Source organism: Pezoporus occidentalis, unplaced genomic scaffold, assembly GCF_034315485.1.
Source record: "Pezoporus occidentalis ecotype Australia unplaced genomic scaffold, CSIRO_AGI_Poc_V1 ctg104, whole genome shotgun sequence".
NCBI classification, from domain to species: domain Eukaryota; kingdom Metazoa; phylum Chordata; class Aves; order Psittaciformes; family Psittacidae; genus Pezoporus; species Pezoporus occidentalis.
In genome coordinates, this window is record NW_026912822.1 from 1,674,438 (window position 1) to 2,167,427 (window position 492,990).

Consider the following 492,990-nt stretch of genomic DNA (forward strand, 5'->3'; position numbering starts at 1 on the left):
AGCAGTTTCAGACAGCATGGGCTACTAATCCTGCCAGGGCCAGTCTCTTGGATTGATTTTTGTTAGACTTGAAGGCTCAGGCAGTCCCAGGGGTATATGGGACTGACTGGCTACCGCTGTGTTTGTGCTGCACACAAGGACAGCTTGCAGAACCGCATGCAGATGTGACCTAGACACTTTGTGGGGTTAGGTGCGAGTGTCTTCCCATAATTTGCAAGCAGACTTTGCCCTCAGTGTTCATTGCTCAGAATGGTTTGCCAAATGAATATATCCTACTAATGTGCTGGATTCTCACTTCCAGTGCTTGGTTGATAGCAGCCTTGGGCAGGCAGTGGGTATGGAAGTGCTGTTAGTCTGCTGAGCTATGTGGTGTTGTTTCTGACCAGCTGCTCCTTGAGATAACTAACGTGTTTTCAAGACAGACAGGCAGTGCTGACAGAACTGCACCTATTGATGTTTTTCTATCAACTATTTCCATTAACTATTGATAACTATTGGTAACTATTGATGTTTTTCGCAGGAGAAAAGCTCCCTCTGATAAATCTGCCTGTCTCCAAAGCTTGGGAAATAAAAATAAAATGGGGATGAACATGAGGAGGGGCTCTGGGAGGCAGAAAAGAAGGACTTACTCCCTAGAGTAAGGAAAAACACAGCAAGAACAAGAGACTGTGGAAGACCTGGAAGGGGCCCTGCAGCCTGGAAAACTCCATGTCAGGTGCCTCTGGAGCTGGGTGTCATTCTAGGGTATCTCTCCCTTCTCAAAGGAGGCAAAACACGCTGGTGACGCACTGCGCTTGTAGCTCTGTGAGTGAGTGCCTGCTTGTCCCCAGAAGATCGCAGCAGTGCAGAAGCTGGCTCAGCAGGGCTTCTTGGCCTTCCCATGGCAGGTGATTCACAAGGGGTGCACCGTTTGGAATGCCGTGTCAAGCCGGATCCCAGCAGTGGCACTCTGCCCCTAGAATTAGCTGCCCACCAAACCATGAGGTGTGTCATTTCCGTGTTAAATCAGACACGTTTCTTTAGGTGTGGGAGGTCTCTCTTGTTGCCCCAGTGACTAACCAAACCTCTGCTTTTGACTGCTCTGGTCGGGGGGCAGCTGAGATGCCCATTGCTTCCTCATTCCTGAGAGTTCACTGCTTGGGCTCACCGCTCCTTAGCTGAGTTCAGTTATTTAAGCAGGACAGCCTGGGAGACTGTGTCATGTGAAGGAGAGGAGCCGTGCTGAACAGCGTGGGACCTTTGGGCACCTGGTGTGTGGCTTGTCTTCATAGGTGAGGTGGCCATGGCATCCCAAGGCCAGGTTGTTTTCTGGAGGTATGGTATTACCTGTGTCTGCTTTGGGAGAGAGGAGGGAGGGAATTGCATTTTCCAGACTCCTTGTCTGTCTCACTCTGCTATCAGGAGCTTTCAAGACTGCAGTTCTTTGCAGCTTGACTCATACTGTGCTCACCCAAGATACCTGAACACCATTATGGCTTCTTTTATACAGTCAGTAAGGCCATATAGCTATCAGAACCCCGTGTGCAGGCCGTCAACTGCAGCCAGGATGGAGATGTGTGTCCTGGAAATTGCGTGGCTATATTCCACTACCTTGGGTTTGAATGCTGTGGTAGGTCAGGGTATTAGTGGCTTGAGAAAAGCTCTGTGTTCCTGCTGTTGTAGGTTGGGATATCAATGTGTGGGTCAGGAGTAAGAGCTGGGAAGATGTGCAAGCTGGTTTGTGCCTCTCATTTGAATGAGCCTGCTTCCTTTGGATCTATTGACCAAGCCCTGGTGAACTACAGTCAGAAAAAGAAATATCGGGGGAAGGCCATAAAAATATCTGCCTCATATCCTTATCTCCTGACTCATTGAAAATAACCCCCACCAGATGGGTAAAGTGGCAAACTTGCTTCAGCCTCCAATGAACAGATCAAGTTTGCATCTAACCTTGACTGCTTGAACAGACACACCAACAAGCTGTTTCCTTCATCCCAAGCAGGGCTGTTTCTGGGATGGATGGAGGCAGAAGCTCCAGCAAGGTGTGTGGAACACCCCTGCTTGTCCTCATTCTGTCAGGAAGGTTTCAGCTGTGATGAGCATCCATCTCATCTGAGCTCAACAGCAGTGGGGAGAAGGACAGCGCACGTGAACAGAAGAGACCTCTCATGCGTGAGCTGTGCTCCAGCTTTCTCACACAGAGCATCAAGGAAGATCTAAATAGAACTAAATAGTGATATTATCTGCACCCTTTCACTGAGGAGAGTGAGATCACCAGTAGGCATAATGTAACACGGTGTGAATATTCACTGGGCATCGTATTCCTCATGCAGCTGGGATGCATGCAATAACCAGCTCTGCTGTTCCCAAGAGGCAGCCCAGCTGCTTTTGCCAGGGATATGCACCGAGAACCAGCCCCTGGCTCTGTCAGCACCTCTGTCCACTGTGAGTGGCTGCACACAGCCAGACAGCAGCTGGTCACGGGAAGCAGTGGGGTCCTGCAGACCAAACCAGACCAACCCAACCTAAATACCCCCCCCCCAAACACTAAACAAGATAAAGCTGGAGTGCTGAGAACAGCTGAGCTCTGCCATCATTAACTGCTCACTGGAATGGAAATCCTTCTTCTTGGGTTGCCTCTGCCATGTTATTTCTTTTCCATGGTAAGCTTTGATAAAAGGAGGAAGGTAGGGGACCTTTAATCTCTTCCTTACAGGTTTTTTGGTCTTCACACCTCCAAACCCATTCCTGAGGCAAAGCTTACTCTGAGTGGAGCTAGAGATGAGGGGGATTATGCTTCTGCCGCCTGTCACAGCAGGGTGACGAGCCTCTCTGTCCCTGGGCTGTGCTTGGCAGCATTCAGGTGGGGAATGAATGAATTTCATGCCCAATTCTGTTTGGCTGATGAGGAATGGGACCATGGAAAAGAAGATAGGATGCATGGAGCAGCATCCCACAGGCTGCCGAAGCGGTGCTGGGAACTGAGGGTAGCAGCAGGGCTCCAGCTCGTGCAGCCCCAGCCGTCTGCATCCATCTGTTCCATGCCTCTGAAACACTGGAAGTATGATGCTGATGCATGGGAAATTGCTGTTTACTTGAACTGCTGGACCAGCCCATTGCAAAACAGCTCCTGTCAGCATGCGGCTGGGTTGCCAGCACCCTCTTGTTCACCCTGTGCTCCACTCAGTACCTATGGGTGGCTCACAGGCAAATTCAGACCCCTTTGGTTCTTGGCTCTTGCAGTGTCTGCAGAGGACACTCCAAAGGGTCTGATTTCCCCTCATCCCTGGCGAGGGGTGCTGAAGGGGATGGTGACACCTGTGCACCCAGAATGGACATCAGCCCTGTTGCTGTCCTGAGCCAGGATGTGGAAGCAGCTCTCCAGATGCAGAGCTAGCACGGCTTTGCAGCTACAGGGGCACATGGTGCCTATAGCCATGGGGGACAAAAGCGTTGGTGCTAGCCCGTTTGTGCTGGTCTGTGTTTGTCTGTGAGCAAGCTGAAGATGGTTTTGCTCAGCAGAGGTGGTGGTCAGGCCAGAGGGTCCTTTGGAGCACCAGAGACAAGTGTGGTGGCACTGAAGCACCCAGGGACTGCACAGGAAGCATCCTGGCTCCTGGTCTCCTGCCATACCCTCTCTGGTATTCACTGATGCAATGCCTGCATCCCTCAGCTCCCAGCTATTTCCTCCTGCCCAGTCCTGGGAAGGAGGATCTGAATCTAGAGGGGTGAAGGCAAGTCACAGCTTCTGTGTGTTAGCTCCATGCTTCCCAGGCGTGAGAGCTGGGGCTGTTCATGGCAACCTTGGCTGAGTTTATAGCAACTCTCTTGCCCTGGGATCGGTGCCATAGAGCTCCTCAAGGAGGCGGATGTGATTCAGCGCACGGAGGAGGCTTTGTGTCCGCCCCAGAACAGGAAAGCACATGGGTGTCCATGGGGATGGGTCACAGATGCCCAGTGCCTGCGGCTGGAGGTTATCCAGGCCTTTCCTCCCTGGTACGGTGGGCTGTGACTGGGAGGCAGAGCACTGCTGTCCACCCTGGTGGCAAGCAAAGGCTGGTGAGATCAGGGGCTCTGAGGGCATCTATGCAGGGAGCACTTGATCCCTCCTCCTGAGCACGCTGGTGTGTGCAGACAGGGATTCCTCTGAGAACCCACTGCGGGCTTTAAGGATGAGGATGGAAGGGAGCTGGCAGGAGGGCAAGCAAGCCTTCTGCACCACCTCCGCTCCTCTCCATCCCCTCTTTCAACCTATCTTCCCTTTCTCCCTTCCCTGCTGCTCCCTGCAGGAGAGGTTTGCTCACATGGCTCCATTTCAGCCCTGTGATTGTGACATTTGCAGTGACTCCTCAGACATTGTGCAAGTGCCTGATGCAGGCACACAGTAACCATGGGAGGAGTTTGTGGTTGCACAGGCACGGATGCGCTCTCATGCGGAGGCTGCCAGATGTGTTGGGAAAGAGCGTGCTGCTGGCCCTGTTTCCAGCCTCCTCCTGCCCACTCCCTGGCTCACACTGGGTGTCTCCCGGGGTCAGAAGCCTGTCTCAGTGCTCTGCTCACCTCCCTGCACAAATGGTCCCTCTCAAGTACCACCAGGGACTTGCTTATGCCCCAGGGATGCAGAAATGAGCATCCTGCATTGGGGCCAGCTACCTCCTCTCAAAGGCAAAGCATGGGTCACCTCCTACAGCATGGTCCCACCTTTGATGGTGAGTGCTCCCCTGAATGTTCGCCACTACTGTGGTCGTGGGCTTTGTCAGTCCACCTCGCTCAATGGCTGTGGCTTACCCATTTCCACCTCTTTCCTGCACCAGTGGTGTAAGTTGTGAAGGATGTTGGCTGCATAGTAATGTTGTCCTTTCTTTTTCCCCCATGTAGCTTGATTACAGTCATTGTCATTCTGGCTGTAGTGACTGTCCTGATCATCGGGTTTGGTGTCTCAGGTATGTGACTGCTCGGGTTTCTTGCTGTTACCTGTGGAATAATGAACGTCTGCCCTGCCTCTGCCTCCATCCCTCCATCCTGTGCATGGGCTGAGGTGTGATCTTGTGTGAAAGTGCCACCTACAACCCTTGGCTTGCTTTATGAAGCTTGCACACCAGATGGCTGAGTTAAGAGTGCACTTCCATTGTGGTCTTTCTCAACAAGGTATGGCTCCATCGCATCAAACCAGCAGGAGCTGTGCTCGCCCTGCAAACTGTGAGCTCTTGTGGGTTGTAAATAGTGCAGAGATTTATAGACACTGGCACAGGGTGCCCAGCGAAACTGTGGCTGCCCCATCCCTGGCAGTGTCCAAGGCCAGGTTGGATGGGGCTTGGAGCAACCTGGTCTAGAGGAAGGTGTCCCTGCCTGTGGCAGGGGGTTGGAACTGGATGAGCTTTAAGGTCCCTTCCAACCCAAACCACTCCATGATGCTGCGCTAGCTGAAATGTCACTGGGCTTGGAGCCCTAAGCTTACACATACAGAGAGTCCTGCACATCCTGTGCTCCTTCTCCCAGATAGGAGACAGTGGTATTTCTTGGGAAGTTGGGCAGCATCTGCCAGGATGGGAACACTCCCCTGCTCCCCCAGCAATGTGTTGCTTTGGCGTTAGCAGCCTCCTTGGGGTGTGCTGAGCAAGTACGTGTAGGGAAGGGTTGCACGGGAAAAGGGAGTCAGCTCTGGGAAAGAGTTTATTCTGCAGCTTGCTGGTTAGGATTTGACTTGGGAAGTGTCCCCAGGGAAGGGAAATGCTGACTTTTCTTAAATGAGAGAAACTGGTTTGGATTCCAGTAAGAATGAAAGAGCAGCCTCTTGTTTCTCTGCCAGCATTACGCCCTGCAGTCACATTTATACTGCAGAGAGGGAGGTCCTGACTGAGAAAAGACACAAAAATCTCACTCTTTTGGAAGCTGCAAAGAGAAAAATCCCTGATATATGCAAACAAGCAAGGAAACAGCATGCAAAATCTTCTCAAAAAAGAGGAGCTACTTTTTGAAGCATAGTGCTTGCTAAAGGAATGTTCCTGTGCTTCATTTTGGTATAGAAGCCATAGGAGGTGACCTCTGCTAGCAGCACTGGTAGCTGCTGGTGGAGTCCTTGTCTGTCCAGCCCCGGGGCTGGCGCACGACAGCCTCAGGGTGGTCTGGCCTTTCTCTGCCCTTCCCACCTCACCTTCCTCACACCACCTTGCTTTCCCCTTGCAGGACAGCGCTCCATTCGTGTGACAGCTCTCCCATCCCCGGGGATCATCGGCGAGCGCGGCGTCCTGGGCTGCGCTTTCCAGCCCGACATCCGGCTGGGCAGCATAGCGATCCGGTGGGACAAGGCGGGAGCAGCCGGGCTGGTTCATGAGTTCCGAGGTGGCCAGGACCAGCTGCAGGAGCAAGCTGCGCCGTTCCGGGGCCGCACGGCCCTGTTCACGGAGCAGGTGATGGGCGGCAATGCCTCCCTGGAGCTGCGGGATGTGCGGCTCTCTGATGCCGGCGTTTACCAGTGCTCCGTCACCACGGCCAGCGGGAGCGGGGCAGCGCTGCTGCGCTACAGGACAGGAGGTGAGGGGTGCCAGGGATTCCATCCTGGGGCAAAGCACGTGTTGGCGTGGCTTGGCTGGACCCACGTGTAGTTATGCTGGGGCTGGCACCCCTCCGGCAGCCACCATCGGGCCCTGCGCTCCTGAGCAGGACTAGGGTAGTTTTTTTGGCTTTTACAGAAGTGGTCATGGCTTTACCTGCTCTTTTGATACCCTTGTTCCAGAAACTATTAGTATTGCAGCGCTCTCAGTTGTCGTTTTCCTTCTGTCAGGTCCATAACTGACTACAAAGAGACCCTAAGAATGGGATTAGCTAGTTGAGCTTCTAAAGATCCTGATTTTATACCTGCTAGAGATAACACAATAGCTTTTTCTCTCTAGAATCAAGATATATATCCAGCCAGGAGAAGTGATGCACAGCAACAACTGTAGCCTATTTAATGCATGTTTTCTCTGTTTTACAAAGTATTCAGTTTAAAAAAAAAGTATTTAAACATGATGTATCAGAGTTATCTGAAATACTCCATATTTGCTAGCATTAAGAGTAATTTGTTAGCATTGTTAGGAGTAAACCACAAAACATGCCCAGGCACAGACAAATCTTCAATTGTGGATGCTTAATTCTCCTGAATCCGCTGGGTCTGGTCACTATGTTCAGTGCTGGCACAAAGCAATGTGTTCCCACTGACAGGAGGATGAAGCCAGGAGGGGGCTGGTTTCTGCTCCCAAGGAACAAGGGATAGGACAAGAGGAAACAGCCTCAAGCGGCAGCAGGGCAGGTTTAGATGGAGATGAGGAACAATTCCTTTCCCAGAGGGTGCTCAGGCACTGGAACAAGCTGCCTAGGGCAGTGCTGGAATCCCCATCCCTGGAAGCGTTCACACACCGTGGAGACGAGGCCCTCAGTGACATGGGTGAGTGGTGGCCTTGGCACTGCTGGGGAATGGTTGGATTTGATGAGCTTAAAGGTCTTTTCCAACCTAAATGGTTCTATGATTCCATGAAACCACAGGTGTTGGTCAGGCTCCTGTCAGCCTGTAGTCTCCAGCAGAGGTGAGTGGAGTTGTGCCAGCTGTGGCGTCTGCTTGGGGAAGCCGGGCCATTCAGCAGGCACAGGCAGTCTCAGGCTGCCCAGGTCTTGAGTCCAGGAGCTCTTGGGAAATGCTTGGTTTATTAGTCCAGGAACCAGCTTCTAACAGTTAAGTACAATCATTCAAAGCCACTAAAGCCATGCCACAACCTCAGCAGGTCTCATCAAACTGCACTGTCTTGTTCTAGGCATCTCCAGGTCGATCCCATGCAGTTATCCCCTGTAGCCCAACCTGTACAATCCTTTGTGTTCGGTGTGGCTATGTGCGGTGCTGCAGTGCTGAGCAGCGAGTAGCCCAGAAACACCTGGGACTGACCAGCAGATGCAGGTGAGTGTTTCATGCCCAGTGCCTGGATATTTGCCTTTTTCCCTCCCAAAGCCTTCAGCACCCCCAGGGTCCACGTGGAAAGCAGCAGCAGTGGGGACACGGTGCAATGCGAAGCCCCGCGCTGGTTCCCTCAACCCACGGTGCGCTGGACAGCCTACAGCGATGCTGGGGAGTACCTGCCTCACGTGTCCAACACCAGCTATGAGCTGAACGCTGGAGGCATCACTCTGAAAGTGGTTTCCTTTCTGCACAACATCACTGCTAACACCACCTACACCTGCGTGATTGAAAACAGCATTGCCAAGGCTACAGGCGACATCAAAGTGACAGGTAAGGTTGAACGCCACGCAGAGACCGTGAGCACTGGGGAGAAGAGTTTAAGCAGTGAGCCTGTGTGTGCTGGGGGTTCCTGCAGCACCTGTGTCAGTCAAGGAAGGGACTGAAACCCATGGCTAATCCCTGGGATGAAGGAACAGGTCTGTGCTTGGTCCTGCTACATCAGATGTTCTTCATGGTAATAGTTGCTCCATCAGCACGGGGACAGAACTGCCCAGGAATGAGAGGGAAGGACACACCTGAAAAGAATGTATTCCTTTGAATGTTAATCCAGCAAAAGAGGCAGGATCTATCTTCATCAATCCTCAGAAAAATGGGCAGGATTGAATACCCTCATTTTGCCCTCCCTGCTGTGTTCCCCATTCTGGTAGCCTCTCACTATTCTTCTGCTACAGATTTCAACATTACAAGGGTGACCAACTTGCAGCTGGTTAACCTGGACACAGAGTCAGTGTCCTCTTCCCTTCCAAGCTGTCACTAGATGCTTCTGCTTCCCTTGTATCTGCTGTTGACATAAAGCCTCCATGAAACAATCAGAAACACAGCTGGATGTGGAGGTAAGCCTGGAAAGGGAAACATAATACATGCTTGGTATATGTAGACCTTCTTGCTGAGGTTGGTTACAGCAGCAGACCTATCTCAAGCCAGAATGGGAGATCATGTCTTTCCCCTGTGCCCACCATTTCCCCATCCCCAGCTTTAGGTGGGACACATTGCTTGTCCCTCCCACAGGCTCCCTAATGGCTTCTCCCATCACTGTCTGCAACCTTATAGCTTGCTCTCGTACACCATCAACTGTCATCTCTTACTTGTTCCCTCATTGTCTTTTTCTTCCCTCCTCAACCTGATAGACGTCTGTCCTGCTGCTCTGTGCACCCTTGGGACCTTGGTTACTGTTCAGGGCTGCGAGGCACTGTGGGCTTTTCTCACTCTTCTCATGAGGCTGCCGCAGTACAAGCTTTGCTTGCACCCATTTTACTCAGACAACTCTGCTGCACAGTGCAGTATCTTCAGGGAGTAATACCTACTATGAACACCTTTAATAGGGCTAGAGGGAGTTGCCAGCCTGAGCAATCCCACCTAGTCTTGGAATAAGGAGGACTGAAGACAGGCAAAGCACATCAGCTGTGGGTGAGGGCTCTAGAGGTGATGGAGAGCTACAGAAAATCAGCCCAAAGGAACATCTCTGTCCTTCCACACAGAAGAGTTACAACAGCTTCCCTGACGGCAGGACACGCTTCATGCTTTCTTCCCTCTTGGGCTGAGAACTTCAGGAGCTCCTCCCACTTCCAGAACATGTAGTAGCACAAACATGAAGTCATCCACTTTCCCTTGTGTTATTTCTTACCCATGACAACAACAGAATACTTTGACTTAGGAAAGAGAGCGAGGGATGCGCTAGAGACTTGCATAAAGAAAGGAGAAACACTGATTGCAGGAACAAGATGCGTTCTCGTCTGTAGTAACCCAGTGACCAGAACTCTGATCACGGGCAGAATCTCAGAGACAAACATGAAAAGAGTTTCCTGCAATACATCTGAGAACTGCTCCTTCAAACTCATGAGTAGTAAAAAGGAAGCAAATCTTAATTCCCCTCAAACACATTTGATTCACCTGCCTCCTGCCTTGTGATTCTCTAAATGTACTAATAAAACTGTAAATAAGAGAGCCAGTTAATCTAGCTTCTCAGAACTCCCCTTCTGAAAAAGATGTGAATAGCAAGAGAGTAATGGGTTAGAAAATAGATAACAGGTTTGGAATATGTCAGGTTTCCAACCTGGCAAAGGCTACCAGTGTGTCTGAAATTCTGTGTGAGGACTAATGATTGCATTTGTAATGTGACATGAAAGAGGAATGGGTCAGTAGTTAAGTGTGGCAGCAGACAGAAGACTAACATACATGAGGAGGAAAAGAGGAAGACTATCCAGTAAGATAACTACTGGGAAGTTCAAATTCAGAAGTAAACACAGTTATTGAACCCAGATATAATTACAGAGACGAATTTGCCTTATCTGTTTTTAAACAAGTCTCTGTTTTGGCAACCTCTTTTAGGATGGCATCTCAGAACTTTGTTGAATGGTGGCATCTGTCAGGTCTTGTGCCACTCATGCTTTGGTCTTAGAAGCAGCCAGCAAGCCTTGAGAGGGAAGATACTTTACACATGCTCAGTAAACCTACTGCCTGCAGTTTAATATATAGCTCAAACTAAGAGGGAAGGGAGAAAAGGCAGGGGAGAAGCACTGAACAAACAAAACCCAAACCAGAGTAGCTGTTCAGAGATGCTGTTGGCACTACACGATGCATAAGGCCAGGGAGTAATTGTGTGTGCAATTTACCAGCCTGGAGAACAGAGATGAAAGATGTGGCTGTTATTTTGCCAAAAGCAAGCCCAGAACACTTGGGTCATCACTGCAAGTAGATAGGGGAGGAATCTCTTCAAACAGTGATCTCACATGCTGCATGCCACCATGGACACTGGCACTGGCAGTCATCTCCTTCCTCATCAAGAAGAGATGGGCCAGCTTGTAGCACACTGAGTTTGTATCACAGCTCACTGCCTTCCTCTTGTTAATAGCCCCACATAATGTTCAGGCCACTGTTTAAGCTGCAAAACAATGGCTGTATAATCCTGTGCTTTAGTACCAGGATTTAGTCTCCAAACTGTAATTTCTTCGCTTCCCCTCTGTTTTTTGAGGAAGAAAATGCTTTAAAACCACCAGTTTAATAATTGCAATTAGGTTAAGACTACTCTCCCCTGTGGCAACTGTAGCTGGTCTGCAGAACGCCTGGCTCTGGCTCATAAACCAAGGATCTATGTTCTACCTCATTCCTCTTACAGCAAAGCCCCCTTAATATTAAGACAGATAGACACAGTGTTATTTAAATGTCATTTTAATAGCTTTATTTAGTAGATACTACTGCATAAAGTTCACACATTGTGTGCCTTAGCCCCAAAGTAACGGCTATCACATAGGAAGCATTCAACATCTCTCTTCCAAACCGTAACCCAGCGTCGCTGGTGGCAATGGTCCAGAATGACTGTTCAGGAATTCCAGTCACAGCAGCTTCCTGGCTGCACCCTTCACCCTGTGCTCACAGACCTGTGCTCCCACTAGAAAGGAGATTAAAAGAAACTCCTAATCCCAGCAGGCATTTCCATAATTCCTCTCCCACTGGGAGAGACGTTAAGCAGTGGCTCCCACTCAGCAGTGGCTAGACGTCCTTCTCATCCTCTTGCTGTTCAGATAGCTCAAGGTGTCTTGTTCCACTTCCTTCACATCCAGGCACAGCAGGCTCAGCCGAGGTCCCACTTGTGACACAAATTCCACTTCATCGCACCGAAAATTCCTGAGCTGCAGTGGATCTGAAGGGGAAAGATACAACCTGTAACAACTCAGCCCAGGGCTCCTGCTCTGTTCCAGCACACAGCTGTAGGAGCTGCTGGGGGAGGAAGGCCTTACAGCAGCTGCTTGGCATCTGCTGAACCTCCAAGGACAGCATGATTAATGAATCCAGGATGTAAGCAGATGAAGGCATTTGGCCAGCACCCCTGCAGCTTGGAGGAAAATATACTACATTGTGAAATGCTGTGAACTATGTGCTGCTCACACAGCTGATGCATTGAGCTTCATACCTTCTATCACTATCAGCAACCTGGCCTTACAAACTGTGTTAAATGAGAGCCAAAAGATAATGTCTCCACAGGAGAACATTCTCTGGTTAGCTCAGCAAATCAACCCCTGCAGTGCCGGGACACATACTCAAATGTTAGTGCTAGAGCAAATGGCTAAGACAAATGTCCCTTAACACAGGAACTGCACAGTTACGGCAGCATGAGCTCAGACACCAGCATCTATGGATTCAAAACTTCTCAGCACTTTGAATTCTGTGGCCATGGTGAGGATTTCCAGGCCTACTCTTGACACTACGTGCTGTCCTGCCTAAAGTTAAAACCTGCTTGATTTGAGAGGTCTGCACAGTAACTGGCTGGCCAGAATCCCTTCCCATCCATGGACAGGGAACCTTGCTCTAAACCAGCTCTATGTTTCTGTGTAAAGTAGAAAAAAAAAAATCATATATAATACCGTTGCAGATAGTGACTTTTATATTATTTCTGTATTTTTGTAACCATGGTTCTGCTAAGACACATCTTAGCTCTACACTACAGTGTTCACAATTCCATGGAAATCCTCCACAGACCTCGTTTTGTGGCAACTCTCCTTCCCCAGCCTGATGAGATGCCTCTTCCCTTCCGTCCCAGGTTAAAGCCAACAGTGCTTGCTTACCAGGCTGCAGGATCTTAGAGGGCTTCCTGTCTAGGCTGAAATCCAGCAGAATAGGGCGACAGATGAGAGGACTCCTGCACAGGCTCCTTAGGTAGCAAGCAATGAGATCCTCAGGTTCCTCTACACACTGAGGAAGGAAAGGGTGTGTTGCCAGTTAATGTGCAGAAGGAGGCAGGGAGCCTCTGGAACATCTACAGCAAAGGGAAACCCAGTTCACCCGAGGCTCAAGCCCAGCACACTGCTATTGCTACTGGAATAACCCGCTCACCCCTGTGCCGGTAGCTTCCCCATGCTGAATGGACACACTGCCCCTGCTCTGCACGCAGTTCTGCAGCGCTTCCCACTCGAGAAGGCTGAGGCCCAGCATTGCCGCCACGTGCTGGTTCCGGCACAGCACCAAAGCATCGCCTGTTCCATCCTCCACCACCACCCTAAGGAGAGAGCAGGCAGACCAAGATATGGAGGAGGTCAGGACAATGGCTTCACAAGGGTCATGTCCCAGACAATGGATCTCAGTAAAGAGAGTGGCAGTTTTGGTCACGTCTGGGAAGACATGACAACTCTACCGTCCATCTTTGCTATTCTGTCCACATCTCATCCTTGATCTGATTTTCCTCTCCCCTCTGTAGTGTAATTTGTTCCCTCCTACACACCTCTTCCCATACCCAAGCTCTACAGTGCTTACCGTGCACTGGCTTGCCTCACTCCAGTGTGTGATGGACATGGTGGACTGTGTCGGGTGCACCTCCCCTGAAGGAAGAGTAAAGCTACAGCTATGTATAGGGAGGGATATAACAGAGAGAAGGGAAGGGCCACTGCTTCTTTTAGCCCTCCCTTAATTACATATGCAAAGGATTAAGAAACTTTACTGTATTTCCAATGAGAGTCTTAGGAAAGGTTTGCATGGAGACAAAAATCACGTGCTGCAAACTGCTGAACCCCAACAGCAGTGAACATGGGAAAAGCACAGCATTAACAGAGCAGGATTCTCCCCTGCAGTATCCTCACTTCAGCTGCCAGCCTGCCTGGCATGAGATACATACTTCTAATCAGTTGCCACTCTGGTCCCTTTTTAATATGCAAAACCTTTTCAGACACTGGAAAAAGAGGGTTTGGAATTGGGACAGGAACTCTTGTTTTTTTTCCCTACATGGTAGCAAAGGATGTGTCAGAGTAGAAAGTCTGCAAAGCTCCTCACAAATTATCCCTGTAGAAGCTTGAATACCTCTTTGAAGATGCTGTTACAAAGTGAGCAAACCCACTGCAAGGACAGCGTCAGCACACAGGACAAGTGGCATAAAATCCGTGCCTGGGACAGGCTTTGCAGGTGACATTGCAGGCTGGATAGAAACACTAGTGAGGGGGAAGAGTTTTCTCCTGCAGGACTAGAAGAAACAGGAATGTGAGAAGCTTGGAATACAGAAACCTTTCTTAGGACACTGTACGTTGGGAACAGAAGCTGAACTCACCTGGAAGGAAAAGGTAGGGGAGAAGCTGGCAGAGATATGATGCTCACACAGCTGGAGGCAATGTAGATGCAATAAACATTACAGAATCTGCAATATGAAAAAGCAGATGTCAGAAAGAGCTTGTAGAAGCCAAACCTCTCAATTTGCTTGAGATGGCTGGGCTGATCTTCATCTGTAACACGGTAGGAAAATAATTTGTAGTAAGGGATTGGGATACGTGAAGGTATGGACAAAGAATAAAGCAAGTTCCCATGAGAGGTGAGATTAAGAAATGGTTTCAAAGACAGTAAGAGAGTTCAGCAGCCTAGATCAGGGCTCTAAAGACAGAGGTACCTTGAGATTTTGCGTTCCAAGTTCTGGAAGAGGATCGTGGCTCCAGGTAGCAAACCCCAGAGATGCTGCAGATAGGTGGAAGCAATGTAAACATCCAACACAGCAGGGGAGCCTGGTGCCACTGAGACGCTGAGCTTCACGGTGTGCTCATCGGCTAGCAGACTCCCTGAGAGGGCACAGCACCACACACGCCATGAGCTCACTCACATGCAGGTAAGCATAATCTGTCACGGAGCTGGATCTGCTAGAGGTGTTTTCCCTCCCATCACAACGAGGCTATCACTGTTCCACCTCCCAGATTTTCCAGGTAGAGTTTTCTCATTCCCATCCCAACACACAAGCAGCATAGTTTCCCAACCCTCTAACATGCAATGGGGTGCAACACCCTGGCATACTTCCACTGTTGTCAGATATAGGAGCACAGTTGGCACTGTCCCTGAAACAGAGAAAAGCAAGAATCAATCTGTTGTTACTTGACAGGCTGTCAAAATCTTACCTTTCTGCTTTTGAAGGCTGACAGTCACAGGTGGCTTCTCGGTCTTGGGAGAGGCACACAAGGTCCTCTCCACTATATTGCCAGAGAAGGAAGCAAGGGAACCTGTGAAACTGAGAGCAGACCAGGGTTTCTGAAGACAAAGAGAGTGGATGAAGGCCTGCCTTCAAGATGGCTGTAAAGGACAGGGTGGAGTGCTGCTGCTTGACCCTGGTTTCAGGGGAACCTGCCTTTGAGCACCTGAGTTACTGGACTAAAGGTAGCTTACTGCATCCTACCCCACCGCAGGGTCAAGAGGCTCCTTTAACTTGCTTTCTGTTTCTTCAGGCTCAGCAGTGAAGAATTAAAATGGAGAGGCATTACAGCCTTCCTATCTGCTTAACTCCTAATTGTTTTCCTTAATTAGAGGAAGGAGTCAAGCGAATCAAAACTCAGTTTGCCGTAAGGCACTGAGGAAGATTTCAGTGTGCATGCCTGTCACTCCAGATTAAACATCTGAACATGCTCTTGAACAGACGATCTTCTAAGCCTAGTATTTGAGCAAATTATGTTACAACAACCAAAAAACAACAAAAGCCATCACACATTCAGCTTCAGTTTCCTGATGTGTCTGTTCCTGCTTCTGACAGGAATTTAGCAGACACCTTTTGTGACCTAGTCCACACCAGCAGTAGCTCAAATTTTGTCTGGACACCATCCTGCAGTCTTGTCACCAGCACTTCCTTTAGCTTTGCTAGACAGAACAGGGGCAGACTGAACTGCTTGCACACAGAAGGGCTTCCAAACCATATTTCTAAGCCAGATAATTCATTGCTGCTTAATGTAATCTGTTTCCAGTAAAGATGAATACAGACCCATTCCCTAAGACAGTCACATGTAATCTGGAGCAGACCAACATACCTGTTGCTAAGTATTTCTGGAATGGAGGAAATTTTCTGGTCCATGCCTGTCCGCACTGACCTGGCTGCCAGCTAGAAGTGAGGGAGACACAGCCTCAGGTGGATTGCAGTTTATAGCTGTCCCCAGCCAGAGCAGTAAAGGCAAGCTCTGCATGCTTAGAGCTAGGTCAAGCTACTGATGCTTTTTCCCCAGATTAATTCTGAGGCAGGAAAATGTGAAGCCCAGCATCCTTCTCTGATGAAGTTTAGAGCAGAACAGTCTCATCAACAAGACATTCTGTAGATAGTTTTCTGAGCTAGTTCTAGAGACATCTACAAGTCACCCGTGAAAGCCCAGAGCAATGAGGCACTTACCTCAGGCAGACAGGAGATCCATGTCACATGCTGTAAGTGCCAGGTATCTTGGACAGGCAGGCACAGGGGGCAGGATGACCTGCTCAGGAACTTGACTGACACAGGTGGAAAACAAAGCTTGTCAAACACTTCCAAGTCCTGAAGGAAGAGTGGTAAGGCAAGAAAGAAGACTGTTAAAGAAAGGGATGAAAACTATGTAGGAAAAAAAACCTGAAGAACAATGGTTTAAAGTTAAAAAAACACCTAACTTTTGAACTCAGAGCTCCAAGAATTTTAACCAAACACAGAACTGAAGGAGTTCCTTGGCAAGATGGATGGGAATTCCAAGCCTCAAAAAGAGCTTAGTCACCCTCTGACACCTTGACGTGCAGTTCAGCAAGTCTCCAAGAGGAAACAGCGAGACAATCTCTCTCTTACCAAGCAGTGGGGCACAATGAAGCGATACAGCCCATCCAGGTGCAGAAATGGAAACCATCGTAGAGACTTCCCCATAAACAGCAGTAGTGCCTGGCAGGGGGAGGGAGAGAGGCAAAAGGTGATGACGAATGTTAGGAATAAGGTAGGAAATGTAAAAGACAGCGAGAAGAGAGCAAGCCCAGCAGAAGACGTCTTGAGAAGTAAGGTTAGCACCGTCGAGGGTAAGGGAAGGGGAATGCACTTACAGGAAGGTGACAGAGAAGAGATGGAACTCCCTTGGGATGGAACAAGGAAGTCGCCTGCATAAACATGCATCTGTACCCAACACAGAAATCACTTTCCCATTGATTAGGAATCTAGATACTTCCTTATCACACGGGCTCCCTGAAGAGCCAACTCCCAGCCTTATCAAACCACACCCCAAAGCCGCCTCCTGCCTCACTTCTTGCCGTGTCATGTCCTCTTCTCCATCACAGCCGCTCTCCTCCAGCTCTGCTAGACTCCCAATTTCTCTGGGGTGGCTCCAGAGCCGAGGTCTGCCAAGCCACAACACCGTGGCTTGGAAACTGCGCTGCAGCTCCCATCCTTCTCCATCGTCTTTCCTGGGCAGCTGGTAATTGCGAAACATAAGACCCTCTTTCTGGGTAACCAAGAAGAGGTGAGATACACAGCTCTTTGTCCTAGCGCTGCTCTGCCCCCCCTGACAGTTTTCATCTCTGCGAGTATCTGGCTTGGGATCCTCCAATTTGAGCATTTTTGCCTCTGGGGTTTCCAGCTCAGATGTTAAGCTGCCACCATCTGTTTTCCTCAAAGAGGAGCTGTTTCCTCTCCCAAGGCTTTTCTGGATTTGTCCTTCCGCAGCACGGAGAACCTGAACATCCTCATAGTAGAACTGCACGTAGACACTGAAATGACAAATTGTAGCAGTGAAACTCCCTGATCCTGATAGGTGGTTGTCCAAAACAAGCAGTTATCTGGGAAAAGCACTTCTGGTGAGTATCCCACGAGTAGTCAGCACGAAAGGGTCCTATGTGCAGATCCCTTTCTGCACGTATCAAAGGACAGTTGCTTTGGCACAACACACTATGCTGATCAGCAGCTTTGCCATAGTCCAAAATACTTGTGTAACTGAAGAGGGATGATTTTACTTGTGCACCAAATAAAGGGACTCACCTATGTTTTTTCTCCCTTATATGCGCCAGATTTGGCAGGTGCTCCCAGGAGGGAAAATCAGTCTGAAGGAATCTCTCCACTATGAGCTGATAGGTCTCCACCTGCAAGAGTGATCCTGCAAACACAGAGAGGAGCTAATAAAAAGGAAACATAAAACTAGTAAGGTTGATTTCCTCATTTTACAGTCTCAAGGCCAGGCAGTGCCAGTTCTGCATCTCCATACTAAGTCTCTTCTTCCTTGTTTTGGAGCTGGATGGCAGAACACCAGAAACTCAGCACTCTCAAATTTAACTTAGTGGGACATACCTATGGCAGCTGTATAAGCAAAGGGGCTACCATCCCTATTGCATATCACACAGGGCAGCGTGCTGCTCTTGTCCTGCAGCTGGAGGGAACTGCTCCTGGAGGAGACTCTCAGCACACCCAGCAGTATCTGCAACAGAAAAGAAGCTGCAAGGAGCATCAAACACTTCCCATCTTGGAAGGTTATAAATCAAACTGCATATAGCAGCAGCCTGAATTTGGCCTGTGTCCAACACACAAGTGAGAAAAACAGTGTCACTGCCGAACAGGAAGAAGAGGCATGCATCAAACAGGGTGCTGGAAGGCATGGGGAGATCTGGGAAATCTCAAGGCACAGACAGTAAAGGGAACAAGGCACTTACCAGTTGGGGCTGGAAACTTCCTGCTGAGAATGTGCAGTAGGACCAGGCCAGTCTGCGGTTCAGCTCCTGGGTGCCCATGTGCTGTTCCTCCAAGGGGGAGAGCAACTGTGATGGACTGAAGCCTTCCCAGCTCTTCTCTTCTGCCACATGGCAAACTGCAGACAGAGATGGGGCCTGGCATGGGGGGTTCAAGGTTGAATACTAAGAAAACAAGAAAGAACAAATGAACCAGCTGAGTTTCTTCCCATCAGACAAACAGGAAGCAGCTCACAGACCATTTATTCACCTTCTGCAGGGGACACTGGTGTTTTCTATCTAGGATTTCACTGTAAATATCTCTTGCTTCCTGTCTATCTGGGACCACAGCTTGTAGAAGGGGGACAAGGAACTTCTCAGCAGCTCCAGGGTTTCGGTGCATGGAGCGAAGCAACGGGTGACAGCGGCCAAAGAAACAAGAAAACCTGGAAAAAAATGATAACAAAAAGCATTAGCAGTCCTAGCTTCTTACTGAGTTTTGCATGTAACTCAAGTGTTCTTTCTGCTTGTTATGAGTGAATGTGCTCAGCAGGACAAGAACTAGGGATGGCACAAAAAGAACATGAAGTGACTAAAAAAGGAACATTTAAGGGTGATGCAGACTGATGTCAGACAAGGAAGAGGGAAATGTACAGAAATGGAAGGACTGGCAAAACCTCAAAACTCAAGTGGACAAAAAAACCCCACCCCAAAACACCTGAATATAGTCTCCCTCTAAGCCCCACAAATGGACCTCCATGTATTTTGCCTAAGCTTGGTATGATTACTCATGTTAGGTACACTTGGCTTTCTTTTACAGGATGCAATAAATAAATAAATCACAAGACAGAAACAACCACAGGCTGCTCTGCTTCCAGCATTGTCCTTGCGTTGTGATCCTGTCTCAAGTTTAGCTCACTGCTTCTGAATGTCTGGAAGTGATCACACTGCTGGTCGAAACACGACAGAAAGTGAACTCAAAGAGAGGTAGCAACTAACTCACTGCAACAACTTCCAAGCAGCAGCAGGGCAAAGCAGTCACATTTATAGAAAGTGAAAAAGCTAATGAAAACTGAAACTTACAGCTAGCATCATTCCCAGGGCAAACCTGAAGCTGTCTGATTGGAAAGCATAAAAATTCCACGGTGCCCGTAAAGCACGGGAAGACTGAGCATTCCATAAACTGCTACTTGGCTGCCTGAGATTGAATACATAAATGTTCCTTTTTGAAGTCCAAGGCTGCGGTTAAGGTTCCAGAACAAACCCAGAAATAAATCCAGAAACTGGCCCACAGCTGTTATGCAGTGCAGCTGTCAGGGAGAGCACGAAGCCGTCTGGAAGACCTCTGCTAAGACAGAGGCTCTCAAACAAATGCTTGCACTACTGGCCATACTCAGAATATATCAAAGTGGTTTGCTGAGCAGCTGCAGCTGCTCCTCTGAGCAGCCAGAACAAAAAAGCCTTTATATTTGTTGTTATCTGGTTGTAGCAGCAGTTTCCAACTCCAGCCTGCATCCACCTTGACTTGCCAAACAAACCACGTTGGCAGGCAGACATCCCTACAGTGCTTCCATATGTCAGGACAAAACTTCCTAGGCAGGAGAACAGGAGCAGGAGTGCTGCAACTTCCTGCAACCAGTGGGCACACTGCACACGCACTTGAAAAAAGTACAGGATTTTCTCGTAAGAGCAAATGCAAGGTACAAGCAACTGGATACCGTGTGAAATCTAGACGAATGGCTTACTGAAGCCAGTAAACCAGAAGTAATTACTAGTGCTATTAGCATCCCTCACAGTAATTTTGTGACCCTTTGGTCTAGAAGACACCCAGGTAGCTTACGAAGCACATTCATACATAGGCTGACTTCAGAACTGTCCTCACCTCTCCTCGAATGTCTCCAGGAGGCTCACCAGCCAGAGGTACAGTGGCATACCAAGATTGTAGCGGAAGAGCAGCTCTAAGTAGAGATTTCCAGAAGAGGCTGGTGGCTGGTAGGGGGTGCTGAGCCTTGAAAAACCCTTCAGCACAATAGTGCTGCTCAGGCAAGCACCAAGTACAACGAAAGGGAAGGATACCAGAGGCTTCTGCAGGAGGTGGACATCGATGAGCTGATACACACAAATGTACAACTTAAGAGAAGAGATAGCTGGTCTGCCACCACTCCCCAGAACTATCACCCCACCCCAAATCCTTTATCACTCTACTGGATTATCTATAAATCAAATGGGCCTGAGGAACCTCGCACTGCTTAGGGAGGAATCAGATAATCATCATTTCAACACTCATGCCCAAACCTAGACAGCAAGATCCCCAATTCTGTTCCAGATACTTGACTTGCTGAAATAATTCCAACGTTTCCATAGTATTCTGTTAACCCACACACTCGTGAGCTATGTCCCGGGCCCAAGTCTTTTACACTGAATGCTTTATGCCTTCCTAAGTCACAAGTTACCTCCACATATGCTCCTGGTCGGAGTCCACGTGCAGAGTTCAACAACTGCTGGTAAGCAAGGCACAAGCAGACTTTGTCATCCAGTAAAAAGAGACCAGCTTGGATATTGAGTATTTTGGTGACAAATCCCTAAAACAGAAAGCAAACAGAAAGTTATATGAGTGTAGAGAGCCCCAGAACACAAGAGTCTCATAGGCCTGAGCAATAAGGAAATAAATTCATGATGAAAAATAAGATCTTGCAGGCCAGGAGCTGAAACCCTACAGCATGAGTGGGTGAAGGGTAACCCTACAAATCCTTACCACATATGAGATGATCTTGGACTCTTTGGTTGATCTTGGCCTCTCCTCTTCAACTCTCAGCTCCAAGATACTACTGAGCTGCTCAGCAGTCTCCAGGGAAGAAGACTGAGTGGATTCGTCTTGCCAAGCACTGTCCAGTGACTGCTCCCTCACTTGCTCTGCACAGTAGGGCAGAAGGTGGGAAGAATCACTGGTAACAAATGTCCTTTGTCCAGATTTCTTCAGGCTGGTCAGGCTCAGGCCTGTGATTGCATACCTGCGACCCAACTGGAGGGTATGATGCCATGCCAGCTGGCTGGGCTTCTAGAGCAGAGAAATCAAAAGCAACATCAGCATCTTCTGCACTGGAAAAACTTCTTCCTGACCCCGATAACCCCACTCCAAAAAACCTTTTCCTTCAAGAGGACTGCCTCACACACCTAGCAAAAGGGTGATATCTGCAAGATGTTTAGGAACACTGCAACTGCATAAGGAAGGAGGGCTATATTTCTTCAGGGTATAAAACTAGAGTATTAGACTTCTTACACACAAGAGCTATTGTAGGCTGCATGGAATAAAATAACTAACTAACTAACTAGTAAAAGGAAGACTAAATCAAACCAGGAAGTCAAGGGCAAGCTTCAAAGAATTAATCAAGTAGCACATACACAGATACAGACAGTGAGTATGTGAGCAAAATTCCAAGCACTTGCCTGCACCAGCACAGGGACCCGAACACCTGAGACACAGCACTTCAGAAACAGAAAGAAGAATGTCTTCCGGTGAATACAAAGGAGAGGCCCGCGTTGGGTCAATTCACCTGCCACAGGGAGCTTTGCTCTTTTCTCACACGGACTCCTGGAGGACAATTGAAGAGGCAAAGGAAATCAGAGATGAAAGAAGAACTCAGAAGTGTCTCAAAAGCAAAATAAACAAATCTGCAGCATGCACTTTCTGGAAATAAAGGATCCAACGTGGATCACCTCTCAGAGAGGTTTTCAGAACAATATCTGGCTTCAAAATTCTTTAGTTTTATATGCTAAAACCATCTGACACTTTACAAACCCCTCACGTTTGAATACAGCACATGATCCATGACAACAACCAGGTTTTAAAAAGCTTTACCACAAATAAGAGATTAATTAGAGATCAAAAGGGAAGGAGGCGGGGGAAGTCACAAGCTTCAGCAGAAAAGAGAACTTGGCTTTGTAGCTCCATGGAATGTGACACCGTGGAAGATCTACACCTAAAACAAAAGAGGCTTGAGAGCATTAATGGAGTCTTCCTAACAATCTTGGCACAGACTGAAAGAGCAGCAAAACCGAAAGTAGATGAGATGAGAGAGGAGAGAGAGGCGACATTTCTGCAGCCAAACCTTCATTTCAAAAACTGAAAACCAAAAATTCAAACATTTGGCATTTTCAACTCCAACTGGACTTGAATATAGCCCTCTGTGAACAAACACACCCTTGATTCTAAACCACACACTGATCTACCTTTATGACTTCTTAAAAGGGAAGTCCACACACACTAACACCAGCACTTCATTGGTAACATTTCTTAAGAAAGAACATGGAAAATTGTTCAACTATCAGGTAACAGCAGCAGAGAAGCTGCTCTGAGAATGTACACTGAAATAGGGAAAGATTTCTTGTTTAGAAAGGTCTGGTGAGCTACATGAAACACTTCACCTTAAAGTAAAGCAGATATAGCCAAAAAAGAAACTACAGCAGCCTGACTAGTGACATTTTATTGTTATTACACCAAGAATTCTCTACTCAAGAAGATAAAATATGATCTACCACAACCTGAAATTATCAACTTCAGTAAGATTTGCAATTCCATTGGCTATATTTTCACATACTATATTATTTCCACTAAAGACAAGTTAATCTTAGCAGCTGACATTTAACTGGCACCTTTATCTCAGCAATCTGACAAGAATTTGACCAGTGGTGTATATTAATTCCCCATTAGAATCTAGAATTACTTTCAATAATACTTATAATACTTTTGGTTCATGGTCAAAGAAAAAGTTGTGCTAATCAAAAGAATGAATTTCAGCCTCAGTGAAAGCTGAATCATCCCTTTGTTCTCATGTCCTTTCTGTAATATCAAAATACACCTGGAAATACTTAAATTTGCTTTAGTTTGTCAAAATACAGAATTAAAACTTCCAATAAATGTTCCTGGGAAGCAACTGATTAATGAAAAGCAGCTTAATTGTATTACTTTTACTTCCACCACTCACTGTTACGCTTCCACCTGCGGCAGAAACAGAATCCAGCTCTTCCTAAGGCCAGTGCTCCTCATGGTACCTGCCAAACCAGAGCAACAGCGCTATGATGGAGTTGAGCATGCTAAGTATTTACCTGGAGGTAAGCAGTGTCTTGGCTGATACTTGGTAGGTGACTGGAATGCTGTCAGGTACCTTCTTGAGAAGATTTACTGGCACCGGGTCCAATAGGATTTCCAAATACCCTGCTGCACTCTTGTCTGTCTGTGGTATGTATGACCAGCTTGGGAAGACAAACAGTGACTCCAGCCACTCAAGTTCAAAATGCAGGACCTAAGACAAAAGATAACAAGATAAATGCTTGAGATGAATTAAGAGTATGTTTTCTCAGCATTACTTACAATGTGCATTACTAATTTGCACTTGCAATGCACATCACAAACTCTTGTTCTACTGCAGGGCTTCATTTCTATATGAGAGTGGTGTTTTCTGCTGACACACTTATCTTGCATGGAGAACTTCTGTCCTTCCAGATGGAAATCTGGAACAAATTTGCTGCGCTCTGCAGCTAGCATTTCCTGGGTTATAGCTGCATCCTCCTGGCTAGGTGATCGTTAATTCACTGCAAGGCTTAGCTATTTTCAGACTATTCTAGAATTCCCATCTGCTTTCTTTTCCCCTTTGTTTTCAGTTAGAAGTTCATACCAATATAGCTTTTTTTCTTCATCTCCTTGGAAAGCACAACCTCAGTGCTCTTTCGTCACCGCTTCTAAGGGTTACCTCTTGTCTAGACTCCCCATGCAATGACTTTCAGAAGGCTTTTAATTCAATTATCAAGCAAACTTCTTATTTTGTGGCAGTATGTCACCATTGCATCACTGAGCACCCAGTATGACTCTACAGAAAGTTACTTCTGCTCCACTAGTTAGATCAAACAGAGGAGAGTGCTATGACTTCCAGGTCCCCCAGGCCACCTTGTACTGTTGAGAATTTAACAGAATCATACATTAGACTGCCTCTTTTCTCCAGGCCAGTGCATCCAATATTTGCCCTCCTAGCAATGACAAATTTGACATGTCCTATCCTCTCCCCAGGACCTGTTTTCCTGGCGGTTATACAAGCGTGTTATTTCCCTCACTAAACTTTGGCAGACCGTTTGAAGCCCCTGGTGGTCTGTGATACTGCCCCATCAGTGAGAATAAAAGCCAGATTCCTCATACTGAGAACATACCTCACATGGGATTATCCCAGTATTGTCTTTCACATATAGACAACCATCTACCAACTTTTCTTTGCTCTCTTGCCTTCCATCTGTTAAATAGCCAACCAAAATGAGGTAAGCCCTTGGCAAAGTGCTCTGTGTGGGTATAGCAGCTTGTCCTTGACGAGCCCATTCTTTAAACTCATTAGTGCTCCAGGTCAGGTGGCTGCAGCATGGCACACACTGCTGATGCTGCAGGTCAGAGATGGAGATGAAACTGGAAAAAAAAAAGAGAAGCAAGACTATAGAAGGATGTAGGAAAAACTCAAGTCTACAAAGTTCAGGGATTACAGTGATCATTCCAGTGCACAAAGCCTGGCTAAGTCAAAAAAGCCTTAGCTATTGGTATGGTCTGATGATACCACACGGCAAGAACCAACTCATTCACTGGCATTTATCAATGATCTCTCTCAGCTCAGTCAACATGTGTGTGCTGCTTGAGCATCCTCTCTGAAAACAGACATCCTCTGCTACTATGGTTACCTGAGCAGGCATGCAGAAGGCTTGGGGAAAAAATAATTGAAGGGTAAGAAAACAGAACATATTTCCTAGTACATGTGTGTGTGGGGGGAAGTGGGAAGGAGAACAGTTATTAATTCAGGCATGTTTAGCTTGAATGGGAGACTGTGAGAAAACCCCAACAACTGTTCGAACAGTTTACATACCAGTTACGAGCACAGGTAAATACAGACTAATTCCATCACTGTGGGCTCAAGTTGATGAACTGTGGTAAAAGCAGGGTTGAAAACTTCTAGATGAAGATTATGACAGTTTTGTGACAAATTCTCTCCTGTGAATAGCTTACACAGTACAAAACTGAGAGACAATAAGCCAGTAATCTTAGACTGGGACTTCACTTATAACATCAGAGCCAAGCTAGCCCTGAAACTTCCCACCTACGCTCCTGGCTTTGGAGAGTGAGGCGAGGAGATGTAACATCAAATTGGCATGTGAGGCCATCCACAGTTTAGCATTATCAAGCTTAGACTGGCCACAGTACCAAATATGGGAGAGCAAGGCAGCATTCTCAGTACATGCTAAGCCTTTCCAGTGTATGATCCTGGTAGCATTCATCATCATTGTTTACTTCCTGGCTCTGCATTCTAGAGAATTAACAGAAGTCCTCTCTCCATGATAGCATAAATACATTAGCAGAAGTCCCCTCTTCACAACAACATAAATACTGAAAGACTGAATACAAACTGGCCTCCAGCTAGTGATTTTGATACTTGTTTCCAGTGAGGTTTGCCGACAATTTTAGGTTGTGAAACTGGAACTCTGTTTCAACACCCACTTGCTCAGTAGCAGGACATAATCAAATTGAGAGAATATGAATTTGATGAGTTTCAGTTGATTAGTCAGGTATCAAAGGTTCAAAGCCAGAAACCAGTCCAGATGAGCAATGGGTCTGGACCAGCAATATATCATAGAATCAAATAGGTTGGACGCTTTAAGATCATCAAGTCCAACCATTCCCCAGTACTGCCAAGGCCACCACTAAGCCATATCACTGAGGGCCCGTCTAGACAGATTTTGAACACTTGCTCAAGATTAGCTGAAAATAACATAAGCAAATTGCTTTGTACTCAGAGTCAGAACAGCACCAGTAATAATACTGGTATCTATGATCTACAAGGAGAACGCAGCACTGGTTGTGTTGACATCACATGTGCTGTCTGCTTTTTGAGAGAAACCAAAACTACAGGAGTGCACTGGATCCTGGTTATCACATCCAGAAACCTAAATGGGCTCTTCTGGTAATCCAGAGCTTGACAGTTAACTGTGGATGGAGAACGCTGCTCACAAACAGACCACTGGCCTCATGCAAGAGAAGTATCAGCTCTTCTTGATGAATTCTCCTGTACATAAACCAAACTCTGTTTTAAACATTGTGAAATACAGTCTATAGAAAAAATATGGCTTCGATGAAATCAGTTTAGCTGGTCTGAAACATGCATCATCTACATTTATAAACTATTAGTACGAAATTAAAGGTCATAAGACCCTAATCAATTCCAATTGACCTTCCCCAAACCAGCTGTGCCAGGGGTTTATTCTTTGACCATAAATTGGAGCAAGAGAGAAATAGATCCAGACGAGCCACATCTTCCAATCTGGATCTCTCAGCAAACTGTGTGTTTTTCATGACAGTAAACACCTAAAAGCCTTTTACCAGCTAAAACGTGGATCATGCTATCCTAGATTCCCCCCTTTGGGAGACCACCCACTTGAATGTAGACCTCAGCTGGCCAGCAGCCCTGGAGACCATGGCCAGGCACAGCCTCCTCAGCAGACTAGCAGGATCCAGCAGGATCAGCGAGGTGCCCCACTTCGGTCACACACTCTCCCTACCGCAGACACGGTGCGTACTCAATACCGCAAGAGTGACCGAGGGCGCACCGAAGCCAAGAACACGCACGCGGTTATCTGCCTTCGAAAACAACCCTCCCACACCCAGCATCCGGGGCAGACACCGCATATGAGCGAGCGGCACTGGTCCAGCGGCAGCCGCCGTGCCGAGCTCCCAGCTCCCGGGAGGACCCCACCAGCCCCGTTCGCCCGCGGGGCCTTCACGAGTTTGCTTGTGTAACTTCCTCCTCCGGACCATGCCGCGGGCGTGAAGGGCGGTCCGACCATGCCCATTCGCCCCTCTCCACCCTTCCTCTTCTCTCCTCCCCTCTCCACCCCGCTGTCACCTGTAGCCGAGCGGCAGGTCCCCGCCAACTGCGCTGCGCAGGCACCGCAGCACCGCGTCCAGCAGCGGCGGCCCCTCCGGTGCGCCAGGCCCCTCTTGGGCCGGGAGCGCTCGGCGGCTGAAGTCCTGAGCCGCCTGCAGCCAGCGCTGCTCCTAGGGAGAAGCAGAGACACGGGCCTTCAGCACCATGGGGCGGGGAGAGGCGCGGAGCCGCGCTGGGTCACTCACTCACCGCCGCGCTGGGCTCCGCCATGACGGCACCCGGGCCGAACGTGCGAGTCACGGCGCTACCATGGCTACGCGGCGGCGGGAAACGCGCAGGGCGCGTCTCCGCCCCCTCCCTCCGCTCAGGCCAATGGCCGCCGCCGGAGGCGCTCGTAGCTCCTGAGGTAAAGTGTTGCGATGGCGGCGGCGGGAGCGTTTCGGCTCACTGAGAAACGGTTCTTACCCCTCGCACTGCCGAGAAACGGAACCCGTGAGGGCTCCGCAGGCTGGAACACGGGGAGACAGCGGGGAGGGGCGGCGTGGCCTAACCAGTTCTGGGGAGAGATGGGAAGTGCGCTGAGGCGTTTGATATTAGTGTAAATGTCAAGCCTGCAGCGGGCTGTGAGATCGCTTTCCCGTGCGGAGTGCAGGAAGAGGGGTTCCTCCGACACTTCTGTTGTTCTGGAGAAATGCTTTTTCTTGTTGTGGAAGGCTGAAGCTCCACTGAAGGGTGTGCCTGCGCCACTCATGACAGCATGGGATAAATCTGAAACAGCCCATTAAAAATGTGATTTCCTTCTCCACAAAATATACTTACTGGTGGTTGAGGATTTTTCCCTTAGGCGATAATTTTCCTAGAATCCCAGACTGGTTTGGGTTGAAGGAACCTTAAAGTTCACCCAGTTCCAACTCCCTGCCACAGGCAGGGACACCTTCCACTAGACCAGGTTACTCCAAGCCCCTGTGTCCAACCTGGCCTTGAACACTGCCAGGGATGGGGCAGCCACAGCTTCTCTGGGCACCCTGTGCCAGCGCCTCAGCACCCTCACAGGGAAGAGCTTCTGCCTAAGAGCTCATCTCAGCCTCCCCTCTGGCAGGTTAAAGTCATTCCCCTTGTTCTGTGCCTACAGGCTTTTATCCAAAGCCCCTCTCCAGGTTTCTTGTAGCCCCTTTAGGCGCTGGGAGCTGCTCGAAGGTTTCCCTGGAGCCTTCTCAGGCTGTCCCCATAGGAGGGGGGCTCAAACCCCCTTCCATTTTTTTTTTGTATTTTCCCAATGTAAGGCAAGGAAAAGAACTAGACAAAACTCAGTAAATTGTTTCTATTTCTATCCCCGGAGATGGCTGCAGACTTATAATGTATTGTTCTATTTTCTTCCCACTTGCAACTGCAAAATCAGAGCTGCTCAAGCCTGAAGTGTGGAGGAGAGCTATGTAGCTGTGTGGCCCTTGTCCTTTTCTCCTCTGCATGTCCCATTGCTGGCTTCCACACTGAGATAAGCAACTGCATAGTAGACATAGCCCATGGAGCTGTTTGGCTTTCTTCACAGCAGTTCAGGCAGTGAACGGAGTGAATTGTATGCAGATTTTGGGCTTACATACATGAAATGGGTATATTCTTCCCAAACAGTGCTTAGCACCTCAATTTAATGGCTTTGTATGACAGAGATAGGGCAGGAAATGGGGGAGCATTCCCTGTCACAACCCGATCACTGGGAAGTAGGTGCTGTGGCTGTTTCCATTCGGGATCCCTCCCATTCATGATACCTGCATCTTGTGGTAACAACCAACCAATTCCTATCACCCTTAGCAGACAAGCAGTCAGGATGAGGTAACTAACCTGGCAGCTGGTTATGTCAACTGGGAATAGTTCTGAAACAACATGGTGGGATCTTAATGTGCAACATATAAAAGGGAGTGCTTTATCTGTTTGCCACCTAATCCTTACTGTGTTTTTAAACACTATAATTAGAAGCATGTATTAAATGAAGCAGAGCTCGCATAGAATGCTACATTAACTTTATATTTGCATTGTCAATGCAGCTGGATAATCGCAGCATACAAGCAAATGTGTGTTTTAAATTAAAAAGTATAGGCATATATACTCTAAATATGCTAGTTTGGGCTGATAAATACCATTCTTGAGGATTATTTAGGTGCTGACAAGGCAGTTGAGGTGCAGTGTGTTACCATCTCACCCCTACATGGTTAAGTTTCACATGAACTCAACATTAACAGTAGGAGGTAAAGGTGAATTACTGTAGGAAATTTTAAGATAGACTCATAGAAGGGTTTGGGTTGGAAAACGCTCATCCTGCCATGGGCAGGGACACCCTCTACTGAGGTGACTCCTTTTCCAGGTGTTTTCCAGCAGGTTTAGCCACGGGACACACCATCGGTCGTTTCTTTTTAGCTTGCTCATCCCAGGGTTAAAGGAACGCCGCCGCCAGCGGTCGGTTTGCGCCGGTGGGTAGGCGGGGCTGGGCCGCCTCCCGCTTTCCTCCTGCCGCCCCTAGAAAGTTGGAGGAGCGCAGCTCCGCTCCGTGCTGCTCCGGCCGGGGCCGGGCAGAGCTGGGGCGGCTTCCTCCGGGCTCCGCGGGATCCTGCCATGGGGACGTAGTGGGCCGCGGAGCCATGCGCGGCCCTGTGCTGCCCTGCAGCTCGCTGCGGACGGTAAGTCACGGCGGGACGGGTCCGGACCCTGAGATTCCTCAGTCAGTGGCGGCGGCTCCGCTCCCGCAGCGGACGGCCTGTGGGCTTTTCCGCCGGAGCTGCGAGGCTACAGCGCGCTGCCCGCAGCGGAACTTTGGGGCCCGAGCTCCCTTCGATCCGCCTGGTCCCCGTCGTTCTGGGGTCCGCGTTCCCCTCCCACTGTCCGGGACTTTCGTTTCCCTCGCGGCAGCCCCGAGTCTCGGCGGGGAGCGAAGGGCGGGCGGTGGCAGCTCCCAAGGAGCCATTATCACCTGAGGTGGGAGGTCGTGAAGGGAGGGGGCGGCTTGGTGCCCTGCTGTTGAGGCCCGCGATGCCGGCTCCCGCCCGCCCACCGCTTGGCCGCTGGATTCGCCGGGGCCGTTTCCGGGCTTTATCCCTGAGTCAGGAGAAAAGGCGGCTGGATTTCCAGGAATGGAGGAGGATTTCCTGGAGCGAGGCGCTGGGTTGACCCTGCCGAGGGCACGGAGCCTCTCGGACTGGGCTGGGCTCCGTTCCCGGTGAGCGGGGGTCGGGGCCGGATGCAGGCGGCAGGAGGACGAGCCACCTCTAACTCATCGGGCTCGGCTATACCGCCGCGGACGGGACGGGACGGGAGCGTCGGTGCCGCTTGAAGCGAGGGAAGTGTGTTGCTGCTCTGCGGGCTTTTAAACAGAGGTTAGCGGGCGGTGCATACGACCCAAACCGTGGGGTTTGTTTATCCTCACCGGTGAATTGCCATTTTCCTGTGTGTCGAGCATCTTCTTTTAGATTTGACACCGGGAACAGTGAGTTGTGCTGAAGAGCTTAGCCCCCTTTTGCATTAAATTTTAAGGAGAACAGAAAGCAAGTGACACGAGGTATGAAATAAGTTAACTTTTTAATCCACTTGGGGGTTGACAAAGTTATGAAAACATCCCACATGCCTGTATGTCTGCACATGATCACTGTCATTTGCTTTTGTTGTCAGCATCCCTGGTGGTATTTAGAAGGCATGTAGATGTGGTTCTGAGGGATGTGGTTTAGTGGTGGACTTAGCAGTGTGAGGTTAGCAGTTAGACTCCATGATCTGAAATGTCTTTTCCAGCCTCAATGACTTCACAGTTCTTGGGTATCATAGGTGAAGATTTTTAAGCTGTCAGCTGTAACTCTGCAGGTGAAAAAGTTACTTGTAAAAGAAATTGTGAGTTTTATGAATAACCAGTGTTGGCAGATGTATGATAAAGCTATGACAGTAGGGGTGGCATCAGCGCCATGACATGGCTATAAATTCTGCTGTAGAAGTTACAAGATCAAACTCTTTATTCCCTAATAGCTGAGCATTTCTGTAACTTGCACTTGACTGCACTGGGTCAGTTGTAATGCTGGGTTAGTTGTTAATTTGCTGTCAGAAAATTGTGACTCATGGCTCAAAAGTTTACTTCTTCCAGAAGCTGTATTTTTTTGCACTTGAAAGCTTTCGGAAACCAGGTAATAAATAGCATTGCATTTAGCACTGGCAGGACAACACAACTAAAGTGATGGAGTAGAAGTTTACACCTTGACTCTAATTGTGGATCATTTACCATCTTGGGACATAGGTAGGATACATAAACTGACTTGCGTATAGATTTCAAAGCAGTTAGCAAACCTGGAAAAGTGGTTTAAGTGTTAAGTATAGTGGTGCATATATTTTGCTGTAATTCAGATAGTATATATGACAGTACTCATATTATTGGTGATAAAATGCACGCAAAAAAGGATTTACTGTATTCCCCAAATTCATTATTATTATCTTCAGTTCAATAATATGCTGGAGAAGAGTATCCATCCTTCAGTGGGATTTATGTTTCTTTTTGAGGACATTTTTCCTCTCTTATTTACATGTCATTTCAAGTTCTCAATAGCACCATACTCACTCATTACAGATAATGTTTATCTTTTCCATGAAATAACACTATTTTTTTAAGTGCTAACAATTCTCCCTCTGTTGCGTGCCCTTCCATCCTCCATGTATTTTCCATATCGTCCTGCGTTTTGCCCTCATGGCCTTTCCTACTCCCTTGATGCCCCCCATTTTAGTTTTTGATTCCTTTACATTTCCACTGATTCTTCAAAATTTCCTGTTGGCTGTTTCCATGCATTTTCTCTTTTTGTGTGTCTTTAACCTTGTTTCCCGGTCCTTCGTGTTTTCCCTGTGGACTTCCAGCATTCACAGTGAATAAAAGGGCACCTGTCTCTGCTCAGGCCCTTTTGCTCACTGTGAGAGTTGGAAGTGCACAGGGAAGGAAGTGCACAGTGCTTCATGCATTGATGCCTTTTGAAGATAAAGGGAGGAAATGCAATTTTGAAGTTAGAAGCTATGTTATATAAAAGTTGAAAACCAAGCCACCAAGAGCGTTGTAAGAAAGAACTGTTGGGCTTACCATCCTGTTTCCTCTAGTGGCCAACAGCATGTATCTACTAAGGGTTTTGGAGCAGGGGGAGTATAAAACAGTGAAAAATAAAACCACTTTCCCAGCTTCCAGTGATCTGTGACTGTAGGAATTCCCAAGTTGAAATGGTGTCTTCATATTTTGGAGCCCCGAGTGTGTTTTTTTTCTTCTGCTAATGAATGTGATGATTGCTTTTGGTACACAGGCACGTTTCTGGCACCCCCCAGCACTCTGACAGGGAGTCCCACACATCAGTTGTGTGTTGGATAAAAAAGTTCCTCCTTGTATGTGTTTCAGACCTTTCTCCTCCTTGTTTAATGGGATACCTCTTAGTTCTTGCATTGGGAGAGATAGAGAACAGCCATCCCAGTTCACATTCTTCATGGCATCCATGACTTTAGGGCCCACTATAGTATCCTCTACCAGTATTTTTAATAATTGCCTTTATGGCAGATAGTCTGTGCCAGTGATCATCCTTGTTACCTTTCTTTGTATAATATATGGGTTAATATATATTCTCAGGATTGGGGAGCAGAAACACAGTCAGGGTTCAGTCCTTATGGATTAACATATTGGCATAACAACACTGTCTGTTTTGCCCTCAAATATTTTCCTAATAATTCATTTGATTACATTTCTGACTGTTTTCTGGGGCAGCTGTGTTGTGTTCTCGTCCATAATTGTGTCCTCATCCCTGGATAACTGACTGCTTCCTTTGAACTCTTGGTAACACAGATCTTTCTATTGTGGTCTTGGGAACCTGAGAGTGGAAAGCACATCTCAAAGCAATGTTGCTACGTTTCTCTATTAAACCAGGAGTATTTTGGTTCCAATGAGTAGGACTCCACATGACAATGACTTTTCTACTTTTTATCTCTGCTAATATGAAACACAAATTTCTAGCTTTGTATGCTGTATATATGTATATACACACACATTTTGTGATGTGAAGTCCATGATCTTTATGAATAAAGCTCGTTGTTGTTGTTGTTGTTTTACAGTGAAGATTTCTAAGGCCTTTCTTCATGGCATGAAAGCTCTTCCCAGTCTCCTGATTTTAGACAGGGCCCCTGTCTGATCTTCATAAAATGGAGGACTCTTCATAATAATAGCTCTTACACCCTTCTTTTAACCTTTCCAGCTTTTAGTGAGCAATGAGAAATAATTCCTGTAAATGTTGCTTTAATATACATTTCTCAATGTGTAAAGCAGAAGTTCTGGTTCCCTGTGCATCATTGTATAGCAAACAAAAAAAAACAATGCAAATCTCAGAGCTTTTGGAAATGTCTGAAGCAGTCAGGGAGCGTAAAGGTAATCTTGCACCCTGATTTCTTTGGTACCTCACTATGAGCAGAACCTGCTTTCCTCTGAACTTCCAAGCTGGCTGATTTTTTTTTTTTTTTTTTAATTTTTTTTTTTTTATGACTCCTCAAAAAGGCTAAGATAGAACTGGTGCATAGATTACCTGTGCATTGGTGTTTACCATGCTGAATCCTTTTAAGCAAAGGGAAATTTCTATTAATATATGTTTGAGAAGTTCTAATGACTGACTTGGAACGTCTTCTCTTTGCAGGAAGTTCTTCAGTTTAAAAATGGAAGTTGTAAACTGAATGTCTTTCCTGAGAGAAGAGGTTGAATAAGCTGTTGTGGTGGGGAAACACTTTATTAAATGAGTATGTTACATACTAAAAAAGGAGTAAGCCTCCATCTCTGGATTTTAACAGCAGATCTGGATTTATAAAATCATTTTATTCTGAAATTTTCCACTTTATGCTTTTGTATTAAGGTTTTTTAAACTCTGGAAATTATTAATTTGGATTATTTTAAACATTAGCTTAGTGATGAGCAATACTATGTGAATTGTTTGAAATACTCATACTTGAGCAGCTGCTCCAGCAAGTATTGCCTTCCTGTGAGTTCACGTGAACAGGCACTGGGGTTTCCAGGTGCTGTGGTGGGGGCAGGAGTAACTTCTCACCTGTTCAATCCCTCCCTTCCTAGTCAGTTTGCTTTCTGTGACTCACCTTGCTCCACTCTGGACACCTCTGAGCATCCACCAACTTTCCAGGAGAAGGGAGTCTTGCTCCCAACGTGACCCTCTCCATCTTCTCTTTCCTGTCATACTGTCATACTGTGTGTCACTGTACCTGCTTCCTCTGCCCTTTTACCTGAGGGTGAGGAGCCTTGTAGGTAGCAGCAAGGCTACAGCTCTGCATGGGGAGGGCAGAGCAAATGATACAGATACATTCCATGCTGAGTGATTTGATATTTCCCAGCCTTGTGGGCATTGGCAGATAATAACCCTGATATGCTGCACTTCCCTGTCCTTGTCCCTCTGTTTCAGGTACTGTGCTGCCTTGGAGTGAGTCCAGAGGAGGCCACAAAGATGATCAGAGGGCAGGAGCATCTCTGCTATGGAGCCAGGCTGAGTTGGGGTTGTTAAGCCTGGAGAAGAGAAGGCTCAGGGGAGACCTTGTAGCAGTGTTCGAATACCAAAAAAAGGGCTAGAAAAAATGTGGAGAGGGACTTTTTACAAAGGCATGTAGTGATAGGACAAGGGGGAATAGCTTTAACCTGACAGAGGGGAGACTCAGATTATATATAACAAAGAAGTTCTTCCCTGTGAGGGTGCTGAGGCACTGGCACAGGCTGCCCAGAGAACTTGTGGCTGCCCCATCCCTGGCAGTGTTCAAGGCCAGGTTGTATGGGGCTTGGAGCAACCTGGTCTAGTGGAAGGTGTCCCTACCGATGGCAGGGGTTTAGAACTGGATAAGCTTTAAGGTCCCTTCCAACTTAAACCAGTCTGGGATTTTACGATTCTTTTTCCTTGGCCTGAGAACAGTGTTCTCAAGTTCTCTTCTTATTTCCACCCTGCCCTCCCAATCGTCCTTGCATCTTGCTACATTCTTCACTTTTATCTTTCCTGTTCCTTCCTTTTTTTGCCTTACTCTGTAGAGATGTCACCTCACAGTTCTCTGGTCTGGTGAGGCAGAAGCAGCAAGCAAGGGTGTGAATTGTAGCGTTGGCAGTCATTCAAGGATATTTGAGGTTGAAGATGTTGCAGGGGCTCCAAACTCCTGTCTCAGCTGTCAAAACCTTCCATAGAAGAGCTGCTGGGCTTGTGCAATGTTGTGGATTTTTTTCACTGTAGCTGTCAACAGTAAGTGCTCTCATGAGACATGAGAAGGAGCTATGGTTTCCTCACATCTGAGGGCACATAGCTGTCACCCTGAGGGGCAGAATGATTTAGGGAAGCAGCATTCTGGTTTTGTTGTGTTTATTTCATCAGCAGTTGCAGAAGTAAAACCTAGAGTTTCTGCTTACTCTTCTTTCTCCTGGGCGCTCCCAGCTCACTAAGAACGTGAGTCACTGGTGTGCATGATGTGGTTTGGTGGTTTGAGTTACCACTCAGCTGACGCATGCTGTCCACTCTTCTATGCAGCATTGGTTAGTGGCTACTCGTTCTTTCTCCTGGCAAGTGAAAATGGAGCATGTTGTAAATCTAACAATGGAAAACCATTTTCAGTTGTAGAAATCTCTGAACTTTGCCTTGGTGAGCTCTTACCTATAACTTGAGGCTTCAGTGCTTTGTAAGTGGAGCTGTATCTAGCTGGTGACCGGTCACCAGTGATGTTCCTCGGGGTTCAGTTTTAGGGCCAGTTCTGACTTATGGGCCTGCTGTATATATTGCTATGTTGGGGATTAATCGTTGGCTAAAGAATCAGGATTCTTGCTGTCAGACCATCTGTGTGAATGATCTTTTACCCATTTTCTTGCAGTCAAATCAATCTGTAGGACTGTCAGTTGCTGAAATGAGTTTTATTTCTTGCTGGGTTGTTGTTGGAGTGCTTACATGTATCCTGTGGTCAGATAATTAAGTCTGGAACAATGGTATTTAAATATGTGGTTTTCTTTTTCCTGTTCACCATTTTAACATCTGTCTATTGAATATGTCTTTGTATGACAGAGCCCTCTGAAAAATGGGGTTTTTGCTTTGTCAGAGTTGCAAACTCCTCTCTTGCTTGAGGTTTTGAGCTGCTTTCATGTATGTGCCTTTCTCCTCAAGGCTTTAATTTTGAGAGAGCAACAGGACAGCGTGGAGCTGTCATAGTTGTCTCATCTTGCATATCCTTGCTTAAGCTCACAACCACAAAATTGGTATCGGCACTGTGGTTTGCCCTTATTGCTTTACTTTGCTTTTGCTGTAACTCTCCTACCTGAAAATGCAAAAAGGAGCCAGACTCTAAAGCTACTCCTGTACAGGCATCTTACCTTGTCCACAAGAGCAAGCTGGGAAAACATTACAATGTAGGGAAGCTGGTGTAGTAAAACTCGGTGTGAGATCGTACAGACTGGCAGGGTGGTGTTTATTTGCAAAACCATGTATTGATTTTCATGAATTCACTCAATCTAATGCACAGACTACGCTAGCACGCTCTCTGTGACACACTCAGAAGTACCAACAGGTATATGGCCAGATGATGTAGCCAGGATCACATGTGTGCAGCACAGACAGTAAGGGATGCTGTGGTGGTGTGATTGTGCCGCTGGGGTTCTTTATGGCACTACAGACTAGTTTTTGGACAAGTCCATCATACTCTTTGGGAGTCATTGGCTGGAATGGGATGGGCCTTTGCCGTAGAAACTGGCTGGCTTTAGGCTCTGTATATCTTGGGCCACGTTGTTTCCTGGCTTTGTTTTTTTAACTTATTTTTTTATTATTGTATGGGGTTTTTTTTCTTGTCTTAATGTGTGTTTGAAATAGATGCTGAGGATCTGTTCTGTTGGGCCAACAGGCAAAGGAATCATGTTTTTGATCTGCTGCAGTCTCGTGACCATCCTCCTGGTGCCTCTTTCGCTGATGAGTCATCTACACTGTCCTCTCACCAGTGAGACCTTTTGGCCACAACATAAACAGCACATTTCTCAATTCAGTGCTGGGAATAGTGTTCTGAAAACAATGGCCAGGGAAATGGTGTTCTCTGTTATCAGTGCAGGCTGCTCTTTTAACCCTTTGTTCTGCTGTTCCTTCCCATGTGTGTGTACACATGCTCCCTTACAGTCATACTGCAGTCATTCCAGTCTTAATATTCCTGTTAACATTCTTGACAACTGCCATCTTAAAAATTAAGAATAGCAAGTAAATCCTAAAGGAATAATAAAAAAAGGGGGGGAAAAGTGCACATTTTTGTGACAGACTCTTCAGAATGTTAGTGGCTGCAGTTTAAGAGGAAGAATGTATGTTTGTCAGGGGGAAAATTGAAAACCTAACTTTCCCATGTTTCTAGGGCTTCCTTGCTCAGGAGAAGTTCTGGAAGTTTTTCTGTACTTTGCATGCAGTGAGATCCTTCTCTGCCTTCTAATCCAGGCTTCCCATCTGGTTTATTTATTCAGTAGAACTGCAAGTACTGGTCGTGTTCTTCTCTCTGAAACTGTTTCTGGATGGGCAGTCTTACTGCCTCCCTTAATAAAAACACTCCTATGCTCTTGAGTAACTTTCTTGCAAGCTGCAGCATTTTCAAGGCATTCCATTTATAAATTGCACATCATAAAAAAGCATTTGCTTTATATACAGCCAGTTGGTCATAGAGACCATTGTATGGAGTATTAATAACACAAATGTCAGGCATGAGGGTTTTTTGGTTGTCTTTTTTTCCTAATACCAGAATTTGTCAAGTCAATTGAACTCCCTTTTTTAACATTTTAGTGCTGAAGTCAGCTGTGCAGTCTGCAAGGGGATATGATGTTTTCTCTCTTCCTTTCCCTCTCCTTCTTTCTCCGTCTGTATTTACAGGTTGTCCTAACATTTGTCTGCATGTTGACGAAGGAATCTGTAGAAATTTCTCCAGTACCATCTGATGGACTGCAAGTCCATCAGATACCTTTGGATGGAAGAGATCCCTCTAGCTCCTTGAGTGAAAAAAGGCAGATACAGTGTCAACTAGGACAATATCTACATCCCAGAGAGACCCACTGCTGCATGAGGTGCCATGCAGGTATGTAGAAAAGGACAGTAATAGTGACCTCCACCTTAGAGCATTTCCCTGCATACTCGAACTGTCTCTGTCCTACAGCTACATCAGTGCTCTCTCTACTTGGCACATGTCCCTACTCAGATAAACTATTACTCCTGATCTTTTCTTTTGGGCTGTGTCCCTCACAGTGGTGAGAGCTCTGTCAGAGCTCCGATAAGTGATTTTATTGCAGGTACCTACAAGGCAAAAGACTGTGATCGGCCTGACCAGGCGCCCGTCTGTCTTCCGTGTGCTAATGGCACATTCACAGCTGTGGATAACACTATGTCTAAATGCTTCCGGTGCACACGTTGCCGTAGAGGTGAGCTATCTATAGAACTGAGGAAAAAGGCTGGTAGTTGGAAAGTGGGGGCTTGAGGGGATGGCAAGGTGAGTAAGGAAGCTTGGAAAAATGAACAGTTGATTGGACAGAAGGACAGTGTATGGGAAGGGATTGGGGACAGCAAGAATAAGGGTTACCAAATGTCTACGGCCTGAGATATAGTTTGCAGGCCTTTTTGGCCTTTCCTGGGAAGATTAGGGGATCATGATGCATCCAGTCGTAATAGTGCTCTCAGCTGAAGGTGAAGGAAGAGGTTGGAATAATCACTTCTCCTTTCTTTCCTCAGAATTCCAGCAGATAGTAGAGACTCCCTGCACCCCAAAGCAAGATACCGTATGTGGCTGTCGGAAGAACCAGTACCAGATTGGCCTGGCCGATCTCTTCCAGTGTAGGAACTGCAGCTCATGTGTCAATGGGACTATTACTGACTGTGAGTATGGCATGGACATGGTTCCAGTACAGTTATACTGTTCTAGGGTAGACATTAACAGCCCTCTGTTTACTTTCTGACATGCTTCAGCGCCTTGCCCTGAAGTGATTGTGGATCAACTCTTGGTCTTGCCTGCCCCATTTCCCCAGGAAGACTGCCATTTTTTGCCTGCCTTGGTATCAATCCCTGTTTTCTGTCATAGTTTCTGTCTTCCTTCTGTGAGTGGCTTCTTGATATTGCCTGTATGAGGAGGTACTCTTTACTCAATTCTGGTACCTCTGCCTTGCATGTACTGCATGTCTTTATGCTCTAGAGCAGATGTCAAGAGATCAAGAAAGCTCAGGTAATGCTAACTATACACCCAGTGGCATCAGGCATGACCTGGGAATGGTGCAGGTGTCTGGGAAAAGTACCCGTGTTAGCTGTCCTAAGCTGCCTCATCTCCAGTCGGGAATTGGGTCTTGACCAGATACTACTTATTGCCCTCCACTTCAAGCTACAGTCTTGTTCTGTTTGTGTGCCATACATTGGCCTCAAGCTATCTCCTCTTCTTTGCAAATTCTGCTTCTCCTGACACCTTTCCTGTCTCGTAGCCTGTAGTGAGGTTTGCTGTCTCACTGGTGCATGTGTTCCTTCTGGTGCTGGGTAATCTTTCTCTGTCAGTTTCCAAACTTACGCTTACCCTCAAGGGTCATCATATGCTGGCCTTGAGCAATTTCCTTTCCTCTTGGCTGATGTAGAACTGTTTTAGTCCTGTCCCTCACTTGTCACAGAATGCATGCTGCTTGCTATAGTATCTTTTCCCCTCCTGCAAGTTTACGTCCTTCTATAACTATTCTTGTCTGCTCCTCCCTATGCTTGTTTTACTCAGTCTCCATACTGTGACTTGCTTAGAAGCCATACATCTTTGATTTCTTACCCCTTCCAGTCACAGCATAGCAGATCACAGGAGTGAACGTGTCCCATGTCTGGGAAGTGATTTCTCCTTGCCCTGAGCTGACTTCCTCACCAGCCCCAGCTGCTACGGGACCACTTCTCCCTCATCTTTGCCTAACTAATGCGATTTCTTCTTCCTGTCACGCTTGAACTTGAGTGACTTCTCCTGCTTTTGCACTGGAACTGTCACTATCCTTTAGACCAGTTTCAGCTGCACTGTAATTTTAGTCCCTTTCCCTGCCTACCAGGACAGTGGTACCCTTATGTGTTATTATTTTTATCTTCTCCCAACCCTGTTCTCAAATGCAGACAGAGTTCTTCTTTCTGTCCTTCAGACTCTGAGGTAAAATCTCCCACCTATCTTGGAGTGGATTTTTCTCCTTTTGTTTCCTTCTCTGTCCAGATCATGACAATGTTTCCTTCTTTTCTCTACAGGTACAAAGAACAAAGACGCAGTTTGCAGGTGCAAGCCTGGATTCTTCCTGACACTTAGTAATGTTTGCAAGCCTTGCAACAGGTGAGCATTTTTCTCTATATGCCCATGTACTGAAGGGGGCATACCCCTCGTAGGAGAGACAGCAGACAGGAGCCCCTGGTGTGCTTTAAGCCCAGCTGGTAACTTAGCACCACGCAGCTGCACGCTCACTTCTCCCCTTCTTCCCTCCCCCTCCTCCTGCTCCCAGAGGGACTGGGAGCAGAATGGCAAGAATGTAAATCCCATGGGTTGAGAGAAGAACAGTCCAGTAACCGAGACATAATACAAAACCACTACCACTAATAATAATAGTAATAATAATAGGAATAACAAGGGGAGAGAATATGAAACTAAAAAGGGAAGGGAAAAAAACATCAATAAACACAAGTGATGCACAACAGAATTGCTCACCACCTGCTGACCGATACACAGGCTGACCCAAGGAGGATCTGGGCCTACTGGGTGACTCCCCCCAGTTTAGATACTGGGCATGACATGCTGTGGTATGGAATACCCCTTTGGCTATTTTGGGTCAGGTGTCCTGTCTCTGTTTCCTCCCAGCTTCCCGTGCCCCTCCTCACTGGCAGAGCATGAGACTGAAAAGTCCTTGATTAGAGTAAGCAATACTGAACAACAACTAAAACATTGATGTGTTATCAGCATTGTTCTCAGGCTAAAGCCAAAACACAGCACTGCACCAGCTGCTGGGAAGGAGAAAAATAACTGTTACAGATGAACCCAGGACAGCCCCACAGGAAGAAATTTTTCTCAAGGCTCTGTCCATCTCAACATAACTTTATAACATTCTGCCTTTCTGGGGCAATTGAGTCTTCTCCTCTGTGATCCTCGGTCTTCTCTTAGTAGGCATTGGCCCAGTAAGAACCCAGAGTCACTAGCCACACTCCATTGCTCTGCTTTGTAGGCTCATCTTGACTTGTCTGTTACTTAGGATTATTGCAAATGGCTGTTCTTTCATTTCATGCATGCTCACCTCTGATTTGCCCTTTCAGCTGCATTGATGAAGAATGCTTGCTGTGTCATAGCCCGGTGACTGCTTCACCGACTTCAACTGGGCTCAGTGAGTACTGGGGGAACTGAGAGGCAGTGGTGTCTTTTCAGTGCAGGCTTTTGTTCTGCTAATGCCTTTTGTAAAGTCATCTTTTCTCCATTCTCTCACACTGCTCTTTTTCTCCCTGCTACTTACACATCTTCACTTGCTGTTCTTCCTCTAGCAATTTCCTCCTTCTTTCTCAGTCACTCTATAATTTGCTGTCTTCCTTTTGTCCAGATGGGAGCCTTGTCCTTGGCATCATCGTTGCAATATTTGGAGTTATTTTCATCCTCTACATTGTAAAAAAAGTAGTGAAGCTCATCCAGAAAAAGAGGATAACATCATCTTCCTACTCCTGTGGTGAGTACAGCATATGTGGCAATGTTATTTGGGATCGACATCATTCTCTGTGTGTTTGTGTATGCACAAGTGTGAGGGAGGGCAAAAAGTGGGATCCCATTGCTCTGCTTTGGTGCAAGGGCAAAGGAATGTGAGAACTTGACAGCTAAGCTTTTTGGAGCAGTAGTTCTTGCAGTTCTGCATCCATGCCCATAGCTGTGACTGGAAGTGTGTTTGAGCTTATTGCTGGAAGATGTGTGTTTTGCTAGAAAACCTTTTTGCAGGCATGACTGTGAATAGCTGCTTTCCTGTTTGTTTTTTCTGGAATGAGAGGAAATTAAAATAATGTTTGCTTTCCTTTTCTTTAAAGTCACTTTGCCAGAGACAACCAAGGAACCAGTATCTGAGGTGAGCAAGATGATGAGTATAAGAGCTTTCCTTCTGCTCTCAATTATGTTATCCTGGGATCCAGAGTAGCGGTTTTCCCCATGGGGCTATTTTCAAATGAGCTGAGTAATAGGGCTGTTAAATTCAGAAGTTTTCTTGAGGGTGGAGCCAGTAACATTTTACTTCCCCTCTTCTAGAGGATGCTTTTCAAACTCCTGCCTTTTTCTTTCTTTATGCACTTTTTTTTCCAGGTAGCTGGTCCTTAATCCCTTTTCCTCCCTGTACACCCCAAGCTCAGAGGATTTAACTAATTTCACTTCAGATCTTGACCCTACAAACTAGTCAGTGTTGCCTCATAGTATTCTCTCAGGTCCATTGTTGTTTGTCAAGTAAGCAGTAGTTGAGGTGGGATTTTCACAGCCTTACAGGCTGATGGGAATGGTGGCATGTGGAGCTCCTAAAATGGTGGTGATTTTGGATACCAGCTTTACTAGGTATGGTAAAGAAATAATTTCTTCTGGACTACAGTTTTTTGATGCCAGAAGGGAGTTAAATTCCTTGGGTTCTTCTGGAAGGAAATGTTTGGTGCCTTCTGCTCAAAAAAGGCATATAGGAAGAATTAAAACCTTAGTACCTGCTCCCTCCCATCTTGGATAAATGTTAATCTATAAAGCTAGTGGCTCCTTGCAGGAGACAGGTGTATTGTCCTGCTGCAGGTGATTCAGGACTAAGAAAATGTGTCTTTCAGGTTGAGGTAAAAAGAGGTGAAATTTCCATCCTTCTTCCTGAGTCCCGGAAAGAAACAGAATTGTTGGTGAATGCAACACCATCACCTGCACCTCTGCCGCAAAGCTCACATGAGTTCCCAGACTGTGTGAGACCTGCCAGGAAGAGGCAGCTTCCAGACAGTAAGTGAAACTCCCTCATCCTTCCCTCTTTCCCCAGGCAAATGAGAACCTGATTATGCAGATGCAGCTTAGGAGGATGTTGGACAGACCTTACCCAGTGTATGTGACCTGTTTCTATACTTAATGCATGGCACAAAGGCAGTGCAAAGCCAGAAGTACACCCAGAGCCTGTGAGGCTGTATATGCTAAATATCTCTGCTAGGGTTTTCTGCTGTCCTTTTTACCTACCAGCAAAATGGTTTGTCATGCGTAGTGACATGCTGTCAGTCTTAATAGCTCTGGGATGGTGACACAGAACATTTTGGTTTTGCTGTAATGTGTGGTAGCAAGGCCTAAACATGTGTGCTCAACTTTGCTCATAACTTTACACAAGAGCATGTGGAAGCATTCCCTTTGCTTTTTGGGGCATAAGAGCAAATCTGTGTGACTCTGTAGAAGAAACAAACAGGAGTGGGCAATGCACAATCCCAAGGCACCATCCAGCCCTGGATTTATTCACATTCTCCTTGAGGCCGCAGAATCCTGTTTCTCAACGCTATTTCTTCTCTTTTCACAGGCCCTTCTATTCTCTACACTGTGGTGGATCATGTACCGCCATCTCGGTGGAAAGAATTTGTGAGGCGTCTGGGCCTGAGCGACCATGATCTAGAGCGAACTGAGATGGAGCACCGGTGTTTCAGAGATGCCCAGTATGAAATGCTTAGACAGTGGAAACTGCAGATGAGCCATGCAGCAACTGTGGAGCACATCAGCTGTGTTCTCAACCAGATGGAGCTGAGTGGCTGCAGTGAAGCCATTCAGGAGGCTTTGCTAAACCAGAGTTCTCAACCTTGCAGCTTCCACATCCATCATTAGTCTATTTCTGCTTCAGCTGCCCTGGCTGAGGCTGTTAAAAGATGATCATAAGTCCCTCCCTTTCTTGTCTTCCTTTTCTCATACCTCCCTGCCTTTCTAACACTCATCTGGATTTGTTGGGAACAGCAGCACATTATGCTGGAGGAAGGCTGAGGTTTGCTTCTCAGCCACCATATATTCAATGCCTTTAAGCCAAGGCAGATCAGAGTGACTTAGATCAGATGTTTTATGGACTAGCTGTTTCTGAAATAGGTGCTCCATGCAGCATATGTGGTAGGTGAACTTGTAGGGTGTCTTGGTTAAGCTGGCTGTTCATATGGTAAAGTACTTACTCACTTTTTGCAGATCTGTGTTTCTGCAAGATCAGACAGTTGAACTGGCTCACATTGCAGCCCTTGGATTGCTAAATCTGACTCTCAGGAAGTGGAGAGAGGTTGTGCTTTTCTGAGAATAGGAGAGGACTGCCCCCTTTCGGCATCAACGGGTTATCCCTGTGGCAAAAGAGGCGTGGAAATTCAGAAGTGGTGGCTGTGGGAAACGGGAGTATGTTACCCTTTGCACACCCCCATTTTCCTCAGGTTCAAGTGGAGCAAGGATTCTGAGGCAGTGAGTCAGATGAGAAGGTTGGTGCTTTTTTGTCAAGTTTTTATTTTCCTATACCTAGAAACCATGTATGATAGCATTAACAAAACACCAGCTTGTGTGTTTGTTCAAGTGCAGAAGAGGAAGGAATGTGTTCATCTGTCTGGGTGAGAAGGTACCTATGTACCTGGTAGCATGAGCACCTCTGCACATCTGTGCTTGCACACAGGTTGGTAGGCTTGTGTCTACCTGCTGATCTCTCTCTGAATGATTTGCTGGATCTGATCTAACTGCAAATGGGACTGTGTATGTGTACATATATATATATAAATATATATATATATATATATAAAGATAGACAGATGTGTGCTTTTAGCAGCTGTTAAATAATTTCACACTACTTCCTGGGCTGTACTCTGTGATTGCTGCCTGGGTGCAAGAGCCGTTTGGTACCCTCTCCCTGCTCACACCATCATTTTCTCAAGGGTATTACACTGGGTGAAGTGTAAGCAGCAAAAATCAATTAGCCTACATCAGGTGCAGGCTGATTTGTAATGTGGACTGGTTTTAGTCTCTCATCCCTTGGCTGGAGAGACACTTTCTACTGTAAATACAGTAAGTGCTCTGAATTAAAATGCATATTTTTACCTCTGCCTCCGTTCTGGTTTCTCCATATCAACTTCTGTGATGGGGGGGGGCGGGGGCAGAGAAAGGAGAATAACTTCCAGGAGTTGCCAGAGTGGGTGGCTTGATGGTCTGATTTAAAAATGAAACCAAAACCCAAAACAAGAGAGGGTTTATGAACTCCTGTATGTTTTATGAACTCCTGTATGTAAAGCTTAGCTGCCCATAAGTCACAGGATGCTGACTGAGGGCAGGAATTGGGACTGAATTTAAACTGGGCTGCAGGTCTTCTCAGATATCCAAGAGTCAGAGGGGGAAGCTGGCATATTTAAAGTGACTTTTTTAAACAATAGGCAATGAGTCATTTTCATTTGTATTTGGCTTTTTAAACAGAAAATACCTTAAAATAGTAGATTAAATGTTAATGCTAATATCACAGGACTCTGTGTTTGTCTGAGGAACCAAAGCACCGTGTTAAGGCAGTAAGGACTGTTCTGACTCCACTGATTGGGAAACTTGGAAGTCAGTGACAAAGCCAGGAATTGAAGTAAAGCTTTGTTTTGTTATACTTACATCCTCTTTTAGTTGAGGCTGATTCTTTTTCTATTTTCTTAATCAAAGGAGACAATACAAAGCTCACTGTAATACACATTGTCTTTCATAATTGATGGTCACCAAGCACAACTGTATGATAATGTCCTGGGTTCAGCAGTAGCAGTGATTTTTCTCCTTCTTAGTAGCTGGTGCAGTGCTGTGGTTTTGACTTTCAGGCTGGGAACAGCGCTGATAACACCGATGGTTTTAGCTGCTGCTCAGTAATGCTTACATTGACCAAGGACCTTCTGAGTCTCATGCTCTGCCAGGAGGAAGCCGGGAGGAAGCAGAGACAGGACACCTGACCCAAACCAGCCAAAGAGGTATTCCATACCACAGCATGTCATGCCCAGGATGTAAACTGGGGGCAGTTACTCAGAAGGGTTAGATCATTGCTCGGGTCGGCCTGGGTATCGGTCGGCTCGTGGTGAGCGGCTGCGTTCTCTCCCCTATCTCTCTTATCATTATTATTACTGGTAGTAGCGGTAGTGGTTTGTATTGGTTTGTGTTATACCTTAGTTACTGAACTGTTCTTATCTCAGCCTGTGGAAGTTACATTCTTTCTGTTCTCCTCCCCATCCCTCTGGGAGCAGGGGGAGGAAGAAGCAGGGAAGTGAGCGAGCGGCTGTATGCTTCTGAGTTACCGGTTGGGCTTAAATCATGAAACAAACACAGAAGAGATACCTTAAATTCTTCTTTCCAAGAAGAAGACCTTACCATAAGCAGTGTAGCAGCAAATGCCACTGGGTGTATTGATAAGGAGTGGTGAGGAAATGCTCTATGCTCTCTACGTTTCTGCAAAGTTCGTGCAGAGGGAACCCAAACCCCTTTCTTCCACCTTTGGGATCGCCACAGTCAAATGAGTGCATGGTATAAAAGCCTTTATTGATATGTTCTGAACATCCAGATTTATTTACAGGGGCACCCTGCAGCAGTGCCCAGTGTGTGGCCACCATGGGCAGGGACATCCCTCTGGGCCGCCAGGGCACAGGCCCTGCCTCAAGGCCAGCACCCCAAAGGCCTTTCACCAAGGGATGCTGGGCGAGGGGGCAGCAGCAGCAGGGCTGCGGTGGGCAGGGCTGCGGGGGAACCGTCACCCCATGTCATAGCGCCAGCACCCGGCAACGCAGCATCACAATGCTCTGGGGCAGTGTAAGTCCAGCGCCCTCCCCTCTCCCACTGCCAGAGTGCCCGGCGCTGCCACCAGGACAGAGCTGGCAGCCTGAGGGCATCCGAGAGGAAGCCCTTGAGGCATCGGGGGAATTACTGGGAAGGGGAGGGAGCTGATGGGGGGAGCACTTGAAGCAGCACGAAGCTGCAGGAGGTTCGGTGCTGCTGTTCCAGCTCCTGGAGGGACCACACGCAAAGCTCATCAGATGGATGGATGGATGGATGGATGGATGGATGGATGGATGGATGGATGGATGGATGGAAATCCTGCTTCAGTCATCAGAGAGTTCACCATCCTTATCTCCTCAGCACCAGGGAATTAGGTGAGGAAGGTGCTGAAGGAGTGAACATGAAGCTGCAGGAGGTTCTCTGCTGCAGTTGCAGCTCTTGGAGGGGCCATGCTCAAAGCTCGTCTGATGGATGGATAGATGGATGCATGGATGGAAATCCTGCTTCAATCGTCGGGGAGCTCACCACCCTCATGTCCTCAGCACCAGGGAATTAGGTGAGGAGGCTGCTGAGGGAGGGAACATGAAGCTGCAGGAGGTTCTCTGCTGCAGTTGCAGCTCTTGGAGGGGCCATGCTCAAAGCTCGTCTGATGAATGGACAGATGGATGGATGGAAATCCTGCTTCAGTCGTCGGGGAGCTCACCATCCTAATGTCCTGGGGAGAGAGTGGTAGCAGCCGGAAGAAATAGGATGCACAGTTGGTTCACTGCCCTCCCCCAGTGCTCTGGAGCTCCACTGCCAAGCACAGGAAGATTCTTGCTCTGGGGAGTCATCAGACCTTTGGCGTTCTGGTGGTGTTGGAAGAACCTGCGATGGCTCCAGGAGGAGGCAGAAAAGGCAGTGCCAGCGTCCCCTTGTCCCCTCAGAGGCATAAGCAGCGTGTGGATCAGGAGCAGGTCTTGCTCACATGCTCAGGGAGCAGCCGATCGCCAGCACTGGGGTCAGGAAGGAATTTTCCCCCGGGGCAGATTGGCACGGGTCCCCGGGGGTTTTTTGCCTTCCTCTGAGCACCGAGCATCACCACTTGTCAGGGCTCCTGGGGCCATTTTGGCTGCGTTATCGCCTGGTGCTCGTGCATCACGAAGGTGGCCCCTCGTGTCCTGCAGCTGGGGGGGGAAGGCTTTTTTCTCCCCAGGCTGGACTAGCAAGCGTCCCTGGGGTTTTTTGCCTTCCTCCGCAGCCGAGCACAGCCCCTTCATGGGGCTCCTTTGGCTCACTGTGTCCCAAAGGCAGCTGCTCGTGCTCCACGCAGGTGGCCCTCGTGCCCCGCATCCGGGGGGAGGCAGCCTTCTGGACTCCCACGGTGGCCCCAGCGTGGCCCCGGGACTCGCTGCTGTCCTCTGTAGCATTGAGCACCACCCCTTGTCAGCTCTTCCCTGGCCCTTTCTGGCTGGCTGCTTCTTGCACTGCTCTCGCACCACCAAGGCACCGCTCCTGTCCTGCCTTTCCTTTGTCAGGCTCTAAGGGAGGTTTTTTCCAGCTCAAGTGAAGGGTCTAAACTAAACCAGACTGAAATCAACTAAACTAAGCTAAACTAAACCCAGACAACTAAAAGAACTTTATTTCTGAATAAAACACTCTTTCTACCTGTAACCATTCTGATTTGTGTCTTTGAAAGTGCTTTCGGTGCTGGAATTCCCTTGGCATTTTGAGTTAATAATGGTCTCCTCATTGTACAACTCATTGTGAGCATAGGGAATAGAATGGAATGAAATAGAACAGAACAGAACAGCTATGCTAAACATTACCCTGTGGAACAAACTGGCCTGGGTTCAGCAGTAGCAGTGATTTTTCTCCTTCTTAGTAGCTGGTGCAGTGCTGTGGTTTTGACTTTCAGCCTGGGAACAGCACCGATAACACCGATGGTTTTAGTTGCTGCTCAGTAATGCTTACATTGACCAAGGACCTTCTGAGTCTCATGCTCTGCCAGGAGGAAGTTGGAAGGAAGCAGAGACAGGACACCTGACCCAAACTAGCCAAAGAGGTATTCCATATCACAGCATGTCATGCCCACTATATAAACTGGGGCCAGTTACCTGGATGGGTTAGATCAGTGCTGGGGTCGGCTGGGGTACTGGTCAGCGGGTGGTGAGCAGTTGTATTCTCTTCCCTTTTTATCTCCTTTATCAGTATTATTATTGGTGGTTGCAGCAGTGGTTTGTCTTATACCTTAGTTACTGGACTGTTCGTAGTTAATACCTTCTGCTAGACCAGGTTACTCCAAGCCCCTCTGTCCAACCTGGCCTTGAACACTGCCAGGGATGGGGCAGCCACAGCTTCTCTGGGCACCCTCGCAGGGAAGAGCTTCTGCCTAAGAGCTCATCTCAGCCTCCCCTCTGCCATGTTAAAGCCATTCCCTCAACCTTAAGAAATCTTTTCAATGTAGTGGATGTGACTTGGGCAGGTGATGGCTGTGAATAGCAGAGTGGTCTGAGCCTGAACAGGACTTTCAGCTGCTTGCACCATTTTATTCTTTTATCTTTATTAGTCATTGTGTATCTAAGTCTGAGGCGACGAATGTATATGAAACACTCAGGTAAAGTGCCTTGGTCTCTTCTCTATTCGGCCTCCGGGGACTCACTGCTCCCCCTTCGGCGCCGTGCTCTATGGTCTGAGCAGGACGACGCCCGCCTCCCTCCACCCCCCTCCGCCTGCCGCTCCTTGGTACGCCCCAGGGCACCGCAGTGCGCGCCGGGAGCTGGGTCGGTCGGCCCGCCTGTGGCGGGGGACGGCGTTGGCCTGCCGCGCTCGGGCGCCGGTTCCTCTCTCCTCGCCGCCATGGCCCTCAACAAGTCCATGCACGCTCGCAACCGGTACAAGGACAAGCCACCCGACTTCGCCTACCTGGCGGGCAAGTACCCCGAGTTCCAGCAGCATGTGCAGACCACCCTCACCGGCAGGGTGAGGTACGGCCCGCGCGGCGGCGGGGGTAGGCCGGGCCGGGCTGTTTGTGGCGAGCGGGAGGGCGCTGGCTCCGCTTTAAGCGCTGATTTGTACCTTTCAGCCTGAACTTTAAGGACCCCGAGGCGGTGAGAGCTCTAACGTGCACCCTCCTGAAGGAGGATTTTGGGCTTACGATTGACATCCCCGTGGAAAGGCTTATTCCGACCGTTCCCTTGAGGCTGAACTACATCCACTGGGTGGAGGATCTCATCGGTCACCAGGATGCTGGCGAGCGAGTCGTCAGACGAGGCATTGATATAGGTAAAACGGAATGTTTGGTGTGCTGTTTGCTGTCAGTAAAACTAGCTGGTGAGGCTTGTAACACGTCTATATCTAAACGTGAATTTCGAGAGACAGAAAAAGCTGAGCTGTGCTTGCCATGGGGAGATGGGCAGTCTGACTGCATTGGTATGTCATTTGGTTTCTTGGGGGGGAGGGTTTCTCTGTGCAAACACAAGCATGGCCATAGCAGGAACTGTTCGACTTCTTGTGGCCTTGAACTTTCTTGAGCATAGCTTTGTATGTAAAAATGGTGCTGCCACTAACACAGGCAAAAATGTCACTTCAAAGGAATTAAAACAAGATGGCAACTCTTCTCAGTCTTTTAACCAGTGAATTATGTTAGCCGTTACTAACTTTGCATTAGATTTCTACGTGAGTTTGTGAGTTGCATAGCAATGTTTTCTAGCATTCCTTTTAATAATGTTTTTCTGTGGTTCCAGTTGTATTTGACAGATGATCTCTCTTTATAAACTGTATTTTTTTTTTCCCCCAATGCAGCTATTTTTATGAGCTAAATTGGAAAAGGGCCTTAGTTAGAAACCAGGGCAAATGCTGGCAAAGCTGTGTTTTGTTTGTAGATGGTCAAAAATTTTCTGTTTATTGTTGAAAACAAAATATTTTGTAAACTCTACTGAGCATCCACAGGTGGATGGTGTTGCTTCCAGTGCCATTTGTTCAGTTTCAATATCTGGATTATTGAATCATAAAATCGAGGTTGGAACAGACCTTTAAGCTCAAGTCCAACCGTTCCCCAGCACTGCCAAGGCCACCACTAACCCATGTCACTGTAGGGATGGTGACTGCAGCACTGCCCTGGGCAGCCTGTTCCAATGCCTGAGCACCCTCTGGGGAAGGAATTGCTCCTGATATCCAGTCTGAACGTCCCCTGTACAGCTTGAGGCCGTTTTCTCTTGTCCTGTTGCTTGTTACTTGGGAGCAGAGATCAGCCGCAGATGATCCCATAGGCATCTCCTACTGGGTCATATCTGGACGATATGGATAAAGCAGCAGATTAATGTGAACAGTTACTCATTAGAGATGTGCGTTTATAAGATGTACACTTATGCACACAATTTGGTTTTCATTAGGAAAAAAATGGCAAGCTTTGTAAGAGATAGAAAGTATATTCCACATGCAGATAATAAAACTGGCATTTGGAGTCCACATTTTGGGTGATTCTGCATGAATTATTTAAAAGGCACCTGTGATAGTATGTTTGGATTTAGTTCACACCCTTTATTTTTGTTGATAGACTCTTCCCTTAAGATTTCAAATGTTTGTTTTTGAAGATTGTTTTCTGCTGAAGTAAACTCATAATGAAATTGAGAGAAGCTGGAATTTCCTCTCTAACTTGTGTTTTAATGGTTGATATTAAAGCTTGGAAGTTACTGACGCCCTCAAAGCTTGGTACAGTTCTCTTGGTGTTTGCTAATATGATTTATTTTTTTATTTTTAATGGAATTTTTGATCTCCTGAAATGTACTGACTTGTACTTTTAGCTGTATTTGTGATGCATACAAGCTTTGTATCATCACGTGCATGGTGTGTGCATAGCTGCTTTCCTTTCATAACTTTTAAACTTGTTAACCAGCTTGTATGCATTTGATAGTAGGTTTCATTTTTGAAAACAATTTCTATGAACTTCATCATGGGTAGAAGAGACAGATCCTTTAAATCCTCCAAATATTGCAAAATCTTCAGTTTGAGTCTGCAATGAGTGTTGATGTTCCAACTCCTGGGAAGCAGTAAGTCATCCAGGAGGAATGTGGATGTTGCAGGAGTGCCTCAAATAACCACACGCTTTTGTATACTGACAGACTTAGTTATGCTTCAGTAAGTCAGTGTAACAGTAGACTCATGATACGCCTCTGAACTCAGGGTTTGTGGTGGTGAGGTACCTTTCCCTTTTCTTGTATCTCATTAGTCCTAAGTTTGACTGTCATGGGTAACATGATCACCTAGATATGCCATAATTATGAGGAGGAATTATTTTGTGCTGTTGTGTCTTTCTGTTTGTTACCAGATTTTTATCTGTTGCATCTGTCTTTTTTAGATGTCTTAACTGGCATTTCTGTTTCTTTGACCATTTGGGGCATTAGGGAAATACAGTCTGAAGGTGGTGAGGCCCTGGAACAGGCTGCCCAGAGAAGTGGTAAATGCTCCATCCCTGGCACTGTTCAAGGCCAGGCTGGACGGAGCCTTGGGTGACGTGATCTAGAGTGAGGAGTTCCTGCGCATGGCAGGGAGTTGGAACTGGATGATCTTAACACCCCAAACCATTCTGTGATTCTATGGAACAGAAATGTTTGTAGGGTTTCTTTGGTTGTGGGTTTGGTTTGGGGGATTGCTGTATGCATCAAAATAATTTGTTTGTGGCAGATAATAGAAAAATGCAGAAGATATATATATATGTGATTGATAGGCTCTTCTTTTTTTTTTTCCCAGTAAAACCAGAATATATTTGGCTTTTGCTATATAAGTTAATCACTGTCATATAGAAAAAAAAATACGTTGATAATTTACTAAAAAAATTTATTCCAGATTATTACATTCTTTATTTTATTAAAAGTGTATATTTGACAATCCTGTATTTCAAATCAAGAAGATAAAGTTCATTAAAGAACTGAGTAGCAAATGATTGTTAATCAGTACTTTCTGAAATCAGTTTTTTTTGTTGTAAAAAGTACATACTTAACAGCCACGCTGTGTGTAATAGCAGAGACTTCTTTTGCCTTTCTCATGCCTTTTCACTTCTGCAGGGACAGGGGCATCTTGCATATACCCGCTGCTAGGAGCAACTTTGAATGGCTGGTATTTTCTTGCAACAGAAGTGGATGATATGTGCTTCAATTATGCCAAGAAGAATGTGGAACAGAATAACTTGTCTGATCTTATAAAAGGTATGAGGTAATAACATATTTAGTAGCACCGGGTGGTCCATCCATCAAATTTATGTCTCTCCAGTTTGGAGACAAGGATGTTGTGTAGGACAGTGTTACAAGGGAAACAGAACAGATGTGCAAAGAGAAAGCATAACATTTTAATGTCAGTAATTTTAAATGTGAAGAACTTAATACAGGGAGAAATACTAAGTGTTTAATTTAGATTATAAGCCAGTGAACAATATGTTAATGTATTTTTAAAATGAACCATCCTTCTATTCTCATAGGAGTTAAAATTTGTTTCTCTCTTGTCTGTAGATTTCTGTACTCTGAAATGCTTGTGACTTACAGAACTGCAGCTTTGAAGTTAGTTGGTGTTCTAGGTATTATTCTTGCTACATATCACCGGAACACCTTGGTGATGGTCTGCTACCCTAATGACTTTGTTTTCTTAGGATTGTGATAAACATGGTAAATGTTAGAGGAATGCCTTCTTCCTCTGTTGTAAATACCTTCATTCTGTGTGCATTATCTGTGAGTTGCAGGACTGGTAAAGTCTGTAAGAAGTCCTTCTTCTAATAATCTTTACACATGCTTTAACTGGACTTCATTCATATTTAAATTCCTGCTCCTTGGGCTGGAGTTTCTGTGGTCTTCAGCATATGTGTTACAGGACTTGACCACAGTTTCCAAGGGAATGATAACAGCCTTTGGGGAAAGGCAGTAGAGATCTACACTGGATGTTTGCTTTCATCCTTGTGATGGTGGACCCTAGTAAGCAGAATGTTTTCCAGAAAGGAACTCTTATCTGTTTCTTTTGTTGTGATTCTGATAAATTGTTTAAGACTATAGTATGTTTGAGACTACAGTGGTTTTGGTGTGTTTGTAGTTGCATCAGAGAGCTCAGTATAACTCAGCAGTTCCAATTGTTTTAAACAGCCTGGTGTAATTCTGCTACTGTATATAAACATACAGTTTGTTTGTATGCTAATCCTTGACCTGAAGTCTCTTTTTGCATGTTGAGATTTGTTAACAGTTTTTGGTAGAAAATATTGTTTAGAAAGTACGGGTTTTATACAGTGTGTTGTTTCAAGACACACTGAAATGTGAATGGTGTGCTAGATAAAATATGAAGTTCCTTACTGACCAAATTCCTGTTTTCTATTAGTGGTTAAGGTACCACAGAAGACTCTTCTAATGGATGCACTGAAAGAAGAATCTGAGATCATTTACGATTTCTGCATGTGCAACCCCCCCTTTTTTGCCAACCAGCTGGAAGCGAAGGTAAGCTAACAAGCTAAGTGTTGCATATACTCAGTGGTCAGTGAGTGGGAGGGTAGCACCAATTTAACCTCTTCCCTTGAGGGGAGGTTGAGTGGAAAATCCCAAATCACTATGACATAGCATTTAAGTTTTCTTCTTCCATACCCACTGGCTCCAGAGGAGTTCTGAAGAAGTTAAATGTTGCCCTTCCCAGAGTGGAGGATGACCTGTAGAATTCTTTCACAGGTTCTTGCTGTCTTAGAGCATTAGTTTGGAAAATAGCTACTACATCCAAAATCAGGTGCCTGTTGTGTACCAGTGGTACAGAGGAATTAGCTTCTGGCATTGTGCCTGTCTGTGCTTTTTGTTTCCTTAGTGATCTAAGCAATATCATATATGTCAGAACAGTTCTTTCAGTACCCACTGAATACAGTCCGAAATGTAACTGTATAATCTAGGGCAGAAAAAAATTTAAGTGTTGAGATTAAACACTATAGATTGTGTAGATGCATGTAACTAGCATATCTTACGTGTTTGAACCACATACTTCTTATTAGCAGGATAGTGGCGTGACAAGTAACTTACCTAGGTTTGAGATTGTAGGGAATTCATTCAGTTATGCTTATTTTTAATGTATTTCTCTATTATCCGTGGTTATTATGGGGTGGGGAGGGTAACTAGAGGTGCTTGCTACCCATTAAAGACTGAGGCAGGAAGCAGCGTATAAAGCAGCCTAATGTTTCATTAAATGTTCATCTCAAGTGCTCTTTTTCATCCAGGGAGTGAATTCTCGAAATCCACGGCGTCCTCCTCCCAGTTCTGTGAATACAGGGGGGATCACAGAAATCATGGCTGAGGGGGGAGAACTAGAATTTGTCAAAAGGATTATTCACGATAGTCTACAACTTAAAAAGAGGTTACGGTAAGTGCTTTATTCCAGTTAAAAAACACCAGATCAACCCCCTTTTATCATTTGCACGTGATTTCTGCCAAAGAATCAGGTATTTTAAGTATGAATGTACCTGTGGTCTGGTGGTATCTGTTTGGTTTGTTTAATGATACATACACATCACAAATTAGTCTCAATTTATGTAAGATTAGTTGTTCTTGAGCATGAAAGGGTTACAACTCATCATTGGAGGCCAAAAAAACCTGTACAAGTGACACCTGCAGCTTGCAGCTGAATTAGCACACATGCTTGCTAAAGACAGTCAGGTGGATTCTTAAGGGCTTCTGGGTTGGGGGAGGATTTATGGCATTGCCTGTTCATGATCTAAAAGTTTCTGTCTTTTTGTGGCAGAATGTTGGTAACTTGCAGCTAAAGGACACTATTGTACTGAATGCTGTCTTGGGTGAGCATAAGCTGCAGGAAAAAACAGCGAGATCTTCTTTTGAGCAAGATGAGCAGATGGCACATCCTCAGTTTTCTGACTATCAGACTTCTGCTCCTCCAGTTGTGTACATTATGATTCTGGCTCTTCTGCAAGGCTCCTTTTAGTTTTTTGGTTTTGTTCTAATACCCTTCTAAATTACAGCTACTAATTTCTTTGCGTGTGTATGTTACTGCAGTTTCATCAGTGCCCTAAGCAGAGGAAATACAGTCTGCTTTTTGTACATTGAAGAAGTGTTTTGCTTTTCGTTTGTTCAGACCCAGCTAGGCTTAGCATTGCCTTAAAACCTCATCTTCGTCTGTCTAATACCAAAATTTTTCTTTAGAATGCTTGTTTTCTAGTAATGGGCCTGAAAAAAATCAGGCTATATTCAGTTTTGGGAAAGGACAAGGCAAAGCAAACTGCACTGGGCTCTGTTAGAAATGCTTCTATCTTCTAGTGTTTTGAAAACAGTTGAGAACATTTGCAGAGGCTGCAGTTTTGCAAACCTTGAAATGTGTGGCTTTTTGGAGCCTTTTTTTTTTCCTTTACATTATGGTCTTCCTTTCTTTGTCACCCTCAAATCTTACAAAATATAAAAGTGGGATAGATAGTATGTCAGAATGGTAAAATAGAGGTTTTGATGTTCAGAAGTGGTTCTCTAAGGTAGGGCAGAGGATGCATTTGTGGTGACTTATTGGAAGGCTGTAGCAACATGATTTCTGGTTCCACATGTTGTGTGTAGATCCAGGAGAAACTTGCTTTTGATAAGTTGCCATTCGATGACCTTCAGAGGAGGAGAAAATATAGTAGAGAAATGACTGATGTTACTTTCAAGGCAAGAAGTCTTTGCCTTGTAAAGGTGAGATGGAATTATGAGGAATGCATCATCCCTGTATTGCTCCTCTTGGCAACATCACTTCTCTAGGAAAGAGGAGGGTATCTCTTGATCTGATAAATCTGATAAATTGCTTAAAGCATAGAACATACCCCGGATGCTAACTTTGTGTCGTAGTTAGGGAAAATAAGAGTCTGTTACAGAAAGAACAGTTCACTTCAAATACCGTTTCCTATTTTGTTAAAGATAAGGTTTGGCAACTCCACCAAAGGGCAGTGTAATGAACTGTTAGTAAATAGAGATTCCCTTGGGACAGGACATGGTCTCGACTTATTTACCCCCATCCTCACTTCAGCTAGGAGTCACAGATTTAGGATGTTGTCATTTTGGGAAAGATGTGCGTTTTCATTTTGCCAGAAATCTTGGGGTTTCATTTAAGTATTGCTGCATGAAATTCTGTCTATTGCATTATGTGCGTGCGCTCACAGCCCAGAAAGCCAACCATATCCTGGGCTGCATCAGAAGGAGAGTGACCAGCAGGTCAAAGGAGGTGATCCTGCCCCTCTACTCTGCTCTCGTGGGACCTCACTTGGAGCATTGTGTGCAGTTCTGGGGTCCTCAACATAAAAAGGACATGGAACTGTTGGAACAAGTCCAGAGGAGGCCACGAGGATGATCAGGGAACTGGAGCACCTCCCGTATGACGATAGGCTGAGAAAGTTGGGGCTGTTCAGCCTGGAGAAGAGAAGGCTGCATGGAGACCTCAGCAGCCTTGCAGTATCTGAAGGGGGCTTATAAGGATGCTGGAGAGGGACCCTTTATTAGGGACTATAGCAATAGGACAAGGGATAACTGGTTAAAACTTAAACTGGGGAAGTTTAGATTGGATATAAGGAGGAAGTTCTTTACTATGAGGGTGGTGAGGTGCTGGCACAGGCTGCCCAGAAAAGTGGTAAATGCTCCATCCCTGGCAGTGTCAAAGCCAGGTTGGACGGAGCCTTGGGTGACATGGTCTAGTGTGAGGCATCCCTGACCTCATGGTCAGGCAGGGGGTTGGAACTAGATGGTCTTAAGGTCCTTTCCAACCCTAAGTATTCTATGATTGTATGATTATGAAGAAGGCAAATTTAACTAATTGTCCCTTAACACCGCTGATAATACTTTAGTGTACAATATATTTGTGTATGTGAGCAATTAAAGTGCTTGTCTTCAGCTTAAATGCATATTCTTGAGAAAAGTGTCCTTTGATAACTGGGCACTCTTTAACATTTAATTTATGAATAAGCTTTTTGGATCCAGTCATCAAATAAGTATGGAAGAGGGGATTGTTGAGCTCTACTAGTGATTGACATGAAGAGCAGAGGTGTAATGTTTAGATATATAAAAGACATGGAGCTGGGTGGAAGGATGAGATTCACCAGAAGGGAAAACAGATGTCTTTCCTTTTTTCCCCTGTTGGTGTTTCCTGATGAAGTATGGTTTAGGTGATGGAATCCCATATATCAAGTTAGAAATGAGCAAAAGTGGTAGTCGGGTGTTTCTGAGGCACAAATGCTTGTCAATAGTTGAGTATTCCTTCTTATTCTGATTCATTCTGCAAAGAAAGTGGAGAAATTGAAACAAATTATTGAAAGGGGTAACATCTTCCACATAACTGAAGTCACTCTTTGAAACAAGATTCTTGGTTGTTTAGGTGCTGTTTCAATAATAGCTTTCATAGAATCATAGAATGGTTTGGATTGGAAAGGACCTTAAGATCATACAGTTCCTCCCCTCTGCCATGGGCAGGGATACCTCACCCTAGACCATGTTGTCCAAGGCTCTGTCCAGCCTGGCCTTGAACACTGCCAGGTGTGCCAGGCATGGAGCATTTATTTACTAAAACCTCAAAGAGATTCCCCTGTCCAGTTTGTCTTTAAGCCTTCTGTTCCAATATATGTTGTACCATGTCCTAACTGCTGTGTTTCAGAGTGTGATTTTTGTTGTTGTCTTTTTGTTGTGTTTTTGAAATCTCCTACTGTTCTTGCAGGTTTCTGAGGAAAGTAGTTCTTCCTGGTAGTTGCCACTTTCAGTTGACCTGTCTTTGTGACATACTTTGTTAATGTGTTCTTTTGTAGATGGTACAGTTGCATGTTGGGGAAGAAATGCAGTTTAGCACCATTAAAAGAGGAACTTCGAATCCAAGGGGTGAGTTCATGCGTAGTACTGTGTATGTTCTATACAATATGTACTGTGTTCAGTGCATGTGGGTAATTATTGAATTATTTTACTGAGGTTTTTATTTGCAAGACAAAACTGTGATTCCTTGTTAGAGAAGCACTCAAAGTGGTTGAGATTTAATTATTGTAGATTCAAAGCTGATACATAAATAGAACGTATTGTCTCCAGATTTATGTTTTTATCACATGTAGTAGCAGGTCTTTGTCATGCTAGAATATACAGGGATCCTGCTTTAAAATAACTTAACAGGGCTGTTGTTAACAACCACAAAAATATAATCTAGCTCTCTTTCCTCTTAGCTAACATGAAATCTAGCAATTTGCATGATAAAAAAAATGCTAACATCATTCAAGAGGCAGCACTGTTTTTTTTGTGTTCAATTCTGGCACCAAGTAAAATTGAACCTTCTGCTACTGTTCTCATGCAAGAAGGCTGTGTAAGGACTTCTTAATGGCTTTCTGAAGGAAGTGTAGTCTTCTCTAATTTCCATACAAAGAAAATGATTGAGAGAGTTGTTCTTGTATGTGGTGGAAGATGGAAGGAAAGAGAATGCCTGCAAAATCAGTTCCCAGAAGGATGAACTGCAGGCCAGAGGGAGTCTGTAAACTCAGTGCCAAAAGCAGGTGCTGAGCTAGGCACAAAATTTCAAGTATCTGACATCTTGGTTGTTTAGGTGCTGTTTCAATAATAGTCTTAATGTGTTTCATGGAATCATAGAATTGTTTGGATTGGAGAGGACCTTAAGATCATCCAGTTCCAACCCCCTGCCATGGGCAGGGATGCCTCACCCTAGACCGTGTCACCCAAGGCTCTGTCCAACCTGGCCTTGAACACTGCCAGGGATAGAGCATTTACCACTTCTTTGGGCAGCCTGTGCCAGTGCCTCACCACCTTCGCAGTAAAGAACTTCTTCCTTATATCCAAGCTGACATCCATGAGCCGTGTCAGAAAGGATCTCCATTTCTGTTACGAGAAAATGACTCTATGCTAACTTTGTATTTTTTAAATATTTGAAAATGTGTGCAGGGAAGCAGTGTTGTTTATGAGTATGAAATGAAGCTTGGTGTTGCTGCTTTGCACAGGTTCCTAAAGTTACCCATACTGAATTCTGTCAAGGACGCACCATGAGATGGGCACTGGCATGGAGTTTCTACGATGATGTGCAAGTACCTGTAAGCTGCTTCATTCTGGTTTGCTTGTCGCTATCTCTGCCTCTTACTTGAGGAAGGGCCTAATGAGCTAGGACCACTGTGAAACAAATTGTCCTTCTTCAGACCAGAACACTAGATGTGTGGTGGGATTTCTTAACTGGCCACCAGTCTGTTAGCAGTCATTAGATACGATTCAGGAGTAACCTGTGTTTAGGAAGGTAAAAGAAGCCTGTATAGGAACTTACTGTGGGTTTCAGTGAAAGTAAGGATCATTTGTAATATACTTCAAATAGCAAGATTGTAGTACTAGAAATATGCCAAGTATGGGACCAGATTTGAGCTTTGTGCTTCCCTCTGAGAACTTGGTTTTAATTTACTGAATAGATTCAGTACCAGCTAGACTTGAACATGCCTATTTCAGACTTGCCTATGAGAATGTAAGTGGAGCTTATTTACCTTGCATGAGGCAGTTGCTTTTCTGGATCCATATATACACATACTTGAAGGTAGGTATAGACAATAACCAGCCTTATAGAAGATGCAAGTAAACCTTCAGTGAACTTTCATCAAAATGTGGATATTAGCACTATTCTCAAGAGTAACCACAGTTTTTCAGCTCACAGAGAATAGTTTGAAGGAACCAATGAAACATTTTGGCTAACGTCTGAAGATAAACTCCCTGTCCATCAGGCTAGTGTACGGTGCATGATCCTGCTAGCTGGTTTTATTTTCCTGTTAGCTGTTTTTAATCTAAAACTCTTCGAAGTGAAACACAGGCCATGTCAATGACTGTTTAGTGGATTACATTTTACTCTTCATAGAAGCGTAGAATCAAGCAGGTTGGAAAAGACCTTTAAAATCATTGAGTCCAACCATTATCCCAGGACTGCCAAGACCACTGCTAAAACATATCACTCTTAATCCCATGTCTTCTGAGTACAAAAGTCCTCCCACTAGCACTGCATAACTTTATAATTTGTTTTTCTTTCTTCTTCTAGTCACCTCCCTCTAAAAGAAGAAAATTAGAAAAACCACGAAAACCAATTACATTTATGGTCTTGGCTTCTACAGTCAAAGAGTTATCCATCAAAGCTGCAGCTATGGGTTGGGATGCTGTAGAAGCCATTGCTGTGGTTAGAGCCTGGGTAGAGAAGATTCTCACTGATCTGAAGGTACAGTATAAAGTGTTATATGTTAAAACAACACCCTACTTGAAAGCATACCTGTGAGGACAGTATGAAGTTCTGCTGTTTTCTGCAATAGGTTCAGCACAAACGTGTTCCCTGTGGAAAAGATGAAGTTAGCCTGTTTGTGACTGCCATTGAAAACTCCTGGATTCATTTGAGGAGAAAGAAACGAGAGAGAGTAAGGCAATTACGAGAACTTCCTCGAGCTTCTGAAGATGTTCTGCAAGCAATGGAAGAGGAAAAAAACAGCCAGAAGAGTGAGAGCAATAATTCAGGTTGTGAAAACTCCAAGACTGAAGACTCTGAAATGGCGTTTGTGGCACCTGATGAGGATGTCCAGTTGACCACAGGTGACGAGCTACCAGAAGAATCTGCTGCCAAAGAAGAATGTGGTGAGCACGTGAAGGAGAAGGAGACGGAAGCAAAGCAGGGAGAAACATCACTTGGCAAAGGTTCCAGTAATGCAAAGGAGGAATCTTGCTCTTCAGAGGAATCTAGCAATCTGACAGTTGAAAAAGAACAAAGCCCCAAAGAAACTAGTAGATGTTTTCTCTTTAAGTGTTTAATGAATGTCAAGAAAGAAGGAAATGATGTATTAGTAGAAATGCATTGGGTTGAAGGGCAGAACAGAGACTTGATGAACCAGCTGTGCACATACTTACGGAACCAAATTCTTCGACTGGTTGCTAGTTAGCCCTTTTTCCTACTTTGGTAAAGTAAGTCAGTCCTCAAATTTTGTAAACTATTTTTAATGGATTAAAATTTTCAGTTAGCAACACCTGGCTTTCCCAATTAAAAATAATATTAAAATGGAGCTAGAAGTCCTGTTAATATTTTAAATAGCTTTGTCAAAGCTGCACTCCATTGGACATGAGGTCATGGGGAAGTAATACATTTTGTGCTGCAATTGTAAAGCTACATGTTAAAGTGAAATATGTCGGTTTGAGTATTTCAGATAGCAACAGTGCTTATTCTGGTATATTTTCTGGTATAATAGACATATATTGTTACTAAGTAGAAATCTTTACTGAAATATTTTCTTCAGTATTTTGTCAATAATAAAGCAGAAAATGGTTAGTCTGCTGTGGGAATTGTTTTCTGCAGCAAGGAGTCTTCAACAAAGGATTTATGTATGTCTCTCTTCCCTTTAATGCATTCAACCTTTGGTCTGCAGGGCTGGATGCATCCTCCAAGGGTCAATTCATTAAAATAATCAGTTCAGAAGAAACACATGTTGTACCTTCATGGTGCTTGGACTTTGAAACACAGAAGAGGCTACTGTTAGCATCTGATACTGTAAACTTTAACAACGAAATAAGCTTTTTTGAGTTGCTTGCTTTAAGGAGGTTTTATCTATATTGGCTGTTCCATTAGACCATTCCTTACACTAATTCAAATAGAATTGTCTGAAATGACAGCAGTGTTCTTAAAGGATGTTGTTTCCCTTTAATATTTTAAGATAGCTTTAATGACAGGAATGAGAGCGCATGCTCATCTTTGTGGGACAGAAATTCCTTATGCAGGACAGAGGGTACAGAAGCTTTAGGCTGTTGCGGAGGCAGACAGCTAGAAAGAAGGCTGCTGCTTGCACACTTGACTCCCTGCTTTTTACCACCAGCTGTTTTCCCAGTGTTCCTGGTCCAGTGACCTGTTCTTGTGAGGAGAGAGGATGAGGGACATGGGTCTTGGGTGCCTCAGAGAGGGTATGTGCATGTGTTTGAGATGATGTGCACTGGCAGTGCTTCACATGAAGTCAGCCTCCTGAGCTGTGATCTGTTTCTCTGTAGAGATGTACAGAATATGGAAAGTTCTCTCTAAGGAAGAAGCTCTTCCTGTGAGGGTGCTGAGGTGCTGGCACAGGGTGCCTGGAGAAACTGTGGCTGCCCCTTCCCTGACAAGTGTTCAAGGCCAGGTTGGATGTGGCTTGGGGCAACCTGCTCTAGTGGAAGGTGTCCCTGCCTGTGGCAGGGGGTTGGAACTGGATGAGCTTTGAGGTCCCTTCAACCCAAACCATTCCAGGATTCTATGAAAGTCTTTCTGAGAAAGTGGAACGTGTGTGTGTTAACCACAATAAGATGCACTGCTGATGGACAGAGGGAAATGCTGCATATGTTCATGCCACTGGAAGCACTTCAAATGTTCACCCGTAACTCCCGATGTTTCTGGAAAGATTAATACATTGTCTTAAGTTGAAATTAAAAGCAACTTGGAAAAGCCTTCATTTTCTCCCTAGAGTCTTACTCATTATATATCATGCTTCCTAGCTCTGCAGGTGAGGATGGACAGAGAGCTGCATTTTTTGGGTATTGCAGAGTTTTCACATATCTGCTTCTGACACTGATGTCATTGGGGAGAGATAAAACTACTCTTTTAGAACCCAAAGAGGTTATTTTGGCTAGCTGAGCTATTCAAACCAAAGCAAGGCCGTTTGTACTGTTCCATCTTTATAATTTCAGTCTCTTCCTGCAACGTTGAAGAAGCTCTACCAGGTTAAGTCTGTGTGCTTGTGGCAAGGTTGTTTTGTTAAAGCAGACTCCTTTACATTGCTTCGTTAATTACCTGTGTCTTTCACCTGTATGATAACATAACATACACTCCTGAGTGTTGCTTAAACAGCCCCAGGTGTTTTTACACAGAAACCCAATCACCTGGGGTCTGGATAACCATTGTAGGAGTTCAGACATTGTCTTGACACTTCATTTAAAACAAATACTGTAGCAGGGTACTGTGAACTCATTACAGGTGAACTGATTACAGCGGTAATGGGTTCAAACTTAAACAGGGATAGTTCAGGTTAGATATAACAAAGAAGTTCTTTACTGTGAGGATGGTGAGGTGCTGGCACAGGTTGCCCAGAGAAGTCCCGGCAGCGTTCAAGGCCAGATTGGACAAAGCCTCGGCCAACCTGGTCTGGTGTGAGGTATCCCTGCCCATGGTAGGGGGTTGGAACTGCATGCTCTTAAGGTCCATTCTATGAAATTCATTGACAAAGGTGAGTGTGGCGCTTGGGAGCCAATCCTGTGTTGGGAACGAGGAGCAATTAAACCCTGTGAGCTGTGTGTGACTGCAGAAGCTGCCGCAGGAGCTGTGGGATGCACGGGCGTGCCGGGCGGTCGGTACCCAGCTCGCTGCGGGGATGCCTTCCCCTCGGCGGGCATGCGGCGGTGCGCGGCTCCCCTGCGGCCGCCGCGGGGCGCTGTCCTGCGGCACCGAGCCCGCCCGGCGGCCGCTGCAGCTCGGGGGCGGAGCCGAGGTTTGAATGGCGCGGCGGGAAGATGGCGGCGTCCTCCCCAGGGGCGGCTCCGCACCCGCGGCCGCGGCGCTCGGCAGGGGCAGCTCGGGGGGCCCGGGGCAGGCTGGCCCGCCCGGCCTCGCCGCTCCCTGCCGCCGCCCGGTGCTGAGTCCGCCGCCCGGCCTCGACCTCTCCCTGCGCGGCAGCGGCAGCTCCGCCACTGGCTCAGCAGGTACCGGGGCAGCCTCTTCCCATCCCTCCCCTCGGCTCCGGGTAGGGACGTGCAGGGGGGCAAGGGCAGCGGGGCTGTCCCGCTCGGCCTGCGGGTCGGTGCCCGCTGAGGGCATGGAGCTGGGGCGGGCCCGGGCGGTGCTGGAAGGGTCAGGGGCTCTCTGAGCCGCTCCCGGGCCGGGATGCGGGGCCTTGGCCCGGAGTCTGCTCGCCGTCGGGTGGGAGTAGGGTGCCTTTCCCCCGCGAGGGCAGCGGCTGCAGCCAGAGTACGTTCTGATGGTAGCATGAGCGGTAGCGAAGGATTGGAATCGAAGGATCTTGCAGCCCTATTCACTCTCTGGTTGAGGAAGGCGAGAAAACGTGTGTTGTGTGCGCAACTTGCGAAGTCGCGCTGCTTTCGCTGTGTGTCATGGAACAGCAGCCTCATTCTTGGCTTGGCCTCTAGGTGCTACCATAATACAGACAATCAGTATTGTCTGCGCTTTTTGGTGTATGATACAGGGCTGAATTGTGGTTTTAAATTGATTCAAGAACACAATAAGCTGATATTGTGCTTTAAGTGGTCCTGGTTTGTGCCCTGATACCTGCAAATGTAGAAAAGTGTTTTATTACATGATATCTTGACTGTATCTATACACACACACACACACACACAAAATTTCCAGGATGTTATATAAACATCTCATGTTATATAAATAGCTCGTGGCAAGATGTCATATAAAGTGGGCCTGTCACCAGCCAGGACCACTGAAAGTGATGCTTCTAAATGCAGTACCTCTTACTAGCTCACTGTGCTCTCGAATCGAGAGAGAAATCAAGGTGCACACAGCATCATGGTGTATCTGACATCTAAAATCAAGGTGTTTATATAACATCCTGTAACTTCATCTCTTCTGCAGTTTTTCTGTAACCCTTCAAAACATTTACATCCTTCAGCCTCTTTCCCACTCCTGTCGCATTTTCTCCCTGCTGTGATTATGTTCTGCGAGATCCAGTCTTGTCAGCTTCTGCAAATGGAGCTGAGGGAGGCAATGGGAGTATTTCCACAGGACAACTCCTCAAAGACCACTGAGTAAGTGGCACACTTGTCTCCAGCTGGCACCGCTTTTTGGAAGGGTTTCCTTTTGGAGAAATCTGATGTCTGGGGCTTTTACATAACACTGTGCATCTTCCTCGTTTTGAGTGTGCGTTATCCTCATTCCTTAGCACTTTTTTGGTAGGTAAAAAAGAGATTAGTGTCAGTGATATAGTCCTGTACACAGATCTTTAAAAACCTAGGCACAGGTTTCCATCTCATGTTCAGTCCTGATCTACAGATGTTCTCCAAACAGCAGAATCATGTAATCCATTCCTTTTTTTCATCTTTTACATGTAGTTCATTGGTTTTAACATTAAGAAAGAAGCTTGAGATCCCATTGTGGATGTTGTTTTTATGTTTCTGAATCCTAATTCTGCCCTATGAATCACTGTATTGGGTTTGCATGGGAATGTTTTTGGAAGCAGGGGGGGGCTACAGGGGTGGCTTCTGCAAGGAGCCGCTAGAAGCTTCCCCTGTGTCTGACAGAGGCAGTGTCAACTGGCTCCAAGATGGACCCAGCACATGGACCTAAGGCCAAGCCCATCAGTGACAGTGGTAGCACATCTGGGATAATGTGTTTAAGAAGGAGAAAAGTTGCTGCACAGCAGCAATTGCAGTGGGAGAGAGGAGTGAGAATATGTGAGAACAACTCATCAGATGCCCAGATCCGTGAAGAAGGAGGGCAGGAGGTGCTCCAGACACAGAGCAGAGGCTCCCCTGCAGCCCATGGAGGTCCATGTGGAGCAGATACCCACCTGCAGCCCATGGAGGACCCTATACTGGAGCAGGGGGATGCTGAAAGGAGATTGTGACCTGTGCGAAGCCTGCGCTGGAGCAGATCCTGGCAGGACCTGTGGCCCTGTGGAAAGAGGAGCCCCCACTGGAGCAGGTTTGCTGCAGGACTTGTGACCCCCACGGGGGACCCAGCCTGGAGCAGCCTGTTCCTGAAGGCTGCAGCCCGTGGAAGGGACCCATGCTCGAGCAGTCTGTTTGTGAAGGATGCACCCCATGGAAGGGACCCACGCTCAAAAACAGTAGCAGCTTATCCCCAGTAGTGTTTCTGATCTAGCCTGCCCTAGTGCTGTCAGCAATGGTGGGAAACTCTTCTCAGCTCCTGGAAGGTGCCAGGAGAAGAATGGCTGCAATAGAGGCAGTACACAGAACTGCTCCTTTTGCATTTCAGTTTGACAAGGTCTTTTACAGACTGTTTGGTGGGAACTGTGTAGTCACAGGGAAGGCATTCCTGTGGATCGGAAACCTCTATCTCAGATGAAGAAAGGGACAAAACGTTGTAGTTTTCTCACTGATTTGGAAAAAGGGAAGAGGAGGGAAGGGAGGAGGCAATACCTGTAGCCAGCTGAAAATCATTTAGGGTCATAAAGACAAGAAATGAGACAATAATTAAGCTAGAGGTACTGGCCGTGTGCTGGAGATTCTCATCAGTGCTGATAAACTGAAGTAACGCACATTGTACAGAGTAGCTTGAGATGCTTGTTTGCTTTGTGCAGGTTTCTTCATACATTCATAAAGCAAGACAAAGGCTGGGCAGTTCTGTGGTCTCTGAGGATTACTGAACTCTCTGTAGCAGTATAGGTAAAGATGAGGTGGCAAATATGTTGTAACACTGTTATATTAATCAGTGCTGAGTATGTATTTGGTAATGGCTGCTCCGTCTCAAAAGCAAATATCAGAGCAAGTGTTTGGTGAAGAAATTATTTGAATACAGAAAATCTTAGAGGAGGAAAACTTGAAAAAATAATTTCAGGAGATAAGCAGAATGGTGAGCCATCCATAGGAAATACTGAGAAAAAGAACAGGGAAGATGGTTTCTTCTTACCTTTCCTCATAATACAGGAGCTTGCAGAGAAGTTTGACAGGCATTTAGGTGTATAACCTAAGTGACCTCAGGTTCAAGGATGATACTTGACTTCTTTGGTTTTTCATTTTCTCATCCTAAAGGGCAACATCCACAGGTAAATATTCCTGAAGAACAAGCAGACAAGTTGCTCCTTGCAAGCTGGGGTCTTCCCAGAGCGGTTCTGAAGAAATACCACAGCCTGGGGGTAGTACAGATGTTTGAATGGCAAGCAGAATGCCTAATGCTCGGACACGTTCTCGAAGGGAAGAACCTGGTTTACTCAGGTATGCAAACATCTGACAAACCCAGTCCCCCCTGACATTCCCAGTGCCCTTTACAGGAATGTATTGGTGCTGAAGGGTTCTGATCTGGCAGATAAAAAGGTCAAGATCCTGTTTATCCTGGAGAGACCCCATTGAGACCTCTTCCACTGCAGTACCTCAGACCTGGCTTAATGGACTCCTTTCCAGATGTGAGGAGAGATTTTTCCCCCCATTTTCTCTGTTAGTATTCTTTTAGAAACTGAAAATTAGGAGTCAGTTAATGACAACTCTCTTAACCAGGAATCTGTGGGAAATGACAAATTCAGTGTCTGCTCTTCATGGGAAGCAGGTCCCAGAGCAGCACTGGGAGGATGAAGAACTTAGAAGGCAGGTGGGTGATTTTCTTAGGCTTGGAGTTGAGTTTTATTACTTGGTTCCAGAAGACTTTGGGCCTGACTGCTAGGTAATGGCTGTCCCCTGGTATGTGGCATCTCCTCTGCGGTTTTCTATAGACGATGGATGGGAAACAGCAATGCTCACCAAGCAGGATGGGTTAATACATGGGCTAAGTCAGTAAGCTTGTGGCTGATCTCTACTGTCTTTTGTTTGTTTAGTTTTATCCCTTGCTTATCTCTGAGGTGCTGTTGCTTCTGGAGCAGAGCTAAAAACACAAGGTGTGGTAGCATGGTGGAAGAGGCTGGAAGAGAAATACTTTGCAGTCTTCTGGGGTTGACTGAAATGTGGTTGTGGCTGTGGGAGAGGGGCACCAGTTGAGAAGTCCTGCCCAAGTTCTCCAGTAACTGCTTTCTATGCTTACTTTATAAAGCTTCTCTCTTGGGTTTGATTTATGTATTTCTTTTTAATTCCAGCTCCTACCAGTGCAGGAAAGACTCTTGTTGCAGAATTGCTTATTTTGAAGCGAGTCCTGGAGACTCGTAAGAAAGCTCTTCTCATCCTTCCCTTTGTCTCTGTGGCCAAAGAGAAAAAAAGTTACCTGCAGGTAAGTAGCATTCTAAGAGGGTAAAGTTACACGTTGTGTTGTTGGGTCACGTTTTTTAAGCAGTTAGAAGTTTTATGCATGAATTCGAGGAAAAAATAATATCGCAGAGTTGTTTCAGAAAGGATTTGTAGGTAATTTAAAATGTGTTCATTGTAAGTTGAAGATAAAAACCTGGCAGTTTTAGCCGAAAAAGGGAGACTTGGAAAAAATTTAAGGAGTTGATTAAAACAATTTAATTTCAGCTTTGACTTCTAAAGCTTTGTTACTTGCATTTATCATAGAACCATAGAATAGTTCATGTTGGAAAGGACCGTAAGATCATCCAGTTCCACCCCCCTGCCATGGGCAGGGATGCCTCACACTAGACCATGTCACCCAAGGCTCTGTCCAACCTGGCCTTGAGCACTGCCACGGATGGAGCATTTACCACTTTTCTGGGCAGCCTGTGCCAGCACCTCACCATCCTCACAGTAAAGAACTCCTTCCTTATATTTAACCTGAACTTCAACTGTTTAAGTTTAAACCCATTACCCCTTGTCCTGTCACTGCAGTCCTCAATGAAGAGTCCCTCTCCAGCATCCTTGTAGCCCCTTTCAGATACTGGAAGGCTGCTCTGAGGTCTCCATGCAGCCTTCTCTTCTCCAGGCTAAACAGCTCCAATGTTCTCAGCCCGTCTTCAAATGGGAGGTGCTCCAGCCCCTCATCATCCTCGTGGCCTCCTCTGGACTTGCTCCAACAGCTCCATGTCCTTCATGTGTTGAGGACACCAGAATTATACACAATGCTCCAAGTGAGGTCTCACAAGAGCAGAGCAGAGGGACAGGATCACCTCCTTTGACCTGCTGGTCATGCTCCTTTTGATGCAGCCTAGGACACAGGTGGTTTCTGGACTCAAGCTCACACTGAAGCCGGCTCATGTTTATTTTCTCATCCACCAACACCCCTTTCTCCTCAGGGCAAATTTATTCACAGATTTTTATAATACACAAACTTTAAAGGGATTTTCTAATTAGAGATTTCATCTGAAAAAAACTACAAAGAGAAGGTGCCAACATTATCTGAATGGATAAAAGGATATTTTAGCTTTCCTTGGGGGTGTTCCACCAGAATTTAGTGCCTTTGATTTCACTCTGACTTCACTAGAACTTTGCACTGACAGAATGTGGTTACGTCTTGGCTTCCCCACCCCAGCTATTTGAAAACAAAATTACAGTGGGAACAGTCTTTTTAAAACAATAAAAAAGACTTTTTCTTGAAAGACTTTCATAGCGAATGTGAGCTAATATGTCAAAGTAGCAACACTTACTAAGGCCAAATACAAAACCAGCAGGCACTTTGATCAGTTTCTGACATTTAAGACATTTTGGGTGTTAATAAACTGGCATGGTACCTTAACCTTGCAAATTGCTGGGAAATGCTACAAATTGAGTGCAAAAGCTACTTTGTAGTGATTGATGATGGAGACATGCTTTTGCTTTAACCTTGTAAAGCTGGAGGATTTTCAATGCTGTGCTGTGCTACTCCTGGCCTAAGGTTTGGCCTGTAGCTGCGTGTACTTGAAATCCTACGGTATCCTCCCCATCTAGTTCAAATCTCTGTACCTTTTGTTAATGCAGTGTGTAATATCCCAAAGCGTTGGCACTGCAGTGCCAAGCTGTGAGGAAAAGAAGTTGTTTCTTAACTTTCAGTGGGAGATGTGACATCTTTGTGTTTGGGGTACCACATTTGGTATTTCTCAGGAGCAAGGCTCCATCCTACGTAACCCACTGTTATTATAAACTGTTGCACTTGTGTTCTCTAACCTTTTTAATGGTAAATGTTTAATACAAAACAGTCGTCCCCATCTCTTACTCAGCTATGCACACTTTATCCTGCAGTGTGTACTGTGTGGCTTGGAAATAAAAGATGACACTGGGGAAAAAAAAAGATGTAGCAGTAAATGGCTGAGCTGTGGCTTTAATCTCATTACTTGGCATTGTAAGTACTAGAAATCATGGTTGTAGGTTGCAGGCTTTTATGTGGTTCCAGGCATTGGTCAGAACGCAGAGTTGTAACCTTGGCGTGTCATTCTGTATCCTTGAAAACAGGCACTATTTCAGGATGTGGATGTGAGAGTTGAAGGCTACATGGGAAGCATGTCTCCTGCTGGACGTTTCTCTGCCCTGGACGTTGCTGTCTGCACCATTGAGAAAGCCAATGGTCTAATCAATAGGTTAATAGAAGAAAACAAAATGGACTCACTGGGTAAAATACTAAGGCTTGACTGTTGTGGGGATGAGGTTTATTACATACTCTGAGTACATGTGAAGTCATGGGATAGTTCGTGTTTGCTCAGTTCTGTATGTGACAGGCATGCAAGATAAGAAAATTGAGCAGTTTTTCTTCCTCCAGAGCACCTCTAATTTGGATTTAGGAAGGCAGTCAGGACTATTCTGTGTAGCTCGGTGGCTGGGGTGTATAGGTAGAAGCTGCAGTTCTTAGCTTCTCTGGCATGGATGACAATCCATGGACAGTGATTAGCTGCATTAAGCAGTGATCCCCATAGCTAGAAAATGTCTTCTAATTAATAAAATTGAGTTAAATGCCTGGGATTTGTTGGAGTTCAAGAACGTATGTATGTTTGTTTTGGACAGAGGCTGTTATCCAGCATCCGTGGTTTTCTTCAGTTAGCTCAAGGAAGAGGAGGAATTGTGTTTGGTGCACATCTGGGTCCAGATAAGTGGAATGAGCACACAGAGCTCCTCTGGGTAGGGACAGTGACTAAGGAGGGCTGTGGCATTCATTTCTCTCTTGTAGCTCACTCAAAAGCCCACTGTTCTTGTAATGTAGACTTCTGGATCAGCGTGGCCCTGATGGCCACTGGGTAATTGTAATACTCATTTAGTGTTTGGGAGGAGAAAGCCTGAAGAAGCTTTATGTTTCCTTTGGAGAGAGATGTGTTTTGCTAGTCCAGTCAGAAATCTATTAGCTTTGCTTCCCTGCTCAGTAAAGCTATACCCAATTATATTTTATACAGTAATCCCTCCCAGCTTCATTTTGGCCTGTAACATAGCTGGTTGCTATTTTAAGACTATAACAATTGGAAAACTAGATGAGTGTCCAAGTGCTGTGAGACCTCCACTTATGAAACTGCTGTTCCACGGGCATCTGGTGTCACAGTATTCTGCAGCATTATATGCCAGAAGAGTTTATTAAATACAAGAGAGAATCAGGGAAATAAAGCCTTGCAGTTTTTTTTCAGAGTGCGCTATCATGAGATAACTCATTCACACCTGCATCTATAGGGGCTGAATCACCATGAATGCTTTAGACTGCCAGTGGGCTGGAAGATGAGTGGGTGATCATGGTTGTGCAGCATTTTAAGCTCATTCAAATGAAGGCTCCTGCAGTCCAGCCTGATTCTTGAATGTATATCTTCATCCCTTCCCTTGCAAGAGAATGTGATTGTGCAGTTAGTTATTTCAGTATATGGTTACTCAGTCTAGGGGTTTTTAGTCTTGTTTTAAATAAGGTTAGTTTGATCCTAGGTCACCACACTGTACAAGCTGTACTGCCAGCAGAAGGCAGAGTGGGGTCATGATGTTCATATTTACGTTGGCTTGGAAGCATGCTCAGTATACTAAAATACATTATTTAATGATAACATCTTTCAGAAGCTAGAGATAAGCAAAATTCCTTTGGTTGGTACCTTCATTCCATCCCTCCATTTTGTTGTGCTCTCTAAGGTGAATGTACCCGAGAAGAGTCATGTAACCAACAAAGTGATTACAAGATATGTATGAACATGTGTCCTCAACACCGATACATCTCTGTTGCAATCCCTCATTTCTCTTGTGCTCTAATATAACTGTATAACTGAAAGAAGGATAAAAATATTGTGGGTTCCTTTTCTTTATGTCCTTATTTGAAATGAATTTTTAAGTTAAATTTGAGGTTTAAAATTTGTCAAGTTCTCGCCTTAAAGATGAGGTTTTATTTGGAGATAAGTTTTCTTAAAAGCTTCAAAATACAGGCATGAACTTAAAATGCCAGCTTAACTGTCACCTAAAGCAAGGCAGCATGTCTGAAACTGCAAGATTGTACCTTGTCTTCTAATTAAGTCTAAATTTAGACCAGTTCATAACGAGGGTGTTTTATCTTTTGAGATGAGTTACTGGGAGATGACTGCAGTTCTGGCTGGATTCCATCTCAAGCTTGAGCTGTTCCTTTTGTTGATGTCAACCCCATACTGATAGCTCACGTTGCCTTTGGAAATTGTTGAGGGAAACTCAAATCCCATGCCTGGCAGAGCTCTCTTTGCTGTATGAAGCAGTTAAAAGCAATTTTGTGTGGCTAATTATAATAGAACATGTGTCAGGTTTGAACATCCTGGTACACAAAAGATGCTGTTCCTCTTCTTGTTCCGCCTCTTGACACTGATGCTAGGGAAATCTTTAGGAAAGTGGTTAGAGAAGAATCTGCTGCCCTCTCAGTGTGTCAGCAGGGAATGGGTTTGTGATGTGCTGTCATGATACTTAATTTGTTTCTCTTCTTAATTTAAACTTACAATTAAAAAATTGCTGGTTTAATTGTATTAAAAAAAGGGAATAATCACATCCTCCCTGCCTGCTATTCAGACCTTTTTTGTTTTAAGCAGGATGTGCACCTGAAGGAGCCTAGTTATGCTACGGTAAACATGTTGGATAGCTCTCGGGTACTTTTTTGTGGGTGCTTTTCGGCAGTCTTCTAGAGACCTACTTGCAGGCAGAAACAGGAGACTGAGGCCTCATCCTCAGTAGCAACACAGTGCGATTCAATTCTGAGCTTGCTGTTGAGTAGAAAATGCCATTGCATGCTGGGACCTGAAGTCCTCCTTGGCTGCAATTCCATTTCCAGATGAAGATCCACTTTGTGGAAAACATTGGTTGCCTGATGGCTGCTGCTGTGTTATCCCAGTGGATGTGCTCTGAGCACAGCCTAACCAGAGGAGAACACTGTGCATCTGTGCCATGCAGGTCTCACCGGCTTGCAGGCTGTCAGGGCAATACAGCACACAGGTTTAACGTGGGCTTGAGTATGTTTTCCAGCTGTGTAGCAGCAGAAGGTACACAACAAGTAGCCGAAGCATTCCCTGTGCTTTGGCTTGTAGGTACCACTAGTGTTCTGTGCTTTGTTTCAGGAAGCAAAATGTGCTGCTTGGCACAAAGACTGGGAAGGTAACTTGCATGCATTCCACTTTGGTAGGTACCTGATTATACTGTCCTGTCTCAGCTCCTGGGAGCATTCAGATGACTGTTGCATGGGGAAGCAGGAAGAGGCTTTTTCTGGTGTCTGAATAAATATGTATTTGATGACCAACAAATTACCATTTTTTACAAGTGAGCACAGAACAGAGGAAGTACAGGAAGACAGAGGAGCTGGATGGGTGGGAGTTTGTACAAGAGGCTGATGAAGCATTGCAGCACTCTTTTCTAACTTAAGTGCTTTGGAAGAGAAGGGGGGAGAAAACAGACGGAGAGAGAAGGAACATATGTAGGAAGGAGAGAAAAAAAATGAGCAGGAAAAACAGCATTGAAACAGATAATAAAAGGTCACACTTGCCCTTAAGCTCCTGCTATTTTAGCTGTACTGGAAAGATATTACATAGCTGCACCAAAGAGGGAAAAAAACTCCTCAGCAGCAGAACTAATGAAGTCTGGTGTCTTCTATGCCCTGCTTTCTTTTGTTCAACCTTCCTTCAGCCTTTTCCATGGCCCTGTGACCCTGTCGGCTGGCCAGAAAGGGTGCATACTGCTGCTAGTTGGGATGTGTGCAGGGGGCAACTGAGTTGTTGTGGCTTTACGTTTTCTCCTCAGGGGAGCTCCTAGTCTGCTCTGCTGTCTTCAGCTCCTGACAGTCAGAAAGCTTTTTAGACATTATTCTTTTCAATAGCTCTGCATTTCTCACACATTCGGTGGAGGTGGCTAATAGATCAAAAAGGAATTTGCAGGAAATAGGATGACAACAAAACAGTTGTATCAGGATTTTTCTCAATAGAAAGGCAAAGTTAAATAGTAGGGCTCATTCAGGTTTGGTTAGTGAAAAAAGGTAAAATAGGATGCAGGGTATGCCAGTGTAATTACATGTGCTCTAGGGGGTTTTATCTGACCTTACTGGATTAGTAAGGAGTGATGTTTTTACTAAAGCACTGATGTCAACAAAGCTTTTGACTAGCTCTTTTGGGCTCCTTTCTAGATACTCTGAAGCCTGGGGGTTTTTGCTTGCAAGTGGTTCCAGTATAGAGGCTGCAGTACTGCTTTTCATGGAGGCCAGACTAATACCTCAATCTGTTCATGTTTATTTTTGTAAGATCTGGCTGTGTGTGTAAGAGGTTTTTGGGGTGGGAGGGTGAAATGCCATGACATTGGTCATGATTTGCCTCTCTCAGAAGAATCAGTGACAGAAGGAAGTGGTCTTAGTAAGCACAGCTGCATTTGTGGATATAAATTTCAGTTCATCATGTGGAATCAGAAAGGAAAGAGGCTATCTGTTCTTAGTTTGTCAGTTTGTCAAATATAACCTGAGTGCTTCTCTTTATCAGGAGTGGTGGTTGTGGATGAGTTGCACATGCTGGGAGACTCTCATCGAGGATATCTGCTGGAACTCCTCCTGACCAAAGTTAGATATGTTACAGAGAAGGTTGCAAAACGGTGGGTACACCAAGATGTTTGTCTCTTAATGCTAAATTATGGGTGGTTCTAAATATTCTGTTCTATGGGTGACAGGAAATTTGGGTTAGCTCCAGGTTTTCTGAGAGCGGTGACCTATTTTGGTTATTAGAGTCTCATCCTACCACCTCTCAGGGGCCTGCCATTGTAGTCAAAACCTCTTGTCCTCATGGCTTTCAATTTGTGTGCTGCCATGGGATTCATTCTCTCAGGAAAAGAAGTAAGGCTGAAGCTTTCATTTACTTTTTTTAGCCTACTTATGTAAAACAAAAACCCCAAGCCTGGATTTCTTTTAATGTTTTTGCCAGCGAACTTGCTCTGCTTCATCTTTCAGTGTTTCATGGAATGGGGTATTTATACTGCTGAAGTGGTCAGGTACTGTGGAAGAGTGAGCATGCTGTTAACTTGTCAGTGGTGAACTGATCAGAAGACTTGAGAGGATGTGCCAGTAGTCTGCTTAGGTAGCACTGCTCAGGATGATCTTTAGTGTCATGTGCTATCGTAGTGGTTTCATGGTTTCTTGCCTTTAGCACAACTGACTGGACACTGGAAAACAGATTTGGTGTTTCAGAAGAGCTTTAGAGGCTTTTAAGAATTCAGAATCTAGATTCCCAGCACCAAACTGCCATAGTGCTCAACCACTGACAAAGTCACATAGAGGAGATGGTGCATCAAGCTTCTTAACCTTTGTTGGTGGTGCTGAGAGAAAGTCAAAATCAACTGTTTCCTTAGAGCTAAAAGCCAGATTTTGCCAGTTTTCTCTGTCGCTTCCTGTCTGGAGTTGTGCCAGTGCTTGGCTAAGCACAGACTACCTATTTAGTGCTGGAGGAACTGCCATTTCTACACTGGCTCTCCAGCAGACATGTTAGCCAGTGTTTCCTATCCTGATTTCCAGGGTCCAGCAATGTTCTGCATTTAATCACCTCTGACTTTTTCTCATATTGTGCCCATCCAGTACACTTCAGAGCAGTGTGAGTGGCTGCCCCTTCTTTTACCTTGGCTTATCATGCAGCTGCAGCACAGGTGAAGTCCACTCTCTGCTTTCATCCCTTGCATTGAAAAAGCAGAAGCGAGAAAACATTTGTCAGGGAAAAAGGGACAGATGTATCAAGGAATGTTCCTGGGAAGACACAGTACTTCAGCCTTCATCATATAGGCCCAAATGCCCAGATTCAGCACCTCTTTGTTATGGTCAAGTTGACATTGGTTCCCTGTACCACTTACAGACACAAAGGAGGTGGCTGCTAGTTTTGTTTTGGAATCCACTTGAGATTCCTGGAGTTGGTGACCATGTTTTATCTCAAATGTCCTCCCAAGTCTTTGCTGCTTTCCTTTATCCAAATTCTTTAAATACTGTTCAGCCTGACTGGTTATCAGAGTGACCAGTGCCTTTAAGAGTTTTTTAAGTGGTTAGCTGGACATCCCACTGAAGTATAAGGCTGTGTCTTCTCACCAAGAGGATATCATCTGATGGCCATTGCCAGTGTGTGTGCTTTGCTTCTCCATGAGGCTTCTGCAGAGCCAGTCAGAATTCTGCAGTGGATTTTTCTACTTCCCAGTCAAAGAGTGTGTTGTGGAGCTGTAGGGGGGAAAATCTTCAACCTAGATGGCAGAGCTATCCTAACAAATGCTTGAAGAGCTTGGATCACAGAGTCAACTTCTCCACATCCTCCTTTTTTCTGTCTCATCTACTGTAGCTTCTGAGTACTCTTTTTTCCTTTATCTTTGCTAAGATTACCTGGATCTTCTAGGAAGGTTCAAGTTATTTCTGAGCTCACAGTGATTTGTCAGACATTTTCGTTTTTTAAAGTCTCAATTTGTGGCTCAGTGCAATACAAATGAGGACTTTTCAAATGTAGGCTTGGGAGCATAACCCCCCCCATTGTGTGGATGTAAGAGCCTGAATTGAAATATAGATCTGGGCATCTAAATTAAGGGTTTGTTGTTTTCAGATCTGTTAAGAGTCCATTACTTCTCACTGCCTTTAGTGGAAGCTGCTGTTCAGCACTTTGAGAACTGAAGCTGCTTGCTTCCTTGCTGAACTAAGGGCTTTGGTTCCCAACTCCAGGAAGACCTTAGTTGAGTATTATTTGTCCTGAAACTGAAACAAATGGAAGTGTTTTAATTAAAGCATTTAAGCTTAGAAAGAACCATTCAGTGCTCAAGGCCAGGTTGGACAGAGCCTTGGGTGACATGGTTTAGTGTGAGGTGTCCCTGCTGATGGCAGGGAGGTTAGAACTAGAAGATCTTAAGGTCTTTTCCAACCCTAGCTATTCTATGATTCTATTGATTCCTTTTTCCCATGTTTTTGTGTATGTCAAGGAAATAGTTGATTTATTTGTTTGTTTCCACTTTCTCCAAATATGTAGTCAGTTTATGGCTGTTGTTACCTAAAGAAGCTTCAAGTTTAGGTTCAAGATGATAAAAAGTTGTATTATTTTGTTACCAATGCATAACCTGACATGTGTTTGCTAAGAATAGAGTATGTCTTGTTTCTTTGTCGAGATGTTGAATGAAACAGCTTTGCACTTTAGCCCCTGGAAGGAAGTAGATTCAGTTAGCTTTTCTGAATCCTGTTTTCCAGGACAGGAGCCTGTGCTGTCACTAACTTTCTTGTTCTTTTAACCACTTCCAGACAGGTGAAGATGACCAGTCCAGAATCTGGCGGGATACAGATAATAGGCATGAGTGCTACCCTCCCTAACTTGGGACTCTTAGCCTCATGGTTAGATGCAGAGCTCTACTGTACAGATTTTCGGCCTGTGCCCCTCAAAGAGTGGGTGAAAATTGGCAGCAACATTTATGACTCCTCCATGAATTTAGTGCGAGAATTCCAGCCCAAGCTTCAGCTGAAGGTAACAAAACTGAGCAGCGGCTTTGGAATAACAACTTTTATACGGCTAATGTTAAACAGACAGATACTGGTACGGTTTTAATTGGTTTCTTTTGGTAATAGATGACATTCCCAACTTCATTGTTTATTTCACAGATTGTATGCTTAAACTGAGAACAAAATTGGGGTTTTTGTCCTCTCCTGATTTAAACAAAAACCAAACCAAAACACACTCACACGCATGAAGTTTCTTGACTCTGACTTGAAGGCAAAGTTGACTGCAGTTATCTTGTTTCTGAGCACATGACGGGTACAAAGGGTTTGTTTTTTTCCCTTACCACCCTGTCTTGTGTCCTGTAATCCACTTCACTTTCATAACTGAAAGTATTTCTTGGTTGGGCCAAGGAATTTGCATTAATCATTGGGAGAATATATTTGCATTAAAATCTGGTATTGAACCTGCTTATGTTAAACTCCTAAATGATCTAATTTTGTCATTAAGGCAGACGTCGACCCTGATTCTTCTGAATCTGCTTTCAGTAGTTAACTGTTTTGTGCACTTGAAAAAGATATGATCAGTTATGGGTAAAATACTGTAATGATTTGGAAGAACCAAATGGGTAGAAAAGGGAAATTTGCTCTTCCTAATTGTAGGCTCCTTTTCTGTGGAGTCTTGAAGGGCGAGTTCTCTCCTCAGTCCTTCCAACTGCTTTGGGTAATACTAATGTAGTAATTGGATGATATGGGCTGAATGTGAGCAATACTTTGGAATATTTGGCACACAGTTTCGTGGTGCACCATCATTCTGCTGCCAGTAGCTGGGTGGCACAGCAAAATAAAAATAACCTCAAAGCAAAAGGTTAACATTTGTGACAAGAATATCTGGAAGGTTGCTTTCGAGGTCATATTGAGAAGGTGGTGTTGCATCTCCTTTTCTGGCTGTTTTTTGAAGCAGTTGCTTTGGGTAGGTACTAAATTAAGTGAGAGAAAGAAGTAAACTAGGCTCATGACTCAATAGTTTAAGGGAGCCAGCTTATTTTATGAGACCAGATGATCCTCTTGGGCTTGAAATCTGTCGCTGGACCTTCAGACTTCTGTGCCTTAGACTGAACCAGGAGAGGGAACTTGACCTCACCAATTCTGCTGAATTTGGCTGAATCCTTACCAATTTTTAGCTGTGTATATGCAGTTCCTGCCATTGCTCCCCTGTTTTCATTTGCATTTTAGTGCTTTTTATTTCTTACTGTACACCTACATTTTTCTCTTCCTCCTTTTTTTTTTGCTGGAAGAGAATCTGGCTTAGCCAACCAAAACAGATCAGTTGCAGGCACTCTGTTAGGGTCTTAAAACCTAAAAGGCAAGATGAGAACAGTAGCGGTTTGCATGCACATCTATGTAAGTATCCATAAAAGCCTTCCATTTGCACTCTTTGGTCAGCAGTGCTTGCTGCATGCATCTTACTGGGTATGCTTAAACTCCTAAATCTCATGCTTTTAGTTCAGACTTCCTAGCTGATAAGTCTTTCTTAGTTATTGCAGAGGAATGTTTTCCCTTGGGCCTCTTCCTTGTTCTTCATCACTTCTGTAAGCCATGATACAGAGGTTGCAGTGATTTTTTTGTGCAGTGTGTCCTTCATTCAGAAACAGAGCTATGAAAGCAAGAGGCAGATTTAGGGCTGTCCTTAACAATGTGGTCATACTGGTGCTTGGACTTCCAAAAGCAGAGAGAAGCAAAGAAACAATGCTCCATCTTCTTTGTTTGCTCCCCTTTATGACTTGAAGTAGAAGATTCATACTGTGACACGGAAGAATGACAGCATTTACGAGCCCCATTCAGTGTGTGAGTGCATTGACAATATTTTGTCTCAATTCAGGGAGATGAAGACCATGTCGTGAGCCTGTGTTATGAGACTGTTTGTGGTGGCCATTCAGTCCTGCTTTTCTGTCCGTCCAAGAACTGGTGTGAGAAGCTGGCAGACATCATTGCCAGGGAGTTCTACAGTTTGCAACAGGCTGAGAGTAAGAGAAATGTAGTTGATAGAAGACTGAAGTGTAATGCACAGTGCCTTGAATGAAAATTAATTTTAATAGAAACTATAAATGTATTTTCTATCTCAAGGTTCTGGAAAAAACTCAACCCTGGCCCCAGTGGCTGTGGACAGAGAAGGGATCGATGAGGTTCTGGATCAGTTAAAGCGTTCTGTCTCAGGCCTGGACTCTGTGCTCCAATGTACTTTGCCATGGGGGGTGGCATTTCATCATGCAGGTATTCCTGAATCTCTTGGCCTTGATGGTCAAGTATTACGGGTTCTTTTTGCTGTAGTTATCAGTAATTTTCCAGCTGCTTTTTGAAGCCTTCTGTAGCTTGTGAGTGAATTAAAATGCTTCAAGAACCTCACAGTTGGAGGTAAGCTTGAAATTGTTTTATTGCAGCCTAAGACTTGAATTCACTCATTGCTATGATAAATCTTCTCTTGATTATGTTGAGTAACAGCAACTTTTTAAACACAACTTAATTTCTTATTTTTTGTGAAAAATCAGCTGATTTGCAGCCCAGGCATTTTCAACTTGTCCCTAAAGCTGCCAGAGTATTTCAGAGCAGTTTTCCTCCACTTCATACTGAAATAGATGAGTAAATAGAAGAAGTATAACAATGAAAGCATAAATAAAAAGAGCATGTGCTGCAAACGTTTCTGGCTAGGTCTTCTATTTCTTACTTAAGTTGGCACTAGTGTATGTGACCTGTTGATCCGCTGAGAGACTGACTCTGGAGGAGAGAACACTATCTATGGCATTGAATATGTAGTGTAAGTAATTCCAAATGCTTGAGTGTGGTTTTCTTTCTCAAGAATAAAATTGGCCTGAAGCCCTCGAGGAAATGTAGTAAGATACGTATTAGACCTCTAACCTAGAATGGAAACAATGAAGGAGGATTCCAGGTTTAGGATGGCAAATGACTAATTCCTAGTTTCCTACTGTTTCTTACATCCAGTTTGCTTTTTTTGTTTTCTTTCTTTCTCCCTCACTTGCACTGCTTGTAGATATGGAATAGAGATAGTTGCTCATCTTGTTATGATGTGTACAAGAACCTTAGCAAAGCTAGTTTATAGCTGTTACTGTCAGTTGAATAATAAAAACTTCCTGGTGAAGTTTTGCTTCACTTACAGTTTGAAAGAAGTCAACTGATTTGGTGTTGTAAGTCCTGTTCCTAACACTGAAAGGCAAATATTCATTCACTTTGTTCTTCCCCTTGCTGCTCAGTAATATTATAAGCTCTTAAATGCAGTCTCACCTTTTCTAGATTCACTAAAATTCATCTCTCCTCAGGTCTTACTTTTGAGGAACGGGACATCATTGAAGGAGCCTTTCGCCAGGGCTTGATCAGAGTCCTAGCAGCAACCTCCACACTCTCATCTGGAGTGAACTTGCCAGCACGCCGAGTCATTATCCGAACTCCCATGTTTGGTGGCAGACTGCTGGACATTCTCACTTACAAGCAGATGGCTGGAAGGGCTGGCAGGAAAGGAGTAGACACAGAGGGTAAGCAGAGGCTTTATTAACGTTCTCTAAGAACAGAGTTAACCTGCTTAAATCCAGTGCAGTGCTTTGCAATTAGTTGCTGATCATGATGAATTCCTTTGGTATTCAGTATGATTAAGTTAATCAAGATGAATTTGTTTGGTATTAATGGAGTAAAAAATGTAGTTCCCAGGGGATTCTTTTGACTGCATGAGACTTTGGTATTTACACATCAGTTACTTCAGGAATGGGCTATTTTCTGATTGAATACTTGTTAGCTTCTAAGACTGCGCTGTTCATTTGCCTTAGTTCTGGAAACCTTGGTCTGGGATCCATGATCCATGGTCAGTTTACTAAAGCATTTGTGGTTTCATTGAAAATATTTATGGTGAACTCTTATTTCACAGGCCTAAAATGTAAGAAATGCACTTAAAGTCTACAACTAGAATCTGAAAACTTCCTTTGTTGTCTGAAGTTCTTATCTGGGTTTCTTAAACTTCCACTAAACCATAACCACTAAACCTGGATCTTGAAAGTAGCAATGCAACAGTGAAGCAGGGGAAGAAGAGCAGTGGTTTGTGGATAACATGGGGTCTTCATGCATACAGTGGCACTGGTTGATGTTCAACAAAATAATCCTGCCAGCTATTTTAATTTGCAATGGAAATTTGTCTTCATGGATGATATTTGGAAAAGTTCGATTATACAAGTATAAACAGGGAATCAGAAGCTTAACAGAAGCGGGAAGTGAGATTTGCCCTACTGATGGTGTGATTGGTGCTTGCTGGAACCCTGTGTAAGCAGACTGTTCTTACATTTCACTTTCTATTTTTGCTGGAGTAGCGTAGCAACAGAGCATTTTGCGACCTATATCTTTGGGAGCTATCCCCATGTGTTAAAGCAAAAGGCAGCTGCATGCTGTATTCTGAAATTGTACAGGTTTTGTCATTTAGGTGTAGTTGGTATGTGTAAAATTACATTATTTCTTGAAGTTTCCCCCCCCCTTCAAGATACAATAATTGGAGCCCATTTTTGACAGTTGTGATGTGTCTGTGTTTTGCACTGTAATCACTTGAGTTTATGCTGATGATCTTCGTAAATGCACCGAGTCTTTTGGAGAGAACACAAAGCTACATTACCAGCTGCTGCTCTTTCACAGAGTAGGGACACTGGGGGATAGCAACTTCAGCTGGAAGAAATGCCTTATGTGGGTATGAAATTCAGCTGACCGACAGCAGAGAAATGCTGTTGGGTTGATTTTCCCCTCTCCTCCCAACATTGTAGTGTTGGATTGTCTCAGGTTTTGATTTGTTTTTTTCTTTTTCTAATTTGATTGAAATTTAAACCCATCATTTTAGAGAATGAAATTGGGTTATTTTTGTGTTCACCAAAACTGTCGCGTTCCCAAGGTGAAATAGATAAAGCTGTTCGCAATCACTGAACACAACTTAGAAATATAATAGGGCCTTTTTTTGCTTTTAATGGAGTTCTGTGAGTAGCTAGCCAAAGTTTTCTGGTGCTCGTCTCATCTAATGGTAACCTAGACTTCCCATCTCATCTGAAATGTTCAATAAGGGTTCTTCAAATAGCTTAGTTCCTTCCCTCCCCTCCTCCCCAAAAGCACACATACACTGTTCATTAGGTTGCAATTACTGGCTTTAAGTTCTGAGTTGCATCTTGGGAAAGAGTTTCCTCCAAGTCTTGAATGACTGTCAGATAAAGTAGAGTCAAGTGGATACCCGTCTTCTCTTACATTTATCACACTGAAGAGTCAGTGCTTTTAGAGGGAATTGGAGGTCATATCAGAACCCAACTATGAAACAAGGGAATGTTCTTTATTGCTGCAATCAAAATAAGCTTTACTTTCACAGAACAGTGCTTACAGGCAGTTTGTCTTCTGTACTCTCAGCTCTGGCAAAAATACCTGGTCAATAGATGTTAAAAGTTTCACCTGGCAGGATAAAAAAGATCCCAGAGACACATGCTCTGAGCATGCTTTTCATTCTGTAATCCATTCATGTAATACTGTTTAAGCTCTATTCTGTTACTCACCTACACTGCATTTGTGCTATTTATTCTGTTCATTAAAGTGCAGTTGTGTTTTCATTACCTCTGGATTTGCTCATTACGGTAACATTACCACATGGTTTTATCATAGCTTAACGTTCCTAGGATCTTACTGAGACATCCACTACCAAAAGTACCTTGGTGTTCAGTGTGCACTTAAATCTCAAGTAGCTGTCAGAAGCCTATCATGGCGTTTATTGTACAGCTAATCATATCTAATGCTCTCTTCTTAGTTAAAGGCAAGCTTGTCCTACCCATAAGTCATTTATCCTGTGCCAACTGGCAAAACATCTTACTCGGCTAGATCTCCCAGGGACCTAGTTTCAAAGAATCATAGAATGGTTTGGGTTGGAAAGAACCTTAAGATTATCCAGTTCCAAGCCCCTGCCATGGGCAGACACCACACAGTAAACCCTCTGTAATGGCTTTGTTGAAAAGATCTCCTTTATATGGCGCTGCATTTTCCATGGGTAGTTAAGAGATTCACTTAATGATGTCTGAGAGAATTTTCAGGTAGGGTATATTTGGATGTATTTTCAGTGGAAACTATTCAGGGTACTTAAGATACTTAAGATCTTAAGTATCTATTTAGGATACTTAAGATATGTGTGTGTAGGTATATGTGCATATATGAAGGTTCAGAGGATGCATAGTTACTTAGATTAATAACTTTGGATTTCTGAATTACTTTGGTGTCTGTGTTATTTCAGCTCAGGAAGCTGGTTGACTTAACCAAGCTGTTAAAGTGCTGTTCAGCTTTTATGTTTTCTTCTTGCTTTTGGGGAATCTTTTCAGTTTAATAATGTAGCATAGAAGAAAAATTGATGCCACTGGATATTATGGTTCCAGTCCATTCCAGAACAAGAAGTGGTAGTTGTTCATAGAATCATAGAATAGTTCAGCAGCAAAACAGATGAGCAGAGAGGCTGTGGAATCTCCTTAGGTGATTTGGCAAGACCCTGACCAGCATAATGTAACTTTTAAGTTTGTTCTGCTTTTAGTTCTGAAAGTATTATGCTTCTGTGGAGTTCTGGCATAGCAAGGGATATACACTGTTCAAAGTTGCAAAGGAGTTTTCTCTTTTTTGGTGTTCAGCTTTTTAAATAATACCTATGGTTTTCCATTCCATTAACATGTCTGCGATGAAAAGCTATTACACTGCCAAGATGTGATAAGAAGGTCATTGTTTGTTTGCTTATTTTTGTTTTTCCCTGTAGGTGAGAGCATTTTAGTTTGCAAGCCCTCAGAAAGATCAAAAGGAACTGCTCTGCTTCAGGGATCTCTCAAGCCTGTTCGCAGTTGTTTGTTTAGAAGAGAAGGGGAAGGTGTTGCTTCTAGCATGAAAAGAGCAATACTTGAGGTATAGGACATGCGGAGAGGGGTTAGAACTGGGTGGGTTTTTTTGTGCGACCATGAAATGTTTTCTGTGCACTTTCTTTTTCTTCTGTTTCCTCCCTTGTCAACCCAAGCAGCTTCAGAAGAAAATTACTTGGGTATGCCCAGCTTGCTTAAATATTCAGCATTTTGTTTGATATGATTCAGTCTCTGCTTGCTGCGTATTACTTGAGCACAATCGAACAAGGGTTACTAAGCTTTGCTATTGCATTTACATATGCTCAGACTTCAGGCAGAAATAATCACACAATCAGGGAATGGTTTGGGTTGGAAGGAACCTTAAAGCTCATCCAGTTCAACCCCCTTCCATGGGCAGGGACACCTTCCACTTGAGCAGGTTGCTCCAAGCCCCATCCAACCTGGCCTTGAGCACTGCCAGGGATGGGGGAGCCCCTGTTTTTCTGGTCACCCTGTTCCACACATATTGTGAGTTTTATTAATCCTGATGGTGGAAGTTTCTTTTGTCTGCATGTAAACTGCACACAGTGGATGAAGCATCACTCTGCAGATGTGACCTGTCAGTGTTAACTGAGAGATGCTTGTAAACTACAGATCCTGGAGACTTTGTAGACTGAATCGGGCCATTATGATATTTGTAGAACTTTGGAAGGTTCCTTATTTCCTTCCTCAACTTATCTACCTCTTTTGCACAGAAATGATTGAAGTTTTGTAAGTAGATTTTTGGTGAACAGGCAGGTGTGGTACCTGATCTGCTCCCTCTAGCCTGCTCTCCTCTGTAGAGTTCCTACAGCAGTAAAAAGGGCCAGAAGGATCTTTTTTTCCACATATGTGAGCTTATCTCCTTTTCCAGAGCTGCTTTTGGTCTTGAACTGAGCTTAGGCTCTTTAAATACAGCTCATTTGCTGTACTACTTCTACTGCCTTGTGAAAGCTGCTGTGGCACTTACAACTTGGTTGTGATTGCATGGATTTTGAATTTTTAGCAGACCAATGGAATTTCTAAAGGCATTTTTCTACCTAAGAGCCATCTAAAAGATGGAGGTTCCTTTTTGGTAGTGTTGATTTATAACATGAAACAAATCCATTGAAACCATGAAAGAAAGTTCTTATTTAAACACCTTGCTATCTCTAGAAAGATACACACATGGCACTGACTTGGAAAGAAAAAACAGTTATGAACCAAAAAGATAACAAAATCCAGAGAAAAAAAATCACTTTCAATCAGGACAACAATAGTGGGGTATAGCCCGTTTGTTAAGAGCAAACTTCAGTATGCTGAAGAGCCTTAGGAGAACTCCTCCTTCCTGCTTTGCTTTCTGTCTTCAGAAGATTGCAGTTTGTGTTCTAACCTTTTAAAAGGATTTCACAATGTTGGCTAAGCAAAATGGCAAGGCAAAGTCTCAAAGCTAAATTGATACTATGTGTATGTCTGCTATCAAAATAAGATTTTATAATTCATTCTTTCCCATAGCTTAGTCCTTTTACTTCTACCTAAGGTGTTTTAACTTCTTGCCAAGAAAGAAAACCTTGCTTAAAAGTTGGCAGTTGCTTTGCCTCATGTTTCCCTCTCATACTGGTTCTTTAAAACTTAGATATCTGATGGATCAGTGTCTTTGATTCTCTGATCTATGATGCATCCCAGTGCTTCTCTGTCAATGTGAACAAGTAGTTGTCCTCAACAGATCATAGTGGGGGGAGTGGCCAACACTCCAGATGATGTGAAGACCTACGCTTCTTGCACTCTTCTTGCATCCAGCTTGAAAGAAGGCAAGTGGGAAAATGAGAAAGCACAAGACAAAGTGCAGACTGGACCTACTGAGGCTTGTGTGGCTTGGTTGCTGGAAAATGAATTCATTCAGGTTCTGGACTCTGGCAATGATGTGAAAGGTAATGTTGGTGTTCTCATGTGTTTCAAGAAGTTTTTAGCTTTCTGACGGGTGTCTTTATACCTGCTTTAACAGTTTGTGCACGCGCATGTTCTTGGAAGCCCCCTCTGCCTATTACCTCTGGGACTGATGCATCCTTGTCTACAAATGCCCAAAACATCCTTAAACAAGGCATACTTCTACTGCAGGATTTCTGCCCATTATCTGCAGACTGTGATTTTTGTCTTTCTCAAGAAGAACCAGTAAATTCTAAGAGAACACAAGTCTCTTCTAGAGCTGCTGCTTGGTGTACATGGTTGTACTTTTTCCTGCTTTTCTTAAAATGGCTAAGGATGAGACTCTTACAGTAACGTCAGGTAATCCCCATGAAAATCCCCATTCCAGGTAGGTTGTATCTCTTTGACAAGATGATAGGAGATATTTTGTGTTTCTAAGAAATACTCAAAAGTGATAACTCCTAGGCAGGATGGCAGATGGGATTCCAGTGTTTCAGTTCAAAGAGTTGTCACAGCTGTTAGTCTGACTAGTTAGAGGGATAGAAGCTTGTGATCAGCCCTCTGAAAAAGGCTGGGTTAGACTTAGGCAAGTCTAAACCCTTTATTGTTTCCGTTTTCCTTCAGAATGGAAAAATATGCTATTTCTTCTTGAGAAAGCAGTTGGGAAAAGTGAGTAGAATTGATATCTATAAAATACTTTGCAGCCTGAAAGTGAGATAGAAACTTGCACTTCAATGTTCTTCTGTGGTTTTGTTTTCTTTTTTACACAGCGAAGGTTTATCATCCAACGCATCTTGGCTCAGCTACTCTTTCCTCTTCTCTTTCACCAACTGAAGCCATGGAAATCTTTGCTGACCTGCAGCGAGCTATGAAAAGCTTTGTTCTGGAGAATGATCTACATATTGTCTACCTGGTAGGTTCCCCCTTCTGTGTTTTGTATTTTGTCCTGCCAAAACTCAAGGGCTCCGTGAATGTAGGGAGGTGTTTTGTGCCCTGCTTCGCTCATAGAATCATCTTTCATGAGGAAAAGTTTCTAAATCGAATGTCCTTCAGAACTAGTCTGCTCCCATAGTTTGTGTTGTGGAAGCAGGTGCTCTATTCCCATCTAAGCCCGTTGTGGCCACTCCTGACTTGGAAAGATTTTGGAACATTGTACATTTTGGGTGTGTAGAATAATGGTAATTTTTCTGAGACACTCAGAATCGGTTTGTTGCGTGTTTGGGATCAGCAGGCTGTATCACAGATTACTTCTGGAGGCTCAGAAAACCTTTGGGGTTCTATCATCTATTTTGCCTACAAAAAAGCCTCAGAGAACTACACTGCTGTATTCCTATGGGTGGGCCTTTCTTCAGTTCAGTAGCAGTGAAATTCATCTCTGATTTGGTTTACTTGCCTGGCGATGCTTCCAGGGATAAAGGGAGAAGCATGATAAATCTTTTGAGGGGAATGTGTCCCAGAGTTGGTCATGTGCTCAAACACTTAAGCTAAGCAACGCTATTTAAGACCTTTGGAGAGGAAGCCATGAACCTGTGAAGATTACTGAAGGAACAAGATGGAGTTTCAGTGAACATCTTAGTATTCATGGCTGCCAGAGGTCCATCATACAGACATCATCCACAACTTGATAGTTGTCTTTAGCCTCCTTAAGTATAAAGTGAATTCTCTTTATGAGGCTGATAAATCAACGACAGTGACGGCAATAGAGTTTTCTACCTTGTACTTTTTCACTACATGTCTAATGCAGCACGTCTAATGTTATTTTTAGTCAAATACACTGTTGAACAGAATGTTCTTGAGATTCTCCTCCATTAGCTAGCCTGAAACACTTTCTTGCAAATCTGTTCATTTCCAAGGGTGAAGGTTTGATTGGTTTTTATGGCTCTTCCTTATTTTTTAAAGAATTGTTCCTTATAGGCTAAAGGGAATTTAAGGGACATCGGCTAAAGGGACATCTGCTATAATGCTTCTTAATTCTTTAAGGCTTGAATCTTCTACTTGTTACAAATAGGAAACTTAATTCCAGCACCTTGTAGTTTAGGCAAGTGGATTAAAGCAAGTATTTGCTAGTCAAGAAGAACTTGCAGCAAAAAGAGCAGCAAACAACAAGAGACAATCCGCAACCTTAACAGCGTTTGTTCTTATCAGCAGATGAAGGGACATGGATGATTTACAACTATGTAGACATCTGGTACTCTGTGTTATGTTAAATATTCCCCAAGAACTATTAGTTGTTTCAGACTCATTAATCTTGCAGTATATCGATACAGATATGAAGACATTTTGTCTCCTCTTACTGACACTGACTCTGTGCTGACTGAGCTATAACAGAATTGCTTTTCTGTCTAAAAGTGTTTGAATGCTCTGGGTGGCTTTTTTCTTAGTGTTAATCAAAGCTGAGTTTTCTTGTACTCCAGGTGAATGAAAGCGTCAGCAAGTTCTGGTGAAGGCTATGATCCCTCTGGCTTTGTCAGATGCTGTGGCAGTGGTTAATGTGGTTGCTACTGGGTTTAATACCTAGCTGTCAGTTTTGTTACAAACAGCATAAGGCTTAGTTTTGTTAAAGGAAAATAAAGATGGAACTTAACCATCTTGTAGTGGCTTGGATGTAGGGAGCAATCTGACCAAGATTCCAGATTGTTTGATCATTAGAGTACCCATATGAGTCAGATCTCCTCAGTACAAATACGAAAAAACTAGGTTAGAAGAGCTTTTGCTTTCTTCAGGGTACACGGTTATGACTCAGTGCCTCTGAGTAGTGTGTAGGATGCTCCAACCACATTCCCTAGGCTGTATTTTTGTTTACCCAGAGCTCTGTTCTGTTTGTCTCTCTGAAATATGTTTTTGCATTGTCTTCCTTTCTTTAGGTCACCCCAGTGTATGAGGAGTGGACCGCAATTGATTGGTACCAGTTTTTCTGTTTATGGGAGAAGCTGCCTGCCTCAATGAAATGTGTGGCTGAGCTGGTGGGGATTGAAGAAGGTTTTCTGGCTCGCTCTGTAAAGGGCAAAATCATCGCTAGAACAGAGAAACAGCATAGACAAATGGCCATCCACAAAAGGTAACCACAGATCGGTGTGAATGTGTGAAGATTAGAGGCTATAACATGTGGAGTGAACAGGCTTTGTATCTGTTTCCAGGATCTGGCTCTCTTGCTGAGGGAGCTGATAGCTCAGAGAGACTGGATCTGGTCTGCTCTGGACTGAGAACACTGCTGGCATAAGATGTTTGTGCTGATATTCTTGGAAGCCACCTTCTTTGTTTCTTTTGTGTGCTATGCTATTAGTACCATTCTGCCCTATGCTGTCATGGTACATTTTGCCATGTACACTAATGTGCACTTGTTGATGATTTTATGTCCATGTGTACTACTACTGCAGGTTTTTCACCAGTCTTGCCCTTCTGGATTTAATCAGTGAGGTTCCTTTGAAGGATATGACAAAGAAATACGGCTGCAGTCGTGGTCAGCTTCAATCTTTGCAGCAATCTGCTGCCACCTATGCAGGTGAGTTGTCAGGGCAAAATACTCCAGCAGTCATAGGCTAGTCTGTTTTCTTTCCTTTCAGATAGGATTGTCATAGTGTGGTACTAACAACAAGCAGTCTTGTAAGACCACTTCCAGCTTGATAGCTTCATCTGCGGTTGCCCCTGCTTTGAGATGGAACCACAGAGCGTGCTGTGGGAAGGGGGCCAGCTGAGTGGAATCAAGCAGTGCTGTAGCATGCTGAGGTCTGTGGAAGCCATCTGTGTGCTGTGCAAGAATTTGGTTTGTTCAATACTAAGTGTGGAAAATAAGTACAAGTCCATCCTGAAGCTTTACTCTATCAGGAAAGAGTACCTTTCAATATGGGTAAAGTTTGGAGTCTCCAAGACTTAACATGCCTTTCTCCTGTTTGCAATGTTAATTGGCCAGAAAGTGTAAGTTTGTAGTTTTGAAAACAGTGTGAGTAGTTTCTGGGTCATTTATCACCATATAACAAGAAGACAGATAGCTGTCACCTTGAACTTCATTTCCTTAAGAGGGCTGAGTAGCAGTAAAAGTAACAGCCCACCATGTGGATGAGACATGCCTAAGTCCTCTATTACTCCATAAGTGGGTCTTCAATTTTTAAGACATTTTTAGCTTGATTTGCAAAACCTTGTATGTGGGTTGAGCATGAGTCAAAGCCCCAGAATGAAAAGGTCACACCAAGTGATGCAGAGTTGTTCAAATTAATTCTGGTAGTAGAAATAACTTTTTGTTGTAGCAGTTTCATAATTCTCTATTCCCAGTATTCATAATTTTCACAAAAGTAATTTTGGAAGTAAAATGAACTATTGACATGACATATAGTTAAGAGATGATAAAAGTTGTATTCTATAATCACTGTAAAAGTAGTCAGAAATGTGTGTCTTTCCCTTATTTTCATATTCTGAAGATGGAATGTGTGAGTAAGAAACTGTCTTTGCTCTGCTCTTTAACACCTTCCATCTGCTGGGACCTGCAGTCGTAACCTTTATCACAGGCTTTGCTACCGCCTGTGATGCTCTCAGTAACTGAAGGCCAAGATCTACAGGCCAAGTTCTGCTCTTATGGACATCAGTGCTGGCTTTCCTCAAAGATCTGTGGCTTCTCTTAGTGCCTCTCATCACTGCTTTTTCTGTCTTCTTCAGTGTGTGATTCCTCGGACTCCTGTTACAGGATATGTATGTGCTTCACACTTTCAAGATCAGCATCTTTGAAAAAGCAGTGTCATTCAGAATCTATGCCTCACTGATAAACTAGTTAATTCTTGATTAGAATCATAGAATAGTTGGGGTTGGAAAGGACCTTAAGATCATCTAGTTTCAACCCCCCTGCCATGGGCAGGGACACCTCCCACTAAACATGTCACCATGTCCAACCTGCTCTTGAACACTGCCAGGGATGGAGCATTCACAGCTTCCCTGGGGAACCCATTCCAGTGCCTCACCACCCTAACAGTAAAGAATTTCTTCCTTATATCCAATCTAAACTTCCCCTGTTTAAGTTTAAACCTGTTACCCCTTGTCCTGTCACTACAGTCCCTAATGAATAGCCCATCCCCAGCATCCCTATAGCCCCCCTTCAGATACTGGAAGGCTGCTATGAGATTGAGTTCTGCAAGACCAGCTCCTAGTCATAGTTAAAAATGAACATGAGTTAGTTTCTGTAAGTAATGGGAAGTGAATGTAGATCAGATGAGGGGGAAAAATGGATTCAGCTTGGTAGAGCTGGAGCTGGAGTTAAGGCATTGCTGTAATTCTGTGTTCCAGGAATGGTAACCGTTTTCTGTAATCGACTGGGCTGGCACAACATGGAGCTGTTGCTCTCTCAGTTCCAGAGCCGCCTCACTTTTGGGGTTCACAGGGAGCTTTGTGACCTGGTACGAGTGTCTCTGCTGAATGCACAGCGTGCGAGGATGCTTTACAACGCTGGTTTTGTCACTGTGGCTGATCTTGCTAAAGCCAGTCCTGATGAGGTGGCAACTGCTCTGAAGAATTCAGTACCATTTAAAAGGTGAGAAGTCACAAAGTACGCAAGTCAAGTAAAGGGGTTTGTCAGGTGAAAGATTACTGGATGAAACCTGTAATATAATGTGGCAACCTTTTGGTACTTGGTGTCAAGCATTAGTTAGAAATAACTTGTAGGTCTCTGTGACTGCTCACAGTCATTCCATGGTTATTTTGAAATTAATAGAAGCATCTTTTATTTGCAGCATAAGTTTGTGAGACCTAAATTTTCTTCTTATTCCTCTTTTCAATGCACTGTTCAGTCTTGGGTGAATTGTTAATGCTTTCTGAAGACTTTTTACTGCCTCTAAAAGGCGGCTCCACCGTATGATCAAAGGAGATGATGATTTATTACTGTATATCATTTGAGATTCTCTTGTGGTTTTCATGTTGGTGCAATGACAAGCTTCCTTGATCAAGTACTTGTTGGACTGTGCCATGACACTTGTCTGGTTCATGCTTCTGAAGTTTCCTTGCTTTGGAAAACAGTGCATGAAGGAGGATTGATTCAGACCGTGAATCTTCTCCTAGGAGGGAGGTGGGACTCATCTGGGGTACACACTTGGGCACGGAAACCTGGGAATGCTTCTGGGGTATACAGGCAGTAATATCTTTAACCAGTATCAATTCACATATAGAAAACTGAAGTGCATTATATTTTGGATATAGTGCTGCTCTGAAGCTAGGAAGCTGTGAAACTAAATGAAAGGGGACTGGGGAGAATAGTGCCATCTCCTTGTGTTGTTTTTTATTTTATGCATAAATGTTTACATCTGTCTGTTACCTTTCCCATAGTGTTCGTAGGGCTGTGGATGAAGATGAAGAATCAGCAGAGGAGCGTCGGACTGTGCGCAGCATCTGGATGGCTGGAATGAAAGGTTTAACTGAAAGAGAAGCAGCTTCCCTCATTGTGGAGGAAGCCAGGGGACTTCTCCAGCAGGATTTGGCACTGATGGGAGTGCAATGGAACCCGGAGTCTTTTCTTGAGACTGATACATCTTCTGTGATCAGCAGTGAGCCAGAACTGGAAGACAGACTACATAGATCGAGTGGAGAGCAGTCTTCTGAGTCTTCGAGGGTGTTAAACAAGAAAGGCTGCGGAGTTGAACATTGTAATGGCCTCAGTTCTCAAAATGGAAACTTATCCCTTAGTAAAAAAGGGCACAAAAGGCGACTAAGCAGTAGTACAGAAAACTCTAGATTTGAGAGTGAACTCCCAGGCAGGAGACAGGCTCGAGCAGAGGAAGGCAGTGATGATATTGTGTGCAGTGCTAGGAAACGGCCAAATAGGTGTGGAGATAATGAAAATGTAGGAAGAGTTTCTCCGGTCAAACCCAAGCTGGATTCTGGGAGAGCAATTCCAGAACTCCCTACTGAACAAGCAAAAACACCAGCATTGAGAACAAAGTCTTCAGTCTCCAGATTGCTAAAAAGCATGGACGTGCATTTAAACAGGGTTAGGAACAGAAATACTGCTTCAAAACTGCAGAGGTCACTTCTTGAAGATTCAAATACACTTAGCATAGACATACCAAAGCCACCTGCTTTCCACCCCACCATTAAAACAGATAATCATTTTTCAGACCAAAATAGTAAGAAGCTTATGGAAACAGGGTCTGGAGGTCATCAAGTCTCAAATTCTGTACAGACGGGGGAAATGAACCTTGAGAGGAAACATAAAATGAAAGAGTTATTTCCAGAGCCTACCACCACCAATGAAGGTGTGCCTAAGGGGAGAGTGTGTTTGCAGGCACCTGGTACATTGCAGGGTACTGCACACATTAATGTGGAGAAACATAATACTGCAGGAAGTCTGGTAATACCTGGCAGTGCAAGGACACAGAAAACCAATACTGATGATAAGCAGAATGAAATGAGTCAAATACAAGCAGATGCAAGATGTGCTGAGATGATGATGGGTAAGCAGCAGATGGCTTTAGACACAGTCCATGGTAATGTAACTGCTAGCTGCTCTGGAAGCAGCCATGTCCATTGTGGCAGCAGGATACAGAAGCCTCTGCATTTTTGTCCTGTTGAGGACAAATCCTGCCATATTCAGATTCAGAAAGGTGGCCAAAATGGGAATGAGAAACCCAATGGAGTATTGCCACAAGCTGGAGCATTGCAGAAAGCCAACAGTCATCCTAAAGACTCTCTAGTTAAATCCAGAGGTGTTTGCAATGCAGGTGAAGTTCGTAATGGTCCATTCTCTCATCTGTTTTCTGACTGTAGAGACTTTGAAGATAGCTTCCAGTTGGACACTCAAACTGAGATGCTAATAAAACAGGAGGGAGCAGCTGGAATCACAGGACAGCAGGGAATACAAGGTTCAGAGCTGGCCGCAGTGCCACAGCAGGAAATCCCCAAGAAACTGAGCACTTCACGGACTGATAATGCTCCTGATGAAAAGCTGGCTGCAACACTTAGGAAACTGGGCTTATCGAGTCTTATCACAACAAATAATATTACAAAAACCACATCTCAGCCCTGCAGTAATAAATCGTTGGAGTCTAGGGGCCTTACTTTACAGCCCATAGTGAAGGAAGCAGAATCTGCACGTTTCCATTTAGGAAGTGATTTCTCAGTGACCGACTCTCAGCTACACAGCTTTCTGCAAGATTTCCAGACCCAAAAGTCAGCGAAAGGAGAGAGTGTGTCTAAAGACCTTAATAAAGCAACCTCCCCTTTTGGTAGGGAGCACGCTGTACAAGTAGAATGCCACCCTGTCCCTGAAACAAGCCTGAATATGAGTGATAGCTTGCTGTTTGATGATAGCTTTGGTAATGTCAATGACCTTCCAGCTGCTCACATCACGGAAGCTGACAAAAAGGACCCTGTGGAGAAGCAAGAGGCTTTGCTTCCTCCAGATGGTCTTTTGCAGAACCTAAAGCCTCTTCAGAATAAATTTGATGTCAGTGGCAATCAGAAAGAGCATGAGGATCCTGTGCAGCCTACCAGTGTGTCTCCAGCATTCTCTGATATAATAGCTGAAGTTTTAGATCATGCAAACTCCCCATCTTTTCTGGGAGATCTTCCTTCTATGTTTCCCAGTCAGTCAGGATTAAGAAACCCAGTGATTTCTAACAGTAACCCTTGTCCAAAGGCTTTAGTAGGAGATCAAAGTGAGAAGCTCCAGAGAAGCCATCAAACTGTAGACAAGAAAACCCATCCAGCAGTGTGGACTGACCACTCATTTGAACTAAGCCCAGGATTGCAGGATGTATTAGACAAATGGCCTAGTGCCTCAGGCACTGAACTGCTTTCAGTAAGCTCCTGTTTGAAAGGAAAGTTAATTGCTCCTGTTGTTAATCAAGAGCAAGATCCAGGTTTAGAATCTGGCTGTTGTCAGCCAGAGCCTGTGCCCACTTGCCAGCGCTTGGAAAGCTCTGTCAAAGTTAAAGAAAATGAAAGAGAAAACTTGGGTCTTCAGAAAACAGACTGCATAACACTTCCATTGAGAGGAAACAACAGAACATCCTGTCCTCCACCAGGCAGTAACAATGGGTTTATTCCTCCAGCACCCTGCAAAGAACTTTTTTGGATGAGTTCTTTTTCTCTCCCTGTGACATCTGCAAGGAAGAGACGAGTCACCTGCATGGATGAAGGGCAGCTGATTCAGCCGCTGCAGAATAGCAAGGACAATGCAGAGCAGCAGGTTAAAACACTCCAGGTCAATCTTGGAAGCGTAGACTCAATTGAGACTGATGAGATAAAAGATGATTCCACTATAGACCAAGGCTTTTCACTGCAGCTCTCTCAGGATGTTTTTCCACTTGTTCCCCTAAGTGCTGAAAGTTTCACTATCATTGATGTAGCAAGCGACAAAGAACTTTTCCAGACTTTTATTGCAGAATGGAAGGAGAAGAGCAGATTCTCCATCTCAGTGGCATGTGAAAGGACAAAATGTCTTTTGTCCCCCAAATCAACGATTGGTGGTAAATTCAGGCAAGGTCAGTTCCGTGTTCAGGGTATTATTCTGTGAACAGCAGGGTGGCATCTGCAGCTGAAAGCAGGAGTGGAGAAGGAAGGGGACTGCAAAAAAAAGGATCACAATTACTGATATTAATTGGATATTGCCAGCTGAGTCTTAGCAGAGGAAGGAGAATTAGGGTCAAGCATTTCATTAGTAGGTCTTTGGTTAATAGTAATGAAGTGTTAGCAGCTTGTTTGTATGTGAGAGCATCTAAACATTAACGTTTCATTGTGTCTGGCTTGTGCAGTCCCTTTATCCATGTCAGAAACGATCTTAGGATCTTTTAAAATGAATAATATATCCAGCAGTAAACTGTACAGATTGCTCAGAGTCTCCACGGAGTTACTTGTGGGATTGCCTCTTAACCGAGGTTCAATGTGCATGTGTGAAATTCACATCAGTCTCTGGGTTCTTACAGTATTGTTTCAGTTTTTCCACAGGAGTATTCATATGCTGCAGTTTGCTGCTGCTGCTGCTTTATAGAAACACTCTTCCTTTAAAATGACGAGATTAAGCAGAGTTAGATTCTTCTCTGTCATATTGCCATAACAACAACAACAGTGTTCCTTACCTGACAGAACAATGAGAAATGTCCTTCAGAGTAGAAGGAGGGAATATATTTCTGTTTCAGCTCTTGAAGAGATTGCCAGGAAAGGCTGGAGTTTTGCAGGAATGCTCTCTGAGTGGTTGTTTCTGTTAAGAGAAAGTTTTGCTATTCTAAATTGGTTTGGTTCTGTGATGTTTTTTCCCCCAAAAGAAACACGGATTTTTCTCCCTATACATGAAAATGAAAATAAGAAATTTAGCCTTAACTGTGTGTTATTCCGGATCCAATCTCTTCTGTATTTATGGATGCCATTTAATAATTGTAACTTTAAAATGATTTCTTTAGCAAGTTCTCCTCAGCGGATGCAAGTTAAAGATGATGGATTTCCTGTCCAAGGCTCTGAAGACATCCTGGTAGTTGGACTGGCAGTATGTTGGGGTGGAAAAGATGCCTACTATATCTCTTTGCAGCAGGTAGAAGACCAGACTGGTAAGTGGGTGGTCAGGCTACACTGTGTTACCTGACACTGCAGTTCAGGAAAGTACCTTCAGTAGCTAGGTTCTTGGAATTGTTTTGAGTGTCCCAAGTGCAGCTCAGTTGTGTGATGAAGTAATTTAGCCAGATTATTCAGCAATCTTAAGCTTTGAACGCCCTTCAACATGCTGTTGTGGAAGCATCCATGCTGCCATGTAAGGCCAGGTAACTGGCTCAAGCACTGGACTGCTGAGCATGCATATGGCTAAAATGTTACTCCCCTTTTTAGCTTACATGCTTTTCTCTTTCAGCCTCTTCCATTTTTTTTCTCTCCAGAAGAAATGCGACACTAGGATGCTGGTTTATAACCCAGTCTGTGCTATGCGGCCTCATGTTTGGTAGTACAGACACAGCATATTATTTTCAGAGCCTTGTCTGGTTTGATAAAATATGTAATATCCATATAGATTTATTGTTATGTGTTCACAGTCCAACTGTAGGTTTTGTGCTTTAGGTGATTGCATTCAAGATTTTTCTCTTGCCTTTCTTATCATGCAGTGGGTAAAAAAAGGACTTTTGTTTGTATTTCCTGCCTTAGAAATCAGCATGAGTTTGGCACCACCACCTCTGGACAAAAACCTGTCTGTAACAGAGAGACTGTATCAACTGCAGCTGTACCTGCAGAAGAAGCCCCAGCAGGAGCGCTCACTTGTGATGTATAACTTTATTCAACACTACAAGACTCTGCTGATGGCTTGTGGCATCTCCTTGGAAGGAAGCTTTGAGGATCCAAAGGTTTGCAGGATTAAGAAATTTAGCTTGGGTAAAACTACTAGTTTAAATACACAAGAGGAAAGATAGGAATACCTTCTGGTATTGTTCCTTCTGTCATTGTGATTTGAATATTCACACCTCTCAAGAGGTTTAGTGACATTTTCTTCCAGTGGGAAATCTATAACAGTATTTAGAGAAGACTTCTGCTATTTGTATTCATGGTGCCAGCAGGAGAAACAGGGCAGGTTCAGTGATAGGTTAACACATTCATCTTTTACACCTGATTGCTTGTGCGGGGAGGATGAAGTTAACTCTTTCCCATGTACCAGTGGACAGGGCTAACCTCTTCTTTTGCTGCAATAAGAAGCCTGGGACTGAAATGGCAGAAGAGCTTCTGGTCAGGTTATTGATTATAACAGCAGAAGACTTTGTAAGCAAAGATTTGCCCACTATGAGTATGGACCACCTTGCTACCACTATTTTCTCAAAACAAAGTATACATGTAATTTCAAAAGGTTTGGTTACCATTTGTAGCTCAGAAGAAACACTAGAAAGAGGTAAAAGCACCTTCTTGTCCTTGTTAGGAAACGCTCTACATGCATCGAATTTTCTAGCGTTGATTTTAAGAGCTTGTATCCCACTTGGGCTGGATAGCAGAATGTCAGTATTAAAATCTGCAGGTAAGTAGCTAAGGTATTCAACACAAGAACAAACTTAGCTTTTCATACTGACATATTTTTATTTTAGGATATATTTAAGGATCAGTAAAAGTTGTGCCTTTCTCTGCACCGTTTCTTGTATTAAATGAAGTCATATTCATATTTGGTCATTTTAGTGATGCAATGAGTATGTACATACTCATCCCTCCTGGCACCCTATATGTATACATATGGTTTTTACCTTCTGCTTGCATGGTAGAGACAATGCAGAAACCTATGTTTGTCCTATTTTGACACAAGATACTGAGATATAGCTGTGAGTGAAATAGCTTTGAAGACAGTGGGAGGTATGAGGCTTACTGTGAATAAAATTTGCCTTATAGAATTCTTGGTACTAGTGCTGATGTGTAAAACATAGGAGAGCTCAGCTTGACTAATATTCTAGATCAAGAGCAAGTTCTGATTTTTACAAAGTCAGTTTTCAGATTAAACATCTTTTTGCTTCTGATTTTCGCATCTAATCCCCTTTGTGTTAGGTTTGAATAAGTGAAAAAAGCCTCAGGGCAACACTTCTAGATGTGTTTAGTTGACAGGGGATAAGGTTTTCAACTCTGGGTGAGAATGAAGCTTTTCAGTGACTTATGCCCTCTTGAAGGTTTTATCTGAAATCATGTAAATTTTCCACAAGTTGTGCCAGTCTGCCTGCCAAATGAAGACAAAATAACCTCCACTTTGACCTTATATTAACCTGCACTTAAACAGTTAAAATTGGTGTGATGACCAAAATGGAAAAAAGGTCTCATGGAGGTCTCCCTTCTTAAGGTTGCGTGTTGGCTGCTTGATTGTGGCTCTAAGGAACGTACACTCCACAACATGGTGACCAACTTTCTCCCCAGCGAGCTACCCCTACTGGAAGGGGTGGGCACCGGCCAAGGGGTGCAGAGCCTGGGGCTCAATGCCAGCGGAGACCATTCTGGGCGGTACAGAGCAGCGATAGAGTCTGTGCTTTGCTTCAATGTCATGAACCAGCTCCATAATGAATTACAGAAGGAAAATCTGACAGGTAAAGAGAGCAACTCCACTTGGGGGCAAAGATGGAGGGTAAAGGTAGCTGTCCTATGACAGACTGAATGATCAGTGAAGAGAGGAGATTTGGAAGTTCTTCTCTAAGTGTATTCTGTGGCAAACTGTTCATTTGTTAAGAGAAAAGAGGGAGCTTCCCTTGGAAGTACATCTGTTTTGTCAAAAAAAAAAAACCCTAAACTTGAATTTTATATTAAAAGAAGTTTTTTACATCCCAAATATCCACCAGTTCCATTGGTTAAATCAGTTGCAGAGTCTTACTCTAAGTCTCTGAATCAAGCTGATCTCTATGTCCCAGGTGAGTCCTCTGGCCATTCTGAGGGGACTTGTGGGTCTGTCTATGGTTTCTCATGAAAATTTTCTAAACTTTTTGCATTTCCTTGTCACAAACAATTCCTAAAATCCTCAGATGTTTTCTGAAGGAGTTTCTTGCTTCTTGCCTGCCCACATAGCATTGTTTGCCATGTAGGTGTTGCATCCATGGAACTTCTGATTCCTATAGTGAACGATCCAGTGTGTTTACACTAAGATTTGCTGAGTGCTTGTCTCTGTTTAAAAACAAGCAAAAAGAACTGCCAAAAGCACATAACTACTGGTGGGCTTTGTGATTGTTTCCCCTAAGTTATATCCAAAGCCTAAGATGAGGGTCCAGTCTTACTGAAGCCTTGCAAGTTTACCACATCATTTCTGATGACGACAATTAAACCTTAGAACATTTTTAAAAGATGTGGGTGGTGGAATGAATCATAGATCATAGAATAGTCAGGGTTGGAAAGGACCTCAAGATCATCCAGTCCCAACCCCCTGCCATGGGAAGGGACTCCACACACTAGACCATGTCACCTAAGGCTCCGTCCAGCCTGGTCTTGAACACTGCCAGTGATTTACCACTTCTTTGGGCAACCTGTGCCAGTGCCTCACCTCCCTCACAGTAAAGAACTTCTTCCTTATATCCAACCTGAACTTCCACTGTTTCAGTTTGAACCCATCACCCCTTGTCCTATCTCTGCAGTCCCTGATGAAGAGTCCCTCTCCAGCTTCCTTGTAGGCCCCCTTCAGATACTGGAAGCTGCTCTGAGGTGTGTCAAGTTGGAAAGCTTTAAATTAAGCATGTCTGTGGTTTATAAGATGTTGATAGTACAAAGAGATGTGTATTTCTTAGGGGGAAAAAAAAAAAAAGCTGTTATTCCCATAAATATTTTTGTGCTACAAAGTTCTGGAATACTTATTATGAAATATTTCTTACTATGAAATAGTTCAGAAACAAAAGTATTTAAATCTATATTGAAAGATTTCAGTGTGTCAGGACATTCAGGATGTAAAAACCTGAGGATTCCCCAGTTCTGGGGTTTTTTACTGAATCTGTTATCTGCAGTTGATCTGGTTTTGTGGTTATAAAAGCTTTTCTTGGCATTTTTACTTACTACAGATATATTTTCTAAAGTGGAGATGCCCTCCCATTACTGCTTGGCTCTGCTGGAGCTGAATGGCATCGGCTTTAGCACAACGGCATATGAAACCCAGAAACAAGTCATGCAAGCTAAACTGAGTGAGCTTGAGACCAAGGCGTATCAGCTGGCAGGCCACAGCTTCTCCTTGACCAGCCCTGATGACATTGCAGAGGTATGTAGGGGTTAGGGCAGGAGAGGGAGAACTTTTGCCCCCAAGAGGGTCAGAAAAAAGCGTTCTTGAGGAGACTGCATATGGGGAAAAGACAAAATGCAAACTGAATGCTGCTCAGAGCTGATTTGTCTGTACGCTCATGATGAGCTTGCAAGATGCTCTGTGTCTCCTGCTTGGTACTGATCATTCTGACGTGGAAGTAAGCATGTTGGAAATCAAAACCGAGTGGAAATAAGCATGTTAGAGAGGACCTTGGCTTCTCATAGTGCTTCTCCGATGAGCTGCCAGTTAAATGCCGTTTGAAATATTTTTGGTGAATGGTGCGGGACTAGAGAAGGTTTTTTTGCAATACCAGTGCTCTCCACATGAGATGTGATGTCATGTAGTTCGAGTCTGAGAATGGTACTGAATAAGCTGCATATTACCCTGGTCCCTACACAGGCATGAAAGAGGAGGAAAGACTGCTTTAACTGAATCAAGTACTGTTTGATTTTAAGAACTGGTATAGAACTGATTTCTTTTAAAGCCTAACAAAGTTTTCTGTGTAAATTAGCAAGGCATTTATTCCTGAAGGACTTTAATATATATTTATTAATGTACGTTGCATGGAACCGTAGGAATAGATTCTAATCGCTGTGCATGCTTTTCCTCCCATTTCTTTCTTGTCTGTATACTAATTGCTTGCTGAGGGACTATACTTCATATGGAAGTAGTCAAAATGTGCAAGCAGCCCCCACTAAAAGAAGTTCTACAGAAATAATTCTCCCTTTTTGCAAATGCAGTTTTGCTGGGTGACAGGAGTGCGAGTTGGAACTCCTGCGATAACGCTTGCCTCCAATTTCACTCCTCCTCATGGGGAAGGGAAAGGAAAGGAAAGTTTTCTCAGATGTGCTGTTCTCTGAACTACAGAAGCTTGTTTCCCATGCGGAACCATGTAAAGTATCTTGTGTAGGTTAGTAGAGCTTTACCCTTCTAATTTTGTGTCAGTACAAATGTCGTGCTCTATAAATGAGGAAGATAAAATCTTTCTGCCGCTTCTGTTCCTTTCTGCCAGCTGTGAAATGCAACACAATAGCTGCTAAATAGTGTGTAATGCTACATAAATGCAAAACGAAGACCCATGTTCTGTCTGTCACTAAGTGAGCAGATACTTCATTTTCCAGTTCTTGGCAGTGTTTTAGGAAAATTAATATTCCGGCTATTCTATATTTATGCCCACCTCCTCCTGTGCCATTCCCGTGGCTCTGAAGCCTGCTCCCTACTAACACTTCTTTTTTTCACCAATGTTCTTCCCACTTTCAGTCATCTTACATCACATTTGATTACAGCTGCCTGTCAGCAGTAACCTTACTTCTTGGATGGAGGTAATTACCTTTTCTGAAAGCATACCTCAAAGCGTTCAGAAAATGAGAGTTTTAGATTCCATTTTGTAGTTAATTAAAATGAGAAGGAATGGTGGTGAAGGCAGAGATCCTTCATTAGCTTTTTAATTACCTGAAGAGTTCATCCTGTCCTGTGGTTGGAACAAGTGTTTGTCATTTCAATGCTTGGTTGGTTTTTGTGTTCTCCTGCGTGTTGCATGCAGAAACTGAAAGGAAATGCTGACATTTTCCAGGTTTTGTTCCTGGAGCTGAAGTTGCCACAGAATGGAGATGTGAAGGTTCAAGGGAACAAGAAAACTCTGGGTTACACCAGAAGAACAACTGCTAAGGGAAACAGGCTTAGGTTAAGCAAGCAGTTGAGTACAACCAAGGTACAGTAAAGCTGGGTTCCGGTCTGTACAAATAACTCCCTCTTGCTTCACACATTTGCTGCTTGGATCTGTCAGAGTTGGGTATGCTGACTTAAATGAAAATACGTTTTACGTGCCTTTTGCTTCTCCAGTTACCACTGGAAATTCAAATTGGATTCTACCTTCTCTGTTAGCGGCCATTAGCTCCTCCTACTCTCCTAAAGCCTTAGCGTAGTGAGGACATGACTATAAATAGCAGGCATCAATAAGAATGAATCGGGCAGAATTTGATTTCCCAAACCACATGTAAGACCAAAATAGCACAATAATTTTGTAAAGCCAATAGGAGAAGAATTTTTCAACATCAGCTTGAAAGATACTTAAATACCATGGTGATAAATCCAGTATTTTCACTGCCTGGTACAACCATATCTGTATCTTGTGCTTTAGAGATGGCTGATCTGATGTGCTTTGAAATGGCTGATCTGATGGCTTAACAAATTTAGTATATCAAAAGCTTGTATATATGTGAAGGCTCTTGACATACTTGCTAGTTGATAAATATTGTGGAGTTGCATTAATACCAATTGCTGCGAGCTAATGAGTTCTCTTGCCAGACAAGTGATATTAGCAGATATATGTGCTCCCTGTTTTCAGGACTCATTAATCTGTGTTGTTTTCTTAGTTTCCCCTTGTTCAGTGTAGTCAGTGCTTGGAAGAGAAGTATTGATTTCTGAAACTCAAGTGGCAGTGATGAAGTGAGTGCAGTGGTGGTGGCAGAGCAGACAGCAAGAAGCAAAGTGAGGATTTCCTTCTTTGGTGATATGGAGGGGTGAGCTGCCTGCTGCACACAAAAACAGCGTTATTTTAAGGTGTTGGTGTGCCACTGCCTTTTGAAATCCTCATTAGTCCCTTCATATTCTGATCGAACTGAAAGGATTTGATTGCTAGTGATCAGCTTTGTCTTTCAAGGAGCATGGTCAAGGGCTTCATTTTATATGTTCCTGGTGTACGGATAGGAGAGAGCAGGGAGAAAAATACAGAAGAAGCTGGAGGAGAAGCATTAACGCTGGACAAGAGGAGACAATGTAGGGGACCTATGGCAAGTGATGCTTTATTTGATCATTTCACATGATTTATTGGTTGGTGCAGACTCAAAGGGGTGATGAGGATGCAAAAGTCCGAAGGGAAGTGACTGTGTAAACAACCTGCAGCTGTGTCTCATGGTGCTTTGATTGCCCAGGTGTAGGTGGCATAACCGCAGGGGATATCCATCTCAGTTTAAGGTAGTGACACTCGAAGCTCACTGTGGGTGAAGGAGTCGCTTTTTCCTGCAGAACCTTTCTAAACCAAGCTTTAAAGGCAGTTGATTATAGTTGTGCCCTTTTCTCCCCACAAGGATGTCTTGGAGAAATTAAAGAAACTTCACCCATTACCAGGGCTGATACTGGAATGGAGGAGGATCAACAATGCCATTACTAAAGTGGTGTTCCCACTACAGAGGGAAAAGCGTTTGAATTCTGCATTAGGAATGGAAAGGATATATCCAGTGTCACAGACTCACACAGCTACAGGTAAAGAAAAGTGTGCATAATCCTTACTTCTTAATGATTTTTCTTTTGTGTGTGTGTGTGTGGGGGGGCAGCTTTCTGATGGGAAAAGATGGAAAATCAAGCCTGCTCTACTTAAACCAAATGAAAATACTGAAATAGTATTTGACGTGAATTTGAAAGCGTAGGTGTGTTAAAATAGCTTTTGTGTTCACTGAGCAGGATTATTAATTTCTTGCCTATATTAGCATGTAAATCTCTGACCCCAGAAGATCTTCTGGATTTGGGAGTTTCTTATCAGTGCTACAGAAATGCTGCAGGGGAACCATCTCAAGCCCATTCAGTCCACATTGTTTTGCCTTCAGTTTTCTCAGCGGTCATGTCCTGTCCTGCCCTCCTGCCCCTTGGTTTTTGGAGATGCAGATGTGTGTTCAGCTGTGTTAAGTTAGAGAGACTCCTTTTGGACCCTTACTTAGTTCTGCCTTGTCTTCTTTCTCAGGTCGAATAACCTTCACAGAGCCAAATATCCAGAACGTGCCAAGAGATTTTGAGATTGAAATGCCAACTGTGGTTGAAGAAAGCCCACCTTCCCGAACCCATGGGAATGTTAATTCTTGTGCTGTTTCTGGGGCCAGGTAGGAGGATCTTGGCAAAGCTTCTGCCTGCTCTTCTGATCTTACTGTGATTGTCAAATTCCTCTGTTGTGATTTCACCTGTGGCTGCTGTCGTGTCAGTGTGACTTGTTCCTCAGTGTTTCTCTTACAGGTTCAGAGGAATAAATACCTAAAACTCAGTGATACATGGAATACCTAATAATGCTAACAGCATGTGGCACCATGCAGCCACTTGCTTTTTGAGGTCCTTCATGAAATCCTACAGTGAGATTAGCATTATGCTTCCAATAGTTGGGTGGAACCCTGAGTCTGAAAAGGAACTAAACTGACGTTAGGGTCTGTTTTGACTTTCTTAAGAGCTAATCTGAAAGAGGATAGGATATTGTGGAAGGAGCAGAAGAAAATTTCTCTCTTTTATGTTGTGCAGCCCCCTGTGTAAGGGAGCATTGGTAAATCTATTTTTCATTCTTTGTTAATAATTTGATTTGTATTAATGATCCTGCAAAAGCTATCAGGTTATCAGAAAGAGATACCTAAATCTGGTGTCTGTTAACCAAACACCCTGGTTTGACAGCATTACATGCCAGTGCCTAAACAGTTGTGAGGAAAGAATTTCTGATGAAATATCAAGGTGGATCTTTTAGCAGCTAGATTATGAGCTTTGGGGCTTCAGACTTGGTAGTGGTTTTCTGTCCTTTTAGTTTCTCTTTCTGTTCAAGTTCTTGTCCCACGTCTCACCTGAGTGACTTCCCATCTTTTTCCCATAGCAAGATAGGAGAAATGTGAAAAGCTTTTGGCTCTTCTTTCTTTTCCTACCTCCACGTGTTTAACATCCTCATGCCTTGAGTAGATCATGGGAAGAGAACTCAGGAGTAGCAGGACCTTGTCCATCTCTCTTCAGAAGAACCAGGCCTAGCCACGGTGGCAGAAATGTTGCTCTAGCAGTGCTAAGGCTTGCAGCAGCTTTGCAGGATGGTTGGGGAGTAAGGTGGATTCTGAAGAGCAGCACACCATCAAAAGCATGGAGTGCTTGCTGAGCATTGAGAGAGGTCTTTTTCTCGGACTGACTCTTGGGACTACATTCCTTAATTAAGCAGCCACAGTGTTAGGGAAAAGGGCAGTTGTAAAAGGCACAGAAAGGACTTCTGGCACAAAAGAAGCTGCCGTACAGCCTAAGTCTGATAGGCCTTCCAAACTTCGGTCCAAACTGTCTTTTATCCTACTATTATTACTCTTTCCTCTTGTAAGAAGCTTCTGACCAAAGGAGTGTGGCTAAATTAAATCATGGTAATTCAACTAAATTGGGAGCCTATGCTGGACACTGTGGTTCTCTACAGTTCCCACACGTTGTCCCTCACCTTTGTTTCTTGTGATAATTTGTTTCTCTGATCTTTGTGCTATCTTTCATCAACTTGATCCCCACTGTCCCTGGAATGACGAGGTACAAGAAGAAAAGTGAGTGCACAAGGGGAGGCACAATGCCTTTTTTCTGTGCTTTGCTGAAATCTCAGAGATACCTTTTTTTTCCCTCCTGCTAAAGAAAATCAAGTTGCTTCGGGGCAACTTTTTACTCAGTCTGTAGAGAGGAAATGTGCAGAGTTTGGTGAGCATATCTTCTGCAACTTCTGCTCTGCTTTTACAGGCTTACTGGTGTGTGTTTGTACATGCATGTGAACAGTCATGAGGTTGATGTCAGGGAGGAATCTTTCTGTCTCTGCTAGGTATGTGAGAATGATGTTGAGAGAAGACTTGGCACTCGAGGTGGGGTGTTGAATTTTTAGGATTAGGCACTCATCGAAGGTCTGGGGCCTTGCATCTTACCTGTTTTGAAGTGGAATTATCAAATCTCTGGACCAAGCTCTGATAGTGCAAGAAAGATTTATCCCTAAATCTGTTCGGAGTCAGTAGATCTCTTCAGGTGTACATGTGGTCTCCATCCAGTTCTGCCACGGTCATATATAGGTAGGGATTGTCCACAAGAGTGGAATAGAGGCTACTGTCTCACTTGTTTTCACTGATTCTTTGTAGCAAAAACGATTATGCATCTTGACATGTTTTAGAAATTGGTGAAGAAGTCATTCTTTGTCTCCACAGATACAGAAAGCGTTCCAGTATTGCACCTAATGGCCTGCAGGTTCAAGCTGAAGACAGATCCAAAGAAAGAGGAATACCATTTTCTGTTAGCATGAGGCATGCTTTTGTTCCCTTCCCAGGTACCGCCCAGATTCTGCTCTGTAATTGTTAAGGATATAGGTAATGAAATATCCTAGGCCTAATGAAGAGTTAAGAATTGATGACAGTATATATCTAATTGAACAGCCTGCTTGGAAAACTAATGCAGTAGTTAGCATGCCCTCAAACTTTTTCACAAGAGTGTAAAGGATAGAGTTTCAGTTGGGGAAGGTATTCAAATGTTCACACCTTCATTTCCTCTTTAAGAATACCTGGGTTTAAAAAGAGAGCTTAGATAGATCTCAATACCCAACCTGTGTCCTTCCTGTCCAAACGTCAGTTCTCACGTTGCCTGCCCTGCCTCAGCACAAGTCTGCTGGTCTGATCCCTGTGCCGGTCATTCCGACGAGGTGCTACACTTTTACACAGACACCTGGATGGATACTTGTCTATGTGGTTTTGATGGATTCTAGATGGAAGGGCTAGATTGAAAGCAGGCATACCTGGGCATTGGGAAAACAAGCAAAACTTTGATAGACATGGCTGCGGAAAACTGTCAGAGCAGAAGGCGCAAGGATAACTTCAGTCTTGCTTGCTGGTATTATGTTGGTTGGAATGGTGTTGAGTAATTCATGTAATAATTTCTGCTAACTTCTTGCCTTCAGGTGGCTTAATCTTGGCTGCTGATTACTCTCAGCTTGAACTGAGGATCCTTGCTCATTTGTCTTGCGACTGTCGACTCATTCAAGCCTTGAACAGTGGTACTGATGTCTTTAAGAGTATTGCAGCAGAATGGAAAATGATTGATCCTGAAGCTGTTGGAGACAGGACCAGGCAACAAGCAAAACAGGTGAATTTTAGGAATAAAAATCAACAGCAGCTTTCTTACCAGGAAGGTTCAGTGTTCAAAACATCAGGAACTAACTACAGAATGGCTTTCATTTTGAGTTCAGCCCTGACTGGTCAGTAGTTGCTTTGTATGTACCCCCACTCTTGGTATGTTTCAACTGGAACTGTCTGGGTTTTGGGGAATGAAGGTGGAAAAAACCAGTGTGAATGGCTTTCATTCAGAGGTAGTGTCTCTTCTTGAATGCTTGCCCTTGTTCCCAATCGCTTGTCCATTGAATCACGTTTTGATTTGGCTTTGCTTTCTCTGCATGACTCGCCATATGGTTATGGTTCTTCACACCATCCTCTGGCAGATTTGCTATGGAATCATCTATGGAATAGGAGCAAAATCTTTAGGCGAGCAGATGGGGATTGATGAAAATGAAGCTGCCAGTTACATTGAATCCTTCAAGTCGAGATATACAGGTTTGGATACGGCTGGTTGGGCGCTGTGTGGTGATGGTGCTGGTTGTTTTTAATCCCTTCTTTCCGTGTCTCTTCAAATCCTAAATTTGTCTCAGCCCTCTACTATTCATGTCTCTTTTGGAAAAGTCTAGTGCATGAACACAGAGTTTGTTACTCTGTAGTGTTTTACTCTAAACTCCTGTTTGAATCATCTTTAGGACCTTGTCCCTTTCTCCCTCCTTATATTCATTATTTTGTTGGGGATCTTTTTAATTCACTAATAAGGTCTGGGGATTCCTTTTAAAGCTCTCAACTTTCTGAATAAGGAACCCTTTTCCTTACTAAAACACACAGCTTGAAAGGATATGCACTACAGCTTTAGACCACACTTCTTTCTAAAGATGACCATTTCTCTCTACTCCTCTTGTCTTTTGCTTTATTTCTTTAGGAGATGGATGCTGAGAAATGGGGTCCTATTAAGAGTCTGCTTAGTCCCCAGTAATTTCTGGGTAGTCTGGCCTTCCTGACCATTAGAAATGACTTCCTGCTTCTTTCCTCTCTGTACATGTACATACACACAAACTGCAACCTACCTTATATTTTAACTTCACTTCTTACGAATTTTCACCTCTGTGTATTGCCAGGCTGACACACTGAATTTTATACTTAATGAAGTGACTAATGGCCATGCTGACCGTGACATAGTCTTGGCCTTGAATAGCTCCTGTTACATTTTATGTTCTGTAAACCTTGGAAAGAAATTGCCTAAAGTTAACTTTTTGCACTTCAGCGCAGTTGTTACCTGAACTTGCAGCGAAAAGGGCTCTTCCTATCTCGTCTTTCTTTCACATAAGTTTCTTTTTAATGCTCTTGGTGGATTCACTCCTTCCCTTGCAAAGTGCAGGTGGATGAGTTTCTTTCATCCTACAATCTGAAGTGACACAGCCTGAAGTCAGGCAGCCTGAGGCATCAAGGACTTAGACTTCTGCTTTCAACTTACCCCCTTCCTACTACTTGTCTCTCTAGTGCTGGTTTAGGTCCTGACCTCTCAATTATCAGTAATGCACGTATTACTCTGTGCCTGGGCACTGTGCAGCATGGACTTCCTGTGTCCTTGTGCACAGCCGGATATCCCGACACTACACACTCTCTTCTACCTCAAAAGCCTTACTTAGGTTTCCCAGCAGAGCTGCAGATAGGCTAAAGGAGTGATCGTGTGCCCTTCTCCATTGACATGGTCTAGGAAATGCAAAGAATTACCTTGGTGCTGTTTGGGTGTCCCAGACTCCTTTCAGTGACCCCAGTGAGAAGTCCACAAGGAACATCAGCTGTGTTAGGGAAAACTTTTTCTCTTTCCTTTCACAGGGATTCAGAAATTCTTGAGGGAGACAGTGAGGAACTGCAGAAGAGATGGATTTGTGCAGACCATCCTGGGAAGACGGAGATACCTGCCAGCTATCAAAGATCCAAACCCCTACAGTAAAGCTCATGTATGTTGAGTGCAGCACAGGTTCTAGTTATTTATTAACTTTTTAAAGTATTGGATTTCTTTGCACATCTAGCTGTGGTTTTACAGGTTCTGTGAGCCATCTGGGTCATGACCTTCCACTTTTCACTTAGTTCATTGTTTCCTCGGTTGTGCTTTGAATAACAGAGCTTTTGTCATGGTCTGCTTGACGCAAGTCTGCTATGACTGGGTGTACAGCTGTCATCATGTGCTAAGCTCACTTCAAAACTCCCACGTTAGAACTGGAGTGAGTAATTTAGTGGAATAAGTGGACATGATTTTAAGAAGCCTCCACGCAGTGATGTGCTTTAACTCTTCAGGTAGTGCTCTTCAGTGGGAGCACTGGGTTGCTCCCACTCATCAGGCTTTGAATATTATATGCTGTCAGCACCTGAACAAGAAAGGACATTTAAGTGCTATAGTTTTTAGTATTTGTTCCTTATTTCCCCTCAAAGAAAACCCAAGCCTGTTAGATAAATAATTACTTAATATAAGCCTTTGTGTTGGCATTAATTTTTTCCAAGGTCATTTTGGACACACTTGTCTAACTCTACTTCAGTAAGTGTGAATTGACACACTGGGGTAATGCTGGCACATTTCTGTGGGGAGGAAGCATTATACTTCTCAGTAGGAAGCTGGATTAGGTTGTGTGGAATTGAAGACTTGAGTGGAAGGGGGAGGAATTGGGGGAGTTTATTGTACTCCAAGTGGTTGAAAGGGAAACAAGGAGACTTCCAAAAGACCTTTGAGATAATGTGACTGTTTAATCTGAAGGATACTTCAGCATGAAGCTTTGTAGATGGCCCTTCTGTTCAACTTTGATTTGTTCTTTAAAATCCTATTGAAGACCAGTTAATGAATTATCTTCACTTTCATTTCAGCTTCCTTGTAACTTTTTTGCATGCATTTTGGCTCTAATCAAAGAGAGAGGAACCTTTGAATATAGTTTTCTTATCTGACAGTTTGCTTGTGTGGGAGGAAATGCCACTGTGTCACAGTGTGGTCTGGTGTGGTTTTGCACAGCTGTAATGCTCTGGCAGTCAGGATTCAGCGCAGCAGACCAGGTTATTATAATGTTCATGAAGTCCAGCTTCTTACCTTTGGTTTCTGATGGTTTTGAAGATAGGCAGAATGGTACTTGGATGAACTGAGAGGTTTTTCTGCTCCTGAAGAAACTATTGCCATGTGTATATACTTCTCCATCTTGTAGCTTGTGACTCTTGCAGGTTATTACCCTTGATATTAATTCATTTTAAATTAGTGGGAATCCTGCTTCTGTCAGTCACCTGGAGAAATCTTCTGTCTGAAGCTAGTCTATAACACCTCTTTCTTTCAGGCAAATGAAACAAACTGTATGTGAAGGGTTTCCTGTGCCTGTATTTAGCCACGTATTCATTAGTTTTAATGATGTCCAAGTGGCATGCAGGATTTGATTTATTTTTGAGGGTGACTTTTGAGAACATCTCTCTCTGTTTAGGCAGAGCGACAGGCTGTGAACACAACTGTTCAGGGATCTGCTGCTGACATTGTCAAAACAGCCACTGTGAACATTCAGAGGCGCCTGGAAGCTTTCTCCTCTGTGATCAAGTCCCATGGACATCTGGAGAGCTTCCTCCAGAGAGATCAGACTGGTAAGCTTGCCTCTTTCTTGCACACTAGGGCAAAACCTTCAGCAAATTGCCTGCAAAACTAAAAAAGCTAGGGCTTTTGGGCTAGGAGTGGATGACAGAATCATAGAATGATTTGGGTTGGAAAGGACCTCAAGATCATCTGTTCCAACCCCCTGCCGTGGCAGGGACATCTCACACTAAACCAGGTTTCTCAAAGCCCCTTCCAACCTGACTTTGAACACCGCCAGGGATGGGACATCCACAGATTCCTTGGGCAGCCTGTTCCAGTGCCTCACCACCCTCACAGTGAAGAGCTTCTTCCCTGTTTCTACCCTGAATTTCCCCTGTTATAGTATAAACCCATCACTCCTTGTCCTATGTCTACAGTCCCTGATGAAGAGTCCCTCTCCAGCATCCTTGTAGACTCCCTTCAGATACTGGAAGGCTGCTATGAGGTCTCCACGCAGCCTTCTCTTCTCCAGGCTGAACAGCCCCAACTTTCTCAGCCTGTCTTCATACGGGAGGTGCTCCAGTTCCTGATCATCCTCGTGGCCTCCTCTGGACTTGTTCCAACAGCTCCATGTCCTTCTTATGTTGAGGACACCAGAACTGTACACAATACTCCAGGTGGGGTGACAGGGGAATCAAATCTCATTGCTAACGTTGTTGTGCTTTTAGAAAACCAAGGATGGCTCATTTCATTTCGTGTAAAGTGGTGGCTTTTAGCTTGAAAAGACTACTGACATAGCGTCAATTAGAAATTATTGTACTAATAAGAGGAAAAGTATATTTGCTGCAATATTAACCGTGCATTTCTATGTACATGGAACAGAAGCCTATCTAGTTTATCAAAGCAAAAGGAAATTTTCTTGTTACATGAAAATATCTTCCATGTAAACGAAAAGGCCTGATCTAAATGAAGCCAACAAACAAACTGAAACTATGACACTTGAGGGAAATACGTAGGGAGAACGTCTGCTCAACACACAAACTAAAGCCAATGCTGTGATCAGATCAGAGCCCCCAGCTGTCTCAAAGCAGATCTTCCAAAGGCTGCCAGTGGGAGTTCGTATGTGAGATGGACCATGATGCCACCCCAGAATTGTTCAAAAGCAGGAAGGTGAAACTGAGCACGTGTTCTGCCTTCAGAGGCAGTGTAAAGATAGAATGGAACAACTTCGGGTTCCAAAAATACAGTTTTTTGTTAAAATCAAGTCTGGAAGTTGATGTCCAGAGGCTCCAGAGGAGTATTCTATACGTACTTAGCAGCATAGATTTCTCCTGGGTGCAGACAGCAAAGCTATGCTGGGGTACTTATTCCCAGAGGAGTGCTACGAAGGTTTTCTTTTGAGCATAAAACAGTGTTCTGTTCATCAGTCTTGTGTTTTTAGAAGGGCAGCTGAAGGGGTGCAGTGCTGTATTTCTGTGATAGTTCTTGTGCTTCAGCTGAAACATGAAGCTGTCTTAATAGGAGTATTCAGTCCTAAGGAATTAATCAGGGAGTTTTTATTTTACAGACAAGATTCAGAGGTCTGCTATGGGTAGAAGGCACGTGCTTAGCAGAGCTTCTCATCCTTTCCAGGAGCAGCAGCTCCTGGCCTTTGGTCCGGTAGTTGTAGGAAGGGAAGGAGATGCTTTTGTGACAGTTTTTGCTCCTTTGACAATAGCTGGTTTCAAGAACGGGAAGAAATTCCCTAAATTCTCTTTCAGCACATTCTAAATGCCTGTGCCATCAGAGAAGGACCCTGCATCATGTGGCTTCCTCAACATTGATGCTCCAGTGTGAGGTTTGCGCAAGGAACTGATGATGCTGTGAAACCCTCCCTGTAGTTGTGAACTGGAGTCCTCCTGGTAGCTAACCTGAGCCATAAATAACTTGAGGCTCCGTGTGTGAGGTTGTGTTTGTTTATTTCTTTTGGAAAGCTTTCAGCAGGGAACAGTTTGTTCTGCTTTATTTTCATCAGGCAAATGACAAAACGGGTTATTCAGCTGCTTGTTTATTCAAAAACTGCTCTTTTTGCTTCCCTTGTTTTCATCAGGAGCAGTAGCTGCGGTTCCAGATAACTGCGTTTGGGAGGAGGCTTGCTGCCTTTTTAGACTAGCCAGTAAAACGGATTTGGAGGAAAAGCAGAACTGTCATTCACTGCCAGAGAGGATGTTGGGCACTAACTCCTGATTAAACTTGACAGGATTTTGTTTAAACTTTGCTTTTTCAACAGATGGTTTCAGGAGATGCAACTGTCTCCTGTTTCTGTTCTGATTCATAGCTTTATAATGGAAGGCTGAAATGTTTGTATCTAAAATGCTTCTCATTAACATTTTTCCCTCGGTAGCTGTACAAATATTGATAGAACAGTAGTGCTTTGTGGCTTTATCTGTAGGCATGGGCTTTTGCATTTTAAAGTTCTTTTGCTCCACATTAGGAATGTGGAAGGTTTCTTTGATACAAGAAACGCGCCTTTTCATAATGGTATCTAATGAACTGTGCTCTTCACCTTTGTAGGAAGGCTAGGGAGGAAGAGAAGCAGAGGGATGTTACAGCCCACCAGCGGAGCTTTCTTTATCCTCCAACTCCATGATGAGCTCCTCTATGAAGTTGCAGAGGACAATGTCATCCAGGTATGGCCGTGCTTTCTCAGCTATCTATGATGTTTGAAACCAGCCTTCTAGGGGTTCAGCTGCTCTTCCCTGCATCTCCTCTTGCTGTGTGCTAAAAGGTCTGTGAAAACAAAGCTGAACTGGATGAAAAATTCTGTTTGTATTCTTGACCCCTTTGTTTTCAGGCTCAAGCCATCCCATTAGCTGAAGTTCTTCACTGCTTCTAACAGCAGCTCGTACAACTTCTCTGCAAGACTCCATGAGTCAAGTCGCTTAATATCGGTGACAGGAGTAGGGCGAAGTGCTTGCTTTGTTTGGAGGTATTTTTGCCTCCCTGTTCACACTTGGGTTTTCTGGTGCCCAACTCAGAGCATGTGTTGTTAGAGCTCTGGTTTGTACTCTGTGTAGGGAAAGGAGAATGCTGTACGTCAGGTACTTGTTTCCTCATTCTCACCCTACCTGTCTTTCTGGTAGGAGAGTTTCGGTGCTGAGGAGCAGCATGGTAGATGTAAGGAACATGCTGTGTGGACTGTGGTTGGTATCTGTATGGCAGCGTTCAGTAGCAAGTGTATTAGCTGGATTTTGGCAGCTCAGTGTTTTTCCAAGTCAGCACAAAAGCAAGAAGGCTCCCAGGGTGTGCTTCCATAGCTTGGGGATGTCTTTGCCCGCTTCTGTTCCGTGCATACACATCTTTAATGACAAAAGGCCATTTCCTCATGGCAAGCAGTGACTCCTGATCTGAGGGACCCTGCAGCAGCCCTGACTGGTTTGAGCACATTTTTAGAACACATTTTATTAAGAACAAAAGGTTTAATGTTTTCCTGTTGCATCTCAGCTCCGGCTTCTGCTCATTTTGCCAGCTCCGTTCATACGTCTGCTGCTTCAATCTGGGCAGGCTGGTTTAGAGATGAAGAAGCTCCTATATTTCCTTCAGTCGAAAACTGAAATCCCCTGAGTATAGGCGTTTATGTCTTTAGATACTGACATCAAGTTATCACAGTGTCTCCAGAAGAACTGGGGCCAAGAGAGTGGATTTCCTTATTATTCATGGTATTACATTTTCTCAGTAACAATTTCAACTATCACCAGCTTTTCTAACTTCCTTCAGCTCTATTTCAGGCCATAGATGCTCTGGGCAGTCACTTAAACCAGCATATGTGCACAAAGCATGTTTCCTAGACTCGGATTTCCCTTTGGCGTGCCAGATTTGCTTGGTTTTCCAGGATTCCTGCCTAGATAAGACAACGGGGTACTTCTTACCCCTTTGATTAAATGTTTTTAGGGCCAGAAAGGATCTTTGCAGACAAGTTAGTCCGGTCACAGGCTTGATGCTGGCTCAAGCTTACTGTCAGCTGCTGAAGTGCATAGAAGAAAATAAAGTGATCTTTCCATGCATATGTGAGTTTGTGTTTCGATCAGGGTGCCCTTGCAGATGGTCTGTAAGAGAAACAATGCTAGTGAGTGTTCTTGTTTCATTCGCACTCTCTCAGTGAGCTAGCTTGCCTCTGTCAGAAAGGCCACACTAGGGTAATACCTGTTTGTTCTTGTGCTGAAGGTGTGAAATGCCTTGGGCACCAGACCTTTTCCAGGCTGTACAGCATGTCAAGGTGAAGAGGATGAGCTTTCGGGCCGTATCACAAAACCAAGGTTGTAGCAGTATTGCCAAAGATGGTAGAAGAGGCTTGACCTTCTATTTGTTGTCAACCCAGCAATGAGAAACCAGGTAGGGACATAAAGGCAGGGACTAAATTCGGATTCAAAGGCTAGATGCTTTTTAAACTGCTTGCTTATTCCCAGTGGCATTGCAGGGATATTTTTAAGATGCCCATTTTAGCTGAGTGCTGAGAGCCCTGAAATGGTGCTGTTTGCTTCACGTACAGGGAATTCAGAGTCCCGAGCCCCCCCAAGCTCAGGTTGTTGGTGCACGTCCTGTCTCGTTCCATTGGCTTCCCCAGGAGCCTCGTTCAGGTTGTCGTGGCTCCCTTGTTCTAGGTGCAGCAGCCCTTACGTGATATTTCTGCTAGTGGTAGTGCAGGAGCTGCGGCTGTTCTCAAGGAATCTCCCTGCGTGTGGTTCGTGTTTCCTTTGTAATACTGATGCGTGGGTAGACTCCACAACTTGTTAAAGTTGTAAAGTAGGTATGCTTTCATTCAGCGCTGAGGCGCATGGGGGATCACTCCTCCAAAGGCATGCGCACCCCAGCGTTATTCTCCTCTAGTTTTTCCTCTAAACTGGGCCCCAAACTTGAGCATGGCTGGAGTGGATTGAACAGAGTGGGGAACGGATCTGTGTGTCACACAAGCAGCATTTTCTATGTTGCAGAATTGCATTTGCTTTTTTTCTCACAGCAGTGCCTTGCTTAAGCCTTATCCAGTTTTTAATCTTGGATAACCCTGTTTTTTTTCCTGCCCAGGCAGTTATTTTTCATCCTACTTTTGAACAGTAGATTATTTCTGTGCCAATTTTCTACCCTGCTTCTTTCTGCTCTGCACTTGTCTGTGCTGAATTACATCCTATTTATTTCAAAGCAATTTGCTAGGGCATCAAGATCAGTTTGAAATGCGGTACATAAGGGCATTGGGTTTGGGAAGACAAATCTCCCCCTAGTTCTTAATGCTGTTGTAAGCACTTGTGCTCTGATCTCTTCAAATCCCCTCCTCCATTCCCCACTAAGAGCTGTGGAGGAATTTGACTGTGAATACCTGTGAGGGGATTATGAAGCTGTGTGGAAGGGTCAGAAAGGTGGAGCAGTTCCTGTGGTGACACAGTGGCTGGGCTGAAATGGCAATAGTTTCAAAGCCTTTTTCACTCTGCTGTGGAAAGGGTCCATGGGATGGGTGTGGATCGAAAGATGCATTCCAATAAGCAATCCGGGACAGGTTGGATTCCACATGGGTCCAGGGGGCATGGATTTACAGTCAGGAAAAAAAGAAATCAGGTCTCTTACAATCCAAAAAGTCTCAGGCAAACATACCTTCTGGTCCTGTGTGTACTGGGATGAGGGTTTTCTTAGGAATACTCTTGGAATACTTGGAACTCTTGGAATACTTAGGAATACTCTTGGAACTTTCTTAGGAATACCCAGCAAACAAATCTTGGAGTTGCCTCAACAAATTAGCGAGGGGGAAGCTGGGTGGTATTTTAGCACCTGCACTGAATGTGATCTGCTTTCCTTGAGGTTTGTAGTCTGTGTTTCAGAGTGCCTTTTGTGCCGACACCTTGAGAAGGAACACCGTTCCCTGCCTCTGGTGCATTTGCTTTGTGCCTTGCTTTCAGTACGTTTCTGAGTAGTCTTAGTGCAGAATTAGTCACAACCCTGTGCTGCATTAAATATCACTGGCTTCATACAGTTTCTCCATTCATAAACCCTCATCAGGATCAGAATGCTCAGTTGCATTCCCGGTGGTGGCAAGTGAGTGTGAGTAAATGCATGAGGTGATTCCAGGGGTCCAGCCAGCCCAGCTACTGCGAGGCAAACAGAGCACTGTATGATGTGTGCATCTGACATTCCGCGTCTCCTCCTAGGTCGCGCAGATTGTCAAGCAGGAGATGGAAAATGCCATCAAGCTCTCGGTAAAGCTGAGTGTTAAAGTGAAAATTGGACCTAGCTGGGGAGACCTGCAGGACCTGGAGCTCTGAGGTGGAACTGGGTAGGTTTGTGCACCGTGGACTGGGCAGGGCCAGTGCCTGGGACGGACCTGTGTGCGGTGACATCCTCCTGTACCGGGTTCGTACACGTTGTCGCAAGCTGCCTCCTGAGACGTGTGGTTGAAGCTGGTAGGAGCTCACCAAGGCAAACTCTTCAAAGGCCAGGCAGCACCGTGGAGCATGGACAGAACTGTGAAATGATTAATTGCTAAAAGCACAGGATTTCAATGAATTCTGTTACAATGTGCTTGATCCTGCCTTTTAAACCAGAACCCCAATGCCTAATGAATTTATTACACATGAAGTGAGCTGGATTATTCTATTAAAAGATGATTTGGCAGTTCTTGTGTTGTAACTGTGTCTAGGGTAAAAAGAATGCAAAGTCTGTGTGCACTGAACGTTGGATTCTCCAGGCCTCTGCTGGGATTGTTTTGTACTGGATTCACTGATGATATTCAGGTGCCGACGTGGCCTTCCAGCTGGCTGGGTTTCTCACTGAGCAGCTGGGCAGCAGTCACAGTGCGTGGAACCAGGGCTTGGTTGGCCTCCAACTTTGAGGAAAGCATTTTGGTGACTGATTGCCGTCATTCATCCTACTGCTACCTTGCAAACTGGCCTTGACAGGGATGCTCTTTGAACACCCTTATAGTGAACACAAAATCACCAGCAAAACCACTCCTTTTTAAAGAATGAAACACAATTGAGTGGCTAAAAACTTACTTAATGGCAATTGGTACTTTTGTGAGGAAAAATCCTATCTCAGTGTGGGCAGCTAAGGTGACAGCCCTGCTGGGGTTTGAGGTCTGGTGCCGTAGAGAGCCGTGGTGGGTGACCTGTGGCTCTTTACTCAGAGAGCTCCCTGGGGAAGCCTCCTACCCTGCCTGCTGGCAGCCTTGCTAACAAGTGCTCAGGTTTCCCCTGTGCTTTGCTATAGCACCTTTGACTCCATCCCTGTGACCAGGCAGGAAGTTTCCCTGGGAGATAGGGCTGGTCAAGCTGAGCTTGGTGCCGAGTCTGACTGCTGGGGTCAAGTGCTTCAAAAGAGGAGACAAGGAGGGAGCTTGCAGGGAATTCATCTGCTGCTATTCAGTGTTACTCTCCTCACTAACACCTGGTCTGGCTGAACCTCACGTCACATGGCTCTGTTTCCCTTTCACATGGTGGCAACGGTTATACAAGTCCAGTTGCTTTTGTTCGTTTCATACAATGCCTGACCTTGAATCTTGTTATTCTCATCATGTAGCTCTTGTATGTTCCAAGAAAAGGAGGACAGGTGCCTCCCGTCAGCTTCTTGATACCTCTAATGATATTATCCCATCTTTCTTCTGTGGTTCCTCCTCAACAGAAGCAATCTCCAGCTTCCCATTCTTGTCTCCTGTGAGAAATTGCCAAGCCCCTCGTTACTCTTTCCTTTCTGAACCTCTGCCGGCTCCTTTTTCAGAAGTGTACTTTTGAAGTTGCCTTTTCCAGCCTGATCTGAGGGGATGCAGGCTGGGCTTTCAACAGCCTGAGAGCCTGCTTGAGCTTGTTCACTCCAAAGGCGGCGCTGTCGGTGCGGCCGTTGTCCCGACATCAGAAGTACCTGGCTCCGAGGCTTCAAGACCACGGTGAGTTTTAAAGGATCTTAATGGGGCCTGTGTATAAAAGGCCACAGCCTGGACTCTGATCCACCACCTGCCCATTGTGCAGCCAAACAGACATGTGGTATCGAGCCAAAGCCCCAGGCGAGGATGCTTCGACTGTCCTCAGCCTTGAGAGACCTGGCCTGCTTTCCTGTTTCTTGTTTCACTGCACATTGGGATGTTTGGTTTCCCTCCTCTGTGCTGTGGTTTTCTACCACATCTGTCACTGGATGGATGAGGTCTTTATGCACAGCACTTGGTTGATGGACAGTTTTTTCTTTGCTTAGCTTATTAAAGCTTTTGTTATTAACAGAGCTGAGCTCCGGCACCCTGGTGTCTGACCATTTGTGTGCTCTGCCTGTGATGCTGCTGGGTTGGACTCATTATCGGTTCACATGATTTCCTGTCCCTGGGTGTCATGCAGTGACACACCTGTGCTCTATTTCAGGCCTCACTGGAGCTGCTGGAATGTGCTTGTTCTTTGGCACATTAGAGCGTGTTCCTCCCGCCTGTGGCATTTCAGAAGGATGTATTTCCCAACAAGGTCTCCAGACACGCTGATGCTCATCAATAAGGGATTGACACAGACCTGAAGTTATTTTGCTCACCAAACTCGACGAGTTCATTTTAATTAAGCACTAATTTGGAGCAAATGAGAAGATAAAAGGTAGCTGCTGCTCTGTGAACGAGGCAGCAGTGGCATTTGAGTCATGATATTAGAACTGGTTCTGAGCTGTTGCCTGACTGCTGCTATTTATGTACCTTAGTTCTGATTAGACTTTAACTATTAATGAGACTGATCAGGGCAAGCGGGGAGGGCTTGGGTCAGGAGAGCAGAACTGAGCACAAGAGAATACCCATTGTTTTCTGAAGGTGGTAGGAGACTGGCTGCTCGTGCTTACCTTTGCCTGTGGGCTGGGGCCTGTGTTTAGCTGGAGACTGGGCTTTGTTCTAGCTCAGGACCTGATAACCTGAGTGCAGGTTACTCTCCGTCTTCTTGCGGACAGGATGGGATGCATCGGGTTGTGTCTGTTCTGTTCCTCAGCCGGTTCGTGTGTTTCTCTCTTTGCAGCCTGCTCCAGCCTCCTGCTGGTTGGTGCTGCACAGCACACGCAGTTAACACGCGTGGTCCCGCAGCCCGAGAAGGCAACGGATGGATGCTGTGGAAGGGGCAGGAGTTCTGTTTGTGATGGCAGCCCTGCCACTTGGTGTGCACAGAACGGCTGCTGCAGCCCAGTCCTGCCTTGTGCTGCCCTTGCCTGGCTCCTGCACCAGCAGGTGGGTCTCTGGATCACACACCCCCCCCCCATTTCTTTTGGCAGACAAATGGCTGGGGTCACCAGGAACGCTTTGTCTTCACATCATGTGAACCTGTGTGACTCAGCTCCTCGCAGGGAGAGCCCAGCCCCTGGGACTGCTGAGCAGCCTTGTGCTCTTCGGTTTCTATCCACTGGCTCATCAGAATGGCTGAGATTTCAGTTCAGCCTGCTGGTATGGGGCGAGTTATCGGTCGGCGGGTGCTGAGGTGTTGTATTCTCTTCCCTTGTTATTTCCTTTATCATTATTATCATTGCTGGTAGCAGTAGTGATCTGTGTTATACCTTAGTTACTAAACTGTTCTTATCTCAACCCGTGGGAGCTGCATTCTTTTAGATTCTCCTCTCCCTCCATCCCTCCAGGAGAAGGGATAGGGCAAGAAAGGGGGGAGTGAGTGAACGAGCTGAACGAGCCCTCTGACTGGTTTTAACCACGCTACCCGGCCCACTGCAAGTGCTTTGTGCACTGTCTTGTAGCTGGGCAGTGGTGGGAGAAAGGCCGGTGACAAACGGTGACACTTGCAATCGGATGTGTGCTGGTCCTTTTGCTTTTTGCCCGTGTTGTTTGTGTTTCATCAGGCCGAGAGCCATGGAGCCTTTCCTGCAGATCCATAGCTGAAAAGAAGGAGCTGGAAGCTTTGGCTGACGTTTTTGAGCCTCTCCTGGCAGAGCAAAGCAAAGGTGTTGGTAAGCGCCCTTCAGTGTGCTCACTCCTGCCCTCCTGAGAGTGCAGGTGGTAGGTGATGGCTTTGAACCCCAAGTGGAAGTGGCAGGAAGGGTGCTGGCCGTTGGTGGGGAAGCCCAGGTCCAAGGCTGGCATTGCTGGGGCTGCTGCTGCGGTTACGAGCTCACTGCAGTAAAGCACAGGAGCATGAGCTGGGGTCCAGGTTTTGTCCCTGTGGGAGCTGCTGGAGGGAGGGAGGTGGCCATCCCTGCCCCAGCAGCAACGGTGGCTGCGTTTCCGTGTGCCTGAGTGAGTAGTGTGAACTCCATCCAAAGGCTTTCCATAAACCACTCGCCTTTGAAATACTATAAAGAATCCAGGAGTTGAAAGAAAAAAGGAGCTCTACACCAGCCAATATCAATTCTTGCCTTTATTTTCCTTCCCTCTTTTTACTTTTTTGGTTGTCACTGGGGACTCAAAACAGCCTCAGTTAAAGATGCCTTGTTTTAACTTTTGTGATGCTGACTGAGGATACCTGTGCAAACAGGCCATGGTTAGTGCAGGAGTGTTCAGCCTTCGGTCCGAAATACAGGTAACGCCTCGATAACAAACCCCACACATATTCTGTCCGCATCTCCTTGTCACTGAATCTGAATATTGGTTGCTATTTAAAAAAGTACAATGTTTGATCTGTTGATTTAATCACAAAACAAAACACATGGATGGAAACACTCATTTACGTGACTATTGCTTATACACCTAAGATGAAGAGTTGACTACAAATGGCCACACGTAGCTCCTTAATGAGAGAGAGTGTGTTCTTACTGAGACCATGCCAAGGCAGAAGAACACTGTGGACTGAGGCATGCTGTGCTTGAATTCACCTTTAGCCTATGGAGGAGGACGTATGGGGAGCACAGGGTGGGCATTTAAGGGCCGTAAGTATCTGAAATGTGGGGGTTTTGCCTGTGTTACAATACACACGGTTTATATATGGAGTCCTGAGGCTGACACAGCTGCTCTTTAAGCTGCAGTGCTTTCTCCTTAAACTGTATACTGATAAAACCATTTTTGTATGTGTATCTTCATTACAATGCACACACTGTGGTGCAAAAGGGCTTCTCCAGAGGAATATGTAAACTGTTTTAGAGTAGTTCTGTATGTGCTAATTTTATGTGTTGTAAATAGGGTGTTTCTGTTAAATATTTGTATAACAAGCTGTATTTTGCCAATAGAGGAAATGTCTTATTGATACAAATAGTTGAAATGCGGAACCGTAAAAAGAATTTAGGAAACAGTTAATGATACAAAGCAAAACCTGATTCTCAAATTTTCCTTAATCATGGTTTTGAATTTAGGATTTGAAGCAGAATTTAAGGCTCTAGGAAATGGATTTTATTCTTTTTTCATAAAATAGCTTGTAATTCATTGAAGACTTGTCAACTCTCAGACCTTATAAATAACCTCACGGGTTTGCTCTGCATCCTCTGTCTACCTAGAGCTCTGGGCCTAAGTTTAAAAACATCTGGTTGGTGGCAGATGTGTGTGTGTGTGTGTGTATCTGGGTGTGGGTGGGATAGAGAGCTGAGGGAACAGGGTATCCAAATGCATTTGAAATCCAGCTAATATTCCCAGCCAATGTGGTCTGTTGTAACAGGGGGTTGCGATGCTGAAGATAAGGCTATGGTTAGGATTTTGCCCGAGGAGGTGCTGTCTTAAGGGGGAAGGTGAAAGCACATGATTTTGACAGCCAGTGTCCTCAGTTTTCTAATGGCAAGTCAGGTCAGATGCTGAGCTTGTTGCTTGGAATGCTGCATCTTTGTGCCTTTAGTAGTGGTCGGGTCAGGCCTCAACAATCCCACACTCCCCCTCATTTCACAATAAACCAAGCAGGCCAGAGGACTTCCTCCTCCCTCACTGATGTGTTTAAGTGAAGGCTGTTTGTTTTTTCCACATAACATGGTAAATCTGGATAGAAAGCATTTAACAGTGTGCACTAACAAACTTATACAACATATACATTACATATATATATTTATATATATAGAATGTTCTATATACAAACATATACAACGTTTTAGATCTCTACAGACTACAAGAAAATCGATAATTATAGTCACAAGTGGTGAACTTAACAGAAACAGCAATTTGTAACTGTCTGGAAAGATGTAAAATATAGAGGAGTGGAAAGCAAGATGCAGCTGTGCCCTGCTGGGCAGTGCGAGGGGAAGGCTGCTTCCAGGTTAACTGTTAAAAAGTGTCAGTTTGAGGGATGCTAAATTCTCACTTCTCTGTTGCATAAAAAGTGGAAATCTACTGGCAGGTTCCCCCCCTCCCATCCCTGGTGTTAAACTTGAGCCTGCTGGCAGCCAGAGGCAGTCAGGCTTTGTGTGAAAGACTCGCTGAGGTCAATTCTCTCTGGATGTGCTGCAGTGATCAGCAATTAGAAGTTGCTCTTACATTTTAAGCTGTGATGCTCAAAGCAGTGACCAGCTCAGGCTCCAAGCCTGGAGCCGTTCCCACTGGACTCGGTGTTAACCACACATGCGAGGTACAGCTGAGAACTGACACAGGACCGGCAGCTTCCTTGTCACTGAAGTGAGCCACATGCCAGCACTCATGGGGCTGCCTCCTGAACACCAGCTCATGGCCACGCTGGACTTGGTGATGGCCTTTCTGTCTGCACCAGCTCTGCAGCAGCAGACGGACCAAATGCTGGTGGGATGGCCTTGGTTTGGGGCCAGTGAAGACTGCTTTGCTTCTCTGTAAAAGCGGAGAAGGCAGAAAGAATAAGGGCTTGAAAGCTGGTTGGAGGGTTTGAATGCTGCCCCAAATGGTTTTTGTTGCCCAGGTTTGGAGCACAGGCCAGAGTCCAGGAAGGGGAAATGCACATTTAAACAGAAGATAGAATTGCTATAATGTTGTTATTTATTTCTCATTCTAGAGAATGAGAAAACAGGAATAAATGTGCTTCCTCACAGATGCAAGTGGCCAGTTCTGTGACCCAGTTGCTGCCAGGAGTTGCCCAGTTCCTGTTGCTATCAGGGGGGTGAGTTTGCTGCTTCCTCAAACACTCAGAGACATCCTCTCAGCTCACAGACAATTCCAATTCCTTTACCCTTGGCAGAAACCCAGGCTTTGACCTTTTTCCCTGCAAGTTTCAAAGGTTCTGACAATTGTAGAGCAGTTTCCTCCATGACAGAGAGGAACTTGTTGAGGCTCAGTCCCAGCTGAGCTAGACCCGGCAGGGCCATCGTTTTGGTTTTGCCCACAGAGCAGTGTGAAAGTCCTGCAAACCATGACATTGCTGTGGTGCTACAATGTGGATTTAAAACTTAACGCCTCTGATGTGCTCCAGCCCTTTAACTTGTGCAGCTGGGCTGATGGTGAAGCCAGGCTTCTGGATGTACACCTTCCCAGGCTCCGTTTTATTGTAACAAAAGGAAGGACATGGGAAGGGCATCATCTGAACACTGGGGTGATAGAGACATGAGTGAAGTCAAGGTCTAGTTAGGAGGGGGATGCTGCCCCTCTGCACCAGTGTCTGTGAAGACCCTATGAAGGGACAGATGTCCTCATTCTTCTCTAATAGAAAAACTTTTAAGTGCTGCTTCCCCACCTTTTCCTCTCTTTCCTGATTCGAAGCTGTGTCCAGGCACGTGCAACCAAGCCTTCAGTGCCTTGTTTCCAAGCCAGTCTTGGAAAGACTTCTAACAGTTGACCTGTGTGGCACTGAGGCTCTTGTAGCACGCTCATGGACTTGGGCTCTAGTGGTGTAGACAGGTAATAGGTTCTACATACTGTTCTCTTCTCTAGCTGCAGGTTGGGGCATTTTCTGCAGAGTTCATTAGCAATCAAACAAGCCACTTCGAAGCAGAAGCAAATGATGGTTAGCAGCATGTTTAGAATCTGAAGTGCTGCTCACCCATGGTGTCATTTTTAGATGTGTTTTATGTGCATGTTGCCAATCGTTTTCATGCTCTTTCCCTGGCCCATCGTTTAGTCTTGCTGCTGTGATCTTTGCCCCAGCCTTAGGGGGGGTACCATGCAGTTTCCTTAGCATCATTTCAACTGACCACTGGTGCACAAGCAGCTTCTGGCAGCAGAACTTGACAGGGCTGTGCTTTCCCATCTTGCTTTTCCTCACTTGGAATATGCCATTTCCTAAGCTGGTTTGCTATTCTGTGACTGGGAAATAAGGCAACCAAGTGACGCAGATGCCACGGGAATGACAACTGCCATAGCCTCCTTCAAGGACAACTGAGATGAATCTAGAGCACATGTTAGAAAGTACAGCTAAGGATGACATGTTGTGCTCTGAAGTGCAAATAAGCCTTCTATGCTCATGTTTTCATGACATTTCAGATAGTGTCTGTCTCGCTAGTTAAAAAAATCTGTAAATTTGGGGTATAGGATTTTGAATTTATTTATTCTTCTGGTGGGAGTTAGAGAGCACTGATTTCAAATAAGGGTTTTCAAGGCAAATAAATAGCAGATAGGTAAGAAAATGCAGCTCAACTAATTTTTATGTTGAAAACAATAGCAAACATGCTTGAAATGCACTGGCTTTTTGTAATGTCACTTCTAAAAAATAAAGATTTTTGCCATTTAAGTGTTTGGTTTGGGGTTTTTTTTGTTGTCTTGGAATAGAAATAAATCCCATTTGTCTTCGGTCACAACATGCTTTCTTTTTCTCTTTTTTTTTTTTTGTTTTTGTTTTTTAAGATGTCACTCATGCAAAGGTTTATAAGTAAGTGCATTAACATTGGAGTTTGTACAGAGTATTTTCAACCAGATGCACTCCCCACAGTTCATACCTCTGAGAAACTACATGCCACAGTGATGCTTTCGGGAAAAAATTGTCTACCACATGAGCCAGCTGCTGGAGTAAGACCCACGTCATTTCAGCTTCCATCTCATGGTCTGTAACATTTCTCCTTGACTCCCACTGCGATGAATCCAATAATAGTAACAGGAAAACATCTTCTAGGAGAAAAAAAGCCTGTCTCTGGCCAGTGACTGGTAGATTTGGGAATGACTGCCACTTCCCTGAACAGTGTTCTTAAAGCCGCAAGTAGCTTCTGTGAAAGTCTAAAACTGGTACCACTTTTTGTCCTTGTATTTCAGCATCACCTGCAGAAACAGGAAACAGACAAAGTGATATAAACCACTGCTCTGCAATGATTCTGCCCTGTGAGGGTGCTGAGGCGCTGGCACAGGGTGCCCAGAGAAGCTATGGCTGCCCCATCCCTGGCAGTGTTCAAGGCCAGGTTGGACACAGGGGCTTGGAGCAACCTGGTCTAGTGGAAGGTGTCCCTGCCTGTGGCAGGGGTTGGAACCGGATGAGCTTTAAGGTCCTTTCCAACCCAAACCAGTCTGGGATTCTATATCTCACACGACGTAGGCCCAGTAAGTGTCACAGCCCTCCGTAAGTTAAAAAGGAAGAGCAATGTGGTACTTTACCAGCAGTGTCATCAGGTCTCGAGTCCACTAAGGCCTCATCTTGAATTTCATAATTAATTGTGACATTTAAAACCAATAATTTTAAGAAGTGCCCTGCTCTTGCTGGGCACTGGGAGAGTTTTCCTGAGGAGCTTTGATTCATAACCAGGAACTTTCATTTTTATTCCTTATAGAAAGAAGCTTGCTTAGAGAACACAGCAGATACGCCCTGAATATAGAAACTTTTTGCATTCTAGGGCAGATTCTTTCTGTTAGTTTGGGGGAGTTTGGGGTTTTTTAGTGGTTGGTTTTGTTTTGTTTTGTTTTTTTTTCATTACACTTAAACAATGAAAATGTAAAGGTCTTGGATGTTAAATAAAACCCATGCATTTTGAGAAGTATCCTTTAATGATTTATCTCCAAGGAAAATCACTGTGGTTGATTCCCAGCCTTAACAGCGTAGGATGGAAGAACTTTCCATTTCCAGCTCTAAGCACAGAAGTGTCTGTTCCAGGCAAGCCCTATTCTATAGAACTGTACCACAGGGTTGTACAAGAAATGTTCTCCTCCTCTTCCCAGTTGGATCTGTAAAGGTTCCTGTATACACATCCACCTACCTGTTTTCTGCCCTACTGCATAGATGTGCTGCACTGAGAGGCTTAAAAAAACACCCCAACAGAATAAGAAAGGCGAGAGATGAGAAGTGCCGTGTTCTAAATTCAGAGGCTAGCAATGGATGCTCATTTAAGAAAACATGAAGGGAAGAGCTGTGCAATGGAAGTTTATTTTGGGTGTTCTCATTGTTTGGAAGCAGGAAAGATGGTGTGCCAGTTAACATGAGTACACCTAAACCAACTCGACTGGGAGAACCATATCTGACTTTCCCAAAGGGAAGCAAAAGCTTGGTTGCAGGGTGGCAGTTCCTAGCTCTGGGTGTGTGGTGCCAGGGCCCCTACCTCATGTGCATGCTTGGAGAAGGCCTCGGCGCTGGCCATCATGCTCGCAGTCCTCTCGTCCAGCTCTCCCAGCTTCTGTCCTCTCTCATCAAGGGCAATGCGTGCACGAGTCAAGTCCCCGATGACGCCTCCTGCAGCACCTCTCACACCTTCAATCCCACCCGATCCAGGGATGTGCTGGGCAAGACTGCGAGAGGCTTTTCCTGCTGTGGCCTCGCCAACTGCAAAAGAGAAATGGACAGAGAGAGAGGAATGAGTCCCTGGCCGTGCCTCTGTCGGTGCTTCTCATCCTCGAGCTGCAGCCCCACGGCGGTGATGCCATTCGATGCACAGGTGGCACGTGTGGAAGACGTTGCTCTCTGCACAGCTACACCACAGTTGTGCTGCACCCCATCCTCAACTGCTGGAGAGAAGCCGCCAAGGTGAAGGAATGGTGAGAGGCAGCTGAGGACCCTCCCCCTTGTTCATCTTTACTTTTTCATCCATGATCTGAACCTTGTGTACCACTCCATTCAGAGGTTAACAATGGATGGATGCTGAGACACTGAAACAATGGAAGGGTGGTGAGGCCCTGGCACAGGGTTCTCACCATGTGAAATGCCCCATCCCTGTCAGCGTCCAAGGCCAGGTTGGATGGGGCTTGGAGCAACCTGCTCTAGTGGAAGGTGTCCCTGCCCATGGCAGGGGGTTGGAACTGGATGAGTTTTAATGTCCCTTCCAACCCACATCAGTCTACAATTCCTCTATGACAAGGGCAGGGGATCCCATGAATTAATTTCTGAAAAGAAACCAGCCCAACCCCAATAAATTACTTACAAAGCTCCTCTCTGTCAAAAGCTTGTCCACTTCCTCCAAAAAGTCCTTTGAGAAAGCCTCTGTTTTGGGCTTCTGGTGTTTCCACAGGAGTAAACAAATCCCCAAGCATGTCCTAGTAAAGTTAGACAAAAGTCCATGTGAAAAATTAGTGAGATGGAAGCAGTTCTGGGTGTTTTCTTTATTTGCATTAATGAGTCCACATGCATTGCATCTAATTGGCTCATTTTAAAAGGTTCTGTTGTGCAAACACTATTGAGTACTTAGCATTTGTGCTTCGTGACAGGCAGACTAACCAGACTAATAGACTAACCAGATTCACTCATGCTTTCAGAGGGATTTGGTTTGTCACTGCCCAGCCTTATGTTCATTACCACAGAGAAAAAAAATCCATATGCACTACAGAGTGTAAATACCAGTGATAAGATCACATTTTGCTTAGAAACAGCAGAGGCGACACTGTAATTGAATACACAAGCAGGGCAGTCAATCCTTGTTTTCCTTTTAGAGCTTACCTGAGGTCAGCGCTTCTGAGCAGCTCACAGAGTTTGCTGGTTTCTTGTTTGGTTGGTTTCTGTGGGCTTCTGTTTGCTTAAAAATTAAGCAAATCCCACCACCTTCCATACAACCTCCCCATGTACTCTTCTGGTGGTGTGCATGGTGGCAGTGGCATCAGTAATGCTAAATAAGCTGAAGGCACTGTCATGGTTGTAGACCTTGGAGCTGTTGGCCCAACCAACTCTGATGCTCAGACTGATTTGCAGCAGTACTGGGAAAAGGGAGCTCTCCAGAATCAAACTGGGTTAGAAAGCATGCAGTCCTACCCATGTTTGGAACCGGAACACTCGCTGCCCTGTCGCTCAACTCTATTTGCTCACCCAAGCCCCAACACGTTGTTGTGCGGCACAGAGCACTGCTCCCGGGACGGTGAGTGCTGAGGGCAGCAGTGCTTCTGCTCCTCTGCACAGGCACCTGCTCTGGGAGAAAAATCACTGCAGCCCTTAGAGCCCAAGTGGAGGCACTCGTGAGCCTGGCTCTGTTTTCCCAGGCAGGAGGTGACACCGGGTCATCTGCTCTGGGTACACACATGATGACTGGACAAGCCTTCTACCATCATCTTCACATAAAGCCTAGGTATCAGCAGCCGCAGCATGGCAGCACAGAGAAGCAAGGGCTGAGCTTCCCTTTGGTTGTTTGCCATATGATGCTATTAAGGTTAATAAACAAAATGATGTAGCTTGTAAGAGCCTCTCACGGCAGGTCCATATTCTAAGGTACCTGGATCAAACCTTGTGATCATTTTATGGCTGGTTCCGTGCAAAACAGCCTCTTCTTCAATATGCAAAACCTTGTGTGCAATGCTCGCTATTCACAGGGCTTTTTCAGACTTGAGACAGGCAGTGCTGTGATGGGAGCTGAGCAGCTCAGCACATGTTATTCCATGGGGCATAATGAGTGCTGGCAGGACCATTTCTTTTATATTTCTATCCTAGTTCATTGTTAATTATATAACCTAGAGCTTACCCCCCCCTCCTTTTTTCCCCCTTTTATTACTGCTTTTCTCCCTGTAACCTCTCACAATTCCTCCTCTTCAGTAAATGAAATTTTAATTTGCATTTTTATTGTAAAAAAAAACCAAACCAAATCCAACATTCTCACATTGTAAAGACCTTTTGCTCAAATTAATTATTTTAATTAGATCTTTTCTACAGCTTCTGTATTTTAATGTACAATGGGAGATGCTTTCCTCGTGTGGAAGAAGGGGAGTACCAATTATTGGAGTAAAAACAATGGTAAATAATTAAAAATTAGATTAAAACAGAGCATAGTTTTTGCTGCTAACCACACTGGTTTGTCTCCTGCTCGCACTGATCTCCTGCAAGCTGGAGGTTAAAATCAAAAATGACTAAAAGTACAGGAAGGTATTCATATTGTTACTGAGGCAGTTTCTGTGGCTGGACACATGCTGGTACCAACCGTTGTAGCTGCTATCCATGTGTAGCTTCCCCTTCTTTCCCTTCAGTCATTTCTAACAGTTTTTCTTTCATACGGTAGGACTTAGAGAACTGGGCTGTGAAGAGTCCCACATGGGCACAAATCTGCCTCTGTATGGAGCCAGCAGAGACTGCAGCTAAATGTGGGCAAGATGTAGGCTCAGGGACAGGAGTAAAGTGACAGCGCCATGGAAAGGTCCAAACAGCAACAGAACTGCTTTGGCATCATTCAGCCAGGGCGAGTGGAGAGGAACATGCCTGTGCTGCTCCTGCATGTATGTCCTGCTCCTGCAGCACAGCCTGCACTTCAGATACTGAAATCCAACAGGGAATATGTGGCAATTTGCACCTGATGCAACAGGCCCCGAGCCCTCCCACATGAGCACCAAGGGACCACAGCAAGAGTTTGAGCCTTACCTGCAGATTATCACACATCTCCTGGCTGTAAGTCAGGCGCTGGATCTCTGTGGGAGAGCTGAGATACAAAGCTTGCCCTTCGTTGGTGAAACAAAAGGTCCGTGCTATCTTCATGTCTGTTACTGGCAAGTAGTTGACATCCAGCAGTGGGCGAAGGCTGGGCAAGCTGCAGGGAAGCAGATACCCACATTAGTTCACCGGTTGCCACTCCTGGTACACCTGCTCTGGGGCTGCATTTTAAACCAACATTTAAGTTCATACTTCCCATAACTGGAATAGTTAAAGCACAGCTCTAAGCTGAAAGCTCTGCTATCAGCGTGCTTCCTTCCCACCATACTTTGCTTCCTTGGCTGAAGAAGTTTCAGCTGCCTCAATAACCCTTAATCTGCTGCTGCTGTCCGGGTCTGGGATGTGTATGACTTGTGCTATGGGGCTGGGCAGTTTGCACGGTAAGGTCTGCCCCCAGTTATCACATGGGCATGGCCCCACTTCCAGGCCCTGCTCCCCCACCGCCTTCACTGTCCTCCAGCTTCCCCTGGCTTGCCATTTTGGCAAACCACTTCCAAAATGTAAATGGCCTGGCTGGGAAAATGGAGCGTGGAAGGCGAGGGCACAGCTAGAGGGCTACTGTGCAGCCAGCCCACTGATGGAGGTGACAATGAAGGGAAACCAGGTGCTCTAAGCAGAAAAGCTGAAATGGCAAGAGTGAGACTTGCTGCTTCACACCAGATGAACAGGACCCTTTGTGCCCGAGTTTTTCTGTCCTCCTCCCTACCTGACCTACCATAACTGAGCAAAATTATAAGGGTTTTCTTTTATGACAGTTAAAAATCATCAGCTATTAGTCATCATGTTGGGGGGGGGAATGACTATGAAAGAACAGTCTGCTTTGCTACACGACTGCAAAGGAAGGCCAAGGAACACGTATGGCAATGGCAAGGCAGGGCATTAAATGCACCCCCCAGGGAGTTAATGCAAAGCATTAGGCGCTCTGGAGCAAACGCAAGTGGAATGTGACAGCACTGTGCCACCTCTTTGCTTAGTTTTGCCCCAAGATGAGTTAGATAAGTACCTCAGTGTCATGATGTGCCCATTGGCACAAAAGCACGCCAGACAGACGCTGTTACAGAGGGTGACCACATCTGCTCGCAATAAAAAGGACGTTTCGGTGATGTTGTGGACATAAAGACACGTTTGGGAAGGCAATGAGAAGACTTTGGCTTGTTTTTCTGAACAAATGACCGCAAATTGATGATCACCCATGTCCTGGGAGGAGGAAGGGGAATGCATGACAAGCTTCCTTCTCCTTGTCTTTTCGCCATCATCAGCACTGTGTGGGTCCCTCCATACTTCATACGGTGGATGTGTCAATGTCCCCATGCAGTCCAAGCACGCGAAGGTCAGCACAGCTCCTTTCAGTGTCAGAACTGTGCCTGCAAAACATAATTTGCTCTCACTGATGCTGGCCCCACAATGAAGCTGGTTGTCAGCACCGTGAACGCGTGCAGCACAGCTGATGTTCAGCTCTTGTAAACAGAGCAAACACATTCATCTAGCTGACAAGCCTTGCGTGCTCTGCTCTTCCTGACCACACAACAAGGTGAACAAACAGGCTGCCAATACTGAAAAAGTCTTAGGCAAGAGATATTAAATAATCTATATAGTACGTGCTACTGAATACCATAAAGATAGGCTGTTGTCTTTGCATTACACTCATAGGATATTTGTTCCCTAGCAGTAAAATTGCTGCTTTTAGTCTGGTGACCTTCCGCATTGCTCTTCTAAAGAAGCTGGTGGGTAGGAAACCCTCTATTCCTGCACATTCCCTGATTTTTGTCATGATTTTGCTTTAAAGGTTCAAGTGCATACTGCCTCTCCTCGGACCTGACCTCTCCCAGCCCTCTGTTCTCTCTCCTACACCATCTGTCACTCACTCAGCCAAGGATCTCTCCAGGTACCTCAACCTGCCAACTTTTTTGTTTCCTTTTCTAAACTCCCTTCTGCCTCTCTGCAGCTTTCTGACACATAGACAGTGAATCACTTCCCAGCATTCCAGACAGGACTGCTACAGGATCAGAGCTGTTATGCAGGACTGTAATTTCACAATATGAAGGAACTTGCTAATTTCCCTGTCCTTACAAGAAATGTGTAACTTTGCCCATGACACACAGTACTCTTCAGAACCAACATAACTGAAGCATCTCAGTTCATGAAGCTGCAGGTCTCCCACGGCATCTGTATTTACCTGTGTGCCTTTAGTGTAGTGAGTAACCATTGCTTCATACATGGATTAAGAAATTCCTGCCCCAAAGGCCATACAAAATCATGCAGTTATTCCCCCCTTGTACCAAGGCAGGTAATAGCCAGGAAAAGAGTTGCACTCTTACCACTTGGTGACACCATGACCGGCTCTGACTGCCGTAGCTCATCGCTAGCAGGCAGATTAAGGGACAGGATTAAGACCATACCAAGGCCCGTCCCAACCCAGAGACATGAGGAGACAGCAGAGTCGTTCTTTCGGGCAAAGGACTCCATGAAGTACAAAGCAGTAATTGCCTCCTTGGAGTCCCTGTCGATACTGGACACGCTGGAGCTTCGGGAACGGCTGAAGGAGTTTTCCCTATTTTCTGCATAAATAAATACAAGCAAACAGGCATAAATTGGCAATCCTCAAAGAGGCACAAGCCTGCAGCAAATACAAACTCCCTGTAGAGTACAGAAAATAGAGAGTTTCTGTAACCTGAGCAAACATTCTGATACCCGCTTGCTGCCAGTGTATAAGTGTGAAAAATGCTGTCAGACCTCATCAGTTAGATCTGCATTAGAAATAGCTGCTTATTATGGAGATTAGCATAGACTAATTAGAATTTACAACAGCCCTAGCTCAAAGGACTTGTTCTAAAGAGCATGGAATAATTTTAGACCCATATGTTACCAATGCATTTTAAATTAATCCATGTATCTCACTGCTGTAGGACACGAAGGGGGACACCATTACCAACTTCAGAGCATGTGTCCTTTGCTCTGCCCTTCTTTCCACTGCTAGGACGTTCTAGCACTGTGTTCATAGCCATCTTTTATTGTCAAGCTGTTAATAACTGCTCCCTGGGGAAAAGACTGTTAAACTGATCCCAGCATCCAAAACATCCTGGGGTAGAAATCAACTCTGTGCTCCCAGGGAGCAAAGAGAGAAACCTGCTCTGTGCCGCTGGCAACAACTGCATGGTGAGCCTGGGCTGACTGCTTCATCTTTCTGCCTAAGCTTCAGCAGGCAACAGCAGGAGCCAGCTGAAGGCAGAGTTGTATTGTCCTCACTGCAAATACATAGGTTTGGAGACTCTCTCCGAGCTTCTCAGAGAGGAATAGCTACAAACAGGGTCTAAGCTGCTGTAGGGCTAGGGATCTATGCTCTGCTTTGCCTAGTGCCAGGAAGGAAGCACAAAGCTGTGCAAAGGAGCTCCTGGCATTAGCAGGGACTGCAGGTGGCCACGCACTAGAGGTTATATAGCACACTGAGGCTAAAAGGTTACCAAAGAGTAGAGGAGCCAGAGGGATGAAGAGAGTAGGGCTGGCTGCTAGCACAGTCTTTGCAAAACAATCTGTGCTGTCAACTAGCCTGCAGTCAAACATACGGCTAGATCATTGGAAACCTCACATGTTCTTCTGAAACAATAACTAGAGGACCAGGAGGCTCTGGAGATGGAGAAATAGTTGAAGCTGTTGGACTTCACATAAAAGGCTAGCTTCTGAACCTATCATTATGAAGTAGATCTGTGTCTGGTATGAAATGATCCTTGTTATAGCTCAGAAGAGAGAGAGAACTATTTCTTCAGAGCCAGTAGAAATGTCTAAAATGAGGAACACTTTCTACCACAGCTGAAGAATAGAACTAGAAAAGGACTTTCTCACATACTCCAACTTACAACTGGGCTAAGCCTTATATTGCGTACATGGTTCCAGCTCTCCCCCCGAAGCAGCAGTTTTGCTGGTGAACCTTTTCCTCACATCATGCACTGCAGCATTACATTCCTGTACTCAGATGACTCAGTGAAAACTGCTTTGAAATGATCCTCTTCACAGCAACTACCTGGGAAAGGCTGGAGACAACCATGGCAAAGCACTGCTGGAACCACACCAAGTGCTACCACATTTGCTACCTTAAAAGGTGGCACTCAGGGATGGGATGGGGGGGGGGGGGATAGATTCTCCTGCTGCTCTTTCACACTTGGGCCAATTTCTGTTCCTTGATGGCACCTGTAACTCGTCAAACAGGAGCTCCACAGGAATAGCCACCCCTGGCACTCATGGAAGAGAAAAGTACATGTACTTGACCTTCCAAAAGCTGCCCTCACCCCGTTTCACCTTCATGTAGGCACTGTTGTAGCTCTCTAGTTGTGGTTCAGTATTGCTAAATATATCTGCATAAAACTGGGATTTTTATTCATGTGCAAACACAGCTTCAAATACCTTGAAAGTTAGCGTCTCCTATAACCCCTAGCACTTTGTACTTTGTCCCCCTGATTTGCCCAGCTTCTTCCTAAGCACAGTGACAGCTGCCAGGTAAAGAAGGGGAAGACAATAATTTCAAGTCAGAGATCACAGATCCACATATATATATATTTATATAGATTTTTTCCCCCCAAAGGGTACCTAATTTAAAGAAAATGTTATTATGTTATTCCTTTTCCCTTTAACAGGTGTATTAATATCACAGTCACACAGAATTCAACTATGGTGGTGCTCAAACTGAGAAAGATGTTGAAAGGACAAATGCAGTTAGTGTGGGCGACATACACGGAACTTAAAATATATGATGTGCCATTTGCATGTGTCATCAAGCTTTCTCCCTCCCTAAATTAACAAGAACTGTTCCTCACTCCTGTGCTCAGTTAACCAATACATCTTTGCAGAACTGCCTCTAACAGGCTGAATCTTTGGGACTCTTCTGAGAACACACTGTGCCATTTTGTATTAAATGAACTACTCAAACTGAAATTCTGAACACCAGTGTGATAAATGTCAAATTTTGATGTCATTAAACATATGTGAACAGTGACCCAAACCCCATGAAAGGCTGCAATCACTGTGTGGCTTTACTGGTTAGCTCTAAAGCACAGTAGAAATCTCTTCCTCTTTCAGGATAAAATCCACCCTGGGGCTCCTTTCTCAAATTGATTCTACCCCAAATTCTCTATTTAGAAACCACCCAATTGTGTCCTGGAGAAACAGAAAACCACTTTCTTTGGGAAATTTTAGAATTTGCCATATCCTTCCCTAGCATGATTAAAATGATGTCCCATTGTTTAAAGGTTGACCTGTATGAACACTGCCTATCTGTAGCAATCCTTAACCCAAGTGCCATATTCCAGGTTTTCTCTTACATTTTCCTTTTCTCTCAGTGCATTCTGACTGTAGCCACAATGTCAGCTACAGCATCTTTCTACACAAGTCTGAACCAGGACCACATCTAGGCAATCCCTGCAACCTAGGTCAAACAAAGTTTATTTGGACCCCTTGCTTCAGTAAGGGGATAGGATGATGTATGTGAAAAGCAGGCACTTTTCTTCTCCTCAGTTCTTTCCCTCTTCTCCTCCTCTGCAGAACATCCTGCTAAATGACACTTCCTCATAAATGTGCTCCTGCCTCTGAATTGTCTCCTGCTTTGAGTCCAGGATTCCTTTTCTCCGAGAGGCACATATCCAACTCCCAGGATCCTTCTGCTCCCTCCCAGCCATCTCTCTCAGACGACCGTGTCCTTTTTCCTCCTCTTACACTTGCAGACCTGGATTTCCAAATAGGTCTCCAGGCTGCTCCAGCAGCTAGCAGCAGAGGGGCTGAGAGCACCAGACTAGTCCAGCATCCCCTGGGAGCTAACACGTGAGTCTCATTTGGGAGATGCTGCTATTCATGCTGTTAAGACTATGAGCAGCTCTCAGCAAAAGCATTATCATCTGCAGCCAGTGCATTTTAGAAAGCCGCATTCCATCGGTCAAAAGCATACAACACCATTATCACCACTAGAGTCTTGCTTTCTTCAAGGTGTTTTCATTCAGCCCTGTCCTAGGTATGGTTTGGGTTAGTGAGATGCAGATGGAAACTCAGGATCCAACTTCCTTGGTAACACCAGACTGATTGTTAAACTCCAGCCATGAGCAGCAGCACACAGATAGAAGGCTTCTGATTTAAAAGCAACTGCAAAACTTCTGCTAGCAACCTCACTGACAGAAACACACGGAAGACTTCAACTCACATGCTAGGATAAAAACGAAGTCAGTGGTTTTGGGTCTTACCTTTGTTCATCCATGTGTGAGCAGTATAGTGACGCTCGTCGTGTGAGAATTTACTGATTCGATGTAATTGCTGAAGCATTGCCCGTCTGGAAATGTGACCTACTGCCACAAAATGCATGCATTGCAAAAGGACAAGAACAATTGAGCCAACCGTCATCATGACATTTATACGAAAGCAGCCCTGAGCAGTTCTTGCCCTAGCTCTCTCCTTACGTGACAGAGCTGTCCCACTGCAGCGCCCTGGTGTCCAGGAGATTTAATTCAGGGGGTTGGGGCTTTTCTGAGAATTTAAAAGAAGCTCTTCCCTGTGAGGGTGCTGAGGTGCTGGCACAGGGTGCCCAGAGGAGCTGTGGCTGCCCCATCCCTGGCAGTGTTCAAGGCCAGGCTGGACACAGGGGCTTGGAGCAACCTGCTCTAGTGGAAGGTGGCCCTGCCCGTGGCAGGGGGTTGGAATTGGATGGGCTTTAAGATCCCTTCCAACCCAAACCAGTCTGGGATTCTGTGAGTAAATGATTCCGTATGTTTCAAGATTGCAGAGATACACTTTTTTTATCTTAAACTTCCTTTGGTTTAGTGGAAATAAAACTGGAATTTCATTATTTTCCATAGAATTAGAAAAAAAAAAGAAATAAAGGAAGGAGGATATTAATGAAAAACATGGATGCATCTTCAGGAGAATGTTCTGCCTTCTCTATTCTCAGCTGCAGCAAAGGCTTTGTAAAGGGAACACATCCTCACCTATCATCTTTTCCAAGAAATTTTCATTGTGACTATTCTAAAATAGTGGAGTTACCTCTAACACGGAAGCACAAACTGATTTTGTTTTGGAAGTTAGGCTTTATGAAAGGAAAAGTATCAGTTGTTATGAGCAATGAAAAAAACCCTAAAAACCTGCCAGTGACCAAGATCAATATTTTCACAGCAAATGTTCAAATTCATTACTGAAGGGTTTTGCAATTGACTTGGATGCTATTTATAGGTACTTTCCCAGTTTTAACATACCAAGTAATTGATCTGCTTATAAAACACAGACAAAAATTGACCTTTTTTAATATGGAAACTGATACTTTCTGGAAACCAAATTAAATGGTTGCTGTTCTCCTCACTTTGAGATTTCTAACAGTTTTAAGGCCAAATATTAGAGCTAAGAGAAGCCAATGGAACTATTAAAACATTTGCCACTTCAAGGATCATCATCTGAAAACTTTAAGAGAAATCTGTCACTTTTAGAATGATATAGTCAGGAAAGCATGCAAAGCTCTGAATGCCTGTGTGGACATACAGTAAAGGAATTATACTTCAAACACGAATTTGCAGACATTAACATCAGAGACACACAGAGACTGACCCAGATTACTGATGGCAATGCTTCAGCAACACAGAGGAGAAAGGGGCAGGAAGTAACGCTGCAGGGCTTTCACACAGTTAAGAACGCTGCACGTTTACTTGGCTACAAACATCTCTGAACACATTTTAATAGCACCACTCTAAAGCTGCATTCCACATAAAGCAACTCGCTAAAAAGCAGCAGAAGTTGTCTTAAAGCACAAACAGCACAGTAATAATCTGGGATTTTCCTGTGAATGATTTCCTACTGGAGCAAATCAAGTAAGTTTCCCTAAGACTATGTTGAATAGCCTGCGTATACATGGCTTGCAGAGCATTCAAACCAGGGTGGTTATGTCTGCTCTTACACAAGCTCACAGCTGTGGGGTGCTCAGCCCTCCCTGGAAAAAGTTCTGCCATGTATTACCCTGAAGTTATAGCAGTGTAATCTGACTGGCTTCATGGAATCATGAATGATACAAGGCTGATGTAAATGATGGCAAATAAAGGCCTGAAAGAGAAAAGAGATCCAAGCCACCAGACTTGGATCTTTATTTTGATATTTCCAGAATATGGTAAAGTTCAGGCTTAGGTTTTAGTTCAACATGTTTTAAAAACCAGAAGGGAACTGTTAGGGCAGACCTATTCTTTACATTGAAAGTGAAGTAGAAATAAGCATTTTTTATGGAAAGATAAAAATGCAGGAGATCTTTACAGTAAGCAGTCTCTCAAACTTCCATATTCAATTGTATGAATCACTTCCCTTGACTTACACAAGCAACTGTCTTCACATTCAGATTACTAAGAGCAAGATCAATTTGGTATAGGTTGTAAGCTTGGAAATGTATTTTTTAATCTAAGATATCACAAGTCTCTAAAATTTAAATCTCAACCTAAAAATACCCATTCTGCTGAAGCGACTTTTGTAGCATTGATGGTTTGGGAAACAATAGGATGTTGCATAACTTTCATATGTGGAAGTACCCAAGAATAAGGTGGACACAAAAGGCATTATAGAAGAAAAACCTTGAGTTCATTCAATAACAAAGTCAAAATTGTTAATGTTATAACGAAGTAAATGAAAGCATTTTAAAGGACTCTTTTTAATCCCCCCACCCCATCCCCGCCCCATAGATCTGCTTGTGTAACTGCAGTTAGAAAAGCTTTGGTTTTAAAAACCCCTTTGGAGCAGCTATTATCAGATAATGAACAATCTCAGAATATTCCCATACTCTTCCCTAGTTCTCTATACAGAACAGCCCACCACCTATTCCTTTCTGCCACTGAAGTACCAGGAACCACCCAATGGTGTGTCCCACTTCCAAAAATGTTTCCAATATATTTCAGATGTAAAAAAATGGCTTATGTTGATCTAAAGTGATTGCCAACAAGCACAGAAATGTTAAAGCTGAGCATGCAGTGCAAACTCTACATGCCTGGAGTACAGTGTGAAAAAGCTTAACTTGGAATCAGCTCCTCATTTAAAATACAACTGAAAGCCTTTCAGTGGAATACGAACAAGTCAATTTTCATTAGTTGATGGTTTTAAAAACAAGAAAAAACTGCAGAGTCCTGTGAGAAAACAAGTGGATCCTAACATCCCATAGAACCTGACAGAAAACGTACTCCAAGAAAAATCAAACATGAACTCTTACCTAGCCCAACAGAGTTTGATTTTAGACACCAGCAGCTCACACGCGTCCATGCAAGGCTCTTCTCCATTTCCTCCCAGGCTTTTCCTGAGACATGCTCTTTCACAAGGCACCACAGTCTATAGACAACCTCTCTCCATTACTTTTTCCAGGGACAGAAGATACTGAAAGCTCTATTGTGACCACAGTGAGGTGGATACACACTTAAATGCCACTTAAACATCTGACCTAACCTTAAGCCAGTGGTTAAATCCAATGAAGATTATGATTCCATCTAAATGACAACAGCACCACTGGCTTTTTGCAGTGGAGGATTTTATTTTACCTACAGTAGAATACAAGCACACACACTCTCCATCATAACTGAAAAAGAACTTAAGACTATGGACAAGTCACTTCTGGAAACAATTGTATTATCTCAAGAATAACCTATGGATTTTATAGTTCAGTGTTCAAATGGAATACTTGGATATAAAAACCTTACAGAAGATGCTCTAATATCCTTCCGTGGAGCTTTTTTGGTGCCAAATGTTTTATTACAGCCATGCAGAATTTGCTGTTCTGAAAACCTGGAGTTCCGTGTCCATTAGAGCAGAAGTGCTGTGATTTTGCTAAATACTGGAAAAAATAATTTCAGCTTCCTAACAACTTCTTTTTTATTTGGATAATGATTTGTGCAGTAAGGAACAGACTGTCTACAGATAGAACAGGTCGTCTATACAACAACAAAATGTGGTCTATGCAACATTTTTATCTGCTTCTCTGCACAGACAAGAAACGTGGTGGCAAACTGAGCAGTTAGTGGAGATCATGGTTTACTATATTGTCTACTGTATATACTACATTGTATATGTAAGTTACTTCCTATTATAATATTCTTACCGTACTAGTTACAATGACGTAAAGTAACTTCAAATGAAATGATTCAGAAGGCAAACCAACACCATAAAACCCTCGGGTTTTCCATCTGCTCTGAAAACCTAGCTGTGAAAAGCCATGGCACCTAGGGGCCTCCTGCAATGTGCTCCCATGATTCCTGTAACGTGCCCAGTGCTTCGGGTAAGTGTCAGTTTGGCTGGTTGCTTGGGCAAGGAAGTTTACCAAAATCATCCACTCTGCAGTATGGCAAGGCACGGCAAAAGGAATGCAGTGAGAGCAGGGAATATGAGCTGTTCTCAAAACTTGCTTGAGATGCAATAACCTCCTCAGGGGATCCATTTCTGTGGTTAACTGCCCTTGTGATAAAAATTCATCTCTGATTGTCTCCCTGAAGTCACGTCTCTGCCTCAGTAATTTACGTCCATTGTGTCCTGTCCTTTTCTCAGCAGCCAGGGACAGCAGATTATTCCCTTCCTCTCTGCAGTACCCTGCCAGGCATCTGAATAATTTCGTGCTTTTTCTTCAGTATTTTTCTAGATCAAACCACCAGCTCGTTCCTCTCTTCCCTTGGAGGCCCAGGAACTGCTGCCTTTGAGAACTGCAGTAATAAACTTCTAGGCCCCTGAGTTCAGACCCACGTGTGGGCTTCAGAGCCAACAGACCCAAGAAAAAAGGAGCTAATGATAAAACCAGAAATGCTCTATGACACAGGACATCGTGCTCAGCAAATAAAGCTGGGCGAAGAAGCAGGGAGTGGGGGGGACATTCAAAGTTCTGCCTTCCTAAGTAGCCATTATGCGTGATGGAGCCCTGCCTTCCTGGAGATGGCTAACCATCTGCCTGCTGGTGAGAATGAGTGAATGAATTAACTGGTTTGCTTTGCTTGTGTCGCAGCTTCTGCTTTACCTATTAAATTGTCTTTTTTTTATGTCAACCCATGAGTTTTCTCACTTTGTACCCTTCTGATTCTCTCCATTGTCCCACTGCAGGGGAGTGAGTGAGTGGCTGTGTGGGGCTTAGTTGCTGGATGGGGTTATACCACAGCAAGAAAATCCTGCAATATGCAGCATGACATCAGCTAGCGGTGGTTTCTCAGGCTGCAGATGTTTTATAAGGTATCACATTTCCAAGACAGCACATTGGGCTTGCGAGAGCAATTTTCAGCCCTTTTCTATGGCTTCCCACACAGATTTACAGGCTAATACTATTTAGGTAGATCAATCCTAAGACTTTGGAAACCTTGTTATAGAAACAACAGACCAAAGGCACAGGCTGCCATGCATACACAGAAAATCTGCTGAATCTAAAAGCCAAAAGCCTCAAAAACCTCAGCACCAAAACCAACCTAGACCAAAAGCTATGGGGAAAAATGTCAGACAGCCTGGTAGGGGTTTCCAACGAGGCTTCTTATGGTGATCCTCACAAAGACTTCTGACTAATAAAAGAAGTTTATAGTATACAGCAACTACTACCCGTTTCCAAGAATCATGCAAGACAACTTATCCCCCAAACACTTTTAGTCCCATATGAGATACAAAAGAAAATCTTCAAGTATAAAAAGTATACTGGATCTATTCGATTAAAATGGAAATTGTATTGTACTTGCCATAGAATTTTTGATTAGGTTATTAAAGATAATGACTAAATATTCCTGAGTGGTTTATTTTGCCAGCTCACAGTGACATTTCAAGTGCTCTATATCAAATTTTAACTACATATAATCAAGAGTTAATCCAAAAGCTGAGGTAAATGCTGAAAAGGAATTATTTTAAAGACAAGCTAAAGCACATTCAAAGACTCTTCCCTTAGCATTCCTAGCAAAACACACAGCAAATCCTTGTTGAGAGGCAAGTTTGTAGCACTAAGACCTAAATGGCCTTTCTAGTCAAGGGAGATTAAGCTGGACTAATTAAAAACTACATAATGAGAAAGAAAAACAATAAGAAAAAAAGGAAGACAGTTTTCTCCAAGAGAAAATAGATTTCCAAACACAACATTTCAAAGGAAAAACTCCACTCTGTTTCTACTGTCTTCCCTAGAGGTATGATATAACCGCAGATGGACGATGGCCATACATATACAGAATGCCCCAATTTCTGTATGAATGCAGGCAAGGAGGTACAAAGGGCAGAGCCTGCCAGCGCGAGCTCTCGATGGCAGCAAGCAAGTCATGGAGAATGCAAACTTGCTTAAAAAAAGAGAATGTTTATAAAAAAAGCAATAACCAGGAAGTACCAAGCCTGAGAGACTTCTCAGAGTTGGTTCTCAGTTATAAAAGCAAAGAGGAGGACTGTGTGCTAGCGTATGTATCTGTGCACACATCCATGTACCCTCCAGCTATACAAGTGTAACCGCACTGAGTTCCCTCCCTCCCACAACAGTTTTATTTTTATTCTTTAATGTCAGTGTTTTCCTTAATCTAAAATTACAATTAAAAAGTTGACTGAAATACAGCTTTTGTTTTCCTATGCAGAAAAAGAGCAGATGTTTTGGGCCTATTCATCTACACTGAAATTCTTGATCAGGCCGAGATCTCTGCTGCTCTAGATGGAAAGGGGGCTTTAACAGGTTTAACAACTATGTGGTATTAGCTCTTAGACTGAGATGCAGTGTTTTAGGTCTATCTCACAGGACAGAAGGCAAGCCAGGTAGGGGTACACATTTCCTCCAAAGAAGCTAAACAGAAGGTTAATATAATCTGTATTCCAATGTTTCTGTCAGGATACCTGCAGACGAAATAGGGTGCTAGTCAGAGGTCAGAGCTGGAACAGGCCAAGACACGATGAGTGCAAATGGCCACAGCCATCACTAACTCCTAAAATCTCTAAAATGCCTGGTCAAAAAGGACTAGAAGAAGTGGAAAACTCTGGAGTTCAGCAATGGAATTTCCCGTATTTGTGGGTTTGTTTACAATGCAAATAAATTCTTATATTATGGCAAGGAAGAAACAGCTTAATCAAAAGTATGTGAAAACAAGATTGTTTAGAATCAAGAACATGTTATTACGATCTTGTAAAGTTCTAATTTCTTGCTAAATTAGTGAATTTTGAGAATTGCACAGAATATTGAGAAACTACAGAATTCACTAGTAAAGCATAAGGATACCGCATTTATAAAACCAGAAGATGCTACAGAACAACAGGTAACATTTTAAATAGCATAAATGGTATTTGAGAAGTGCTGTATTGAATGTCTGGCTAATTACCAACAGAGATGTAACCCTAACAAGCTATTTGATCATGATACCAGTGTTTCGGGGGAAAAAATAAACCCAGGCTTTGAACTTGAAATAGCAGTAATCCTTGGCTTGGAAGAAGATTTACTTGAGTTTAAGAAGTCGTAGAGCTTTTCAAGTTTTAACATGTTAGATGAGGATACTGGTAAAGTCATAGGTTTAAGCAGTAACAGTAACCATGATTGAAAGACATGTCTCTGCTGCTGTTACTCGGCTTTTGAATTACTCTGAGTGTGGAAGAAGTATCAGCACTTTATGAAACTGAACAGTTTGCAATATTTGGACCAGCAGAAAACCAGACACTCGCCCTCCCTCAATTCCCTTCCTATGATTCATCATTGCAAAACTGTTCTTCAAAAATGCTTTTCTGTATCAGGAATCCTTCTGCACGTACGAAGAGGTAAGAGTCAGCAAAACCTTGACAATCAGCTAACAGGAATGAAGTCAGAAGAATTTATTGTGTGAAAATTGCTTGAAAACACACTTGACGAAAATGCTGGAAATGCAGTTCCTGTTGCACCAAAAAGATCAGATTTAAATAGGCAGATTTTGAAATCCAGTGTGAGAGGTGAAGACTGATTTATTCTTCTAAAAGGTATCTTATGATTAGCCACCAAAATGTATTATCTTTGTAATCAAATAATTAGGAGAGGATGTAAATAGCAGGAACTGGAAGCATGCATTATTAAAAAATCTCCAGGTGTTTTCAGTGCCTCAGGGACAGACTCAAGGGAAGGTAAGAACCATTTACCCCCAGACAAAGGCAGATTTTAGTTTTAATGTAAAAAAAGGGTTTAACACTACGCCTCTCATCAAAATTCTACTCAGGTACAACAATAAAACCCTAGCAAATCCTAACCTGAAATACTACCTCTCAAGCAAGGACATAAAATGTGTATCTTGATTCACCACAGGAGAATATCTATATATACAGAAAAAGAATTTCTTAGGACTACATCTATTGTTTATTGCAGCATATGCTCTGAAGTAATCAATATATTCCTATCACAGAGAGGATTGTTTGATTTCTTTTGGAACAGCCCAACCAGGTGGTTTAGATTAAAGCCAGTTGCACATTTTGGAGAGAATGCTTATTCTCAATATATTCTTTCTCAAACCTTCTAACTCCTCATCTTCCTTCTCCCTCCCCCTCCTCTTCATCCCTAAGTGAAGACTTTCAAGGATCATGCCACCTTCCTTCCACCATATTATTTAGTATAAACACCTTCAGAAATAAATCAAACCACTTGCCAAAGCAGCACGTCTGGAAATTCAAGATGCATGAAGAACAGGGGAATGTCAAGTCATTCTAGCCAGCTCAGTTAGTAGAGCTAGAATACCACGGAATACAAATACAATGAGCATCTAATAAATAAGTGTAGACAAGTTTGACAGATGGCTTTGTTTTAATGAGAGAATATAAATAATCAGACAATTATTATAGTCTACAGGCCGGCTGGAAGGTGACTTGTACACAAACCTCCGCACTCAACAACAAACCCAAACCATGCTCCATCTTCTTACATGCTAGTATCAATTATTCTAAAGACTGTCTATCTCTTTCTTGCAACACTCATTTCACTGAACTTAATAAGGGTTGTAATATCATTTAAATAACATCACTCACACATCTAAATAGGGATTTCTTATGTCACAATCCTCATCCCTGAAAGAAAGTTATGATTATCTCTAGAAAGAGATATACTTTAATAGTAAACCTGACAGGTATCTTTCATGACACAGAAATCATCATCATACCATCAAAAGTATCACTGTCTTAATAAACGTTTTGCACACAAGGATCACTGGGACCTTAAAGGGTTAAGGTTCTGCTTCTCAGTGACCCTACTTACTCTCAGCAGTTGGGAGGGAAAAGAAAGGAAGCTGCATATAAGAATTAGGTAGTATCACGTCCTGGTTATGTGCAGGTAGTGCTGATGTTGTAGCAGTATCTGCCTACAAGAATCCCAGAAGAGTTTGGTACTACACAAGATGAAGAAAAACACACAGCAATAGAAACCCCTGTGGCAGTGATGTATTTTCCACCAGGAGCTATCATACGACAATGGTACTTACCATATCTGTGTGGTTCATGAAGAGAGATAGATGAAAGGGTTATGCTACAAACATCATCAATAACTAATGTGGAGGAAAAAATGGTGATTATGCAGATGAAAACTGCCTTTATGTACAGGAATTTACAAACCCCTCAGAGGTCTGTAAATCTGCTTTAGTGCAATGTTCACACAGGAGCCATTAAATAATCCAAGTGAAAACTGAAATTTATAGTAGGTTTGGTATTTAAACAGGATTACTTCTTATAACTGATTGCTGAGGATTACTCTTAGTTATATGCAGCCTACAATGCAATTTAACATTCCTGATGTTTACCCCATGAATCTTTGAAGAGTTCAAAACATTGTAATGTTCTCCTAAAGAAGAGATTGTTGGATGGTCACTGAAGAAACAGCAGTGTCAGTTGCAGTGTCACTGTTACCCAAGTTTCTGACCCTGTTTCTCTGCATAAGGTGAATACTAAACTAGTAAAGTCAGACAGATCATGTGGGCACTTCTCTTTTGCTTTAGTGTAAATGGAAAAGCTGTTTAAGGAAAATGTTTCTGTATTTAAGCAGAAATTAACAACTCAAAGGATTTAATCTTTCACCAGTATCTGTCCTCCTGTGATAACCTCTAGTGATGGGAGGTCACTTCTAACAGAGACCTAAGGATAGCTAGAAGATAGTATCACCTTCCGTGAGCAGAGCCATTTTGCAGAGAGCCTCTAACCATGCTTTGCTCTTTATCTCACGAATGTAGGTAAATGCTGTCTTAAATAAAACTGAAGGAGCTGCTAGAGGACACTGCAACAGACCTAGGATATCAGCTCCATTCCAGCCAAGAACATAATCTTGGAACCCTCTATGCCAAATTAGGATGTTTTCTTACAGGGTCACACACACATAGACACTATTTGTTTTGTTGTATGCTCACTACATAAGCCAGAAGGGCCAAAAAAGTATTTGCTATTTTATATTATTGTAAATAAAAAAAAAGCAATCACAGATTCTAGCAATTTTCCACTAGTAACAAAGGTATTTGCAACAACTGCATTTAAAAATACAAAATTAGATGCTGATTGATACAATTTCTTTTGCTCTGTAACATTAAGAACCAGCAAAATTACAAAGTACTGGTTCCAGCTGTACAGAACTTCTGTCATGAAGACACCTTTGCAGGCAGGCAGGTTAGGGTACAAATGCCTCTGACAAGACAGAGGGCTTGTAGGGTCATGGTGCTGTCAACTGACTATCACTTGTACCATCACAGGGGGTCCTAGTGGTACTTGTAGCACCACAGGCCATGCTACAGCCCAGACAACAGCCACAGGAGATTATTATCTCCTAGGCACTTAAGAAATTATTCTGCAACTTGATTAAAAAAGCTAGATTTTTAAAAGGCTTGTTAAAATTAATTATTTTATTATGAAAACAATAAACTAACTTCTGTTATTTAAATACTGAATTTTTACCTATTATTAAAATGGAATACAATCAACACTTCTGTCCTACACCATTTATTTTGATGCTATGCTCTTTCAGTTTCTGATAGACTGAAGCGTTTCTGAGCAGACAATGCATTGTTCTATTGCAAGAATGGGGGGAGCTGGAAGCATGGGAGACAAGGGTCAAGGATACCACCAGCAGAGCTGGAACACTGTCAAGGTTGAAGAAAAACACATCAGCTGAACACTTCTACTTAAATGATTTGCAATGAAACAGCTGCCACTGCTAAAATTAAAACGGGCTTCTGCTAAGTTTGAAGTTCAATGCATTGCCACTTTGTGTATCCCATCTTCATCCAGTCTCTGCACTTGGGTAGATTAGGATTTGAAGACTGTTTTTCAAGCATTAAAAGAAGAAACTTATGATAAACAAAAGAAACTGATCAGAGAATGGGCTATAAATTCACCAGAAACAGTGGCCAGGAATTGTGGAATTTTAGAGCGTCTTCAGCACCAATAAAGAAAGAAATAAAAATGTGCAAAGCCTGAACTCACATTCTAAAAATATCTTACTCCTTTTCAGACTTGGTAAGTAGAGACAATGAGCGTTTAAAACGTTAGTACTACCAGCTCTCACAATCACTGTACATAAGCTGCTATGAACAATCGCACCCGATCGATCCAGGCGAGGGGACGGCTGTGAGAGTTTGGTGAGGTTCAGCATACCGCATCCCTAGGCAGCCCAGAGCTCAGGAACAGGCTTGTTAGTAACAACGCTAACACACAGGGGTTGTTCTAATTCTAAACAGTCAAATGAACACAGCAGTTCAGGGCAAGGACAAAGGATCATGCTAAACTTATTTGCTTTCGCACCCAGCAAGAGATCCACAAATACCTAGCAGAATATTCACTGCCACCCACCTTCTGTGGTGACGGGGAGAGAAATCTCCATGCAGGCTGCAGACTGTGCTTTCCTGAAGGGGGGCCGCCCGGGCCCGCGGCGGTTTGCTTTGGAGACGTCTGCGCTGGAAAGTCGTTTTCCTGAGCTGCAGCTCTGGGATGTTGGACTTGTACAGTGACCATTCACGTGATCTGGAAGGTGAATGCAACAAGTGCCAGGTAAAGGGCCAGCTCCGACAGTTCTGAATGGAAAGGGGATGTATGTTCTGATATTTAAGAATGGGTTAAATCAAATCTGAGACTAACTACTTCTTTACCAACCCAGCAATAACTCACCATATCTTTAAGCTATACTTGAAAAAAACACCAAAACCGAGGGACAATAGAACTGGTTCTTACAGTTGCAGATCCCCCAGCGTTTTCTCGACCTAGGCTTGCTGGAAATCTATCAAGATGCTGGAAATCTATCAAGATACTACTGGTAACAATGCCATCCCTGATGCTGTGTCTCCTCACAGATACCAAACGCATCTGAAAACTCTCTTTCCTTTTTTGTTCTCATAAAGAACTGCAAGTGTAATTACGACAGGATGGAATTCAGAGCCAGACATCTTCCCTACCTGACTCAAGGCTTCATGAAACAGCAGGCACTGAAGTGCCACTAGTCAGGATAGTTGTAAAACTAGCCATAATATTGCTAAGTGTTTTATTCTTCATCTACTGCACAGATTTATTTTACTGCTAAGGAAACTGACTGCTGAACAATTGACTTGATTGCTACAGATCTAAAGATATGAAACTAAGTCCTTGGACCCCTGATAGAGGCCACGGTCATTCAGCACAGCACATGCTGCTGTCTGATGAGGTGAGAAACAAAGCACATCTGCTTTAAACTCTGCCTGTGTTTGTCCTTTCTTCCTCACTTACTCACTGGCAACAGGTCTTTAAAACACAACAACCCACTGATCAAGGGTTAGATCAGAGTGGGTTGTACTAGACTACAAAACATTCATACAATACTCCTCTCATGTTGGATAATGCAACAAGACAATAATTACTGAATACCATTTTCCGCTCAACCTATGAAAGGATACACACGCAGGTATCACAGAGTTAGTTTTGGTCAGCAGGTCATTCATACTTACTAATTGAAGTAAAGAGCAGGTAATAAGCATAACGGATTTATGCAAGCACTACTGAGTATTTCTATTCAAAACTATGGAAACTCAATACTATAGGTAAGAACAAGCTTGGAGTTTCTGACTTCATTTTAAGTATCTGAGAATTAGATTAGTCTTTATGATTCTGTATAGAAGTATCATATTCAGTTAACTCTCTTTGATTTATATTGTATCTAAGGAAAAGATGAATGTTGATAAGCCAAGAAAATTTATTTCTTGGTTACCATACCATGATAGCCCCACTGTACATGATGAAAAGCTATTTCTGTATTAAGATGATAAAAAACATAGTCGGTATTTAATACAGCATATAGTGTGCTATTATACTAGTCTTTCATTGTGTAAGTCATGTCCTTCCCATACGAAAGCAGTTCAGTCTTAATGAACAAAATTGGAAAGAATTATAGTTTGAAAAGCAATTTAGTATCTGTACTGCGTAATGAGACGGCTCTGCAGGAGACACAACTTTTGTGATTCTTATCGTGTTTCTTAATACACGGCTATTAACTGAGCTAACAGCAGATATAAAACTGGTGTGGGTGATTCATTCAACTTCTAGTTAGGGAATTTTCCAAAACAGGCTGGAGCTATTCATATATTTCAGTAGAAAGTCCTTTGAGATCGGGGGCTTTGTTCAAGGGCACAGGCTGCCTGTTCAACCTCAGCAACAGATACATCGTCATCCAGCTGCTTCCTTTCTTCACAATTCAGTTTGTATGAAGGAGTTTCAGCATGATATCTAATTATCTCCAGGGGGATCCTAGGAAGCGGTGAGGAACATAACAGAGTAAAAAAGAATCATATTCTATAGAAACATCAACAACATTTGTGAGTCCCTTTCCCTGAACATTGTACAGAATGGGCACAATTCATCTAAATCCTTACACGCCACATCAAATGTGAAGAGAAATACTGCTATGTTTCTTTTAGTATACTTGCTTGTCTTAGTTACCTTCAAAGGCCCAAATGAAACAAAAATGGTAAGTCAGGTCTGGGCACCTAAAATGCCTTCAGTTGTTTCGACAATGCCTTTCCGAATGAGCAAAGAAACCTCCTTGTGTAGTAAAAAAATCAGGGCTCATCCTAGAAGCTGCAGAGATAGCCCTTCAAGTACTGAAGCTGGTGAAATGTTAGTGAGTGTTACAATGGGTGGAACAGGGATTTTATTGATCAGCTACACACTTTTCTATATTTTAATACTGTTCTGTTCTTCTGATTAGATATGATTATCTTTTAAAGGTATACAAGGAGAAATGCAGCTCTTCAAACCTTAGTAAAACCAAAAAGACACTGCAGAAAGAGTAATATAATTATGGAAGTATGACTGCAACACTTTTGCTGAGAAGCTGATAAGAATCATGCAGATAAAGACCACCCAAAATCTATTAGAAAATCTTATGTGTGTATTAAAAAATTGATGTTTCATGTTTTTTATGGTATAAGCTCAGTGATACAAAGCATTTCTAAAGAAAGGTTACGTGCTATTTAAGAAAGGGTTCCTTACTGCGTTGGCTCTAAAATGAAGTGTGCAAGAAAAGTGCTAATTAAAAACCAATACTTGTTTCCTCCAGTGTGCTTTCTAAGGGAGGCTGTGAGAATGCTCAAGCTATTACACCTTTCCAAAATGACTGTAGTGATAAAGCAATGACGGCTATGAACTGTAAGAGGGTATATCTAGAACAGACACTAGGACGAAGTTCTCCCTGTGAGGTTGCTGAGGCGCTGGCACAGGCTGCCCAGAGAAGCTGTGGCTGCCCCATCCCTGGCAGTGTTCAAGGCCAGGTTGGACGGGGCTTGAAGCAACCTGCTCTAGTGGAAGGTGTCCCTGCCCGTGGCAGGGGGTTGGAATTGGATGGGCTTTAAGGTCACTTCCAACCCAAAACAGTTTGGGATTCTAAGATTTACCAACTCTCTGATAAGTGAATCACCTGATCCTCCCTTGCCATGACAAATGTCTTCGAATCACCCAAAGAACAGATAGAGGAGACTTGTAAAAACCTGGCTTTTTTTTCCAGTTTTGTTCCATTTGTAAGGAAAAATGGCATTTTAGCTTTTTTTTTTCTTGCCGGCTTACTGCTTTTGTCCTGTGGTCTCTGGAGCTTTTCTCATACCAGAAATAGTCGATACTAAGCAGCAGCTGATATTGCAGACATTAGCATTGGTACTTAAGAACCAGTGCATGGATTGCTCTGTGCTGTTGATTTAATAGTGCAACAGCTCCTAACTCTCCTTCTTGAGAAGGCAGAGCGTAGTTGCTTGGGGAGAAAGCACTGCACAAAAAGCCCCTTTGTCTTTTCTACGCTTTTCCACCGCTGTATTTGCCTTGCCTGCCATCCCCTCCCATGGGTGCTGCTGCCCATGAAGTTAAGGGAATTTGCATTACACTCTCTAGTACTCCTAGATTCCAGCAGCAAGTACCAGAGTAACTAATGCACTACAAATGGGCATCCTGGCTCAGCAGAACTTACCCCTGAAGCAGTCTCCAAACAGTGTAATAGCCATTCTGCCATGCCAGGGCAGCAGCCTCTTCTCCTGTTTGTAGAGTGAACTAAAAAGCCAGGGCTCAGTTTTGCAGCCATTATGTTTGTTAATGTAAAAATGTAAGGCTCATGCAAGCCGTTGGAATTAATCATAGCAGATTACCCCATGCTACGTTAGTCCATTTTATGCTAATTTAACTGCCCCAATTTAACAAAGCAGTGAGTAATACATTGCATCTAAAATGTATTAAAATACATAAAAAGAGAAGATCATGACAAAATTCTCTAATGTTCTCATTGTGCTGCTTCTACAGCACAGGTCCTGGTTGTTTGCCTTTATCAGGGCTTATGGCATTACCCATATGAACTAGAGATACTTTAGCTATACCCGCTAGCAAACAGTGGGACCATTCAGTGCAGTCTGCAGCACAAAAACTGCTTAAGAAAAGAAACAGAACTGCACTGAATGGAAGGCCAGTGAGTCACACCAACTATCAGTGAGATGATAAGATTAAAAGGAGATGAAGAATTGACCTTAGCTACTGTGAACTTGGTGGAACTTGCGAGATGCTGTATGAAAGCTGCAATGTGCAACATGAGAGCAGCAAGCCTGCTGGAAAGCCTTGGATTAATCTTACTTTAGGTATTACATAGATAGGGAACGTATTATACACACACACTGATTTTAGTTTGGACACAGTAACATGTATGTGTCACAACTTGCGTTGTCATACAACTATTTTAAATTAACATGTATGTGTCACAACTTGCGTTGTCATACAACTATTTTAAATTAACATGTATGTGTCACAACTTGCGTTCTCATACAATTATTTTAAATTACTTGTTTCCCCCTGCATAAAGGAAAAGGAACCCACTATTTACAAGGGAAAAGCTGAACCAAATGTATTAAAAAATGTCAGTAAGAAAGGAGAAACAAGCATGTGCAGTTGCTGCCCAGCAAATTGTGTAACACCAGATGTAACAACAAAACCATTAAGACCAACCATTTTTTTAAGTTCTTACAAAAGGGATAAATTCACAGAGAAAAACTAGCTGAAAACCAGTTGTCACTAATGATCTGAGAGAGGCTGAGAACAAAGGAATTTAAATCTGACTAATCAGAAGCATTATCATCGTATGCTGTATGGCAGTAAACGATAAAAGAGCAGGCAAGAAGACCAGAGAGAAATGCTTTAACGTGGAGCAGAAAGAACCTGAAAACTGAGTCCCAGAGAATCTCCTCAACAAATTCTGAGGAATGCAATCTCTGCTGTTAAAGGGAGGAAAAGTTCATTTGTTTCCCCTGGGGGAAGGTCAAGGGAGGTGATTCTGCCCCTATGCTCTGCTGAGGCCCCACTGGAAGTCCTTAGCACAGGAAAGACATGGACCTGCTGGAGAGGGTCCAGAGGAGGGACAAAAAAACGATCAGAGGGATGGAGCACCTCTGCTGTGAGGGAAGGCTGAGAGTTGGGGGTGTTCAGCTGGAGAAGAGAAGACTCTGAGGAGACCTTACTGTGGCCTTTCAGTTCTTAAAAGGGGCCTATAAGAAAAATCGTGATGGACTTTTTAGCAGGGCGCGTTGTGACAGGATATGGGGTGATGGTTTTAAGCTAAAAGGGGGGAGATTCAGGCTGGATGTGAGGGAAAAATTCTTTACAATGATGGTGATAAAACACTGGCACAGGCTGCCCAAAGAGGTGGTGAATGCCCCATCCCTGCAGACATTCAAGACCAGGGTGGATGTGGTTCTGGGCAACCTGATCTAGCGCAGATCTAGACCTTTGAAGGTCCCTTCCAACCCAAACTATTCCATGATTCTGTGATTTTTGTGTGTGATCAGTAAATTAAGCTCTGCGTAATAATTATGGGTATGACAAGCCTCTTTTTCTTTACACAGCAGAGATACACATTTAAATCAAGGGAAAAAACTGCACAAATGGCCTGAAGAGCAGTCTCAGGTTTGCATGTAAATAACAAAAATGTCTGTAAAAGTAGTGTAACCATTCATTACTGAGAATATAAACTGACACCATAAATTACTCTTGAAAGGAAATCCCTCACAAAGTCAGGATCACCATTTTCTCTTGGTGCAGATCTGTGAAGCAGGCAGGAGAGGAGGTGTGAGCCTTAGCAGAAGAGGTTAGTACAGGTGTGACTGACAGCAAAAGAGTATATTTACCATTATGTCTTCAGCAGTTTGAAGAGGAAGGATGAATTGCTCTATTGACGTACTGCTAGTACATTTAGGTCCACATTAAGAGTATAACAGCTATCATTGTAATATACTGCCTATGTAATATAATGGTATTCTTATTATGGTAATCAACTTTTATCACATGCCTGATCCTGTATGTAATTTTTCTTTTCAAACAGGGTCAGCAGATACATTTGTCAAAGAAGCAAAATACTGTGAAGTGGTTTGGGCTGTTCGGTGTGTTGTCACTGACAGAGCCCCTTTTAAAACGAGTATTTTTGCCTGCAGTTATGAACAATGACACCAAAATACAAAATAAGCATTATCCAAAGGAAGATCACTAAGAACGTATGTCCTAACATCCCCTTGACATCACCATACCCCAAAAAACCGAACCTAACAGTGCGAATCTGAAAATAAATCAAGCTTTGTTCCCTGAGAGCAGTGGGAAAACTTTGGACTACTTGGATGTAAACTCTGCTGAGTTTCGAGTGATCATATAACAACATATTCTGGCCTGTCTGTCTCAAAAAGGATGCAGCACTCAGTGTGCCTCAACAGAATAACATAACATACATGGTTGCTATGCTTTGTGCAATAAACAGCAAAACACAGACAGAAAACTCGATTTCAGTCTGAAATAAGCGTGAGACGCGACACATCCTGAGCTGCACAGAGGACAACACTGAAACATGCAATTAAGGTGGATGAACCACAGGACGACCTAGGATTTCAACAACTACTCCTGAGCACCCTCATTAGAAGCACTGCATCTGCCTTTTTAAGATGAAAAAAATCTGAGTTTAATTCTCTGGTTTTGAAAGTGAAAAATTCATTCTTCCAAGAGGTTGGACTGGAAACATCTTTTCAACTTGAATGTAACAAAAGTAAAGTCTGACACGTATGACCTGGAGTCTTTCTAAACAAAACTCCAGCATTCCAGCTGGAATCATGAAGGAATAAAATGGAAGATGTTGCAACTAAAGTGTTTGTAGTCTATTCTAACTAGATTCTCCCAGAGATTCTTCCCCTAATTTTTCTGCAAATCATTGTTTTTAACTAGAGTTAAGAATATCTGAAATAATTGAGCTAGCATGACTCCATAGATACTAACACAGAAATAATTTGCTTGCAAATACTCAACAGCAAAAGGGACAGACAAGGTCAAACAAGGCATTCCAAACAGAATTCAGTTTATACACAATTTTTTATGCAGTAATTAAACAATTCTAAAAAAAAAAATAAATGCAGGTTTTTCCAAACTTACCATTATGCATCGTAGATTTTTGAGATTTCAGACCACATTATTGTAATAAATAAACTAGCGACAATTATTCATTCTTATTTTAATGTTGCAAAACCAGATTTTATCGTTGACATCTTCTAATTTAGGGTTTCAATTTATCCTTCTTTTGTTACGACTTTGTTGTCAAAATAATTATTCATGGAAAATTATTACTTTCTAAATGTTCTTCTCCTTGCACACACAAGTCAGTTACTAAAACTGGATATCGCCTTAAGTCCAAACAAGGTGACAGGAGCATCTGTCTCATGCCTGAGTCTCTGCCTACAGAGACTACAGGCTGCGTGAGAGCTCAATCCCAATCTGAATTACCTACTATAGAGGACATCTTGGTCCAGGCAAGTCTAGTAGATCAATGTGTAGCCCCAGATTTTGACTGCTGTGAAGTACTACAACCTGGGGAGTGTATAGAGACCACAGAATGGAAGAATGCTACATATGTGTTTACAGTGCTTGAAAGGAGTGGAGAATTACTTACCTTTGAGAATTCTTAGTAAGGAATTCTGCTTTAAGTAAAACCAGAGAGCATAGGAACAGTGAAAATCTATTACATGGTGAGCCTAGCAGTTGCCTCTCATTTTGTTATTATCAGCTCTTAAATGTATAATGATATTTTCTGCTTGAGTTGTTTCAGCTAAGAAATTTTACCGTCTTTCCTTTGTGACTAAATGTCACTGTACCAGTTATAAACGTTTTAGTTAGGGTATCATCTTGGTGATTTTAAACACTTACCTTTCCTTTAGACTACTTGCTTGTTAAATCTCCCATATAGCAGCCCCTTCCTCCATTTGAAATATAACCACACACCATGTGCCTAATCTGCTGCCATAGTTCGCAGAGTTAACCTGCTGGTCAGCTCTTGTTGCCATTTTCTATTCCAGTTATTTGAACTGGCAGATTGCTAACATATCTGTTGATATAGGTTTTCTTTTAAACCTGTCTGACCATTAAACCTTCTCTTACTTAATTAAAGAAGAAACTGGTGCCGTCATACACCTACCTGACCTTCAGCAGATGAAAGAAACTTTTGTCTAGGAAGGTCCCAGCTACAGAATATCAAAATCCAAGCCTGAAAATGTGAAATTGCAGAGGAACCAAACATTTGAAAGCATTTCTGTAAAAGTGAAAGACTTTAGTTCAACCCTTAATGTTTTTCATCCTAATAGTGATCAAACTCACAGCAAAAAAGGCAAAGAGCATCCTTCACTGAATCAGCGGGAGCACAGCCAGGAGTTTGAGGGATGTCATCTTTCCCCTCTATCATTTTTAGACTACATCTCAAGTCCTGTGCCCAGTTTTGGGCTCTCCATTACATGTAAGACACTTACTGTGTGTAAGATATACACAGGCTTGAGTTCAGCAGGGGTCCACCAAGCCAGCAAGGGAGTTGTCATGCATCATGTAAGAGAAGAGTTTGAGATCTGGTTTTTTTTTCTCAGCCTTAAGAAGGGAAGACTAGGGGAGACCTTATTGCTGTCTGCAACTACCTGATCCAAGCACATGCAGAAGATCGAGCCAGATGCTTCTCAGAGGTGCGCACTGGTCAGATGAGAGGCAAAGGACACGTCTTGGAAGATGGGAAATTCAGGTTAAACATTAGGAAACACTTCTTTTCCACTATGGATGATGCAAAACTGGAAGAGATTGCTCAGAGAGATTGGGAACACCCTGTCATTGGAGGCACTCAAGACTCAACTGGATGCTGCCCTCACCTAGCTGACGTAACTAAACCTGCTTTGAGTATGGTGAGGGCCTAAACAACCTCTAGAGGTCCCTTCCAACTTTATTATGCTGTAATTCTAACTACAAGCAGAGTTTAGTTGACTCCTCAATTCAGCTGGTATTTTCAGACTGAAAAGTGAATAGAAATTACTCTTTCCTTCTAGGAGACACGTACTGAACAGCCCATAACATCCTTTGCATGTAGAAATACATATAATTTCCAATGTATATTGCCACGTCATTCAAGAAAAGCATTGTTACAGCTGGATGTCTGAACTGCCTTTTCTAGAAAGGTCAGACCAAGAAGGAAAGCAACACATGCCCATTCAAAACTTCTGAAGTGGTGTTTAGCACTGTAAACAGCATTAAACATCAGGGCCAGACAAACCAATGCAGGATGCACCTCTCACAAGCTCCCAGCTTGGCCAATGCAGCAGTAAAACAAAGGCACATTAAAAGATTCAAAACTTTGCCAGTGTCTAAAGGCTGCTGTAAAACACTTTGAAAAGGGAAAGCAAGAACTACTGTAACCCCACTGCTCACTTGTAAAATCAAAATGAGGTCTTGTTTACAATATCCAGGTACTGTTTCACAGGCTTGGGAGCATTCCATTGCAATGAAATACAAGAGCATCAAATGGTGGCATCAGCATCAGAAGACATTTCTCAAATCCTTGAGAAAACTGAGATTATTTGGCACTTTGTCTAGTTTTTCACTGCTGTGTAAAATGGAATACATTAACTCTGACCTGGTAAAGAATTCATTCACCGCTTGTAAATATCTGAAGAAAGAATGGGGAATCATATTAATCTTTTAAAGATCACAGCTTGCAAGAAGAAGCAGTGATGACTGTCTCTAGTTGTATTTTCTTGTGTTCCTTGGCTAATAAAGTCTAGGTGATAACAGAATTTCCTACAGTGAAACCATCTGTTCACAGGAATGAAATAAAAATCAGCAGTTACCCAGTATCTCCACCTTTAGTCAGGACTTCTGTCCAGCTCCCTGTGATTACCTGGTAACTTTGAAAGCTTTTAATGAAATCAGCAGAATTACTTCCTAAAAGAAAAACACAAACTGATGCTTAAAGTGGCTGGTGAAGCAAAGTGAGAAAACTCTCATATAAAAGCAGTTGTATCTGCCATGGTATGTCCTAGATTCTCCACTTGATTAAATTAGATGAGGATTATCCCCATAACTCATTTCACTGCAGCAGCGCATGGAAGTGTAGATGATCTTTTCAGCAAAATACAGATACTACTATTCAGAGCTGCTTCTGAAGGATAATAGGGAAGCTGTACATTACACGCACCATCAATGTCACATCCCTGCTACTCAAAAAAAGCTGTGGACAGGTTGGAGAGGGACCAGAAGCGCCACAGTGAGAGAACTGGGAAGCCTACCACATGAGAGAAGGCTGAGAGAACTGGGTTTGTTCAGGCTTGAGAAAAGAAAGCTCAGGGGGGCCTTACTACCATGTTCTAGTATTTAATGGGTGGCTGCAAAGAAGATGGAAACTCCTTTTCTACAATGAGTCACATGGACAAGACAAGGGGTAATGGGTAGAAGATACTCCCAGAGAGATTCTGGTTGGACACAAGAGATTTTCCAATGAGTCATTGGAATAATCTTCCCAGGGAAATGGTGGATTCCTCAACATTGGAAACTTTTAAGATGCAGCTGGACAGAGTGCTGAGACATCTAGTAGGTCATGCTAGAAGGCTTGGACCAGATGATCCTTGAGGTCCCTTCCAACCTGATGTTTTAGGATTCTATGATCTTCCTTCTGGACAACTCAGATAAACACTGGGTTACTCAGATCTGCAGTAGGTGAAACTATCAAGAAGTTCCAATGTATGCCCCCAATGTATGTAGGGTAATTCTCACATTTCTGTGTGAAGATATGGCATCCAGGGCAACAAGTTCTTCAGCAAGGATAGATAATAACCATTACATCAAAATAATAAGATGCTGAGGTCAGCTTTACCAGTCATACAAAGATCAAAATGGAGTCCCAAAGTACCTTTAAGTCACAAAAATCCTGACAAGGTTTAACTAGAACACCCTGAGTCATCAGATCACACATTATTCCCTTCAATCCTAGCAAACTATTCCCCAAGTAATTCTCAGTACAGGCAGCACCTCCACCAGAAATAGATTTAACTTCTACTTAACCTCTACTATTACAATTCAAAGCAAAGTGGAAGCAAGGACGTTACATGAGCCAGATCCTAAGATGGGAGCAGAACTGTAAACTGCCAAATGCTAATGTATTTCCCAATTAGCTGCAGTTGGTACTGAGAGTAGGTGATGTATCAGCACTCTGTAAAAAGCTATGAGCCAGAGCCGATGGGATGGATGCACAGCATCTTTGCATTTGAAAGCGGTGACCTGAACATCTTTACAAGAAGCGTGGGCCAGAGAGAATTGTTATTCCCTGTATATTCAGACTATGGGTATAATCCCAGGAAACAATCAAACAGTGGATAAATAATCTCTAAGAGCTCTGCCAGTGTAGCCAAGACATTTTGGAGCAGATACAAACGAAATGCATGTATTATTCACCTTTTCCAGGAACTCCCATTTAAATTTAGCTCCTTACATTGAGAAAGAGATGCTTTTTCCAGCCTGTTATAAACTAAGCAACCTATAATTCAGCACAGTTTTAATGGCTAGAATAATAAACAGGAATCTGCCCTTCTAAGACAACCATGAAGGAGAACTGAAATAAGGTTTTTTGTTTTGTTTCAGGGGGCGGGTTTTCGGCTTTCCTCTGTAGTTGATCAGCCGGGAGTATCTGCCAGCTTATACACTGCATGCTGCTTCCACATGCTTTATCCTTAGCAATCCATCAGGCTGCTTGGTGATACTAGGACAGAGTACTGTGGAAGTACTGTGGAAGTGGCAACAAACAGAATGTTTAAGTGATAATTTGATAATTTTGCAATTTGATGTTAATGGAGTTCTGTGTTCTACGTTATTCAAATAAACCACTAGTACAAGTAAATCGTGGCATGGCAGAAACATGACTGTGATGAAACCAAAAGCACATACAGGGTTATGCGCTCCAAACTTCCCTATGTATGTCGTATATTTCTGATGGATCATCATGCCTCCTATTCTCGTAGGCTGAATTTCTCTAACTCTTACAGCTTTCCTTTTTGGCACAGTCAGCCTGCTCCCTAGCCCTTGGGGTTTTGTGGGTTTTTTTCCCGTGTTGTGGGTTTTGGTTTGGGGGTTTTTGTGTGTTTGTTGTCCAGCTCCTGGCGTGATTACAGGAAAGCTGATGGTAAGGCAGGTTTTTTTCCTTTGTTATGCAACTTTTTTATATTACACTACAAAACCTTCAGCACTTTCAGTTACATTGGTTTGTTTCTTGCTTTTCTAAAAACCGATAAACCCAGTCTTTGACACGGCAGATTTATCTTTCTCTTGTGTTATGATTCAGAATATAAATCTATTTCATGCATGTTTAGCCTTAGATCCTACCCCATGGCTATTTTAATACCTTAAATATCAAGTACCTTTCCTCTTAATAGCTGCCCATTTATTTAGTGATAAATATTAATTCTAAAGGTCTCTAGCTGCCTACATCACTCCTTTTACCTTTTTGGAGTATTAAGAGTATTATAATTTTCCACTCTGATTTTTTTTTGTGTGCGCATTCCTACCTTCCTACTTTCTGAAACATCACTGCTAATGATGGAGAGAGCTACTTCAACAAAATCACTGAAATCTGCACAGCATGGACTGAATCTCCCAATGATTTTTCAATGTTTATTTCCTTAATCTTTACCAGGAGCTATTAGCAGTTTTCCAAGTTCATCAGCCATCTATAATGTGGAAGACATTTATTCTCAACTTTTGCCTTGGGGAACAGTGCTGCATTGCTTAATATATGCACATGATTCCTAGTGACAGAAATTAAGTTTGGCTGCATTATGCAAGGATGTGTTCTAACTATAATTTCTATCTCTAAAAAGACAAAGTAATGCGAAAAAGCTACCTGGTTTTTCAGTCACCTGACATAAGAAATTTCTCATGAGAGCAAAACCAGAAAGGACTCCTTGAGACTGAGAATATTTAAAGACAACCATAAAAGCAATAATGGGAACCACACATTCCAACACAAATGCCAGGAGCAATCCCCTTTACTTGGATACTTAAGAGGGCATGATCTGCCCTAAACCTTTTTAGGTTATGCAAGATGTTGAATTTTCATTTGAGGTTTTTGGAGGTGAAAGTTCTGCTCTCACTATGCATTTCCACTGAAATATAAAAGAAGAATTGAGGAAAAGATTACAGCAAACTGGCTGAGGTAAGTCTCAAGGAGAGGACCAAGACACACCATAAAATACAGATATTCAACTGTCTGATCATAGTTGTGGCACAGAATTTGTACATCGAAAAGAAAACAGACTAGCGCATGCATTGGGTGTTATAGGCAGAGATAAACATCACTGACAACCAGTTATAATGGCTCAAGCATGTAAAAAGTTCTGGAGCCTTTTCATCATAAAATACTACACACCCAGTGTGTAATGATCGGCAAAATATGTCTACATGAAATACATGAATATTAAACAAGCAAAATGCTGAGAGCTGCCAACAGAACTGTATGGGTTAATAGGTGGTTTTTAGAAAGCCTTTTCAGACAAAGCCTCCGAAGGTTATTGTGTTATCTCATGAATCAGTAAAATGTTTTGCCAATGAATGTAAGGAAGTTTAAAGCTGTTGGCTTTCGCCTACCGTACCAAGATCAGTCTTAAGATCTGTTGGCAGACTTAACTTTCTTGATCCTTTAACTGAAACAACAGAAAAAGGAGAAAGGCAGTTGTTAATCAGTAAGAAAGAAAAAGGAGTGAGGGAAAACAACATGCCATCTTCTGGTTAACACCATATTGCAAATTTGTAGAATGTTGTTTTGGTTATTTTTTCAATCAGCATCTAGAGGCAGAATTCTGGTTTCAATATTTTAATGTCCACCATTCAGCAAAAGAAATGTAACTGAACAAAAAAGCACTGGAAAAAACCTTACTCCAGAAGTGAATGGTGTTTTGCACAGCTTTGGCTGTGTGCTGCAATATCTTACCTTGTGATGACAGGAATGATTAAAAAAAACCCAAACGAGCTGAAGGCAAATATTGCAAGTGCTGCTTATGCAGCACGTCACAAATATTTAAACACCTGGAAACCAATCTAATAACAGGGTGCAATGAAATGACGAGTTCTGACAACTTCATACCTCAAGACACCATTTGAACAAGAGAGGGCATATTGTACAGATGATGGAGACAGAACACACTGTTGTAATATTACGGAAAGGAAGACAGATTGCACAGAAACGAAATACAAGAGCTTCAGGATACAATGTGGTGTTATCTAGACATCCAAATACTGCTCTGAATTGACTTCAGATTTAATTGTCTGTTGTGTTCCAATTATGCCCTCAAAACTATGATTTTGCTTCTGTTCAAAAATGTTTTCATTTCCTTACACAAGAGCACATTTTCAACAATGAACACCGAAGGACTGAAATGAAGCATGTCTTGTAGCAGTCAAAGTGGCATTACATTTATTAAAAGAATTCCTTAAGAAATCTTTAACTAATTATTCAAAAGACTTAATTTCCAATATGATTCTTTCATTTTGCACTCAGTCAGTACTTTTCCACATTGTTTTCTGGCTTTTACCCCTTACCCATACTGTCTGTTACTGGAAGCAAACAATGCAGTAGCTGTCAGCTAGCTATTATACTTCTGAAGAAAGTCCCACATGGTAAGTATCACAGTGATAGGAACACTGGGACATACGAATACAAGGAACAAAACCTTTGTAATATTAATTTAATAAGCTTTTAGGTCAGAAGGATGCCCGAAACAGCCACTTACCATTTCAAGTCACAAAGCTCCTAAACAGAATTTCTGCTGCATTCTTTTGCAGTGTTATAAGCTACAAAGCCTGCAATGTGGCAGAAGAAAATACCAGCTGGCACTTATGTTAGATGGTTTTCTTTCTTTCTTCAGAGAAGAGAAGGGGAGCCCTTTAGGCTCTTGAGCAACATTTTGGTACCAGCAGAACCAGCAGAGCCCTCCCAGTAACCCACTTCTAGCTGCCACTTTAACTGGACGCTCTGGGACAAAGCAAAGAGATCTCTTCAGGTCAACCCAACATCAATATATATATCACTAACACTACTACATGAAATTTCTCAAATTTGGATACCAAGTGTTCAGCTCCTACATCCTACACTAGGCACTCTCACAAAGGGCAGCTTGATTTTCAGAACAGCCTTTTAAAAACTTTCCATTTATCTGAGCAGCTGTCATACACAGGTTGTGAATACTACTCCAGAAAATCAGTGCTTTGCTATACAGAAAGAAGCATCACTTGTGAGATAATCTCCTTTGAAGGAAAGCACAACATCTGGTCCAACTAACCCTCTGAAAAAGGGTTACCAATTCCTAAGGAAGACTGTAGGGCAACTTTACTTACAGGTGAGGATCTAGGTTAGGGTATTTCAGAACTACAAAACCTAACTGCATTTAACACCAGGGAGTTTTCATTAGTGCTGTCATCATAGAGCCTTTGAGCTTTGCAAATCAGTGGTTTAACCTCTTCTGTTAAAAGGTGTTTCTGTATAACAAGAATTATGCCTTGTGTTATATGCCACAGATGTTCCCAAGTTATGGTATTTATGTCTGACTGCAAGACCGCAGAAATAGCTCCCAGCTATTTGTGTGCAGTCTCATACAGCACATGCAAAGTATGCACTTTCTGATTCCCCTGGAGGACTGGAAACAGGCTTGATTTGGGAGCTGCCACAGCTGTGCACAGCCAAAATAGGCACACCATACTGAAGGCTGCAATCTTAACACAGTCTCAGGATGCTGAAAAGACAGGATCAGAAAGGAGTATGCAGTTGATCAGTCAGTTTACAGGTACATGAGTAGAGGACATGGAGAGTAGGGGGCTAAAAGACAAAAGAGACACACAGGATGAGGAAATGAAGGAGGTGCAGTTGAGGAAGCCAGCAGTTACTCCTACCACTGCTTCCACCACCAAATTTGGAATTTTTTGGTGTAGGACACAATTGTGCTAGGAAAAGCATGGACCACTGTCAAGACCACAAGTGTAAAAACAAAAGGAGTAGCTGGTTGCTTTCATGCTTTACTGCGATTAAAGCTGTGCCTATTATATTTGCAGGGTAAAACTAACTTCACTATTCAACAGTGTGGATATTATCATATCACTATCATCCTATAACCTGTTTTTAGTACTTAAATCGTGTGTTTTACTATCTCTACATTTATTATGAAGGAGGATCATGCATGTAAACCTCTCTTGCTGAGAAAGAGATTCTGAAATCCAGTGTAAGTATGCAGCAGAGTACAAAGGTTCAGGAGGCTAGCAGAGCTGTTTGTTACCATTATTTGTTTGCATTCATGCTGGAAGCAGCTGTTTCAAATTGTGATGCCATGGTGAAACGCAAGACAGACCCTCCCCAAAGAGCTTAATGTGTCAACAGTCAAGTTATCCAACTGTGGGGTGAGAAGGAAGCGCTGACAGAGTTAATAGGTATGGTCTGGCAGCTAGCTAAGCTGAGCACCCAGTTTCCTCACCTGACAGTGTGGTATCTTGTAACAATATAGTTCCCATCAGTCTTTCAGTGAAAAGAAGAAGGCACAACCAACAAACACACTAATGCGTGCTCGCAGCGATGACATTCAGTGGTGTGTTCCCCTCAGTTATTACAGCAGGACTGTATTCAGAGAACTTAAGTCAAAATGAATACAGCTCTTCATACAGCTCTTTCTCTTAGGGAGCTTCTGTCTGTAACACTTTTGAATGTCAGTCCTAGTTCCTCACTGCTAAAACATGGATTTAAGAGCCTAATGTTTAGCTACTCAATTGGACAAGGTACACAGTAAGGTCCTGGACATTTGGCTACTGGGGCTCAGAGCCAGTGTAGAGACAGCCCTTTTCCTTTGGTGGCCTCAGGCAGAGCACCCCAGGAAGTGCTTTCCTGTGGGAGCTACTTTCAAGCTTAACTTCACACTTGCTGTGCCCTGAGCTACAGCTACTGCTGCACTGCTGCACTCCTGTGCCAGGCCATGGCCTTGCTGATCCTCCCTTGTCCCTAGTGATCACCAGGTAGTGCTCAGCCCTGGTCACCCTCCCCAGAGCTGCCCTGCTCCCTTGCTTAGCTCCTGTCTCCATTGTTCACAGGGGCTGGTGGCCTCTGCTGGGGGGCTCAGGCCCCACTGAGCCCGGCACCATGGGCTGCATGGGGGCCATCCATGCTGCTCTCCCTAACCCAAACTCCAAAGCCCAAATGCAGATCCCCATTTCCTTCCCTTTGCCAGCTCATACTGCTCTCCGTTCCTTGCTAATCCTTATGTGTCTCAAGATCTTAAGCAAGCATGAATTCACCAGGCCAGAAAAAACCCTCATCACATATCAGAAAAAGTGATAAAATGCACCTTGTATTCACAGTGCAGGAGCTAACCTCTCTTTAATGATTAATTTGCCTTCTGACTAGTCAACATTCTTCTTAATCTGATACCTGAGAAAATGGTTATTCTGGCAGTTATCAATTATAATGTTACAAAGTAAATGACATTCTGTCTTACACACACAAAATGTTTCCAAACATTTACTTTCTTGTGCATGAGAATACAGTTTTCAAACTGAGTAAAATCTCTTCAGCTACTTTGAAGTTACCCATGAGTGACTGTGTTAGAAACTTAATAATACTCTTTTTGAAACAAAGCTATTTAAGCACATTTCCTGCAGGGAAGTTGAGTTTGGCATGAGCCTCATCCCAGCAGATGTAACCAGTGGAATGCACCAGGGTAACAGCACTTGGAAATCACAGCATATATAAATACTCATAATGTTGCCATTAGGGACCTGTTCTAAAGCTCATGGGAATCAATTGTGGAAATACTTACATAGCCTTCTCTAAGATCTATAGTCTTAAAAGCATTTTGGATGTGAGCCCCCAGTATGAAGGTGATTCCTTAAGAAAAAACACAAATGCACTTTCATTTGAGAACACACACTTGAGAGGTCACTCTCCTGTACATGGACTGACGGTCTTTGAAAGAAGTCTAAACTGCCCATTGCATCTTACACACCAAAATTAAATGACCTCTCAAAGATGCCCTTTCTTGCGCTCACAGTGTATTTGCAACTATACACTTCAATATAAAGCTGCGTATATATGGCTAAAACAATAAGGGACACATATTATGTATATTATATTCCTAAGGACCACTGAATAAATTTTCCTAATGAGGTGATAAAAATAAAGCTAAACTTTATTGGAACGGGTACTGGGTTTAACATACTATATACTCCAGCACTGGATGTAGCATCATTTACACTATGAGTACTCACAAGGCCTCAGAGTTCTTTATGTTGGTTCAGGGCTACTGAGTTCTCACATGCCGCTTCAGAGCGAATGTAGTACAAAGCCCTAACCTACAATCTCCAAATCACAGCAATCAAAATGCAGTTTGATTTTCGCTATTGAAAGAACGTGGCCTGCATGACAAAGATATTCTGATGGTATTGAAAAATCCTGATCTCCACTGTTCTGAGTGATCTGAGAGGTGTTTTTAAGCCAGTCAAATACCATTAGATGGCATGCCATGCTGCACCACTGTCCTCACAAAGTGTACTTTATATAGGTAAGTATTTAGGTTTTTTTTGAAGTTTTTTGTCCCACAATTTTTAGCAACATTATTCCATGAATATCGCTATTCCTGCGATACTTTTTATTTGCAACAGAAACTGCCACCACTCAGATATTCATAAGGAAGCAGATACCTTTCAAATGGCTTTAGGGACTTTTTTCTTCCTGTACAGTATTGAAAAATGCATCACTATAATATTTAATTACTAATTTAATTAAAATAAAAATACTAGTGGTTAAAGAGGCTTATTCCTCTTTGCCTACAAGTCTTACAAAGCAAGGCTGGCGTTTCTCCACTTGCTGCTACCCCGTGTGTGGCCAATCCTGTGCATTTCAGAAACATTTTCATCAAATGGTTTCATTTCATGTTCTAGTTGAAAGACCTTCAGAACAGGAATCTCTCCAGAGTACAGCACGCTTCCGTAACAGAGCTTCTGTGCCCTGCACTTTATACCAAAGGCAAGACGGGAATTAAAAGGATCCTGACTGATGAATCCATAACTATGCAGATTCATCACTTGTGTGCTACAAGAAAGAAATGTTAGCCAGTGCAGAGGCTGATGCAACTGGGAGGCTATGCTGAGAAGCACAAGGTAGCTCCACTCCCAAGTTCTTCACAATTTTGAGGTCTTTTGTTGCAGATGATTAGACTGGGTTTTGCCCAGTTTAAGAGCAGGTATGCCAAAGCAATATTGTTTTAATTTTCCATTTAAAAAAAAAATAACAAATCTCTCATGGTAAAAGTAAGTTCTATTTTGAAAAAAGCAGTTACTTCTAATAATAGTTGCTACCTACAGCATTGCACCTGATTTCACATTTTAAAGATTCCAAAACAGCTTGGAAAATCACAGGGAAGGGCTAAAATAGGAAACATTCATAAATATGCCATATTTTCCATGCTGAATAATCTCCAAAACAGAAAAGCAGTATAAATTTTGGAGCAAACGATCTTAAATTTATCTAAAATTGGTATTTTTGATCAATAGCAGAATGAAAAATTGAACTGCACAAAAAGTAAATTGCCATAGCTGTCATTTATCATTATAAAACTAAGCACATACACACATGTATACCAAGTCAGTGATCTCCTAGTTTTCAGTAAAAGGAAAAAGAGAGAAGGCAGCTCATTTCTGGAAAGAAGGCTAAAAAGATGAATCCCAGGGAGCTGCCGAATAAATAGCCTGATTATACTGAGTAATCTATCAAATGTTTGATTTTGAAGCCCATATCACGAGTTTCTGAGGCCCAGCTCAAGAGTTTGAGCTCCTAGTGTTATACCACTATTATTACAGATTATTTCACTTTGCTATTCCCATGTCTACAGAATTTAGGTCGAGAAGAGTAGAAGGAAATACATCTTTCAAAACAGCTATTTTCTTTTAGATGTTTTGTGGAAATACTTTTATTAGCTTTAGGTTTTTGTGAATTACTGATTAGTGGCCTTCATTCAAGATGAGTGTGTCCTGTTGCAATAAAGTAAAATGTGTGAAATAGTAAGAGAGGACTTGAATAGCATATTTGTGGGAACTTGTTAACATAACTAAGGAAAATACTTACCAAACTATAAGGAAAAGTAGTGTGATACACATACCACAAGCAAAATGAATGTATCATAGAATCACAGAATGGTTTGGGTTGGAAAGGACCTTAAGATCATCCAGTTCCAACCCCCCTGCCATGGACAGGGACACCACACACTAAAACATGTCACCCAAGGCTCTGTCCAACCTGGCCTTGAACACTGCCAGGGATGGAGCATTCACAACATTCTTGGGCAACCTGCTCCATCATCCATCCTGTTCAAGTTACACATCCTTATTTTCCATCACATTTAAAAGTCAGCTATTAGAAAAAAGCTGTAAGCAACTATCTTTAAGACAGTGAACTCACATTAAAGAGATTAATGCAGACTAGGCACTTGCAGAAAAAGTCTCTCAAAATGAGACGAACTCCACCTTCTGAAGGACTATGGGTAAAATGGGAAACAGTTATTCATTTTCAAATGGCCAAAGTTTCACTGCCGGGTCAAAGTAGTTGCTAAGCAAATATTTTGATTTGAGGTTACGTTTCTATTGCAAATGACATAACTTAGGCACTGTGTCTTAATGGTTCAAATTCATCACCTCCATATTGCTGGTTTTTAAAACTGATTTCTCTATGTGCACATATGCATAATAGATATAGATAAAGACTCTCTACTGAAAAAAAGCAGTCAGAAAGCCTTTTAACAAAGCAGAGAAAAAAGCCTCTAGTAGGAGGATATAGGAATATATCTGCATGATGTATCTGCACGATATATGATATTTGTTAAATGTTTTCATGCTCTTCACCTTGAGATGCACCACGTACATTTAATTTTCCTTTAAGTAAACAGACTTAGGCTTTAATTGTGCTATGTAATAAGCACTTCTGCAGTAAATTCTTCTTGCTGGAATTGTAACTATGCACTTCACTTCTTAGGGACTAATGAAACACAGTGATGCATGACATGAATGGCTTATACAGACTGCAGGAAGAGAAGCCAATCACCTTTACCTGAAGTGGGAGACTTGCAACGCTCTAGCTCCAGGGAAACTGGACTGTCACTGAGTTCAGTCAGGCCTGAAAAAATGGAGTTAAAAAGTTAAGTTACAATCTAACAGGGCATGCTTCAACTTTCTTGGTTGATGATATTCTGCACTTCAAAGTCAATTTGGAGAAAGGAATGGTGTGAAACGTGAGGAAAAAAGGTATTTCAGATAACAGCAGTTATCAGGCTGTCGCTGCAGGAATTTAGGTCTGATTTTAAAATCACACCTTTTGCCAACTCAGATTTGTTTTCCGAGCCCCTCAGGGTAGACAAATAGTCACTGTATTTAACTAGAGAAAACAAGTAAATAGAGCTTAAGATTTAAATGTCTATGATGTAAATCAAACCAATTCATCCCTGTCAAACTGATGTGGAAGCAACTCTGTGCTTTTAACTGCTGCAGAATACAGGAAGAAAACCTTAAAACAGGGGGAGAGATGCTGTCTGAATAGAAGAATTTTTGTGCAAGATCCTGATATATTGTTTAGAAGTATTTGTGAGGAACTCTACCACGGAAGACAGCAAGAAGTAGAGTAATCTTAATTTACACTGCTTAAGCTCAGGCTTGTTACTGTGATCAAACTAAGATCCATCCTTGGCACAAGTTGCATGTACAAGTTTAACATGCCTTTTGGCATGCTAGGGAGAAAAAGCCTGAGCTTGTGCTATTCTCTGGCATGGGCTAACTGTGGATGAACTGGGCATGGCCACACCTTTCCAGATGTACCCTTCGTATATATCCAAAGGTGCCCTATGGCTTGTATCAAGTGGTTCACACTTGATATATGGAGCTCTGACACTTCATGCTGTTAGGCTACTTGGGACTGGCAGACAGCCCAGCACCAGACATCCATCTGCTAGCAGTGGGGACTCATTACTCAGGTCATACAGCCTAGTGAACATTAGCCCACACTCATGTGCATTACTGTCATACTGATACTGTGTTTACAGACACTTCGAGGATGTTGTGTACTAGAAGTCAAACATCTATCATGACCTTTCAATATGCTTTAATCTGGCACCATACCTCCTGCAACGTGACATGGGTTAATTTTTATGGCTTCTGGACCCTCAGGTTCAGAGACCCCCATCTCTAAAACTCATACAGACTCCTGTTTTTGGTCACCAGTGCCGTATTAAAACAGTGGGATCCTAGTGTAAATACTGATATTTTTCTTACAGTATAATTTTGACCTGCTCTGAGAAATGGGGAGAATCTAGAGCCCCAGCCAGCAGAATGAAAAGTTTCTACCATGAACAAAACTACGTGAGTGCTAGAGCACCTTTGAGCACTTTGAAAAACCAGTATTGATTTGGCTTGTTAAGTCAGTAGCAATGATGTTTGCTCCTGACTTTTAAACAGTGAAAGATCAGTCTAGACATTAATGTGGCAAACTGAAAACTTTGTATTTTGAGAAACATATTTGAATCGTTCTTAAATTCAACTTTGAATTTGTGAGAGAATTTTATATTCCAATAATTATGAGTCCAGTCACTTTTGATGTTACAAGAGAATTCAGGAACTGCAACCATTCAGGGAGCCTCTCTATGCACAGCTTTCTTACCAAAGCCTGGAGTCAGGCAGTACAATTTGCTGTATGTACCTAGAGATTTGGAATGTAATTGCTTTTTGCTGCAGAACTGTCTGCAAGGTACAGTGGGAGCGAGTCTGGCACATCTGCATAGCATCAGAGGCCTTGGAGAAACAAAATGAATTATTGAACCGTTTCTATTGTAAACGCAGTATTGGAAATATTAAAGTTTTAACACTCTGGCTATGATGTTGTGATTAATGAAATTCTTCTAAGCTTTGCCCGGTTACTATTGATGGTATTTACAATGTCAACTGCCAGGTCTGATTTTGCATCTAAATAGTTTCTTTTTTCCTTTTTGTTATGATGCCATTGACTTACGTAAGTAGGAAAGAAACCAAATCACTGTTCTGAAAATGCAAGAGCAACCACTGGGAGAACACCACAAGCTCTTTATGTTTGCCAACAGCTGTACAACATACAACAGTAAAGGTTTTATGCTGTGGTATTTAAGAAGGGTGAACATGTGAACTTCTCTACAAATCTGGACTTGCTGTCAAGCTCTATCACATCTAACAATGACCAAACCCCCAAGCAAACCCAAAACCAAACCAAGAAGTGCAGTAAGCCCCCATTTTAAGCCTAAGTGGTGATATGTGCCCTGCACAAGGGCATGCATCTCAGACACTTAGATTTGCTTAAGCACTGCCACTTGCAGATTTTCTCCTGCCATAAATCTTTCTTGCTCAGAAATACTATGAGTTCTTCTAATCATCCATCTATACATCTAAAGTATCTTTTAATCTTATGAATCCTAAATCCCACATGCTATATGCAATGACGCACACAACTGTCATTCACTGAAAGGAATAAACATATACTTGTCAAATTTCGTGTTACCTTTGATTCCATTAAATGTTGTCTTTTGTTTCCCTTTCAAAGCTCTCATGCTTTTCTTTGTACTCCTGCTTATTTTCTACCGTTGCTTCCTTTTTAAGGGAACCAAGCTAAATCTTTGCAATAATTTCTCATGTATAAGTATTTCCACACAACTCAGCTTCCCTTGAACATGTGAGAGACTAAAACAGCTCCTGAACTTGGATTACAAAACTATTTTCACTTTTGATTTTGGAGCTCTGTAGGCCCAATATATGCCCCAAAAGTCTTTAGCTTTAGCCCCAAAAGCCCCTGCGACAGTAAATTTTGAGCTCAGGTACTGCAAGAGCATAGCAGCAAAGCTGAGCGCAAAGAACTGAGATTGGCAATGTAAAGGACCACCTGTGAGAAGATACGTCCATTGACATTATAAAGAAACTGGTTCTGATTTGAACAAATTATAGACATGTGAAAATAATGCAAGATGTAAATATAACATAAGGCATTATGGATACTTTTTAAGGTTTACGCTTATTCCCATTTCCTTTTTATTAAAGGATAGAAAAATGTACTGCTTGGATGGGGGAACAACTTCCATGAGCTCCTAATTTTAAATAATTTTTGAAATTTTAAGTTTTTATCTCTGATTAAACGGTTCAGACTGATCATTGAATTAAAACCACCCAAAGTCTTTGCTTATAAATAAATGAATTATAAATAAATCATCATAAATATTCACAAGCCAATAAGTAAGACTGGTATTATCTTATTCATAGAATCATAGAATAGTTAGAGTTGGAAAGGACCTTAAGATCATCTAGTTCCAACTCCCCTGCCATGGGCAGGGACGCCTCTTCACACTGAATTACCATACTGTTTTCTTTATGTTTAAGTAGGATGCATTCTTTGGGAATGACAGTTCAGAATTTAGCTGTCAATTTAAAACTTAACCTATATTAGCTTCTACTGTGTTTTCAGGAGGGATTTAAAGCGTCAATTACTAATATGTAATGACTCATAGCACACCTTTTTCTGTGTCCTGCTGTCAGACCAAGGTTGCTTTTGCTCACATCCCCTCTAGGGACTGGCCTGGATTAGGAACAAGGAGTTCGCACTGAAAAGTCTCCATTTTGAAAACTATTTTCCAATGGATCAACATCCTTTGAACTTGCCAACTCTTTAGATGCTTCATAAAGCCTATTTATTTTCTTGTTTTACCAACAGATGGTATGAATTTCTAGTAGGAGATGCAAATTTCTTTTGCAAGTCGGTATTTTTACATTCTGCTGCACTATTTTTCTAGATGCTGTAAATGTACTTGTTTTAATATTTGAATATGTTATCTATCACTAGGTACCACATGTACAACTTGATTTTAATTGAAGAAAATAAATAACAACCAAGCAACGATATTGTTGTGCGCTACTGCAGAGAGAGCTTATTTGTTTTGGCTCGGCATTTATTCTTGCTACAAAGGAAGGTGGCTGCCAGCAGATGTTACATCAAATGGAACCGGTCATCAACACCAGAAAGCTACCTCCAGCTCCGCACTTACCCTCATCTGAGCCTCTTGTTTTCCCCAAATTAATTCCCCTGATAAGACAATTGCTTCCATCTCTCCCATTATGTATGTCTAGAACTGATTTCTCCCACATTTCTCCTTCTAATTTCTTCCCTTCTTGTTTCCCCCTTCCCACTTCCACTTCTCAGACCAGAGAATGTTCTGTCTTAATGCTCTAAGTCTACCCTAGATGCTTTTGAGTTTAGCTTACACATGTATATGTTACTCTTATCAAGCTTTTTATAGACTTATTGCTAAAATTCAAAACAATTATTCCACCAGTGTGTTCTGCATATTGGATGCTGCCCTTGACACTGTTGATTATGTCTTTCCTTTGGAAAACATCTCTTCTCTGACATATTGCTTCTTTTCCCAGTTTGATCCCCCCCTCACCTTCCTTCTTCAGTTGCAGAACATCAACACTTCCTTTATCTCTCTATTCCAGTATTTGAGGAGACACTCAACTATTAGCAAGGCAATAAATACCTTTTGTTGATGTTAATGATTCATGACTACACATCTCTACTTTGGATTCCTTCCATCCAAGTTAGAGTAGCACCCCTATCTTTCTAAAATTGACTCACAAATGTCCAGACATGAACTTAACATCGTCAAGATGAACTCTTGTTTTTTATCTTTGTGCTAAAGTCTTCTCTTTGCTACTACAGCACAGTTAACAGCAACACTCTCTTCCCTGATTAGCTAATTTGTAATATTGTGTGGAGCATCACACTTTAGTATCCAGCCCGAATCTGAGAATTAGTCCATTTCTTCCCACAAATCACCTCCAAAATGACAACAAAAGTCCGAGTACCTTGCTCACTGATAATCTCCTCTTTGCCTTCAGTGCCTGCAAGTCTTATTCTCTCAAACTGATCCTCATGAAATTATCTTCCTGGTTCCTTTCTTAATTGAATCAACCCCTGATATGTCTTCCCATTAACTTCCAGTTTCATTTATATAATCCTCAAAACTTTAGTCCTAATGCTTATGTTAGTGCATGACTGCTCCTGCTTCTGCCTTAATAATATCAGCTTCAACTGCACAATTTCCAAAAATAATGTGTTTTTCTTTTCCCATCATCATCACTTACGAGAAGAGAGAAATAAATCCATTCTCAAAACCCCTCTTAAAACTCTTATCTCAGGTAAATCACAACAAAGCATAACTTAAGAATGACTTAGCATGATATTTGTAGTCTATGACATGTTCTTGCCCTGTTCTTTGCTGCCTGGTGCATCTTTCATATCATACAGTACTTACTCCTGTAGAAGTACTGAATGGCAAAAGCAACAACCAAATAATTTTTGAGGGAAGAAATGGAGCTGTCAATGATCTTGCACATGAGTCAGACTCGTACTCTTCAATTGCAATGTATACAGAAAGATTTTGTGGACTTTCCTGATTTTGGGCTTGAAGATGGAAACAGGATCATATATTTTCAGCTATGAGAAACTCTATGGTCTGTATTTGTAATTTTTATGAAAATGTTGGTGATTTTGGTCTTAGAATTTATTATTTTTTCTAAACCTCTAAATCTTTGACTGCTGTTTACCCTCAGGTTCTCTGTTGCAGACTTGAAAGCAGTAAGACCAGACTAGTATACTTTAAGACATTATACACCAAACCTTTTTATGGACTGCTGAATTTGTAAGTAGACTCGTCTTTTAACTAAACAGGCCACTTTTTATGAAGCACTATGAAACAAAATCATAGCAATCAGCTGTTGAGTAATCAGTCTAGACAGATGGAATAGAATTTCTTGTGCAAGTGTACAAATGCATTTCAATAGCTCCACAACTCCATACTTATGTGAGATGATAAAACAACTGCCACCCCTTTATCTTGCCTATACTGAGTATTTAATGTAAAATGGCCTAACCAGTTGTTCTGTGAAAACAACTTTAAAAAGAGATTAATAAGAGGCATCCTAGAGACCTAATTACATATAAGCACTGCAGTTAATTAAGATACATACAGCTCATCTGTTGAAAAGTCATTTTTGCAAAATTAATTATAGCTTTGTTCATTGAATGCCACAGTGATGAATACTAATATTTAATTTGCCTATCACTAGAATTCAAAATTTACAGATAATAAAAACATTAATTTTCATAGCTCTCTTTGATGTACATATTTCTATGCCCATTTTACTTTCTCTGCTAAAGATCAGAGGCATGAGATGGCTCCCCAAAGCCAAATATGCCAGTACCAAACAAAGATTAAAATTGTAAATTTCATAGCACACAATCCAATCAGTTCTCTTTTAAGCCACATTGTTCTTCTGAAAATAGGCAAGAATGAATTAATAGCTAGAACCAGACAGTGCCATTGCAAAACAAGAAATGCTTCATATAAGTAGATGTACACCGAAACAAATATAAACCCAAAGAAAGATACTGTCATCAAGAACATAATATAGTTGAGAAATCATTTTTAAGGCCCTTGTAAGTCACTGAGCTTTTCTCATTGACTCATTTGGAAAAAAACCCCAAGATTTGAAATATCTGTATAATAAAGATAATTGTCAATATCAAGCATGGTTAACATCACAAAATACAGTAAATTTGCATGCATGCTGAATGTGTTTAAATAAAACACATTACAAAGCACAAACACATGGGTTTAAGTCAGGCATAGTCCAATCACGATAAAGCTATTTGCCTAACCTTCATAGAACTTACTCTGATAGGAAGTACGGATCCGTTTCGTTAAATCTGGATAAAAGTTAGACAGGCCACGCATGCAAAAGTTGTCTTTGGAACATGCCAGTACACCAGCATCAGCAGCAGGCAGAGGAAAGAGAGAAAAAACAGTCTAAAGTGAAAGGAAGTGATATCATAACCAGCATCTAGAACAGCCAAGGTGAAGAAATTTCAGCAGATGCTTACCTTCCAATTGGGAGATAGAACAAGAAAAATAATCAAAAAAGTAAAGGATGTGGGATGGATGGTGAGAAAGCAGCTGAGGCTTTTTTTTAGGTGCATAGTTTCTATGAGCAATCTAGAAGTGGGTATTCCTTATCCCCAGCGGGCTCCATTCTAGCAGCGCTTAATAGCTGGAATGTTGCCTTAAAGGACTGACCAAGACTGACACAGAGAAACCCTATGTGGCACAGTGCTGATAACAGCTATTTCTATACCAGATACCCTCTGCTTTATGTAGGGAGCTCTGCAGCATGTTGCCTGTGGCTAGCTGCTTAAATTACTTTGGGAGCTGCTGTGAGGCTGGCTGAACCAGAGAGAGAAGTTGAAGGTAGCTTAAAGCTGCTTGTCTCTTCTCTCCTCAGCTGTGCCAAATTTACATCTTTTAAGACTTGGCACAGATGAGAAATACGCTTGCCGTGATTAAATGCCTAGAAAGTGAGATAAACAGACTTTCAGGAACTGAAGCAGGCCTGAAGACTTAAATTTTATTCTCTATATTTTTTACTTTTTGTTTGAAGTACAAACATGTTCCCAATTTATAAAAGTTTCCATTCACTCTATGGAGAAATAGGATTTGATGATGTAGTAGTGCACAGTCTGCTGATGAAAATGCTGATGTCACAAGACCACTATAATCTGCTGCTTTTAGAATTTTATGGTTAGATTTAAAACAACATTTTCAAAGAGATTTTAAAATCTAATTCTAAACTCCACAGCTACATAAAACACATGTCGTAATTGTGTCTGGCTCCATCTAGGATGTTTTATGGAATATGTAGAGTAAAATGACTTGAAACATAAAAGACCTGATTTTTTTCTCATAGAAGTAAATATTTTTTTAGATAACCAAAGGGATATGGTATATTTTAGCTGCATTGATGGACTAATATTTCTAACACACAATGCATAAGAATAGCTGTAACTTACATAAAGGATCACAAATGTGATCCTCTTGGCACTAAATCTTAAAATATGGTAAAGTTTCAATTCATTAACAAAGTGGCTATTCTAAGCTAATGTGCATGTCTCTCAGGTGTTACCCTTCTCCAGACACAACTGCTTATTCAAATACCAATGAAAAGCACTTGGCAGAAGATACAATTAAATTTAAATTGAATTCTTCCCTACCAGTATGAACTTATTCAAACCAGAAAGAAAATAGCATAGAGACTACTCTTCAAGTGCCTGCCAGAGAAATAATTGACTGCTCTGCTCATTATGATTTGCTACAGGCTCAGCTGAGAGAATTACTTGCTGACCTCCATCCCCAAAGGATAAACTTCATAAAACATTTTGTTTCTAAGAACATGTCAGGTTTCTTTTGTCAAGTTACAGAAATTCCACTGGCCAGCAAATAGTCATGCATTTCAAAAGCACTATAGAAAGCCACAGGCAAAAAAAATCAAAGAACATAACAGGCTTATAGCCACGATAATTCATTTCCTACCTGCAGCAAATTGCCTGTTTTTGCGAGGTGAACGGGGTTGACGTTGGTATGGATCACTTGATCCATATAGGTCAAGGGTTCCCATGCTTAGTAGTACTGTCTTCTGCATAAAGTCCACAACAGCCAAACCATTGCAGTTTCCAAATGCCACTCTGAGAAAAGAAATGTTTCTCAAAGGTATTAGTAATATGTAATTAAGTGGTGCAAACAATTATTATTATTTATTATTATGGATTCTCCACAAACATTTCCTTCAGAAACTACTCAAAGCCTACATTTCATCATTCTTTCAGATCTGCAATCCTCAATTTATATGACTGTGTCATGAAACACAGGAGGCGATTTTCCAGAAAGCAGACTTTCCACTTTAATCAAGTTTCTGTGCCAAATGCACTGCAATGATGTCTAAATGTTGCTTTACTGAAAGGTACAATTCTAGTAATAATGATGTAAATTAAGCCTACAAATCTGGATGTAGACCTGAAAAAGTGTTTACATCTATATAAAATATGAAAATAAATTAAAATATAAAAACAAATACATGTATAAATAATTATTTTAATTTAAATGTAAATGATATTAAATATATTAAGCTGTACTGTGGAGACACCCAAATCTGAAAGGTATTTATAAAATTTTCTTCCAACTCTGTCAATGGGGCTGCAGTATAGATTGTTGCTAAAGCAGGCTCTACTCCTCTAACGTGCTTCTACAAATGGCATTTTGATGGTGGTTTGATTCATAAGCAAGATTTTTCAACTGGTGTGAGACTGCCTGAGATCCTGACTACAGTACAGTCATAAGGATAAAGAGTCGGAGCAATTTATTTCTTTTGCTGCCTAGAAAGCCCTTTCTGAAGCATTCTGCCACAATTCTTCTCTATTGCTTCTACCAACTTCCTTCTGACAAGAGTTTCAGAAAGAGGGAAGAAGTTGTGTTGAACCAGCAGCAGTTTCTCCTCCTCTCCCATAAAAATGTTTTCTGGTCTTGCTTTTTCCCCAGCTTGGAAGGGGTGAAGATTGAGGGGGGAGAAGGAAGCAGACAATGCATCTCTCTACGGAAAAGAAAAAAGGTACTAAACATGCCTATAAGACCTGGGAGAAAGTCTAAAGTTAAACATGGCATATCGAAACCCACATAATCTCAGCAGATAATATCTTTGCTGCATTCATTCTTTAATATGGGAAAGCTCTTCCCTGTGAGGGTGGTGAAGCCCTGGCACAGGGCTCCCAGAGAAGCTGTGGCTGTTCCATCCCTGGCAGTGTTCAAGGCCAGGCTGGACGGGGCTTGGAGCAACCTGGTCTAGTGGAAGGTGTCTCTGCCTGTGGCCGGGGGTTGGAACTGGGTGAGCTTTAACATCCCTTCCAACCTAAATTCTTCTATGATTTATATTCTCACTAAAGCATTAAACCTATTTAAGATTGAGTATTAAAACAGACAAGAAAAATTGACTCATTTCTTTCTTTTTTAAGTAATGACAAATAAATCCAGACAGCATATGACTATTGAAAGGATTCATATGCCAAAATCCTGACACTGCATTTTTTGGAGACTTGATTTAAGCAGGAATATTAAATTCTAACTATTATTCTATGAATGTCTTTCTCTTTCTATCAGACTGCAATTTAACTTCCAGATAGAACTGGGTATAGCCACAGGAAACTTGAAATCCCAAACCAGATTCAATCAGATTAGGAATAATTTGTGATCAAGTTTCATGATTTTATGTAAAATGGATTAAGATGGACAGTTCAAAGCCCTGCAAAACATAAAACACTTAGTTTTCACACTAAAAGTGAGCTCTGCACTGAACTCCACCTGACTTCTTAATACAGCTCCAAAATATCTTAAAGGAGATATATGAATTTGTGTGTGGAAAAACAGAGAGAAGTAACAAGATGGAGGAAGGGGAAGCAGTGTAGATGATAGAACATTTCCATCTGTTGTACCTGTTCTTCCTCTGCTTCCTTTATAAAAAAGAGGGTTCCATATAACAAATAGAAAAGGTGAAGTTTTCTCATTTATCAAACTGGGAAATTAAGGCATCATCTACAACAGTGGCTCAAATTCTACTGGTTGTTACTACACCATGTTTTCTACTCTTGATTGAACACTGACTTTAGTACAACATCTATGGCAATATCATGAACATACTCCTTTTTTCCCCATTGACTTTTCACTGATCAGCAGCTTTAGGAGCTATTAATACACACCAGCTTTAAGTTGTACAAATACACTTTTATTTGGCAGTATTTTATGCTTATGTGAAAAGATCTGAAGGTAAACTGAGGAATAAACTCTATGTTTCATGAATGTAGAGTAATACCCGTTTCAGAAATTACTAAAGCCTCTTTTAATTAATTTATTAATTTTGCTTAATAGCAGAACAGAGAGTTTCCCTGGGACTCTGTCACATTTGCCAGATCACTCTGTGCAAGGTTTTATGTCTTCATGCTTCTTGACACAAATTGACTAATAAAGAAGAATAAAAAATCTTTTGCTATCTGTTTTAGGCATTCTTGTATTTTGCTTTAAAGCATATGTTTATAGGCATTGCCAGGGAAAGGATATTGAAGTAAAAGAGATTACTAGTGCAAAATGTGACAGCAATTCCTGTGTTCATAAGTCGCTGTGTTCTAGGCAGACGAGAAATAAAAGACTGAAAAAGACGAGTGTCAATCTGATTTGTTAATACTTGAGGGAACAAAACTTACAGCCATCTGCCTTTTGGAAATGATTAACCTGAGATTTATTAATTTTGGAGAACACGAGTCACAAAAAGAGCTAGTGACCATTCACTGCGGGCAGCAAATTAACTGGAGCATCACTTCCTGGTCTGCATTTTTCTCCTCTTAAGTTCACACACAAGCATGGGTATGGTATTTCTAACACCTGAAAAAAATACTTTCCCAAGAAAAATCAGAAATTGCTTCTTAATTTTATAACACTACTGAGGAACAGTAATAAAATCTAGACACAACATTACTAATAACGAAGCTTAAGAAAAAGTGCTAAAATCCAAGTCTTTATGAAATATACAATAAGCACCATGAATTTCTCAATTTTGAGTGATGAACAGAATTACTTGCTAGGATATGTTCTATTCTGGTATCTATCTCTATCTATGTATCTATCTATCTCTGTGTATCTGTCTATCTATCTGTCTATCTATATCTGGGTATCTTTCACAGAAATGTCATGAAATTCTCATCATTCTTGACAGTTTTATATAGATTGGCCAAAAGATTTTAATCATGAGCTGGTAATACATTTCGAGGGACTGCTTTCAGTTCAAATGTACATACTTTAAACCAAATTGATTATTTGTATTTAATCTTGTAGATCTTCAGTGCTAACTGATGCATTTTGTAATTGTTTCTTTTCTCCTTTCATAACATAAGGAAATTTTTTGGTGATTCAATTCAAGAGCAATAGAATGGGTGCTCATACTTTCTGTTTATAGCTCGGTCCTTTTAAAAGTAAGGAAATTGTCTTAAATAAAGTTTCACAATGCCTGAAGACTTTTATCTTTGCTGGGGGTCAATTTTAGTTGTATCTCGCTTTAGTTCTGTCATGGCTGCAGTAACATCAGTAACAGTTAGAGACATCAAAGAAATTAAAAGAATACTGGAAGCAAACACTCCAGAACACACTATCTTATGCCTTCCTACTAGTTAAATTGATTAGTATAGCGAAAAAAACTGGTATGCAAAAGATGAGTCAAATAACCCTACAGATAGCAAAGCAAAAATGATACAGTCTCAAGCTTCATGCTGAAGTAGCACAGTTTTTTCACTGTGAGGCTAGATAAAAGGTAGGACTGTACCTTGTTGTAGACCCAAGGAAAAAGTTGAGAGGGGCAAGAGAGAGGGAGAGAGAAAAGATTCTGCACAAGAAATTTCAATAGGCCTTTCTTTGGTAGTTTTGTGGGAAAGTTAGATCTGAGTTATTGGGCTATTTTATTAATAAATGCATTTACTGCTGAAACAGTCAAGTGTAACATAGCACTCTAGTGTAACAACCACAGTTATTATATGGTGTTTTAGAGGAGGATAGCCTGTAAACTATTACTGCTCCTAGCAAAGCACACAATTGAAAAAAATTGATTGAATCAGGTGTGTGTAGGAAACCGCTACGAGTGCCATGAAAACTGGAACCTGTCAGTAGTTTACAGGTACAGGAACGGTGTGATTATTCCTCAAGTCAGATGCTGCCTTAAAACCTGACACCTGCAATGGAGCAAACTAAGCAAACCCTAAGAATTGGCAAATGCATCTAGGTATGTTAGAACAAAAGAAATCCCATCCCTGGCAGCGTTCAAGGCCAGGTTGGACGGGGCTTAGAGCAACCTGCTCTAGTGGAAGATGTCCCTGCCCGTGGCAGGGGGGTGGAACTGGATGAGCTTTAAGGTCCTTTCCAACCCAAAGCAGCCTATGATTCTATGAAACTTTTAGAGTTCACGAATAGGAAGTTGTCTGGAAATTGAAGCCAAAGGCTTGACGGAACAGCCCTCCAATTACAGTATTTTTGCACAAAAGTAAAGGCCGCGCATAAAATTTCCAAAGTCTCTGAAGAGAGTCAAGTGATTTACTGAAAAATCAGTGGGTGTCAGATACTTAATACCCATTACAGCCTTTACTAGAGTAACACCTTTTACAGGGAATATAATATATCTGGGCATTTCTCAGTGACAGAAAACATTAACAATTGGCAAATAAATTGAACCCAAGGGAAAAATATACCCAGATATGCTCACTTGCATTTCCATACAGGATTTAGCATCTGAATGTTCCTTATTCCACTTTCAATTTCAGGTCATTGGTTCTCTTGCAAACAGAAATTAGCACAGTCAGAAAAATGCTATTCTTAGAAGACAATTTCTACCTAAGATATAATGTCATGTTAAATGACATTTAACACTTAATCACATCACTTTAATGAAATGTATTTCACGTTGGTGATCCTTTCAAACTAACTTTAAAATGCACAGATTTGAAGCCAGATTTCTTTTTAAAGGGTAAACAGAATAACGTGAAAAGATTCAGTCTTTTAGATAGGAACAGTAAAAATACTGGCAAGAATGGCAGATTAACAGCTCATGTTCCAATCCTTATGCGAGTTCAAATCATTTTTCCCCATGAGTCTTGCTCCTAGCACCTTTTGATTACTTTTACTTTAATTGTCTGTGGGAAACTTCAAAGTATAATTGGAAAAGACATTATCTAGTGCAATAAAGAAAAAAATGCAACCTTAATTCTGAGTTACTTACAGTCCATAAGCAGAGTTTACAGCAAGACTGGTAATCTGCTGTGGGGGCTCACCATCCACCCACACCAACTGAATAACAAGATCTGCTTGGTATCCAGGAGGCATTCGCACAGGACGAGTCTTCACGCTAAAAACAAGATGTACAAAATAAGAACAAACAAACAAATAAACTGAGCCATGATTAACAAGTGCTTCTCTTGAGAAAATACTAGTGAAGCACAGTCCCTTAATAAGTACAAAGCAGTACCAGCACTTGCAGCATACTACGCATATACCCATACATTGAAATGAGGCATTCTCATGAGAACAGGGATATTTTGGAGGAATTCCAGGGTTTGACTTTCAGGTCTGTTGTGGAAACAAATCTTCCATGTTCCCTACAAGAGAAATTCTGGAGAAGTTGTGGCAGGCGGAGGGGGGGGAGTGTGTATTAAAAATTTTTCCTGCTTAATCATTTTATTTTCTATTTTCAGAATATTTTTTAAAGCCCTATAATACACACTTTTAAAATCACCATGAACAATCAACTGGAATGGAAAACCTAAAATACTTCCTTCTGAAATGTTGACACAGGACATTTCTGTACTTTTGGGACTTCCTTGCTCTGAAGTAAAGCATTCAAGACTAGGTTAGACAAAGCCTTGGGTGACAAGGTCTAGGGTGAGGTGCCTCTGCTGATGGCAGGGGGTTGGAACCTGATGATCTTAAGGTCCTTTCCAACCCAAACCATTCTATGATTCTATTACTCTATGACAGAAAAAAAGGAAAGAGGCAAGAGAAAATCAGAGGATGTATCTTTCTGCAGTGGTCCTCACCACTGTACATACAAAACTTACTTGGCAATTCTATCTGTCCATCTAGTGCAAACAAATGCTGTTTTCTTCTTAGCAGTATGATCACCTAATATGTGATGTAGTCTTAATGAATGAATGCTTCCTACATAAATCTGATATAATTATTAACACCGCTTCATATTCTGTTATGGCTGGTTCAGTGACTTGCAAAGCAGGTAGTAAAGGTGTACTTATTCAGGGGGAGTGTGGGAACTGTACACTTCCATACAGCTGCTTTATGCATGTTCTTGACTCGTAGAACACAACATGATGATACACTGAAAGAAGACCTATGCAAAACCAGCAATACTTGAAGTATTCCAGATATTCACAGTATCACAGTATCACAGTATGCTGGAGATTGGAAGGGACCTCAAAAGATCATCTAGTCCAATCCCCCTGCCAGAGCAGGAACACCTAGATAACGTTACACAGGAATGTGTCCAGGCGGGCTTTGAATGTCTCCAGGGAAGGGAAGGGAAGGGAAGGGAATTAGCACATTCCCATTGTAGGCAGTAATTTATACATAAAGCAAATAGACCAGACAATTTTTGCTGTAGCTGTAAATGGTGAGAGTGCTTACATTGCACCCCTCTGCACATAGTCACAATAGGGCAGTCTATCACATATAATACTCTATCCCTGTGAAAAATAGTGCCAAAAGAAAAACTAAGAATCGGAAGAAAAAGGGGAGTAATTAGTTAATGTACACCTGGACAACACACTCTGAAGAACTGCAGTTTTTGGCACATAGTATTTCTTTCTGCTGTAAGTGCTGCTATGTTGATATATCTCTATCATAAATAGTTGAAGTAGCATTATCCTATGTACTGGATCTTAAAGAACAGATCTTTGATGACTGATGATGAAGACTATTTCCTGAATGTGACTTCGATGTGACTCAGCAAGCTTCCCAAGCAGCCCTGGCCTGTGTACCTGAGAAGATGATGGATCAGACTGGAAAAGAACCCACATAGCTTCTAGTCTGAAGCAGATAAGTAAGCACTTCTTTCAAGAGAGGATACCCAAACTCCTCATTAAAATAACAAGGGCTATTAAGTTTTTGTAGCTACACTGACTGCATCTTTTGGGATGGAGGCTGTGGTGACAAATAGGGCTATTGGAAACCTTGGAAAATTGAAGATAGATGCAGAAAAAGAAAATAAAATGAAGCAAAATGCAATACTAGAATGACACCAAGGCAGCCCCCCCACCAGCAACTGGGCACCTGCCCCTGATACAACATCTCTGATAACTGCATTTCAAAATAGAATCACACCCTGTCCCAAATTGTTTAACCATTTCCATAATACAGTTTGTACTGCTTGTATTTTTATTGTAGAGGCTTCACTCTCCCTGCCAAACCTTTCCCTTATTTATTATTTAATGACAAAGTCATTCCTCATCTATCTTTCTAAATGCTTTACTTCAACAGCAGCTTGGCACACTATTCTATTTCTTTTGCTTGTTGTACAGTTCAGACCTTACATATCCATTTATCTGGAGCAGCAATCAGCCACTTGGCTCAGATCTTGTCATAGGAAAGACTTGACAGCACAGTTCAGTAAGCAGGATGCTTTCTCCTCTCCTCCTCTTCCTCTCTCCTGATTGTCCAGGACCAGTGGCCCTGTCTGGACTACCACTCCTCCCTTCCCCAGTCAGGATTGCTTCAGTCACACAAGCAAAAGGAAACAACTAATAGCCACAGTCTTGACCCAGACTTGAAGGGAATCTCATTGTGACAATGCATAAATGAAGATGAAGTGCACTTTATTTGCCTACTTAGAGGCAAGAAAGTAACTGCTTTCATTGTCTTGCATAAGGAGCCTTGTTACCCATGGTTGGTGACAGACTGCAACAGACACAGTAACATACAACGCTAGCATGCCAAAAAGTTATGGGAGCCAAAAAGCAGTCATAGCAGTAGTGAGGTTAAGACTTTCTGAAGTGCAGGTTGACCAAGCCAGAGTAAGCACATGGTGTAGCTGTGTTGCACAAAACACCTTGTTAGAGCTAATATATGGTTGTGTCAAGCAAGAGAAACAGGAGTGCAAGTGAAGCTTCAACTGATGCAGCTGGTGAAGGAGTCAAACAGTTTACTGTTAGATCTGTGATGTCTTTCACAGTCACCTGCAACTTTCTCACGTCCTGCAGCCTCCACAAACTCCATAGCCCTATCAGAGTGTATCTATTCTACTAAGGATATGGGGTCACACCTTTGGGTATCACATTATCTGGATACTATCGCAGAACATATACAGGATTTCAGGATGAGGAAGGAGATCTTCACTTGGATTTCCAAGACATGAACATCTCTCCCCTTCATGACCCTGCACAGCTCCTACCTTTTCCCCTTTCAGACTGCAGAAGTACAGAAGTTGGCAAGGTTTTGGAAGTGGAGGGCAGAGGGGACCACTGCAAGAAGCCGGGGCTGCTCCATGCATGACACAGTCTCATTCTACCTGGTTCCAGCTGTCTGTGCCACAGACCCACGGCAGGATGCAGCTGAGCCCCTCAAACAAGCAGGTGGCATCTCTGGGAAAACCAATTTAAGAAAGGGCAGAAAATGTTACCTGGGAGCAAGAAGTGAGGGAAAAAGAAATGTGAGAAACAGCAGTGCAAGTACCAAGGTGAAAGAACTAGGAGAGGAAGTGCTCCAAGTACAGGAGCAGATATTCCCCCAGAGCCTGTGGAGAGGATCACGGTGGAGAAGATACCCATACTGCAACCCTTGGAGGACCCTATGGTGGAGCAAGTGGATATTTCCTGAGGGAATTGTGGCTTCCAGAGAGCCCATACTGGAGCAGGTTTATCCTGAAGGACTGTACCCTGTGGGAAGGACCCCACGCCAGGGCAGGGAAAAGTGTGAGGAGGAAGGAATGGCAGAGAGGAGAGGAACTGTGACATCCTGACCGCAACCACCACCCACCATACCCTCTGCAGTGCTTGGGGTAGAGAAGGTAGAGGAGTTAGGAATGAAGGAGTGAAGATGGGGACAAAGCAGGGTGGAAGGCAGGTATTTCAGTTGCTGGTTTTGATTCTCACTCTATTTTAATTGTCAATAAATGATCCTTCTTTTCCCCAAGTTGAGTATACTTTGCCTACGACAGTAATTGGTAAATGATCTTGTTCTTGTTATGCTACACGGATTCTGGTTGTTGCAAAGCCTTGGGTTTTAGTTTTCTTCACAAGATAATCACAAGCCTTTATCATTTTGGAGCTACTGTCAAAACCCTTGATTGAATTACTTTTGGGATGATACACTTAATGTCTGGGAACAAAGACTTACATTCTGGGTACAGCCTTTTGATGACAGTATTTGCATCAAAAATATTTATCTGCATAATCACAAATACATCAATTTCTTAGATTAATATAGCTGCATATCTCATTCTAAAATCTTCTGAAATAAGCAAGGACAGTATTTATTCCACACTGCTGCTTGCCTCTCTTGGAAACATTTACTTCTGAGTTCAGAGGAATGCCAAGTTTTCAATACTTCAACCCCTTCAATCACTTTCTTTCTAGTACCCATATGCAGACACAAACATGTTCAGTCATTCCGAATTCTGAGTAGCCCAAATTAGGTCGAGTGCCACCCATTTCCTCTAACAAGGTTGAGAAGCAGATATGAAAATAAACACAATGAAGCCAAGATTAAAAGCTAGTCTGTATATAAAGTTTTATGTAGATTATAAACATAGCTCAAGTTATGCACTCACCCTGCACGTGTAGGTGGCTGCAGCTTTAAGTTATTATTGCTGTATCTTAGATGCTGTACTGCTGCCCACCTGAATGACTTGCATATAAAGTCAACAGCATCATCCAGGTTTCTACTGGGGTTTCTGTGTTTTCAGCACTACTTCCATTTTATCATCAGAATTCTGCTTAGAACAGAAGTTTTTTGACACACAAGGAATGTGGACCCAATTAGGGTTTGGGAGAAAAGTATGGATATTTATATGCCTTTCCCCATTGGAAAGGATGAGAGTGTACACATTTTATATAAAACTGTATTTTATATAAGCTATAAGAGGGACCACGCCAGCAGTTCTAGTAGTAGAATTATTTTTACTTTGAACAAATCACTTTTCTGTCAAAATAAATTTTCACTTACTTTGAGTAAAATGGGACAAAAATCAGCTGGCAGCTTAAGGTGAGGTTACGTGGACTTAAGCAAACTAACCAGCGGAACCTCTACTGTTTCATTACAGATCTTCTGCCCCCAGGATAAACAATTCCTCTCCTCCCCAGACAAAATCAACTAAGAATGCCTTAAAGGAAAATCTTAGCCATTGAAAGACTCAATTGCATTCTTGCTGATTTCAATGTCATAAATGGATTTCTCATTGGGATTTTTTTAGTAACTTCTCTTTGCTTTTTGTAATGATTTTCATGGTTTTCATTAGGATTAAACTGAGGTCTGTGGTTCAGCTGCCTGACTGAATGAGGGAGAAACATAAACAGGATGCCAGAAAGTATTGTTAATTTTACAAGAACAGTGTCATGTTTTCAATGCTAATGCTGTCTTCAGGAGCTCAACAGCCCAAAGTATCTGCAAAGTCAGGCGATGTTCATTTAAACTGCCTTTGAAATAATTGAGGCATTTAAAATATTTAATAATAATTAGACTGAAATAATAATGAATTCATTAAAATGAGAGCAATTGTTATCAGCACTGCACTATAATTGCTGCAAAATTACAGTTTATGGAGTTCTGTACAGAATTCTGTTTTGAGTCTGTTCAAACCTATAATTTATCTGCCTTATTAGTAAGAACATATCAATCTACTCCAAATGTACTCTAGCAGACAACAATTTGCTTCTTTCTAAACTTGTGAGACCCACTTGCTGTGTGCACTTCTGGGGTCCTCAACATAAGAAGGACATGGAGTTGTGGGAGCAAGTCCAGAGGAGGCCATGACAATGATCTGGGGCTGGAGCACCTTCTGTATGAAGGCAGACTGAGAACATTGGGGCTGTTCAGCCTGGAGAAGAGAAGCTGCATGGACACCTCACAGCAGCTTCCTCTGTCTGAAGGGGGCCTAGGATGCTGGAGAAGGACTCTTCATCAGGAACTGTAGCAATAGGATAAGGCGTGATGGGTTCAAACTGAAACAGGGGAAGTTCAGGTTTGATATAAGGAAGAAGATCTTTACTGTTAGGGTGGTGAGGCACTGGCACAGGTAGCCCAGGGAAATGGTAAATGCTCCATCCCTGGCAGTGTTCAAAGCCAGGTTGGACAGAGCCTTGGACAACTTGGTCTAGCGTGAGGCACCCCTGCCCATGGCAAAGGGTTGGAACTGGATGATCTTAAGGTTCTTTCCAATGTAAACTATTCTGTGATTCTATGCTTCTATGAAACATTAAACATACACTTCTACACAGTGCATCTTTTTCAGAATTGTATAATTTATAGATTTTTTTCATGACTATGAACAAAGTTTCTATCCCTTACATACCATAAAATGCATATACTTATTTCACAAAGAAAGATTTTAGTGTTATGCTGAGTAGCCAAGGACAGGAAGCTTTGCATGTGTCAGCTTTATGGAAATCTCTTTGTGGCCTCCAAAGAAAAGTTGCTCAGAAATGTGTCAACGTGTGCTGCAGTGCTTGTATTCCGTTCCAAATCACAGGTATGAGGTGAAGATTTACTCCCAGATAATACTGGAAAATTACAGCCAAGTATTTACTGTAACAGTTTATCTTCACGGTTACTTCTGGCCTTTAAAATCCCTTGTTGATTATTTTGCCTCAATCATTTTGTTTGTTCCATATTCTGATTTCTTCTCATTTTGTGTTTCATACATATGATTCATCACTTGCTTTATATCGTTGATGGATTGTTAATACAACAGATAGGAATGCTTTTTAGAAAGATAAATCTTTGAACAACAGCACAGACTTACCTAAGACATGGGATACTATCCTTCATTGTTCCTTCACATGTGACAGTGTTGGTACTGCCTGAAAGGCTCTTTAAAGAAGGAAGCTGGGAGGAGGCATCTGGAAACGAAGGAATCATTTCCGGTTCAGGAGTAATGATATCTTCTACTTCAGACTGAAGTCGTACCTCTAATGACTGAAATAAAGAAAAAGCTCAGTTACAATTTAACAGAGAAAACTGCTGAAAGTTCGGTTACTTTCAAATAAATATCAGCCAGCTTTTATTAAAAAAATAATATACACTCCCCCCATTTATCATTATCATTTGCAGGCGAAGAACTGTCAGCATCAGAGAGGAAGCAGTCATCTACCCTATACGGATGGAGAAATTTTGTGCTGATTTCTTCCAATGCTGGCTTTGATGCAAGCCTTTTGCTGTATGTGAAAGGCAGTAATACAGCTTTCCAGAACTTACTATGAAAAGAGAAGTTGATCATTCCTACACACACGCTCCCTCTCCCAGTAATATTTTGGCATAAGAAGGCACCATTCAGGATTATTTTCTGCCTATTGTCTTTTTCCTAAGCACCTAACTCTGCCTCTTTATTGCTTGTATAACAAGGTCTCTGCAAGACAGGGTTTATCTAGTGTTCAGATGTCTGACAGTGTGGGTAGTACTGACGAATGAACATTTGTCCATGGGTAGGGGTCAGCACCAAGAGTTCAACTCTTCAGAGGACAGACAATTCCTCAGACTGAACATGAGTTTGGCAGAAACTGAAGTTCAGACCAGTTACCCTTTTGCTTTCCTTCTGGGCTCTCTAGATAGAGACAAGGAGACCAGCCCGGCTGAAACACCTTTCAATTCTTTCCACTAGTTCAGGAAACCCTAACAGAAGGACTCCAAAACACGAAGGAAACAGGACAGGGAGCTCAAATCCATAAAAGTAACCACCTCAAAGAATCACAGTAAATATGCTGACACCCTGAAGTGATCAGAAGCAATTGCAGGTATAGATACGGCAAACTTCATCTTAGTGACCTCTCACTCAGTAACCGTCAGTAACAGAATGGAGCTTAAGAAAATACCTACTTTCAATAAGAATCAGGAGATAAAGATCAGTTCTGAAAGCTCCCCTATTTTGCAATCACTGTGTTAAAACACAGAAGATTTCAGAAAGAAGTTACTCTGCTCAACCATGGCAATGACTCTAAGGTTGGATATAAAGCAGAATTGGTCTCATGCACATTACTCGCCCCCAAAATCTGATATGGAACGATGCAAATAATATTTCTATTGAGGAAATCCCAAGCACAGCCTATGCTTCTAAGGCATGTTCAGCAGCAGACTTCCCTGCTACATGCAGAAACCTTTGAGTAGCCTCCATGCTTCCCATTTACCGCAGCAGTAACATTACAAGACTGACATCAGGCAGTCAAACCAACATGGAGTCCTTAAAATGCTGGGATTCATAGATTGAATTCAAGGTGACTTCAGGCTGCCTGCTAGAGAAGGAAGTACACTAAGTGCTAGAACCTGGGCTCGCCTCAGGCAGCAAAGAAGTCCTTGAGACTGACAGCTCAGACTCAAGTGTAGACAAAGCCAGACAGCCTAAATTCAGGTACATATTCAAACAAAGCCTCCCATACTTTTTCTTAACATATCTCCCCCAGACTTTAATAGTGGAGATTTGAATGCCTGTAGGAAAAATGTGGGGAAGAAAGGAGATAAGGCCTATCTCAGGGATCCAGGAGAACTCAGTGACTATGATCAGATATTAAAGCAACTCTTCAGAGAACAATTCCTCATATAAATGCTTCTTAATTACAGCTGAAACCCGAGAAACTGTTAAATTGCACATATTAACACTTTAGAAAACACCAGTTCAGACCCAATTCAGCCACAAAAGACAGCAAAATAAAGAAATTAAATTATAGGTAATAAAAGATAAGGTACATTTGCTATGGAACAATGTAAGATACTGAAATGTAGTAATTTTAGCAGCATTATACATGAGCTGGTCAGTGATATTACTGTTCATTAGTTTTAAAACTTCCCTGAAAGGATACATTCAGCTAGCTTCATAATTGCTTCTAAGGGGAAAAATAAGAGGAGAACAATGGAACAGCTACAGGTAATGAATTTCCTTACCAGATGGCACATGGCTACAGGCCAAAAGTGACAGACTTTCTAAAGTACGTTAGAATAGTATGAAATGGAAAGGAACTGTAGTCAAGGAAGGTGGAAAATGAAAGCAACATTTTGGGTCAACTTCTGGGGTTTGTTGAGATCTCGCAGACACAAAAAACTACTTTCTGGCAAGAGACTGTCTGGAGCTGCAAACCATTCTCCAGCACCAGAGAGTGGCAAACTTGAAGTAGAGGCAGTCATGTTTAGTTTGGCTTTGCCTTTAGATTAGTCTCCCACAGACTTAAGAAAGACTAAAACTTAAGTCTCTTCTTAGAATTAAGAAAGAATGTTTTGTGCTATAACTCCTGTTCAGCCATGCTGTTAGCAGTGGTTGTGGCTCCTGTGCAAAAAACCAAGCTTTAAACCAAAGTCAGACTTGCTGTACAACAGTAAGTAGAAGGTGACTGCAGAGCAGTTAAGACAACGTCAACTGTATGATTCTACCTGAAATAAGGGGACTGCTTAAGATGTGAAAGGAGTATTTGAGCAGGATAAAGCAACAGAAAACTAGGGATGATTTTCAGTCCCCTTGTAGTATAAACACTATGAACATAAATTAAATAGATGAAATACTGGAGTTAAAAAGACCATTATTACGTACAATCATAACGTAATCTGATAAAAACATACAGCAGCCAGTATTTTTAGAGCAGTTAAGTACAATTTAGACATTTACTGTGTCATAAAGTCTTAAAAGCAAATAATGTCTGAAATCTGTATTGTACGTTACTATTAAAACAAAAAAGTAGAGAGTGGGTTGGCTCCCAAAAACTCAGATTTTTGTCACTAACTTAAGTAGGATCACAATTTCACTCAGGTTTAAAATGGAATGTGCCTCAACCTATATTTAAACAGCTTAACATTAATTTTATTCAGGTATATGATCACAGACACAGCCAGGCAATTTGCTTTAGAAATACTGTTCTTTTATAAGAAATTCTGAAGGACTTACTGCAATTTCTGTATTTACTTCATGTTTGCTGAACCTGTAAACAATCACATAGGCAGAAACTCCTGCCACACAGAAAATTCGGCTTTCAGGACACCAGTACATCATCTGAACAGCAAATGGGTCTTCTTCCACAATCTCAGCCGTTGCTTTTCCTTCTCCCACTTTCTGTTTTTCAAAGACCTTTGATGTTTTTAATTTGTACAACATCTGTAGAGTAACTGGAATATATTAAAACATAAAAAATACTAACTAACATGAAACAAGTAAGCCTCAAAATTCCTTGGTTCTCATTTTCTATTCAGTTCTGGCATAACAAAAAGTCTTATGAAGGCCTACAAGGAGAAGATGGGCATTGTACAATATAAATATTACTCTGTTGTGCAGTACTGGTAGGATATGTATTTGATACTTCAAAATGGGTATTTGTCTCTGAAATACTTAGTACTTTCTGGGACAGGATGTCATTGGTGAATGTTACCCATTATGTCCATAATTGTTGGTCTTACACTCAATGCTATAGCGAGGCTGTGATAAAGCTGCTATTTTCCTAATGAGATGTGAAACTAAGATTTTGCTCAAAGTAGAAACTATGTGGCACTTCAAAAGCAACCATGAGGGAAGTATTCTGATGGCCTGGACAACACAACAAACACGAGTTCCTTCTGAGTTCTATAATGCTTTGAATTTCCTGACTAATAAGTATAGTCTTTCTACTTGTATAAAAAACCTTAATATCTAGAAGCCTTTGCCAAGACTAGAACTTGAGTGCCTTGAAGTCTGGAGGTAAAGGAAGGATTATAAGTAACCCTATCTTGTATTATTGAGATTCCTCCCTGCTTTTTACTACTTTTACATTCATTTCTCAGTGGCATTATTTAATAACTAAGGTCAGAAAAGTGTTTTTTTTCCATAACTTAATAAAAATTTGCTTAATTTCACCTCATTATTCCTAATGGTATAATATAATTCCCAGGTATTACTACTCCTATTGTTAAATATCATATTTTATATATATATATACACACGTGTGTTATTTGTCAGCATTATATAGAAGTGAACTTTAGAAACTTACTGGCAGAAGCATCCCAAAACTTTACTGATCCATCTGCATGGCTTAAAGAAAAGATGAAAATTGAATGTGTTAAAACAAGAAGGAAACAGCATGCACCATAGTTGAGTAACTTTTGTTTTAAAGGACGGCTCCTTGAAAATCCATCACTCATTGTTCATGGGGCTTCTACTGCAATCTGAGCCTTTCTATGCCTTTTCACTGTGGATTGTCTCTCCACTCACAAGGTGAAATTCATCCCAGTTCACCACACCCTCACTAACGCCAGGGTATTAAAAAGAATTCCTAAACAGTCTCCAGATACAAAGACCCCAGAAGGCCAAAGGACAACAGCTATAGAAGAGCAGCTGCTCCCATTTTCAAAGCTGTTCTTTATGCCCTTCAAGGCCAAAATACTCTCTTGCAAAGGATTCTCATTTCCAAAGACCCCACCTTCACAAGTATATAAACTTTCTGTCTAACTCTGGGGCCTCAAATGGTAATTCTTAATGGTAGTTCATCCCCAAGGACAAAGTTTATTTTCTACAGCAAATGGGATGTTCTCAACACAATGTCTGTGATGACTCAACACAAGGAAAAAACTATGTACCTCAAATGAAAAGGCCAGGCTATGCATACTTTGTGAAGGGTCAACTCTTATCTACAGCTAACCCACAATCAAAAGTTGTAGACACTAACATTTTAAAAGTAGCAATCCTCAGTTTCATTCTCACCCTGTAATAATGATTTCAGGATATGTCTGAGCTCCAAGATTCCATGCTCCACCACTGACAGGCCATTCCTGAGCAAACAAGAGTACAGATAATCACAACTAATTCTGATCAATCTTCCTTGGTTAATTTTTAAGCTCAGGAGCAGCAACATCTATCTCTAAAAAGCAACAGAACTCATAAAAGGCATTCAAGGCTTTTAAAACTTATTTACGTTTTTATATTTTCAATAAAGGCTTTTGAAACAGTAACATTTTTACATTATCAGTTAAAGTTCTATGCTTTAAAAGTATTTCTGCACAGCCGAAACTAGAACTAGTTCTAGTTCCAAAACAGGAACTAGAAGAAGGAGTATCAAACAGTTCTGCTACTCTCTTCAGATGGCTTGGCTCTTGGAGTTTCTATAGAACACCGAATAGACTGAGAACTTATTTGAGGATGGATTACTGAAGAAACTGGCCCAGAAACAAGTATCTGAGCATGAGGCCACGAGATAGGAGAAAAAGGAATGCAACTTTTACAAAACATATGAAATCAGCATCTCCTCTCTGCCTTTTGTTTACTTGTGGGAAGACTCCCATTCTCTTCCTTGGTCTAGGCTGGTAGAGCGAAATGCTGGTCTGTGCCTAAAGCTTGATTTGTATGGACACCAGATACAGGATGTGGCGGATGACATATGTGTAGAGTGGGGGAGGATGTGTGCAGAGTGTGAATAGGTGGAAAAATCCTGGGAGCACAAACTGGTTGTGTGGATACACGGAGTGGGTGCCTGTGGGTACAGAAATGGGTGGGTGGCAAATGAGAGGATACCTACATTCAGAGGATATATTTGTATGTGCGCAAATAAAGCAAGGGGACAAGAAGGTGTGCAACTGAATACAGGTAGGTGGTGAAAGTTTCAGAAACTATGTATATGAGGTAAGGACAGGAAAGCAGATGAATTCAAGAGAGAAAAAAAAGTCTTTTCTGAAGTAGTCTGCTGGATCAAGATCCAAAAAGAAGTAGATAGAGCCCAGTTTCTCAGTTCAGAGAAAACAAGGCAGCTCCAAAGAGAATAATTCTGTTAGCATGAGCAGAAAACTGATGATGTCCGATTTGTTTAACCAACATACTTTCTAATTTATTTATTATGATGGATTAGTTCTAGTCCAAACATAAACCAGATTAAGGCTTGAAATTTATAAAATAATTGCATTTCCTTTTTATATTTCTGCAGCTTGTCTCATTTCTAAAAGCATTATATAAAGACTTTGGTAGCCCAGTAGAATAATTATTAATATCCCTATTTAATAAAACTCTTACAGACCTGCTGCCAATCCTCAACTTTCACTGAAGATCTTCTGCTGACTTCTTCCAGTTATAGTGTTTTCAGTTTTTTCTTTGATAGAGATAACTTATCCATACATATTTGAATTGTATACTGATAGCTTTCCTTTAAGTCAATCTGGCGTAACTCCAGCACCCTAACGATTAAGTCCTATATAATGGTTATTAACAGTTGTGCTTAATAGATGATGTTTTTGAGGGATAAATATCAGGCTATAAGCATGCTGCTAAGCTGCTTGTTGGACCAACTTGAAAGTAGTCATTAAAGAAGTAAAATGAAAATTATTTGGTAAAATGTTCCAAAAACATAGGTAGTACTTCCACTTGTTTCTCCTTAAGAAAGATTGGCTTTGCTTACCTTATTGCTGTATCCTTGCTTTTTATGTTTTGCTCCTACAGAATAGAGCACAGGAATCAAATCTGGAGGACAGTCCGCAAAATATTCTGTGCAGGTAACAGGTGACTCATGAATGTCAATAGGATATGGATTTTCAAAGATTGGAAAACTAGTTAAGGAAGACAATTTATTAGAAGCACTGTGACACACTGAGCCATAGAATAAAACATATTCTTATATTAAAGTGTGTAACAGAATCTAAGTAAAATCATTAATAATACATTTCCCCTTATTAAAATATCTACATTGGTTTAATGTCAATAATAATGTGTAGTTACTCAAATAAAGATATAAAAATTTCATTACTGTGACAAGAATTGTAACATAAATACCCATCGATGTGAATAGGACTCCTTGTGTGAATGAACTAATTAGGAACTCATTTTTCCCAACATCTCAAAAATCTTATTTATACAGAACTGACACATTTTTTAGAAGCTTCAGGTCAATGCATATGATATAAACTATGACCTAAGAACTACTTATACAACCACGTATTTTACACTGAGCAGCTTAGCTCATTAAGTTGGTAGATTAATGATTCTACAATAAACAATTGCAGTAACAGATGATCTCAGTTTATTTCCTACTTTCACCAGTTTGGACAGTCTGGTAAGAAGGGAGGCCTCACTTCTGGCATATCACACAATGTTATTCACAATTCAAAAATGTAGGACATTTGGTTCTGATTTCAGTTCCATCCATTTTGTATGCTACGATAATTTGAAATATTCTTGAAAGTGAGATCAGAATATGAGTCACTTAAAATGTTCCAAGACATTAAGGGCAAAATCTGTTCCTAGTCACACCATTGTGAAAGTGGATGTACACTAATGGTAGTGTTGGAGGTAGAACAAAGTAAGAATTAGATTCTGCATTACACGATCCATAGTTTCTTTTTGATATGAATATTGATTCCGATGTGAAAGAACCAGTTGTCATTTAAACCACTAACTAGATCACGAAATAATCCTGTAGATTCACTATAAATCAATGCCATTTTTTATTAAGATACTGAAATAAATACTTCAGTGGTAGTCCCTGTGAAGCCCAATGAAGTTAGGAGTGCATAAAAGTAGTAATCGTATCTGATTTCCAAAACACACATTCATGTCAGGATTCAGCATGTGACCAAATGTTACTTAACTTCAACATTGAGTGAAGGTTTGAGGGTTATGCTGAAAGGACAGTAGATTCAAATTTATTCCCCAAATTAAGAACAAATACTGTTTGTTGATTAGCCGACCCTAGCTCTTAAGATGGAGGTAAACGTATAGAGTGAATTATCACCAGGAGTGAATGATCTTGGACAGTAAATGACATTGCATGATAATATCTGGATGTTTATTACAATTTCCTGGACAGTTAAGATACATAAAGAACTTCAGATAAGAATTTATACTTACTTGCTTTGTGTCAGGTCAACAACAATGAGATCTTTTTCCAAAAGCACAACTACAGCATAGGGTTCTTGAAATTCTGTAAGTAAGGAATCAGGCATAAAGACATGGAATTCTCCTATATATTAGTAATTTTAAGCAAGTAAGTCGTAATTATGTTCTCTAAACATTCACAGTGTATTAAACAAAAGTTTTAAGGTTTTCTCTGTATCAAATCCTAGACATATCCACAAACTAGACATACCTGCAAACCAGGGCCAGACAGGAACTGGGAAATGACTTTTGGCTACTACTGCTGATCAACATATGCAGCGGAAACAGAATCAGCATATTCTAACATGCCAGCATGAGGGTATATTGAAAGTAAAGAAATAGAATATGAGCAAGTTGTGTGTATCACTGCATTGCTGAATCCAATTATTATAGAGAAAATGTATTTTTGCTGTCCAGTAGTAACACTTCTAACTGTTATTCAAAACCAGATGGTGAACAGCTGGTCCAGTCCACTTGATGATAGACCATGCCTTCACTTCTAAAGCAATTCCAAAGGAATCCTGTAAGTCTGCTGTGTTCAATTCACATACTGATACGTTCCTTCCTCCCATACACTCTTAAGTAGATTATATTGTTTGGTTTTTTATTTAATGCCTTTTTTCATTTATCAAAAATAAACAATTAAAATGACAAATGAATGCATCCCTTGGTGCATAGGGTGTGTTAGTTTACAGAGGAGAAAAGTGATTTTAAAAAGTATGTGAAATTATGACTCCTTCTTTGTGGCCTCTTTATACAAGGCTAGGAATAACACAGGTTAATCCCCCATTTTTAAATATTACTGTATAAGCAGAGGAAGGGGGTACAAAATCTTAGTAGTATCACTTTATTTGACACATTTTAGCAGTTTAATTCAGGCTGAAGTGTAAGAACTTTTTTTGCAAATAGGTGACACTTTAATGTTCTATAATTTAGCAATCTGTAGATTTTAAGCCTCATGGAAAATGTCAGAAATATAAGCACATGTTTGATTAATAGCAATATTTCCTCACACTAGCCCATGTGTTTCAAGCTTATATCTGGAGATACGTGCATGCTTTATTGCCCACTCATTACTTGCTTCCTATATTGAGAATGCAAACAGGTTCCAGTTACTTTCAGTGCTGTGGTTTTCTTGAGGTGGAGACAACTGTGAGAATGGAAGTCCGTGGAATGGAATTAAGGTATGAGAGAAGATCACTTCAGTTATATTCTCCATAACAGCATTCTGCTTAATAAACTCACCATTTGGATATGGGGTTTCACAAAGAGTTAAAAAATCAACTATAGGATGATCCATTTCAAGAACTGTAATTGCTTTCCCATGCATGATTGTTAAACTGGGTCTTCGACACGCCTTATCATATGACAATCCACCAGAAAATATCACAAATGGTTCACTGTATTAAAAAAATCAACATAATTATTATAAGTTTACATAGTAAGATGCAAATTTACGTTACAGGTTTAATACCTTTAAACAATAATAAATTTCTTTGTGAAAAGAAAGTGTGAAAGATTCTAAAAGGACTTTAACTTAGGAATGTAACATGGAGTTAATTACAGAAAGAAAACCATACCTGTTTTTACAGGTCTTGTACTCTACTTTCAGAATTGGTTTACAAGATTCAGGTTTTTTTCCATCTCTTTGAATTTTTCCTGAGGCAAGAAAGAAGATGAAAACTGCATTAAAACATCACGATAACAGAACTATCAAGCTAAAACATATGCATTGAAGCAACTGTATAAACAGGAAGAAAATGTACTTCAAAGCCACAGAAGATAATGGGCACTAGCTCCTACTTCCATAAAATATGCATTTGTCTAAGTTAATTATATTTGTTATGACTTTTCTGTTTTGACTGCCACAGACCATACTTCAGAGACATCTAAACCCCATGCAGATTACCGAGGATGACACTGAACTAATAATTAATGAATTACACCAAATGCACATGTTTTTTTCTGAGCACATTATGAGCATAAACACCTTATTTTTTTTCCCTAAGCCACTCTTGGATTGACACAATTCCTTTTGTTGAGGAAATGTTACATTCTCTGGAGTGTAACTCGTTGAGTGATACTTACAATTGAAATTCATGGGTTCTTTGTTAATTCTGGCTCAGTACTTCTCGTCAAGAGAAAAGTCACTTGTAAACCAAAAACCCAACAATTTAGTTTGGTTTTTGTTTGTCTGTTTGTTTAGTTTGAAAAGTCTGTGCTTGCCTTCAACAACAACCTGATTGAAGGATAAAGCGTAGATGGAGCCAGACTGCTCCCAGAGGGGCACAGTGACATGACAGGAGGTAAAGGACTCAAGTTGTGAACTGGGAAATTCTCCTTTGATGTTAGCATTTGTACCATGAGAGTTATTAAATGGTAGATGTTTCCCAGAGACAATTTGTCATTAGAAGTCTTCAAGTATCCAGTGTCAACTGGACACTGCCCTGAGCTAATGGATCTAATCAGGCCTGTTTTGAGCTGGGGGACCTCTGAGAGATCCCTTCTGACTTAAAGTACAATTCTACAGCTAAAAAAGATAAAAGGAATTAGGAATTCAAGAAAATGCTATAACTTTCCTGAGATACATAGATCTTGCTTTCTCTTTCTTCCTTTCTCTCCCCCCAGTCTGGCTTCTTGGTAATGTACTCATTTGCAATGGATTCAATACCTTTTTACCTCATTTATAGGAAGCACTGATATATAAAAGCCCAGCCATAAAAGACACAGGCATTTCTAAATATGACTCCTTTAAATTCTTCTTTGCAATGACTTGGGAAGCCTTGTACCATCTCTATAACAAGCCACACAGTGCCTGGTACAAAATGTATTACTAGTCGTGAAAATTGCACATACAAGTATGTAAGTACAAAATATAAAAGAAAGGAATGTGACAATCCCATAGCCCAGCAAACCCCAAAGACCAGCAGTAGGCTCTTAAGATGAACTGGATAAAAGAAGACTTTTGAGCAATATTATCCAGTAATAGGTATTTATGACACCAATTAAAACAAAGTTTGATCAAAACTGTTCTCTGACTTTTATATTTTGAAGCTGCTTTGCAAATTAAAATACTTATGCAAGAAGCAACTCTGGATCTAGGCTACAATAAAAAATGAAATAAATACAGTTATTAGCAAACAGCATGGAGAATATTGTCTTGTTTCTTAGCTATACATTTTAACTATCAAAATTACCATGTGGAATTGTGGTCTGGAATGGTCTGTTAGGACTTTTCAGATTCCATAGGGTCAAGCTGCCATCAGAGTGACTGCACATGAACTGTTTTCCTTCATGATGCCAAGCAACAGAATGAATAGCCTACAGAAATGAAAGAAGAACTTGAGACTGAAATGAAATACAGTGTTTACACTAATGGTATTTTAACGTATGACTTTGGATTAATCTAATGGTATATCAATACTCGGGCAGGTCTTGTTTGTCTGAAGTCCAGTACCAGCGTGTTTTAGTAACCAGTGGCTGTAACCTACTGCTAGTCAAGCAAAACAATTCATTATAAATGCTAACATAACACAAGAATGGAAGAAAGCCTGTACTGAATCAGACCAAACTTGAAGGAACAGGCTATTAAGGTAAAACTATAAGAACAAAGGACATACACTGCAGTCGTAGTATGTCTGATCTCTTTTCATTTGGCAAACATACAGGAAACATGCAACACATGCAGTCTTCCCCAGATGACTGTAGAAACAGTACTCTGGTCTTGAATGTTTCCCCCTTCTTCCCAAGTTTCAGAGCAGACACACAGAAATCTAGGATGTTGAATATAAAACCAAAACCACTAGAGAGACCAGGATCATTTAATTTGTATATGAAATTACCAAAACAATGATGCAAGATACTTCTGGAACAGATAGTGCTTCAGAGAAGAGGGATATCACACTCCAATGTGATCAATGCAAGTACCACATGCTGAATGTTATCTATGCCAAAAAGCAACACTTCAAAAATTCATTTTGTGCATAATTAGTGGAACTGACTGGAAATATCCATAATTACATCAGACTAGCTGAATGGATAATGGTGTAAGTCCTTCCTTTTCACTGGTATGTGCTGGAAACTAACAAAACAAGGGCATGTGGTGACAGAAATGTAAAGCCCTCTTCTGTCAAAACAAAGTATTGGTTCATTGTAAAGCACAGTTTCTCACATGCTCCCCTCAGAAGCACAAACTGACAGGATTTTCCCTTGAATCCATTTCCCTTCCAGAGATACGAGCTGCCAAATAGCAAAACCCGTAATATATTTGTATGTAAATGTAAATAAGAGACCTATTTTTGAATGCAGTTTAATACATTTCCGTTTTTTTTTCCAAGCCAGTAATTGCTAAGGCCTTGCATGCACTTACAATTGCATCTGGGCATTTACCTGATTTATTCTAATCACTTTAAAATCATGCCTGGGTATTCATAAGTCAGCACTGGAGCTGTTCATATCAATTTTGCTTAAGCTGACAAGAAATAAACCTAAGTGCTCCTGCTCACTATTCAGAACTCCCTGTTGATCTTCTCTTTTAATCAGTATATTGATTGTTATGGTTGGTAACAACTTACGACCTGGAGGGAATATCAGAACACATCAATGAAGAAGCCCTTTACCAATACTTTGCTCATCTGCTGAGGCTGGACAGCACAAATGAGCCTTTGCACTAAGATGACCCAGATGTTTTAATGGAACTCTGACATCCCTTGTATATGAATGCTTTGCTAATGCACTGGGAAGCTAGTCATGCCAATAAAAACTCAACAAACAGAGCTGAGCAAAGTATACTCTAAATATTTATCTTTGAGTGACATAATGGGTGTCACTCAAACTTCTACCTTCCAAAGGGGGCTTGACACACAATTCCTCTTACGGACCCAGAAGATGTCAAACTATAACTGAAGCAACAAAAGACAATGCAGAAAGATGCTTCATACAGGGTCCATTGCCCCCAGGTAGTACAAACCTTAGATCTGTGGGGAGCACTGCTTCACTTACACTGTATCTCCTCACACAAATTAATCCTGACATGAGCTTATTCATGCTTGCTCACATGCCAAATTTGAATCTGCTTTTGATGTGTTATCACACATAGAAGCATTTCACATGGTTACAGTCGCTAACTGTATCTGAGCAGGAGCTAGTAACTAGTAGTTGAAAATTGTACCAAGCTTGCTTGTTAAGCTGCCTCTCAGCTACTAGGTGCCACCTGCCAGCATAAACCTCCTGCTGAGTGGATCTGAGGTGGGATGCTCCTGTCACAGACAGTTGGCATAGCAGCAGCTCAACTCACCTGTTAGACTTTGCCCTGAAACAGGCAAGAAATACTCGGAATGGCTTTTGGAGGTCTTAGCTGGGAGTCACGACTAATACTGAACGGTGGTTTTCTCTCTGCTAGAATGTGTCTAGCATTCTAATCCACTCCTTTAGCATACACACAGAAAAGGAGCAGTTATTTTCTTAGAACAGGAGTTCATCATGGTGGGTGACTCATGTGAATGTTCACACACTGTATGCACATAAAGCATATCACTCCAGATTGGGTACATTTCTCCTTCTGCAATACCCACAGCGGTTGCACACATATTCCATCTTCTCTCATACTCAGCATGTACTAAAATTAATCACACCGAACACCATTTCAGTTCCCTCCCAACCACAAACCTCCTCTACTGAAAAGAACTCATGGGAACTCTAAGACCATTTTTAACTATCATTTGAAAAACCACCAAACTCACCTCATTCTATTGCTTGAATCTTAAGAATCCTACATGTTAGAAGTACTCATTACAGACCATTACAAGGCTACATCTGATTTGACACTTCCATAATGGCATAGTTCCTGATAAAGCTAGGGGGATGTCATTTGGCAGATATTAGAGTTTACAAACTCTGCAGCTTCACTTTGGAGATGTGTTCTAATGAAAGATGATGACTACGCTTCAGGAAGCTCTGAATGTGCATTGACAGAAGCTGTCAAACTTTCAAACAGTCTGTGTATGAAGACGGCTGTTTTTTTGGATCTGCCAACTACCAATAATAACTTGAGAATCCTTTAAGGACCTGCCTTGTTTATGTATTCTATTTTATACCAATTGATAGAAACAAACTTTTGAAGGAATTCAGAAAAGGGCTTGCAAGGAAAGCCTTTTACAGAGGGCAGCATAGAGAGCATTGACTGAAAGGTTCTCAGTATCTCATACGTATCACCACTGAGAAAATGACCATCATCATACAAAGAAACAAATTTGCAGCTGATACCTTGAAGAACAGACACAAGATTCCTTAGCAGCAGGTTCAAGCTCTGGGACCAGGTGTCTCACAAGTGAGAACAGTTTAGTCTCTAGAGAAGCTTTGACACAGTAGGGAAGAAAACACAGAAACTCCTTGGGTCAGGAACTGATGAAGTGAGGCAGGCTCTAAGAGGTATCAGTGGGGCTAAAAGAGAGACTTGGCTACTTTTAGCTCCAGTGAGTAAACCACAAGTATCAGAGATAAGCTAAAAGGGCAGATACAGGCTTCCAAGAACACCAAGCAAAAAAGTTGCAGATGATGCAACGTGTACAGCCTTTTTTGTCCTTGGAGAGAAGCTCTCTCATTTGAAATGAGCAGGCATATTTTATCTACAAAATGTTCCTAGCCTTCAAGGCATGAAGTAGGGAGTGCAGCTGTAAAAGCTATAATTGCAGGTCTGTGAATAGGGGCAGGGTCTTCAGCTCCAACACTTATGAGCTATTAGGTTATCTCAGTGAGCTGTTTATTCTGGATGCAATGTGTCCATGACATTAATCTGGATGACAAGGACAACGAAAGGGCATACTTGTGCAAATACTGGAAAGATCCTGCTAATATTGTAGGAAACAACTCCCCTCTCTGTCATAAGATTACCAGGAGATGCCTGCAATGTGTCTTGTACTCACATATGCAAGTCTTAAGTGATGTGCAGTGTCACACTAGTACAAAAATGCCATGCAGCCGAGAAAGGATAGGCAAGATTTCACAGTGGTGATATCCTTGTGGATTGAGAACCATTGATGATCTTTTTGTTAGCCAGCTGTTCAAGTGTGCAAATAAAGGGGACCTACTCCATCTGAGCCAACTGTTCACTACTTCTAAGACCTCAATTAAAAAGCCAGCACTCAACATTGTGAAAAAATTCAATGGAAAATACCTTCTAAAAATGTTTCTCAGTGACAATGCAACAAAAGCATTTTCTTTGTGGCAGTGTGAAAATAAGTACCTTTAAATTCATGAGATACAAAATTATTCCTTCTCTATAAGAATTGAATGTCAGCAGATACAGACCCCATCTTGAACTTAAAAAGGAAGCATATTTAGATTTGTAGATAGACAGTAACCAGCATCCTTTCCACTTCTGCATCAAAAAATATCTGCTGTTAAGCTCTTGCTTCTGTGCTGCACAGCGACAGGTTCAACAGACCTAAATAACAACAGCAGACCTAAATAACAACAGAAGACCTCCTTCTCAGTGGCTGGTCTGGGGAGACTGAAGTCCAATGCTGTCAAGGGTAACAGAGAAGAAATCCAGTTAAGGCTTGATCCTGTGAAAGGATGAGTATTTGGATGGAGTCTTAAGGGTGCTGACATTTAGTTTGAGTGACATTACCAAGCTGGTCAGTTACCTGAAGATTACAGAGAAGCAAGAACTTGCCTCAGTGATGAGCACTGACAGTCCATCAAAGACAAGAAAATCAGTTGTTTCTCAAAGTAGACACCAAGTGCTAACGGAGAAGCCTGGTGCCACTGGAATTTCTGATACTAAGCAGAAGTACCTGCTCCACTGATAAGCCAGAAAAAGACTGTGCCATCAGACTATCCTTAAAGGTGCCAGAAGAGAAAGTGGAGAGGTAAGAGGAGATTTCCAGTTCTTTCACTGTGAAACAGGGCAACCCTGTTAGTATTAAAACCAGTGCTAAAGAAAGTATAATGACACTTAGATAAATGCAGCTGGATTAATTTTGCTCAGACCCCATTCATAGTGGCCCTTTGGTATTCAATGAAGGTAAAAAACATCTACAACAACTTATCTGAGACCTTACAGATACCCAGCAATTGCAACTTGTTAGCTCAGTGCCACAACAATGATACTGGAAGATCAGTCAGCTGTCATGAAGCACAGAGACCTTGCATCAGTCCAGATAGAATAGGGAAGGGAAGCAGGAACAATTAATGTTTTCAGGACTGTGACCTTGGGTGACCAATCTGTAAGAAGAGGCTTAGGTTTGAAACCTTGGGTTTGTGCCACATACCAAGTGGCACATGCCAACCTAATGATTTGTGACTCTCAAAAGCCATGTAACCAAGGATTTAAAAAGGAACCCTTTTAGGGGTTCCCTAGGGGAACCTTAGCAGATCAGGAACATTATCAATCTGGAGACTGAAAGTCTGGGATAAAGCACAATGGCTAGTCACACAACCCTTTTAAAGACAAAATAAGAATCTTGCAGGCTTTTCAGTAGACCACAGCAAGCCATCACAAGTTGCACAAAGCGGAATAATGACACAGCAAGTAACCACTGAGGAGGAAAACACATGGCTGATAAAAATACCAAAAAATGTTCCTGAGGATGGATCCAAAAAATGTGAAACAACTGAACTGTACAGACAAATTTTCAACCCCCCCCCCCCCCCAAAAAAAAAAAGAATCAATATTATGAAGATCCTGTTTTATGTAAGTCTCATTCTGACCATGAGAGAGGAAAATGAGTGAACCGATTCCCCTCTGCAGGAGACCTATGAAATGAAAAAGTTGTCCTGCCTTAAATAATAGCACAGGTGCAATTTCACAAGTGGATGCAGAGGTGGACTGTCACTTAGAGGCAATTTAGTGGGGCTATCTTGAGGCTTAAGTGCTGGCCTGTTTAAACTCTGAATAACCCTATCCTTTAGAACATTTACTAGGTGGATGCTCAGAATGGTGACCTTGAAGCTTATTGTATTGTTAATGGGTCTGTGAAAATGGGCCTGAAAGAGTGCAGGACTCAAATATGTTCCGATTACTTCTTAGAGTGAAAATAAATGTGTACACTTTGTACATGCAATAGGGCAGCAAGATGAAGAAGGGAACTACAGGAAGCCAATTACTGCCTGGCTCACTTTAAAGAAAATGTCCTTTTCTAGCTTCAGCTGGAAACATTCATTCACCTATGCGTGAACTTCACAGAAGGGCTGGAAGAACAAAGCATGTTTTTTTCCCCAGGGCTAGTACTAAAATGATAATAACTAAGTAGATATCTGTTTCTGAAGCAGCCTGTTCATCGACACAACAGTGTCCATGATTGATATAACCTGCTTACTAAAGGCAAGAGACCATTGCCTGATAAAACTATCAGAATCCAATTTTGGAAACCTTTTATTCAGATCTTGAGTACTAGGCAATACCAACAGCTCTACAAAGCAATTTGCCTTTCACTGTAATTAATGTTCTAGTAAATTACTGATAATTATATAATTCCTAATGTAGCTATGTCTCAGGTCAGCTCATTACTACACTCTTTCCAACAGATCTCCATACAGAAACTGATGAACTTGCCAGAATCAAGGGGAAGAGACTATGCCATAGAACACACTCGCAAGAGCTAACGCATTAGAAGTAGAGATTTCAGGTTTTGATTTCTACTGGCAAAAGCACAGCACAAACAGTATTTCCAAAACAAGCAATGCCTTCAGATAAATATTCAATTGCTTGACACAACACACAAAAACCTGCTGAGTAACAGCTTTTCTGAATTAATGGAAATTGCTTACCTCATCATAATAAGCTCTTAAATCAGCTCTTTTAGATCGTAAATCCCAGAATACGATAGTCCCATTTTCATAGCCTATCAACAGCTGGAGGAGGGAAACAAACACAGTTATAGTTTCTGATTCCAAAGGCATTAATAAATGCTGAAGAACTTCATGGGTTTAAGAGATTTTAAAGAAAACAAATAAGCACTATAAAAAGAAATGCCAAACTGATGTTCAGGATTGTAACTGGCTCTCTTTGGAACACCCTGCTTTCAAATTACCTTTCAACAGAAATTCTCATTACTGACAAGTTAACTTCCCTGCAAGATTACATGTCTGGGTAGTCTCTACAAGTGTACATTTACTAAGAAAATAAGACCATAGCATGTTCCTGTCCGCTCTTACTTTCTTTGCCCCTGGTTAGAGGGAAAACTGACACCAAAGGGATTATTTGAACAATTTCAAACCAGAGAGTCTCCAGATTAAACTCTTATCCAGCTACTTACATTCCTTTGATTTCTGCTTTCTATTGCTTAAAAACATTCTTAAGATCTCCCCTTGCAGAGAATAAACTGCTTGCTTTCTTAGAAACTGAAAAGAATTTAACTGGCATGCCAGTTTTTACTTCTTCTGGAACTGGGATGTCGCATCTGCATGCACACCTGAAAAATACTGGGGAAGAAGGTTTGTGAAAAGAGAAAGAGAAGAAAAACAATGCCCAGGATAAAAAAAAGGATGAGCACAATCCCTTCGCCTTGTCTCTGCTGAAAAGAACTGAATTCTTGATCTGGCACAATATTAATCTCTCTCTGTCTGAACACAATTAATTTCAGATTTTATGGACGACATGAGGTCTAGCCTACTTAGGTGTCCTGGAAATTGCTTCCCATAGAGCCTGTCTTCCTAGGAATCTATCCGAACATGAAGACTGGGAATGGCTAAACTGGCAGACTCACACATTTCTGCTATAGAATATTTCATACAACTGGCAGTGGTAACTGCAGTTGTTCTTTATCCATAAACACATGAATCACAGAATGCAGGCAAGAATTTACAGTTTCTATATTAAGAATTTGAGCAGAAGAAAGACAAAATTATCTCTTAGTCTGTGAAACCTTACCAGCATCTTTGCCATCACCCGTTTTAGCTTGCATAACTCATAAAAATGAAACTTGGCTGGACTGCTAAACAAGATATCACTGTTCCCAAGTTAAGTATAACTGATACATCAATACTGCTATAAAAGAGTCTGGGAATACTCTTAGTCCTACTAAATATGATTCTTTATATTGCCAGGAGAATATTCATTATGTGAAGATGCATTACCTAATTTGGGAATGATTTATAGTTACTATATTTAATACCTGAATATGAAAAATACTTGATTACTTAAGAATTCTGCTCCTGAGAAAAATTCAAACTGTCCTGGAGAAATTCCACAGTATTTATCATTTTTGCTCTGGATGGGTCCCTATGGGATCCTGGAGCAGAGTAAATATGAAAAGACATCCTGTTCAGAAAGCACGCAACTAACTGGATAGCACTTGTGTCAGGATGCCATATGGTAATCTGGGATAATAGACTGCCACTGAGAGTGAACAAAGAAGTGTCTGACTGTGAGTGCTTTTACTGCTAGTGTAGTGATCCTAAATGGAAGACTTATTATATCCAGGAGCTACTGATCCACATAGCAGTTAACTTGAGTAGGTGAGGCCTGTTCTATGTTATGTTGTGCTGTGCATATTCCTTGGCCACAAGATAAACTTAACTGGCTAATTCTAAAGAAGACTGTAGGCAGCCCCTGCATGATAAGGGCAATTACAGTATTCTTGTGTCTTTGCCTTTATCTTAATATAAGGCAGTATGTCTCATGTGAACACCCTTTTTCCTGATAGTAGAAATGGATATTAAAAAAAAAACCTTTTATCTTTTGAGCTCTCCAAAGATCAAAATGCTGGCAAACTCCTCACAGAGGGGACCAGCACAGTGTGTTGTGTCCTTATAGAAGGTTCATCCAATGCTACACAACTTGGGGTTCCCATCATCCTTTTTCTGTAACTTCAAAACCAAGTATTTTAATCAATACGTTACGGAATCTGAGTGCCTTCCTTAACTGTCACCATAACGGACGCTCGCACTAGTACAATACAGGTGGGTACCAAACCAGTTGAGCTCAGTTCCTATCAGCATTCTTTTCACCTCAGCTTTTGTACAAATATATTCAGGAAACTGAAAGAACAGAAAAGCATTTAGTCTGTGACCCTGTACCTTAACAAGCCTTTCTCCCTGGTGAAGCAGGGATTTTTATCACTCTCTTTTTTGCAAAGATATCACACTACAGGTGATTCCTAAAAGGTTAAAAACCTCCTGTCAGAGACTGCATTTCATGTGATCTACTGCTGAAACACTTAATGCGCAACAGCACTACAGAGCTGCAAGACACAAAGTGCTGTGATTTCAGGGAAGGAGGCCTGCAAGGATGCCAGAGAGGGGCTCTTCATTAGGGACTGCAGCAACAGGACATCGTGGAATGGGTTTAAACTGAAACAGGGGAAGTTTAGGTTAGATATAAGGAAGAAGTTCTTCCCTGTGAGGGTGGTGAGGTGCTGGAACAGGATGGCCAAGGAAGCTATGAATGCTCCAACCCTGGCAGGTTGGACAGAGCCTTGGGCAACATGGTCTAGTGTGAGGTGTCTTTGCCCAGGGCAGGGGGTTGGAACTGGGTGATCTTAAGGTCCTTTCCAACCCAAACCATTCCATGATTCTGTGATTTGCTGCATAGCTGGGAATCTCTTTCTCTTTGCTCTGATGGTAGCCATGCTGCTTAACTACTAGTAGTGGGTGACTGTGATTAGTCTTATTGCCAGTATATTTCTGATGGTTCAAATTCTGACCTGTTTGAACCATAAGAAACTCAAACATTCACATTCTTCTTGGCTATGGTGAGCACCCGAGAGATCTGTTAAGACAGGCTTTATGTTTGCAACAGAGGTAAAAAGAAAAATTCATAAATGCAGTTGGAGAAGAAAACACAAAGAAGAAAAATATATGTAAATATGGGTAAAGAGAGTCAAGGAAACAACCCAAAGATTTCTCTTCAGCTGGTGGTTCCTGGCACCTTGTTTAATTACTTAGGCTTAATTAGGCTAAGAAATATGCAGAAAGCTGAACAGAATTTGAAGGAGGGAGGAGTTCTGGCAAGAGCTTCCTTGTCTCGTGGAGTTGTTCCGCATTTTGTCTTAAATCCTGCTTCATGAAATGCTTTTGATGATGGTGTTTTAGGGAGACTTTTCTTTTAAAGTGAACTAATTGCATCTTGGTACATGCCAGCCAGCCCCTTTCTTGTCCTGGTAGCACAAAACAACTGAGAGGAAAAAAAACTAAGCCTTCTAAATAGACTGTGTTAGGTGTTATTAGATCTCAGAACACAGACTCAGAGATAGAAAGTTTAGTCCACCAGCTAATACTTAATAACATTAAACTGTTTCCTAATAAGATTTCTCCACTTGCTGGGAAACTGCAGATCACCAGAGTTAATGTCTTCTCCTGGGTCAGCAAGAGAAATCATGTTTGCTACAGATCTGCCACTTAAAACTGGCTATGCACTTCAGTCTGTTCCTAAGTACCCTTACTCATTTATTTGGCAGGCATAGTTATATTTCATGAACTTAAACACTAGGACCCCAAATTATTTTTCAGCACCCCATTAAATGCCCAAAATCTCTTTGTTGTCTGTCTTCCAGCCACAGCTTGCTAGGTTTGTAAAAGAAACTGTCTCCAAAGTCTGCCTTGACAGTTTGCCTGGAAGGCATTCTGGAAAAGATGTGGATGGCAGAAATCTTCTGGAATGACATTCAGTGCTTTGCTGCAGACAAAGTGGTCATGGGTCACTGATAGAAACCGGAAATGTTAGCAATTTTAAGTATTTTTAAAAGATGAACATACAGTCAGCACACAAATTCCCCAGGCTTTTAAAAAGAGATCTTACAATTGTCCTACATTTGGAAAGGTTTGTCTGGTTTAGGACTCAACAACTCACTGCCCACAGGAAAACGCTACCTACTTACTTCAGCGAAACATACCCAGATCTGTAAACAACTTTGTGATACACAGGGGAAGACATACCACTGGACCCTTGCAAAGTATACTATCCTCATACTTGTAGGGTACAACAATATCTGTATAAGGATGACTGATTTGTATCCATACTTTGTATCCATTCAAGTCCTGAAGCATATGTAAAAAACATTTTTATCCAATCCCGCTCATGAAGTGATACAGGGAATCTAGTTTCTCCCACTAACACCTCTTGGTGCTCTTTGGTTAACTAGAACCTGAAGAACTAAGCAGAACATGTAGTATTATATTGAAACAGCTCTATCACCTAAGAACAACTCTGCTATATTAAACAAAAGGTCTACCTATTGCAGTATCTTGTACCGAAATGGCCAAGAGCAAATAATGAAGAACAATACAGGAAGAAGGAAATTGCTTTTCATATTTTCACATATTCTTGCAGCCTAAGTAATTTTCTTACTACAAGAAAATGGAATTTACTTCTGTTGAAGTAAAAATATTTTAGGTTCCTCTTTGGCTGTGGTGTACAACATTCCTGTAAGAGATGTTCACTTACAAGACCATTTTTTTCTTTTAGTATCACATCCTTTCTACCTACACCCTGTACTTTAGGTAGGTCAGCAGCGATTTCTGTTGTAGTCAGCGAATAAGAGTTATGCCTCATCAATAAACCTTTCTTTTTATCAGGTATTTTGCCACAGATAGTTAAATAGCATTTCTTGACGGCTTCTGGTTTGAGGCTAAAACACTACACTTTATAGTGTTCAATTACTTTATTTGCTGTATTATAAATTGCATGATCTATTGGGATACTTCCAAAAAATCTTAGACATTCAATCTCACTTGTTGAAGGGTTAGCTGGCAAGTGCATTTTTTGTGCATAGGTCTCCTTACAATATGAATAAATCTAAGGATGGATAATGCAAATGAAATTCAGATGTAGTCATCAGTGTTCTTCTAGGTACCCATATTAATTTCAGTATAATATGCTTCATATCAGTATCAGAAATTCAAACTGCTGCTAGTGTCCAATAACTATTAGCTGTACATGGGGCACACTGTCAAATAGATACACCATTTTATAAGATGCAGTCCTGTATAAATGCACAGTAAAATGCAATTGGTGAATGCAATCAAAACCAATGAGATAGTTAAATGTCCCTTCCACACAAGCAAAATGCTCCAAAATCGAGTAACGACACATAAATCAAAAAGCTGTCATAAAAACTGCTATTCTGGCAACCAAGTTTCATTTTGAAAAAGCTACCATACAAACAAAGCCAACTCTGATTTTGCCTCCTGATGTTACCCATCACAACTCTGTATGTTTTGCTTCCACTTGTTGACAGCTCTTCCCTATTCTCAACTTACAGTAGCAAGTTCCAAATGTGGGTTACATTCGTTATTATTCTTGCATAAGAAAATACTTACTATCTTCTGAAAACTCACAACAACGCCTTCATAATAGCACGTTTATCCAAGTACTTAAGTCATGATATAGCTTTTAGTCAATTCTTACTTAAGCAAAGTCAAGTTTATTTAATCAGGAAAGATGTTGGTTGGCTATAGGTTTCGAAGAACAGTTGTCTGTATGTTGTCTGTATCACGCAATTTGACTCATTAAAATTGCACAAAGAGAATTTGTTTCTTAAAACCTGTAAAATAGTAAAAGTGACCTTGCAAATATAGAAAGCAAGCAGATGGCAAAATTACTGAGTACACAAGAAGAGTGAGCTATCAAGGCAAATAAAGCCTATGAAATGTTTTATACCATTGGTTGTACTCACTTTGCCTTCATCTCTTGGGCTGTCACTTAAATGTACAACTGGCCCAGGGTGAGTCTTTGTGGATCTGCAAGACAAAAATCAATTCAAATCTGTAAATGTTTTTTGTATGAAGAGCTAGATGCTTACCTTAATTCCTAGGTGTGTTACCAACATGTAACTCCAACAGTTCAAAAGTCATTCTAAGATTCCCAGCAGGGGAAGATACCTACCTGGAAGTTACTGGTATCTTTTCATGTGCTCTTCTATCTCCCATTTTGCCATTATAGGCAAAGATTCTTCTTTGCTGATTAATCCTTTCTTTTGTTTTTTGGGGTTTTGTTTGCTTGCTTGTTTGAAATCTCACTATTCCTCCTATTACAGTACTTCCTCCTTTCATTTCCAAGACTTTTCTGCCTTTCCTAGTCTCCACGCCTTCTCTTTCTGCCCTCCCTCCTCATTTGCTCAATGTCAAGGCTAATCTAGCAAGTATTTGCAAAGTCTTCACTGGATTCATTTCAAATACTGCTAACAAGACTCGCCAATTGTATAATGACAGGGCCATGAGTCTTTGTAAGCCTCTATAAAGATTACTTCTTGTTCTTGCTGTTCCATCTTTTTTTGTAACCTGTACCAACAATGAAGCATGCAACTTAGTACAGGGACTGTTGCTTAAGTCATTGATGTCCAGCACCTGAGAGTAAATGCAAATCAGAGGAAGCTGAATGGGCAGATGAAGATTTTTCAACTGTCATCTTTTCTGACCAAACCTTTAGGCCCTGGCAGTCATACAGAGCAAGAAGACAAGCACCAGTCCATAGAACTTCAGGCTATGTGAATTCTTGAACGGAACAGGACCTTTCTTCCAGCTAGGCTCTGGGGTCAGAGCAGAGTTGTTGAAGTTCAGCTTAGGATCTAGACTTGCATGGTCTTGGTTCACCAAAGGTCACCAGGAAAAAAAATATGGCAGAGACTGACAGTACCCATAAAGCTAAGAATTTATCTGGAAGCCAAACCTAAAATCACCTGGGCTCTGAGCTTTAAAGCAATTTGCAAGAGAATTAAAGAAGCAAACCAAAACAAGGTTCTCCAGACAAATTGCTCTAAGGTTTTCCTTAGATTAATAACATCCCTCTCTCTTTGGCTCAAATACTACACTTAGCAAAACTGGCCTCTCTTCTACCAGGTCAGACTTCAAATCAAGATTGAGAGTGCTATGCAAAAATTTGAAGGGAACTCAAACATTAAAATACTGTAGAGTAATCCATATCCTTATAGATTCATCCTTCCTTAACCAGTATGTTCCAGCAGTCTTGAAAGCACGCACACTTTCCTCTGGCCTCCATTTTTTGCCTCTAGAATGTTTTAAATATTTCAACTATTGGATTATGCACTAAAACTAGGCCAAAGCAGAGTAGTAAAGACTTGTCTGATATTTATCCCTCAGCTAAAGACAGTGAAAAATTACTCCAGACATCCTTTGACCTTCCAAACTATGTCTATTCCAGGCCAAAGGTATAGAGAACTTCAGGGCACCTAAAGACCAAACAACCCCATCCTTTCACTTGTATTTTACCATTATTGCTAGCTGAATACACAAAGATAGCCACAGTGTGGCAAACCCTTTTCCTCGGTGAACCTTCTCCGCAAGATGGTCCCGTGCCACCATCTTCAGCTTTGGCAGATCCTGTTTCCACAGATACCTGCAGTATGTTACTTTTCCACATGAGATTTCCGTGAGCAAGGTTTCTGCAAGAGCATTTTGCAACATATCACAGCACAGAAGTGAGATGAGCAGGAAAGCAGCAGCCAGCCAATTTATACAGTAATATTCTATACACACAGTCTTTAATGGTGCCAGCAGCAGCTACCCATTTGGCTTGAGACTTGGCACTCAACCCTTTTTGCAGAGATGCAGTTAGCAGGAGATCTGGCTGTCATTCCTATCCAAGACAGCTGACCAGTTGGGGCTGAGCTTCTGTTTATGAGTAACCTGTACTGGAATAAAAAAGTCATTTCCACACCACCAGACTTTGGAGCAGGCCGGGTAGGCAGACAATGAGGGGTAAACAAGGGGTAAGATGAGGACATTTGCAAACAAGACTTGCACATCTGTCCTCAAGAGAGTGACATCTTGGGACATTCTATTCTGCTTTGAAGTTTGCTTCTGACATAGGTTCACCTACCTGGACTGGTCAGAGTATGTTGATGGAAAGAACTAGGTCTGTTTGGGGTACGTGCTGCTTGTGGCATGAGAGGCAAAGTAGGAAAGATAAGAATAAGAGAGGAAAACAAAACCAGGAAGAGAAGAGGCAGCATAATAAATGTTACTGTTTAGCCAGATGAGAACCGCTGACAGATGACAGAAAAGGGAGCAGAGCCACATAAACAGCAGGCATGACTAAGCTGGCAACAGCCACAGCGGTGGAAAGAGCACACACACAGGCTGACAAGGCAGTTTGGGCAGTTATCCCAGCCCATTAAACTATCCGGTATGCAGGCTGGGTTGCTTGACCTTACCAGTATTAGTACTTCACCAGGAATATTGGCAAAACTGGGGCAAATGAAGGGAGAAGGGGAAAGCACATACGGTCTTTCTAAGGTAAAGGCTGATCCTACCCAGCCTGCCCTTTGTACCTACCAATTTTAAAAGTCAAGAACAATTCCGATAAATCTGTGCAATCAGTTTTCTTCTTAAGATACATACGTCATTGCTTACCAAAGAATGTGTCCATTTATCTTTGGGTAGCATCCAACTCTCACATGAACTGCAGTCACTATACATTACATTAAACTTTAGGCTAAACATATTTTCATTATCACAAAACTAGTTGTTCCCAGTAGGCAGCTGGGTGAGGGTCTTGCAATCAGCTAGGGTCTACCTGCCACAAATACCTTGATTGCTTAACAGCTGACAGCTTTTATTATATACAGGTGAAAGGAAACAGAGTCTATTAAGTTTGGCAGACATAACACTAATTCTGTCGGGAAATGAGAAAGGATCTTCTTCAAACAGCTGTATATCCTGGAAGTCATTTCAGATGTGTCATTGCAGATAAGATCACCTACAGAGTTTCTGGGGTGATGACAACAGATGTTCCTGAAGCTTTTTGGACTTGTAGAGCCTACTTCCTGGCAGTTGTCCTGCACTGCCTTTACAGGGCTCCAAGAAATATTGGGTTTTAGACATACAAAATAAAGTATCTGCATCAAAACTAACTCCTTTTTGGACTAAACAACAAGGAATATTCATGAGTGGCAGCACAAAGCTTTTGGTTTGGTTTAGGACAGAACATCCCCCATCTTGGAAGAGATGTCTGGGAGAGGATATACTGATACAAAATAATACCAGTTCAGAAGGAGCAGGGGAGAAAACTCTGTGTGAAAGGGTTGTAAGTTTCTCCATCCTCCATGGTCTTTTGCTTGTTGCTCTCAACCTGCCCTATGGCTGGATCCAGGAGAGACATGACAAATCTCCAGCAATACATCTATCTTGCTTCTCCTGAAAAGATGCTATCTCTTTCCTAGTGCAGGGCTGTCTAGGAACCCAAAGCTAATTCTTTGGCACAGTAAGGCCAGGAATTGTCTGTCAAAGGCAAATCAGTGCCTTACTTCTTGCATCTCCTTATCTCCTCAAGGAAAGTATGTATAAACCAGAAGGAAGACCAGTATTTTTTTGGATCCCTAGAGAAGTGTTGCTTGCAAAAAGCGTGCCAGGCATTACACTTTACAGTCAATTTCTCCTAAGGGTAGACACCATGACTGCACTAGAAGTAGGATTAAATGAAGCAATTTAGTTAACTATATTATATTGATAATATTAGTTTACTCTAATGAAACTCTATCAGAGCTACTGATACAGTAATTACTACTTTCATACAGAAAATTATACTGCATGTGGAAATGTCTACAAGCAAAAACATTTTGCCTCATGTAGTTTTAGCCTGTATAAACTGTTCTGTTTCCCCTTATTACTATTACAGTAGAATAGTCCAGGAGAATGGAAAGTTATATGCTGGCATTTTGGAACAGCCTACAAAGAAAGAAGAACACAGCTGAATTACATTAAAAGCAAAAGCAGAGATCCAGTAGCTCCTGGAAAGGATGAAGAGGTGCTGGGAAACCAACCACACTTGAAGCTATCATGAATAAAACACACTACTGTTGATGGCAGACACTTGCATACAGGCATTCCTTCAAGCTGTGTAAAAACTAGCTAGACCCTATCCCTCGAGAAAGGGAAAAATAAGGCATAAGTGAAACAGCTGAGCAGAGAATTCTTTACTTTTAAATCCTAGCTGAGGTACAGCTCAGAATGAGAAAACAGAAGCTCTGAAGAGACATGAAAAGGATAAGACACAAAGCCAAGTCTAAACAAAGCAGAAATGATAAAAAAATGAAAGTCAAGTCAAAAGAATACCAGCAATGATTCAGAGTAAAAAATTCCTGAAGCAGAAGCTACCTTAAACTGAGCAAGAAGAAAGTATGAGCTAATGATACACAAGACTGCAAAATTTCATAGCTTTCACTGACCTTTAAGCCCACAAAACCAGACTGAAACACTGAAAAATGGAACCAAAGGTTCCCATGGTAGCTATACAGAACTAGAAGTTTGTTGTGAAATTAGGGATACTTGAAGCTGTTTTGAACTTCGTCAGAAGTTATTCCTGACAGCAGCAGGTATTCATTCATTTGGTGCGTGCTCGTTTCTGGGAGATGAGAGAGCTGGTTTGCTGTAATCCTCGACTCCTACTCAGAAGAACAGGACTGAGAAGAAGAAACCATTCACAGTAACACAGCAGCCTTCAAAACACTTGCAAGGATAGAAAAAATTATGTAATTATTTTATTCTAAAACCAGAAAACTCAAAAAGAAGTTTTCAGCAATGTTAGAATTTGGACCCCAGAAAATGTGGTAAAAAACATATATGGTGGATTCCTCCCCCAGTCTGGGAATGTTTTATGCACTCTAAGAAACAGAGTGACTTAAATAAGACCTTCAAACATCAAGACAATCTTAAAGCAGGTAAAAGTAATTTAAGACAAAATGGAATCAAATCAAGAGAAAACATCTTCCTTTTGAAAAAAGTACCCTGCCCAGTTCCAGAAGCACTGTAATGATTTCTGAGCAGAATGAAAACCTGGTGGTAGAAAGCAGCAGGAGGTAGGAGAGAGGGGAAAGAAACCAAACCCCAAAACCATCTATCTTAGTCACTGTTACAGAGTTGACTGAATGTGACAGTGCTGAGAAAAGCATGTGCATAAGCTGATACTTTTGCAGTGCCAGTAGTCAGACATCTTCCACAATTCTGCTTTCCATAAAGGTGCAGTGCACCAGAGATTTTAAGACTTTCTTTTCATTGGCATAATTACAGAGAAATTCAAATGAGTAAGTTAGATACATCATGCATACGCTGTAGATCAAAACTGGGAACTGGAGTAAGTAAGAATAAGTACAATCTCAAGATGCAACTTCTAGAATGTCTAGAAGGATGCCTTGCAACTTGCACTTGCTTTATACCTGCAAGTATTTCCAGTTAGGTTCACACACAGAGAGGGTAGCAGTTGCTTCTAACTGCTACTTCTCCGTGTACTGCTTTCCCTCACTGCTGTGGAACTGCTGGCTCTGATACACATCCAGGAAATGGGGATGGGCAAGGAAAGAGCTAAGAAAGGAAAGACCCAGTTATGGTGCTATCATAACTGAGTTCCAATTTTCCCAATTCTTTGATATTCCAAATCCCATACATTTTGTCAAGGTTCAAGTATTCATTCATTATTTAGTGGGGTGTTCAAACACTGGAATCTGCATGCTTGCAAAGAGGGCTTACAATGCATATTTCACATTTTTGGAGTTCCACAGACTCATATCAAGATCTTCCTTTACTTCCCAACACCAGATGACCTTCCAAAATGTACGATCCTGCAGGCTGAGAAAATTAATCTCACTGTAGTTGGAATAAATGGAGACATGCTGGTCCTACTGACCATTTTACTCCTCCAGACCTGTTTCCAAACATTTGTAAGGGAAAGAGAGAAACTGTTTGCTTATTAGAGAGTAGAAACCCAAACCATATCATGAGCCCAAACATGGCTGGCAAAAGACTAGCTTTGCTACATGACAGAGAAATGACAAGTGAAAAGGTTTGGAGTTATTCTTCATTCTTAGCTGACGAGATGCTTCAGTGTGGTCTGAGGTAGTGATGATGCACGAGGTGGCAGAAGCGGCTGCAACAAGGATTGCCAGACAAAATGTTTTTAAAACTCCTCATGTTCTAATGTTTTCTGTCAGCTATGGACAAGGCCAGGTCCACTGAAACTTAAGAGAGTGCACATGATTTATAAGGAACACGGGTCCTTTATAACACAGGTATTCTGACCTCTTCAGGTTACCTTGGCCATAGCATTTTAGCAATGTATCTGGAAACCCTCTTCAACCATGTTTTACTCACAAAATGAGCTGTAATCTGCCTTTACAGTGACTTCAATGGGGTAATATCCAGGTTAACATTCCAAAGTCAAAACATTCTAGGTTTTTTTTTTTAAATGAACCAGTTCAATCTCCTATTGGTTGTTACTGTAAAGCCTTGAAATCTTAGTGACAACTGAGTTAAATTCAAGTTATGACAATTCATGGCGCTTTCGTTAGAAGTAGGGGTGAGTCAGTGAAGAAAATGAGGAGGAATTCTGAAAGAAAGTCAAGTTGTTTTGGCAGACTTAGTCTGCAGTTTTGCAAACTGGATGAGAATTGCACTAAAAAGGGAAGAGCTTCTTTGTGCAGATGACACACAAACCTGACACACTCAAAAATCTACCTCTATATCCTCCATCTAAACTGAGGACTTCAATACAGCAGCAGAGCAGTCACTTTTACTGTTCTTTCCTTGCCAGTAAGTTTGACACAAATATGCTTGGACAAAAGGCAAACTCTCTCCTTCCAAGCTTGATAGAGAATAGTAACATCTTCAAACTAATCCCATACTCTGAAATGATATAAACTATCTCAGAATGAAAAACAATGTTATGAGCACTATTACCACTGTTCATGCTAAGCTGAAGGTATTCCATACAAACATGAAGTTTTACATACATACGTTTTCCTATTTTCTTTCATCTTTTAAAGTATCTAACATTAACAAGCCCTCTGAACTCATAAAGCCCTGAACAATCTGGTCTCACAGCTGATCTTACTGCGAGCAGGTTGTAAGTAAGCAGCCCTTCTTTCCCATGTACTTTTCATTGAAGAGAGGCACCGTTCTGTTCTCATTAAAAGGTTGTTGTGGCCATTAAAATAAAAACTTATCCAAAAGAATTTTGAAAGAAGTAGGAAGTAGGAAGTGAAACTTGGTGGAAGGCTTCTACATTATAAAAAAGTTGCAGGTTTATTTCCATGCACAATAAAAATACCTTAATGTCTGGAGGAAAGAAAATTCCAAGTGCACACAAAATGTTCTCAAAGCTTCAAAGGCATTATCTACTCAATACAGTATATAACCATTTTAAAATACAGGAATCAAAAAAACTCTTAAGATGTCAACATCACCAAAACAGAGTGAGAAAGAGAAAGCAATTGAGCTAACTCTCACCTGAAGAGCTCAAAGTGAATGTATTTATTCTGCTTTGCATTAAACCACATTTTCCACCAGTAATTTTTCAGCCAAAACTCCCAAGCAAAGACTTACAAAGGCAGCACAAACAAACATTCCAAAATCAAGAACTGGATAAAAGATTCCCTAGCAGACTGGGTCCTGATTACCATTTGAAACTTTGGTTTTATCTCTTTTGAAGATGGAAGTTGGTTCTTATGACTGTACCTATGAAGTCTGGTGGGGGCAGAGAGGAGGAAAGAAAACGAGGCATGAGTTTTGTCAACCTGGGGGACACAGTGATTAGTGAAAGTCAGTCATAATAGTGGGGGGGGTAAGGGGAGAATTTTGGAGAAAAGAAGCTCCTATCAATGTGATGTCTGCTTGGGGCAGAGAATTAGATCCACCACTGGAGGCCTGTAATCCTATTTGTAGATACTGTCCTCTTGGTTCACTGAGCTTGGTGAATTTCAGTTTACTACCAGAGCTCGCGGGTACCTCACAACATGAAGAAGATGTCTCAGAAACTATATGAAATACTACAGGTTTGCCCACAGCAGTTCCTCTTGCTGGAACTTCACAGAGGAAACAGCCCAGAAAGAATGTTTTCTTTCTGCCGAGGCTTTTAACTTGCAAGAAGTGGAGATTTATCCAGCTCAGATTTTTATAGGTCTCCCTCCTTCATACCCATGGCACAGGCACCTGGGCTAGCCTGTCAGAGAAGTGTCATTTAACAGACACTTCCCTATCACTTCATCAGGTTTTGATGAGCCTGATTTAACTTTGAAATTAGTCCTGTGTTGAGCAGGAGGCTTGGCCTAGAGACCTCCAGTTCAGTTTCACCTAAATGATTCTATGTTTCATTGAAGAAAAGTTCTCCATAGAGTCTTAGGGGCAAATATACTCCATTATCCTCTTTATAGGATGTTTGGAGGAGATGGTGATCCAACTACCCTTATAAAAATAGCAAAATCTGAATTGATGAGATTAATGGGTATCTGTATTTCAAGGAACTTTATAGTTAAACAGATTGCCAAATAACTTTTTCTTTTCTATAATATATAATTATGCGGTCTCTGTCACAAACCTGAATTCCCAATGTCCTGGAACAAAACAGTTAATACTGCATGCGCATCGTTAAAATAAAAGGTTCTCAAAGGATTTGTTAATATTTGTAAAAAGAAATTATTCTTAAAAAGCAGATCTTAAGACAGCTGTGAAAATGACTAAGGACACAAATGCAAAACAGTCAGCACTTACAGTTCTATTGCCTTGTTCCACATGATAACATATCCAGAAAGAATGAAGGACTCGATATTTACAATGTGTGTATTTCCCCTCTCTGTTCCAACATAAAGCCATTTACTCTGGAAAGGTAGATGGCAGTAAGTAATCCTGGAAGGGAGAAACAAAAGAAGTGACAGAATATTGTATTAACAGTATTTTTTATCACTTCTTTAGATGAAATAATTGTTCTAGTCTATAACCTGAGAAAAGCCTGCCCAGCAGATGCAGTGCTCTGAAAATTGCGCAGGTTTTGGAGGTCATCTCCAGAAAAAAATAGAACAGAACATGAAACAAAACAGGGTCAATCCTGCCTGCCTATATAAAGGGCAGGAAAAAAAAGCTCTATGCCTTGAGAACTGAAGTAAGTCATGTTACCTCCAAGAGCACGTAAATTGTACTATGATGGTATCCAACACTCAAGTTAGGCTTTCTTATTTCCTTTTTTAGAAGAAGCAGTTTTTGCAGTTCAACAAACAGAAGTTAATGGACATCAGCAGGATGAACGTTTTGTACATCAGAAGTGTAACACCATCATTCACACAAGAAAACGTTCAATTTATTTGCTATCTGAGAGAGCAGAGCACAAGATAACGGCATTATCAAGCGCAGTTAAGTATTTTATCACAGACACGCCGAAACCTAGACTCATATCATCTTACAGGTGATGAACCAGTGCTATATTAGCTCAGAAAGATATGACATTTTCTCATTATAAGACATAAAAGTTTTCACAGATGATAAATGAGTAGGTTCAGGTTTGATATTCTAGTTATTATATAGATATTACGCACATTCACGCAGGTACTTTGCTTGGTATGCCGTACGTTATGATATTTATCATTCAGTTCCCCAAGCAGTCTATTTCTAGCTTTTCTATACAAAACTCGTTTATCCTCAACACCTTCCTCCCCCACAAATGCACAAACATTATTTAAGAACACAGATATTTCAACTTTTTATTCTCATGGTACAGTGATCTTTCTGAACTAATGAGAAAGGAGTGAGAAGGGTGCTGGCTGTCTTCCAGTGATGTGGCTCTCTCAGTCATATAAAGTCCTCTGAGTAGAACATCTGTCACCCTTTGAATTAAAGGGTTCACTATGTATATACATTTCACATACTTTCTGTAACTGTTCCCTGGAAGGTACTCTCAACAAACAGTAAGATTCCAAACAGATTTTACACAGGATTTGGATAGTTCTGCAGTTTTCCAAGTATCTAATCATGTGTCAGAACATCTTTAATTAATTCAGGTGAGAAATTATTACTTTTGCCATATGTATCACACAGTTGAAATGTACAGACCTCACATCCTCATTTATGGGAAAACTATTACTGACTCATGACTCCAGAATATGGCTTTACCCTTCACAGAAAACTTGTTCTGTTGATTAAAGTGAGACTTACGTATCATATAGGCTTTGTTCTATGTCTCTATACAGTGTTATGTTTTATCATTAGTTGTCTAAATTTGGCAGTAATTCCAGTGCTCTTAGTGGAAAGAGAACCAAGTTCTATTAAGAGAATTGCTCTGACGACGGTACAGCTTAGTACGAATAAATGAAATGCCTTCAACAGCAACTTAGTACTTACATTGTGGGTGCAGTCAGATCGACAAATGACTGACAGGGAGAACTTCAGAATGTATAGGCTACCTACATATTCCTTGCTGGAGTTAAAGCTGTTAGCTTTATTCTTCCCAGATGCTAAGAACAATTTGCCCTTCGTAGCTTTGTAGTTTTACAAATGTGAAGCCAATTTTCACATCTTTCCTCATCCTTCTCATTAAACAACTCGACTTCTTTTACTTTCTCTCCAGACACACCATTCGCTACACGTCTGCTTAGTTTGATATTTAGTCCAAATATATTTTCTTTCTTGTATATCTGTATTTGCTTTGCTTCTTTTTTTGTCTTGCACTCCAAAGCAAATGCATACTCTGTTAGGTCCCAGCCCATGCAAAAAACTTTCCTGCTCCCTCAGATAAATCCTCTTAGCTACTTCACACTGATGCTCATTCAGCACTCGTTTGCAGCAAACTGTTAAGTTACAGGAAGAGAAGATATTCATGACTTTGGAAGTGTTGAAAATGTACCTGTCGAGTGACTGACAAACAACTTATGAGTTACAAAGTGAACCCTAGTTGACTAAAATGCTGCTATTCCAAATTCCTGCAGTTATGTCATCAGACATAAGCAGGTTCAAGTGCACCCAGAACCATATTCATTTTAGTCCTCTGATAAATCCATTCACAAGCCAGTATGTTGTACTGTGGAAAACTTGGTCTCCAAACTGCAAGACTGAATCCAACTCAAAATCACCTCAGACCCCATATGAGGCTGCTTTGGTCTGCTTGTTTCCCTTTTATAAATCTGCTTGGAGGCTATGATCTCTAGCATGTACTGCAACAGCAACCATCAGACTAAATGGAAGTCTCATCTCCCAGCTCCTGCGCGTCCCCCTTTTGTCTGCTTTAGGCTGAAAATTTCAAGAACATAGTATTTCAAGAGCAAGGTCCTACACTAAGAGCAAAAGTACTAACTACTGCCCATCAGTTACTAGACTTATTTTCCTACTGGCCTCTCTGGAATCCCAGGCACCAGTAGGTAGTTAAGTCTGGATATATAGTCTGAAGAACCAGAAGAGAATTAGGCATTGCTAAAGAATGAAGAAAATGATCACAAATTTTCCTGTTTTCTTGAGCTCAGCTGCTTCCTCTTAAGTAATTTCATTTTGTTCTGAAAGATTCATGGGACAGCCATGAATATGCAGGAAGTGTTCTGCATATTCCTTCTCCCACAATTAAAACTACCCTATGAGTCTTCATTGTTTACCCAAACTGTTATGAGATATTATCAAATACCATCTTTTGCAATATTTGAGCTTATAATGCTATTCCCTTAAAGACAATACAGTTCTGTAACAAGGATTGCTAAGCATTTTAACATATGCTGTTAGGCTTCACCAAATCCATATGATTTTCCGGTTCTCAGAAAACTACGTATTGCTCTCTAGTAGTTTTCTTTTACATTACATAAATTAAATGCAAACTGCTTTATGTATTATTGACTCTTCACTTTTACAGAAAATATTAACTTGACTTTGAGGTTTGAAAGCTTTGAAGCAAGACTCAGATTTTTAATGAACATATTCCATTTCAGTAAGTACTGAAACTGCATTAGGATTTTTTCCAGAAAAAACAATGAGCTCTCATACTGTAGTTTTCACGGTGGATGAAAGGTATCCTTCTATTAGTCATCTATACCACAAGCCAATTAGGATGTACTTTGATACCTTCACGAAATCCAGTCAATTAGCCAGAAAGAAAGGCTATTTTTCTCTTTAAGAAGATAGGGGTTGTGGTGATTTATGCCACTATGAAGGGCTTCTGCCAAAATTTAATCAGATTGTCAATCTGATTGAGATAACATGGACCCCAACTAATGGAGACCTGAGAATTTGCTTAGCATTAAGCACTTAACAGAAAGCCAGCCAGAAATGTGGATATTACACATTTTTATCAGCAAACCACAATATGAATGCCATTGATCATTATAAGAAACAGTAAAAAACATGGACTGAGACCAAAACAGGTGTTCCTACGCTGCCAAAACAGTCTGGAATATTGTATCAATTTTCCAATGTATTCAAAGCACAAAACTGCATATAAAATTTAATGTAAAATAAGCAATAGTTGACAAACAAAACATCTAAATCTGATTTTTTTTTAAGCAAAGACTCTTTAGCAGAAATCCTGAAAACACTTCTGAATTTATGTAAGCAATAAGAAAGAAAACAGAATAACTTAAAGAGGTTTTGTCAAAAGGAACATATTCTGACCAGCAGCTCTTGAAAAGGTACATTTCTCAGAAAACCACAGCACTCTACAGTCTCACAGCTCTGACCAGAAAACCTCACTGCATACGAGTAGAATACTGCAATGTTATAATAACTGAGACTGCTGCATTCACTGAAACATTAGTAAAGTGGCCTGAAAACATCTTTATTACCCTAAGCTTGTTGCTCTAAGAAAAAGATGAGATAATGTTGAGAACTCTTCCTTCTGCTCTTGCTTTTTTTTTAATTCTTTTTCTGTTTTTAGTATGAAGAATTTCCCTGGAACACTATTCCTGGTGGGGAGTGGAGAGAGCTGCAAAAGCAGGGAGAAGAAACTGTATTTTTGTCCAAATGATGGACAGTTTTTCCAATGTAATTATTTAACTGCTCATTCCTTGATATAAAAACTGCAAATAAATTTATACTATGCTTTTTCCCTTTGTACAGATAACCTTCAGTAAGGACAGCAGTATGTATAGTCCTTCTGTCCAGCATTGACTGGCAAAAGGGTTCTGTTTCTTTAAGTCCCTAAAAAAAATCCCATCAGTTTGAACTCCACTCATAATCCTACCTGGACAAACTGCACCATCCACATGCTCAGAAAAGATGGGAATCTCACAAATTCACAGACGAGGAAGACAAAACATGAAGGAGGGTGAACTTGGAACATGAGTAGCTGACAGAAAGCAAACTCAGCTGCAAGGCACACTAGCTGTAGTCCTGGCTCAGCTGCCTTCTCTCAGTGAGCACTAAGTTACGGGCACTGTCTTACACCCAAGTTACAATGCATTGTCCCAGCATGGATGAGCTCACCTGCTGAGAAAGTTAATCACCTTCTTAAGAAGGTTATGTATACCAAAAGCCTACCCTTTCATTAGAGTGATTACAGCTCCCTCCCAGCTTAAGGAAACTCCAGCATCTTCTGATGCTTGCAGTACTCTCCACTAATTTATGTTACTTACCTCAGCTGGTCATCACCACAAGCTGTTTTCTTGGCACTGCCACTTGATAGACTGACCATCCTCCTGGTACTAGCCAATGACTAGCTGATGTTCTGTTCAAAGCAGGTCTTTATAGAGAGGAATCTGTGGCCTGTGTAGCCCTCAACAAAAATTCACCACAGAGAAAAAACACTAGATAAGCCCTTCCCTTCCCTTCCTTCTTGACTTCTGCAGGATTTATTATCCCCAGCAATGAAAACTACAGCTGCCAAGGGTGCCTCCTAACTCTGTATACAGTCCCCTTCTCCCTCCAGGAGCAAGCACACATTATTTCCACACAACTTATTTATCCCTTGCTAGTCCCTTAACCTTTTGGTATTTTTAAACAAAATTACTATGAAAAGTCCTTACTGACAAAGAAGACCAGACTCATTGAATGCCCCTCCTTCTCCAGTGGTTGAAGGCAGACTGGCCTATCTGAGGGGGCTTCTGGCTCCTGAATTCTCAGAAAGGGTCAGGTTGCTTTTCTGTCCATTAACAAACAAATGTTACAGCTGAGATTATTGCTTTGAGCCATGAAATGCACACAAGAAGATTTAGACAGATACTCAAGCAAAATAATTTGTAGCTGACCTCAAGTGCCTATACAGAAGCAGAGGGTAAAGCTACAGACAATGAAGAAAAGGAGCTGTCTCCAGTAGATCAAGCAAACATGTAAATTACAAGCTATTTGGCTTTTGGAGGTATTTACTCTTCTTCCTGGACTATGTACAAATTTGGAGCTCATCAGCTCTCTAGGACATGTAAAAGACACGTGCAACAGCAGCAATCCATGCAGTCTGACATCCATATCATGTGATGTTTTTGCAGCAGTTGGTTGTACAGTTCCTCAGACAGACATGAGCTGGGTTTGTGCATAGTAATGATAACAGTGTTTCCCCCCAGAATGGCCTGTTTGAGTGACTATATACCAGGAAGTCCTAGGAAGGCAGAAATCCAAGATGAACTCCATTATTAGGACTTCCAGTGTTAAAGTTTTAGTTTAATTTACTTGAAGTGTATGTGCAGTCTCTAGGGCTGACATCAGAATACAGAAGTATTTTAAATTATTAACTGGCAGGACTGAGAGTCATAGAATCATAGAATAGTTAAGGTTGGAAAGGAATTTAAGATCATCCAGTTCCAACTCCCCTGCCATGGGCAGCGACACCTCACACGAAACCATGTCACCCAAGGCTCTGTCCAACCTGGCCTTGAACACCATAGAAAAAATGAAGTATATAGCAGTTCAGTACACCTGGGCAGCTTTTCCTTTCAGGGTCTTGGTGATACTCTATCACCACATGAAGTCTTTTCCTATTCAAATGAGTTTCTCCACATACCACACTAGATCATTAAAACATTTATAGTAGCCACTCACACAGATCCCAGCAGATGGTGAATGAACTAAGCATGCCTTTGAGACTGATTCTTGTGGTCCACCTGGTTTTTAATAGTGCTATTTAGTTTCAATTTACATTAAGAAAACCCTTCTGTTTAACATCTATTTTTTGCTAGCATCATCAGTCATGATGACAGCATAACAAAAGCGTTGGATTATTAAAGCCCATTGTTATTTAGGGGTATCTGAACACAAGAATAAATTATGTTTTCAAAATACTGCATGATTATTTCCATATCTGTTTTTTTTCCAGTTGGGCATTATACAGACTGCTCAAATATTCTTAGTTGTGTTAAGAATATAGTGCATACACTGCAATTAAAGTTTATGACAGACATGGGTAGGTGAAGAATATCTAATGAAGAGTGTAATAATTAGAACTTAGTTCTATTTTTCCATCAAATTAGTCAGGAGCTGAATGTGACTGCTCTGTTTATAACTACTCAGTGAATCATATTTAACAATAAATTCTAGTTTATAAATGAAAGTCACAAACTATTTACAATTAAACACTGTGAAACAAGTCATCATTTAGCTCATATGCTGCTGTGCCTATTTCCTGGCTGAACTTCAACACTTGCAAACAGAAGGACCACTTGAATACATTACTTAAGCTTAGTCCTCTTAAAGTAGTCTGTAGAGATCAGTGATGTAAAGAAAGAGACAGTAAATGAATTAGGCAATTCAATACATGTTCCTTATGAAGGAACATGAATGAACTACCGGGTCAAATCTGTGGCAGCAGTTACTTTCTAGTGTTACCCATCTGCTTGCAATGTCCCCTTCAAGTCTGGTATCTCACATTCAGTTTATGTAACTGGTTCATAGAACAGTTTTATTTGTCTTTATATTGCTTTAGCTACAAGTATTTATTACAGTCATTATTTGCACCAACAGTGGTAATTGTGATACAGTAAATATACATTTGGTGCTCCTCTGTTTTGCTTTACACAGTCCATCGGTTTCCTGCAAATTAATCACTGCTTGAACTAGAACAATTTACTAAGATACCTGTCTTGATTTCAATAACATCAATAATGGAAGATTCCTTCCAAATGCTGAGGTACAACAAATCCAGATTCCATCTCTAAACTATAATGTCAATATAAATACATCCAAAGCAAAGTATTCCTCTAGCTGTTTCTGAGCGGGCTGTATATAATGAACAGACACACACGCCTCCCCAGTTCTATAAATTGTACTTGCAAAAAATGGTAAGAAAATATTTTGACTTTCTAGGTTTGTTTTAGGCAAATAGGCTTGAATAGTGCTGCTTGATACTTTATGCAGCTATTGTGTTGTGACAAAGCAAAAAGGCTTATGCAGTCATTCTCATGCAAACTTCTTAGGCATGTCACCTGGCTGGTGGCACACTGCTGTTTTCAAAGTGCTTAAGACATACATACACTTTCATGTTGCCCCTTACCTGAAATATTATACAGAAAAAATCTACAAGAATAAGAAAGAGAAATATAAGATGCAGAAAAAAGTGGTCAAATGTTAAGAAATGCACATCTCAAGATATTTTGTGTCTAACTGGGTTTCTTCTTTTTTCTTTGGATTTACTGGCACATTCTGAAACATTCTGATTTTTAGAAACTGGGTTTGATTCTTAATCCTTGAAGTGTTAAAAACTAAACTATAGAGTGCAAGCGAAGCAATATCAATAGTACACTCAGCTCCTCATTTTCCTTCTTTCCTATTAAAACAATCAAGAGTAAAATGAGGCTGTTCTTCTGTTTCTTCAAGACCTAGAAGTTCCCGTGCAAAACTTCTGGACAGGTGAAGTAACCCTATAAGCCTAAAGTTAGGTCTATTCTTGATTTGTGACCTTACTGTTTTGGATGAATTTGCAATTACAAGTGTAGTTAATATTTTACAACGTTCCATAAATATTTGGCTTAAGATACAAACGCTTATCTTAGCTACACAAAACGCTACTGTTGCAACTATGGGAGCATTTATAACAGGTGTTAACATAATTTACAAACAGTTAACTGAAACTTAATAAATCAGGAAAAAGGATGGTTTTGTATTAGATGTGTTACATTTCATTAGATTAGTAAACCCAGAGAACTCCCTTGAATAAAGACTGAACTTATGTATTTAACTTATTAAAACCTTATGAGGTCATCATGAGCATTCACAAGGACAGTCAAAGTATACAGCATGCAACAGGTCCCTGGTGTTTAACAGTTTTATCTCTTACAGCTAACCTTACAACTCCACGGAAGATCATCCAGGCCTGCTCAACATGCCATAACAAATACAGCTACACTATAACTTCCTATCATACAAGATTCAGGCATCTAAATTCACACCTTCTGTGACTCAATGGCTATCTGCTTTGGCAGCAGCACTGCATCATGTTACCTGGCATTACTGGAGCCCCAGAACAACTTCAGAGTCACTCTTGAAATCCCAGTGTGCCAGGGGATGACAACGTTTGCAGCCTGCACTACTAATAATTTGTTTAATCTTCAGGATGACAGAAAATTACCTTCCTTCCTCTTAGATGAATACAAAGCAAAGAGACACCCACTTTTGTCAACTCTTTCTTATGGTTTTGACTGTAAACACATAGGGACATCTTACATGTGGGAGCAGGATCATTGACAATGACAGTGGCATATTCTCCCTGGCTAGATCTTTAGTATCTTAGTATCATAGAATCATAGAATCGTTAGGGTTGGAAAGGACCTCAAGATCATCCAGTTCCAACCCCCTGCCATGGGCAGGGACACCTCACACTAAACCATGTCACCCAAGGTGACCAAAGGTACACAATGGTAGTCCAGTGGATTGAACAGATTTAACATGCAGACTTGGATCCAAGAAAAAAAAAGGCAGGAAAATAAAATGCAGTCTTGCTTCCTTAAACAGTAAAAGATGCTGGAAGAAACCAGAATACATTTCATTGGCTTCATTCTGGCGTCAATTCAAGGTCACTATACAACAACAAGAAGAATAGAAGTTTGACAGAATCAGTAAAGCGAGCAAATTAATGAAACAGGGTTGGCAAATAGACTCTTGCTTTCACTTCTAGGGGAAAGACAATGTACATGATTTTTCTCTTGTTTACTGGGTTGTGAAATCACCATTTCTTATTTGTAGTACTTCATTTGTTCTCCATTAAGTTCTATGAAGGTTAAATAAAAATGGAGTTGTAATACCAAGCATAGTGACAGTGATGGGCAATACAGACCACAACAAGAGCCACTGAGTTCTTTAGTAACAAAAGAAAGCCAAAAACCAAAGGATGGAAGAGGGAGATGACGTTCTCAAAAGAGAAAGTTTTTGATCCTTTTCTTTCATTGATTTTGTGGCAGCTGCATTAAAAACTAAACCAAACCAAACCAAAAAACCACCTAAAGGTGGATTTTCTCACATCCTGAAGCTATAAATCAAAAATGCAGGTTTTGCTTCCCAATCCCATAGTTTCAAAAAAGTAAACTGGGACTTAGCTCAAAGATGAAAGCCTGAAATTTGCCTTCTGCTAAGCAGCTTGACTTTACAGACCTGTTAGAAAAGCAAACCAAATATACGGTACCATTTCATTCCCTGCTTGCTGCAACACACATAAATCTGTGTTTGTCATGCATTCTTACTGTAATAACATGATTTTATAGAAATATAAACTATTTTATAATACATAATACTTTATAATATAAAATAGTTTAAACCTTATTTTATATCGGTACTGATCAAGTTCTTTTGAACGACTCTCTACAATCAGGGTAAGACTGAAATACTGAAATGCATTTTTTCATGTGTCTAGTTTTTCTATGTATATACACTTGTTACCAGCTTCCATCAATTAAAATCATGTAGACTTATTGGAGACCAGCTGTTCTCATTTGTTATGCTTCAGCAGACAGGGACTCTGTGATTAATGGTCCTTGTTTTGCTGCAATCTGTAGTCTCTCTTCTCTTCCTGCTCATGTACTGTTTAATGAGATAATCTCAACACTGACATTACTAGCTCTATTTCTGATTTACCGGAATAATGCCCAGAGTTTTATTGTGACAGAAGGAAAAGTATCCTACATCATTGCATTGGATTCTGCTTGAAGCTGACATGTGCCATAGGCAGGAAAGGGGTGGTGTGGTTTAAATGACTTAGTGCAACAGAATGGGTGCCTGTTCTTCACTGCTTTAATATATGATTGGAAATCTAATGTAACAAAGAGCGAAGAATAGATCTCAACTGGACTACAAAAAATGTCTCCAAACTCAGATTTCAAAGCTTCAAAAAATAAACCCACTGATTTCCTGTAACTAACTTGCAAGCTGAAAATTCCAACTGATAAGTTAGTCTGTTTACACTGTCTGAACCTGTTTCCATTTTAAAAGACATCTTTTTGCTTGCTATTGTCTACTATGGCTATGTATGAGATGAAGTTCTTGATGCATTTTTGTATCACAGTACTGGACTTCTCATTTGCTATGACTAAGGCCGCTAAACACGGCTGTTCAATGTATGGCTGTGTGGATGCATACATTTTAAAGTTTGCTATCTAAACCTGGATTTAGAGCAATCTGGCAACACAGCTGCTATGTGAAAACATGTTACCTTGTGTTTTCTCAAAAAAAGCATGAAGCTACTGACAAACATGCTTTATTTTCTACAAAGCATTAGAAACAACAAGCACACTGCTCAGCACATGATCTCACGTTTTCCAGTCTACTGCTAAGAGCTGATTAAGTTACTCAGGCAGGCAATCAGAGGTGGCCAGATGACATAAAAATTAAATCAATCAGAGGATGTTTTTCTTCCCTATTGAACTAAAAACAAAACAAATTTCTTTCGCAAAATGGATTTTTGAAGAGATACCTGTTTTCTCATAGAAATAATAGGAGGAGCTACACTACAGCCAGGGCGACAACAGGGGGAGAAGCAAACTGGGAAAGTGGGTTTGCCAGGTCAGAGGGCCCTCAACTCCTTGTACTGTTGTTAAGCCCTCAGGTTAAATGTGCTAGTTACACGTTTTCTCCAGTAGTTCTATGGGTCATGATGATTTCATGTGTGTGTGTGTCTATGAACATGTACACACATGCACACACACATATATGTGCGCTGACATACATGCATATACATAAAGCAAATTCATGAAGTTATTTCATTAGCTGCTATAAGTAAATTTCACTTTTTAAACATTTTAACTGCTGTATTTCTAGTCGCATTTGGCCTACCACTAGCTAGAACAAGTGTTTCGGTGCTTTAGAGTTGAGGGAGTTCTTGTTTAAAATCCTTCACCTGATCACTTTGCACAGCCTCAGATCAAATCTCAGACTCTTTTATGTACTTGCCAAAATATTTTATGTAAAAAGTTTCAAATAAAGTCAAATTAATAGCTCAGGGATGGGCTGGGGGGAGTAGAGGCTATCCAGTACAGTTTTAGCAATAGGGGAAAGTAGAAGTGATGGGTTGTGAGTAATCTTTCAGGTTTTTTGGTCCTTGTGCTATTAAATACAGCTGTTATATCTAAGAATATAACAATGGCTCATAGCATATAAGCCATTTTCTGTTAACGGGCTTTTAATGCACTGCTATGAGGAAAACATGAATTGATTTGCTATTTATTGATAACCATGAAAACAGAAAAACACTTGCCAAATTATTCATAATACTTTGTAATGTCTTAAGTCCTGTACACATGCTTTTTAAATGAAGGTATGTATGTAACCTATGTAACATGGCAACTGTATTTGGGCTTTTGAGACTTTTCTGAGTAGTTACCAAAAATAAAATTACCATCTACTGTGCCATTGTTATTATTGCATATTTGAAAGGCTCATTATGGAAATAGAACCTTTATGTACAGAGCTGTGTAAAAATAGGCCTTAAATATGTTAAACAGCTCCATTTGCCTTCAGAAAAGTCATTTTGCAAACAGATATAAAAGCAGATACTGTGGCATAATGCATTTTAGGACATTTTTAATGGAAATGAAACTATAAATAATAATACTGGCAGAATCCTGGTGGACTAAAAATTACTTTGGAGAACAGCTGTGAAAGTCACCATTAAAAAGAGATTGGAGAGTCTTAACTTCAAGGCTGGACCTGGATATAAACAGAGATCTTCTTAATATTCTAGAATGAAAAATATGACCAGAAGTTCTGTCATTAAAAGCGAGCTTATTGCATCATGTACAGATTAGAAAAGAAGGATTGTTCCCAGCTGAAGGGTCTCAATATTCCTGGAAATGGCAACCAACTGATTTCTCTTCTAAGCAGTCAATGGATCAATAAAAGGTGACATCTACCCTGGGGTAATTTAATCATAGAGAAACCAACCTACTTTTAAACCAGCCAGCTTAAGTTCTTGCAGCACTTTTTCTGCAGTGGCACCAACCCAGATTGCATTACAATTACCCAAGAAGGTAAGCATAAAAAAATTAAACCCAAGAGAAATAAAGTTAAGCCATGTTGTCATCTCTGAGGTTGTGACCATAATATTATCACTACTTGCTCAAATATACTTAAACCCACACACTATCCAAGGTTTTGAGTTTCAAAAGGACACATTTTGAAAAGTTATAGTAAAATTGGGAAGCTAGGTCTACCAAAGGTAGGCTATTCCAGAATATTCCCTTGGTAGGATATCTAGCGTATGTCAACATTAAATACAGCATTTATAAAAAACGCTGCTATAAAACTCTATTTTTAATGTCTATTTTCCACCTGATTTTACTGGAAAAGGAAATATTTTTCTGCATATTTGAGGGATTCACAATTATTAGGTTTACAGCTGATCTTGTCATTTCCTTTACGATCTTGGTACTAAGACTAAGGGAACATTTTAGGGACACACTATGACAAAGGAAGGATAATCTGCCCAAGTAGAGTGGAAGAAATATAATGGAATTTAAAATGCAAAGGGCAAGGCCTCAAACTTCCGAGAGTAAGAACTTCTACTTGGAATTCATGATACAGAAGTGATGGAAAAAGATACTTCCAATTTCACTTGTCTTGCTTTGCTTCCGCTCTTACAGGCTTGCACTGAAAAGCAGCACTCCCTGCCAGCTAGATATACATCAGTGAAGAAATGTAATGGGTGTATTAGTCAATCTCAGCAAGACCACAAGCAGTGATAAGATGAAACCATGTAAAAGTAAGGTGTTATTATGGTAAGCATCAGTAAACATATTCCTGCAGAGATTAAAAAAGAAAATGGTAATAATGGCGACCTCCACAGCACAGATGGGACCAGATATAGAACATGTTCCTTGTCTAATCATGAGGTCAGAGAGTACTGATGTGTGAAGAAAGGCCAAAGAAAAGGGAATGAAGACACAAATTTAGAAAGCAAAACATGTAATCTTGATTTTCGTAGTGAAAATAATAAAAAAAAGAAGGAAAGAAAAAAGCAGGTTGTGAATGGATATGAATGAGCTGTTTAACTGCAAAGGAGAGACAAGATATTTAAAATGCATGACAATGCAGATACCAGGATATCATCGTAAGTGGGAATAACAGAGCCACAAAGATAAATCTAGTCTTGAATCTGGAAGGTTTCTTGCCATCAGAAGGATGAAATTAGCATGGAGCAATTTTCCCTAACAGGAGGAGTAGACTTAAGCTTGAATAGTTATTTAATAGTGTCACGATGCTGGCTGGGAGACCACTGTGTGTGGAGTTAGGGATCCACCCAGCAGCTAACCGGAGTAGGCACAAGCCTGTGTGGTACTGTGCTGCATATACTTTGTGGCATTCAGGCTGGGCTGTGCTGCACATACCCCTTGGGCGCAGGATAAATGCATCAGTTTGCTGCAACAGAGAAGCCTGCAGGCAGTTCCCGCTTGGTGACTGCACCACCTGCATGGCCTTCCCTTTCTCTAACAGTGCAGAAAGAAGTTCCAGTGTGAATGGCTTTTCTGCTCTGCTTGGTAGTAGAAATAATGAATACAGTTGTTTTCTTATTAAAAGATCCTGTAATAACCTGAATGACTGAAATAGGGTAAGCCGAACTATGGATGGGGTCTGCACAACCTCCTGACTGGAGGCCTGTTTGATGGAGCACAACTCAGGATTCCCAGCATCTACAGGAATGTAAGCCTATATATTATCCTCTTGGTTTTTATAGTGCTTGCTTTAATAAACAGCATTTTGAACAATAACTTACAGAGACCAAGGGCCTTTCTCACTGGCATCATAAGGGACCAGTATCTCTTGATGCAAAACATATTCTGCTTCTTCATTATACAAAGGGAGGTATATGAGTTGTCCAGTCTGCAACTGCAGGGAACTACAACAAGGAGGTCCCTTCAGCTCCACTCCAAACAAGGCCCTCTTATTTAAGATCCATTAAAAAGAAAACCTTAGGCATCATGTGAGTTTTCATTCTCCTTTAGTGGAATTGCATAATCTCAGGAATCCATCATATCAAACCTGCTGATTCTTGCCATCAACAAGCTAATCTTAGCTTTTAATTTTGCTCTTTGTTGAGTGTTTAGCTGATGTGTGTTGAAGAACAAAACCCAAAAAAGCTTGTGCTGGGCTTCCTTTTATGTCCAAGATGTTCATCATTTCAACTAGGTTGCATACAACCTTACCAGGAAGAGCTTATGGCCCTCATCAATCCTACATGTCATATGTCCAATGAAATTTTCTATAACATGATGTAAGACCTAAAAAAAGAATATAATGTAATTTTTTAGATATGATTTTGTTTTTATAACAGAGAAGTCAGGTGTGTGGTAACGACATGAACGTGATTTGGGTCAGTCTCACTGGACAAACTTTTCATCCAGTCTTTGGTCTTTCTGAAGTGACATTTGACAAAGCTCACTTTCCTGCCCTGCAGTGCTAAGGCACAGCCCTATAGAGCAGACATGCTCTTTGTGAGCTTCAGGAATCTTTCCAAGCTCAATAATTGCACACAAACAACATTAACCGGTATCGTGGTTTAATCCCTGCTGGCAGCTAAGCATCACACAGCCACTTGCTCCCTGCCCCTGACAGCATGGGGGAGAGAATCAGAAGGGTAAACATAAGAAAACTCCTGGGCTGAGATAAAGGCAGTTTAACAGGTAAAGCAAAAGGCATGCACATAAGCAAAGCCAACCAAGGAATTCATTCACTGCTTCCCATGGGCAGGCAGGTGTTCAGCCATCTCCAGGACAGCAGGGCTCCAGCACACGGACCAATTTCTTGGGAAGACAAATACCATCATCCCAAATGTCCCCTGTCCCGTCCCCCCCTTTTCCTTATTCTTCCCCCAGCTTTATATGCTGAGCACAACACCGTGTGGTTTGTAATATCACTTTGGTCAGTTGGGATCAGCTGTCCCTGCTGTGTCCCCCTCCCAACTCCTTGTGCACCCCCAGCCATTTGTTGGTGGGGTGGGGTGAGAGGCAGAGGTGGCCTTGGCTCTGTGTAAGCACTGCTCAGTAGTTACTAAAACACTGCTGTTTTATCAACATTGTTAACAGCACAAATCCAAAACACAGCCCCAGCCTAGCCACTATGAAGAAAACTAACTCCATGCCAACAGAACCCACCAAACAGTTACTGAAATGCCTAAGCATCATACTTCCAAAAGTGACAAGTGCTGATGCAAGACCATGCCACGCATATTTAATATGTATTTATGCATTTCAGGTCCGTGCTGTCTTCACACTTCACTACACACTTCATAAGGCAATAAAAAATTAATACATCTGCACAAGCAAGTTCTGTGAGAACTTCCTCAAGATGTGGAAGCGAATGTCAAACAGCAGCATGGCTTCTTTTGCTTTCCTCAGGTTTTGCCATTATAAATCCAAGAAAGTTTAAATCCTTTCCATAAGCTGTGGCAGGATTGCATGGTGAAATACTGCTTCATATTTGAATTCTGTGGTTCTTTGGAATAGATAAATGCTGCACCACACCATGTAATCAGATTGTTTTGCGGCTGTGCAACTGCACTGAACCTAATAACTACTTTCACGCTTGATGACAGATCTCTGACTGCAAGTCAGAAAGTACATAAACAGAGTTCACATTTATACAGTATGAACCTGGAGGCTCATTTATGAGCAGGCAAGATATCACAGGAATTCAGTTCTTTGAACAGCCAAGGAGACAGATCATCTAAGTTTAGTAACTCACAAGTCCCTAACACACATGCAAACAGGTACAGGTACTGCTGAGACTGTGCAGCCAGTCACTGTCATTCACTCAATAGCCTCTTGCTGTCATTTTGATGAGGTGAGCTCTTAGTAAGACAGAACACAAAATCCTGCAAAGATACAACAAGCATGAATATAGAACACCACAGAAAAGTCACCAGATCAAAAAACACCTGGTTTTATTCTTTGATTCCACGCATTGCAGTAATACTTTCAATTATCTTGTTCAAATACTGCAAAATAGTCAGATTTCTAATTACCAGTAAGTTACAGCTGAGAATTGCTTTAAAAGTCACCCACTTAAAGGGCTCCTCTTCCTCTGTGCCAAGATACCCTCAACACTATAAAGAATGTGTTAGAGATCAGAACCCCAAAGCCAGTTATATAGATTCTGTTACCTTGTGATACCCCTGCAGAAGGGCACTTAGAGTATTTTCATGGCATTAGAGCACAGTATGTGCAGATGGATTTAAAGACCCAAAATAACTGTCTTAATGTATGCTGAGTAGAAGTTAGCGGATAAACTGCTGTAGTGCTGCTGGCTCACTTGTAACGCACCGATCAGCACTGTCTAGAAGAAGAAAAAGAGGAGGGCTATTTCCTACATCAGTGAACACAAATGAACTAGCTCAGCTTCTGAATGACAGGAGATGAGCTGTGTTCCTAAGTGAAACAAGAGCATGCAGGCCCAAAGGGTTTGGATTTCACACTGTAATCCTTGCTGTTTTCTCCTGTCCCAGTTGCACTAATCTTATATGGGAAAGCTATGTGAACTGGTGTATAATTAAATCTATACTTGCTGAAGTCTGCTCTGACTATGTTAAAAATAACTAAGGCCTATAATAGTTTCCAGTGGTTCTTTGCGTCAGAGAGAGACAGTTACAGTAGCTGAGTTATTTATTTTGCCTAAAATGTCTACTGAAGATGAATATGGCATCTCCTATGACATCAGGAAAGCAGGAATTAACATAAGGAATGTCACCATAATGTTAACCTTCAAAAATACCAAAGTGATTCGTGTACATTCTTTCCAGAGGTTAAAAAATTTTACCTGTCCATTCCACTTGTATACGGAAAGGCAAATCATACATTATCAGTCATATGCTACTGTCAAGCATCTCTTTGAGTAACTGTTATCATTACAGCTCTTGGCACAGAGCTGAGCACTGAAACGCACTGCTTACATTTAAATTTTCTTTAAGGTTCTTAATGCATTGTATACCGTTCCAATTGCAGCAATAAAAATGAAAGATTGCAACCTTGTATTGTGATATCAGGCAAAACCATATAATTTGCTAAAAAGTCCAGAGCCCTACACTGTAGAACAAAAATACGTTTGCCATTATGCCTCATCCTTCAGGATTCCTTCTATGCCTGATCCAAAGAGGCACTTTGTAAAGGAGAGACAAGTTAACAATACTTATGTTGCACCATCATTAGTTTAACAATAGGTCACAAGAAGAAAAATAATATCTGGAGAGGTTGCAAAGTATGACTTCATGGCTACAAAAAAGCATTTCTTAGTGAATTACTATTCCTAAACCATTCAGGGTCTTAACAGTGGATGCTACATGATAAGTGAAATATAACCACTGTGCTGCATTAAAGAGTCTTTACTCTGCACCAGTTTTTACCAAAACTTAAAGAACAAATATGGTTTGCAGTTTTGTGGAAAAAAAAAAAAAGGAGAAATATATATATATATATGTATACACTTGGCAAAATTTGACGCAAGTAGTTGAATAAACATACACAGCAACACTGCTAAGAGCAGGGTTTTAGCCCATCATCCTGCAATCTTAAACGTCAAGAAGCAGAAGCAAATTGCAATTTAAACAGTTCAACCGTATGAAGACTGGTGCAGTGAGTAATAGCCAAAGACTTAAGCAGCACTCATCCATCTAACAGAATCTAAAAGTTGTATGGTTCATGCATCAAATATTTTAAACCCTCTGAATAAAATGATTCTACATGAAATCTGATTAACTTAGGTCAAATTAATCAAGAGTTTGGACTAATACAGCCTTTGACGGTCTAAACTGCACGGCCTTCTTCAACAGCTGCTTTCTGAAAACATGAACCAGTATTAAAACCTCTTCTCTGCCAACTAGCATTTCTCCCTACTTAAGAAACATCAAAACCAACCCATTCATTGCGTCACAAACTTAAGACCAAAGACCATCTCTCCTCAGCATAAATCTTGCCTCCCCTTCATCTCCCCCTGCAAGAGGATTAAAATAAAATATTAACAGTTCCAACACCAAATAAAACTTAAGTTTTGGAAGAACAAACCTTGGAATTTCTTGAAGAAAATTGATTTTTTAATCTTATCAGCCTCCCCAATTCCCATACGTCCATTTTGCCCCAAATTTCTTCTAGTTAAGGCATCATTATTAGCCATTTCTCTGAGCATCACATAATTTATAACTTCTGTGCTCTAGCACAAAAATATATTCAGAAGAAAGAGGAAACTCTCTTTCAGACTTAGTTCTGTTAGGCATATATACAGAGAAATGTTCGAAATTAATGAGAGGGGGAATTAGGATTTTAGCCCTACTTTTTTGCTACTTGCCCAAAGGCTGATGTTGAGTTTTATATCCTGAATTTGTAATCAAGCTTAGAAAATTGAGTTAGATTGAAATTAATTGGTATGTATATTAACAGAAAACATAATAAAAATCAAAAGTCTGAGCAGTGGGTGGATGGAGGTGATCCTGCCCCTCTACTCTGCTCTCGTGAGACCCCACTTGCAGCACTGTGTGCAGTTCTGGTGTCCTCAGACACAGAGCAGTGGGAGCAAGTCCAGAGGAGGCCACGAGGATGATCAGGGGCTGGAGCACCTGAGACAGGCTGAGAAAGTTGGGGCTGTTCAGCCTGGAGAAGAGAAGGCTGCGTGGAGACCTCATAGCAGCTTCCAGTATCTGAAGGGGGCTTACAGGGATGCTGGAGAGGAACAATTCATCAGGAACTGTAGTGATAGGACAAGGGGTGATGGGTTCAAACTGAAACAGGGGAAGTTCAGGGTAGATATTAGGCAGAAGTTCTTTACTGTGAGGGTGGTGAGGCACTGGCACAGGTTGCCCAAGGAAGTTGCAAACGCTCCATCCCTGGTGGTGCTCAAGGCCAGGCTAGACGGAGCCTTGGGTGACACGATCTAGTGTGAGGTGTCCCTGCCCATGGCACGGGGTTGGAACTGGATGATCTTAAGGTCCTTTCTAACCCAAAGCATTCTATGATTCTATGAAAAATGAAAAGGTTTCATTCTGGAGCCAAGTGCCTGAATACAAAACCCCAGAAACTCAGGTCAGTGCTAGTCAATACTGAGAAAAACAGAACTGCCTACAAAGTTATTTCTTCATGCTTTTGAAAACTCCTTTTTAATTTAAAACTGTACTTGCTGCCTTGATAATATTATATGGAGGTGTATCAGGGTATTTGCTAACATGCTAATAAAAGTTATTTAAGTGGCAGTGATTGTAACAGTTACTTAAAATATGCATGAAACAATATTTGTTTTTTTTACTTACAACTTACTATGAGTTATATTTACTTACACTGAGACTTTGATAAAAGGCCGTACAGCTGGCTATGCATTTGCTCCAAATAACTACGTCCTCATACCTGATTAAAAACCTCAGTTCAAAAATGTCATTACACTAAATTTGCCTTTATGCGCAGTTTCCAGTATTCCAAATAACTTGCTTCCAAATATTTTCCCCATTTTTTAGGCTGTCAGAAGCAAAAGAAGATTTAGACAAATGTGATGCCACAAACGTTGCTCTCAGCAATGCCTAAATGTGTGTGACTTTAATTTATCAAGAAATTCTGACAAAATTCTGACCAAGATACCACGCTAGTGTCTCTGAAGAGAAATAACAGGCAAACTGCTGAACAGACACTGCATTCTTATAAGTATTGATCCCTTAGGTTGTATAGCAAGTTGCTGGCTGGGAGAGCTAGACCAGGATGTACTGCAATAAATTCTACAAGTCAGATTTATCAGTGACAAGCTGTGGATAATGTACCTGCATGGTAAGAATACCAAGATGAAAATATTTCAACGTGTGTAAAATGATAACTGACTGCTCAGAAGCAGCTAGCATATGGACATAGCATTTTAGTTTTTCATCTTCCCCCCACACAGTCCCAAAACACTGCATATACTTTTGCAATAGGTTATATTAATTTGGAATCAGGATGTATATTTTCTAGATTATTATGTATCTATGTATTCAAACTTCAAAAAGGTCCATGCCAAAGATGAACTACAGAATAACTGTATTGCCCAAGGACTCTCAACTGCTGCACTTCTGCACTGAATCTTGCTCTGCTGACCTAATTCCTTAATAGAAACATAGAACTTTTTCGTATTATTAGTAGATAGGTAGCATTCAAACTCCATAATATTGCACCAGGTTTTACTTGGGTAACCAAATACAGACTCAATTGCTCAGCTTCTGGTTGAATTTGAAAATCACAACCACTCATTTAACTTATTATCAGTAGGGATTTCTACAGTTAGGTACTGATAAAACAGAATTTAGAGAAGCAGTCTCTGATTCATTTGCCATTTGCCAGTTTCCCAAACCCACAATTTATTTCTGCCCAACTTCCAGTATTTTACAACTTAAAACGCTTTCAAGGTAAAGAAAATAATTATTTCCCTAATACAGGCAGCTGAGGCACTCTGGCTAGAACTGAACAAGAAGTCAGCTGAAAGGATCACAGGGCTTGTGTTTGGTCATAAGGAAAACAAATACACTAACTGTCATAGCAGTTAATGCAAAAAGAAGGTAAAATGAAAAACATTTTGATGAAAAGCGGACGAAATTTGTCTAGTTCTGAGAAGGGTGCAGGAAGAGAAAGTGAGGTTTTGTTCCATGGAAACAGGACTCTAACAATGGAAAACTAGATTACCCTTAGAAAGACAAACTAATAAGTGTCTATTATCAGAAATTCAGAAAGTAAGCTTGGTTTTTGAAAAAAATAATACATTTATTTTGTCAGAGAATCTTACCTTTCCCTGTTAAATTTCAGAGAATGTAGGATAGCTGGTCGCTTCTGTCGGAGATTCCACAAATGAAGTGCATCATCTGCACTTGCACTGACCAAAGCACCCTAGAGCAGACACAAAATACAGCACAACATATTACTTTTCTGCAGATCCTGCCTTATTTTTCAGTGATCCTGACTGGTAATGATCTACCCATAGAAAATGATACAGTTTATGGAAAATGTTTGTTTTCTTCTAGAAAAAAAATACATATTCTACTGTAAATAACAGTCAATTTGAATTGATCTGGTAAGTGTAAATGCTTTAAATGAGTTCCAGTTCAGCCAAAGTTAAATCAAAACTCCATCAATTTAAAGCTTTATAGTAAGGTTACATGTGAAGGTACATGGGAACTTTCATGTATTTCCACATAAGCATAGAGATAACGAAATGGAGAACAGACAACATTTACTTTAAAAGGTGAGTGTGAAGGGTATCTAAAGGATAAAGGGGTTAGTGCACACACTGTCACACAAGTGATGGTGCCAAGCACAGTTCAGCAACCCTATCAAGACAACATGAAACTCAGAAGTGGAACTGTGAAAAGAAAATGCAGGCAAGAACACAGGGTCAGGTAGCAGAGGGAGAAGACCTAGGAAAAAGTAAGAGATGTAGACAAAAGGAGAGTCTTTATCACAGATAATAAATACTCTGAAGACTGGTTCTGCTTCTGGTGCCCCCAAAATGGGCATCTTCCAAAGTCCAGACCTCTACCTGCCTGGGCAGCTTGATGTGAAGTTACTCTATCTCCTTTCTACTATCTTTCTTCTCACCATGGAACAGTGACGCTATGTGAAAATGGACTGCAGAGGCAGCTCCCTACAGCTGCTGCAGTGATTTATTACATTTACACCTCAGATCAGTTCTAATACAAAAGATCCATCCCTGTGTATTATTATGGCAGAGAGGAACTAGATATTGCCCAAACAGAAGGCAATGCTGTATTCTGAGGAAGGGTGAGGATGTAACTGAAAAAAAATCAGTTCATATCAACTATGACTGACCCATAAACTTCTCTTTCTGCATCTTGAATTTCCTTCCTAATCCTAGCAACTTTTCAATGTTGACATATGCAGGTGAGACTTCTCTAATTCAGTATAATCCATGCTTTAATTCTCATCTCCAGTTTGGACCAGTGTCAGAGAGAATCTCCACCACAGAAATCAAACTGATCTTATGTATTAGGGGTTCGAGGGATCACCTAATAAAAAGAAAGAACAATGATGCAAAGCTTGGCCTCCCCGTTTTCATCTCTGCCTTCCTCTAAAGAATCCCACTGGACTGTTTCTGAAGTTTCAGTCCCACCTCCTCAGTTTCTGTGGTTCAGGCAGTTTCTCCAAACAAAGGTATAAAAAAAAAATAATTTCTCAGGTTTAAAAAACTGCAAAACTAGAACTTTTTTACTGAGAAGCTCTAAGATGTCCATGCTTAGAAAGAGGACTTGAAACTATCAAAATTTTTCCCTTATTTCATGGGAGAAAAATGAATTAAAACTGAACTACGACTAGCTTATCATTTGGACAAGCTAAGAGGTTCTAGGAAAAAAAACAAAACCGGTCTATATGCTCCAGAAAGTCCCTTGACTGTTACCATCTCTAGAGATCTTCTGCATAGAGCATGCTATAATCTGTCACTGTTTCTTCATGTTGTCTAAACTTGATTTTCACAAACCACTTGCAAAAACTAAGCATGCTGGCTTGATTGATGACCCCTTCAATTGCTTTTCCCTGTTTCAAGTAGTAGCATATTCCCAAATATTGAATTTTCAACCAATAACCATCAATATATTTCCACAGAAAGATTTATCCCATTTATTAATTTCTATTCGAATCAGGACTGTGCAGCACATTTAGTAATTTAATGGATTTTACATCTACATGAACACATTCATATATTAACTGCCTTTTGTTCAGTACTTCATACTGATGTATATGAAGGCAATACTTTCCCTGCATGCAGTCCCATAAATAATCTTCTAAAAGGCTGTATGGTGAATCTCCTCTGGAGGTATGCCACTTATTTGTTGGCACAATTTGTCAATGTGAAAGTTATATCACTCAATTACAAGACATGAATTGACTTATCGAACTAAATTCATACTGAAGAATCTGAGTAAGTATGTCCTTACCTCATTGATTAAGAACTGGAGCTGCAGAACTGCAGCACCACTTTCATGCTGGCAGTAGCAATCAACACCAGGCCTGCCCAATCTGTTGGCATCACAGTCAAGGACTCTAAGATTCCTGTTATCACCAGGAGTAAGAGGGGGAAAAAAAGAACTACCAATTAAATTCTAATTAACCTCTAATTAACCTCAATTCTTCTTGCTTTCTGTAAAACAAAAGGAGTCATGCTGACTTGCCACTGTTCTAATGAAAGCACCAACACCAGCAGGCTGAAGCACATGCAACTGTGACTGATCTCTTCTTCCCTGTTTTTTTTTTTTGCCTGTGAAAAAAGATACATGAATTAACACAAAAATTCAGCAGGATACATCTTAAATATCTTTGTACATATTACTGATTCATATACACATAAATATATCAGATTTTTGTTCTTATCAAGACATTATAAAATTAACAATAACAGATCTGTAGCAGGCTTCTTTTTTAAATCTGAGAGAATGCTTTTTAGAGTGCATCGTTTCACACTTAAAGCTCACGTTACTATTGCTCTGCCTCATCAACAGAAGTACAATGCAGTGAAATGCAAAGTCTAGCTATGAACTACATTACCTAATCCAATCCACAGTTTGAGTCAAACCACTTATACTGCTTCTGGCAACCCAACTAGTTCACCTGGAATTAACGCAGACACACTGCTTTGCAGCAGTATCTCCTTGTCCAGATGTATCATGAATGTAGCTTTCCCTCTGTTCTCTTTGGGTCTTTTTCTCTGCATGCTGAATTGCTATCTCCCTAACTCAAATTGGCCCTTTCCCACCCGGGTCAGAGACTTTAACAAGAAAATGCTGTTGCAGGAAATTATCAAAGATAAAAAGTAAAACAAGAGAGGCATATGAAACACGTTATTAACAAACATGTTGTAGGTGAAAAATCTTACGCATTCAAACATCAAGATTATGATTAGAAACAAGATTTTCCAGCATAAAGCCCTATCTACTTGTTATATTTAATCATGGAACCATAGAATTCCTTAGGTTAGAAAAGAGATTTAAGATCATTGCATTGACCCATAAACCACCACTAAACCATGGTTCCCTAAGTGCCACATCTGCACATCTTTTAAATACCTCCAGGGACAGTGACTCCACCGCTGCCCTGGGCAGCCTGTTCCAATGCCTGAGCACCCTCTGAGTGACAAAATTGTTCCTAAGCTCCAGTCTAATCCTCCCAGCGCAGCCTGAGGCCATTTCTTCTTGTCCTGTCACTTGCTCCCTGGGAGAAGAGACCAACTCCACCTCACTACAACCTCCTGTCAGGCAGTTGTAGGGAACAATAAGGTGTCCCCCCCCTCTCCCCAAGCCTTCTCTTCTCCAGACTTACCCCCCCAGGTCCCTCAGCCATTCCCCATCACACTTGTGTTCCAGGCCCTGCACCAGCTCCTTTGGCCTTCTCTGGACCCGCTCCAGCACCTCCATGTCTCTCTTGCAGGGAGGGACCCGGAACTGAACACAGCATATTGTAAATTCCTGAACACAAAAGTGCCAACTGAGCACCTATACTGCAGGCAAATGTCAGAAACTTTACTCCCCCTTTCACAGGTGAAGATACTCGCAGTAAACTATTCTAAAATTGGCCTCAGGGAAGTAGAGTCCATAGCTTAGCAAATGTGAGGGTGAAAACTTTAAAGTATTAAGCAATTGCTTTTCCAGTTGCTAAACATGCAGTTTTAAGAGAAACCACTGACCTTAACAGACCTGAGCTCTACTCCTGATGTTGTCAACTCTCTACTGGATAACCTCAGGGTGAAAAAAAAAGTACCTTTTCTTCCCTGTGCTTTCATTTCCCTATTTGTAAGGTGGAGATAGTATTTTACATAAGAATACAATATTTCCTTTGAGAGTGATCTCAGTGCACTGGTATTTCCAGATGAAAAGCTGGGTATAAAACTTCATAACTACATTATGGGACTGAAAGGTGGAAAAATACTGGAAGTAACTCTATTTGCAACTTGTTCCCAAAATGTGGTCCTGAATACAACCATAACCAATGAAATAATAAAAACCTGTGCATCATTTAAACAACCTGTTTAAAATGGACAATAAAGACAGATGTCAAGGATACTTTTTAAGGGTTGATTGTAATTCTCTGGCCCATTCTGAATGAGTTCTCTGTGGCACTCCTTCTTTTATATCGTTCCCCACTACTTGTAAAGTGAGAGGAAGAAAGACTGGCACTAAACCCAACAGGGATTTCAAACCGAGTGGAAGTTTTAAGAGGTAAGTGCTTTCCCTTTAACTTAAGCTTTATATTCAGTATAAATACATGGTATTAGCTAATGACTGTTCTTAATGAAAATTACACTAGTATTGCCCTGATTAAGCTGCTGTCGCCCTTCAGCATAAGTATCATGCTAAATCAGTTTTCTAGGAAAAATCCTAACAGAGTAGATGATTTCATTCAGTGTATCACAAAGAAAGCACTCTCCAGTAATTCACATTTATTTGCATAAGTGTTCAGACTGAAATACTTCACGAATTACTAGAATAAGAGAGAAATTGTGCTGTCTGAGTCAGTCTGGCCAGTTGCCCTAAAGTAAGGACTGGTGCTTAAATAGCAGCTTTCTTACTGACTGATGTTGGTTTTCAAACATTCTGGGAGCTGCAGTGAGGTCCTTTCAGCAGAAGTAGCTGGAGAGATACGATGGCTTGATACATGCTCTTGCACTTTAGTCCATCTTCTGAAATTCTGTGCTTTGCTGCCAAGCATGGAGGACTGCAACCTTCCCTCATTAAATCTTTTCATACCAGCGAACTCTACCAGGACACAGAGCAGAAGTAGCTACAGTACAGGCTTCTGACTGAATTTATTCTTTCACTTTTGCTTTTTTTGTTAAATAATGATGCTGCTATCAGGGAGAGCGGAATATCTCTGAGGATATTAAAAAGGGGGACTAACACAGAAGCATCTGAATACCTTGAAGTAGACATCATGGGTTTCAAGGATAAAAACCAGTCACCATCTTCTCTCTCATCAGTATGTTGGATCTCTCAGAGGCTTTCACAGACATGCCAGATTATCCTAACTTATATATAAGAGGGAAAAAGATGAATACTAAGTCTGGATATCTGTGGGGATCTAGAGTGAAACAAGTAAAATCAAAATTACTTGCATCAAGCAGTAAAATTGTGACAGCAGTAACAATCAAATGGAAAAATGTTAGTCCTGAAAATACGTTTAATCCTGGTTTTAATATCTATATATGTGAAATAGGGTATTTTGCTCTGTATTCACTTGTATGCAACAGTTTTTCACAGAGTATTTCAACATCCTGTTATTCAAAAACCTATCATTATTTTATGGGGAAAAAAACTTGAATTCAGCTTCCCAGATGAAGACTTCTATGATAGCATAATAAATTATTAATAAAGACTTCACAGTCTCATGTCTTGGGCCATTCCATCGCAAATTAAAAATAATTTCCACTTCCAAACATTACAACCCAATTCAGATCTTTCCTGCAAATCCTTTTGGTCACTTGTATAAAGATCAGTTAGCATATATCTGATACTCCCATGTCATACCCATACTCATCTTGTATGCCTGATGTCAAAGCACATGCATATATGGGTATGTTTTACTGGAAACCAAAGTTACCAGTGAATGATTGCATACATAGGAGAGGTATCAATGGGCAAAGGTTCTCCTAAGCCTGATCTATGATCAAACTTTCCACAGCATGCCACATCTTCCATGACTCATTTTTACTACATGATACATACAGATCTGATGTCTGTCCTTCTTCTCAGTGGTTAGTACTAATGACATTTGAAGACTTGAAAGTCTTGTGCGTTAGCTGAGAACCAAAAGTGCAGATGTGTTAGAACTGATTGGAGTTGAGACCAGTGTTACCTGCATTAGGTATTTAAATTCTTAGGACCAGAAGGGGCAGAGGTAAGACATATTTTTCTGCATTAAGATGGGCGATTCTTTATTAGTGTCAGTTTAAATCTTTCTGCAGTAACAAGAACTGCAGTCTGATTTGCTCCTCCTTGCAAGACAGAGGAACTGAAGCAATGGTACCATAAAGGACCTCCTGCCAAAGCATGCCAAGCAGCTAACAAACATCCCCTGTTGAATAAAAACTGTTAAATTATATATGGCATCTTTTTCAAAACCAAAATTCTCCCATAGAAGAAAATTACACCAAGCTATGTATTTTTCAACCACTTCTTCTATGACTAAAACCAATCTATGTACAGCAATGAGCACTAAATTAAGGGGTTATAATTATTATGCAGAAACAAGGTTCTCACATCCACTGCTTTATTAAAAGACACACTTAAATCAGGCAATCCCTATTTATAGCCTCTCCTTTAAAACATTTAGGAATTGTGGGGTGCTGCTTGAAGAAGTCCTGTCATCTGATCTGCACTGACTGGTACATGTTTGAGTAGGAATATGCAGCACCCTAAAAGCAGATGCTTGTGGGCTGGTGTTACTCCATTACATAAACCAACTGTAAAATTGATTTAGTGTGCAACTGGAATATAGAACAGCTTCTTCTTGCAGAAGACCTATGCCACTGCGTGATTGAAAACCCACCAATTATTTAGCCAAATAATTAACAGAACGGTTGAAGAATTCAAACATACCACTAACCAACTAAACCAACCAGGAGGTTAGTCAGCTGTATCTGTGTCACAGGATGGATTCTGTTCAAAACATAACCATTATGAGAACACCACCATTACGAAAATATCACCTTTATCAACTAGATTTGTAGTTCTGAACATAGCTACTTTCAGTTCCTGGAATATAGTTTTACAGGTCCTTTGTGGGATTTCTGTAAGTCTCACATACATTTATTTTCGGTCTAATAAGGAAAGAGTATATTTTGGTACAAATAAATGGCACAGCCCTAGGTTTTGTACCTCAAATGGTCTTCAAAAGGATTTTTTTTCTCTCTTTTCATAAGATATTCTATCTTCGTGATTTCCGAAGCATATTGCTCCAGCGTTCACTTCTCCTCACTATTAAGAATGTCATGCTATATGTAGAATCAATACATTTAGCTTCAGTTTCAAGCCTTTGGATCTCATTATGCCTTTATGTGCTAAATTAAACAACTTCCTCCCAGCAGAAATTTCCTGCTTTGAAACTGTGATCAAGCTGTATCTTATCCATCTTCTGCATAAATAAAACCAAAATACCCTGAGCTCCTTTATTTTCATGTCACAGCAATTTTGTTAGCTCTCGAATGGCTCTCATGGGGTTTTTTAATACAGATTTTAGAATATGCTCTCAACTTCCAGTATGAAAAGAGCTACACATCATTTGGAAATGGTTTCTTTAAGACAGTGTAAAAATGCACATGGCATTTTATTATTTGTTAAATTCAATATAGTTTTCAATACATGTGTGTGACGCCTCTTAATTACCTTAACAAATCGGGAAATTACATTTGTATGGTTCTTGAGACGTCTTCGTTGCTTTTCCAAAAATAAGCACCCCCTTACAAAGCTTCATTTTGTTAAATACATGTAAGCTGAGCTCACTGAATGTCTTAAAAAGAACATGCAACTTAATCCTAGCTTTATGGCCTTCGATTTGCTGTGCATTCACTGGACACTGCTTCATTAAACAGCTCTTAGTGGGTCTTGTTTAAAATATAAAGGACTCAGTTTTACAATGAGCTTCACTTTAACTTGACCAGTCATCTGATAATAAAGATCTCTTCTTTTCTTCCCCTTCACTACAGAAAGATGGAATCTCTCAGGATGCTCAGCGTGATGTATTTTATAAATACAGACCTTTTTGGCACCAGTAAGAGTGAGCTTTTGGTCTACAATAACCTTTGCCTTGTTTATTTCTCTTGACATAGATTTCTCTGTTCGTGCATACAAATTATGTAAGAATTCATCTCAGGAACAGCTAAATATCCATTATGATATATATAGGCAGAAAAAATTGCTTTTGGCAACTTTGATTTCTTCCAGGTTAAAGCCCTCATGGGTAGCTGGCATTTAATGGCAAGTCTATATATACAGACTACAGTTGGATAGCTGAATGAATGCTGTGAAAAATATGACCATTTATTCAAGTAACATGCAAATTCACATCAACACTATTCACATTTTTTTTTATTCCTATGAATTTAGAAGCTATTTTAATTCCCAAAATATCTGCAGATACCACAAGAATTACCAGCACTTATAGGGCTATATATTTTCATCTCTTTTTGAGACCGCCTTTCAGATCTTTGTCATTTTGGGAATCATCTGTTCTGGAAACAGAACATGAATACAATCACCATGTGACTGAACTCAATCAACCCTAAACCTGAAATAGCAAATTGTGAAAAGCAGATACTCAGAGGTAACGACTCTCGCACTGTTTCGCAAATAACACGTAGATAAATAAGTTCATACCCCATTTGAGGAGTATCAATAATTTTTGATTGCCATTTGTATATGCATATATACATACATCTATAGTCATTAACAGAAACCACCCAGCTCTAAAGTCACCTCCAAAAAAGGAGCCATTTAGTTACCAGTCTGTAAAAGCTCCACATTGCCAGGCCTGAAAGATCTATATTTTGAGGCTGTTATTTCTTGCAGTAGTAACAAACAACTGTAAGAGCTTGCACTTACAGTGGGCATCCTCTACTTTTTTTCATGTAGACATAAACCTCAGCAATCTCCCTGACACATACAGATACAAACAAGAAGGGCAATAGCAAGTGAAAACTGAAATCTGTAGAAGTGAGGGAAGAGCTTACTGACTGTACTCACAGGGGCTGCTGTTTCAAAGAAGTTTACAAATGCTGACACAAGTTTAGCCAAAGGCATGACAAATAAGGGAATAGAAGCAAAAGCCTGTCAATTAAGCTTGTTTACAAACACATCTGGTAAAAAACCACAGACAGGATAAGCTGGGATAGAACAGTACTCTTGTCCTAATGCACACTGGAGGTGACAGAAAACTAAACTGGGCCACAAAATGAGGGCTGTGTATTTTGGAACATCCAAAAGCCAGGAAGTCACTTTAAGATAACCAAAAGTCTGCACGACAACATATAGAGATATAGATCTAAAAACTGGTAACAACTGCATTTATTCAATTTATTGCCTTTTAAGAGGACTATGCAAATGATACCGTATGCTGGCCATTTATATGCACTGGGCATAGACAGTAGACTAAAATACTCTCCCTTACAAAAGAAGGTAGCTTTAACTCAGCCTTCAGATATTAATATTTAACACAGTATTTGCTCCATGTGTATCTGAACACCCAGAACACACATAACAGATGCAGGTTACCACGTGTGCGGTCACTGACAAATGCAACCATCCACAATGCTTTCATACTAAACCCCAGCGCATGTAAAAGTTAATGTGTGTTAGTATTCACGTTACACCTGCTTGTCCACTCAGGCACTGAACTTGTTGATGACATGTTTAGGGAAAGTCACTGAATTTTTAGCCATTTGTAACAGTGATCACAAGGTGCTGCTTTTCTCATAGCTTCCAGTAATGAAGAATGACTGGTGAGAAAAGAAGATAAAATGTAAAGTGATCACTTTGTAAGTCTTTCAAAGAAAAGGTCAAAAGATCTGTCAAACTCCTTGTTTCTAAAAAAGACATTTTTCCAAACATTAATTCTTCCTGTAGCTGCTATGGAAAAGTTATACTACTAAAAAATACATTAAACCTTCAGCCATGTCATGACAGAGTTTGAAAACACACACTAGACTTTCTCTTTTAAACAAAGACAGCAATTAGCCATTACTGGAAATCTTTAAAACAAGGCTGCCTTTGTTCCCAAATTTTACTTCAACCACTGGACTAAGAATTAGGTAATGAAGGTCCTAAGGCAAACACTGTAGCCCACAGGAGATGAGAATAGATGGTTAAATAGTGTTCCCTCTTATCTCAAACTGTTTTACAATCTGTTTTGGCTAATACAGATACAGAGAGTGAAAACTTCTTTTTCAGGGGTGTTAGAATAATAAACAGTTGCTCTGCTTACTTCTTATTAATTCTTCATGCTAGGTACTTCACAGCAATGAGTCCCCCACAACTACAGTTCTGTGTTTCATGTGCAATTATGGAGTTCTAGAATGAGCTCTGCTCTGTGCACTGTCTTACTCCCCATCTGGTCAAAGCAGAAGCAGGCGCACAGATACTTTTTTTCAAAGTTAAATTCACAATTACATGTACTATGTAATAAATCATAGAATCACAGATTCATAGAATAGTTAGCATAGGAAAAGACCTTAAGATCATCCAGTTTCAACCCCCTACCATGGGCAGGGATGCCTCACACTAGACCATGTTACCCAAGGCTCTGTCCAACCCGGCCTTGAACACCGCCAGGGATGGAGCATTCACAACTTTCCTGGGCAACCTGTACCAGCGCCTCACCATCCTCACAGTAAAGAACTTCTTCTTTATATCTAACCTGAACTTTCCCTGTTTCAGTTTGAACCCATCACCTCTTGTCCTGTCATTACAGGATGAAGAGTCAGTCCCTCTCCAGGATCCTTGTAGGCCCCCTTCATATACAAGCAAACAAAAAAATCCCAGATTTTAAGAAATCTAGTCCCTGAAAGTGTCCAAACCACCAGCCATGAAGACAGTTATCAGTTATGCAAGTGAAGCAATTGTCCAATAATAGATCATTAGCAGAACTTGCATTCTGATCCACGTATCTACTGTAAGAACTCAACTTCACAAATCAGATTATATTATCATTCTGTTAAATTTTCTGATTATGCTGGAATAAGCAGCAGGTTATACCGTGCAGATATAACCCTGAGGCACTGAAGTCAAAGTGGACTATTCGATGATGCCCAGTGAGAATACATTTTCAGTCTTACCCAGTAGTATGCCAGAAAATTTCCATGTATAACAACACACGACACTTGTGTTTAACTGAGAGATCTGAGTATAATTATGTATAACCTTAGAGAGATATATTATGCAAGGGCACTTTACTCAGAAAAAAATGCACTAACACACAGGTACTAATGCACTGAGACAGACAGTACCTGATCTTGGCTCAGGCTTTGCAAGAGGTAAGTGTTTTAGAGGTTCATTCCCTTGACTGTCTGAACATTTCCACGGTTTCAAGGAACGCGCCCTATAACTTCAATATGCCAAAAAGAAATTACTTACTTTAAAAGCCTTTCATTCAGACATTTCAGTGTTTACCCAACTACAAGATGATGCAGATGCTGAGCTCATTCACCACGGTCTTCTTAGGCAGAGCAGTGCTGCCTGAAATATTAAATAATTTTATTAATTAACAGGAAGCTGCTTGTAGCTTCTCAGTTTATGAGCAATTCCTCACATTCATCACCTGCATCAGCTCTATTATCATCTCTTTAGTATTGGATGGTTCCAGGTTGTCTCTTGTACAACACAGAAATCACTTCACATTCAAAACCTTATTAAGAGGAGGTTCAGTATGTTAAATTAGGCAGTAATTTTGTTCCTGCCCCAGAAAAACAGATGAAAGACATTTCTATGCATTCCAGTTACACCCTATTAATACTCAGCATTTTTGCCAACCAATATACTTATTTTTACACTTAATAAGGAAAAATATAAACATAGAATTTCATTTATTAAATAAGAATTGACAGGTAAAACATGGGAACTCACATGCTATCAACAGGAGTCAAAACCGGCAATGAAGCTATTCAACAGTCAGTTTGTCTTCTGTTACTGTAAAACTCATGGGTTTCCAAGAGAAGTTTTCAGTAACAGATTACATGGAAGAGGCATTGTTTTTTTCCTAGTGCAAGACAAAGGTTAAATGTTACCTACATTTCATCACTCATCGAATCCTCCTGAGTCACATATTTATTGTATCAGATTTTGAAACAAAGTACACTATAGACCATAGTTCATCAGCCCTTCCATCCAATTTGTATGAAACAGGTAACCAGCAGCTGGTTATAATGTATTTCAGGAAGCCCTTTTGGTGCAAATGAGTATGAACTATGACTTTGCCACTTTAAACAGATACTTGTAGATTATTTTATACAAACTGCGCTCATGTTTGTTACCAGCTGTGTTAAGCATTTATGTTTTATTTGAATTAAAATTTATAATCATATTAGTTAACATGGGTTAAAACATGAGTAAAGGTTTGAAAGCCTAGTTGGTGAATACTAAGTAATGTTCAAAGAGCATTTTCAGTTTAAGAAAAGACTGACTACTTCTGGGAATAAAACAGGATGTAGCAGAAATCTCTAAGGAACCCAGTTTTTCCATGCCAGTTACTGAAGTCTGCATGTTTCAGTGAAGCAGGATGCTGTTTCAGAACTTACTATACTAATACAGTACTATCACAGAATAACCCAATTCTAGACCCTGTTGGACAAGAATCAAAAGGGATCAAAACTGCTTTTAGACTTCCTTAGCAATCCAAATCAAAAAGACAGAGAGCTCTGCCTCCCTCCAAGGGATTATTCTTTGCAGAATTAGAGAGAACTGAAATACTGCCATAGTTGAAGTACAGTTCTCCTGTTGAGGCTCTGTCAGGTGCTACTGGGCAAGGTGGTGCTACTGGGGGCAGTGACTACCAATAGTCCAAATCCCTCGCTACAGAATGAAGAGAGCCAGCAGAGACTGTTGAGGCTGGATGGCTATCAATCCAGCCCTGCTTTACCACTGCTATAATCTTTGGCAAGAACTACAGGTTTTGTAGAAGATCTGCAGGAATATCTTCTTCAGGAAGTAGATCTGCAGTAGCAGCTGCAAATCCAGCACAGATCAATAGGAAACACCATCAGGGCCCTCATTTCTACTCAAGCTGAAGAGAAAAATACCTTAAGCCTATCTAATTTGTGCTTCTGCAGTGTGATGTGAGGGAGGAATCCTACAGGGGAACTAACTGTGCAGAGGAAGCAAGACATGGTGTCCATACTGCCTGCTGAAGAATTCTCCATATTAATTTTATTAAGCTTCGTTTCTCTAGGGGAGACAGCTTTCACAACCTAAACAGAATCCTAAGAGCAATCTATCATACATATAGCATGAGCAAAAGAGAAGAGAAACCTGGAGAAACAGGGAGAAATCCAGTTTGACAGTGTACACACACATCCATTGTGTGAGCTTCTCCTCACATAGATTTTCACAAGTTGGAGACACTACTCGCATAGCCATATAGAAGTTTTAGTATATAAACTGTAGGGAGGATGAGGAAGGGTGACCACTGCCTAGTTAAAGCCTTTTATTCTCACTAATGTGAAAGTCAAATCAGAAATCTTTGGGAGGTTAAACATGGAGACGTACTGTTAGCTTCCATTTTGTTAAACCCTAACAAACAGCACTGAACATTCAGTGACACAGAAGATGTATCTACCCTGTTCTATCCCACAAACAATAATCACAAAAGTCACATTTCTTTAATCCTATATTGTCTACAAGACTTAAACAGCAGATTAAAATATAAAGAGTACCTCTGCACAGACCCATCTTCTGCCCTCTATGTTCCTGATTTGCTAATGCAAATTTACTAAGGGAAAAATAAAACAAACCCTTTAATTTTTCCTAGCACTGTTGTTTCACATCCAGCATAAGAACTAGCATCTAGATTCATTTTAAGGTAGATAAAAGAATTTAAATACATAAGGTTCATATGGAGCAAAGTCTAGGGGAAGAAAGATACTTATCTCCATTTCATTTCAATGCACATAACCCATTGCTCAGGATGTCTGTCTAGGAAAACACGGGGGTGATTTTGAATTTGGAAACTGGACTGCCTGCTTTCAGTTGTCACCTCCTGCCCTGTGGTGTAACTTCCCGAAGGGAGCAGGAGATTTCCAATACTTAAAACTCGAGAGTCTATCAACTACACCTGGGTTGGAGCAATCCTAGGCACAGCTACAAGTTGGGCAAAGAGATCCAGAGCAGCCCTGTGGAGAAGGACTTGGGGGTGTCGGTCAATGAGAAAATGAACATGAGCCGGCTTCAGTGTGTGCTTGCAGCCCAGAAAGGCAAGCGTATCCTGGGCTGCATCAAAAGGAGCGTGACCAGCAGGTCGAAGGAGGTGATCCTGCCCCTCTACTCTGCTCTGGTGAGACCTCACTTGGAGCATTGTGTGCAGTTCTGGTGTCCTCAATATCAAAAGACATGGAACTGTTGGAACAAGTCCAGAGGAGGCCATGAGGATGATCAGGGGACTGGAGCACCTCCTGTATGAAGACAGGCTGAGAAAGTTGGGGCTGTTCAGCCTGGAGAAGAGAAGGCTGCATGGAGACCTCAGAGCAGCTTCCAGTGTCTGAAGGGGGGCTATAGGGATGCTGAGGAGGGACTCTTCATTAGGGACTCTAGTGACAGGACAAAGGGTAACGGGTTCAAACTTAATCAGAGGAAGTTTAGATTGGATATAAGGAAGAAGTTCTTTCCTGTAAGGGTGGTGAGGCACTGGAATGGGTTGCCCAGGGAGGTTGTGAATGCTCCATCCCTGGTGGTGTTCAAGGCCAGGTTGGACAGAGCCTTGGGTGAGATGGTTTAGTGTGAGGTGTCCCTGCCCATGGCAGAGGGGTTGGAACTAGATGATCTTAAGGTCCTTTCCAACCCTAACCATTGTATGATTCTAACTTTCTAAGTGAATATTATTAGAGAAGCTGTTGTAAAACCACATTAGACTTCCTAAATTAGCTCCAAAAACTTAATCAGACTGGGAGAGACAAGCACACACACACACAGACACACTGGGTTGGAGAGAAACATCTAAAAGATGGGGGAAATATGAAGATACCAAGGAAAAGAAGGATATAGCTGATTAGTGCTTGCAAGAGGCAGAAGAATGAGATTATTCCTGACAGGAAGTCACTCACAGCATAGGGCAATGCAAACTATCACACAAAAAATTAAGAATTAAGGAATGGCAGTGGAGCAGAAAGTTTACTTCCTGATGAAAAAAAACCCAAACCTAACCCAAACAAAAAAAAACTACCTTAAACAAAAATACACAAGCACACACACACCCCCCTGTTCTCTTCAGTGCACACTTCTCATGTTGTGACTTTTATGCTTTGGAAGGACTCTGAATCTTCAAAGAGTAGGTAAACAGATTCAGAGTTTAGGTTTGCACAAGGAAATAACAGTATCTGCATAGATAAAGAAGAAGCCATACAAGAAGGTCTTCTGAGAATACTGATGTGTTAGAACAAGCATTGACAAGACATACTCACAGCTATTGACAATGCTTGAGGCTCTCTTGTCCAAATTTGCTGATGGATCTCTGTTAAAGATGAGATATTCTCACATTCTAATATGTGATAAAAATGTAAGGCCATGGTTTGGATCAAGTTACATATTTTACATCACAGCACTGATTTGCAGTGTGAAAAACTGAACTGACCAGTAAGGAAATGGAAAGAGGAGAAATGACGCTGAAAGGGATGATGTCAAACTGGCCACACTTAAAGGCAGATGTTTATTCTTACTGGGCCTTGCCACTCCTCTCTGCCAAAGGTAAGCATCGGAACTTGAAATTGTGTCCCATTGTCCTTGTGGCTTGATTTCGATTTTGTTTGTCTTAAAACTATCAGCTGTTGAGAAGGAGCCCTAGCTCTAGCCTATAAACAAGCATTTCCCATGCCAACCTGTCAAGTGTTAAGGGAACTGCAAATTCACCACACCGAAGCTTGTCCTGCGACTGAGATCTGCATTTCCCTGACTACAAAGAGTTAGATGGCATTGACTGCTCAACATAGTTTCTATGATCCCACAATAAAATGATATTTTGTTTCTTTAAATTAAGGCATGGACCATGGACAAAAAAGCAGATTTTAAATCCGATTCACAAGGAAATTTCTATTTCCCACAGTCTATTCTAATCTTTAACATTCACATTAATTGCACAATAATAATATGACAGACAAAATAATAGTACTGTAAAATGATATAGTTATCAAAATTAAGTGGTCACTGTGACATCAAAAAAGAATATATTCAACAGTATTTATCAAATAGAAGTTAGAAGTCTCCAAATGGTTTATCTACCTCATAATTCAAATATATACTATAGATTTCATACATTTTTATTTTGCAAATCAGTAAAACGATAAAGTCTCCTATGTTAAAGTTGAGATTATGCTTACTGTAGACAACAGAAAGAGTAGTCTACCAGCTTTAGGAAGATCATTTTTTTCACTGGCAAAGTACAGCACATCAGAATCAAAGGTTACAAGTCAAGCTATGCTTTTCCTTTACTATGTCATGACAGTAAATACTTGTATTTTTACTTCCTTCTGAATTACAACTCTGCAATGAGGGTACATAAAATCTACCTGCTGACTCTACAACAATTACTACAGCCATTTTGTTTCATTTGGAAAGTCCAAGCTCTTCTATTCACATTGTACATAATGTCCCTGCCATATTTGTTCGTTAATGGACAGGATCCATAAATGAAAATGTGGTAAGAAATTTCTTGCTACATTTCCTATTATTTCCTCTATTCTGGCTATTACTTATTTTGGCACCATTACTACAGTGGCAGAAGGAGAAAAATAGCTTTTGATACTTAGAGATTCAAAGAAAAAAATGTTGTTCCTTGTGGGTTTGGGAAGGGATGGGTTTTAAGTAATACAGGCGATACCTGAATTTCGGTCAACTTCAAGGTATGCATGCTCCTGGATGACCATTATGCATCCTGCTTTACCTAACAGAGTCCAGGACAGTGACATCAGCTTTAATGCACTCTACTGCAATGTTCTTAAAACCGTTTCCTGTAACAGACATTATCTTTGGATACAATGTACTCTGCTGCTGGCCATATTTGTCCACAATGATATCCCCAGCAATACTGTTCCTCTAGCACAATGCACGTGCCACAGCTGGACCCTGGGTTCAGTGCTCTGTAGCCTGCTGAATACAAGAAATTCTTCAAATGAAGGAAATGGTGAAGAGCAAAGCTACTGGTAATGTTTACTAGCAAAGGCCTGGTAGAAATGCAGGTCACAAAGCATAAATCAAGGCAGCTCCTCCTTTGTTTCAAACCTCATTTGAATCATATACCACAAATTCCAAGCTCTGCACCAAGGATCTCTGCACGTCAAAATGTCCTGCGTTAATTTAGGTATGTTCTGACAATTTTTTTTTTGCAAGACAGATTATGAAACCTGAACCAGATTCATACTTAATTTGCCAGGATTCTCTTACTTTCTCTAGTGCTGAACTTATTTCAGGTCACTGTGTAACATATCACGTTGTTATAAAAGGTATGAGTAGCCAAAGCTCTCATAGGTATGACTGTCTAACCAAAACTCTTACTATAATATCCCTTCATCATGAGCTTTCTTCTGATTCCAGCTCCAGTTTTACAGAGCATGCTAGAATTCCTGGATTAACATTAAAACAAATTATAATAATAAGGAAAAAAAGAAAGTACTAGAAAAAGTACTAACAAAAGAGATTACTCTGGCTGATATTAGATTTTAGTACTAATATTCTTGGATAGCTAATGGAGAAAAAGCAAATATTCTTGGTTGCTGGAGCATGAAAACAAGTAGTTCAAATCCTTGTATTACCTCAGTGATGCAACACTGTCTTTTTAACAGAAGCCTGTCTTCCAGAAAAGCAATAAAATTTAAGATTTCAAGAAATTAAGACCCTATGATTTTCCTTGGGAATTCACTGCAAAGACTAACTACAGATAGGGCTAAAACTATTAAGGCAATTTGTCAGACTTGAATTTCAAGCCACCAATGCGTTTCTCTGTTAGAAAACCTTCAAATGGCCATTTTATTCCTGAGAAGGGACATGTACAAAGCAGTAAATCCATCATTCAGTCTTCTTTTTAACAAACTAAATCAGAGTGAGATCTGCAAGTCTGTCATTATAACATACTTCGTCCAGCCAAATTATTTTTCTCTCCCTTCTCTAAATCAATCAAGATTTCTATAGTTGTCCTTCCCATTCAAAGAAACAAGAAGACAAGGCAAGCAAAAGAGAGAGAAAACAGTGAAAACTTCCCTAACAAGCATTGCCTTCTGGTTACATAGCCCTTACCTAAGATTTCACAAACTGGTAATTTATACCTCCACCATAAGAAAGACCTCAACCAGAATTAAACTAGTAATGCAGCAGTTGTCTGTTAAACTTCAGTCCCATTAACACACACTTCTGTTGGTAAGGTAATTAACCAGCTCTCCAAGTAATAACCCTTGTATTAAGGTACAGCACCATGGAGAGCTGTATCATGAATTCACTTCTCAAGAAAATGAGGGATGCATTCTGCTTCTTCATGGGAAATAAATTGGCTGATTTTATCTTTATCTAAATTACTAACTGCTTCGTGAGAAGATAGCCTTGTCTCTGGAGATGAAGTAATCTACTGGCATTTTCGTGCAGTCCCTTCAGAGAGACCTCCTGATATTGTCATCATGAAGGCCAGGGGCAGTGAGCATGCCCCAGATCAGAAAAAGGAAATACAAACTCTTTCTCTTTGCACCCTCTTTTCAGGTAGAGATTAGACTGAGCTTTGACTTTGTTTGGCAGGTATGAAGTCTCCAGTCTGTAAACCACAGCTGCTGTTAGTCACAAAAGTACTGGAGTTTCCGGGATGGTTTAGGCTGCCACCTATAATCAGACTTGTGTGCTTCCTAACTAGGAAGGCTGCCATAAAAGTAACAGCCTGTAGCTAGCTGGTATAATCAAAACCTCTGCTATTGTGCAGCAGGGAGAGAGAGACTGCCACATAAATTTTTAGGACATTTTGGGAACATTTCTTTACAAGTAATAGAGTTCTCAGTGTTAATTCTTTTGCTGTCTCTTCCTTGTCTCCCCTCCTCTGGCTTCTAAAACAAGTGATTTATAAGACAGGGATACTTTTCTAAATCACAGATTACTCCTGCACAGTCTGTGACGCAAAATGGCAGTTATCTCAGCTATTGGATTTGTATCACATTCAAAACTGGACTTCTAATTAATCCCACTATCATCTCCAGACTGATGGTAATAGAGACTATTTACCCATTCCTAAAGCAGGTTCTCAGAGTATGTTCGTTAGCTATAAAATTACTCTACTAACTACAATCCTACTAAATTGTTTGATGGCATCATTCAAGGTATTGTATTCAACCTATAAGCTTGACTAATCTGAAAGCTCATTAATGAAACACTTTCAGCCTTATAGTATAGTCAAGCACCAAGAAGCTGAGGAATGTTTTCTTCAGCTCTAATAGTGCCTCTCATTTTGAGGATTAATCTTCATGCAGTTCATGAATGTGATTGTGGTTTAGAAGCTCCTTTTTCTTCCTTATTAGTGAGAAAGAAACAGACAAAACTCACAATTATTGTATCAGTAGTGAACTACATAAAATTCCTTTTGCTTCAAAGAAAGCACCTAAACCTTTAAAAATTAACATTTTGCTATACACTAAAAAAGAACTATCTCTCAAGCACAACAGCAGGATTTTACAAGAAGTGGGACATTACTAACCCTTAACCACTGTGACTGATTTTTCACTACACAGTTCTCACCTAGTGCTGCTAATTCCATGCCTTTCACTAACAAATTAAGGTAACATAGAAAATAACAAAGACATCATAACAAAGACATCATTTCTTGGGACTTTTGACTCTCTAACTATATAAATGCATTATTTAAAAAAAATCAGTGGAAAATTTCAGGTGGACAAAAGTAACACAGATCATGGCAGGTAAGCAACAGCACAGGAGATCTGCCTGGTATGTTGAAATCAGAGTATTCCCTGTAGTCCTTCTAATTATCTCACCCCTCACATAGCATGAAAGCATGTATGTATTCTCCAAATCAACGCTGTTTGATCATTAACCAGCTCGAACACAGCACTCAGAAGAGACTGAGAAACATTTTCTGCAGTATACATTTCAACCGACTTTCAAAGAGGAGCATGGTGATCAAGAAAGATCACTTTGTTACAGCAAAACACTCGTAACCCAGTAAATAGTCCCTGAAACAACTTTTGAAAAAGTCCATTTGAAATGACACAGGTAGGAAAGCTTCTAACTTCACACTGAAATCTGTTCTCCAAGCTCTGAGGTCTGATACAGGGTCTGATACGTAGCCTGTTCCAGGTGCACATGGTAAAAGGTCACTGAAGCAGAAACAGACACAATCTGTGAAGACTCTGCTTGGTGACTAATACTGTGAGACTAAAAGGCTAATTTGTTTAAAAGTCTGAAACCACAGGGAACTCAGGACAAGCCTGAATACAATTTTGTAATCATGAGAGATAAGGAAGAGCAGGAGTTCTTCCCATCCTTCAGGCCACATTTCTCTTCAGGAAGAAGATAAGAGAACAGAAGGAGGTAGCCACTGAGTAGAAAGAGAAGATCTATCAAATTATGGAAAGCTACCCCAAGACCGCAGAAAAGAGAGGCTTACATTTGTAGAAAGCACAAAGCACTGCTTCAAACATTTCCCAAGGGTGGAGGGAGGGAACACTACACAGCCTTGCCTCTCTTCTTCCTGCAGATTTCCAGTCATGAACACAGCAGAAGCACTACCCCATGGCCCCGCCACAATCACATAGTACAGGAGAACTGCCTGGTCCCTTCCTCCCAGGCGGGTGACTCCGAGAGCTCCCTAAAGTCTCAGAATTACTGACATTAGCTCTTCTCAGAGCACAAACCAAACCAAGGGAGAAGGAGAAAACTGGACCCATTGGGAGTGAAGTTGCTCCAAATACAAGTTAACAAGGAGAAACCTCCATGCTGGTACACCTGCAGAGTAGCACATTGTCACTATAGAGCTCCTCTTTGGCACGGACAAAAGGTATCTTCTTTCTCTTCCACCAGACCCACATGTGCACCAAGCTCCTGGGAGGGCTGTCTCCCACTCCCTACTCTTTCCCGCCACAGCTGGAAAATTCCCATGGCTGAAAGGTCTCAGCATACCAGGACACAACCTTCCCCCCAGGGATCCAGCCAGCAAGGAAGGTAGATGGAACCAACACAAGGTAAATGGAAGATCTCTTTCAGCTGTCCAGTACAACCATTTATCAAAACATAATGAATCAAGCAAAAGTGGTGCAGCCTGTTATAATTACGTCTGTTGGCTTTAGAATAAAAAAGAGATGTCTCTTCGACATTGCTGGTGCATCAGAATCAGAACAAGCAAACGAGAGCATTCTGCTGGGGAAGGTAAGTGGACCAACTAAAGGGCTGTAACATTGCTACTCTACTCCAAGGGGATTCTGCGGAACTGTTCTTCCACAATGCTCTAAAACTTAATCTGAATAGTTCGAGGATAGCACAGTTCCAAGTACTGCAAGGCCATGTGCACTTTGATTTCTAGTGCAGATATATCATCTGCCTGTTGCTTCAACATAACTGCTGTGCTGCTGTCAGTCACTATTTTCCTCATGAGGCTATAAAAGAGAAGCAAAAGACACTTTTGTGACAAAAAACCTGCTCCAAATTCTGACCCGCTGATGCAGACTAAGATATAGGATCACAAAATCACAGAATAGTTCGGGTTGGAAGGGACCACCAAAGCTCATCTAGTCCAACCCCCTGCAGTAAGAAGGAACATCTTCAACTAGATCAGGCTGCCCAGAACGACATCCAGCCTGGCCCTGAATGTCTCCAGGGACAGAGCAACCTGTGCCAATGTGTTAGCACCCTCATTGTAAAGAATTTTCTCCTCACATCCAGTCTGAGTCATAGAATCATAGAATGGTTTGGGTTGGAAAGGACCAACCCCCCTGCCATGGGCAGCGACACCTCACGCTAGACCACATCACCCAAGACTCAGTCCATCCTGGGTGGGTGTTCAAGTCCAGCATTGAACACTGCCAGGAATGGAGCATTTATCACTTCTTTGGGCCATCTTCCCTCTTTTAGTTTAAAACCATCATCCCTGTCCTGTTGCAACAAGCCCTGCTAAGAAAGCGCCTCCCCATCTGTCTTGTAGGCCCCTTTTAAGAACTGAAAGTCAGCAATAAGGTCTCCCCCAAGTCTTTTCTTCACCAGGCTGAACAACCCCAACTCAGCCCTTCCTCATAGGACAGGCATTCTTCCTGAGTCTGTTTCTCTTGAACCTGTACGAGGTCTCAGCAAGCACAGTTTGCACTCTGAATACAAGCTGTCATTAATAGAAGTGATAGGGCGAACAGAACTCACCCACATGGTTCTTGGCAAATTTGTTAATGACTAATGTGCTCCCACAAGGAGGAAGATCATACTATGCTCATACTATGCCTCCATACCTATGGGGGACTCTATACTTGATGTTATCCAAAACACATATGGGATTTCTTAGAAATTCATAATTTTTGTGATTTGGGATCTGGAAAATAATTCGGGAAGCATATGGGATTCTTCTCATATTTTCAGTTATGTCACAGAATAAGTCTTTTCAACAGTTACTTGTGTTGTCAGATGATCTCTGTAAGGTATTGCACTATTCCCATGATTACTAAGCTACTTTAAAAAATGTATCAGCTATACAGCAATTTATTATTTTTGGTTGGCTTTAATGAGATGTGATGCAGTGAAGCTCTGCAGACAGCTGAACATCATTCCATCACTACAGTATCTGGGCTATATAAATACGTGCAGAAGCATGCTACACATTTTAAACATACTATCTTGATGTCATTATTTTACTTCACAGACTCAGAAAGAATCAGACTGAGTAGATATACTGATCCTCAAAGAACGCCTCAGATAGTTATTTTATATTACTAAAAACTTGGACTTTTTTCTGACTTTATATTTTGAGGTTTTGCTTTCAACTGACTGAAAAGAAAACCTCATTTTTTTCCCAGAATGTCATCTTCTACCCTTCACAAATTATGTATCTGGAAGTAAAACAAGAGATTTCATCACATTCTACAGATATCAATTTGACTTGAATTGTCCTTACATACATACAGTTTTCAATCCAGCAAACCATTTGTCTTATTTATATACAGTATCAGTCATTAGTGCTTATATATTCCTTTCCTTTCCTTTCCTTTCCTTTCCTTTCCTTTCCTTTCCTTTCCTTTCCTTTCCTTTCCTTTCCTTTCCTTTCCTTTCCTTTCCTTTCCTTTCCTTTCCTTTCCTTTCCTTTCCTTTCCTTTCCTTTCCTTTCCCTTCCTTTTTCCTCGCCTCTCCTCTCCCCTCCTCTCCCCTTCCCTTTCCTTTTTCCTTTCCTTTCCTTTTTCCTTTCCTTTCTCCTTTCCTTTTTCCTTTCTTTTCTCTCTTTTTTCATAAAGAAAATATGTATGAGGTCTAATGTGTATGTGTGTGTATATATACACACAAATACACATATAAATACAATACCTACATATAAATAAAATACATACATATACTTATGTGTATAATGTGTATCTATGTTAGAACCTCCAATTTTCAGTGACAAATTATTTGTGGTCAAATTCCTATGAAAAAGTAAACTGTAATTACCTTTGAGGTATCTGTGAGGTACCCAAAATCAGCAGAACAGGATCTGACGTATGAAAACTGCACACAATATGGTACATAAACAAGGTAGTAAAACCAGAAATATTTTGAAATTTCAAGACTTTAAATACAAGATCTGTAAAATACAGTGGCTGTTTACTGCGATATATCACTTGTGATATTTTATAGTTTGGTCTACAGTAATATATGTTATAAATGTTACGTGTTTTCTACTATTGCTATATGTACTTTAAAATGTGGGTTATCTTGTAATTTATACAATTATAGAAAGTAGTCATGTGGTTCTGTAATTGAATAAATACTACTTATTAAAATAGCAAAGGCTGTAATTTATCTTTCACTATCAACTTGTAATTCCTTTTTGTTTCAGAGTTTCAGTACAACAGTTCACTATTCTTATTTCTTCAGAATGAAAACCTGATAATTAAACAGAAGGTATTCTTACACTGTGTGAAAATTCCCATGGATCACTAAATGGGAAGTGCAAAGACTGCACTAGAGAGCAAACAGTATTCAGACATCCACAGCCTACAGAACAAAGTAAGGCAGTATAGCGGAGAGAAGCAACAGGAAACAGTCTAGTTTCACTTCAAGCCTAGCCTCCCTAAAACCAGATCAGACATGCTGTCATGCACTGTGATTCCCTATATAAGTCACATGTAAACAAAGCTGAGAAGCTGCAACCTTTTGTGCCTGTTTGCTCCTCCAAAACAGGCAGTGAACCCTAGACCTCCCCTCTTCTTTTTCTCACGGATTGCTGTTTGGAAGGTGTTTCTTCTACAGTTCCAGAAAACAAGAACAAAAGCCACCCAGCCTAGGAACAATCCTCCAGGTAAGCAAACCAAACTCAATTTGTTCACTGCTGCATTTGGCACATAGTCAATGTCTGCTCAATGAGTGAAGACCCTGCTCAGTCACAGCGAGATTTAGACTTTTGTAGAGGACAAATGAAGACCACAGAGTCTTTAAAGCTTTCAAACATAATGCTTGTATAGGCAATCTCCAGAGCCACAAAGCTTACTTTGGAAAACATCAATGTCACTGCCAACGATTGCAGAAACTGCAGAAATCCCTAAAATGTTCTTTCATAGTGTTTCATCTGACTCACCCTGCAGTAAGTTTCCAGTGCTGCTTCTCCATTCTTCAGATGCAGGAGTCACCGGATTTTTCAAAGACCACTTTCAAAGTTCTGAAGACTCAGTATTTAACTAGCACAAGCCATACTACAAAACTGACTCTGCAGTACTGATATGGTCATCTCCCATTATGAACTACAAACTACTACAGTAACGAGGGGAGAAACCAATAAGGTAATGGTAAAAAGCCGGTAAAAGCTGGACTGCACAAAATACTGAGAAAATACAAGAAACTGCCTCAAAAAAAAGCAAGTAAAAAATCAGAAATATTAGGAATAACATGAAAGCAAACTGCAGCATTCTATGTGGTCAGTGTGTTGCATTCGCCCAAATCAGTTAAAGGCTGAGTGACCCCAGAGAAACTGAAAAAGAGGAAAAGAATATATCTCAACCTGGAGAACCGTCAGGGACAAACACACCTTTATGAAATTCTGTTTCTGAACTACTGAACCTCCGTGTCAGACTGATATGTATGTACACACCCCAAGCACACAGAAGAATTTTACAGCGAAAATCCTTTCCATTTACATCCTTGAGACCTTGGAAACAAGATGGAAGTAAAAAGAGAAGAGACTAGAAAAGCCTAAAGTAGGGGCAAAGGAGGTTAAAAGACTTCTAAGGAATCCATGTCTTAAAGGACAATATTTCCTGAGCCACCTCTATTAACAACATGACTCTAAGTCAGTAGCCCTCTGCTCAACCACTTTCTCTTTTTAGCAGTCAGCATGACCTTTGGTCACAAGAGGAACCAGATCAATAGTATCAACATGAACTAATCCTTGCTGAAGCATTTCTTTCTTCTTTGTCCTTTGCTAAGCCAGAAAGCAAAATTGCCTCAACTCCCCAATAACGAGCTGAAGATGATACACCTGAAGTTCTGTGCTTAGACAGGTTTAAAAGTAATTATTTTTTTTAGAGCCAAGCAACTCAGTATTTCCCTTGCATACTGATCTGAACATTGCTATGGTCAGAAAGTGCGTGTTCTCAGTTTTGGCAGCAATGGTTTACAGACCAAATCATTTCTACATACCACATTGTTATAACTTTCACAGTTTGTAAAATTAAAAACCCGTGTGGATGTATCATAACAGAAATCCAATTTTAGAATCATAGAATGGTTTGGGTTGGAAAGGACCTTAAGTTCCAAGGGAACTTGGAAAGGATCTAGTTCCAACCCCCTGCCATGGGCAGGGACACCTCACACTAAACCATGTCACCCAAGGCTCTGTCCAACCTGGCCTTGAACGCTGCTAGAGATGGAGCATTCACAACTTCCCTGGGCATTTCCTGGATTTAATCCTAATCCCCATATATTATTTGGTTATCCTATTGATACATACAGCAAAAAATGTGGTAAAATGTTATTCAAGTAAAATGACCAAAATATAGTAAAATAGAAAGATTTTTAAGAATGTTTTAAACTGGAAATCCAAGATATTACAAACAACGCTGACTATACTCATGCTAGATGTTAAGTTTCTAATGTCTAATTGCATATGGCATACATGTAGGAGAGAAAAACACATTAAAGTATGTATCACCATCTGAAGTAGTAAAACCACACACATAAAGGAAGATTTCTATTGGAAACGGCAAAACAGGATAGACAAGTAATGCGTATTTAGATGTAAGGTTGTAGGAGAACATATTTTATGTAATTTTTTGAATTGTCTGCAGCCAAGGCATTCCTCATAATGTAGAAAAAAATAGGTAGAACTCGGAATAAAGAGATCAAAAGACTTCAAAAAAATCACCTAGTCCATCCTCTTCTCCTGCACTGCTCTAACTGATGTCCAAAAATCATTAACTGGACTTCTTCAGCTTCCTTACAAAACCTTTATGTGATAAAAAAGGTAAGTTCCTGCCACTTATTTTCTATGGAGATCGGTCCACTTTCCTTTTTTTTTTTGTTCCTTTTGAAGCAGTAAACATATAAAGAAACTATTCAAAAGCAGTAGCTTAATTTTCTGGACTTTCAAGGTTCTGGAAACTTAAAAAGAGTCTTCTCTTTCTGTGTTACCACGTCTTTTTCTCCAGCAGCAAGTTACCTATTTTGTCCTGCTAATACTACAACATCTCACTTGTGTGATGTTAGCACTGGTGAGAATACCTGCTGTGTACTCACCATGGTGACGCAAATATCTGAATCTAAGTGGAAACACTGTCTACAGACCCATTACTCTTGCTGTTGCATTAAAGGATTCAACATTAGAACACTACAGTAGGCAGACATTTTAAGCTTCAGCAATCCTACCTTTGAGACAGGGTAATGAAATTTGGTCAACAACGGTTAGAACTGTAAAGCATAAGGAAATTATGAGAACAAATCAAAGAAAGAAAGGAGATGAGATTTCAGGCCTTCTTGATTCCTAACTTACTAAGGAAAGAAGCAGAGGGCAGATCATTCCACAGATTTTGTGATTCCTGAAACGTTGTGTTTTGAGAGCTCATTCTAATAATATCAATGAGTAACCTAAATAGATGAAACAAACTAATAAAATCTATGCATTTTTTCTCCTCGAAAGAGCAGCAATTAAGGAAAAGGCAAACACTGCATGAGCTTTTTAAAAAGCCTGCCAAAATTCTGCTCATTTTCATTCCTCAGCTATTTAATAATTCAGGCAGCACACTGCAGTCAAAAAGCCCATTTGCCATTTTTGCATTTGTATAAAGCATTAGTCAGTGTTTTTTAGTCATGTTGCCTATCTTTGGAACTGCCATTGCCCTTCCTCATTTTGCTACTCTGAGGAGAAAGACCAGTGATAACAGTTTTCATGCCTTGCAGAGAATCTACATTCTAAATTTCATGCTCACAACCTTCCAAAACGATGATTTATCCTCACACTCCCATGACGTAAAGCTACTTCTAAATAGCTCTGCTTGTTCTATTCTCCTATTGTTTCCATTTGAACCGATCAGTTAAGTCTACCCAGACAGAAAACTGCAGTAAAACTCATCTTTTTTGAGGGGCTGCAAGCAGACCAAATGCATGCCACATCCATGCCTTGGAAGCCATGTATCAGCATTACTATAGCAGCAAGTTTGTGCTAACAGTGAAGAGTACTCTAAAAAGAAAATGCAAGAAAACCCCAAAACCCATTCTTCGCAACGTTTGAGCACAGAAGAATAACTATGATAGAGGTAAGCAAGCAAATAATGTTCATAAAATTACTGAACATATAGCTTATCCTAAACTAATCCATCAGCTAACTTTAATGGTGTTAAGGATCCTGTGGAAAAAACCCTGCGTGTTCAAGGTTATTAAAGACCACCTCTCGAGTATTTCCCAGAGAAAGAATTAAAATTATAATGGCAGATATAAGCATGACAATCTTCTATTTTAAACACATGGCTTCCTGAGTTATATTTGTTCTTATTATCATAAGAAAAATTGTTTTTCCAGTCTCTCTAAATTAAAATAAATACTTTAAAGGATCTAATATCACCATTAGGTAACAGATACATGGAAAATGGTCAATTCATTGTGTATGAACTCATTGTGAGAACCTTGAAATGTTTCCTCGTGCAAGGATAATTCTGGTGATGCAATGATTTACTGCAGCTTGCCTATAAGTTTGCACTCAGCAATTATGCAACAGATTTCACTCTTAAAATCTAAGGAACCTCCAGAAATGATACTAGTTTAAACTCTGAACTTCCTAGCCTACAGAAAAAGAAAAGGTCTAAACAGCATCTCAAAAAGCCATTCTGGAACTAGGAGCAAAGATAACCCAGCTTCATTTTAGACTGTGACAATTTAGAAATATCAAGTTATGGAGTATATTTTTGGTCCTATTAAGTTTGATAATATGTTGCTCGGAAACAGCAAAGGAAATAGTTTCACCTAATGAAATTATCTGATAGCAGGATCTTTGGAATAGCTTCAAAAGGCATAGGAACAAATGACTGGAAAATGGAGTAGCCTTCCTGATTTCGTGTGTGATGATTTGTTAATGATTACATTAAAAAGAAAGTGATTCTTAATGAGCTTTTAAAACAAAAGAGGATTATTACAATGAGATAATTTTATATTTCACATAATACAGGTATAGGGTTTTGTTATGTGGTTCTTGCATTATTGTGATTCTGTTTTAACAGGCATATGTGAGTTAGAAAGAGACTGGTATTGCTTTAAAGATGTCAACACTAAGCACTATTCAACAGTTCAGATTATGCATCCTCCCTTCTTACACTGAGCTGCAGAACTGTTTTATAAAACCATATTCAGACAAGAGCCTTGCATGAAGATGGTCTCATTCTCTTACTTGATACAGAGAAATACATGCTTCTTGCTGTCTCTTTCCTCTTCCCAAACCACACATCCTGTGGTCATGCAAAACTATGACAAGGAAGGTGGATACCTCTGTCAACGTGAAGTCACTTCCTCAAACAGAAAACACCTACAATCAAATTAGGTGCTTCCTTCTAGAGGTTCCTCGGCATTTTGGCTTATGGAAAACTAGGCAACAGTATTTCATCAGATAAACAGTGATTTGGGAGATATAATTAAAAATTAATGACTACTAGATAAATCTCCCAAACCAAGAAGTGGAACACACCATAAAATTTATACAGTCCTTTAGAGTGGATGTATTGCATACCACCAGCAGGTCTTGAGAAAGCTACCTAAACCATAATCCAGATCACTAAAATGGCACTCTTTTAACCTGCGAAGATAACCTCCCTAGACAGATGTAAGGCAAGGCTGTCAAAGTCCATTCCTCAGAGATCATTGGGTGGTCCCAAAATGCCTTTATCCATATGCATTATTAACCAGACAGAAACAAAGGTATCAGGTAATTTCATGAGGTTCTTTCTGTCATCAGAGAGATGATGCTTCTAGTGAGGCTCCACAGAGTCGCTGAGTAGGTCAAGGTAAAATTACCAGGGCTGGTAAAATCTGTGAGTAACACAAATGCTATTGTTCAAGGAAAAATTCCTGCTGAATTCCAGAGCCTGTGGCCCAGGCAAACAGTATGGAGCACTGACTCTTAAAAAGTAGTGACTAAATAGGATTCAGGCATCATAACACACCAGCAATTCATTTTGAACTACTTCTAAAAACAAAGGCTACCATGGAGACATGGATAAGTGCAATGACATCAGAGAAAATGTTAAAAGAGCTAATGGAATATTGTGATATTCACAGATAAAAAAGGGAAAATGGACAGAACAGAATCAAAGCGAGTATATAAGCTATCAGTACAGTTCATTAAAAAGAAGACTGAGATAGTTTGCTTATTGTCTGTAAATCTGCTTCAAGAAGAAAATACTACTAAAGAGCACTTTAATCTTTATTAAGAAGCAATTCCTGAAAGCTGAATTTGAAAAAGAAGCAAATTGGAAACATGGAACAAAATTTTTGTCGTTTGTTAACTAATGATCTTAATAGTGGAACCTAGTGAAAAAGGGTGAACTGTGCATTTTCTGTCTTCACATCAAGTCTTATTCTTACTGATCAGGTAATAATAAATAAAGAACAAAGTATGAGATCTTTATTTACTAATACAATACTTCATTGACAACATGGGAAGACAGGAAGGGTTTCAAGGATCACAGAATGTACAGAGAACAGGTATCCTGTGTACCATTTAAAATTAATGTCATGGTGCCTTTACTAATTCAGTGACTGTAAAAATAACAAAATCCATGGGGGACAGCAGTTGGCTGACAGGCTGGAGGAGCACAGTCTTTAACCAAGGTGCCTGGTTCCAGGGAAAGACCTCAGTGGCTTTGCCATAGTTGACGTAACTCCTGGGTAATTAGGCAGGTACCTTTAAGTAGCCAAACTGCCTGATACTGACAACTGCCATCAAATGCATTTGTGTCTAGGGTTTAAATCCAAGGGAATATAAATGCAATAGATAAAAGTGAAAGTAGTTCAAAATGTAAGGAGCACTTGGAAGGCAGAGTACTGCATCCACTCTCCTAAGTAAATACCCATGAGCAAAGCTAGGAGCAAATTCCCTGACTGTCCATGCGACATAATTGTTACTTAGCTCCCAGGCTCTGTTTGGAAGAGATGCATTTAGCTCACTCTGAGACCTAACCAGGGAGTGGTTCAGAGGGAGGAATATTCCAAGGAGCACTCACCATAGGCAACGTGAAAAATCTGTGACTGATTTGGCTTCTTCTGCTCAATACAGTTTTTCAGCTCTATCCCCAAAGCTTTTTCATCCTCATATACCACTGCATGCATTCCTGCTGCATTCTAGAGTTTGTAAGACACACATTTGTCATGTGTTATACAAATACTGTGCTGTAGGGCTGAAACGCAGCCCTCCTAGTCAGAGGCTTTGATGTAAAAAGAGCAAACAAAAGAAAAAACACCTTAGGCCCACAGCAGACCTCAGTCAAGTGTTATGCTGGGTGACGTCTCAGGAAACAGAAAGACCTGAGTAGTTTTGAGGTAAGATACTCCATTCCTTGGAGTTCAACAAGCATTCCCTCAGATGGACGCACCATTGCATTGTCCATTAATCCTCTGAGTCACCACTACTCACAGCTAAATGAAAAGTGAAAAAAGGATTTAGGTGGGGGAAATTTGAAATAGGGGAAGAGATTCTGTCATTGACAATTGATTGGGAAAAGAGACAACAACTAATCAGGTGCAGACTAGAATCTTGTTCATCAAACCCTGAACATCAGTCCTGCTAACTAAAATCTTTGCTTTAATATTAAAGCCAGTAGAGTGTCGAAAAGCAAGATGAACCATGGTAAAAAAAAAAGGCAAGCTAAGAATGCTCTGCTTCTAGAGGTTAAAAAAAAAAAGAAAAGAAAAGAATCCTAAAGGATTTGCTTCTATGAATGTTGAAAGAATTGTTTCAGAACCTAAGGGCTGTGGAATCCTTTCCCAGGACTGCAAAAGGTCAGTAGAACGTGCAGTTTGCTTAAGCTTTTAAAAAAATAAGTATAGATGGTAAAAAATTTCCCTGCTATAGGAAAATCCTGAAGCATGGCAGATGTCTATTCTGAATGTTTCCTGATTCACTCCCATGTATTTCTTCTATATTTACAGTCTAGAGGGCAACATCCAGCATACAAATTGGCTGAGGTCTTTTCTGCTTGTACAACAGGAAACTGCTGCCTTAGCTGCTCACATCCTACATTCTGAGGATGCAAGGGCATGTACTCAGCAAGCTCGCTGGCACTTGAAGCACAGAATATAACATAGGTGATTTAATACCTTTTGACTATTTGAGTTTAGCAACCTTTTGGCACTTAAATTATGAAACATGACTTGAATACTACTTCAGCATACTGCATTTTTGAAATTAAGTCAGTTTGGAAGTGAAAGGTCCCAGAGTATTTGCTCTGTTCCATGTGTATTTTTCCATGCATCCTGTTTTCCATAACATACATGTATATTATACAACTGTTGTGCGCATTGTGTTTGATTTCTAATCGTGGTTAAACTGTAAAATTGTGCCTGACTGATGAAACACACCTGCTTTTATACACAAGAAAAACTACTTTGATTGAGAACTCTTTCTATATGTAAAAGATTGCCTTTGACAATAATGAAACTAAATACAGAAATAAAAGGAACAAAAGCTCAAAGAGTGATATCTGGATATTATAAAACAGCTTAAAACTCAGCCACTCGATGAAGAACAGACTGTTATGCATAAAATTACACTCACAAGAGGAAAGTGTTCATTCGGAGTTAGATAATAGCAATACAAAAGAAAAAGGGACAGAGCAAAGACAGAGTCATAACACTTCACGCTTCCATCGCAAGCTATCAGTAATACAATAAGATCTGACATAATTAGCTAAATAGTCTAAGATAAGGAACAGGTTGACGTGAAAAATTGTGTTGACTATGTAAATGCCACATATCATTCAATATCATTCTAAAGAGCATTTGTCTCGGGCACTGAGGGTGATGTTTTAAAAAGAACTGTGCGTTATATTTGTAGCCTTTATGAAGATCATGCAGCTGCCGATGCACTGTCAAAATTAAAGAACAAACCTCTCATGGCTAACTTCCCAGGACCTTTTTTCTACTGTTATTGTCATCATCAACCACACAGGAGCAGTAACCAATCTGTACACATGTAATCTTTGTCCTATGGGAATGTGCTTTTAACTGATTCAGGAACGATGTCAACAGTAGCCCACTTCTGGTAGTAAACTGCAAAATGTTGATGGTTCAACGCCAATGACAATTCCTCAAAGTACTGGGAAATGAAAGGGTAAAGGGAGAGGAGAATGAAAATTAGCGACTCAGGCAAGTATTAAAATCATGGATATTAAGATACATATTCGTGCTTCAGGATCATCTGTATTATCTCAAGGAATGAAAACAATATAAAACAAAAATGTGGTTAAAGGTATCTCTATAAAGAACTGTCAAAGTTAGGAAGGGCACAGTCACATTCTCCATAACATCTCAATTGGAAAGTTAAAGCTTACAACTACAGCATCATTTAAAACTGACTAACTAGGTAACTCCTGCAGACATTACTCTTCCGAAGACAATGGCAACAAGCTTTGTACTTGGTATAGATATACTGGTATAGATATACTGGTACAGATACAGTTCAGAAATAAAAAAGAAATTGTCTAGACAGGCCTTGTCTGTGGAAACTGTGACTAAAAAATAGCCATCCTGCATCCCAAGAGAAGCTGCTGAAAACAGGCATGTTCCTCATTGAATTTTGCAGTCAGTGACCAACACATGTCAACAACATCTAGACTGTTAGTTACATATTTGCACTCAATCATTTGAAACTTACTATATTTGGAACTCTGTGACTGTCCTGCTTCGTTGCCTGATCTTTCTGCTTTACCCTGTCTTTTTGATGGTAAACCATGTTTGCAAGATGCCTGACAAAGTGAAAATCAACCTAGTTAATACCTCCACAGCATCCAATGTTAGACAGCAAATGGGGAAATCCTGTTGTGTGGTTTCATGATTGGTCTGAACAAATTTAAGTCCACGCTATCAACGAAAGTGATGCTCCTGACTTTCTCATTACTGTCCATGGCTGAGCAGTTCAATCTTCCTTGTGCTGACACTATGGCTCATTCCACTGCTACACCAAACGAAACAGGGAAGCATTTGTGCTGGAAAGCAGCTCCACAACATAAGACAAAACAACTCCTTCCCTGAGGATTGCAGTCCCCACTTCACAGATCTGGCTCACCAGGCAGCATGAGGGAGGGATGGGAATGCTGGTTGGTGGCTAAGGGTACTGAATAGAACCAGCCCTCAAAGTAGGAACACTCTCAGATTAGATTCTATTAATTGTGTGGCTGCACCCTTTGACACAATGTTAAATATTCTATTCCAACATTTTCACCTTTTAGTCCTGAACTCCTCAAATCTAAAAGTAAGATTAAAAGGGGGAAAACGCTTGATTTTTATCCGTGTTCATGATAAAAAAGATCTTACTAAATTAAATTACCTTGGGTCTGTTGGATTGTCACTTCAGAAAAAAGTCAACACATCCTTATCTGCCTATAGACTAGAAACCTAACACAAGATACCCAGGTTCTAAAATATCATAACAATACTTCAGTGGGTTTTCCCACTACTTTCTTTAGTATATTTAATTTCTCTGTGGTATTGTTGTTTCCAAGTTAGATTTGTTTCTGTAGATTTTGGTACTACAGTAGTGACAATCAAAATGACAATGTGACAATCAAAAGTGAAACCATCATACTTTAAATCAGTGTATATTATAAAGCAAGAAGTGAGCAAGTAAAAGCAACCAGCAAGTGATTCTATATTAATCTTATTTCCAATTTCTAACAATATTTTACAAAGGAGAATACTTGAAATTGATACCTTGTCTAAAGGGAGAGTATGCAAACAGAAATAACCCACATTTTTTATTATTCCTTGCACTATTTGCATCAGCACAAAACAGTTCCAGCAAAGAGATTTCCAGTCATTCACCCTACCAACAGAATAAAACTAATAAGGCGATTAGAGCTTCAAGCAAAGCTTTCAGCGAGCTCAGGGATGATGGAGAGAGATCTTAAGCTTTAGGCAAATATACATAACCTGCCATACAAATGTTAATGGCTGAAGAATCTTAAAAAAGAAAAAAAATATCTTGAAGTGTTTAAATCAAAAGTGACTTTATTTAACGTGTGAGTTGGCCCTGAACACATTAAAGCAGCAAAGCGAGAACACATTTTTGCTGCAAGGTTTTCTTTCCTTCCTTTCTTGTATTAAGTGTATCAAGTAGATATCTAGGAGGACATCTTTAAATGTGAATATTCACTGTGGCATAGTATGGTCCTGATCTTATTTCAAAGTTGCTTGAGTTATTTTGACCCTGTATTCTGAAAGAGGAATTCTAAGAGAAATCCAATTACAGGACAAAAAAAAACCTGGATCCACATAAACTTAGGAACTTACTAAAGTGAAACGGTATCATGATTTCAGTACTTTTTTTCTGACCTTCCCCGTGGAGGTGCTAGAAGAAGACCCCTCTTAAGCTTTTCCCCAGCACAGTGGCAAAACATAAGGTAAAAAGAAGCAAATAGAGAAGATCTAATGAGAGAAAGTAGTGGTGGAAAGGACAGTTGCAGGAATTGCAGCACCACTCTTCCTTGGTACTTTCTTATCAGACTGGTTATGCAGAGCTGCTCACCATTTCCAGTTACTCAGGTGACCTCTAAGAAGGTCAAACACCCAACCTCAGCAACCCAAGCACCCATTAAGGCACGAATCCATAAGATTTCTAGGAATTACATCAAGCACATACGATCCCATTCTGAGAAGAGAATGCTTACAGATAAACAAGATGTATTTTCCAACTGGTTCTGAAAAAATGTTTGCCCATGGTCACAAGTCAAGAAATCACTGCCTTAAATGGCTTTTTGATGTGGATGTTTAAAAATAAAACTGCATCAGAATTCTCTAGTGCTGTTCCTAGTATTTTATCTTGGGGCTGCTTTTCCTCTCCAGAAACCACTTCAGTCTGGTAAGTCATGGACAAGGGATGAATAAGAAATACATGGTGTCTACATCTGTGAAGGAAAAAAAAACCCAAACACATCTGTAGAAAAGGAGAATTCTAGCCCAAGATTTCTTCACATTTGAATAGCTGTGAAGGGTCATTTTTCTTTAGGCATTATGAAACAACATGCATCCAAGTGTAAAGTCGTTTCATAAACAGGAAGCACAAACGTGGGGACCCAGTGCACTGCTAACCAAGGTAACTCACGTGTAAATACTTCTTATGATGCATTAGATGTGTCAGCATATTTCCAGGCTAAGAATAGAGTGGAATAAGCAGTTCATTATTTTTTTTCCCCATGCAAACAGATTGGAATTCATACCGCATATTACTCATGCAACTAGAAAACCGCAATCTTACATGTTTTCAGTTTTACTGCTTCTCTTTGCCAAACTGACTGAAATCCATTAAGGTGACACATTATGAAAATCATTGCACATAACAAATTCATAACTTCAAGAGCAGAAGCAGCACTAATTGCTCAAAAACTGTCTTAAACATTTATGAGTTACTGTAAAGTATGAAAAGAACACAGCCTCTAGTTACAAAAAGACAATCATACAGCTGGCAAAGATGTAACTACAGTTCAGGCAGGTAATTCACAATGAGCTCACCAAGCTTAGGTACTGTAATAATGTTATCTGCAGCAGCATGATCATTAGTGTGGCCTGACCTCCCAACGTGTTGCTTGTGTTAAATACCAATTATTGGCTTTTTACATGTTGCTTTCACATTAACTGCTATCTCACAATTTCAATACTTCTACTTAAAGAAGCTGTCAAGGAAAATTCTTAAGGGCAAGGAATGGCTGAGGTTGCTTGGCTTGTTCAGCTTGGAGAAGGTTGAGGGGTGACCTCCTTGCATTCTACACCTTGCTCAAAGGGGGCAGCGGAGGGGTACCTGTTGGTCGGATACAAGAAAATAGAATGAAGCTGCTGTCCCAGATGGGACACTGGGAAAAGCTCCTTCACTGAGAGGGTGTCAGTTGCTGGAACAGGCTCCCCAGGGAAGTGGTCATGTCACTCAACCTGTCACAGTTCAAGGAGCATCTGGATGACACTCCTAGTCATATGGTTTAGTTTTAGGTAGTCCTGTGAGGAGCAGAGTTGAACTCAATGATCCTTACGGGTCCCTTGCAACTTGAAATATTCCATGATTCCATGATTCACATTCTCAGGTAGAATGTGAGTCCATTCACTGAGTTCTTTCCTACCCCAGCTGTGCTCCAGACACATTACTTAGGTATGCCCACAGCTGGTGGAGCCTGCAGGGTGTTACAACCCAAGAGGTTTTGAAGTTTTTATAAAGACTGGAAAAAAACTACTTGAAACTGCAAGAGTATTTGAACAACCTCTGGAGACTTGCTGATGAATTCAGAAAACTGATGATATTTATTCTCCTCCTCCTTTCAACTGATCAAATTGCATTAAAATTAGTTAAAAATAATACTTGTTTTTCTTTTTGATATTCCATTGTTAGCAAATTTTTGTCACTGGAATATTCTTTAATTGCAAGTAGAAGGAATTGCTCCCTTACTTTAGGACCACCAAATCTTCAAGTTCTATATTTAACACAAATAATTTATGGCGCTGTTTGTAATCCTTTGTGTTCAGCTCTAAGTATCAGTGCATATGGTCAATATAGCCTGCTGCAAACAGTAGGAAAAGAAGGTCACATTTCTGCAAAACTTGGCAGCTCTCGCAGATGAACAAGGTAATTCTCACTGGGTATACTGAAATTCTGAGACACTTTAGAATGAAAGGCAATTATCAGACCTCAGAAACTCGCAGAGGCATAGTAACATGCAGAGGAGTACTAGGCAGGTAGGAGTAAAGGACTCCTAGGTTTGCTAAGACAGCTTTAATGTGGGTAACTGCTGATACTGAGAGGATGCAGGAGAGTGGTTGCAGATTTGTAGAACAGCAGAATAAGCAGTCTGAAGATGCTGGAATATTAGATTTTCCTGCAATAGCAGGACAGTATTCTACAGCAGAAGACTTCTGGAGGACTGCCCTTACCCTAAGATTATGTTGTTTCAGATTCCTTCTCTCCTGGTTATCTTCTCTTGCTAGATCTCAGCAGAACGGCCAGATGGGCAATACCAGGCTTCCAGTCTAGGAAGTATGCCAGACATTACATGTGCAGAGCTACTAACATGTGCAGTGCTACAGAAAAACACCTACTGCTTTCCTAAAGTTTTGCAGAACACGAGAGAACAGCAGAATACAAGCAGCATTTCAGGGTTTTAAGATGTGAAGTACCTGGTAGCTTTTTGTGATTTAGTGGGAATGCTGCCCAGGTAACTGAAATTAGTAAGAAAACATAGCTGGAGACTAAGAAAAAGGAAGAGGACTTGCCTATGAAGGCTTTTCCTTTAAGATGTGATTCACACTGAGGACTGAGGATTCTGGACTGCCAACAGTAGTAGTATCAATGTGCCTCTGGAAGCTGTGGTCTTCATACATGCATTCATAATTTCCATGCATGTTCAATGCTTAATCCTGCCTCGTCCTTCAGAGAGAAAAGATGGGGAAGAGGTGACAAAGGAGAACCTGAAAGCTTCTCATTCCTTGCTTGGGAGAACGGTGATGAGAGAAACCAACAATGGGATTCTACAGTATGGATGGTAAGTTTGGCAGTTGCTTGAACCCATAAGCAATAGTGATTAAAATTTGCCACTGTGACTAAAATGAAAGAAGTGTTAGTGAGATGAAAGAGAACTCTGAAAGGAGGTTTTTAATATGTAGGTTTACAGAACCTAAAAACTAACATACAGAGAGATACCAAGAGCCAGTTCTGTCCTTCTGAGACTCTGATATTCTAACACACAGTGCAAACAATTTATTCAGCCTTTTACTACATGGGATATCACTCTTTTTTCTTCTGTTAATGTTCTGAACAACTAAGATCAAGGCTGGAGAGAGGTGGCAATTTTCCTGACAGGTGGCCACATTACACAGCATTTTCCCAAATTTTCTCCCCTCAAATGCAAATGCAATCTGGAAGTATACAACTGCTAAGACTATCTTTTCTCTTTGTGTGCATACTGTTTCCTTTTTCCTCACTTCAGATAGGAGCTAAAATAACACACAGTGACGCACATTTGGGCAATGAATTTTTTACAACCTCTTCTTACATGTGAGGAAAGTGCACACTGAATCTATTTATCCCGGGATTTTACATAGCATTTCTGTATGTAGCAGAACATTAAACAAATGCCTGTGTATGCCATCAAGAGTGCTCAAAACCTGACCCTGGGAACAATTTCCATGTGTGCTATATATGCCATTCAATGGTTGTAATACGTAACCTAAAACCTATGGATCAAGCCTCATCAAAAGTTAAGTCTACGGGGAAAATAAGATCTAGGATGTACTTGATTTATCCTTAACACATTACATTGTTATGTCACTATTAAAGCAGCACGACGCAGAAGAGTAAGGGAATCAATCCTGAATTCCTTACAGTCCGGAAGAGAACACAAAAAAGTATCATCAGAAACATGCACACAGGCTTTCAGGCTAAATGCCACTGAATTAAACAGCTCGAGGCTGAACTGCCGGTCTGGAAATCAAAGAATCTATGTTTTTAACCATCTCTCATCAAACACTGGGTCAAGACACTTTGCCACTCAGTGCCTCAGTCTCCCCAGCAGTAAAACCGGGATGGATACCCATTTTAATCTTTCTGATACTTGTTGATTAGAGGTTTCCTGAAGAGATACTATTTTTTCCCCATTCTACAGCGTGGCTTTTTGTAATTTTAATTCTTGTCAGCATATATGATAAAATACTGATTTAGAATAATCGCATTTTCTATTTGACAAATAAATTCTGATTTTCTAATTGAAAACCAGTACAAAGGCAAAATGGAAGCATTAAAAAACTAAGGAATTCTGTCTTCCTTTACATGCAATACTTCTCTTAAACTTCCTTTTAAAACAAAACTGACTGAGATCCAAGAGAACTATATGATTCCCTGCACTTTGCTTGGTGTTACTCCCATAGGCAATGGTAAATAAGAGTTTTTTCTTTGTTTTAAAAGACCCTGGGAGCCCAAAATAATTTCAAGTAAAGGTTATGTTACCTATTAAAACACAATGGCACCACTATGGGTGCCATTTTTCCTGCAAAAAGTAGAAGAAAATATTTACAGTGGGGATTTTATGATTTCAAGAACAGGAGCTGGGCTAACAGTCCAACCTTCTTTATGCACAACCAATTTTTAATACAACTCTTTGCTCATTATCATGAAAAGCAAATATATATTCTTCAAATATTTTATTTTAATGAGGAGAATAAAATCTGGGGGGAAATGCAGTCAAATTATGCAGAGGTGGAAGGTACAACTATCTGGAATAACCACATTCAACTTAGAACTCTAACAGAGTACTCTCTGTAAGGAGGGTAGATTTAGATTAGATAGTAAGAAAAAATGGTTCCTTGTGAGGCTGCTGAGGCACTGGCAGAGGGTGCCCACAGAAGCTGTGGCTGTCCCATCCCTGGCAGTGCTCAAGGCCAGGCTGAACAGAGGGGCTTGGAGCAACCTGGTCTAGTGGAAGGTGTCCCTGCTCATGGCAGGGGGTTGGAACTGGATGAGCCTTAAAGGTCCCTTCCAACCCAAACCATTCTATGATTGAGTCATCTAATAATAAAAGCACAGTGAATTTGAAATTGGTGTGTCTCAGCTCAGACTACATAATTTAGCCAATCCTTGTTTATTTACTGAAGCAATTGAAATATGTAAATATAATGTCATGGAGGTATCAATTTTACATTGTACAAAGTAACAGCTAAATAACAAAACAGAAACTCAAACTCCTCTGAAAGCTTTAGCATTTAAAATGCACCTGCTGTAGCTGCTTAAAATCTAGCACTGTAGTGGGTGATAAGGGCTTTAACTTGCTCTGAGCTATCAAAAAAAAAAAAAAAAAACAACAAAACCAACCCAGAAATCAACCATATTACAAAATAATCAAATTCCAGTATTTCCTTCTTATGTTATCTGTGAGCAATTTTACAGCTAATGTTGAACAGCAACACACAAATATACCCAACATCCCACATATGGTATACTGGAAAGCACAGTTATCAGTAATTAGAGAGAAGACTGTGAAATCTTGTTTCTGCTCAAGTCAGCAGTTTGAAAAGCACATGAAGATCACTGGATTTCCAGTCCTCACTGCCTGAAAATCACAACTTTTCAACCAAACAGTACTGAGGAATTTTTGAGAAGTGTGAGTCTGCCTGCGATGGAGCTGATTTGCTTCCTGACGGCGTGCAAGGTGGTGTGGCTTGGATATGAGACTAAAACAGTGCTGAGAACATACCTGAATTTTACTGCTGTGGAGCAGTGCTTGCCCAGCATTGGGTTTTTCTATTTTGTGCATTCTGCTCCTGCAGTGAGTAAGGCTGGGGCACACAAGAGTCTGAGGGTGGACACAGGCAAAGCAACCAAAGGGTTATCCGATATTATACAACATCATGCTCAGTATGATGCTCAGGATGTTGGGACATTTGTGGATAGAGCATTTGTCTTCCCAAGTGACTGTTTCACATGCTGAGGCCCTGGTTTTCAAGATGTGGCTGGACACCTGCATGCTGATGGGAAATAGTGAATGAATTTTACTTTGCTTGCAGGCACAGCTCTGCTCCACTTATTAAAATGTCTCTATCTGAAGAGGGACTTACTCCACAAATGTTTGCTTACTTCGTTACAGGCTATCTAGGGAGCACTACACTGGCCTTCCCACAGATGACATTAGCACTGCATTGCCTATGTGATTTCACACGTTACCACTGCCCAGGGAAGGTCTTTCTTTTTTCTAATTCTCTTGTATCTGCTTGTACCATTTCTGAATGGCACAATGGTGTCTGCTTCCTGGCCTGCCTCCCCATGGACAACATACTCTGTGAGATGCTCCAGAAGAAGAATGTGATTTAACCTTGCATCTGCAGAAGCCATGTTGGAAGTATATTTTAATGAGACCATCCTCCTGGACCTCTTTTTCTGTGGAAGAAGATAGGCAGAATGATTTTTCGGTAATCCTTGCCACCATGATTGCTTTACGTATGTTTGACTGGAGGCTCTGGTCCCACAAAACAAGCTTGGATTTCTGCAGCAGCATTATCCTCTAGATGGGAAATCAGCAGCAGTTAATGGAAAATTTTCAGCTGTAGAGCAGAGTTGTAGAGCCCCTCGGCTGTAAGCTACTACTATGACCATCACCCTTTCATGTAGTCTTGGAAGTCCATGCCTGATTTCAAGAGTGTCAATCACCCTGTGAAGCCCTGCAACTCCAACTCAGTTGCCAGTTTGCAATGAGTAAGTCCACTAGTGGTGATGATTGACTGCCTCAGACATTATCCTTCAAACTATCTTCCTTCAAATAGTAATAGCAGGAGACACCAACAAAATCTTCCAAGTCTTTGATCTCTGTGAGTGCATGAATTACAAAGTGGAAGCCACATTTCAGGAGTACTATAACTACCTAAGCCTCATGACTATCACTTCCTGCTATGCAAGTCTTGAAGGGCAGTCAGTATAGACTTACAAGTATCTTTAACAGGCTTCACTAAAGGCATGATGCTTGTGCCTTATCTAACTTTGGCCTAAGAGCTGATGAAGACTAATGCCTTATTTACCATCAGGTACATCTTTAACACTGTTTCGTGCTTGTCTACACCAGAAGAGATGCTGGTGGCTCATAATATGCCTTGACAATGATAGAACCCACTTCTGGTTAAACTGACCCTTAGGACATGTGGGCATGAAGTCAGAAGTGCTTGTCTTGCGTACAAGAGGTTACGTAAGAGACTGGGGTTAATGTTCATAGTTCTCAATCTTAGGTGCCTGCTGCCCCCTGTAAAACCTCTGTAAGGAATCAGGGCAGCTTTTCTATTCAGACAAGAATACTAAGGATCAGTTCTTTTTGAAGTACTACCTTCTACATTCTCCAGACAATGCAGGCACTGAGGATGGTACTCATGTACACGATTGAGGAGGGCTATGAACTTACTGTATGTCCAGAACAGGTTTGAGTGGGTTGGTAGAAATAGTGCTTAAGTAGTGATGGCTTCTATGCATACATTTCTAAACTACTTTTGATCTCCACAATAACACTAAAAAGCAACAGGCTCCCAAAATTTCTGGGTCATTTCTCCTTCCTGTGCTCCCTCTGGATGCGGTTGAGGCTATGCTTACATTCTTTGATGCCACCTAATGATCCACAATCTCTTTTGGACAAACTTGGTTTCTTCTGTGATGCTCTTTTTTTTTTGATTCTTCTTTCTGTACTCATGTGTGGCTTTGAATGTTATATCTGAAGCACCCAGGAAACATCTCATTTCCTGACTTGAAGAGATTTATTAGAAAGATATGTCATTCAGAGGCCGCTTTGCACAGGTCAGGAGAAAGGTGGACATTGAAAGAATATTGCTTGTTTGCTGCCACTAAAAAAAAAAAGACAGGTCAGGGCTGAGGAATAGAAACACAAGAACTATGAGAACTGGAGTGAAACTAGGTCACAGCTAGAGAAGGAGAGATTGAGCTGGTTATGGATGGGGGAAAAGAACCTCCTCAAAGTAACCTTTCCCTCCCCTCTCCTGAATGAGATCATAGCTTCTGTTTTGTCTATCTCCCCATTTTTCAGACCTCAGGAAAAATTATGCATGTCCTATATCTATACCTAAGCTTTTGGCTGAAAGTGTATGATTATGTTTGTCCTGCCTCATACTGAACCACCAACATGGGGTACGTGCTCCTTGCTGCAGAAGATCCTCACAGCCAGATTTCTTTGGTTCCAGAAACTTTGAAAGATCTTCTACACTGCTATTCCCACTGTAGAGAAAATTATTCAGTCATTATAGCCTTTCCTTTCTACCCCATGATGGGTATTGAACCCTCCACAGCTCCCTTTTGTCCATGCCCTCCCTCCATAAAGAAGTGGGCAAGAAAGGCACTTTGACTTCAAGAAGTCAACAAGACTTTACAATGGAAAGAATGCCTGTAGCTAGACAGAAATAGGTCTCTCTTCACAACACCCAGTGCATGTAAGTATGTGCTTATGTACTTCAGGTTTTTCTTCTTGCCATTAATTTTCCTAAATTATTTGAAGAAATGTTAATTTTCTCTCCATCAACAGTATTTGCCAAATAAAAGCAAAAGAAGAAAAGAGTAAAAAGAAATAGATAAGTGCAGAGTATGACTACAAATTTCTGTGGCTTAAGGATGTTTGCTAAATTTAGGTCACGGATATTTGTCTAAAAGATATCATTAGCAGCCTGGAAAGGAGGGCAAGTTGATGTGCTTTATCTCCTATGCATGACAACGCTTCTGAACAAAAAAGGCAGGGAAAGCTCTAAAGCTCACACAAAGTTTAATTAAGACACATCACTTCTTTATAAATGGCTGACTATCACCACTAGTCATCACTGCAATATCACAGTAAATTGGGGGTTTTTATTAAATTCAATGAAATTCTTGCAAGAAACATCCAGAAAGCATTTTTTCAGATAGTGATCACAAATGCAGCCATCAGCTCCAATTAAAATGCTGCCAGGTCTATCCACATCTATGCCATTCTTATGTGCATCTCCAAATATATGAAAATCTATTTTTTTCTTAGTAAATTTGACTGCAGATGTCGGTTCCCTTTTTACCACCTGGATAAACACCAACTGAAAGTGAAGGAAGCCCAGTACATTTCACTGTAACATATTTAACCTGATTAATTCAAAAGCATCAAAGAGGCTTGTGAGACCAATGGACCCAAATTTATGCATATAGGCAGAGACTCAATACGTATACATATGTGAGTGCAGCACAACCAGATGCATGGTAATCTCAGCATAGATCTTAAGTTCCCCAAATTCTGGTTCTGTCAAATTTAATCATACAGGCATAGTTTATTCTTTCTGTATATTTTATGATGGTTTTTATTCTTGACTGATAATAAATTCATTTCAGCAATAACCTACTTGGCTATCCATACATCTGTACACTTCTATGTACATGTTGATTCCCATGGGAATTTTTAAAAGAACTTATATGAGGACTACTGACTCTTGGTGAGGTTTGTGTTCCTGAGTCACTCAAGTGCTCTGGAAAAATCCCAAATATATTCTACAGGGAGATAAAGATGAAATTCATCAATGATTCTTCCAAGCCAAACAACAGAACTTCGGGTTTATGATCTTGCCTGTGCTTCCCCCATTCCATCTGCCCAATAAATCACATAGAGTAAACAGCACGGAACACAGTTGGCTTATTTTAAGGATAAAGATCTACTGAAACCTTGTTTAGATCAAGAGACAGCAGTTCCAGGGACAGTAAATCTGTCACACTTTATATTTATATGTTATGCCATCCTTCTCACAGACCAAAACCTCAAGTTACATTCTCATTTTACATGACATCCAACCTGATGTCAAACATTCTTTACCTCACTTCCTTTAACTACTGCAGAATTCCGTGCCTCCTCAGAACTCTGCAGGCAACGATTTAATTAGTGCTATTTGGGTTTTCTGCCTGATTTTTCACTAGAGCACACAAACAGCCTCAGTTTTACCTCCCAGTAATATAGTCAGTATGTGTACATCAGCTGCTGAGGATCCACGCTGTTCAACAGAGCTATCTTAGGTTTAAATCTCACCTTCTCCTCTACTTGGGATAGTAACTCTGGAATCAAATATATGATTGTCTGTTTCATAGAAAGAGCTGAGATAATCTTATAGAATCATATAGCTGGAAAAGACCCTTAAGATCAAGTCTAACCATTAACTACCAAGTCTATCACTACACTATGTCCCTAAGCACCACATCTACATGTCTTTTAAATACCTCCAGGGATAGCGACTTCTCCATTGCCCTGGGCAGCCTGTTCCAGCACCTGACAACCCTTTAGGGGAAGAAATTGCTCCTAATACCCAATCCAAACCTCCTCTGATGCAACTTGAGGCTGTTTTGTCCTGCCCTATCAGTTGGGAGAAGAGAGTGACTCCACTGCACTGTAACCTCCTGTCAGGTATTGTAGAGAGCAATAAGGTCTCCCCTGAGCCTTCTCTTCTCCAGACTAACCCCCCCCAGTCCCTCAGCTGCTCCTCATAAGTTCTGTGCTCCAGGCCTTTCACCAGCTTCATTACTCTTCTCTGGACCCTCTCCACAACTCTGTATCTTTCTTGTAGTCAGGAGCCCAGAACTGAACACAGGATTTGAGGTGCAGCCTCACCAGTGCTGAGTACAGGGGGTGCTGTTAGCATTCTTGGCCATCTTGAAGCCATTTGTTTATCTCAAAATGTACCTATTAAAGTAAGTATTTCTGTACTGTATTTGAAGTTCAGAAATCACCCTTGTTACCAAAGCACTGAAAGAAATCCATAAAACAGATCAGAAAAATTAGTTCAAATATGATCCTAAAGCAGAATCTCCTTGAGCAGAGCCTTGTGATTTGCAGATAGCTTTACAAGAAGAAGAGTTTTTACATGTAATCAAAAGCTAGGCCATCTTTCATACCACACAAACCTGAAAGGCTATTTCTACATTTTGTAGCAAATTTCATGGACAATTGCATTGTGCCATAGCTGAATTCTGTGATGCAGTTTCACACAGTAAAACAAGCCAATTCTTACTGCCAACATTTCTATTTCTCCTCTATCTCCCTCTCTGTCCAGTCCCAACTACGCACAGCAAAGAAGAACAAGTATTTTGCCAGGTTAGTGAATTGGTCTGCTTATAGAAATATGTGATGAGCACCACAGTCAGAGCAATGAAAGTGTCTGGGCCATGCAGTTAAGCGAAAGGTGGGGGCAGAGCAACAATTCTGCTTCATGTGCTAGTGAGAATAATTTTGTTTCAGTATAAAATGGCTACTGTATTACCTCATAACATAGGAAAACAGGAACCTGTCATGTTGCATGAGTTCTGGGTAGCTTACTTTTTTGCTCAAGCAACAAAGAGTGAAAATGAAGATTTACATGCCCCCTAACCTGCATCCATGGCAATATGAAGCCCATCAGTCTAAAGAGTATGTATGAATGACAACAAACAACACTAATACATAATTATACATATACCAATTTAACCCATTGATGATAAATAAGCTTTCACTGGTGCGGAGTCCATTTTGGACCCAGTAAGTTGTTTTCTTTGCACTGGGTAAGACAAACTTTCATTTCTTAATAAGCAAAGACCATAATATCTGCAGAAGAGTCTCTTTCAGAATTTCTTATTGCAGCTGACTACCAACTAATCAGCACCTCAGTACAAAAATATGTAGATACCCTATTCTATGTATTTGAAGTAGGTGGCTGTACTGGCTAAGCACATCTTTGAAATGATGGAATTCCAAAGGAAAGGACTCGGTGACTCCAGAAAGTACCTAAAATGAATTTTAACAAGCATTTGTGAGCTGAATAAATGACAGTATAGAAATCTGAGAGCCACATGCTACTTCTTCAGATCTGATACTGGAATAATCATGGCTCCATTCCTGGCAGTGTTCAAGTCAGGCTGGACAGAGCCTTGGTGACATGGTCTAGGGTGAGGCATCCCAGCCCATGGCAGAGGGTTGGAACTAGATGATCTTATGGTCCTTTCCAAACCAAACCATTCTGCGATTGCTCACAACACTGATTTCAATCTATTTATTCAGATTGAGAATGTAACAAACCCCCAGACTTCTCCTTTTCCTCTGAAATGAGAGACTTAAGTCTGACAGTCTCTTAATTCCTTGCTCCCTTGTATGGTGACATGGAACCTTCTCTGATAGTAACCAGAGACTGCACACTTCATTTTATTGTGAGCAATGTCAGAAGGTTCTCTGAACTGGGACTATGGAAGGAGGACATGGAGATAATAAGAAAATGAATTCAATTTCATAGCTCCTCTTCATCTAAATGTGCTTGCCTAAAGCAAAGATAGTGCAGGTAGAGTGGTATCAAGAATTGACCTGAGCAGTGATCAAAGGTATGGGAGCTGGGAACAGCCTTCAAACAGGAAAAAAGTCCTTGGAAGGGAAATGAAATCTGCTGTGTTTAGGACAAGGTAAAAGAATGACCAGATGGCATAGCAACTGTCTCAAGAGGGCTTCTTTTGCCCTTTACTTGCAGATTTTAACTTGTGTTGGTAATAGGAAGATACTCTTTCATCAATGATTTGCAGTGCACTCTCATTCTGTGGGCTGGAGCATTGCTGTTCCTATGAGGATCCAGTACTCAGCAGTCATCAGTATAGGTAAAACCTATGTTGTTGTTTGAAGTTCCTTGAGAATCCCACAGAGACTACTAGGATCAGTAGAGCACAGCAACAGCAATTCCCACTGCTATAGAAGCTATAGCAGTTGCATCTAAAGCAGCCTGAAAAAGAAATCTAGGAGAAGACAAATTGACTGTCAGACCAACATGAACTTTCATTTATCTGTGTACTCTCTAATGGTGACTTCTGAATAATATACTCTATTTCAGACCAGTTCAGCACAGTCAGCTTTAGTACTGCTACAGGATCATTTGAAATGATCACCTGAAGGTGAGATGCAAACCATTAACTCACAACATGTACAGAGGTACATGCTTCATTTTCTTTGGAAACAGCTTATCTCTTGAGAGCTGTTAACTTGTGACCCACAGAAATACCAATACTTTATGAATCTTTTAGAAAGACAGGGAAGCATCAATACCATGATAAGGCTTACGCTGGTCACAGGAAAACTTGGTCTACATCATTACATGAATGAATTCTGTCTTGCTATGCCTTTATGCTGCCCAGCAAAACACTCTGATCCAAAAAAAAAAAGCCCTTTTGGTGCTACCAATAAACAAACAACTGAATAATTCAGTTTATTTCTCTGACAACAGCAAAGGTAGTTTGTCCTTTCAGTCCATCCATACTACTGTTCAGAAGCAGCCAAACAGAACGTATGTGTGAAACAAATTCTCTCTTTTCATTACCTAACACATTGATATCAGAATGAAATTATAGAGCTCTGTATTTTACAGGATACTGTGGAAGACACAGAGCCATTGAAATCAAACTTTTTTTAGTTTGCTTAAAAAAAATCCATTATTAATTATATTTTCAGATGTAATGCTAACCTGTTCCATCTTGACTTGAATTTTATTGCCCAATTTCAACAAGTACAAATGGTTGCAGCAAGACTGGCTTAAACAAATGGTGTTGTGTTTGTGGTCCTCGGCCTGCTTCATTGATTACTGTTCAGCCTTGTGTACAAATGCAGTTATTAGTCCACAGCTAGGCTTTTAATGCAAGATGTTCTGTGAAGCTTTCAGAACCAAGCAGAGAAGCCTTAGTTAAGATGAATAAGTAATTCCTTTTATGGCACCCTCTGTCTTCAAAGCACAGCTTCCAGCTTAATTAAGCAAACCAGGTTCTGTGTGCCCAAGCTGAGAAGCATTTATGTTATGAGATGACAACACTTTAAAAACAAAAAAAATCCCTGGTAATTTTGATGCTCTTCTTTGATTCAGATACTAGAACTGGTAGCAAATTTTCTATGAATGAGGTAGGGGATTGCTGGAGAGGATATATAGTCAAGGGAAGGGTGCTTTAAAAAACTTTTTATTCCCTTCTTTTTCTCACCTTTATAATCCATTTCCATAGAAGATGTATAGATAGTTTTATGTAAAGTTAGGCATATAGGTCATTATCCACTGCATGTTCTATTTCGGTGGCAGGGAACATGCAGGTTTAACTTAATTCTACACAAATCTGCATTAATTCAGGCTCTGTACCTACATTTTTCTCAAAGGAGGAATTTATAAAGATATGTGATGCCTAGCCAGAAACAGTACTGCCCCTACAAAATCCAGGTTGCTGAGATGGAAAGAAGAGGTGTGATTGGAAGTCAATCTTCTGCAAGGTCTTCTTCCTACATCTAAATTACCATGAAATACGCAATACCCCCTCCCTCATATGCGGTCTCAGTGAAGCTTCCAGAGACAAAGCTACAGCTTACAGGAAACATGACCACTACACCTGCACCTTCCCACAACTGCACAAATTCAAGGGGATTTTCCTCTTTGAAATCAAAAAGAATATATTTAATCTAATTCATACAAGTAAATATTAAGAGTAGAACTATTAAAGCAAAGTTTGTCACATAACTAGAGGTTTAGCTGAGTCTTGTGAGAAGTGCCGGACCAAATAGAAAATAAAGCTTATGAAAAATGCAAGAACAAAAGCACCAAAAACCAGAGGAAATTAAGTATTAATCATCTTACACGAAGCACAGACGTCTCCAGGACAAGATTTTCTTTACTTTGTAACCTGTATTTGGATTCATTAGGTTTATAGTTACCTTGGGAACAGTGGTAGCAAAAGAACCAGAAAATATTAGGTTGCTGTTTTATACCCAGAATTTATTTAGCTACAAAAAGGTTGTAAAAAATATTGGTTAATTACTTCCATATCCTGTAACTTCTAAACCTTTCTGAATGTTCCTTCTTCCTTTTTCCTCCTTTGTATGTATTTTCACTAAATTTGAATACATTTGAACCATGACAAACTAAGAAAATGATGCAGAGAAACATTTTGAAATACACATCTAAGTACTCTAATTTTTTTTATTCAAAATTTTCAGATATTTCATTACATTTATATTCAATTCATTCTGTGTAGACTTCCAACTTTAAATTCCTACTATACAAAAAAAATATATGAAGTGCTGGCACTGATGTACCTTTATAATTAATGAAAAGGAACAGGCATTTTCAGAGTGTTTCACCTTCTCCTCTAATGGTGATTCTGCCCTAAAATCACTTCTTTGCCACCATTCACTTGGAAGAGTATGAACAATATCTCATACCTAGATATCAAGAATGAAGATGCCCACAGTTCTTTGCTGCGATGCAGCCAGCCAACTTACTTATTGCTAGCACAACATTCACAACTTGCTCATCACCACTTTGTAGTCTACCTTTATGTACTGAAGAGCATCTACTTTTCATGCTGAAACTCAAAATTAATTCTAGTTTATATTAGCAATATATGCCAAAACCATACACCAAAAACTCAAGCAAAACCTTTTCTTTGGACACCTGAAGGAACTAATGGTTATCCCTCAACAGCACATTCTTTTCTAGTCCATCCAGTAAAGCAAAATGAGGTAGAACATAACAATATAAACTGTAACCTTACCTGAGTGCTTGTAGAAGATGATTCATGTCAATGTATTACAAATACACAAAAAAGGTGCAAACTCTGAATGAGAAAGGATACATTCGTATGGCTCCTGTCCTTGTTCCAATTGCCAGGATTTTCTGCACTGGGTCAAAAGCTAAGGCAGTGGGTAGGTAAGGAAAGCCATGGCGAACCGTCTGAAACAGAACAAATGAGCAAAGTGATTAAACTGCACCCATACATAACAGCATGCATGCATAACAGCACTTATACTTTGCTATATGTTGTACTACTTGCAAAGAATTTCAAGAAAAGTATTACTAGAATCACAGAATGATTTGGGCTGGAAAGGACATAAGATCACCCAGTTCCAACCTCCCTGCCATGGGCAGGGACACCTCACACTAAACCATGTCACCCAAGACTCAGTCCAACCTGGCCTTGAACACTGCCAGGGATGGAGCATTCACCTCCATGGCCAACCCATTCCAGTGCCTCAGCACCCTTACAGTAAAGAACTTTTTCCTTATATCTACCCTGAACTTCTTCTGTTTCAGTTTAAACCCATCACCCCTTGTCCTATCACTACAGTCCCTTATGAAGAGTCCCTCTCCAGCATCCTTGTAGGCCCCTTCAGACACTGGAAGCTGCTCTGAGGTCTCCATGCAGCTTTTACTCTCCAGGCTGAACAGCTGCAACTTTCTCAGCCTGTCTTCATACGGGAGGTGCTCCAGCCCTGATCATCCTTGTGGCCTCCTCTGGACTTGCTCCAATAGCTCCATGTCCTTATGCTGAGGACACGAGAACCGCACACAGTGCTCCAAGTGGGGTCTCACGAGAGCAGAACAGAAGGGCAGGATCACCTCCTTCAACCTGCTGGTCAGGCTTCTCTTGATACAGTTGTATAGTATTTTGAATAGGGTCGAGTCTCGCTCATGTCAATTTCTAGATATGGTCCTTAGTGATATTTTAAATGGTTTTGTTGTAACAAAGTAGATTGCAACACAAATGCCAATATACAACTGACACATATTGCTTATATTGTATAATGAAAGATAACCTCAATATGCAATGCAGCTGAATTAGAAATTGAAGAAAGACACATAGTATGCTTTGAAAACACTGCCACAAATAACCTTAGCCTCCACAGAACAGCTTCAGCAGAAAGAAACAACACATCCAGGAGAAGAGGTCAAACCAACCAATAAGCTGAATTGAGTCTATGAGGTAAAAATCCTCAATATAAATTTAAAAAACAAAGATGCCAGAGATGCTCTTAAAATAAGCAACTGAACCACTCACCCCTTCTTAGCATTTATTTGTAATACTATGCTTTTCATTCTAATTTTTGCATAGATATGTTGGGGAATAAATGAATTGAGCATGATGCAACACATCCTTGAGTTTGAAGACCACCTCAAATAACATGCTCATTTACCTTAACCTGGAGGTTCTGACCAACATGACCTGCCTGATTCTTATGAAGAAAAATCTGATGCGGGAGAACACTAACATAAGAAAAAAATTGGACATAACTAGAGTAGAATATACAAATACACCTCTAAATTAACTGATTCATTTTGTGTGTGACTGCTTACTGAAAATTGGCTAACAAATAATATATTTCTTTTGTATAATATTAATGATTTATAATGTTTAATAGAATATTGAACTTGATTATTGACTCTTTTTTTTTAGTACATGGTTAGGATTGCAGGGGAAGTACTTTGGACTGAATAAAATTTAACTTTTTAAGACATCTTTTTCTTCCTTGACAGGATCTGGCTCATGAACTGTGTCCACTAAAGCATTCATCAGTCTCTATGGAACAACTTCAACAAACAGGATTCCTTATTTGCAGACCTGTTGAGTAAAAGGCAGCTGGTGATTCCTACAGCTGTATCACTCCAACTCTTCCAGTACAGCTGGAAGCACTTGAACCAGTATTCCTAAGCAGCTTGGGAACAATCAAATGTATGTTTTTCAGCACATAACCCCCTCCTTAAAAGAAATCTTACTGATCTCCAATCTTAATTATTGATGATAGTGGATGTTGTTTAAAAGAATGTCTAATTATTAGTTTCTAGATTGCAAAAATCCAGAAACATGCTATTTCAGCAAGCTGTAGAAAAGTAATTCACTTCTTATGTCAATGGAGACATTTGTCAAAGATCTCCACAACTGTGTTTCTGGCTTAGTTTGCTTTGAGGTTTTTTACCACTTTGTCATGTGGTAGGATCACCCAAATATAACATTTTTTGGCATCTAAGCTGGAACTCAACTTATATACTATAAAAATGGTTTTGCCTCTCATGCCACAAACACATCAGGAAATACAAACTGTAGTATTTTCTAGTGTGCTGAATGTCTGGCCTAACTTGCATTACTAATTCCCTATTACATTTGAGATTTCTGGGTTCTTGGGAATAGATCTTCCTTTTCCGGAAGAAAAACTCCAGACAAAAAAAAAAAAACAACAAAACATATACTGCAAAAATGATCTTTTTCATTATTAATTTTTAGATAAGAAAGTTTGAATTTCTAGTAATCCCAGGCACAGTATTTGTTTCTGATGTTTAGCCAGGACTCAAGCTTTCAGCACTACTTTTTAGAGCTAAGAACGCAAAGATCAGTGAGTTTAAAGTCTTACTTGCATTCTTGCCCATATGTATTTAACATAGGCTTTGTATTTTCAGTATTTTTGCAATCTCCAGTCAGACTTTTCATTTGGAAATTTTAATTGAGTCCTGTTACTGAGACAAAACAATGGTTTAGAAGTAGAGCCAAAACTCCCAAACTCTAGGATATACTCAGAAGTGTTATTTCTGTTTCGCAGCCATCTTCCAAATTTGAGTATTTCCAGTAATGCCAATTGGGAAGTTCTTGGGAATGCAAAATTCTGCTGTTTGTAGAATTAAAAAAACAAAACAAAACAAAAAAAAAACACAACATAGAATCATAGAATCATAGAATCATAGAATAGTTAGGGTTGGAAAGGACCTTAAGATCATCTAGTTCCAAACCCCCTGCCATGGGCAGGGACACCTCACACTAAATCATATCACCCAAGGCCTCGTCCAACCTGGTCTTGAACACTGCCAGGGATGGAGCATTCACAACCTCCCTGGGCAACCCATTCCCGTGCCCCACCACCCTTACAGGAAAGAATTTCCTTCTTATATCCAACCTAAACTTCCCCTGTTAATGGGTTTTAACCCATTACCCCTTGTCCTATCACTACAGTCCCTAATGAAGAGTCTCTCCCCAGCATCCCTATAGGCCCCCTTCAGATACTGGAAGCTGCTATGAGGTCTCCACGCAGCCTTCTCTTCTCCAGGCTGAACAGCCCCAACTTCCTCAGCCTGTTTTCATATGGGAGGTGCTCCAGTCCCCTGATCATCCTCATGGCCCTTCTCTGGACTTGTTCCAACAGTTCCATGTCCTTTTGATGTTGAGGACACCAGAACTGCACACAATGCTCCAAGGGAGGTCTCACAAGAGCAGAGTAGAGGGGCAGGATCACCTCCTTCGACCTGCTGGTCACGCTCCTTTTAATGCGGCCCAGGATACGGTTGCTTTCTGGGCTGCAAGCGCCCACTGAGGGCTCATGTTCATTTTCCCATCAACCAGCACCCCAAGTCCATCTCCACAGGGCTGCTCTGAATCTCTTCTCTGCCCAACCTGTAGCTGTGCCTGGGATTGCTCCGACGCAGGTGTAGGACCTTGCACTTGGCATGGTTAAACTTCATGAGGTTGGCATCAGCCCACCTCAGAAGCGTGTCGAGGTCCCTCTGGATGGCATTCCTTCCCTCCAGCGTATAAACCAAACCACACAGCTTGGTGTCATCAGCAAACTTGCTGAGGGTGCATTGAACATCCAAGTAAATGACAATTTTCAAGCAAAACATTTAAATTCATTAAGACTCTAAATAAAGGACAAATGCAGTTTGGCTGGAGAGCCAAGCTACAGTGTACACAATTAAGGCAGAAAAAGATGCCTTTATGACTGAAATTTTGGCACAAATGAGAGCAGTCTCCAAAATGGTTCTGAAGATCAAAGAGAAGAACAGGGACAAGCTGTAACACTTCAGGCCCTCAGACTCTTCTCCTTAGCCTTGGTCCAATATCCTTTCTATTTCCAAGGACTGTGAAGAAATGACAAGCTAACACTTGAAGTGGATACAAGCATACATCTAAGAATTAGGAATGATTCTAGAACTGCATCTGTGCTTCCGTAGAGCATTCACTAATACAGATCAAGAAGAGGGGAAGGCCACAAAATTAACTTGATTCGAGGGTGACAAGAAAAAATTTGTTCATACTTAATCTGAGTTGTGGCTGGTAAGAACAATGTAGACCGAAACTACCAATGGTGAGCAGAAAACACAAGGCAAAGCAGATCTTTTTTTCCCAAAATGAAACCATCTCAATGACAGATCAAAGGAGAAAAAAAGGATCTTAAAAACATCAGTTTGTGTTCAAGGAAAGACGGGACCTCCCTACCCTGGATGGCCTAAGAAAGAAAAAAAAAGAAGAGAAAAAGCAGACAGCAGATGGAGCCAGGGCTGCTTTTCTCCACATCATCCAGCTTTCTTCTCTATCTCCTCTGCTAGCATGCAGTCTGTAGGGGCAGTCTGCCCTCCCTATGACAAACAGTTTCTGTGCAGTATGTGAAATAATTTTGAAACAGAGCAGTTAGAAATGCCACAACAATTTCAGCACTAATTATTGTTCAGCTTTGTTATTCTCTTTCAAATTTTTCTTTTAAACCATTGTAAGCAAATACTCTTACGGTGAATTGCATATATCTATACATATCGTTAAAGTAACCTTCACACAACCAGGTTACCTATATGAATATAGGAAATGGATTATTTGGGCTTACTAGTATTCTACCACAGAACACTTTAATATGCTGTACAGAACATAACAATCTCTTTCCCAGATACTTATCTTACTCAGATATTAAGGAGGGCCACCCAGATGAGCAGGGGCTGGAGCACCTCCCATATGGACACAGGCTGAGAAAGTTGGGGCTGTTCAGTCTGGAGAAGAGAAGTTGCGTGGAGACCTCAGAGCAGCTTCCAGTGCCTGAAAGGGGCCTATGAGGGTGATGAAGAGGGACTCATCATCAGGGCCTTGGGCAATAGGACAAGGGGTGATGGGTATAAACTAAACCAGGGCAAGTTCAGGTTGGATATAACGAAGAAGTTCTTTACTGTGAGGGTGGTGAGGCACTGGCACAGGGTGCCCAGAGAAGCGGTAAATGCTCCACCCCGGCAGTGTTCAAGGCCTGGTTGGGCAGAGCCTTGGGCAACATGGTCTAGTGTGAGGCATTTCTGCCCATGGGAGGGGGTTGGAACTGGATGATCTTAAGGTCCTTTCCAACCCAAACCATTCTATGATTCTATGCCATGATATATGTCATTAACTGAGAAAAGGAAATTTCACTAGTATAATATATATTATCCACTATAACTTTCACATGGTTTGTAATACAATCTTCCAGAAGATTTTTTAATTTTTTTCTTCCTATGGCAGTTTTGTATTAGACTGCAAGGACCATTTTTTCAAAGTGATTTTTTTAATTGTCTAAATAGCTTCAAAAATACAAGACTAAACTTAAACCAAGTCAATTAAGTAATAGGGTTTATAGTCAAATCTGTCCCTGCCATTTGCATAAACTTAAAATTTGTAACTTTTCTACCAGTGTTTTACAGCTACCCAGTTTATCAGACAGTAAAACCTACTTACTTGGCTAAATATTTTTTAGATGTCTGTTTGCTAAAACTGACCTCTGTAGTCCAAGCCTGCGACTCTGGATGGAAAATCTACATCCAAGCTGTGACCAGCATGTCACATGCAAAAACCTCATTGAAGCAAGTAACTGATTGGTTTGCCAGCTAGAGGATGAATGTTGACTGAAACCTGTATAGCCTCTTACACAGCTATATAGGAAATTAAGAAATGCCAATGATTACAGCTTTCACCAAGGTTGCAGTGGTGAAAATGGGTGCTTACAAAGATAAGCTGCCATGTATTGTATTGCTTTAAGACAATGACATCCCTCATTTGTGCCTGGAATCTCTGTTAAGATTGTTGCCTGCTCACAAAAGACGGAAAGAGGACAAAGTATCAGCAGGCTTTCAACCTGGAAAAAAAAAATTAAAATGTATCCCTCCTGTATTGTTTTCTTATTAGTTAAATTTTCATTTTGTAAAAGGAATATTTTTCATAAAAACTTAGCTTCACTAAAAGTTTCCAAAATTTAAAACCCAAGCCGCAGATTCCATGTAACCTACATTAGGAACCAAGGCTTCTGAGCATCTTCACAGGATATCCTAAAAATTATCTAAGAAAAAAGAACAACCAACCCCCAAAACCCCAGGTTAATACACCCACAGGCAGCAATTTCACTCTGTGTAAAGCTTAGATGATCTTATGTTCCTTTCCAACCCTAACTATTCTATGATTCTATGAAACAGTCATACCGGAAAAAACACCTATTCTGGAGCTATAAACTGGGAAGGTTGATTGCTGTCTCCTGCAAGATGGTATAATAAAGACTAATGGAGCATAAGGATAAAAACCTTTACAGAAGCCAGCAGAGCTTCTGCAATAGCAAATCCTCACTAACTTGTTTTCTCCAATTCTATGAAGCTGTCAGCATGCATGTAAATAAAGAGAATATGAATAGAATCACAGAATGGCTTGGGCTGGAAAGGACCTTAAGGTCATCTGGTTCCAACCCCCTGCCATGGGCAGGGACACCTACCACTAGACCAGGCTGCTGAAGGCTCTGTCCAACCTGACCTTGAACAGTGTCAGCAACAGAGCATTCACAAGTTCCGTGGGCAGCCTGTGCCAATGCCTCACCACTTTCACAGTAAAGAACTTTTCCTTATACCTAACATGAACTTCCCCTGCTTCAGTTTAAACCCATTACCCCTTGCCCTATTACTATAGTCCCTGATACAGAGGACTGTATGTAACAATTTATGTAAGAGAATATGCATATGTAAGAGAATACATATAATTATTCCAAAAGCCTTCCTGTAACATTCCACAGCAACATTATTAATGAAATAAAGTTGTCATGGGAGTCAAAAAAAAGGTTTTTTGGTGGACTGAAAGCTGGTTAGGTAACAGAAAATAAAGGATAGGGTTTAACAGATTAAATGACCATGAAGAAAATTCAAAAAGTAGGGTACTCCATGGAGAAGTGCTTGGACCACTTTTATTCATCATTTTTAATTATCTGTAAGAGGTAGTGAACACTGAAATCTCTAAGTTCATAGCTGATAGCAAGTTCCTTTGCATAGTGAAATTCACTGCTGATGGTTATCAGCTCCTGAAAGACCTCATCAGCCTGAGTAAGTGTGCAAGAAGGTGATACATGAGATTCAGTGTGGACAGATGTAAGATCAGGAACCTAAAGATAAAAACCCCGCAACTCTTCATTAGATTTCCACAATGCTGAATTTGCAAATAGCATTTACAAGTCAGGAAAGTGATTTTGTGGGCATGGTTGGCATTCCTCTGAAATCTATGGCTTAATGTGCAGCAGCAACCCAAAAAGCCAAGTAATATTGGACATATTTCATCAGGAAGAGCATAAAGAAAAATAGAGGGCACTGTTTTGCTGCTATATAAAACCCCTGTGAGACCGTTACTTGAGTACTATGAAGCTCTAGTCTCCACACCTGAAGTAGTCAAGTCAAAGCTGATACAGAGAAGGCAACCAATGCTCAGGGTGTCAGACACAAGCCTTATCAGGAAGGACTAAAACTTCCAAAACTTCAGTTTGGAGAGAAGAAGGCTGTGAAGGGATATGACAGATTTTCATCATCAAAAGAGTGGATAAGCTAAACATGGAACTGTTATTCAGCTAAACCACAGAGCAATTCAAAATAAATGAAAGTAAGTTTAAAACCCAAAACACCAAACCAAAACTTCCTCATACAACAGGTAATGAAACTTGCCACTGTGAAGGCTAACAGTATCAGCAAGTTCAAAAAGCATTAGACAAATTCATGGACATTACTGAAATGGATTACAAAAGGACTGGCTAGGGATACACTTTCTGACGTCTCCAATCAAGTGATGGTGGATGATGGGACATTAGAAAGGGAATGGTCTATAGAAAGTGATCTAACTTAACTACTCTCCCTCAATGACATATTCTATTTCCACTGTCAAAGACTGACTGCTGGGCGATAGGGACCATTGGTTTGTCTCAGCAGGGTATTTCTCATAAGCTTATTATCTTCACCAGCAGCAGTGCATCTGAGAGAGGGCTGGAAAGGAGAGCATCCTCCGTGAAGAAAGACACAGTAGAGAAAAAAACATGGAAAATGTGGGCACATGAAGGAAAAAGAAATGTTGCTGAATTAGGTAATACAGAGGCAGGAAGAAAAGCTATGCACAGCGAACAATAGGATTCGTAAAAAATGTTCCTAACATTTACATACACAACTTTTGGAATAGAAGAATAATACTTTCAGCAATAGGCAAACCTGGGTTGTATTTTAATTCTGAAAATTTACAAATTTTACAGGGCTTACTTTGCTATAAAAGGTCCCTCAATAAGCTACAGTAGATTTTTGAGAAGAATCTGTGTCCTGGACAAGAAGCAGACTTCAAACACAACCTGAATTTTTACAGTTTTGTTCCACAAATATCATACACTGAAAATTATATGAAAAATTCAGTGCTAGAGTATTTAAACAACCTGGACATCAGGTATTTTTGTACTATGAACATATGAAATACTTGTACTATTTCATATGAACATATGAAATATTTTTCCCTTTGCAAACAGCTTAACGTACTTAGAAGACGTAAAACATAAGGCTGCAAAAAGTAGCATCAAGTCTATATTTTAATATGTATTGTTTTCACTCTACTAGTTTTAAAAAGCCTGGATGCAGACCATATGACTGGTTTTTGAAACATGCTAGTTCTACCACACATTACATGATTTTTCAGTTTCCTCATACAGATCAGCCCTGAAAATGAAAGTACATCAAAAAGGCATCTTCCAGACAACAACCTTAAGAAATAAATATCTAAAATGTAGAAGTCCTTCCTAAAATTCCTCTTTTCATGACCAAAATCTCTGCAGCAACTTCAGAGATATTTTTTTTCCACTGTCAGTTTCAGTTCAGCAAACTGGATGTTAAGAACTATCATCAAATAAGAATGGTCCTATTCACACAGGATTCATATTTATACAAACAGCCAAGTTAAGTGAACCACGGAGGAAAAATAAGGCCTTCTGAATGTCGAAAAGCACTCTCATTCTTTGAAATATGCTGTAGCATATCAAAAATACACAACTAATATATTCAGACAAAAACCTACAAATAAGTAAAACGACACTGATCCTCGAAGAAGGATGCTGGAAAGGGACTCTTCATCAGGGGCTGGAGCAATATGATGAGGGGTGATGGGTTTAACCTTAAACAGGGGAAGTTCATGTTAGATATAATAAAGAAAGAAATTCTTTGCTGTGAGGGTGGTAAGGGGCTGGCACAGGTTGCCCAGAGAAGTGGTAAATGCTCCATCCCCAGCAGTGTTCAGGGTTGGACAGGGCCTTGGTTGACATCATCTAGTATGAGGCATCCCTGCCCATTGCAGGGGGTTGGAAATGGATGATCTTCAGGTCCTTTCCAACCCAAAATGTTCTATGATACTATGAACTGCATTATTCTCAGTCCAAAGCAGAGATGAGGTTGGAGGGGAATTCTGCAGACTGTCTAGTCCAACTCCCCCTGCCCAAAACAGTGTTTGGATTTTAATTTGATTGATCTATTTAAATCAGTTTTGCTGTGGCCAAGCAACCACTTGACAACTACACCACCTTGCCACATCTACCACAGCACTGAGTCACAGCTTTATAGTAAGTTAATAAAATAAGTTACAGGATAATACATGAATATAATCATCCCAAAGTAGGTATTACTCCCTTTGGAGAAATCTCAAATTCAAGAGAAACATTGTACGCAAATGTTTTCACATTTTTTATTCCCATTCTTTCTAAAAAGAAGTCCACCAAGTTTTAAATAAAAAAATTACAAAAAGGGAAGAAAATGGAGAATACAACAATGAAGGAATTGCATCCATTTTCAGTAAACATGTTATAGCAGACTCCTCACTCTTACCATTTAAACTGGTAAGAAGAAATGAGGCATCAACCTATAGAAAACGCCACAGCCTTTAATAGGATTATATTTTGCCTTGGCTTTAATGTAAAATACTAACAATAAAAAATCCAACCCTAAACCACTGATTTCAAACCCTGATTTGTCCTACCTACTTAAGTAAGGCTTCTGTCCAAATGGCAATCATTATAGCCAAAGTAACTCAAATAATAGTTCATACTGATTTTGTTGTTGTTGTTGCCTCATTTAACCATATTACTCTATAACTTGAAATAGTTTGGTTCAGAATATCATCTGTCTGATGGAGATCTGGCTTATAGGGATTTACAAGCATTGTAAAATCATTCACATAGCCAAGAGCCTTGAAAGAAAATATTTTTGTCGTCACTATGACTGTGGATGCAGAAAATAACATAATTTCATAACTTTAACGGAGAAAAAAACTCATCTATTTTTATTAAGGTTCTACCAGAACAACATAGCAATAACTCTAATTCATTTTGCATGTCTTCTCACTTCTTGATTTTCTGTGACTTTGCCACTTTAGGCTGATTTTGTCGTGTTCTATTCTAGCCGATTGTGGTTCCTGTTCTGAAGCAGATGCTTTGTTTGCTGCTTTCAGAATATTTCAATTAAAAAAAAAACCCTCACAAAAAACCACACCCACACAAAACACAAAAATTCAAAAACCCCAAAAGAGTCATAAAAATTTTTGCACAAAAATGTCCTGCTGCTGTGATACAAGAAAACTGCTACTCTGCTAAAGTTCTTGAAGGTTGATTTTTCTATTATTACTTTTTAAATCTATAGAAACACAGTGTTAAAACCCTACTTTGCTATAATCTATATTCTTGATGTATTTCCATGGAAATCTTTCATTTTGCAACAAAATTTGGCATTCTTACATGCTAAGATCATTACCAGATTTCATTACGAGCATCTACAACACATTTACTACTTATTTCTAGCTCATAATTAATATTCTCCTACCTCCTTTCTGTATGCATATTGTATGCAATGAGGACTTTTTTTTTCTGATGTTGAATGGAGAATTTAAGCAGAAGATACTGGCCAGCATCCCATCTCACATATGGTGAAGATATACTCCAGATTAACTTGGGATATTCTGTGGCAGGTTTTGCCCTCTAAAGCAGTGAAATCCAGCAGATCTTGCACACTACTATCCCCTGCTGCATTGCCCATAATGCTACCAAGGGCACAGCTCACAGACACAAATGAAGGCACTATATCTAAAGACGGTAAGAATCAGATCTCTGTTTACATAACCACATGCCAGCTTTCCTGCCTTTGCCTCATTCAGGGAGCATTTCAAGACATATGCAGGGACAAACGAGGAATAAACTAGGATTCTTTGGACTCACAACAATTAACTTTTATCCACAGCTACAGTGGAATGTATCTGAAATACAACTGAAAGCACATATCCATCCTTAAGGGATGCAATAGATAGAATGTGATGAACAAAGCCAAGATGAGCATTCATAATTTATTTAGAATGAATCTTTGTTGACGCCCAGTGGATAATGCAGAGACTTTATCTCACAGGAACACACAGTGAGTAACACCCATCCTTCCCACATGCTGTGTTCTCTTCAAACCAAATGTGGTGGTGGACAGGAACAAAATATAAGCAGACACTTCAAGAAAATAAAAGGTGCTATAAAGACTAGACTGCCACACATACAGAGTTAAGTGCATACCAGCTGAATAAGGAACCTGACTTCTGAGTATTTGACCTCATGGCACTCTTCTATAGCATATTTTTTAATGTAACAAAAAAAGAATTGGTCTTAATTGATTGGATTCAAATTCTGCAAGAAGACATGCTACCATATACACCTCCATCTGCACATATACCACTGAATTCAGTAAGGCTACTTTTGAGGACATGCATTCATCAATTCAAAGCCTTAAATATTAAGGGTCAATTTTTTTTCCAGTACTGTATACAACTTAACTTCAAAGGAACCATAACAAGTGTACCTCAGCAGACTTTGACCCTAGCTACAGGCGACAGATTGTCTCTAGCATTTTTTACTATTCATAGTCTATGCTGGTGATCTGCTAGGAATGGACACAGCACTGCACAAAGATAACATCTTATTACATTTAAGCATATTTACTAGCCATCTGTACCTAACAATATTGCTTTCTCTCCTCTCCACAGATGCACATTACTTTTACTTCCAATCATAAAATCCTCTAACTTTCCCCTATAAAGACTCTAACATACATTTTGACAAATTAATACATCCCTATAACCTGCTTTTCTAAACACTTTTTCTTAGAATAGCCAATAGACCAGTACATTCATGTAGCTTAGGGTATTTTAGTTCACTTTTCTACTGCTTCTTTTTTACTGTTTCCAAAGTGAATGTACTAACTTTTCACAGTATTTTCACACAGACCTTGCAAAGGGATCTGGGCATATACTATAAACCAGGCAGTGTCACATGTCTCAGAATAAGCGTGAGATATGAACAGAGATTCATCTGAAATAACAGAGTCAGAAGAGGCTCTGTCTTAGATTTAGTCCATTCCACTGAGGATAACGGCATGTTTTACGTAGCCTACATATTTCTATTTGGAAAAACAAAAAAATCTCCTATTACTTCATAGTTTTATTCATGAACTTCTAAGTAATTTCTCAGTCATTTCTTTAAATTAATGAAGTACAACTTCTTCTTTCATAAAAAAGTAGGAAAGGTTGCTTATACAGCCAATGTTTTACACAACAGTTCTAAGATCAGAACACTCCCTAAGATATAGGCCAACCAGGCTGAATGCCCTCCATCCTCCCAGAAGAGATTCAAACCCCCTTTTCCCATTAAAGAGTGAGAAAATGCCTAACCAGTGGCTCCCAGGTGAGGTGAGGTATATCCAATCCAGTGTGTCCAATTCCACTACCAGGGAGTAACAGTTAAGAGGATAAAAATCATGGAATAAAGGAGAGACAAGAAGAGCAAACTTGGGAACAGGAATTAGCTTAGTGAGAAAAGCCCTGTGTCCCAGGTATAAACTCAGCACAATTCTCACAAGATGAAAGTTAGCATCACCACAGCAGGCCTCAGCTACGTAAACATGAAGACACTGCATTCTTCAGTATGTTTCATGGGTTTTTTTCACCATTTCTAGGATAATCCATAGATTTCCCAGTGCAATAATTAGCTCAGGGAAGGAAGACTGTAGTTCTGCAATGATGATCTGATCTCTGAACAACTGCCTGTGAAAAAGTGACCCCTGAACCAAGAGAGTATTAACCTATGCCTAACATGCACTTTCAGTGAGGACGGACATTCTTTCTCATGAGGAAAACACATATCCCGATTTCAATTTTTCATCCAAGGACTCTATGTGATTGAAATGAAAGAATCCTTGGAATAAAACAAACAAAAACACCCTGAAACAAACAAATCCACAAACCAAAAGCAAAATAACCCCACCTGAAATGGCACACAAAATTACAGCAAATAGTCTAACTTTTAGATTATCCTGTATGGAGTCAGGAGTTGAACTCTGTGATCTTCATGTGTCTACTCCAACTCAGGATATTCTATGATTCTTATATTGCTAAAAAATGCAATATCAACCAAAAAAAAAAGCAGAAAATTTAGAACATACGTGCACTAAGATAGTCTATGCAACCTTTACTTCTTCCCCTCTTATAGGAATCAAATTCTCTTTTTCTGTCATAGAACTTCTGCCTCACTCCATGCATAGTACAGTCTAGTCTGTTGCATGGTTAAACCAAAAGTGATCCATCGAAGAACTGTTGTCTGCCAAATTTGTGTACTTGGCACAAACCAGGAAGGTGAAAGGTACAATTCAGATAGAATTTCCTTTCTGCAATTCTCTATCGATGCTCTTATCATTTAGTTTTATAAATGAGCAAGCCAAGGGCCATGAATTAAGCTTTTCATATGTGGCTGCTAATCATGTTTCCATTTTGTGATTGACCAATTTGAGATAATTGAGGTTGATGATATTCAGACATCTTCAGTACAATTCACAGGTCCAGTACGGAGCCAGAATTCCATCTGTAGTTATTTGAGACAGGAAGGAAATTCAGAACCATTCCAAGGTGGACACATAAATTGAGATGTGACTAACAAGCCTAAAGACTCTCTATTCTGTCCACAATACTTGCAACAAAATGTGAAAAGAACAGGAGGCATAATGGGAAGACATAAGTGGTATAAAAACATTAAATATGCCAAAAAAAAAAATATCAGATTCAAATCAGGTGAAGCTGGAAGCTCAAAGCAGTGGACACTAAACAATCTAGCATTTGGGATTTTCATCTATACTGCAGGAATAATAATACCTCCATCTCACAGAAATATTATGAAGGTCAATTCATTAATGTTCATAAAGCTTGCAAAACTACAGTGGTGAGCACTTCTGTTGCAAAAGTCCATGAGGAACTTAATATTCAGGCATGCTCTGAGCTCTAATTATGCAGAGAAATACTGGAGTGCTTTCCATTGAGCAAACACTATTCATTTTACTAAATTAAACCCATAGAAGAAATACTGATCTTGTAATTAAAGGTTGTATGCACAAACTACATTTAAGAAATCTGGAACTTCTGAGTGCATTGTTTTGCAACCTTAAAAGTCTTCAAATCGTTTTGAAGTTGTAATTGCATGCGTTGGCCATGAAGGGTCTACATTAATGCATTTAGGATTAATATTTGATTAATGAGCATAGTGATGCAAAAAGATAAGTATTTGCAAAAAACAGAAGAAGAGAGTCCACTTATACTACTATAGGTTGCTTCAAATCCTCTAAGTTCTTAAAGAAGCTTTTAATGTGCTGTGCTCTTCAGCACTGAAGAGTCCGGGTTGTAATTAATGCAAACGTTCAAAAAAGAAAAGTATGTTATGCTTATCACACATTTCATAAAATTACTATCATCTAATTACAGAAGTGTCATTTACGCCTCTCTAGTTTTAAACAGAATAGGGGTTTGCACCTAGCATTAGATCCGAACTGTAGTATATAGGAAAAATCCTTCCGAAATTATCTTATTTACCACTAAAGTAACTCTGTTCATTTATCATTAAATGAACTCTGAGCACTTACAAGTAAGGGTTAATACTTTTTTTTAACATGGGTTTTCTCTCAAATGTAGTACTTCACATACTTCTCTTTCCCCTGAATAACCTTAATAAGGAAGCAACTCAGATTAACTAAGCAGCTCAAGCTAACTAAAACACTATGAATAGCTTATAACAAAGAATTTTCATTATTATTCATAGCAAAACATAGAACTATGTGCTATCACAGAATTGTTCTTAAACTGTCATTCCAAAATTTGTCTTCATTATCGTTGAACTATAATGTCATGTTGCATCTGCAGTTAAAGTATCTCCTTGACTGCTGCTGTCAAGTACAGGTGACTAAATGTTCATCTTCACTGGTCAACAAAATACAGTATTACCATCTATAAACAGGGGGAATTAAAATTTAAGACCACCTTATAGGAAATCCAGATAGAATCATAGGATGGTTCAGGTTGGAAGGGAGCTTAAATCTCATCCAGTTCCAACCCCCTGCCACAAGGGCACCTTCCACTAGAGCAAGTTGCTCCAAGCCCTGTCCAACCTGGCCTTGAACACTGCCAGGGACAGGGCAGCCACAACTTCCTTGTTCATTCATGCAGGCCTCCTTAAGTTACTTAAATTGGCTACTGAGGGTCTTATTTTGTCAAAGATAAGGAGGGATAGGAAAGCACAGCTGCAATGGGCCACGAGCTTCCAAACCAGTTTCAACAAAAACCTAACACTATTCTGCCTGCATGGATTTTGTACAAAGACTCTACTGAAACTGTGACTATACTACCAATGTGAATGATACAGCAAGATTCAAAGGGATGTTTATTAGATAGCAAGACTACTCAGTAATTGACACTAAAGACCAGTTTTGGACAGAACACAAATCTTGTGCTTCAGGGTTTAAAGGTAGTCTATAACAATCAGCATTTGGGGAATAACTCTGTGGGAAGATGATTAGTTCAGCTGTTCTTAAACCTTTTCTAGGGTATCAGGTTGTTAAAGAAAATATTCTACATTAACAGTACATCTACTAAAGTGCAACAGTGACTGTGCTCTAAACTGAGGTCTTGATTTCAAACATCTTCTGCACAGTTATTAACAACATGCTCTACAAATTAAAACCCCATGATTGTTATTCAAGAAAAGCTCAAAGAGTTTTCTGTGGGAGACTTATTTTCATGAAAAATATATACTTTCTGTTCAAAAAAATGTACATCTTCATTCTTACTCAGTTTTTCCCAACTGCACTATCCTCTAACAATCAAGCTTCTGCAAAAGTAATAAGAACACTGCTTTCACCTTTTATCTTCTTTCTGTTTGAAGTTCTACTCAAATAATTTACAACATCCTAATTGTGATCTTCCCACTTCCTATATTAATAGCAGATATCTCCCCAGTGCTGCATTTTAGTTTCTAAATGCTACGGACAAACACAGGTGAACCTAAAAAAATCATTTCCAACATATATACAGTGGGAAAATATAAAGGAGCAAACCCAAGGAAACTAGATCTATCCTTGTTAAAATTAACATACGCTTTACTAACATATTCTACTGGATCATGCCTAGTTTTTGGCATGATGCTGCTATCTGACATGCTGAACTTAATTAATGTGAACGATAATCAATACTTTCATGATTTCCACTTGGATACTCAAATCCCAGCCCTAGATATAAGAAACTAAACCTCAGCTTCCTGTTATCACAAAATACAGCTTTGACCAAATTTGATATTACGTGAATACTTTGAAAAGGGTGCCACTGATTCCTTAGTACAGTTACCAACCTAGAGATTTATCGTGCTTAAAAAAAGGCCAGTTCATTCATATGTAATAGTTTCAACAATATTTCATTTTTTTACTTTCAATACAGAAGAATAAATTAATGATTGAAACATAAATGCCAAAAGTAAGTTATTGTATACATCTCAGTGTAAAATGAAATATTCAATTTACTTTTATTAAGTTCTGAACCCATATCTCAGAAAGACACTGTGATAATAACCATCCTAAAAACATCACAAAACAGAGAGACAGCTTTCAGGTGTGTTACTAATGAAATCAGGTGTGTTACCAATAGAAAGAGTTTTGGTAGAGGGCTGGATCTGTGATTTTAGCCAAGCACACCTCCCACAAACTTCAGAAAGACGATTTATTTAAATAAAAACTGCAGGGTAATGCTCTTTAATTCTCAAGTATGAGTCAGCTTTTATGTTTCATATTTAAATAAAGATTTTATAATCAGCAAAGAAAGAAAAACAAGTTTGAGGTGCTACTTAGACTGTGAGCCCATCTGCCTTGATCCTGCAGATCATAACAAACCAAACCTGCCATTAGCTTTACTCAGTTCTGTGTGCAGCAGGATCACAGATCATGGATCCTGAAATATGCAGCCTATATAACTTATGTAACTTAACATGAAAATACACAATCAAAACACCAGACATTCTACACAACAACAAGCTCAGGGAAGGCAATGCTTGGATTGTATGTGCCTTGCTGTATTTTTAATTTAATTCAAATTGAATGAGGTACGAATTCTGGCTCGGATCCTGCACCCTGAAGCACGCAGGATGAAAGCTGCGCCTGCGTCAAGTCCCACTGCCTTCAGTACACTTGCATAGTACATAATGCAGGATGGGGGCCTGTGGGGCTTTGTTGGTTCACTCAAACATGCTTGTAACATTATTAAACTGCAGTACAGCTGATTAAGGAGAGGCTGTTGAATAAACATTGCAGTATTTTATGAGCACATAATCACCAAGTATTTTGGAAGGCTTTTTTAGAATACTCTTGTACCTTGAAAAAAGGAAGCTGGTGGTTTGTATACTATAGAGTAGACTTCTGCAGTACCATGCATTCATAAGCAAGTGCTGCTGCAAGCAATCAAAAGCCTTCCTATATGCAAATACTTACTTTGCTGAGAACATTTTAACCTGATGGCTAAGACAAACAAATACTGCCCACTGAAATCTTCTCAAAAATGACATATACCTATGCACCAAGTAGATCTACCAGATCCATTTCCAAGTGCATCTAGCAGATTAGGCAGAAAACTAATTTCTTTTTAATCTCATGTTGCCTATTTTTGCAAATATATCATACAAACCAAAAACATTATCATGCTAAATACAGATCTTTGGCCCTATCAAATGACTTAAACACAGAAAACTATGTTTTTAGCCTTACTTAAAAGTCCCAGAACGTCAGACCTTCTAATGATATTTTAATATGTCTTAATTATCTGCATTATTGTTTTACTGAATTTTCACTGAAGTGGCAAGAATGGGAAATCACTGTACTGAATACCTGGAGTCTCACAAAATGCTGTATTACTGGGAACATAAGCAAAAGGAGTCAAATTCAACCCTGGGAAACAGGTATAACTCTAATGCACTGATCACTGCCACTCTATTAAACTACTGAATAATTTGACTTAAAAAGGCCTGAACCTGTTTTCGTTCAGGATGGCAAAGAAGTACAAAACCTTCAGAAATTAGAATTATGTAGAACCTATTTCAAAGGTCTCCAACTGTTAAGTCATAGTGGCTCACCCTTCTTTCCCTGAACTCTGTAAAGAGTTTTGACACTAGCTATAGCTGAAAACCAAACAGAATTGGAATCATGATATCCAAGATGAGAAAGGCTGCGTTTCACAAGGATCAGATCTGCACACAGTCTTACAGGCTTGTCTTAATGATTGTTTATATTTCTTCCTTCTCCCCAAAACACAAAAAGAAATGAGAATGCACTTGAGTTGGCCATAACCTAAACTTGAAATCAATTGGTATCTAGCTAACAGCTAATTTTATTAGCTATTTCCTAGCTAATAAAAGTATACTGCATAAGTGAAGTTCATTTACCCTCAATAAGGTAAACTGCACTAATTAAAAATTCTGCATTTGAACCTTTTAAGCAAAACACATAAGCAAACAAAACTTCGAGTAAAGTCTACTGAATAACATCAAAGTTAAATGCAACAGCAGAGGACTGTAATATAATCTCTCCTTTCGTTTTTGATCTTCCTTCCAAAAGTGTAATTTTTGTATTCCAGAGTTGGTCAGAAGTACCAAATAGTTTGTGCTGATTTTACTTCTGCAATTAAGGAACACCAGTGAAAACTTTGTTGCAGAAAAATGATACAAAACATAAAATACCCAGGGATATTATATGTTTTCTACTCAAAGAAAATCCTCAGTTAAGGACCTAACCAATACATAAAACGCAATGCCAATCAGATTTGGCAACTTTTGACATTTAGGCTGCCCCACTAAGTTTGTTGTCATATAATCTTCAGTACTAATGCTAAAAACACCCACCCTGAATCTATATCCAGTTCCTCACAAATCATTGAGGTGCACATCCAGTAATCAGTGTTGTTTTTTATTTCTAGTTGGTGCCTTTTTCTTAAAAAAGGGAAGGAAAGGATGAGGATGAGAAGAGTGAGGAGGGAAAGCAGATGTATACAATTTTGAATTTCTAATCACTTGTAAATGTTATCTGTACCAGCACCAATTGATTTGCTTTCCTGCCCACAATCTACTTACTACTTTGGGGTCCAAGCATGGACTCAGAATTTGGCCTTGAATGCTGAAATCAAGATTTGTATTAATTTACTGACCACCCCAACTCTGCAGCAGGAAGAAAAAAAAGCATCAACGAGACCTCTGCCTTTTCATCCCGAAGTCCTTACACAACCACTGCAGTTCTCAAGTAAAAGGCTTACTGGCATCATATTACTGCCCCCACACACCACATAGCTTTTCTTATTTCCATAGTAAAAGAAAAATAGAATAAATTACAGCCCTTACCTTACAAATCTGGAAATAATCTGAAGTGAGCGTCTCCTGGATCTCATCTCTGGGTGTCCCTGCAGCTCCTGCAGTCCCTCCTGGGTGCAAGGAGCCTCCACCAGCCCCGCTTCCACCACCACTGCCACCACCACTGCTTCCTCCAGGGGATGAGGCAGTTAAACCGTCCAAAACTTTGCGAAAATTAAATTTCTTCATTTTGGAAAAATCTTTCGGAAGATTGGGGGGCAGAGAAAAGATGTGTCGTAACACATTCAGCTACATGGAGCGAAAAAGAAAGTCTTTAATGGTCCTCTGAGTGAGGCAGCACTTACAAGTCTCTTGTACCCAACACAACGTCAGTATTAGGTATAATTGATTGAAAAATACAAAGGCTTCATTTTGTCAGCTACCTGGAAAGGTCCTTTTAAAAAATAAATAAATAAATAAAAAATAATCCACAAGCAGCAGAACTAAGATTTAATTCAAATAAGGAACAGCGGAACAACCGCCATCGGGCTCTCTCACAAAATCCACGTTTAGCAGTGGCTAAAAAAGAAAAGTAAACAAAAAATTCAAGCCGGCATCCAAAACAGTAGGCTCCATCTCTCTACCTTTCCTGCCTAAGGTTTGCCTTCGGTACTTGATTATTTAGCAGAACTACAAAGAGTTGGCTACATTAGACTTCCTCCTCCCCTCAAGCCCCTTGTAGCCTGGGTACCTCTGCCTCCAGGGCTCCAGAGGAGCGGGCTCCCTCTCCCTGCCCGCAGCCGCGACTTCGCTCCCCAGCGATGTGCCCGCCCCGCCGCTACCGGCAGCCGCTGCCGCGCTGGATCCTCCTCTTTCCCCCTCGTGCTCCCGCCGGGAGGGTGCGCGGCGGCCCCACCGCGGGCTGCGAGCCCCGCACTTTCCCGCCACCGACCCGCCCTGTGAGGACCGACCGGCGGTAACGAGCCCTAAGCCAGCCCGGCCGGTCCTGGGCTGACCACTGGTCCCGTCCCTGAGGTGACGGACCCCCTCAAACCCTCCCGGTCCCAGCTCCCAGTTCCCCTGCCGGTCACCGAGCCTGTGCCGTCGCCGTGCCCCCAGAGGCCGCTCCAGGGGGACCGGACTCCCTCGGCGACAGGGGAGGTAACCGGGGCGACCACTCGCTCTAAGGCAATGGCTCCTAATGGTCCCCGGGGGCGCCTGTGGGAGCGCGGGAGAGGGGCTGAGGGGACTGGGGCAAAAGAGCGGAGAGGGCGAGCGGAGGGCGGCGCTGCCAGCCAGCTGCGACAGCGGGAGCACTCGCAGCCGTTCTCCGCGGTACTGAAACCTCCGCCGCCAGCAGCAGCCGCAGCTCCTCCTCCTTTCCCCTTCCTCTCCTCCTCCGTCCTCCACGCCCCGCCCGCCGCATCAGCGCGGAACCGAGAACCGAACCCGCCCCTCACCTCCACCGCCATGGGCGACAGGGGAAGGGCGGGACTAAGGCTGGTGATTGACAGCAGCGGCAGGTTCCGATTGGTTGCTGAGGTCCAGTTGGGTGGATGTGACTGGCGGAGAGGGGAGGTGGGCGGAGCCTCAGTCCGACACTTGCTATGGCGAGAGACAGCGCGGCTTCACCGCCGCTGTGATCCGCGGCATCTGATTGGGGAGTTCTGCAAAGATGGGCAAGCTCTCCAACCAATGGGAAAGGCCGAACCGCCAGTTTCCCGCCCCCAGGGAACCTGTGAGGCGCCTTCCTCCCGCGGCGGAGGGTGAGAGCTGTGTGGCGATGGGGCCTGAAACCCGCTTTGTTTCGGGTCAGTGGGGAGAGCTGAAGTTCGTTCTCAGCCTCTGCGGCGAGCGCAAACCCAAACAGCCCCAAAATGTTACGAGAGGTAGCGGGCCTGGCGAGGGGGAGCCTCCGTTCCCTGACGGGGAGAAGAGCAGCGTGTGCGGGTCGGTGGCCAGCCCGGCTTCTCATACTGTGTACAAATCCCCCTTTCCACACCGAGGGGAGTAAAACCAGCCACTGCCGCGCTTCCAGGCTCCAAACTGATGGAAGTTGGCGTGGGACGGCGCTCCGGCTTCTGAAGTGCGGTGCAGCGCAAGGAGCATTAAACTGTGCACAAGACGCTACATAAAGAAGGTTGTTCAGGTCGGAAACAAATGAGTTAGTTATTAAAAGTGACTCATGGCACAGCGCTGTTAACGTAGTTGGAAGGTTGGAACTGACTAAAATGGTGTAAGGTTACAAATGAAGTAATTTAAGATGAAGAAAGTGTCATGGACAGATGTGGAGAAAAAGAGATTAGAGTCAGAGGGTGCCAGAGGCAGATAGCTTTGGAGTTCTAGGAAGGACAGAGATAAGATGGTTAATTTTAACTGAAGGAAGGACCAAAGTTAGAAGAATGATAAAAAGCCTTTGGAAGTGGAATAAGATGCATACACTTTTGGAATATCACCAGCATTCATCTTTCTGAGAATCAGTATGAGGAGCTGGGTATTCGCGATTAGATACTATGTCAAGAGTACCCAAAAGGGCAAATACAAACCCCAAAACCAGATGCTGCCCAACGAAACATTAAGCAGACCTGCTTAAAAACTCGTGCATGTGAGGCATATAGGTCCCTTCTGAAAAGTTTGCTCTAAGCTGAATGCAAGTCCAGAGCAGGGGCAGAGCGATGGAAATGAGAGTGGTGGAGTGGGAGACAAGACAGTGGAGGATGTAGGAAAACTCAGTAACAGTGATGGCATGCACAGAAAGGGGTCCCATTGGATAATATAGCTGGTGAGGAGTTTTGTTAGGAAAAAAAAAATGAAAAACCAAAAAGGAACGGTTTGGTTTTGGCATAAAAAAAGACACTTGCTTTTTGTTTAGTGGAGAAAAAACAACAGTAAACAGGTGATGCTTTCAGTTGCTGTTTTACACTGTGTTTGGGATGTTATTGATGTTTAATAGGACACCTCTGAGGTTGCACAGTTTTGACACCAAGAGTTTTAAAGGGTTTGTAAAATGATGAAAATGTGGAAAGATTTTTAGATGTTAAATTGATGTATAAAAAATGAAATAAGGCATCCCAATGTACTGTGGGATATAGGTACCTGAATCTGTATTTTATCCGAAATAATACAGAATCATATAATAGGGTTGGAAAGGACCTTAAGATCATCCGGTTATCTTTACTATCCAGTAAGGAGAGAGTATATTCTTCAGCGTTTTAATCTTTTGTATTTAGCAGTAATCTTACTCTTCAAAGTTAAACAGAAACCAAATGTTAAAAGGGTAACAGTTTGCTAGCAGGTTTTTTCTGAGAAAGAGAGCATCTTTAACAGTCTACATCATAAAAACCAGTATGAACTCTTATTTTGATTTTTGCTTAGGTAAGCTTGTTACTATGTGTAGTAACATAAAAGGATTGGTCAGAATCAAACCTAGCAAAGGGACTAACATTAATTCATCATTGTCTAATCTCAGTCTGATTCAAGAGCTGACCAAGAAAATGGAGAATCAGGAAAGATGTGCTTACATCACCTGACCAGAAAGTGATAGTAGTAGATTGTATATGCTTTGTATATGGCTGATCATTAGTGTTCTGGTCAATTCTGTCTTGGGTGTTTTTGCTTACCTCATCTGGCTTTCTTGTTTGGTTGTTTTTTTGGCTTTTTTTAGCAAATTCTGCTTCAGTCAATGGGCGAGAATATCCTGACTTTGTAAGCAGCAAACATACTTTAATCTCAGGCTCATACTCTTGGTTGTTTAAATAAAGACATGTAGAGGTGTGCAATAAATGGTGATTTCACAGTTCATGCTTTTTAAATGATTCATACTATTCCTTTTGATAATACAGTAGTAAGTAGTTAAGATACAGTCAGTAGTTAAGTTGATGACGAGAGAAATCATTGTATGCTCACCAGCAGCTGACTAGACCACAGCCTTGCAGCTGTGCCCTGCAGGAGAACCTGTGCTTGTGCAGAACTGAAGAGAAAGAACACAATCAACTACCAGCAACACATATATGCCAATGCAGGCAAAACTCTGACTTACCATAGCTTCCCATCTCATTAGACTTTGGGACATTTGCCAATACTATCCGTGTTTCTGTCTAATTCCAGAACATCAAATGGCAGCAAGCATAGTGTTCCTGCCTGCAGAGCCCCACTAAAAATATCCCCAGTCAGTGCTGAGTATCTGGTTGGAACAGCTTGCTGAACTCTATCAATTAGCCAGATCTTAATCTATTTAATGTGTTTTATTAAGGCTGTATAATCCTAATGTTTTAATCAAAATGTCAAGCAGTACTAAATCAAATTCATTAGGAAGGTCCAAGTCTATCACTCCATGTGGTTACCTTGATCAAACAAACCTGTAATCTCATCAAAAATTGAAGTCAGGCCTGCTTGTCAAGACTTGTTTCCATAAAGCCATGTGGACTTGCTTTCATTATATTCCTACCCTTTAACTCCTTATTGATTGTATCACACATAGCATGACTGCTTTAATTCACATAACATCACTGTTTTGTCTAGGTTTACTTAGGATGCCAGGTCTGTTATTACCTTGGTCATTCTGCTTGACTCTTGGAATAACATGAGGTTTCCTTTGTCCCTTCAAATTTGTAGCTGTACAGAGAGCTGTTAAAGATTAACATTAGAAGGCTGGAAGTCTCCTACTGTTTTAGGCTCTTTGGATACTCAGGTGCCACAGAGACTGCTGATTGAAAAACAGCAGTGCCATTTTCATCCTCCATAGGTGTCAACGGCTAGAAAAATAATTCAGCATCCTCATGTAATATTAATACTTTTTTTCTCTCATGAGTACAGGATAGAAATGTTTACCATAAAAATTAGATCTTTTTTTGCATGCTCAGAGACCAGATTTCGCAATGAAGAAACTGTGACGAGGTGGGAAGTGCCTGTACAAACCTGAGAATGTAATTTTGTAATAAGAACTCCATTTAGCACAGTGGGCCAAGTACACATGTAAATTAGCTCATGTATAGAGTTACCTGTTACAGCTTGAGGTGATTTGTTCTTGATGCTGTTGAAAAGGAAGGTCCTGCATCTGCTTGAGCCCTGGGGTTTTTCGCCCCTTGGCCTTTCAGCAGCAAAAGAATTTCCCAGGAAGGTCAATAGTTTTTGCTTGGGTTAGTGATCTGGATTAGCTCTGCACAGGATCAGGCTGTGCAAAGTCAGTGCAAAAAAAAAAGGCAGAGCTGTAAGCCTTGGATGGAAAGATGAGAGTAGTCTCCCTTTGTTAATTCAGCTCAGGCATGCACTATAACTTCATCACAATATTGGCCTATTGGGTTATATTCTAAATATATGCCCTACCCAGGAAGGGCTGCATATCAGTGAAGAACTATCACAAGCCACCTAAACAGCAGTCAGGGGCATAGAATTATTCTTAGACTGTCCTGTTGCAGTAGAACGATGTATTTCTTGCAGAGGGTTCTCCTAAAGCTAAGGTAGGACTCAATCTAGATATGTTTGCTCTGGAAGCAGGGGTCTTTTTCTAACAGATTGTGGGGTACAGGCTGTAACAGAAGCCTCAGAAGAGTTAAAGCCTCAGTGATTATCTGCACAGCAGTTGCTTGCTGTATCTTTATGATAGGCAAATACGGAAAACTCTGGGCATCTAATAGAGATAACTTGAGTTCTAGTCATGACAACGTGGGACACAAAACTGGTCTAAGATGCTCAGTAAATACTAGGGTAGTTAATATATGCCATATACCATGTCGCCACAGATGTCAGCCTTCATTGCAGTTCTCAGGCTGACCTTCTGGTTTTCTCTCTGCAGCCAGGTTGCATTGTATTCCATGCACAGTTTTCTAGTTTTCCTCGAGCCTTTTTTTCTTTACACTTCATTTTATAGATCACTGTCTGTCACATAGCTTAGTTACCCATTTCACCTCTTACCCCTTCAGAGAGGATTAGACAAAAGAGTCTGGTTTTCCCAGGTCCTGCTGTGAGTCAGGCTATTTGAACTTCTAATGACCCAGGTTTGCAATCCAGCCTGTGCACATCAAATATATCCAAAGGTGTAATAGTTCATTAAAACATTTTTAGTAACTGGCACAGACTGTTGGAAAGGAGAGTTGTTATTTTCTTACTCTGCACTTTTAATTTCCGCCAAGCTTGTGTCTGACTTTTGATCAATACACACCTTTTCTGAAGTTTTTTCAGCATATTTTCATTGCTGCTTTTTCCATTCGGAACATTTTCATCTTTTCCAGAGGCTGCAGAACAGCAGGAACCGATGCCTTTTCAAAGTCAGTTGTTATTAGTTCTGAGAACAGCTTTCAGAAAAAAAGACAGCTATGAAAATGGAATAGCCACTAGCCTTTCAACAGAAAGAAAGGCTAGTGGCCCTAGACCAAATACGCACCTACACGGGTAATAGATAGCCAGAATACCAAACTGACCAATCACCCTCCCAGACACGTTAGCAAAAGAGCGCAGATTTCCAAGTCATCAAGGATAAGTTTTCAGATAAAGAAGTTACAAAGCATTAGTTGAGAATGTTAGATAATCTACTGTATTTAAATCCTTTGAGAGAAGAAGATCCTTTGTTAAAGCAGAATCAGTAAGAGCTTTAGCAAGTCAGGAAGACTGTAATTCACAGTGAATATTCTTTTTGTTATCAGCTTTGCTACAAATTTGACGTTTCCCATTACTGCTCAGAGTGTTTTGCAAATTATCACTGGCATTTGAAATGACAGCTAATGTATTCCAAATTGTTAGTTCATTTTACTAGATTCTGCACTAACAAAGGTCTCAGTTAGGACTGGGCTACTTGTCTTGGTTGCTTTCAAACCCACACAGTCTTGAAAGTTTGAAACATAATCTTGGAATTCATATTTCACTTACAGGAGAGTATAATATAAAAGCATAAAGAGTTAGAAAAAAAAGAGAAAAGAATAAATTCAATGAGTCTATACTTGCTTTATAGAAAAGCCATCAGCACAGTTTGCATTTTGGGGGGATTTCTTCCAATAGGTGCAGAAAAAGAGACTGACTTAGCTGGGGAAAATCTCAACTGCCCTTCAATATCCCTCAGTCTAAATTATAGGGTAAAAAGGTTCATACACTCCAACTAGTCTGATGAATCATAGGAACCAAAAATATAATGTGTCAGTTCACAAAACATCAGATATCACATCCTTGGTCTCTGCGCAAAAAAATCTTCATAGAAAAGTCTAGACCTGCTGTAACCAGGTTCAAGAGCAGGTGACTGACATTTCATATAGATAGCCTTAAATTTAGTGTAGATATTTGCATAAAATAAGAGTTGGTAAGATGAAAGCAAAGAGAGAAAAGGAGAAGAGCAAAGGGAAAATGGGGCCCACATTTCAGTATTTCAGTCCTTCTGTCATTAAAAGCTTTCAGATTTATGTCTGCATCTTTCATTTTTAACAATTGAGATGTTCTGTAAATACGTTACTGTTGACCTGCAAGACCAATACTCTTTGTCTCTTCTAGCCTAAGCAACACTTCATAACAAACAGCCTCAACAGAAGACTCCAAGTGAAGAAATGCTACCTGCAGTCTGATTTTCAACCCTTTTTTGAAGTCTGTGACAAAAAGCTAGCCAATGCTCTGTGGCATCACTCCCCTAAGTCGTCCCCCAAACCAGGGCCACATTCTGACCACAGCCAGATCCTTTATCACTGAAGGACTGCAAACCACCACATCAGCTTCCTAAGGATTTCATCAGGCTGAGCTAGTCCGTGGGTAAATTTGATCACTGCAGTGGCTCTTATGCCTTCCTTCCCACCCTCCCTTCATCATGCTTTTTTACCTCCTTTAATCTTAATTTAAGAACAAGTTGAAGGCAGATTGGACTGTTATGTCTCCTCTGCAAGTATCCTATGAAATATTCCACCCTAGTCTCAACACTTCATTGAAAGGAAGTCTGGCAAAAATGTTAGCAGGGAAAATCCAATCAGTCCTGGAAGTTAAAAAAAATGTGTCAATATGCGACAAATGACAGCTGTATTATTCCTCAGCCCTTGGTCTGTCTTTCAGGCAGGGATTTTCTTTATGCCAGTGTGATACATCAAACAGGGATTTGGTGTATAGTGCCTGTATTGGCTTGGATTGGATAGAACTGTCTCAGGGACTATCCCATCCGCATCCTTCAGGTAATGGATATTTGCAGAGTGCTTTTCCAGCTAAGTTAGTGCAATGCTGGTCTACAATACAATGCCGCATGCCTGTCCCTCTGCAATTTGTATGCTGTGTGTAATCCTATAAATGGCTATTTCTTCAAGCACTGAAGGAAATGAAAATGCCCACTGTCCACCACAGCCCGGAGTTTATTTATACACTCTTCAGTGTATAATCAGAACAATATTTTAATTAGGGTGACAGGAATCATTTGTTTTCCAGTTCAGAAGCTCAAACCAGTGTTAAAATATTCGTAAATACATTGTAATAAGTGTTAAAATATTTGTAAATGTATTGTAGTAAATGTCTAAGTGTAAATTAAGATAGGAGATGTCTGCTTTGAAATTAGAAGAGGCATTTTTTCAGACTGTTGCTTGCATTCTATTTGCACAAGAACTATGTTCTAAACGTGACATACTCGTTCAAGTTTTCCCATTGACTCAAACTAGTCCAAAATACCTGTCTCAGCTCCTGTCCTTTATAAGGGATTTGTCAGTGACTCAGGTCTGTTCAACTCCAGCTTCACTTCTTTCATTTAAAAAACCTCAGAGCACTCAGGTCTATTCCATTTTGAGGGACAGTCTGCAGCTCAGTTGTTCTGAGCTCCCTGTTCCACTGTACTCCCATGATAAGGGATTTCAAGCAAAAGCTGACAAAAGAATATTCTCTTCTAAGGAAAAATGAAGTAAGAGCCAGGATGCCCTGATTCCTTGTCTCATCACACTGGTGGCTGTTTCCATTTCTTCTTACTGAGCAAGGTTTCTCATTTTTGCTGTAGGAAAAGATACCTGTTCTCCTCACCTTACCTGCTTAGGTGGTCCTCTTTTTGTTCCCCAAAGACTGACCAGCCTGTCACATACACCATGCATCTCCAGACCACACGACTGAGTGAGGGAAATGTGATCCATTGGTTCTGCTGCAGGACTGAATCTAAATATGAGGAAGGGTCTGTTTGAACTGACATTTAGGGATGAGCACGAGAACCTTTCAATCTGAGTGACAGAAGGGAGGTGCAGAACCTAGAAAGCAGAAGCAGGAGGCTGTGGCACAGGTCCTAGGATAGGCAACTGCCCTGCAGCACTGAAGCATGGGGAAAGTCCCGTGATCTTGACAAGAAAAGGACAAGTTGGCCATCAAGCTCCACCTCTGAACCTAATTCACATCAGGTTCTCAAGCTTGGGCAGGAGCTATTGGCCAGTTCGTTGGGCTGAGAGATGAAGTTACTGAGTTAGCAAGTCTATGTGTGAGGGAGAGCTTAATATTGGCCAGACTGTCAGTGAAAGTCTATCCTAACCTTGGCCAGTTTGATGCCTTTGTCAGTGCAGAATTAAACACGGCTGTCCTATGTCTCAAGCTTTGTGTGATGACCACTGAACCAAATGAGTTTCCCAAGATGCTGCAGGAGGAATTTTCTGAATTATCTGGTAGAGACCATGCTCCCATATTGCAAATTCAAATCTGCTTCAGGGTGGGATAAACCAGATGGATGTGCTTGCTTATCCTATCTGTGTCATAAAGCCATGCTTTATTGCCCAAATCCAGGAAAAGAATTTAAGAATCTTTAGCTATTGTTCTGCTAAGTGACTAGCAAGTAACTGCATAGCCCACTCACGTACGTCACATCGTGCTCATCTCTATCCACAAGGAAGATCATGTTTTATCTATGGCTCCAGCACTAGGAAAGTTTTCAGGCTGATAAATCATATGGAACATTTTGATAGCTTCTTCATAATAGAATTCATTTTTCTGTATTTCTGAGAATTATTTTCTCATTTCTGTAAAGTAACTCAAACAATAAATCCTGGTCTAAAGGATAACACTAAAAACCTGTCAGTTATTAAATAACCAGACCAAAGTACATTCCCTTTCACTCATTTGTCATGTATTTTAGTCATTTGTTTCACCTCTTGGCAGGTTTGAAGGTGAATGGGTATAACAGATGCAAATACTAATCTGTCAGGTATTTAAGTTTGCATTGTGGTGCCTGGACTGTAGGAGTCTGGGTGATTTATCAAAGGCTCCTTACTTTTGTCCCCCAGACAGCACAGATTCTGACCTTATGAGCCCAGCATTTCTTGACAAATTGGGGGGAAGCATGTCTAAACATCCCATTCTTGGGTAACACATACACAGCATCCTAGCTCTACCTTGCTTCTGCCGTGGGCTTACAGACAAGGTGTAAACCACAACTTCTCTCTCATTTTGAACATGAAGTTCCCCAGACGTTTTATGGATTGTGTAGCTTCTGAATTGTTCAGTTTTGATCAGGTGCACATACACTTCCCATTCGTTGCTCAGCAATATAACCTATGGAAGATGATTGGCATTCATACTAGGAATACATTATGCTTTCCTACCAGTATGAATTATTGCTTTCATCTCTGAATTTACATACACTGATGCTTGTACAGATTCTAGACGCATTAGGAATTAAGTGCATTTCAAGTGACTGATGGAACAAAGGTTTCTACTTCTCATCAGTCTATTCTTTGTATAACATAACTGACTCACTCGGTATTTTGATCACTGCATTCAGTTTAGGCTCACCAAAACCGATTCTATCAAGGTGGATTTGTCTTTTCTTTCCAGGGATTTGTGTTAGAATTCAATCTGTGCTGCATCCTTAGGAAAAACCTCGGTATTTTAAGGTTTTTCTATTCTCATGCTACCCTTTGCTCACATAGTTGGGATTTGACTCCTCTGCTCAAGAAATGTTTTTGTCTCAGTGTTAGGTTGCACATTTTGCTGGCTCTGTACTTTGCTCTGTTACACTAAAGGACACTGCAGATGGAGATGGCTGCTGTGATGTACACCCATGACAGGACCCAACGCTTCAGCATTTACTTATTCATAGGTGTGGGACTCATGGAAGCAGCAGGAAGTATTCTGTCTCTTCACCAACTCATATTTTTCATCTGCCCTGTATGATTCAAGTAGGTTTTCCCTCTCCCTTGATTTTACTATTTCTGATGTAAATACATAAAAGCTTGAACTCTGGATGCATGTTGTATTTGACAGGCTAATTGACCCACTTAAATTAATTGTCTTTAACTCACACATACGAGATCACCCCTCTTATAAGTAGCTTTTAAAGAATCCAGTCATTAATCTTCTTAAGCAGCTGTTCTGTTCTAGCTTCCTCTAAGGCATTTGCTCACAGCCTTCACACTAGATTCATCCAGCAAGGAAATCCCCTAAGACTGTTCGCTGAGCTCTGGGAGACTGCTACCTCACAGAATTGTTCCTGGAAGAGGTCCTCATTTACCTCAGGAAAGATGGCTGAATTAAGCTCAGTCCAACATGCTTTTGAATTTTCTCCAACTTTGAGGAACAATTACACATAAAATACTGGGAGATAGGTAAGGCGCTTTATCACACTCTTCCTGATACTACATTAAAATCACTTTTAAGTACAAAATACCCCATTTACAATCCCTTGCTGTCATGCTGAGATAAAAATATTACTTGTATTAATTTTAAATAAGCTTTGACAACATAAAAGCAAAAACCATACTGAGCAGTAGGTTTTGCCTGGCACTACTCACAGATACAGATGTCCTGAAGCTGGATGCTCTCATGCTTTTTGTCTGGCTGCATCACAGATATTTTTTGAAACCTCTTGTTTGGGCCTCACTTGCTTCTTCTGACATGCAGCCTGCTCTGGCTGGTAAGTAGGAAGATACTCATGTGGTAAGAATATAGTAAACTCTCTATTCTCACTGCCTTAATGGCAAGCAGGAGCTGATAAACTGATAGCATATGAGAGATGTTGGGGGTTGGAACTAGATGATCATAAGGTCCTTTCCAGCCCTAACTATTCTATGATTCTGTGTTGTTGGGTCAAAGAACAGGACAGGCTGGATTTCAGAATAATACATAATGGGAGCCAGCAGAACTTAAACAGAACTGGGGTGAGAGACTTGTGAGAAAGCTGATTGACAATAGATCTTAGGAGGAGGGCATAGGTTTTCAGTGTTTTGGGAAAGAGGGAGTAATAGAGAAGGAGAGGAAAATAAAAAACACAGCAGAAGGAGAAGGGGAAAAACCCAAAATCAGCAGCTTTCTGGTTTGGCCATGCTGAATTTAAGTTGATAGCCAGCTAGCCCCAAAACTATGTTAGACAAAAGCTGAAATGATAGCTTATTTTGGACAGGACCCTGACACCAGTCAGTGCTGTGTTTGTCAGTATAGTGGTGGTTGGCTGTAGTTGAACTTACCCTCAGTGAGCCTGCAGAGGGAAAAAGAGGTTTAGGGCCAAAGCTATGGAACCACCACCACAAGGCTACTGCTCTGAGTGTCTCTAAGTTGAGTCATGTATGACCACTCAGGACAGTCCTTGCCTGACCTAATCTTACTTTACACCAGCCATCTCTCCCTTGCCTTTGCTCCATCCATTGTATAAGATCTTGCAAGGTCATGGGCATCAGATCAGCGTGGTGAAACTGTCTGCTTCTTTGGCTGTGTTAGTTTTCTGACAAATCAGCTTCTTCATTCAGCTCATCCCACAGTTGCAGAACCTCTAGAGCTTATTGCTAACGCAAGGAAAGCTGCAGGAGCGCACAGCAGGGACAGGGGAGCAGCCACTGGGCAAAGTGCAAACAGCAGCACTGGAGCTGGGCTGTCATTAGGGGATGACACAGGCAGTGCTTTAAACCCAAGTTACTAGAGTGCAAAGCTGCAGTTGTCTATTAACATGTATTAACAGTAAAACTACTAATTGCCTTGTCTCTGATGTGCTTTTTTGCACATTCGAAGCAAACACTGTTTATATTCTCTTCTGTAGGCAAAGTTTACACAAAGGTCTGCCTGTAGATATTTTTTGTCTACAAAGTGTGCACAATCACGTTCAAGCTCCAAGATGAACAGATACACTCAGCAGTACTTCCTCTCCAGTTTTAGCTGCGTTTTTACACTAAATAAACCAAGAAAGCAAAGTGCTCAGAGCAGGGTGCAGTTTTCAACTTTAAGACCAGTCAGTAGGTGGGAGGTGGGAAGGATCTGCCAGTGTGACCTGGGGGATAATAGGTGAAAGTATTTTGACACTGCATGTTTCTCTCATGTACTGTGCCTGCCTCCTCTCACCTTGATTATAAAGTTTAAAAAAACCCAATTCTTCACCACCTACACACATGCTATTAAAATCATGATGTGTATTAACAAGAAAATCTTTCCCAGCTGGATGGGAAATTGCTGATAGCATTGCTAACAACAGAAGCCAGCTCTTCATTATGCAGCCATCCACCACGATGCCATAAAACCAAAGCCTGGCAGGCTTTACAGTTATAGAAATTGCCAGTTTCTCATCCACCCCTCCATCTTTCCTTCTGGTTGTATTGTTTCGCCTCCTCTCTCCCTGGATAAATATAAACTGCCAGGATCATGGGTAGTGGTGACAAAGCATGATGGAGAGGTGACCAAATACTCTATCAAATGTTCCATTGTTCTGGGGGATGATGTGGGAAGGAGCACAGGCAGACCTGCATTCTGGGTCGCAGCTCAAGAGGACCCAGAGGTTACAATTACCGATGATCCCTCCTGACCCTCCCTCCAGGTATGGAAGTGAATGATTCTTAGGGCTAAGCTATTTTTAAGAGAGTAACAAACTCTGTCTGAGAAGGAGCAGTTCTGAAACAAGTCCCTAGGCCCATAGAATCCTTCAAAGTTCAGGAAGTTCAGACCTAAGTTCAAACTTCAGTTCTGTTCTACTCTCATAAGGCACCACCTGATAGTTCTGGTTGTGCATTTTAACTGGGGTTAGAAGGTGATATCACAAGTTTCAGCCCCTTGCCAGTCTTGAGTACCTACCTGTGGAAAAATACTGGTTTGCTTCTTAGAAACTTAAACCCTCACTAATTCCTATTATTTTTCTCTGAGATTTCGTCAAGATTTATAACAAAAAATAATGGCCAAGTGAATGAGAAAGAATAATAAAGCTGCTCATTAGGAGGAGAGAACTTTCTCTAGAATTCAGTCCAGTGACAGCTACTGCTACTTCAGTGTACTTTTGGGGTAGAATTCAAATACTGAATGTCACATACCTCCTTGTGCTGGCTTTTAACAGCTGTAGTCCTGAATGGCTCGGTCTATGCTGGAAGGATTGCTCTGTTCTTAGTAGTCTTATTTCTGCTGCTGTATTTGAGACACTGTGAAATGGAGGTGATTGACACATGGATCGAAGTAAAGGCTCCTAGGTAAATTGTAGGCAGTTAATTCCCACTCCAAAAAGAAACGCATCAAGAAACATTAAGGTATAAATAAAAAACACATCTCTCCGTCAAACCAGAACCCACAGCTGCAAGCAAAAGTAATTCTATTGCTGCTGTCTTCTGAGCCCAAAGGGGACTAAAGCAAGTAATTAATGAGATATCTCCTTGTGTCTGGGTGTTGCAGGTACTTTTCAGCAGTTGCTGAATATTTCCTCTTCTTTCATTTATCTTCTCCCAGCACTTTACACCAAATAACGGTTTGCACTTAGTAATTAAGGCCTGCCTTGCAAGCAGAACAGATTCATCTTCTGCAGAGCTGTGGGACACACCTTCTCTGCTCAAAAGAAGCTGATCTGAAACATGTGAGCTGAATCACTATCTGGGCCAGCAGAGCTGGGACTGGAGAATGAAATGCCTCCACCAGCCTTTATGGCATGTGCACAGGTGGGGATGCAGTGCAGAATTAAGAATACCTCACACTGAGTGTTGGGTGAGGGTGTTTTACAAACCAAATGGGCCCAGATTTGCTGATTCTTGCATTCTTTCGTCTCATTTCTATCCATTTAGCTTACAAATTTTTTGAATTGTGCTGACCAAGACATACTTCAATACTCTCCAGCTACATCACTTGCTTGAAGTCAGACAAATATCCATTTGATAAAGCATTTTGTGCAGTTGTGCCAGCCACATCTACCCCCTTGACTATGTACTCACTAACCCTATGACTCTTTTCTGTGATCTGTCCATTTCTCTGTACTCATGTTTATTCATCTCTTCCTTTATACTTATTGGGGTTGAACTTCAATTTATTGACTCCAGTTCATTCCTCTAGCTTGCACTTTGTGTATTCTCACCTTCTGGAGTTACGTACGTGCTTCTATCTCACTATCCTGCTATCCTCGCATACCTGCAGGATCTTGCTATCCTGCATGTATGGTTAGGCTCTGCACAGTCTGTTCTCATGCTGAGGGGGTTGCCTGGCCATGACAAGAGACCTTGTTTAATCCTCCACCTCTAACAGTTCTCCTGGGTGTTTGGCTATTTTTCACGAGATTTTATACAAAGCAGATATATCAACTGTATTGCCCCCCCCCTTGACATTCCTATAGTAGACACTCTACCGTCATCTCCTATAGGAATAGCTTTGCTTGTTTCCTTATTGTTCAACCTAAAGATAAGAGAGGACTCATAGAGTGCAAAGTCATATGGAGTGAAACTGACAGCAGAAACTACTAGGAGATAGAGTTCAATCACTTGCTCCACACCTTCTCAGGAGAAACGGACCAAACTGTTCTTGTGTGACCTCTCCTGAGAAGATGGCTTTTTGTCCTCCTCCAGTAGCAAGCAAGAGTGAGGCTCATGAATTTTCTAGTACCTCTGTGTTAACATGTATCTGATCCATGTCATGCCACACCTGGCTCATGCTTTTAGCTCCTAGCAGTGATACTAACAAAGTCCTTGTGCTATAAATCCATGGGGTTTATAGACCTCAAACCAGAACACAGGGAACAAATACCTGTTACTGTAGTAGTGCCAGTGTACTGACCATGGCTAGTGTTTCAAATAGAGTTCTGTAACCTCTTCAGAGACTGTCTGACATGGCATGGCATTACTTAAATTTACACCATTCCCTATACACTGCCCCTTGCTAGTTGTCTGAAGGCGTATTACAAAGGCCAGGGAAAGATCCCCTTCCATGCTGGCTGAAAGAAGTAAGGGTGCATGGACAATGTCACCTCCCAGCAAAGGAGAAAGGCAGCAAGGGGAGTGAACCTTCGGGCAATAGCCTCTTGATGAATTTGGAAGAGGGCATCTGTTCACAGCTCCAACAACTTTTCCACCTCCCACAAACTGCCAACTACCATCCAATGGCAAAATAAACCAAGATTATGTGCATACCTCTACTGGCTGCCCTAATAGCAAAACATAGGCATAGCTGTGGTTTTGAGCCCCTCTGGAACATTGACATTTAAGATTCAAATCCTTCTTATGAAAAAGGATATGGTGTAATCCACTTTTTACTCAGGGGCTTTAGTAAGCTTGTAGATTGAGAAAACATCCTTAAAACAGTCGTGTAGTTTAAAATGACTGTTGGCTGCAAAACACTGCATTTGGCACACATGGGAAGAGCAAGAGCTTGAGAAGTACCATTCAGGTTTCAGTAATCCTCATATAAAGACATCTCAGGGAACTATACAAAAAGCTACTGTGAAGTATTTTATGTCCACTAGGCTTGTTATCCTGTCGAAGAATATAATTAAGTTGGTTTGCCATGTTCATTATAAGCCCCAGTTGCTTGCTATTTATCACCCTATTTTGCCCTAGCTGTTTACACAACAACTACTTCATTAATTCCTATTTGTTAGTTAATGATGTAGTGTCCTTTGCATTCTAGTTCCCTGTCCTCCATTACCTGTATAGAGAGGAAGACATCTCTTTTCTTGGAAGGAAAAGTTGTTTTAGACTCTTTCCTGACAGAAAACATTGAGGGTCACACTTGTGTTTCAGGAATGCTCACAAGCAATCGTCAGCAGTTGTGAAAATTCAGCTGGTTACCCAGCTTAAAGTCTGTTATGCCACACTGAGTACTGGTCTGCATTCAAGCTTTCTGTGTCTTCAAGTGGTTGCTTCATAGTTATGTTTTGTGACTTGTCTCATTGCTTCCTACCTGCTACTAGATAAGACTGTCTCAAGGTGGTGTGCTCTCCAGTGGAAAATAGTTATGTGCTTTCATCTTCATATGACCAAAGTAAAACAAAATAGTCTGCCTGTCTTTCCTGTAGTAACTGAAGGGTATATGTCCTGGGTTCAGTAGTAGCAGTGTTTTTTCTCCTTCTTAGTAGCTGATGCAGTGCTGTGGTTTTGACTTTCAGCCTGGGAACAGCGCTGATAACACCGATGGTTTTAGTTGCTGCTCAGTAATGCTTACATTGACCAAGGACCTTCTGAGTCTCATGCTCTGCCAGGGAGGAGGGGAAGCCGGAAGGAAGCAGAGACAGGACACCTGACCCAAACTGACCAAAGAGGTATTCCATACCACAGCACGTCATGCCCACTATATAAACTGGGGCCAGTTACCCGGAAGGGTTAGATCACTGCTTGGGTTGGCCTGGGTATAAGTCGGCAGGTGGTGAGCGGCTGTATTCTCTCCCCTTTCTATCTCTCTTATCATTACTATTACTGGTAGTATCAGTAGTGGTTTGTATTATACCTTAGTTACTGGACTGTTCTTATCTCAACCCATGGGAGTTACATTCTTTCCATTCTCCTCCCCATCCAGGAGCCGCGGGGAGGAAGGGGCTGGGGGTGTGAGCAAAGTGCTGTGTGGCTGAGTTGCCGACTGGGCTTAAACCATGACAGTATCCAACCACTTTATTAATACAAACTAATATGTCCTCAACAGCCCCTCGGTAATAAGTGAGTATCATTATTTTATCTCTTAGAAAATGCAAACTGGGGCACCGAAAGGGTGTAGAATTGTTCCCAGTTCATTGAGAGCAGCATGCTACCATTGAAATCTCTAGTATCTCCCTCACAATATCATATATAGTACAAAAACAGTTCAGAGTCAGATTTCTCAGTTCTGTGAGACACTGACAACTGATGAGATCCTGTGGAGTGCTAGAAATCGCTCCAACCAAGGCTGCAGGCCTGCATCATGCTTTTGGTGGAGCTATGCAGCACCAGAGGTTATACAAGAGTGGCCTTACATCAATTAAAGTGGGAAACTTTGGTTGTTCTGTTGCCATCAGCTGTTTCAGTATAGCTGAGAATGGTCTGCAGATCTGTTCCTCAGTGTCACAGACCCTTGCTTTCGAAGTCTCTTATCTGCTGTTAGCAGATAGCGTCTATTAACCTGCTGTTGTGCAGAGGATTCATCACAGTTACAAGTTACCCAGAGTTTTTATTTGTCCCTTCTTAAGACCACCTGAGTGGTGGCACTTGTATCTAGTTGTCCATGTCTGTGTCCTAGTTGTCCATGCCTGTGTCTTAGTTGTCCATGCCTGTGTCTGGTTGTCCATTTTGCACAACAACATAGGAGTATGAGATTCTGCTGTCCAACTTCAGGAACACGAAGGAGGTTTTGAAGCACCTTTCCCCAGTCCTGTGTCTCGTGATCCCACTCAGCGGAACTCCCACTTTCCTGGGTGGGGAAGACACACACTTGCAGAGAAGACACTGAGAAGACAGTGTCACCTCGGACAGGAGACTCATGGAGGGTAGCAAAACCGTATTTTTTCAGCCTGCTTTGCCTAAGCCATAGAAAGCCAAGTTACATGGTGCTGCTGAAAGAAGAGCTTGAGTCTTTGGAACTGGTGGGAAACAGCAAGGCTTGGAGGTACAAATAGGCACCCTCTCTTCTTAGCAGCAAGAAACACGTCTCTCAGAGGGTTTATGCTGTTTCTTCCTCCCAGACCTCTCCTTTTTCCTCTCTCCTTTTCCCAAGACCCTAAACCCTGGAATAGTAAAATTCAGTTTTGCGCAAGTCCTTGCAGCACTGAGCCATTCCTGAGCTATAACCAGTCTGGACAGCTCACATTTTCCATGCTCCAGCATCTGAGGTGAAAGCTTCTATTCTTAAAGGAAGGTTCTATTAAATATGCTCCAGGCCCAGAACTCAGAGGGTGAATAAACATTCAAACTTTATGTTCTCAAATGTCATGGATTTTAAAGACGTTTGTATTTTGAGAACTGACGCATTCTTCTTTATCATTTGGAGTTGGCAAAAGTATAAGCATCTGGGGAAGCCTTAAATCCTGTTTACATTATAAATGGAGTATATTGCTCCTATTCCTCACTTCTCCCCCCATATCAGCTGTGGTGGGTCTTTAGAAAGTGCCCATCAGGAACATGAGCTTTCCTTCTTCTGGTGGGGGGGTAGCAGGAGTGCCTCTAAAATCATCACATATATCCTCTAGAAATTGAGCTGCACAGGTGAAATCAGGCCTCACAGAAGGAATACTGACATGGAGGAGCTGCAAGAGGGATAAAACAGCTTGGAGCTGCCACCAGTGACACAGTGATACAGGCGATCAAGTGCTAGGCATTTCCGGGATGCGATGGCAGAGGAAGCCAGCTCTCTCTGCCTGCACAAAGCAGCAGCTGAGACATTACCCCGTGCCGCTGCAAGCACTGAGTTCTCTCAAAATGAAACTGAGATGGTTGTAAAGGGCAGTGGAGATGCAGGGTTAACTGTGATATTCTGCAGGAGAAGATAATATTGAAGTGTTGCAAGTGCTTGCATGCACCCCAGTCATTACATCTTTGTGTTCAACACAATGGCCAGCAAGGGAGCGCAGTACTTAAGGCTCAGAAAGAGGAGGATGTAGGGGCAGAGGTAGCTAAAAAGCTTGGAAGTCAGAGAAGAGAAGGAAAAACATTTGCAGGGGGCTTGGAACTGGATGATCTTAAGATCCTTTCCAACCTTAACTATTCTCTGATTCTATGTTTCTCACAGAAACTTGATCAATGATCCTGGAACACAGACACTGCTGCAGCCAGGAAAAAGATGCAAAACCAACAACCAAATGCCCGGGGTTTAGGAAACAGTGAGGAGCTAGACTGAAAACCACGTGCGTTTCAGAATAAATTCAGTGCTTTGAAAGCAATGATGTGAAAGGCACACGAGCCCCAGTAATAAAATGCGATATGAGCCATTACTGTAAACAAGGAGGAGTAATTGACAGGGAACTAAAACAGATCCACAGAGCGTTCATAGCCCAAGGCTCTGCAAACCTATGGCTGAATGAGAGGAAGAGGAGTGGCATGGGGAGAATTCAGAGAAAGACTTAACAAATCACGGGTGAAGAATAAATAAATGATACAACAGCCCTTGATCCTGAGACCAGAAATTCACCTGGGGTCACTCCATAGTCCCATGGTGGATCAGTAGGAAGAACAGGAAGCATGCAAGGCAGTCTCCCCCCAAAATAAAGAAAACCAAATGTCTTTTGGGCTGAAGGGGAAAGTCAGGGTTTGTGAAAGGAGTAACCAGTTTGTTTCAGCTTTTGGACAAGGGTGCTATCTCAAACCTGTAGCTTAATCTGCAGGGCAAAGTGGCCAATTTGGGTGTGGAGAGGAGAAAAGCCATGGCTGGGGTCTGAGACACAGCACTACAGACAAAAGCTCTTTGGGTGTGTTGATGTCTGGTGTGCTGATGGAGCAGCCAGGAATGCATGATATGCACAGGGGGCAGAAAGCTGCAGCTGAGCAAAGGCTCTTCAGGTTATCTGGCAGGTTATTGCATCCTCCTGACACATACCATAGACACATGGAAGTACACATGTGCATATATGTGTGTGTTTATGGATTTCAAAACCACCTGAGAATAACCTGTGAACAGTTTGGCAGTAGAAAGCTGTTCCAGCAGGGAAGAGAGGCACTCTTGGTGGTGGTATTTCACAGTTCAGCACAGTGATGCTGCATAGCCCCTTTCATGGAAATCAAACCCCCAAAATGCTCAGCAAGGTAAATAATACAGGCACTGCTTTAAATATTACATAGTAGTGTAGAAATAAAGGATGTTAAGAGACTGCAGGAAAGGAAAACCAGTGATGTTTTCAGCTAAGATTAGAGAAAGATGGAGGGGGAGATGGGCATTTGTGACTGACCCACTAGAAGAGAAGGCCAGTGAAGCTGCCAGCTGGTGTTAGTTAGGTAAGATATAAAACCTCTAGTGCGAAAAGGGATCAAATCCCCACAGCACATGGGGAGCCAGTTACAGCAAGGGGATATAGTCATGCTACCTGGTGTGCACACAGAGTGTTAGCTCACAGGCATCAGAAAAACCAGGATCTTTTACTATTGCCACTACTACAGCCACAGACAGACTCACACAGATGGGTGATGATGGTATCACTTATTCTCGTTGCATTTGTATTTGTGATGTTTTCTCCCTCTGCGACTGTTACAGCACCCACTGCTGCCATTTCTCAAGCAGTCTCTGCAAGTTTCGCTGTACCTTGTAAGCCCCAAGGTTTACACCTTAATGGGGATGTAGAGTTTTCAGTGCTGCTTCTGCATAACTAAAATGTCCATTTATAAATGCAAAGAGAAGTATGTCATCCTTTTATCATCACTACTTTGCCAGTAACCATGCCCTCCTAATATATCAATGCCTATTGCCATGTCATTTCCTGGCATCCAGTGAATATTAGAAGAGATGGGGAGATAAAGAACAAGAACTGAAATGAAATTCTGAAGTTAAATACAAACTCCTGCCATTACAGCATATTCATGCCATGTCGTAAGCCAACTGAAATTGTCTGGGCATGCCTACTGCAGTCATTCTCCTTCCCTGTCTGCTGAAAACCAGAATAGAGGAAAGCAAAAAAAAAAGCCATTGATGACCAGAGGGAGAAAGAGTAGAATAAAAGACCTCTGCCTCACTAAACCTTGGGATTTAACACTTCATGGTGCTTGATTCTCCAAGCAGTCAATGAGAGTTAGGAGCTTCCATCACCTCAAAGAGCTTAGAGCTTTGTAGACTGAGCCCTGTATCCTTGACGGATGTTGTGATTTGTTTGCTGAGCTCTGTAGGACAGATAGGTGGATCTCTCTTCCCTGCTCATACAGAGTCTCCCACTCTGTGTGCCTTAATTTTGTGGTCATTTTAGAAAAACATACTATTGTGATACATCTAAGTCAGTTTGCTTCACATAGTGGGAAATAGCTCTGTGGGTCTCTTCAGAGCGTCATCAAAGATGAAAGACATTTCCATAAACTTCCACAGTTTTGGATCAGATTCTGCAGCATATGCCCCACACTGATTTTGCATTAAAACAGATACTTCTATACACTAAGATTCAGCATTTTCAGAGAGGGTCAGCTCCACAGGAGAGAATGTGCTTGTGGCATTTTTATTTCCTTCCAGTGGCATATGAAGACACCATGGAGTATATATATGCATTTTGTTCAAGCTACCCATTTAAGTGAAGAGAAAAAAAGGGAATGAGCAAGATTATCCTTCCTTATCAGCCATGGTGTGATTAGGAACAGAAGCTCCATCACTTTAACAGCAGATGTAAGAGTCTGGCACCCTTACAAAGTCGATGACCGTCTGTGATGCCTTGAAGGAAAAAAAAAGCTTTTCCTGTTAAGCAACCTCTCCGTAAGGAAAAAAATGGTGATAGCAATTTTTGTCACAGTTTGATAACCCTAAATATTCATCTCCTTTAGTCTCCTGCACACTGCAGAAAGAGCGTCCGTAGGTGTCTGAGCATCAGCAGTTTAGTTTAGGTGGGCACTCTTGGTGAGACTTTCCTGGTTGCCTTCCATCTCCTGCTGTGGCTGGCAGAGTGGAGCAGCCTTGGAGCACACAAGCAGATTCCTTTCATGTGAAATGGAAGCCAAAGGCATGCTTTAGAAACACTCCTGACGAAAAGGTAGTCTGAACCAGCCTCTCCACCCTAAACACCAACTGTTTCACTCCATAGGTCTGCTCTGATGCTACTTCACCACTGGCTTATGAAATAGTGCCTGGGATGCCATTACCACAACTACTCCTTTGTGCATCTATTTGTTTTAAAAGCAAAAGCCTGCTTATCCACTAAGCAGCAACCATGCAGTGCAGCAGATGCTGGATGGCATTGGTGGTTTTGGCAGGGCCAAGATGATCCTACCAGGAAAGCATTTGTTCTCATTCGGAAGTCCTGTGGGCATTGCTAGTCAGCCGCGTCTGCCTGCTAGTTTATTCCCCTTGTCCCATCATTTTGTGCTTCTCAGTCTTTTGAGATGAGATCCTTAAGGAGCAGGTTAAGCAGATTTGTCCCTTTCTAAGGTAACTTTCATGGAAGTTGCTGAAATACCAGCCTGTGGTGCAGAGCTCTTGCTGGTGCTCTGCGATCCTCTGGGAACTGAGGGGCTCACCACCTAGGGAGCAGGTAAAGATACATGTCCTGTGGTGTGAGCTGGCACCACTGGTGCTCCCTGTGGAATTAAACCCAAGCAATTAAGATGGAAAGACACCCATGCCCCTTTCCGAAATGGCAAGGCACATGAAGATCCCCTGAGTCGGACTTGCTGCCTGGTGATGGCCACCAGCTCTCACAGGGGCTGCCAGCATAGAGTTTGTCTGGGCAAATAGCAGTCCAGGGTTTTGAACAGTGGTGAATCCACTATTGGCCTACTGAGCTGGTCTAAAAGTCAGCTGCTCCCTGCTTGAAATCTCTTCTTCTTCCTACCTGGCACTTGTATGGACCGGTAGCATTGGTCTTAGCTACACCACTGTACAGATCTATCTTAGGTAGATGATAGAAGTGTCTACTGCCAGAAATTGTTGCCCTTGTGTGTATTTATAGATCACAATCAAAGTCACTTCTTGATCTTCTCTGGAGTGAACCTGAGGCTGTCATGAAAACTACTTACTGAGCTCTTTTTCCTTGACAATTACTTGGACATCTATGATCCAGTCTTTAATCTCATCAGTGCAGTAGAGGCTGCACTGATTTTTTTTATTGCTTTTTTTAAAGTTGGAAGGGCACATGAAGCTGTCAAATAGTCATCTCTGGTTTCCAGCGATCTATAAAGGTAACTTTAATCAGATAAATATGAAATCTCATTTTTATAAGAGGTTTCATTGATTGCTTTTAAGAAAATAGGTTTTGGCATTGGCTGGCACTGACTGTGCTACCACTCATTAATGCTTTATTTGCCTCCCGTACCTCCTTAGCTCTAGTTTTGCCTAGGACTAGTGTCAGACCAGTTTGGCTTGGGAAATCCAGGTCATCTCAATAGCATCTTTAAGTGTGGACTCAAGGTTTGAAGGGGTTGGTGTGCTGCTGGCTAGTATGTGATTAGCATGCCACAGGCAGGCTGTACCAGCTTGCATAGGTGCTCGGTCTCTCTGCAGGAGAGACCAGATAGACATAAAACCAAGTCTTCTGTACATGCAGAGGAGCAGTGCCCGGGACATCCTGATTTCTGAGGAGAGCCCTGGTTCATGCTGTTTAATCAATAGTGTAACTTCAGCACTTCTCCGGTCCTTTGTAGCTTCCCTTGTCTTTCAGTCTTTGTTACAAATCACTGTCAGTGATTCAGGAAGCCCCTCAGACACAGATTTTCTGGTACTGCTACTGTACATTGCTATAATGGTTGCTATATGACATCTTCCATCGCTACTGATGAGATTAAAGTATTTCTTTCTTCCTGTGAAATATCACATCCCATTTCTTTCCAAATGCAGAAAATAAATATTCAATGGTTATTTCTCATGTTCATGTATTGCAATTCTCAACTCTGCCTTCCTTAACACTGGACCTGCAGGGACTAACAAAGGGAAGAGACGTTACTTAACTTGGTAAGTGATGTTTTTGTCAGAGAAAATTGGTGTGAAATGCTGACAAACAAATGTAGGTAGGAAATCACAAGGAGGTTATAACCAACCAAATTACCGGGTTCTAAAATGGTTCTGCACTCCCCTCCACCTCTTGGGATCTCAGGACAAAAAGAACTGCTTTAAGATAAATACACTATTTCCATGAAGAGGATTATTTGGTATGGCACTACAAATACCATGAGGATTTGATGATCCAAGAGGTCCCTTTGAATCCAATTCTCCTGCATGACAGCAAGGATTTCATTAGGTCTTAGTATACTTAAATAACGCTTCCTTGCCCTTAATCTTTAAACCCAGGATTTTTTCATTAATGGTTTATCTTCAGCTGCCTCTTTCCTCGCTGTTGACTTGTTTGCACAGCTCTCAGGCTTTTTGTTACTCACATTTGTTATGTATAATAAGGTTTTTAATGATCGTTATTGGTTGCCACTTTCACTTCTTGTCTCTCCTAAGATGGGTTCGAGACCAATCAACCTCTCCTAGAACGACAGGTTGTGGGTTTGTGGGTATCTAATTAGGTTTTTCAAGACCAATATTCTTATTTTTATGCTAACATTTGTCCTCATAACCATTACTTGACTGTAGCTGACCTCTGTCTTGGGAAGCACCAAATGAACTACTGCAGGCTTGATGTAGTCTGTCTTCACACAGCATTTCCATGGAGGGAGCCACCAGTTTCTACCTCTCTGAGTGACTTGGTTTTACCCTTTCTAGCAGGAAGTGTCATCCCCAGCAGGTACAAGATTGTGCCAGCTCCAAACCTGAAGCACCCAGCTCCTCTGCTGGGACTTTGTCATTCACCCAAGCTACAGGGGTGAGCTGCCAGGTCCAACAGCCTGGGACTGCTGCATCCCAGCCTGGAAGTGCTGACAGGTGAGGCAAGGTACGCAGATGCATCATTCCTCACCAGGGAACGGCTCCCAGGGATCTTTTCAACAGTTTTAGGTAGAGCAGCACAGGGCTTCTGGCTGTACAGAGTGTGCGATACATGGCTTGCATGGCAAGGAAGCCTGGGCACCCCTGATGAAGAATAGACAGGCTTTAATGGAATCCTTTTCAGTTTATAATCTGCTGATGGTTTAGCTTCAGGGTGTCAGAGAAACCCCCGTGTGCTGAAGAAATGCAACAGCTCCAGTCAGGCAAAGGCGTTTTTCATACACGACCTGCAGAAAACTGCTGCTTTATGTCGGAACTTCAGCTCTTCATTAGCAGCGGGGTCCTTGGCTGTTCCTTCCTATGAAACCACAGAGGTGCCACGAAGCGCTGGAGTTAACCAGGAGTAAGCACTTTTCCATCAGCACTGAGCTGCATGAAACGGAGCCTGCGGCAGCAGCATAAAGCCTTCCATGAGGCACAGCCCTGCAGCAAACCCAGCCCTGGTGTCCCCATCCTCGGCTGCAGCGGGCAGCACAGCGCCCAGGGGCAGCAGCAGACAGGGGTTACACAGGGTGGGACTCAGCATCTTCATTTGTTCTTCAAGCTTGCTGCTCATTTGCAGTCCAAAATGGAACGTTTGGCTGCGGTGGCATAAATAACAGGTGACGTTTACAACACGGTGCGGAAAGGCTTTGAACATTGATGAGTTATGGGAGGCCAGTGTGAGTCGTGTGAGGTTCATTCATTCGCCTCTCTTGAGGCAGCCGCCTGTTTGCTTCTGAAAACAAATGCTCAGTTAAAACCCACTCATACGCATTGAAAACAGCTTCTCGGGAGCATTTCTGATGCTCCAGAATGGCAGAGCTATAACTCTGAGTGAGTGAATGCTGAAGGATGAGCGATGGTTATGAAGAGAAGCATCCCATGTGCACGTGTTGTGAGCAGTGGGATGGGACTTGCTCCTGATAATTCAGCCTTCTGGACATGGAGACTTGGCTTTAACAACAGGGTTTGTTTGTAAAATGCATCTTCTCTGTTGAAGTCTGCCTCCAAGTGACCTGGGTCTTTCACACTGCAGTAGAATAAAATGGAATATATATATAAACACATGCATAATACAGCAAACCCTTGTCTCACTGCCAGCCCCTTGCTTTTCCTACATGGCACAATAATTAAAGTGAGTGATTTATCACAGGAATACACAAAAAGTCTGATAACAGAGGGGTAAACCCATCAGTCACAAATATAAATAGTGAAAGTACTGAAAGTCTGTACTTGAATCCAAATCACCTTGATAATTTTAAGCCATTTAGCACTATTTAACAAGCTCTTCAAGCCACTAAAGACATTACCGTGCTGCCTGCCAATACCAGCAGCACACACCAGGGAGGGAGGGCTCTGCAGTCCGACCCTTTTCCTTCTCCTCCTTCCTGCCTCAGAGCAGGTCTGCTCAGCAGATGCTTCTGAACCCCCAGCATGTCAGCTCCATCACCCCTTCCCCTGCTGCCCACCCACTCTGTGCCAGAGAAGGGATCTGCTGAACTTCCATAGTGCCAAGAAAAAGACCAGCCCGGAGGGAAAAGAGGCTCCCCCATGGCTCCCAGGTTGTCCATCCCCAGCCTTCCTCCTTCACCTGGAAGAGCCATGGCGCATCAAAGGTTGTGCATTTATAGTCTTTAAGCTCTTATTTGATGTCATTTATCCAGGTAGTTTTACCTCCACAGCCCCCTCCTGCGTTGAGGTTTGTTGCGAAGTCTGTTCCCTGTTTTTCCTCCCACCCTGTGATTTGCTGCCACGGGAAGGGGAATGGGCTGCACTCCTCCTGGCAGCACTGCTCACAACCAGGCTGCACTCAAACCTCACACCCAACTGCTGCCTTTGCTGTGGTGTGCACAAACACTTGCATTTCAAAGGCTATTCAAAGCCTGGGCCCGTGCAGTTTGGACTCGTGGCTGATCTGATGCCTGCTCCTAGTCTTATTTTTAATCAATCTGCTTAAACTCTTCTTTTTCCTTACAAAATTCCTCCAAAATCCCCAGTCTGGTTATGGGCCAGCAAGGGAGATGGAAACTTCTTATCCTGAGACCAGCAACATGACCAAGAACTAAAGACATCCAGTGAAATCCCATAAGCAAGTGAGTAATGCTTCCTCTGGGGGCTTTACCAGCTTTTTTTTTCCTGGGCAACTATCTTCATTTAGTTTCTCCTCCTAGAGGGACCGTTCTCTATCTTCCCTCTGTCTAACTCCAGGACCTGGCAGTGCTGCTGGGCTCTCAGGTCTGGGTCCTCCCAGCTCCATCACTGCTACTCAGCACATTCCACTCCCTTAAAATGTGCTGGTATTAGAGGCTGAAAACAGACAGGCAGGTCCCTGTGTAAGAACCATGGAAATCAGACACTGAAGTGACAGTAATCCTGTGGGATTTGTCATCCCCTTTGAGAATGATATAACACGGAGGACAGCAGCCCATATTCCAAGATATGGACATACCCTGTGATTACTGGGTCCTGCTCTGCACCTTGCTCCTCTCTGGGTAGTTGCCAGACTTCCGTGTCCCTTTATGATCACTTCTGAATTCTGCTCAGTCTTCCAGAGGCAGCAGTGATTTTTTCCAGAGCATCCTGTCTCCAGTGGGAGAGCTGAACTTATCTTCCCACCTTTGCTTCCAATCTCATCCTTAGTTTTGTTGTGAGCATTTAATGGGTTGGAGAAAGTGTGGGATACCAGCAGGATTTCCCTTCTTTGCATGCTTGGTGACCCCTTTAATAGCACTTTGAGTAGGAAAGTGCAGCTCCTGCTGAAGAACTTCTAGTGATGCTGTTTGCAATGGTCCCAAGAGCTCATTAATTCTATTTATTCCAGTTTCCACTGTGTGATAAGCATGGAAATCACATCCTGTAAAGAAATCAGACACTTTCCTCCTGCTGCTGCTCTAGTACACAGGCTGTGAGTCTGTGCTACGTTGCCAAGAGCATGGTCGCAGGCTTGCTTCTGCTTCTCCATCATCAGACTTGGCAGGCAGGGAGCTGCGCCAGGCAGAACTGCTCTGACCACCCTCTGAGGCTGCCTGTTAATCAACAATGAAGAGAAGAAACGACAATGTCCCTATTTCCATGTGGAACAGATGAACCACCAGCAAGTACGAGCAGCACCATGCATTTTAGCATCAAATGTCAGTAAAATTACTTAGACACAAGACAGTCCATGGGTTCCAGTGCTAGCAAATCACAGTTAGTTACAAAGCTGTAGTGTTGGGCCTGACAACTTTGTATGAGGTTTGAAATCAGGTAAGCCCTGAGTTAACATAGTGGTACCTAATTATGGGAGCTAAGACCTCAGTAAGGGCACTGTATCCCACACCTCACCTCTCATGCAAAGGAGAACTTCTAAGAGGCAAGCCATGCATTTCTTCCTGGTAGAAGTAATTTAATAGCCTATCTATATAAATGTTCATAAACACAAACACAGGCACACATACTTACAGTCTCACCTTCAGCTTGAGCGTGTTTCCTGGGATTTGCTAGTGTTTGCATTCACAGCACTAGAGCACAGTGCTATGGGTGCAAACAAAACAAGACGTGGTATTTCAACCTGATCTGCTCAAAGGGATGTGTAGGATATACAGAAAGAGTGACTCCTTAAGCTTTCAAGGTTATGGTGATTCCTGTCAATATCCAGTTTTCCCCAGCGGGAACTTACCTCTGTGTGACAAGTTCTTTACAAAGCTTGCTTAGAAGAAAAACCCATCAGCAGCAGTGACAGGGCAGGGCAGGGCATCCTGTGGGTCGGGTGGAGGCAATCATAGGACCATAGAATAGTTAGGGTTGGAAAGGACCTTAAGATCATCCAGTTCCAACCCCCCTGCCATGGGCAGGGACACCTCACACTAAACCATGTCACCCAAGGCTCTGTCCAACCTGCCCTTGAACACTGCCAGGGATGGAGCATTCACAACTTCCCTGGGCAACCCATTCCAGTGCCTCACCACCCTAACAGGAAAGAACTTCTTCCTTATATCCAATCTAAAATGCGATGGGATTTAGTCTTATGTGCACCAGAAAAGAAATCAGGTTGCATTTTTCAGGCTGATGTTGCAGTTCCTTGCAACATGGGAATTGAAGGTACTGGGTTCATCAGACTTATATCATCCTTTCTAAGCCACCCTTCAAGTGCCCGAGCTCAGAGGCATCTCACACATGCTCTCAGCTGGCATTATTTCTCCTGCTTGTTTAGTTGCAAGACTATTTGTCCATCTTTGAATGATGTTTGACATCTCCCTGTAAATAGTCTGGGTTATAAATATCTCAGGTGTCAAAGTCTGAGTGGTTTTGCCTGCCATTCTGGTTCGCACCTCTTTCTTATTCTGTCTGTTCAGCAGCTGTGTCCTTGGTGATGGCTGTGTTTGAACTTGGGATCTGATTCAGACCCAGGTTGGGTATTAACCTGTTAGCAGAGCTGGCTGCAAGATGAATATTCAGCTCCAAACCAGGACAAACTGCTCCAGAAGGGCTGGCAAGGAGCAGGGGACCTGGAGGCCATGAGCACGTGGCTGCTGAGGAGACACAGGGCTGGGAACTGGGGCTCAGTCCCACTGCGGATGAAGTCACTTGATGAGCCAGGCACGTCCTTGCTCTGCCTGCTTCTGGCAGGGTTTTGGAATGGCCACATTCCCGAAGGATTTCCTGCACTCCTGGTCAGAAGCGCAGCCTCATCCAGGCAGGTGAGGGCCACTCTTCACATGGGAGATCTGTACCCGTCCATCTCAGCCTGATGTTGAGAGCCAGCCAACCTGCAGTAGGCTGGACACTGGCCAGGAGGAAGTATCTGATCCAGCATCCATTCAGGGGCCAACATTCTCAAAGCACAGAGACTTGCATCATTATTGTATAGGATTTAAATGAAAACAGTAATTCATCAGAACTGTGTAAGGGAGTGACTCTCCATTGGATAGACATTCTTCCCATAGTAAAAAGAGACACAGAAGCAATTATCTTCATTTGCCTTTTCCTGTGCAAGTGGATTAGTGTCATACCTCTGTGTCAGGAGATACTCAAACGTGACTTGGGATTGGTTCGCTTGCAGGACACGGGGAGTGGATGCTGGGAGCACGTACGCTTCCTGCTCCAGGCATCCCGAAGTGACAAAAGAGGAACATCTCACCAGCAAGACCTTTTGGTCTCGGTGGGGAAGGGGAACTGAAGCCCAGCGTGGGAACTGCAGTGCAGAGAGCACAGAACAATGCAACCCAATGTAAGTGCTTGTAATTGTCGCTACCACCTCATGCAGGGAATGGCCTCTAAGGTCCAGCAGCAGTGGAAGGGCTACTGAGAGGTTCCCACAGATGCTGCACATTGTGCATGTGACTATTTAAACTCAGGGTACCTGTAAATCAACAGCAGTGATTTACAGCAACAAGTCTGGTGGTGGCAGCAGTTAGAGTGACCCTGCTTTCAGTGGCTTCCAGTTCATTACAGGTACCTAGGCTGCAGCTTTCCACCCCCTGCCACTGCAGTGAGAGGTGTTGGAAGGAAGGCTAGGACTTAAAAGAGCACAGGAAGACTGAGCAAGATGATGGGATGAACTTGAGAAGACATAAGGAAGTAGATACTGAACAAGTAACGAGAGGGGAATAAATACCTGCTCATGCAGAGGGGCTGGGAGTAGGGGGAAGATGGGGAATGGAGCTTGGGATTTCCTTCAGGAGGCACCCAGGCACAGCAATCCTTCCCTGCAGAGCTGCCACAGCAGTTTCTCAGCGCTGGCATGTACTCAAGCCTCCCTCCTGTGCCAGGTAAGCTGCCACCGCTCTTCATCCGGCATCTCCCCAGGAGCTGAGGATGGAGCAGCAGCACCCTCTTCCTCCCTGAAGCCTCTCGAGTCAGACCAACACTGAATGGAAGGAGGCTTTGGTATCTCAGTGGCAGGCTGACAGCATCATGGCAGACCACCACTGCTTATCCTCCCTTCCCTCCCAGCTCATCACAGGACGGGTTGGTCCCATCTACCCATGTAGATTTTCCAGTCTATTGACCAGGGCTCCCTCTGCCAACCCTGTTCCCCAGCTGCTGCCTTTCTTTCATTCCCAGTGGATCATTGCTGAGCACAGAGCTGAGCTCCCCTTTCCCACCTCCTGCAGAGAAGGTTGAGGTTGCCCCACTCCCCCCACACCTTACCTTACTGCAGGCATTTGGGCAAGGAGAAGCTGTGCAGTGTCTTCTACCTCCATGCAGAGGGGCCCCTGCTTCTAATCAATCATTCATGTATGAGCTCACACGTGTCAGTCTCCGAGGATAAATTCACTTGAGATCAAAGCAGAAAAGTGTCAGTGTTCCTTAGCTCCAGCTCAACGCCTTCCTTGAGCTTTTTGTACCAGCTCAACACCTTCCTTGAGCTTTCTGTACCAGCTCGTAGCTCCCTGTGAAGTGCAGCTTTAATGGGATCTCCCAGCTGTTAGTGACTATTTCTATTTTAGAAACTGGAGAAGGACTTAGTGGAATGCAAAGAAGGGGAAGAAAAGAGCTGACCTTTGAGAAAAACCTCAAGGAAAAAGGAAACAGCCAAACCCATGACCGTGCATCAGCCAGAGCAGAGTAGCAATTGTCCATCTGCCTGCTACTGCCCTGCGCAGGACAGCAGGTATCGCAGCAGAGCTGCTGATGGAAGAACCGCACCATAATCTGTGTTACCACGGGGGAAAGAGCACAGTGACACAGAGGTGCCTTCCTGCCCAAGGTGGCTGCTGTGCGTGCCTCAGCCTCTAGCCACCGTATCTCAGAGCTCTGTGCAGTGATCACCTCATTAGTCCCCATTCCCTACCCCTACAGCCAGTGCTGAGAGAGGACCTCCTGATCTTCTCATTCTCCTGATGGGGGAAGATGCAGCACAGTAAACTTCAGTGATTCACTCCTGGTCAGCATGAGCAGGGACCTGCAGAGAGGAAGCTGATGCTGACACCCCCCCAAAGTAAAATACAGGGGAATAAAGAAGGCATCTCAATGAGCTGTGCCAGCATCCCCCTGCACCTCACTGTGCCCAGAGGACAATTAAATTACACCGCTGCTTCCCTTTCATTGTGATCCGATTTACAGGGAGATTAATGGGGAAGAGGAAGGGGCCTGTGTGAAGCCAGAGCCAGGGCAACTGCAGCCTCCTCAAGAAACGCGGTGCCTGCCAGGATGCCTTTGTTAGAGAGGAGAAGGGAAGGAGCTGCTGTGGGAATGGAAGGCAGATGCAGACATCAGCCCTGCGTGCAGCAGGGATTTCGCCCTGGTGCAGCTGAACCCTTCTGTTCAAAGCCCCCCTGCAGGCATCTGCCACCAGCACAGGCTGGAAGAAGAATCACAGCTGAGACCCATTGGTGTCTGCATGCAGAAGGTCTGTGAAAGGTGTTTGGCTCAACTGATAGCAGAGCTCACCTGATGCCTTTGAGTGATGATTTCCCATTCTTCCTTGAGGACCTGCTCCTCCCCTGCCCTCACAGCATCACCATACCCTTGGAGCAGCCTGCAGCAGCCTTCTCCTCCACTGACAGTGCCTGATGGGTGACCGAGCGTGCCATGGTGCCTCTCACCCAAACAGGGCAGCTGGTTGCTGTGATGGAGACACACGTACTTGGAAACAGCACAGAATCCCAGCTTCTCACAGGTCGTTTGTCCAGGCTGTGGGTTTGCTGAGCTGCAGATAGACACATGGAAGCTGGCTCTTGTACTGCCATCTTAATGGTGGTGTTATGGCTTGGATGCCCTACTTCACAAGCCCAGCCATTGCTGCTATTACTAAGTACTTTGGCAGCTCTTGCATGCCATGAAGCCTCAGTGATAAACCCATGGAGCCAGTGAGCTCTGTGCAGGATGTATGAGGATGTTCTGGGATACAATTCTCTGCATAAAGCCAGGTAGACTCCAGAGGCATCTGGTGCGATGGCACTCCTGCTGCTCGAGACCTCCTGTCCTGGGAGCCGTGCTGTGTGGTGCTCAGAGGGAACAGGGGAGTGCAGGAGTTGGTAGGAAAAAGAGGAACCTCAGTTTCTCATCGACCAACACCCCCAAGTCCTTCTCCGCAGGGCTGCTCTGAATCACTTCTTTGCCCAGCCTGTAGCTGTGCCTGGGTTTGCCCCGACCCAGGTGTAGGACCTTGCACTTGGCTTGGCTGAACTTCATGAGGTTGGCACTGGTCACCTCTCAAGCGCATCCAGGTCCCTCTGGATGCTATTTGCTTTCTCCCAACAGACACGTTAGCTTTGCCCATAGCACTTGAAGCTCAGGGTTTGGAGTTGAGTTCACAGTATTAGTTCCAGTTGTGGCAGAGCTGCCCCCTTCATTAGCACCTACAAACCAGCTGGTCTTGAAGGGGGTGCAGCCATCCCCTCCACTTAGTGACAGAGAAAGCAGAAAGCCCATTATACCCACCTGTACTGCAGTCACCTGGGGCAGGGCAGTTCAGGCATCCTGGATAAACTCCTGACATGATGAAAATCACTGCTTTTCCTGGTGGTTTCCTTATCGCATCCTTGCTGAAAGTACCACCAAATTGAGATCCTACGGCCCAGGAATGTAGCCAGCATTAAAACTCATTCCATTAAGGTATATCATTAGGTATATCATTAAGGTATGTCATATAGGTTGTTCCACCTCCACTTCCCAGTTGTAAACAGCGCTTTTACTCACCAAAACCTTCCTGGTGAGCTCCCATCTGTGCTCAGCCACTCATGGCACCAGGACAGAGATCACCTCTTGTCTTCAGCCATACATTTTGGAGCCTTACTTCTGATGAAAAGGCACTCAGAGACCCAAACACATGCTTTAGGGACGTCCCTGCAGGGTTTTATGCAGGTCACATCAATAACAGGTCTTTGACTGTCTTTGGCTGCAGAAGAGCTGCGGTTCTTTGCTCATGCGCTTTGTGCACATGCCCTGGCGATGGTCAAGCGCTGCAGCAAGTACCCATAGTGCAATAAAACACAGACTGATCTCCTCAGGCTAAAGTGACTCCAGAAGGAGCACCCTCCTGAGTCCATCTGGAATTGCTGAGGGACACACTCAGGGAATTTCAGGCTCGGCCTTGGCACTAACAGGACAAAACCAGGTTATTAAATCCCATGGCTGGCTAAAAGCAACCATGAGCCTTGCTCCTTTGGCTGCCTCTTATAGCCCAGATACACTGGGAGCACTTCCTTATATCCCCAGCTTCTTGGTCCTGCCAGGTGAGAGGAATGTTTCCAAGATTTCATTTAACATCTGTGTTTAATCCATTAGCTCTCCCTGCAGGCCTTCTGAGTGCTGGGCTGTGATGAAGGAGGACGTAAGTGCCCTGTTTATTGCTCTCCTGATAGTTCTCCACTTTCCTCTCACTTCCATGGGCAGTTTTTGCCCCATAGTCTTGCAGTGCGTCAGAAATGTGTATGGGACCCCCCCTGCTCTGTCTCCTTGGCATGGGTTGAAGAGGAGCCTGTGCTACAGTAAGATGTTCCACTTGCCATAGAGAGGGAAGCTTCACAGGCAGCACTGCTGGGCAGTAAAGGGAGCAGATGTGAGAGCAAAGCCCTGGCTCCAAGCATCCATACCTCTGAACAGGTATCTGTGTCATCAGGAGTAGCCAGCATGGATTCACCAAGGGGAAGATGTGCTGGACCAACCTGGTAATCTTCTGTGAAGAAGGGACTGGACTGGTGGATGAGGGGAACAGTGGATGTTGTCTACCTGGACTTCAGGAAGGGCTCTGACACTCTCTCCTATAAGATCCTAATAGAGAGGCTGATGAAGAACAGGCTGGGTGTGCAGACAATGAGGGGGACTGAAGAGTGGCTGAAGGGCTGGGCCCAGAGGTGGTGATCACTGACACCAAGCCTAGTTGGAGGCCAGTAGCCAGGGGTGTACCACAAGGGTCAGCACTGGGTCTGGTCCCGTTTCATTACTGATCTGGATGATGGGACAGAGTGTGCCTTCAGTGTTTGCTGGTGACACCAAACTGGGAGGAGTGGCTCCCAGTGACCAGAGGGACCTGGACAGCCTGGAGAAATGGGGTGATGGGAACAACAAGGCTCAGTTCCACAAGGGTAAAGTCCCTGGGAGGAATGATTTGATGCACCAATATATCCTGGGGGCCACCCAGCTGAAAAGCAGCTTTGCAGGAAAGGACCTGAGGGTCCCGATGGACATGAAGTTGAACGTGAAGCAACAATGTGCCCTTGTCACAAGGAAGGCTAATGGTATCCTGGGCTGTGTTAGGTAAAGCATTGGGAGCAGGTCAAAGAAGGTGATCCCTCCCCTTTATTCAGCACTAGTAAAGCCATACTTGGGAGTCCTGTGTTCAGTTTTGGGCTCCCCAGTATGAGAGAGATGGACGTACTGGAGAGAGTCCAATGAAGGGCTACAATGATGAAGGGACTGGAGCATCACTCCTATGTGGAGAGGCTGAAGAGCTGGGGCTGTTAGCCTGGAGCAGAGAAGGCTTCTGAGGGGGTAGGGGGATCTTATTAAGGTATGTAGATACCTGAAGGGAGAGTGTGAGGAGGATGGACCTACAGTCCTTGGCATGAGGCAAAGTTACCAGCATGATGGACCCGGAGTCCCCTGCCACCATCTGTTCTCCTCGATTTCTTGCCATTAAGCCATAGGTTTGGGAATCACCTGTTCCATTCTCCTGGTTTAAATCTGATGGGTTTCATCTTTCCCTCCCTTCAGAATAAAAGGAGAGGGCTGGGAGAGGAGAGGAGGAAGTGGCGAGGCCAGGAGGGAATGAGAACACCCATCTCCAGCAGGCCATGCTCCACACAGAGCTAACGTGCTCAATGATGTCTGCAGCATGGCCGTGGCTCCTGTACAAGCCGGAGAGGATGACTGTGACTCAATCACAGCAGCTCTCACTGGGCTCCTGCAGCTGGTGTCTCACTGAAGGTTTGGCTCCTTTCTAGCACTAAAAAAATGCGGGGTTTCCCATTCAGAGCAATCCATTGGTCAGAGTGGTTCATTTCTGCTTCACCAAAGGGGGTTTCACAGGGGACAGGGGAAGGTTCCGGTTCACTGCCCCTTTCTACTCAAAAGAATCATAAATAAAGCCTTAGTAATGCCTGATTGATTTTCCTTCCAATGTGGATTTCCAGTGGGAATTGCTCTGTTTATTACTGAGCTAGACATGAAGCTGGTTTTATGGCCACTGTGGCCTTAAGCGCACTTGACACTTCCTGCAAGCGGGGAGCCATTCATCTCTTGCTGTGCCCATTGGTTTTGACCACCTGAACAAATGGGCTTCCACACAGGATTCCTTGGGCTTCTTTTGGGGATTTCTGGTGGCTGATTCCCACCTTTCCTGGGGCACACTCCACTGACACGTGCACTGCAATCCCACAAGCAGCTCATTAGTACAGTGCCAAGCTGGAGGTCTTTAGTTCATGGTAGCGCTCGGTTGCTGATGCACCAAAAGTGGTGTTGCCTGCTGCATGAGGAGCAAAGGAATGCAGAGTTAAAAAACTCCAAGCCCACATTAAAAGAGCTGAAAACGTGGCATTTTGGCCACGTGGAAGAATCCATGCAGGCCATCTACGAAGATAAGCTCTTCTGTTCTTTAGACAGGCTGCAATGATGTGACTGTCTAGATAACAAAAACTCCAACTGCTATTTGCTGCTCTTGGCACTGTCTCCTATCTAAACCACAGGAAATCCTTTATCTGTTAACATTCCCAAAGGGAGATATGTTTCAGGAGGGCTGGGCACCCCCCTACATGACTTTATTTGCTTGTTTCTCATGCACAGACAGAACATGCTCAGGTGAAACCTTTAAAGAAAGAGGTAGGTTTTGATGGGACACCAAACTCGTTTTGGCAGTTCATCACTGGGAGGTGTTCTTGCACCAAACCTTCCAACACGGTGGAAGTAGGAGCCAAGATCATTCCAATGGATCTGCAGGCTCCTGCTGAAGTTGCTGGCTTGAGACCTTCCTTGATGCCTTTGGATACCTTCCAAGAGGCTGGCTCACTGAGAGAATATTACCCTTCCTAATGGGCTCTGAGGCAAGGGAATATGGCAGGATAAAAGCTCCATGAGCCACGTCCCTCTTCAGCACATTGTATGTTTCTTTGCTTGGATACAGCACCCATGTGGCCCGGGAGAGTGCACACAAGTGGAATTTCTCTCAAGACACATCATTTTCTAAAGGCCAAATGTCCCTCTAGCACCATTTCCTCCTCCTCCTCCCTGCTGCAATGGGGATGCTTTCCATCTTCTGACATCACCAGAAGGGCCGAGAGATGCCGAAAGCACCGCTTCTTGGAAGAAAGCATTGCATGGCAAAGGAAGAACACTGTGATGATGGCACAGGGGGAGCAGAGATGCCTCCCTAAAAAGCACTTTAGAGGTGTCATATTTCTAAGAAAGCATGGTTTCTGTTAGAAACGGCAGGGAAACATGAGGAATTCAGCAACCCACAATATTTGCTGGGCGTGGGGGGAAATGAGAGAAAACTGGGGCCTAAGTTGTGTTATTATAGAAACCTTTTTAAAGTAAAATACAGTTACCACTTTCAGCATGGGATGCATGGAATCCACTCCACCATGGTTCCCTGGGCAACACAACCTGCAGGAGCGATGGAGGGGAGAGTGGAGCAGAGACACTGCGGCCAGGCCCTGTTGTACTCCCTGAGGACTGAGAACTTGATGGTACCCTGCAGCTGATGCGCCACGCAGCAGCTGTCAAACGGGACATGGAAGAGATGCCCATTGCTGAGCCAGTGGCGAAATCACTCCCCTTGGGTGAACCTCACTCATTATAATCCTAACACACTCCTACATCCCAAAGTTCCCACCTCCATGGAACAACCCCTCCTCACCCAGCGCTTTATATTTTGTATTGGCTCTGTCTTTAAATGAGAAATGAGAGAATTTTACACCAATAACATAATAAAATAGTAACGTGTGACCAGTCACTCAAGCTCCACCTGCAAGGAAAGAACAGCATAAAAGCGAATGAGAGAGGGGGGAGATAGGGAAGACTTCACGGTAACTTCTGGAATCAGTCAATGGGTTGAACCCATCTTCTCCCCCACAGGGACACCCACTGCATAAGAACTTTATCTCTTGAGCGCTCAATAACTAACTCATGCCTCTGTTGCTGCGTATCGCTTCAAGCTTGGTTTTGCAGGTTATCACCAGCAATCAGGACCCTGAATTTGTCACCGTTTTATATTAATAGCATTATTCCATAAACTGTCCGTGTTGGTCCTTTGTGGGTGCCAGCAACAGCTGCCAGTGGGTTACATAAAGTGGACACAGCCACTGAGGGGTCCCCTGATGCTGTTGGCATGTTTACCTGAGCCAGTGAGTGGAATTGCCCCCTGATCCGGCAGGACTGCTCACTGAAGGGTCCCTATAATGGGATGCTGACAGACTGGTTGGGCAGAAAGGTCTCAGCTTTCCTGGGGTGCTGACAGAACAAACACGAGCAGTGGAGAAAACCTGCCCCCTTTTCATGTGACACAAGGGACAAAAAGAACACGGGTTAAAATAATTAATACAAATAATCAAATCCAGTCCTACCAAATCACACCAAGTTCAAGGCAAAAAGACTGTGTGTAAGGGAATGACCAGCTTGGGGCTGATGCTGCTTCCCTCCCTGCTGTAGGGAATTAGGAAGCCCCAAGCCCAGCCAAAGCCTCACATCTGGAGAAGGCATAGACCTACCAGGCATTAAACCTCTTTGCCAGGACATGGTATGGCCCAAGGCAGTCATGGCCAAGACCTGCCTGGTGGACCTCAGCATGACAGTGCCACATGCCCCCAGCGAGGACATGGCACAAGCCAGAGCTGCTTGGTGGTGGTGAAGGGGCTGAAATGTCATCTTGAGACCTGTTGTGATCACAGAGGGATTGAGTTTATGAGAGCCCATCAGCACTGAGTGGGAGACAAAGAGCAGCAACCTTTGGGAAGTGCAGGTATGGAGAATCCAACCAAAAGGACCCAACCTGTCAGTCTCCCAGATGGGACAAGGCTGGGTCAGACACTGCAACCCAGGAGTACCCAGGTCAGATGGTTGCAGCCATTAAACGGTATTTGGCATACTTTTCCCCCATAATGTATGTATGTATGTTAAGAGGACACAGGAAAAGCATGGACCCTGCTACCAGTGCCTGGCAAGTTTGGCACTGGATCAGGAGGATCCCTTTACCAGGTAGCACTGAGTCAAGCTCCTCGGCTCTATGCACAATTTTACCTCACTGCAAAATTACCACTGCTCACTCTCCTTCTTCCAGCAAGTCATGGGATGGCAGAGGCTAGCGAGATGGATTCCAGGTGAAGAAACAGCAGAAGCAGTATGTCAGGGCTCTGATCACATCTGTATGAGACATGATTGTTCCTCCTTGCCAGGTGAGTGCACAGACATTAATGCTCATGAAACGGTATTTTGACCAACCCTCATTTTTTGGCTGGATCCCTGCCTGTTTCTCTGCCTGAGCAGCCTCAGGTTTGCTGCTGCTGTTGTGGCCAGCACTGGGCAGGATCTGTGTGCAGCCGGGGTCTCTAATGCACTGCAGTGGAGCCGAGTCACTTCCCATGCAGCTGGCTCAGCCTCCTCTCTGCCATCCCTGGCTGGTTCATTAGCATCCAACTGTTCAAAGGGATGGAAATTACATTATATTTAGGTCACAAACGTATTTTAAGCAAAAATACCTGTTATATTTAAAGCACCTTGTTCAGAGACTCTCTGTCTGCTGCTTCCAGGATGGCTGCACAAATACTCGCTGTCCTTAATACGTTATTTAATGCTACAGCAGGTGCTTCCAAAATCTGATTTTTGTTTAAATATAAATTAGGTTCATTCACTCAATTGAATTAATGCTGGTAAATAAGAAACCACTTTCTGGCAGCTCATTTAGCTATCCCAAACAGGCAAAAGCCCAGAATACCACAGTGACAGGGTTGTAGTCCGGGACAGCTCTGCTCTCTGCTCTGCTCCCTGCAGGCAGGCAGCTTTCCAGGAGCACCAGCAGTCAGGTATCACTCCCCACGCCTTGGGCTGCAGCTCCTTGTAGGCAGTGACCTCTCCACAGCTCTCTGTGCAATCACTTCTTGAACAGCTCAAGCATCTGGCTGTGCCTCCTACCAGGACTGTGTGAGTGACAATCTCCTTGCACTTCATTGTATTGATCATTCTTCTGGAAGCAGCTCAGAAAGCGGAAGCTGCTCTTCAGCCCCAGCTCCTGTGCTCCTGAAGAAGAGGCTGTGTTGACTCACAGTCAGTATATTTGAAACTAGAGTGTATTGTGATGCTCAAGCAATTCCCAAAACCTCCTGTAAACAAGCCAGGGACATGGTTACCTTTCTGTGATCTTCCAGTTGGGATAAGGTAGTACCAGTCCTAGAATAGCCCAGAATAACTTCTTACAGCACTGCACGACACATCCCTTCTCCAAGGGACTGAGCCCACAGCCTCCCTCATTTATATTGACACGTACCAGAACAGAGCATCAGGGCTGCTGCTGCTGCTTCTCCTCTGCAACCCCGCCAGGAGAGCACAGCCCACCGGCTTGCCCTGCTGCTGTCATGTCCTTCCACCAGCCCATAAACTTCCCATGTCCATGAAGGCTTCATCTTGCATCTTGATTCCTGAGGCAATTTTTCTCTCTCCTCCTGTGGGGACACAGTGGGAGACAGAGACTGGAGCGCAGGAGGCTGCTCTTCCCCCCTCCAGCCCTGTCAACGCGTCCCCAGCATGCGCTGGCACTGCAGGCATCACCGAGGCAGGGCTCCTTAGATGTCTCAGGAAGGAGGTGATGACGTTTTCCTGCCCTTCCTCCAGGGAATCTTCAAATCCCTCAACTCTCAGAGAGCAACAGTCTGTTTAATGTGTGTGAAAGAGGCAGCAGCACAGGAAGAGCTGGATGGAGGAAACCGGGTTTTGGGAGTTTAGTAGAAAAGATTAAAACACTCCTGTTCTCCAGCATTGACAGTCATCTTCCCATCAACATCAGCTTCACAGATCTGCTCTGGCATGCTATGCTGCGGCAGGGAGGACATCACTGCTGTGGTTTCCCTGACCCACAACAGGAGCAGGGACATAGGCAGCTCTCACCCAGCTGGGAGAGACACCTCCAACCTTTGAGAAGAGAATATGTTGATTTCCAGGCTCAGCTGCAGTGCCCTGGCCTCAAGGGCACGCATCAGATAAAAGGCACTTGAGGCTGAAAGCAGATACAGCGACTGGTTTGAATGGAGTTAGAACATTCACCCGGGAGGGCTTCAGTGCTCAGCCATGCTCCTGGTGTTATTAGGTTAGCCTTAATGCAGCACATGTGGTCCAGCAGCCAGAGGAAATGGCTGGGACCTTCCTTGGAATTGATGGCTTTATCCCTTTGCATTAACACTGATCTGGCATTGCCTGCAGCAGTGGCCACTCTTCCTCTCCTGGCACACGTGCACAGCCCTGCTTTGACTGCAGAAAACAAAGAGGCACTACTGACTGTATGTGCTGCTCTTGATCTAAGCAGTGCTTGTAGTGACAGGGCAGTGCCAGTCCTTCAACAACAGCCCCAACTGGCTGGAACGGAGCAGAACAGCCATCCTTGCTGAGAGCCAGAAGCTTTTAGAGAGGGCAGGAAACGATGACAGCCTCTGCTCATGTATCCTGACCTCCCGAGTCCTCCCTGTGATGGATGAGGGATGGAAGGCATGCCCTATACACCACCACGCTGATTCCCTCACGTGCAGGACGTGCCTCGCTGAATAACAAAATTACAACTGCTGTACAAACCAAATTGAATGTGTTTATTAAGTAAAAACACTACTTCATAGGTGATTATTCTGGATACAGATGCAGTATCAGTGCTCTCGTGGTAAACCCCAGTATTTCGTCACTTCAGCTTCAATAAACCTATAGTTTGATTTTGCAGACTAAAATCTCAGTCTAAGATACTGAGTTACAAGCATGAGTAACTGTACTGTATTCAGGATTAGTTCTCAGTTTCTGTCTTTGTCTCCTTATACATCTGCCTGCTTTTCGCCAGTGTTAACCTTGATTTCAACCAGATTAAACCCAGACAGAATCAGTACAGCACCTTTTTTCTGGTACCTGATCACTGAATCTGACTTACCAGCCCTGCGGTTTGAGATCTAGAAGCGTGACACCAGATCTCAGGTGTCTCTCTACACAAGAGTGCCACTTCAACTATCAATACGATGTCTGTGAGACCTCCACCATGGGCCTTTGCTTCCCTCAAGGAAGGAGAAAAAGAATGGAAGTCCTCACCAAAAAGGGCCTCCCACGGCACCATAATGAAACATCCTTTTTGGAAATGCAGGAGATTCCAGGAGACGGCCAAGGAAGCTCTGGTGAGGAGAAACAATGTGTGGCAGGATTTCAAGTACTCCATCCCTCAAAGGAGAGCCTCAAAGTGATGTTTCCTCTTGAATCAAGTGACTCAAAATGATAAGCAAACAACATTCCCAACATGACAAACTGGTAATGACAAAGGGGAGAAGTTTCTGTTTATTTGTTCCTCTTAAAACAGCTTAAAAGCAAGTATGTCCTATTTTAAAAAAGAGGGGATTCAGAGTGTCCAGAAGCTGGAAATAAAACCACGAAGGAGGCGTTACATGGTCAGCAGAACACAGAAAGCAGAGGGTATAAAACAAATTTAGTCTCAGTGAATAGTGGATGGGTGCTGCCCATGGGAAGTGGAATAGCACATAACACTGCCTCTGCCCTCTGAAACACAAACCCTGATATCAGTTTGCTTTACTGCAGTACTTGATAGGAAAGCACACCCATACTGAAAAACCATTGTCAATTGGAAGAGAAAAACATTACAAACCTGCTATTGCTCCGTAGGCACTGATTCATGGAGTTCTATGGGGAAAGGGCGTGCCCAAGCAGAATTCGGAATTGCATAATTCCTCTTAAAATGAGATAGCCCTGGTGTGACTGCAAATAAAAAGTAACCAGGCTGTTCCTCTGGCACTGCCTGGCTGCAGACCTGACCACTAGGAACCGCCTGTAACACTGGAGTTTGGACAGGGCTAGGCAGAAGCAACAGGCAGCAATACTGGGAAGTTAAGGTATCTCCTGATAAGCCAGAGAGCTCAGAGAGTTAAAGCCCATAAAGGGCTTTTATCACATTGACAAAGAGTGGCCCTGAGGGGCCTAGGAAGCAAGAAAAGGTTGCTACCTACAGGCCTGCTTAGAAAGAGCCACGCTGGTGGCCAGTGGCTGGTAGGAGCTCAGCTACAAGCCCTGCCCAAGCTTGCCTTTAGCAGATAAGCGCTTCCCTCTCCTCAATCCTCACTGAGCACAGGCAGTATAATTTCATTTATGTCCTCCTCTGCAGAGCACTCTGATCAGACTACAGAGCCCTTTCATCCTCTGTGGACAGGGATCTGGACTTCAATAGGATCTGCAGTAAGAATCAACTCAAAGCAACTGGGGGGAGGCAGCTGCTGGGGCCTTGGAGAAGGTTAAAGCAGTGCCTGTGCAGGGCACCCTGAAGCAGATTTTCATCTTCATCCTCACTTCTGAGACTTGTCCTACCCCACGTTTTGGCACATGCAGCCTTCCTGCTCCCCCACTCTGGTAAGCAAGATACCTGAGATTAGCAGTCCCAAGCGCCAGTGTCCCTGCACACAGGGGAGGAAAGGTGCGCTTCAGTCTTGTGTTTCACTAGGGAGTTTCTGGCTTAAAAAGTCACTTGTTGAAAAACACCATGGCGGGACAGCAGTTAATCAAACATGTCCTCAAACATGCGCTGCCCCATGGCTATGTAAACCTCTTTTTCCTCCGGTGTCATCTGGGCCACCAGCTCAGGGCGCTGGCTCACTTGGCTGTACGAGTGTGGGCGCCCAGCCACCGTCACAGTGGGGTCTTCTGCCACCACCTCGAACTCTTCATCTTCATCCTCATCCTCCAGCCCGTACATTGAGGTGGCCGTTGTGGGAGGGCGGGGAGGGGATTCCTCCTCCGACTCGCTTGTCTCACTCTCGGAGTCACTAGCGTTGGGACCGGAGAGAGGAGCGCCGCCTCCGACAGTGACTGCTGAAGCAGAAGGTGTCTTCTTCTCGTGGATGAGCAGGGCACGCATCACCTCCTCGTTATCATCCAGAGCTGCCCGGCCCTCCTCACGCTCCTGGAAGGCATCCAGATCCCTGCCCCCTGCAAAGAGACACAAAGGAATGATTGTTTCCTCACTGAGATTCTGGGACACGGACCTGAAGGCTTTCTGGACCCGTGTAAATTGCTGCCACTGAGCACACTCGACCAAGTCACACCTTTTTCTTATGCCAGTTCCTCTGCTCCTTTAAAAGACAAGAGATAGTTATGGTTTTTTCTCTCATAACAGCAGAGCAAGTATTGACATTTCCTAGGAGCTGGGAGGCCTGGAGTCACTGTGGCTCCCAGCTGGGAGCCTTGGCCAGGAGCACATGGCAAGAGAAAGCAACAAACACATGATAGGCAGGCACCTGGAAAAGACTCCCCCTCCCATTTCTGAGCTGGGCTGATGCACTTTCCTTACTGTGGAGTAGAAAGCAATCTTTGGGTTCTAAATCCAGGCTTCCGGATGCCTGGATCATTTGAGCACCTAATGATGATGCTTGCCAGCGATACAACAAGCACCTCAGTGCTGTTTCACAGTTGAACAAGCACAAGCTCTTTCTTCTTGTTCCTTTGTTTCCGGGTTGTATGACCAGAGCCTGAAGGACTTGCTGTGATGACCAAAATCACAGGGAGCTGCCAGCAGAGACCATAAATACAGATCCGAACCCAGGCGCTGCCCTGCTGAGCTCCCCATCTCTATGGGTTAAGGTGGAGAAGCTGATGAATCCAGGCAGACACAGGGTACATGGAAACCATGTATTATGAAACAACATTCAAAGAAACCCATGTCTGGTAAGCCACAGGAAAGGAGTGACCACGAATTCCCTTGGCTTTTAGTGCTAAATGAAAGACTTCCTTAGTTCACCTGTTTCACAGCATTTTTTCATTCTGTGTTGAAAGAAACCCATAACCAATGCAGACTGCACCCTACAGCAGAGAAAAGCTTGGGCACCACCTGCACAGAAGTAGTGCTGAAAACCATGGAGGTCCTGCCAAAGAAATGCACCACTAACTTCACTGAGCTTGTGTTTTATAGAATCACAGAATGGAAGGGGCCTTAAAACTCATTCAGTTCCAACCCCTGCCACAGGCAGGGACACCTTCCACTAGAGCAGGTTGCTCCAAGCCCTGTCCAACCTGGCCTTGGACACTGCCAGGTATGGGGCAGCCACAGCTTCTCTGGGCACCCTGTGCCAGCGCCTCAGCACCCTCACAGGGAAGAACTTCTGCCGACAACATTACCTCAATCCCCCTTCTGTCAGTTTAAAGCCATTCCCCCTTGTCCTGTCACTACATGCCCTTTAAAAAGTCCCTCTCCAGGTTTCTTGTATCCCCTTTAGGCACTGGGAGCTGCTCTAAGGTATCCTCACAGCTTCTCTTCTCCAGGCTGAACAGCCTGTCTTGATAGGGGAGGTGCTGCAGCCCCCTGATCATCTTTGTGGCCTCCTCTGGACTTACTCCAACAGCTCCACATCCCTGTTGTGTTGAGGACACCAGAACTGCACACAGTGCTGCAAGTGAGGTCTCACGAGAGCAGAGCAGAGGGGCAGGATCACCTCCTTCGACCTGCTGGTCACTCTCCTTTTGATGCAGCCCAGGATACGGTTAGTTTCTGGGCTGCGAGCACACACTGAAGCCAGCTCATGTTCATTTTCTCATCGACCAACACCTGCAAGTCGTTCTCTGCCCAGCCTGTAGCTGTGCCTGGGATTGCTCTGACTCAGGTGTAGGACCTTCCACTTGTCATGTTTAAACTTCATGAGGTTGGCACTGGCCACCTCACAAGCGTACTGAGGTTCCCTCTGGATGGCATTCCTTCCCTCTAGCGTTATCAACCGAACCACACAGCTTGGTGTCATCACGAACTTGCTCAGGGTGCATCAATCCCAGTGTTCATGTCACCGACAAAGATGTCATACAGGATCAGTCCCAACACTGACCCCCCTGAGGGACACCACTCGTTACCTGTCTCCACTTGGACCTTGAGCTGCTGACCACAACTCTTTGAGTGTGACCATCCAGCCAATTCTTTATCACCAAGTGATCCATCTGTCAAATCCATGCCCCTCCAGTTCAGAGACAAGGATGTTTTCATGGTAAATAAAGTTGTAGTAGTAGGTGATGGCTACATCTTCTAGTACTACTGGCAAAATTCTTCATAGGAAGCAAGAATAAAGGTGTTGTGTTGGCAGCCTTGCGCTCAGCTCACTGCTTGTGATTGCAGAGCATAAGAGGCTATTGGACAGCATCTCCATGAAATTATATCAAGGTTCATCACACTGAGAGCTGTTAAGTGACAACAGCCTGAGGTAGCTCCACAGAGTCTGATTTCGTGACTCAGGAGTGGGGCTGTCTCTTGCAAGGACTGTTCCTTCCAGATCCAAGCACTGAATCTTGTCTGTCAGTGGTCCTAAGTTTCCGTTCTCCCTGTTTATGTCATCCAAGAGTTGTAGAAATGTGTTGCAGCAGCAATTTCAGGCTATTTCCAAAAGTGCCTTCTTCATTCTTCAGTAGTGGCGGAGGTTAAGCAGTGATGCCACCATGCTGAAAGAAGATATGCTCCCCCCTCCATGTCACTCAGTGGTATCTGAGAAACATTTATGCTGTGTACACCAGAAGTCATGTCAAGAAGCCAATTTAACACTACAGGTGAATTGGTGATTTGAACGTCTCGCAGAAAAATGGGGTGAGAATTCACCACGGCTGATGAGTAACAACAACATCTGCTACAGACTGTAGGAAGAAGTTGCTCCAGTCAGCTCACTTTCTTTATTTGGAAAATGCTTTGGGATCCGTATGCTTTTGGGATCCAAGGTGTTATATGTGAACAAGATCATCTGATATCTTCTGAGTGTTATTCCACATCCGTGTTCTTCACTTCCTCTAGACGTGTATGCTTCACTTCTCTTCGGAGCACTGCTGTTTCCGAGGTCTCATGCTCACCTGTGCAGTTGCCTTTGCCATCTTCCCTTCCAAAGCATAAACATTTTTGGTCTATAATGCTGAAATGACTTGGAATATTGCATCTACTGATTCACTCTTGTAAAAAAAATACAAGGTCTCCGCTTCCTGTTTTTAGTGGTAAGCTTAAATAGCACAATTACCAAAGCCGAATGCTTCTATTGGTGGCTACAGGATCTTGACTATGGTCTGTGGACAATCTGAGCCCAACATGAATGAAGATAGAAGCAAAGATAACGAGAAACAAACAGAACGCAATACAGACTCACCTGCCATGGTGACAGACCTTCCTACTGTACTTCCAGAAGCTGTATTTCTGACATGCTCTTCATAGTGTGAGGTGTCCCTGCCCATGGCAGGGGGGTTGGAACTAATTGATCTTAAGCTCCTTTCCAACCCTAACTATTCTATGATTCTATATAAAACACATTTTGAAAACCAACTGGCAAGAGGAAGGCTGGCAGCACAAACCCACTGCTGGTAGCTTTGGTAGGCTTCAGAATCACTGAATGTTATTAAATGCTATTTTTCAGCAGTGACCTAATGAAGAGGCAGCCTTTCAGGTGAAGACCTTCATCCAGAAGCAATGAGGTTTCAACATGGAAGTTGTTAACAGATAATTAACATCTTAGAAGCCCAGGAACCATTTTTTGGACAGCTAGGTTTTACTGACCCCGATTTCAATCCTGGATCTAATAAATCAGGACTTTTTAAGTCTATCTACACACAGGTGCTTTGCATAGCAAAGGGGAGCAGACAAAATCTGGGGTGTTGGGAGCAGCAGCTCTAAACACACAGGGGAACACGGTTTTGACAGCATTCTAAAAGCATCATGTAAGCAAAGCAGTACTTCTGCTCTGTGAATTTTCTTACCGTCTTTGATTTCATCAGGGTCATAAGCCCCCTGCACCGTGCTCTCCCGTAACCAAATTGGCCTTTCTCTGGCTGGTCTTCCTTCACCTGCAGACCGACTGATATCTTCCTGGTCCTCCATGTTGATGACAACATTCTGGGTATACAAGTCCTCATATGATGGTCCTTTTGTAGTCCATGCTTCCCGATGGTGTCCACCTGCAAGACCAGCTGCTGTCCCTGAACCAGGACCAGCTGCACGCTCCTTGCTACATAAAGAGATAAAAACAGCATTCAGAACAAGGCCCTCCTCAGCCAGCACTGCAACACTTAAAACTATGTTCAGTTATGTCCCATAGTCTGCACCAAGAATTTGCATTGTCATTTCTAACATCTGGTGCTAGGAATTTCTATACCAGCTTGCTGATTTGGGGAACTTGGGGATCTCAAGTGGGAAAACCTGCATAAAGCCATGGCAACTTCCACCACAGACACTGAAGAGACAGCACTAAAGCTGCTGATGCACTCATTTAAAAACAAATATAAAATCCCAGAATGCCCTGAAATAAAAGTCACAGCAGCAGAACATTGTTGAACAGTAATGTGGTATTTGGAAAAGCCTCTTTTTGGCCTTCATACAGAAACAATATACCATATAAAAAAAAGCACTAAAGTTTAAAGAAGTCAGAGCCCAGAGAGACAGCATGCTTAGACCTGAGAACCATTATTACCCACAGGACTCATGAAGCAGTTAACCCACAGATCAAACCTTTCTTGAATTGTGAGTGACAATACATATAAGTCACATCTCCCGCATTACAGAGATCTGTACTATCCACAGATGCTGCCTTGGGAGGACCGGGGAGTCCAGGCAGAGAAGAAAGATGAGAGGGCACCCTCAAACCAGAGGACCAGAGGGCTGGCCAAAGGGCTTTTTGTGGTGATGGTGTGTGGGAGGAGGCAAGACAGAGCTATCTTCATTGTGGAAAAGCTGGAGACAGAAAGGCTATCACTGATGTGAAGGGTATGCAGTCAAAGCCTAGGCCTCCTCTGTTTTCTGAGAGGAGCTGCAGCCAGCACATTTTCCTCTAGGGTCCCTTCTAGCTCAGGAGACTGATAGAGGAAAGAAACATTCCTGCTTGGATCTGATGGAAAGAGGATGTCAGGTGGAGTACTTTCTGCACAGTGATGGCAAGGAGCACAGGCATTCTCTGGCCTGTGCTGTTACTTGTGCATTGATAAGGGAAATCAGCTGAATGGAAACTCGCTCCTCTCTGCAGACTGCACCCACCCTCAACCATATCATTTCAGTCATCTGATTGCCAGTGGTGCCTATTGCTTTTCACAGCTAACAGCTCTGCCTGGGCTCCTCCTCTTGTCCAAAGCAAATCTACCAAGGATACTCAGCATCCCTGCTCTGCTGCCAGCTGAGCAGACAGCTCTCATCAGTGAGCATGGTTCCATCCCTGCTACCAACCCAACAACCTTTTCTCCAACTGAGAAGCTTAAATAAGGTTGCAGCTGGAGAAGACCTGAGTAATATGCAATATTTTAAACGCAGCAAGGACTTCACCACTGCTTGCTGGGCTAATTTTGCTGAATTGGTAGGGGAAAACATGCAGATAGGTGGTGATTTCTCTTCCCCAGAAAACAATACTGGTATGTTCAGCCACGGTTTGGATTGAGGGGTACTCACAGCTTCCCAGTAGTGAGCTTGCTGGGGTTTGTTAGCTGAATACTCCACGGCACCCATGTTAGCATGTGCCCACACAGTAGCTAGTTCTCTCCTGCAGCCATCCCTGCTAGGAGAGCTTCACAGCCGCCTCAAATTTTGGGGCAGCAGTCTCATACACATGTATTGCTTATATAACCTAAGGAGCCACACAGAGACCTTCTTCCCAGGGCATTATTTCAAGTGTTGGTACCTTTCAGCTCTCCAAGACAGGCGCGTGTTCTGTGAAAAGCACCTCTCTGCTTCCCACACAATAGATATCTCTAACTAGCATCTCCCTGACGATTTTATATAATCCACTTTCCTCATAAGGTACACAATGCAACTCTCTCCCAAGCTCTCCCTCCCCACGGCTGCAGTGTGACAGCTAAATACTCAGTAGTGCCAGGAGCTGCCTGATAATACCTTTGCACTGAGGTCCCTGTGAGCGTGCCTGAAATGGACTTTTTTTTCCTATGTGGTATCATTTGGCAGCAAAACATGAAGTCAGGAACATTTCAGAAGTGAAAGTAATAACTCTAAGAGACACCTACATTACTAATTACTTGAAGCCATCTACTTCAATGTCCCACACTTAGGTGGGACCATCTTGACATGTTCTGTCTACTTTCAGATCCCAGTGAGCTTTGCACTTCACTTCGGTGTTGCACCTTCAGAGACACTGTCGGTTGGAGCGTGCAGCGCCTCAAGACTACACAACTGGGGAAGTATTCCTTACTGCAAGAACAGATCTGACTGTTCAGCAACCCTGTTCCAAAGTATAGACTTAAACACTGTGGATTGGGCACCAGAAAAAAGGCCAGCTGCCCTGCAGGCTGCACAGAGCAGATGAGGGGTGTGCACTCTTAAATCTGTCTCTCTCTCAGATCCAAGATCTGCTTTTTTTTTCATCTAGTTCTAGACTTTATACGGCCATCCTGCAATCAGGAACTGTGGCAGCTCAGTGGCCCAGATGCAGCTCATTTGTTACCCTCTGGTTGTTTTACCCTGATGGAAATCCCTTCATCGGTGTTTAGCTGCCTTTAAAGCCAACATAAATAATCCCTGGCATAGCTGAGGTATGGCCCACAGAAACCACACTGTGCAGTGGGAAAGCAACATGAAATTTTCATCTCAATGCTGCCCAGACTATTAAGAAAAGGTCTTGCATAACAGGGATAACTCCTTTTGTGCCTTTTCACTTTTTCACTTTGCTGCTCTTAAGAGCTTCAACTTCACAACAGAGAACCCACGGCCCTTGGTAGCATGACCACAGCAAATCAATTCTGTGAAGATTTTTGTTATATAAAATCATGCTATTTTGACATAAGAAAATGGAGGGGTTATTAGAATCCGTCTATTTTAGAAAACCACAGCAAAGGGCTTAGGTTAAGCAGGTTTGTTTCAAAGGCTGTGGGGCTAAGTCATGCTCTGTCAAGATTAAGAAAATTAATGGCCTCTTATGAAGATTTAAATGACGATCTGCCCAGTTTCCCACAGCAGGTGAATGACAGTTATGCAACGTCAACATGGTCGCTCAGGGCTGTAACTCTTCTGAAAGCACATGAAGGTGCCTGTCGCAGTGCAAAGAGGAGAGGCAGGCGCTGTGTGACCTTTTCTGTTTGTTTCAGCATCACCGGATGTCAGGTTTGTGAATGATGTCAAGACTCCATAAAAACAGAGAGAATAAATAACCCCCCCAAAATAAAAACCTCACAGCAGTGTTTTCATGCAATTAGCTGCTTTGAATTAGTAAGTGTTGATAAATAATTGAATTATTGTATGTGCTGAAGCAAGTTGTGTTCAAGTAAGCATTTAAAAAGCTGCCTATTTATTTTGTCATGCTCTGCACAGAGTAATTAATCTTTTACAGTGTTTTTTAAGTACTTAAGAGTCAAGTTAGTGGGTGCTGCTATTTAATCATGGGACTGCACCAGGCTTCTGCTGTGCTAATTTCCTGTGCACAGAAGGGGAAGACTGAGAAATCACCTTCTTTTTGGTTATCCCAGTTCTACTACTTGAACTAGAGAAAAGGTTTTTTAAAGCAAAGTCTAGTGATTCAGCTTGGGCATAAAGACTTCCAATACCCCCCATATCACCAAAGACATATTGAATGACCTTGGAAAAACCTCTTCCTCTCTATATTGCTTCTGTTTTTCTATCAGAATGATGAGGAAAATTAGCCACCTTCATGGCTAGAGGAAGACTATGGAGAGATAAAAAGTTTATTTCTATATTAATTAGAAATTGTCTAGCATGAATATTGAATATCTGAGGAACATTATCTCTCAAGGTTAACCTGAAAGAAAAAAAAAGAGCATACTGCTTGCTCTCCCATTAAGTACAGCCAAGCACCTCAAGGCACCTCAAGGAATGCTTCCCTCGTGGTACTTCCCTTCCCCCTCCACGTGTTAATTTAATTTCTTTCTTAAACACAGAGAACTGCATCACATTTCACCACAGCTGACAAAATTGACAGCTCCCCACATCTTGCTGCATTATTTAAACATCATCTGTTTTTGTACAGCTAGGAATGTTCTGAAAGAAAGTGTCATTCCCCATGGGTAGGAACATTTAAAAGAGTTTTTGACTATAACATGGCCTCCTCCCAAAAAATAAGAGGCATATAACAAGAAGGAGAAAGTCAGAAATAAAAACCAGCCTTATTACAAGCAATGTCTTTGAACTAGAATGTTGCTATATGTGCATTCGAAACACGAAGTACAGAATGCAGATAACTTAGTTTCAAAAGCTGGGTAGAAGAGAAAGGAATAGATGAAAGGTAAGGGTTTGAGCGAAAGAAGGGAGCGCAGATGGCACTTTCAGAGCTTTGCCAAATGGTTGCAATTTCCTTTTCTTAAGTACTGGGCAAGGGTTTATATACACATCAACTGCAGCACAGCAAACGGCAGGTCATTTGAGTACTGCACCCCACAAAAAACTACCTGACCAGAGGAACAGTCCTTAGCCCTGTCTAGTAAAAAATGGTTATGGCCCTTTGTCTCCTTATAAATCACACATTCCTTGGGGAAATCTGTCAGTCGCTTGCATAGCTGATGCTGAACAAGTAAGTCCTCAATGTGGGCAGAGGCTGCGCAAGGCTGGGGAAAGCCTCACAGGGCAGACAAATGCACTACAAGGAAACAGCACAAGGAGAGAAGACCAGGAGCATTCCTACCTCTGCTTCAGGGCAGGGATCTCTGTGGGTTCTGGCTCCAGGATTTCATAGGCTAAATTCACGTCTTCTGTCTCACGAAGCAGGGCATAAATGGGCTCAATCTGCTCATTGAATCTTGCCACCAGTGTCCTTGCATCCTTTTTAGGCATTGCCGACTCATCTTCTTCCACTTCAGTCTCACAGAAAGTACATCGGAAAGTTCCTAAAACGAAAGAAGTTGCTAAGCACTGGGAGGAAAGCAGCAGGTCTGGCTCTATACAGCCTTTAGAACAGCAACACTTTGCTGTTTCCTTGCTAAATAGCTTTTCCCCCTGACAATCTTTCCCCACACACAGTGTACCTGGCTATTATTTAAGCAGGTGACAAAGCAAGCATTTTGATTGCCATCCAGCAATACCCAGCTGGGCTCAGTTTCTCGCTCTGAAAAGCCCAGATGTGCGGCAGTACCTCTACTGAGACACCTCCTAATCTCAATCCCTCTTTCTTGATGCACATTTTAAATGATAGCCATGACTGGGCTGTGATAAAAAGCTATACAATATACTCTTAGGAGTTCAAGTATTGTGGGTTTCAGGTGCTTGCGCTGATACCTCCCAGGCCCCAAGAACAGGCTAATTTCACAATGAAATAGGGTGTAGTTTCAAACTGCACCAAACAGCCTGCAGTAACTGCTAGTATAACCATTTTCACTCTGTGACTAATGAAAAAAGATGGCTTTTCCTTCTGCTTGAGGGCTAAAACATGCAAAACAGTCATTAATGCAGAGCAGCAAAGGCAAAAACTTATCCCACCTCACCCCCATACTAACTTACTGAAATTAAGAATGGCAAGATAAGAACTGCGTGAATGGCAGTCAAGACTGGTTTACAGACCTCATCAGGATCCATAAAAACAGGTCAAACATAAAGGTAACTTAAATGGTTCTATGGCAATGCAGTTACAAGAGCCCCTACTGAACTCCTGCACAGCAGGCTTTTCAGTTTCATCGCTCCATCTGTGAGTAGGACCCTTGAGGCAGGACATGCACAGTAGGACCTTACCATATGGCCCACTGTGAGGGGAGCAGCACAGTGTAATTACTTATCCTTGCAAATGCTGGACTGAGAAGGTAACATTGCCTCTTCAGAACACTTACATCCAGAGCAATGCTCACAGGCTTCTTCTTATTTATCCATTCTGTGACACCTATGCACATTTAGCATCATCTCTCAATACCCCAGTGAAGAGATTTATACCAATAGGGAGCTTGAGGATAGGCCATATCAGGAAATGATAAGCTTATGTCTAAAAATCACAGTAAGTCTCAGTATTGAAGCCTGCTGTATCACTGATGCCATGTAGAAACACAATCAAAAGACTGGGTTTCCCAGGGTACACAGGGTATGATGTAATGAGACAGACTGGCAAGCCAGGGCTTCTCGTGTCATGTTTTGCTGCTTACATAGATTTGCTAGTCTTGTCACTTAATTTTTCAGGGTACCTCCTCCTCTGCCTGTAATACAGCAATAAAACCAGACCTAACTTCTTCACTGATGGCCGTGAGGGCTAGACAATGCCTCCTGGAAAACACATAGAAGTACCGTTTATGACAAGAGGCAGATCTGTTGCCTCTCACCACAGTCTGTAGAGATGCAGTTTTCTATCTCAGCACCATCTGAAGTAGCTTTTGCTCAGTGTTACTCATAAATTAATGCAAGTGTGTCGTATTTGTGCTCTCCCTGTAATATGTACATGTTTCCTGCAGCAAACTCTCTTTAGGAAGTTTGTTTTAACCACGTGTAAAAGGTAGAACACCCAACAGCAGCAGTATGGAAAGTACAGGATAAGTGGATAAAGTGCTCTTCTCTCCCACCCAAGCATGAAACACTCTGCTTGTATTGTCAGGCTGTAAAAATTGCCCCTACTGATTCAAAATCTGTCAGACTGGCTGTCAGACCAGCAAAAACTGAAGCTGAAGCTTGGTCTCCTTAGCCCACCTCTGAAGTTAGCAGCATGACACGCTGGCAAACAAGTTGAATCAAATGAAAATAATTAGCACATCCATGTTGCCATAATGGACTAAATGAACAAACACAGGTTAATGAGGAAAACTTCCCTCTTTTTACACCCCCCCCCCCCCAAAAGTCCTGTTACATGTTCCCAAGGCAGCTCAGACTTTTCACGCTTCCATCTGTGAACCCCATGAGTATTTGCAGAAGACTGAGATCATAGGGAGAATAGTTCCAATTCAGAGTACCACAAAATCAGAAAGTAAATACAGCTCTAATGAAACAGAACTTCTAAAGCTATCTTAGATAGCTGCAACTTCCACCAGGGTTATTCATAAGCAAAAGAAGTTACTAGATGAATTATATAAAGAATCTGGGAATGAGTGAAATGACAAGTTTCCTCCATTAGTACGCTGATTTTGTTTTTTGAGGTGATGTAGCATTTCACAAGAGACATATACTATTAGAGAACTGGGAAGTTACTTTGCTGTGACAGATGGCATTTATACATTGCATGCCTCTTCTGTTAGACTTTAAGAGGTCATTAAATGTCACCAGAGCTTTCATGACATGGCATATCACATCAGTGGTGACACATGTTCCTTACAGAGATGAACTGCATGTGACAAACATGAAGTGGAGGCCATTCAAAGGCTGAGAATGGCAATGTGCCCATTCCAGTGATGTATTTCTTCCTTCAGCCCTTACACAACTGAGTTTTCCACTCAAATATGCTGCATAAACCAGGAAAAGTAGATATCCTGGAGCAAAAAGACATGATGCTTTGTTGCATCTCGGAAATACGAGTGGAGGGTGCATATATCCCCTCCTCTGCACACATGCTCAGGCACTCAGCCCTCTTTGGCTGCATGTTAAAAACCACCCATCTGAAAGAGATCTCCTCATCTCCTCCCAGAGTCTCCAGGGGAGACACGCTGGTAATCTGGCTCCCCAAGGCATACTAAGATTAAAGCAGCTCAAGCGCTGAAGTATAGGGCCAGGATATTGAGAGGTAATTCCTAATGACTTGATTTCACTTGAGAGAAGGAAAAGGTCAACTGCCCATATGCATTGCTTGCATGATGACCAAGTGTGCGTGCTGCATCTGCTATAAGTAATACATTGAACTGGCTACAGACCCCTGAATCAGAGCCCAGGTCCTGATCACATCCTTCTCAAAGGGTTCAAAAGCCTCACCTCCAGCAACAAGGCATCATCCTTCCACTCTGTTCTTTGGGATACTGCCCCAGACTCTCACTAATCTCATAAACTATTTCATTTTCAACCTTAACTCCTATCCATTTCAAACCTAGTTACCGTTGTGCCAAAAACTGGACCTCAGCTCAGCTAGCTTCCATCTTGCTGTTAACCCTTCAGGTATATTTACAAGCAGCTATCTTCCTCATCCCACTATCTTCATTTTGCAATGTTCAATAAGCCACACATTTTTCTTTGCCTTTTAAAACCAAACCCCATTCCTCCAGCCATGCTGTCAGCCTCATCAGGCACTTTCTCCAGTAGCACTTTCTCTTCTTCCTGCTGTAAAGCTGGAAGTATACACGTGTCCAGACGAGCTCTTCCAAAAGCCCAATGGTATTAAGTGCTTCTCTGATAGCCACTGAGACCTTTTAACATCACAGTGTAACAGGTCATGAAAGTGCTACCTCAATTATCACAAGATCTAGCAATGCTCCCAGATCTTCCTTCCTCCTTTTAGTCTTCCAGTTGAAAAACTCCATGTTTATGCAAGACATTTGTGTTAGATGCTAGTTGCCTAACACTGTACTTTGTAATATTTCAGATCCTTTTTATTCCTCCAGCCTTCATCCTCATCCCATTCTTCACTGCGGCACAAAGCATTAAGCCAATTTATTCTCCAAATCTCCCACAACCTTCTTTCAGAAGTAGCATTATCACCATTACATGGAGAGTGAGCTGAGGTACAGATGGCACAATTTCAGAAGTATCTGCTGATTTGAGCAGTACTTGATTTGAGATGCCTACAAAATGCTTCCTAAAACCTATGCTTCAGAAAAGAGCATGCAGTACTTCTACCAATCTTCTTCCAGGCTCTAGAGCCGAGCATCTCAAACAAGTTAGGTACAACAGCTAATGATAGCCTTTGAAAAGTTTAGCTCAAAATAACTAGTCCAACACCACACAAACTCAGCCAGCCTGGAGGATCAGATCGTGGTCCTGTGGCTACTACAGCCATTTTCTTCAAGTAATTCCCTGACTCTCACACTGCATGTTTTCCCTTCTGCAGCAAGCCAGACAAAAAGTGCATCACATGCACACAGCTTCTCTCTCACTGAGCGAAGCACATGTTTTGTGTGGAAAAACAAGTATGTTGCAGAGCAAAAGTTACAGGATACGCAAGCATTCCCTAACCCCGAGTGCTTCATCTGACGTTAAAATGAGAGTATTAAGACCCTGAGGAAAGGACAGGAGTTTCCTCGGTTCCTCCCAACAGGAAGCCAGACAAATGCCTCCTGCCACTGATGCCATGCTGACACCAGACCTGGAGCCCTCAGTTCCGCACAGGCCTTCACCACTTGACCCAACAAAGAGAAGATGGCAACCTGCTAGTGCTGCGTGAGGGGGGGCAGGATGCCTTGCCAGCTTGCTTTCTGGCAACAAAGGAAGGATGAGAAGGAAACACCTTGGGTCCTCCTCTAGGTTCTGGAAGAGATATGCTTTGTGGGAACCTGCTAGCCCCAAGCCTGAGGTTTTCTGCCCAGCTTTTCCATCCCAGTTCTGGGCTTATCCCCACTCTGATGATCCTGTTCTCCGTGCTAGCAAGTCTTGCCTATCAAATCCTGCTTTCTCAGAGCCTGGGTTTCTCTCACTTCTCAGACTGTGTTCATCCTTCTTTTCCTGGGCTGCTTTTGCCATACTCCACCTCTCCCCACTCCTGTGCATCTCTGCCCCACACTCTTTGATCAGCTAATACTGCTTCTCAATTTCAGCCCTGGTCATGACATCGATTTCCTATTTCAAGCCAGAGCAATGGAAGCTCTTTACACAGAACAACCTGTTGTTCAGAACAACAGAATACAGGCAAAGGAATATACATTTCTCCGGTCTCCTCTTCCCCCTTCTCATCAGCCCATTCTTCACTACTGGTTTTTGACTGAATTTTCCTAAGCAATTTAAATTTAGTTGGATGCACAGAATGGGAAAAAAACCCTCCAAAACCCTTCAGCATAAGTATTTGACAAAGTTTTGAACAGGAAAAAAAGCCCAGAGCATTTCCTACGCCCGCCCTCCACAAACAATCCGAGCTCATGCAATGGAAATACTTAGCAACCTAAGTAATAGGGAGTGCTGTCAGCACAAATTATAATTAACTTCATTTCTCATTGATTTTCAAGATTCACAGGACTGCTTACGACAACACCTAAAGGCACTTCTCTCCTGAATCATTAAAGACACAAATGGTTGTCCAAGTGGCTACAACAGACCTGGATCATTAGTTGCCGTAACATACTCCACGTTAGGATAGAGGGATACTCACCTACTAGAAGCAGCAAAACACAAGCGGTTAAATCAAAGCAAAGAGAGTTTTAATGACCTTAATGGACTGAGCTAGTAACAGAGTTAAACCAGTTGATGTTAAGTGGATTAATGATAATACAGATTAAACTGTAGGAGTTGTTGATCTTTTGTGACTCCCAGACTTAAACAGACTTCTCAGCTATCATTAAACCATCCTCACTATCTCAATGAGAAAGCAACCCAGTGTGTCCAAGTGGGAAAAACGCCCCTGCCCCACAGAAAGATGAGTCTCCTGTTGATTTTATCAAGTAGTTTTCCCTGGCCCCATCTCTCTTCCCGTATTAGAGACCTATAGTCCCAAGCACATTTGTATTCACGTTTGACTTCCAAAACTCCTGTTGCTTTAGGCAAAAAAATAGAGAAATCCATCAATAAAAACTGTCTCCTGAACACCACAGCAATACTGTTACCTCTTGCAAGTAATTCAGTGTTCCTACAGATGCATTAGAAGAGCCAGTGACAGAGCACAGTGTGCTGCATAAAACGTAATGCCACATCTCAGCTTTCTGAGACAGGTTTCATGGGCCACTGGATCTCAAGCTGTTGGGGACACGCCACAGCCCAGGGCTGACTGCAGCACTCTGTGACACAGAAAGTATATGTTTTTGTATTAGTCCTGTTTGGACTAATATCCTGTTTGGAATAGTCCAGAGCAGACACTGCTGTCAGAGCTTCTTATGGTACAAGAACAAACACTGGAACCTGTGTAGGGAATCTCAGCATTTTTTGGACAGATTTGCCTACCCTACTTCTGCAAATGCATCAGGCTTCATCCCAGTCCAAAAAAAGTCCAAAAATCAAGTTTCTAACTATAGAAAAGATAAAGTACATTGAAACTGAGCTGAGTAATGTTGGTCAGGGATGGTTACAGAGCAAAACCTGAACATGTGGGTGATATCTGAGAGCACAGAACCAAAAAGTACATGGGATGGTGCTGCCCAGAGAAGCTGGTCAGTGCAATGGCTGTAGTTTGAAGCTGAGTACGCAGCACCCCATGAAACAAATAGTGATTCTTGCCAGATGAGGCCTTAGCAGACGTGAACATGGACAGCTAAATACAGCATCCTGCCCCCAAAACTGACAGCTCTCTTCATAACAAGCTGAGAAAGGATAGCATCTCCTCCACCATTCTCCTCCTGTCCCGAAGAAGTACCACTTGGGTACATTAGGATTATGGGCAGGAAGGATAGCAACAACCAATACTAAAAGCTGCGTGACACATCCTGTTATCAGATCCTAGACTGAAACTTGCTAAAACATCTTTTACATCACATTCTGCCTCAGATGAGTGAGGAGTGTGTGGAATGCACATTTATAAAATGTCAAGCGCAGCAGTTCAGTTAAAAATGGGACTAGGAATGAACACTGTAACTAATATTGTTATCTGAAGAGAGATTTTCATCTCTTTATGAATTTTTCTGCGGTATCTTAATTCCTAAGAATTCACAAGGAATTTCTGTTATCTACTGCTTACAAACAGGATCAAGACCCTAAAATGAAGGGGGGAGGGGAGGCATTTCCTTTTAACTTTATATGCCCCAAATCTAGATTCAGTTTTCCTAGGTCTGTACATTTTCTAGCATAAATCCTATTGAGCCAACAGCTATGAGATCGATACTTCTCAGTATTGGACCATAAGGTTTTAAGATGGATTGCTATGAGTAAGGGAATGAGCAAGGATTGCTCACCTGCAAAGAGGATAAAATCCAGGTCCTTGGATCAGCATTCAACTGTCTAGTCCACATGCCTGACAGGTTTGGGAAGGAATCTCCTAAACTCTACTTATATACTCTTTTGAAGGTTCCAAATCTGCCTTCAAAAAAGGTGTACTCCATGAATTCAGTGCAAAACCCAGTATTTCATTACACAATTCAACACTATTTCATAATACATGCACACCAAAATACAACCCTAACTTTTGAGGACACGATTTTGAGCCTTAATAATGCTTAAACATTTTTCTTGTTTAATACAGACGCAGAATATTGAATTGCCCATCAGGTATTAAACAGAAAGTAAACATTTCATTTGGGATTAATGTCAATCAGTTTCTTTTCAAAGCTTCTATTATTGTAAAATAGCTGTAGCCGACACAGCATTTAAGGGCATTTATACAGGAGCATTATTTCTGATTCAGATGAGGTAACTGTGCCAAACCTGCAACTTACCAACATATGGAAAATGATTAAAACAATTTGTTTAAAACCAAAACCAAGATGGCAATTTACAACACAAAAGAGAGACAAAGGCACACTCCTAAACATGCAGCAGGATTAGCAAAAGATGAAAGAAATGTATTTTATAACTACCATTAACCAGTGTCTCACTCTAATCAGGAGGAAATTTCACTTAGCCAGTGCATATGTTCATGTATCATTTATTCTCCCTGAGAGCAGTGCGTAAATGTATAAAAGCCAAGGGACTGGCAGTCCTGGAAACAGAAGGTCTCTCTGTTCAGCTGTAGAGCAGATTTTACTCAAGCAGTTACATTATCCTGGCCATAATCTGGAAAAATAGTGGTGCTGGAATTTTATTACAGATCACCACAAACAGTGTCCAGCACTTGTTCTGGACCCTTCTGGCACAAAATGAACCCTGCTGTTAACAATAAAAGTAGGCATTGCTGATATAAGATACTCTTGGCAACACCTTCGAATACGTAAGGACAGCATTTTTCTTCCCTGAAAATTTCAAGCATTTAGGGACAGGGAAACAGAAGGTTTCAGAGGCTTATTCCAAACCCCTTGTTTCAGGCAATGGCAAAAATGAAATAATTCCCACACCTGAGATCCATTTGTTAAACCACACAAGTCTTCTTCTGGAAGAGATCTATTCTTCCATTTTTGCTGCCACTTCCGAGTCCCTTCAGTAACATACAACAGATTCCCCGTGGAGAGATATTTACAACTCTGGCATACCTACCATGCTACTTGTAACCCAAATAGGCTTCAAATTCAATAGGGGGTGGCTCAGAAATGCCAACAACTGAAATCCTTTACTTTCAAATTCTCTTCAGAGTTAATGTGTAGCAAGAAAAATTCCCTATTGCGTAAGCTTCCTCCACAGAGATACTAGGGCCACCAACAGAGAACAATACAGATTAATACCCAAAAAATAACATGTCATTTTCTCATTATAATAAACTCCAGTTTAAAAAAAGGGTACCCGAAGGAATATGCTGTGGATGCTGACATGCTGCACTTCATGCAAATCTGTTCGTGTACACACAAGATATCTATTCAAGAACAAAGAACAAGAATGAAATCCTTAAATCATCGTCCCAAGGCAGTAAGCAGTTGAAAGGCAAACAGGGCAATGTCAGAAGCATGTGTTTCCATACCAGGGCTTCAAGCAGTGGTGAGACTTGGGATGGCAGCAGCTGGCAGCAGTGAGAAAGAAAGCAGCCTTATTCTCAATGGCATCACACAACACCAATAGGATAAGCTGTTCCTCAGTCTGCTTTTCCCTTTTTGTTTTCCAAGAGGCTTCAGAGGCCCCTCACAAGGAACAAAGTAGGTTTTTCAGATGCTGGGTACTTAAAAACAAAGACAGCCTATTATCAAAGTAGATGCCATGTTACCCTCCTTCCTGAAGGTCTGGGATGGCTCATGGGCAACACTCACCAGCTATTTACTAGTGGAACAGATCAAACTCCTAGCCTGCAGTTTTTGAAAGGCACCCAGCACTGCAACAATATACATGAGCATGTGTTGTGAATGAGTCCTGCTTTCCAGTTGACTCTTAGCAATTCACATTTTGCTGGGAATACAAAAGGCAATGCAAGTTACCATCTTCAACAAAACTCATCTGTATCTTCAGCTATCCAACAGGTAACAGATCCTCTTCTGAAACTTGGGCACCCACCCTTTGCCTGGAAGTCCCACCTTTTAACTGCTGCCTTAGACAGTGTTTTTATAAATCTATTGAATCTTTTCACATTTCTCACATTTTATCACATAAAGCTTTACTTGTTAACCCGCCATCAAGAAAACTGGATTATCCATGTATTCTTTTTCTTACTTTTAAAGGTTTTCCTTGATAGTCACGCCACCCTGTTTTCTTTTCTCCTTAATACTATGCCATTTAAAAACTCCTCCATGCAAAAGTTCTTTACTCTCAAAGAAGGCATCTTTCCTCCCTTCCCTGTGAAAACTGGGCATGCCTCATGAGACTCCCCAAATCAGTCCAGGTAATGCTACCTCTTCTGGTTGGGAAAGGATTTACAGCCAAGTCAAATCCCACCTGCAGGAAACCCTGTATATAACCCAGCGCTCAGCGCTCTGGCCAGTGCTGGCAGAAGGGAGTGAAGAGAAGTCCAAAGCTCCCTCTAAAGACAGTGAGTGCATTCAGTGCCTGACCACCCTTCTTCGCTCTCTGTCCATGCAAGCCCATTAGAGTAACTGGAGTGGCTCTGAAAGCTCGGCTGAGGCAGTGACCGGCAGGAAGGACCGCATTTTCTTATTAAATAGAAGAGAGATCAAATGGAAAGAGGCTCCTTGGGACTCCAAACTGCAGGGTGGTGCCAGAAATGCCATGGAGAGAAAAAAGTTAGCAGTTTCTAAGTGAAAGAGTGACCTGGATGCCAGGAGGTAACCTGGAGCACAAAGGGAAGCTAACACGAGAAAAAGGAAGTCGTGGGGGTGGGAATAACAGGGCACCAGGTGAAATGTGCAGGAGAAATTGCTGAGGCTGCTCAAAAGCTGGCCCATGACACCAGGCAGGATCCTGTGTGAAGCCCGGACAGAGGTCTGGGTAGCTCTCACTGACACTGCTGGCTCAGAGAAAGAAGCAATAGTGTAGATTTATTTACCTCCCAAGAGAACAATTTTATCTATCCCTTTTCTTTTGACTCATGCAACATGAACCATATGTGCCTACAAAGGTGAGAGGGACTAAAATGACAGCACAGCCTCGTAAGACAGTTGGAAGTGCCATGGGCACATGTTAAAAACGGTTTCTGCTAACAACCCCTCAAAGACCAAATTCCCAGCACTCCTACCTCTACTTCCTGCCTTGGAAAGGACGTGCTGTTTTCAAATACTGCTCTTTTTAGAGGAAAAATATCTCTCATCACAGGTATCATGGTATAAATGAGTAATGCTCACTGATGGAGCCAGGCACCTCTACACTAACAGGGTTTGTACATAACCTTTCCTTAAACTGTCCTCTCGCTCCAGCAACTTGCTTCCCAAAAGAAACAGTTTGCAAGGGCAAGAACAATAAAATGAACTGGAGCCTGAGATCTTTTCAGTTACTTAAAAAGTAAGACAGGACATTCCAGGTGCTGGAGATGCGAAACACTGAGAGTCTGACTTTCCTGCAGTAGCACACAGGAGAACTGATCAGAAACAAAGCCATTGAGACCAGTTTTCCAGTCCAGCCTGACCTATGCATAACAAGAAATAAGCCAGTAAAGTAATTTATTTCCATTAACATCATTTGCAACAACAGCAACAGAAAAGGACTCGTTAGTATCAGGAGTATCTTACCAGTGTTCCTGACCTAAAGATCACTGCTGTTGCAGATTAGCCAATAGTGATTTGCCATTTTACTCATGGAACTGTTAAAAGAGGGATATGGATGGAAGATTATAGTAATGTCAGACAAAGCAATGAATAGCCTTCCTGACATCTGCAAATTTTGAGAGTCCAGTGGGACTATGTCTTTTTATGTCATTCTATCTTATTTCTGCTTTAAATGAATTTCTTCTTACTGCTAACAGGTCAGATCACAGGAAAAATAAGAGCTGAAGAAGTTTAATTCAGCCTTGCCTTGTCTTCTATTCGCTGTTACATGCAGACAGAGCCTTCAGATTACTTTCATAGAATCAAAGAATAGTTAGGGTTGGAAAGGACCTTAAGATCACTTAGTTCCAACCCCCTTCAGACACACCTCACACTAAACCATGTCATGTCATATTTGCATAGGAAAACACCTCTTTAACAACGTTAAACCAGCACTGCCATTTAAAAAGAAGGTATAAAAGAAGAGCAGTTTTAAAATATGAACAAAGAGCAAATTTTATCCCACCTTTTGTATTTTACAATGTATGTTTGTGAAGTATGTGCTACTTAAGGTAGACTGCACAGACCTGATGGTCTTAAAGTACTTAATGTATCACCTGAAACGTCTTTCAAAACAAAAGCATAAGTTTTCCATAACTGCACCACGGCAAAATGTATCTTTGGACACCAGACTGAATGTACACTGAAAGGAGATGCCATGGCAACCTGGACAAAACAAGCTGAGGACACAAAATAAGAAATGTAGTTTAACAAATGTTACTAGGCTAACAAAATAGACTGATAGGTTACCTAAGTGATCAAAATTTACTGTTGATTTCCATTACAAAACAATAACCAAAAATGTACTCCCTATTGTAGTTCTTAATATGATCAAATAAAATACCTGTTCATTCTCATGCTATTTCATCAATCTGGTTAGTCATACTGGAAAAAAACCCCACAAAGGTAACAAGTATAAACTACCTTTCAGATTCCTGAAGCATCACAACTCTGGAGTTGTTATCTCATACTGCCTTTCAGCTCAAAGGGTTGAGTCAGCATTCACCTTGTCTGTTTTGTGAGCATATAGAGAATTAACATTTCTGAAGTGTTCCAAGCACAGTAAGTATCAAGTCCTTTTTTCTCTGACACAGATCACAAAGCCAAACCAGGCGTTATAAGTTGCATACTGTAATTATAGCTAGTAATTGTAAGGTCCTACAGACCTCTTACTTGTTATGCTAGGCATACCTGCAGATATACAAAAGAGTGTGAGTGCATTTAAAATAAACACTTAAAACCATTCCTGTTTGTTTTGTTTTTTATGTAGTCTTGTCTCCATCAGAAACTTCTCTTATCCTCAAAAACAAGTGCTTCTCCAAAAACTCATTTTACAGAGCTGCTTCTCTGTTCTTCCTTCCCTTTTCCCAGGGGGAGCAGTGGCTTCACTGATCATGCACCACAACAGTTCCTGATTAATTCTGATAGACAACCAGCAGTTAGCTGGCACACCATCATCATCGCCCCAGGATGAACAATAATCTCCCTCACCATCTGCTCCCAGATTTATTTTTAACCAGCCATCGGTCCCTCCAGTGCAGCAGCATGACAGGAACGGCACCCTTCCCCCTGGAATTGCTGTGCTGTGAGGCAGGGGGTAAAGGGGGAATGTCCATGCGTGCGGCCCCGAGCATCACAGTGGATAGGAAATAACATGGATGGATAAATGCAGTATCGGAGGAAAGAAAAGAAAAATCACTTCTTCACCATAGGGACAGGCAACTGCCTGTTCTCTTCCAGCAGACAGCGGGAGTGCCTGCTGGTTTTTCAATTCTTCGGGCAAGTTTGATAATGTTAAATGGTCCAACATGGTAGAGTAGGGGGAGGTGATGTATGTTGACCATTTACTGATGGGAATATGAATCCCTGCATTTACTGAGGCCCATGCAAAATTACAGCATTAAAAGCTATTTTGATCACTGTGATCCACCTCTGAAAGTTAAAATTATACAGTATTCCCAGCCAGACAGTGCCCCGAGCGAGCTATGCTCTTGTGCCAGTTAGCCTCAACCTATGACATCCCTTGTGTAGCATAAACTTGATTCATTAACTTAGAAGATGAGCACCAAGATGTTACATCAGCATGGGTAGCAAGCTAGGAGCCATGGGAAGGACATAAGCACAGGCTTGATAAAGTCATAAAAGAATGAGGAGGTTAAATTTATAACTGCACGGGCCTGTTGGCTGCCATCACACTTGCTTTCAGGTACAGAAATACAGTCCAGGAGGTGACAGTAACAGTGGCACTGTGGCTATGCCGGTGCTGAGAAGTGCTGTTGTCACCAGCAAACTGCAGGTGGACAATGATATATATGGAAACTGATGTCATGTCGTAATAGAGACTTAGAAACCAGGTGGAGCGTAAAGCTTTGTACAGCTGGTAAAACGAACTACACATCTTTGATGTACTGTCAGCAAGATCTGATGATGATCACCCTGCAGAAAACAGGGAAGGGTTTAAAGCAGTCTCTGGGATATGAAGAACTGTCAAAATCTCGGAAGGAGAAACACAAAGGGCAGAAAGAAAAGATCTGAGGGATCTAAGAAAGAGTAGAAATGCAGAGGGACCTTAGCAGTCCAGCCTCCTGCTCAAACCAGGGTAATCGGACTTGACTGCTCATGACCTTATCCAGCCATGAAACCTTCCAAGCACAACCTCTCTGGGCAATCTGCTGCTCTTGGCTTGACCATCCTCCTCACAGTGAAAAGGTCTTACATCAGCTTGGAACCTCCTGCTTTGATTTACAGCCATCACCTCTTGTCCTCCCACCAGGTACCACTGTGAAGATCCTGACTTTGTCTTCCTGGTCATCTCTTGTAAGGGCTGAAAGATAGCTATCACATTGGGCCAGAAGGGGATAATCGTTTCGGCAGCACACTACAAAAACCTCAGGTTTGTACCAGAGGACAAAACCAGCAACCAACAGTGTTGTGCTGAAAAGCAGAAGAAAAATTGGCTGCTACATCTATTAATAAATATGTCATGCGAAGTATGAGAGAACACTATGCTATCCTGCTTTATTCAGCCCTATGGATACCTCTGCTGACAAATCAATTGTATCTTCAGATCCCATACTTGAAGATGGGGACCATCTGTAACAATTCCAATGGAACAAAATGACACAGCTTAAAACATGTTTCATTAGGGAAAAAATGGAAAGACTTGTTTTGTTTTAAGAAGGTGCTGGTAGGGAACATCAAATGTTGGATATTTAGTATGCTACAGTAATGAAAACAGTGACAAACTGTTCTTCAATTTCACACGTACACACAAAAGATTACTCACAGCTTTAATTTAGGGTAAAAAACCTTTAGGTTAGGGTATTAAGACAAACTGATTATAATAAGCCTGGAATATGCTAGCCACGGAGCTTAAATTTACCCTGCTTTAGAATAGGCTGATGGGCTATCTCATCTAGCCCTACACTGTATCTGAAAATAGCCTTCAGCACATTATGAAATGTAGATATCTTTTACTGTACACTCATTCCTTACCCTGTACCTACTTTTTAAAGCAGAAACAAACACAACATTTTTAAAGCCACAAGCATAAAATTGTCAAATGAAAAATCCAAACAGCATTTTCCTTCCACCTCTGAGGGCTGTTTAATAAACAAGATTGCTAACAACAGCTGTCCTTGGAAAACAGGATTCTGCATCATTGTTCTAGTTCACAAAGAAGTGCTTTATCTCTTGTTTTAGGCTTTCTTCTGGACATTTTAATCAACAGATTGCTAATTTTAGAATAGGTCCTTCCACTATGCTTATGCTAAAAGCCAGTAAGACAGGGTCGCAGTAAGTGAAGGGTACAAAACTGCACATCACCTCTGGAGCACTGCAGTCCTTACTCAAACTAACCCATAAGTGGTACAAAAACAGTGTCCAGAAAGAACTGGTTCAATACACAAACTCCATGCAACAGTGTACATGCAGATGGACAATCTGGCCCCTTTAGAAGAGACTAACTATAATCATGGCAAATGATCAGGTCAACTACCCCTTTGCAAGCACAGCAGTCATTTGAGAGCTACGAGATACACCTTTCCCTTGCTGGGAAAGGAAGGAACAACGCAGGCTGCTTTGTCTCAACAGCTGCATTCTGTAATGATCCTAGCCAGGAGATTACTTCATACACTCAGTGATCCAGAGAACAATTCAGTCAAGTAGGTGCAATCTGTGCTGTGCAGCATATACACCCTGGCTGCAGGATAAACTTGGCCAGTTCATCATACCAGAGGATGCTAATACAGCAATTACACCACGTCTTTACCTTACAGTGAAGGAACACACTCTCATGCAATCTTTATTTTACTCAAAACCAGAAATTACTGATAAAATGTTCTTCATAGAAAAGCCCTCAAAAGAATGGTGAAGACCATCATGTCAGCAGCCCTCTCCACACAAGGGGTTCTGCCCAGTGCTGCATGACATGAGATTCCCAACATTGGAAGGGTGTAAGATTATCCATTCACTCCTTCCTTCTTGTTAGTTCCAATGAATGGTATTCTAATCAATACCTCACAGAGTCTGAATGCCTTTCTTACTGGGATCATCATAGCAAGCACCTGTACCAGTACCTCACACATCACTGACACAGACCATCTGCTAACCTGCTTGAGTGAAACTCATAGCAGTGCTTTTTACTTTAACACAGTATTTCATGTCTCACGCAGCACTGAACATCTCATGATGCTTTTGTCCTGTTCTCCCAGTCTCCCAACACATGTAGGCTGAAAGAAGAGTATAATATTGCAGTTTGAATCCTATGAGGAATTCTTGATCCTCACATTCTTTTCTGTTGCTCGTAGCACACTCACAAAGGATGCTGTAAGACATGCACTCACCCTTAGAGAGACTATGGATAGAGGGAACTTGCCGATTTGAAAGTGGGATGGAAGACAGATTAATCCAGCTTGAATTCATTTAAGTGATCACCACTAAAAACCCCAAACTGGTAACATTCTTGATCCTCTGCACTTTCAAGCAGCTTCAGGGGTGAATACAAAAAGTTACAGATAAGGATTGCTATCAAAAGTTCACACTCAGAACACCATCCAGAATCTGAGCCAAGGTATTTGTGATCTCAGTTTGTTATATGAAACGTTTTCAATCAAAGGTAGCAGGCCAGAATAGTGAGCATAAAACTGAAGCAAGAATCAATAAATATCTGGCAAGATCCTTTTTACGTAAGTGATGGAACATTATGAAAACATGTTTGCTGCATCTTCTAATGCATACTACAATCTTACAATATTAAAGCAAAGATAATAAGCTTATTTATGGGGGACACAGTGTAGTCCACATAAAAAAAGGGGTAGGGGATGGGAATCACATAATAAAAACAAAAAACATGCAAATTCTCAAGGGATTTCTCCCACACAGATTATTTTTGCTTTTCAGGTAAAAAGACAATGTGCAGCAGTTCCAAATTTATGGATATCAGTACAGACATGCAAACAAGACTGTACAAGTAACATAAGGAAAACGGATGACAAAAATCCAGGCTTGCCCACAAGAATTGAAGTTATTTGTTCAGGTTTGGCAGTAAAATACTGCACCATCTTCTGTCCTACTGAGTGGCTTCAGTGGAGACTTAACTAGTTAAATGGGTCACCAGATTTCATTGCTCATCAAGCAATTTCCAGTCATGTTCTAAGAGACTTGGATTTAGCTGCTGCCTAGATAAAATTAAAAGCTCCTTCTTTCATAGGTGCTACCAGCATACTCTCTTTATAGTCATCAAAATACTTCCCTTTCTTAATATTCTATGCCACTAACAGAAGTCAGTTTAAGCATCTATTTTTTATACACCCCTCCCTAATAATTTAGTGCAGCTGTTGCACTGACTGTTTCATTGTTTGTCCTGTTCTAATAACAGACCTATTGTAGGTGGTTTTAAAAATACAGTTGAATAATAATGGCTGCCATAAAAACTATTTTAAGATCAAGTGATCGAGTTTGGGTTTACAATTTTATTTTACATTTTTTACTGAATAGCTTTCTTAAATGAAAAGCAAACCCTATTATTTTTGTGGGACAGTTAGGTGTCACTGCTGGGTTGGCCTGTTCTATACAAAAGAGAAGTTTAACATACACCAGACCATACGTGAGCTTGATTTTAACATGTGCCAGTTTAAAAGGCCTTCCAGAGTCACAGAATTAAAGTGGCTTTTATACGGTGCACGTGACAGCTGAGAGAGCTCTTCCCACTGGACTTAAGACTTAAAACCAGACATGAACAGGGCAGTTACTAGTCCATAGGCCTCCCTTCATTGGCAGCAGAATATGCAACAAAACCAGTATTCTGAGTACTTCTCTATTCTTGTATTAAATATACCTTTTTACAGGGCAAGTCTCCATCCACAATTTCCTTTTCCACACAATCCAAGATCCTCTCCATTACTTTTGCATAAAAAAACCCTCAGATTTTCCAAAAGAGCTTCAAATTAATTTTGCCTCATTCACAATCTAGGGAACGAAGCAGTTTGTTCTGGTTCCATTTGAACACACAAGGACCAAGGGATGTTTTGCCTTAGAGCTATGACTAAATAAGCCAAAGAGAGAAAAACAAAAGCAAGACCCCAAACCGCACAACCTCACTCTGCAGGCACCAGCACCCCTCACTTGCTGCACTGAGAAAAGCAGAGCTTTTAATGGGAAGCAGGCACAAAAGCAACCACTTGTTATCACTGCAATGCCAAACCAGAACATTCTCAATTCTCCTTGGGCACAAGATGAAGAGTTAGTGGCATCCTCTTCTGTGTGCTCCAAGGACTACTTTTCAGCTAGTTCATCATGTAAAAATCACAGCCATCCCCATTTAATCTGTTCATTGTCTGCCAGATGCACATCCAAAGAGATTCACAAAAACACTGCAATACAGGTCAAAGACGCAAGACAAATCTCTCTACATTTCACAACAAAGTATTTGCTACTTATAAAGGATTTACTTCAGGGTCAAGGAAAACCAGACAAAAGATTTCAGTGGAAGCAAGAAGAAACATTCAGGTTTTGGACAAAAGCAGTCAGCAAGGGATCAAGGTACTTTATAAAAACCACGACAGTCTTCCAAAGAGACCAAACACTGCCTTTCAAACTGATAAACAAATCTAGAGGCTGATTTAACCCCTAAATAACAAAATGATGATGCTCTGGATTTTCAAAACCAATTCCAAGACAAAAAGATGCTGGCACTGGGAAAATAACTGGAAGCTATCTTTGGGAGTGAAAGGAGGAAATCTGAAATTGATCACCAATACCCAAACTGTTTTGACTGCACACCCCATCAGTAAAAAAATTTTTTATCACCCCCCTCCTCAAAATAAGGGTATTTACTTATAAATTACATCCATGCACTACTGCAATAGTATGCACTTTAAAAAGCATTCACAAAAATTGAAATAGGTTGAGATAAAGATGAAAAACTGGGTTATAATTTTTTTTATTAATAGTACAAAAAATATTTTCTTCATAGAATCACAGACTGATTTGGGTGGGAAAGGACCTTAAGATCATCTAGCTTCAACACCCTGCTACAGGCAGGGATGCCTCACACTAGACCAGGCTGCCCAAGACTGTCCAACCTGGCCTTGACCACTGCAAGGGATGGGACATTTACCACTTCTCTGGGCAACCTGTGTCAGTGCCTCACCACCCCCACAGTAAAGAACTTTTGCCTAATATCTACCCTGAACTTCCCCTGTTTCAGTTTGAACCCATCACCCCTTGTCCTATTGCTACAGTCCCTAATGAAGAGTCCCTCTCCAACACCCTTGTAGACCCCTTCAGACACTGGAAGCTGCTCTGAGGTCTCCATGCAGCCTTCTCTTCTCCAGGCTGAAAAATCCCAACTTTCTCAGCCTGTCTTCATATGAGAGGTGCTCCAGCCCCTGATCATCCTCATGGTCCTCTCTGGACTCCATGTCCTTCTTACATTGAGGACCCCAGAACTGCACACAGTGCTCCAAGTGGGGTCTCATAAGAGCAGAGCAGAGCCGCAGGATCACCTCCTTCGACCTGCTGGTCATGCTTCGACCCCAATAGATTGTTTCACATGCAACCCCACATTGGAGGATGCTGCAGACAACCTTTTCTCCTCCCTTCTGCTCCCAAGGACATTATATACTCTCTTCCAGCCCAGCAGGGAACAGAATTCACCTTGAGCTAACACAGAGAAAAACAACTATGACAGTAGCAAACCCTGCAAGTGGCATTCAGGATTTGAGGAAGGGTGAAGGAGAACTGAGACTCACAGCCCATGTTGTTCGGGATTATATTTCATAACACACTTGAGAAACACTTGATGTTGGTGGAGGCCAAAGCACAGATGTGAATTTACTTGTATGGAGGGAACTGAGCAGGAATGTGAGTTATCATAGAAAAAAAGAGAAGTGAGCCCAATCCTAAGTTTTGAAGAAGCTATAGGATAATGGAAAGATGGGAAGCAAATCTGTTTTGATTGGGGAAAGGGAGGATGTTCAACTGCTTTGGATGCTCACCAGCAAACTAAAGAACCAGTCCAGAAATTCATCAGAAAATGATTGCATAACTGATGGAGAACACCACTTGTAGGAAAACAATCATGGCTCACTGTCAACTTCGGAGAGTGTTTCAAGGGTCTACCCTAGTTCACTTCTGTTTCATGATTTTTATTAAGGACTTGCAAGCACATATACAATATACTAATAAGATAATATTGGGAAAGGAAGCAAAACCTTGGTAGAAGATCCAACTGGAATGAAAAACTGTCTTTAGAAACTACAGAAATTGTCAGCAGTCAACAAGGTGATGTTTACCAAGGTCCAGAGCATCACACTTTTAATATTATTCACCCATACCCATACTTCTATACTGCCTACAGAAGACCACTGTGAGCCTTATAAAAGCATCTTTACATTGGCAGGATAGGTATGAAAATGTTGTTGTTCTGACACTGCAGCATTAGGGCACTTACAAGGACCTACACAGGCAAGATCAAAGTGAGTACCTATGCTTTGAGACTATACCACTAGGAATATTCTCAAACAAGATCACTTCTGAGTAAGATACCAATTCCAAGCTTTAGCTGCTATAACCTGAAAAGAAAAAGCATATCACAAAATGTATTAAAAGATTTCGCATCACAACTGACAGCAGCTCCTAAACGAAGAATCATCACAAGTGGAGGAATCAACGTTTTGACACTGAGAGATTGTATAGTATACCTGTAAGCAAACACTGCCATTATGGTAAAGAAAGTAACTTAATATAGTCTTCACAGATACAGGCAGTGATCTGAGAGGAAGAAAAACAAACACATAAACAAATGCTCAGACACAGACTTCCAAACCCAATTTCCTGTCTCTGGGTATTCAGAAGCTTACAGGGTCTTAATGCTCCTTTTCAAACTGATTATAAACAAACATAGGGACATTAATTGCAAATCTCTCAGCTCTCACAGGGAGTTCTGAATAGAGGGCCTGCTGTGCTGTTTACTTGCATTTGCTTTCCCTCTCCTTAAGTAGCACTCATTCTTGGTACCACAAATGCTTCTACCAGAGCAAGTGGCATTGGCACGACTCCAAGGTAAATTGCCATCGTGCTTAGAGAAATGCATTGTGCACAGATTTAACTTGTATTTTACCAGATTTGATATAGCTGAGCTAATAAATTAAAATTCAAAGAGATTAAGAGAAACAAGCTCTTATCCCTTTCCTTCACAGGTGGCAGAGCAGCAGTGCACCAAAGAACCTGAATTTGTGATGTAACGTGTCACTTGTACTCTACAGAGGGAGAAGCAGGGTATAAAAGATTCATTTTTGCCAAAGATAACAAAGTCTCTTTAAGTCCACAAAAAGAAAGGCAGAAAAACCTCAGAAATTTGTGAACACTTGTTTATGATTTTGGTTTCTAGATTAATATAAACTAGAAAGATGACATTTTGGGACAGTGCTAGTGAAGACTAGCAGAGACTCATTGATATATCTGAAGCATCAGTCCTATTCAAATGGGATACAGAGGCTGAGAGTGACACAGAATTTAAGATGTACAAAAAATACTTGGTAAACAAATGCTGCATCTAAAACTGTTGGTCCAGCCAGAAGCATCAAGCAAATGTGAAGAAAAGGTGTTATACATTTCTCATTTTGAGGATGGAGAGCCAAAGCAGTAAGTCATAAAGCCATTTGAGCATGTGGCAGAAAGGGGATCTCTGTAGCTCATGCCCAGTATGTCAACCTGCAAGTTTCTGCTGTGGTATCAAAATGACAGTCACCCAAGGAACATTCAGGAGAATCCTAATGCTGATGTGCATGTGTCAAGCTCAGGATCAGCTCAGCCACAACTTCTCTGGTTCTACAACTGAAGCTGTTAGCCCCTGCGTTAGACTGTAACCACTAGAGTGTTGACAACACACAAGCTGGCAAATCCTCGACACTCAAATTCCTGAATGTAATACTACAGATTCAGATGATCATTAGGATTACATATTGGAAGCAAATATTAAACTGCTGAGGAGCATAGCAGCCTTCATTGCTTGAAAGCAGCAAGTTCATGTCTGTTTTACAAGGCACTGCTCTTGGCGGTCATTAACTTTTAGCTCCAGGAAGACTAAAATGAAACACTACAGCATTTACCAGTGGCAAGACCCTTGGCCATGAGGAAGGACGACAGGCAGGACTGAGGAACTCATTCCTCTGTAAAAACATTCCAGCCTGGACACCCATTATTCACTATCAGATAAAAATACTTGGGTGATAGTAAGCAGCTCAACTATGGGTTGAGCACAAACAGATCTCCCAGTTAAATACTTCAAAGTCCTCAAAAGGATCAATTCAAGCACAGAACCAGTCCAAAGTTTTAGCTGATACAACATCACATATAGCAGGTGGGGTTATTTCCTCTTTCTTCGTCAGCTTCTCTGACATTTGTAAGTGTCATGGTTTAAGCCCAGCTGGGCTTAAACACAGCACAAAAAAGTCAAGAACACAGCACTGCACCAGCTACTAAGAAGGAGAAAAATGCTACTGCTGAACCCAGGACAGTAAGATTTACATCACTAATTTTATATACACATACACATCTGAAAATTTAATAACAACTGTTACTGACTTCTCACATGAAAAAAAAAGGGATTTGTTTACTTTTAAAATAGACATGGTCTGTTCCCAACAATAATCACCCATTCCCAGGATCTTGTTCACAGAGCAGGAAGCATCCGTGACACTGTCATCCGTACATGTCAGCTTGAGCGAAGCATCACAAGTAACCTAATTCTTTGTCTTTCATGGTCCAGTTATATCCCTGCCCTCCACTCACTGCAAGATCCTACATCTGCTTTTTCTGTCTGCCCTTAGGTTTAAGGGCAAACAAGCAGATCCAATTTTAAACAGTTTCACCACCTCAGTGCAATTATGATGAAAATTAAAAAGCAGGTTTCTCTTCTCTCAATGACAGTGAATTACACTCAGAAGTTGTTAATCTTCTCTTTCCAACTTAAAACTACAGTATTCAAGTATACCCATAACCACAGATGTTAAGAGTTCATGTGCTCTAGAGTTCATGTGCTAAAGTCATGCAGTAAAACTGCTTAATGCATTTATCTATTTGTAAAATTGTTTTCAGAAGTAGTTTAACCCCTTTTCTCAGCCTCGACACAGGAAACTGGATCATATCATTTTCTTACCAGCAGCAAAGGTAATAAAAGACAACTTCGTTCCATCTAAGTTCCAACCTTGGTTGTGCAAGCACAACCAAGGGACTTGTATTAAGCATAGTTAAGTCCCCAGGAACAAGCAGAAGAGTAAGAATAAAACTATTAACCAGCCCAGGAGGAAGAAAAATTTTGACTGCAAAGAGGGAAAATTCTTCCATGCTGCAATTTTAGATTGGCATTATCAGAGTGGATTTGTGTTACTGAGCTTTCTCCTGCTCTGCCAAAGCAGATGCCTATTTCCTTCCTGCACCCAGATTTCCTTTAATCATTGCAGACAGGATGCTGTGTTCTGACGAAATGGCTTTCCTGGCCATCCCTGGTGGAGGGAATTAAAAACCTCGCCAATCCTTTTGAAATGCAAATCTTCACCAAGTAGGTTTCATGCCTCTCGCTATTGTTGCCTTCCCTGAAGAGCACTGTTAGGTGGAACAGTGAACAGTGGACTGTTTACTTTCCTAATAAATAGATATTGTATACATTATATCATTATATATATTATACAATAACATAAGGAATATACATTATTGTATAATTATATAATAATGAAATAACATATAATTATATAGTAGAGATATTATTACATAAAGAATAAATATTGTCTTGCACTTGCGATCCCCATATCCCTCCATTTCATTTGCCTTTCCTAAATCTCACATTTGTCAAGCAAAAAAGCTTGTTACCTCTAGATGGCAAAAAAACCAAAGCCTGATCCTCTGGCAGCAACATCTTAATTCTCTTATCTGCAGCACCAATATGGCTCGATAGAATTTTTCTTCAAATGTTAACTATTTTTGTTACCTGAGACCTTAGCAGAATAAACATCAGCCCACATCCTTCATTTTGTGTTAACAGAAAAATCTTCCTCTGCCCCTTTTCGGGAAGCATAGGTAGGGGAATAGCATTTTAATTAGAATGAGAAAGAAGCACACAGAACAATAATCCAATATATGATAGGAGGAGATGCTGAACCTGACCCTCCCAGGGAGCAAGGAAGTGTCAGTAAGAAGACTCCTAGCATATTTTTGTTCTCTGGGTTCAGTTGCAGCCCACGGTTGTGGGGGACGATGCAGAGAGAAAGATAATTATTTCCAAACATGAAAGATAAAGTTTTGTGCAACAGAACAAAGTTCTCCAGATAAAATCTTCTGCACTGCAAACCATTCTCCTTGAAGTCAGCGATGAGGGCTATAGTGAATCATTAGAATGGTGGAAACGAGACTGAAAAATACAGTCAAAATACATATTTATGAGCAATTCCAGCCTAATGGAAGTGGGGTTCAGAAGGTTTATTTCCCTTTAGGGACAGAAATTCAGAATTTTACACTGTTTGACAATGAAAGGTTAGGATCAGTAAGAACTTACAGACTCTAACATAAAGCTTTCAACAAATTCAGACAGAAATTTCAACGTTCATGGCTGGTAACAGACTAGCAGCATGTTTAACAATACAAACATTCCCTTATTTCTGGCTTTATTTCGTAATATTACCTAGCTGCATTCTGAGTTGCATCCCATTCCTCACAAAACATGGTTAACAAGAACCAGAATAAGCACTATACTGCTTGTGGAACACTTTTATCAGGCCATGGTTAAGCAGAACCACCAACGTATATCACCCCTGAGCTGGCTGCCTTGTAGGCTCATGTGTCCAGGTTCAGCAAGAGTATTTCTGAGGCAATATTCCAATTCATACACCTAACCTTTCTGAACTGTGCAATAGCTTCAGACACAGTGGAAGGTCAGGCTCTCTTGTAGCTCAACAGAAGGCTAACAGAAGCAAAGAACATTTGCTTCTCTCCCTAACTTTGTAGTTCACTTAAATCTCTGGACCAAGTTTCACAAATGCTATGCCTCTATTTCTCCATATACTATACTGACATTACCTGTCAATAGTATCTACAACACTGAACATGCACACAGCTTCACAGCAGTTAGCCACTATCTTGGAAAAGCAGAATGTCTTGCCCCAAAACATCACACAAGGCAGAAGGAACCAGCAACTTCCTATTAAAATGAACTTCAATATTGCTTTAAATTCAAGATTGCTGTTGGTAACCTCCAACCCATCCATCATATGTAAGAACCAGATTGACACTGGCAGGGACACAAAGAGTTCTTATTCTTGTAAGTGAAAGAAAGCAGATTTTGTGCACTGGCAGGGCCCATGTGGATGGCAACTGCAAAAAGTATATGTTTGGCATACAGGGGGATGCATCAAGCATTTCCATTAGGGCACCTGCTCCAGTTTTGCTTGGCATGCTCCTGCAAGCAACTTGGTCCTCACAGTACTCAGCTATTGTGAAAACTGGCTAGCAGAAATCATCCTCACTGCAGTCCCTGCAGCACAACTGATCAGCTCACTATAGAAGCCCCATGTTTCTCATTCATTCATACCGTTGATATTTCTCGGTAAGCTGGGAAAGCAGTCTGAGCTGACACGATGGCAGAAAGAACAGCTTGAATGTTGCCAGAGGGGAAGCTGTTAATTTTTCAGACAATGTTACAGATTAACAGGAAAGGATATTTGTCCAAACTCTCAGTGCACACCTCCTGAGTACAGAATTAAGTGGCAGTAGGGATAAACTTTGACCTTCTCTTCAACACATAACAATGCATTCATGTCTTTAACATGTGAAAAGCTAAATGAAAAGAAAAAACCAAAACAACCCAAACAAACAAAACACCCAACCCAAACCCACCAAAAAAATCCCCCCCAAAAATGCACACATCCCCAAACCAACACACCCCCCCCCTCCAATCTAACAGCGCTTTAGCAGACTGGTAAGAGGAAGACTCTCCTTGTTTTCATATCCCTCAAGAGAAAGAGATTTCACTCTTCTGCCAGAGTCACTTTTCATCAGGTTATTCTCAAATACAGGCCTTGGGGTGGCTGGGTGGGGAAACAGTCACAGAACAGATTACTTCACTAGACATACTAAAACTTAAGTCCACCTTAGAATGCATCTTCCTTTACCAAGAAGCAGCTGAACTTGGAACACTTTGCCTTGCAAGGCAGGGTATAACATCTTAGCGTGCAAGCTGATACAATTTCTGCTTCTGTTTGTAGAGGACCTACAGTTCATCCTCAAAAAAAAAATACTATAAAGTTCCAAACATCCAAACCAAGGAAGTCAGAACTCCTCTAACCATGGAACTGGCTTCAGCAAACCACTGTGGGCACCTTTCATTTGTCTTCTAGAGTTCGTGCACAGCTTAGTAATGTTTTCAAGACGTCTATGTCTTCTTGCTTTTGAGCACGTTTTGGTCCTTCACATGGGCCAGAAGTTCCTGCTGTTTGCCCACACACAGGAGAAAGACAGACACATCTGTGGTGTGTCTGAGAGGTACATGCAGAAAATGGGGAACAAAAAAATTCCTTAAGCAAAATACTTCCTCTTGAAGAAATACAAGAGGACCACAGATACTTTGTCTTTCCATTTCACCCTCTAGAACTTGTGAATAGTTGAAGCAAAACTCATTGAATCTACCCGGTTAAGTACTTCATGGTAAAGCCCTTGTTATCACCAATCTTACAAGACTTCTTTATAGACTCATGAAGCATTTAGATTTCACTGTTACTTCATCCTGACTTACCATTTCTGACACCACAGTTATGTTAGCACTATGCCATCTCATGACCTGTAAGGCAACACTGAGAGTGCATCAGTATCACACCTGACCTGTTGTGTGTGCTGGAAGATGTACTTCAAGTACAAGATGGGCATACTTGGGCCTCTGACTTCTACCCTGATGGCATTTTGGGTGAAAACACAACACTCTCTATTACCCTGATCTTAATTTGAAAACCAAAGACACTAGCTTCACCTGGCCAAGAACCAAGTACAGCTATGCAAAGGCAGTCCAGGGGCCCAGTCAGCAGTTTGAAATACATTGCTCAGAGCATTATATGGGATACAAGCTAATAAGCTCTGCCAGAAGACCACAGCAGGTTATCAATGGAGAATGAGGCATGGCAGGTGCTCTAAGGACACAGCAGTGCTGTAACTCAGTTGTGAAATAGCAACTTGATCACCGCCTGCAATGTATATGTGGAATTACCTATATGTATTTATTGCCTGGGCATAGTTTAAATAGTAAACTCCAGGAAAACCAAAAGATATCAACCAAATTTGCTTCCACATTTCACAACAATATCAATTCACATTTCATGCTGCAGCTTCCCCTTCCGGCTGACCTGGGTTTGCAATTGAAGAAGGGGAGCAATTCAACATTTAATGTCTTCAAAAGACAAAAAAGAAAATTGGAAAATAAGCACCTTCAGAACTACTTTCTATTCTCTAGAGGAACACTGAGGGGCTCATTCATTTTGGGGTGCACCAGTTTTAGCTCAGCTAAATTAAAAATCCTGTACAGAACTTTTGAGCAAAGACATTTCTCTTGAACAGGTAAACTGAACTTTTCAATGGGCTGCATGAGACACAGCAACTTATGCCTTTCTCAGAAGCAACTGGGATTTAATAGGTATTCAATATAAAATTGGAAAAGAGAGGGATCCTTTCCCCTTCTCAGAAAGAGCTATTTCTGCTCCAGTTCATATACACAACCTCAGCAGCTCTGAGATGACAAAGTTGTTCCTCCTGTCCCACTGGATACATTAAGCCAGCCAGTAAGCAGAGAGTTGCAACTGGACAGAGCGAATATCCAAAGCAAGCTCATTAGGAAATTAAAGAACTGTATTTTTTTTTACTTCAACCAAGAAGACTATGCCAAAATACCACCTAAGCCAACATACTATACCCTCAAATTGCACCCAACAGCAGAGAGCCTGCAACACAAGTAACAGGATTCTCCATGAGCTCCTGATCTGACTTCAGATACCCATACCTAAACGGATGACACACTGCAGATGGTATTACCAAGGACGCAGTTTCAAAAGAACAGCAAGTTACTGGAGTAAAAGATAGGAATGCTGCAGTCCAGCTTTTATCACTGCAAACAGCTTAGCAATATTCACAGATTTTACAGAGATCTTCTTGCTGTTATCTATTTCAATTTGCAAAGCCAAGAGAAAAGTTGTGATAACCTTTACTGGAAGGGCAATTATTCTTGCAGTTCTAATAATAAAATGTCCTTTGCAGACAAAAAGAAGGTATAAATACTGTAAGCCAGGGCATGCGTTTATCAGACCCTTTTTTTTTCATCTAAGAGACACAGCACACCAGCCAGAGGTCAACGTAGAACACAGGGAAGAGACCAACCAGCACTCTACAGGCATCAGCTTTTCTGAGCTACTCCAGTGGCTTATAACCCTCTGGTCTGATGTTCTGCACAGCACAGGCTCTAACACTACCTTCACCTATTTCTCCACCAAGCTGGGAATTCCATGGTTAGACTAGATGGTTATGTTTCAGGCAGCACGTCCAACCCGCTGAGAATGAGTTCAAGTCACAGACAAAACCTACACATCCCTTTTAAGTCCTTCCAAAGAGTATTCTTCATTTTAGCAAAGCATGCGTTAATTCTGATCTGTTTTCTCAGCTTTCCTTTCCCTGTGGCTCTAAGCCTTATCACACCGAAGCAGTGTAAAGCCGACAGGAATACTCTTGGAGCTTTTGCCAGAGGTCTGAACAGAAACAGAGAAACTAAGCAGAGCATGGGCAGTTTCCTTCTGTTAGTGTCTGCCAAAAGCTCTCAGTGGCAGCACAGACAAACAAAATGTGCCTGTAAATTCAAGGGAGAAGAAAATCACACTGATGGCCTTTACAGACACTTGGAGAACTAACAACAAGTTCTGTGAAGATTTGGTTGAAGTTGTTCAAAATGGAACTGCTCGGAATCCTTTCTTATTCAAGGGAAGTTTCCGGTATGCCAATTTACAATAAGCCTTTTAAAGTCCTCATTTTAGCTAGTAAAAAGCTGTAAATTGTTGTACTAGTAATATCATATAGCACATTCACACATAGTACATGGTAAACAAAGCTACCCAGAATGCCTGTTCTGAAAATCACTAAACCCAAAGGCCAGGAATCAACAGCATAAAGATCAAATAGGATTGACTAAGTAGTGTAGATATAAAGAATAAATAGCTCTAAGAGAGAGGAGGGCCACGAGGATGATCAGGGGCTGGAGCACCTCCCATGTGAAGACAGGTTGGGAAAGTTGGGGCTGTTCAGCCTGGAAAAGAGAAGCTGCGTGGAGATCTCAGAGCAGCTTCCAGTGTCTGAAAGGGCCTAGAAGGATGCTGGAGAGGGACTCTTCATTAGGGACTGCAGTGATAGGACAAGGGGTGATGAGCTCAAACTGAAACAGAGTAAGTTCAGGTTAGATATAAGGAAGAAGTTCTTTACCATGAGAGTGGTGAGGCACTGGCACAGATTGCTCAAGGAAATTGTGAATGAGCCAACCCTGGCAGTGTTCAAGGCCAGGTTGGACAGAGCCTTTGGTGACATGGTCTAGTGTGAGGTGTTCTGCTCATGGTAGGGGGGTGGAACTGGATGATCTTAAGGCCCTTTCCAACTTGAACCATTCTATAAGTGATTCACTTTCTCTAATGGCTGGCAGGGACAAAAAAGAAAAAGAGATGTACCGGAAATGGACAAGAGCTCCACAAGCAAAGGCAAGACAAAAAAACAGGGAGAAGGGAAACATAAGGAAAAATTTACAAACTAGATAGGACGGGCTCAAAAGTTATTTGAATCAGATGAGGAAGATTTGAAGCTAGTGTAGAACTTGCCTGAGGAAGCGGAAATATCAAAACAAGAGAGAAGACAGATGTGTTCTGAATAGCTCACTGGGGATAAAGCGAAAGAAGCTGAGCAGCCAGAAGAAAAGACAGTAGCTCTAGAAGTCAACACAGAAGACCAAAGCAAAAAAAAAAATCAAACACTAGGCAAATTTCTGATCTCAGTAACAGGGCCCAAACCACACAAATGCTCTGCTGCATTGAGCCTGCCTGAATGCAACATAAAAGGTGCCTTGTGACAGGTACAGAAAACCAGCCTCTGAACACATTAAGTGCAATTCTGTTATGAAGTACACATCTGACATGCAAGAGGCTGACAGTAAACAAGCAGGGTTAAAATGAAACTCAAGGTGTTATCTTCCCTTCTACAAAACCGATACTGCCACCTTCAATCTGTTCTTCCCAAATTAAATTTAGTATCAGTACAGAGAGTAAGAAAGGGATACAGTATGTTACTATTACAGTGCATTTTCAGTAAAATAGCTATAACCAAAATCATTCACCAAACCAAGAGCAAACTGTGGGAGGGCAAAGCATAGACAAATATTTAGCTGCTATGATTTCCACTAACAACAAAAGACTCCAGTGATTACAACTGCAATTAAGAACATCCCAACAGCATCGTCTTCCTGATTCACATTACTCACTTGTCTTCCATCCTTTTCTTTCAACTATTATTCATGTCTTATCTAACTGAATGTTATGGTGAGGACACTTAATATATAGATGTATGTGAGAGACCAGCTGTAATTACAATTTACTGTTAACCTTAAGAATATTCTTCACAGTAACAGAACTAATAGAAACAGAAGACTGGATAAAAATTATGTTGTAAAGGTAGAAGAGAACAAAGGAAAAGCTATTTCAGCTAGCCTTATATTTTCTTTCTAATATCAAATTCACCTGCTGACACAGTTTGGTATTTAGAATACCTAAGGAGATCCAGGGCCAAATAACGGTGTGATGCACTGTGGGATCTCAGTTATTTCACTCCTTCACTTCAACCCCACTCTTCCTTTTGCAGTTTCTAGTCACACACTTTCTCTCAAACTGACCTTGAATTTGACAGTCGACTCCAACACTACACGAGATTTACAAATATGATTAGGGTATAAGAACAGGATACATCAGAGAGACCTTCCCCAGCTAATCAATTAATCATGTTACAGAACACATATCCATGAACATAATTTCCAGTGTTGTGACATTTAATGTATTAATCAAGCCAAGCCCAGAGGTACAGACCAAAGCCAGCTCACTCTGCTGGGAGAGCCAGTGCAGCTCCTTCTGTCCTGCCCCCACACTCCACACAACAGGCTTGTGTGCATCTAATTCTCCAAGCTTATTTTAGTTTGAATCAGATCCACAAGATGGTATCAAGTTGTTGAGATTGCTCTGCAATTTCAGGAAGTGGCCTACAGAAACTAAATTTCTGTAGTTTTTACATTTAAAAGCACAGAGAAGAAAATTCCGCCCAGAGGTCTGTGTAAGTGCCTGATGAACACCCTTATCTCTAGGTGAAACACTTGAAAACCCAGCATCTCTTATGTCAGTGTTCCCTGCCAGCCCAGGTCTGGAAATGGACAGAGTTCAGCAGCGTTATTCACAGTATGTTTTATAAGATCTGAATTATCTTAATGCTACAGTTACACTCTTTCTTGTATGCCCTTCCCTCAAGAGGTAGTCTTTATTTAATGGCTGCAGCTTTCCATCTGCATGAGGCTTCATCACAACAGCAGCTCATGCAAATGCTAGCATGCCGAACAAAGAGTGATGAAATATCAGAGCACAGGTAGACAGCAAGTGATGGCAGAGATCTGTATTTCAAATGCTTATATTAGGATCTTCTAGGAAAACTAGTCTCTTTTCTTTCTCAGTCATCCCATCTGAAACACAAGTCCAGAAGTAACACTTTTCATTCTTACAGAGTTCGTGCTTTTCTTTCTGTAGATCTCAAAATACAAAAGCAGGTAAGAACTGTCTGTTCAGCCTGTAACAACCCTGCCTGCACTAACTCCTGTCAAATGCACTGCCAGGTCAATAGGCAAACCCCAAATGTCAGTTCTTAGCTTTGCTTCAAGTTTCCATAGCAAACATTTGCAAAGTAAAAGCAGGCTGTGTCCAAGCTGCTTGCCTCTAAAAGCAGAAGTTATTGATGCTGCTTCTTTGGAGGCAACAGTAAAACTGCCACTGGGGAGAAAGTGTGATACCTGGAGCTCTTCATTCAGAATAGATGGGGCTAAACCTCATGACCTGGGCAAGCTGTACTTAGAGCCAAAAGACTCATTGGTCAGAAAACCAAGTGACTCCTTCAACACAAAATGCTCCTTTTCACTTTTCAAAAGATCCCTTTGTGACATGAAACAGCAGCAAAACTCCAGCTTTTTTGTCACCTTCCACCATCTGACAGTTTCTTTAACATTACACAATTCCTATGAGTAGCAGACGACACTTGTTCAACCTTTTGACAGCATAGTAGGTTTTCGGAGCTTTTTTGTGTCGAGATGTTTAAGGGCAGAAAAAAGGATTGAGAAAAATCATATATAGAGTCATCACGCTCCCCAAGTAATAGTTTTACCTTTTAAAAGCTACATTTAAAATTACCTTTAGTGGCAAACTTTATACTCTGTTTAAAAAAGTCTTTCAAAATTAATAGGGTAAACAGCAACCAAAGCACATCTATACCTCTGTGCCCTGCAAACGTACCCTTCTTACTATCAATTCTTTTCTCTCCTTCTGAAACCACCAATAATCACATCCTCTAATGAAAAACCAAACACCTCAATTTATTTCAAAATTAGTCACAAATGGAGCGAGCTAAAAAAGCCTCCATTTGACAGCTGGTGACCTGTAAGAAACAGACCTCTGCTAAAGCTGAGAGAGACACAGATGATGTGGTAAAATTTAAAGAGCAGTAAGGATCCAACCTACGGACAGGCTCTTTGCAAACAGTCTTAAAATTCACAAATTGCAATAGAATGACTACAGTCATAGAGACATTCCAGAAGGCTCTCCACCATCACTGAATAAGGAAAGGCAAGAGTAATAGGCTCCACTTCTAACCCTTTCTTTCTACACCAATTGCTCAGAGTTTGCATTTGAGTTCTAACTAGAGAAGAGGAAAGCGAAGCAGAAGAAAACACAGCACATCTAAAACCATTCCAATCTCTGAGTGACAAGGACAAAAAGCAGACAACGAAACAGGATGTCTTTTAACAACAGATCACCAATTTAAGTGCAGCTTAGTCTAGACTATTGCAGAGGATGCCTTCCATGCTCTACCTGCCCTAAGAGCTAACAGGCTTTGGCCCTGCAGGCCTTTTAAATGACAAAATTTGATCAACATGGCTTCAGTCTAGGAGCAGCTCAGGTCAGCCGTGACTGAAACTCACGTGGCTTTCAGGCACCCTGCAGCAGTTGCACTGCCCTAAGTTTCAATGAGTGGGAGAAATTTCTGTATAGCACTGATAAGGGCTAAAGACGTCTTTGGAAAAGGATGGCTAGCCACTCTCCAATAAACCTTGTTTCTCTACATGCCTTGTCCTCATTAGCTCCCTCTCCGAGGCACCCAAAGGTGTCCCAGTTTTTTCCAATACAGAATTCCAGAGCAGCAGTAAACATGCAAACAACAGAATCCTCTGCAATATAAAGCAGACATTCTCACTAACAATGCAGAACAAAAAATTTGCCACTTATTCACCTGGAATGAAAACAAACACTTTACTCATGGTTTAGAGACGGCATGACACCTTCCTAAACAGTAAAGTGGAGAGCACCATCCAAACTGATATTCCATGTAAAAGCTCTTGTGAAGCTACAGTATCATCATGCACTATCCAGATGAAACTATCATTGACTTAAGTGTTAGAAAAGGAGAAACAATATACAAAAATTCTATATAGGTATATTCTTACTGAAAGTAAGTGAAGTAATTGGCTATCTTGTTATTTGCATTAATGGTGACAGAAACAAACTGCTGGGAAATGCTGGAAAACAGAGCTCAACCTTTCCATCAGGAAAACCACAAAACACTCCATGTGCCAGTGAACGATTTCACATTGTGGAGAAAGCCAGTGCCTGCGCTGTAGACAAATCCTTGGTTGACCTCATCAGCTCCTGGAGCACAGGCCTTGCTGTCAAAGCCAAATCCCAGCATTATTGTCTTCTGCATCTCCCTGACAGCCACTTCTTTGCTCTTGGACATCACCACCCACAGAGGCAGGAGGATTCACCTGCAAAGTGTTACAGGTCCCTTTGGGATCAGCATCTCACACTCCCCACTGTATTTGTTCTCTGCACAGGTTCTCTACTGTCCTTACTGAAGCAAATTGCAAGAGCCCTATTCATCTTCGGCCCAACACCCATGACCGTGGCTGCCACAGGTACATTACTATACCTAGCACACCTAGTTTCCATACTCAGTGGTATGGAAAATTCTGTGCTGGCGCAGCTGGTTTTGGTGCTCCATGAGGGAGCAACTCCTACTTGGAGAGCTGTACAGGATTACAGCAATAACTGTTAACTTGACTTCATGGATTCTGCTTCTCTAGTACTAAATTTTTCTCTAGTACTGAACTTTTGTTGGGCGTTTGCCCTTCCCCAAAGCAGATTAGACATCAGTAACCCTGCATTAAAAGCTTCAATACCACTAAACAGTGAATTTTTAGTTTCCCATCACGATAACTGAGACAATGCACCACATCTCAATGTTTCTGATACACTTCCCAACTGGCTTACTTATTTCTGCTCTCCGCCTTTCTCCCCACCCAGATAATCACAGATTAGACTAGTGAAATAGGATCTCATCAGGTGCAGGTGTTCCTCCTTTTCTTCCCTGGCACAAAGGACAGAGTATTTGGACAACCCCGGTAGACAGTAACACACAGAAAAGATTCTTATTTCATATGCATGAGACATATCTGCAGCTCCAGCGGGACTGACACACAGACTGGAAAAAGAACCTTGTTTACTCTCAACCACAGACAAGTCTAATTAATTTCTTTTAACTTCCACGAGACTGCCTTACCCTGGGGAATCAAGGGTGTGCAGTGTAATGAACTGGACAGAAGAAAATTAAACAGTAGCAACTCATTCCTTGCATGACCACCTCCAAATTTAAACTTTTTGCAGACCAAAGTCAACTCAACATATGCCCTCTCTGCAAACTACCGGCAAGTCATACAGTTTACAAGCAAGAGCAGGTTACACTGAAAAACCTTCAGCTTTTGACAAGGACAGACTGCTTTATTCACCTTTGAAGGCTGTTGCGGTAAGACCTCCATTTCCCTACTGTTTGCCACTTGAGCATTTTAGCAACACTGCTATTTGCCTGTACAGACTGCTTAAGTCTGTATACATTACTTCTGTAGTTTGTTGAAACATTTACCACCTGCAGAAACACAGTGCCCTCTAGCTCCGGACAAACTCAAGAATTTTCCTGTTTCCTTCAAGTCCAGCAGCTACAAAGGAGACAGCAAGAGCATTCTGTTACCTGTTCCCTGTACTCTTACCTGTCCTGGGGTCAAACAGCTGGTTGGCCTCCAAGTCTGTGAAGGTGCTGAAGCAAATGGGACATTTAAAAGAGGCACGATTGGTGGAGTCTCTCTCATCTGTCTCAATCCTCCTCCTCATGTGGTCCAGCTTGTACTTCACCACGTTAACCAGAAGGCGGTAGTTGATGAAGTAGTAGTTATGACGGGTGGTTTTGCCATCTGGAGCTGTCTCTACCCTCATCCTGCATTTGATGAACTTGTCACCCTTGAGGGTGTTGAGGACAGCCCGCAACTGCTTCCTGTCAAACTTAAGGAGCTCTAACATGTCCTCTTCCTTCACACAGGGGTTCCTGATGAGAATGTCCAGAGCCAAAGCATGTTCAATGCCATAAAAGCCACGCACCACATATTTGGCAAGGCGTTTGAGAGCTGCTGGGACCTCAGTGAGAACGTCTGGGTCAGTCATAGCAGGTTCAGATCCTGAGCTTCATGTATACTGCAATAAAAAAAGGCAGACAGATTCTTAGGTAGTCTTCTGACTTCAGAAGTTTAATCTCAAAGCTAAGAAAATAATGGGGTGTTTCCCATTTCTCTTTCCCAAGCCTTGCACTGTCTTCTTGGGTATTACTAATGACACTGCTACAGAAGTAGAACTAGGAAATGGTACCTCTCATTCAAACAAAATGATTGAAAACTTAAAGCCAAAAGAAGTTGGTACCATAGCATACAGCAGATTTCATTTCTACTCAGTTACAGCCAACAGGGCTGGAATAAGAAAGCTGTCTTGAAGCTGAGCTCCAGGAGACAGCTTCATGATCAGTTGAGACTTGAAGCTTGGGAGAAGCTGAAAAAGGCTACAGCAAGAGAGGTCTTAGCCCAAGAGTGGAGTAGTCTTGTGGTCCCAGTTGACATCACTTTATCACACTGTAAGTAGCTCTGCCTGGTTCTACTCCTCAGGCATCGCTGGGAAGAGATATTACATGAGGACAGCTTGCTAGCACAGGCTGGTATGCACTCAAACAGAAGCCCCCAGCTGCACAATGCAAACAAATAGACTTTTCCCCTACTTTCTTATAAATGGACCCTAGTCAAGCATTTGCAGCATGAAAACTGTTAGCACTGCCAACTTCTGTATCACAGACTGCTTTAGCCTCGATCTTAGATGAGCAAATAGGACCTTACAAGGACTGAGCCTTCATTTGGGCCTTAAGAAGCCCATGAATAATACAGCATGATAAATGAAGTAAAAATGAAGACTTAATGAACATGAAAAGATGATGTGTTTAAAAAAAAAAAATATTCCAGAAGTATCCTTTGAGATAGTTACCAGGGCTCACCACGTTGCCTGTGACAAGACAGTCATTTCTAAATACTGTATTTTCACTTCATTTTAATTCACCTTGACATCAAATGGCACAAATAGTCACAAAAATGATATGCTTCTGGGACATACACTGGATCGTATACAGGACCATATAATGCAAGGAATTCCTCAGATTGTCACCTCTGCCACAGACATAGCCAAAAATCAAACCCCAGCAGGCAAGTAACAGCAGTGACTCTTTTGAAGTAGCCAGTTTTGTCCACTGGAGAGAGAAAGGGAAGCAACACCATAAGGCACAGAACAAAGGCTCACTGTCATTTCACAGAGTGGCTTTGCATATTTCCCTTCCACTCTTTCAAGTCTGCAGGTAATAAAATTTCTCCTCTGCTCATAATGCACTAGGATTCCCATATATGAAAGGTTTCAGATAAGCATGATGTATTATAGGTGGTTTTGAAATACCCTTTCAGGGGGCTGTACTTCCAGACAACTTCAAATAACATTTGAAACAGCTTTTTACAATGAGACTCCTATGCTAGTTCAGGATATGAATAACTACTTCTTAAGCAAAAGGTTCCTTCAACTGAAGAAAAACCCCACACCTTAATTTCTGTTTGTTCGTCATTGCCAAGCAATTTTTATCTGTGAACCAATACCATAAATAGCAAAACTCTGCCAATCTCAAGTTTTGCTATCATTAGATATTTCACACATTGTATATGCACCTCCCTAGCATTCAGGACTCAAAGGAAAGAGGAGACTGACAGCAGAAGAAAGGATCTGAATGGGTATCCTGTTTTCTAAATCATTATCATAAAACCTGCAATATCTTTTCTGACAAACGGAACTTTTCTATATTCCAGGCACTAAGACATCCCCCTGAAATCACCAAGCTCTATATGTAACCAAGCAGCTGATGACTCACTTCCATCAGCTAAGACTACTCAAAAATCTGTGATCATTTATCACATTTGTCTGCTTGGATATTTTTGGTTTCATATGAGAAACATTGCCCTCCCAAAAAACTTTAAGCAACCTTACCCACTGAAGCTTTATTACTCTCCAGACCCTCTTCTGCAACTAAGGTGGTATGTTCCTCTCAAGAGTTAGCACAGTACAACTGCAAAGCAATTAAGCTGTGGATTGTCCTGTCTTTTCTGCCTTTTGGGTAAGAAAAAAACCCACACTCTCTTCTTTTAAAATGCTTTCCTGCTTGAGCTTTTCTTCTTCTCTAACTTAGGGTCAAATGGTATTCACAGTGCTCAAATTGAAATGGGACTGCACATTTGCTGACTGCTAGCATGCAGGCTGAGTATAGCTTACAGAAAACTGCTTGGATGTCCAGCTCCAGCTTTCCTTCAAGGAAATTAAAGTATGTTTATTATGGAATGAATTAGCTGTGAAACAAGTACTTCTACAGTCAGTTAGCTTTCTTTTGCATGCCAGATACATAATGATTTCTCTTACACAAAGGATGGGTTTGCATTAAAGGTAAAAGCATTAGCAATAAAGGATGCCCCATCATGAGTTAGCCATACAGTACTTTTGAATTTGTAAATCAGACCCAATCTGAACACCACCACAGAATGCTGCCCTTGAAAAAGAGCTTCCATTGGAATTATTACAGTCTTTCAGTCACTTAAAGATAAATCTTGCTTTTGACTGTCTGTCAGCTACGTACTGATAGTACAAAACAATGTCAATGCAGAAGCAGGCCACAAGCTTGAATTTGATTAAACATTACTTAGTTTAAGCACATTACAACACTAATGTAAAGATCAATTTTAAATAAAAACTAGCACCCCAGGAGAGATTTTAAAAGTGAAAAGGTTCTTCACCCCTTCTCTCCTCACTGTTCCCTGAAATTCCCTTGCAGAAAACCCTGGAATGCAACCTGCAGTGAGTGGGCACTCACTGAAAACTGGTTTTAAATAAGCACATTTCACCCTGGATACCTCACCTGAGAACCAAGGGAAAGCGTTTTCTCTCCAAGAACCTCACTGGTAAGGCAGCTGCAGATTTCCACAGGCACTTTCAAAACAGGTTTAAAGTACAGTTTCCCAAATATTGTACTCAAACAGCTTCAGCTGAGGCTTACAAGGGACTAATAAGTAAAACCACCTCTAAGAGTCTATGCTTTCCCCTTGGTTTTCAGCAATAATTAAAGGTTTAATAATATTTCTTAGTGTCAATCTCTAGAAAACATTTTTTTTTTTCACCTAAAGAGGTGAAACCAGGAGTTTTTACACAATTATTTCCCCTCCTTTAATAGAGATTTTTAGTGATGTCCTCAGGTAATAGTGGGCATCTTGAGTGCAACACTGATTTTCTTCCAGGCATGGACATACGGACATGCAAACATTCTAGAAACACCACAAACCATTCTTTCCCATTAATCTCCACTTCAGAAAGTGGAGTAACACAGATTAAGTCCTGAAGAAGACAGCCATTGGGTGAGAGAACCAAGGGACTAGTGTCAGCTTTAAGACAGAAAAGAAGAAAAAAAAAATAAAATCAAGAAATAAAGCCAAAGAACACCCTTGTCAAGCTTTGTTACATGAAAGTCAACAGCGCTGAGCACATCTAACTTAGCTCTAAAAATAAGCTTGGACACATGTTGAGCAAGCACCAGTTTTGATATTACATTAAGGCCTAATGCCAGACTGATCAAAAGTAAGGGTTCGAACAAGATCTGTATGGCTGGCTGAAGGACATGTTTTGCAACATCATTCTTGATGATCATGTAAACTAGACAATACAGAATGATGGCACAAGACAAGCACTTCCAGAACTCTTCCAGGCCAGGGACTAACACTGTTTCTCCAGAAAAAGCTGACTTCTGAGCCATGAAGAATCCCAGCCTACAGCATAAGCACTGCAAATCCTTACTACCTTTCAGTAGGCAAGAAAGACAGTGATGCAGCTCACAAGCTGTAATCCAGTGCCACAAGAATATCAGTTTAAGATTCAAAAGCAGAGGACTTCAGCGCTGCAACCTTGAGCAGTGATTTCACCTTCTATCAAAGCAGTAAGTCAAGCCTGAATTAATTACATGTGCAAAGAAATATGATAACAACTTCTAACAAGGTTTTAATGGACCTGCATCTGTTTCCTAATAATGTCTGTACTTCATTAATAATGTATGAACATCAAGGGATATTGTCAGGGAAAAAAAAAGAGAAAAAGAAAAGCAATGGCCAAGATACACCACAACGCAGTAAGCACCTACAGCACCAATAATAAAGCACACTGAGAAGGATGAGACTCAGACACCCAAAAGGAGTATTTTCCATATTTAAGAACGGGTTTAAGAGACAGCTGTTGGGGAACTGTTCTGGGGAAATAAGTGAATACAATGAAATATTATGGGAACATAGATCTGCCTGTGTTATTTCAGTAGGACAGTAAGCCTAAATACACACAGGTCTTGGGCATAACTTGAGATGCCAGAAAGGAAACTGAGAGAGCAGGTGACCATCAAAAACACATTCAGTCTGATCAAAGACAATTTAGAAGCCAGAAATTCAACTGAGCAAACATCTCCACTGGTCAGGACGTTCCTGATGCAGCATTGAAGCAACTCAACTCTTCTTCTCTGTGTACCAAGACTTCAAGAATACTTTTGCAAGCTCAACCAGGAATTGTGCTAAGGATACTGAATCTGTTTTGCTTCCTGCTTTTCCTGACTAAAGCTGAGACGAAAGACAAAAAAGTCCTAAAAAGGTGATATCTAGAAGGCACAAAGTAGATGAAACTAGAACTACAAGTTATGAAAGCATAAGTCAGCCAGTGAATTAACCCGAATTTTTACCTAATACTCCAAATGAATATCACTTTAACATAACTCTGAGGCTCATATTAATTCCACCAGTAATTTTACCTCAAGCAAATTAATGAAGTCTCACTGTTCATATATTTGACAACGAAAACAGTGTAAGAGCAGGATCTGGAAAAAGGAAGCAGACTCATCTTTACTCATTTTGGTATACAAACCCTTTTTAACACTCCAGAACTCTTCTGGAGGAAAACCTGAGAGTTGCAGGGTTGGCTTGGAACTTAGGTCTATCAGACATACTGTTAAATCCTGGAAAGGTGCTTCCTCCTTTTCCCCACATCTAATTTAAATCATTAGTGCTCTTTTTCACTAAATCTTCAGGCTGGATTTTGGTGATCTAGTGTGAGACATTCCTGCCCATGGCAGGGGGGCTGGAACTGGATGATCTTAAGGTCTTTTCCAACCCAAACCATCCTGTGATTTGTCTGGAAAACATTTGTGCAGGCTTCTGCCATAAGACTTCTTTAAAAGGAAAAAAAATTAATTGCTTATACCACTGACACAATTTCTTCAGGAAAAATCAAAATCAGGTTATAAGAGGAGTCCCTTGCTTGTAAACATGGCAAGTACAACAGCCTCTTGTGAGCCAGTGTATACCATATCCCACTTCAGTAGTTACTTGCAAACACCAGATCCTAGTTTTGTAGTCTCTCACTCTAATAAAATCTAGAATTCTGTCTTCCAGAAGATGATGAGGTTATGCTGAGGGATGATTCTAAATCTTCCCAACTACAGGGAAGGAAGGCACAAATTTTAGAACTATAGTGGGAAAACATGCTATCAAGATTTTAAATGTCTGTATAATGTAACCTCAGACACTACTCATCCTTTCCAGAAACTGGGAAATGGCACAGAATCTGCCATTTTCAAGTCTGCTTTTTCATTTTTCTCTGTAGAGAGTGGGTGATCTGTGCAATATGTCCCTATTATCCTGAACTGCCTTTATCCCATATCAGTTGCAAACCCAAAGTCTTCTGGCATTTTATCAGAAGCTTATGGAATTTCATTCCCTGGTGACTTAGGAACACTACTGCTCAGCCTTCCATCTGCACGAGAAGTCATGTATGTTCATTGCAAGACCTGCTCTGAAGTATTAAAGGAGAAAAGAACAAATTGCTTTCACTCAAATAGTACCTCCCTGTTGGCATTCCATAAACTGAAACCAGGAGGCCACAAGTATCAATGGGTTTTCTTCACTGAAAATGAAAAGTTGAACTACAGCAGCACATGGAAAGGCTGAAGGGCCTGGCTGAAATTAGGACATTTTTCACCTAATTTCACAAGTAAAAATACATGGAACCATATATAAGGCCACACAGTCTGCCCATGCAAGGCAGAAATTGAACAATGCAGGCTCAGGATTTAATTCTCAGTCACATTCATAATCTCAGGACTTAATTCTCAGTCACATTCATAATCTAAACCTGACCTAGAAAATAGCAAGATGTCAGTAAATTAAAGGACTATCTATGTGCATGTATACAAACAGATGCAGTACTCAGAAGTCCTTCAAATACATGTTAGCATTAACAAACTATTTACAGTTGTAGACAAAAAAATTACAAGTCCACTATATATGGAAGGCCAAACTTAGTGGCTAGAATAGTGAAGGTACAGTTTTCTGTTCCACCTTAAGTCTAATTATACCCTCCCTCCCACCAAGAAATCTTTCTTTCCCTTCCCAGCCTCCAGCAACAACCCCCACCATTCCGGGCTCATTTTGACACTTGCCTGTTCATGTTGAAAGGTGAATTAAGTTGGTAAAAAGTGAAAAACTGATGTGTCAAAAAGCAATAAATAGGGTATTTTTGAGGGAGAGCAAGGGGGAAAGCTCAAAAACTGGATCACTCACATGACCAATGAAGAACCTACACAAAACACAGAGAAGAAAGCATGGCTAGGGGTGTGGAAGAGCGAGCTTTCTCCATGAGGTGGCATAGATGTTAAAGTGACTCAATTGTGACGTATAGCCACTAGAACATTTTAACCATAGACATCAGAAACTATTACAAGAAATAAGAGCACTTGTCACAAACATCAAGCTTCAGGTAGTCATGATTACACCAAAATACACTGGGCTTAACCCCAGCATTCCTTGTTAAGTTTCTGACAAGAAGAAAGAAAGAATTATTTGTCATATGCTGCATTCAATGGGACCTGGGCCACCACACCTCTCATCATGATAGATGATATGAGTGCTACTGTCTGATTTTCAGGAATTTCAGATGAAGATTTATGCAAGTATTAGGTTCAGAAATGTTTTAGTGCATCGGGGTGTAGCAAACAAGTGCATACACTAGGGATTTAAGCAATAAAGAAACAGAAAAACTAAGTAACAAAATACCAGATAACTAAGTAACAAGATACCATTCATGCAGTTTCTTGTTTAGTGAAGAATTCACTAAAGCATCCTGTGTGAAAGCAAGCTGTAAATGGTATCTGAAAGGATGTAGAAGGTAGGAATGAAATTCCCATCATCCCTTATTGCTTCCAGAAAGGTATTTCCTCCTCTCCCAAGCACACGCCTCTGCTCTCTCCCATGCCAGCTCTAGCACTCAGAAGGCCTGCCTGTGCACCGATTTGCATCACTAAAAGGCATAAAAGTACCTCTTCTACTACCCCTTTTACTAGTTTTTTTTTTGACAGTTTAATGAGCTAGCGGAAAAGTCTGACGAGCAAGAGAAACAAGAGATGTGAGAGGATGCCAGTGCAGGGGAAAAGATGAAAGAAAAAATTCCACCTTTTGCAACTGAAAAATATGCCACCTGTATTATGTGAAAATGTGCCTTAACTATGCACTGCTGAACACCTTTTTCAGAATGCTGATCTTCCTTCTGAACCACCTGTAAGGATACAAGTTTGGCAGCTGGGTCCATTTAACAGCTCAGGGCCATTATATGTGACATTCATCTGCTTCATAAGGAAGCAGCAAGCTCGTGAAGCCAAAAGAAAGCTAATGCTTAAAACAAAAATACCTTGCTGACCTGGAGAACTGAATGCTTTCACCATATGGGCTCAACCAGTGGTCAAACCTGGAAAAAAAAAGGGATGAGCTAGATTTGTTACAGTGCGCCAGTTATGACCCAGATTCCCCTAATTTCGCAGCTTCCTTGAGATTACAAATCACAGAATCAACTCAGTTGGAAAAGACCTTTAAGCTCATCAAGTCCAAACTTTACCCCAGCCCTGCTAAGGCCACCATTAACCCATGGTCACCAAGGCCCTTGTCTACACGATGTGTGAACACTTCCAAGGATGGTGACTCCACCACTGCCCTGGGCAGCCTGAGCCTTTTCTTCTCCACACTGACCCCCTCCCAGGTTCTTCAACCGTTCCCCATCACGCTTGTGCTCCAGGCCCTGCATCAGCTCCATTGCCCTTCTCTGGCCCCGCTCCAGCACCTCAATGTCTCTCTTGTAATGAGAGGCCCAGAAGTGAACATAGGATTCGAGGTGGGGCCTCACCAGTGCCCAGTACAGGGGGACGATCACTGCCCTGGCCCTACTGGCTACACTATAATTGCACAGATTTCATAGATCGTTGTAGCAGACTAATCTTTCAAGCCAAGCAAAGCAGAGAAGCCCTTATGCTACCTGCACAGCTTCCTATTCCATACCCGCTTTTACATGTTTATTTTTAAACATTCAATCGTGCAGGCTCCTGTAGGAGACAGAGGGAAAGGGGCTTAGACAGTATTCCCTAAAACAAATAACCCAAACAACCAAGGAAACCCTCCAAACCACGCCAGAGGAGGGGCACACGGTGGCACCGAGCCTGAGGCAAAGCGAGCTGTGAGGGCAACGGCCCAGCCAGACAGCACTCGGGGAACACGAACCCCAAACAACTGGGAAAGGGGGGCAGAGAGCGCCGAGCCGGGAGCTCCTGAGGAGCCGCCTCAGCCCGCCGCGGCGGGGCCAAGAGGGGAGGAGCGGGGGGAGAGGGAGCTTGGCTGTTTGCCCCAGCGCTACCGCGTAAATGGCGGCTCAGGAGGCCGCGGCCCGGCGAGGAGACGCCGATGGCCGGGAGCGGGGCCGTTGTGTGTCCGCAGGGGAAGGAGGGTCACGTCGGCCGCTGCCCGGGGCCGGCACTGACCTGCAGCAGCCTGCGGCTCTGCCCGCTCTGAGCGGCGCTTCCGGCGTCAGAGCCTCGCGCGCTAGCTGACATCACAACGCGACGCGCACTCCCTGCCCGTGGCACCAACGCGAAAACCATCCAATCGGAGCCTCGCAAACCCTCTCCCACCGCGAGCGGTTCCCGCCCATCACTGGAGTCGAACCAATCAGAAGTGAAAGTTTGAGCAGCCAGCCAATAGGCTGAGGGAAGCGGCAGGAACGTGCGCTGCGATTGGCGGAGGTGTCCGGGGTGGTTGCCAGCCTGGGATAAGATGGCGGCCTTGGACAGGGTCAAGGTGCTGGTGTTGGGCGACTCCGGTGAGTGTCGCTCCCCGCGCACGCTGAGGGCGGGGGGCGGCCCCTTTCCCCGCTACCGAGGAGCCGGGACGGGGCGGCCTCCGGAGGCGCATATGCGGTGCTCCGCCCCCCTCATCCGCGCGGCCCTGCCTGGCCGCCGCCTGACTGGAGACCGGCCGGCGGGAGCCCCTGTGTGTGTGCCATGGGGGACCCCTTCTTTGTCCTGAGGGTTGGGCACTGACAGGCGGCTGTTAACGGTTGCTGAGTTGAGTTAGAACTTCTGAATTAGGGGAGGTTCAGACTGGAGATCAGGAGTAATTCCTTCCCTAGAGGGTGCTCAGACATTGGAACAGGCTGCCCAGGGCAGTGCTGCAGTCACCGTCCCTGGAAGTAGACGAGGCCCTCAGTATCATGGGTTAGTGGTGGCCTTGGCGGTGCTGGGGTAATGGTTGGACTTGATGAGCTTAAAGGTCTTTTCCAACCGAGCTGATTCTGTGATTGTGCCCAGCTGCTCTTTGGCGTTTTCTCTGGCTTTGTGTGATCTCCCAGGAGTTGTTCTCTGTGTGCACTTGCAGGTGTCGGGAAGTCTTCGCTTGTTCACCTCTTATGCCACAACCAAGTGTTGGGAAACCCATCCTGGACGGTGGGCTGCTCGGTGGATGTTCGAGTAGGTGATGTGCCTGACTTCTGGGTAGCCCTAACTTGAAGTGTAAGGGAAGGGCCTTGACTTTTTTACCTTTTCATTATTTACTGCTCCAGGAAAAGGTGTATTTTGATGTTCTGTTCTGCTGAGGGCTTAATTTGTTGAAGCAAACAGCAATAAATGTGAGCCAAGCACTTGCATGAGCAAGTTTTCTCCTTACTAGGCTGTCAAAATCAGGCAGGATATTTGTCATTTGTAGTACCTCTCCTGACTGCAGTGATCCCTGGCATGTTACAAGTCATGGAGCAGACTTCTAGAAGTCAGAAGGCACAGAACTGAAACAACACTTCTCTAAGAAACAGTCGATGCGCAGCCAAACTGTCAGCCAGACACGCTGGGGAAAAGAAATTTGCTTGTTTAATTTGAGGGCGCTGGCTGTGATCATAGGATTGCTTCTCCTCCTGTGTGCTCATTGCAGAACCTGCTGTCAGAGGAATGAGGATATTAATATAACAAGCTTTTGGCCCAACCTACAATCCTCATGGGATAGTAATAAATGTGGTTTTTTTCCTTCATTGCTCTTTGCTATAGTCTCCTTGAAATATGCTGCCACAGGTTAGGAATATATTTCCAAAATTTGGGGAGAAGAAACATGGTGACCCTGTTTGACTGTGGAGCAAAACTTAACGCAGGGGCAAAAATTAACCCAGTTGAGATGTCAATGAGAATTTGGAGAGGAAGAAGATGTGATCAGTTGGAATCAGTGTGGGCCCCTATGTTAATATTCTTGCAGTACTACCATGTAGGAAGTCATGGCCTTACTTTTTCATCTGCTTTAGCAATGTGCTATTTCTAAGCATGTCAGGAGGCATTAGGTTTGTTAATACTGAGGTAGAAAGGATACTCCCTGCACATTCTCAAAGCTCCACCTCATACAGGAGCTGTAGTATCCAGTGGCCACTGCTTGACTCATTCCATCCCTCTTCTATTTAAGAGATTTGAAATGGTGTCAACATGAGCATTTACAAGATTCTATCCAAGTACAATAATCCTTCCAGCTGACTACCCATGTGTTTTGTGTATTAACTCCTGTGAGCTGCTGTTGTGGTTATGTATGATGTGAATTTGTCATCAGATCCATGACTACAAAGAGGGGACTCCAGAAGAGAAGACCTACTACATTGAGCTGTGGGATGTTGGAGGTTCTGTGGGTAGTGCCACTAGTGTGAAAAGCACACGAGCAGTATTTTATAATTTGCTGAATGGTAAGTTTGCTTGCTGTAAATCTGGTTTTATCACTATTTCTGTTGAGCTGTCTCTTGGTTCTGGGGTAGGATTCCTTTAAGTGTTGTTCTTTTTTCTGATTTCAATGCATTCATACAGGAAAAAAAAAAAATGATACAATTCATAGGGGGAATTTGATGGATTCGGTTTTGAACTGGAAAGCTATTTTAGGCAGACCTGTGCAGATGAGCTTCATTAGCTTTTAGCTTCAGTCTTGTGCAGCTGGTGCAGCAGGGACTCACTGACGCTGTAGTGATGTCCCTTACAGCTACGCTTGCAGGCATAAAGGTTCTCTTCACATTTCCAGGACTGATATGCATGCAGAAATATGATTTATATTTTTTTTTCTGTTCAGTTCCAAAACCTGCCTCAGGGAAATAATTATTTGAATTTATATGAATTTCAATAATTATATCTTACCCTGGCAAATCTGAATTGTCCCATAAAATTGCAATATGCTAATAACCATCTTGCCATGTTTATTTAATTTGACAAATTATCTTTCAGAATTGAATCTTGCAACTTGCTCTGTATAGAAAGTAGTATTTTTAGGCCTTCTATTGAGATGCTGACTTAAAGGCCGAGTAGTTCATCAGAACCAGCAGTAAGAGCAAGCACGAGATTATAAACATAACAAAGCAGTATTTCAGTTGTTACTTTTGGGCATCCCGGGATTGTTCATTACAAATAGATGTATACAAGATTAAAAACTGCTTCTGAAAAACTGTCTCAAATGTTCTGTTGGATTTTCTTTTCTTGTTCCAAATCATTCAAGGGTCTTTCAGTAATGTGTTAAGCCATACAATAAACATCTTTGCTCTATGACTCTTTAACTAGTTATTTCTTTCTCCTTTCTCAGGAGGAAAACTGTGTATAGGTACCTCTTGCTTATGCTGTTAACCAGACCTCTGTAAGTGAGGTCTGAGTTAAGTTGAGCTCTCAAAGCAAGCTTCTTCGGTATATGTTTAAGATGGATTTCTTTTTGACACCAAGTTCACAGCATGCCAGTGAGCGTGGGTCAGACTTGGGAATACCCTACAAGAACCCATTAGGAGATGAAATCCTGAACTTACGTGTCTGAATTATGATTGATGATGTTATTAAAATAGGGTTGTTTATCTCCACTGCCCCAAAGTTATTATTAGGCAGCTCACATTTGGAGAATGTTGACTTTGGTAGTTTGTCTTGGCTCTGGTTTCTTTCATTAGAGTAATTTCTTCATTAGAGCTTGTCTCACAAATTGCCTCTGTTTGACCTGATTTAAGAAGAGAAGATGAATGTGTTCCCTCTGCCTGACTGCTTGTGCTTTCTGGCCTTGCAGTGATCTGAAAACCTGAGATCAAAAAGCAATTGATGTTTGGTTGTGGCAGCATCTGTGCAGGCTGTCAGAGACCTGGTTGTTGACAAGCTTAGGTGTAGTTTGCTTTTAGTTTGACTGCAGGTCTTGTGCTCTGGTGACCCTCCATCTGGTGTGCAGACTGTGGTAGTCTAGGACAGTGACTGGGCACTAAGGCTGTGGATTGCAGACCTTAATGGGGGAGGAACATTTCCTTGGGTAGTCATTGGTCCTGCCTGCTCTTTTTTGATGTTGTCACAGTTTTTTTTCTGCTGGTGCAACTAACTCTTTTGGTTTTCAGTGAAGCAGGTAAGGGAACTAACCAATCCAAAACATAACTGAGGAAGAGTGGAAGTGGGGAGGGTTTCTCACAGGTTATGCAGCAGTGCCTCTGAATTTGTTGCTGTATGCCAAGTCATCTTGTATCTCGCTTTTTCTCCCTGCACTGGGAGTGGACACACAGTTGAGTTGCCTTTTTACACTCTTACTGAGATAATTGCTTTGAAATAGAGCTATGGCTGTGATATGCTCAGAACTCTCATAGGAGAGTCTGTGCACAGTGGTATGGGGTAGTGGAAAATGCTTGTGGAAATGTGGGTTTTTTTTCATAGTGTGTGCAGTGGGTGGCATCTTCGGGAGTTCAGATGAAAGATAAAATTAATACTTTTCCTCCACATGTAGGCTGTGAAGTGTGTTGAGAATGCATCCTGATGAAGATAAGGGTTATAATTCCATTTTTTCCTTGAATTGTTAGTTTAAAGTCTAAAAGAAGTGGGAACATTCTACAGGTCATAGAAGGTGTGAATAAATAGAAGAAATTTACTAGCAGGAGTTGGTAATTGAGTTAAGAACTGTGGTTATCAGAAGTGGGTGTCTGTTAATAGCACAACTAGGAAGTCTGGCTGGCTGTTTCTCAGAATTTACATTCTGAAGGATCATGGTAATGAAAAATGCTAGAAGCTTCATCTTAAAAACATGAAATCTTATTAATTCATGTTTCTACCAGCCATTTGGTGGACAGTGAAAGTTTATCAGAGACTGGTACCTTTGGATACCTCCCCAGGTACATAGCATTGTTCTTGAAAATGCAGGAATGTACCAATGCTCTCTAAACTCTTTGAAACAAAGAAGCAGCTTTTAGACTTCTTGGATGGGGTAATAAAAAGATAGTTGTGTTTACCAGTTAGGTAAACCAGAGAAAGGCTGAATTATCTGCTGCAGTAATACAGAGTTTCAGTATCATTAGGACCAGACAGAGCAGAATGAGGAAATACCCACAGGCATCTTGTGGATTAAACTTTGAGGTGTCTGTCCCTTTCCTCCTTTTATGAGATTTTTCTCTTAGCTCTTCCTGAATTCCTGATAAGCAGCTTTAAAAGCGTGTCGCATCCTGGTATTTTCAGCTTTACTCGTTCACTGTAACTGAACCGGTTATATGTCCCTTTCTTCATTCTCAGATAGCTGGGAACCTACAGATGTCATTTGGGTAAGATAAGGAAAAAATGTATATCATTAAATAGGATCTTGCTGCCTTCTCTTTCACTTTAGGGATAATATTAGTGCATGACTTAACCAATAAGAAATCATCCCAGAATTTGTATCGCTGGTCTTTGGAAGCACTCAACAGAGATATCGCTCCAACAGGAGTTCTCGTGACAAATGGGTGAGTGAAAAACATATGTGCAGGGTTAAAACATCATTCCAAGTTGTTATGGAAGACTTTGTTCATCTCTGAGGCTGCTTGAAGTCCACATGAAATTGGATGTGGTTAGACTTAAAGAAAGAATAAAATGGGGGATATAAAAGAAAATCACTGGGTTTTGTTTTGGTTTGGGTTTTTTTATGTTACCCATCATTCTGCTGGTTACGTTACCATTCTGCTGGTAGGGAAAAGGTGTTATTATACATCCTTCATTTATCTGAGGCCTCTCTCAGAGTGGGTCCAGTCCCTGATACCTGAAGATGTGTCTCTGTACTGTGAAGAGCCCTTGTACAGGAAGTGTGATGGGATGGCATGTCTCTGTTCCAAAAGGCTTTCCCTCCATTCACTAACACTGAGGAACTTCACTTACTTTTTTTATTTGGGTGATGAGGGAATTGCTTCAGGAGTATGGCTAAAAGTTTGCTTAGGAAACTGCTTAAACAGCCTATTTGCTTGTAAAATTCTTACCAAGTATTTCCTCCTGTACCTCAGTGCTCCTGTTATACATACCATCAAGGAGGTTTTAAGATCATTGATAAACCTCACGTGTGAGCAGGGAGGCAATAGTAAGGGGTAGCTTTTTTGTGGGAAGAGTATCAGTTGCTTATCTGCCTGTGCTGGTACAGGGAAAAGGAAAAGAGTATTTGCCTTATAAAACCTGCAGATTTCTCCAGGTTTTCCACATGCAGGTTCTTCACTATTTTTTTAGCTCTCAAAAGCTGAACTTCTGCCAGGGACAGATGCTCAGCCATTAGTACAAGTTGTTGCTGTTGGTTGTAAAATTACTTTCTGAAAACTTGGTTTAGGTAAAAGTAAAGACAAGCACTGATCCTAGCTGAGGAGAAGGATTGGAGCTTGGATTTGTGAAGACAATTAATTGCAAAATTATTTCTTTTATAAAGGCTATCTTTGATCATTATTTGTATCTGAATCAAAGTTTGTTGGAATTCAGCTTATGGTGGCTACCTTTACTTGAATGTAGGATTAGTTACTTGACACCAGACAATTGCTATTTCAGCCCTCTTTGATCTAAGCTGGAAAAGGGGTGGTGTTTCACAGTTGCAGTTTATTTCACATTCTTATTTCATTGTCCATCTTTAAAAAGTGTGTGTATGTATGTAGGAACTTTAGATGTTCGGAGATGCCAGCTCTCTCATCTGTCTCCGATGCCTGCATATGCCTTGTGCAATACTGGAATTCCTGTTTATTTCCTGCTTGTGTTAGCATTTGTTCTGCAGTTCATCTGTGTTGAAAAGAAATCCAACTCGTGGTTTCTTTGCACTTTCCTTTCAATTTCTCTGTAGTGACCTAGATGCAAAAGCCCTTCTTTAATTTACAGATGCAGCACATTCTCACTTAGATAAATAATGACCCGTAATAAGTGACCATTATTTGAAAGGGCAGGGGAGCTGAATGTGCCCCCATGCCGACTTGCATGACCATCACTTCATTCACAAGTGTATGTTTCCCTTATCAGGGACTATGACCGTGAACAGTTTGCTGATAACCAGATTCCACTGCTGGTAATAGGAACTAAGCTGGATCAGATCCCAGAAACTAAACGGAATGAAGTTTTGACCAGAACAGCTTTTTTGGCTGAGGATTTCAACGCTGAAGAGATTAATTTGGTTAGTATCCTTGTCACAAGGGTTGTTTTTCTTTTATACAGGAGTCTGATTTTTAGTAAGTAAAGATGTTGTGACAAAAATTGGGCTTTTGGGGATTTTCTCAGTGATGCTGGAGTCATGCACATTTTGATAGGCTGTCCCCCTTGCTTGATGAAGCTATCATCTTTGTTTCACTAGAGATGTAGAGAGTGTTAGATAAAGTCACCAAAGCTTAGAATTGGTGGCTGGGAGTTGTTTTCTCTTCCCTGTTCTTAGTTCTGATGCAGACTATCTTTGAATGAAACATCAAGATCATTTTATTTTTATATACATGTGTATATATAAGATGTATATATATGTGTATAAAAATATACACACTTGCTGTGTGAATGCTTGTATATGCACGCACACACAAGCACACACAATCTCATGTGTAGCATGTACAAATGATTAGCTGACTGTATAGCTGGTGGCAGAAGGAACGTGTGGAGCACATAAGGGGGTGATTAGAATTCTCTGGTTGATTCACAGAACAGAAGTTGGCCTTTTCTCTCAAATGGTTCTGGAGCAGAAATGAGCAGATACACTGTGTTTTCCCTGACTGACTCCATATGCCTGTATCAGGGAAGGGGTATGTTGATTTCCATGTGCAGGGCTTCCTTGCATTGTGCTTGGGTTGTTGTCTTTCATGTGTTCTAGGATTGCACCAATCCTCGTTACCTGGCTGCAGGTTCATCCAATGCTGTCAAACTAAGCAGGTTTTTTGATAAGGTAAGTCAAGTCAATTAAATTACACTTTATAGTTCTATGTATTGTATGCTGGGGGAGGCCAAAGATTGGTCTGCATTAACAAACGTCCAGAAGATATCTTGAATATTTGATTCTTGATCTGCATAGAGCAATGAAAAATAATGTTCAAAGGCAGTCTGCGTAGGTTTTTGGAGTCCTTTGGCAGGCCAGAAGGTTTGCAGTGTGCTAAGGCAGTAATGTGGGGAGTTCCAAGACTATGGTTAGCTCTGTTAATCCTGGTTAAAGCATATTAGTCTCCCTTCCTGCAAAAGAGAGTGTCAAGGCCTACAGTGAAAGTGATAGAAGGAATGCTTTGGTTTAAGCATCCCCTCAACAAAGATACCATAGTGGAGCAGATCATGCATGTAACAGATCATGCTTTAGAGGAAAATTTAGCTTGAATTTTCTTTGGAGGAGAGTGTGGATTGTACAGTGATACAAATAACCTTTTGGTTCTTAGATTGATGGTACCACCTACATAGGTATCCTTCTACCGCTTCTCAAGCATCACCCATGCGCAGGGGCTACTCAGAACTCCTAAAGTTACGTACATGCAGAATGAGCCTTTTCAAGTGGTCAGAACTGCTGCACATGCAGAGAGGGACTGGAATAATATAGTAAGGAGGCACCCCAACCATCACCTCTGTTACTAAGTGGTCTAACTAAATGAGGCGTGTTTGAGTTGAGAATAACACAGCTTTACTAAGAATGGCTGGAGGTGCCAACTCCTTCTGTGGGTAATAGGGCATTGCACTTAAAGCAATAGGCCTGGAACAGGTGACGTGGGTTTAGACCTTGTCCCAGTTAGCTGTGAGTTTCAGTGTTCACATGTGAAGTGTTGATTGGAATCTGAGGCTATGCATATGCCTGCCAGCTAAGGTCATTCTCTGTTTTTCTCAGGTCATAGAGAAGAGATACTTCTTAAGAGATGGCAATCAGGTTTGTCATTTTTCCTCCTCTTTTTTTGTTTCTCCCTGTGTCATGAAAACAGTTGTCAGAGTCCTGTTAAAACATGGGCTTCACATGGCTTAAGTGATAACCTGGGCTGGTAATTGAGTTTTTAAATCTGTGGAAGCACAGCTGTTTTAGATAGACAGAATAATGGCAGACTTTGGAGACCTCGTAGCAGCCTTCCAGTATCTGAAGGGGGCCTATGAGGATGCTGGGGAGGAACTCTTCATTAGGGACTGTAGTGACAGGACAAGAGGTAATGGGTTAAAACTTAAACAGGGTAAGTTTAGATTGGATATAAGGAAGAAGTTCTTTACTGTAAGGGTGGTGAGGCATTGGAATGGGTTGCCCAGGGAAACTGTGAATGAGCCAACCCTGGCAGTGTTCAAGGCTGGGTTGGTTTAGTGTGAGGTGTCCTTGCCCATGGCAGGGAGGTTGGAACTAGATCTTAAGGTCCTTTCCAACCCTAACTATTCTATGATTCTCTGACTTTTGTCAGCTGAAGTATTTGTCTGTAATGTGATTGGCAGTGAAATAATTAAGTATGCTAACATGGGAGAAGTTGGAAGAGTAAGGTAAAATAGACAAATATGATTTCTTTCAGGTGTCTTAGTTTCAGGCTGCTTGGTTTCAGGTTTAGGCCAGAGATATTGCCCCGAAAGTCACCGAAAAGGCTTTTTTTGCACAGCTGGAACTAGTATTTTGTGGGTTTTGTATGGGTAGTTTTCACAGAACCAGTGGAGCTGCAAGGGAAATAGCAGTATGATACCACCTTGTAGTTAATCCCTAAATGGCTGTATTAACTGTTTTCAGTACAGCTGGTGAAGAACCAGCAAAATGACTCTTCTGGTTTGGGTAGGCCACACTTCAACTTTTTTAGCTCCACACCTTCCCATGTGCAGTCTATCCTGCAGCGTGTAGCAAGGTTCCACTTACTGTATCTGTGAGGTGCTTGCAAATTACTGTGAATAGCACCACTAAAATACAGTCAAATATATGGTTAGCTGTAGCTGTGCTGAAAGCCCCTTAGGGAGAGTGGAGGAAAAAATAGTCACAAATTACGAAATGCTTACTTTCTTTGAAGTGTTTTTTTTTGTGCCTTTTAAAAACAAATTGGCTTTTTCCTCCTTCAGTTCTGCATGATGCTTTTTTCCTCCTCTCTTCCCTCTTCCCTGCATTCTTACGAAGGGAAGTCTCTCCCTTCCATGGAGATAATAGCTTAACGCTAGAAATCTGCTTGTGTGCTGGTTGTCCTTGATGCATGATGTAAGGTTTTTATTTTTCTTATTTAATCATTTTTAGTGGCTAGCCAGGGATTAACTTTATATTTGTTACGGCCACATGTCAAAGATTACAGCTTGCTGATGACTGCTTTCATCTGCCTCACTGACAACAGCTCAAAAGCTTAAAACAAATCTTAAGTAGTGGACAGTTCTATTTAAGGAGACAGAATCCAAATTGGAACCAGGGATTTCAATACAACCTCTTGATGTTTATGTTTTAAGTTATCTACTTAATGTAAATCTTATGAATGTGTTTGTGGGTCTTCTACAGTAGGTCCCTTTGATCACTTGTGTTTCGAGGTATTTCTACTGTAGACTTCTTTAGGATTAAAAGAATGAGAAGTTTCAAATTGGAGCTCTGATTTTGATCAGATCTCTGATAAGTAAATAATGGTTATTTTTAATTAGTGACTTTGATATCAAAAATGCTAAAGCAGATGGTGTTTTACCTCTGGTGTCATGCTATGATTTAATTGTGACTGCATTCCTGAATGAATACCTTGCATATCTGTTCGCATTTTGGGCCTGAAAACCCCAACTACATGTAAATTGGGGGGGGGGGTGTTCAGTGGATTTCTGTTTTGGATAAGCTTTAGCTTTCTCAGTTCACCCATGAAGTGTGTAACTTAAGCAGTCTGCTTTGTATTCTAAGTTAGACATTCATCCCATACCATCCGTAAATGCCGTGTTCTCCTGGCATGATGTGTAGTGCTTGGTTGACACCTTCCATTTTCATATACTGTGTTTCTTATAATAGTGTGGAATGGTTTGGGGAGATGGCTGGGCCTGCTGTTTGTGCTTGTTTGAAGTTAGCTATCTAAAAGTTTCCCTGGACTGTAATCAAATAGTTTTATGATGCCAATAGACAGAGATCTTACAGAGTATTAGAAAGCAGTGGATCTCTTTCTTTTGGGGTAATTCATGGGTGCACTGCATTGCAAATCTGTTTGGAATACCATTAAGCTAGAGAAGCTTCTGATGGTTTGAAGGAGCTTTTCTTTGTGAGCACTCATTGATACAGTGTAAGCAGCATCTCCAGTTTGGCTGCAAAAGCAGGGTTGCTAATCACTTGGGTCCTTGTAGCCGTTTCTATTATGATGGTTGTTTTAAAGCTTTCAGCAATTGTTAAAACTACTTTAAACTACCAGTGAAGTGCTCCTCTTTCAGGTTAGAAGGCGTTAAGTCTCAACAGCTCTTCAATAAGACTTGGGAATACTGTTTTATAGTTGTAAAAATTAACGAAGGAGAAATTCTTGTTTGCGTTTAAATCTGGGGGAGAAACAATGGACTTTGAAATCTGTAATTAACTGGTTTAGGATTTGCCTGAGAAATTAAGGCTTTTATTGTGGCCCTTGCCAAAAAGCCACATTAAAAATGAGCCATATTCAAGTTTTGGAGCTTATTTAATTAATGGTGCTTCTCTAGCCATAAGCTGAAGCTTCTTAGTCCTGGTTCTGGAGACAGTGTGGAAGGGGAAGAAAGACATTTTTGCAGTTGGCTTGGTAACAGGCACTGAGATGTGGGCTAGAGGGAGCTCATGCTGATGCTGATATAATGACTTGTCTTTCATGTCTCTAGATTCCTGGCTTCTCTGAAAGGAAAAGATTTGGAGGAGGAACACTGAAGAGCCTTCATTATGACTGAACACTTAAGAAGTGGAGGGTGACCTCTCAGAGTTCCTAACAACATTCCTATTCCGACTGGATGCTTAAAGACAATAATGCTTATATCAAGCAGAATAAAATGATATAGGCTGCTGAAGCTACTTTTGCTGGAAAAGACTTAAGGAAAAATTCCCAAAACTTTCTAATCAGAAACCTAGAGTGTTTCTTAGGATTGCAGGCCTTGTGGATATATGGGAACATTTGGGGAAAGCGTGCAATAAATTGAATGCCTCTCACACTGCTGTGGGAAACTTTATCATACACAGCACATATATGTGACATCTTTGTCTCCATTTTGGAAAACTTATCGACAGTCTTTGCAATGAATTACATACATCATGCATTCTCTGAAGGAGAGATGACACTGAGTGGACTTCTTAATTACAGTAAAGTGAACAAACAAGCAAGTAAAATGTAAGAATGGGTAAGGAACTGTCTGGAAAATAGTAGAATGCCTTCACTAAATGAATAGTTGTGTTTCACCTGGAACATACTGTTCAGCCCTATTCAAAAGGGATAAAAGAAGTAGGCAAGGGCAAGAGATGAAAAAAGACTAAGCCTTAGAAAGAAAATCATGAGGAGAAAACAAGTGGTATTAATTCTGCTGCTTAAAATTGTTTACTTTGGAGAGGATAAAGTGAATCTGTTCCTCTTTCCATAATTGAGTGTGGTCTTTTCTTCAATTCAAAGACATTGAAATCTGGTGGAAAAAATGTTTTTATAAAATGCTTATTTGGAACATAAGCCTGAGGGCTTAGCAGATTGAGAAAATATGAAAATATAAGAAACACCCTCTGAATTACAATAGATTGAAATTTAAAAGGGATATCGAGTCCTGTAAAAAGTAGGAACTGAAAATGGTTAGAAGGAAGGGATGTTTCCTTTTCATATTTAGTACTGAGGATAGAGGAGGCTTGTCCTGGTCTGATGTGCTGTGCAGGGTGTTGTCTTCCTAAATAGCCCAAGCTTTGTGTGATTTCTCACCTCCCCAGAATTCTATGGAGTGGTAAAAGCCTGATTTATGGCAGTTTCTTCTTTCCTCTCCTTCCTTACAGTCACCTCTAATGGTTAAGCCTCTGGCAAAGGCTAAGAGCTGGAGTTAGATATAAATACAGATTAATAATAAATGGGAATTGAAGAAAGTTGGTGTGAAATTGACAGGGAGCAGAGTCTGCAGTTTCCAGATTACATCCGCCTGCAGCTCTTCTCTAGCAGCTGCTTAGAAATAAATGGCAAACTGCCTGTTGCCACTAATCAAGAACAAAAATGACAGCTAGGTGCACCAGTCAAACTTACTAAAATATGGATACTTTGCTTCTCCTTAGGCCATTTCCAGAAAGGTGCATTTGGAGCATTTGCGACCATGAGTGCAGTAAGTTTTAGATGCCTATATGAAATCTGTTACTAGTTTATATTTAGTTTACAACCAGGGAAAATAAGGTACCAAAATATTCCTAGCAGATAACCAGTGTCTGAGCTGTGCAGCTTGTGACAGCACCAATGTCTCTTTGCTCTTAGCTGGAATTATTTTCTCAAGGTTAGGTGCTGCCTTAGGGTAAAAAGATCTGGGCTCCCTCAGGTTACTAAGGAACTGCAGAGCAGGACAAGCAAGCTAGGGCTATTTCTTCCTTCACCCCCTCTATCTTTAGGAGAATGGGAAGTATTGCAGAGTAAAGGAGGCCATTAAGTTTAAGATGCTGCATGAAGGAACAATTGCACAGGTCTTTCCAAAGTAGCCCTCTTCAGTTAATCACAAAAAGAACATTGCTCAGCATATGATGTAGGGTGGCCTAAGCCCTACTTGCAGCTTACATGTATTTGTGTATTTCAATCCTCAGGCTCAATAAAGAAGAAACAAAGTCTTTGTATGAGAAATCTTGTGAAGGTCAATTCATGCTCCAGGAAGAGGAGAGGATGCACAAGTCCTGTGCATCAGTGGGGCTGAAGGTAATGACAATCAGGATCTAGAAGCAAATTAGAGATACTGTTGTGGTAGGAGCCAGATAAGATAAAGGGAGTAGCACTGAGGAGAAGTAGAGCATGTGAGTGGTAGAAGGTTAGCAGACTGGGGGAGAGGTGTGGTTGAGGCTGTGGCTTCTCTAGACTCAGTCAAGTCTGCTTGGCCCCCCTTGTCCAGCTGTGAGCCATAAAAACTCCTCATAGGGTGCCTTCATCCACTCTTGAACTGATGTGTGTGGTTTGACAAGTGGCTTACTTCATGATCAGTCTCACTGTTCTACCTGCAAAATGAAGGCGGCTTGCCTGGAGGCACGGCTCTGATGCATCTGCTTATCAGATTGTGGTTTCAGTACATGAGGAGTTAAAGGGTTCACCCTTTTTTATTTTAGTCTGGATGTTTAACTTGAAGGCAATGAGAACCAGAGTTGTTGCAAGATGTTTGTGTTGTCACAGTATTTACTCTGATATCACCACCCTTAACTTGGTCCTGCCATGGTTTAGTGGGAGGTGTCCCTGTCCAGGGCAGGGGGGTTGGAACTGGATGATCTTAAGGTCCTTTCCAACCCTAACCATTCTATGATTCTATAAACAGATCATTTAACTGAAATAGTATTAATGCTCTCAAATCCTTTATACAGCTGTCTTTTTGTTACTATTCTAAAGGGTAGAGGTTAAATTTCTGTGCTGTCGCCATCAATAGTCCTGAAAAATGATTGCATACCCATCTCGCTATAATTGCAGTGTTCCAGCATTTGTGGTCTCAGATTGGAGCAGATTGCTTTGTAAAACACTTCTGTGGGTTTTTTTCATGTGTTTTTACCTACTTTTCTTCTGATATTTCATCGGGGCCAAGTTAAGGATATTAGCATATTCAAATCAGGTTTAAATACGATCCTGAAGTTGCATGGGCTTCCCATGCTTGGGGTTTGTGTAATTGCACTATACCTGCTTTGTGGGGTTTATATTTGTGTGGCTGACACACACTGCAGCTTTCTTGAAAGCTTGGCATTTGCTTGGCACAGTTCTATTTTCCTAAGTGTAATGCAGAGGCAGAATGGACTGATAATTACAAATTAGACCAACCACGGGAATGGCAGACGTTGTTGAAGGCACCATTAGCCTGCTGAGTAGGTGTAGTGTGGGATTAGGAGCATCTTTCTCTCAGTTTTAATCAGAGGTGGTTGCTCCATACACAAGCGCCACCAGTTTAGCACCATAACTTGGTTGTACCCTTATTGTTGTTGTGTGCAGAGCAAGATGTCTTACCTCTGCTGTGGTGTGTATCAAATGTCAGGGTCCACTAAGTAATGTAGAGTGACCATCCCTGTTTTTATTGCCTTTACCCTTACTCACTGCCTCATCCCTTCCATGCTTCTGCTTTACTTCTGTCTTAAAATGTCCAAAGATCAGTTTTAAAATGTCACTTAAAAAAAAAACAAAAGCTGTGTTGATCTTGCCAACATTCATTGTCCAGCCAAACCCTTTCCGGTTTTTGGATCACAGGCTTGAGTGCAGTGGTTGTCTTACACCTGTGTTAATGTAGTGTCATGAATCCAGCATCTTTGCTACTTTAATACAAATAGGTCTCCGGTCCAGGTTAAGTTCTTTATTTGTTCAAATCTCATCAAGTAAGCACAATTGGGTATAATTTTCCTTTTAGGACAAGGTGATGTGTAATGGGAGTCATGTATGTTCTTGATGTTACATGTATTTTGAAAGGAAGCGCTAGCTTCTTGTCAGAATCAGGAGTGCTTGAGCAGCCAGAGTTAGTTGGATTGCTGTTTGCACCTTACCTGTTTCAGCTGCCCAAAAGAGGTTCATCTCCATGCCTGGGCTGTTACACCAGACAATTTCCATGTGTCACACTTTGCTCCTCCTTCTGTGTGTTTCAATTTATATTCTCTGTGGCCTCCTGCCCCCCATGACCCTGTGTCTTGCCTCTGTCCAACCATACCCTCATTCCCTGTTCCTCCAGCTCCCTTTCCCCCAAGTTTATCCTTCTTTCTTTTCCCACTTCCCATGTCCCACCTGTCTGACCCTTCTTTGTCACCTGTGCTCACAAAGACCCCTCTCTTTGTACCCCCTGCTCCATCCTCTGCTTTGCCCTTTCTTCTCTTTTTTTCTCTTTGTTTCTTTCTGCTGCCCTTCTCTCTTGCTGTATCACTTGATTTCTCTATCTCTCTCTTTGCCTTTCTCTGCCTGTCTCTGTTTTCCTACATCCCTTCTCCTGTCTGTCTCTCTGGTGTCTGTCACAGGCATATGCATTTCACATCAAAGCACTTTTACCTAGTTCCTTTAAACTGGAGCTAATCAGTCCCTCTGTGTTATTTTCCAGGCAGAAATATATGCCTGGGAAATACATGTACCAGATGTGTCAGTGAAGATGGCTCATACAGGTACATCTGAGATGTGTTAGACTTCCCATGTACACATAGGTGAAATGTATAGCAAATAAGCCCTCTTCCCAAGGGGCTCAGCAGAGCTTTCTGGTTGATTTATAACTGGTTTAATGACTGAGAGGATAATCAGAAGTGTGAATATGTACTGAATAGGGAAAATCCCCCAAATCTGCCCCTTTTGATTCCCATGCAGAAAAGTAGGAAACCTAGGTGTACCTGAATTCTTGTGTATATGTTTTTGTTCTTGTAGCAACAGGTTTTCTCTCTCCTTGCCAACAGTCTTCAGCAAAGCTGCCGCTGGCTTTAAGCATGTGAAACCTACCCAGGATACTGGGGTTTGGGTGCAACCTTAATACAAATTTTCATTATTGATAGTATTTGCAGAGGCAGCTGCAGTATGCTCCATTTGTCACAAATGAGATCTGAGCTGCTGTGTCATCACCTGCAGCCAATAGATTTTTTCAGTGAAGTAGAGCGAAGTTGGGGCTATCACAATTGATAAGGAGGTGATGGACTTCACTGGTTGAATACCTGCCTCTGCTTTTCAGCAAAGGGAGCTTAATCCTTCTATTTCTTTTGTTAGTCAGCTCTTCCCATTAGAAGTCATGTTCCTGTCTCACTTTTCTTACGAGGATGCTGGTTACTTTGATTCCTTTATAGGACTGAGCAAGTCTGTGGCTTAGTGCACTGGTTTTCTTTGACAAAAAGCCATTATCATTATTGATGAACCTGTCACTGGCTGGCAAGTAACCAGAAAGTGCTCAGAGGAAGAGCTTTCCTTAGGGTGTGCTTTGCTGCAGCACAGGGTGTTAGGTCCTCAGAGGGACGCTACTTTTGGGTTCCTTAATGTCCATTCAGTGGCAAAGCTCTCCTGCCTAGCGGGGGCCTGACATGTACCGAAAAGTATTAGTATTATCAACTTGTGCTGCTGTGGGTTTATTCTAACATCTGATCAGGAAATGGGGAAAATAGGTTTCTTTCTGGTACATGTGAACCCTCTGAAGAAGTTAAGAAGTCTTCCATCACTAACTGTCAGTATGTGAGTTAGGGCTTTCCAGCTGTGTAGGCAAACTTGCAATAAACTGTTGAGTCTCAGGACCTGAATCTAAATGGATCTTGAAGTTTGTTGTAGTTCTCTAACAGTGGGAGTGATGACACCCAAAACAGTTAATAGAAAAAAGCAGATTTGCCATCCTTTGGGATTTTTCAGGGTAGAATGAGTAGCTTTCTGAAAGGCATGCTTTAGCACAGCTTTGAGGAAAAGTCCCCCAGCATGTTTGTAAGGAAGTTGGTTTAGATGATCAGAGCTGTCTGTGGCACCAAAGAGATAGTGAACTCTACCTTTGGCAGTTCAGCTGCTTAGCCAACCCCTGCTGCAAATACTATTAAGGCTAGAAATGTGTTTTCTTTTTCCTGCTTTGGCATTCTATCACTGAGATAAAGCTTGTTGTGCCCCGTGGGGTTATCAGTGCACAGAAGCTCTGGCTCGATACCTCCTGAAATTGTACAGGGAAATTCCTTTTTGGTGCACTACCATGGACTTCTCTCAAGAAGATGTCGAGTGTAAGACAAGCTCATAAATAAAATCACATGCCCTTTCTTGCCTGGAGCAACCAAATGAAAGCCCAGGCTGAGTGGGCGATCTAAGTCGAAGTTCAGTCTTTGTTTTTGACTAGGAGGAACATGAAGTGCATCGTTAACCCCTGCACATCTCTGTTCCCTTTGACCCGAAAGTTAACGTTTACAAAGTGAAAATCCATTGCTAGATTTGGGTTAAAGATTTATTAAAGGGCAAAGGGGCCAAATAGCTTTGAAGGCTAGGGCTGCAGTCAGGGGTTTTATCTTGCTGTCTGATGTCAGCCTCTCTTCCTGAGGCTTGTTTGGCTGTGGGCGTGATGGGCTGTCCTGCCCTTGCTAAATAAAAGGTCAGATGATGAAATTCAAGGCTTGTGCAAAATTAGCATCCTCTTTAGCTGCTGCATCAGGTGGGGAAGGACACAATAGGGCAAGGTGACTAAATCTTCTCACTCCTAGAAGTGGTTCTTCTAGCCTGAAGGCAGAAGCATCACAGCAAGGTACACAGATGGCTTCTCTAGCCTCTGTTCATGCAGCATCTGCTTTTTGGTGACAAGGAGTATGTGCTCTCTGCTGCAGGGAACTCTTATAATCTTTCCTGCACAAATAAATGCTAATAATTAACCTGTCTGGCATCTGCTGCGGAATGCTCCCAGAAAAATGACACAGACATATTTCATAAGAGCCATTCTGCAAGAAAGTAGATGTTATTTAAAAGATACCTTATTTTTTTTTGCCACAAAGCTGTCAGCAGTGATAAAAAAGTATAAATATTATTGCTTTATTTTCTCATCTTACGAGATTAAATCCCCTGATCTGTTAGTAGTACACTAACAGATCAACAGACAGCTGCTCTAGAGAGCTCCTGGCCTGTTTGGAAGTGTGTAAAGGGTTAAAAAAGAGAAGAAATGCAAGTTGAGGAAGCTAAGATTATGGAGACAGGTCTGAATGAATATATTAATAAATATGTAAATATATTAATGCATTCTAGCTGTATGAACATAGGCAGGAGCAGAGGTTGGTCCTTTGCTGTCCATCCTTGTGAAAAGGAATGGGCCATTGCAACAGTGGGTCCACAGCCACATCGGAAAGGATCTGTCTCGGTTGCTTCTTGCATGCATTGTTCCCAGGGTGCAGGAGCTTTACTTTTGGAACTGGCCAGCCACTCACTACGAGAAATGGTGGTGAGCTGTGATCCAGTGATTGTACTCATCATAGCAGCACTGGCACACTGCAGTCCATGCTGGGAAGCACTGCTCTGAGCATTGAGTAGAAATTTATGAAGGTGTCAGCCCTGCTCTGGAAAGTCTATACCAAATAGGGACAGGGAAGAAACTACAGTCTTGTCTCTGCCACGTGGCATGAAATACACATTGCATAGGAAAATGCTAATGGAGAACATAGGGAAGCAAAGGGACTTGCTGTCCCATGACTCTCCTTCCTTTTTCTCCCAGTGAAAATTCACTACCTGAACTTGCAAATGATACAGCAGGAAACAAAAGGCTTCTTAATGCACATGCTGTGAATTTTGAGTCTCTGTCTACTGGATCAAATACAAGTTAAATCATCTTCTATCTGAAAGGCTTTTTCCATTCCCCTCCTCATCTTTCATTCACCCCTGAGATGTTGAACACCAGCTGTTAAACTTTCAAGCAAGCCCCTTGGTACTTTCTCTTACTGTGCCTCTGACTTAGATGAGCTCCTTGCACCTCTCCATCATGATGCCTAAGAGAACAGTTCACGTCTAATAAGCTGCTGGTATGCAGGTACCATACAGTAGCATATACGTCATGTGGTAGCAAATACTGTTGCGTTGATGGCTAACGCTTTTTTATCTGTCTTTTGGGCCTTGTTATGTATTTCAGCTGGAATCTCCTTGGAGTAAAGGCTATGCACAGCATGCACTAGACAGATGTCATAAATCCAGAAAGGTAGCTGAGAAGACACCGAGCACTTCTAATGCTCATTCTTCCATGCTTAATTCATTGTGTTTATGAATCATGTTTATGTGATAACAATTCATTGTGTTTCTGAGTCATATTTATCTGATAACAAAGGCTGTTGCTAAAATATTAATGAAGTACATCTATACTTAATGTTTCAGGAGATCTATATTTAAGAGCTGCTGCCACTAACTATAAAGAGCTTGTTTAAGCTAAATCACAGAACCACTGAGGTTAGAAGTGACTCTAGAGATCACATAGTCCAACTCCCCAAGCAGGGTCAGCTGGAGCAGGCTGCCCAGCACCATGTCCGGTTGTGTTTTGATCATCTGCACAGCTAGAGAATACACAACTTTTCACATTTGTGGTTTGCAAAACTGGATTCAAGCCTATAAATCCTCACTGTCAAAAAATAAGCGAGATGAACTCTTTACTCTGAAGTATTGTCTGGTAGGGAAGGAGTTTCAAGGGTAGGTGGCAGGTGCCAGGTACTCTATTTCTTTGGCAATGACAAACGATACTTGCATCCTCTGCCTTGAGCTGGAGAATCCCTCACTGCCTATGTGGGGTTTTTTTATGGCAAAGCTGAAAGAGGCCACGGTATAGAGAGAGCCTTCCTGGGCAAATGGGAAAATAAGGGACACCTAAAGACTTTTAACTTGGAGATTACCCAGCCTATGTTCTTCTAGCGCCTCACCTAAGGGGGTCCAGGTCTGTGGTTCAGAACTTTCAGATACTGCTGTAATAAACCGATGGAAATTCCCAGTTATCCTTATCCTCAGCCCACCCACATTGCAATGGAGCTAAATATTCTCTGTTTCAGAGCAAACATTACCCAATATTGTACAGCCAGGTTAACTGAGTCTGTTCCTGGTGACTGTGCAATAAAACCATTAGCGTCATGAAAACAGAAGAGCCCAGCTCAGCCCCTGTACTGTCCCTGAGCTGAGAGAGTCAAGGTGGCTCTCAAGCAGGCAGAAAGTCCCAGCAGAGGTTAGGAAAGGACAGGACTTACTTTAGGTCTTCTCTCCACAACACTCTTAGTAGTTGATTGTGAGGCACCAACTCCAGCCCCTGTCACCAGTAAGTCTTGCTACTTTCCAGCCAAGTCTTCAGCTGCAGCTGTCTCCATTTCTGAGTAATGCTCTGGCTCACTGTGTCTCCAGGGCTGTATCTCTGCTTGCTTTGTTGACATTTGCTCAGTGTTTGCTATGAGCAAAACTGTGTGCAAAAATGATGACAGAACTGGCTCAAAACAGCAGTGTAGATAAGCAGACAAAGAAATGCAGAAGCAGGGGAGGTGGTGTGGCCTGCTAGGGCTCTGGTGCTCCTGCTCTAGGAAGACAAGCATTGGATGGGAAATGGAGATCCTATGTCTGGTCTGGGGGCTCCAAACATAGGAAACTGATCCAACAGGATCAACTGCAGCAGTGGCCCACCATGCTGGCCTGGGGCTGGAGCTCACAGTTCTGTGAGGGACGGGGCTTGATTCAGCCTGGGAAGAGACGGCTTTGGGGGAACCAGGCAGCACCTTCCAATAACTCTGGAGAGGTTGCCAAGTAGATGAAGCGTGGCTCTTCAGAGCAGTGCTTGGTAGGAGGATGAGAGACAACTGCCATCAGCTGAAACTAGGGAAGCTCAAGCTCTATGTAAGGAAAAGCTTTTCAACCGTGAGGGCAATCAAACAGTGGATCCAGCTGTCCAGTGAGGCCATTCTGTCTCCATCCTTGGAAGTTTGTAAGAACAGGTTAGATACAATTCTGAGCAGCCTGGTCTGACCTCAGAGCTGACCCTGCTTTAAGCTGAAAGTTGGGCTAGTGCCCTTCTGAAGTACTTTCTGATGTGAATTATCTTTTGACCCTGTGATCCTAAGACCAGAGGGGACATGCAAGGAAAGCTAGCTCTTGCTCCCCGTCTCCATAACCAATGTCTCTCCATACACCCCATCTCCTCCCTTGCAGCAGCCAACCTATTTTGCCAGACCTTAAAAGGTGGCAGCTCTTGGTGGCTCTATCACATTGCTCAGGGTGATGTGGGGAGGTGCCAGCTTTTAGAGAAGACAAAACCATTAAGACCTGTCCCTCTCACAGCCCAAGCTCTCGCTGGCTCTGGTGGAGCCACGCAAGCTGGTAACTGCTGTGGGGAGGGAAGGCTTCCAGGATGCTCTAGGAGAGCAGGAGGCATTAACTCCAGGGTCATGTTGGAATCTCCTCTGTGTGCCTCCTAGAGCAGGGCTTACAGTAGAGCAGGTTACAGAAACAGGGAAAAATACTGCTGCTTTTTTTTTGGGGGGGGGTGGGGGGGGTGGAGATGAGAATTCAAAGTGAAAACATCAAATCAATTGATCTTTTCCCCTGCGCCTTCTGGAAAGGCAGAGCTACTTTCATTTGTATTCCGTGGGTAAATGCTGCTGCTCCTTCCTCAGCAACAGCTTCCTGGAAAAATATGAGTATTTCAGCATCTATAAAGCCCCCCTTCACTACCTCCAATCACAGGAATACAAAATCCTCCCCTACTTTGGGCTTCAAAATGCTGTTTAATATTGCCACAGTAGCTCACAAATATCACTACCTCCACCAGGATGGGACTGGGATCCTTTCTATTCCCCAATGTAACATGGCACAGAAGCATAATGGAAACCCCCATTTGTTACACCTTCAGAGGGCTGTGTATGAGAACCCTTTAAGGAGGTTATCATAAACAGGGAGAGAGGTATAATTTATGAAGGAAGCTTATAAAACAGTTGCAAAAAATGGATTTTCTTTGTTCTTAAACAGCTTGTTATTCCCTCCCCCCCCACCATGTGTGAGAACTACAACCCCATCTAAAGAGGAAAAGGAGCTGTGAGGGAGCCCTGTACCCCTCTCCCCCTGTTTATTATCTTCAAATCGACCCTGGGGTTGTTTCTGTGGAGTAGGGCTGGCGTTTGGTTAAACACAGACTGGGCTGAGCAAACAGCTTAAAAACTCCCTTGGACTTTCACTTCCAGCACTGTCAGCCTGCCACTGGCCCGTCTCACTTCACCAGCTGGAAGCTTTGGCAGCCAACTTGACCAGATAGCTGCTTGGGTTTGTGTCTGCTCCAAGAAGAGGAGGACCAGGAGAAGGATGACAGGCTTGCAGGTAAGGGGTCAGGCACGCACAGCCCACCGGTGCTGACTGTGAACACCCCTTCCTTCTCTGCTGACACTGGTGCTTTGGTGTCTCTGTCATTTTAACGTGCCCCTCGTCTGTGTTTCAGAGTGTGTGTTTTTAAAGTTCACTTGGGATAAAGGATTTTGCTGCATTTTGTCTACCAACAGGCTTGCTTTTCCTTTTCTTTGGAAATCATCCTTGGTTAGGCTGTACAGGCACAGGACCTCTTTGTTGTGGGGTTTGTCCTGCACACACCCTCTGCACACACCCCTTCTCCCCACCTCGGCTGCCAGGAGGTGTTTCCCCCATCAGCCTATGAAATGTGGCTGGCAGCATCTACCCAGGTGTTGCAACCCTGACCCCTCCTCCTGGCAGCCAGGGCAGGAGCAGTTCCATTCCAGGGCAGCTCCATCACAGGGCACACTGGCACAGCGGGGCTCCGGCCGTGCCCTCTGCTCTGAGTCCCAGCACGGAAGCTGATGGGAGCTTTCCCTGCTGTCCTTTGGCAGAGCATGGGGGAGTTTAGGGAAAAGGCCAGGATGTGGTAGGTTTATGGCTCATGTGAAGGAACATGAGACCCACATTCCCAAGCCTCATCAGCACCTCGCAGTTGTTTTGGGGCTGTCGGGGTACATGGGTAATGTTGCAGCAGGCAGGAGTGGCAAGGGCTCACGGTGGTTCTCAGCAGCTTGTGCAGGGCCATCGTGTTTCTCCCCAGGCTTTGGGATTGTTGTTGTTACTAATCCTCTTTCTAGCTCTGGATATCCTTGCTTCTGTCCCACTCCAGATGAGTGGCCAACTGGTTTCTGTCATGGCCGTGACAGCATCTTTCCTATCCATCTTCAACTCACTGCTAGCAGGCCCTACCGCCTTGCTGGCTGATGTGACTGTGGCTCAGGTTGAGTGTGGGTCTTCTTCCCAGAGCTAGCCATGGGAACAGGTTGCTCTGCCAGCACCTCCTCTCCTCTCCATTACATACATCTGTACCCTGTCACCACCTCTCCCCACCCCATCTTCTCTTGGCATCTTTTCTTCAAAGCCATTGTTTCACCCTTCTTCTCTCCTCCTCCTGGCTTCTGTCCCTCTCGTGCCTCCTCCACTGTATGTGCTGACTCACCCTGGAGCTGGGCAGGTCCTTTCAGGAAGGATCTGGCTCTGGACTATACCCAGCACATTTGAAGCAGAGGGTTGGTGTGATGGTGGAGGGATGGCAGCTCCTGCAGGGGATACTGGTCCTGTGGCACTGGGGCAGCACCAGTGCAGAGCTCTGTTTTGGGTGCTTTGATTTTACCTGACAAGGAGGCTGTGGAGCTCTGCACAGAGGGTGAAGGACCTGCTGTGCTCATGGCCCTATTTCTATGGGTTAGTGTTAGATGCTTCGGTGTTGACTGGACTGAGCTGATACAAGGTGCCATGTGTTTTGTCTAGAGATGAATGCTGTTTTCCTGTGTTCTGTAGCAGGAGCTGATAGAGAAATGTATTATGCAGTGTTTGAAGAAGGGCCTTAATTATTTTGCAGTTTGTGTGCTCAGACTTCAAATGTGTTTTCCCCATACCTGCTGTCTAATCCTGTAAACAAAAGGTTATGGTTTATAGGTCAGAGCGTGACACCCATTGCTTTGAGTCGTGGTTATTCCAATCAATGAGCTTTGCTGAATTTTTTACGCTGTGCTGGGCTTTTATCTCTCCCGTTTTATTGGAAAACTACAAAACAAGAAACAAAGTGGAGGCAGATGAATTCCTAACATCCTCTTTGCATAAAAAGCTACAGGATCTCCAACAAAATAACAACAGTAATTGACAGCAGAACTGAAAATGAAAGATCAGAGAGAACTTTGAGTTTTATAGAGAAGCCACCTGCCCAGCTATCAGATTAGTGCCCCAAACCTACTCAATCTGGCTATCATAGAACCATAGAATGGTTTGGGTTTGGGTTGGAAAGGACCTTAAGACTATCCAGTTCCAACCCCCTGCCATGGGCAGGGACACCTTCCACTAGACCACATCATCCAAGGCTCTGTCCAACCTGGCCAGGGATGGAGCATTTACCACTTTTTTGGGCAACCTGTGCCAGGGCTTCACTGCCTTCACAGTAATGGACTTCCTCCTTGTATCTAACCTGAGCATCCCTTGTTTTGGTTTGAGCCCATCACCCCTTGTCCTATCACTACAGTCCGTCTAGATACTTAGAACATGGCTAGGAATTACGGAGACCCAGCAGACTTCTAGAGGGGGGTGACTTTGGACTAAAAAGAGTGATGTAGAGCTGTTGGAGCAAGTCCAAAGGAGGCCACAGAGATGCTTCAAGGGCTGGAGCAGCTCTGCTCTGGAGCCAGGCTGAGAGAGCTGGGTTTGTTCAGCCTGGAGAAGAGAAGGCTTCTTAAGGGGAGACCTTAGTGACTCAGTCACCTCCAGTTACTAAAGGGGCTGCAGGAAACGTGGAGAGGGGCTTTGGACAAGGGCCTGAAGGGACAGGACAAGGGAGAATGGCTTTAACCTGCCAGAGGGGAGATTGAGATGAGCTCTTAGGCAGAAGCTCTTCCCTGTGAGGGTGCTGAGGTGCTGACACAGGGTGCCCAGAGAAGCTGTGGGTGCCCCATCCCTGGCAGTGTTCAAGGCCAGGGAGGACGGGGCTTGGAGCAACCTGGTCTAGTGGGAGGTGTCCCTGCCTGTGGCAGGGGGTTGGAACTGGAGGAGCTTTGAGGTCCCTTTTACCCCAAACCATTCTGTGATTCTATGAAAAACACAGTGCTGTTTCACAGAGAAGGGTTTCTTTCATCCTTCCAGATTTGTTTAGCCCAGGAAGGATGCTCTGGTGTGGATGCTGAGCGACCAGAGAGGGGTCAGTTCCCCTGGCTTGGGTAACCCTGTGCAATGCAAACTGAGAGGTGGGAGGTGGGCTTAGAGAGTCAGCCGGGAGATGGGCTGTGGTGCTCCTGGCCCCTTGCTGCTCGCGACCGACCTGCACCAGCACGACACCTCCGTGGTGTTCTAGAGCCCTGCAGCACATACACCTCCGATGCACTCGGGGCTAGTGTGGCGCAGCCATTTTTGGCAGCCCAAAGTACTGTTTGACACTGACCCCTAAAGGCATGGAAGGGAGACGAACCTCTCTGAGGTCTGCCACAGGCAACGGCAGAAGAAAACGAGTGAATGAGAAAAGCTACATGGAAGATGCAGGCAAAGTCTTGGAGCCATGCTCGGGGTGATATCTACCACTGTCAGGACAGTCTCTGTCCCCCGCAGCTGCATTCCTGCCAATACCATATTCCAGCCCTCCTTGCAGTTACTTGAGGATTATTCTTTTCTTGGCAAGGAAGATTTGATGTGACCCAGCAATAATGCAGCTGCTTCGGCTCCTGCTCTCAGGGCAGGGTGATGCCGCCTTCTCCCAAACACTGTGTCTTCCCCCTGCCCCAGCCTCCTGCGTCCCTGGGCAGTGACCAGTGGCTCTGCAGCCCACAGGGGTGCACAGCCAGGGAAGGCAGCATCTCTCCATCCAGCCCAGTGGGAAGCTGCCTGCATCTCTGCACTTGGAGCCAGCCAGCCCGTGCGGGGTTGGGTGAGGTGCTGTGCAACACCAGCATGGGCAGGGAGCATCTCCTGGCACAGACGCTTGCTGCTGAGTTGGTTTTCCATCCTTCCCAGGCCCAGGAGCAGGAGTGAAGGGGACTGGGGAATGTGGATAGGGAGGTCAGCTCTGCAGGGCACCCACTCTCGAGCCTGAGGATGGATTTCTCACAGCAAAATCCCTGTGCTAGAGGCTGCACACTGGTTACTGGGTACACAACCCACTGAAGAACCACACACCCTCCCCTCCCAGCTCTCCACCGGCTTTAAGTCCAGCATTTTCCAGGTGATGCTCAGCAAAGGAGCCTGTGTGTTGCATTAACCCTCTCCTTGCTGCTCTAATGGCAGAGCCTGCAGGGCCTTGCTGGCTGTCCCTCAATAAAATCACCATGCCCCCCTTCCTCCTCCTCCTCTTTCCTCTTTTCAGCAAGGCAAATGCTCCCACCACCTTTACTTTGTTGGATGCAGTGCGGAGGTCTCAGTTAATCCTGGAACTGCTGCAGTCCCATCAGATATTGCTGCATTTCCGTTTAAAAGAGGGGAGGGAAAAAAAAAAGCTAAAGAAATGCTCCGGTACAATACATTTGCCAAGGCTGCTTAGGTGACCTGCTGCTTTGCATATCAATATGCTTGTTGCAGAGCCCACTGGAGAGCAGAGTCCTGCCAATGTAGAGTTGTTTGTAAGAAGGAGAGAAATATGCTCCCTGAACCAATGGAAACAGAGATGTTTTTAGGTCCAGGCTGAGCAGGGCTTCCAGCCAGCCCACCTCCCCCTGGGAATGGGCTGGAAATGCCTGAGGAAAGCACAGGGGTTTCTCAGGAGGTTTCAGGTTTGCTCTGCACAGGGTGGTTTCTAGGGGGGCTGCAAATTGCACGAGGCTGAGAGACCCTGGAGGAAGTAATCCAGGCGCTATCGTAATGTAATGAACCCAGTACAGGGGCTTTGTCACCCCATCTCCCCTCCCGGGCTGTCACTCTGCATCTGCAGCTGATTCAGGGTTTCTCGGTGCTGGAGCTGCTGAGGTGCAGCAGCATCGCAGTGCCGCAGCCACTCCATCACACAGAGCGTGTGTGTCAGCGAGGGCTGGGATGCCAGGGCTCTGCTATCCCAGCGGTGCTGTGTGAAGGCAGACCCACAACCCGGCTGCTCTTGCAGCTGATAGTGAGGAGCAGTTATTTACATGGAGCTGAACTACTGATTGCTGCCAAAACGTCTCTGCATGCACACACAGTTCAACAGAGTTGCTTCATGCCTTTCTATAGTGTCTGAGGGGACTGTGTTTACATTTCTGTCAGGGCAAAGCTAAGGTCTCTGCTGTATCTGCTTCCCTGTGTATCTCAGGTGTATTATGGGGCTTTTCTCAGTGCTGCAGAGCTGGGAGCTGCATCCTCCAGGGTCCTGTGGCTTTTAGCCACGCTCAGACCCTGGCAGCTGTAGCAGGGCAGGCATGGGAGGGCATGCAGGTCTGTTCCATCCATGGGTCTCTCAGAATACATCACCTAGAAAACCAGATTAGCACCTGGTAATAGATTAATTCTTGCTTAGTACCATGGTGAACAGTTCATACCCAACTGGGCAATACTTGTTTAGGGCAAATCAGTGACACAGTTCAAGTCTCAGCTGAGTTTCCCTTCCTTCCTCATCCCAACTGTGTCCTGACTTCTTTATCAATGGTCATGGGGATGTACTGCAAAAACCCAATAACCAAACAGGTCCCAGTTTCAATCCCTGAGCATCTGAGGACTCAGTGCATGAATTTGCAAGTCAGTCTGCAGATTTGGGAACATCCATGATTCAAGCAAAGTCAGATTTAGCTTGCATGCTGCTAGCACGCCTCCATAGTGTTGGTATTGGTGTTGCAGTTCTTCCTATACCTCACCCTGTTGTTCTTGAGTCTCACTGTAATGTGATATTTGGCTTATTTCTCAAGTGCCTTCATGCCGCAGAGTGTGGTCAAAATAGACATGCAGATTTAGCAGGAGATCAAATCCTGACTGTGCTTCTCACTCCACCACGTGGTAAGCTCATGAAGCAAACCCACGAGCTATGAAATCGGTCTGGAGCAGTACACAAGTAGATCACTTGAGAAAGCCTTAATGCACACAAAGAGCCTGGGAAGTGCCTGGGGAGGCAACGGATGGTTGTTTGGAGAGGGGTTGCTCGTGTTCTCAAAGTGCTGATGGGCTGTGTGCTTTATTTTACAGTACATGTCAGGATTTGGAAATGAGCATGTTTCTGAGGATCCACGCTGTCCAGGAGCCCTACCGGAGGGACAGGTACTGAGGGGTTTTAAAGTGCTTTATGGGAATGACATGGAATTGAGTGAAAATCTGTTCCCTGGGTATCTTTGCATCTTAACATGTTTCCTTTCTCTCTGCTACCCCAAAGTCTCCAGGAACCTTCTTCATTATGGAATAATAAGATGATGGCAAAGATCAGAATTAAAGATTCCCGTTCATCTGTTCTATTTCTAAGTTACTCATGAGCTTCCAAGTCTCAACCTTGGGGGTTAAGACTTGCCTCAATTGCCTCAACAGCAGGTTTCTTTCCAAAAGGAGCCTGCAACACAAGTGGCTTGGCCACACCAAGAAGGAAGCCATTGGCTCTGGAATAGACCGGAGCAAAAGGTTGAAGGCTGGCAGAAAGACACACTCCTGCAGGAGAGGCAGCTGTAGGAACTGGGTTCAATGGAACTGGCTTATGAGCCTTTGGCAGGAGAGCAGCTTCTTTGTAGGGAGAGGACATCAATGCCTATAGCAGTAAACATTCATTCTTAAAAGAAACTTCTGAACATGGTGAAAATAACTTACATGGGGTTGTTCTGTTTTAAAGAGAGGAATCACAATCGCTGTGATGCCAGCCAATCTGCAGAGGCAAGAATGAAACCCTGAAGAGTGAAAGCTCTGCCATCTATCTCCTTTGTGCTGGTCTCCTTTACACCAGCACATGTTGTGAGGCTGACTGCGCCTTCCCTTGGATCTCTTGCAGTCCCCTGGACTTGAATGGCAGCATTTTATGCTCAGTCATAGACATCCCTTGATGCTCTCTTTACCCTCTGTGCAGAGAGACCAGTGGAATTAAGGTCAAACAGGGAGCTGCACCCTTCATGAATTTTCAGGATCCCTCCAGTTCTGATGTTTTACACGCTGTGTGCCAGTGGGGGTAGTGGCACACAACACAAGGACACATTAAATGTGTATGTATGTCCTCTAGGCCTGCACTGCAGCCTGCAGCGTGCCCACAAGAAAGGCGAACCACTGTGCCAGATCAGACGGATGGCTCAGCAGTGCAGTGGCTTGATTCTGAGACTGGCTGTAGCAGATGGGGGGAGAAAAAAGTGAGAAAGAAGCACCTCAAATGTGGGAGATCAATAGCAGTGGCTGCTGCTCGGAACAGGCCGTGGGCTGTGTTGGATGCGATGGCCCAGAGCAGCAGGAGGAGGTGCTCTGGCCTCTGTGCCAGAAGAGTGAATAGAACAACCTGAAAAGGAGTTACAACAAAAAGCATCTCCAGTCCTAGGGGTGGATCCTTTCTCCTCTGCAGTGTTTGTAAGACTGGCATCTGCAGTACTGCTGCCTAAGATCAAATAAACAAGGGCTATTGATCCCCCTGCTTCACTGTATACCCATGCCAGAGAGATGGACTTTGAGGGCTGCAAGCTACATGGGTTATGAGAGCCTTACCTGTTCCTTCTTCCCACTGGTCTGCGCAGTGTGGATGGCTGGCATTCCCTAAGGACAGCTGATCCCCACAGCCGCAGCAGGATGACAGGATACTAAACTAGACCTTGCAGGGGGGACTCGGAATAGCAAATGGTGTATGACTGTCCCACCAGGGTACTTCCTGCAGTTCTTGGATGCCTTTGCTTCTTGCTGATCTCAAACAAATAGATGCTGGCCTACTTAGATCAAAATACTTGGTTTCTGTTCTCTGTAAAGGAGGAATCTGCCCTTCAGTTACAAACACACAAGGGCTGCTAAACTTGTGCTGGTCGTACCCACGGCTCTGCAAAGGGGAAAGTGCCCACTTTGTACTCCAGTGCAGAAGCCCTGTGGCAAAGCAAAGGCTCCCAGGAAGGTCACTCCTGCTCTTGGGCAACAACGCTGCCAGGAGGAAGCAGCACACCACCGAAATGCCTTCTGTGAGCACCCATTTCCCTGGGAAGAGGGAAGGAGGAGACGGAGGTGTTTAGTGCACAGGAGAGGAGAAACAAAGGTGCAGCTGCTGTATGTCTTTATCAGCCCTTTGGAAAGCCAGCCAGACACTGATGCTGTGGGTCAATCCCTCTGCACACTTGGGTCTCAAAAACATTTGTGCATAACAACAGTCTGCTTTGCAGTCTGTAAGTGTTGGGAATAATCCCCTTTTCCCTGGTGTTTTGATTGACAGCCCTACTGAGCACAACCCCTTGCAGCTTGCTCCAGCAGCAGGTGTGTTGCCTCAATGCCTGTGCCAACTCCTTAGGGCACCTGTGTGTCCTCTTGCTTGTGGGAATTGGATGTGGGGTCTGTCTGACACCCGTGGGGCACCCAGCCTCATAGGAGCAGGAAGACACAACTACCAGGGCCGATGCATAGATTCAGGAGCACGGCTCATCCCATGGGATCAGGGTGCTGGGCGCCTGCCAGGGTGCTCTTCCAGGGGTTCCAGAACTAAATCCCTTGCTGCTCCTTCTCACTTCTTGTTTTCCCTTCTGCTTCCATTCAGAATAACCCACAGGTCTGCCCGTATGGCCTGTACGCGGAGCAGCTCTCAGGCTCTGCCTTCACCTGCCCCCGGCCCACCAACAAGAGAAGGTACCGTGACCCCTGGCCGTGGGTGGGTGACATGGGGTGCTGGGGTGAGAGTCGGGGAGCCATGGGGTGGCTGCAGCTCTGCCACCAGCGAGCCAGGCGGGTGAAGAGCCTCCTCTGTGCATGAGGAGAGAGGCAAGGGCAGAAACCCACTGGGGAGCGAGAGGAGCAGCTATGGGAGGGTAATGGGTTACGACAGTGCTGAGCAAGGGGGGATCGGGATGGGAAAGAAACTGGTTTTATGAGCGAGGCGAAGAAGGGGAGGGGATGCTCACGGGGACCAGATGGTCCTGAGCGGGGTGTGAGTGCTGTGCAAAAAAACCTCAGGGTCTCAGCCCTGCTGCTGATGGGAATATATCACCTCTATGCCTGGCACTGGTACACACCTAATGGAGAGTATCAAAACCAAGCCTCTGAGCAGGACTTGTTCCTCCTCCTAAAGGATGCTCCTATGCACTAGGACTGGTGAGGCGCTAGCTCAGACTGTACCTTGTTTTGGGTCTGACCAGGGCCTCAGGCCAGTGCCAGGCACCCAGCATACTGCTTACCACCCCATGCTCCCAGCGATTCTAGGGCCAGCTTGTTCCAGCTGGCAGCAAACATCCCAGAACTCTATTCTGGTCATCATGCTCTGTGTCCTGATCATCACGTTCTGTATCCTGGTCATCATGCTCTGGCCATGACCAGATTGCAGAGGAGGGGTTTCTCATTTTGCTTCTCCTGCAGCAGCTTTTCCCTCTCATCCGTTGTTGGTTCGAATGAAAGGCAAATGCATCATCTGAGCTGCCAGCAGAGCTCTGCTCTCCAGGCTGGTGCCAGCTTGTGGTGTGTGTGGGAAAGGGATGAATCATTGTTTGCTGCACGAAGATGTCCTTGATGGAAATTTTCCAGCTCTCAAGGGAGAGCTCCCTCCTCCCTTCTCCCACCTACCCAAACTGCAGCCACCTCTGGTAACACATCAAAGGCACTGGCAGCCCTGCCTAGCTCAGGTTTGCCTGATTACCTTACCTCTGCTGTCCTGCCTAACTAAAAGCTCAGCTTCAGGCTTGGCTGCACCTGTGCATGGTATGCAGGGGCTGCAGCCATAGATACAGGAGGCAGCAAGGGAGGAGAGTGATGGTCCAGGTGGTGCTGGAGGCATGGGGGACCTCCTACAGCAGTAGGAAGCATCATCCCACATAAAGCCCACGTCAGATCCCCACTGATCTTCACTGCATGGGCTTGCTGGTGGTCCTAAGGGCATGGCCAGCCAGGCATAGGATGCTACTTTCAGTAACTCATCCAAATTCAAGCACTGGCTGTGAACTTCTGTCTCCTGAAAGCTCCTCTGCACTTCCAGTTAGACAGTATGCTCATCCCTGTCTTGCCTGAACTGCTTTGTAGCTGTGTTTAAATAGGCTTTTTTTACACCTCAGAGATTGCTGTATTTCAGCCACAGATAAAGCTGTATCTTTTATATATATATACACACATATGTGTTTCTGAATGTAAACATATGTAATTATATGTAAACACACATACAGTCATTTACGTACATATAACAGCACATACTTGTATTTAGAGCCTATAATAAAAAGCCATCCCTCTGGAAGTCTCTGGCTGTGAGCTGGTATTTGATATTTAATACACCTTTTGGTTCAGTTGCTACCAATGTAAATGTTATCCATGCCTTTAGGAGCTCAGTCAGCCAACAGCCACCCACAGGGTCTAACCTCTTCCTCAGGATAATCCAGATCTTTTCCTTCTTTGTAGCTGGCTGTATCGGATCCTGCCTTCAGTCTGCCACAAACCCTTCGAGCCTCTCGAGGAGGGACACTTGACACACAACTGGGATGAAGTCGAGCCTGACCCCAACCAGGTAACAGTGCTGAAAAGACCCCTGGTCCTGCCAGGGACAGTCAAATATTAAGCTAACGAGGGGTACAAAGGCACTGGGCTGCAAGAGGTCTGAGGAGAAATGTAGAGAGCTGGAGGTCCAGCCAACACAGGACCTGGGTCCCAAATGCCACCTGCCCCTCACCTATGGGTCATGCAAGGAAGAACAGTCCTCAATGCGATGCTTGTTGCTTCCCAGCCTGATGGATGGTTGTGCTGCCCCCCAGCAGTGTCACAAGGTTTGACCTGCGCTATCTAGCATCTCCCCTGGGGGCTCCTGTTGGCTGCCTCTCAGGCTGCTCTTTCCTTTTCAGTGTCCCCCATCAGAGGCTGACGGTGCTTCAGCCCGGCAGGCAGAGCAGCAGCATGTCTTTGCCATCCATCTCCTCCTTCCCTGCGCTTTTGGAGAGGCTGCTGGCTGCCAGCCCATTTCTCTCTGCAGCCCTCATGGGAAATCAGGATTCATTCTGGAGAGTCTCACAGAGACATGGCATTTGTCTTCCTCTGTTACAGCCTTGCCATAATCTTTAATCATGATTTCTTCCCTGCCAGCCCCAGAACGTTCGGCTTTGCTGATCTGACTCTCCTCCTGCTGTTCTCTCAACATCTCTGAGCCTCCTCTCGTGGTCACTGGTTTTTATCCCTCTCAGTTTTGCCCTTTGATACATAATCATTAGCTATTTTCCAGCCTCCCAGCAGCTTTGCCATTTGTCTACTTTCCCAGCTCTGCTGGAATACGTTTTCCAGCCATTAACTGAGGAGGGGAGACAGGCTCGTATTTACGTGCCTTTGGTGGTGCTCCATCCCATATGAAGCGCCAATGATTTCTGTTACCACTTCGTCCATCCCTGATGCCCTCATCTTTCACAGCCCTCATCTACAATTACAGTTATGTATGATTACAGTAACTCCAAGATACCTAGCTCTCTTGTAAGCTCAAACCACTTACATTTAGTACATCTTTTACCTAGGGGAACAGCAACAAAGCTCCTGCCCCCTCTCTCACTGCTTTCAATGGCAATCATCAAACTCAGAGGGGTTATTTCCTAGCAGTAAGTGGGAGTCAACTTCCTGCTTTCCTTCTCATCCTCTCTGAAGCAGAGCCAGAGACTGGGTTCAGTCTGTTGGACAAGATGGACTCTTTCCTGTGGTGCTTTGTGTTTCACCCAGCTCAGTTGAGGAGCTTTCCCGATCGTCATCCATCTAAAAGGATGGCCATATGGAGGTACCTTATGCAAAGCCCATTGAAGTCAACGGGAAAAAAATATCCTCTAACGCTGCCTGAAGACAATGGCAGAGTTATGAAAGGCACAGGGGACAAAAGAGGAAAGGGGGTGAAGGTGCTGAAAAAATAGAGGGTGGCAACCGTGCAAGAAATGGTGGAAGAGACGCGAGCTCTCCTGACTGGAACAGAGGTGACCGAGGGAAGCTGTGATTGAGAGGCAGGGAGGACATGAATAGCCATACCAAACGCCAAGTTTAAAAAATCAAATGCATCAGCTGTGGCTCTTCTTGTCAGAGGATGCAGTGATTGGACAAACCTCAGGGACACAAGGAGCCTGTCATGTAACAGGTGCTCTCACCAGTCTCTTGCATCACACAGCGGGGAAAGAACACCAAGAGCTTCCCCATTTTAAGCACCTGGCACTGGCTGGGGCTGCCTTTCTCAGACTTCTGGCTCAGGGCATTTGTTCTTCTCTTCTTGCACTGGTGAAACCCAAATGCGGCAGAAACATGCAGGATGATGGGCATGCAGGGCCAGGTAGTGGCTATGCAGTTTACAAGCATTTTGAAGGATAGGGGCCAGACACCATTTTCAGTTGCAACCAATGGGCTGGATGACAGATTTCCTGCATTCCTTATCCCACAGGAATGACAACTGTGGAGGTGTCCACAGGGACCAAAGTGAAAATGAAACTGTAATGCAGGAGCCGCATATACTTATAACTTTATCTGTAGGCTTACTGACATCTTCCGTATTCCTCAGTGAGAAAAGTTTCTTCTGTTTGGATAGTCTTTATACCTGACACCTATTTCCCTTCTTTTGCCCATTCTCCCTTCCTTTCTCTCCCCCCCAGCCTTCGGGGTCTTCTCTCTTTGTCCCTCCACATCCTTTCTGTCAGTATTTCTCAATGGTTTCTGTCAACTGCGTCCCAATTCCCAACCCTGAAGGCTTCTCCAAACACTCTTTAGAGGAACAGTTCACATCAAGATACCACCGCTGCCCTTCAGAGCTGCCACAAAGTGAATGGGAGCTGGGGAAGGTCCCACTGCTGCGAATGGAGCAAGCTCTAGAGCACCTTCTGGCCATGCTTTGCATTGGCTCAGGTTCATGTCTGGAAGATTGCCGTGGAAACCAAGGAGAAACATGCTTTAAAGAAGTCCAAAAGCAAAGCCCATGTTCAGCACTATCTCACTGACTCCTCTGGGAGCGTTTGGTGTCTCCATCCAGAATATGCAGCTTCTCCAGTTGCCTCTCTCCCTCTGCTCAGCACCCAGCAGTGTGACCCTGAGCAGGACCCAGCATGGAGCTACCCAGGTCTCCCAGGGAGGAAAACTTGCCTTGCCTGGCAGTGAATGGGATGAGGGGAGGAAGAGACAGGGGATGGATCCAACCCAGATGACCCAAGGCTGTGGTGGCGGGATGCCCTTGGGAAGCAGATGGCTTTGGAAAGCAGAGCGGAAAGGGACAAGTAGTAGGGCCAGGCCTGGGGTGCAGCTGATGCATTAGAGATGAGCCCCTGCTTCGCTCAGCTTTGCTGGCAGATGCACTCACTGGACGCAGTTCCCTGCTTCCTCTTGAGGCTGGCCCTTCAGGAGAGTCTGGATTTTGATTTGGGTTTGGAAACCCTCATGATGCTTGGGGGAATTCAGTATCTTTAGAATACCTTTCAAATTTAGCTCAAACTTCACATAGTTCACATGTTTTGGGAACAGCAGGCACAGACACAGGGTTGCACGAGCTTGGTTTTCTCACGGCAACAGCCCAAAAACATGTTAAGAACCATTAGGTCGGGTAAATTAAAGCAAGAAAATGTTCTTGATGCCCAGAGTCACAGGTACTTCCATCTGGGATCAAGAATCTTGATTCGGGGGTATATCTGGAACTGGCCACATCAACATCCTTCTAATTTGGGGTGTTTGGGTTGGTGTGCATTGAACTCACACCCCCAGAGAGGGTCTTTAGGCTGCAGCATCTTGTTCCCAAGAGTTGCAAAGACCCTTAATATGATCCTGAGCTTAACATGATAAATCCTTTTGACTCCTCCGGCACCTTCTGCCTGAGGATCTTGACAGGCTTTGCAAGAAATAATTGGTGCTGCTCACAGCTCCCACTCAGCAGGTAGAGATATTTCTGCTTCAGATGTGGGGAAAATGAGGTGGAGCAAACAGGAATGTTCCGCTCGGGTCATGGAGGGAGTGAATCACTCAGCACAGAGTGGAGCACAGGACCGTAACAATTTGGCTGTGGAAAGCTGGCTCATCTGAATTTCTTCGCTCTCAGTGGTGTTGTTGGTAATAGAGGAAGAGACAGGTTTAAAATAGGGTTTTCTTTTTAACCTTGGCACTACACACGCCTGCCAATTATTTTACAAGATTATGATTAAAAAGGAAGAAAAACTTCATAAGCCAAAAGAAACCTGTGAACCAAATGAAGCAAGGCAAAGAGGAAAGACAAAGCTACCTCAGCTCGCAGAGGGCAGGGAAGCAGGGGGAGGATGAGGTTCTGCTTCCTTGTGAATTGCCACCATTTGCATTATAACCACTGGCATCTCTTTCTTGCTTTTTGTTTGCTTCCATCTAGGTCCGATGGAAACCCTTTGAGATCCCAAAAGCCCTTCAGAATAAGCTGGACTTTGTGAACGTAAGTTCAGGGGGATAGGGCATGGGGGATCCTCCAGCCTTGCTCCTTTGGTGGGGTTGTGGGGCACATGGGATGCTCAGCACTGGGCTAACAGCACTGGTTTTGATACCACTGGGCTTGCAGAGCATCCATGGCAGGGGAGAGGATCCCAGATTCCAACCAGCTGGCAATGGACTTGATTTTCTTCATTGCCTTTCCAGGAACTCTCAACTAAAAAAGCCCCAGCCTCAGCTCTCCTAGTCTGTGAACTGGGACACACCAGCCTCCATGGATTTTTAAGAAACATTTAATATAGAATCACAGAATCATGAAGATTTGGGTTGGAAAGGACCTTAAGATCACCCAGTTCCTACCCCCTCCCATGGGCAGGGACACCTTCCATTAGACCAGGTTGCTTCAAGCCCCATCCAGACTTGCCTTGACCACTGCACAGCTTCTCTGGGCACCCTCTGCCAGCACTTCACCACCCTCACAGTAAAGAACTTACTCCCTATATATAACCTGAACTTCCCCTGTTTCCGTTTGAACCAATCATCCCTTGTCCTATCACTACAGTCCCTGATGATGAGTCCCTCTCCATCATCCTTGTAGCCCCCTTCAGACACTGGAAGCTACTCTGAGGTCTCCATTTTCAGCTTCTCTTCTCCAGGCTGAACAGCCCCAGTTTGTCTCTGTATGTGAGGTGCAAAACCAACATGTTTGGCAGAGGCCATACAAGGAAAGGCTGGTAGTGGTACGGGAAGCAGGGAGAGGGGGAGAGTCACAGCAGGGGATGAGGGGAGGAAAGGGGGCTGCCCCTGCCCTGCTGCCTGTGCTCACTCCTGATGGTTGGGTTTGCCCGTAGGGACTGCACACCCTGTGTGGTGCCGGCGAGCCCAGAGGACGCAATGGCATCGCCATCCATATCTTCGTCTGCAACACGTCTATGCTCAACAGGTCAGTGCCTGCTATGCTGGAGGGTGCTGTGCTGGAGTCCAGCTGCTCCTGGCGTCGCTGTCTCTATGTCCCTGTGTGCACAGGGAAGGTGCTCATGGTGGCCACAGCAGGTTCTGCTCCATGGCCAAGCACTGGGGGAGTGGGTGAGGAGCCACCAAGAGAAGGAGGAAGATGGGCATGGGAATGCAGCGAGGGGGGATGTGTTGCATCCAGGTGCTTTCATCCCAGAGCTGCTTCTCAGAGGTCAACATGACTCAGAGGCCTCTAGTGGGCATTGCTACCCCTGCAGTGGCTCCTGCAGGAAGTCAGCCAGGCACGTTAAACGTCCCTCCTCTGCACTGGCCAGTATATTGCATTCACTGACTTGCAGATAGCATTTCTGGTGCCAAAGGGAGACCTCTGCCATGTCAATATTCCAGCTGTGGTCATGGTGTGAGCAAGTGCCTGGGGCTTACGTCACCTTGACATTCCTGTTCTTCCTTTTTAGGTGCCTTTATAATTCGGATGGTGACTTCCTGATTGGTAACTACTTTGGCTTTTCCTTTCCCCCCACAAGGGTTTACCTGGGTTGCCACTTGCCTGGCATTTTGTTCTTCCAGAGCCCTGGGCCCTACAGCCGATGTTTGGAGGAGAGGGTTGGCTTTACCCTCATGCCATCCACATTGGGTGGTCTGGCACTAGCTGGGCTGCTGGGGAGGTTGCACTACTCCTGCTCAGCTCAGAGAGCACATCCCTGTGCCAGACCGCAACTTTGGCTCTGAGCAGTGACCCAGCTTCATTGGTGTGGTGCTCAGGGGTCATTTCCCAGTGCCTCCCAGGCTGGTATGAGGCACACCACAGGTGGAGGCTTTCTGGAAAACATCAACCTCAGGATTTCTGAACAGCTGATAGCTAGATGCCTTCATTGCTTCAGTCCAACAGTATCTGGCACGGCAGCTTAGCTTCCATGCTCTGCTAGCCTCAGGCAACCAGACTGCCACAGTGACTGCTGAGGTTGGCACATGAGGTGCGTACCTGCTGAAAAACATTCTGAGCAGTATCAGATATTTGCTTGTATCTTTCTTGACCAAGGGACAGAAATGCCTTCAGGTCATCAACAGAAACATTTCTCCCATCAAATAGCTATTAAATTGTTCTCACTCACCTCCTTCACTACCGTGAAGTAAAGATGCCAGGGCAGGTTTTGTAAATCTGCTAGTTTTCCAGCTCAAAATGTGAGCTCTCCTACACCAGACAAGTCACAGAAAAGAATGCAGATATTAGAGAAGCATTGCTTCTACCCTTGGGAAGCAGGGAGAATTAGTTATTCCCAAGCATCTCACACTGCTACAGTCATGACAAGGATGGGTACATGCACCGTTTTGAATAAGGATCATGAGACAGACAGGTATGGCCCCAAATGCATCAAATACCATTTATTTGGACTGTGGCACAAACACTATGTCAAGTGACCACGAAGTAATGGATGGTCCAACCTCACACATGTATGCTGTTACTTAGGGACCATGGGGCTGGTTTCAAAGCTCTCCCTCCAGTGTGGGCACCTCTGTTGCAAGGCTCTGCAAGGGAGAGGGAGCCCAGTCCTGCTGTGAAGCAGGGCCAGAAAGAGCCCATTGCTCTTCTGTTCAGCCTGGGTGCTCTGGAGGGGCAGAGAAGATGGCAATCACCATGTTGCTTTAGCTCTTCTGCCTGCATTTTGTTTCCACAGTGCCCCAGCAAGGGAAACTGCTCATCACAACCGAGTTTGGGAAGATGCTAGTGGAGCCCAATGAAATCTGTGTTATCCAGGTAAGGGCTGACTGCACCCTGTCTATAGCTCAGAGCCCGATGCTGGAGCAAGCCAGCTCCTGCATTCAGCCATTCATGGTTTATCACCAAAGTCCTGGGAGGATCCTAGTTATCTTCCTTTATTTTCCAGCAAGGAATGCGTTTCAGTGTGGAGGTTTTTGGAGAGACCAGAGGCTACATCCTGGAGGTGTATGGAGCACACTTTGAGCTGCCTGACCTGGGACCCATTGGTAACAATCTCCAGTCACAGCTGCAGTGGATTTCATAGGGACAGACATGAACTGCAGGCCCAAATCTGCCCTTTTATATCCTATGAAATGCATCCCCCCATGCACATGCTCCTTCACAAAGATGCTTTCCACCCATCAGAGCAAGCATCCCCTTCCAAAAAATGTGACAGCCCAGTTGTCTCAAGATTCCCCTGTCACTGAAGGGAACGCTTCTCTCCCACCCCTTTTTCCACTTTCTCTCTTCCCTTCTAGTCTGCAAGTCCCCATCTGCTAGCTCTGAACCTGTTCCTACCAAAAGAAACTCAAAGGCCATCATCACTGATGCCTCTCACTTGTAGATGAGGCATAAACTGGGGTGATAGCAAAGAATTTACTTGGTAAAAGGAAAGACAGATTTCAAAGGCAACAGATATTCTTAAAGCCCAGTTTTAGATGTAATCACATGTTTTTTTTTTCCCCCATCCCTGTTAATGGAGGCACCTTTGAGCTCAAGAGCCTAGAGCACGTTAGTGTCAGAAGCTGTTCCCCTTGGAGAACTAGAAATCAATAACATGAACTGCACAGCACTTGGATCAGCAACATGTTCACATCTCCATGTTGTGCTGCCAGGGGCAGATCTGTGTTCACTGAGCAGCTCCTCTGTGCAAGCTGCCTCCTGCTCTGTGCAATGTCCCATATCGCAGAGGCACAGCCTCTTGCTGCAGTGAAGATACCACGAGGGTGCTTGGCATCGAAGCCCCACCATCCCTGCTGTGATTTCTGGAGCTGCTCAGCTCAGCTTATTTACTTTCCTTATCAATTATCTCAGGGAAGGGAAGTGAAACTCCCCTTGTAAGAGGTAAAATACAAAACGGGTACCAATAGTTCTCCACTTTCAGAGCAGTGTTTTGGGATTGGTTGGTTTTCATTTTCGGTTGGGTTGTTTCTTTTCCCCAGCAGACTAGGCTTGTTTTACAGTTCTCAGTGAGAACTAAAAGACTGGCCATGCTTGAAGTAAACCACCTAGGTATTATCAGTCAGTAACAAGCTTGGCATGGCCCATCTGCATTCAGTGCGCCTTTGCAAACATCTCATGGCCATAGTGAAACTGAAGCCGGTCATTCTTGCAGTGGGGAACTGATCTGATTTGCAGCTGTTTGTTGGGATTTCTCCCATCTCTCCCGTATGACATGCTGGGCACATCTCTTTCCACGAGGAGCCTACAATGATTTTTCAGCAGCTTTTCTTTCAGCTAGATAAGATTACCTGTCTTTACCCACTTCCTACACTCTCTGCCTGCTTCACTTGATTATTGATAGCGCTGCCCCAGCCTGTTTGTAACAAGCTTTCCCATTAGCTAGTTTTCCAGACACTATTGGACTTTGGGGATTTGGGGCTTTAGTATTTTTTTGATTTTCAGAAGGCAGGAATCTATTCTAAAGTTTACTTTCTGGAGAAAAGAAAATGAATAGAACTTGCCTGTAAACCTTTTCAGGAGGTGGTAATTATAAGAGCTCCTCTTCTCACCACCTACCCACCTTTCCCTCAGAGACCAAGATCCTTTGTATTTCAGTCTTACTTTATTCTAACTTCACTTTTCACTTGGAAACTGACAGCTGGAGAAAAGCACTGGCTGTTAAACCTTAGCAGCAAGTAGTAATGTCTGCATTTTTATCCAAGAAATTCAAAACCACTTTGTAACAATAATACTAATGAGGTGAAGAAGAACACTTCAGCACCCATATGGTGCTTTGCACTTTGAAAACGCTCTCCTCACACTAACCAACCCCTCAGTGTGCCCAGAGTCTGTAGGTATATCACTAGCCCTTATATTATTACCCTTTCTGCAAGCATTTGGAAGTTTATTTGCCCCTCATGACATGACACATAAATTCTGCGTGGCTAATGGTCCAACCAGAAGGATGTCCAGGAACAGAGAGCAATTCACCTTCCATTTTTTGTAACAGAAACATAGAATGGTTTGGGTTGGAAAGGACCTTAAAGTTCATCCAGCTCCAACTCCCCCTGCCATGGGCAGGGACACCTTCCATTAGACCAGGTTGCTCCAAGCCCCTGTGTCCAACCTGGCCTTGGACACTGACAGGGATGGAGCAGCCACAGCTTCTCTGGACACGCTGTGCCAGCTCCTCAGCACTCTCACAGGGAAGAATTGCTTAATTTTTGCTTAACTCCTAGTTGTTACATGCCTTTAATTGAAGATGACATACTAATCTTGTTCAGAAGGCAAATGTCTTCATCACATAAGGGAAGCATGGACTTAAACACTGGGATGTATTACAGTTACATCCTTATCGGAGCAGAAGAAGTACATGACTGTTTCAGGTTTCCTTGTGGGCCAAGCAGCAGCAGGGTCATTCATGATGCAGAAGGGCACCCACAAAACCAGGGACTTGCACCAGCCTCTCACTTTGCTAGCAGTTTGCCCAAAGAGCTTTGGTATCTCTCTTTTGCAGGAGCCAATGGCTTGGCCAACCCGCGTGACTTCTTGGTGCCCGTCGCATGGTACGAGGACCGCCAAGTGCCGGGGGGTTACACGGTGATCAGCAAGTACCAGGGCAAGCTGTTTGCAGCCCAGCAGGTGAGGATGTGCTGGGGGAACAGGTAATGCTGAAGTGCAGCGACTGCCAGTGTGTGGCCTGGGGTATGCAGCTTGGTACCCTGCATGTAGTCTCAGGAGGTCCTGCCAGGTTAAGTGGAGCAGGATTTCACCTGATGGACCTTGGTTTGCTGGGACAAACATCTTCCCAGCTGAGGTGCCTCAGTGTGGAAAAAAAAAGTGCTTGTGAAGACTTGGTTGCCCAAAGACTCAGTGATGGTTTTTGCCTCACTCTTTCCATACTGTTTACAGTGATAGGGTAGGAGAGAGGAGCTGGGGCTGCTGTGACAAGCCAGGATTTCCTTACCAGAGAGCCAGTGCTGCAGCTGGCCTTGTTCAAGCACTGCCTGTGCACTCAAAAGATGTTAGAGAGCAAGCCCCAGCGGGAGGGCTGAGGTTCACCAAGTGGAAATTGTAAGGAAAACCACATCCTTGCAGTGCTGGGCTGTGCCTAAAGGGCTTCATGCTCCAGGCTGATCATGTACATCTCCCCAGCACGAATTAGGCAAAGAGCAGTGCCCTGCGTATGTGCAGCAAGTTGGAAGGCTGTATATGGTAACCCTTTGTCTTTTTGCTTTGGTAGGATTTCTCTCCCTTCAATGTTGTAGCCTGGCACGGGAACTACACACCATACAAATACCATCTGGAAAAATTCATGGTCATTAACTCTGTTGCTTTTGACCATGCGGTAAGTTCTGGAGCTGGGCAAGGCAAAGCGATGCTTTGTGGATACCATACCAGGCAAACCCCTCCTGAGCACAAAGGGCCTGTTAAAGTGCTCTAAGAAACCCAGGGAAATCTCTTCCACTGCTTTCCCTGGGCCCAAACCAAGCTCTTGCAGAGAAAGACAACCTCCTTTGTGGTACAAAAACATAACTGGAGGTTGGTCAGCTTCTTAAGCAGCTTTATGCAGCTTAGCGTAGAATTCCTGTGCCCAGGAGGAGGGCTGAATACTGAAGCCAACACACACTGTGCAATCAGCCAAAGGACTTTTGCTTCATGTTCTTGCCTTAATTTATTTCTGGCAATTGCACAGACTTCTTGCCCTGGTTTCTCTGCGCCCAGCACTGAAATTCATTGGAGGAGCTGGCAGCTTTCACTGCAACCATTTCTAGGTCTTACAGAAAATAACTAAAGCCAAAACTAATGTGAGCAGCTCTTCTAAAAAGGAAACCATCCCAGTGGGAGAGGTGCCTGCAGCGATGCCATCTCTTGGCACTGCTTCTGTAAGTGGGTGTGCAAGGAGACTGGAGCACTTCTAGTGAGAAAACCAACGGAAGGTATTGTATAAACTCCAGGAGAACCTGGCAGTAGAAGGATGGTTTGGGGATCAAAGCCCAGAACATCACTTTACTGGACTAGAGACTTCAGAAACCTTTGAAGCAAGGCCCAATTTCTCATCAAATTTCTTCTCCTTGATTGTAAATGAACAGGGCTTGTGGCTAAATGTCTCCAGTAGGATGTTCCTGTCCTCTGGAAACAGTGAGGAAGAGGTGCAATTTCATGGTAGGAGGAGTACTAAAGACTGCTCCTGGAGTTACAGTACCCATCTTGCAGGGCTGTCCCTCCCCTACATCTGTGTCGCTGGCTCCAAGGGTGTTTGGCCAGGGTGGGGAAGGCTCTCCAAAGCTGCTCAAAGGAATAACCATCCAGTCCCATCCCCCATGTTCAGAATGGGATGAAAATGCTGGGTGCTATCACAAATCTCACCCACACCACCAGCTGTAGGTTGCAAGAAGTGTTTAGGCAAGGGAGAAGCTGTATCAGGCAGGCTCTACTGGCTGGATGACCTGAACAGACAGCTGGGGGCCCTGCTCTGTTTCATGCCTTTTGCCTTGTGTTTTTCAGGATCCTTCTATTTTCACTGTCCTGACAGCCAAGTCGACCCGTCTTGGAGTGGCACTCGCTGACTTTGTCATATTCCCCCCGCGATGGGGGGTAGCTAACAACACCTTCCGGCCGCCGTACTACCACCGTACGTCTGCTCTTTGTTGCTTGTGCTTGACTACAGGACTGCAGAGACAGAAACAAGCCTTCACTGATTTGAGAGCGTGTGTAGGGAACAAGCAGTCTGATTTGTTGCCCTTGGCACCATTAGAGTCAGCTTCTAGGAGGCAGCCACTCCTCCCTGAAAAATGAACAAACCCAAAGATGTTCCTATTTAGAGCATCTCAGGAAAACTCAGAGGTGATAGACTGGTTGTGTCTGCATAGATAGATGCATGTGTACTCAAGGGGCTCCCATGGAGACTGGGTGCGTATTGAACTTGGCATTACACAAATTCATCAGCAACTGTCCTGTCATCCAGCCCTGAATTACTTAATCTCATTAGAGTACAGAGATAAAGGGGAATATGCTATCACAAGTGGTGAGAAGCAGAGAGATTTAGAGCTGCCCAAGCCCACATATAGGTCAGATCATTACAGTGAAGGAGTGAACTGGCTTTCCTGAGCCCTTCTTCACCACCTGCACAGTGATGAAGGTACCTCTGGCATTTAAGAAGCCAGAGGTCAGGAACTGGGCTCCTTCTCAAGCAGAAAGGTGGTTGATGTTTTGGGGATTTGGTTGCCATCACCAATGCTGTTTCTTTTTGGTGGCAGTTTTTGGTTCTATTTTGGCTGAGCATGGCCACATGTTGCATTGAATGGATAGTAGAAATCCAGTTCTACACAAAGGACTGCCCTTCAGGGTGGGGATGAAGCACCCTGCTCTGTGAGACTGAGGGGGAAAGCTCACCCATCCTGCATCCCTTCTGTCTGCCCATCTCAGAAGCTATCAAGGTCATACTGTGGTCACTTTGAAGTGCGGAGGGGCTTTCTGCACACTAAGCACAGTTTAATAGCCAGGTTCTCCTGCTACTTAGATATATTTCCAAGCATCTTGGGGGCTGGCAGAATTAGTGTCACTTGCAAGCATAGCAGGCAGCTGTGCAGCCATCGGAGTAAATCTCACAGGCAAAGTCCCGCCTCATCATTCTGCTTTCATTTGCAGTAATGAGTGTGACATGGAAACATGTCTCCCAACATGCTGGGATAGTGCCAAGTCACTTCTTGTTAGACCCTCGGAGGTGAGACATGCTGCGTGTTATCAGGATTAAGGTGCTGCTTATCAGCAGAGCTTTGCTAACCTTCCATGGATGCACTGTGAGCCATAACAACCATGAAGTTGTTCAACCTTGCTTTGTCTTTGGTAAAAGACAGATGAATTAACTCTCATTCTCTTCTCCATGTTGTGATCTAAGAGTACCCATGCAGAAAGCTACCGCAGCTGCTCACTCGACCACAGTACCTCAACCATAGGCTTGAGCACTAAATTACTGATGAGCAGGTTGGTTGTCTACTCTATCCCAGCCATGCAGCAGCAAAGCTTGAGTGGGTAAGGCAGCCATCAGTCTGCCAACAGTCAACAGTCAGACAACAGTCAATTATCAAGACACTGCACATGTTTGTTCCCTCTAAAATTAGTGCTGTGATGAAAATCTTGTACCATTAAGAGAGGGAGAACAAGACAGAGCAGCTCATTTTCTGTCTTGCATTACCTTTGCCCCAAGTATAAATACGGCAATGATGGGCCAAAAATATTCCCCCCAGACACTGCAACAATTTCACGTGCAAAGGTGGTGCAGCTCATAAATACTGACTTCTCTTGGTCACCCTTCTACCTCCTTGGAAGCTGTGAAGTACTCCTAGGGTCCTAGGATCACACATTGAAAAATGTTTGATGCAGTTTTTATCCTGTGGGCATACGTTGCACGTGTGTCTGCGAGAGTACTTGTGCAATTCTTTCAAGGCTGGACTTAGTATCTAATGGCCACTAAGGGATTCTAATGTCACAACATCCTGCTTGTAGAAGACAATGTGATTTCACCAATAGGGAATGGAGCACACCTAAGTTGTTGGGGATCATGCAGGAATGAACAAGAAACTGGACTCAGCTCATCTCTGAAGTCCCAGCCTTGTTTCCTACCCACCTGCCCATGCTTTCTAAGTGATGTTATGAGTCCTGTCACAGAAGCATTGGCAGTTCAGGTCTTGGGGCCTGTACGGCAGCCTGAATGCCAAGCATTAATGAAAAGCTTGTAACAAGCCAGTCTTAATGAGACACTGACAACTTGGGATGAAAATCAATGAATGTTTGCATACATATGCAGGCCAATTCTGCTTTGAGCTAAATTAGTTTTGTTGTTAAACATTTCAGACCTGGATTGTACTTACAAAGCAAACTAGTGGTTAAAAAGGGCTATAGATAACATAGCTACAGAAGCATGTCCTGGTTTTGCAAAAACTGACCACTAAGCAGAATGTTGCCATATTGTTTAGTCACATCAGGTCTGCTAAAGGTGAAAGGCAGTTGGGATGGCAGTTGTTACGGTATTTCACATGCAGGGAATATAACTCAGTGAGTACTGAATTATTTGATATAGCCATCGTCACCTAAGTTACTGGTTTCAGAGGGTATACTTATTCTTCCTCAGGGAAGGACAGCATTTGGCTCCTTGTCTCTGGTCATACAGTATCTCTTGAGAAACAGGTAACACAAAACAAAAGCATAAGGTACTGAAGGGGCTGGCTGGACTAGAGGGGGTGAAAGGGTATAAAACAAAATGATTCCATGCTTATATCCTGGGACAGCAGACCAGGCTCTCTTGCCAGACTGTTGGCCCTGCAGTTTGTGCCTGTAACACAGGGATGATTGTACAGACCTTCGTTTGCAGTACTTTAAGATATCTAATCCAAGTCTCTAAATAGCAGGTTACACTGTGCAGTCCATGTGCAGGTGTAGTACTTACATAGCTTGAGGTGGTAGGGAAAGTACAGGAGGAACCTTCATTAGGCAGCTGTATTTCTGAATCCAGATAATTAAGAGTGGAATAAAACCTGTACAGCTTTACAAGCATTGCCTGTAGGATCCCAGATGGCCTCATGTGGTACCCTGCTTAGGAACCTCCACTCCACCCAGCCCAGCTTAGCTTGTGGGTTTCAAAGTGCTAATAGCCCAGCTGTGATGCCTCCCAGACACGTTGTGTTGCAACCTCTTCTCTCTGCCTCCTGCAGGGAACTGCATGAGTGAATTCATGGGGCTCATCAAAGGCCACTATGAAGCAAAGGAGGAAGGTTTCCAGCCTGGAGGGGCCAGCTTGCACAGCATGATGACTCCTCACGGGCCGGACGCTGAGTGTTTTGAGAAGGCGAGCAAAGCCAAGCTGGAGCCTGAGAGGGTTGCAGAAGGGACCATGGTAAGGAGCCAGTGGAGCTAGTAAGATTTTGAGTACAGCATGGCAAGTACTTGGACAAAACTGCTGCAGCATTCAGCTCCCAGGAGCTCCCCTGGAGATATGGGATGGCAGCAGCTTTGCTCATCTGCCCACGTACATTGTTGCCTGAGCAGGAAGCTGGGACTTCTCATGCTGCTTCAGTTTTGTCTTAGGCTATGGACAAAGAAGTGAAACCCCTGACTGTCCTCCTTTCTCCACCCCCTAAAAACCTAACGATGATGATGAGTAGACCTTGAACTAGGGCTTTTGGAACAACCTGGCTTTCCTGGGCATGAAGGGAGTTTCAAAGTCACTCCTGGGATCTGGTTAATACCAGCATTGCAATGCCAGCTCCAAACAGCTTTCTCTCCCCAGGCTGAATCAAGCTGTTTGCGGTAGAGCAAAGCCACCCTGTCTGGATTTAAACTCCCGCTCCCTTGGCCTAACCTGCCTTCCCTCTTCCCAACAGGCCTTCATGTTCGAATCATCCCTCAGCCTTGCCATCACCAAATGGGGCCTCCAGACCTCCAAACGCCTAGATAAAAACTACTACAAGTGCTGGGAAGCTCTGAAAAGCCATTTTAACTCTAAGTGCAAGTAAAGAGAAGTACCTGTTGCTTGCAATAAGTGAGCGAAGGCAGGGAAATCCAGCATACCTACGTGGGGTGGCACGGTTGACTCCAGCACAGAATAGCATTTCCAGCAGCCACTGAGCCACGAAAATGATGATCCCTATTTAACTTGGGAAATGCAATAAAAAATGCACCATTATTCTTAACTTTCAAGTATCCCATTAAAGCTTTCCTGGTGACATGCTGAAGCTGAAGTATTTGCACAGCTCTCACCACACACAGTTGGTGTGAATGCTGTACCTTGTGTGGACACGAGGAGACGGCCAGCTCCCTCCACAGGGCCTCCTGAAAATGTGATGTGTGTTCCACAGGGAGCAGCTAGGGATCTACAAAGCATTTTATGCCGTCTGTAGGGTAGAACTTTACAGAGCTGAAGGCTCTACCATACCTAAGCCTCCTATTACAGCAGGCCACTTCAACCTGCTGATCTGTGGATAGCTGCCAAGGGAAGACTTTGATTGTCAGAAAAGTAGACTGCAAATTAGAAAAGGTGGGAGAATCCAAAACACTTCACTGCTGAGGGAAAGTTTCCTTTCCAATCCCACGCTCCAGCCATCCTTCAACATTGACTTGTTTGTCAGTACTTGTCAAATATCTCTCCCTACTCAAAGTTCTGATTTGCAGCACAGCAAATGTGAAAGGGCTTGTCTGGCCAGTCCAGGCATTTGTTCCTGGCACCCTGAAGAAAGCTCAAGTGCAGACAACATCACAAAGGACCTCAACATTCATTGTGGTATGCAAGCCTTATTCCCAGGTGGCAAGTTCCACAGGGTCAATGCAGAAAGTGAAGCCCCAAATACAGTGGGAACCAGGAGCACAGCCCAGGCACCCCAAACCTCACACCTACACTTTAGCACATACCCATGTAAACAGTTAATAAGCTTGGTGCCAGCAAGATCTATGTTTCTTACTTCCCAAGACAAACAATCCTCAGTTTTCCAAAAGAGAAAGAAAAACAGAGCTGCGACTCCTAACTTCAGTTATACCCATCATCAGTTTTGGATCTGCACCAGATCCTTGGCGGGGGGGAGTATCAGCTTTGAGCAAAGTATTATAATATAAAATCTACAGGGAGATGTTTACTCTAAAATAGCCAGTTCAGAAAAGAACATCCAGAAGAATCAATTTGCTGGAGAAGTTGATTTAATCAGACTGATCCAGGGCTAAATGAGGTCTGAAAATTTCACAGGCAGTGGGGAAAAGCTTGTTTCTTGTTTGGGACCTAAATTATCATCCAGTGACCTGCAGGCTCGAGTTTCTCTTGCTATGCATTCATCACTGAAGCAGACATGGGTGGTAACACATCAAGTCAAGGGTAAAATTCCACGAGGCACATTCACTCTCCTGTCTTCATCCTACATTTCTGAAGGGAAACTCCCCCCTCCTTCCTCTACACACTGCACCACTGCCTCAACCAACCCCACCTCCAGTAGCATCACACATTTGTTACTTGCAAGAAAAGCAGCTCGGAGAGTTCTGCAAAGAACAAGAGAGAAAAGTAGGGCAGCCTTTCCCCAAGCACCACACTCAAATCTGCAGGGACATAGCATCAGACACTTGCGATGGCAAAGGGAAGGGCTGTGGCAGGTGCCACAAGCATCAGTCCAAGGCTGGCCTAAACGACTAATGGCACTGCACTCATCTACAACCCATTCTGAACCATTTGCTCAGCTGGCCTGAAACAAATACAGCTGTGAGGGAGAGTTTACGTGTGTGGCAACTCAAGTTCCAATTAGCTGAGGAAACGGGTCCTGGGAGATCAAATTATTTTGTGGCAGCAGGAAGACAGTTAATTTAGCATGCTCAGACAAGCAATTACTTCTTTCCCTAAATACCACTTTCTCCATGCGCTGATGCCTCTCCGCACTGACCCACAGCAGAAACCTGTAATATCATTTGTGACAGTCTTTTAGAAGCTGTTCTGCAGAGAGAACAATCTGGGTTTGCTTTAGTTAAGTGAGCAGAAGAAAAAGCCACGAGGACAGATATAAGAGGGTTGCTGGGAACACACATGGGATTGCAAAAGCAGGCCATGGCCTTGTACAGCTGCTGCAAAACCTTAGTCCCAAGCTCCTCACAGTCTGAGCATCTGATGTGCCAGACAGGAAAGGGAAGAGCTGCAGCAGGAAACAAAGAAACAAAACCCCCTTTTTTTACTGTGAGGGTGACCAAGCACCAGCACAGGCTGTACAGAGAGGTTGCATAGTCTCCATCCTTGGAGATACTCAAAAGCCATTTGCACACGGTCCTGGGCAACCTACTTTAGGGGTCTCTCGTTAAGCAGGGTCTTGGACCAGGTAATGCCCAAAACGTCCCTTCCCACCTCAAGCATTTTGTGGTTACATGAAAAAACTCATCAACTCATTCTGATGGAGAGGGACTTCAAACAGCCAGTATCTACATCTTAATCATACAGCAAGGGACGTGGTAGAGCTGCTTTTGCTGACTTCACACAGGCTGCTTTCCCAGCAAACAGAGGGAAGGTTTCAACTTTTGCATCAGACTGAGATCTTGGCATTAACCTCAACATCTGAGAAGAAACCTGTGCAATGTCTAACGAATGATGGATGGTTGGATCATTGATAGCACCTACAGGCCATGTGAAAAGTCTGGATTAAAAATCTTTTCCTTGCATTCATGTTCCGGTACTTTGACAGTAACAATTCCAAAGCCCCTTCTACCAGTTGACTTAGGCAGAAACAACTTTTGTTCTTATAAAAAGAAGCAGAGAAGGCACCTTTGTGGGCACAAGGTTTAGCTATGCTTGGTTTTTTTAATCATGGCCCATTTTCAGGGATGAAATGGAATTCTTCTGTAGTGAATCAGTGTCAAAAATAAAAATCCTTATCATTACTTGTCTCCCACTCACAGGAATGACAGTGGAAATGCCAGTCACCTAGAGCATGACATCATCCAGCTTGTTATTTCCAAGTCTGCTATGATAATTTTATCCCAAAGTTTACTGCAAGAAAGACATGGTTTAGGCTTGCTTTTTATTAGGGAAAAGAAAAACTTATTAAGAGCAGTTAGGAAGGCTCCTGAAGTTACTAAAGATTACCACAGAACTTGCCTATTATCCGATTAGGGCAAACTACAGTTAAACTGATGCCAAGAATACATACCTAGTAAGCAACCAGCAGTTCTGTAGGAGCTGCTCTGGGCCTGCTTAATATTTCAGCTTGTGCTGCTCTGACAGCAGCAACTTCCACAGTTTAAGAGGCCTCTGTATGTAGACCAAAGGAGTACAGTGGTTTTGTTCAGGGCACTCTGTATCTATCTGTGTTAGATATACAGATCCTGCATTTCTGCACTTTCAGTAACTGTTATAGATGCAAGACAACCAACAAGCTGTTAAGATTTATTCTTATGAAGGAGAAACATCAGCAAGTAACAATACATCTTATTTTATTTATATGCCATCAGCAGCACTGCAGTTCCAGGAGCTTAAAATAAACTGAACGGTCGCTCGTATTTACCTTCCTTGATAAGCTTCTCTTTGTGATCCTGTGGAAGAAAGAACATTCATCAGCATCCTATTAAAGAAGTTAATCAACCTGGGATAAGAGAAAAGCAGTTCTAGTATTTCAGCATGGACTATAGGAAGATGGCATCATATGTGAGCTTAGGGGTCTTTTCCAGCCTAAATGATTCTATAAGCACAAACTTAACAGCTGATGAGGTTAAAAAGTGAAAAAGAACAAGGCATTTAGCTTCACCTAGCTTCTGAGCTACAGAAGACGTGCTCAGATTGACATCTCTGCAAATCCAGCCACTCTCACAGGCCAGCAGAGACCAATTCCTTCGAATGTATTTTTCACCTAACTAACTAGTTGTGTCGCAGGGAATTTATACATAGTCTTTACCTCCTCCTTCCGGCTGAGCAATCCAGTTACAAAGAGACTTTGTAGTAACTTGCCCAAATATACCTGTGTTAACATTCAGCCCATTTGTATCTCACCCTGCAGTCACAGACTTTGCTGACAAGTATTGTTACAGTACACAGACACTACAGATACTGTACTTTACACACCACCACAAAAAAACCCAAACATCAGTAAAGGAACTGGAATAATGGAAAACAATTTTTTCTTGGGACTAGATTGAAGAGTTCATCTTAAACATTCCCAGGCAATTATGGCTGGATTTCACCCACACAGGTTTATTGTCAAGCACTCACATGCTAAGCCACACTTGGTGGCTAAGCCCAGCTGTGGCTTCACATACAAAACCAAACCACCATGACAAAATACTGTGGAGATGCTGAAGTCTCAATAACATTTCTATCAACATGCTGTATTTCCTAAAACCTGCATTTTTGATCCATCCTAGCAAACAACGTTCCCTACAAATATTCTATTCATTTTAATTAATGTTTGTGCTTTTTGGTTTATGACTTGATCTAAAAATGCTACTTTTGTGCAAAAGAGTGAAATAGCCACAGATTCACTAGTGAACACAGCCACTGTCTGCCCATTACACAGCGTTTTCTTATGTATGTATATAGCTGAGTTTTTTCAGAATTGCTCAGATTCTGAAGTCTGCATTTCAGGAGTTAGACCAGAAGTGAGATAAACCTTAACATCTTAACCATGCTGCTGAGAGGAGGCACTGTAATCAGCACAAGTACTCCTCCCCATTTGCTTCATGAGTTTAGAGAAATGGTCAAGCATTTACAGAGACACTGAGAGGTCTGTTATCCATAAGCTCCCTATTTATTTATTTTAGAAAGCATAGCTACTGCATGTCAACAGCTGAAAATAATGGTATTTTACGATTAATTTGTACTGTCAGTGCTAGAGAGAGCTTTATTGTAGCAAAATATCTTAATCAGGGAAACTGTGGCCATACCCCAGGGTACAATAAAGGGCTCTCAGCACTACAGGACTTTGCAACCAGTTCTGAGGCTTTGAGACAGCAGGCTCAGTAGCAACCTTCCCTCCCTCATTACTTTAACGGTATTAATCATCCTCAGGTGCAAGAGGATTCCATCCATTCAGTCTCCAAGCAGATCCTCACTTTACACCGGGACGTTCACCAACGTTCCACATCGCCAACTCACCCTTTCAAACTTGAAGACAGCAGCCCAGAAGAGGAGAGGGCCTAGGCCAAAAACAAGCCCTAGGAAGGACGTCTTCGGTGTCGGGCGGAAGGTAGGGTACACATTGTGCGTCCGGGCGTAGACCCAGCGGGTCAGGGCAGGGTTTTCCTGGGTTGGAAACAAACCCCACAGTGAGGCCTCAGGGCCCCTGCTCACCTCCGCGCAGCCCCTTCCCCCGCCGCTGGGGCCTGCAAAGCCAGGCCGGGAAGGACACCAAGGTCACGGGGAGGACGGAGCAGCGCCTCGCCCTCACGGCACCATGCCCGGGACACCGGGCGCTGCGGACAAGCCCCGCGTTTCCCTGTCCCCGCGGCCCCGTCCCCACTCACGATGACTGGCGGACGGTTGGGGTTGTTCAGCTGCAGCTGGTACTGCCGCTTGAGCCGGGCGCGGATAGCTAAGCGCTCGGCCTCAGCACGGCGGCTCTCCGGCGGCACGTCGAAGGTGCTGCGGTCGAGCTCGGCCGGCAGCGAGACGAAGCGGTTGGGCCGGTAGCGCTCGGCGGCGCTCACAGGCGCCTCCGACGCCATCTTGGACACAGGGCGCCGGGAGAGACCCGCCTCTCCCCGCTCCGGCCTGCGCGGCCGACACCGCCCCCTGGCGGCCGGGGGTGCTGATCACCCCCTCAGCAGCGTCTGGGAAAGGGGGGGGCCGCCATGGGAGGTTGGTGCCTTCCTGACGCCAGGAGGTTAAGGGGCCGGGCCCCTCCGCTTTGGGAGGAGCAGGAGCTCCGAGGCAGAGCTGAGGTCTGTGAGGGGCGTTGTGCAGCCCTGGGGATAGCGGGGTGGTCATGGCTGTGATCTCTGTCACAGCCCTAAACCGTGCAAGCCGACACAAAATATTTGATCTCTCAGCTGGGCTGGTTCAGCCTGGAGAAGAGACGGCTCCTCAACGGGAGACCTTAGAGCAGCTCCCAGTGCTTCAAGGAAACCCGGAAAGGGACTCTGGACAAGGGCCTGTAGTGACAGGACGGGGGGAATGGCTTTAACCTGCCAGAGGGGAGGCTGAGATGAGCTCTTAGGCAGAAGCTCTTCCCTGTGAGGGTGCTGAGGCGCTGGTGCCCAGAGAAACTGTGGCTGCCCCATCCCTGGCAGTGTTCAAGGCCAGGTTGGACACAGGGGCTTGGAGCAACCTGGTCTAGTGGAAGGTGTCCCTGCCCGTGGCAGGGGGTTGGAACCGGATGAGCTTTGAGGTCCCTTCCAATCCAAACCAGTCTAGGATTCTGTGAAATCACCTCTTTGATGTGCTAACCAAGGCTGAGCTCATTGGATAAGCCACCAGAGGACCTTCAGGGTTACCGTGTGGTGGCTCAACACCCTGACAAACTGTACGGATAGGTTCAGAAATCATCCTTTGATGATGATCACGAGGTGAAGAAAGCCAGCTCTGGCCTTACGATTTTGGCTTTGGGATATTTCTGTCTCATCGGTATTAAGAGCTTTGTTCTCCAGAGATGTAAATCATAGATACCAGTTGTCTTTCTGAAACAAACTTGACAGTAAAACAAGTTTTCTGCTGTTTTTTTCTTCTTTCAGTATACAAAGCAATGACAGCAGCTATTCTGATTGGAACCAGGTAAGTTAATGGCTGTGTATATATAGTTATAGCCTCATTTACCCTGAGGTAACTCTACAGACTCGGGTAATGTTGGATGAGGGATTACAGCTTGCTCCTAAGCACACACAAAGTAATATTGCTGGTTTTATTTAAGATGCTGTGCTTTGGCACTGAATAATGGAGCAGAAGCTCTGCCTTGCATCTTATGATTTCACTTGTCTTTTACCTCAGCACTTGGAAAATAGGTAATCTCCTTTTGGTCTGAGCAGCTAACTGGGAGCTGGGGCTTTGTGACTTGTGTCTAGTTGGACATCCCTGAGCAAGACCGCCACAGCAGGAGGTGCTTTTCCCTCTCTTAAGTCCAAGCCCACAGTCCTCTCAGGAGCTCTTTCCTGGTGTTTCTCCAGTTTTTTCACCCTCATTTTCTTCACAAACAAGCAGCTGCAAATCCAAGTGAAAACCAAGCTGCTTCGTTCACAGTCAGCTCCCGCGGAAGTGCTTACATGCCCTGTTGCTTTGTTTCCCAGGGCTTTCGGCTTGGGATAGTAGGTCCTGTTGCACAGAACAGTTTACTTCTTCTCCCAGTTTCTGACCATTGGATTTAGTGTGATCTCTGTCTCCAGCTCCATGATTACCTCTCTCCCTAAGTGGCATGTGAAGAGCTACTTTAGCAGCACAGTACACATACCAGCAGCACTGCCATGTGGCTCTCCTGTGGTACTTCTATCTCTGAGGGTTCCCAAAGACTTGGCAGCCTGTGTTTCCCTGCATGTGCATGGCCTGCTTCTTTAAAAGCTGATCCTCCCTGCTCTTATTTCTTAATAAATGGCACATGCAGCATAGAAGCAGAGAGATTCCCGGCAGGAACAGGGGTACAGGTTGGATTCGTGTACTGGGAAGAGGTAGCTGCTCCGTGGGAGTCGGGTGATGTTCCCCTCTTTGCTCCATCGCAGAGTGGAACAGAAAACTCCTGTCCCTGCAGATCTCCCAAAGGACTTTGAAACAGCCCCAGTCTGCTGTGTCCTGAGATGTGTCTGTAATGGTGTGGGACAGTTCCTGTGGGAATGAGCAAAGATGCTCTTGTGGTGTTCAGCTCACAGGCCTGTTGCAGACTCCTTGCGATCTTACCTGTGCACATCCCGACTGTGCCTTCTCCCTGTCCCCGAAGCTCTCAGCTGTGAGTGTGCATGCTTGTCATGCAAATAGTGCTGAAATTAATTCTACTGGGAGCAAAGCAGAAGTTGCAAAGCTATATTACCATTAACAAGTAATGTGCTGTATTGGAAATTGAGCAACCAGCCACGATGCTGAAAACACCTTTGTATTTTGTCTCTAATTACTAACTCATCCTCCCTCCCAAAGGATCTAGTTCCTCACAGGGAGTCTTTTCTGGGAGATGGGATCACTTTTTTTATGGGGTAAGAAAATAACAAGATTGCTTCCAGAGAAGCATGTTCTCTGACACTCAAGCCTGTGCATTGCAGTCAGTTGTTTTCACTCCTCCAGAGGTGATTTTGTGCATTTTATTCATTTCATAACAGCCATATCTCTAACTTTAAAACACCATGATTTAGCAGAAGCCTGACACGCCAGTAGTCAGTGTCTAAACCTTGCATAAAGAGATGCAGGACAAAGACAGGAATACTGCTGTCGAGGCACTAGACTGAAATCAGTGTTTGTTTTTTTTCCCTGCTGGCAGGAGCTGCTGCACACACTGAGAAACATGGTGATAAACTGGACTCCCGGGCAGACCACCTGCGTCATCTGCTCCTTCTGGGCCATGCTATGGCAGGATGAATACAGCCTGGCTGCTACTGCAAACCACCTGTGAAACAAAAGGTTTTGAGAGAGCAGATAAGAGCCTTCTTATTCTTCTTTATGCCAGCCAGATCATGAAGCTCCTTGGACTCTTCTCCTGACTGCTAGTGTTGGCTTAAGACAAGCAGAAGGAATATAAAACAGGCATTAGTGAGAGTGTGGCCACTCTCACTAGGGCAACACAGATTTGAACTACAATAAGCTGGTCATAAAACCATGTCCTTGTGGGCTCCAACACTGAGACTTAAAAGGTAAGACCCCAAGTGTTTTTCTTCTTTTTAATCAGGACTGAAAGTTATTGAATGTTTTGGGGTTTTCAATATTGAATCAAATTGACCATTCTCATAGAAAAATGCCCTTGAATTTTATATCACCTGTTTTCTTTGTGAACAGCAGTCATCAAGATAGAACTAGTCAAGGAAATTAATCTTTGCCCAGAGCCCTGTGGCAGGATGGCCTTGACTGGCTGCCAGGCATCCACCCAGCTACTCTCTACCTCCTCTTCCTCAGAAGGATTGGGGTAGGGCAATGATAGGAAAAAGCTCATGGGATGAGACAAATACAAAGAAAAGCAAAACCTGCATACAGAAGCAAAACAAAAAGAGGAATTCATTCACTACATCCTATCAGCAGGCAGATGTCCAGCTACTTTATGGGAAGCAGGGCCTCAGTATATGTAGCAGTTGCTTGGGAAGACAAGTGACATCATCACAAATGTCCTCCCATCATCCTTTTTTTCCCTCAGCTTTTATTTCTGAGCATATGGGCATCATATGGTATAGGATACCCCTTTGGTTGTTTGGGTCAGCTGTCCCAGTTATCTCCCCTCCCAGCCTGTTGCCTATCTCCAGCCTGCAGAATATGGGGTGTTGGAAGGGAAGCCTTGACACTTTGCGAGAGCTGCTTGGCAATAGCTGAAACATTGGTGTGTTACTTATGCTACCCTAGCCACAGCTGCAAGGCTGGTGTGAAGAAGGTCAGCTCCATCCCAGCCAGACCCAGTACAAAGCCATTTTGAATACTGTCCTACACACCACTGGATTTCTGAGAGCATTCCCATCAAAATTACTCTGAGATCAGGCACACTTTGGTTGAAGCTGCAAATAACTTCCACCTTGAGTTTAAAGTAACCCAAGATCCTGACCTTCAGTTTAGACTTGTATGATTTTGTGGGTGACTTTTCAGTCATGCACCAAAATATACACTGGCTGGATTGGTTTGGCTGTATACACAAGGTCCACAAAGTCACATCTTTTCAGAGTGGCCATGTTAAGTGACTGTGCTTTAAGTGAATCAAAGGAAAAATTACCTAAATCACAGACCTGTCTACCTATCTCTGAGGTTATTGTGCATGATGCTTTCAGAAGACAAAGGTTAAATGTGCTCTCATCTTGAAAAATAGTTGTGTCTGTCAAACTTGTGCTGAGTGCTTGTGGTTGCCATGTTTGCATCAGTTGTCAGGATGGCCCAATTGTTGCTGGGCTCTGTTTTGAATTCTCACTGACCTTTTGCAAAGAAAGCAAGCTGGAAAACAAGGGAGAAGCTGACAAGATCATTCACATCATAAGGAGGTTTCTGAACAGAGGTCTCTTACTTCTAATTCCCACATGTAATGGGCAAGAAGGGTCATTTCAAGTGTATGAATACTGATGTGTGTGCTGCTGACCTTCTTCTGAGGTGAATCAGTAGCCGTCATTCATCTGCATACATACATTCATGGTAAAAATACAGAAGGGGAGCAGTGTGAAAGGTATAAGGACAAGTTTATTGGCTCAGAACAAGCATGTCTAAATGCAGCACATAGCTATGTTAATATTGTCCAGATACATGTCATTCATTTTGTGTTGAGAACTGAAGTCCTCAGTATCTCTATCTTACAGTTGTTTAAAGGAAGCCTGGCACACAAAGGAAGGAGTTAGCATGGTTAGGGGAGTTATGAATAGTCCAATCATTATTTCAGCCAACAGGCCACCCATAAATGTGTATCAAATGTTGAGCTCAGCAGGAGTTAGTTACAAAACTAGGACACTTAATGAGTCATAAAGTGCCAGGAATAATGAGAGATGGCATTAAACAAACCATTTCTGCCTCTCCTGGGCTTGTCCAGAGATGGTGAAGAAGGCTTCTGCTGTTTCAGCTTTTCCTGCTAAAATCATATTTTTGACTTGCACTGAATGATAGCTGTGGCTGAACTGCCCTAGCTAGGGAGCTGGTGCTGCCTGGGAGGCTCTAGTGGGAGAAGAGAAACTGGCAGTGAGCATCTTTTCTCTACTCCTTTGCAAGTCATTGATTGGAGCATTCTGTAATATCATTTTCTTAGCTCCTCGCAGGAGAGCCTATTAAAAGTCACATAACATTGAAGAGTGGGAGGGAAAGAGGTCTTAGAATAAAGTATGGTGGTATAAAGAATATCTGAGGGTAAATCCTGTTATGGCTAAGTGTTAGAAGTGCTTTACCAGCTAAGGGGTAAGGCTGTTCTCAGGCTTCCCCTCACAATGGCTATCAGGAACTAGAGTACAGCAGCAAGCTGTCATTGCCCTGACCAGCCTCCTCTGGACCTCCATCACCCACTGGCCCTGGAGCAACACTGAAGCTCAGCCCCTTGGCCTTAGCTGTGTCAAGTGTGTGCTGTGTCTAGCCTTGGACTGCAGTGGCTCAAGTTCCAGGCTTGACCTCAGACCTTCCTTGTCACTTTGCCCTTGCTTGGACATCACTGGACTCTGGCTGAAGGTGGTTATTGCCACTGGACCTGCCCTGATGACCTTGTTTGGCTCCCAGTTTATTTTCCTTGCCATCCCTGGACTGCACTGTCATGAAGCTCTGCTCAACCTCATGACCATAGAGAGTGTACGTGGCAGCAAGAGTGGACTCACATCGATGCCAATAAAAATTCAAAAAGCAGCTGCTAACAAAGTCAGTGAGAGAAAACTCAAGCTTCCTCTCACGCAGGATAAGGGGAGGCACCTTTTCTGGGCTGCTGCTCCCGATGCAGATTACTGCCAGCAGCTGATGTTTCTGTTCTCCCCATTTCTCCCCAGGTGTTTTGCTCTGCCCGCAAAAGAATGGATTGATCTGCCTCAGTCAGTTTGAGTACTGGAAAAGTAGTGGTGCCCACTGTAAACACTGCCTGCATCTCTGACACAAAGGAGGGAGTGAGTACTCCTACCCTAAAACATGTATAAGAGGCTGTTAGCCATTCCCTGGAGATCCTGTCTTTCCTCATGGGCTGTGGAAAGAGTCTAGTTTAGCCCAGATACTTCCCACTCCCTGGAGTATCCAATATGGGACAGAGTGCTGTGGCTCATGTAGCCTGGGGCCAAATGTTACACAGCCTTTATTGTACCTGGAGGATGCTCCTGTAAGTTCTGCCCAGACCCATGGGTGAAATCCTGGACTTGATGATAGCAAAGGAGAGCCCTACAAAAAAAAATGGCTCAGGCCCACAAAGCTGTCAGATTCCCTGCAACGCTTTACTTGAAGTTACCACCTCAGTTTGAGAGAATTTCCTTTCACAAACAAAATCAGAGTGTGAGGAAAAGGCTACTGTGCAAAAATCCATCTAGAAGTGGCCACTGAGACTATAAACCCCAGCAGAAAAGGTTATGGGGTTTACAGTATATGGGTATACTATAAACCCCAGCAGAAAAGGTTATGGGGTTTACAGTATATGGGTATACTATAAACCCCAACAGAAAAGGTATATGGGGTTTATGAAGAAATACAGGGCCTCAACAGCTGCTATGGTGTCAAGGACTTTGCATGTCCTGGTGGGGTGCACTCATGAATACAGTCTTGGAGGAAGCCTCACGTTTGTGGAATCATCCAGCCCAAACTTCTCCACAGCCCAAAATTCATTTTTAACTGGAAAAGGAGCAGGACTTTGTAGACAGTAACTCTTTAAGAAGTCACAAATTTCTCCTTTGTACAGGAAGATACTCAAGCCCTGCTTGGGGGAAAAAAAAAACTACCAACCCAGCCTGAAATCTGATAGATCAGTCTTGAAGGAGAGGCAGCTTCATTGTACAGCTACATAGAAAAAGGTACTCACTTTGCTTTATGTGTTTTATTAGAAGTCTGGAGCTTAAATTCTAAAGGAAGTCTGGGAACACACTGTGAAGCAGACCATCAGTATGAATAAAATATGGTAGCAGGAACATGTGAACTTAGTGTGACTGTTTGGCAATCTCTGTATCACAGTGGGGGAGTGCTTAGTTGTGGCAATGCAGAGTGTGGTGGGGTATTATTGCTCAAATCAAAGACAGAATACAAATGAGGCTGTTGCTGCAGAATGCCAGCCAGTGGGAAAGATACATGGGTCCAGGTCCAGCCAGGGTATTTCAGTGTTTAAAAAAGGAGATGGCAATACTAAAGCCTTAAACTTGTGACCTATAGAGGTAGGATGGCAGAGCAGCTCTTTCCTGGGTTCCCGTTATCATTGTATAAGTCAGGAACTTTAAAGAAGAAATAGAATAGCCCTTAGCATTGCTGAACCCTGTATCCATCAGGCTTCATCTGTCCTGTTGGGGAGACAGGGTGATGCAGCTGCCAAGGTTAAAAATTGCCTCCCATCTTAGCAGAGAGGTATGCTCTTTGGATAAAACGCTTCTGTTTACAAGGCATGTCCCCTTAATCCAGCCACTGTAGCTGTGATTTGTGACCCCTAAAGGAAAGAATTCTATCTCTGGTGTGGTCCTTGTAGGGCCCTTTACATACAGTGCTCCCCTGCTCTCCTGCTGCCCCTCACTCCATCCCCTTCTGTGTGTCTACTTGCCCCATACTCACTTGCAGATGGTTTTGCCTAATCCAAACCTCTCCTCCCAGACTCCCACTGCTGTGGAGGGACTTTTTACCCCACGAAATAACTTCAGCTTCCTCTGCCTCATTCACTTGCTGCTTAGTCTTTTCCCTGCTTTCTCCTGATGATAACTCACTCACCTTTTTCCAAGCATCTTCACAAAAAGATCCAGTCGTGGGGGCAGCCACTTGCAAAATGCTTAGCAGATGGCAACTGCTAACCTTGTAGCACTCTGCTCCCTGTTTCCTTTTGTCTTCTCTGTGTCAAGCAATCTGTACACAGCACATTGGCAGCCGGAACATTCATGTTCTTCCTAATTCGCCTTCATTTACTTTGGAGTCTTCTGTGGCCTGAAGCCAAGGGAAGCACAAGCAGTTGTCATACTGCTTGGTGGTTCTCCTCAGTGCATGAGGGCCAGTCAAACTCGATTTCTGCAAGCAGCCTTTTAGTTTTACAGACCAGTGTCATGGTAAATGCAGTGGAGAAGGACCATTTCTGTACAGGTGCCTTGCATGGCTAATCTTTCCTTTCTTTGTGTCATTGAACCATCAGGAGTGAGTTCGTCTTTGCTCAGGCACAAGCATGGTATCCCCACCTTCTGTTGTTGTGTTAGTCTTGCTGCAAGCTGCTCCAGGGAGGCAGCTCCCTCTTGCTCATGACATGGTCCCCCAGTTACTGCAGTGACTGGAGCTGCCTGCAGAACATGGCCACAAACTGAATGAGTCCAAGAGACATTGCAAAGACTAGTGCTGTTATGTCTGTATCAGTCTTTCAGAGCTGGCTGGGGTGCCTCTTCTACCCGACCCATTAATAGGGAGGGTGCATTTCTCCATAATTTCCATGGGGACTGAACACATCCCATCATCTGAAGGAGCAAGGGCAGTGACTCACCCCTCAACGTGCCTAATTTTTTCCAGGATAGTCCTTCACACCAAGGACGGAGTGAGTCTGGGATATACCCATGGGAGAAGGTAATATGCCAAGATCTGCTTGTCTCAAATATAAATGAAAATTTGAAATATGATAAATCACTCACTCTGTCCAAAGTCAAAGCCAACAAAGTGAAAATGCTTTTCCTTTACAGTTGTGTAACTCCTCAGCACAGAGCAAGACCCCATTTCCCATCCTTTTGCTTCACCCTGTGGAATTACGTGGACTCCTTGACCCTTCACTGTAGAAAGAACTAGGACAAAGCAGGAAAACTGAGCCCCTAATCCTGTGCATTTTTTAAGATCAGTGAAACTATGAAGCTTTGGTTTCCTTGTTCTTAGACATGAATTTTACAGATGGGTCACAGGTGAGATCTGTTCCAGACAGCAGTGCTGCCTGCCCTTTTGGAAGGCAATGATGGCAAAGGTCTTTCTTGCCTGCAGAGCAGTCTCAGAACAGAGTTACCTCTGGCTGTACCCTCCCAGCTCTGATAGCAGTCAAGCAAATAGCTTCAGTTGACAGTTTATGGACTTTTATAATATTTTCTCACAGTACAATCTCTTCCAAATACCAGCATCTCTGTCTTTTCTGAGCAGACCTATATTGCATCTGGCACCAGCTTTATTAAACGTTGGATAAACCTGTCCAGTGGCTACATCTAGATTTGTTTGGGATAAATTGTTCTGACTTGCTGATCATGTAACATACTGCTCATAGACACTTCTTACATGCCCTGTGTGTAGTGCACAGGTACACAACTGCAAGATGTGATACTGTGGTGAGAGGTCTCCTCTCTGGGACCTCTTGGAGGGAGAAGCTGACACTCAAGTGTGTTATCTTGACCTTGTTCAGAAGCAAATGAGCAAAAGTGTTTCTTGGACTTAGAGTCTAGACAGCCACAGCTTTGATTGGTACTGAGTTTAAGCAGTTTCCTACAGAGAGAACTGGCCATTGCCTGTGGCTCTGAGGCCCTGGGGCAAAGCATGCAGCTCAGCTTCCTTCAGGAGGATATCCCTAGCAGTTTCAAGCTGCTGATGTTATCACTGGTTTATCCTTGCCTGATACCTTATTCTTGGAGGAAAGAAAAAGTCAGGGCTTGTGTGAGATCTCCCTTAGGCAGAACGTTACTTGATGAAAGCATAGATATTTCAAGATGACTTCTTCTGGCAAAGGATTATTTTATTGCTTGAGAGTTGCTTGTTGTTTGTATGCTGTGAAAGGCCAGGATGTGACAAAGAAGGGGTGGTCATTAGTCCAGGGGCAGAAGTGAATCACCAGCTCCACAGTTGGGATTGCCTGTGTGACACTGCTTACACCCTCCTGCTTTTATGGCCTGACCCTGTCTGAGGAACTGAGGTTTTTGGATCCAGGACTTCTGAAGGAATCATCAGTATTTCCTAGCACTGCGGGGTACTGCTGAAGGCATGGTAGGATAATGGTGATGGTGATCAAAATACTCATGAAAACAGTCTGACAGAGTTTTCCCCAACAACCGCTTTCACAGCTTTTCTGGTTAGATGCAACATTTCAGTTTTGTTTGGCAGAAACAGATGCACCCTCTCGCCCTTCTATTAAAGAAACAGTTTTGCTTGTTTATTTTTCACCTCCCTTTTTCCTCCTTATCCCAGTTGCTAATGAAAACAGTGGAGTAAAGATAGAAAAGTGAGAGAAGAAAAAAAAAACTATTCAGGTTTTGTTATTTTGAATAAAATTTTCCCACCAAACCCAGAAATATCATCGTTCTCCAGGCTTCCTCAAATCAATTCCTGCTCCACTGGTGTCCCTGAGGGCAGCACAGGCAGACTAGCATGAGCAACCCAGAAGTTGTTGGCTCCTGACAGTATCCCTGGCTGTTTAGAACTGCAGAAAAGCAATGGTATACAGAAAATCCCATTGATGTTCTTAAGAATTATCCATAACTGGTGTTTCACTTTACAAGGTAACTTTAGGTGAGGATCAAAGCTTCCTGACACTCTCCATGTGCTGGTCTGGTAGGTGTGCTGCAGTCTGGCCAGGTTTGCTGGAGCCTGCTTCAGGAGGATTCTTACTGATGTGAAGCTTCAGCTGCCTTTCCTGAGCTGAAATCAGTGGAGCTCTGCAGAAAGCAGGAGGTGAATAGCAGTGATGCAGCAAAACTGTTATTTAGGAAAGGAGATCTTTTCTGCCAAGGTTCATACTGCCCTGCAGAGACAAAGAAAGTCAAAACAAGCTCTGAACTCCTAGAGGTGGTATTAAACATCTTGTAGATAAAATATTGTTCTTTATTAAGCTCTAGAATAGAGCTTCCATTAGGTAGTCAAGAAGTATGCACAGCCGAGGGGAGGGAGGTTTGAGCAATGTAGTCCCAAACTAGTGTAATAGTGGAAGGGTTCAAAAAGGAAAGGATCTAGGGTCTAATTCAAGACTTAATGTATGTTTTCCAGACATGTCTCAGCTGCAGCAGTAAAAGCAGTAAGGATCAATAGTGGTTCTGACTGCTATGCTGGGTTTCAGCTCAACGAAAAATTCCTAGAGAGAAAAAAATGTAGGTTTCACAGTATCACAGTATGCTAGAGATTGGAAGGGACCTCGAAAGATCATCTAGTCCAATCCCCCTGCCGGAGCAGGAACACCTAGATAGTGTTACACAGGAATGTGTCCAGGCGGGTTTTGAATGTCTCCAGGGAAGGAGACTCCACAACCTCCCTGGGCAGCCTGTTCCAGTGTTCCGTCACCCTCACTGAGAAGAAGTTCCTTCTCAAGTTTAAGTGGAACCTCTTGTGTTCCAGTTTGTACCCATTACCCCTTGTCCTATCATTGTTTGCCACTGAGTAGAGCCTGGCTCCATCCTCGTGACACTCCCCCTTTATATATTTATATACACTTATAAGGTCACCCCTCAGTCTCCTCCAAACTATAGAGACCCAGCTCCCTCAGTCTTTCCTCATAAGGGAGATGCTCCACTCCCCTAATCATCTTTGTTGCCCTTCGCTGGACTCTCTCCAGCAGCTCCCTGTCCTTGAACTGAGGGGCCCAGAACTGGACACAATATTCCAGATGGGGTCTCACCAGGGCAGAGTAGAGGGGAAGGAGGACCTCTCTCGACCTATATGCCTGTTTTGCATGGATTTTGTTCATATGGGTGCAAAAAGGCAGTTATTTATAACTCTATCCATATTTGTATCTGAGCAATTGTATTCCTCATTATCAAAATTAGTAATAACTAAAGATAAACAAAATCTTTATTGCTCAAACCAAGCCAAGGGTTTCACTGATTTAGTTTTTGTTTCTTCTGACTTCTAATATTTAAAAACAAGATTTCATTATTGTAATCAGCAAAATCATCCAAAACCTGACAATGCCACTGTTGGAGACCAGGCATGTGTGTCTTATGAGGAACAGCAGTTTGCCAGCACTTCACTACCTGAAGTGGATTTGCATAAATTCTTTAAACACTCATCAGTGAGAAATACAGCTGGGAAATTAGCCCTTAGTCCTCACAGAACATCAGCTAGCCCATGCATTCCTTAGTGAAAAGGTGGCTAGCTTTGCTGCAAGCTAAAGTCTTCTATTTTACAATGGCTTTTGGAAAGCCCCACAGTAAACTGAGTAGGACTGAGCCTCAGGCTAGTGCAAGTGCAACCATGCACAGTGTTTCTTCTTTGTTTTCTGTCAGTATTCCTGAACTCATCTTACTCTGACTTCCCAAAGGCATCACTAACATCCTATATTTTAGTCTATATTTTATTTATGGTAAAAAAAAAAGGAAAAAGATGAAAATGGTTCAAATCTGTGGTTGCTCTGGTTGGATTTCCATTGTCACCTCAAAGCAGAGGGTATGCTGGTCGTCACACTGTGCTGGCAGTGCCAGCGGAAGAAGAAATAAAGTAAAACCTGCTGTTCACTAACTGGCCTTTGCAGAAAATGCTCCCTGTCCTGTTACTCTCTGCCGTGTTTGTGTGGCTCTGAAATGGCAGTGAAGGAGGAGTGAGCATCTGGTTCAGTATCCAGCTTGCTTCCCACATGCAGGTCAAGCAGCAGCAAGCCTCACCTACCTATGCCGAGTCTGATGATGGGATGTTATTCCTGAGGGATGAGGCAGAGGGTTATGACTTCCAGCAGAAAAGAAGCTGCCAGGTGCTCAGTGCTGTGTTCTAAGTACAAGCTTATTTCCAAGAGTTTTGAGGGACAAAAGGGGGAACCCACTGCCTTTATGCTTTATGCTTCATCTGTTTGTGCTTCATCCTGTTTTAACAAGGCTTTTCAGACTTAGGGTGGCATATCTTCTTTGCCTCAGAAAGAGACAGTACAGGCTTGCACAGCTTGTCCTGTGGCACCAGGAGGTATCACTGACCCCAAGGCAGGGCTCTGCTCGCTGCACAAACCTGTGGCACAGTGAAGCAGGAGACACTGCATGTTGGTGGAGCTGATCCCAGGTGGGGTCCAGGTAGGACTGAGCCATATTGGATGCTCTCGCAAGCCATGTGAAGTGGCAGCTAGCTGCCTTCCCCTTCGTCTCTGTAGAAGTTCTCTGCTACTTTCTTCTTCTCAGACAGAGCTTTAGGTCCCGCCAAGAGGCTGAAAAGCAGGTATAGGGAGAAGTGAGAGAAAATGGACATCAAACTCCTCCCGCAAACAATCCTCGTGCCCTTGCTGGCTGATGCGTCCCCTGGCAGGGAAGGGAGCCGTGCCCTCTGGTGGCAAAACAGGGGAGAAATAAGTTTCAAACTCTTCCCAGTCTCCAGTACAAGGGCACGAGGGCAGGATCACCCTCACCCCTGCCAGAATCTTTGGCCTCCAGTTAGCCTTGTACTGCCCTTGAAATTCAAGCTGCTCCTGTGTGAGGTGCGCCTCCCCACTGCTCAGCAGGTCAGGTTCCCTTCTTCTTGCCTGTCCTGGGCAGGCTGTCACTCAGCCAGGACGGCGCATTTTGGAGCAGTCCTCATTGAGAGCACCCCCCGCTGCCCAGCACGGCTGTTGCAGCTCTGGGGTACGCAGGACTTGAGTACTTCGCCATCGGCTCTGTCTCTCAGAGCTTGAAAGCAACTCCGTCACACAGCACAGTTAGGAAGCTTTTAATAGTTCACACTGAAAGGTTAAGTTGATTCAGATTCAGATGTGGGCAAAAAGCAAGCAGAAGTGTTTTGCTGCTTGCAGGAAGAGCCCAGACCAAACGAATTTTGGTAACACCACCTGTAATTAGGGCGAATGAGCTGTTTATTAAACTGTGAAGGTTTTGTTTCCTATGCATCATGTCTTTATGCTGCCAGAGCAATCTTTTGCACAGTGGCCACATGGTTCTTTGCATGGGGTACCCATCCCACATGGGACTGTGGCTTCATATCTTTCTGGGTACCTTCCTTTTATCCTCATTTACTTCTTTGGGTGTGAATTGCAAGTTCCTGAAGAAAGAGTTTCTTACAGTTGTTTTTCACCTAAGCATTGTTACGTGAGCTACCTCAGCACAGCATCTGAATGTTGCTTGGGCAGTTGACCATCCCCTTCCACCATGCTGCAGATGCAGCATGGCACAGGACAGGCAAGAGCCAATGTGGTTGCATCTGCTCCTGATGACATGATCTTGTGACCCAAGTTTGGGGATCCTCAGTTTGCAGGCTGCTTGAATCCTGAATGAAATGACATTGTTGCTCCTAGACACACACAGCCTCTAAGAAGACTCTGATAACTCCTTGTTCATGATAGTTTTGCCACTAGAAGAGGTCAGCAGTGCCCTTCTGCTGCAAAATCTCCACTGCTGAATGCTCCTCTCCTTCATCTTCCTTTGCACAGAGAGTTAGATGCAGACCACGCCGGCTCATGCCAGGACTCAGTGTGTGGAGTAAGGAGAGAATAGAGAGAGGGCAATAATTCCTAAGCAGCAGGTACCTGGGTCTGTTGGTATCACTAGCTGTAGTTGGATACAGTAGACCTGCTGACTTTAAGAGGACTTTCCAAGTGAAAACTCCCCTTTTCTGCCTTACCCTCAGCATTTCAGCAGTATGGAGCAATAAAGCAAGGACAGCTTTCAGCACAAGGGACTTCTGTGCCCTTGGTTTTGATTTTCAGCTGGGGTAAACCCAAGGCTTGGTGCTTGACATTACTCTTGTTATTGATGCTGGAGGGACCTGGAACATGTTCATAGATATCTGAAAAAGTCTGCATATCACTGTGGCTGCAAAGATATAAAGTGGAGCTGTCTGTGCTTGTACATTTTGGATGTTATGAGGATGCTCTGTTGTGAAGAGCTCAAGAGAGCTTAGGTATGCATATAGCAGTCAGTGAAATGATTAAAACAGGTCATGTAAGAAGACTATATGGTCAGTCACACCACACATTAATTGGCACAGAAGGCTGGTGCAATAGCCTGTTAGCTGGGAAATGATTTCTTTAGCTCCATGCTCAGGAGGCTTCTCAGTTCACTAAACCCAGTGGACCTGGGAAGATTGGTTTCAAATGATAAAATAATAGATTGAGATTTATGTTGTAGGTGTCCCACAGACAGGAGCAGAGTGCAATCATGGGCTTTTTATTTCTTCACCAAGTGTGTTAAAAGACTGAAAACTGTTGCCTTGTTGGTTTAATATTTTTTCTGCTTAATTTTGCTGTCAGGTGGGAAATTAAAGCCTGAAGTTTCATTAACTTTTTCAGGTTTTGCTGAAGCTTCAGCAGTGAAAGAGGAATGGTGTCAGATCTGAACTGAAAGGCTAGCAAAATGTAGCTATTCCCCTGATGGTTTGCCATTGGAGCTGAACTGTTTTAACATAAACAAAAATCATTTTAACAGATTGATAGCAATAGAAATGACTTCTCAATGGAAATCTGTGCTCACTAGTGTGGTTGTGGTAACGCTGCTCATTTTTCTGTTGCCCATAGAAAGTTCAAGAAAACAAAAAGCAGGAAATTCAGAACTGGAGGAGGACTTTCAGCTTCCCATTTTGCACAAGGAGCAAAAGCTACTCTTGCCCTTTGGAAGCAACTTTTAAGGATCCTGAATTCCTAGAAAGGAGTACTTCCATTTTCCATGTTATCCTTCAGTTTTGATAGATTTTTCTTGTTTGTGGCCTGTATTTTTGGCACATGCACTCAGTATGTTAATCCCTTCAATTATTTGTGTATTATTTCGTGATAGATTTAGAGCCAACCTTTTCCACCCAAACACACATCTGGCTTATGTAGTTTCAACTTGCAAAGAGATAACTCGATATTAAAATACTGCCTTGGTTCGCTGGTCCCCATAGGACCATAGCAATGATGTCGTAGCAAAACACAGAGCATGTCTGGGTCTCCTTGCAGCTGATGGGGAAACAGGATTGTGTAGAAGATGCTCCTGCTGTGTGGAGTGGAGGACTGCAGGCACGAGACGGTGACTGAGAGATTTTTCTGTCTGAGAGGTAACATGGCTGATGATTCTAGTACTTAGACTATGTTTACTTGCAGTGCCTGCTTCAGCCACACAAAACCACCCCTTCTAGTGCCAGACTAGTCACTCACAGGCAGTTTGTTGTACCTGAGGCATTCGAAAGTAGCTTAGTAAACAGTACCATTTGTTCCAGGAAGAGTCCTGCATTTCCTATAGTGACCTATAGACTATATGCTCCTATAGACTCCTGTATTTCATTGTGTCCATATTACCTACACCCAGATGGCAGGAAGCCCTTGTCTTAGGGAGGTTGAAATTCATGTTCTTTAGCCAATGTTGCAAAGTTGTCTCATCTTCTCACTCTGGAAGAGCACTTTCAACTCCTGAAAGAAACTTTGCACTTCTTTCTGGACATTTTCAGCTGCTTCAGCTGTGAAAAGGCAAAGAGTAGATTGGGAACATCAGGTTCAGTTCCTTGCCCTGCTGCAAATTCCCTTTGTGGTGCTTGGGAAATCGTTTGCTCTTGCTGTGACTTGGTTGCTGATCTGCGATACACCATATTACTAACCAATCTCCTGGCGTGCAGGGAGCAAAACTACGTGGCTCAGTTACTATAGCAATGAGACCCTGAATTCAGGAGTGTGTTTTCATGAGCACAGTGCTAGACATCCAGAGCGGTCCTCAGTGCTCTGCAAAGCCCTGCACAGGCCTGGCTGCTGCCTCATCTCACCCCTCTCTCTCAGCAGATGTGTGTGCAGTGCAGCCAGCTGCATCAGAAGCGCATCATGTCCTGCAAGAGCAAGGTAGTCAGAGTCCAGCCAGGCTGTTGCTGCCTCATACGTGCAGAACGGGATGGGACAGGGGAGAGGAGATATCAGGGAATTACTTTGGTCTCTGTGCAAAAAAGAGAGAGAACAGGAGGAGGTCAGAGGAGAAGAAGGTAACAAAGAAATGTTACTAAAGAAGGTTTATGTTTAAAGCAAAGCTAGGCTGCCCTACACATCCATTCCCATTGCACTCTGTGCTGCTGTGGGGATGCACCCAGGCTTCTGCAAAAGGGGCCTACAGCAAAAAGTCTTCGCCAGGCTTGAGCATGAGTTTAGAGAGGGGAGCTGTCTTGGCTCCTCTGCTGCTTGTATCCTGAACATTTCCCTTCTTTGCCCCATGTGGTTCCAGCACAGGGACCTTGAGAGAGCTGGCATCCATCTGTTTGGACTGTCACATCCACATGGGCAAGCAGGCTTGTCTCCAAGGGTGAAATGCCTCTTTTTCCAAGGCTCCCTTTAGCAGTGTAACAGGGTGGTGAAGAGGGGTATGCAATGTCTAGAGAGCCCCAAGCTGCTTGGCTGGAGGAAAGGTAAAAGATACAGCTACTCTGTGCTTCCATCTTGTGTCTGACCCTGCACTGCAGAGGTGGACTTAGCAGAAGTGAGGGATGGAGTGCATCAACAGAGGCTGGTGAAGAAGACTGCAAAAGCGCTGCCTCTCCTGTGCTTCTGCATGAGCAGCTCTTCACCTCCCTGAGAGCAGAGTAGGGCAGAATTTCTTTTGTTTCAACAGCCTGCATTGAGTGGGAGGGAAAAGGAAGCATTTGAAGGAAAAAGAAATGGTTTTGGAGCTGCTCTGTGTTTCAAACGTGCCAGCCTGTTTCCAGTCTTACACAATCCCTTTGTTGAGAAGGCTGGGACATTTCCCTTGGCCAGGAGGGGGCTGAGACACGTCAATTTGTCCCTAGTGCTCGGCATGTGGTTTTGCTGTTGCACACAGACGAATGAATGAAATTAGCTCTGGGCTTCCAGGAGATCTCGTAGCATGGCAGCCAGAGATATTTATTATGCCTTCCCTGTGCTAAGCAGTGCTGGTTGGCACAGACACAGCCCTATGGTTTAGGTTTTAAGATGAGTTCGTTTTCTTTTAAATATGTTGCAAGAAAAGAATGTGTTTATTGTTACAGCTGGCTTTCTGGGGCACAGCTTGCCCTCGACCGGGTGCGCTGGGTTGCCATGCAGTCAGAGCTCCTGCACAAGTGCACCAGGTTTGGGCAGCTGTGTTAGCAGAGGTTTTGTCTATACTAACAAATCTGAACATCTGCATGGATTAATGGTTAATGTCATCCTTGGTCATTTTTAGGCCTGTGCCAACCAGTATCAGCCTAGAAAAGGCCTGGACACTGTTTGAGTAAGAGCTTGTGAAGGGACAGTTCCAATTTATTTCTTCAGGAACCAATTAACCCTGAGTTTGGTCTCAGTTTCTGTTCACATAAGAGCCCCTTGAACAGGTCTGGCATAAAGCCCAGGATTCACTTTTAAGCCTCTGAAGAACATATTGCACGAATATAGGTAGCACCTTTCTTGGTATTTGACAATGTCTGTGGGCATATCAGCAGGCAAGAGGGACTCAGGCATAGCCATCCTGTTCTGGTGGAGCATTTAGGTGGCTCAGCATGACTCACGCCATGCCCCTCAGCATCTGGACCTTTCATCCTGTTTTAGTTAATAACAGGTGCAACCACGTACGGAGTGAGCAATTGTTGGTCTAGAGCAGTGGCGAGGACAACAGCTTCTGGGTAGTCCTGCGCCTCCCAGAGATACAATCCTCCCATGCATGGAGGGGTGGTGAAGGCCTTTGTTTACTCACACACAGGCAGCACTGGGGCCAATGCAGGAGACTTGCCTGCCTGCCACACAGCAGTTTGCAGCAAGTCTCATTTCACCCTATAGCGCCAGGCTGGCAACTTCTGTGATGGATTTTTTGGAAAAGACTTCTTTTTCATTTCCCATTTGGCCTCACCAGTGCAGATGCAAGTCTCCATGAATCAGACTCTTCATGGCCTAAACAGAGATAAGTTTACACAGGTGACATTTCAACACAAACAAAATCTGGAGGAGATGATAGGATTAATGTTCACATGAAGGCAACAGGGGCTGCTGAGCCTCTCAATGAGAAGATCAGGTTAAGAAAACCACCTCTGCTTCACCCAATTAGAAAAATTCAGCTGAGCAAGCCTGCGAGGATGGCAGAGATTCAAGCATAGCAAATGCTCTTGCTATTGACTGGCCTCAGCTCAGTTATACCCTTAATAAATAGCGCAGCCTGGAGAAGAGGCTGGTGACAAGGAGCAAATGCAGATGCTATAGCTGGTAGAGTGCCAGCCCCAGCACCGAGTTGGATTGTCTCTGGTTGTGGTAAGAAGGCAGGCAGGAGGAGAGCCAGGGTTGAGCTGCTGCTGTAGGGCAGCTCTCTTTCTTCTACCACTGTCTTTCTCGGACTCACTGAGCGGAGTCAATGAGCAGAGCTGATGTTTGTTCTGCTCCCACCTGCTCTTTGCAGAGCTCTCAGTGGCAAATCCAGTTGTGAAAGCCTGATAATGCTTCACAAAATTAGCTCCCAAATGCTCTGGGGCAGCTGCCAAAGGGAGAGTTCCACCTCAAAGGGTGGTACAAAGCTGCCAGGAAGAGGGGAGGGATTGCTACATGTCCACAACATATGGGCACATTGGCCATAGGCTTCCTTGACCCAGAGTGGATGCAGTCAGCTCTCTGCTCCCTGTAGAAACCCATAGCCTGGGTTATGTCCTCTGGGCAGTATCCAGCTCGACAAGATTTTGGTTCTCAGTTTGGTTTCTGAGATATTGGTGACATATAACCAGAGCTACCTTCATCTCTACCTTCTATGAAAAGAGGTTTTGAAAGATTCCTTGCCACCTACAACAAGCATTACTGTCTTCTCCTTTCATATCCTGCCCATGGCATGGTCCAGTGGTCTGATCTCCACCTGCACAATGGAAACACAGATGCTTTGCCATGAGTGTCAAGGCTGTAGCTACAACCACAGTGTTATCTCCCTTGGCTCCAGCTGTTCCAGGCTGTCAGGATCAGATATGGTGTCCTCCATAGGCCCTCAGCACTCTGCCCATTCATACCTCCAGGTGGCTCCTCAATCAAATTTAGTATCATCTTAAAAACTGGGTGCCCCAGGACAGCTATTATCTGCCTATTATTTCAGCAAGCTCTTAAAGAGCTGTTTTGGCTTCATTTTACAGGGGTACCTGTACCAATCTGCTCTTGGTATGAGTCTTTGAGGGTTTCAATGCACAATCTGAATTCCTCTCCTGGATGCCTAAAAGATGTCTCCCTTCTTAGTCATACTTGGCCTTGTTTTTATTTTGTAGCTGGATGTTGTTTCACCTTCCTTTTTGTTGAAATATTCCTTACAATGAAAATTCTCTTCTTCCAACACACCTCCTTAAGTTTTGCCTTCTGTGAGAGAGACACTCATTGCAGATGGCATCTTCAGATGAGAGACAAACACTCCTCTGTCAGTCATTCAACACAGAATGCCTGCAGCGAATTCCCCACACATTCCTCTTTCCTTTGTGGAGGCAAAGGATGGCATAGCTAGGCTGTGCAGTATCTGCATGGTACCCAGCCCATATTGAAGAAGCCATCACCTGGAGCTCCTGCTCTGAAAGAAGAGGAAGGAATCCCCTGCCTTGTCTCCTGAAGTAGATCTGCTGTCACACTCTTATACTCAGCCTGAAATCAGAGATAGATACTTTCTGCAGCCCCAGCAGTGAAGGATATGTGCAGCAACAGTTCCCCTGTCTCCCTAAGGCTGCTACAGTCCCAGTGTCTTTTGGCAGTCCTTTTGGGAGCTGCCTGAAGGACTGGGAAATGTATGTGTGGTAAGCCAACCTGTCTTCCTAGCTAGGAATAAGTAAACAGCATTTCTGGAGTTACTGGTGGGCAGACATTTTATTCCTTAACATAAACCTAGATAGATTTGGTATGCTTCTGCCACAACCTACTGCAAGAACACCCTGCCTCCACCAGTAGATTCTCTCTAAGCATCTTTTATAACTATTCCTCCAGTTCCTCCAAGCTAGGAATAAGGGTTCAACTTAAGCAAGCAGACCATGTCATCTCACAAAAAAGCTTTTTCTCTCAAACTGGTGTGGATGTACAGCAAGCTGGCCAATCTTCACAGCCCACATACTTTTCAGATAGCTATTTGGTTTCCATCGTCCATCAAATGAATGTATTGAAGCAGATGAGATTGTCCCAGATTTACACAGGTAGGAATGAAAGCATTTTGCCTGGGATTTTCAGATCACTGAAGTGACTGTGTTTTCAGGTCAATCTGCCAGAGAGTGACAGATGCAGTAGAGAGAAAGCAAGTTTTATACTGGGATGTTACTACACAAATCAACTGAACTCAGGTTATAAGAGCAAAGCAATAGAAAAGGGTTTGGGAAGGGAGAGAAAGGCTAAGTCATCTCTTCAGTCTGTATACAGACTTTTATTAATGTGGTATTGAAAATAAGTGCTATTCTCCCCCTCCCTTTGCAATGTCCTTTGCACAAAACCTTAAGGAAAAATTGCTTTGGCTCTGTCAACAAGGAAATTGCTGCTGCTTTTGGTCAGAATCAGCTCTGGTGGCACTGGGCACTCGAGGTTTCTTGTTGCACATCTGTCCAGCCCCAGTACATGTTATGGCTGTTTGGGTCCGTGATTGCCTCTTGAGACCCAAGGGGAGACCTGCACAGGTACCCATGGTGATACAGAGGTGTAGGTGATAGTAGATGAGCCTTCTGTTATCATTGCTCTGCTATGGAAAAAGCTACTCAGTAGAAGGCCATGAGATGGGGGTAGGAGTGTGGTAGGGGTGTGATCCTTGTCGGCTGGATCAGGCCTCTGAGTGATGGAACCTTTTCTCACTCCAGCCTTTGAATGTCACCTCCATCTAGCTGTACCAACCCTGCTCCCTCCTGGGGCACAATCTGGTCAGCAGGAGTGCTTTGGGCTATGCAGATTTTGCTGTTTCCTCAAAAAGAGCAAAACCTCTCTCTTTCAGCTCTCTGGCTGAAAGGATCTTCTGGCCAGCATAATCACATTTACATGAAGGCTTCTGCCAGCTTTGCTATATTGGTCTGGGATAGAGAGTGGGCTGAGGGTAAATGACACTCTCAGAGATAGAGCTTTGCCAGAAAAACTTTTAGCTTGGCTTAGTCTTAACAGCTGCTGTTCTGGTGCTTTATCTCTGGCTATTATTAGTTTGCCTTTGCAATAGACAGAGCCATACCTTTCTCATGAATAATTTGCAATTTGCCAAGTTCAGAGTGCACATTTTAATTAACTCAGTGTTTGCTCGAAAGAAAATGATATTGCTGCACTTTCATTTCATAATGCAAGTAATACTCACTGAGTGTTCACTCCTGACCTGCAAGGCCTCATGTTTAAAACAAAGTGGGAGGCGGTGGGGGAAGAAAGGCATTTTTTGGCAAGGAAACTGCTGCCTTCAGGCTATTAATGCATCTTAATCCTGAGCAGAAGATGAAATCACTTTGGGCAGGTGCCAAGCAATACAATGACTTTCCTCTGATTTCAGGGAGTTCTTCCTCAACAGCCTTTTCTGCATGAAGTAAGAGCTATGCTTCTAGGGCTTCATTCTGCTCTCACTTTACACTCATTGTATACCCCTATTAAGGCAGTGTCCCAGCAGAGTTTTCCCATATTAACAAAAGAAAAGCAAACCTCATTGGTCCTTTTATTTATTATCTGTATTATCGCCCAGGGCCCATATTTACTGGTGCTGACACTGGACTTTGTGCCTGCAGAGCCAGAGGGCACATTTTTTATTCTGATTGTGCTTTTGAGCAAAATTACCTTTAAACTGCATCATTTGCCAGTCCCCTGATAGCGTTACTCAGCAAGAAAGATGTCTGAACGTCTCCTTGCAAGGCTGAAGATCCGTGATAGTCATCGAGCTGCTCAGAGAAGCCAAATAGCATGCCCTTATTGTTGATTTGTCCCAAGGTGTGTAGTCCTGTTTAGCTCCCCTGATGCTGCAGTGCTGACAAAATGGGCTGTTCCAGTTCTCTTCTTCTGCTCCTCTGGGTGCTTCTGGCCATCTCTTATTCCTGTACATGGACCTGGCCCACAAGGCTGCAAGATGATTCAGATTAGCTCTCTTTTACAACTGGAAATTAACTCAGGAAAACGTCTGTGGTGCTGGTCTGAGTGGCTACCCAGAGGTGTGATGATGGGGAGAGGTGCAGGAGCAGGAAGGATTCAGTTGCTGGCAGCTAACACTCAAATGTCCTCCAAGTAGTAGCTGGTATGATGTTGGCTGTCTCCTTAATGCAGGCAAACCCATGGGCATTGCACAAAGGGGAGAAAGAGGGGAGGGAAAGGAGCAGAAGGGAGCATAGCAGGGGCATGGGGGATTTCTGGAAAGACAGAAAAAGAGGTGAGCTGGAGCCTAATGCGTTGTGGGCAGTAGGGACTGGTGAGGAACTTAGTGATGGACAGGAGACAAAGTGAGCTCAGAGGGAAAAGACTGGAAGGGAGCAGTGCACAAATAGTGGTGGTGGTGACGATGGGGTGGTAGTTTGGTGGGGAAAAAGTGCAAAAGAAGGCATCCAGAGCATAACAACAGTGTGAACTGATGGATGTGATGGGGAATGGATGCTACTTCCCCCAGACCTGATCCTGACCCTGACTTGCTGACTGTCCTCCACAGATGCCCCTCCTGCTCCCTGCCACAGAGAGAACGAGGCTGGAGTGGAGGAGAGCTTTGATGGGTGTTCCTGCAGAGGAGGAAGCACTGTCTGCAAGGGCAGAGGATGACAGGGTCCTGGGGGGAAGGAGGGTGTGACCAGAGCTCTGGAGGGGAACAGCACACACATGGAAGCTCTCCAAGGGAAACCATTTCTGCACAAACACAAATGATCCAGGAGAAAACAAACAGACAAACTGGGCAGGATGAGGCTGGTAGTGAGTGGACAGCTGAGGCTATAAGGAAAACTCTGCTTTGACAGGCAAGGAATGATGTGATGAAGGAGAAGGTCTTAGCAAGGTCAAACCAGAAAGAGGTACAAAGAAAATTAGTGATGAAGAGCCATTTAGTACTTGAACAGAGGGGCTTCACGGAGCGCAGGCATTTAGAAGAAGAATGTGGGGGAGTGGTACCCCATAAAATGGAGAGCCAGGGACAGCTGAGTGCCATACGCATTGCTGAGAAAGGAAGGAGGAAGCGAAGGGCCTGAGCTACATCCAGCAGTTCAAGTGAAGCAGAGGTACGTTAGCAGGACGCTGGTGCTATGCATTGCACTGCGCAAAGCAACAAGCAGAACTGGCTCTCAGGAGTGCAGGTGAGAGCTTGTCACTCAAGCAGACGGAAAGGTAACTGGCCCTACCCACACATGTGACTGCAGAGCACCTGAGGACAGCAATTCAGAAGCAGTAACACTGCTCTCTTCCCTGGCTTTCCAGAGCAAGAGGAAGGCGGTGAGGCATCACTCATTCTCGTAACATGACCTAGGAGACACTGGATTTTCTTACCAGGGCACAGGGCAGCTACCACCCTGGGAGGGAGTAAAGGAGAAGCATGGCCTGATCCACTCCATGAACACCACCACAAGACCAGCAAGATGCAGAGACCTGCATTTGGCACAGCAGAGAAATGCAGTGTTTCATGCAGGTATACATCAGCGTGTCAAGTATCTCCAGTTCTGTGCTATAGAAATTACAGCAAAACTGGTCCTGGGACCAAAAGCCTTCAGATCCTTGAAATGTGATAAAAAATCTTAAGGCCTGCCTCATGGTAGAGAAAATCAAATGCTTTCCTGGATTTTGAAGGCATGGAATGGAGTGGCAAACACAGACCTCAGCAGCAGTTTCTCAGGGTCCTGAGTATACTCTCCCCCTTCTAGGGTTCTGGCTGGCAGCTCCAGACCAGCTGGCTTGTCAGAGCTTGTGAGGAAAAAAGAGCTGGAAGAAGCTTTTGTGGAGGATCCCCTGCATAACCCTGCTGAGATGCTTTCGTGGGGTGTCCCCCTCCTTAGCCCGGGAACTGCTTTTAAGTCATGGTTCTTTCATGGTTGGCCCCTGCCTGAGCTGTGGCATGGCCGTGTTCACACCAGGCTGGTACCCTGGTGATGGGAGCCCTGACCCTGCCTTGGGGTCTCAACTCCCTGAGCTTGCCTCATCACTTTGGGCATTGCTGCTCCCTGCTATGGTTTCAATGCAGATGCCAGGCTGGGGCAGGGGCACTTGTCAAGCAGTGGAGCTGTGCTGCAGCAGGGGATAATGGGGATTTCTTCTCTGCTGCAAGGGAATCAAATTTGCAGGAATTGAGAATAACATCCCAGACTCCCTTGGGATTCCTTTGCCAGCACAACCACTCCCTTCAAGAGAAGGGCAGCTGCCTGAGACTATGAACCCAGGGGCACACACACCATAGCATCCACCACAAGACTCAAAAAGGATTGGGAAGCAGAACCTGTGCCACAGCTAAAGACTCTACTGAGCAAGTGGAGGAAGCGCTGGGAATCACAGGGAAGGAGAGAAACAGAGCTGTATGTGATATGCGGATAGACTCCACAACTCGTTAGAGTTATAAACTAGGTATGCTTTTATTCAGCCCTGAGGCACATGGGGGTTCCTCCTCCAAAAGCATGCGCACCCTTCCTTTGCTACTCAGTTCATTTATATTACATATAATGATTACCTAAACATGAGATTGCTTCACGCCTAATACATATGCAAAACCTATTCCCGTCGAGTATTATAATTAGTTTTCTGGCATTCATCCCATTCGTGCACCTGTGCAGTGCCTCCTGGTGGTGGTTCTTGAGGGGTTGTGAGGATGAAGGCCTGTAGTTCCTCTTCATCACCGTGAGCAACCTCTTGCTTTCACGCAGACTCAATAGGGTTTCGGCTCCTGTCCAAACCTCAGGTTCAGTACAAGCCGGTTTTATGTATCTTAAAGCAGAAACTTGTCAAGTTTGTAAATTTTGTTACTCTGGCTATCTTTTGTTCCTTTTCTTTCTAAAGACATTTAAGACATTCTTGTTTAAATATTAAGTTATGAATCTTATCTACTACAGTTGTGCCTAGCCGCTGTAACTCCTACAATTCTGCTT

At 42.7% G+C, this 492,990-nt stretch overlaps 10 protein-coding genes and 2 long non-coding RNA genes across 31 annotated transcripts; 6 read left to right on the forward strand and 6 right to left on the reverse strand.

The window, feature by feature from the left end:
- The first annotated feature begins 4,670 nt into the window (after positions 1-4,670).
- VTCN1 (V-set domain containing T cell activation inhibitor 1) lies at positions 4,671-9,643 on the forward strand. Its single transcript, XM_062617188.1, has 6 exons — positions 4,671-4,688; positions 4,858-4,922; positions 6,071-6,513; positions 7,961-8,239; positions 8,641-8,802; positions 9,448-9,643. The coding sequence occupies exons 1-5, from the start codon at positions 4,671-4,673 to the stop codon at positions 8,724-8,726; spliced, it is 891 nt and encodes a 296-aa protein (XP_062473172.1). The 3' UTR covers positions 8,727-8,802; positions 9,448-9,643.
- Positions 9,644-11,121: 1,478 nt separating this feature from the next.
- CTC1 (CST telomere replication complex component 1) lies at positions 11,122-27,637 on the reverse strand. Its single transcript, XM_062618534.1, has 24 exons — positions 27,508-27,637; positions 27,277-27,428; positions 24,551-24,797; positions 23,456-23,652; positions 21,797-21,941; positions 21,105-21,407; positions 20,803-20,931; positions 20,232-20,458; positions 18,621-18,795; positions 18,335-18,535; positions 17,976-18,102; positions 17,670-17,784; positions 16,939-17,401; positions 16,497-16,586; positions 16,080-16,217; positions 15,727-15,797; positions 14,830-14,939; positions 14,334-14,499; positions 14,001-14,087; positions 13,757-13,916; positions 13,217-13,281; positions 12,800-12,962; positions 12,532-12,658; positions 11,122-11,609 (listed from the first exon to the last, which is right to left on the reverse strand). Exons 1-24 carry the CDS (start codon positions 27,526-27,528, stop codon positions 11,449-11,451), a joined length of 3,840 nt encoding a protein of 1,279 aa, XP_062474518.1. The 5' UTR covers positions 27,529-27,637; the 3' UTR covers positions 11,122-11,448.
- On the forward strand, positions 27,527-45,326 carry TNFRSF1A (TNF receptor superfamily member 1A). 2 transcript variants are annotated; one of them, XM_062618515.1, is made up of 10 exons: positions 27,527-27,664; positions 38,154-38,355; positions 38,567-38,695; positions 39,003-39,146; positions 40,518-40,599; positions 41,568-41,635; positions 41,846-41,968; positions 42,318-42,355; positions 43,083-43,242; positions 43,799-45,326. In XM_062618515.1, exons 1-10 carry the CDS (start codon positions 27,527-27,529, stop codon positions 44,095-44,097), a joined length of 1,383 nt encoding a protein of 460 aa, XP_062474499.1. In that variant the 3' UTR covers positions 44,098-45,326. The 2 variants fall into 2 exon arrangements, with proteins under 2 accessions (XP_062474499.1, XP_062474506.1); XM_062618522.1 differs by lacking the exon at positions 27,527-27,664 and adding an exon at positions 29,733-29,930.
- A 4,484-nt stretch (positions 45,327-49,810) lies between these two features.
- METTL16 (methyltransferase 16, RNA N6-adenosine) lies at positions 49,811-62,289 on the forward strand. The gene is made up of 9 exons (XM_062618549.1): positions 49,811-49,982; positions 50,081-50,280; positions 53,061-53,201; positions 54,352-54,467; positions 55,226-55,368; positions 58,772-58,841; positions 59,957-60,046; positions 61,024-61,197; positions 61,289-62,289. The coding sequence occupies exons 1-9, from the start codon at positions 49,855-49,857 to the stop codon at positions 61,904-61,906; spliced, it is 1,680 nt and encodes a 559-aa protein (XP_062474533.1). The 5' UTR covers positions 49,811-49,854; the 3' UTR covers positions 61,907-62,289.
- Positions 62,290-64,439: 2,150 nt separating this feature from the next.
- On the forward strand, positions 64,440-118,921 carry POLQ (DNA polymerase theta). Of its 3 annotated transcripts, XM_062618564.1 has the most exons (30): positions 64,444-64,676; positions 67,713-67,895; positions 68,744-68,874; positions 70,962-71,118; positions 75,434-75,542; positions 78,196-78,415; positions 80,267-80,411; positions 80,512-80,658; positions 81,720-81,932; positions 85,196-85,338; positions 87,016-87,220; positions 87,986-88,128; positions 90,080-90,273; positions 90,593-90,717; positions 92,487-92,730; positions 93,519-96,673; positions 97,589-97,732; positions 98,316-98,512; positions 99,973-100,213; positions 101,663-101,856; positions 103,472-103,609; positions 104,988-105,162; positions 105,638-105,773; positions 107,847-107,965; positions 108,590-108,774; positions 109,127-109,238; positions 110,583-110,707; positions 112,202-112,355; positions 114,838-114,953; positions 118,458-118,921. In XM_062618564.1, exons 1-30 carry the CDS (start codon positions 64,472-64,474, stop codon positions 118,569-118,571), a joined length of 7,869 nt encoding a protein of 2,622 aa, XP_062474548.1. In that variant the 5' UTR covers positions 64,444-64,471; the 3' UTR covers positions 118,572-118,921. The 3 variants fall into 3 exon arrangements, with proteins under 3 accessions (XP_062474568.1, XP_062474548.1, XP_062474558.1); XM_062618574.1 differs by lacking the exons at positions 64,444-64,676; positions 67,713-67,895; positions 70,962-71,118 and having other exon boundaries at positions 68,758-68,874; XM_062618584.1 differs by lacking the exons at positions 104,988-105,162; positions 105,638-105,773; positions 107,847-107,965; ... (4 more) ...; positions 114,838-114,953; positions 118,458-118,921 and adding an exon at positions 104,561-104,967 and having other exon boundaries at positions 64,440-64,676.
- A 3,231-nt stretch (positions 118,922-122,152) lies between these two features.
- HGD (homogentisate 1,2-dioxygenase) lies at positions 122,153-461,674 on the forward strand. Of its 3 annotated transcripts, none has more exons than XM_062618844.1 (15): positions 122,153-122,159; positions 435,890-435,976; positions 441,764-441,835; positions 444,267-444,355; positions 446,105-446,210; positions 450,033-450,092; positions 450,937-451,028; positions 451,516-451,550; positions 452,737-452,816; positions 452,947-453,046; positions 455,500-455,624; positions 456,226-456,330; positions 457,491-457,617; positions 460,697-460,878; positions 461,366-461,674. In XM_062618844.1, exons 2-15 carry the CDS (start codon positions 435,962-435,964, stop codon positions 461,495-461,497), a joined length of 1,320 nt encoding a protein of 439 aa, XP_062474828.1. In that variant the 5' UTR covers positions 122,153-122,159; positions 435,890-435,961; the 3' UTR covers positions 461,498-461,674. The 3 variants fall into 3 exon arrangements, with proteins under 3 accessions (XP_062474828.1, XP_062474809.1, XP_062474818.1); XM_062618825.1 differs by lacking the exons at positions 122,153-122,159; positions 435,890-435,976 and adding exons at positions 424,994-425,392; positions 426,817-426,925; XM_062618834.1 differs by lacking the exon at positions 122,153-122,159 and having other exon boundaries at positions 435,844-435,976.
- On the reverse strand, positions 126,591-316,738 carry STXBP5L (syntaxin binding protein 5L). Of its 9 annotated transcripts, XM_062618662.1 has the most exons (29): positions 315,849-316,738; positions 295,898-295,995; positions 247,129-247,210; positions 244,965-245,065; positions 223,587-223,721; positions 214,766-214,829; positions 208,920-209,003; positions 202,346-202,469; positions 200,729-200,807; positions 200,394-200,548; positions 199,122-199,194; positions 197,677-197,824; positions 195,996-196,063; positions 195,286-195,326; positions 194,214-194,431; positions 191,094-191,266; positions 184,350-184,475; positions 179,081-179,232; positions 177,391-177,462; positions 170,704-170,769; positions 163,223-163,273; positions 149,610-149,780; positions 138,095-138,193; positions 134,192-134,431; positions 132,877-133,237; positions 131,805-131,970; positions 129,397-129,508; positions 128,581-128,801; positions 126,591-127,315 (listed from the first exon to the last, which is right to left on the reverse strand). In XM_062618662.1, the coding sequence occupies exons 1-29, from the start codon at positions 316,044-316,046 to the stop codon at positions 127,274-127,276; spliced, it is 3,720 nt and encodes a 1,239-aa protein (XP_062474646.1). In that variant the 5' UTR covers positions 316,047-316,738; the 3' UTR covers positions 126,591-127,273. The 9 variants fall into 9 exon arrangements, with proteins under 9 accessions (XP_062474646.1, XP_062474664.1, XP_062474672.1 ...); XM_062618680.1 differs by lacking the exon at positions 170,704-170,769 and having other exon boundaries at positions 315,849-316,737; XM_062618688.1 differs by lacking the exon at positions 177,391-177,462 and having other exon boundaries at positions 315,849-316,736.
- Positions 321,890-330,731, reverse strand: LOC134163594 (uncharacterized). Its single transcript, XR_009964769.1, has 3 exons — positions 329,999-330,731; positions 327,506-327,624; positions 321,890-326,267 (listed from the first exon to the last, which is right to left on the reverse strand). It is a non-coding gene; the product is annotated as an uncharacterized LOC134163594 (long non-coding RNA).
- Positions 358,828-413,445, reverse strand: GTF2E1 (general transcription factor IIE subunit 1). Of its 7 annotated transcripts, none has more exons than XM_062618863.1 (7): positions 413,403-413,424; positions 412,904-412,970; positions 412,286-412,342; positions 404,170-404,647; positions 369,155-369,356; positions 364,287-364,534; positions 358,828-360,509 (listed from the first exon to the last, which is right to left on the reverse strand). In XM_062618863.1, the coding sequence occupies exons 4-7, from the start codon at positions 404,615-404,617 to the stop codon at positions 360,079-360,081; spliced, it is 1,329 nt and encodes a 442-aa protein (XP_062474847.1). In that variant the 5' UTR covers positions 404,618-404,647; positions 412,286-412,342; positions 412,904-412,970; positions 413,403-413,424; the 3' UTR covers positions 358,828-360,078. The 7 variants fall into 7 exon arrangements, with proteins under 7 accessions (XP_062474847.1, XP_062474837.1, XP_062474870.1 ...); XM_062618853.1 differs by lacking the exon at positions 413,403-413,424 and adding an exon at positions 413,279-413,374; XM_062618886.1 differs by lacking the exon at positions 412,904-412,970 and having other exon boundaries at positions 413,403-413,445.
- Positions 413,612-425,214, forward strand: RABL3 (RAB, member of RAS oncogene family like 3). Its single transcript, XM_062618944.1, has 8 exons — positions 413,612-413,740; positions 414,295-414,386; positions 415,498-415,627; positions 418,531-418,645; positions 420,162-420,312; positions 420,991-421,062; positions 421,981-422,019; positions 424,893-425,214. Exons 1-8 carry the CDS (start codon positions 413,695-413,697, stop codon positions 424,956-424,958), a joined length of 711 nt encoding a protein of 236 aa, XP_062474928.1. The 5' UTR covers positions 413,612-413,694; the 3' UTR covers positions 424,959-425,214.
- LOC134163798 (uncharacterized) lies at positions 431,104-434,039 on the reverse strand. Its single transcript, XR_009964857.1, has 2 exons — positions 433,870-434,039; positions 431,104-431,509 (listed from the first exon to the last, which is right to left on the reverse strand). It is a non-coding gene; the product is annotated as an uncharacterized LOC134163798 (long non-coding RNA).
- Positions 461,675-464,916: 3,242 nt separating the features above from the next.
- Positions 464,917-467,173, reverse strand: NDUFB4 (NADH:ubiquinone oxidoreductase subunit B4). The gene is made up of 3 exons (XM_062618956.1): positions 466,956-467,173; positions 466,588-466,734; positions 464,917-465,032 (listed from the first exon to the last, which is right to left on the reverse strand). The coding sequence occupies exons 1-3, from the start codon at positions 467,154-467,156 to the stop codon at positions 464,973-464,975; spliced, it is 408 nt and encodes a 135-aa protein (XP_062474940.1). The 5' UTR covers positions 467,157-467,173; the 3' UTR covers positions 464,917-464,972.
- Between the last annotated feature and the right edge of the window lie 25,817 nt (positions 467,174-492,990).

Coding starts and splice junctions, on each gene's coding strand:
- STXBP5L (XM_062618662.1), bottom strand. CDS start 316,046: ATGAAGAAATTTAATTTTCGCAAAGTTTTGGACGGTTTAACTGCCTCA. Junction 163,274..170,703: donor TTGCAAGTCTCCCACTTCAG/GTAAAGGTGATT, acceptor CTGTTGTTTCAG/TTAAAGGATCAAGAAAGTTA. Junction 127,316..128,580: donor TCTCCAAGCATGCACATGAG/GTAGGGGCCCTG, acceptor CTGTTTCTGCAG/GTGATGCTGAAATACAAGGA.
- NDUFB4 (XM_062618956.1), bottom strand. CDS start 467,156: ATGGCGTCGGAGGCGCCTGTGAGCGCCGCCGAGCGCTACCGGCCCAAC. Junction 466,735..466,955: donor CCAACCGTCCGCCAGTCATC/GTGAGTGGGGAC, acceptor TTTCCAACCCAG/GAAAACCCTGCCCTGACCCG. Junction 465,033..466,587: donor CTGTCTTCAAGTTTGAAAGG/GTGAGTTGGCGA, acceptor TTTCTTCCACAG/GATCACAAAGAGAAGCTTAT.
- VTCN1 (XM_062617188.1), top strand. Junction 4,923..6,070: donor CATCGGGTTTGGTGTCTCAG/GTATGTGACTGC, acceptor TTGTCTGTCCAG/CCCCGGGGCTGGCGCACGAC. Junction 6,514..7,960: donor GCTGCGCTACAGGACAGGAG/GTGAGGGGTGCC, acceptor TCCCTCCCAAAG/CCTTCAGCACCCCCAGGGTC.
- RABL3 (XM_062618944.1), top strand. CDS start 413,695: ATGGCGGCCTTGGACAGGGTCAAGGTGCTGGTGTTGGGCGACTCCG. Junction 415,628..418,530: donor ATTTTATAATTTGCTGAATG/GTAAGTTTGCTT, acceptor CTTTCACTTTAG/GGATAATATTAGTGCATGAC. Junction 422,020..424,892: donor TCTTAAGAGATGGCAATCAG/GTTTGTCATTTT, acceptor TCATGTCTCTAG/ATTCCTGGCTTCTCTGAAAG.
- TNFRSF1A (XM_062618515.1), top strand. CDS start 27,527: ATGACGGCACCCGGGCCGAACGTGCGAGTCACGGCGCTACCATGGCTA. Junction 27,665..38,153: donor AGGCGCTCGTAGCTCCTGAG/GTAAAGTGTTGC, acceptor CTGTATTTACAG/GTTGTCCTAACATTTGTCTG. Junction 40,600..41,567: donor GTTTGCAAGCCTTGCAACAG/GTGAGCATTTTT, acceptor TTGCCCTTTCAG/CTGCATTGATGAAGAATGCT.
- POLQ (XM_062618564.1), top strand. CDS start 64,472: ATGGCGCGGCGGGAAGATGGCGGCGTCCTCCCCAGGGGCGGCTCCGCA. Junction 92,731..93,518: donor AATTCAGTACCATTTAAAAG/GTGAGAAGTCAC, acceptor CCTTTCCCATAG/TGTTCGTAGGGCTGTGGATG. Junction 98,513..99,972: donor GAAGCTTTGAGGATCCAAAG/GTTTGCAGGATT, acceptor TCCCTTCTTAAG/GTTGCGTGTTGGCTGCTTGA.
- CTC1 (XM_062618534.1), bottom strand. CDS start 27,528: ATGGCGGAGCCCAGCGCGGCG. Junction 18,796..20,231: donor CTGGAGACATTCGAGGAGAG/GTGAGGACAGTT, acceptor ATTTTTTTCCAG/GTTTTCTTGTTTCTTTGGCC. Junction 15,798..16,079: donor GGATCTCCTGTCTGCCTGAG/GTAAGTGCCTCA, acceptor CCTCACTTCTAG/CTGGCAGCCAGGTCAGTGCG.
- HGD (XM_062618825.1), top strand. CDS start 425,205: ATGCCTCTCACACTGCTGTGGGAAACTTTATCATACACAGCACATATA. Junction 455,625..456,225: donor AGCTGTTTGCAGCCCAGCAG/GTGAGGATGTGC, acceptor TTGCTTTGGTAG/GATTTCTCTCCCTTCAATGT. Junction 456,331..457,490: donor CTGTTGCTTTTGACCATGCG/GTAAGTTCTGGA, acceptor TGTGTTTTTCAG/GATCCTTCTATTTTCACTGT.
- GTF2E1 (XM_062618886.1), bottom strand. CDS start 404,617: ATGACTGACCCAGACGTTCTCACTGAGGTCCCAGCAGCTCTCAAACGC. Junction 369,357..404,169: donor GCTGTTTGACCCCAGGACAG/GTAAGAGTACAG, acceptor CTTTCGTTTTAG/GAACTTTCCGATGTACTTTC. Junction 364,535..369,154: donor ATCCCTGCCCTGAAGCAGAG/GTAGGAATGCTC, acceptor CTCTTTATGTAG/CAAGGAGCGTGCAGCTGGTC.
- METTL16 (XM_062618549.1), top strand. CDS start 49,855: ATGGCCCTCAACAAGTCCATGCACGCTCGCAACCGGTACAAGGACAAG. Junction 54,468..55,225: donor CCAACCAGCTGGAAGCGAAG/GTAAGCTAACAA, acceptor TTTTTCATCCAG/GGAGTGAATTCTCGAAATCC. Junction 58,842..59,956: donor AGGAACTTCGAATCCAAGGG/GTGAGTTCATGC, acceptor TGCTTTGCACAG/GTTCCTAAAGTTACCCATAC.